The sequence below is a fragment of the Opisthocomus hoazin genome, chromosome 6, assembly GCF_030867145.1.
Source record: "Opisthocomus hoazin isolate bOpiHoa1 chromosome 6, bOpiHoa1.hap1, whole genome shotgun sequence".
Lineage (NCBI taxonomy): Eukaryota > Metazoa > Chordata > Aves > Opisthocomiformes > Opisthocomidae > Opisthocomus > Opisthocomus hoazin.
Genome location: NC_134419.1, coordinates 11,950,841 through 12,407,939, shown reverse-complemented (window position 1 = coordinate 12,407,939; position 457,099 = coordinate 11,950,841). Strand labels below are relative to the sequence as shown.

Below are 457,099 nucleotides of genomic sequence, written 5' to 3'. Positions count from 1 at the left end.
AGAGGATGCAAACCCCTTCCCCAGGCTGCGTGGGGTGCAGGGGACAAGGGAGGGGGCTCCCTGTGGGGTGCAGGACCCCCAGCACCAAAGCTTTCCTGGGGCAGGGCTGGGGTCCAGAGTGGGAAACCCAGCCGTGGGGCAGGGGAGGGTACCCCGGAGGGTCCGCACGGGGACAGGTACCCATCGCCTCGCTGGGGCCAGCGCACGCTGCCAGCACGGCCGAGCGCGGGTAAAGGTTTTGGCAGCGGCGGTGCCGGTGACTCAGGGCCGGGAGGAATGTGGAAAATGCGGCTGGGCCGCCATGCCACGTGAGGTGCAGGCAGGGCCAGGCCTGTAGCGCGGCCGGGCTCCATTGCTGCGTGCAGCGCGCGCAGCGACGCTGGCCGGGGCACCGAGTGCGCCCTGCTGACGAGGCGCCGCGGAGGCCCTCATTAAGTGCGTAGGTCGCCAGGACAGGTTCAGCTCGCCCTCCTCCAGCGTTGAGCAACCGTGCGGCAGGCTGGCACGGTGCGGCCGCCTGTCCCGCTGGCAGCGGCAGCTGGCCGGGAAGGTTTTTGGGAGCCCAGGGGCCACGGGCTCGGCTCCTGCCTGCCGCAGCCCTGTGCTGGGTGACGGTGGCAGCTCCACCGGTGATCGCCAGCAGCTGGGCAGGGTGAAGAAAAGCTGCCTGCAGGGTGGCAGGGCGTGGGAAGTGGGGAGCCCAGCTCCAGGCTTGTGTGTCCCACCATGACATGCCACTGTCCCAGCGCCCCTGAATGCTGCCTGCGCCCCCGCTGCCCTCCAGGCCCCCCAGCCCAGCCCCAGCCCTCCCCAGGTGTGTTTGCTCCCCAACAGACCTCCTGCTGCTGAAAGAAGCTGCCCAGGGATCCCTCCAACCCTCCCAAGGTGTCATTTGGAGGTGGCACAAGCTGCTTCTCAACTCCCAGGTGCCTCCAGCCACCCTAGGAGAGGCAGAGGATGGCCCTGGAGACTAGCTATTGCTGGCAAGACGTGGAGTGTGGGCATTTGCAGGCGATGTTGCCTTCAACCAGGGATGGACAAGACCCCACGGGAGCAGACAGCAGCAGCTCCTGGGCACCCGTGCTCTCCAGCCTGAGCAGAGCTTGTGTGTACCTCTGGGCAGGGCCAGCGTGTGCCCAAAGGGAAGTGGCTGAGGGATTTAACGCCACAGGGAGAGGGCAGGGCTGCAGAGAGGTGGGTCCCAGCTGGCAGCTCTCCTAGATGGTCCCACTCAAAGTGTTGTGGTCAGTGGCTCAATGTCAAAGTGGAGACCAGCGATGAGTGGCATTCCTCAAGGGTCAGTACTGGGACCGGTGCTGTTTAAGATCTTTGTTCACAACATGAACAGTGGGATTGAGTGCACCCGCAGCAAGTTTGCCGATGACTCCAAGCTGTGTGGTGCCGTTGACACACTGGAGGGAAGGGATGCCATCCAGAGGGACCTTGACCCACCTGGAGAGGTGGGCCCGTGTGAATCTTCCGAAGTTCAACAAGGCCAAGTGCAAGGTCCTACTTGTGGGTTGGGGCAATCCCAAGCACAAATACAGGCTGGGTGGAGAATGGATTGAGAGCAGCCCTGCCGAGAAGGACTTGGGGGTACTGGTGGATAAAAAGCTGGACACGACCTGGCAGTGTGTGCTCACAGCCCAGAAGTCCACCATATGCTGGGCTGCATTCCCAGCAGCGTTGGCCAGCAGGGCGAGGGAGGGGATTCTGCCCCTCTGCTCTGCTCTGGTGAGAGCCCACCTGGAGTCCTGTGTCCAGCTCTGGAGCCCTCAGCACAGAAAGACATGGACCTGTTGGAGCAGGGGCAGAGGAGCCCACAAAAATGATCAGAGGGCTGGAGCACAGCTGCTGTGAGAAAAGACAGAGAGTTGGGGCTGTTCAGCCTGGAGAAGAGAGGGCTCTGGGGACACCTAATAGCAGCCTTCCAGCACCTGAAGGGGCCTACAAGAAAGCTGCAGAGGGACTTTTTACAAGGGCATATAGTGATAGGTGTCCGGGTTTCGGCTGGGATAGAGTTAATTTTTCTCCTAGTAGCTGCTGTGTTTTGGATTTAGTGCCAGAAGAATGTCGATAACACTGATGCTTTCTGTTGCTGCTAAGAAATCAAGGACTTTCTCTAGTCCCATAGTCCGCTAATGAGCAGGTGTGCAGGAACGGGGAGGGAGCACAGCCAGGCAGCCAGCCCAGGCTGGCCAGCGGAAGTATTCCATAGCACGGGCATCAGGCTCAGTTTACGAATGGGGGTTGGCCGCAGGGCAGGAATCCCTTCTCTTTTCCGTGAGTTGGAATCCTGTCTTGTCTAGGAGTTTAAACTTTTCTGAGAGCTTGGTCTTTTTTGGGAGTTTTGCGAAATTCATGAAATCTGAGAGTTCTGGGTTCCACGATCACTGCTCATGGACTGGCTGCAAATTAGTCACCGAGTGGTGGGATAATTGTATTGTATATAGTTTGCTTTGCATATTCACTATTATCAACATTATTATTATCATTAGTAGTAGTAGTAGCATTTCTTTTGTTGCCTTATTAAACTGTCTTTATCTCAACCCATGAGTTTCCCCTTTTGTCCATTTCTCCTTCCCATCCTGCTGAGGGAGAAGGGGAAGGGTGAGTGGGCGGCTGTGCAGTGCTGAGTTGCCAGCTGCCAGGTTAAACCACAATATAGGACATGGGGTAATGGCTTTAAATAAAAGAGAGCAGATTTAGGTTAGGTCCAAGAAATAAGTTCATTACTATGAGGGTGGTGAGGCACTGGCACGGGTTGCCCAGAGAAGTTGTGGATGCCCTCGCCCTGGAAGTGTTCAAGGCCAGGTTGGATGGAGCTCTGAGCAGCCTGATCTGGTGGAAGGTGACCCTGCCCATGGCAGGGGGGCTGGAACTAGATGATCTGTAAGATCCCTTCCAACTTAAACCATTCTATGATTCTATGATATGATCCCAGGAGTGCAGGCAGGACTTGGGCTGGCAGCAGAGGCAGGATCAGGGCCGGCTGCAATCCAGTTAACCATGGTGCTCAGTCACCTGGTCAAATGCTGTCTGAGTGAGGCCATAGACAGAATGCACGGCAGAGGCCGAATCCAGGCTGCAAAGCGCAAGGGGGTTGTTGGCATCTTCTCTTCCACCTGTGATTGTGCTGACGACCGCCTCCTGCACCAGGGACGGGTCCTCAGGGTCCAGGTGGGATCAAACTACTGTCCAGAGATTTGGGTTTGGGGAAATAGCCACGTGACACTTGCATGCTTGTCCTTGTCCTACCCAGGGATGACTTGGAAAGGTGAAGAGCCAGGGGCAGAGGGGTGCAGGAACCAGGGAGCCCTCCCAGTGCGGTGGTCTCAGGGTCAGGGAGATGTTTACAGCAGGACTGGTTCAGATGCCTGGAAAAGGAGGTGAAAGCCAAGAGGAGAAGCTGTAGCTGGGGTAGGGACCTCTGGGGGCAGAGGGCAGCTTCCGGACCACGGGCAGTGAAAGGCAGGAGGGCAGGAAACTACTGGGTCAAAGTGAGTCAGGTGCGAGTCAGGGCCAAACAAAAGGTGAGATGCTTGGATAAGAACCGCAGCTGACTCAGAGTTTCCACCTCTTCCAGAGGGTGACCCAGGGGATGGCCAGGGACCAGCCAGGAACCCCCTTCACATGGAGCCAGCTCTGGGAGGAAGAAGCGGTGGCATCCCAATGCCTTCAGGACCCCCGAGCTCAGACCTGATGGGGGGAGCAGAACCCACTGCAGCCCAGGGCCCCCTTCCAGTGCCGGTGTCCTGTATCAGAGCGGGTCCCGAGGGGATCCCAGCAGGAGCTCAGCAGCCAGCCTGGGAACCTGGGCTGAGAGCCCATACCTTCCTGGAGGGCCCAGGCAGAGGCTGTTTGAATTAAATAGGAAAGATTTCCCCCTTATTAGCGGGCTATTAATCACATTCAGTTTTTTTTTAAATAGAGCTGTTGCACAATAGGTTGAGTAACAGCCTAATAACAGGCTGTAAATCTCAGTTTGCTCTCCGGGAGATTACAGATGTTAATAACAGATAATGACCCACAACTCACGAGCTGCTCCTCTCCCCCGCCTCTTTGATCCCTCTGCTCCGCCCCGCACCGTACCCAGCCCCCAGGATGGAGCGGGGCTGTAAGGAAACCCCCCAAAATGCAAACCCCAGCTAACATCCCCAGCACCACCACACGACAGAGCCGGGGGCCTGCCTGCAGAAACCAGCCCCCCCAACCCCGACTTCTCCCGCAGCTCCCTGCCACCACCTGTGCTGTGCCCTGCACCCCTCTGCAGCACTGTGTTTGGGGTCCTTGGCTCCTTTGTGCTGGTTCACACCACCCGTCTTTAGCCGTGGATGCACAGAGAGCGGGAAAGCATCTGTGCACTCATGGTTGTGCTCCTGCAGCCTGGGGGTGCTGACCGGGAGCCGGTGCAGGTCCCCTGGAGCTCAGGTGCCCAAGGGACTGGAAAGGGATGGCTGGGGCAGGCAGGGCTTGGCGCTTGCTCTGCCAGCCCCAAGCCTGCCTGCTGCCAGACCCTGGGCATAAATCTCCCCATCCCGTGTAGCCCCTGCTGCCATCAGCGCAGGGGTCCGAGCCTCACGCTCGGTCAGGGGCTGCTCTCGGGCTTGCTAGCACCCTGGCTGCAGCAAGGCCAGAGCACATCACACGCCGCAAGAGAGGGCTGCACTGAGACAGGCACTCACTTGCTGCAGCAGCCATACAGAGGAGCTAACTGCTGCGAAACCTCCTGGAGAGGTTCCCAAAGCTGGTGCCCTCCCCACCTCCTGCCAGCTGCCCCCATCCCTACCTGCCCCCTCCACCCAGAGGCCCCTTTCCCAAAATGGGATCTGACCACCCGGATGCATCCCGACAGGTCTTTCTGTCCTCCCTGGACGTGCACATGCTGCCTGCATCCTTCCTCCGGGATGCGCACACCCCTGGAGCCCCAGGGCGGCCGGGCGAGGTGTTGGCTGTGCAGGGCTCAGCTTGGCCCCAGGCGCTGCTCTGGGGACAGGGACAGTCCCTGAAGGGCTCCCTCTCTCCCTGTGCCATGCATTGGCCAGGAGCAAGGGGGTGGAGGGACCCTGTGGAGGGGTTGGATGCGTACTGCCCCCAGAGCGGGGGAAAGGGGGAAAAAGGAGTGGGGGATGACTTTCTCCTGTCCGCTATCCTGAGTCTGCCAGCACCAAGCCAGGGCACGGGAGCAGGGGGATAAGAGGTGCCCAGCTGCCCAGCTGCAGGACTGGTGCAGCCTTTGCCACGGGGTCTGGGGTCCCTCCATCCCCAGGCCCAGGGGACGTCCCCCAAGGGTGATAGCCGTCTCCGCCAGCATCCCCCCCAGCGCCTGGTGGGCTCTGGTCCTGTGGCCTCTGCCACGGTGAGGGTGCCGGGGCTGGCGGGAGCCCGGGGCCGGGGTGCAGGAGGAGTGGCCTGGCAGGCAGGGCTGGCGAGGGCGGTTAGTCACCACCAGCTTTCCCTGACAAGGTGGGACTGCTGCAGCCACTCACCATCCCGCCGCGCTCCCCAGTCACTGTGGGCAGCACCAGGCAAGCGGCAAGCACGGAAAAACCTGCTCCCCTCCCCAAGGGCTGCTTCCGCAGCACACAGGCAGCTCCTGGCCATGCCAGGAGCCCTTCCCCATCTCCAGCAGGCCAGATCAGGCGTGGGGCAGGCAGCGGTGGGGCCCCATCCCTTGTGCAGGCACCTGATGTCCCCCACCGTGCTCATTGCAGGTGCTTGGAGGTACCGGGTCCCCCTGGCCCAAGCACTCCTGCCGTGCTGTGCCTACCCAGGCACTGTGTACACACCAGTGCCATACGGCAACAGTCGCTGGCACCACGAGAGGAGGATGGAGAAGGATGGGGAAGCGGCTGTGTTTGCTGCTGGAGGTCACTGCTGGCTGGGAGCTGTGGACCTATGCGCTGGATGGCACCAAGCCGCCGCAGCCAGCACCCCTGCGACACCGCGTAGGTGTCCTCATGCCCCTCCTGGAGCACCGCAACATCTCTCCAGCAGACCTGGGACACTGCTGTAGATGGACACTAGGAGATCTGCAGCCAGCAACCCCCCCAGGCAGGGCTTGATCTCCAGCACCTGCCCAGAGCAAGAATTATGCAGTGACCTGGGGGGGCTCTAGGGTCCACCTGAGCAGGAGGCACAGGGCCAGAACCCCTGCCACAGTGTGGGAGCACCCAGCGCATCCCTCTGGAGCACCCAGCGCATCCCTCTGGATGTGGAGATGGCTCAGGTCTGCCCCGCCTGCAGATCCAATGTGATGCCATCTTGGGCTGTGGTGTAGTGCCCTCTCCCCACCCACGGAAGGTGTTCAGGGAGGGGTCCTGGGGGTGCAGAGAGGATGAGCAAGTAGGGAAGCGCTTTCCCAAGAGGAAGAGATGCTGGCTGATCTGCGAGCACACCTCAGGGGACGCAGCAGCCCCAGACAGGCCACCCCGGGGTGCTGGCCATCCCACCCAGCCCAGCCCCCAGTGCCTGGCACCCCGTTAGGTGCTCTCCCCGCCAGTACATGGCACCGGGACTGTCGGTCGTTTTCCTAGGGACACCTCGCAGCGGGATGAGGACGGTGCCACTCCCCAGAGCAGGGAATGTGGGCCAGGGCTGCCCCGGCCGGTTTCCTTTTGGATGCTGTTGGTAACCCCAGACGTGAGTCAGGGTGTTTGTGGGTGCTCCTGCCCCTCACGGGCCCCAAGGCCCCCTGCTCCCAGCCTGTCCACAGCCACATTCCTCCACGACCTGCATGGGGACAAAATCTCTCCCATGCAGCCCTGCGAGGAAGGAAACCTCAGCAGCGGGTTGCCAGAGAGGGGTGCAGGCAAGGGCGCAGCGGTGTCCCCGTCCTGGCATGCAGGGAGAGCTGGTGGCCCTTCTCCATCCCTGTTCCTTGGGCTTCCCCCACATTTGGGGCTGTGACAGCGGGGTGACAGTCACCCCGGCAGTGATGAAAGGTGGTGGAGGGGAGGTTTGTGGCCGGGAGGCTGCTGGAAGAGAGCCCGGGACCTTTGATGTGCAGAAGCCTCCAGCCCCACTGATTGCATTAGCGAGTTTAGTGCCCGAGCAGGCACCCAGCCCTGGCTATCAGGAGCAGACAAGCTACTAAGGCCCCAGCTCCCATTTTAGATGCAAATGACCCTGCAATTGTGGACTTGGAGGGGAGAAGAATCCCAAAATCACCGTCGGGTGGAAGCAGACCTGGCTGGAGACAAAAAGGTTCCCAGGCGGCTTGAGTGGCCCCATAATGGTCCCATTGATGCCTCAGGTGCAGGGCATCGCAGCCTCAATGCTTTCCCGGAATCGGCCCCTTTTTGGGAAGTGCAGATTCCCGGAGGAATCTCCCACCATCTCCACCACCAACCCAGGCTGCCCGCATGTCCCCCTGCCTGCCACTAATGTCCCCAGGGCAGGCTGCTCCTGCCCCAGGGCCTGGAGCTGGGTTCTGCTCCCAGCTTTGAAGTGCATCAGATTGGGCTAATGGGGAGGTGCATCCACCAAACCGGCACCCAGAGGGGCTGGGGGAGCTGATCCCCCACTCGGGGCAGGAGTGGTCTGGGAGAAGTGACCAGGCACAGCCGGAGTCCCCTCAGCGTCCCCAGAACCCCAGCATGCCCCGAGCTACTGTGCCTGTTGCGCAGGTACCCCATTTGCACCAGGTGAGCTGGAGCAGACTCACTGGGTCAACCCCGGATTTGAGTCACTTTAGGAGCATCCCAGCTCCCTACACCCACCCAAGCACTTGGAGGGAGGCTGGGAAGTGGCAGCCCCCAGCCCCCCAGGGAAGCGAGGAAGGCTTTGCTCCTGCTCCTTCTAGCACCATCCCAGTGCTGCCCTACTGTCCTTGGGGCACCTTGTGCCACCCCACAGCCATCCCCTAAGCTGCTGTGGGCTCTTCCTCAGGTGGGGTGGGGGTGGAGGGGCTGCCCACCACCCCACGGCTCTTTACCCCCACTCCTGGGCTGTAAACCTGGGAGGGCAGGGTCGACAAAGGGCTTGGTGTGTGGAGTACATGGGATGTGGCGCTCGGGTCCCCCCTGTCTGGTCCCTCGCCCACTGCCCTGGGGAAAGCCCAAAAAACAGCCTCACAGAGCCCCCCAGCTCCACGGAGGGATCCACATCCCCACAGAGCCTGACTGCAGCCCCGTTAGAAACTCCCCTCAGCCCCCCAGAAGCCTCAGCCCCAGAGCAGGAGGGGCGTGGGGCCATGCATGAAAGTCAGCAGTGGGGCCAGGGTGATCTTGCTGCTCCAACCCCTGGAAGATCCCCTCTCCCCCGCTGAGACTCTGCTTTCCCTAAGGCATGGGCATGGCTGTGCCATGGGCCCCTCTCCAGCAGCCTCCTCACCCTCACTTGTGTTCAGTCAGGTCTCATTCACGCCACATCTCTGTGAAGGGAGATGGCTTTCGGGCCATCCGCCCTGGAGAAGTCCCCCTGGTCCCCTGCACCCTACAGTGCATAGGGTGTCAGGGAAGCAGAAGGTGCTGAACTGGTGTGGTGGGGAGCAGGGGACTTCAGGGTCCTGTGTGGTCACTCGCTCGTGGTCACCACCGCATTCCAAAACAAGGATGCTGGTGGTCAGGTGTGCAGGGCACGGCCTCTGTGTCCATCCCTGCAAAACAGCACGGCTCTGCTTTGATGCAGGTGGAAAATTCCCTGTTTGGCCGGGAATCTGGGGTGCTGGGGACTCCAACACCGGCTACGCTCAGTGAGGAATTAAAAGCGTGTTTTGTTGGAAAGATTTTTCCTCTCCTGACTGGGGAGGCGACATCCGAACCTTATTTTCCTTTCCGTGCTGGGACACGCGCCAGTGGGGCTGAGTGGTCCCTGGGGAGCCCTGGGACGCCGCGGCTGCGCCGAGCCCCTCGCCGGCACGTGGGAGGTGGTGGCAGAGAGGCGCGGCGGGGAAGATGGAGCTGGGGAAAACAGAGGCCGCTAGAAGTTGGGTTTGGGCTCGGGGCTGTTTGCCTGTAGCCCGAACACGCACTGAGGTCGGGCAGGGAGCCGGCTCAGCTGTGGATTTTAAAATAGCACCTCATCTGCCAAGGACCCTCCTACTCTGCCACGGGCTGGGTGGATCCCAGCCCCGCTGTGCACCTTGTGCTGCCGGCGAACCGCTGCACGCCTGGCCGGCTCCGCTCCAGAGCCGCAGCCGCTGCGGGGCCAGGAGGCAGGGAGGGGTGTGCTGGATGCTCCTGTCGCACGCCCGGCCATGGCTGTGCACCAGCCCAACTCGGGGACAAGCAGCTTGCGGCCACCCCTGGGCACTGTCCAGCCAGGGACACTTCTCCCCAGGCATCCTCCAGACAGGCTGCTGGGCTCCAGCCCCAGGCAGCACAGTGCCCTGGAGCAGGTGGAGAGGAGCATCCCCACCTCCTGGCATCACCCCCAGCAGCTGGGGGTCCCAGCGACCCTTCACCCCAGGGCGGTGGTCTTTGTTTTGGGACCACACCTGCTGGATGGCAGTACCCCTTCTGCCTGCTTCCCGCAGAGCACCAGTTTAGGGCAAGAGCAAACCGGGGTTGCTACATCAGGACCACCCAGGGAGTGCGGAGGAGAGCAGGGTGTGCGCGCTGGGGCTGGGAAAGCCCAAGTTTCCTCCTAATCCCTCCCCCAGGGGACCGCCCCTCTATCCCACTGCTTGCAAATTGCAACCGGGTCCCCCCGGGAGCAAAACCTCCAAGGAACCTGCCACCCTTGCCAGCCCCGCAGGATGCTCTGGCATCGAAGGCTGCAGTAAGGATCTTCCTCCGTCCTTCCGGATGCGGGTGCTGCCCTGGGGGACAGGGCAGTGGCTCCCACGACCATCTGCGGCACCACCAGCGCCGTACACGTGTGTGCGCATCCACCTGCGGATGAGCTTGCAAGCTTCCTGGGGATTATGCTCGTGCCATGAAGCTCCAAAGCTTGACGAGTACTCCGAGGCAACCCCTCTCCATCCCCAGAAACGGCTGCAGCCCCAGAGAAAGGGAGGACAGGATTTGGGATCTGGGTCTGCAGTGATCTTTCTTCATCCCTCTCCTTCCTGCCTGGATTTGTTTCTGTCCATCCTTGGACCAAGAGCACCCAGAGGTCCCCTCCATCCCCGCTGTCCACACCGTCCCTGCCAGGGTAGGTGAAGCAGCCAGTTCTCTCCAAGTGACTCATGCTGAAGTACATGACGTTCATCGTATTTCAGGGCTTGGATGAGAAAAACATCAGGGTGTAAGAAAGTTTCTTTGCGAGCTGCTCTGAAAACACTGGAGGGACTTCTCCTTCCACCTCCTCACTCGCATTTTTGGGAGAAAACTAGAATTTCTAATAAAAAAATCCTTTTGATTGTTCATAACATGGAAAATAGTTAAGTAAATTGTTTAGTCTTGATTTGTAAAATAAAAGGCTGAAGACCATCCGGGTCCATCCCAAACAGCTCCCGGCTGCACGCAGCAAGCAGCGAGCGCATGGCCCCGCAGCCAGACATGCTGCCTCCGCCGCCTCCTCTCTCTGCCCCGGCCCCTCTGGCCGAGCCTTCGTGGAGGGGTCCGGGGAGCCACGCGGCTGCTGGGCCCGCTTGCCGCCCGCCTGCGGGTCATGCCGTGGCCATACCCGGCAACGCTGCCCGTCCCGGCGCGGCTCTCCCGACAGCGCGGCGTGGTTTCGCTGCTGCGTTTGCTCGCAGGGTTATCTGCTCCGGAGCTGGTGTTGGTTTTGGCACGCAGCGCCGGGACCACACCTACTATTTAAATACCACAGCCAAGGGCTCGGAGAGGGGGGGAAAAAAAAAACGGGGAAAGAAAGAAAATGAATATGAAATATTTGTTGCGGTTTGCAGATACACACACGCAGGCACACACAACACAAACACACCAGCCCGGCTCCGGGCCGCTGGCAGCCGAGGAAGGAAGACTCTGGCTAAGATTGTCTTCAAAACCACGCTGGCGGCAGAGCCTGCTGAAGGGAAACCCTTTGGGCCAAAATTAGTCCCTGCCGCATGCCAAGCCGGAGCCTGCTCTCACCCGAGCTGGGGAAGCCGGGGCAGCCCTGGCAGCGCAGCCGGGGCCAGGGAGCCATGCCAGCCCTTACCGGGGTGGCTGGCCTCCCGCCGGGGTGCGAAAAGCTGGGAAAGGGTGCCAGGGATGGAAATTCCCAAGGAGGCAGCCCTTGTGGGGACGGGAGGGTTTTCCCTCCGCAGCACCCTGGAAGAGCAGGTCCTGTCCTAGAAATGCCCATTGGGGTGGCAGCACTCACAGTGGGGCCGGGGCAGCTGGGGACGGAGATGGGCAGCACTGCTGCTCTGTGCTGGCGTGGAATAGATTGTCACCCAGCAGCTAAGGATGGGCTGGGTCTGGAAACGAGAAGGACGGGTGTCCCACAGGAGAAGGTGCCTCCGGCCACCCCCCTGCCTTTGGGACTGGGGGGCATCCAGGATGGGCTCAGTGACGTTGTGGCCCTGCCAGTGACGCTGGCACAGTGGTGGATGGGAAGCAATGCCGGCTACCCCCTGTCCCTGCTCAGCTCACCCCACCGGGGCAGGTCCCGCTGCCCCCTTCCCTGGTGTTGGCCCTGGCAAGCTGCCGTGAAGCCACAACAAGGTGGCCCAAGAGATGCTGGGTGGCCGTGCTGCGCCACGCTGCGCCATGCCACGCAGCGAGACCTGCCAAGACGGCTGGAGCAGGTGGATTACCGCCACCTTCCTTTCCCCAGGCTCCTTCCCGGAGAAGTTTTCACGATGATCTCACTGGATGCACATTTCTAAATTGTTTGGTTGATTGTTTCATCATCGGAGGTCAATTAAAGAGAAGGCGAGTTCCTGTCGCCCCGCTTCGAACCCCTTCACTGCCAGAGCCCCAGAACAAAGGGAGGAATTGGGCTTGGGCTCGGCCAGCTTGGATTCCCATTTGATTATTTCCAACAAGGGAGCGAATCTATTTTGGAGCCGGTATTCCCAGGGGATGAGCTCACCGGTGCACCACACAAGCAGGGTTGGGGGAAAAAAAAAAAAAAAAATACAGCCTTTTGTAATGTGTTGCAAATCTATTTACTACCAGGGAGGCTGGGTAATTAAATACCACTTCCTGGAGCAGAATGAAGCAGCTTTATGTAACGCCGGTGCAAAGGGGTTCGCTCCCGATGCGGGGCGGCCGCTGCTCTTGCCGGACGCCGCTGTGTGTGTTGCGGGTGGGAGGATGAACTTTTGTGGGCTGTGTGCGTGCAGCTGCACCGCGGCATCCGCGTGTGGCCAGCTGCGAACTGAGACCGGCATCCCATGCAGGAGCAGGTGGCCTTGGTGCAGTGCTTGTCCTGGGGGCATGGGATGGCGGTGGGGCAGCTTCTCCATGCGATGCTCCACAGTGTGTGGTTTACACCGGTGAGGTGGCCGCGGGCAGGTAGCTGCATGGGAGGAATAACAAAATCGAATGTCCTGGAAAACGGCTTCCACGCAGAGCAGGACGTCCCCCCAGCTCCCTGCTTGTCCTGCTGTCCCCTGGGCTGTCCCCCACTGCCTCACACCAGGGTTGTGTCCCCATGGGTGCGGGCGACTCGTGGTGCAGCTGTTTGTTCAGCCCCATGACACAGCTCCCGTCGGAAAGTCATTCACCCACCGCGGCAGCAGTGCCCACCGTACTGCAGCCACACTGGTGCCCAGCCTCCAGGGTCAGCCGGGCTTTCTCCGGGCTGGGAAATGGCGTGGACCTGCGTGGAGCCGGGCTTACCAGCGCTGGGCTCCACGCCTGCACTTTCCCTGCCGGGAGTTTTCCCCACCCACGGAGAGTCCGGGTTTATTGGAGGCTGAATACCTTAGAGTGTCGCTGGGAAGGAGGGTTGGAGGCAGCTCGGAAAAGAGTGGCAGAGATATTTACCTGGGTTATTTGAAACTTTTATGGTCGAATTGCTTGTATGCGATGTATAGCTATCAAATCCCGATGCACGAGAGAAGAGCTACAACAGGCACATCCCCTCTGCTGTGCAGCCGTACCATGATGCCCACCGCAGAACTCCCCGTGCAACCTGCTGGCACTGCGTGTTCGGACTTCTTTTTTGAAGATTAAACCAGAGATGTTCGGAAAAATATCCTGCGTTCCTCCCGGCCTTCCCCGTTGCTCACAAGGAATCAGAAAACACCGACTCCTCCTTTTATCCCTAGAGCTGCTGGGGTGGCACAGGTCTTCTCCAGTGCTGTTGTAGGTGGCAGCTAAAGCGAATGGCTCCCATGGCTGCAGCCCAGACCCGGCTGCTGCGGCCAGGGCCAGGGGGGGCTCACCGGGCTGGGGGCAGGATCTGGCCCTGCGCTGGCACGTGAGCATACGTGCTCACACGTGAGGCCGTGGCTGCGAAGGCTGGCCGGACGCCTCGAGCACATCATGCTGCCAATGGAGGCTGCAGCGTGCGTTACATGTTGGGACATACATCTCTTGGCACCGCACCGGGTGCAATGTCCCCTCCGAGCAGGGGGACACTCTGTCCATCGCGGTGCTGGACCCTGTGGTTCTGTGCAGAGCCCAATGCCTTCAGCTTTCCTGTACCAGTGAAAGTTAAGCAGTGGAGGAAAAACGTTGCTGTATGTTATAGAGGAAGAGAGGTAAAAAGGGCAGGAAATTTGCACCATGTCCATTTCCCCTTGGCCCCCGGCCGCTGCTCATTCCGGATTCGGGATTTGCGTAGGCAGAGTTAAAAATAACAGGGGTATATAAAGAAGGACGGAGAGGGCTGCGCTGGCCCTGCAGCCGCCGGGGCACAGCCAGGCAGTGGGCAGAGATCAAAGCAGGATGCGGTGCAGTGACGCGGCGGGGCCGGCAGCGCGTGTGGGGTCTGGGGGTGCCGCGGTGCTGCCGTGCCGGGAGTCGGGGTGCCTGGCTCTGCCGGCTCGGCAGCCTCCCTGGGCGGGCAGCTGGGCAGCACCCATGGGACATGGGACCGTGTGCGTTTCAGTAGGCAAAGATGCCAGCCCTGAGCCCTGTCCCTCCGCAGCGTTTACTCCACGGTGGCATCTACCAGCAGGGACCTGACCCGGCTTCCCCGGCCAGAGCGCTGTGCGGGGAGCCTGGACGCAGCCGCCAGCCAGAGCACCCCATCCCGGGGCTGAGCTCCCTGCCCGTGCTGCAGGGGTGCTGCCTGCCATCCCGAGCCCCTGGCAGCCCCGGTCCTCGTCCGTGCATCCCAGTGCTCCCCAGGCCCGGGACAGGCAGGGCGGACACAGCAGCTCGCTCGGCCGGTGCAAACGAATCTGCCCTCTGTGCCCTGATAACATTGTGTTTGTTGCAGAGCGGGAAGAGCCTGCCAGCACACGATAAGAGCAGATGACTTTACTCTGGACCCGCTCTGGATTGAATTATGCTTTAATTTCATTTTCAGTTCCTCTTTTCTTTTCAGGAGGAAAAGGGGGCTTGGAGGGGTGTGGGCAGGTCTGGGGGCTCCTGGACCGTTTTCCAGGCAGGCTAGCCCCATGCAGAGGGTAAAACCCAGACAGGTCCGCTTTCTGCTCTCAGGGATGTAACCCTGGAGCGTCACATCAGCGAGGTGTGTCCTGCTGTGTGGGTCCCCACGGCACCTCCCCACAGGTTCCCCTGCAGAGCTTTTGGGGTTTTGGCTCCCATCAAAGCAGAAGCTCTCTGGGCTGTGACGCTGTGGCTGGTGTTGGAGGGGCTCCATGGTTCCTGTCGGAGAGGGGACACTGGGGATGCCCCAAGGCGAGTCCCTGGGTTCACTCCAGGCCCTCAGCTCCAGCTGACAGAGCACAGCAGGGGACGCGATGCGGGTGTTTCTCAGTCCCCAGTGTTTTGTGGGCTCGGGGACTGCCCTGGATCTACTGGGGGTCCTGCTGGGCAACCCGATCACCGATGCTGTCTCTGGCAGTGCTGCAGGGCATCACCCCTCTGTGTGCCATGTGCAGTGGGGAGGGTGCTGTGGGGAGGGTGCCGTGGTGCCGTGGCACTGTCTGCAGGGCTGCCGACGCTCTCGGCTTGATGGAGCCACCTCCGGCACACCACGCTGGGCATGACGCGCTCCTCCGCTGCCAGATGTGCCAAGAGCAGGGATAACCATTAACCCTTTCCTCTTTGGCCATCGCCTGAGCGGGCAGCCCTTCCCACCCTCTGTTTGCTCTCCTGCCAGGCCGCCGTTTGATCTCCTGGGATGCCAGCGACTTCACAGCCTGCCGTAGTGGCACGAGAGATAATCCACGTTTCCTAAACGGGCTTCTGTCAACAGCGGGCTGTGCTCGCACCGGCTGCTCCCGCTCGCCTCCTTCTTGGCTCAGAGGAGGCTCCTGCGGCCGAGGGGCCGGCAGGGCTGTGGCGGGGACCCCCCCGTGCCCACCCCCCGGCTCACAGCAGGCAAATCCCCCTGGTGCCGCCCTCCCTGGCTCCCTGCGCAGTCAGCGCTGGCAGCGCTTGTGTTGGTGCGGTGCCTGGCGTGGTGCCGCTCCCCTCTGCACCGGCCCTCCCACCGTGGCATCGGTAATAAGAGTTTCCTGGGGAATATCCCACATTTGCAAGAAATATTGGCTGTAAAAACAAACCCGATCTGCTGGCGACGCCTCTTTTAAAATAAGCCAGCGCTGCATGGGTACAGACGCCAAAACTGCCTGGAAAAGGGGAAAACCAAGTGGAATTAGTGTTTGTCTCCTGTGGCATCTGCTCTCACTTATCTGTAAAAGTTTGGGGCAGGAACTGCCTTGCTATTAATTATTATTTGGCCAAGAAACAAATAATAGGATTAACCAGTGACTTAAATAAGCTACTCTGGGGGCCAGGCTAAAAGGGATTTCGAGTGATGCCCACATGCCTCTTTGCCACTTCGGACGTGGCTTTTTCTGAGGAAGGACTTTGCAGCCCGTGGGTTTCGACCCACCGGGTGGCATTAACAGACCCGCTCGCTCACCAGCGGCTGGGCACGAGGGGCCCAGGCAGCGGCCCAGAGTGTGCTCTGGAAACCAGGGCAGGGATTCTTGGTAAAAGGGGGAAGGTTTGAATTGTTGTTGTTCCACTGGATTACTGAAATAATTTATTGCAATGCTCCACCCTTATAATTAAAGTGCGGTGATGAAAGCAACTGGTAGAGTAGCTTTGGATCCAGCAGCAGCGTGTGTGTGTGTGTGTGCACACCTCACCTTTGGTGTTTATATTTGGGTTTTTTTTAAATCGACTTCTCACTTCTGAATAGTGCAGGCAGCAGCCCCAGTTCTTAGAAAGGTATCTAGGGACAGAAAGCCCCAGAAAGCAGGGAGACAGGCTCCGGGAGATAAGGGCCATTGCTTCTTGACAAGAGCAACAGTAGCAGGGCCATTCCTAGTACTGGCTGGACAGGGGCCAAGTGGGGAAGGTCTCACTGTGAGCTGGACAGGGCCACAGAGAGCCCCCGGAGAGGCCTGCCCAGCACCCCGGGTCTTTGTGCCACGTCCTGACTCACTGGCACGAAGCGGGGTACCTGGGTGTCTCCTGCGAGGTGGGATATCCCAGCCCCCTCTTGTCCCCTGCTGTGGGAAGCCCTCAGTTGGACAGCACCATGCTGGGGGCTCTGTGGGGTGGGCAGCATTGGCCAGGCAGCCTGTGCCCCCCATGGCAGAGCGGTCGGGGGCTCAGCCACGGTGCTGGTCCCCAGGCAGGGCCGACAAACGTCCCACAGTGGCTGTGGGGCGAGATGAGGCGACGCAGGCAAGGTGCCAGCCCCCCGGCAGCATCTGCCAGGCAGTTATCTCGTCTCGCACACGCACCCTGCGCCCGGCCAGATGGGAGCTGGTGGGCTCTGGGCTGCTGATTGCCTCGCCGACAGCACCGGCACGGAGGGACGCGGCCTCGTGGGTGCCGTTACATGAAACGAGTGGCGTGGGGGTCACCGGGGCTCAGCCACCCCAGCCCAGCTCCCCGGCTGGCACGAGCACCCTTTGCAATGGCACCTTCGCTCGCTGACGCGCTGGGTGTCCCCCACGGCACCAGAGCCCACCGGCGCGTTCCGCTCACGTCCACGCGCACTGGTATGCGACACGGCCCAAACCCCTGCCCCACTGGGGGCACCCCTGGCCCCGCGACCTACAGCCCCCCTGCCTGCTCGCAGCGTGGGGCAAGGCGTCGGGGCACCGCCGCCCTGCTCGCGTCGTGGGGACGGGCAGGAGGGACCCCGCGCTTTGCGATCCACACTGGCACCCCTGCCCCTTCTCCCACCGCCGGGTGGACCCGGGTAAGCAGCCCAGGGCAGGGCTGGGGGACCCCCGCACGCTGCGCTGGAGCAGGGCCGACCGCCGACCCCCGCCCGGCGGGGCAGCCCCACGGGAGGGGGCGTGGCTCGGGCAACAGTGGAGCCAATAGAAGGCGGCGGCGGTGAATATCAATGCGGGCCGGGCCAATAGGGGCTCAGCCATGCTGTTAACAGCTTAGGGGCGCGGGGCGGCGCAGAGCAGCGCTGCCGCCGCGGGGAGCGGAGCGGTGCCGGGCTCCGCGCTCCCCCAGCCCGCCCCGGTTCCCCTCCCACCCCTCCCCGCTCCCGGCCCGCCATGGCGGCGGCCGTGGACGAGAGCACCCTGCCCTCCATCTCCACTTTCGCCAACCTGCTGCCGCTGGAGGAGCGGCCGGCCGACATGCTCCACGTAAGCGCTGGGGAGGGGGCGGCTGGGGTGCGGGGCAGAGCGTCCCGGGCTGTGGGGCTCAGCCCGGTTGGGGGGGGGGGGGGGTGGCGGCCCGCCGTCGGCGGGCGCCCCGGGGAAGGTGCGGACCCGTCGGACGGGTTGGGGGGGGTGGGGGGGGCGGAGCGCGGACTGGGGTGCCCGAGCGGCGGGCGCCACCGCAGCCGTTGCCGCCGCGGGTCCTGACGCCCCTCTCCCCAACCCCCCCCACCCCCCGCAGAGGATGCTGCAGCCGGACGGCTCCGCCGCCGCCGCCGTCAAGCGGGAGGAGGACGACTTGGGCAAGTTCGTGGACTTGGATTTCATCCTGGCGCACACCAGCAGCGGCGGGCAGGGGCCGCCCGGGCCCAACTACCCCCTGCCCGAGACCCCCGAGAGCTGCGGCACCACCTACGACAGCGACGGCTCCTACCCGACGCCGGGCAAGTTCCCGGCGCCTTACCCCGAGGCCCAGGGCCACAGCTACGTGGCCGAGCTGCTCACCCCGGACCTGCCCGGCCACTGCGACCTGCAACGGAGGGAGTACACGGAGCTGCGGGTGCCCGGCGGCCCCCCCCCGCACCACCACCCCCCCCATCACCACCCTCCCCTGCACCCGGCCCTGGCCCGCCCGCTGCCCCTGGACCCCGCGCAGCCCTTCGGGCCCCGCATCAAGAAGGAGCAGCCGGAGGAGCGCGCCTGCATGCTGGGGCTGCCCGCCGCCGAGTACCTGGGGCCGGGCGGCGGCGAGCACAAGCCGCGTGTGGCGCCGGGACCGGTGCCGGGGCCGCCGCTGCCCTACCCGGGCTTCTCCCACGGCCGACTGGGCCCCCCCGAGGAGCCGCTGCCCTCCGGCGACCCGCACCTCCTGCCCGACCTGCCGCCGCACTACGCCGTGGCCCCGCACCGCTACGCGCCCCGCTTCGCCCCGCAGCCGCCGCCCCCGCCGCAGTTCCATGGACACTTCAGTGTTTTCAGGGAGCCCCTGAAGGGGCCGGGGCCGGGGCCGGGCCCGGGGGGGCTGCCGGGGCTGCTGGTCACGCCGCCCAACTCCCCGGTGCTGGAGTACTTCCCGGCCGGGGCCCCCCCCGAGGACTGCAAGCCCAAGCGCGGCCGCCGCTCGTGGGCGCGCAAGCGGACGGCCACGCACAACTGTGAATACCCGGGCTGCGGCAAGACCTACACCAAGAGCTCCCACCTCAAGGCGCACATGCGGACCCACACGGGTAAGGGGGAGCCCCCGGGGAGGGGGGGGGGGGGGGATGCGCAGAGCGTCACGGGTGGGGGGACCAGGGCGCACGGTGGGACCCGCGGTCCCGCTCCGGTGTGGGGAGAAGCGCCGGAGACACTCGGAGAAGACCCCCGTGGTCGGTCCGAGGGTGCACGGAGGGTCCCCGTGGTGAGGGCACCCACCGAGACCCCGTAGCCAGCACGGGGCTCCACGGAGGGGTCCTGTGTGGGGCAGAGTGCAACGAGGGTGGCTCCGGGAGTGCTCAGAGGGACCCCCGTGGTGGCGGCCGTGTGGGGAGCAAGGCATGCAGCGAGACCACCAGTGTGAGACCCCTGCCTACTGGCCACAGGGCCCGGGGGAGCCTGAAGACGCAGCGCCTGGGGGCACATGGAGAAGCTGTGTGTGGGGAGCTGGGGGCAAGTGGAGGGGGAGACAGACTCGGGGTGTGTGGTGAGACCCTCTGGCAGAGCTGGGATGGGGCACACAGTGTGGACCCGCAACAGGGACGGGCAGGGGAGCTCCCACAGTTTGAAGGGGCACGTGGAGGGGTGCTTCGATGGGGCGGGGGTACCCAGAGGACCGGCGTAGGCAGGGCACATGGGACAGCAGAGCACATGGGGAGGGGCAGGAACATGGGGGACAAAAGGAAAGGTGGGTCAAGCAAAGGTGTGCCGGGGACCGAGTACACAGTGGGGCTCGCTTCCCCTAAGGATGCTGGGCAGGGGTCCCCCGTGAACAGGTGGGAGTGCTGGGCAGGGGAGCGCAGGGGTGAAGGTGTAGGGAGGATGGGGACCTTCAAGCCTGCTGACACCCCCTCTCCTCCACAGGTGAGAAGCCCTACCATTGCACCTGGGAAGGCTGTGGCTGGAAATTTGCCCGCTCCGATGAGCTGACCCGTCACTACCGCAAGCACACAGGGCACCGGCCCTTCCAGTGCCACCTCTGCGAGCGGGCTTTCTCCCGCTCTGACCACCTCGCCCTCCACATGAAGCGGCACATGTGAGCGGCGGGACGTGGCCAGACTCGGTGTCCCAGGAGCCAGCTCACAGTGTAAATAGCGTCGGGCCGGGGATGGCACTGGGGAGCAGCCTGGCCACCCAGCCCTCTCCGCTTGTAGTTGATAACTAGTTTTCTCCTCCTGCCCCCGCTGTGAGAGCTGGGCGCAGCCGAGTGGCAGGGAAGGGCTGCTTTGGGGTATAGATGGGGGAGCAAAGCTGCAAGAAGTGTCTCCAGCCCCTGTCCAGGCACCACCACTCAGCTCCCCACGCCTGGAGGGTCGTCAGGCACCCAGTGAGCGGGGGGGGCTGGTGCAGCAGGGATCTGACCCCAGAGCTCCTGGTTTGTATTTGGCATCAGCTTGAAAACCTTCCTCCTGCTCTGGTCTTGGCTACCCCTGACTGCAGGGACTGTGGCAGCTGATTCTGGGCTGGTTTCAGACAGAGACCTGTACCCGCTGGGTGTGTGGGTCACGGTGCTGGGAAGTGGGTTGCCGGTCTTCTTGGTTGTGGCCATCGGAACAAACATCTCGACCCAGAAGCCCAGGCTGGATGGGGTGAGGGTGGGACCTGACTGTGGCTTGTGGCTGTAAAGGTTTGCAGGGGTTGGCAGCGCAGTGTCGCCTTGCACAGGGAGCGGGGGATGCTCTGGTTGCCAGCTTGGGACCCTGCTGGACAGTCCCGTCCTGGCCATTCCCACAGTTTTCCACTCGGGAGCCTAAAATGGCTCTCGTCTGCTTTCATTTGTCTCGTTCTTCCCCTCAGGATGACACCAGGTACTGCTGCAGCTGCCTTCCCCATGCTGCTTTTTTAAATTTAGTGTGTAAAGGACAGTGAGTCCAGCTATGAATGCCCAGGTCTCTGCTATACTTGAAACTTTCATAGAGGGGAAAAAAAACCTCAAAAGAGAATGAGTCTTATGTGCAGCTTCTGCAAAGCAAGTTGTAAATTAAACAAAGCAGTAATATATAATGTTTCTGTTTTTTTAATATATTTTTCTTCCAGCTGGGAACACAGATGAGTCTCAGCTTTGGGAAGTGCACTGTTCCCATCTGTGTATATTGTTAATTAACATTTCTCTGCTTGGGCACGTTAGGTCTCTCGCACTCTGAAATGTTACTTTTCTTTATATGCAAACTGTTGAAATGTTGTGATCTGCTGTATAATAAATAAACAAATGTAAACTTGAAAGAGCCAGGGGAGTTTACTTTAAAGCCTTCTTCTGAGAGGAGAGGGTGAGGCTGGGCTTGCTTGTCAGTAAATATTTACATCGATGTTCATTTCTGCTTAAGTTGGCTGCAGAGGATCAATGGGGCACGCCCAAGCCTCGGCATCTGAGCAGCATCTCCTGTGCAACAGCTCTTGAGTCACCTCACTTCCCCGTGCCTCAGTTTCCCTAATCTGCAGATGGGGCAATTGCAGCACCAGGATGGCGTGACTGGTCCTGGGGTGAGTCACTGCTGAGGGGAATGGCAGCCGAAACTGTACTGGGAGCCCCATTGGACCCCTCTTCTTCCCCAGCCGTCCTGTCCCGCTGTCCCCTGCAGTGGGAGCTCTGTGGCACAGGCCTTGTGGCCACAACCAGGAGGTTGGTGGCAGCTGCCTGTACCCATGTGCTGTCCCTGCTGTCCTCCTGAGGGTGGCCCGGCAGCTTGGCGGGGTTCAGGTGCTGAGGTTTCCCTGCGTAAATAGGTGGTGACTCAGCATAAGCATGCTGGCAGGTCCCGAGCTCAGCAAGCAGGTCTGGCTCCATCCCTCCCTCCCTCCCACGGCTGATTACCCGTGATGCACGCATCCTTCTGAAGGCCAGGGCTTGTCCAGACCTGACACCATGCTGGCAGCGCAGGGAGCATGCTGTATGGGCTGTGTGGTGCCCTGGCCCAGGGTGGTGGTGGCTTCCTCCTCCCGTGCTCACTGCCACAACCCCAGGCGGCCGGCCAGGGCTGGGGGATGCCCTGAGGTTCCTCGCCCCGCAAGCGGAAATGGGATGTAGCTGTGCTGCAAACATGGGCTGGGCAGGGCTCATCCCGCTCTTTCCTGGTTTCCTGCTTGCAGCTGTGGAGAGTGAAGGTGGGAAAAGAGATGGGAATGGCAGAGCGGGACTGATGCCTCCCTGAGGGGTGGCTAGCATTCTGGGGTCAGGCTGAGTGCTCTGGGGCCAGCACCCAGCCTTGGGGTCTGCGCTCAGCAGGTACAAAAGTGTGGGTGTCTCCAGGTAGGGTGGCAGCGGCTTCGGACATCGTGTCCTGCCCGTGGGCCCAGGCATGGGACCATGGGACTGCATCTGCAGGTGTCACAGATCCACCAGGCTCAATCACTTGTCCTTTCCACAGCCGCCTCCACCCTCCGCTTGCCCCACTTTCTGAGACGTGACTGCTCAGGAGGTGACCGTGCTGGGACAAAAGTGACTTGTGATGGGGTACCAGGGGTGTCTAGCCCCTGGGACCTGTGGTACCCAAGGGCTAGGGTCCGATGCTGGTGGGGTGGCCAGACCAAAACTTCTGCCTCTTCCCCAGAGATTTGTTCGAAACGTCACACGGAGGGAGAAGGAGAGGGAAAGGTGTGGGCTGTTTGAATTAGCGATGAGTCAGGCTGGCAAAGCCAGATGGGGAGAGAGTGCGTGCCTGCGTGTTTGTGTGCGTATAAGTAATCTCTGGCTTTGTGTTTTTATTATGATTATTATTTTTATTTCCAGGGGAACGATGAATTTCTCTAACCATCCTGTCCCACTGGAAAGTCTGGCTCTGCTGTCCTGTCCTCCCTAAGCATCCTGGGAGCTGGAGTGACGGTCCGCGGCTGTTTTGAGGTTCGGCTCTGAGATCAGAGCACAAACCAGTTCTTCCTCACCTTTCATCATCGCTGCACCAGGGCAGGAGCGAGGCCCGGCTCTGCTGCCGCTGCATTACATGGAGGCGAGGGCAGGGAACAGCGCTTTGGCTCCTTCTCCGGGCAGAGCCGCTCCAGGTTCGGTCCCCTGGGCCTGGGGCAAGGAGCTCCTTCAGGCACCCGATGGGGCACAGTAGTCACGGGGACTGGCATGGCTGGGAACTTTGCCTGGGCGAGGAGTGGCTGTAGTGGAAATGGCAATTACGGTTAATTTGCTGTTAATAAAAAACACCCTCTTCCAATTGCCTGGGCCAAGATGCCCTCTCCATTGGGGAGCTCAGTCCCATCCCCAGCAAAACCTGCCCTGCAAAGCGATGAGGGCAGCAAGAAAACACCCTCAGCAGTGCTGAGGAAGGCAGGGATGGGACACAGTCCCTGCCTGCGGTCCGTGCACCCACGGTCAGCTGGAAAGTGCTTTGCCCCAGCCCAGTAGGGGCACACGGGGACCCAAAATGTGCCAGCCACCTGGGTGTGACCCTGCTAACAGTGTGTTCTGTGCCGGAGGAGAGGGCGATGCTCTGGAGAAGCCAGCTGGTTCCCGAAGGGCTGATTTACCCATGTACAGCCCCTGGGATTGTGGCTGGCCCAGCCTGGGGCAGCTCTCGGTGTCCTGGATCACGCACTGGGCTGCTGCAGCGACGGTGCAGAGGGAAGGTTAGCTGACAGGGCAATGCCGTAGTGCCCACGCCACCGTGCCCACACTGAGGCCAAACAGAGCCTGCTCTGGGATGTATCTCCTCCCGCCAGCCTGGCCTTCCTTTCCTCCCTTGGTCACCTTCTGGCAAAAAGGCGCCTGGGAGCCATAGTGGTGGGCGATCCAGAGGTCCCTGAGTGCCCCTGCAAAACTTCAAGCTCAACCCTGTGGCTTTGGGGTGCAGGTGAACCGGCACAGTGGGGAGGCAAGCGGGGAAGGGAAGGAGCAAGGCATGGAGAAACACCTCCAGGCGGAGGGGTGAGTCACAGCCACAGCATGGCCTGCCACCCTGCAGTCACATGCCAGCAGGAGCACGGCCCCAGGGGCTTCATGGCTGAAGAGGGGGCAAGTGAGCAGCTTAGGTGGGTTTCTGTCCTCAGGCAGTGACCCAGCTTGTGGGGATTCCCTGTGCTGCAGCCAAGAGGTCCCACAGAGCTGGCCTGGGCATGTGTGGTGGTGGGGAGAAGTGGGGATTGCAGGTCTGGGAGGGCAGGGCTTGACCCTGGGATTGCTGTGATCTGTGGGGATAGCATGGAGCTCAGGAGGGGATGCAGTTGCTGGAGGTGGGACACAGTCTGGGTGCTCCATGGTGGGAGGGACAATTTGGAGGTGCTTGGAGGGGCTGACGGAGGTCTTTCCTCACTCACGAGTGGGAGCTCGAGTCCCCAGGGACGGGACATCCCTGCTGAAGGATGCTGCCAGGGCTGGTGTTCCCCCTCCCGGCGGGGCAGTGGGAAGTCTCCCATCCCTCGCGGGGGGAAGGTCCAGCAGCCTGCCCCCACGTTCCCGCAACTTGGGGTGGGCCAGGTGCCATGATAACGGGGCTGTGGCTGTCACCGCACCCTTAGGAAACATTTGGCTTCAGGCACCTGAACCCATGGGGAAGCGATAACTCCACAGCTCGCTCGCCCTGCCTGGACCCACACCTGGTGCTATCGTGCCTTAGTCACACACCGAGAGTTTTTCCACTGCCGGGCCCCAGATAACCTCCTCCTGCCCCACTGGCCGCTGTGTTTGCACTTGTCCTCCTCCGCTGGTGCCAGGCTGGGAGACACGCACACCTTGAGCCCCGGGCTGGGGACATGCACACCTCTGCCCTGGGGCCACCATCGGTCATGCCTGGCAGCTGGGGCATGGGCAAAGGGCACGAGGAGCATCCTTCCCCCAGGACCCCGGGGTGGGTGGGCAGCTGGTGGCTAAATGCAAGGGACATTCTTCCCCCAGCTGCTGGGTGGCAGAGAGCTCACCCAGGCTTGGCACCCTGTGCCCGCAGGACGGCAGAAGGTGAGTGACGGGGTTGCAGTGACAGGACAGTGATCCTGCCTGTGTTGCTGACCCAAAGTCCCGGGATACAGGAGCACTGGGCTCCCCACCATTGCTGGCTTTTCCTGCCCCGCTGCATCCCCTGGGCTCCCCCTGTGCCCAGGAAAGCAGGACCCCTGTGCTTCAGGGAGGTGACGGACCTGGGCACGTGTCCCTGTGCAGGTCTCTCATGGGTGGACCAGGTGCGAGCGGGCTGACCAAGGTCTCCAGCTGAGCCCCTTTGCTCTTTAAGGCTGTGCAAGCTCCGGATGCAGTGGCTGCTGCCCAGAAACAACATCTTTGGGTTCCTTTGAAGGGAGTGCTAATTGCTGCGCTGCTGATCAGGTTAGTAGAAGCACCTAGCTAATGGGTTTTGCTTGCAGGTCCATACAGCTCCTGGTGGGAGTGACAACCCTGCTCAGAGGTGTGGGGGAGGTGGGCTGTGAAGAACACAACCCAGATGCACACAATCGCCACCTTTTACCAGGTTAAAAAGCTGCTACCCTGAGGACAGGAGCTCAAAATGTGCTGCGGACTTCATTTGTTGAAGAGGGGTGAGTTGACCACCTTGCAGATGGTGGGCAGAGCTTGGGCTGAGTCCTGCTGGGAGAGGGCTGGAAGCTGGGCTTGAGCAGGCCAGGCCTAAAAGCAGGGGATTTCATCAAAACCCAAGGACACGTAATGGCCACCTGTCTCTGGATTTTATTTCGGGACTGGTTGTGTTTTCTCTAAGTGCTATTTAACAACACGAACTGACTGTAAACGACCCGCTAGCAAGGGGCAAAGTGAGAGGTCCTCCTTCCCTGCTCTTACAAAGCTCTCCCTGGAGCAGCAGTGCCAGCCTTGCCAGGCAGCCAGAGCAGCAGTGATGCTGGCAGCAAAGGCGGAGGAAGGCAGCGCTGGGAAAGCCCTGTCTCCTTCTGCAGACCCACCTCTGGGGAGCACGGGCCCCGGCCCGGGATGGCCACAGCAAGAGAGTGAGGAAGGATGCTGGAAATGACAGGAATGGCCTCATGTGCTGATTGGGGGAGCGCTTTGGTGGACGTGGCAGAGCTGACAGCAATCAGGCAGGACAGGAGAAACCTGGGGATCGGCCCTGTTCTTATAGGAGGAAAAGTTGAGATGCTAAAAGCCACCCCTGGCATGGTGGGAGGGGGCACAAAAGGGGTTAAAGGATTCCTGGGGACAACAGATGACACTGCGGGGCTGTCACCAGTTCTTGTTGGGGCACGTTGGCGCTGGCTGTGCCCTGGCATGGAGGCGATGTGCCAGTCCCCATGGAATGGTGGCAACTCGAGCACAGCCTAGCTGGTGCTGAGGGGTTGCATCCAGAGTCACCCCGGCACAGCGGGGTTCAGCTCATCTCGGGGCCAATGCACGGGAGGAGATCCCCTCATGGACAACTCCCTCTCCTGGGCTCCGTGGGGCGGTTGGCAGATCTTGGAGGATCTCTGTGCCAGAACCTTCTGCTTCGGACAAACCTCCACCAGGCAGCCTTGCTCCTGCCTCAATGCACTGGGAAGGCGACTTCTCAAGGTCCCCCCTTCGCTGTTCTCCCCTCTCTTTCCTCCCACAGGGAAGAGGAAACGGGGCAGTTCCATTTATAAAACCTTCACTCCCGGCTGCCCGCAGCCTCAGGTAAGTGCTGCAGCCCTGGAGCGCTTTGGGGGGGTTTCTTTGCCAAGCGTGAAGGTGAGGAGCATACGCTTTGTCAGACGCCACTGCGATGGGCAGCTCGAACGTGCCCCGTGGTGCAGCACCCGCCTGGCTGACGGCCACCTGGCACGGCTGGCGAGGCTGGCAGGGAGAGCGGGAGGGTGCAACCGCCGTGACGAGCACCTCGAGACCCAGCCAGGAGATGGGGGGAAATGTCTCACAAGCTCTGCGAGGACCTGGGTCCGGCCCCGGGATTCCCAGGGAGAGCAGGGTGCTGCTGCCCAGCTGCACCCCTGCCACAGCCCTGCCCCGCAGCCCCGCTGTCCCCAGCCGAGGGCCCCGGGGGAACGGGCACCCCCGGCTCGTCACCTCGGGCCGAGGCTGGGAGCGCCCCGGAAGGCCGCGGGCCGGGCTGAGGTGCGGGGGTCCCCGGGCCGGGCACGGCTGTGCTGCCACCTCCCGGCGCCGGGGCCATTCCCGCCGGCAGCGGGCTCTCCCCTCGGAGCCGGGAAGGAGACGCGTCGGCCCCGAGTGGCTCCGGGTGCCGGGGCGGCTGTGACCTGCGGGGAGCCAGACGCGAACCCGCTGCCCGCTGCCCGCCGTCCACCCCCTCTTCGCCCCGCGGTGCGCCCCCAAAGCGCTCCGGGCGCTTCCGGGCGCCTCTCGGCCGGAGCGGAAGTGGCCCTGCCCGAGCCGCTGTGGCGGTGGCACCGTCCCGGCGGCGGCGGAGCCGGCGCGGTGGGTGAGCGCGGGACCGGCTCGGTTCGGGGTTCCCGCGTCCCCGCGGCGGCCGCGCCTGGTCCCGACCGTCCTCCCGCGGCCTTTCCGGGCCCTGACGCGGGGCTGTGGGCCGCGGGCGCGGCGTGCGTGGCCCCCGGGACCGGCCGGGTACAAGGCCTCGTTGTTGGGCCTGGGAGGGACGGGCTAGGGGGGGGTGGTGGTGTGTGTATATAGGTATATGCGCGCGCGCGCGCGCAGTTATATGCGTGTATATATATACACACACGTATATGCGTGTGTGTGTGCGTACGGGACAGCCCCCGCAGGCGGTGCGCGTTAACCCTGTCCCCCGGGCTCTCCCCCCCACCCCCCGCAGAGCTGGAGGGGACGGACGGGACGGCGGCGGGCGAGGCCGGCGGGCAGGCGGAGAGATGGCGACGGGCGCAGACGTGCGCGACATCCTGGAGCTGGGCGGCGTGGAGTCGGAGAACACGGGCACCATCAACAAAAAGGATATCATCAACTCGGACAAGGTGAACTGCGACGCCCTGGGGGGCCGCCGCCCGTTTTCTGGGCGCTGGCTGGCCTTGCGCGTGGCGGCTGGAGTGTGTGTTTGAAAAAAGGTGGAATAAAGCGCGTTCCTGCCATAGCGTTTATTTTCGGGCTCCCCCAGAGCACCTAGAAGTGCCTGGAAGGCCCCACTCCCGGGTTTCTGATGGTGTTAGTTAATTACACTGTAGCATTTGGGGTGGTGTGTAAGATGGAGCTGCAGAAGTGGTGTGTTGGTGAGCTGGGCCTGGCCCCAAGACATTCTCAGCTGTCTCTGAAATTCCCATTTTGCAGAGTAAGTTCGAAGTGTGTTTGCCATCTAGCTCCCAGGCAGGTGGAAATAATATAACACAGCACTGTTTTAGAAGAAAAAGCCATTGTCTCGGTTGCTTGGACAGTAAATGTCTTCAGGCCACAGGAGCAGTGCATGTGCGGGGAGGGTGTGTGGCTGGGCTTTGGGAGAACCGGGATGCGTTGCCTGTGGGAACGTGGGCGAGTTAGTGAGCTCTGTTAAGGACGCATGCTGCCAAGCACTACGTTCTGTGGGGTGATATGGTGCGGTGTGCTGTTGGCTTCTGTATTTTAAATTGGGGCAGGGTCTTGGCTGTCCCATACTTCGGAAGGTGTTGGGAAGGACAGTTCACAACTAGTTATGAGGCGTGGACGTGCTTGGAAATGAGGTGGGGGAAATGGGGTCCCCAGGAGCTCTCTGGTACAGAGATAGTCTGATTTGAAGTAAACTCACTGATTTTTTTTTTTTTTTTTTTTTGAAAAAAAACCACCAATCAGCAAAACAAACACACACAACCACCTCATCCCTGAAAGTATTTACTGAGCGTCTTTGCTTGCCTCCATTGAAACATTTGTCTCTGAAGAGAAGTGCAGTGGTTCCATGGCTGCCTTGCTGGGAATAGGACACATAATATCATTGGTGTGATGGAAAACTGATGAGTTTCAGTCATTTGAAGGCCGAAAGTTAAAATCACCAGTTTTCAGCTGTGTTAGTGAATAGCGTGTCCAGCGAGCAGCTCATTGGCTGGATTCAGCCTGCGATGTGCCGCTGAGTGTTCGGAGTTGCGAGTTCTTTGATTTAAATGCATTTGTCTGTTAGCTAGCAGAGAGCTGAAGGAGAACTGATGGCTGTCTGTCTCTCTTCTGAAGCAGAGAATAAGATGGGTTTCTCCTGAAATTTGCCTATCTAATGGAGAGAGGGAGGAAGGGGAGGTGCAGTGAGAGGTTTGGGGAGGAGTGCAGGAGGCCACTTGCGGCCGTGACTGAAACATTCTGAATTTCTACAAAGTACAGAAACTGAATCAAACCAAAGGTATAAGCCATTATTGCGTGGAGAGAGCAAAATTGCTAATAACAGTGCAGCACTTGCTCAGGAAATAGATCTGTTCTCAATTAGAAAAGAAACAGATTGATGTCTTTAAATCACAAGAGAACTGTGAAGTACTTTGCAGTCCATTAGTGACTGAGAATGTTAAAATAAAAATTACTAGGCATAAAAACATTTAAATCAGCAGGACCAAGTAATTTGTTCTCAGCTCCTAAAAGAGCTGGCTGAGCTGATCTCTGGCCTGCTGATATTAACTTTTAATAAATCTGGGAACTTTGGGGGAGTTCCAGAAGCCCGTGTTCAAACATGGTGTGTGGTGACCTGTGGGTAACTGCCTCGGTTGGCCTTACATCGCTCCTGGGCAAAGTGATGGACACGCTAGGAGAAAGGTGTTTGATTAGGAGTGAAAAGGTGCTAATATAATAAGTGTCTATCGTGAAGTTTTATGGCAAGTAGTTGTAGCCCAAGCTGATTGATTATTATTTTTTTCATGGGATTTGGAATTTGCTTGATAAAGGTAACTATGGATTTAATACAATTTATGATACATTGTTAGTTTTACTACTGCAAAATATTTTGATTTAAAAGTTGGTACCGATGTGGTAAACAAAGACTTTAAAAGTGGTGACCGCCAGTAGTTATAATGATGGTACAGTTAGACCAAATGCTCAGGACTGCTTGGTAAACTTGGCCTACTTAAAAAATAAGGTGTACCTTGTTAGTGTGGCTGTTACTGTACCTACCTGAATCCAAAGCTGGTTACTTAATAAACTTGTGTGTGTGATATGAGGGAGAAAGTGTCTTGGAAACAATCAGTTCTGACAAGGTTTTAGGGGCCAGACTGAGTCATCTACACTGAATTTCCAGTGTGAAGAAACTATGTAAAAAAAAAAAAAAAAAAAAATTCTTTGCTGTATACATGGGAAAGCAGAGGCAGGAATGGGGGTTTGCTTTTGTAGGTGATAGGTAATATTGGTAGTTTTGACATGGGGCTACTGCAAGGGCTTGATCACAGCTGGTAAAAGCTGAAGTTGCTGTGAAATAGTGACAAAAACTAAGAGAGGGTGGGAAGACTTTTCTTATTATCTTCTCTGAAAGGCAGAGGATCACTTAATTAAGTGCATAAATACCTTCATGTGAGGACAGTGCTTACCTAGTTAAAAAAGGCTTAGTGCACCAGCCCCTGAAAAGTACAACTTGGAATTTAAGTTTGCGTTATCAGCAGCAGCAAGTGTCTGGGTACTGGTGAGTGCTATCACTGAAAGCGGGCATGTTTTGTCTGTCAGTGTCTTCCACCAGGAACAGGCACTTTCCTGGAGAAATTCAAGGTGTCTGAAAACAGATAAAAGTGAAAACCATCACAGGGCGCCAGGTTTATGTAGCTTAGTGTTCCCTCGGGAATTGCTACTTCTGAATCTAAAATGCAATTCTGTTGTTTCAGAAAAAATCCAAGAAATCTTCAGAGACATTGACGTTTAAGAGGCCGGAAGGAATGCACCGGGAAGTTTATGCACTCCTCTACTCTGACAAAAAGTAAGAGAGTATGGGCATCTGTGCTGGCTGTGGGTAGCCTCGACTTCTGGTGGCAGGGCAGCTTCCTCTTGGAACCGCGGGCAGTCTGGCTTCACACATTGATTCCGCTTTGTGCTTGGCCCATGCTTGTGCCCTTCTCTCTTAGGCAGTCATGGACAGTGTTTGTCTTCTCTCTTCTAAATTTGAGGGGTTTGCTCTGTGTAGGAGACGAATTAGGTACAGGCACAACAGGCTAGTGCAGACAAGGCAGTGTTCTTACCCTTCTGTATCTAATTCTCTTTTATTCACAACTGGGAGTAGCACCTGCTTTTATTTCTGCTGAAAGAGTTCAGGTGCAGCCTGTGTTCAGCTTGTTATGGATTGTGCCCTTAGCCCAGAGATCTCTTGCATCGTTTGCTTTCCAGATGGTTCGGTTCAAACCCATCCATGCTCTGTATTTTGTCTTCTGATGTGGGAAGCATTGCAGTCTGGAAAGTGCAAAACTTGGAATAAAGCTTAAACTTGGGCTTTTCCCACCCTAAACATCATGGTGCCCAATTCACCTCCGAGTCTGAAATCTATTTGGCTTTGTCCTGGGCTGCTTCCTGCTTCTCTTCAGCTGGTGCTTTTCTCCACCACAGGGATGCACCTCCTCTGCTGCCGAGCGATACGACTCAGGGTTATCGAACGGTCAAAGCAAAACTGGGGTCCAAGAAAGTCCGGCCTTGGAAGTGGATGCCCTTCACCAACCCAGCGAGAAAAGATGGAGCGATGTTCTATCACTGGAGGAGAGCAGCAGAAGAAGGGAAGGATTACCCTTTTGCCAGGTTTAATAAAGTAAGTGGGAGCACTTTCAAACAAAAGCATATAAATAGCAGCTGGAAAATACCCTTTGGTCAGCTTCTTGAATGTCCAAACAGGAAGTTGGTTCTTTCACACCGTGAAGGCTGAGTTAGATTTGGCAATTGCATTTTAAATTGCAGCGTGGCCTGCAGCCATGTGACCTCAGACTGTGATGTCTCCACATCCTTTAAGCTAAGCGGGCTCACGGTGTGGTCAGAGCTTGCCGGAGTACCCCTGTGTTTCCAGTGTGCAGTCATTGCTTTGGGAAGGAGGCACCGTACCATCTAATTCCGTTCCTAACCAGCATCCTCTCCCTGATTACAGGCTCTGTGTAGTAAAAGACATTCTATTCTGAGTGAGACATTAAAGTCATAGGTCTTGTTATTTTGCCCAATATGAAAAAATTCGCTTGAGCTTCATGGCCAAAAAGCTGGCTTGCAGCCTTTTGGCCAGATTCCAGCACAGATGCTAAATTACGTTGCGTTCCCTCTGAAATTGCTTCTGTGGTATCAGTGTGGTGCAGTACCTTGTTCTTTGCGTCTTACATTAAATTGTCACAATGTGTTGTTGTAATCTCCTGCTGTCTTTTGTCCCGGATATATCTACTTTGAGTGGTTGGGGCTTTCATGTGCGTGCACAAAGAAAACTACATCAAGATTTATATTTCAAAGCCAGGATCTCCAGAGTTAGGAGAGAGCAGAATTAGGGTGCCTCCATAATGTAATTTAACCCCCTTCATGATGCAAATGTGAAGGGGAAGAAAAAAGCCTCTGTGCACTAACGTGATTCCACAAAAGCTCCTCTTGCGTATAACTGTATACAACATTTTAAGTTTGTAACCCACAGAGCACCAGCTCTAACAAAGCCTGGCTTCCTGCAGAGTTAAGTGGTTGGTTGACCTTATATGTTAGAAGGCTCAAGCTCTGAGTGATGCTTTTCCTCTTGCTGGGACATTGGTAAGAGCCTCCTGTGGTATCTCTTCTCTGATGTCTGGGGTGGAAGTCTGGAGCTTCACTCACTTAGTCGAGGCACCTTCCTAGCAGTCTGAGTGAAACTTTGGGAGTGTAATTGTCTCTAAGACTCTCTTGCTGTAACAGTTTTTGGCCAAGTTCAACTGAGTTTATCAGAAGGGGCCACGCATCAGTGTTGTAATTATATGATTCTTATTCCCTTAACTTTATCATGTACTGCAAACTGACAGACAGAAGAGCCTGCAGCAAGGCTGCAACCTTTAGATTAGTGGTACAGACCTCTGACATCTGCACATGCACAACTACCTAATATTAGGAGCGAGTTATTACCCTTGTGGATCTGTGGTCGAGAGGGTAGAAGGCACTGATGAGGAGTTTTGCAGATATTTGCTGTGTCAGAGGAACTGTATTTGCTTTTTCAGACTGTTCTGTGGGCTCCTTCTCACGTACTTGATACATCTGCCCAAATCTCTCGCTCCCTTTGGCACGAGCCCTTTTTCCTGTGTAGTTTGTCGTATTGGTCGCTCGAGCCCCTTAACCTGTTCCTGCATCACTGCTCAGTTGCTTTGCCTTTTCTTTGTGCTCCTGGTCGCTCACCCTTATCCCTCCTCTTCACTGTGAAATCCAAAATGTAAACTTAGGTTTCGCAGTGTACACTGAGCCTTGATCCAGGGTGTGAAATAGGAATATAAAAGCAGCTTCGCTGGTGTCAGAGCAAAAGCCTGTCTCAGCTGATATTCTGTTTCTGGCTACCATTAGTAAAGGCTTAGAGAAAGAGCATGAGAGTGGGGCAAATACGGAGTGTTTTTCCCTAGCTTCTGGTAGTCTTTGGCTTAAGGATTTCTTAACTTGGAATTTGTGTTTAATAATTCTTCTAGGTACATACATGGCAGAAAGCTGCTTTGTGAATATCCCGTGGTAATGAGTTCTGCAGGTTAATTTTGTGTGGTGTGCAAAGGTGCTTTCTTCTGTTCATTTTAATCTGCTGCCATGGTGTTTCATTGGGTGCCTCTGAGCTCTTGTGTGACATGACATAGTAAGTTGTCCTTGCTGCGTACTGTGTTTTCCATAATTTGACATACATCTGCCCTTCTGTGCCCTGTCTCACCCTTGTTCTCAAATGGCTTTTCTTTTGAAATGGGTGAGCAAGGAGCAAGTGTTTCACTTCTGGAAGCATGGCAGGTTTGTACATTGGCTGTGTTTATTTCTGGGATCGTTTCTACTGTTCAGTTTGTCTTTTCACCACTACTAGGCATTGTGCTGATGTCTTCACTGAACTGTCTCATGGCTCCAGGATCTTTCCTGAGCGGTTTCAGCTAATTTAATGCCCATCATTGTGTGAATTTATAGTGTGAAATGTAGGACTGAGAGGGTTTTTCTGGGCCATTGAATCCTCTTCTTGGCTCTTTCTCGTCCTGCACCTTCCAGTCCCTTTCATAAACTGATCAAGTTCCTTTTGAAAAGCACTTGGATTTTGCTGCTTCCTTGGGAAGCTGTTTCAGACTGTCTCTGCTCCATTTCTCATGGCCAGGTTAATTTTTCCATATTTAATTGGCATTTCTTTGCAAGCCAATTTCTTTGTCCTTATTTCAGTTGTTCTCTTCCTCCTGTGAGTATTCCTTTTATTCCATCTAGCACACTTGAAATCTGCAGTCAGATTCCCTTTCAGACTTCCTTTGCTAGGCTCCTTTCTCTTCCAATCTGCTGTGAGAAGACAAGCTCACCACCCCGTTACTCATCCTTGTTGCTCTTCTCTGTGCTTGTTCCCATTTCAGTTCATCTTTCCTTAGCGTAGGTCGGTAGAGTTGTAGTTGATATTCCTGCCAGGGTCATGTGGTGCAGCTGAAACCCTGCCAGTTTCTGCTGGAAATCCCTCTCCGGGTGTCGTATTTGCATTTTCATGGCTGCATTGAATTTTAACTTATAGGCATCCTGTGGTTGGCTCAAGCTTCCCATCTGATGAGTTCCCACCTTCTCATTTCTCAGCTGTTCTCACCTGAGCAGCCACAAGAAGAAGTGTTTTGGGGGCTACTCTTTGCTCTTGTCCCATTCTTTTCTCTGCTTGGGCATCTGCCACCTTCCCTTCCATCCACTGCAGAGGGCCCTGCTGACTCTTTTCATGTATGTATGCTACTCTAGAAAATTGTGGGGTTTTTTTCCATGATGTACATAGGACATCTTTTATGGTGTCTTGTAGGATGGCTTTTCTCCTCGTGGAATTGGTACTTGAAGGTTGAGGTGCAGTGTATCCCCAGAAGATTGCTTCACCTTTGTGCTTCTGTGTCTAAGTGATGGAAGAAGGGCAGTAGACCTAAAAAGGCTGCTATTTGGAGGCTCAGAAATGCTCCTCTGAGCTGTGTGGAGTTCATGAAGATGACTTTTCTGGTGTAGGTGAGCACAGAGGTAGCATAGAGGTGTTGAAGCCTGTGTGCTGCTTGTGTGCACATGATGTTTTCTTGTGGAGGCAGGACCTCCTCAGGCTGAGCAAAGTTCAGCTGCAGGAGTAGTAGGAGGTTGTTTGTGCTTTTGCTTTACCATGTGCTAGGACTTCCCTGAATACAGTAAGTATTTTTACTGTTCCTTTAGTACTCATGTGACACTCGTATTCTGGATAGAGCCCTTGCAAAGCAGTTCCATGCTGGGGACAGTGGTGTGGGTTTGGCCTCGCAGGCCCCTGGGACACTCTGAGTTGAACTGTCGTTTGGCCCGGTGGCTCTGCTGGTGAAAGGGTGGATGAGTTGTTTGCCAAGTTTATGGCTCTCAATTGTACAGCACCCAGCCTTTCAGATCTTCATGGCACTGTCTGCACCAAGCATGAAAGAAATGCATTGTGTATCAAAGCAGGATCTGTGCTAAAGGCTAGGAGCCACTGCTGCTTGCCTTTCCCGTTCTTCCCGTACAAGTGAGCATGTCCCAACCAAAGTAAAGAGTCAACTGTCAGAGCAGTTGGTGCCAAGGTATTGATGCTGCTATATGGGAGGAATGCAGGAAGGCTGTCTCAGCCTTGGTTTCACTGTCATGTTAGCCTGGTAATTTTGAAACCTATTGTCAGGATGTGGCTTGCTGACCTCTGGCTGTGTCAGCCACCTGAAATAGGTTGCAGCCTCCCAGGAGGTAGTTCCTGATAGGCTCCCCGGAACGTCATGTTTGCGGTCCTGAGATCACACATTGCTCCTTGTCAAGTCTTCTGCCTGCTCTGGCGTGTTTACTACCAGGACCCATTGCTCAGGGTCCTGGCAGCCCCCTCCTGTCAGTGCGCTGCTCTTGTTCTTGGCTCAGGTATCTTGGTCCCTGCCAGCTGGCAGTGAGAAGGGCAGTGCTGCAAGAGGGCTGCCATGTTTTTCTTTTCCCTGCATAGACAGTGCAGGTACCTGTCTACTCGGAGCAGGAGTACCAGATGTATCTCCATGATGATGCGTGGACCAAAGCTGAGACAGACCACCTCTTTGACCTGGCTCGGCGTTTTGATCTGCGCTTTGTGGTGATTCATGACCGCTATGATCACCAGCAGTTCAAGGTGAGTCCTGGGGGCCAAGGTGCTGCTAGCAACCTGCTGCTGTGGCACGTGCAGGGCTTGCTGCGCTGCAAAGACCAAATTACCCTTTATATCAACTTAATTAGGGAAAAATAATGAATTATTGGCAGCAAGGAATATTGAATTTCCAGCATAGGGCATTGCTGCTTGCTTTGTTTGTAATTAAATGCACTGTGACTTGTGCTTATTCCCTGTTGTATTTTATTAGAAAGTTAGAAGGTTGGTCGCTGCCAGGAGAACAGCTCATTGTTCCTTGAAGACAAGGCAGCTGGAGAGTTTGTTTAGTTGAGCAGCATAGGTGTACTGGGTTCCAGCCCGAGCCCTGGGAGAAGGATCTGCTACCGGTCCCTGGGGATTGGGATTTTTCCCTGGTGCTGCTCCTGACTTGTGGTCTAACCTGGTGCAGGCTTCTATCATCTCTGCTGTGAAGCAGGTACCGTCAGTGGTCTGACGATGCAGCCCTGGTGTCATGATCTTAAATCCGTAACTGCTGGTTCCATGCCTCCTTGTGACAAGGCGGAGCGATGCGACTCCTGCAGAACAGCTCCAAATGCTGGAGGTTTTTGTTTCACTTTGAAATGCTCACATGAAGAGCCTGTAGCAAAGTGGAATAACAAGAGTCTGCCCAGCTGGGCAGCCCAAATACCTTTGGTGCTTGGAGTAAGGGAACACAGCCCAGACTCCATGTAACGATGGGCAGTGAATTGTTGTGGCTGATAACTGCTTCGTTATGGCTTGAATGGCCATTGTCTGGAGCAGCTCACAGGAGGCCTCCTGTGCATTTGTAGGTTCCTGTTCACAGGTTTTCTCCTCTCGAGACAACTATTCTTACATCCTTTTATCTGGGAGTGCTTCACTGCTGTATTGTCTCTTAGCCTTGGCTGTATTATTGTACCCTCTGGTGGGTGTTTTTAAAGCAGTAACTGTGAACCCATGGTAGTTAGTTCGTGTGGTTCACTGAGAAACTCCCCCATCCCTGTGGTTCCACCAGGACTGTCAAGGCTCGCTGCTGATCTTCCTCCCAGGCACTTATACCCTATCTGACATCCTTCAGCCAGCAGTCCATAGCTGGCTACTGCACAAGGTTTTGCTTGGTTCTTCCATAATGTTGTCCTCCTGTGATGTCTTCCACAGAAACGATCAGTGGAGGACCTGAAGGAGCGATATTACCACATCTGTGCCAAGCTGGCTAATATTCGTGCGGCTCCAGGCACAGACCTGAAAATCCCAGTCTTCGATGCTGGCCATGAGAGGCGAAGGAAGGAACAACTGGAAAGGCTGTACAATAGGACACCAGAACAGGTAACTTGGGGAAGAGAGCGTCACTGCTCCAACAGATTTAGGACAAGTTGAATCAGTAGGTGAATGAAATAGGCCAGAGGGTGGGAAAGGGAAAGAAAGACTGGGCAAGAAAAGAGCAACACCTAAGTACTGCTTTTGTTGTTGAGTTCGTGGTATTTTAAGGGATACAAAAGGACTAGAACTGAGAAATATGACTGTACAGGAGAGGAGGCTAGGTGAGCAGAGTTATAGTTAGTCTCTGGTAGCAGCCAGCACCTTTTCGTGACACTTACTGTGCTGGTCCTCTGAGTAGAAACAAATTCTCGGATCAGTGTCCTTATGAGTCCCTGAGTCCCGTGGGGAGAGAATTATTTCCTTTAGATCAAAAGTCTTGCCAGATCAAGGACTGTAAATCTGCGTGTTTAGTTCTCCTTCTCTTTATTGAAGCTGTGTAACGGTCCCAGGATTTAGAGGTTGAGAAACTGTGTGTTCCCCAGAGGCTGGGGCATCCTTTCCTGCTGGTAGTTCACTCGAATGACAAGTTCACATGTGTAATGACTCTGCTTTGGCAGGTGTGCTGATACCAGGGGTGGCTGCTCTAGGTTCCACATGCTACATCTGGGGAGGGAAGTCACCTTTTCACAGCACTACATTTGCAACTACAGTGTCTTTGGGCTTTTTTACCCTGTCTATGCTCTTGGCCTCCTTGCCTGGAGGAGGGATTAATACTTATGGATGCTGCTGAAGGGTGCATCATGGATGGTGCCACACAGTACCTGCCAGTTTGTAGACTGGCATTGCCATGGATGGAGGGTTAGGCTATGCAAGAAGATAAAGTGCTCTGCAAATCCAAGTCCTCGGCAGAGAGTTAGACAGGGGAGCTTAAGGGCATTCCCAGGCTGGCCCAGAGCACAGCTGTTACCGGTAGATGGCCCCCTTGCCTTGCTAGGCCTCCTCTACTGCTCTGATTGCCTTTCCGTGCTCTGGTCTGCAGGTGGCAGAAGAAGAATACCTCATCCAGGAGCTCCGCAAAATTGAAACCAGGAAGAAAGAGAGAGAAAAGAGAACCCAAGACCTGCAGAAACTCATCACAGCTGCTGATACCACCACTGAGCAGAGACGCGCCGAGCGCAAGGCTCCCAAGAAGAAGCTGCCACAGAAAAAGGAGACAGAGAAGCCTGTAAAGATTTTTCTTTTTTTTCTCTCTGCTTGGTGCTCTGGCTGGGTAACATGTGTTTCCTTCAGCAATCCTAGCAGGATCAGGCCCTCAGCTTTTTAAGGGGGGAGTGGCTGCTGGCTGCCTCCTGGCAGATGTGGGTTTGATTATGTCTTTCGGAAGGCAGAATGGTCTAAGGCAGCCATTGTCAGAGTCCACTGGTGTGCTCTCTGTCTCTTTCCCATTTGAAAAATGCTGGTTTAAGTCCTGTTTCCCTTTCCTTCTCTGAGAAATGGGATGAAATGGTGCTAGCCATTCATGCCTCATGGCAGGGAGAAGCATCTGTCTCCCTGCTTCTCCCAAGTGTATTCTGGTACTGCTGTGCAGGGCTGTCTCACAGACCTATAGTCTTTCACCTGCTGCCTTTTTCTAGTCCAGGTTCCCCTTTCCTTCCCTACTCCTGGGTCTCAGCAGCATCTTGTCAGGCTCAGTACATGCCCCTCTCCTGATCCTCAGCTGTGATCAGAGCAGCCCTGCTGGGAGACTCCTGTATTCTGAGAGCTGTTGCTTCTTATTTCTCCCTGAGTCGAGCGAAAGTCTAAGGAGCCTAGAACGCCAGTTTCAGTTCACATTTGATGTTACCACAATTTCACTTTCTGGAAAGAGGACAACGTGGACTGAACTAAATTCAGCACCTTCAGTAGGAAAAGGCTTTTACAAAAGCTCAGATGTTTCCAGTGAGTCCCTGGGAATTCCTGTCCCTCCACTTTGAGGGAGAGCACTTGTGTCATCGTCTTCCAAAAGGGTCTGTGCAGAGACAGGAGAGAAGCAGTAAATGCTAGACAGTTATTGCTTGATGAAGTGTGCCTAATGGCCACCACTTAATTCCCACTCCTCACCCCCCCTCCCCCGAATGAATATAGTATCACAGGGCACCTTGTACATTGAATTCCCTTGAGGGTTCATCTAGTAAAGCTCACCCGTGGCTGGTGTATCTCCCTCTAAAGAAAGCACCTTGTTACTGGTGGTAGTGAAAAAAGAGTGGTGGTGGAGAATGGGGCTGGAAGGATACAGAGGATGCCAAGGCGAGGGAGTCCGGCCCTAAATATTGCTTGTGGGCTGGTGCATGTCTGCAGGCATATAGTGGATAGGCACGCCAGGGTGGGCAGAGAAGCAGCTTCTGTTGTTGCACTAGCATCGTTTCAACCATGACAGAGTCCATTAGGAGTCAATTACCAACTATAGCTGGGAAACGTTAAGAAAAAAATTGCATTTTAACTAAGAATTTGAATCGGGAGCTGCATCAGCATCATTTCAACAAAGGAAAAATCATTTACCAAAGAGTCAATTGAGGTTGAAGCGTTTACAGCATGTACAGGCACGCAAGGCAAAAGAACCCATTTAATTGCTTATGCGCTGAGTGCAGAGTTGTCTCGGCTAAGCCGGCGATGCTGATTTACCCTCACTGCTCGCGTCGGGGTGTTCAGCAACAGGCTGGGGGGCAGAGTTCGAGGAGGCTGAAAGCCAGCCTGCATCCACAGGGAGCAGGGAGGATTGGTTTTTGATTGCAGCTCTCTTTGTCTCTAATAATCCAGGCAGGGAGGCTACATTTTACCAAAGATCAAAGTGATCCCTACAAGTTCATGAGTCTTGTTGGTAGTTAGACAATACTTCTTCCACCATGGTCATGTTTAGAAATCTCTTCCTGGGGCTTCTGTTTATTGGACTGACCACAGATAACTGAAAAAAAAAAAAATCTTAATGCCTGGCCACACAGAGCTGTTTGTGAGGTGCCACCTCAAGACCGAGACATAGAGATAGCCCATAGGGATGTGAGAGTCGTTGGCGGGGAACTTGAGGAATTGAGTCACTGTCCTTCAGCATCTCTTATGATCTTGGGGCAGCCCTGCTTGCTTCAGTACTGTTTGGAACAAAGAGCAAGCTGCAGAGCCTCTCTGCAGAGAAATGTGGGAGCAGTAAGGTGAATGCTGTCTTCAAAGAAATTGGGACATTTGAGGTGACTCTTCCTTTCAGAAAAGCGTGACTGAGCACGCATTTTGCACAGATTGTGGCTATTCAGGGACTGAAATATGACTATCACTGACCTAGTCATAGGACGCCACGCCATTCAGTGGACAGGGCCCTGCAGATAAGCTGGTTTAATAATTTAAAAGGGTGCTCACCTTGTGCTTTGCACAGCAGCACAGATTTTTAAGGGATTTCATGTATTTTTTTTCTATTTTATTGAAATGCAACCAAATGCTCTACTGTCAAGCAGCAGCATTAGAAGTTTGCCTTCTTGTATTGCTATGCTTCAAATGTGCAGTGGGGAAGAAAGAAAACTGTCTAACGAGTAGACAAATGGCAAACTGTGTATAAACAGCAGGCTTCCTCGGAGTGTGCAGTCCTTGCATCCTCGTTAGTGGGCTCGTGTATGTACAAACCAGAGGTTTCTCAGCTCATTCCTTAGAGGACCTGCAGTCAAAAGCCAAGGTTTAGGTATGTCCTGGGCTATTTTGATCAGTGAAATGGGCCAAAGTTAGGTAAGGATGATACTGTGCAAATATGCATATGTTAGTATAAGGAGGACCATTTCGGGTTAGGTTTTATGCTTGTGTGGATGGGCGGAAGGATCTGTGTGAAGCAGTGCATTTAAACCAGCTAAGCAAAAATGCTTGAGATCTCCAGAGATACCTTGAACTGCAGTATTTTTCTCAGTGAATTGCTTGGGATTTTCCCACTGAATCCCGTTGCTTGGGATTTTCCTCTTGCCTCAACTCTGACATGTGGCTGTGGCAGGTGGTTCTCTGTCATAGGAAACAGTGTTTCCCCTTCAGATAGTCTCTGTATGAAATCTTGCATTTCTTGTGTTTCCTCCATCAACACATCCTGTTTCGATCTCTTTCAGGCTGTTCCTGAGACTGCTGGCATCAAGTTTCCTGACTTCAAATCTGCAGGTGTCACGCTGCGAAGCCAGAGGGTAGGCTGTTGTCCTGGTCCCTTGGGACCTCTATTCGTGTCTTTCAGTCTGCCTGTCTGTCTCCTCATCTGTTCTCTTTTTATAGCTAAAGTCAAATTCTTGCCTCTAAAATAAGAAAGGAATTCCATAAATGTGGACACTCAGAAACCTGGAATGCTGGCACGGTGAAAGCCAGCCCATCGCCTTGTAGGGGCACCTGAGCTTGCTGGTGTTTGCTATTGGTGAGCCTGCTCTGCTGTTAGACGCACAAGAGACCCAAATGGAGCTGTCTAGCCCAAGCCGAGCTCACAGGCAAACGTAATAGGCCTCGTAGAGCACGTGTGTTAATAGATGAGAGGTGCTTTTAAGAACTGGGTGTTCAGGTTGTGTCTTGAAAAACAGACACATAAATGCATACAATTTTTAGCCTTCCTATTATCTTCATAAAATACTTTGGGGAAAAGCCCCTTTGTTCATTCTGTTGCACAGATATCCCTGAGAGAAGAACTTTCTTGCTGTTTTATCAGCAAGACTTGATGCCTGTCTCTTAGCGACAGGTTTCGGGATACCAAGTAAGTTAAACCTGCCTGGCTGACTGAATGTTTTCAGAGGGGTTTTGATAGCAGAATCCTGTTTGCCTGGTACAAGTGCTTTTTTGTTTGGTTGGTTTTTTTCCCTAGCCAGATAAAATAATCCGTTATTGCTTTATTGTAGCAAAGGTGGAGGAGTAGGTTCCTTGCCTGCCACCCTCACTTTTCATACTAATTTTCTAGGTTACTTTGAAAGACTGTTTTATGGGATGTTCGTTTGATGTCAGAATAGTTTCAGATCTTGCTGGGAACACCTTGGGGCTGTTAATAGAAATGTGTTTGGGATCATGCTGCTTTGACGTACAGATGCATGTGCACATTAGAGGCGATACGCCTCAGCAAGGTCACTGCTGGGGGACCCCTTTAGTGTACAAGTGCCACTATCTGCAGGCTACCTGTCTGAGTGAAGGGCTACAGCCTTGAGGAAGTCACGGGCAAGTGACAGGCAAGACTACAGTGCATGTGTTGAGATTTATGGAGACGTGGCAGATGTGTTCTCCGGCACTAAGATAGAGTAATTTATGGAGATTGATTTGGATTTTGAAAACTAATAAGTGATGGTTGATCGTTTCTATTTTTTTACCCCCTCTGGAAGAGAATCTGAGCAATAACCTATCAGTGATGAAACCCTCTGGCAAAGCCATCAGCCTTTTTGTGTACCAAACAGACAATTCAAGTCCTATCCTTTGTGAAAATGGGTGCTACATGCTTCTCCCTGTTCTCTTCAGTGCTCACGAAAGGCAGTGATAAGCTGAGGCATGGCAGTCTGATTCAGCAACTTTCAGCCTGCTTATCCAAGCTCCTGGCATGACCTAGAGCAACTTCCTATGCTCTGCTTGAATTTTTTAAGGAGATAAATGCTGTTATTAGAAGTACCAGTGGTTTGCAAACTGAAAAATATTGCAAATCACTGATCTAGGTGAAAAAACAACACTTTGTTGCTTGGAAATGTAAAACCTGCTTCCAGCCCAGCAAAATGAATTCATTTGTGGCTTTTAGCCAGTCACCTGGCTTCCTTATTCAAATCTTCCTTGTTTTTAAAATGGGAGCTGGTAGACTCACTTGCTTCACATATGGGTGATGGATAGAATTAATTACATGAGGTCAGTATGGGCCTTTTGAACTGGTAAGAGATGCCGAAGTGCTAAGTGGTAGAACTGACATGCCATGCTAATCTGAATTACTCTACTTGTGGGATTCATGTGGCAAACCCTCTACACACCAGTGGTGTGGAATTGATAAGGGTGGGAGCTGACTAGGACAAAGTGAGGAACTGGGGTGCTGTGCGGGAAACTCGCAGTCTGGCAACAGCATGTTGGAAAATGATTTCTAAAGGCTTGTGACATCCTGCTGTAAGTTCTTTTGCCTGAGGACCTAAAGGGTTCCTCACCTAAAGGCTTCTATTGTCCCTCCTTTATTTTTGTACTTTGCTAACATGCTTTACGCCTTCGTAGTTAGACAAAGTTGGATTTTGCACTGAGATCAGGAACTCAACCTCTGTCATGTGTGAAAAATGCGCCGTATCATCCACAGGATAATAGCACTTACTCTTTGATTAGAGGTACTTTTTTTTTCCTGAGGATTTATGATTAGTCTCAAAACTTCAGTTAAAATTAATTTATAGAAATGAGTCCTTGAAGAAAAAGTTAGCAATCTGTATTCAACTTAATTTGTTCCCAGTAGTTTTTATGACAATAGCCCTGGCTTTTCAAATTCCCCCTGTCGCTAAAGCTTACAAAATCTTATGCACAGGCTGAATTTGAAGACTTCCCCCCCCCCCCCCCCCTAGGATTAATGGTCACTTACAGCCATTATTCTTTATAACTGAAAGTTTCTCCTTCAGCAGATGCTGAAGAGTAATCTTCTCCAGTGAGTTCGACAAGCTGCCTTCTATCACAATGGCTTCAGTCTCCCATTGTTCTCCATGGGGCTGTGGCCACAGGCAAAGAAGGCCACAGCCCCAGTGCCCTTGCTCTGCATGGGATTTCCCCTCTGTCTCCTGACAGCACAGACTGCAAGTTTCTCTAAGGCAGTAGGAAGCTGGGCATTATGAAAAGCTTCGTCTTAATTCAAGGCAGCTTATTGCCTTGGTGCCACTGAGAACAGGAGGCAGTAGCAGATGTTTTGGAAGGGGGTAAGCCTTTCAGGAGTTTCTTGAAAAGGAATTTTAGACATTTGCCATTACTGTTAGTAAAACAGTGTTATGAAAATAACACCAGAAATGCATTATTAATCCTAAGTGTTGCTTCTGGATAACTTCCTGTTATACCAGGTCTGCTCAGCTGGGAGAGCAGACAGCCAAAGAGCCAGAGGAAACAAGAGATGGGTAGGGAATTTGTACAGGGAAAGGAGAGGAAGAGCCTAAAGGGAAAGCAGGGAGCTGTGAAGAAGGAAAGCTTTGCTGAGGATCTGCCTGAAGGAAAGGAAAATGGAGCTATTGAACTTGAATCTTTTCCAGGACGCAGACACACCAACAATAATCACATGTTTATGATCTAGGCATCGTGTTGCTACTGTAGGGCACAGTTGAGTTTATTTTGAATTCACTACAGTGTTTCTGTACCACATCATGTTCAGCTTTCTTTTGAGTTTAACCTTTGTCTTTGACTTTATTATGTTCAGAGCACTTGACTTTGGCATACTTAACATCTCTTCAGTGTGTTTTAACTTGCTCATCTTCTCTCTTAGCCTCATCTGCGAATTTGAAGTTACAATGTCATTAATGCTGTTGAATTGCTGCAGCAGTGCTTGTAAGAAGGAAGGTGATGGATGGAAAAGGGTGGATGTTAGTTCCCACTCCTGCATGTTGAGGTATAAGTCTCTGTCCTTGCTCTGTTGTCATGGGTTTAGAAAAAGGGCCTGGAATAACATCGATTGAGTGATGTCTCATCTGGAAACAAAACAAAACTCTGGGATGAAAAGGAGTTTGTAGAGGTCTCAGTCTGCAGAAAGGACTGAGGGATGCTCCAGCTTAGTCATTCAAAGCTGGCCGCCTCCCCTCATAAAAGGCTTCCAGCCGGCATCCTGACTCCATCTGCTAACTGGTATCTTGTAGATGATTTGCCAGTCGAACCAGTTAAAAAAGAAGTAGAGGAAGGAAAATTATAAGTACAGCTTTAGTACCCATTGATTCAAATATTCACACTCACCAGCTTTTAAATATTTACTAGCTTGCTGAGCATTTGTTTTAGCACTGATTAATGAGTCAGAATTTACTGTGATTGTGGGAGGAATGTGTGTATGTGTGTGTGAGTTCTCTTCCTTTTTTTTTTTCTTGGAGTAGGAACCGAGTGCTTACTACAGCTCCACATTGAATGATATTTCTAGAGGAAGATGGGGTTGTATGTATGTGTTCAAGCATGTTTATTCTCCATTCTTGATCTGACCCACAATTAAATGGCCAAGCACGCCGCCTGTTTACTCTGCATCGGAGGCTGTTGGCACTGTTCCTTCCCTGTCATTAATGCAAACCCAGACCTCATCGGCTGTGAACGTGTGAAACATCTGTCTGTCCTCCTGTGATCGATACTGTCCCTTCAGAGGTTCAGCTTTGGAAGCAGTTTCATAAAATATCAGTTATTTTTATTTGGATTTGATAAATTTAATTACTTGGAGCAATTAATAATTTATATGTTTCGTATTGATTGCCCTCCAAGGCATCCAGTCATCAATCTGATGGAGATCAGCGCACCCTTATTAAGTAGGAAAGTTTATGTTTCCAGGTCTGAACATCCCATGGATTAGTTAGCTGAGTTGTGCTTGTTGCTTCTGCTAGCAGTTTTTCATTAGCGAAGTGGTACGTTTTGCACTCTACGAGAGAGTGGATCAGAGTAATTTCCATGGGGAGCCTGACAGAGGTGTGGAAGGAAGGTAGTAGTCTCATTTCTGTGAATAAAAGTGACGAACAAATGATGCAGGCTGGATCGAATTCATGTTGTGGCGTTGCCATCTATTTGTTGTACTACATGCCCTTGAATTAGGACCAAGAGAGTGCTGGTGGATTTCCTAATCAAACCTCTGCCTGTAGAGAGTGAAATAAGATGAAAATATTTGAGTATTTATTTTTAAAGAGAACAGCAAAGGATACAGAATCTTGAATGAACTAGAGGAGGTGAATCCAACACTTCTCTTACTCCGTTCTCATTCTTAGCTAAACTGAAAGGCAGTTGATGTTGAATTGCTGAAAGAAAATGCATCCGTCACCTTGTTTGTGGAGCTCTTTGGTGTGGGAGAGCATCTAGACCAAAGCCTTAGTAGGCTCTCGGGTATAGAGAGAGCACTCTGGGTACAGTAATGGGGTCTTTTAGCATAAGTTGTGGTTCTGGAAAGCACACTTTGTGTTGCTGCTTCTGTTGAATCATCAAGTGCCAAACGGTGTCTGTGCAGTATGAGGCCTCAGGGACCTTTGTCTGCCAGTCCTGGACTGGTTTGAGAAGCTTTTACTACCTTTGTGTGCCCATAGTGACACAGTCTTAGGTGTCATTCACCAGGTAGTCTGACTGTATATGTAACTTGTGCAGAGCACCATATACATTACTCTTTTCTTTCATGAGGGTAACCAATATAATGATTGGAGTGTAATTAGTCACTGTGGGTTTTTATATTTATGTAAGTGTAGTTTCAGTTAAATTATTTAAAAGAAAGGCAACATCAGTTCAAGACTAGATGCATGTTTTGCTACAGTTTCTTGGATTTCTGGAAATTTTCATAATGTGCTTGTACTACATGAAACTTTTCTTGGAGACCATGGCCTGTCGTAAGGCCCTCCCTGTGAGCACAGCACGCTCCTCTGTGCTCTTGGTTTGTTTCAGTCGGCTGCAGCCACCTCTACAGGTCTCAGCTTGGTTTCTGTGCCTGTAGTGAGAGGCAGGGGTAGGGCTATTTGGGAGTCTGCAGATCTCCTAAAGTAAAATGCTATAGTGATATACCGGTAGCGTGCTTTTAACATAAAACACCCTCCAGTAAAAATATCCTGCACAGTTCTATCTTCTGCACCATGCATTTTACTGTTTTTCGCTACACAAACACTTCCTGTAGTCCTTTTGCATTTGTTTTACAGGCTTGCACTATATTTAAAGCAAAATGTATTTAAGGGCAAGGAAATACCAGGATTGGTAAGTGTCAGATAATACTTTGCTTGCCAGAAATGACCATCTCCTAAATGGCAGGCAGTCCTGGCAAGGTGTGAATTCTTGTCTTCTCAGATGTCTTGTTTCTTGTCACAACCTGTGTGTCAAACTGGGAGAAAGCTGACTCTTTCCAGGTTACCAGCCCTCATCTGTGTGGATTCCAAGCCATTCTCATTTTAGGCCACTTGTGCTGAGCCAAAGAAATCTATAGATGCTTCCCAAGGGGTGAAAGGGTGGGAGAGTGTAAAAACCTTGAAGACCTCGTTACCTGCACTGGTGAAAACCTGTCATGCTGAGACGTTGATGCTCCAGGACCTTTGGTTTCTTTAGGAAGTATTCTCTCAGCTTTACCCCTTGAATCAGTGCTACAGGTGCCTAACGAGGCATTAATGTTTATAGGATCAGTGGGCTGCTACTGTGCCATATGCCTGAGTGTGCTGTGCTTCCCTGGGATCTGTTGGCCTCCCTCATCCTTGACAAAGCTTTTGCTAAGTATATTCCTCTAATGAATAAAGCTGGTTTAATTTACTAGGAGGCTTCAAGTACAGAATTTATATTTTTGCACAATCGATTTGGGAATTTGTGATGTTTGTCTAACTTTGGTCCAAAATAACCCGGAAACAGCCGTTTACGCAACTTACTATAGAAATGTTTTCTTCTTAAATGATTGGTTTACTTAGCATTAAGCCTCATTGATGGAGCAAGTTGATGATCGTGTGCCATCCCGGAGTAATCGCTGTGTGTTTAGTGTGTTACATAGCATAGTAGATAGAGGTGACGTAGTGGTATGAATCTATTTTTATCTGTCCTAAATCTTAGTCTGGCAGATCAGCAGGCACTGATGTATGACATGGGGTCCCTAGCTGTAAGCTGGGGCAGGGGGAAGCGTGTATGTTCATTGAGGCAGAGAATACCTGTGCAATTTCAAAGTTTTCTAACTAATCCATTGAATTGCCCATCCGCCTTCCATTGTAGCACTTTAGTTCTGAGCAGTTAAACACTTTGGATTTCCAGAAATGAGCACATTCATATCTGAAATTGAATTTCTCTGTTGGGGTTTTTTAAATTCCAGAGGTCTAAGGGCTAAAGAACTTAATATGGTGCTTCCCTTTCTTGAGCCTTCAAACTGTGCAGGAGTGGAGGCTCTCTGCTCCTGCAGAGTAGACCCATGCAGCTGGGGAAAGGTTGACCTTCTTTCCCCATCTTAAGCCAGAAAATGCAAAAAGCATTATTCATCTGAAAGTTTCGCACTCCTTCCCGGAAACCCACTAAGCAGTTCAGTACTCTAAAGATATCCATGAAGAAGGTGCCTAATGAGAAAGTTTTCTTGCTGCTGAAATCCATGAAGAAGGTGGTTTTCAATGTCAGTGAGCTGTATTATAATGCTGAACAACGATACTGGTGCCGGTGCATGAAACCACAGTTTATAGCTGTGTAGACACAGGTCAGATGTGTGGAGGTTTTAGGATTAACGGTTTTAGGACAGTCATATTGTTTAGGGTTGGGGAAGGTTGAGTTTGAGGAAAAGATTGTCTCAAAATGGAATTAAAATGAAATGCGGCATCAGGGAGAGTACACATGAAATATCCAAATAACCATTGATGAATTTTGAAAATGTTGTATTTTGGTGATAGACTGAACAAAAGGTTTCAGCACAGAAGTGTTTTATTTTTTCGTTTGTTTGGTTGTTTTTTTTTTTAAGTTGTGAGCACCAGAAATGGAGCATTTGTGAAGAAAGCAATAAATTGAGAGCAGGACATTTAAGATGACCACACAGATATAATCACACGTGGGACCTAGCTGAATCTGTCTGTAGATCCTGCAGCCCTCTTCCATTCCTAGTGCAGATCCCCATGACAGTCTCTACCTGCCAGGTGGTGATGCTGTAAGACATAACAGGGGACTGTGTTGCAAGCTCTGCTATTACTTAGACTTCATTACTCCGCTGAAATATACTCAAATACATTTACAACTATGCTTATCAGTATTAGCATAAATCATGAAAACTGAATGACACACAAAAATAAATGAACCACGTCTATTTGGGGAGGCTATGTCTTCAGTTATTTCTTATCATGTTTGTTCATTTAGTGATTTTTGCCAATTAGCAATTAATTTGCAGTAGATCTCCTAGTCGTCAGTGAGAATTAGCAAGGTTTTGTTGGCGGAGTGTCTCGAACATTAAATAAAAATCCTGTATCATTCAAAACCTCAAGAGTACTCCATGGTGAGACCCTCTATGGAAATCGAACTGCTCAGGGCCACCCCCAGTCCCTCAACCCCTGCCGTGAAAGTGCAGTGGGTGCTCTGTTCGTCTGTTTAAGCTGCATGGCTCAATTCCTGAGCAATGCCCTCCTCTTTCAGGGGAGAGCAGACCGGGTCAGTACTGGTGTACTCTCGGGCCAAGGGAATGCCAGCAGAGGCTGTGTATCCCAGGAGCAGGCAAGGCTCCTCTCTGTGTGGGTAGGCTCTGGTGCTGTGGCTTCATGGTGTTGATTCACACAATTTTCTGTAGCTCTTTATTTATTTTTCTCTTGGTACACGCAGTTCATGTGTTTAATGCAGGTTGTTTATAGCAAGGACAAAGGATTACAGTCCTTAAATCAAAAGCGACGTTGGTGTAATTATAAGCGCAGGCTGGTGTTGCAAAGAGGGCTGTAGGGAGAGGCTGTCAAAGGAGAAGAGCATCCAAAATATAGTAACCTCAAAAATCCTGGCTAATCAGTTTTCTGACTGGAGCAATCTGTTTCCCAGGTATTATTATTATATGGGGACTTTAAAGATAATAAATAACAATAATAGTCTAGTATAAGAAGGGAAAGAAAAGGGCAAATGCCATTCACCTCGGAAACTGTGGTTGCTCACTGGAGTTCTCCGAGGAACATAATTTTCCTCAGGCCCTGTGGAGGACTCAAGCCAAGACAACACCAAGAACATCCCAGGAGCCGTGATGTAAGCAACGAGATTGCCCTGAGTGTTGTTTTCATTAACACAGAGATATGGCCTGCAGAAACCATGTATCCCAGCGCACACGCCTTGAGCCAGAGAGCTGTTCTCTGTGCCGCTGGCTGGGACCCGTGGTCACTGCGGATTGCCTTGTTCCTCGGGAATGAAGGCAAGTGATACACCACTTCCAGCACACTGGTGTATCTCTGGACATCTATGTAAAAGACCAAAACAAAGAAGGGCTTGCTGAGGTAAGCTTGGGCTTATCAGAGCTGTACAGGGCATGAAGGCTTCTCTCCAGCAACAAGGCAGCTCAGCTAACGGACCCTGGCTAACAGATTATCAGCAGCATTTGAGTAATAGACTGCTCATTTAGTTTTAATACATTTTGCATAGAGAGCAATCAGCCTTCATCAGTCTTAGAGATGAATTGGCTTAGCCAGCTAAATTCTAAAGATATTAGTCCGACAGCAGCCACATAAATCATAACATTTTCTTAATGATGGTAAAATTAAAATATACTCTTGCTTTGAGAAACCAATGAAGCCTTCCTGTTTGCAGGCCAGATCCTCCTGCCTGAATTAAAAGGAAGCTTAATTGATGTGTTTTTAAACTAAACTCACGATCCCACTCCTCCTGAGCATCTCTAGTGTTCCTTTCTTAAAAGTGAAATTAATTTGTCCTGCCTCTCCCTGCTCCATCCTCTAATCTTCAGGAGTGTCAGAGAAGACCTTGGCTCGGTATTCATTGACCAGACTCCTGTGGGACGTGAGCAGAACACACACAACATTAGAGTCAAAGGCTTTGCCAGGTTGATTGTTTGTGTTGCCAGTAGTTCTTTGGGCTAGTGGAAGCCTCCCAGGAGAAAAGCTTGTGCTCTTCCTCTAACCAGCAATCCAAGATCTCTTATCTGTCCACCTAGCCTAGCCAAGCATGAACTTTTCTTGTTTCTTGTCCTTTGTTCCTGAAGCTGGCGTGAAGCCCGGCATGCTTTTGCCAGCTGGTGTTTAACAGAAGGGAATCCTGCCTTTAGCTAGAAAGACCGTGATGTTGGTGTTAGGGCCAGGGGTGAAGACAGACTCTCAGGGCTGTGAAAATTGCACAAGTATTGTGTGTCTGGAGCTCTTCAATGAGGAGATGCTGGGCTTTGTTAACCCTTTGTGTCCTACAAGTTAAGGATAGCACAATCTGACCGGGTCAGCCCATAGATCCCGCAGCTGAGGCAGAGCTGGGTACATTGCCCACCTTAAATGTTCTGTATGATTCCCCATGGGGTACAGCAGTTCTCTGGACCAAGGCCTCTTGCTCTCAGCAATGTTTTGCTGATGCTCCAGGCTAGCCATTCTGTCTCCTGCTAAGCTGTGCTAAGTGACCTTTCCTTCCTTGGTATCCCGCTGCTAGCTGCAGCATGGCACCCACCAAGTAAACAGAACCACCTCCTGTCCTGGTGCTCTAGGCTGCCTGATGTTACGGCTCTGCCCTGTCTGCTGCTTTCCAGCAGAGCCTGTGCAGGTAGTCCGTGCAGCAGAGCTGCTGGGAAAACCTATTTTGGTAAGATTCTGCTCAAGTAAAGTCTTCGGACCAGACTTCACTGAAATTCAAATACCTAATACCTTTGACAGCCTTTCTTCTGCTAAAATAATCATTTTGTGGTCAACTGTAAAGATCCAGTCTCTGAAGTATGAAATTCACTGCTATGCAGAAACCCCAGCTCCAAGCTGAAGACCCTCAGGGTATAAGAAAGGACAGAGGTGTCTTCTAGTCCTTACCTGTACTGGCTGTTTGCACAAGGGTGGGTTTTCCTTTTTCCCTAGTGCTCCTTTTGGGTCCTCTGGATCAGGTTGGTTTCTTAGAAATCCTCCCCTGATGGTCCTCTTGGTCCTCTGCTGGAGTCTTAATTGTGGTGGTAATATCTAGCCAAAGGACTAGGTGCTTCTTGGTGTAAACTGTGAAAGGCCCATTCCCCCAGGGTGCTCTGTGGCAGCTGTGCTCTGGTTTCTTGGCTGAAATGACGTGGTGGAGAAGGCAGATTTTCCCAGCAGGTCCCGCACTGAGATTGTGGAGCTGCTGATGGGACGTATTCAGCGATAGCTGAGTTAAGGTTAGAGCTTTCACTGTTTGGGTATGTGCATGCAGCGCTCCTGCCTTCAGAGGAATTAACAGGTTCCAGATAGTGTCTCTTGTTGTCATTTTTGTGTTGGGGCAGTGAACATTGTGGAAAAGATGGGCCAAATTTGGGAGACTGACACTGGGCTGTCTGTTTTGGGGAACTTCAGCTTGTGGCTTCTGGGAGGTACAGTGACTATGGGACCCTTTGGGTGAGCTCACCTCGGAGATCAGTGTTAAGGTGGAGCAAAGAATGACTCTTCCTTCAGGTCATTCCCAGCCCGGTGCTGCTGGCTCATGGTTGGTGTGGCCAAGGTTGGGGCCGCTGATCGGTAGGTGGTGTGTAGAATGGCTGCAGGATGCTCTCAGTCTTGGCTGTTCGGGCAGCTTGGGCTGGTGATGATGATGCCCGGGTAGAGGTGTGAGCTGACCTTCCCAGGGCTGGATGTGGAGGGGCAGCCTATGACTGCCTGCAGTAAGGCGTTTGGCACTGCGGTGTTGAGAATCATTTCTTTCCTGGTCTGTCTTCCAGCATTGCTGAGGAAGGAAAGCGCTTTCATTCGTTCTTGGGTATATGCGCAGGGCTTGGAAACCTGTTCTTCCTGCCATATTGTGCCAGCTGCGTTTGTGCTGCTTGTAATCTAATAAATGCTTGGTCTGAGCAGCTAGCACTCCCGCTAGAGCCCAAATGAATGCAGAGGAAGGACCCTGCTAAGTGTATGCATTCTTCCTCTCCTGGCCAGCTCCGATTCCCTTTCATAGCTCACATCTGATGCTTCCTCTCTCACCTAGCCCCTTAGCTCCGATGTAAATGTGTGTTCACACTTCCGCCAGTCAAGTAACTGTGCTCTCTCTGTCTCTCCCCTTTGTTATAAAGCCTGCTCTGTAAATGAATCCCACAGGTCTGGGGCTCAGCAGGTAAAAGGAGAAGTGAGTCTGTTAGCGCATGAGTCTAATCAGGCCAGCTAAAGCGAAATAAAGTAGGGCAGCATTGCACATTAGCCGCTGTGTAAATGAGCCCTTTGATGGGCTAGGCACCGCGGGAGAGGGTTTGAAGCCAAGAAGAACTTTTGTTGTTAATTCAGTGACACATGGAAACTGTAAAGCAGCGTGTCTTGCACACACACGAGAGAGAAAATAAAAGCCCTCACGACCGGGCTTTTCAATGCCTGCCCTCGGACCTAGTCTGAAAACTTTCAGCCCCTGTCTCCCTCGCTTACCACTTGATTTTCCTTTCTCTCCCTTTCTTTTTTTTGTTCCCCCTGCACTATAAAAAGAAAAGCTCTCTTGCCTTTTGAACTAGACGGCTGTGAGTGAGGGCTATCTCTGAGCTGTGTGGCTCTGTTACCTTTGTGTTCCAGATGAAACTGCCAAGCTCGGTGGGACAGAAGAAGATTAAAGCCCTGGAGCAGATGCTGATGGAACTCGGAGTAGGTGAGTAAAGGGGGCACGCGAGAGAGAAAGAGACACACAGAGCTAGCCTTTGTTCTCGAGATGGGCTATTTTTTCCCCTAGTAATACAGCCAGTTTCTTGAATAACAGTATGTGAATGGTTTTTAAAATATTTTATGTGTTTAAAAAAAAAAAAAAGAGAGAGAGAGGGTAAAAGCCAGAACAAGATGCACAGGGTGTTGTTTTTTTTTTTCCTCACGGTAGAAAAATGTTTTAAAAGAGCCTTTGTTTCTCTCTTGTTTGGGCCTTTTTAACCATCAAGAGAGGCAGCGCAGTATTAGGAAGGCAAATCTCAGCCTTGCTGGGAGAGGTACTTCTAAGTGTATTAGTGACCACGGCACGCGCATTGTTCAGGGCTGCCCTGTCTTGCTTTCAAGCTTCGTTTCCTCTTAATTTACTGCTCACGGTGGCAAGTCCAAAATGCGTCTGGGACTGTTCGTCCCCCCTTTATAGGTTGCACGCTGTGTGAAAATCTGGAGCATCTCTGCTGAAAGGCGAGTAAACACACATCCCTCACTCTTGAACTCCAGTGTCTTAGCAGCAGAAAGAAGGGTTCACTTAACGTGTACAATAGCGGCTCGTAGCTAGAGGGGAAGAAGTGCAGCCCCTGGCTAGCTGCTGCCCTCCATGCGGTGGGTACAGTTTGCAGGTACTACAGGTCCCAGCACGCAGTGCCCCTTGATTGGACACCTGATGATCCCTTTTCCCCTCACTCTGGCTGGGGGGATTTTTAAAAATAGAAAGAGAAAAAAGAAGAAGAGAAGAAAAAAAAAAGGGCTTGTTGGTGATTTACAGATTATTGAGCCTGCTCCCAGCACTGACTTCTGTTAACTCTTCATAGTTTTTTGGACCAACTGGTTTATGGCTTAGTATGTTGTCTCAGAGACTGTGTGCAGTTCTGAAGGCCTCATGTGGCTGGTGAAGGTGGCTCAGCCAGGGTGGTTTCCCCTTTCTGCTTTAAGGGAGTTACTGTCTTTGCTTGCTAGGGAAGCTTTGGGGAAGGATGTGAGTGCTTCTTAGAGCTCACTTTCCATGAGTGTAAGAAGGGGTCCTTGACTCCTCACTCCTGCCTTACAAAACACATGTATTTTGAGGGATTTCTGGTGCTCCAGCCCTGCTGCGCCTTAGACTGCAGAAGCACACCAGGGCTTTGTGTGGGTGAACACAGTGATATCAGGAAGGGGTTGTGTGGGCAGCCCTGCGGATGGGGTCTGCTGCTGTGTACCAGGACAAACATGCAGAGCTTCATCCTTTTCTTCTCCAGAATGTGCAGCTCTTCCTGGCTCTGTGTGCGTGTGTGATGGGCTGCAGCAGAATGCGTGGTGTGGGGAGATGATCTGGCAGCCCCTGCTACAAGCAGGTCAGGTCTGCATCAAAACACGTCTGTAACGCAGCAGCAGAGCAATTCTCTGCCTCAGTCCTACGCTTGGAGGAGCAACAAGAGAGGCAAGTGAGCTCAGCCTGTCCAGCCCTTATTGGTGAAGGTGTAGGGAACAGCAGGAGCTCTTCTGTTCCCTGCAGCAGCATGTGGGGACTTGTTCCCAAGACTGCGCTCCCTTCATGTGACCTGGTGGGTAGCGAGGTTTGGTTGTCTGGTCTGATCTGTGCCTTCTGTCATCCTTCACTTGCTGAGTCCTGGACTTTGCAGGTTCACCCTTAGTCCTTGGCCAGAGCCGAAGGACAGCCTGGAAATTTGGGTCTCCAGCCCTTAGGGATGCCGGTTGCTAATGATCCGTGTGATGGAGCGAGGCTCCTGGCATATCTTTGTGGGAGTGAAGGGTCAGCCAGTGCTTTTCTAGGGATCTTCCGTTGGAGGGTTGCAGGTCAGGGTGTTTAACAGAACCCCTTTTTCTCCCTAGATCTCAACCCTATGCCCACAGAGGAGATCGTGCAGATGTTCAACGAGCTGCGGAGTGACCTGGTGCTGCTGTATGAGCTGAAGCAAGCCTTTGCCAACTGTGAATACGAGCTGCAGATGTTACGGCACCGCTATGAGGCCCTGGCCAAAGCTGGTAGCATTGGCCCCCTCAGTGTGGAAGGCGCCCATCCAGATGGCCAGGCAGGGCTCGGCATCGAGGAGGGCAAGGCAGATGCCAAGGACCAGATCATTGATGTAGTAGGAGCACCACTGACCCCCAACTCGGTGAGGAGGAAGGTTGGGGGGGCAGAACAGGGAGCACTCAGGTCTCCGACGCAGATGCCCTGACGAGCACTGGGGATGCTGCCCTGCTCTCTCTCCAGGCGTGCATGTCCAAGGGAGCACAGCACGCCTGTTCCCCCCCAAGTCCCAGCGCTGCTCTCTGGGCTTGTCTCCTGTGCTGGACAGTGTTCTTGGTGCTAGAGGTGGGGTCAGCAGGGCTTTCTACATCCTGCATGCAGGCAGATGGCTTGACGTGGGTGCCACCGTGGACCAAAGCAGCAAGGCTTTGGGTGACGACAGCTTGCACTAGGGCAGCAACAGCAATGCCAGTACAGCTGCAGGCCTGAGGCGTTTTCCTTCTAAACACAGCCCCACAGGGTTGCTCAGCGGAGGGAAGCGAGCGGGGAAAGCAGTCTTGCGATGATGAGCCATGACTTGCCCAAGTCCCTGGAGTCACGCAGTAGCCCTGCCTGGAGCAGGAGGCTTGGGAAGGAGAGAGGTGTTGGAAGAGTAAAGGGGTGTTTTTATACCTGACTCCCGGTGCCAAGAAAGGAAAACCAGACCTAGGGGTTCTTCCACTGCGAGCACTGTGACAATGTCCTGTGCGCGTACCTCTGCAGGATGCGAATCGCCAGCCTCTCCTCCCTGCCTCCGTGCGGGCAGGCTGCCCAGCCCCTCACCACTGCCTCAGGGCCAGGGGTGCGCCTGGGGATCCGCCGAGGTTGCTTTCCCCTCTGTGCGGTCCCCTGGCACAGCTGAGCTGAACTGCCTGATAAAAGCTGCCCGTCTCCACACCATGGCATCCCCGACGCCTCAGACACGCTGCCCCTGGTTGCGGCACAGACCTTTACTTTCTAAAATGTATAATGTATTGCAGGATATTGAGAACACCTTATCTGTCAACGGCAGAGGCGACACGTTAATCTGGACTTGAGTCATGTCCTATTTCATTGTGACAATATGGAGTCGTAAGGAAGCGTTCCACCGAGACAGGTTCATGTTTGCAAAGGAGTCTTCTGAATTTTTTTTTTTTCCTACTGCATTCAATCTGAAATCTCACCCCTCCCTGCGGTCCAGAATGTCCTGGTTTGCAAACTTTTCGGGCTGATTGACAACACACTTGCTCTCCCTTGAGACTTTGCTCATTGGGAAGGTGGGAGAGGTGGTGGTGGTGGCCAAGGCTGCAGGAGGAGGGAGCCCATGTGTGTGTTTCTGACCTCGTTGTTCCTCAGTGCCACCTCCTGGAACTGGAAACAAAGGGGTGGGCCCAGACAGCACAGAGAGGGTTAAACTGACCTGGTCTCTGACATATTTGAAAGAAATATAATCAAGTTAATTCACTGCAAGGCAAATTCAGTACCTAAAGGGCCCCCATGTTAAATACAGCACTGACCTTTACAGGCTGATTACACAAAGACGACACAATTAGATTAGTCCAAGACAAAAGGTCAAGCACATTCACACTGTGACCATTTTATGCTACCTTTTGAGGGGGGGAAAAATTACATCCCAGCTGGAGGGGCATCTTGGAGAGGAGGGGAATGGGGCTGCTGTACCGCATTCTGCCTGGCTCAGGTGTGTTTGGAGAGTTAGGCAGGGCCTGGCACTGTGCTTGCCGCAACCTTTCCTGTGGGTTTGGGCCATGTGGTGGTGGGAGAGACCAGCAGCCTGCGGTCCACAAGCAGCTTTTCCAAGGATGAGCTGAGCTGGGTGGAGGCCTTATGTTGGGGATGTGCCCAGCCCAGAGCTGGCAGGAGCAGCCCCAGTGACTCTGGCTCAGCGTCACGGCTAAAATTGGCCTCTGGAGGATCGGCGGGCCGGGTCAGCTCTGAGAAGGCGGGTGGCTGGGGCAGTCGCTGGCTGTTCGGCTGGTGGGGTGCACGCATGTGTCCCCTCCCTGCACAGCGATCACCCTGAGGTGTCCCAGGCCCCGGTGCGATGGGAGCAGTGTGGGAGGCGCTGAGAAAGCCGCCTGCCTCTGCGGGCACAGCCCTTTCCCCCCACCCTGGGGCGCTCGCCGCGAGGTAGCGGTATCGGTGCTGCAAACAGGCAGCGCTCTGTCGAGCAAGCGCAGCGGTGCTCTGCAGCGGGTTTCCCTCCCTCGCCTCCTGCAGCCCCGGCCGTGGGCCCTGTGGGTGACACCTTGCCCTTCCCCTCGCCGAGGCTGCCTCTGGTTTGACCCTGCCACGCCAGCCTTGCACTCCCGAGTTCGAGTGTGTGCTTTGCCACTGCGCTGCTGCTGGGGCCCTGGGGGGTATCGGGTAATCTCCCTGCTTCAGATTCCTCTGGGTTGGAGAATCCCTTTGTGCTGCGCAGCACTGCCCGTCCGTGGCACTCCCCATGTTGGATTAAGCATGGATTCGTTCAGCCTCCAAGCCGGCTGCTCCCCTGAAGCCAGATGTGTTTCCCTGGAGAAAAGTACCTTGCTCCAGATGTTGGAAGGAGCGAGTGGCAAAGCCGGCAATAGGGCTGGGAGTCCTGCGCCCTGCCCGGCGTGCCTGGATTGCTTTCCAGGAATTGGAACGGGTGGGCAAAGGCGCACCAGGGTCTTGGACGCTGGTTGTGGCAACAGCTGGCTGCTGCCACCCTGCTAGGCCAGCAGCGGGGAGGGGGACATCTCGGCAGGGTCTCTGAGCCCAGGTTAGGAGAGGCGTCTGCCGGACTCGGTAGCGAGGCCCCGTGGGGCAGCGGGAAGCCCGGCACCGTTCTGCCCGGCCATGTCCGCCGCGTCCCTCCTGCCCTGGCTGGCTGTCCACCCTCTGCTAGGGGCTGCGGTGCCCAGCGCTGACCGTTAAAGCCGAGCTGGGATCCCCCTGGCGCCGTCTGCTGCTGACCCCAGTGGGGACTTTGCTCGGGGCCTTCGGGAGGTGAAAGGTGAGCCGAACTCGGAACAAATTAGTTCCAAGCAGAAGTTCAGCCAGTTACTCCAGATTGGATCCTTTGATTTCCGCAACTCAGACTCCACTCAGTGATCTGTAATGAGTGACTCTCAGAAATCCTCACATTGCAGCACTTTGTTCCTGAGCTCACAAGTCAGCCCATTAATGGGTAAAGGAAAGGACCCTGAGTCTAAGAAGTCTCGGGTTCAGAGTCAGAATTATTTGACTTTTAAGCTTCCTTTATCTGAACTCCTGCTGACTTCTTGTTTTCTGAGCCTGTTTGAAAACTAGAAGTTACATTGTTAAGATCAAACATTCTCTCTTTCCAGATGGAGTTACAATATCTGTCTTTTATATATATATATATTTTTATATATATAGTGTATATATACCAGGGTGTAGATATATTCCTCTTTTTTTTAATCATTCTTTCCATTAAAAGAAACTAGTCTTGTAGGCTCTTGTAAATTATAATGTAAAACATTTTTTTTAACCAGACAGTTCCCAATTTTGCCCAAGGCAACTGGAATAGCTGCGCCACAGAAGGCAATAGGAAGGTGATTAATATGAATTTGTGACATATTTGAAAGATGGGTCTTTTGCCATATAAAGATTATCAAACACATGTGCTCTTCCCCATTAATTCCTCAGCCCTCCCAGGAAAGCCACAAAGCCCAGCTCCTTTGTTTCCAGGGTGGGTTTTTGTTTTTTTAAATGTACCTTTCGGTCCCCTTGATTACCATGTATTTGGTTTTTATAGGGCATCTGTTCACACTGCTGCGTGGGTTCTCTGGCCCTTTTATTTCCCCGTTAATCGGATCCTGCGAAGGCAGCCGTGCCAGGGCCTCTGACGAAAGCCGTGTGTGTGTTGTATTTAACTTTTAGCCGTGCAAATTCCATGCTCTGTTTGCTGTCGGCCCAGCGGGATCTGGGGGCCGGGGGCGGCAGCGGGGCCCCCCACCACGCGCGCTGCCGCCGGGAGCACAGGCGTGTGGCACCGGCGGGGCTGGAGGAGCCGGGACGGGCAGGCTTGGATCATTTCGGAGCGCGTCGGTGCTGCCTCGTCCACCCCTGTGTGCTTGCCAGCCAGGGCAGCAGCTCTGCAGGCCACTGGGGTCGGGGATGGCCGGGGGCTGGGCACGGTGGGGACCTGGCCGCAGTCACCGTGCCTGTGCCGCGCCGGCCCCTAGCACTGCCTGCGCTGCCCTGTGTGAAGCGGACCCCGTCCCGCAGCGGGGACCCCGGGGCTGCGGCACTGCGTGTCCCCGCAGCACCCAGCGTAGGGGTACCTGGCGGCTCAGGCATGCCCGGGGTACCCCGCATGCAGGGCCCGCCTGTGGGTGCTGACCCCGCCGTGGTCTCGGCTGTAGGGTCCGTGCAGCGATGGGGCTGGGGTGATGGTCGCCGCTTGGCACCAACGGCCCCGTCTGTCCTGTGGTCAGATCCAACCCTCAAACCTCTTCTGCGAAGGGTGAGGCTTACCAGAGCTTGGGCGTATCGGTGCGTGCTGCCCAGAAGAGTTGATTTTTTTGAGGCTCTCTGTCGGCCTCCCGCTCTGCTCCTGGACCACTTCACGGCAGGGTTCCCAGGCTCTGCCCTGTCCCGCACCGAGCGCCCCAGCACGGCTCAAGGCCTGGTTCTTCAGGGCTCGCTGTGTGCCAGCGTGCTTGCTCAGGGCTCCTGGGGCCGCTGGGCTGTTGCAGAGCTCAGCCCCTTTCTCCTCGCTCCCAGATCCTGCACTGCAAAGATGATGGTCCCAAAGCCCTGCCCGTGCTGGGGGAGATATCGGAGCCCCATGCCCGCTCCGGGACAGACTCCAGTGCAGGTGGTTGTGTTTGCCATGTGACCCGAGCGCTCCCACCCTCTGACCCTGGTTTTTCTTTAGTTACTGGTCTCCCTGTTGGAGCAGGGGAAGTGCAGGGAGTTGGCTTCCAGCTCCTGCTCTGTCAAGGAGGTGAAGGAGCCGTGAGCCCCCACGCCGGGCGAGGAGGAGATGCAGAGCTGTGTGCGGGGCCAGCTGCTGCCTGCAGCGACGGGGCAGGACGGGGACCTCGCTGGGGCAGACGCTGCCGTGCTCTGGAGAATAGCGGGTGCCATCCCCTGCCCAGCACTGTGGCCCCGGCTGCCTCTGACCTCCGGAGCAGGGCAGTCCCGGGGCACTGGCAGCGGGTGCTGCTCTGCCCAAGGCGGGCGGACACCTCAGTCCGCGGTGAGAGGGGACCCTGCTCCCGTGCCCCATGTTTCGCAGGGCCTTGGCGAGGCTGAGGCATCGCTGGTGCCAGCGATGGGAGCCCAGGTTTGGGCACGGCCTCTGCGTGCCCAGTGCCGGGTCGCTGCCTGACCCGCATCCCCTCCGCACGGCCTTTCAAGTGTAACCGGCGATCGATGCACCGTGACGACGTCCTCCGAGTCACATTCTCCCCTGCTGGAGTAAAGGTCAAAGGCCAAGTTCTTAGTTTTCATAGAAAACTAATTAGACGACTCCGTCGAAAATAGGTCAATAAAGCTGATCGGGGGCTGCACCGAGGGAGCCAGCAAAACCCCCGTGACCTTCGCTTGGAGCAGGTGGGCTGGGGCCGCTCCTTCCCTGCGGGAGCTGCCCGCTCCGTGCCAGCCGGACAGCCGCGTCCCTGTCACCCGGCAGCCCTGGGCAGCGTCCCTTGGGCACCTGGACGTGGTGGCCTTTTCTGAAAGGCTTGGTACGGCTCCAGTGAGTCCTGGTGCTGTGCTTGCGCTGGCTCCGCTGCCCGGAGTGCCCGGAGCCCTGGGCAGAGCCGAGCTAGCTCCAAGTGCGGTATGGGCCGTGCGGGCGCAGGGCGCCGGGCTGCAGGGCAGGATGACGGCTGCCAGTGGGACAGGGCGGTGGCTGTCACCCCGCACCGGGCAGAAGGCTGCGCGGGGTCGCAGCCCAGCTGTGACGGGCTGGTGGCATCTCTGGGGCTGAGCCCTCCCAGGGCACAAGCAAAGCCAAGGTGGTGGGGGACACTGCTGGGCCCCCCCCAGGGTGCTCATGATGGAGAGCGGGGCAATGCTCCTGGTGGCACAGAACCCAGACCGCCCTTTCACAGCCAAAAAGTCTGCGTTTCTGGGGAGCATGGGCATGCCGGGTGCCGGCCCCAGGGAGGGCACCCTGCTCCCACGCGCCCAGGTGGCACCACCCGCCTCCACCCCCCGCACACACTCGCACACGCACGGGCACAGCCTGGGCTCCTTTACCCCCAAACTTTATTCATGTGGCACATTTACAGCAAGGATTGGAATAACTAGACAATGAAAATGCTGGGTTTGCCTTACCGGTTGGTTTAACTGGAACACCACACACCATGCAGTCATGTACCGCCAAGTTCAGTGCCTGTATTGCCCTTCTGGCTGCCGTCACCGGCTTTGCTCCGGGCCATGCACGCACGGGCCCGGGGCTGCAGCCTCCCTGCAGGTCAGCGCCCGGACCAGGGCTCCATTCAGCAGGGCCCTGGGGCCGGGTGACAGCGGGGGGACGCGCGCCCTCAGCCCGCCCCACGGCTGCCCCCCAGCTGCCCACCCAGCCGGAGGGGCTGTGCTCGGCAACTCTCTCAGGCAACAAGCCAGCTGCTGCTGAGCGCCCGCAGGGACCTGCGAGGGGCACGGCATGGGCACCTGGGGGCCAAGCCTCAGCTCGGGAACCGAGGGGGCCAGATGGGCTTGGAGGGGAGCGGGGCTGGGCAATCTGCAGCTCCCCTGCTCGGGTACCTGTGGGCCGGGGGCCAGCGCGCGCTGGCGCATCCACCGCCGGCAATGGACGCGGTGCCGCGGCGGGCCTGTCCTCGATGGAGCGGGGATCGGTCGGCGGGGCCAGGGCAGGGCTGGGCATCTGACCCAGCCCCGCAAGAGGCACGAGCAGACGGGCCAGGGACGGGCCGGGACGGGGCTCTGCGCGGACACTGTCACCTCCCTTCTGCTGCCCACCCGCCCGCCGAGCCCCTGCCCCATTGAACGGAGCCCTCCGGGGCCCCGCAGCCCACCGTGGGGCTGCCAGGGGCTCTGCAGCGGAGAATACAGGCACTTCACCTTGAACATAAAGAGACGGATCGCGTTTGTCACATACAGGAGTCAGAGAGGGGTTAGTGTCGACTCAAAAAGGGGAAAAGGCGCTGGGGGAGAGGCAGGGGGGCTGGCGGGGAGGGCGAGGGGCCGTCGCAACACTGCTGAGCCTCTGTCAGCGCAGCCCGGGCGCGGGCACGCGCCGGCCTCGCCACAGCAGCCGTCGAGGCCCGAAAACATAAAACCAGAGAAAAGAAAGAAGAAGGGCAGGCGGGGACGGCCCATGCCGGGGAGGAGATGGGGGGATGCTCTGGCTACGGGGCGGGAGAGGGAGGACGGGGTGGGATATGGAGGGAGGGACGGGAATCGGGAGCCAAAGAAAAAGAACAAACTACGAGTCTAAAATGTGGTGCAAGCGCCCTACGCGGCTGTCCGCTAGCATGGCATAATGTCCGGAGCAGCCCAGAGAGGGAGTCACATCAGGTCTACACAGATTTGCCTTCCCATATATACAACCTCTACTGGAGTTAACAGCTGAAATTGAGATTTTTTTTTGTTTTTGTTTTTTTTTTTTTTGTTTTTTTTTGTGTCGGTTCCTCTGGCCTCGGTTGCCGTTTTATTTTAATGCTGGAGCCCGTCCTCCCCGCCTCGCCGGCGCCGGGCACATGCAGCCCTTGCCTGGCTCGCCTTGGGGATCAAAAGGGTTTGGAGGTCTGCTTGAAGATGAAGCCTCTATGGGCCAGTGTCTTCATGATGTTGGCGATGTTCTTACAGTCGTCTGCGGAGAGAGCACAGAGATGCTGGGTCAGAGCCACGATCCCACCGGGATTAAGCCCCAAGCCCCACCGCCAGGGCTGTGCCTGGAGCTGCACGGTCCCCCGCGTCCCCAAAGAGGTGCTGTGTCCCCACCAGTCCAAGCATTCTGTCCCAAGTGCCTCACAGTGGTGTTGGGTGAGTCCCCTGCTGTCCAGCACTGGCCACTTGCATCCCAGTACAGCCCCGCGGTGCGCTGGGATGGATCCATGCCCAGGGCTCGGAGGCTTGCCTGGGTGTCGTGGTTTAACCCAGCAGCTCAGCACTTCACAGCCGCTCGCTCACCGCTCCCCTTCCCCCCAGCGGGATGGGGAGGAGAAATGGACAAAAGGGGAAACTCGTGGGTTGAGATAAAGACAGTTTAATATGAGAACAAAGGAACTACTACTACTAATGATAATAATAGTGAATATGCAAACCAAACTATACACAATGAAATTTTCTCACCACCCGGTGGCCAATTCACAGCCAGTCCCTGAGCAGCAATTGCAGAACCCAGACATTGCGGATTTCACGAATTTCAGAAAATTCCCAAAAAAGACCGAACTCCCAGAGAAGTTTGAACTCCCAGGCAAGAGAGGATTCCAACTCACAGCAACAAGAAGAACAGATTCCTACCCCCCCCCCCCCCCCCTTCATAAACTGAGCCTAGCGCCCATGCTGTGGAATATTTCCGCTGGCCAGCCTGGGCTGGCTGCCTGGCTGTGCTCCCTCCCGGCTCCTGCTCGTTGGCTGACTGGGAAACTGGAAAAAAGTCCTTGATTTCATAGCAACAGCTAAAAACATCAGTGTTATCAGCATTCTTCTCATACTAAATCCAAAACGCAGCAGCTTCTGGGACGGAAATTAACTCTATCCCAGCCGAAACCAGGACACTGGGGCAGTGGCATTGCCCAGACTGGTGGCTGACACGTCCCTGGGTCCTCCAGGCGGGTGCTTGCCCCCCAGCCGGTGGGGAGCTGGTGGATGGGGAAGGCAGCGTTCCCGCAAGCCAGACCCACGCTGGCCCCCAGCTCTTGGCCAGCGGCTGCTCCCTGAGAGCCCAGTGCTGGTCCCCCCAGCCTCCTCTTCCAGCACCCCCATCGCCGGGTGGCACTGGCCAGCAAAGGGGCTGTCCCCGCGGTGGGATGGGGGTGGCAGGTGATGCTGGAGCTGCCCCCACCAGCCGGGCAGGGGCCTCTCCTTCCCCTCGCCCTCCTCGGGCAGGGGCTGCCTGGCACCCGGTTCACTCTACTTGCCACCGTGGTTCGGGATCGTCCCCGTCCCCTCCAGCGCCAGCCCTCGGTGCTGCTCCGTGCTCAGCGGCCCCAGGCAGCGGGTGGCCGAGCCAGTGAGACGCAGCCGCCCCTGGCACAGAGCTGCAGTCGAAGCGGGTGCTGGGGACCGGCCGGCAGCACCGCAGCTGCCGGGGCGCTGAGCGGGGAGGGGGACGGCTCCGGCTGGTGTTATTTACCTGGGACTAAACGCAGGCACCGTTTGCTAAAATAGAAGCTGGGCTTAAATTGATTCCTGGTGTCTATATTTCATGTTGAAAATTGGCTTGTAAATCCATGTTTTGATCTATGAGGGCCGTCTCCTTAAGAAAAAGCAAGAGTAAATGTGTAATTTCTCCCTTGACAGCACACGGCGCAGAGGCGATCCTTCTTCCCGCTCCCCTCCGTTTCGGGACAGCTCCACTCGTTCCGATTACCACTCTTTCTTCCTCGCCCCACGCCTTGATGTCTCCATTTCATTACCGCCCACCCATTTATCAAGCTGTTACCGTAAGGGTGACTTTGCCCACTTGCGTGTGGCAGCGGGGCCCGGCTGACACGGGGAGAGGGTGCCCCGGGAGGGGGGGGCGCAGGCAGGGCCCCCCTCTCCCCGCCACCGCTGGATGGATGTTGTGGCGGAGGGAAGGCTGCATCATTACTGATGTGTAAATGATAAAGAAGCCTCCACATCCATCTCCCAACTGTAAATCCAGGGAGTGCTTTATAATCAAGCTACAGCGATAATAATGTGAAATTAGGTCTCTCTATCAACGGGAGGAGGCCTTTTAATCACGGCTTAAAGGGTGCAAACGCTGTTTATCATAATTGAACTGTATCCGGGCTAATTGTGGCCATATTTCACTGTCTAGGAGACAGCAGGCTGCCTGCTGACAGTGCCGCGCACTGGATTGAGGGCCCCGCGCAGCCGGGCAGCACTGCCCTGCTGCCAGGCACCTGCCCGCGGGGACCGGGCTGCCGGGCCACCCTGCCGCTCCCCGCCAGACCAGCGGCCCTGCCCAGTCCCGCTGCGCCCGCTGGCTCCGTGGCCAAGCCATCGCTCGTGCCCCAGCGTCGGGCGGAGGTGCAGGGGGCTTCCCCTGCGCGCAGCACCCCGGGGGACCGCCCGGAGCTGCTGGGGACCCTCCTGTCTGACGGCCAGCAGTGGGAGAGGGAGCATCCCCGTCAGCTGTCTCTCTGTGCCTCTGTCCTCTCCGCTGGCCAAGGTGGCATCGATGGCTCTGGAAGGGCCCTGGAGCTGACGGGTCTCCTGCCCAGCCAAGTGCAGTGCCGGCTCCTGCTGCCACTCGGTCCCGCTCAAGCAAACCCTTCGCCATCCTTAGCACCCCCTGCTCCATCCGTCTTGCCCCCCCCGCCAGCTGAGCCCCAGGGAAACCAGCACCAGACCTGGCCTGGAGCAGGCTTCCACTGGGACCAAACAGGGAAATGGTGGCTCAGAAGCTGGGGAAACCGAGGCAAGGGGAGTGCAACTGTCTGTGGCCAAAGTGCCCCCACCCCACAGCCACCCCTGGCCCGGTCCCCCCAGAAAAGCAGCAGAAAATCAAACCCTGCCCTCTGAGTTGTGTCGGGTTGCGGCAGGCGAGCGGCTCGGGTTGGGAGGCGCAGCCCCGGCTGCTGCCCTTCACCCACCCACAGGCGTCCGGCTGCCCACCCCTGCCCGTGGGCAGCCAGGCCTGGGCTTTGCTCTGCACTGCTGAAACCCGGGAGCGGTCAAACTGGCAGCGAGACCCCGCAGCACTCCTGTGCTGGTCCCCGCGGAGACCCTCTGGGGCCGCTGGCTGCCTCCTACGCCCCACCAGCCTCTCCCCAGAGCCCCACCGTGCTCTCGCGCCCGGTGCCAGTGCCAGAGCTGCCCTGGACTCCAGCCTGCCGCCCCGCAAAGCCGGTGGGACCCCGGCGTGCCAGTGCCACCCACGCGCCCGCACTGGCAGCACCATCGTCGCCATCCCAAGCGATGCCATGGCTCCCTGGCAGCGGGAGCACCGAGCTCGTCGTAAGTCATTTAGTGAGACTCATTCCAAATCAGCACTAAGGTAAACACGCTTATTATAATTATCCATGTAAAAAAAAATCAACAACAGCAGAACAACTTTCTAATATGCAATTACAGCCATCTATTGATTTTACAATGTAATCCGCTCCGATTGATTTAATAACACAATTATAGGCTGGCTCTCGGGATATTAGAGTGGGAGATTTTCATAAACTCCAAAGCAAAAAACTAAGCGGCTTTTAAAACAACACAGTCAGATGGCTGTTTGGGGAATTATTAGCAATATGAAATCCTCTAAATCTGGCCGTCGTTACCTTGTGAAAGGAATTTCTATTACAAAAATGGCAATTGACAGCCTAAGAGCGCACGAACGGGATGGCTTTACTGCTCTTTCCGCGCTTGGTCCACCTCGGAGGTGACCACGGGGTGGGGGGGCGAGCGGGATCCCGGCTCTCCCCGGGGGTCACCCAGGCTGGCACCCACCGGCACCCGCTCCCCATGGTGACCCTGCCCGGGGCCGCGGAGGCTGCAGGGTGCAGAGCTCCCCACAACCCCTACCTGCTGCCCCCAGCTTGCCCGGGCCCAGACCCCCCCGGGGCCGTGGGGTGCCCACCGGTGTCCCCAGGCCTGGGGCGGGGACGGCTGCGCGGGGGCCGCAGCGGCGTGCACGTGCGCGTGCCCCTGCTCCCCGTGCGCTCGCGCCCTCCATGTATTCCCGGCTTTATGGGCACATTTTTCTTGTCAAGCTGACAGGGTTGCTAAGTGGATTTCTCCCTGATATGCGGACGGATTATCACATTACTCCAATGTCCTACACAAACATATTACTTTATATTCAATAGCCCTAATGAATATAAACTGCTTTTTCTTCTTTAGGGGTGGGGGGTAATCTATAGATTTTTAATGAGGGCACTATTAACTCCCTCCTCTTTAAAACAGACTTAGGTGCAGCCTCTGAGTAGAAAATCAATGGTGTTATTGTAGGAATATTGTATATTGATATTGTAATAATAAGATGCAATTGATTTAGGGGTGTTGTGCGGTGTGTGTGAAAGGGGTCAGCCCGGGGTTAGCCAGCCTCCTGCAACCCAGCGGCGGCTCTGCCCTTCTCCCTGCCCCCCGCCGTGTCGTGCCCCCTCCCAGCGTCGGCGCTGGCCCCGGGACGGCCGGGGCTGGGCTCGTCCCGAGGTGCAGGGGCCCAGCCGCCTCCGGGACCCTCCCCAGCCAGGCTGCCCACGCAGTGGGGTGACATGCGCCTCGACCTCCCCTTGCCCCGCTGGCTTTTAACCCTCCCACCCGGTGTTCTGGCACCACCACACCGCCTCGACACCCACGTCCCGGCCCCTCGCCAAGCTCCCGGCCGCGGTGACAGCCGGGGACAGCGCGCACGTGTGGGGCGGCAGGACCCGTCTTTTAACTAGGGCCGCAGTCTGCTGCCGCTCAGCACCGCTGCTGCCCTTCTCCTTGGAGGGGATGGACGTTCCCACGGCGCTCCTCTGCCAGGATGGCGGCAGAAAGCCTCCGGCCCGCGGCGCTGGGCTCACCGCCCGACGTGTGCCCTCCCTCCGGCCGCTGCGACGCAGCACCGCTGGAAACCCGGGACGAGTCCAAGGATTTCGGCAGCAAGAGGCTGGCCCGCAGCCCGGGCATGACGCAGCCACGCCATGGGCCCGGGCTGCCAGGAGCAGCGACGCTCACGCAGGGAGAGCATCACCTCAGCGCCCACCCCGGGCACCGCACCCGCATCCCCACGGTGCCGCCCTGCCAGCATTGCCCCCCGTCTCCCACCGCCCCACGGGACCAGACCCTCCGGACACCACTGCCACGGGGGTTCGGGACGCTCGTGGTGCGAGGAGTGAGCTGCTCCATCCCTGGCGGCCAGCTGGGTGGGCTGCGGGCAGCTGGGGGAGCACAGGGCCCCCCGAAATGTGCTCATTTGGAGGCAGCCCCGCCGCACCTGGGCTGCGGCCGGGAAGACAGATCACTCCCGGCCCGAGCTGAGCAGGTCCATATTTAAACTGTCCCCATGCTTTATGGGCTGTACGAGAACTGATGCTCAGGCGACGAGGGGCCATTTGTCAATGTTCTAATGGCAGATTACTGTTAATGAATAATATCGCCGCTGCCTTTGTACAACAGCTCCCTGCAACACGGGAACAGGGCCGCCCGGCCACTGCCGCCCTTCGTCTCCCCGCTGCCGGCCCCGGGTGACAGAAGGTGGCCTTGTGACCGGCGGGAGCCGTGCGGCCCCCACGCAGCCCCGGCAATCACCAAGGGGAGCGCTGGGTGCTGTGTCCTGCCAGGGGACTGTGCTGGGTGCTGCGACCCCAGGAGGGGACAGCCACTGGGGCACGGAGTGACAGCGCTTGACCGGTCTGCGGAGCCGGACTCTGGCGGCCGCTTACCCTGTCCGTGCTGGAGCTGTATCTGCCCTGCATCCACCCCCACCACGACACGCCAGGCGAGAGGCGACAAGGACACAGCATGGCCCGGAGCTCCCAGCCTGAAGGGAGCCATGGGGACACCGGGGACAGTCCCGCTGGGCTGCTCCCAAATGAATGGCCTCATAATCCCGCGTGCGGGGCGAGGGGCTCCGCGTGCCCCGCGCAGCCGGTAGGTATATTAGGTGGAGCTGACAGCGACGCGCAGAATATTAAGAATAACTTACCTCATTATCTGCAATTACGTTACTGCCACACACCTCATTTCTTCACGAAGAAAAGAAAATTAGTTTTATATTGACTTCATCCCAGTGCCTCCCCTGCCTGCCCCGCCACGGTGTGCCCGCATTGGCTCTGCAGAGGGTCTGGACACAATTAGTGCTCGTCCTCCCCTGCCTGTTGCTGTCCCTGTCCTGAGGGGCTGGGCTGCCTGTCCCAGCCCCGCACGCCGGGGTCAGTGAAGCCTCCAAACGCGGCTCAGCCTAGCAGGGGTGCTGGAGTGCGGAGAGCCCATCTCTGGCAGCTCCCAGGTCTACAGGGAGGTGACACGGCCGGGCGTCCCCGGGAAGCAGCCGTGCAGGCGAGTGCAGCGCAGGGGACCCATCTCGGCACCTGCTTCCTCCACGGGTGACAGGACGCTTCCTCCTGCCCCTGCGCTGGGGACTAGGAGAAGGGCCATGGGGTCTGGGTGGCTGGCGACAAGGCACCTGGCTGCCGAGACACTTGCCAGCCCTGCATGCTGCCGGGTGGCCCGGCACAGGCGATGGGGGACCCCGGGATCAGGTGGCATCCCGGCTGGAGGGGACGGGCAGCTGGGGCTAAGCTCTCTCGCAATATCCCCATCCGCCCTGGAGCCCACGAGCCTGAAGGCCATCAACGTCGCTGGGGCCGAGGGTGGCACGGGGCGCGCAGAGCCCGGCGTCCTCGCAGGCCGGCAGCGTCCCGGGCAGACAAAGCCAGCGCCGCCGTCGCCCTGCTCCTGGGCACAGCCACTCACCGGCCGGGAGGGCAGGGGAGCAGTGTGCGCGGCCATACAGGGAAAAAAGCCAATTTCATCTTTATTAGGAGGAGATTTCTCTTTTAGTAATAAGCACACTTCAAATAATTAGCGTGTTTTACGTAATAATGAAATTATGGAAATGCAGGCCACTTATTCAAACAAGTCACCATTACCATATTTTTAAATATTAGACTTAATTAGAGTTTATCACTTCAGAGAAGTACGAGGAGTGGAGATTTTTTTTCCTTTACAAAAAAAATCCTCATAAAGTGTTTATTAAGAGCGGGTAAGAAGGGGATAATGATCTGTTTGGAAATTAAGGCAATCAAACATTTAATGCTCTGCACTCCTGTAGGCAAAAGCATTCAAATGAGTCAATTATACATCCATTATCCAGGCACGATTAAACAAGGCAGGACGGGGAATTTGTCCTCCACATCACGCGATTGTCGCGAGGACTTATGTCCACTTAAAGGCAGCTAATAAAACACTGAACTCGGGGAAGGAGAGGAAGGGAGGACCGCGAAAAGGGAAGCAAGGGGGAGAGGGCGGCGGGTCAGCGGGACCGCAGAGGGGCGAGGGCGGGAGGTGGTGAAGGACGGAGCCATGGCTGCAATGCAGCCCTTCATAAATCAAAGTAATTAAGTTAACATGAAAATCAACTTCACCATCCCGTTAAATTACAGCATTTGCATATTAGGACTCAAATGAAGTAGGTAGTGGGTGGGGGGGGGGGGGAGGGGAGGGGGGTCGGGGGAGAAGGATGGGGCAACTGCGCACCAAAAAGGGAACCATTTATTACGGTGAATAACTAATTTCAGAATTTATAGCGCTGGATTTTCGTTCCCGTGCCATTTATATTACAGAAGGAAATTAAGGGGCGGGCAGGAGGCTGGCTGGACATCTTTCTGCGTTATTGCTTGTCTGCCATTTGCAAATCATTATTAATTGTGGCCCGTGTCGCTGGTGCGGCAGGGCAGGGTGCCTGGACAGCCGGAGCAGACACACATATCTCTTCATCAGGACCCCAGCCGCTAGCCCTGGAGAGCCAATTACCCCTCCCTGATTGGTATCAGATAAGGAGGGAATTTTTACAAATTAGGGAATAAATAGAATTTCCACACGTGGAGCAGGGAGGGCTTGAGAGGCAGTAATGAAAAACGATACATCACCATCAGCCAGACAACCCTATTCATACGCCGATGCATTACGCTCACTACTCATAATCCTGCTGAGTGACAGACAGCCGCCGCGCCGGCCGAGCCGGAGGGCAGCGCATCCCGCCGGCCAGCCTGCTCCGAAGCACGGCCGCCGGCCGCCAGCACCCGTGCAGCAGCCCGGGGAGGTCCGTCTGCCCTTGGCCGGCCTCGCCGCCCATGCACCGCCGGTCTGGCATCGCTCAGCGCTGGGGACAGACCTCGTGGCAGTGACGATGCCGTGCGGGAGCCGTCCCCCAGCAGGACGAGCCTCCAAACTCAGCCCCAAGTTCGGTGGATGAAGTCGGCAGCTGGGCCCCTCACCCGACCCCCGCACCCCTGCGGGTAAAGCACATCTTCCTCCGGAGTATCCAGCCCAGATCGTGCCCGGGAAGCCTCCCGCCTCCCTTGGTGGCTCAGGGCAGTACCCTGCTAGCACAAGATCCCTCCCTCATTTCATAGAGTATCTCCAGTTGGAAGGGACCCATAAAGATCATCAAGGATTTCAGGCAAGAATTTGCCTTTTTGTACTGTTCAGCCCCCAAACCAGCCCCGTGGCTCTCGGCTCCGCTGCTCCGCCAGCCCCGGGCCCCCCACCCCTCCCTCCAGGGTCCCGGCGTCACCCTGTGAGCAGTGCTCAGCCTTGGGGACAGCGGAAGCGGTGCCAGCTCCACGCAGCCACGGGAGCAAAGGATGTGCTCCCGCACGGCTCTGCTCCGTCGGGAACGGGCTCGGGCTGGGGCACCGCCATCCCCTCACGAGCCTGCCGCCGAGGCAGTCCCAGCGCCCGCCCCAGCCCAGGGCAGACCCCAGAGCTGCCAGCCGGCCGGGTCCCCTGCGCCCGGGCGTCAGTTCCCAGACCCCGGCAGCTCCCCGTGGCAGCGCAGTCCTTTGCCCTGGGCCGTGACAGAGCTGGGTGTCCCCGAGGACAGGGCTGGCACCCAGCTAACGGGACGTGGCGTGTGGCCAGCCTTGGAAAGAGCAAATCCTGGAGGTGTGGACACTCGAGAGCCCAGTGTGCACCATACTCCCCAGCGTGGAAGCCACGCGCCTCCGCGCCTGTAATTAGCTCTCCCTTATGACAAGCACGTCACCAAACAAAATGCTCGGCAGGAGATCAATCTCGCCTCTAAGTCACGCAGCCTTTAATTTATTCAGCATACAATGCCGCTCCGCTGCTGCCTTCCTGTAATTTATACCATACACTGTCGTGTATTATTTAACTCGTCCAAGTGTTTTACAGCTCTCCTGAAAGTCGCCGTGCAAAATAAAGTCACGGTGGGGCACTGGCGAGGTGCAGGGGGGATGCAAGCTGCCCCCTCGCTCCGGGGTTGGTACAGGACCCCTGACCTGGCTTGGGGACAAGGTGACGGTGACAAGTTTCCACAGAAGTTGGTGGCTCAGGACTCCTCTCTCCAGGGCTCTGGGGGTGGGAAGGGGCTTGGGAATGGGAGGTGGGTCCCCACAGGAGCCCAGTAAACTGCAGGCTCCAGTGCTGGTGCTTCCTTAGAGGAGGAAAAGGTGGTGGCAAGGGGGAGAGGGCAGCGGGACTGGGGTGCCTGGGGAGACCCAGCTGACCTGGGGACGGGATGGGGCAGAGATGCTCTCGGCACCCCGGCTGTGCTGGATGCCGGGGGGGGCCAGGCTGGTGCCTGCCCCTCTCCGCGACACAGACGGAGGGTCCCTGCCCACAGGCACTGCCTGAACACAGCCAGAGATGCCAGAGCAAAACGCGGTGAGGGAGGAGGCTGGGACCCCTGTGGGGTGGCTCAGCAGCTCCAACAGCCTCATCTCCTGGGCCGGTCTGGGCAGACTGCAGGCAGCTGCCAGAAGGGAACAGGGCAGGCAGGGGTGGTGAGCAGGCAGCAGCACTGCCGGTGTGTCCAGCCCCACCAGTACCAGAGCAAGAGAGAAGTCCAGGGGATGGGTGGGAGCTGGACGCTGCCCAGCCCACGGCCCATCACCACCATGGCTCTGCCTCTGCCCTGCCTGTGCCGTCAGGGCCATCGCTGCCGCTGGAGCGGGTCCCTGGGGACCTCGGGGGGACGCAGGCAGCCCTGCCAGGGCGGTGGGGCTTGGTTCCACAGGCAGGGCGCGGGGGGCTGCCCCATCGCCCCGTCTCCTGGTGCACCCCGCAGAGCAGAGAGAGGGCGGGCAGGCAGCGTGCGGGGGGACGGCTCCTTCTGGCCTCTCCAGCGGCACGCATGGCAGCAGCAGCCAGGCCCCGAGAGCAGGAGGGAGGTCTTACCCCAGAACTGGGCTATGGACTGGGATGGGACTGGGCTGAGAGCTGGCTGGCAGCTGGTGTGGCCACTCTGAGCAGCTCACCTAGGGCCTGCCTTTGGCCCTGCAGCTGGATGGAAGCAGCCAGTGATGTAGAGCTGGATATCCTCCACAGGGAAGGTTAAAACCTCTGTTCAGTGTAAAGTTGCCATATCTAAGCACTTATGATCACAATATTTATGGCGAGTTTATTCCAGGCTGTTAAAGGCAGCAGTAGTTATCCACAGATACAGGGAATTCAGCTCCCCTGACGCCTTTTATCCCCGTGGCAAAGGCACACCTGGCCGGAGCCGGGTGCTCGTGGGGTGCCACTCACCCCATGGTCCCTGCCGGAGCCAGTGCCAGGCCAGGCACGTGGATGCTCGGCAGGGCAGGGACGGTGGCTCTGGTTCTGCTGCAGGGACAGACGTGGGAGACGCTGTTTCTCTGCCCCTGACTGATGGTACTGGGGGCCAGGAGGTCCCCGGGCTGCAGGGAGCAATTTGGTCTGGATGTTCCTGCCTCCCGCATCCCCTCCGCACGCTGCCGTGCCGCTGCCATGCCCTGCTCTGACGGAGGGTCTGTTTAGGGCAGCAGAAGGCCAAATCGCTCTGGGGTTTTGCAGGGCTTTTTGGGCCCCGCAAGCCCCCCGGCACCGCTCGGCCATCGGCTCTGCTCCACGTCCAGTTCCTGACACCCAGTCCCATCACTGGGATTGGGACCCTAATTAGGGAGAAATTTCAGAGAGAGTTTATAAAGCCGAGTTTCTCCTGCCTGTGAGTGACACGAGATGTCAGCGAAAGGAAATAAAAGGCAAGGATGCAATTCCAGTGCCGCCGAGAGTGTGTGGCAAGTCCTAATGGAAAGTTCTCCTGCTCTTTAAAGCTTGGTCAGATGGCCTAGTTATTGCTTTAAAAGGACCCAGAATCAAACCGCAGCACTGCACTCGAAGCCTTCAAATAAAGCGAGCTGTGTTTCTGCAGGTCCAGCGAGGCAGAGGCAGGCGATTACACAGAGAAGGGCAGGTCTCTTTATCTTGGAGGGAGACCTACCTATTTTTAAACATTAGCTCCAAATCAGCAGCTCACCTCTTTGTCTCACACAAACCCTCTCTCGCCTTCTGGAGGAGAGATCAAACGCCAGCCCTGCTGCCATTGTTTCTCTCCCAGCGAGATGGATGCGGGACTGTAATCTTCCCACAAAGCCGCACGCTTCAAAGGCATCAAAAGTGCTTATTAAAAGTCCTAGGAAACTAATTTAATAACATCCCAAAGGGCTGGAAAAATCAGCACCGGCAGCTCAAAATATAACCTGGTGAGGGAGATGGGCCCTGGTTCGACACAAGTCCGTCTGCGGCGGCTGCCTGTGGGGCCGGGACGCTTCGGCACGCAGACCTGCCCCGCTCCGTGCCGGGGACTCAGCCGGGCGAGCGGGAGCGTGGGGACCCTGCCCCGATGGCACCGCCAGCGCAGCTCGTGCGGGACTGTGTCCCCACGGAGGGCTTTGCCGGGCCAGAAGCATCCTCACGCGGTGGGGACAGAGTCCGTCTGCCCGCCCCGGCTCCGCAGCTCGAGCCAAAGAGCACTGCATTGTCCCAGAGGCAGGATTTCAGGCTTTGTCCGACGCTCACCCCGACTGCCGGGCTGGAGGGGGCCGCACGCGGGGCAGACGCCTGCCGGGTCTCTGCCTGGTGCAGCCAGACGTCAGCCAGGCCTGCAAAGCCACGGCAGAGACCCGTGTGCTCTGCGCCAGACAGACCTCGCTCATCATCACCCGAGGGACCATCACTCCCGCTGACGCGCACGTGCAGCAGACACGTGCTCGCAGTCGCAGCGGCACGAGGGCCGCGCTCCCCTGCATCCCCCGGAGCCAGACCCACGCCGGGCGACACGCGGGGCCCCGGGGCTGCGTCCCGTCTGAACCGTGCAGGCTCCCACAGCAAGGGGCAGGGGATGGAAATTAACGCTCCAGCCGCCGTCTCATCCTGCCCATTAGCCGGGGCTGTTTTACTCCGGATCATTAAATATGTATATCTTATTACACGCCTTGTTACAGTATTGAGCTCTATTGACTGATAATAAATTCCAAGCATCATCCTGGTCATAAATTTATCTGGAGATGATGAAGACTCAATAATCTAGTCATGCGGATAATATGATAGGGCCTTAAAAAAGATCATTACATTATATGCCAAAATTAAAAGTGAAATACACTTTATTAACACTGTTTCCACACTCGGGGCCATTACTCGTTATATCCCCTCCTGCCCTCCCACCCAGCCGCACGCTGTCCCTTGGGTGAGCCAGGGAAGGCGAGACGAGGCCGGCTGCCCTGGCAGGAGCTTGGCAGAGCGGTACAGGGTGGCACAGATGGTCACACCGGGACTTTCTGGCTTGACCCCAAGGATGTAGGGCCTTGCCCAGTACAGCACCGCTGCCGTGCCCATCGGCAACGGCTTCTGAGCATCTCCAGATTTCTCAGCAAGCTCCCGTGCCTGGCCCCCAGCAGGCCCTGGCCGTAGCCATCAGGAGCAAGGGCAGCCTTGTAGCCAAGCTCCATCAGGAAGAAGCAACCCCCTGCAGCATCAGGTCTCCTGAGAAAGCTGCCCACCCATCGGGGTTAACCCAACAGCTCCCACCGACAGCACCTCTCCCCAAGCTGCGGAGCCAGGATGGGGGTCCCTGCTCGTGCCTGGCCACACTGCAGTGTGGCACAGACGGCCGGGGAGCAGAAACAGGGATGTGGGTGTAGGGGGTGTCCCCTCCAAGAGAGCAGGGCTCCCAGTGCCCCTGTGCCAGGCTCACCGAGCTGCCCCTTGGCGGGATGGCGAGCGCCAGGCGGCTGCTGACCACCCTCCTCCTGCTGGCCCTCCGCAGCCGTTCCTCTCCGTTAATAAGAAGGTCGCAGCCATTTAAACCCCTCCCGTGAGGGCAGGCAGCTTGCACCCCGCTGCCTGTCGAGGCCTGCCCGGCCACGCTCCCACCCGCAGATCGATGGCAGGCGGCAAGTTTGAAGAGTCCCCCCAGTGTCCCCCCCGCTGCCCCCCGCCACTCCGGACACGCAAGGTGATGGGTGCCGGGGGGGCCGCGGATCGATGCCACGACACGGATCGGCTGCCGGGAAAAACCAATCGCGGATCAGATGGAAACCAACTTCTCCTTGTCTCTGCCCGCTCCCGCCGGGATAGATTGGCTGGAGAAATCCGATGGCGAGCGGAGACAAAGGGGGAGGCGATGGGGAGAGGAGGCAAGGGCTGATAATGCTCCTGCCGCGGCCGCTCTAATCTGTGACAGCCCGAGGATTTGCTGAAAACCATTATCACACTGCTCTCCCTTCTCTTGTCCCTGATAAAGCCCCGGCTAATCTGTTTGTTGCAGGTATTGAACGAATGCGTTTAGCGAAACACGGGCTGCGTGCGCGACTCCCTGCCCGCCGAGCTGATTTTTTTCCCCTTCTGCCTCCGGCCTGGCTGGGAGGGGAAGGGGGAGCGGTGAGGGGGGGGATGGTTTGGGGTGCACGAGGGCAGGGATGGTTTGGGAGCATGGAAGGCAGGGATGGTTTGGGATGCAGGTTTGGGGTGCAGGGATGGTTTGGGAGCATGGAAGGCAGGGATGGTCTGGGGAGGAGGGAGGGCAGGGATGGTTTGGGATGCAGGTCTGGGGTGCAGGGATGGTTTGGGGAGGAGGGAGGGCAGGGATGGTTTGGGATGCAGGTCTGGGGTGCAGGGATGGTTTGGGGAGCAGGGTTGGTTTGGGGCGCAGCCCTGCTGCGGGCGCAGGCTCTGCCCTCCGGGCCATGGCACGGGGGAAACCTCTCCAGGGACCACCTTGGTGAGTTTTGGGGAGCTTTTCTCTAGGCACTGGACTTCGTAATGCAGCTGGTGGAGGGTGGCGAGCGCAGCCCCGGGCCCAGCGAGCGACGTGGCAGTGCCGTGGCCGGGGGACGCAGGGCTCTGTGCCCCAGGAACGGCTCCCGGGACCCCCGGATCGGCTCAGGCCTGCCTGTCCCGGTGCTGACCTCGGCCCTCCCTCGCATGAGGCTCTTTCTCCGGGGAGGAGAGATAATTCAGTGGCTGTGAAAGCCCAGACCCGGGGCTCCCGCAGCCGCCTGTTACAAACAGTTCTAGTGGAACATTAATTATAGTAATTTAGCCGTGGAACACTAACTGCAGCCAGTGCAATAGCATTCAGTACATTAGTGGCTATAACCCACTCCTTAAAAAAGACATTTGGCTACTGACAGCTGATAAAATGAGTTGTGAAGCATAACCAAAGGGGGGGAAAAAAAAAAATCAGTAGTGCGCTGGGAAGCGTGCTGTGGGGTGGGTGGGGGGCAGCCCCTCGGGGGGGGCCAGGGGTGCCGCAGAGGGCAGGGGGCTGCAGCCGGCCCCCCCTGCCCGCCACGCTGCTGATGGGGACCCAGGGGTCCCGTGGCGTGGGCAGGGGTCGGCGAGGCGGGGACCACACTCGACAGCGTGTGGAGCAGAAGGACATTTCCTTCTATCTCCCAGCCGCCGCCCCAGGGCACAATCCACCTACATTCAATCTTTACTCCACTACACATGTTTCCCTTCCAGCCTCGGATTATTTTTTATCATCAAATTACCGTGGCGATAAGATGGAGTAGATGCGATAGCGAGCAGAGCGCCCGCCCTCCCCTCTCCCCCCTCCCTCCGTCACCCCCAGCCTCCCGGCTTTGAGCAGGCACGGGTGGTTTATCCAAATGTCAGGGGGCGAGGAGAGACCCCCCGGCAGCTGGATTCGCCGGCTGGGACCAAACCGTGCCTGACAGCGAGCCCCTGGGTGCAGGCAGGCAGCAGCTCCCACACAGCTCAGGCACCCACCAAGCTGGCCGGGAGAGCTTTCGGGGTGCCCTGCTGCAGCGTGGGACCCCGCCGGCAGCCGTGCCGCGGCCCAGCCGGAGCCGAGCATCCACTCCCCGCCACTCTGCCACAGCACCGCGGTTCCCCCGCTGCACCCGCTGCCCCAGCCTGGCACTGGTGACACTGGCAAGGCGGCTGGGCACGGAGGAGATGGGGAGCCCGGCACAGGGGTGGCCGTGAGAAGCGTGGCCGTGCTGTTACCAGCCCGAGCAGCGCTGCGAGGTCCTGCTGTGATGAATCCTCCCCATCTCCTTGTTTACTCCAGTCTGCAACAAATGAGTCCCTGCCCGTCCAGGGATAGCTCATCCAGAGGAAAGCTCTTTCAGGCCTCTCCCTCTAATCCCTATTAATTTAAATAATGCTCAGCCACTCTTCTCAAACTATTTATTATTTATCAGGTTTGTTTATTTGTAGCTAACAGGTAGCGCTCAGCATGCGTCCCCAGCATGGGGACAGGGGCCGTTCATCACACCAGCTCCCCCGCCATCCACCATCCGTCAATTACTCCTGCTTCCTTTAATTAGTAATGAGGACTAATATCTCTGCCTGGGATGGTGGCTGGAGCGGAACTTCCCTCCGGTGGCATCTGAGCAGCACAAGGGAGAGAATGAAAAATAAATACCTGCGCCAGGCTGCTGCTGCTGCTCGCAGACGAGCCGGGGTGCTCGCCAGCCCCCATGCACCCCTTCCGAGGGGCTCTGGTCCCCGGCAGCTTCCCGGGTGTCCCCTGTACGCCAGAGGCTCCGACCCAGCAGGGCAGGGGAGGTGATGCCAGCCAGGTCCTGATCCATGGGTGCCCCTTCACGCAGGGCAGGGCCATCCCAAGCCGCAGGGATCCCCTGCCAAGCCCCAGCTGCTGAACTCCGCACAGGTATCGGCAAGGGGAAGCCTAAATTAAATGCCCATTAGAGCCTCCGGCCTTGCCTGGCGGTTCTGGGGAGCTCTGTATCAGAGCATGCCATCCAGAGGCAGCCTAATAGCGAAGGCAGCACATGATATAAATGGAGCCCCTTTGATTTATTGACTGGGAGAAGTTTTTACACGATAGCCCATTAAGACGGACGGCTCTGTTTACAGCCAGGCCATCTAGCTATAGGGACCCTGAACTGGATGGTGTGTTTTGCTATTGCTCTTCAGGCAGACATCTCATTAAGGGGAACAGCATATGGAGCTCTCTGGATCTATACTTCACGAGTCCTGAGGGAGGCTTTTACCATTTTTAATAAGCGGGCAAGGTTAGCAAACCTGCAACGCGGTGACCTCCCCTCCCCGTGCGATGGATCTCCCTGAAACGCAGAGAGCCGGACTCACCGGGTGCGTGTGGGACTCCATAAATCACCTCACCGCTGCCAGTCAGGGAAACTGGCCGCGAAGGACAGCAAGGGGGGTCCGGACCATGCAATGCTGCACCTGAAATGGGGCGGCAGCGGGTGGCTTAGCCGAAGGCGCTGGGGCAGGCAGCTCGGCGGGGAGCAGTGCGGAGCGTGCTTCTGCCCATTGTGTTGGTGGGGTGACGGGCAGCACGCTGGCGGCTCCGCCAGCAAAGGTGCTTTAAGGAGAGAGCGTTCACACGATAGCCACAGTGCACGAAACGGAACCCCCAGCTGGCTGTCGAGGGGGGATTATTCTGTATTCAGTAACACAGCTGTTCAGGAGAACAAGTAATCTCTGGCAAAGACCTCCAGCTCTTCTGATAAAGCCCTGCAGCCTACAGGCAAGCTGCAGGGGCTTGCAGGGGCTTGTCGTGGATGGATGCCGTGGGCTGGGGCTGCCGGGGCTGGAGGAGGAGTGGAAAGGCAGGCACATGGGGCGAGCCGCTGAAGGATGGGGGACACACGCTGCAACCAGCTCACCCGGGACACCTTTCCAAAACGAAAAGGACTTGTGCAAGGTCTGGGTACTCCTGCTCAGGCACCACTTACAGCCCCAGCTACAGCAGCACAGACGTACGGATGGCCTCAAGGCAGCAGGTAACACACGCTTACAGGCAGAGCTCCCACCATCCCCTCCTGGCCTGGGTACACAGCTGTGTGCACACCCGCTCCCCGACAATGGCGATACGGCTTTTGCCTATCAGCCAGCCCTCAGATCCCTGGTTTTCACTCCTGCAGTACCAGGTAAGCTATAACCATCACCAATGATTGGCATTTAACTTACACATCTAAAATCCACACCATGGAAAAGCCTGCCAGAAAAGCAGGAGACTGAGAACGTGATTGTTTCCTTTCGAGAAGTTTCCCTGGCTCTGGCTGGGAAAGAGGGAAGGCAGAGAAGCACAAACGGACAGACATGGTGGCATATTCGGGTCTCTTTCCAGCAATTCTCTCACAAACAGTCTGAGCATCTTTGAAATGAAATTTTGTAGGCGATTAGCTCACAATGTGAACTTAATTGCTTTTGGTATTTAAAAACCCCCATTAAATTAAATGGCCGAGATATTGAGGCTTAAGCAATGGCTGCATCCAACGCACAGTAACTACCAGCCTCATTACTGGGATGCCAATTCCAGCGGCGGAAGGCGCAGACCCATGCGACGTGACCGGGGCGGCTCTAACGCTCCCTCCCAGCTCCCAGCCCGTGGGTGAGAGGATCATCAACAGCAGCGAGAGGATGGCTCAGAGCAAGATCGGCACGGAGCAGCAGCCCAACAGCGTGCTGAGCTCCTGGTTCCCCAAAGCATCTTTGTGGGACCAGATGAGACAGACCTGGGCGTCTGGAAGCCAAGGGAATATCGGGCTCCTCCAGCTCAATGAGAGGAGTGGCCAGAGTGGGACAGTCCCGCACTGCAGGACACCTGGGTCCTGCTCCACCAGGACATCAGGGTGACCTCCACTGAGCTGCTTCGGCCCCTGTTCCTCGGGAATCCCACGGCGCTCGCACTGCCCGCACTCCGGTGCGCAGCTCTAGTGTGTGACTATGCAGTGACGTGAGCCCGGTCGGTGCCATTCATCCCCAGGGACAGCCCCGCAGCGGGCAGCTGGCACCTCTTTACGCCAGCACCATGCAAAGGAGCTCTCCTCCACCACAGAGCCCGCAGTGCTGCCCAGCTTCACATTTACTGCTGTAACACAATAGAGCGGCCAAAGGTAGTGCTTTCACCTTACTGTACTTGTTTGTTTAAATTATTTACACTCCTCAGATGCAAGATTGCTCTCCAAAAGGAGCATCCTTTTGGCTGCTGCGGCTTTAAAATGACTTGCATCCATCACTCAATCGCTTTCAGGTCAAACACACGCTCCCGACTTAATGACCACATTTCCGCAGCAACAAATCTGTCACTGCTGTTTGTTTAAAGCCAACAATCTGTAGGAGCACTGTGCGCAAGGATTGAATTAACTCAGCATCTGAATGACTGCGGTGCCAGATCATTCAAATTGCACCTTTCCTAAGATCTTCCAGCAATGTTAACTAATGTTCCTTGGGTGATGAGCAACATGCTGCAGTGCACAGGGCTGCTGGAGAGAGCGAAGCCCGAACCCTGCGGGCCTGGGGCCACGGGAGCCGGGTTCCCTGCTGCCCCGGCCCCAGGAGCACGTGGGGGAGGCACATGTGTCAGGGAAAAAGGGGAGCTGGTGGCTCCCCCTTGCTCTGACATCACCTACCCTGATTTTCCCAAAGTTTAGCAATTCGGCTGAGATATTCCATACTGGATGTCTGACTCACGCTGAATTTCTTTTCCCCAGGAAATTCCAGCCCGAACGGCTAATGCATTGCCATCAACAAGAATGAAGAATGTGTCGCTATTTCCCTCAAATTCCAGCTACTTGTTGTTGTGGGTTTTTATGCGTGTGTCCAGATGTTTTGGAACAAAGCCTTAAAGTCCATTGGGAAGGTGATTTTGGGGCCAGGGAGCGCTTTGGATTTCCCATCGGAATCTCGCCAACTTTGGGCAAAGCCAGCCCTGCCTGTGGCCCCGGGTGGCCGCACGTGCACCGATGCCCACCCCCGGTCTGGCCCCCTGCTCCCAGCTGCGGCAACCCCCCGGCACTCGCTCTGGGCACCTGCGCGGGGAGCGGGGACCCGGCTCTCTGGGCGCTCGATGACTTCCGCAGGAAGCGTGAGGGAGGAAATCACTTCGCTGAAACACTTGCGCCAACAAGAGCCGGAGTCGGAGGGCAGGTGCAGCAGGAGGAAACGGGGACGGGGAGCTGGTGGGGTTGGTGGCAGCAGGAGAAGAAATGATACCAGAGAAACAGGAGAAGGGACTCTGACAAAGAAATGAGGACAAACTGCTGGGATGGGGACAGGGAGGGAGATCGAGCCTGGCAAGAAGTGCGGAGAAGGAAGGGGAGGAGTGGGATTCAGTCCAACCTCAAACCACCTGGATCTCCTGCCGCCATCCGCAGCCTCTGGCTACGCCAGCCCTTGCCCACCAGCAAGCCCTTGGCCCAGTGTCGTCGTCCCAGGCCCCTGGCCATGATCCCTGTTGGTCTGGGGCATTCACATCTCCACAGAGCATAACCGGGGTCTGCTGGGGGGTCCTAACCTGGAGAGGTAGAGCCCTGGCCCAGCCTCCCCTCATCTCGCTGCAGTTAATTGGGGCACTGCTCTAATCTCTACCTGCCATTGATTTCAATTCAGCTCCAATTTTCTTCTTTGACCTTCTCTCCTCCAGACCCTCCTTGCAAACAGAACACAAATCCTCAAACATCCCCGTCGTTTTTCCCTGTGATATTCCAGTCCCAGACTGCGGAAGACAATGACCGATGCCTGTTTGAGCCCAGACACTCACGCACGGGGACGGACACACCGCTGCCCACACAGACACCCTCCCTGAGACACGCTCACCCCGGCGCCGGCATGGAGAGGGAAGCAGTGATGCTCTGACACAATCCAAACCACCACAAGACAAAAGCACGACAAAGGCACTTCCAGATGGTTTCCTCCAGGAGAGCTGCCTTTTTTCCAGCAGCCTCTGGGCCCAAGGGGGCATGCGGGAGTGCTCCTGACTATGCCTGGGTCTCAGCTGCTGGGTTTGCATCCAGCACCCATCCCGCTGGAGGCATCTTCCTCTGCCCACCCGAAAACTGGTCCCTCCATCCTGAGCCCCAGCCCTGCATGGGCTGGGATGCTCCATAGGCAAGTGGAAGGAGATGAGCTGACCATGAGCTAGGGGAAGATCTCTCCCTCACTGTGTCCCTGGGGCCATGAATTGGGCACAGGGACTGGGAGCGCCTGCACCCAGCTCCGTGATGGCCCTGATGCTCTGTGCTGTGGTCTGGAAGGGGAGGCAGCTGCTGGGAAGCGGTTACAACCAGGCTGCAGTGTGCTGGTGCACACAAGCAGGGGAAGAGAGGGTCCTAGACAGCACCTGGGACATGTCCCCTGGAGAGAGACACTGCCAGCACCGTGGGGAAGGAGGGAGGAGCTGTCAGGGGGGTACGGGATGGGAAAGGCATCATCATCCCCTAACGCCAACTCTTTCTCGGCACCCTGAAATGGGTGGGGAACCTCCGCCAAGGCTCCTTTCTCAGGAAAATCTGGATGCCAGAATTTCAGCCTTCCCGGGGCCCTTCTTTTCCTGGCAGCAATTCACGATGTAAAGAGGCTGAATATTTATAATTATGCTCAAAGTGGCCACTTTGAAAATCTATATGTCTCTAGGCTCCCTGTACATCATAATGTCAAGTCTGTGAATGGAGGCATCCATCAGAGGCCTCACATCACAGACCTCGGAGCTGTGATAAACACTCGGGAAATGCTCGCTGAACCCCACGTCCCACCCCTGCCTTCTGGGGAAGAGATCTGGTCTTTGGGGGGGGCCCCCACGGGGACTTCTCCAGGAGGGACGGCACTGGGAGCTTGTGAGTTGTGGATCAGAGACAGGTTCCTCTACGCAGAGCCTTCCCTGCTGACCCTTGCTGTCCCCAGGAAGGGGGGCTTTCCTCCAGGTGGGACCATCGAAGCCATGAGTTTCCATGCCATGGGTGCACTGCGGGCACAACATCCGCAAAAAGGCAGCTCCCACCCCTCCACCTCTGGGAAAGCCCCAGCGCTGGGAGGGTGGTGAGGTACAGGGACAGGACGCAGCCCTCAAACATCAGCTTCACTCTTGGCCATCGTATCCCCATCCTTTGGCCTCATCACCCCAGGATCTCCTGAGTCTGACTGAGAAAAAACTAGCTCAGCACCGGAGGGGGGGGTCTCAGCCCCCATTCCCAGCAAGGAAACTAAGGCAGGGAGCTGAAGTCTCTTCTCCGGAACAGCAAACGTCACAGCTGACCCCAAAGCCATGCTCCAGCCCACTGCCCCACCGTGCTTACATGGAGTGATAGAATCACAGAATCATTAAGGTTGGAAAAGACCTCTACGATCACCAAGTCCAACCGTCAGCCCATCACCACCACGCCTGCTAAACCATGTCCTGAAGTGTCACATCTACATGTTTTTTGAACACCTCCAGGGATGGTGACCCCACCACTTCCCTGGGCAGCCTGAGCCTACCACACCTCTCTCGGGGTGGGGATGCAAAGCCCCCCCTTTGCGTCACCTCCTTGAGAAGTGGGCAGGCGCCCTGCTGGCAAGATGCCTGTGGGAGACCGGGAACGCCGCTCTCTGCCGACATCATGGCGAGAGGACGCGCAGGCTTCACTAACGCTCTGCCCAGGCTGTTCTTAAAAATTTATTACTCTGTTGCAACATGAAAAATAAGACAGAGAAGTAATCATTAGTATAACTATAACTCCCCGTGCAATAGTCCCACTTGTAAATTGAGATTTATGATTGCAGCTGCCGATATTTTAGAGGCCGATGCAGGCAGTGGTGGCAGTGCAGCCCAGCTACGCGCTGCCCCACCGCAGTTACAGTTTATCACAATCTGCAGAGATTATTGCAATGAATAATACACAACAGGCTGGCAGTGAAGAACTATTCCCGATCAAACGCTTCTGTAAACAACTGAATAAATAATATTGCTCAGCCCCTCTTTAGAGCCCTCGGAGGCCCAGGGAAATCTCTCATTACTCAGCAAGAGAGGCAGTGGAGGGCTCGGAGATGCCACAAGGGAGGTTCGCAGCCACTCTGGGCAGGCACCGGACATCCCAGGCACTGGCACCTCCCATCCAGACAGCTCACCCTGCCATTTTTTGGCATAAAAGGAGGCTGAGACACAGGAAAGACCCGCTCATGGTCCCGCAGCTCCATGTGCAGGGCTGTCATTGCCAGGAACAGCCTGCTTGGACAGACAGACAGATGCCAGCCCAGACGTACAGGTATTGCTGTCCTCTCTTCTGCTTGGCAAGGCTTTTGCTCGCTCCTGATATTACCAGGGCCTCATGGGTGAGTTGGCAGCAGGTAAAGAGCAGGTTCGTGGGCAGCCTGGCCCACAGGCAGCCAGCCCCTGTCTGCGGCAGGGATGGGGCGGTCGGGGCCGAGCCCGTCAGCAGCGGGGCTCCACGTGCTCCCTGAAATGTCAGCAAGTAACGCGATGTGATCAGGGTTGTGCGCCAGCAGCTCAAGAAATGCCATTTCTCACACAGCTCGGAAGGATAAGGTTCAGCTCCACGATGCCCCGGGTTCTCCCGCTGCAGTGAGCTCTGGCTCAGCCGCCACGCCGTGCTGCCATGGGCATCAGGGCTGCAGAGACTCTGGCCCAGAGGGTGAGCAGGGGGGATCCACCCCATCCCCAGCACCCATCATGCAGAAGTGTTTTATTTATATATATTTATATATAACCTGAAAGGAGGTTGTAGTGAGGTGGGTGTTGGTCTCTTCTCCCAGGCAACTAGTGACGGAACAAGAGGCAATGGCCTCAAGTTGTGTTAGGGGAGGTTTAGATTAGATATTAGGAAAAATTTCTGTACTGAGAGAGTGGCCAGACATTGGAACAGGCTGCCCAGGTATGTGGTTGAGTCCTCATCCCTGGAGGTGTTCAGAAAACATGTAGATGTGGCACTTCAGGACATGGTTTAGTAGGCATGGTGGTGTTGGGTGGATGGTTGGACTCAATTATCTTAGAGGTCTTTTCTAACCTATGATTCTATGATTCTATATACTCTCCAAACATCTATGTTCAAAGCACACTGAGTCGAAGAGGGACCTGAAAGGAGCTAAGGGAAGGTTATAGCCCTCCTCCACCTACGAACCAGCCCTGCAGCAGCTCTCTGATGTTCCACAGCCCTTGCAACAAGCCCTCCATGGCGTGGGTGCCCATGTGCCTCTGCCCAGACTCCCACAGGCAGGGAGGATCCCCCCTGCACCCGCGTCCTGCCTGCTCTGGGACCCACTCCCAGGGCTGTCCCCTGCTCCACGCAGGCTCTCCCCACAGCTGGGTCCTGGGGAAGGGCGAGAGAAACAAAGCAGGAAAGTTTGCATCCCTGTGTGGACTGCTCTGCAGCGTCTGTATGTGTGCAGCAATCGGCTCCAATTAATCCCCCTTCAGCTTGGCCCGCCCGCTTCATTACCTCCCCTTGATGAGAACCATCAGTGGGGCCTGTATGATTTTGCTAATTAGCCTCACTTCGTTTATCATTTCCATTTTCTCCCAGAGACGCTCGGCTTGCTGGGCGACAGCTTCATCTCCCGCTGAAACAATGCGGCCCCTTCTGTGCCTGTCTCACTTAGCGCTGTCACCGCAGCCATTATGAAATTGGGGTTTCATTTACACACTAATTAAACATTACAGCTTGTTCACAATTACAACATGGGGATGAGGAGGTAACTAATTACTTAAGAAATGAGCTAACATTTATCTCCGATTCCTGCCTCCCCAGCCCGCCGCCCTCCTCTCCAATCAAGATTAGAAACTGTTGTTCGACGGCAGCAGCCCAGGGGGCCCCTGCCCGCCTCCGCACGTGCCGCATCCCCTTCGGGTCCGTACCGAGACCCCGGCCCGGGGACAATCCATCAGCCCCTAATTACAGCTGGGATGACGGGGGGCCGTGGCGGCGGCACTCGGCGCTGCACCGAACGGGCTGCACGGGGATGAGCCGCCATGCCAGGGATTCATCCATCCCGGCCAGCCCTGCCCGCCGGCATGGTGTCCCCGGCCAGCCCGGGGGACAGCAGAGACTGAGCTGCTGCCGGGGCACCACCATCCCCAGCACCCAGCAGGTGCCTGCCCCTTGGGTTATCGCCTGGCTCTGCACAGACGCTGGGCCACCAGCACGCTCTCCCCAGCCCCGCCGATGGACGGCTCCTCCTGAAAAGCCATCTTTTTTCGGGAGGAATTAACATTTACAACTGAGAACCAATCGAGGAAATAAAGCAGGCTGTCACTCGGATCAAGAGGCAACACGGCGTGTGGGCTTGGGACACAAACGTGACTGGGGAGAGGGCCCTGGGCAGCAGGCGAGGAGAGGGAGGGTGGGTGTCCCTCTCCCTCCATTCACCCCTTGGTGCAGGGGGCCGGCACGGGCAGGCTGGCACCCCAAGTTTGGCCTAGCGAGGCCGAGCGCTGCCGCTGAGCGAGCAGGAGCCTCCTGGCACAGGCGGCACGGGGCTGCCATGGCGGGCGAGCAGTCCTCGCCTTGCTGCAGTGCGGGCGGCAGGCGGAGGGTGCGGGCAGGCTGCACCCAGAGCTACACACAGGGCAGAGGACAGGGCATGGAGAAGGGGGACAGCCACCCAGATTGTCTTGGGATGGACGAGAGGATGGAGGAGGTCGCCTGCAAGGCAGCAAGCCGGCTGGCGAGGGGAGAGAGTCTGGAGAGGCTGGGGATGCTGGTGCGGTGCCTGGACGCTGGTGTGGTGCCTGGACACTTCTGCAGGCTCTGGGAAAAGGCAGGGCTGCTGCAAGGGCTTCTGAACCACCACAGACTCCCCCATAAACAGCCCTACGCACTGGAAACGCACTCAGAAAAAACACCTAGTTCAGCACCAGGCAATTAAGGTTCTTTTGCAACTCTTAACCCGTGATTTTGAGACAAAGAAATCGGCCTTGGCATAATTTGAACTGCTAATTGCTTTCCTGATCCACAGTCAGAGAACTGAGCAGAAGCGCTGGCACAAAAAAATCACCTTCCTGGTCTGGGGGAAAATTCAGAGCCGCTCTCCAGGGGGAAGGGGATGTTCTCTTCTTCCCTCTGAGCAGCTTAAAAAATAATGATCAGGAAACAGTTAAGCAAAAGGGGGGTGAACTGATGGTTAAAAAAAAAAAACACACCACTTTATAATAATAGTAACAACTCATTCCCATAGTTTTTATCCTTCCTGTCTTTAGCCCACAAAAAAAAAAAAAAAAAGAAACCCTGAGCTAAACTACTGACACTGGCTGGGAGCTTAGAACTGCCGCATCAAACAGAGCCCTTGAATCTCCTGAACATAATTGTGCTGCCCTCTAACCTCAACCTTCAATCAGTGCAGTGTAACTATCTCATTTTAGCCTACAGGACACACCCCTCTGCTAACTAGCAGCCATATTCTTCTCATTAGGAGACTGCTCTGGACGGGAGCGTGGAGGCAAAGCCGTTGCCTCTCTTTTCTTCTCCCTCTCTGCCTCTCTCGGCTGTTATATAGGTACTTCTAGAGGGGGAGAGCACTGGCAGAGGGCTTTGTGGGTGCTGGAGATGGCCCAGCTGCCAAGCTCGGAGTCCCTGGGCATGCAAGCAAGGCCAAATCGCTGTTTCTCGCTTGGAAACACGCGGGACGGGAGCGGGGTCCTGGCCCTGGTACCCCTGGCACCTGGCAGCTGGCTCCGGGGAGCTGCAGCTGATGGCTGGAGACAGCTTCCCAGCAAGACACTGCCGCTGTGCCCGCCACAGGGCAAGGGGCCGGGGGTCCCACCCGCCGCAGGCTCACCCTGGTCGCAGAGCCCCGGGGAAGGGTCCCGAGGCGGCAGTGCCGGGGCCTGGGTGCCCTGCCCGCTGGGGCCAGGCTTAGAGGCGGTGGCGGGCAAGGGGACACGCATGCCCTGGTACAGCCCCTCCAGCCGGGCGGTTGCTCCCCTGCACGTTAATGGGCTTACGTGTAATTAACGTCGAGGCTAACTACAGCAGGAAAACTTACCCAGGGCTGCCAGGTGCTCCCCATAACTGGAGGGTTTTGCATCACACCACTGGGTAGGGGTTCTTCCACAGCTGAAGCCCAGCTCGGCACCGTAGGGGGATGAGGCAGGATGCCCCTGCAGCCCACCCGGCACAGCAGCCCAGTCCTGCTCATCCCGCTCCATCTCTGGGCCACCGCCTGGCCAAAACCCGAGGGGAGCTCAAGCCGCTGTTTCATGCCGTCCCCTCAGAGACCTCTGAGCACGCAGGGCTGACATGTCCAACCACAGCACCAGACACAGCAGCTCGGTCCCAGCAGCGTGGTCCGGCGCACCCACCCTTAGCAGTGACCACGACCCTCTCCTGCTGCCTCTCCTCCCGGTCCCGCACACCGGCAGCACCCAGTTCGGGGCCCAGGCTTGGAGGAGCTGCTCGGGCTCTTGCTGTGTTTGAAGGATGCAGAAAGGCAGCTTCCAAGCTGGAGCAGGACTGCTGGGGACTCTCGGGGACAGAGGGAAACACTGCCGTCCCAGCGCCCGCCCGCCACGGGGCTCTGTCGCAGGACCAAGTCGGGCAGTTCATGGCAGAGCTGAGATCAGCCCATGCAGTGGCAGCTGCGGCTTTGGGAAGAACCTCACGCTATGGAGGATGAGGAGGAGAACCGATCCCCTCTGACCCCACTGCAGACCCACAAAGCGAGCGAGGCCGCGCTGGGAAAGGGCAGCAGTTTGGCTGGCGCAGCCCTCCCCTCCTGCCAGAGCCCTTTGCCCCGGGATTTCAACACGTTAGCAACTTGGGAGCGGAGGAATTACGCTGATTTGTGTAAGGACAGGGAAAACCACAGCACCGGACAGATCTTCAGTGCCTCGGCGCCCATCTTCCCCACCCAGCAGCATCAGCCCCCTCCAGACCTCGTCCCTAGATCCTCTGCTGCGTTATACTAGCTATTAACACACTCCAAGTTCGTTATCTTAAACAGGCCACTCAGGACACGGGGCAGCGATCCTTAAACCAATTAACGCGATCCTTTGATTTCAGGGCAGAATGAAGAGGGGACTGGCAGCGTGGCGGCGAGGCAGCAGTTACGGGTCAGAGCCTAACAGCACAGAGGTGTCCGTTAGCTCTCAACCAGAGGCAGGGGCCGGTGGGCCGCTGCCAGACCCGGCTTCTGGCAGAGCCTTTCTCCGCAGCCTCAGCCCCGGCCCAGCGCAGCTTCCCGGGCACTGGGGCGAGTGAAGCAAAGCAGCCCCATGGCACTTAATGGGGGTCTGGATGCCAAAAGAGCCTCTGCTGCCCCGTGCCTGGCCTGTCAGGAGGAGAGCAGCAATAAGTAACTAGCGACAGGACGAGAGGAAACGGCCTCAAGTTGCGTCAGGGGAGGTTTAGATTGGATATTAGGAAAAATTTCTGTACAGAAAGAGTGGTCAGACTTTGGAACAGGCTGCCCAGGGAAGTGCTGGAGTCACCATCCCTGGAGGGGTTTAAAACACGTGTAGACATGGTTTAGCAGGTGTGGTGGTGATGGGCTGACGGTTGGACTTGATGATCTTAGAGGTCTTCACCAAGGGGAAATCATGCCTGACCAATCTGATAGCTTTCTACAATGGCATGACTGGCTGGGTAGATGAGGGGAGAGCCGTGGATGTTGTCTACCTAGACTTCAACAAGGCTTTCGACACGGTCTCCCATAACATCCTCCTAGGGAAGCTCAGGAAGTGTGGGCTGGATGAGTGGTCGGTGAGGTGGATTGAGAACTGGCTGAATGGCAGAACTCAGAGGGTCTAGTTGGAGGCCGGTAACTAGTGGTGTCCGCCAGGGGTCAGTACTGGGCCCCGTCTTGTTTAACTTCTTCATCAATGACCTGGATGAAGAGTTACAGTGTACCCTCAGCAAGTTTGCTGATGACACCAAACTGGGAGGAGTGGTGGATACACCAGAAGGCTGTGCTGCCATTCAGCATGACCTGGATAGGCTGGAAAGTTGGGCAGAGAGGAACCTGATGAAGTTCAACAAGGGCAAATGCAGGGTCCTGCACCTGGGGAGGAACAACCCCATGCATCAGTACAGGCTTGGGGGGGACCTGCTGGAGAGCAGCTCTGTGGAGAGGGACCTGGGTGTCCTGGTGGATGACAGGTTGACCATGAGCCAGCAGTGTGCCCTGGCTGCCAAGAAAGCGAACGGGATCCTGCGATGCATTAGGAGGAGTGTGGCCAGCAGGTCGAGGGAGGTTCTCCTTCCCCTCTACACTGCCCTACTGAGGCCCCATCTGCAGTACTCTGTCCTGGGCTCCCCACTTCAAGAAAGATGAGGAGCTACTGGAGAGAGTCCAGCGGAGGGCTACGAGGATGATGAGGGGACTGGAGCATCTCTCCTCCAAGGAAAGGCTGAGGGAGCTGGGCTTGTTCAGCCTGAAGAAGAGAAGGCTGCGAGGGGACCTAATAAATGTTTATAAATATCTAAGGGTGGGTGTCAAGAGCATGGGGCCAGACTCTTTTTCAGTGGTGCCCAGCGACAGGACAAGAGGCAACAGGCACAAACTGAGGCACAGGAAGTTCTGTCTGAACATGAGGAAGAACTTCTTCACTCTGAGGGTGACGGAGCACTGGAACAGGCTGCCCAGGGAGGTTGTGGAGTCTCCTTCTCTGGAGATATTCAAGACCCACCTGGACAAGGTTCTGTGCAGCCTGCTGTAGGTGACCCTGCTTCCGCAGGGGGGTTGGACTAGATGACCCACAGAGGTCCCTTCCAACCCCGACCATTCTGTGATTCTGTGATTCTGTCTTTTCCAACCTTAATGATTCTACGATTCTCTGATAGCGGACGCAGGGCACGGAAGGAGCTCCCCTCTGCTGCGGTGGGCATGGCCATGGTGCCGGTGGTGCTCAGCCTGAGGCCATCGGGCAGCCCAGGGTGCCAGGGCAGCATCACCCCACAGCCCAAAAGTTTCTTCTCTTTCTTTCTTTGCTTGGCCATTTTTTAAAGCAGAAGTTCTCTCTTAGCGAAGTCTTTTGGGGGAGGTGGAGAAAGAGTAGGAAGCCAAAGAGAATCGTCTTGCTAGTCAAAGCCTTTAACAACTATTTTTAATATCAGGCAGAGGAGCAGGATTTTGAAATGAAACAGCCGGTGCCTCTTTGATGGGCGAGCTACAGATCTTGAAACAAGGTCCATTCCCTCCTCCTTCACTAACTAACAGCCATATTTCTCTCATTAAAGACAATCTGGCCGTATTTTCAAACTTCTTAACAAGGCGATCACCGTAATTTGAGATTTCTATTATCCATGCTCCTATTACAGCAGTCTTTTAAGCAGCCGGCTTTTTTTTTTTTTTGCTTTCTTTCCCTGACTTTTGTCTCTCCCCTCAAACTGCCAACAGTGGTAATGACGTGCAGGAAACAAGAGCGCCAAGAACCATCTTTTTCTTTTTGGTACTAGGTTGTGCGGGGTAGCAATAAGGAATAAAATAAAAAGCGAAATGAAGTTTGGTTATCTCTTATCTGGAGTTTGGTTTTTAATCCACCCAGGAGCGCAAACGAAGCCAATGCAGTACCTTATCTCCCCTGCCAATCATGGACCCCCCCCACCCAAAGACCCCCATCTCTCTCCCCTTCCCAAAGGTGCCCGGCCACGGCCCCCTCCCTGCCCCATTAGTCCTTCCCTGGGCTCTGCCAGATGGATGCAATTTGCATAATATCACCGGCGGAGGCTGGCGGATCAGCCGGGGTCAGGCTCTGACATCTCCAGCACAGTCTATCTCCAAGTGCTAATTTGGACTGCATTGATCTCTCTTTCTGATTTCTTTGTCATTTACGTCTGCAACGGTTTGACAGGAGATACAGAGACAGACAAGGGGGGAAAAGCAGCGGAGGGGGGGGGAGAAGAGGACAGAAACAAAGATTGTAGCTACAGATGTCTTTAAGGGAAAAAACAGATTAATCCAAGGACTCCTCTGAGGGTCGCAGCTTTGAAACATCCTAATTATCCTATTCTTATGAATTCCTGTACAGACTTAGAGGGGGGTCTTGTCAGGGAACTCAGGGGAATGGAAACTTGCTAAATTGCGGCGGAGTCTCTCGGGCTGGCTGCTACTACCCCGTCCCCTCCTGCACCTCGCAGTTGTTTCTCATTAGGTGAAGTGGGGCAGCTTTAAACCTGGCGTCCCTCGCCGACACAGCCTTCGCGCCGTACCTCTGCCACCACTCTCGTTAAAGGCAGACCTTTGGTAGAACTTGGTCAGGAGTCTCTCCTCCTCTCAGATAGGAACCATGGTGCTCACAGTCACCAGCCCCACATAGCCCAGGGAGGCCAGAGCTGGGACAACATGGATGCCCAGCCTCTGGGGACAAGGGCTAAGCCGAGAGGACAGCAGAATCCTCACGGTCCCCCGGGATCCAGGTGCAGAAGAGCAGGTTTGATGTTGCAGGACAGCATGATGTTAAAAGACACCTTCCACCGCAGTCGGGCACAGAGCGGGGCAGGCAGTCCGTGCTCTTAATTGAGAAGTTTATGTTCATTAACAGGAAACTCTTCCCATACTCACAGGTAAAGGAAGACGCACTACCATTTAGCCTCGTCTGGGACGTATCACAGAGACACCAAGGCACCAAAAGAATCCACGGGGAAATCAAACTGTCACTCGGTGTTTTACGTCGCTACTTTCTACAGAAAAAGCTCTCTAGAACATTAATGATCTTCCAAGACCTCTTACCTAACACGTGTCTCGCTGTGTCGGAGGATGCGCCACGGCGCATGGCAAGTGCTGCTTGTGACAAGGGCTGGAGAATAAGTGCTAGCAGACATGTTTTACCCACCCAGCACAACACAGGACAGGGCTTCATCAGTGCAAGGGTAGTTCCAGCAGTGGGGGGGGGGATACTTTGCAAGGCCCAGCGACAGGACTGGACAAATAGCCACCAGCAGGATGGGTCCAAGGCAGTGCAAGGGTCTCTCTAGTACAGATCAGTTCATGTCTGCATGCTCCTGGGTTTGGGACTGGCTGACCGATAACACAGAGCACACACAATACAAACCATTAGCCTCTACCCGTGCTCCCAGTATGCCAACAACACTTCAGAGTGATATGGAAAACATATTTAAAACATATTTAAGAGATTTTTTTGGGAGGAACAACCCCATGTATCAAGTACAGGCTTGGGGCGGACCTGCTGGAGAGGGACTTAGGGGTTCTGGTGGACGACAGGTTGACCACGAGCCAGCAGTGTGCCCTGGCTGCCAAGAAAGCCAATGGGATCCTGGGATGCATTAGGAGGTGTGTGGCCAGCAGGTCGAGGGAGGTTCTCCTTCCCCTCTGCTCTGCCCTAGTGAGGCCCCATCTGCAGTACTCTGTCCAGTTCTGGGCTCCCCAGTTCAGGAAAGATGAGGAGCTACTGGAGAGAATCCAGCGGAGGGCTACAAGGATCGTGAGGGGACTGGAGCATCTCTCCTATGAGGAGAGGCTGAGGGAGCTGGGCTTGTTCAGCCTGAAGAAGAGAAGGCTGTGAGGGGACCTAATAAATGTTTATAAATATCTTAAGGATGGGTCTCAAGAGGATAGGGCCAGACTCTTTTCAGTGGTGCCCAGCGACAGGACAAGGGGCAATGGGCACAAACTGAAGCAGAGGAAGTTCCATCTGAACATGAAGAAGAACTTCTTCCCTCTGAGGGTGACGGAGCACTGGAACAGGCTGCCCAGGGAGGTTGTGGAGTCTCCTTCTCTGGAGATATTCAAGACCCACCTGGACAAGGTTCTGTGCAGCCTGCTGTAGGTGACCCTGCTTCGGCAGGGGGGTTGGACTAGATGACCCACAGAGGTCCCTTCCAACCCCTACCATTCTGTGATTCTCATATGTCACCTGGGGCAAGGAATTGGGCCAGGTGTTGGGCTGCGGATCACAGCTAGCTTGGGAGGGAGGGAGAGCAGATCTGCTCTTCTTGCCAGTGGAGACAGTCCCCACCACTGGTGGGATGAGCGCTGGGAAAGCCTAACACCAGAAGCCAAAGGAAGAAGGGTACAGCAGCAGTCATGCAAAACGGCGGCTCCAGGACGACAGCAGTGCTGTCCTGCTGGGGCTCAGCCAGGTCTGGGGCTTGAGATGGACCTGCCTCCCAGGCATCGCGGCAGGGTGAACACCAGATAATCCAGAAATCCCTCTTAAATCTTCACCCTGACATCGGTGCTGCAAACGTAACTGCTTCCAGCCGGAAGAGAGGGGCTTGCGCCTACCTCCGGCACACCCCGAGCGAGTGGGCACTGCCACCGCCTGCCCCGGGGCCAGGAGGAGCGCACGGCGGCACCCTGGCTCTTCTTGGGCAGCCGAAGCCCGGCAGCCCGCCTCACCCTGCCCTCCAAAGACCACTCTCTCTGGGGACCTGGAGCCCTCGGGCGAGGGGCAAGGTGCGAGGAACCCACCACAGCCCCCGGCAGGCAGTGGGGTCTGGCCAGCGACCAACTTTCTCGGCAGGGTAGGACGGAGGGGTGAGTGCAGTCAACACAAACACTCAATCATCCTTCCTTTCTTTCTTCTGTGCTTCCTTTGTTAACTGCAGGAAACAGCTGAAAGACCTTGAGTTTCCCATTGTAGCGTGTATGGGAACAGAGCTGCAGTGATCAGAACATACCCCCCGCTGCTCCTGGGGAAAAAGGGAGAGCAGAATCCTTTCTAAAAAGGGTTTACGATTAGAAGAGTGTTCTGTCACTCTGGCGCGCAGTAATCCACTGCGCCACCAAGTCCCTTCAGAGAGATGTCGAAAACTTAAATGACTGAAAGCGAAAGAGCCCCAGCTCAGGTTCCCAGGCAGCCAGACATCCTAATTATCTTTAGATCCACTCCCACATGGAGGGGAGAGAGCACATAGGAGAAAAAAAAAAAAAAAAAAGGAAAAGAAAAGAAAAAGAAAGAGAGGAAAAAAAAAAGACTGTCACATTGCTTTTTTCTTTTTTTAAAACCTTGTCTCCGCTCACTGCTTTTCCAGCTGTGACACCTCTCACGGTAGTTAATTAGAATCATGTCACCGCGTTAATGTGCTCTGACTGGACTCTGACAGACGCCCGTCCTCTAACCGGCCGCCCCTCCCTCGCACCCCTCCCCGGGACCCCTGGCCACACGCCTGCCGCCCGTCCCCGTCCCCGCGGTCCGGTGGGTGCCCCGTGGCCGCTCCCCGTGCTCTGCCCCCTGTGTCCGGGACCTGCTGCCGGCCGCGACACCCGGCGTACCGCCGCTCCACCTGTGCCGGATCCGCCTGACCTTTACAAGCGCTAATTCAAAATGACACTGCTCATTTGATGACATTTCTGTTGATTTTTACTTCAGTCTCTTTTAATTATTTAACTTGGAGTCCTTCCCCTTCTGCCTTGGGCTGGGGCCGCTGTGTGTGGGGCAGTGGCCCCGGGGCAGCCCCGTGCCTGCTCCGCAGCAGTGAGCCCCATGCTTGGCTCTCGCTCCCGGCATCCCCCGGCAAAAGGATGGTGCGGTGCCAACGGCACTGCCCCCGGGCATGGCACCTGCTGCGTGCCACCACAAAGAGCCAAAGAACGCGGTTTGCCAGCTCTGGGGGAGCAGGGGGTACTCCAAGGCTTCTGCCACTCCCTGAGAGGGACGGGGAGGGTGGCACCGGCTCTGCCAGCCAGGGACACACAGGCTGGGATGGAAAGCAGTCAAAAAAGCAGAGGGGAGTTTCACAAAATGCTGTCCCTGCTCCCTTCTTCCCCTTGCCCTGCTGCAGAGGAGGCAGGTGGGCACCAAGGGTGACTGGGGATCTCGCAGACACAGTAGAGCCAGCAAAAGGAAAGAGGGGAAAGGAAAGCAGGGAAGAATGAGAGGAGGCTGAAATGAAGCCAGCAAGCTGCCAGGACCACAAGCTCCCGACACCTCGCAGGGTGAGGCGAAGCCTCAACAGCCCCCACCGAGTACCCGGGGGGGAGAGCTGGCGCTGACAGCCCCCGGCACCCATCATGGCGGGTGGCCCTCGCCGCCCTCCTCGTCAATGTCAGCGCGGAGAGCAGCCTGGCGCTGCCGGGACACGAGCAGGCAGGGCAGGCAGGGCAGGCAGGGCGATGCGCGGAGAGGGACGGCTCGGCCGGGCAGGAGGCACCCCGGCAGGCGCAGGCCCGGCTCCCCGCGGCAGTGGCAGCTCGCGGCAGTTAATTAGAATCGTGTCACTAAGTAAATGCGCTCTGACTGGACTCTGACAGACGCTCACCTATGACACCGGGGGCCAGGAGACAATCCACATCAAACTACTGCAGTGTGACCCTTTTAACACAAAGAGTAAACTCACTGCACATCGAGTTGAAGCTCATTAAAACTGTCTACTCTGCGAGCATCCCATTAACCTCACTGTTAAAAACACGCAATTCCTCTTCTTCTTTCCGAGGCCTAATTAATGCTCTGGATCAGGAACAATATCACACCCTAACCTTCCGAGATTTCCAATCAGTAAATGAAAAGAGAGAGACGGAGCAGGGAAGGCACGGCGGCTTGCTGGGTTGCTCACTGCAGGGGCTGCTGACCTGCCCAGGCAGGTAGGGCTTTTCCCTTTGGCGAGGCAGAGATCCCCACGGAGGGAGCACGGCACAGCCCCGGCCGTGGGCACCCTGGGCACCGGGAAGGTGGCGAAGCCCTGTGCTGAGGCTCACAGCTCACAGGATTACGGCAGCTGGTGTGAAGCAGCCCAGTGAGGGCTTCGTGTCGAGACAGGAGCTACTGTGGGACCAGATCTCCTGGTCGCCTGGGATGGGTACCGCAGGTTCGTTAGCTGGAGACACAGCAGCCTGGCTACCCTCTTTCCCCAAAAAAGAGAAAAGCAGCCCAAACCAGACATATAGAGCTAAATCTAAAATCATCACAATACGCGTGCTGAACTCTAAACTTTAAAGATTCAATTAAATCCAATTAGATTCAAAAAAGACCAGCAGCAAGGGGTAATATCATGTTTTAACGGCAGCCAGTGCACTGCAGGTAGAAGGAGAGATGACAAATGAGAAACAAACTTTCCCAGCAGCAGAAGCTACTTCTGCGGATCTGGATCCTTTTTTCGATGTATTTTAAATTCAATAACTGGCTCATTCAGAGCTGAGAAACAGTAAAGGACATATTAAAAAAAAAGGGTGTGCCTTTTATCTTTTCCATCATCAGGGACACGAACCAACCAACAAACTAACGTAGGAGAGGATGCGATGTGCTAATTCTAGAATCTGGAAAGGGTGGTTTCCAGAAACACTCCTTCAGCTCACCAATCACTTCTTGCTTTGGTTTCATGCACCAGGTGTTTTTAACTAAAAAGTATTCTGAAATATACTTTCCCTTCCGTATTGAGTATATGCAAGGGAAACAGGATTTTACTAATAAAGACAATTCAGATTACTGCTGGGGTATTTTAGCATGGCATTCCAATATTCATCCAAAAGCATCACAACCCAAACCACGAGTAAGAATTTAATCACCACCTCCTTAATAACAAATAGTAACTCACTGTTTTTCTAACGTAACAAATACCTAAAAACTAAGACTAAAGGCATATTATGATACATAATAGATCAAAATAAATATAGCAAATACAGGGCATTTGGTGAATAAAAGAATAATCGAATTTAATAATTGGGCAGTGGCAGGGAAAGCCGCACTTAGTTTGCTAGGTGCTGATCAGTAAAACTTGACCTCTTTTAGGGAAATACGCTGCAAAAAAAAAGAAATGCAAAAATAGAAAAAAATCAATTACTGAATCCAGGTGCCCTGCTGCCCAATTTAAATCACAGCTCAAGTCTGGGATTTTAATCCTTCTGATTAACATCAGTCTCTGAAACCCAGTGGAGAGACCCCAATGCAAGAACCCAGCTCCACTGGTGTGGAGCCTGTGAATGCTGGTCTTTGTGTCAGAGTGCCAAGACCCCCATTAAAAGCTGCAGCTCTTTTTTGGCAAGCAGCACCTCAAACACATGTTTTAAGAATGGCAATGTGCACACACCATCGTAAGACGAGTAACTTCTTGGCAAGACTCAACTCCATTTTGTTGAGGGTCAAGAATACACCAGACAAAAAGAAGTTCCTCACCCCAAGATCCTACAGCCCACACTAGGGCTGACACACTTTTAATCCATGTTCCAGGAGAGATGGAAGCTGCAAAAAAGCCCTCTCTGGTCCTCAGAGCCACATGCAGCCCAGAGGGAATTCATAGAGCTGAAATACCAAGCTGAGAAAAGGTATGAAAGAACAGGTTTCACTCTCCTTTTGCTTCTTTCCTATCTCCCAAGGATTTCCTGCATCCTCGCTCTGGAGCAGGACCTTCCACCCTCCTTATTCTGCCTGGCACTTCTCAGCAAGCTGAAATACTTACATTGCCCCCTTCCTTTACCTTTTCCTTCCCAAGAAAATAACTGCAGCAGACCCCTACTCGTCCCACCCCAAGGCAGCTGTATTTGCAGTGTATGCAGATATGCTTTGGTGTATTTGGTGACACAAACCACTTTTCTAACCCTCGACATGATGTGCAGCTCACTTGCTCATGAGTAGAAACCAGACGAAAGCTAGAACGCGAGCTCTGTTCAGCAGCTTGCTGTATGTGCAGCTGTATGGCCCGGGGGACGTGATCCGAGACCCCACTGTGCTCCCCCACGAGCCCCTCCTGCCCGCACACACCGGCTGCTAACAGTGAGGTCCCCTGCAGGGTGTCCAGCGCCCTGAACTCCTGGATTCTGAGCAAGACGCAGGAGAGGAGATGAAGCAGGGAGCGGGACTGGCCCCAGAGCATGCCAAGTGCAGGGATTTGGAGCAGGTATCTGCTGAGCCAGTGAATCAGAGAGCGATTTGAAAACAAAACAATACACAACCGATCAGGCGAGACAGCAAAATTCTTGCAAATTGTTTGCAAAAACAAGCGGTCATCTACAGCAATTTTTCTGTCAGATTTGAAGGGAAACATTCCTGTTGCACATCCCCGTCTAAGGACTGCCCGCATCCCCCGGAGCGCTCCCCACGCTGCGGGGAAAGGGGTTGCGCGGAGGCCCTCCTGCACAGCTGGCACTCGTGAGACTGCTGTGGCTGGGGAACGCACTGCCCGCTGCTCTCTCCTCAGCCCTCTTTGCTTTGCAGACTTCTGGACATCAGCGACCCACGAGGGCCACGAAAATCAGAGGCTGACCCTGGTTACACCCACTGTGGGCAGCCCTAGGGACCCCTGTTCAGGTTCCCAACTTCCCTCGACCTTGCTGCACCCCAGGACCGGCCACAAAAGAGAAGGGATGCTCTAGCCCGCATGGGACCATCCCGAGAGCCACTGCCAGCTCCCGTCTCACCGCGGGCAGTGAGAGGCAGGCAGGCAGTGTGCCCCGCTGCTCTCCACGCTCTTGTTCAGCAGCAGTCCTTGAGGAGGGGTCGTTTATTCGGCTGACTGGGCAGGGCTGGGTCAGGAGCAAGGCTCCTTACAGCCAGGGAAGGAAGGGGAGCGCAGCCCTGGGCAGGAGAGGGACGGTTTCTCCCAGCAGTTGAGAGCATGGAGGAGGAGAGTGGTGAGCTCTGCTCAGGTCACAGGGTGACAGTCAGCAGTCGGGATGACCATGCCCAGTCCCAGTGGCCACTACAGAAGGACTCAGCTGTGCAGGACCGACACTCACTCCAGGATGAGGCAGCAAAGCTGGACCCAAAGAAGCACAGATGCCTCTCCACTGAGCAGCCCCTCCTCGGCCCTCGGCCTGGGGACATCTTGGGCTGTCACTAGCGCCAGCGCTTGATCCGTGACCAGAAAGTGAAAAGCCAGCAGGCTGCGAAATGAAGCAGCCAGACGTCCAGGAGGATGGTGCCCTGACAAAATGCCAGGCAAGGCATGTCTCCAGACACCAGCATTGCCCCAGGCTGTCTCCCAGGAGGGACGCTGGGTTGTCAAGCCCCAAAGCCAGCAGCCCTGACACAGCGGGCAGCAGCTGTGCCTGGGGTTCCCAGGCTGGCCGGGAGGAGAAGCCATTCAGTGAGCCATGTCTCCAGCTCACTCCTGGGGGCTCAGCCTGTGGTGAAGCCACCAGGCACAGGGTCCAGAGGCTGCCGTCTCTGCAGGCAGGTGGAGGATCGCAGATGCCCGGGATGGAGCTGCTCTGGATCCAGCCCAAAGGGAGCAGGCAGCAGGCTGCAACACACAGGGCACATGTGCACCGCTGGCAGTGCCAGGGAGATGGAGACCGTCACACCGCTGGCCTGGCACCCTTCACGGCACCCACGCAACTCCCCTTCCCAACAGTGTGCGAAAGGCAGGTTTGCCACTGGGATGGAGCGCTGCAAGAAGGGAGCTTGGCTGCTGGGCCTTGACATGCTGGTTGTCTGTGGGCAACCTGCCCATGGCTCACCCTGCACTGGGGAGAGCCAGGAGTGCTCCCCACGGAGGGAGTTTTGCAGAAATGAAGAAGCAAAACCTTTCTAAAGGACTGGAGCGGGGAGAGACGTGAACAGCATCTCTCTGAACTCCATCAGGCAGAGACACCTGTGCAAGACAACAGCACTGATATAAACACGGGCAGAAACCATTGGCAGACAGATGACACTCCAGAGCTGGGGACGCTTTGTCACAGTGAGAGACGACAGCAACAGAGAGCTCTTGCCACAAATAAAATGAGGAAATATGAGGCACAAACCAACTCTGCATCCCCCAGGAGACCCCAGGAAAAGCCCAAGCCTCCAGTGCAGGACACGCACACTCAACTCCTGCAGTTCCTGCTCCCTCCCCGTGACCCGCCAACATGGCACACAAGCAAGGCAAATCTGCTCCCAGGCAAGGAAGCAAATTTTAATGCTACCTCTGTCAATAATGCAACCAGATCCATAGTTCAAAAGGAGCTTGCTAATTAAAAGCTGGTGAGCTTTAAATAATTCATCTCCTTAACTTGGATTGATTGGAGAGTTTAATGGTTAGAGTCTTGAAACAATATTAAACAACCTCCTCAAGGCCCAGGTAGCAGGTCACTTTTCCAAGTAAATCTTACCTCCTTGCAAACTTTAATGCTCACAAGTCGCTGTGGATGAAGGGCTGGGAGGCAGAGGGAACACCTGACCGCTGGTCTCCAAGAGGTGATCCAACACCCAGCACAGAAACAAGACAGCCAAGAGCGACGCAGCCCTGAGTTACAGCCCTGCCTACAGCCCAGTAAATGTGAGCTCCTGCCCGCGCTGCAGCCTGCTGCTGCCCCAGCTCTGCGTGCCCAGTGTCACGCAGCAGGCAGACATATGGCCTCAGTGTCGCGGGCCAGGTCTCCCTCCTCACAGCACTTTGATCCCCGGGGCAGAGGAGCTAGGGGAAACAGGGACCTCTGCCACTGCGCATGGTAGCCTTAGTTGTTCATTTCGGATCGGGTTGCAGGACCATGAAACTCCTCATACGTGTGAGCAAACGGGACAATGATTCAGCTCTCCAGCTGGGGCCACACATCTTCACTGTGCAGCGCGTTTACAGCCAGCTGCCAAGGCTGCAGCGCCTGGCAGAGCCTCTGTTCCAAGGACAGACGGAGAATCCAGAGCAGCTGGAGGACTGGCCCAAGAGGGAGAGCATCCCACCCAGCCTGGGGCCCCTGCCCTGCGCTCCAGGCACCACGCGAGCCCCGCCGCTGCCCACGTCCATCCCCAGGCCGAGCACTGCCAGACCGGCCGAGGAGGGCAGCAGCTCCCTGCCCAGAGGGACAGGCGGGTGTGTTTGCCACGCTGGGATGTACCAAGGACCGAGCGCTCATCCCACGTGCCAGTCCTGCCCCGACACATCTTCGTCCCTTCCAGCAGCTGGAGACCCCGCAGCCCTTTGGCTGGCTGTTAGCCCCGCAGCCTGGAGCAGCCCTCGGAGCCCAGCCATGTCCCGCGCACCCGGAGCAGCAGCGGCGGGGACGGGAAGGGCGTGGGGCAGCAGCACTCACCTATCCCGCTGTGAGGCCTCCCTATGTGCTGTAGGTTCAGTCCTTTGTTCATGTCTAAGAGCCCGTTCTTTGGCCAACTCCCCATGGCAAAGCTGTACGCCTGGAAGAGAGAAGCAGAGGGTCAGACCGGAGCACAGCCCACGCGCAGACACGTTTTGTACTCGCCCAGGCCTGGCTGCTCCCGGGGCAGGTGCGGGTCTGTGTTCGCCGTGTTCAGTGCGGACCTGAGCATCGTCCTCGCAGCAGCTCTCCTGGAGCCGCCTGCACAGATTACCTTCACCCTGGCCTGTCCCACCCGATGCTCCTCAGAGGTGAGGTGTCCAGGGCCTGTCCTTGTATGGGTGACAACCCTCACGAGGTTTGCTGGGCACCGTGCCGGATCAGCATCACCTGAGGCTACCTTCGCTACACTGGGGCAAGCTGGCGGCTGTGAGCTCGTACCGCACGTCCCTGGGTTGCTCCAATGCCATTGCCCCATTCCTGCCTCTCCAAGGATGGGGCTGACAGGAGGAGTTGGGCGGGCTGGAATGGGGGGCTCATGCCCAGGCTGGCCTGGCCAGCAGCCCCCTTTTCCTCTGGCAAGCACAGCCCTCCCAGCCCCACCTCTCCTTCCCATCCCCAGAGCCCAGCTGCCTTGGGACTCTCCATCACCGGGAGCCAGCTCCATCCCCACCGTGTACCCCCGGCTGGGCTTCCAGCAGGAGCGAGGCAGCCGGGAGCCCGGGCAGCACAAAAACCCACCGGACAACACAAACGTGAGAGCTGCTGGGCCTCCATGTCACATGCACGGCTGTAATTACAGCCTGACAGCCACGTATCTTCTTCATCTTGAGGAATTAAGCTCAGCGCCACATTGTGAGCAGTAAGAAGGGCGAGTGGGCTTAGCATCGCTCACGCTGGTGCTATCTCTGTTGCCGTGAGGGCCATTGTCCCCAGACGAGATCAGGTCAATCCAGCAGCCCCTATCTCCCTCCTGCAGCGGGGATCATCGCTAGCCGTGGCCACGGCACAGCGGGGCATCGCGGACGCCCTCCGTGGGCTGGGAACGCCGGGGGAGATGCTCTCCGCAGAGGGAACGGGGCCGAACCGGGCGAGCGGAGCCCAGTGGTCCCCCCTACCAGCCCACCACCCGCCTGCCTGCCACCAGGACCTGCTGACAGTCCTTCTGCCCTTGCTGCCTGCTGCTCTGCTGGCATGGGCAGGGCTGGCCCCTGCGCAGCCCCCACTGCCGGCAGCCCCCCGGGAGCGACGGGGCTTGGGGGAGTTAATTTATTACTGGCCTACGTAACCATTCACGCTGCTTTGTTACTCCTGCCTTAGCAAAACAGAGGGCTCCACAGATAATTAATAGACAGCATTGCTAATCCTGTTGGGAGATGATTAGCAATTAAAACTCCTAATTAAGTCTATGCATAATTCACTGAAATTACACTTTGTGTACACAATAGGGAGGTTTCTTTTGCCTTCAACAAACACGCTCTGGCGTCTTCATCACCGTGGCCGGGATGCAGGCTGGCTGGCCATGGGGCAGGGGGAGCCACGGGCTCTGGGTGCAGGATGGGACCCCACCACCCCCCTGCTGGGTGGCCCTGGGTGACGATGGCAGCGGCTCCGTGTGTGGCTCCCTCTCCTGGGCTCTGTCCCAAAGAGCAAGCCCAGGCACAGCGCAGGAAGGTCCCCGCGCTCAGCACCAGTGGATCCAGTCCCGGGGTCGCCGGCAGTGGGGGGCACCCCTGGGGAAGGGGTGTCCTCACACACTTTGGAGGGAGGATGATGGGACGGGAAGGCAGCAGGGCTGTCCCCGCACTGGGGCAAGGCAGGCTCTGAGCTACCGTATCGCAGGCTGCGTTCCCAGCCCAGCCCCATCCCTTGAGCCCCGGCCAGGAGCTACGGAGGGAGCACAGCGGGAGGCTGGCAGGATCCCGGGAAAGCTGGGATCTCCGGAAAGCTCCTGAAGGCTGGACGCTAATACCAACCCCAGCCGGCATTCCCCAGCCCCGCAGCAGCAGCGTCAGCAGGGAGCCGGCGGCACGTGCCCCGGCCCCGGGACCAGCACCGGGCCCATCTTTGCATCGCGTTTTGCTTTCCTAATCAAGGTCATTCGGTACAGCAGCAATACCTGAGCAAACTGGCTAAGCAGCCGGGGTGGAAGTTGGCCTGACCACTGAAGGTCAAGTGTGCACTTATGCATATTCAAAGCTGCCTGCAGGATCGATCAGGTTTTAATTGTTTTTCCTGGGGTTTTGGAAGGAAGTGCCAGGGGCATTGATCAGTCCCAGGCGCGGCCGCTCACACTTCGGGGCTGGCAGGGACCGTCACTTTGCTGCAGGCAGAGGGAAATGCGGGCAGAGATGGAGGCAGGCCAGGGGAGAGGCCAGCCGGCCCCGGCTGGGAGGAGGACTCATCGCTGGGCTGTGTTGGAAAATAAAGTTTTTTAATTAAAATTGGCAATTCTGAGCCGCCTGCCGGCAGCAGCCACACAATCAAAAGCTAGGAGCTTTGCTGTTTAATATTTAAAGACGACGTTTAATCTTTAAACAGGAAAGTTCTTCTTCTGACTGTTAAAGCGAGGTAGAAAGTGCCGGAGGCTCCCCGATGCAGGGCTGCCCAGCCCGCCAGGCTGGCCGTGGCCACTGGCTCGCCGCAGCCACCGGGACACCGGTGTCGACCGCGGCCGCTCTCCTGCTGGCTCCTCCGCCACTCCAGCCCCGCACGGCCGCCAGCGGTGGCACAGACCCCTGCCCCTTCAGCGCTTATCCCTGCGGCAAACCGTGAGAAAGCCCTGGTTCGCTTGCAAGCCGAAGGATTTTAAAAAATGCCCTGAAACCCTGAAATCACACTGATCTGTCACTCCCTCCGCTTCAGTCCTGGTGTTGCAGGGACTGGGTTGCTCCTGTCTAGGTCAGACACAGAAGCAGGGCCAGGACCCCGAGGCATTTTATTTTCAACTGCATTTTAATTAATAAAAAAATGCAGGCATCTTCTAAAAAAGCTATTTTCAAATGGTTTTGGTCAAAATTCTGATTTAAAGACAACCTCAATGCCTCTGATCTGCTAAAAACCACCCAAATGATGTTTCCAGAACAACTTTCAAGCAGCTTGAACACAATTATTTCCATTCATACCAGCTCCTAGAAAGGTCTCCCTTTCTTCCTGATTTTGTTTGTAATTCTATGAAGGCTACATTTACCTCCCTGCCAATGCTGCTCTGAAGTCAGATGATTATTAATTATATTTATTTACTTATACAATCCCATAGGCATACGCAGCAGTTCACAGACAAATACCGCCCTGGGTCCCTGATGTAGGGATCTCGAACCAAAGGTAAGCAGATACTCCAGTGATAAATGCGAGCTAACAGCAGCAGGAGATTAGGAACACACTGTGTTTCCATGCATAGAGCCAGCACCACGGCTAATCCACACCTTGCTAAAACTACCAGTATGGGGAGGTAAGTCCTTAGGTAACCTGTACCCCACATAACCTGCAGAAAATCCAAAAAACAGAAGCGGGGAGCTACTATGGGATAAGACATGGGGTACAGCAGCCTGGGGCAGGGAGATGCTGCGTGTTCAGAATCACAGCATCTCACTTTATTATAAAAGCAAAAAGGGTCTGAAAGCATCCTCCTGTTGCACTGGGTCCCAAAACTTCCCGGTGGCCGTGATGTATCTGCCTCAGTTTGCAAAGAGCCTGACACAAGAGCTCCATGGACCACTTCTAGTAGTGCTGGGGGCCAAAGATGGCCCTCTGCGCTGGGACAGGAGTGCAGGGAGGGCACACCAGCAAGACTGGGCAGTGCCACTGCACTGCTTGCAGGGAAAGAACCCAGGTAGTATTTGCCCAGTGCTTGCAAAAACGCTGCCCAGTTTGGCACCAAGTTCACCCCACCTGCCCTTGCTGCAGTCCCAGTGCAAACCAGTGTGTGACCCCAGCAACTGGGCCAGCAAGTTGGCAGTACCAGCACAGCTGGGTCCTGATGCCCCGCTCCCTGGAGCTTGTTTGGGCTAGACATGGCGCTTTATAAGCAGCACAGCTGCAGAGAAGATGTTCCAGGGGGTCAGAAAAATTCCCAGAACTGGAACTTGTCAAGCTGATGTATTGATCTAAGTGGACTGAATAATGCTCCATCATTTATTTACGTGGAAGTGCCCGGCACACTTCACAAAAACTGCTGTTTGTCACATTAAGGTGAGATTTAACACCCTGCATCATGCAAACAGGGCACCTGCGCAGAGGTCAGGATGCTCGCTTCCATGAGAAGCCCCACAAATCCCCGCACGCACAGGCAGGGACAGGGCTGGTCTTCACGGAGCTGCCGGAGCTCTGCTAGGGCAGGGCACCGATGCCAACAGAGCCAGCCCCATACGTCCCATCTGTGCCGATGCTGCGACCTGCTGGGCCAGCCCCCAGCCCCTCAGCCCTCCACTCGAGCTGCCGGCGTCGCGCCGCGCTGGGTGCTTCGGCTGCAGGGCGGGAGGGGAGCAGGGCTCTGTGCTTCGCAACAGCACGAGCGCGTCCACAAACCACGGCAGCAAGAACGGCACAGAGCCTCCTCCTGCCCGGCAACGCTGTCGTTCTTCATGTCGCATCAAGAGGTTTTAAATGTTTCCCCCACTAATTGTAATTTTAATATTAATACGGACATTTTCAGGCAGGGAGAAAATATTTCCTTTCAGAAAAAAAATCCTCCCAAGAGCAAAGGGGCTCAGCGGTTTGAGAAGATGCTGAAGTGTGGGCATTAAGGAATAAAAAAAGAAGTGGTGGATTTTGCTGAAACTTTCTGTTAAGAATTTCAGAAAGATACCTGAAAACCCCTATGTTTTTAAACAGACAGAAAGTGGCCGTGAGACCTCCCCAGCTGCCCTTGGCTTGGGCATGCTGGACGGGCACAGCAGCCAGCGGATGGGAGCTGACCCCCCTGACATTTTTGCAATGGAGAAAATGACTTTGTGACAGCAAAAGCATCTTCTTCCTCTTGTCATGTCAGCTGTGCGCCGCGTCCGCCCAAAATAAGCATTTCCCTCTAACTCCCCTCATTCCGCTGCTGCCACGATGGAGGGTCAAGGTTTTATATTACTTTGTATGGTGGGAAGGAAAAAAAGAGGTCATATCCACCACTAAGTGGGCTTCTAAACAGAGTTTAAAACGTTTTCAGTAACCGTAAGGTTTTGGGGCTGGGGGTGTCTTTGCGGCCAACCCCTCATGGCACCCAGGACACTGGGGACTCCAGGGTGGTCCCTTAACTTCCTGTCTTAATTAAATGCCACCTGAAGCCCGCTTCAAGGATGGGATGTGGACATTTCTTCCTGGGATTTCTTGCCATGCAGACTATGCAGACACAAGGCAAAGCTAACGACAATTAGGGCTCGACCCCACCACCAAATCACTTAGCAGCAAGGCTGCTGGATCAGGGCTGAATGCAATTAAAGAAGAGGCAGGTAACGAATAAGCTGCTTGCCAAGCCCCAGCTGACAACGGCAGAGCTCCTCTGCCACAGGGAAGGCACGGCGGGCAGCTCGTCCGGCAGGACGGAGGCACGGAGTGCGGGATGGCTGAGCCCCGGCTGTGCTGGAGCCCGCTGCCCTTGCTCGCTGTCGGGAGGCAGGAGCTAAACCCAGGTGTAACGTGTCCCTTTTAAGCAGTTTAGTCAGAAGTGCTGCCGCATTCACAGCTTTTCAAGTATTTTTAAATCACTTACAAAAGCAGGATTAAACGATCAGGAATTCCATTTAATAGGACAAATAAAGAAATAACAATCTACTCCATCAGCCCTGCAAAAGGCAGGTTTGATTTAAGAAAAAAAAAGTATAAAAGAGGGAGAGAAAAAAGGAAAGGGGGTGGAAAAAAAAAAAGGATAATGTGTGTTTACTCAAGCAAAGAAAAAAATATTTAAGTGATGTAGGGGAGAAGATTGCGGTAACTAGTGAAGAATAACATCGTCTGCTTTGCTGTCAAATCACACAAGAATTTCAGTAATAGATTCTCATTCTGACACTCAATTCAATTCGAAGGTGATCCTGCTTTATCCCAACACATCAAATATTAAACACTTGTATTAGCCAGGGTGCTGTCGCCTTTCCTGGCTTAGACGCGGCAGGAAGCTTTTCCCCCTACTTTCTCTCACTCGCTATAATATTCTCAATGTTATCTAAACATGCCTTCATACACTGGGGTTCCTTATCAATCCCATTTGGGGAGGGAGGGGGGGAGTACTTAAAACGGTATTAGTTTGGGGGGCTTTTATTATTATTATTTCCAAAGCTTTTCAATTTTGTGTGGAAAAAGCTTAGAAAAAAAAAAAGGCGGAGGGAGGGGAGGCGGAGAGCGAGGGAGAGGGAGCGCGGGAGCGAGGGGAAGTATAAGAAAGGGAAAAGCAGCCAGCAGCTCTTGTTTGACTGATGCCTTTCAACAAGGGCAGTCTAGCTTGTCAAAGCCCGGGCTCGAGATGAATTGGCATATCTATTCAGCCTGCCTCTGGATGTCATGCAATACAGTTTCATATTCCCAGATAAGGCATGATAAGCAATTGCTGCCCTGACACCAACTCCATCCATCCCTGCCTTGCTGTCCACGCGTATTACAGATCTCTGCTGTGCCGCTAATAAGAGGCATTTAATTTTTACAAACACAGCGGCAAGAGGGGCCTCCAGACTGACCAGGTACAGCATTAACACTGTTCGCTTTTAATTACTTTTTCTTGATGTATCAAGCTCCCCAAACACCCATGAGTGCACAAAACACCGGGTGCACAAAACCAACTTCTGCCCAATGCGGCATCCGCCACGCAGGGATTAAAAATCTGTGCTAATAATTAAGGAGTGGGAGTGACGAGAGTAAAGGGCATTTGGACATGGGAGGACGCAGGAGAAGATGCAAGCGGTGCCCATTGCCGGGGAACATCCCTCTCCGGAGCACATACCCCACAAGAGCTGTGGGGTAAAGGAGAGGGGCTCACACCAAGCATGGGGTCACCACAAATGGGTCTGGCCCCACTCGGGTGGAAACCAGTGCTGCCCTTGGGAACTGCTGCCAGCGCCAGCACCCTGCAGTGGGAGGACGGGATCTGGACACTATCCTCCCAGGTTGCCAAAAAGCTGCTGAGAACCTGCTTGGTGCTCTGTCCTCCTCATGCGGCGGCAGGTGAACGTTTTTCAGAGAACAGTGCCACACAGCGTCCTTCTCACCTGTCCTGGACAGCCAGGGAGCCCTCGGCACACAAGCTACCTTCCCAGCCCTAGCCGGCCTTGCCCAGCAACCTTTGGCAAGCCCAGCTGGCATCCACCTCAGTTCATTCGCAAAGCTGCTTGTTAAAACAGTCGCATCTTCACGATTCACATCAGGCAGTAAATTAAACAAATAAAAATACGAACGGTCTATTTTTGGAAAGGTGAGGGCTGGGCACACAGGAGCTGCCCACCTTTGGGAAGTGCTTCACAGAGGTGAGGTGCCCCCAGTCCGCTGGAGAAAGAGAGGTCAAACCTAAGGGAAGGCAGCGACGTAGCCTAACTGTACATGCTTTCTCCTTACCTCAAAAAGCAGACCATGTCATTGGATCTCTGTCCATACGAGCACTGCAAAAGGGAAACTGAGGCACGCAATGATCTCACGCCTGGCCGTTCTTCCCACTCAGACACACACCTGTCTCAACCTGCCCATGCCCCAGCAATACCCCTACTCAGCCACAAATTCGCTGTCAAAACCCCTCTCAACTTCAGAAGGGGCAGGATGGACCCCGCAGCCACCAGCAGCCCTCCTCTGGGGTGCACTGGGCTCCCCGCCGGGCAGCGGGAGGTGGCCCTGCCAATGTGCAGGACTAGCACGTGCCCGGGCTTAGGCTGCAACAGAAACACGCCGGCGCGCCTGACTCCGGAGTGTCAAAGTGCCAAGCGGTTTAGGCTTCACATTTCCCTGTGTTTGAACAAGAACAGTCTCTGCCCTGCTACCAGGCTAGGGATTATCCTGGATAAAATGTTCTCGACTGCTGTGTGCTCTGCGGCTGGAGAAACACTAGGTTAATGTCGTGGAGACCTGGGTCCAAGCCCTGGGTTTGGTCACAAGCAAATAAGAGCTACACGTCTGGGTCCCTGGAGGGCTGGGAAACAGAGCTGGAGCATGCCCAAGGCAGCACTGGCCCGGGAGAAGGGATGAGCGGAGCCATAAACTGCCAAGAAAGCGGCTCAAGGCTGGGGGCTGCTGGCAAGACCAGGGAGTCTGGGCTCGAGGTCAGGCGGCCGAGCAGAGCATCATGGCAGGAGCCGAGGGGCAGCTGTGGAGACAAGGGCCTGCAGGACATATGCCCAGCACCTTTCCTGGCCCTGGACAAGTGGCCCTGCCCTTGAGCCGCAGGTCACGTCTGTTTGAACATGGCTGCCTTCTCGCAGTGGGCAACCGAGACCCAGGCTGGGTCATGCTGACGTATGTAATCATCTCCCAACGCTGAGATACAGAAGCAGCTCTCAATTAGCACCTGAAAGCCAGAGACAAACGACAACATGGCATTCAGCTACCAGGGAGTACCTACACACAGTTGATCTACCCCTCCAGCCCCGGGAAGGACAGGCAGACGTCCTGCAACGCTATGCCCTGGGGATCGCTGTGGCCTCTGTGGGGCCAATTCAAGCAGGAAAGTGGCACTAAGCCTTTCCCTGCTACTCACCGCAGCCGGCAGAGCCGGGAAGCCAGATATGACACCAAGGAAAACCCACGAACACACTTCACGGATGATTCACTGCAGCCATGGTTGCCTCTCCATGCTGACCAGAACGGACCAGTTTAATTCTGGCTGTTCCTGGGGAAATCTGGGGTTCAGGGGGAAGGCAAAGATGCCTCCAACAGTGCCAGAAAACAGGCAGCTCTTGGCACTGCCCTGCAATCAGACCCACCGTCAGCCGCTGGATACACAAGGACAGAAAACTGCATGACAGGGCCCCAGCAGACGTGCTGCAGAGCTGAGCCGTCGCGGCAGCAGTGGGGTGGGCACAACTCCCCCTCCCTGGGTTGAGCTGGAGATTAACAACCACCAAAGAGGGCTGCAGTTTTGCCATATTACACGACGATGGGTAACAGTATCCACCGATCACCCCCTTCTTCACCTTCCAGGGCCACGAATGATGGCTGTGATGCTCAGATGTGCCCCACAGTCCCCTAAACCTGCACCCCTTTAACCTAACCCACGCCTTTCCCAAGCAAAGCCAATGCCGGGCTTGCTGTCAAAACCTTCAACCCCTTCCGAAGCGGGTGTTTTCCCCCCTCAATTTCTATTTTTATACAGGCACACACTCGCCTCTCCCTCGCTCGCTGTTTAATTTCCGTGTGAGAGGGAAGCAGGTGCCCGTGCTCCCGTGAGCTCTCCCTTCTCTAGGTTTTTTTTCCCTTCTTGGATCCTGCCCCATTAGTTTAGTGCCCAGCCATCTGCGACGTCTCCTGTAATGCTGTCCCCCTTGTGTACCAGGGAGCTTTTCCATTAGCGCCTTTAATATTCTGACACCTTAGCACAGGCTGCTATTACATTCAAACACTGATCGCCCTGTGAAATTACATCGCAGGGCTTGCTAAAATGGAATTGTGTATAATCAGGCTCCTCCATGCACTGTCAGTCCCATCACAAATACAACGTAAAGCAGGCTTATGGATGGGCTTAGCAGCTGCTACAAGTGTATTTTTTTTAATAGATGAAGTATCCCTTATTTAAAGCATTTCCTTAAGAAAAAAAAAAAGCCACAACAGTGAAAGACAAATCAACAGCTGCTGCACTATGTTAACCATACCACCGGTCTCTTAAAAACATGTTATTTACTAAGGTAGCTATCTGTTTATCTATAACTGTATCAAACAGAGAAGGAGGGCGAGATAAAGATAGTTAAACAGACAGCCGAGGAGATATCTGCCACTGGGAAATAACAGCTAAGTAAAAAGTACCATTATTTACTCCGGAGAGGGGAGGAGGGAGAGCCAGCGCTTTCCTCCCAGTGCCGCACAGCCGGTAACACGAAGCGGAGCTGCCGTGGGAGCCTCCGGCTCCTAAGGGCCACCCCAGCTCGCCCAGCCCCAGCCCACTCATCTCCCCACAGCCGCGTCGGAGGAATTGGGGGAAAAACCCAGCTCAGGACCCTAGCACTGCACGCCTCCGGGGAGGCTGCAATGCGAGGAAGGCGAGAGAGGGCAGGGGGGCCATGCCGCTGCCGGGGGCTGGCTTGGTAGGACTGCCCCCCACCTCCACCCAGCCCGAGAAACTAATGCAAAATTGGCCACAGCAGAGGGTCTGGGTGCATTCCCGCAAGGCAGGTTGGTTTGTACGTGGCCAGCACACGAGGGACCGACTCCCCAGCTTTTTTTCTTTTAATTCCAGCTAAGGAAGTGATGGATTAGGACAAAGGTATTTCAGGGGGATGCAGTAAGCGGCAGGGATACAGAAGATGTGTCAGGGAAATGAGCTCCCCAGCTCCGCAGCTCGGAGTTCAGAACACTGCCTCTTACCATGCCCTAAAGGTTATTCTGTCTGTCTGCTGTGAAATGCGACGGCACATCGCCTGAAGGGAGATTTCCAGAGGCGCTGTGACCCTTCCGCTATCTCCTCCGAGAAGCCTCCGCAGGAATGATGAGATTGTAGCTCATTTCCACACACCTTGAAAGAGCCGGGTTGGATCAAACGTACTGGAAGCAGAAGCAGCACATCCCTGGGACTCCGCCTCGCCTCCTGGCAGGGAGCGTGCTCTTGCTGTTAACAGGCTGGGAAACCACGTCCACCCCACCAAAACACTGACACTTTGACATTGCCTTTCATCCTAAACCGGGACGGAAAAGCCAAAATATTGCCTCTTTTCACTGTGTGGGAACAGTTCTGCTTGGAAACCACGAAGTAAAACCCAGTGACAGAAATGCCGCTCTCTGGAAAGGAGCAATCTATTCCTGCGTGAAACACTGACCTGACATTTTGACTCCAGTTTTTCCAGTGCAAAACAAAGCCATTTGTCCAGAGCAGACACACCGCTCCTTTGCAGCACGCACGGCATGCCTCAGCACACGGTGCTCTGGGCATTTCCAGCAGGGACAACCCTAGTGACAGTTTGGCTGCTGTGCCCAAACGTGCCAGACAGGGTGAGGATGGGACTGCTGTGGGCAGAGACCCACAGAGAGGTTACCAAGAGCAAAGCACAGGGGAGGTGGTGTATGACTGCATCTCCGTTCACATCACAGTGCGAGACAAGGCAATTAACCCTCTGGTTTTTGCTGTCTGGCATTGTCAAGGTGAGGTGCTTACAGGCTGGCAGTGAAGGAAGGAGATGCTGGGTGACCAGCGGGTTCACATCTCAGTTTCATAATCTGTTCTTGAAACTCATGCCCTGAGGGATGGGAAAGAAATCAGAGGGTGATCCTGCAGGACCTTCTTACCACTTCTGTTCACTTGTCTGCATGTCTTACCACATACATCTCTCCCTCTGCTCACATCCTACGACTCCTTCCACACTCTCATGTCCACCATGCCGTCCTGGGCCAGATCCAAGACCTTCTCCAAAACTCACCTCTGGTGAAACGCAGAGAAACTGGCCCACATAGGCCAGCCAAGAGGGGCACGGAAACATGTGCCCCACTCCCTCTTACCTCCTCCTCCCAGACAGCAGACTCTCAGGAGCAAAACCCAGTCTTTCGTATTTGGCACAGCACCAACCCAACAGAGCTGCCGGGGCCTCTGAGTGTTACTGCTCTGCAAGAATCAAATAAAACAGAGTTTCTCAGCACTCCCACAAGATGCAAAGCTGCTCAGAGGAGAGGCAACTGGAAGAGCAAGAGAAAGGCAGGAGAATACAATGCACGAGGCATCAGGGAAAAGATCAATAAAGATTACGAGGGCAGCAGCCGCGTCCCTTGCCCGCATCGGAGGCTCTCATGGCTGCACTGAGGTAACACCAAGGAAAGTTGACAAGAGCTGCTGCGCCGGTGCCTGGGGATGATACCTGTCTAATCAAAGGTAGAGTTTACACTGGATCATCTAAGCAGCAGCTCTTCCTCATGACTGTTGACTCAGGTCAGAGTTAAGACTGAGGAGGTTGAAGCAGAGGCACCTCTAAGAGCTCTGATGGATGCAAACACCACGCAAGCAGGCAACGCACGCGGGCCCTGCCAGCAGAGCCTACCGGGGCAGCGGGCGGCAAAACCAGGGGTCCCTGATTCCAACGGAAGAGCAGACAGCAGGAGATGGTCCGAGGGACCAGGCAGCACGCTGCAAGAGAATCGATCTGGAGACAGGTCAGGAAAGCAGAGAATAAAGGGACCCAAGAGGAGGACGTGGTGAGGTCTTGAGAAGAGGTTATTAAAGGAGACATGGAGGGATGAACTGCAGCAGCTATGGCCAAGCAAGAGGGGCAGGACTGGCTATCTGGACTGGGAACAGGGGACCAGCACTGTAAGAAGGTCACAGAGCAGATCATGACACGGATGACACAAAATTAAGGGCTTTGGGTCCCCAAAGCCTCCACTAACTTCTTCCTAGGGCAGCCAAAGGCACCTCTAAGGCTCTTTGGTGCCAGCCAGGGCTCCCGCAGGGACACGGCCAGCGACCACCCTCTGTCCCAGCCAGCCAGCCAGGGTCTCCTTACTGGGCAAGCTGGGGGATCCTCTGGTCATGGCTTTTAGCTGTGCCTGTGGTTCTGCCTGTAGTAAGGTGCTGGGTAGGACCATGACACCCGTCCACCCTCAAGCCCCAGTTCCCATAGAAGGAGCCATCATTGCCTTGTTGCTGCCGAGGGCCGGATTCAGCGGCTTGGCTGGCCCTTCCCTGCCAGCGCTCCTGGGAAACGCTGCTAGGATTTGCCTAGTTGCTGCCTGCTCATTACCAGGAGGAGGAGCAGGTCCCAGAAGCACATGCCCAGCAGAGTGATTACTGAGCGTGGGTGGCAGAGGGATAGCCCCCACACAGCCACGGCACAAGAACAGAGCTCTGGGGTCACGTAATGCTCATCCCACCCCTCCCAGCATCCTTCAGCTGCCCCATGAACCCTTTCTTAACCTACATTTGCTGTCTCAGCTCTGGCTATGGCTGGTGGAAACAAGAAGAGGAAGGGGGAAGAAATGCCCCCCTGGGGCAGACCTGGTCTGCAGCAGAGGGCTGGAGGGCTGAGATGTGATGAGGAGGTTCATGGGCTGTCTGGAAAGCACTTGGCCGTGGACTGTCTAGCTTTCCCAGCCACCGAGCCGTACCAGGCAGCCTGCCCGCCGCCTCCTGCCAACGTGCCAGCAAAGAGCCAGTGGCTGGTATGGAACAAGGTGTCCCAATTAGCTCTCCACTGATCTAATTAGATCTCCACGGGGAGGACTGGAGCTGGAGAAACGACACGGCTGCCTCCTTGACCAGACACTCAACCTTTCCTGCCTGCAGCATTTTATTTTTCAGATTTTTAACTTGCAGTACCTTTTTTGTCCGGCTCAGCAGAAGCTGCCCTGCTGCTTGAGTCCTGCCGCAGCTCCTCATCAGCAAAGAGCAATTATGTGTGTACACAAACAGGCGTTCAGCGACCACGCGCAGCATCCAAGTGCTCTGCTCCTGTGTCGGGGAACAGCTGCCAGGGTTGCAAATCAGAGGAAGCAGAGAGACAAGGGGCACCAGGAGGCAGAGCCGATGGGGAGGACGTGGCAGAGCGTGTCAGGTCCCCCTCACTCCCCCCCGCACCCCGAGTGACAGCAAGCCATGCGAGCGCGTCTGCCCTCCCCGCTGCCGCCCCGCACCACCCCAGAGAGCTGGCAAACGAGCTTCAAACCAGCCCGCTCCTTGTAATCGGAGTCAGTCAGTGTGTGTGTTACGCTTGAGTTGATGGCTGGTGTTAAATTCAATGCCTTGAGTATTGATTTCCTCGCACATCCCAGACTTTGTTAAAGGGTTAGCTGTGAACCGAGATCAAAGGGAGGTTAACTCGCTTCTCATGAGTGGTAAAGCAGACCTCTAGCAAAACTGGGCTCCAGGCCTCCTCCGCAGAGGATGCTCCGTGCATGTTGTTAGCTACCCCAGTTGCCTCGGAAGCCAGATAAAGCCACAAAGCTTCCTCAAAGCAGGGAGATAAAATGATCCTGACAACTTCCCACAGACCACCAAGCTATTAGGAGTGCACACCAGGGATGGGCAGCATGGGCCAGCTCACTTCTCCTCCCCGACCCGTCCCTGCACCACAGGGAGCTGCTGCCCTTGCTCGGACATGTGAAAAGGGGGGAAGCAGGTCTTTGCCAACTGCACCCCAAAGAGGCTGCGCCCGAGGGGCTCAGGAGAAGGGGACAGCCCTCCCCAGGAAGACCAGGGTGTTCCATAGCTGTGAGTGGGAGAGGGGGAAGGGACAGGGCTGCTCCCCGAGGAACCACCCGGCAGGGACACGGCTCCCTCCCCGCTGTGGCCAGGTGGAGAGGACACCTCCACCTGAGCTGACACCGCCATCAGCACCATCTCCACCTGCATGACACCTGCTTGATCTTCTTCCTTCTCAGCTTTCCCTGCCCCACACAAAGTAATTTTGGCACTGATAGCACCCAGATCAGCAGGTTTTGCCACGGCAGTAAGAGTTAAGTACACAAATAATGTGGCACTAACAGGGTTTTGGCTTTACCTTCGTAATTTTTAAGAGATGGAGGCAGGGAAAGAGGTGTAGGAGACAATCTGGAATTCTTATCACTAGTATTAATGAATGCCCAGAGGCACCGAGCAAGAAGCATCTATTTCAGATGAACATCTGTCAACAATAAGAGCTAAAATTTCAAAAGTAGCTACAATACTTTGGACCCTAGATTGCACCAACTTCCCGGGAGGCTTAAGCACCCAAGTCATGTCTAACAACAGGACCCTTGGCCCATAAGCCATCTGGGGATCAACGCTATTTCTCATCCCTTCTCCTCTACCCCAAGAACTACTCAAAGCACAGTGCAGCTTTCCAGTAGCCACACTGTTCTTCAACCAGATTCATTTGGTTTCAATGGCACTGTATCTTCCACCCCGGGGTGACACCATGCCCAGTCCCCACCTCTCCCAGGAGCCAGGCAGCTTCAGCTGCACTAAATGTACCACACTCTGCCCTAGCACTCCTAAAAAAACCCCAACCCCAAACAACCCAGCAATGCTGGTGGTGTAATTCCCCGTCCTGCAGCATATGGAGCAAAGAGGGCTCCATCACAGCCCATCTTGGGGGTGAAACCCCCAGTGGGAGCTTTATTCCTGGGCACCTATAGTCATGTCTGACTACGAGGCCCTCCCTAGAGTGCTAAACCAGTACTCCCCCACCCCTCCTCCCCTCTCCCAAACTCCTGCCACCCAGCACTCCCCCAGCAACCGATTTGTTTTTAAGTGAAAGGTTTATACCCAAGTGCTTAGGGAATATCTGCTCAGTGCCCAGCATACCAAGTGCTGAAGATTTCACTTAAACTCTCAGCATCTGTGTATCTCAACTAAATTAAGCTATTTGCTATAAAAGAGCACAATGACAGTAATGGAATAATAACAGCATTAATAAAACACAACAATCCTCGAATGAGAAGCGTACACATCAGCTAGCTTCACACAAGAGAAGAAGGCTATTTTAAAATCACACACAAAAACCATCTGGGGGTGGAGAAAACCAACAAAAGCTCCGAAACTCAGAGGTCAGACTGAAATTATGTTTTTAACCTCAAAAGAAAGATGCTTGCTAGAGCCTTCCCAGCCAGAGCGCTCCTACACCAGCTGGAAATGAATTTCCACAGCTCCCAGCAGAACAAGGGCTTATAACGGGAACACTTAAAATTTCCAGGGGGCCATGCTGGCTCCACAAAAGAGGGGTGGGAGCCCTCTTAGGAGGGAGGACACAGAATCGTAAGTCTGAAATAGAAATGACCCCTCAAGCATCAGCAAGGTTTGTAACCCAGCTCCTGGGACAGATGCGCTGGAGCAGGGGGTGATGCCGTGCCGAACGTGCGAATGCCGAGCTAGCAAGGCAGGGCCAGATGCCAGCACATCCTTATGCAAACATCCAGATGTCTCAAGCTCACCACACCGCCATTCCCCTCTTGGTTGGAAAAGCCGTCTTCACTCCATCCACAAATTCTTCCTCCTTCCTTCGTTTTGGATGAGGTTGAGATCAAACACAGCACCTTCAGTTTCAAAGTCACCTACACACTGTCTTGTGGGGATAAAACAACCCTGGGGACCTGCAGTGGGGTTGGGACAGGCACACCCGAGCCCTAATCACAGCTTGGGGAGGCCACATCCCCTCCCTGCTCCTCTTCACAATAGAGGGAGACTTAGTGCTTGGTGAGGATCAGAGCAATTAATGCGCATTAAGCAAGTCACGCTGTGTCTCTGAGGTCTTGCCACAGCCCCATCCTGCTCAGGGCAACGCCCCAAACTATCACTTGCCTTGGGGGAGACTGGGAGGGTGGCTGACAGTTGTTTCTCTGGAAGGAGAGGGGATGGAGGAAGAAGACACCTCCCTGTTCACCACCAGCTCCTTGTTCACCACCATGTTGAGAAGGACCAGGAGCAGGTTTGTGCCAGCAGCAGGTGGGGTCTTTGTGTTTCCCTTGCTGGCACATTTTGTTAGCTCAGGCCCAACAGGCAGAGATAGCAGAGTCCCTTCCCTGCCCGGGGTCAGGTTTAGCTGGCTGCCTCTGCAGAAGGTGCGTGATAGCTGCTCCTCTCCTCGCCCCAGGTGCCCAGAGCCCACGTGCAGATCCTCCCGAGGATAACGCTGCAGAGACAGATGTCCCCTCTTCTCACTGACATGGAAGGAAACACAACCCAGGTTGCAGTCCTGCAGGCAAGCTCGCTGCTGCCTACCTGCACTCGGCACGGCCCGAGCCAAATACAAGCAGCCGAGCCACCCCTGACCCCAAAAAAAGCAGAATTAGGCAGACGGTGGGGAGCAGCTGGCTGGCTTTCCCACAGCACAACAGGCACCAGCTTCAGGTCCACCTGCCTCTTAAAAAGGAGCCAAGAGGGGCTGGCAGGTCAGTGGTGCAGTGTCCACAGCACCCATGCTTATGTGATGCAAGACGGCTGGAAGCCTTCTGGGTACACGTCCACAACACACGTCCCCCTGCTCATCCCCTGAGCAGACAATTTCAGCTTGGCTGACCTACCTCCTCCAGCTGATCCGCAAGACAGCAGTCCCGACTCACACCTTTCTAAATTCCTATGGAGAAAAAGCCAGAGCAGCAGCTGTCCCAGACTTGAACAGGCTGTAAGTTTCTTTGTTTTCATTACAATTTCCTCTCCTGATGCCTTGCTATTTTTTTTTTTTGCCATTTCTGCTCTGCCCCCCGGAGGTGCTGCTGTGATTGAATGAAACACGACCCCAGGCTCCAATAAGTGTATTTCAATTACATCTGTCACCACGTAACAATGTAATGATATATCATGTGATATTAAATCCATGGTAATCATATCAGCGATTTTTTTAATAGTGCACTAATCACATTATTACATCTCAATAATTAACAACAGAAGGCCTAAAAAACCTGAATACAAAGCCAAAAGCTCAGAGGGTCCCCAGCTCCTGCCTGGGAGAGGCCCAGAGGAGAGCAGGATGGTGAGGTGCTGCCAGGTGGGCATGGCACCCCAAGGAGCAAGGGCACAGGGGTCTGGCACCAGCAGTGTTGTGCAGATTCTTCCCCAGCCCCGCACTAAAGGAGAATCGAGTATTTTGGAGCTGGGAAGAGACGCTTGGTACATCGCATCTTGCCCTGCATTGCTCCATTCTCTGCTGCTCCCACACTGCCGCTTTTCCTCCAGCAAACCAACCCCTCTGTTCCAGAAATTGCCTTGCAAAGGTACCGTCCTGCTGCAGACAAGCACTGCTGGTGCCTCGCTGCAGAGGGAAGGACAGTGTCTTGAAAAGGAAGGACCAGTCCTGCCAACACATCCTTACCAGGCTGCTGGAACAATGACATGCTTTTCCTTCTCCCCTTGCATGAGCTAGAGACGAAGCTAAGAGAGCACTTCACCTCACGAAGCCACTGAAGGCTCGAAGTCGCTCTGATTTTTGCAGCAAAACAAATCTGTCACCTTAAAACAGAAAACCGGTGAGAACCCTTTGGAGGGACAGGGGTCCTCTGGGCTGCCACCTCCACCCCGAGCTCTTACCGGCATGCTGGAGCAAACTGGGGCTGGACTCCAAAGCACCGACTGATGCACACATCCCCTGTGTGGACGGGAGTCACCCCGTTCTGTGCAAGCAGGCTGCTCTCCCCAGCTCCCAGCTGTATTCTGCTCCTTGCAGGCTGCGGGTGAAGACGGGCACAGGCGGCAGGGAGCCATGGGCGGCAGCAGGCTGGCTGTGCTGGGGCGTGGGGAGTCCCGTGCCGCACCGTCCCTGGCTGTGACAGAGCTTTCTTCCAGTTGCAGCCCGGTCAATCTAGCAGTTTCCACATCACAAGCTGATCTGAGGAGAGCCTCATTACCTGCCTTAAAGTTCCAACCAAGCACTTAGCTCTTAAAGAAAGGAGTTAAGAAATATTTGACTGATCATTTCTCTCCTCATTTAGTTTGGCTGCTCTGAACCAATTCAACCTGTGAAGTTGAAATAGTGAGAATGGGAGGAAATATGTGTGCAGGCAGTCACACCATGCACCGCACACAACGTCCCAGCTGCCCCCCCACCCCTTGCCCAAGGGCCAGATCCTGGCTCAGCCTGGTCCGCACAGCCTCTCCCATGCCAGGAGTGCCCATGGGGCATTTCCCAGCACCAAAGCCGAGCCACCTCTTCCTTAGCCCGGTGGGACAGGCATCTGGGGGGGATCATTAACTTCCCAGCATCCAGACAGCACCTTTATGTATGCTTGGAAGTGTCAAGTACAGCATCCCAGACGTGGGAGCAAGGGATGGAGAGAGGGATGAGCCAGCTGGGACTGACAGCACCACCGTCCCCACGTCTTCAACCGACCCAGGACAGGACATTCCGGTGTCCTCCGCCTCCTTGCACACCTTCCACCTATTCCACTTTCCAGCCCCGCTGTCCCCACGGCTGTGCCATGCAGCGGCTGGGCTGCCTGCGCTCCCGCTGCCTGCCCAGCCAAGGTGCTGCCTGCCATGCTCTCGCATGCCTGGCAGTGCCCTGCTCCCTCGCCCTGGGGACCGGAGCCCATGGAGGGGCCATGGGGGTCTCAGCGAGACGAGAAGGCTCCCAGGGCCAAACAAGAGTTGCAGCAGCAAGTAGAGAGACCCTGCTAATCATTTAGGGGTGATCCTGCCCAGGGGCAGGCAGGATGGACAGATGGATGTCTTGCTGGCCAAGGCAGTGCAGTTGGACTTTCTCTCCTTCCCCCATCCCTTCCTTTTTTCTTTTAATTTTGTCTCAGAAGCCACGATCCTTTAAAGACGTGCACGTCTCATTAGCTCTACCTTGACAATCATTACTGTTCCTGCAAAGGCAGGAGGAGAGCTCAGCCCGAGCGTGGGGGAGTCCATTACCTTGTAGTTAAAGGGACACTGACAGCTCTGGGCTGCCCGTGGTCTGACTCCCCCTTCAAAGCGGGGTCTCTCCCGCATGCCACTGTTCCCTCTCCTGTACTAAGCAATAATCTCCCGCCCAGCATGGGTGAGATGCAAACCCTGTGGTGCCAGGTGGTTCTGCACCCACCACCAGACACTCAGTGCTTCCCTGCATGGGCTGCAGGGCCAAGTCCATGCCCACAGCCCCTGGGGCGAGGGGCACTGAAGCAGCCAAACCTTGCGCATGGCCTTCATGCAACCACATCTCACTTCAGCAAATTCACGCTCCTGGACTGGACCACAAGACCCAAACCTAGACGTGACAGCAAGCAGTGAACTCAAAATGTCCACAGCAGAAGCCATAGCGCAGACTGGGTTAAGGACCACCATGAGGGCCCCAGGACAAGGGCACAGTCCCCATGGATGAATGCTCTGTGGCACAACTGCAACAGTGCAGTGAGTTCTGTGCTCATGAACCAGCTTCAAAGTGCAACATACCCTACACCTACAAGTCCATCCCTAGCTTTTCTGGCTCTGTAGGATGCAACACGGACCACCATACACCCAAGGGTGGGGATGAGGAAGGGGTCAAGTGGGTGAGCATGCAGTGGGGTGATCCCAAGAAAGGACCCTACTTGCTAAAGATGCCAGTCCATACAGCCTTGCTTTGCCCCATAGCTGGGGGCTATTGCTCGGGCTGGCTGTCCCCAGAGCCTGCTTTAGCCCAGCCAAGCTTGATGACAGGGTACCTGACTCACATTATGCCAGGGCAGGACCCTCACTCAGGAGGTTTCAGGGCAGAGACCCCAAAACAACTTTTGATGAAACACCCCCTGCGTTTTCCCAGCCCCACGGGGCTTTGAAGCCCGGTGCAGCCCTCAGGAGGCAAATGCAGCCGGGTGCAGCCCTACAGAGCTGATCCTGCTTCTCTGCGCCTTGCGGGACGGGAGCTCTGCTGCAGCCACGCTAACTCCCCGCTGCTCTGGGCAAAGCCACGGCAGGAGACACTAATGCATGGCCGCGGCTCCGAAGAAGGATCCTACCTCCACACAGGGCTGTCCAAGAACTTGACAGTACTCCGTTTGAAAAAGATGTTGAAAGAAATGATCTCTTTAAGTGCAATGGGAGATATTTGTCTCTGATTTACCCTTGGCTTTTGCTCTGGTTCCGGCAGGCACGGCGCGGGATGGCTGGCAGATCTGAGAGCATGGCACGCCCCAGCGCGCCGAGCGAGCAGCGCGGAGGAAGGCGCCAGTCACTTCGGAGTGCTCCCCATTTATCAAACTCACGCAGCCCGCCAGCAGAGCGAGTCTTTCTATCATTACAGCTCTCAAAATCCGATTCATACCACTAATCCTGCCTTCATTCTCCCAGATTAATAACATCTCTTTCAACCTTCACAGTGTGATAAATAGACAAAGAGAGAACAAAAGGAGAAACAGAAGTGAGAGAAAGAGCCAGAGCAACTCCACATAATAAAGAGAACCAAGAAAGGGGAGAGGAAAAAAAAAAAGGGGAAAGAAAAGGGAAAGAAAGGAGCTGGCACACTTGACTCTGCCATTTACTTTAGCAGATTCTCCCCAAGAGCTCCCTGCGATCTTTAAAGAATGTAAAACATTGCTCAAAGGAAAGGCTCGTTAGCAACCCTGACCAGCCCAGGTTGGCTGGAAATCTTTTCACTTCCAGCCTCCGCTCAGGTCAGCGCTGAAAACGAGTTTGTTGGTTTCTGTTCCCGCTCCTCCCCAGACTCCTGCAGAGGCAAAGCCTCCAGTACACACTTGCTCCTTCCTCTACTTGCACCAGCTTCTCGGAAGCGAACAGGGGGTCTCGGCCGGCGCCCGCTCCAGGGGGGCCCCGGCAGCTCGGCAAACCCAAGACACGCTGCCAGAGCAGCAGCACCCTCAGGTTGGCACAGCAAGGGGTGTCTCAGAAGCCAGGACCACGCGCCGAGCTTGGGATGGGGATGAAGACCAAAATCATGGCAGCAGCACAGCAGACATGGGGTCCCAGGCCATCAGTCTGGCTGGAGAGCACCCATGGGGCCAGAGGAAAGGGGAAGCCTGTGAGAACACAGCTGTACTGCAGCAGGGATGTCACAAGCCCCGGCTCCCCGGCCTGCACCTCTCTGTCCCATACGTTGTCCCCCAGCAGGAAGCTCTCACCTCTGCCCATGCTGCACAACCTGGACCCGCCTTTGGGCCACCCAAGTCCCGCTGGCGACCGTGGAGGCTGGAGCCCCTCTGTACACTCGTGGAGCTCAGCCGTTGCGGCTCCAAGGAAGGGGGTGGCAGCCACAGACACCCCATCCCTCACCAGCACTCCTCTGCTCTGGTTCATTTGGAAATAACTGAGCCCAAGGAAAGCTGATCCTACAGCCCGGGACCCCAGAAAGTCAACCCCACCGGCTCCAGGGCGCACAGATGGAGACAGAATCACAGAATCACAGAACAGCAGGGGTTGGAAGGGACCTCTGTGGGTCATCTAGTCCAACCCCCCTGCCGAAGCAGGGTCACCTACAGCAGGCTGCACAGGACCTTGTCCAGGCGGGTCTTGAATATCTCCAGAGAAGGAGACTCCACAACCTCCCTGGGCAGCCTGTTCCAGGGCTCCGTCACCCTCAGAGGGAAGAAGTTCTTCCTCATGTTCAGACAGAACTTCCTGTGCCTCAATTTGTGCCTGTTGCCCCTTGTCCTGTCACTGGGCACCACTGAAAAGAGTCAGTCATCCTCCTGACACCCACCCTTCAGATATTTATAAGCATTTATTAGGTCCCCTCGCAGCCTTCTCTTCTTCAGGCTGAACAAGCCCAGCTCCCTCAGCCTCTCCTCGTAGGGGAGATGTTCCAATCCCCTCATCTTCCTTGTAGCCCTTCGCTGGACTTCTCCAGTAGCTCTTCATCTTCCTTGAACTGGGGAGCCCAGAACTGGACAGAGTACTCCAGATGAGGCCTCACTAGGGCAGTGTAGAGGGGAAGGAGAACCTCCCTCGTCCTGCTGGCCACACTCTTCTTGATGCACCCCAGCATCCCATTGGCCTTCTTGGCAGCCAGGGCACACTGCTGGCTCATGGTCAACCTGTCATCCACCAGGACACCCAGGTCCCTCTCCACAGAGCTGCTCTCCAGCAGGTCCACCCCAAGCCTGTACTGATGCATGGGGTTGTTCCTCCCCAGGTGCAGGACCCTGCACTTGCCTTTGTTGAACCTCATCAGGTTCCTCTCTGCCCAACTTTCCAGCCTGTCCAGGTCACGCTGAATGGCAGCACAGCCTTCCGGTGTGTCTACCACACCTCCCAGTTTGGTGTCATCAGCAAACTTGCTGACGGTACATTCTAACTCTTCATCCAGGTCGTTGATGAAGAAGTTAAACAAGACGGGGCCCAGTATTGACCCCTGAGGGACACCACTAGTTACCAGCCTCCAACTAGACTCAGCGCCGCTCAGCGACGTTCAGCCATTTTCCACCCACAGCCTCCACCGGAGCTGCGCTGCTCAGCTTTTTCACTCTGCCACGCCGTATTGAACACTCCATGCAACCTCCAAGTTATTTTAATAATTAAATGTTTATTGGCACATTTTTCCCACACTGCTTCCAGATTTGTCTGATTCTCTTTCCAGTGAGCGACTTCCCTCAGTTCAGTCCTTCTATAGGACGCACACCTGCAAAACGTTCCCTCTGCTCCCCCCGCAAGGAGCACCCCGCTTTGAGCCCATCCCCGTGGGCTCCTGGCAGGTCCTGTGCACAGCGCGTAACTCCGCGCCAAGGCCAGGCAAGTGGCTGGGGCAGGGCGCTGGGTTTCTGGCCAGGATGGTGCTCTGTTACGGCTCTGCAGTCACAGCCCCCTGCAGAGCCTGAGCTAGGCTGGTTTTTTTTCTCTCTCTTCTTTTACACTGCTCCATATTACTCCAGGCTTTGAAGTACAGAGAAAAGCAACACTCAATGTGCTTTTTTTTTTTTTTTTTTAAAGCTACCTTTATCATAGCAAATCTTTTCCTTCTCCGCTGTGTCGCTGGAGATAGATATCAAGCAAAAAGAAAGTCTCCTCTTCTAACAATGGATTTCCCTTCCCTTCTGAACTTCAAATAGAAAACTCTTATCTACAGCCACAGTTGACCAGAAGAAGAAAAGAAAACAGACATATGAACTGAACCCAGGCTCTCTTTCTATTTACTCAAAAAGGCTGTGCTGGGTTCTTCACGCAGAGATGCTCTGAACATGTTTATAGCACGTATTTACTCACTTCACTAGCTACCCCCCCACCACAGAAATCCACTGTCAGAACGACTCTCCGCTGCTCCACGTACCCTCTGCAATCTTTTCTTTGCTTAGCAAGCTCCATGCACCTGGGCCATCCAGCACAACAAAGCCTATACCTAAAGCTGAGGACAGCAAGAGCTCTTCAAACTCAGCTACGAGTAACAGCAGTGATGCCCCTGGCTCACACAAAACATCACTTCTGTACAGCGCAAGTTCTTTAAGTGACAGGATGGATTACAGGTCAGATCTCGCTAGCTGTACTCACTCAAGATGCCTTCAACAGCTTTGGCTGAGAGCAGGCTGCTTCAGCTGCCCACGACCTACCCACATGCACACCCTACCCGTGTGCCTCTGCTGGCACCAGCCAGCTCCTCTGTGTGTTTTAAGATCTCCCTTTGAACCATCTTCTTGCCTTAGATGGAGCCGCCTCCAGGAGAAACGTAGAGAATCACGAAGCCTCTTCTCTTCCCCACTTCAGTCCCTGGGTGCAGCACTCTCCTGCCCTGGCTTTCCTCCCCTCCAGCTGCCTGACCTTCAGAGCGGCACCACCAGGTCCCAGCTGGGTTGAACACCAACCTCCCTGGGACTCGCTGAGGTCCAGCTGCTGCCAGACCACCCTCACTCCCTGTCCAGCCAACAGGAATTAAAATGTGAGCACCATGCTTAACCAGTAACGTTCCTGCCAAAGTCACAGTGCCTGGACGAACACGCACATAGCACGAAACCCAAGGAGGCAGGTGTTACTGCCTTCCCTGCCTCCCAGTGTCTGCTGCCAAGCAACACGTGCTTCTTGAACTGTTCTCGCTTTCTGCTGTGACAGACACGGTCACACAAGCCTTGGGGACCTGGACTCACAGCCATGGTGCACCTCCCAGCCACAGCCACGGAGCTCCCATTCCTCCTTACCCTCCCAAACCCACCTTGAGCTCAGGCACAAATTCATTCACGTGAGGCGGCTAGACAGACAAACCGTCCTCTCTACCACTCGCGGCACCATGGTCTCTCACCAGAGATGGACACAGCTACTGCCATATGCTGTCCCCCAGCCTGCAAAGAGACTTGCTGCTGGAACTGGAGCCAGAGACCCACATCAGTCGGGGAAGAGAGGGCCAGAAACCTTCCAGATAATTTTCCATCAGAAATAAGAAGTTTCCTTCATGAAAAGCCAAAAATCATTCTCACTGGGAGAATCTGGAGCTCCCAGCCAAAGGGAAGATGAACTCCCACCTGAGACATAGAATCACAGAATCACAGAATCACAGAATAGTAGGGGTTGAAAGGGACCTCTGTGGGTCATCTAGTCCAACCCCCCTGCCGAAGCAGGGTCACCTACAGCAGGCTGCACAGGACCTTGTCCAGGCGGGTCTTGAATATCTCCAGAGAAGGAGACTCCACAACCTCCCTGGGCAGCCTGTTCCAGTGCTCCGTCACCCTCAGAGGGAAGAAGTTCTTCCTCATGTTCAGACGGAACTTCCTGTGCCTCAGTGTGCCTCATGGCCAGGAATCCTCCGCAGTCACACGTGAGGACAACGTGCAAGTCTGAGCTCCGCCTCATTGGGACTGGAGACAGATTTGGTAACTCTCCCTGGCTCCAAAGCAGCCCCCAGGCAGGGTAGCCCAGCCCAGCAGGCTCTCCCGCGGTCCCTCACAGAGCTTTCCAGGCAGCAGCATCATTCCCTTCACGTTAAACTTCACAAAAGCCCCCCGGGTGCTCTTCCCTCGGGGCAGTCCCGGTGTTGCAGGAGGCTCCTCCCTGTGGAGCTACAATGGGAAGATCCATCAGACAAAGCACCTTCTCTTCAAGCTGTCTGATGACAGATGTTCAGCCAATGGAGCGGTGGGATTGGCGCAGCACCGCAGAAGCGCTTTATAATTCCTGTTCCTCTCCTCCTTTCTCAGCATCTCCCGGGAGAGACACGATGATGGACGGTGACATAACTGACTGTTCCCAATCAAGGTAATGTAAGTAATGACAGCTGACGTGATTCCTGGAACGTGCAGGCGCTGCTGGCCCATGCGCCTTGCCTACCACCGCCAGAGTTTGTGGAAGGAGTGGAGAACAGAGCATGGAAACCTGGCTGGGGGACAGGGGAGGAAGAGCCCCAAGACATAGAGCCCGTCTCCAAACCAGCTGCAGGTAACTCATTACATCAGCCTGCGAACTAAGTGGGAGCCAAGGGGAGGTGGGCAGCACGTGTCTCGCAGAGCAAACACGTCCCAGGCTGCGCACAGCGCCTGCCCTAGACCTGGACGCCACTGGATCTGCCTCCAGTGCCACCCGGGACCACTGTGTCCCCGTTCCTTGGGAAGTGGCTTGCTGGGGCCTCACCTGGCCTGTCAAGGTTTGGCAAAGCTTTTACTGCTCTGGCTATGCCCTGCTCCCCGCCCTGCCCCCATCAGTGACCATCTGGAGATAGGAACATTAAGTCAATACTGTGGAGCTCACCTCGCCATGCAGCCGGTGCGCAGGCAGCACCACGCCGTCTGAGCCCAAGGCAAGGGGCTGCAGCAGTCCCAGAACACACACGCCGGTGTACGGAGACTCACGGAGGGAAAATGCTGTGCAAGCTCACAGCCGCAGTCCTCTTCCAGAGCCTCGAAATTAGTAGGCAAATTTAACATGCAGAGAAGCAACCGATTAATAACCCAGCATTGACTTAAGAAGACCTTGAATAATACATAGTGCTTGTACACGGAAGGGGAAAAAGTCAAGTCCTTCTGCTTGTCAAGTGTATCCGCCTCCCAAGCACCGACACTCGACAAGAAACCTCCCTGCCAGCCAGCCACAGCTTCCAGCATCTCTTCAGAAATGTCTTCTGCTAAGACAAATGGCAAAACTTTGCGCCAAGTTAGACAGGCATTTGGACAGGTCCAAGTATGGTGTTGTTTTAAATGTAATTAGTACTGCCTGGTAATGAAGTCCCTTTAAAGCTGCCAAGTAAAAGAGGCAGCTGAGCCCTTGCAGTCCACAACGACGTGCTGTGAAGAAGCCCCGTGCTGGCCATGCTTGATGGGTTGCCCCAACCTCTCCTCCACGCTGTCTGCACTGCAATCATCCCAGCAGCTCGGCCACGTCAAGGAAAAGTCAGACCCAGACGGACACAAGATTGGCAGGAGCTCAGCTGCATGCGCTGGGCTCCACCGCACAATGGTGACAGCAGATGAAGCTATGAACGGACTGTTCCCTTCTACGGCTTGATTCCAGCTTCTGTTGTTAACACTGGTTTTGGTGCAAGATACTGAGCAGTGGAATCAGCATCCCTGTGTGGTGCTGTCTACTTTCCTAAATAACGACGGCTGGAGAAAAATTTTCTCCCTTTTGCGAGCATTCCAAACCAGAACTAGCAGAAAAATGCTGCTAACATGACAACAGCCACTGGTTTTGTACAGAGGCTACATACACAGTGCCCACTGTGAGAGGGGTGGAGTGCTGCAGAGCACCAGGGATTTGTGTATCGTGTGGGGAATACTGTGAATCTCGAACGCTTTGATTTTTGAGAGGAGGAGAAAGACTCCGAACGGCACCTCAGGCAAAGGCTCCCCACAGCCAGCTGTTCTGACTCTGGCGGCTGACTGACCCTCCCGTGCAGCCAGCGCACGAGGATGCCGCATGGATTTAATGCCTGGAAAGCAACTGGAAAATGAAAAGACTCGCTAACAAGCCTTGTGGCTGAAGCCCAGGAGCAGGAGAGATGAGACCTAATTTCTATTCCAATCTCTGATGCGGACTCACAGGAAAATCTTCCAACTCACCCATGCCTCAGTATCCCCTGAACATTATCTACTGAGCCCTGTGAGCCTGAATTCATTCATGTCTTTAAAGAGCTTTAGCATCTACAGCCTGAAAACCAAAGGACCGTCGCTACACAAAACATGAGCTGTGTACAACACAAGGTCAGAAGGCATTTAAAAAAGCAGCCACCCAGCGCAAAACACAAGGGAAAAGATTTGAGCAGGAAACAGGATTTGTCTTCCTCAGATGTAAATGAGTGCCAGCTAGCAGCAGAGCTCCAAAGACACGCATTTTAGCACTGAAAAGTGTTTCTACAAAGGGGATCAAGAAAAAAATGCAATAAATGGGCTCAATTCTTAAGAGTTTGATTTCCAGAGCAATAAACGCAGAAACTGAGCCCAAAGAAAAGATCCGTATTAGCAACCACATCCAATCATTACGATTACAATAGAGGAGCCATCCGGACTGGTGCAGAACTATTTCCAGAGAGAAGTTTGTCTCCCCAGCCTTTTCACACCCCGCAGTGGCTCAGTGGAAGAACACTTAAGAAGTTGCAAGTTTGGTCATAATGTGTAAAAAGCCCCTGAAATGCGACATCATTTACTCTTCTGTGGTATTGCTCAGCAGAGCTAATAAATCTTGCATGAGCAGAGCTGATTCTAATTTTCTAATATGAAAAGGCATTTGGATTGAGAGAGAGGGGAAGATAAAAGTGATTGAATCTCCAATACCCAGCGTCAGTGACAAGAAACATCCTGCTACGGACCCCAAGGAAGAATGGCTCCCCCTCCTCCCCGAACCACAGGCACACTCACCCGCTCGCACATCCAATTCTCCCTGCTTTCTGCTTGCCACGTCTCAGTCTCCCCTATTGACAGGACGTGGTTTTAAACACAGTTACACAAGTTATCATTTCTGCCTTTTGATCAATCTGAATTTTCAGGACAATTACCCTCTTAATCAATGATTGCTATCAGCAGCCCCTTGGATTCTTCACCAAGGCAATCGTGCCGCCGGGGCAGACAGCGTGTGCATATGCAATGAAGCTGCGGGGAGGCGCAAGTCCATCTTCCCCTGACGTAGTCGTCGGCTGAAAGGGTGGAGAGCTGTGAAGGCCACTTCAAGGAACACCTGACGTAAAAAATAAGGGACGTTGTGTGAGGTATCTGTGGCACAGCCGGGCTGGGGGACCAGGGACCTGCTGAAAATATCATTGAGTTGAAAAATAAACCAACTAAAACAACAGATTTACCATTCACCGAAACCATATATTTAAGAGCTATCTATAGCCAGCACTAACAGCTCCTAATGAGACTAATAAAGTCCATTTCCAATTAGAGACTGAAACTATTAGAAGCAGAAAAGGCAGAGAGGCAGCTTACAACAACCTCTAAAGATGTGGGGTTTGGATTTGGGGTTTTCTGTTTTTTGTTGGTTTTTTTTTTTTCCCATCAGAAATTATTTAATACCACCAAAATGCCCCTAGCATTTACACACACAAAGCAAGCCTCCTGCCGCTCTTCCCTGGCAGGAGTATGTGCTTCGGTAATTGATGTTTGCGCAGAACCTCAGCTCTTGGCAGACGCGGCTCCTCCGAGGCATCTCTCCCCACCACAGAAAACACGGCCCCGGCTACGGAGACGCCACAAGAAACCCCAGCGCGGCTGCAGCCCAGCTGCAGAGGCCGCGGGTTGGCTGGGGGACGAGGCTTAGCATCCCTGCCACTGCAAGCACACCAGCACACCGTCGGCAGGTTCAGGCTGCTTGGCTTGTGTTTTCGGCACTCCAGACGAGGCAGAGCCAAGGAGCACACCGCTCTCACCCGCACCTCACTCCGCTGCTCCCTCGACTACCTTACCAGCTTCCCCCGCGCACGGGATTCCTCGACACATCATTCTGTCTGAAAAATAGCTCAGCCAGACCCAGGCACAGTTGTCTTTTTGAACAGCTCCTGCAGGCAGAGAGGCTGTGTCTTCTTCCAGGCTTGGAAATGACCCCGCACCTCTCGGGCGCCGTGTCGGCAGGAGGGAGCTTCGGGACCCGGATGGTGGCAGGGAAATGCTGCCAGCAAGCAGCACGGAAGGCAGTGTGGTGACTCCACCATCTTGACCACCAGATCGGGCTGGCAGTAGGCAGCAGAGGCAGCGCCAGGTGAGGCTGGCAGGCCAGCTGCCTTCGCAGGCTGCTGGCTGGAGAAGCTCTCCGAAAGGCACAGTATTTCACTAGCTATTTTACATGGAGAATTGCCGATCAAAGATATCCCCACTGTGTACTCCAGAGCAATAAAAATAAAAAAAAACCCACAAGAAGAATTCTTTCAGCGGGTAATGGGCATTTTATTCCTTTTTATGACACTAAACATAGTCAGCTGGCATAATTACACCACAATAAAGGCATAATGTGCACCTAGCAGAACAAACTCATACTTTTGATAATTAGGCAGAGCAAACACAGTCTGGGATTCAGTCACACGGCTTCACTGTCTCCTGGATCTGCTGGAACCTCCAGCCCTGCAGCACGTCGGCCCCATTCCCACAGCTGGATGTGGCTGGGCCCCATGGGGAACGCTGAGCAAGCAGAGCATCACCAGAGCTCTCCTGCCCTGAGAGGAACAGCCACGCAGCTCCGCTGTTTAGAGCGAGCCAAGGGCAGAGTGCGAGCAGGGAGGTGCAGGATGGGTCCATGTGCAGCTCCTGAGAGGCAGTCGGAGACGGTGTGCGGCAGAGCACTGCTGGAGGATGCCAGCCACCTCCGAACCGGCACTGACTGACCCCACAGGCAAGGCTGCAGCAGAACCAGCTCCGGAGGGCCAAGTCATACAAGGCGTGATGGCAAAGGGAGCTCTCTTGGGTTTGGCAGCTCTGCTGAGGGTAGCTCCAGCAACTGGAAGGGCTGAGCACGGGGACACCCCTCCACAGCAAGAACCTTGGCCAAATTCAGTCTGCAGACACAATATCCAGAGGGAAGGTGCTCCCTTTGCCAAAAGGTAAAGACAGAAGGGGATGTCCCAGGGAAGCTGAAAGACCCTCGTGTACAGAAAGGGCCAGCTTGGATCTGCTAGAGGCTAGCAATTACCTCCTGAAGGCTTCGTGCTTCCATTTGGCCTGGTGGTTCTCATAACCTGCAGACCTGCCTCCTCCAAAACACACCAGCAGGCAGCAAGCGTGCTCCTCCGGCAGCTGCAGGCATCCACACAGGGCAGCTCTTCCCTGAGCACTGAGCACGGCCAAGGCGGAGATCCTAAATGATCTCTAAAATATTAATAGCATCAATCAGAGCCAGGCTGACAGAGGTTACAACACTGGGAAAGCGCAGAGAGCAGGCTTTCCTGAAGTTGGCACAGCACCATACACGCACCATACACTAAATATCCAGAGTTTGTTTAAAAATGCATCTGCAGGATGCATGCAGAACGGCGCGCTGAGGTTGCATCTCCACGCCACTGAAACCTGCTGGGGATGCCGACCACTGTACACAAGAGAGACACCAGCTCAGCTACGCTCCCTGTCTTACATGGCTTAATGGAAGTTGGTGGCTTTAAGGTATCTTGAATTAAATGCAGAAATGCTAGAGTATCTTGGCTTAAAGAAAGGTGAGGGAGGTGGAGCTGATCCATCAGCCGTGAACGAGACCTGCGTGATCACCTGTGGATAGGATGCCCAAGACAATGCCAAACAATGTCATGACGAGATTTTTCAACACCAGATTCAACATGAGAAAGGGAAAATGCATGTTGTCAAATACACACATCTTGCCTCCATACCTACCAACACCCAGAAGAGGCAGACTGAGAACAGGACAGGTACTGAGCAATTTTGGAAAGGCTGCCATGCAGCAATCCAGACCGTGACTTCAGGAGAGCCGTTTGTTCAGGAGCTTTGATGCCCTATAGAGCCGGCAGCAACATTCATCTCAGAGCACCCAAGGAGAAGATGGTCCCAGTCTGTAGCAGACAGTGCCCAGGCAACTGGGAAAACCAGCCACTGTGAGATAGCCTCTGACAGGGCTCATGCTTCGGAGTGAGCAGAGCTGCCCTCCCCAGCAGGCCACGAAACAGAAGTTTATCTAGAAGAGGGCAAAAGATGGGCTGTTTCCTAAATAACAACAGACTAGCTGCAGAATTCCAGGCCACTTCTTAGAAAGCCACTGGGACAGATACAACCCATGGGCTGCAGGCAAAGAGCTCAGGCAAGCAAACCTGCAAGTAGAGAGAGCAAAAGCCCAGATGGAGCCAGAAGTGCTGTGCCAGCACGGGGGAAGGGCAGCAGGAGATTTTTAATCCCAACTCTGAAATCAACTTGCTTAGTAGCCTTAGGGTTCCAAGATATTTAATTAATTAATTTAATGAGTGTGAAGCACTGTAAGTTATTAATATACAAATTCCACTACAGCATCTCCCAGTTCAGCGTCTCTTGCTGCTTTTTATCGAGCCCCCGAGAAGCAAAAGCCAAGCCACAGCATGCCTCTGTGCAAGGGGGCAGAGACAGCTGCCAAGACAGCAGCAGCGGAGTCCCCCCCCTGTCAGCAGGACAGCGCATCACGCTCCGCACAGGGCAACAGGAACGCCTCATACAAGAAAAGCTCTTCCCACTTACTGGCAAGCGATTTGCTGCCATAAAGCTAGCCTGCTGCTGGTGGTGAAGGTGGCAGGCGGTCACTCTCCCTCTTGTAGCCACGCTGGCTGGATAGGACAATGAGGACTAAACCAGTTAATGTTTTAATCCCCTAAACGAGAAAATCTGATTAACCCCTCACTGGAGAACTACAAGGGCCATTTTCATGCTTCTACATGGAGACCTTGTCTTTTAAATGCAGAGAAAAGAGGACACAGCTCCTTTCCCAGGAACTAGGCAGCTGTGCTCGTACCCACGTAAAGCTCCAGCGGAAGGGCAGGGATGCAGGGATGCTCTGCCCCTTGCCTGACCCACGGGGCTCTGGGAAAGGCCATCTTTCATGCACTGCGCCTTCACCTCCCAGCTTCTCCTGGCCTGGAATGCAGCACACATTGCAAGATTATTGTAAAACATGCCCTGCCTCTAATCCCTTCTCCTCTTGCCTTGCTCTGCTATTGACTGCAGGGAGCTGTGTCAGGCCTGGGGTCAGGCTTGCCTCTTGCAATACCAGGGCACGCAGAAGGGTCCAGTCTCTCTGGCTGCCCACAGTATGCATGAGCCACAGGAAAACACAGGCGGCCCCACATCTTCGTGTAAACAGGCTCGTACAAGCAGGCATGTGAGACTGGCGGCCGGTGCTCCACAGGCACAACCATGGTCCTGCGTGCAGGTGGAACACCAGACCTGTGCCAGACAGACACCCACTCGCTGGGAGATCGAGGGCCTAATTCTGACAATGCTTATGGTACCCCTGTTTTGCTCCTGGTGTGCCATGCCAAGGGCACATTACAGCGCAAATCTGGCTGTGAGCGTGTGGCACATCAGCTGTTCTGCAGTCATGCTGTACCCCTGGCTACAGGGAGCACCCAGCTGACAGGTCCTAGTCACACCACGAGCAGCCCTGCAGCAACTCCCTGCCTGTCCAGACCCCATCGTGGGGACCATCAGGCCACTTCAGCCTGCATAACCTTGACACTGCAGAAAGATTTCTTATCCAAAGCACAAGTTGGTTAGATTTCACTAGGGGCTACTTTCCTTGCTCTTGAATGCTCTTTCCAAAACTTTGTCTTTGGCAGCTACAACACACCTCCCCATACACAGCCAGGACCAGGAGAGTCAGCGTGGCTCCTTCCTCAACCTGCAAGCAGCAATCAGACTCATGGCGTAAAGGTCTGAGCAGCGTTTAACCTCAGCAGCAGCACACACACAGCCAGATGGGAACCAGGAGGCTCCTCGGTGCAGGGGACAGATGTTCAAGTCCCCCAGCACGGGGAGCGCAGGCACGGCGAGGTGCAGCCGAGCAATATGGCACTCAGCAGGAAAAGCAGCATGCAAGGTCTCAGCAGCTGCCTCTCCGCCTTTTGTCTGCAGGCTACGGTGATGTAGAAGAACCACAAATGCTGACCTGCCTCCAACCACCTGCATAGACAACGGTGCTTTCGGTAATGCAACCATTGCAGTGCACTCAGCAAACCTCCGCTTAGAATTTCACCTAGAAGGCAAAGCTTTCGCACTGGTTAAAAAAAGCACAAAACCAACAAATTCTGCTCCCTGCTTTGCCTGGTACCTGCAGGCTGCATGGGGCCAAGTAAGATCGTTGTGTTCCTCAGTTTCTCTTGAATCACCACCTTCCTGTCTCATCTGAGAGCTCTTTGTACCACACGTGGCACCAGGAGGCCCTGGTCCTTGCTGGAGCCTGAAAGTGCTGCCAAATAACAAAGGCTGCCTTGGGATTTTCCCGGTACAAACATCCTGATCTGGGCAGACGGCATCAGAAGAGTAGAAACTGTATGCAGCACCCAAGGCACCCACTCTTCCTTTCCCTGCTCAGGTCCTCTGAGATTCAGTGACGTGGCCCAATGAAAGGCAGACAGCCTGTGTCCAAACGCTGAGGCACAGGAAGCGTCACAGCAAACAGGGTAGGAAGGGATGACCCATGCTGTCTGCTTCAAGGCAGGACCAGCTCCACCCAAACCATCCCCACCATATTCCTCTAAACTCTGAAAATCTCAAGAGCTAAAGGTACTGCGCCCGTGTCCTTACCCACAGAGACTGCTTACATGTCTTGCAGCAGCTAAGGACATGACTAAGACCTGTCCACCACAGTCACCCAGAATAAGCTTTTCCCTTCTTCTGAGCACTTGCATTCCTATAAAAACGATTTCTGCTTAGTCTTCTCGAAGCCGAACATCCCAGATCCCTCAGTCTTCCCCTGGAAGTCACGTTTCCAGCTGTCTGATTCTTCTTCTGTTCTCTTTTGGGCTTTCTCTACCCATGCCAGGTCCTCCCTGAGTGCAGTACACAAAACTGGTTTGCCCCAAAGGCTAAAACTAGGCTCCACAACACCATGCCTAGGAAAAGAGGTGAGATTTTAACATGCGCCTAGTGCAATTTTAATATGTATTAGCAAAAGAGAGTGGAGGAGAAGCCCTGATGGTAAAGAAGTTAATTGGTGTGCAAGATGCCGTGAGATGAACACATGCTAAAGCACACGAAGGAATAGCTACGGGAAGGAAGGAAAAGCTTCTTGTTAATAGGACCGACATACTGACATGTCCCCTTTGCACTGCAGTAGCTCTAAATGGCTTCCATGTAACAGGACCTTGCCAGAGGTTGTCTTTACCCAAAGAGCACTGAGAAAGAAACTGTCTGCCTGTGCCCAGCCCACAGCCTTCTGCTTGGCATGAGTTTGGTAGAAAGAAGGGTGATCTTTCACACGTTTGTGGATTTTCTGGCCAGAAGGAATTACTAAACTAATACACTATTTTGCAAGCCATGAAACTTCACTACTCCCTGGTGAAACAAGACCAGGAACTTACATTAACCCTCTGACGATCCCATCTTTCCTGTCTGCTGCCACAATTCGTACAGGCACATGCCCCACAGAAAACTGTTCCTGTATTTTTAGGATACAATAGAAGAAACACCACCAAAAGTCAAAGGAAAGGGAAACACACAAAACCATTTGATTTAGGTGAAGATGGACACTGCTCTTTTCTGCCCTCCTGGGATGGGCATGTATGTTACCACTCACGTCATCCAAAACCAGTGAAGCCTCTGGGCTGCACCTACAGCCCCTCTCAGCTGTAGCAAGACCAGCTCCTGAGACTGCAAGAAAAGGAAATGAAATGCGAGGCTGGGATCATTACTTTGAAACTATCAGCTCATGCCACTGAGCCAAAGCCCAATCTATCGACATGGATTTGTGTCACCCCAGCAGCAGAGATCATTCTCCATCTCTGCTTGCTCAGCTCCCCTTCTCCCGGGACAGCTGCTGGCACGGTACTCCGCCATGCTCTGCGAAGTCTAGCTACAGAAAACCCCCCAACGCCTTGCCCAACAGGTTAAAGTTATAGGGCTGAGCTACTCCAGAGCAAAAAGTACGCTGCTGACCGCTCCATCACGCTTGGGAAGCTGCCAGCAAAGCACAAAGTGCTACTTGCAGAAGAGCAAATAGCAAAAATCCCAAGTTACCTTCCCTGGGGCAGAGCCCAGGGTGGGGGTGTTGCTTCCTAAAGCCTCCACTATTCAAAAGGCACTGAATTTGCACTCAGCTGTCACACAGGATACTCCTACTCCGTGTCTCCAGTCACCAGCCTGGGCAGCAGCTCTGAGGGAGGGAGACAACCCTGCCCACCACTGACTCCCAGGATGAGGAGGGGAGAGCAGAGCCCTGAACAGCTAGTGGCCACGCAGCCCACACGCCGTGCCTCTGCTTCCTTGGCTTTACACGAAGGTGGATGCCAAAAGCAGCCCTGGTGGTTACTCTGCGTTACGTGAGCACCGTACCTTAGTGCATATCGCAAACCCGCATCAACCCTTGGTCCATCTGGTTATAGCTTCTAGGGAAACCGAGGTGAAGAATGCATCAACCCACCTTGTATGCCCTTCCAACGAGACCAGGAGGAGGAAAGGGAAAAGACTGTCAAGAACTTGCAGACACTCACCCTCTCTTCCCAGCACAACCCCCCGCTTGTTGGTTTTCCTTGGAAATGTGTTTTTACTCCATGCTCCTTGTTAAATAAGAAAGGGAGGCCAGGTCCCTCTGCAGTGGGACAGAGAAGGCTTCTCCTTTAAGGGCTCTCCTGGATGCCCTTTCCCTTTGAGATGACTATCCTCGACTCCCTCCTCGTCTCCCTCCCTTTGATTTAAGAGTTCCTCTCCTGGCCCTGACAGTAAGGTATTTCTGTCCCACAGATTATAACTCACTCTGGGCTATTATTCAACTCCCAAGTCCTGGCCCTGCTGCATTTAGTCCAAACATAATATCCTTCATGCATATATTATCTGTCTCCCTATTATCTGGAATCATTTCGGAATTAAATTTCAGTCCTGCAATATTGGCTTGAAGAGCGGCTCGCTTTATGGGCTAGTCAAAGGTTAGAATACCAATCAAAATAACACTGCCGATGCAGAGAGACATTTTAATATTCCAAAACCCGGTAATTGTAAAAGGACATAATATTTTTTCCCTGATTACCCCAAAGGCAACACATGTTAACAAGGCGAGGGAGAGAGTGAAAGAAATTTCAGAGTTCAGACAGCTGCACGACAGATTTAAAGGAGAAGTTGTGGATGGCTGCCGTGCTCCATCCAGCCCTCGGAGCAGGAGGGCTCCCCGGCCCGCGCTGGCAGCACCGCGCTCCCCGGGATGCCCGCCTCCCCATCCCCAGCCTCGTGGTGTTTGTGCCACCCGCGGTCCCCCAGATCAGGAGCCTTTGAGGGTGCTCTCACTGCAAGTGAACGGAGCAGGCAGAGCTACGCCGCGACGCACAGTCAAAGATTATCACAGCAGGAGAAACCCCGCAATCGGCTGGCCCGACCTGCACAGGCCACGAGGCTGGCCCAGATTAATTCCTGTTTGAACCAGAGCTGATCTTCTTAGGAAAAAGCCTTCCCTCCCGAGCTGGAGAATCCACCACAGCCCTCGGTAAGTTGTTCCAATGGTTAATTACCCTCACTGTAAAAATCTGCTCCCGCATTACCTCGCTTTGGCTTCCAGGCACTGGAACTGCTTATGCTTTTGCCTGCTAGACTGAAGGAGCCTCTCGCCACATGTTGGCTCTCCCTTCAGATCCTTAGGGACTACAGCCAAGTCTCTGTTATCCCTCTTCTCCCCGGTACCCTAAATGGCTCCCAGGCTCTTTACCGCATGGTGAGTGTTCCCATGGGTCTTGCAGCTCTCGTCCAGTCTTCAAGTTTCCAGAATCCTTTCTGATTCAGAGATGGGACCCAGTATCCCACAGCTGTGAAACCAGTCCCAAGAAAGAGACGATCCAGCCCCTCTGGCTCCTACTTACCACTGCCTGTTTATAAATGCAACAGCAGCCGCCTCCTGGATGCAGTATCTGCACATTTTATCGAAAATGATTTTTATGTTTTCTTTCAGGGCATTGATAAAAGTGTTAAATACAAGAGGTCTGAGAAATAGATCCCTGTGGGACCCCACTAGCAAGACATGCACTCCATGATGATTATCCATTTACAATTAAATGCTAGGAGCTGTCAGTTTGCTCGTTCTTAATCAATGTAATGTGTGCCATGTTGATTTTGTATCACTCTTGTTTCTTAATCAAAATGTCATAAGGTACCAAGTCAAATGCCTTCCAGAAGTATATTACATTGACATGGTTACCTTTATCAACCAAACATGTAGTCTCATAAAAAAAATATCAAGTTAGTTTGAAAAAGATCTAGTTTCCATAAATCCACATTGATTGGCATTATATTACCCTCTTTTCATTCTTTATTAATCAACTATGATATCTGGCTTTTCATTACTTTGCCCAGAATTAATGTCAAGCTGATAGGGCTATAATTACTTCATCGGTCATCCCATTTGCCCTTCTAAATTACTGGTACAACATTAGCTTTCTTCCAGTCCTCTAGAACTTCCCCCATGTTCAAAGACTTATTAACAGTCCAGGGCTTCTCAGTCAGCTCTTTAACACTCCTGTAAACCAGCTATGCAAAATGCCAACCGAAAGCCACCACTTTATCAGAAAATTGTGTAACAGCAAACCTCTTGCTCAGCAATATGGCATCCTCTGCCTTTCTGTAAATGCAGAGTAAAGTATTTATTAAACACAGCCATTTTGCTGTTAAAAGCAATTATTTCCTTTTTCTTCCAGCTATGAGACAATGCTATTGCACTTTTCTTTCCTAATCTCCATGGAAAAGACACTCTTGCTACCTCCTTACCCCCGGAGTCGTGCTTCTCCTTGTGTTTCCTTTCACAAACTCTCCTGTTCCTGCCTTCTGAGAGAGACTTCCCAAAGCCAAGAGCTCTGCAGCCGGGGGTGAGGCGCCCAGGAAAGCACAACTCCCACTGGAAGAAGGTGTGACAGGGTCTCAGAGCACTGACCTGTGCTGCAAACCAGAAAAGCACTGAGCGCCGCGGGTAGGCGAGCAGCTCTTCACGGTTACGCGGAACCACCTACTCAGGTGCTTGATGCTTTGGCCATGATGCACTCTGCCTGACGAGTCCTCTGCCATTTCTAACCTTACGAGGCATTTTGTATTCCCTATAGCCAGTACCTCAGTAAACAGGCAACTGGTAACAATCACAGTAAGTCCTCAAGAAGTCAGACCTCGCAAAAGCAACTTTCAGGCACATGGGCCAAAAAATAAACCATTTCACAGTTGCACCCAGCTTCATCCAAAGCCCTTCAGACATTGCAGCACCAAGTACCCGAGAAGCACTCGGAGCTCCTCCTCCCACCCCAAAGGCAGAAGGAATTGTTAATTCAGAGGAGACACAAAAAGCTGTTAGCAAATCTTTGTTTGTTTAGGATGTGTTTATTTCTAGTTGCCAAATATTAACAAAAACATCCTATTACATGCTTGCTCTGTCAGATTTCACAATGTGAGCAGGTGACCTTAAAACATTTGTGCATGTGTATTAACAGCTTGCTTCCAACTACAAGTATCTACAGATCAATAAGGCTAGGCCTGGAAAAGGGCAGCTCGGCACACAGCTGTAGCACCCCCAGCATGGTCACCCTGTGCTCCCCAAGGCTCCACCAACTCTGTTTCGTGATGCCCAGGGACGGAAAGTTGCATTCATCCACATACACCATTCAACCCTTGCCTTTCATAAAAACTCTCTAGGAGGATGTCAAACTAGGACCAGTTTTCTGTCCCTTCTAAAGCAACCACTATTATTGTATCTAAAGACATGATGCCCTCCATGAACAGAACTCAAAGATGGTCAAACATGCCAGGGCAGCTGTCCTGAGAGAGGTGCAGCTCTGTGATGGGCATGAAGATTGTGTTTTTTAAAAAATAAATAAAATACCATTTGAAAAACAAGGAATAAACCAAAACCTTAGCAGTCACATAAAACACTCATCTTTTAACTGCAAAATTTCCAGAGAAGAAATGGAAGATCAGCACAGTGTACACAGTGTTAAAAATTGCTTCCGCAACCCAGTTCTAGAGTCACAGAGCCCACAAGTGCCTTCGTGCCAGCCCTCTGACAAGTTATGCTGCGCTGGAAGGGAGACAACCAAGCCAGAGTATGGCAGATGTTTCAAGTCAAGAATAACACAAGAAGAACTGGACATGCTTATTTGCTCTTTCACACAATGCAAGATTTTGGTCCAAAAAAATGATCTGACAGTAGGTTTAAAGGAAACAAAAGGACCCGCACTTTCACACAACATATGAATAAACAGAGTATAATTAATGCATTATTAAATAGCAAAACTCATTGCTGCAGGATGCCGTAGAAATCCAAAACATGAGCAGATTCAGAAAAGGGCGTACAAGTTCCTGGTAGACAGACGTGGTAAAAACAGTGGGTGCTATACTAGACACAGTGGTCCAGGCACAGCTGTCAGCTCACAGTGCTTGAGGAGACAACCGGTGGGAACCAGAAGCAGCTGACTGGAACCATGCTCTCCTTCTTACACCTGCAAGCATCAGCTACTGGCCTCTTGCACAGAGAGGATCTGGGTTAGACCTTTGGTCTGGCCATTTTGACATCTTCGTCATTCTTCTGACGTTTTTCTTGCACAAGCTAATTGTAAGAAAATCTAGATTCAGCGCCCTTCTTCCCCCTCCTCCCTCCATCAAACCATTCTCCACTCTGTGGCGTGCTGCCAAACCCAGTGGTGCTGGCACTCCTGGTGCCTGCTGGGCTTCCCATTCCCAGGCTCCCGGTCACCCTCGACCGCAGGCACCTGTCCTCAGCCTAACACAGCGCTGGGCCCATCCCGCATGGTGAGCATCCATCCAGGACCAGCCATGCCTCTACCTCAAGTGGGTCCTAGAACGATAAACCACAGAGGCTCCTGAAAGGGCAAATGGAGCATGAACAAGAGCTGATCTTTGTGTTAGAATAAGCACTGACGAATTTATCCAGGCTACCTGAGGATACTCTAGCTTGCTAGCTGCAGCAGCTTTCCTTTTCACGTACGTCTTGACCCACAGCCTCCTGCTTTCTGCACGTGTTCCTCCACTGGTGCCCCTCGCTCCTGACGGGAAGCTCTCTCTGCTATGCACATCCTGAGCATCCAGCTCCAATGACGTAGCTCAGGTTCTGCACCTCAGTCCTAACCCACAGGGCCTCTGTGGATCGACATGACAGGCACATAAGGAGAACTGGCAGACGGGATGGTGGCTCTCTGTTGAGATGGTTTAGGGGGATATCTGAAATGTTGCAACACTCAAAGCAAGCCTCCTCTGCTTTCTGCTGCCTCCCACAAGGCTGAGCTAATCGAAGTGAAGAACATGATAAACTCTGCCCCAAGTCAGTTCTACACTGACAGTTCACCAGAGATACAAGATCGCTCAGTGACATTAAAAATGTCAGCAAACACTGATCAGGCTTGACGGAAGGGATGCATTAGCAGGCAGGGGTGGGGCATAGAGCAAGGTAAAACTTCAGCAAACACGGTCAAGTGCACAGGCAGCTTTTCTCCTTTTGTCCTCCACAGAAAGCTTTTTCACAGATCCCAAGGCACAGTGGCCATCGTCGCAGAAGCCAGGTGTGGAGCTCACCATCCCTTGCATGGCCAGATCAATACAAAAAGGTTTGCCTGGAGCAACAGAACCATGGTAGCTAGTGGGGGCTGGTTCCCATCTTCAGCTTGCCGGAGGAGCCAGTCTTGGATACTCCAAAAGAGGTCTGGAGGCACAGGGTGCTCACCTCAACTGCTCCTGCAGCACAGAAGTGACAAGGGAAGGAGTTCATTGGAGAACAAACCCGGGAAAGACCATCTCACCACATCAGGAAGAGGGACTGCTGAGCTCTGGAGCACCCTAAACTTTGGCAGAGGCAGCACAGACAAGGACTGTTTCTTCAGATGATACAAAACAGAGACAAAGAGGAGCTGAAGCCATGTGTGCATGGGCAGAGGGAATCTGGAATGTATTTTGCTTCTACACTACACACAGGTACACAAACATGTCTGCCCCATGCACACACCTTTCCGTACGTAATCCCACTCTTTTGCATTGCCTTGTATTTGCAGCAGCAGTTCCCTAACTCAGCAGGGTCCTCTTGGTATCACTGCTCACAAGCAGAGACCCAAAGGACAGACAGTAGATGCTGGTGAGGCCATCCTGCAGGAAACTGCTCTCAGTCACACATGCCATTTACACTCACATGAATTGTTCTCTTGACATCTGAAACATCCAAGTCGGCATTATCCATGACCCAGAAATTAGCATTTTCACACCACCCCCTCCGCAACACCTTCACTTCATGGATCAGGTCTTTCTAAGTCAGGAACGTGCCAGAGGGAGGGAAAAACAAGCCACGTGAGCAATGCAGGGAAGAACAGGGTGGGCTAGATACCTGTCCAACCTTATTTGTCTCACACTGGGAGCTCACTCAAAAGAGACTGAGGTCCCATTGGGTCCTGCTGCTTGGATGGAATTATTTATTTAGGCTGCAAATTCTCTCTCGTGAAAACACACAGAGGGTTCACCCAGAGAGTGGGGCATTGAGTGGCATGGGAAGGTCCTCACCTTGGGGTAAGAGCAAGCCCCAGGGGAGGCAGCTCTTCAGTCACAGGACAGGACAGGTCTATGCTCTCCTCTCCAACCTGGGTCACTTCCTAGAAGGGTGCAGGGACCCCGGAACCGTCCTGTGTCACAGGGCATCAGATATTATAGAGTCAGAAAAACTTCAGATTGTTAAGGGATCAGAGGGGTTGAAGGAAGATGAACATTTCTTACACACACATCCTCCCTGCATGATCTAAGGGAGATTAGAGCCTTACTTTCTGAGTAACACATCCGCAGAGGGGCCAAGACAACACACGCTCCAACCCACATGCCCCATTCTACACACTGAGCCTGCAACCCCTCTGGAGAGCTGGAAGAGGAGTGCTTTCCTCCTCCTCCTGCCTTTGGACTGGTACTTCATGGATGTTCACCGGCTCTCAACTTAGTATCACAGTATTTGCTGAAGCCCAGTACACGAACGCCTGTCTTGAAGAACAGCCACTTGCCTGGATGTCCACATTATGATGAATCCCAGGTCCTAGCATGCTAAATCCCAGAGGCTCAAACTATGGGAAAGAGCCATAACTCATTCATCCTGAGGCCCAGAGGAGGAGCATGGCTGGATCAACCTACTTCTTAGCAAACATCACAGAACACAGGGATTTTTTTCAAATCTTATTATTCCGCAGCCATCAACCTGCTGGTTATCTAGCTGCTATCCATTCACCGGAAGTTTAGTGAACTTCAAATGGCGATCATTAATGGTCACTGAACTGCAGAATGCCCCAATGTGCTTTCAGATTTCATTTACCAAGGACCAGCAATCAGCCAAAAGATTTGCTCTGACAGCAGGGAAATACAAGACCCTTTGACAAGTTCAGCCGGGAATGTGCTGCCAGCATCCCTTGTTAAGTTCATGTTCTACCCTATTTGATGGAACAGATCATGCAAATTGTCCTTCTGCGGCCGCTCAGCCTGTCACTCATGCTTCCATTTAAAACAATAAACAAACAAAAGAACAAAAGAAAAGCCCACAAGTACAATGAGCTGTTTACAAGCAAATTCCACTTACTGAGACCCCTAATTACCAGGAAAAGGCGCAGAAACCCAAATAAAACACTAAATTGGATGGGGGAAGGGAATCTTACTCATCCAAAGGTCTGACCGGGAGAGCCATCCCAGTTTCTCTTGCACACAGATCCCAGCCTCCCCCCTCACCCTGCTACTGCTTGTAATCACACTTGTTCTTTTCTTCCCACTTTGATTTGTGGCTTATGGCATCACAACATTTTTCTGTGCGGAAGGAGCAGATGTGCCAGGAGACCCTGTGGATGCACAGCAGGCTGCTCTTTAACCACCCAGAGAAGGTGTAGAGTGACACAAGGCACCAGACAGTAAAGTCCAAGGTATTTTGCTTTGTAACATGACCACTGGTTTCTTAGGTGGATGTGCTGCTGAGACAACTCCTCTTCCCCACAGCACAAAGGGAAATACTGATTTTCATTTGGGAATATTTCCACATGTTTATCAAGCAGAATTTGATCTGAAGAGAACTGAGCTCCTCAGAGCCTTATACAGCTGCAAAACAAAACAGAGTCAGCAACGCTGGGGCCAACACAACCTACACTGAAGAGGGGCCTCACAGTGTCCCACTATTATGTGGAGACACCGCACTGTGCCTGCCACAATGGGATTCTCCCCAGCTGCAGAACACATCCCATCAAGTACAGTGAGACTCTATTAGAGGAGATACAATAGGGAGCCGGAGGACTCGCTCAGCCCAGCTTCTGAGAAAATAACTCATTTCAATGCAAAACAGCAGTAGTTATTAGATACCTCCTTAAAGGGAAAAGGAGAAGGACAAGGGGAGGGGGGAGAGAGGGAGACTGGGGCTGTGGTAGTTTGCACAAAAGTACCTTTTTCAGATTAATCCACTGTTTGAAGTAATCAGCAACCGGCAGCCCTAAGTACTGGCATTGTCCTGGTAACCTGTAAGAGAGAAGAGAGAGCAGGTTTGATTCAATCAGTGTCCTGACAACACAAACTGTTTTCTTAAGTGCATTTCATTCCGGGATGGAAGACACGTTCAAGTCTGCTGTAACATGCTGCACATCAGAAGGACCATAGCTCTTGGCGAGAAAACCCCTCACGAGAGCAGAGCTTGGCTGAAGGCTTACATACATCCAGCCACATCCAGGTTGCTGACACCTTTCAGGCTGAACATTTGGAACAGGAGCTGCGTGCAAGTGCAGCACGCAGCTCTTCTCCACAGTGGCTAGCACACAAACACGACTGGAGCATCCAGGCTGTCCTTAACTAAATGAACTCATCACAAATCCCTGCAAAACCATCCTGCTCAGCCAGCAGCTTACAGAGCAGACAGAAGGACTGACAACTCACTTGTCATGCCCTGGTGCTTTTCCACTTGGCCGTTATGGTTAAAACACCGAGTGAGACACGAGGGAGGGAAGGAAGCATCAATGCGCTCATTTTGGGGGTAGTAATGCCACAGAACCAATGTTTCAGGGCTAAAAAAGCAAAGGCTGTTTTTCCAAGAAGGTGCTCAGAAGAAGACAGCAGTCAAAACTGAAGATGCAAGGTGCTGCACGTGGTCTCACTATGGGTTTGAGAACCAGCAGCCAGAGCTCCGAGCGCCTGTATTTCATCTCTCCCCTCCTACAGTGAGCTGCTCACAAAACCAGACACTGGTAAGGGAGGCGGATTGCCTGCAAGGACAGCAGGAACCCGGGATTCAGAAAGCTGATCCTTCCACACGGCGTCGACCTCAGCATGTTCGCCGGGGAGCTACGTGCCCCTCTCCGACAGCAGATGGGGAAGGCTGAGTCGTGGAGGCGTGTGGCTCCGGCCGAGCTTGTGCAGGGAAATGAGTTACGCTGAGTTTTCCCCGGCCAGTTTGATCTGATCAAGAGTGATTGATGGATCTTGTTCATTCACGTACTGCTGAGCCCGCCTGGGGCACTGGTCACAGGATCTTTAACTGAAGCAAAGGAACGTCCCAAATAAATATGTCAACTAAATAAATGACTAAATTAGAGCCGTTTGTGCATGTTAAAAGCCACAACCCCAGAAATCAGCTTTCGCAAACAGAGGAGGGTGGAGAATCTTACAACTTCCTTGGGTACTGGGGGCTGTTGAGGGAGGTTGTAGGGGAGCCAGGAAGAGCTGTGAGTGCCAGCATCAGCTGCTCAAACATCTCAACACAGACTATGTCCAGGGCAAAGTCTTCTCCCACTCTCCATAGAGGAAAGAGTGAATAATTCAGCCTGGACTTCAGACTTCAGGCTGAAACTTGGCAACAAGCTCTGGTCAGATGTGGATTCAAGCTAGGTACATTGCTTTGAGCTGGGGTGCACCATCAGCACCCCATGCAGTACCCGAGTGCTCAGCTCAGCTCCAAACCCTCCGGCGATCCGGGCGGCATCTCTTCACACTTACAAGCAGTTTGCCAAGTAAGGAGATGAAGGAGGGACACAGACAACGCACTTGTGTATAATGTGAGACTTGGAGTATTGCAGTGCCAAAGTGGTTTGGTCTCGGTGCTGCTTCTATTTCTATAGGAAGCGAAGGAAGCAGGCAAACGTACACAGGGGAATCTCCTGGGACTATGTGACCAACAGAACCAGCACGCACTGGACCCCACCAGTGTACTGGCTTTGTGAGTCCTACTTAGGCTGGGAAAGGAACAGGCTCCCTTTGCCAAAACCACATGCCTGGTCCTGAAAAGATGCACATGTCATCATTTAGGAGCAATAATTTAAGTCATACAAATACACTTGAATAAGGAGGTCCAGAGGAATCTCTCTGAAAGCAGGAAGCCTTGTCAAAAGCATGAGCTTGCAAGCAGCAGGGCTACGGCGATTTGCAGGGTAAGCAATGTGACTCGACAGCACAGTCTCATCTCTGGGCACGGCTCATCTGATGCTAGCACCATCATGCTGAAATAAACCACCTGGAGTCACTCCTTGCAATTGCATAGCCATCACATAAATAGCAGCCTGGTCCATGCATTTCACAGCCATTACACATATGTCCGTGACATCCCATAGTTGAACGGACCCCACCAGCCCCAAGCAGCATGCTTAGAAAGCTCTTTCTCCAGCAAAGCTCCTTTCTACTGGTGCTCAAATCAAAAAAGGTCTCAAGAAAAAGAATCACCTAAAACCACTGACCAGTCTAAATACAGACAGGTGATCAGCTCAACCTCTCTTAGACTGCTCATGTTTGGCTAGAGAGGATGATGACAGTAGTTAGCAAAAAGTATGTTACTAAAAGCTGAGTTTCACCTCCCAACCCAAAAGGTTTTCATTAATATAGGTCTCAGCCTAGCTCCAGTTAGAGGAATAATTATCAATACACCTAACCTTTGGATAGGGCCCAGAAGCAGCGAGCACAGCATTGTTCTTGTTAGCCACAGGAATTGACAGCTAACCACCCAGCGCAATGAATGACATCTAAAACATTTCCATCCCTGTGGGACCAAAAGGCCCAGCAAACTGGACAGTCTGGTTCTGCTTCCACCCTGAGACTGATGGCAGTATGCCCTGGGCACTGGACAGTGGGTCTTTAATTGGAGAAAATAAATGCTCCAAATAAATATGTCAACTAAATAAATGACCCATTTTTGCAAACAAGTAACAACCCCAGAAACTGCCTGTGAAGCTGTGTGACCTAAGGACATTAGCCCTCCCTCTCCACGCTTGTGCTCCCCTCATTTCACATTAGTAGAGAGACTTCACCAAGTTTTTCAAGCACTAGAAGAGCTATACTCATGCTATAAGCTGGGCTGGCTGTTAGCAGCATGGAAGAAAACATCAGTCTACTCCCCAAGATAGGAGATGCAGGCCTGGTGGCTCCAGGCCAGCAAGGACACAGCCACTCAACATGCTTGCCTTCAGTGAAGAATTGCCGTACGGGTCTGGTCTAGTCTGGGCATGCAGCACTCCCAGCACAGGGAACCAGGGGCTCTCGCTGCACAGAAACCAGGTCCCCAGGTAGATACGGGAAGGAAAACACCCCTGCAATGTCTTTTCCCCAGCTCCAAGCTCGTCACCTGCAGTGGTCCTCCCACTCGGCCTGGTGATCAGGCAAGAGTTTCTCCAGCATATTCTCCAGTTTGGAGTAAACAAGGCACACGTGTAGCTCTGCTGGGGAATAGAAGTGCCAGGGCCTGCAAGGAAACGTCTCCATTTATCAGGGCCACCATTCACTTGAGCAGCTCACTTGGTAAACATGCTCTTCTGCTCCGTACAGCTTCTTGCTCTTGCAAGAGTCAACACTGCGCACTGGGGGCAGCTCTGCTTGTGCAAAGAGCTTGATTTGGCCTTCCCTCAGGTAAGGCAGAAGAGAAATGATGGCACATTTCATTGCATTCAACACCCCATGATCCTCCCAGCTTTTGAATGAGGTCTCGCTGCCTCTCTAAACAGTGAAGCTCTCGCTCCCTGGGAAGGAAGCTGGCTCTCAAAACCACCCGTCAGCCGAGTGCCGTGGCTTCAGGCATGACTGCACTTGATAGAGACACACTTGGAAACAGCTGTGGGATTTTCCAGCCTCCAATGAAGCTCTGGTGAAGCCTGCGCCTCTGCCTGCTCCCAAAATGTGGGTGCCTGTTGGGCAGAAGAGCAAGTGACATCAGGTGGCATGCTCTCCTCCACCAGCCAAGCAAATCCAAGTCCTCCTTGGACTGTGGTCCACAGTGGAAGCTCGGGCATCATTTTCAGAGAGCTTTCATCACCCCAGCCTCTGATTTCCATCCAGCCCTGCTCCTCCACTCTGCAGGGTAAATGGGGCCTGGAGATGAATGGGATGCAAACAGGAGGCGAGGTGACATGGCTGCATTTCTCCTGTTGAAGTCGGCTCTCTCCAAGGCGGCAAGAAGCGCACAGCTTGGCGGTGATAAACGGCCTTGCTTTAGTTATCACTTTCCTTAAGTTAAGGAGAGCAGCCTAGTGATGGATGGGCTGGAATTCGGTTATCAGGGAAGGCTGTCAGCCAGAGTTGCCTATCTCCACACACATTTAGCAGGGCGTCATTATGCGATGGCATGGAGTTAAAATATGACCAAGGGTATTGAAAGAAAAAGAACAGGATTAAAAAAAAAAAAAAGGCAAATTGAGCAACAATAAAGGAGCATGAGGCAAGAACGTTATCGTACTAGTGACACCTTTTATCTCGGTCTGGTTAGCTAGAGCAGGGCACAAATTGGTCCTTCCTCCACTATTGTATCCTCTTGTACAAACAGACGCAGATAAAATGTGTCACCAGTGCGATAGCATATCAATTTAACCCTAATTATCTAGGGGGTCACACTGAGAAATAGGGGTTTCTCATTTCAACAGGTTCCTCTGTATGTGCTCGGAGCCACCACGTTAATACGGAAGGGGGAGGGGCAGCTGTAATTGATTTCCGTCACTCAGGTGGTCCTGGCATATAAAAAATTAATGCTTGATTCTCCCAACTAATCAGAGCTGGTTAACGTCCATCTGCTTCTGGGTTCAGGATGTCAGGAGACAAAGAAATTGGGCCACTTTCTACACACTGGGTGTATTGATATTGAGCCAGTTAAAAGAACAAGTCCCTCTACGAGTAAGATAAAGGGACATTAAATCTTGTTTTTCACAGACCTGGTCTCAGCCTTCAAAAAAAATTTATGCCCTGGAGACCCTGAGTTGCAAGAGGTGCAGAACACTTTAATTCCGTCCTGGCCAACCCCACCGCACTGGGCTGCAAAGGAGAGGGCAGGGAGGCTCCCACCCTGGCAATCCTTCGCTGTAGGAGGGCTGGAAAGCCTGAGCGAAGCTGCAGCACCCAACCGCAATGAGGCAACAGCCAAAGAGTGGAGCTGCCAACCACCTGAGCCTTGCACCCTAGTTCGAAGCAAGGCTGGTCAAGGTGTCACTCTGGATCATGCAGTGCAGAGGTGCTGCTCGGTTTTGATGGAGGGTGGGATGTTTGCCAGGCCAAGAGGAAAGCTTGGGTGCCCTCTCCTAACAGAGAAAGCTAGCAGTGCTAAGGCACCACAGATGTTTTAGCAGAGGAACAGCACCATGACAGGCAAAGCCACATCTGCCTGCACCCAACCTTGTGTGAGCTGGAGCCAAGCTAGGAATTTAAAGTAGTTTAGGCAAACCCACACCGTCCCAAAGAGGCAGCCTACGGTTGAGTCAAACTTGGTTAACACAGTAAGTCCAGCCAGCAGAGTTCAACGGCCTGAGGATGCCAAGGGGTAAGACCCTGCTCCAGATCAGTGAGGCCACTGAGGTACCTGTGGAGGGGCAGAAAGCCTTGTCGGGCTTTGCCAAAACCGCTGAGATGGGCCAGGAGGGCTTCAGCAGCACAGCACCCGCACACAAGCAAAGTGTCCTGGGCACACAGCATAGCCCAAGCCATGCTGCAGCCTGTGGAAACTGAAGCATGCTGACACACACCTCCAAAAAAAACCCCAAACCTCAACTCTGCCATCCTATTAATTCAAGTATTATTCAGGAGCAGTTTTCCTGTCTAATCCAAGGCTTTGGCGGGGAGACATCTCCTCCCCAGCACTGGAGTCACCATGCCACTCAGTGCAAAGAGGTAAGAGCAGAGCCAGTGTCCCCTCATGCTCCTGTGTGAAGTGAAGGACAGAGGGATGAACCCCCTACCAGACCTCTGTCACCCTACTCAGGCTCCTCAGCCCCACAGACCTGCAAGAAGCCCACCTGCCCTTGCTTCCTGACTGATGAGCCCCTGCCAGGTGACTGCACTCCACTCTCACTGGGTACACCCATGGCACCGTCCCTCTCTGTCCCCATCACTGCAGGCCCAACTGCCCTGGCACAGCTGTACTTAAAATTCATGAGCAGTAGCTGTGGAAAGACAATACATGTGGAGCCCTGGGCTCTCACAGAAACCCGGAGACAGGTCCCATCTCCCTCCCTCTTTGCTTTCCTTCCATCCTCTCAGTTCTCTCAACCACCCCCAAACTTGTCACAGTGCAACAAGCCTACGAGCCGCACATCAGCTTTAAATATCAGCATGCGTGAAGCAGGGACATGAGAGCAGGGAAGTGGGAACAGACAGAGCAAGCCTCCATCGCCTGTCAGGAAACACTAATGAATTTCAACACCAGCAGCCATTGCCTCAGACGGGCTGGCGAGAGGAGGAGAGGGAGTTACAGCGAGGAGCCTTTGCAGGAGCAGCCTGCCTTTTTTCAAAGCCCCCTCCGTTAATCAATGTCATTGCCGAGCAGGCTGCAGCAGTCCTTGAGCCGGCATGGGGTGGGCCGGGGGACAGACAGGTGACTGACAGCACTCGGGATGCCTGGGCAGTGCAGCCTTTTCTTCGGCTGCATCCCCAGGCAGGAGCCAGGACAAGGAAGCAGATGGGACATCGCCACTGGCATGAAGCTGTCTTCCACTGAAGTCCCAGTGCCCAAACAACCACCTCCGCAAGAAGCCACGAGTGCAGTCCCAACACCCCACAGTCCCATTCACCGGGACGGATGGAGGCTTTACAGGGAATGGTCCTTGGGATGGCCAGAGGCATGCAGAGACATCCAGACACGCTGCCTGCGTTCCCGGCAGCAGCAAAGGGTTACAGAGCAGCCTGTCCCTTTGCTGACACAAATGCATTCCCGAGGCAGCGCAGGAAGAAGCATCCAGCACAGGGCACCGCATGGCAACCGCACCGATGCACAACATGAAGGTCAACGCAAGTCTTCTTTACAAATGTCAACCTGTCATCTCTGGATATTAATGAGGGCTGACCAGCAGCTAAAATGCATCCATGCTCCATTAGTAATAAGAGAGAGACGATGCAGGAGAAGAGCACACGCCATGGCGTGTGGAGGCACCAGTGGGTCTGCAGGGCCCGGGGAGGTGTGGTGACGCACAAGATAACTCGGGCCACTCCAGCTGCCCAGTAAGGAACGCAGTTGCCACACAAACCCCTTCACTTGAGTGGGTGTTGTCTTCTTCCATCAATCTTTAATTGGATTAGTGTAATGAGGCCAAAAAACCCAGGCTAAGCAGCGAGGCTAATACCTGGTACTTTCAGACCTTCCTTTCTTTTTCTGTGATGCCGCTTCTGGACAGTGCTGCTTTCTCTCTTTACCAGGCATATTCCTGCCTAGGAAGCTTAAAAGGCAAGCTGCAAGCCTTAACGCTTGGTACTCACAGCAGCACCGGCTGAAATGTCTGAGCACCCCCCACATGCTAACAGCCAGATCCCTCTTCTCTAAATTTTGGCTGGGTACTAAGAAATCTGGGAGAACCTCAACACCCATGCTGTCCAAGCAGCTAACCTGTCAATGGAAAAGGCTGTTACCCCAGACTGCAACCAAAGCAATGTATACACTAGGAAAACAATTCTGCCACAAAAAGCACACAGGCAAGTGGTTCGTCGTGACTCGCTCGTCCTGCAAAGCACTGTGTGCCTTCCACTGCCATCAACCTTAATGAAACATGAGGGCATTTAACACCAGGCGAGATCTGGCCCTTTTATGGGTATCTGTCTGCGCGTCAGCTAGATGCTGGCAGAGATGCTATCTCAACATTAAAAGCAAGGCTGTAACACAGCAGGTATTCAGCCTCCAACAGAAGATGTTCATCAGCAATTGCATACACATGATGCTACAATAAATCTATGTGCTACTGCTTAACAGCTTCTTTTAAAAAGATTCATAGCTCTGTTTACTGGGCCTGATTCTGCTGCTCTGCGTGTGGGAGTAAATCTTTACCTGGAATTAGTAAGTAGCCAGTGAAAGCAGGATCAGAACTGAACCTTTTGATTTTTAAATAACTACTTAATTACCATGAAGAAAACCAGAGCTTGCTGGCTCCACGGTTCAGCTGAGGTTAGGAGCGCAGCAGGCAGAAGCTATGCATTCCTCCATACCAAGTCCTCCAGATCGATGAAGGGGTAGAGCAAATGCTATCATCATCCCTTGCAGACAGGGAGGATGACTGGGTGGACTTCCCTTTGACACACGAATGCATGACGCTGCTCCCAAGGAAAGAAACTGGAAAGTCTCCAAGGCTGAGGTCACCCCCCCAGCCTTGGGAACCTGACACTATGAAAACCCCGTAAAAAACAGATACCTACACACAAGCTTGCTCTGACAGTCTGCTTACTAATTATGACATTATGCAGCATCTTGGGAATAGGAGTGTACAAAATTGGATACTGTGTACACCTACCACACAGGCACGTTCTCAGTGAAAGTCACCCATCGTGACCACAGACTGCAGCAGGTGAACTTCCAATTTGTCACCAGGAAAGATTCTCCACCATGCAGGTACTAAAGCACTGGAACAGATTGGTGGTGGAATCTCCTCCCCTGGAGACATTCAGACTGATCTGGAGAAGACTCTGAGTAACCTGATCTAAGTTTGAACCGCTTTGAGCAGGGAGTTGGATGAGAGATCTCCATTTAAACTATTCTGTGATTCATGCTGCAGCGGAGCCTGATTACACAGAGCGTGTCCCTTCTCCGTCTATACGGTCTCTTACGAAGTCTTTCAAACAGACATTAATTTAGTAATTGCCTAGTCCTCTGCATACTAGCTGTCTTAAGAGGGAGCGTTCAGACTCCTGCTGCAGAATACTGTAATTGCGCACTAAGTAAGGGAACATATCTGACGCAATGGATGCACCCACAATGCATCGTGTCTAAGCCCCCTCAAAACCAAAACACGCACAAAATAAAGCTAAAATTAAACACGTTTCTCCTCCCACTGCACAATTCCCACTGCAGAGTATTCCTCCCCAGGAAACCAGAGCATGGAAGACCTAGAGCAAGGCACTGCTCTAGAACTGAGAAGACACGTCATGTCCCAGTCCTTCCTTAGGCCTGCTCTGCGACAGGCAGGAGGAAACCCTGCCTCTCCCATGCCTTGCCTGTCCAGACCACTTAGCGTACCAACTCTTCAGGACAAGGCCTTCTCTGCTATGAGTCATAAACTGCTTAGTGCCTAATGGTAAAGCCTATAGATGCTTAACGTAATACAATCATGTCACTTAAAGGCCATTAGTCTCCAGCCTAAACAGCACTTTTCCAGTCACAAAGGGGACCTGCCAACTCAGGAGGGCAGGATAACGGACGTGGGTGGCCAGCTGGGTCACCGGACTCGCAGACACCTGACGTGAAGCCCCAGGCAGGACAGAGCCCAGCCAAATTGCATGGGGGAAAGCCATGGCAGCTCTAGCAATCAAAGGGCTTTGTCTCTTGGGCTTTCTTGAGCCACTTGAATCAACCGAAAGCCCCTGCCAGCCAGGTGAAAAACCATTCCACCTCTAGCCGTGGCTGTACTGCTTGCAAGGGGGGCAGGAGCACCTCACCCACACAGAAGGCCTCCAACCTTCTGCAACCCCTCTCTTCCCACTCACTGAAGCAGATCATTTATCTACAAGAAAATATGCCATTCTCTCTTGTGACACTGTTTGAACCCCTCTTCTTTCCTGGCACTGTCTCTGCCCTCTTCGGGCACCACATTACCCAGGTCTGCTCTCTCAACTGACTTCTGTCATTGCCTCTCCTTCCCTCTCCCCACCAAGGGGAAGACAGAAATCCTATAAAGAGGCAGCAGGGTGGGGTAAACCCCCTCACCGTCCCCTCTGATGATACACGACCCAAAATTACCCACACAACAGCTCCACAGGCTCTCGGCACAGCCTCCAGGCTGGCAGCAGCAGGCAGCCCAGCACGTCGCTTAACAGGGTCCAAGCACAGGTTTCCGTGCACCTGCAAATTACACCTGCACGAGGGGAAACAAGTTCGTCTTTTCCTTGTGGGGAAGAGATCGCTCCCCACCTCCAAGCACAAGCTGCCATTAGTATTTGCTTCGTCGGAGAGAAGGAGCAGCGAATCCTCCAGAGCAAAGGACAAGTGCAGCAATTAGGATGCAGGGGCTGCGGGAGCTGTTTAACAGCACGACCCGGAGGTCAGCGCTGCCGACTCCCAGCCCTGCATAAATATTGTATGAGGCGGGAAGAGGGGCTGTTACAGCACCCTCAGCACCAGCGCTCCCCCCTCCATCGCCTCTCTGCATCTAGCTAGATACGCCAGCAACATTATTTACAGATGTGACAGTTGGGAAAATCACTGGAGTAACTAGGGGAAAGGGAAAGAGGGCTGCTCCATGGAGCAGGCGCTGGGGAGCGGGCTCCCACCTACACCTTCTGCTTCCCCTTGCAGGGCACTCCTCCGCACGGGTGATCGCCAGGCAGCACAGCCCGTTCTCAAACCAGAGGATGAAATACCACCAAGAACAAGGAGGGGAAGCTGTGAGCTCCCCTCTCAGACATTGCCCAAGGGTTTGATTATCAATGCTGCTGAAGGACACTTCAGTGCTTTCCAGTTTCCTACCAGCATCTCTGCTAGACCCTCCCTTTGGAGGAAGCTTTATAGCAATATAACGAGAGGCTTTACAGAGAGCTTACCCTCAGACGCTGTCTGTGTAGCTCTGCAGAAGGGTCCCTACTCCAACACAGCCACAGCAGCCTCACCCTTGCACAAACTCCCTCAGCTGCTCTGTTTGGTACCAATCACCTTCTTCATCAGTGACCTGTACACTGTTTATTCTCTGAAGGACCATCTTCAACCGCAGCTTCAGCAACACTGGTTGGCACCATCCCTACTGCATCCTGGAAGGTCCTCTCACCCCTCTGCCCATTTGTTTTGCTGGAGATGCCAGTCGACTGCATGTTTGCTGTGATGCTCTGCACAAATAAAAACCTACTTTCAGGTTCAGTGAGGCTGGAGGCTCCTGAGGACAAGGACACGGGCCATTCTCCAACTGTACCAGCAGCCCATGAATTCCTAGCGGCACACTGCTAATAAGCATTACTGCCCAGGGCAGCACAGAAGGGCTGTAAGATAGGAAACACCACCTGGATGTGCTTCTGCCCACCATACCCCTCCAGAAATTCCTCTGCCACTTTGTGGCTGGTTGCTGAATCCAGGGAAGGCAGAAGCCCGGTGTTACCATTCTCAGCTTTCCTGCACTCACTGTGCAATTAATGGGCTTAATTATTGATGGTAAAGGCAGGGAAGGGAGGAAAGAAAGAAAAATCCAACGAGAAGGGAATGATGTGGGGGTGGCGGGTGCCAAAGGTCTCCGAAGATCTTCCCTCAGCCTAGAGCAGAGAAAGAGCCCCTAGCCGCTCTGCTGCTCCCACGGCCCTGCTCTAATGCTCCCTGACATGCCTCTGAAGACAGCGAGCTGTTTGCAGTCACCACCGTGATTTGTTAGTAATTATTTTCACGGTGTCACATTGCTGTCACTCTCTTAACAAAGAGACAGGCAGCCCGAGGCTGCCTGTGAGAAAGAACCAGCAGAGAAAAGGAACTGTCAGGCACCCAGGGATCCTCTTTGCTTCCTGGGTTTCACAACCAGAGCCATAACCAGCTTCTGAAGAAACTTCTGAGGAAAAGTGGCAAGTCAGAATCATCTCCCATCCTGGTCCCAGCAAGAAGAATTAATTACTTCACCCCCTCCTAATTTCACCTTACCTGTAAATCCAGTGCAAGACCCAGATGCTTAGAGCCCCTTAAGCCAGCGATTTGCTTCAGGCTTGCAGCAAACGCAAAAAAAACTTTGGCAATTGATGACTTTTAGTACTCTCCTTGCAAGCTCCAACTTCTTTTCATGTGGTCTTGCCATTAGACTACGCTTCCCAAGCACGGCAACCCTGATGACAAACCCCGATGACAAACCCCCGCCTAAGCCTATCACCCTCGCACACATTAACCCTCCAGACCGGCCACGTGTGCTCTCCCCACGCCAGCCTCATTAATTCCAACACACCGCTGTGCTCCACGTGGCAGTACCATTTCACTTGGCATTTTGCAATGCCGGGGGACCTCGGCAGCTTCCTTGCACCTGAAATACACAGCCTAATGCCTTGCCGTCTCTATTTCCTCCTACGCAGCGCGGTGACTTGACAAGAACCTCCCCTTGAACCACCTCCCGTCCATCCACCTCATACCTGCTGTGCAACCGCAGGCATCCATCCTTCGGCTGACTTGCCAGTCCAAGGTAATCACTCCTTTCCCAGTAAGCACGGAGCTTGCTTGGGCCCCCAAGGAATGGAAGCTATTTTGGCACCTGAAGTGTCACACAATATAAGGATATAGAGATGAAAGACTAAGACACCTGGCCAGCCAGCCAGCCCTTAAAGTGCCCTTGATCTCTGTGCAGAAAGCAAGTGGACTTCCTCCAGAGCAATTCCAAGTTTGAATCACTCCCAGCAGAAGCGTTCTTCGCCCGCCTGCTTACTGACGGCACACAAGGGTCAGTCCCTGCAGCCACGGGGAGACCTGGGTATTAATTCACCCTCTTGGCACAGGGAGAGTTTGGAAATATTAAGCCTCACAGTCTAAGCAAAACCCTCCTGCAATTAACTGCATGGAAGAGCACTGACTCAGAGGGCAGCTCCTTTTCAGGGGTCCTTTTAATAACCAAGAAATGGCACATACATGCTGTGAAGAATTAGGATCACCATCGGGAAGCTAAATGGTCCATAAAATGTAACAGTTCTCTTCAGAGCTGGGAGCACAGCGAGCTGGAGGAGAGGTCTTGGCAACCTCCCACCAGCCTCCTCCCTCCACCTGGTTTGCAGGGGACACGCACGACTCCAGGCAGGGACAAGGAGCTGAACTCCACCAGTGCCCAGGCACCTCCAGCACGCTGGCCAACGGCCAGCCCTGAGATCTGGCTCCACACCCAGACGGAAAAACTGAAGCAGAGAAATTAGAGATGACCAGGAGGCACCTATGGAGGGAAAACCAAGGGTGTCCCAGAGCGTAGGTGCTGGGCAGAGGGGCGGAGAAAGCCCTGCTCGAAGAGAGGTGGACAAAGCTGGTGGGACCGAGGCAGGTCAAAGTCCTGGGTAGTGTGAGCTTCCTGCAGACAGCCCTGCCAGCACATCGCATTGCTTCCTCAGTCTTCTTCCCCCCAACTCCTCTATTCTGCTCTTTCTTCTAGTACCACCTCCACATGCCTCAAGTCATTGCTAACTCCTGGTCCAGAGCATTCTCTGAGCAGAAGACACCGTCTTTGCGGTGTCAGGCTGAGCGCAGCACCCTGGCCAAACACACAGAGAAAGATGACTCCAACGTGGAATGGACTCAGCTCAAAAAGTTAGTCTGCAGCTCCGGTGTCCTCCCGAGAGCCCTGCGCACCCCCAGGCATCCTCTCCTCAGGATACTGAGAGTCGCTGGACAAGGCACGTGAGAATACGCTGGAGGGAAAATACCAGGGATGACCTCAAGATGGCCCAGTAGGTCTTTGCCAGCCAGGAGCTTCAGGAGCAAAGGGACTGAACCCATCCAGGAAAATGGCTCCCAACAGGAAACAAATACACAAACAAAATAAAATGCTTTCAAGAAAGCTCCCGACTCACACAAGGTTTGAATATAGCAAGTGAAAGGGGCAGGCTGCTGCTCCCAGGCTGGCAGTATTTTTCAAGCAGAGCTCTCTAAGCGGAGAAGCCATGAGAGCACCACTCCCAGCCAAGCCACTGGGAGGGCAGCACTGGTGCCAACACACAACTGCTTTGCTTCGGCTGGGATGTAACAAGAGCTGGGATCCAAAGGGAGACAGCTGACATTTTAGCCCCAGCATGAAACACTACGGCTGTCTAACACTAGAAAAATTAAGCTTTTTGAAGTAATAAAGAAAATTCATATTTTGTGAAGCTAATCCTATTTTTCACACATGCTGCAGACAACCAGCTCAGATGGCACACAGCCCTCCAGAAGTTTATCCTCTGTAGTCCCCAAGCCAACCAGATTCTCGGTTCCCCAGGGCACAGAATAACCACGATGCTGAGTTGCTGTTAGAGGGCTCTTTCACACAGACAGAGGCCGGGGTGTGCTTTACACCAAATATCCGCTGCAGACTCATTGATTGTGAAACCGTTTTACCTGAATTCATTATAGCACGGGGCACAGAATTCACCTTGGAGATTCCTGCTGCAGAGGGAATTATGGTTCCTTTCTGTATGAGATGATGACACTGAGACCAATGGCTTGCACTCAATTCAGTGTGACTGCTTCCAAATGCAGCTTGAGTTGAGTTACCCAGGGATGGAAAATCCACCTTCTCCATCTCATCCTGACGGTTCAGTGCTGGAAATAAAGTACTCAATGCAATGCCCGTCTCATTCTCCCCTACACCGTAAATTTATTCCAAGTTTCTCCACCACCTTTTACACTGCTTCCAACTTCTTTGGTCTTAACTCCCAGGCTGCATCCCAGAGTGCATCTGGCATCACAGCTCGATAAATCTGTGGCCACTACAGTCCTGACTATGACAAATGCCTTTGCCATGATGTGCCAGACGAGTAGCAGACCTGAAGGTGATAGTCCACTGCCTGATGATCCCTATGCAAAGATTTCATGTTCAAAGCTTAACCCAAAGGCATTCCCAGAGTCACACACCTCAGACAACATAACTTGCAGAAGTGGATGATTTCAAACACAGACAAGAACAGGAGACAGCCAGGGGAACCGCTGCAGGAGGATAACAAAAGTCAAGTGTGCTATATTCATATTGAATAAGAGTGTACAGAGGGGGAATCTTAAAATCCAAAATTTATTTTGCATAAGTGATATCATTTCCTTTAAAAACAAAAAGCTGGACTGCAGGGTCGCAGAAGTGAATGGGGTCATTGCTACTCCCTGTAAGTGCTAGAGAAGAGCATGCTCACAAGGCTGCCTTGCTTAGCTCCGGCAAAGCACTTTAGGATGTAATTACATGAACGACTCCATCAGCAAAGCTGACTCGAAAGGTTCCTGACCCTGGATACTCAGTCCCATCCCTCCACTGTAGTTCACACCACCCTCTTCCTTCAGCCTATGTAACCGTGTGAAAAGATACACTATAGGCTTGGTCAGCAAAATGATCCCCACTAAAAGCAACAACAACAAGCTAATCCACAGACCTTAGTTGGAAAGGAATTGTTTTATTATTTTTAAACGCAGATTACTATGTTATCTTTCCATTACCAGCTCTTTCTTGTTACTCTCAAAGCCACCCTCTGAACATACCTCCTGCCCTGCTGCCAAGCAACTAGCCCACCCTCCACCTTCTCCTGCCTTTCCCCATGGCTACCCAAGCCGTTTCACTCACTCCCAAGTGGTCCTACTCACTCCATCCAGTGACTGTCTCCAATGTCTCCCCCAGGCAGAGGCTACCAACCCCCTCCCAGTCCTGTGATACAGAGCAGCACACACAAGGGACATTAATACCATCAATCCTTCTTCATTCACGACTTAAGGCTGACCTCAAAGCAAGCCTCCAGGACAGAAGCCTGGAAAGACCAACCCACTCCCGCACTCGGAGCTGGTCTGAGAAGGCAAGCATCCTCCCAGCCTGTGCAACTTGCAAAGAAAGAATTAAAACTGTAAGATAAAATTAAGCAGTGGTGTAATTTACTGCTCAGAATTTACTAATATGCAACCTAGTAAGAGCACCAAAGGCTATAAACATTTCAAGACACTTCACTGTGTTTTATCACTATATTAGAGAGTACTTGCCTTTTAACACTTATTTAAGAAAATAAAAAACTTCTGAGCAGTAGTTTCCTGTAAAGACATAAATTAGCATGTTCTGATTAGCCACAGTAAGTGCAGTACAAGTATCCTCATGCCAGAGGTACACAGACCAAAGCCGACATGCATTTTTACCTATGTTCAATGCATTTGCAGAATGATCCAAAACTAGAAGGAGAAGGATTAACTGATGCTCTTGACATTCAGGTGCAGGTCTGACATTCAGCACATGTGGCTTCAGCTCCTCTGCCTGCTTGCACAACCACAGGCACATCACTTAACCTCACCATATCTCAACTCTGTAGCTATGAACACAGCAAAAATGCTTCTTCCATTACCAAGATTAATTCACATTGTGCTTAAGAACAGGCAAACTGGTAACGTAAGTGGAAGGAGGCAATTTGACATTTCAGAGGAGACAAACCACAATAAAGAGCTTACATTACAACAGCTCAACCGTGGCAGACACCGAGTACCCTCTTTTCCACTAACACCGTCTCCTGCAGTCAGTGGCTCCCTCAGCCCCTCAGAGGCACGTTACCCTCACCACCCTATGCCACATCAATGTAATTTGCTTAATGACTAGTGGCATTTCCATCCTAGGTGCAGGATGAGGTCCAAGCATTAAAGTAGACTACGCCGAGTATCTGAATCCATCCCTGGAGCTGTTAAACTTGGAGGATAGCTCCTTGCAACAGGCTAAAGGAATCCTCCCGCTGAGCACTCGGAGGCCCGAGGACCGTGCGCCTAACGAGGCTGTATCCCCACTCATATTTTAGCTTGGCAGGTCTGGTGCTCCTTTCATCCTTTGCTTCAGGTAGCTCTCTTTAATTAATAACATTTCTGTGTCGACACAGGGAACTTTCCACCCAGAATGAATGGCCCTCTCTCATTAGAACCACGACTTGTCATGATGTATTCAAGAGCAGGAGTGTGATTCATTCCCCTGTCTGGGAACGAGGGGTGTTGCTGGGGGGTGGGGGGGAGAAGAGTCTCTGTAATGAGTGACTGATATTTGCCGAAGTTGATATGCGACTCTGTCGGCTTGAACTGCCTTGTCAGGACAAGCCTTCAGAAAGGTGATGTTCCTACTCAAGAGGTTTTCCTCATTAAAGAAATTGCATCTTAACAAGAGGGAAGGGGAGGGGGGGCAGGAGAGCTGCTGTCTCCCCGACTCCAGCCTGGTTCACACATGCTGAGCGCTGAAAGCCGGTTGATCCAAGCGCAGCCAGCAGAGGATCAGTGCTCCATTTCGGAGCCCTCTCGCACAACAGGCTCCCTCTAGCAGCAACCAAATCCCTCCACCTGGAACACTCCTTCTGATGGTGCACCACACCCATGACAAAGCCTTTGGTGGCATGACCGAGGACCTCGACCCTGCTGAACCTCCATGACCCCTTCCCAGATGCTTGATGTCCTCTTCTGGGCACCCAGCTCCTTGAGACTAGTGCTCCCTGTTGTCAGAGGGAAGCCAGACAAACAGTTCTGTGATCTTCCAAGAAAGGTCCAACGTTCAAGAGAAATCCAGTCTGTAGCCACACAGTGCCTTATTCCTTCAAGATCCCCGAGCCAAGCAGAGGCTTCACAGGTCCTTTAGCAGCTGAGTTTCTACCTGGAATCCTGCAGACTCGGATACTGCTAGACACCATCAGCAGACAGCAGGACACTGACAATTGCTATTCCTCTGGTGCTTTCCTTTGAGCTAGCAGTGCTACACGTTGCAACTCCTGGCTTTAACAGGACTATTTCTCCACCTTGTCCCCGCGTCCACCACTCACAGTCTTGTAGATTCCTCCTCTTCGTTCTAGTCACCCCCCATCAAGCTTGCTCACCCCACTGTGCCTCCCAGTGTCCTAGTACAGTCCCAGTGACACCTGCTGGAAACACCCATAGCAGACAGGCCTGTCCAGAAGATACTATGCCTCACCTCTTCAACAGCACAAGCAGACAGAAGTCAGACTAAATAGCCAGGTCACTGCTGGAGAAGCCAGGAACAAGGCTGCGTGGTTTCCCATTGAAAGTTGAGTTAAGGAGAACAGAGGATAGGAACTCCAAACCACACGAGACACTGGGTAAGAGGACTAAAGTTTGCTTTGCAGACAGCTGTGCAAGGAGTTGTCATTACTAAGGAAGCTGAGCAAAGGAGCAGCAAAGTTGGAAATGGACATGCTCCAAGTCACTGCTCCCTAAGCCAGGAAGCACTGCACTCACCTCATTGTCCCGAATTCCTCTGGAACCCAGTGGGATTTCTACCATGCAATACTTCCACCAACACACTCCTCCAACCGTGGACAAGCAGGACCACCTCCCCTCCCATTGCCCCAGTGCTCTCCATGCCCAGCATGTTGTCTCAACACAGTAGCAAAGGGCACCAGCTACTCCGCAAGTCTTGTAGGGAAGCACAGAGTGACTGCCTGGAATACCTCCTAGATGTTCCACATCTCTGAGGCTCTGTTTCCCTGTCTGAGCGGCCTTGTTTCAGCTCTCTGCTTTCCCTCTTTAAAAAGAGATGCTCAGTTCTGCTTTGCTAAACCCTATTTGGCAATGTGTCTAAACACACGCAAACTTAATTAGTTCAGGAGGGAGACTCGGCATTTGCGGTGACGGATAAAAGTAATGGGAAATGAGACAAGTCAGAGCTGGCAGGGAGTCCTCACTCAAGCCTCATTCACTGGCACGGCACTAATCAGATGTGACGCTACACGCTGCGGCACCTGATCGGCGACGGAGCAGCGTGATGTGCTACTCACCAAGCGGCCACAGCCAGACTCCCACTATCCATGTGGTTCGAAACACAAAAATGTTCTGCTTTGCCCTGGAGACGCTTCAGGATTGAATTCTGAAGTTAATGGTTTAAAAAAATTTTTTAAGAGGAAGAGGGAGAAACGAACGACTCGCTGTAATCTCATGGCCAGGAGTGGAGTCTTCTTTTCCAGATGCCTAGTGAGGCACAATCCATGCGAGAGACCACTGCAAATGGCGAATTGAGTATCTCTGCACCAGAACTGCATGCCCTGCTGAGCCAGCTCACCCCACAACCTCCACAGCTCACCAGAAACTGGGCTCATCTTTACCTCTGTTTGCCCACTGTAGAGCTCTGAAGCAAAAAAAACCCCAAACCATCCAGAAGGTTGCCCACTCCATACAGACACCAAGTTATGATGTCATTATCTGGGAACCTTGTCATCCCACTGTGAAAGCAATGGAAAGATGGGCTTTGAGCAAAGATAACTGTTCCTCACCACCGTCACCAAAAGCTGGAAACTGGACTCTCAGAACAGCAATACAGGACTAAAGAACTAAGAAAAGAGAACAGATGAGAAACAGAAGTTTAGCACATCCCTGCAGCTGTCTTTGTGCTGGTCTCTAATAAAAGTTTAAACATGATCTATAAAGAAAAATAAGCCTCACACTTAATTTAAACCAGTAACACGGGAATTGGCAATATATACCAGCTCTGGACACAGCCCCAGCAGAGACCCAGATTTTGACTCAAAAGCTCACATACCACACTCCTGTTGAGCACAGCAAATTTCTCATCTCCTCTAGAGCTTGTGCTGCTGTTTCGGTCCTCGTATCTCACATCTCACTAATCACACCAAGAGGAGGCAAGGATCTGCCACTCTACAAAGACCATTCTGCAGGGAAGAACTGGTGCTGATTGCTCCTAGGCTGTGTGCAGTTTATTTACGCCTCCGACTTGGGAAAACCAATGTCACAGTGAAAACCAAGTAATGCTACTAACGAGTTGTGGATGTCAGTTTAGCATTGGATGTGTCAAGCCCATGCTTTACTGGTGTGATAACAACAGGATTCTTTATCCAGCTCTCTGAGGAAATGAATATCTGAAGCAAGATTATAGGAATCCAAGTGAATTCAGCACAGTATGACACTGATCTGCAGAAACCTTACAGATTAGACTAATCTAATTTTTAGACATTTAACTCCATTTTTTAAAATAACATTTAGGTTGGTGGTCTAGCTATTTTTATAGCAAAACACGCACAGGCAGTAACACTTGCAGATCCCAGTGCAGGTCCCCACCTGCCACTCTCCAGATACAGTCACCCAGCTGATGAAGATGACCTTAACAGTAAGAACACCAGTGCAGCACGCCAGACTTGGCTTGTACTCCCTTTCCAAAGACTATTCTGTGATTCACACCCAGTTATCGTGCCAAGATGACAGAGTGCAGGCCTTACGTGACTAAATCAGGGAAGGACCTTTGCTTGATCTGGGTGTACAGAAAGAAAGTTCCATGTATGCATTCAGAAATATCCATCCCTTTGGAAAGTATATTGGATAAAATAGAAAACATTACAAAGCTCCAGTTTAAACCTTTCTTGACATTCTGAAAGGATTAATTTGCTATAGGGAATACCCTAGACAGGGATCTTGCACTATGCCCAGCACCTGTCTTCTTAAACAACCCTCCACTCCCTATTATGCACGGCAAACAACGATTTCCCTAAGAAACAAAGACTGGGGACAGTCAGAGGCTTCTAAGGACAAAGATGTACACAGTGCAGGCAAGCATGAAGCAATGAAGCCCAGAAACATCTCCCTCCCCTTCCATACTCACATCACTTTCAAATCCCAGTCTCCACAGGTCACAAAAATCGACTTGACGCTGGGATCTAAGAGGCCTTCCTTCGCCATCCACTCGTCAACCCTCTGAAAGGAAGGCAAGAAAAGGGGATGAGTTTTGCAGAGACAGGCCGAGCCACAACAGTTAAACTCAGATAAGCTGCTTGCAATCAAGAAAGAAGAAAATTGTGATCTTATCCACCCTCTCTCTCTCTCTCTTCTCTCTTTGCTTGCCATCTCAACAACAGCACGTTTGGACCTTTGAAGATTTCTGATAGTAGACATCAGGCAACCAAAGCAGAGATGATCTTATCAGACCCTGCAGCAGCTCTGCTTGCGGAGGGATGGAAGTTGTGCAGTGCTAACAGGACGACACAACTGTGCTGTTACCTGGCATTCTTCCCCCACTTCTCCTCTCCCTGTACCAAACTGGCTCATAGTGACTGTAACTTCTGTCCCCTCCGTGTGGAGAAAACACGGACATCCTGGGATGGCATCCCTCACCTACAGTATTTCTCACAGGCTCCAATTCATACAGCTCCAAGGGGTATGGAAGAGGGGGCGAAATGGAAGGGCTGGGTACACACAGGCACTGTGCGGCAGTAACAACCAAAGCCACGCGTCCCCTTTCTCTCCAGGCTGGGTGTCTCTTTTCTCTCTACAGTTCCGAGGAGGTGCTTGTTCGGGGTACGCTGTGGATTTAAAGTGAATCAACTATTTCTGATCAACTTCCCATTGGGACCCATGTTCTGGATCCACTTCAGAAATGGGCTGCATTAATCTGGAGGATGCACATCCACCTCGGGGATTAACCAGGAGGAACTAACCTAGAATAAAACCCCTGCACAGACACTTATTCCAGCTACAACTAGCAAATGACATGCCCAAAATCTGCACTTGACAGGCAATCAGCTGCTATTTTGCAGCCTCACTAGCAGCATTTCTAGTGCTTCAGCAATAGAAGTCCCTCCTCTTTTCCCTCACTTGACACTTTCCACTCCTGAACAAACTAGCATGCCCTAGAAGCTGCCTGACCCAAATCTCATTTTAACCCAGAAACATGCTGCTGTATGAACACCTTTTCGGTCCAAATAAAAAAAAAAAAAATCTACAGAAATGTTTCCACACTCTAAGAAGCTCCCATAGAAAGAGAATGAACCATTTTCTGCAGTTCTCCAGCAGCGATGTACATTCACCCACCCAGGCAAAGCGGGCTCTCCCTCCTGGGGAAGCAGGCACAGGCATCCGTAGCTTACGGACACACATCGCTGCTACACGCTCTCTAGAGAGCACTAGGGAGAGCTGGGGTTTGCGTGGATGCAAGATGTCACCTACAGAGAGCACCGTCTCCGACCTTGTGTCACTGCTGCAGCCTTTCTGGCAGAGGACAGCGCTTCTTTCTGTGACCCACTGTCCAACAGCCGTCTGGAGTAACGCTCCCCTAAAGCAGCATCCAGCCTCCCAGCCAGACTTCTGCATCCCTTGGGCTGCAGGGATCCTCCAGCCAGCCCTGCACAAGGCTCCCTGGAGTGAGGGATAGCAGCGGTAACCTTTCTAAACTCCCTGATGTGAGTGCCCATGAAATGCTATCTCCATGGAGGATTTTAAAGCCTTTAATTTGATTTCCTCAGATAAGCAATTGTTGCAATTATTCTGATTAGGAACAATTAGGCAACACAGCAGTGGAAATCCTGACAGAGACAATGCATCGAACACCAACCTGCAGCCCAAGCAGGCTCTGCTTGAAGAGGTTTCCTTCCTTATTTGACTACCAACAAAAGCTATTGATGGAGGAATACTTCCAAGCTAATTAGGCCCTAAATGCTGTAGGAATTCAACATTAAGCAGATGGCACTATTAGGGCTATCTCTGCATTCGTACATCCTCCAGATTAAATTTTAGATGCATTTTCTTTCTATACTACATGTATTATTGAGCTTTTAAATAGGTAGAAAAAATTAATTTGCTGAGGGAGGGGAAATAAAACGAAGGCAGAAGGTCCCGGAGCAGTGGTCTCGAGCAATGTCTTGGTGCTTTAAAACTGGCTCAAGCAAGAATTGCCTCTTCTCCTATCTACTGGCAGGAGTTTGGATATCTTGTCAGCACCCTTGACATGAACAGCTGGAGATGACAGATCAATGGTTCAATACTCTCAGCAGCATGTCACCAACATGACAGCAAATGTTATTCTAATGAAGCTGTAATCATAGTCAAATTACGCGGTTCGATTCTCAGCAAGGGGAGGGTGCAGGGAAGGAGATGAAGAAGGGACAACAGGACCAGAGGTCAGAGTTCAGGAACTAAAGGTTACTCTGCTCACCTCAAGCACTTGCTGGAGGCTCGGCTGCCCATCCACCATGCCTTGAATAATCCCAGTCAGCTGAAACGAGAGACAAACAGAAAGCAGGTGTCAGAGAAGCACTCAAAAGATCATTAGAGAGGTCTCCTCTCCTGTCCATCTTGCTGCAACCAAGACATGCTCCTGTGACCCACATGGACATTGCCGAGGAGCCAGCCACAGCACAGCGACCCTGGCAGTTCCCCAGCCACTGGCACAGCTTCATCCCAAACACAGAAACGCAGCGAGGCTCCTACCCACACCATAAAACACAAAACTCTCCGCAGGGCAGGAGCCGCTTGGGGAGCAGTGATGCCCTCAGCTTCACGTGCCGGCACGACGCCCAAAACGGTGCCCTTTTTCAACACGCATTTCACCAGTTTTGATGTTGCCCTGGCTCACACAGGCAGCGGTAGCTACCAGGGTCTCCGGTCATTCCCCTGCTATCACAGTGACACCAAAATTGCACAGTGTTAGATAAACAAAATAGACCACTACTGGTGAGACCCAGAGTGGACCCAGTCATTCTCCCCTGCGCTGAGCAGCCAGCACGTGTGCTTTCCCACAGTCCATCACAGCAACCCTCTAGATTTTGAAGTTGTACTTACAACAACTGAAGGAAATCCGAAGACCACTTTCTTCCAGAACCCTGGTCTACCCTGTTTTTCAGGAGGTTCCTTAGGAACAGGCCCTGCCAGCAGATAGTCCTACTAACTGTATCGAGACTCTGTGGCTGTTTAAAGCTAGACACACGCATAAAAAGATGCAGTCTCATGGGCCTCTGCCTGCATCTGCCCAGGATAGCTTGAGGCACATGGAAAACAGATAATTTTTCTGCCTGCCTTCTAACTGACAAAACTGTCTTTTAACATATTGAATATTGGAGGTCAGTAGCTTGCCATCAATGCACCCAAGTAATTAAAAAAATCATTATTAAAACAAGTGCACACTACAGGATTTCACTTCATATGGCACTTTCCTGAAGCTACACATCTCACACGTTTTCATAAAATAAAGGTCAAACACAGCCTAGAAGCATGCCCTGCTGCCTGCACACGCATCCGAGCCTCCAGAAGCCACAGCGTCCAGTCAAGAGGTGCTGACAGCCCCACCACCACCCAGGAGCAACTCTTCCATGCAGATCAGCTCAACCTACTGGTAAAACATAAGCCCTCTCACCAACCACAGGGCTCTGCTTTATTAAATGCGTCACAACTGAAAGAAGCTCAATGGTTTCTACCTCTCTGTTTCTTTAGCTGCTTGGCTTACAGCACTGAACTCAGAAGAAGGGAAAAAAAAAAAAAGAGATTAAACTCCAATTAAACTGTAATTACATTTAATGAATACCAAATACCTGACTCACTGAATAAGCTGTAAGTGGAAAGATTATTTTCTCATAGTGACTTCCATGGAATGGTAATATATACCTTTTAGGGAAAGTATTTTAATTTTAAGAATGCAGAGTTCCTCTAGGTGGGTTTCTCAAGTTCATCAAGCCATTATGAGGTGGAATTTTAAGGAAGTGGAGGGACACAGACACTCTTTTATATTCCAGAAACTGTTTTTATATTAATCTGTATTTTAATTGGGTAACAGCTGCTACCTACAGACTTTTTATACTCCAAAAGGCAAACAGATCTGAGAGATTAACACACGGCTCTTTAGAGCAGTTTTTAAAGCTCACTGGCTTTTTTGCATTTCTTGCTGTCTTTCTGTCCATGCATTCACCTGGCAGAGGTGGACAGCTCACCCACTGCAAAGTGCTGGCTCTGCCTCTCAGAGGGCAGCTCAACCCAAACCTCTGGAAGTGGCTGAAAGATGAGCTTTTGGGAAAGCATCAGAGAATCATAGATTAGTTTGGGTTAGAAGGGACTTTTAAAGGACATCAAGTCCAATTTTCCTGCAGCAAGCAGGGACATCTTCAACTCGATCAGGTTGCTCAGAGCCCTGTCCAACCTGAGTTTGAATGTTTCCAGGGATGGGGAATCTACCACCTCTCTGGGCAATCCGTGCCAGTGCCTCAGCACCCTCATCACAAAAAAAAAATTCTTCCTTATATTTAGTCTGAATCTACCCTCTTTCAGGTTAAAACCATTATCCCTCGTCCTGTCACAACAGGCCCCGCTAAAAAGTCTGTCCTCATCTTTCTTATAAGCCTCCTTTAAGTACTGAAAGGCCGCAATAAGGTCTCTCTGCAGCCATCTCATCTCCAGGCCGAACGGCCCAAAGTCTCTCAAGCCTTTCCTCACAGTAGAGGTGCTCCAGCCCTCAGATCATTTTTGTAGCCTCCTCTGGCCCCATTCCAACAGGTCCCTGTCTTTCCTGTACTAAGGATGACAGGCAACCTTTCAGTATCATGGCCAGCACTGATGTAAATGGCTTCTACCACTCCAGGCACCTTCAGGACTGCATCTCTTCAGTGTTGCACCCCTGATGGCCATGGCAGGACAGGGTGAAATGGCCTCACCCAGACACTTCCCATCAGCAGGAGGAAGGGATGGGAAGGCGGACACAGAGGTCCCACCAAAGAGTCACTGCTTGACCTTGCCCAAAAATCATTCCCTTCCAGGCCAAGCAAAGTACCAACTCATCTGTGCAAGAACACATCGCCAAGCAGACATCCACGCAAGATTCATGCTGCAGAAATCACACACACCAACACAAAGGGATGTATCTGCTCCATGGGTACATTTCACTACAGGTCAGAGAGCGTGCAAAAGCCACCAGGTTTCTACTCTCTCATCCTTTCCGATCCTTTCTGCTATCAGTTACATCCATCTGTAACACCCAACCTAGTGCAGTGGGTCTCTGCAGCATTATCTGGTCTTGCAGCTTTGATAAAGTATAAAAACATAAAACTGCACAATTATAAAGTTTCACTGGTGATCCCAAGAAGCACATGGTACTTGGAAACGTAAACAAGGTATAAGGCATTTATCTTTTTGTCCTTTTATTGCCTGTTCCTTCAGGGAAAAAAAAAAATCAATAAAAATTAATCGTAAAAAGAGAGCAAAGTACCATGAAAAAGCCTGTACAAGCACCTTCTGTGTAGAGGGAACCTTTCAATTAAGCTCCTGGCATGAACTTTCTTGGGCATCAAGACAAACCACTTGCATCTTTCAAAAGGGCGTGATAAGCCTTGTATACCTAACAGCTTTTAACCACTTGCAAGCACTTTCCACCTTCTCTGTCTAAAGAGACAGAGCACACCCCTCACCATAACCAAGCCTCATGACCTGCTGTTTTACAGATGCAGGTCAAGAGAAAGGGGACCAGAGGGGTACAGAGTGACCCAGCACTGGAAGACATGCCTCTGGCCACTTGTGTGGGGAAGAGGAGGAATCTCCTATAGCCAGGGGAGAGCACAGACACACCAAAAGCTAAGCAAACGGATGCCTTGAGGGTGACCACGAGCTCTCCACCCTTGCAGGCCCCATTCCCATACTGTGCTGTCTTCTTCAAGAAGGAAGATGGGTGTGAGATGTAGTCCAGATGCAAGGAGTAATGTCAAGCAGCCCCAGTAATCCTCCCACACGCAGTCTATACTAAGCAGTCCTATTGCTTCCCGGCACAGGCAGCGAGGAGAGGGGAAAGGGGAAAGCAGCAGCAAAACAGACAGGCTCTCGTGTAATGTCAACACCACTGCTTTTCCTACAGAGTTTATCTGGGAAACCATCGTATTTCTACTCCAAGACAGTTTGCTGATTACCTAAGCACTTGTCTCTGGTGTACAATCTGATAATCAGACCTGGTCTTTCTTTGTAGACAAAGAGGCCAATAAATCTCACCCTTTGTAAGCAGAGGTGCCTAGACGAAGCCCTTTAGTGGCATTTAGCAAAATGAGTATTTTTAAGAAAACATAAACCAGCTGAAAGTCAACGGCAAATGCTGGAGCCATGCGGGCCACGGCTCCACAGGAGCTGGACACATGGCATGCCCCGGCTTTGTCCCCGGGGTCTCAGGGGAACCTACACTGGCGGCACAGGGCTGATCCCTGAGCCTGCCTAGCAGGGGCCACCAACCCCACTGGTCTCTACACAGCCACTACAGCCCCCGCAAAAAAGCAGCTGGAAATACAAAAGAATATTTTTGCAACTGTTTAGTAAGGTCCCCAGTATGACCAGATCACCGGTGGCTCTGAGGGCAGGGTTTCAAAGTCAGCCCCAGATACGGAGCCCAGGGACAAGCCCAGTGATCCCTCCAGCATGACCCCACTCCCCGGGCATCACGGCAGCCCCTGTGACAGGATGGCCAAGCCAGGAGGGACAGGGGCCATGCTGTGCACTGAGCCGCACGGGCGCAGCAGGGAGCTGCGCAGGAGCCTGTGGCTTCCAGGCTAGGATTAAAACCAGCTCCCTAACCCACGCTGTTAATAACAGAGCCCTTGCCAAACCTGGCAAGTTGGACCATTTTGTGCCACCGATACACACCAGTGGGGCCTCTGTGATCGCTTTGCCTGCTGGCCTCAGCACTGCCCATTTTTATCCAATGCCAGACACAAGACACAGACCGAAGTGAGCGGCAGAATCTGCAGCACTGCAGCTGGGACGCCCATGCCCAATCTTGGGACTCCTGCAAAGGCACAGCCAGCACACACACACAGCCTCGCTCACTGAAGGGCTCCACACAGGAGACATGAGCCTGCAGAGACACAAACAGCTGCTCCAGGCTCCCCTGAGCAAGAGAAGACAGAGAAACCAGCACCGTGGTGCGGGAGCATATGATGGGTTGAATGTCTCGGTCACAAGCTTGGCATCCAGAGAACTTCTCAGTGTCCTCAGGCTGCAGCGGGCTGGAGGCTCCGTTCAGCTCAGACAGCCACACCAAGTCAGTCATGCAGACTCTCAGGCAACAACAGGGCTGCAACCTTCAGCAGTGGGGGGAAGGACGCAACAGAAGAATGTCCAGAGAAAGGAATTTTGGTGGGAGTTAAAGAGTGAGACGACTTGTCTCCACAATTTAGATGACATACAAAATGGACATTTTGGGCTCTGCTACAGAAGATGATGTTGCTCTTAGCAAAGATCAGGTGCAAGCTGTGAGATTTATCACATTTGTACGAACATACATCCAGCAAGTCTCATGGGGATAAGGACAGCCAAAGTAGTTGCCCAGCTTTCTAGCATTAAGGTTGCAAAACTGTTTCCATTATAACCCTCTGTTTTCACACATTTATAGCTTTCTGAAAGCCCCTCACCTGGGAATAACGTTTTCTGTGCTTAGTTTTTTTTTTTTTAAGTTTAAATAAAATACCTTCAGCTGGTTTTCAGTTACAAGAGAATGAAAAAAAAAGAAAAGTATTTGTTTTTACAATGTGGAAATGTGGAAGGGGCTGGCTGGTCCTGGAGAGAACTCCACCTAACACAGAGGAGTCATTTTTCATCAAGTTAATACACATGGGACAAGCACTTCAAGGACCTAAACCTGCAGCCACCGAGGTTGGGTTTCGATGATCCTGGATGAGAGCAGGACAGAATGAAGAACTTGGATATCCTGACTGCCACAGTCAATACTTTAGTCACTGAGCTGGCCAACATCAAAATAGCGGAGTGAAAGGAAAACAGCCCAAAGCAAAAGGAACTTAGAAATTTTGTTTTGATGGTCACAGCAGGGAGGAAAAACACCCTTGCAGAAACAGTTCACTTTTTGTGCTGAATAAAGAAAACAAACAAATAAAAAACCACAAAACAACCCCTGCCCCCCTATTCCTTTGAACTATCAGGGATCACATTTACCACCGCCATCCTCTCGTCTGTACCTGAGGAAAGGTGGCCGCAGCTTGAGAGCAGCTGTCCTCAGCAATGTGAGTAACCAAGTAACAAGAGGCGGCTTCTCCAGCAATCATTTCAAGTGCCCCACAAGCACGACTTCAAAAAGAAAGTCTTTACAATACAGACATGAGTTATCCTACCACTCTGAAGGACTCATCAAATGGCAACAGGCAGGCCCACAGGAGAGTCATTTAGAGCCTCTGAACCATGCAGCCATACAACACTTTCTTCCCTTGGACCATGCTCTCTTTGACCTTCCCCACCAAAGAGCAGCGCAGCACAGTCACAAAGAGCTTACAGAGAGGCTACAGGATTTTGAGCATCAGCTAACACGAGTGCTTTTATTTTGTGGTCACCCATTTTTTTGTTTGTTAATCATAAATACATCTATCTCGGTTAGCAGATCACAGCTAGAGCTATTTACGAATCCAAACTGAGGTGTCATGCTACTGCAATGACAAAACCTGATTCCCTTTGTCCTTCACCTGAGGCTGGCACGACACACTGCCTTGCAGCTGCACCATGAAGAGGCGACCCCAACCCCTGGTGCAATGGAAATCTGCTTCCCAGGGAGACTCTTGGAGCACCGGGCAACCTTTGCACTTTACCTCTGTACAGAAGGGCGTAAGCTGGGGATGCACCACAGGCTGAACATACATGTGAAAGGTGGATTCAATCTCCATCGTCCTGCCATTCAGCTTCAGGATAGGGAATTCGATGATTTCCTGAATAGGGCAAAAAGAAAAGCAGCTGTTCATTTAAAACAAACAAAAAATGAAGCTGGAAATGATCCCGCCTAGCAAGCTGGCTGGAAAAAGGCAGGTCTGACAGTCTCAAACAAAACCAAGCCCAACACAAAGCTCTGCAATACAAGTGGGAAAGTGGTGCCGGAGCACAGAGCACATCCAACACCATGAGCACAGCGAAGGATGGTACTGATGCTCATCGCAGCCGGGACGGGCAGCAGGGAGGTCTCCATGATCAGTGCTGCAACTGCACGCATCATTGCCCAAGCTGAACCTAAGGAAGATGGTCTAGCACCACTCGCACGCACCACCCATGGAATGTGGAGATGCACTCACAATGGGCTCACGTCTGTTCAGCAAGGGCACCCCAGGGGCCGTGCCCTCCCCAAGACCAGTCCCATTCTTTCCACCCTGCCGTCCTTCTGGAGGACACCACCAGACAGACAACAGCAGCTACTGCATGAGGCATCTCATTCCCAGGAGAGGCTGAGGAGCACTGCTCTCCTCCAGCTGAGTGAGAAATGGAGTTGGAAGCCCCCCGCAAATCCATCCCTATGGGATACGGCACAGTAGCAAGCCCTGCTTCATTTTCCTCTTTGTAGCCAATTTACGCTGACAGGGAAATAAAAACGTTCTTTCATCAGAAGAATGTTCAATTATTTGAATAATCAGCAATCAAAAATTTACATGGACCTGTTAATAAAAAGTTTAAACAAATCCAGTTGCGATGGATTTCTCAATTATTAAAAAATATATATGAAATTAAAAAAGCCATGCACTGAATAAAAACGATAAAATCCTTTGTGTTCACCCCCCTCCTTCTCCGCTCCCTCTCCTCCTTCCAGTTTAATGTAAGAGGAGAAGTGACAATTTGTTTGGTGTCTTTAAAGAATAATTTGTCTATGTTATTTAATAGAGATGCATGGCACCAAGGTTCTGGAGTGCAAATGAGCCCGCTGAGTGATATCCACGCAACAAGCCTCTCAAATCACTTCTGAAGAGAAACAGAGAGAGGAAGAGAGAATAAAAAAAATATTGCTTTTTAATATTCAAAAACAGTTTGCAAAATTTAATCAAAGCAGAGCAAAAGCTAACATTTTTACCACTTTGACATTTTTATTAGTGCTTTCATAAATTTTTAAAACATGAATGGAATTAGTTTAACAACAAAAAAAACTGCCTGAAAACATCTGGAAGAGACAAATAAGAAATAATAAAAAATAAAAAAAATTCCAACTCCTGCGAGTAAAATTAGCATGTGGAAAATGCAGCCGCTGCAGAGGAACTAACACAGTTTTTGGACCCTGGCTGCAACCCTCATGACCCCTAGGTGGAAATTATCGTGAGGTCAGACATATGTGCTGATGACATCACCACCAGGGCAGGCAGCGGGAGGGCAAGAAGCTGGGTGGGTAAATGGAAACAACAAATAATTTAAATAGCCAGGGGAAACACCCAACTTCCATGGTGGATCGAGCCCGTGGCGGCAGCAGAGCAGCTCCCAGGAGCAGCAAGCGCACAGCCCAGCCCAGGGCACGCGGGGAGCACGTGCCGCCGAGATGGAAAATTAGAAAAAACCCATTAAAATAAAGTGTTAACAGTGCTGAAGTGCCCAGGTGTAGACACCAAGCAGTCAAGCTGCAGAGGACACAGGGCTTAACCATTTCTCCACGGTCGGCTGTGTCCCATTCGGTGCGTGCCACGCCGGCTACGGGAGAGCGGAGGGCTGGGTGCATACTTCCCCATGCCTGTACCACCCCACCACAAGTCACCAAGGTTTCTCAGGAAAGAGACAAAACTCAGCTCGTGGGCTGGAAGTGGATGAGGACACAGAGGGAGAATGCCTGAGCATCGCCCAGCCTGCCTGCTGTGGTGCAGCCCCAGCCGTGTGGGAGGACCCGTGGAAACATGAGAAACTCAGAGTAAGAAACACTGGACACAGCTGACCCTCCCTTCAAAAGAGCTGCGACAGATAGGCTCTGAAAGCAGCAAATTTCTCTTCAGAGGGAAAGCAGACTGCAAAGTTTGAAGCCGATAGACAGGACGTCATAACAGAGCCAGGCTTAACCCCAGGATAACACCACCCCATCCTTTAAACGGGGCTGGGGCGGCTCGTTGCCCCTTGGGTCTGCATCCCACCCAGGGGATGACCATGGGAGCGGGCAAGCCCACGGCAGGGCAAGAGGCTCGCAGAGAGGGACACGCACCAGCTGGATTTCACAGCAGGGCTGCATTGCAACTCCGAGATCAGTCCTCAGGGACCAGAAACGTCCTCAGGGGCCATCAAGTGGCTGGATGCAAAGCAAGACTGAAAGAGAGCCCTGCCACTGATCTGATACACTAAGGCGTCGCTCGCCTTCCAGAACCAAAGGCAAAAAGCACTTCCAGGAGGGTCGGATTAAACAGACGGAGGAAATAAAAAGCCGTACTACAAAAATGTGGAAAATATAACAATATCCAGAATTACCGCAGGTCGGCGGGAAGCACGCGGCCAGAACCAGGGGGGTGGAACCCCAGGAGCAACTCGAGCGTCTTGGGAGAAAGCACAGCAGCTCTTTTGGGCTTATTTGGTCAGTTTTTGAAGGAAGCGGTAAAGGACCTTTCCCAAAAGGCTGTTTATCTGCACGCTTCCTATAGCGGAGATTTTTCCAGTCTCTGGCAGTGTTTGCTCCACTGGTATCTAAGGCAACAGATACCAGCCCCATGAAATCAGCCCCACTCCTCACTAACGACGTTAGCCAGTCCTGCAATGAAATTTAACCTGTGACACTGCTGTACTTTTCATTTAAACTTTCATTTGGAGAGAAGCAGTGTTTGGAGACCCTGCAGTTTGTCCTGCTAATAAAGACAAGTGTTGGGACCTTTAAAGGTGCCATTCATCTTTTGCCTTTATTAAATTCAATTTTCTTAAGCCCATGATACATCATGAAATTAAGAGTTGACATTCCTGCAGAAACAAAAATATCTATCAAACATAAACAGAAAGGGGGGAAAAAAAAGAGGCCTCTATTACCAAGAATTTATGGCTTAAAAGTTGATCTGTTTCCACTTTTTTTTTTCCTCTTTTTTTTTTTTACAAGCATATGGTTTGTTTTAGATATCCAAAATGTTATTACAGATCTAGAATTTCATTAGTAATTATTATGAAATGGTGAGCACTTAGACACACACACACAACCCCCCAACAGACCGGGATGCAGGAAGGCAGCCGGGCGCTCTCTCACGTTTCACAGCAGCCCGGTGAGCTCAACACGCTCAGCTCCGTCTCCACGTCAAGGACCTTCGCTGCTCCTTCCCTGGTGGGAGAGGTGGAGGAGAGCAGCACAAGGGAATTACAAGGAGAGGTGCACTGACACTTCCTTTCTTTAATCAGAGTCTGATCATTCATAAGGGTTACCGTGAGATCCTCACCCGCTTCCACTTCCAACACTGAGTACATGTTCCACCTTTGGCAGTGGTTTGTGCCAGCAGCATTTGGGGCTCCTAAATCTCCCCCCCCCCCCCCCTTCCCCCCCCAGCTTTTTCTTATAGCACAACCAGAAGTTATGGATGTGCTGAAATAATGCTGCGGGTGTCCAGAGTCTGCAAATAGCCGCAAGCTAACAGAAGAACAAATGTACCCATTTGAATTTTGTGAGCACTGCAATTAGGTATTTTATTTAGCACTGCAAAGTAACTTGAAAGGAAATCCAGGATTCAACCCAGCAGCAATAAATAATCGGCTTTTTATTTTCCTTTCATTGTCATGAAAAGTTGAACATGTTTTCTGTTGAGAAATTCTGCACGCGGCTCCCAATTACAGACATTTGCATTTATATTGTTGGAACACAGAGCTTCTAAAATCAATATTAACACGCTTAAAGAAAAAGACATCAGCACCCTGTCCCTCCCCTCAGCTGTGCCCCCCAACACGGTAACAATAGGAACCTACAGAGCCGGAGGCTTATACATATCCATTACCAGGTCCACTCCGTTTACAACAATCTTGCATTTATGATTTCATGGTACTTCAAGCAAATCTCTGTGACAGCTTGCTCACAATTTTTGCCTTTTTTTTTTTAAAAAAAAACACGCTTCCCCCCCAAAAAAAGAGGTCCCAGGTGGAAGCCTCCCATGTGACCTGAATGTCCCAGGCCAGCGGGCTGAGCAGCAGCAGGAGGCTGCAGGGTAACTGTGGAATGGCGAGGGACTTCCTTTTAAGAGGGATTTGAAAAATTCATAAGGGCATGTGAAAGTACTGCTATAAACCCAGCCTTACCCTACTCAACTGTCCTAAATGAAACTCCCCTCCCTTCAACACTGGAGCAGGGATGCACAAAGTCAGAGGTCTTGATCTTCTTGCTAATAAAAGAAATGAAGAAGCACACACCTATACTCACTAAATAACTTCCTGTAACGGATGGATCTCCGGAGTTCAGAGAAGAAAGCACCTGAAGTTATACCAATTCCCACAGAGGAATCATTTTGCTCATCCTCTTGGATCTCGGGAGCACTAACGTCATTAGACAAAAAGAACACAGCACCCAGCAAGAACTTCCCAGCTCTCAGAACGTTTTAATCCAGAAGCCCACGTACGAAGTGGACAGGGCACACTTCAGGACGCTGATTTATATATTTGAGGAAGACCATGTGGCCTATTCAGTTCAAAAACTACCAGAGAATAATTTATCCCTTATGCCCACCCCCATGTGAAGAAGTTTAATAAACACAAGAATAAAAGATGCCCATAAAAATCAGAGCTCACTGTTCAAAATGCAATAAAAACAAGCAGAGGCCATTGAAAGAATGGGATTGTTTCTGACAAGGAAAAGCATAAAACTTCCTACCAAAAGACTGCTTAACATCTTCAAAAATGGTAAGGGCAGAAGAGGCAAGGGAGTCTCCATGGAGGGGACACAGCCTCAGCACCAGCTCATTTTGTTCAGGGATGCTTCCCTACCCTCCCCCCCCCTCCTTTAAAGAAAAAAAGTCATTTTATGCACAAGGAGCTTATTTCTTAAACAAACACTCGTGTTTTTGATTTACACCACAGGCTGCTCCTAAATAATTTATGGCGGGTTAAATTTATTGCACAGCCCTGGCCGGCTGCAAATTCGAATTGCCAAATAATTAGATTTTAGGGCAATGCTTATAAATTATCCGCCGATTTGTCCGGACTTGTTTGTCAGTTGCTTTGTGCTTCGGGTCATCTTTGGCATTTCGCTGTTTGTGTTTTAATTGCTGATTTACACTTTGACAGATGAGAGTTGATGCCTCCAAGATCGGGGAGGGGGCGGGGGGGGTGAAGAGCAGGAAGAATCAGAGCTTTTAAAGCCTTGTGATTTTCCTTTTTTTCCAAGGCAATTAAAATTGAAAAGGGACATAGTAAGGACAGCACTAGCCTAACAGATCTGCCTCCCCAGTTTCCATCCTCTGCCTTAATTATTATTTTAACTAAAGCCGTTTCCGAGTGAGGAGCCCTGCACTGGCCCTGAGGGGCAGTAACCAAGGTGACCTCATAGGTCTTTTCCCCACTTCTAAATTTGTATTAAGCTAACCAAAACAAGCGCCATAAAGGCAACACCTCTGCAGTCGGGGACAGCAGGACTTCTGATGAATCAGGGCTGTGCTGACTTTCCAGCGGATGCCTACCTGCACACACGGCGAGGAGTCTCTCTGCGCTTCTGTCCCAGGTAAGTTACTCTGCGTACTGATTCACATTCTCAAAAGGTCTTTGGGGAACCAGCTGACCCCCAGATTTGTTTTTCCATCACTACCTAGCTTAAAGTAGACATATGCACACACACATTAATTTAATGCATTTAAACAACTGTTATATCCCAGAAAAGTGTGAAGGGAAATACACATCAAAATCAAAAGACAAGAGAACTGGCAGGAATATAGAAAGATCACGAAACACTGGGGTAAGATGATGCAAAGATAAATTCTGCCGCCCAATCATTGAATATCCAAGGTTTCTCCCTCCCCCCTCTCTCAGCTGAACCTCACTGCCTACCCCCAAGAGTCAAGCACTGGAGCCCAATGCCAAAGGCTGGATTTCCTCAAAGTTATATCTTGAGTTGCATTTTGGGTTCTGCACTGGCATCAAATCTGGCTCTTATTTTCAGGTGCTTCCTTACAACTGCGAGGGTGAGGGACCATTTCTCTTTCTTTAACAGAAGCTGAAATTCCCATCTAATCACATGCCTCCAGGAGCCTGAGCTTTAAGAGAGACATCTAGTCCATGCACCTGCCCGAGGGCAGCATCACCTCCCCCTAAATCATTTCTGACTTTGTCTAGGCTGGTTTTACAGACTCCAATAAGAGAGACTCACACACTCCCCAGGCACTCTATCCTCCTGTTTCATTAGTCTTATCACTGGAAAGTTTTTCCTAATGTCTAATCAGAATGTCCCTTGCTGTTGTTTAAATTCACGATTGCTCTTCCTACCCACAGCAGACACAAGTCAGAACACTGCCATTCTCGGTTTTGTAACAGAAGACTTCACCACACATACCCTTCTCTTCACTGCACTAAACACAACCCCAGTGCCACCCAGCCTGCCCTCACAGTTACCTTTTGCACAGTCCTGATCACATTCACTGTTTGTCTTTTGGACCCTTTTGAAATAAGTGTACTTTTTTTCGAAGGATGGAGTCCAAAGCAAAACACTTCCCCAGCTGCGGTCTCTTCTTATAGGGCCAAGAAAAGGAGGATCCACATGTCTCGCAAACAACATTTTCCCCCCAAACTTACCACTGTGGTTTCTGGGACTTCTTTCATGCCTGCCATTGTACCTGAAATCTTGACAGGTGGCTCACAGCCCTTGTCCTGCCACCCTGAACAAAACTTTTGGCAGTCATTTGCTCCCAGGCTGGTTCCTGCCTCTCACCAGCATCAGCTCACCTGCCAAAACCCACAAAGATATTTTGATCTTTCCAGCAGCACCCAGATATCATGAGCAAGGTAGAACCTCCCTCCTCTTTCCACACCTAGGATGAGAAATACAGACCAAGAGACATCAATATTTCAACTTGTTTCTTCAAGTACTACTGACACATATTTAACCACCCAGAAAATCTCCACCGACATGGCCAACAATTAAAGCTTGACGGTTTGGGGGAAGTTTAGTACTCAGACCAGGTTAAAACCAGCGCACACACATTCCCAAATATTGCCTTCCTATTGCAAGATGACAACTACAGTATATCCTTTTTCATGTCCACTCCCTTCTACCGCAGGCAACCAGCCTGTGCAGTCCCTGCTGCAGAATTAGCAAATCATTTCAAGACCCAACCTCTTCACCTGATATTGAGCAGCACAAACGATCAATGTTTCCAGCAGCACTAAAACATCTGGGATGGGTAGAAAGGGCATGTTAGCGCATGTAAATGAACACCCAGGGTTTTTACACACATCACAACTAGCTGCTGGTGACAGCGCATTTCTGCCTGGCAGAGAGGAACTAAATAACATAATGAACAGCTATTTTGCCAGCTAACAAGTGCACAAACCAACACCGAGAACACAGGGATGGTAGCACAGCCAGCTTGGCACAAAGGGGAAGAAAAGGACGAGACTTTGGCATGTCCTGTGCTCTTCTCACAAAAAGAGCTGAGCTGCACTTTCTTTTTATCAGGAAGGTTTTGTTCAAAACTAAGAAAAGACCACCTCAACGCAGCAAAGACAATTCCCCAGGAACCACAGCAGCCTGAAAAGCCACATCCCTGTGCCGCACTAGATAGGTGCCGCACCATGGAAGAATACTGCCCGTTTTTAAAACGTCATGCTGGGAGGGATGCAAAATACCCACCCTGCCTCAGAAGGTGCGAAACAGCAGCAGGCACACAGCGATCACCAGTGACTGTACACATGGCAGGAGTCATGCAGGACAAGCACAGTGAACGTACAAACCTGTAGCACCCGTCCCTTCACTTCAGAAACACAGGTGGTGTGAACATTTCCAGCAGCAAACGTTACCCTCATCAGTGGCCTTACGGAGAGGCAAAGGAACCTTTAAACACAACGCAGCGGACTTGCACATTCCTCAGCTAGCCTGGATCTTTTCTTTTCAGGGTGACTGCCGCTCAACTGCTTTCTGCTGTAACAACAAGTCTACTTAACTTTGCAACTTGTCACCTAAACGATGTGTAATGTTTGCACAGCTAAGGATACAGTGTTCAAACAGCACAAGTGGGGAATTGCACGCCGGGATGCATAAGTGATGTGCGGTCTCTGCACGCTGCGAGGGAAAGGGCAACATGACTGATTGCTTTAAAGTAGTCATCTCATCGGCCTGTCACTAACCAGAAGAAAGCTAAGCAGGTTGGGTCAGGTTAGGACTGCAGCAATTGGCCACCGGAGTGCCTTGGTATTTTAGGCTTGTTGCTATAATAACGCTGGGTTTATATCTTTAACTAAGAAATTGTTTTGAATTTTTTTTTCATACATCAGATGTCTTGCCTGGTGGTCTCGTGGTTGTGCTCTCCAGGAGATTTGGGTTCAGTAACTATTCGTGTTCTCTAGCTCATTGGGTTTTAAATAAATACAGCTAATTCTGTTGCCTGAAGCCACAACCCGCCCTGTCAAATTCATATGGGTCACAGCAAGGTTGTCCCCGCATACTGGGAGAACGAGGGAGGTCTCCAAGGCAAAAGGACTGCCGCAGAGAATGCGGCTTTTGAGGATTACACCGCACCTGGTCTCTCAGACCCTGCAGCAGCCTCTCTGAAATGCTGGTCTTCTCTCTGCATCTTTTAAAATAAAGACACTAGTCTCCATATCGGGCAAAATACGACTTCACAGCGGTCCAACAGAATTGCAATGAAGCACATGACATACGGAAAACATGATTAAAAAAAGAACAGCATCTCTTTAATTTCAGATGCACCTTGTAGGATGTTGTGCTATGGATATTCATGTGCTCTTTGCAAAATTTTTAACTGTTCAGAAGAACTAGCTACAAAGCCTCAAAAAGTTTTTTCAAAAGATTGTTCAAAAAATTAACGCGAACAGAAAACCCCATCTGAAACAGCTTTTATATGAACTATTTCCTGCCACTCTAGGAACTTAAAAGCATTCTGACATAAGAAGAACGGCATAACAGCAGGCATAATTAGCAAAGCGATGATAAATATATATCTATTTTTTTACTTTCAGTAAAAAGACAAAAAAAGAAAATACTTTAAGTCACTCTGTTATGTGCATTTTTAACTGCATTCCTCTAGAAACAACACTGTAAGAAGCTGAATTGAGAGCTGGGTATTTAAAACTACACTCAAGCCTAAACTGCATGAAGACAGGTAATTGCAGATTAATATTCCACTGTAATAGTTATGCACAATAGTGCCGAGTTAAAGTTGCCATGGGAAACAAGCTTGAATTTCTTCACTTTTCAGCAATTCACGATCATCCTTAATAAAGGTTTTGGCAGGTGATTTCTAACGCGCTGAGCTTAACAGCCACACAAAAACTGTGCAAGAAGAAAGCTGCTATGCAGGGACAGCTGCTATGCAGGGACGTCTAGATAGAATAGGTAGGCACGGGCACAGCTCCATTATCCATCTCTGGGTAGGACTGTGACAATCTCCGTTACTATGTGAGCCACCTCCTGCATTCGCATCCCAGCCTTCAGCTAGGATCGCCTTGATACAGAGCACCACTCGAAGAGCATGCAGAAGATACCTCGCAGCCTGCTTCCCAGCGGTCCCTCCATAACCTCCCGCAGCAGATTTGTGATTTCAGGGACATATTCCTCCCAGAAAGTCCTCTGAGCCTAGGCTACGGCTCCCAAGGCAGCTTACCTATCCCTTACCTACTCACCCTGAGCAGGGAGCCCAGCAGGGACTGTACATCTGTTGCTACAGCCTAAAATTGGTGGAAATCAACATCCATTCCCATTACAAGGTCAGTCTACAAATCACAGCATCTCGGGAGCAGAGGCACATCATTCAGTTGTCCCTGCCATGGGAACAAGACCAAGGGTAGCGCAGCACGGGCGGCAGAGAGGCAACGATCATTGCAGCCACTCCAGCTGCGCCTGCCCGCGACTGCCAGCCAGATCCGCAAGACGGATGGTTCGGGGGAAACCGCCCTTAACGCTCTTTTACACCAGCACTCCAGGAAACACAGCCTGAACCCAACCGAACCTTGCCGTGCGTTTGTACTTAATATTACCTTACAGAAAGACCAGCTCCTGTTTGTTAACATGCTTTTGCCAATCAGGAAATGTGCTATGATCATCCAGATTTGTTTGGACACTTAAACATAAATTACTAACTGAACATATGTTTATTCACAGTCTCAGTGTTTATGGTTTTATGTTGAAACAGTGAGCAATGTTGTGTATTTACTAGTATGTCCAGTTTCACGTGACAGCATTTATCATTAAAAATTCCCCCAAAATAACACTCAAAATGCATGCTACACAAACTTGAAATACGTAGGATATACTAAAGAAAAATATCAAGATATTTTTGTAGTTAAAATGTGCTGTTTAAGACAACAAGGAAAGTATTGTCCATAAACAATTTATTCTTCTGCCTCTGGTCACAACCTCCTTCAGCAATTAGAAGAACATTCCACGTCTTCCTCTTACAGAGAGTTTGGAAGGGGCAAATTTCTAATTCCCAACTGATTATCAAATTTGAGTGAATCTGAGACACCGAAGTAAAGTACCTGAAAAAACTCACATGAAAAAAAGCAACTTCATCATTACACTACCAAAAGCTCATTTAACAACTCCGCACCTCCTAGGTCCTGCTCCTTCTACCAGGTCAGGGGCCTGATACTCTCTTACACTTCCAGGCAGCAGATATACAAAGCTTGAATCTTACTTGGTTTTCATTTAAGTGGCTTTAATAGATTACAGTAGAGATTAATATTTTATGTAGAAGCCTAAATTAAAATTCAGCTTTGAACAGATCCAATTTCTACCTTCAGACTTTTTACATTTTAAAAAAATCATTGCTTTTCATCCACTCTGATGAAGTTGCAGGCAAGATACTTGGCTTGCTGACCGAGAGAGGCACACCCACTCACTGCATTAATAAAATAAGTCTACAGGCAGCCGCAGAACTGAGCCTGGGGAGCTCCTTAACACAGTCACTGAAAGCACTGACCACCATAAACACTGGTGTATACAAGGACAAAGGGACAAAAGAGCGAGACTCCCACTCACCGATGCATCTTCTCTTGTATAGCTAAAGCACCACATGCACCAGGCTCTGCAGGCTGACAGTGTATAAAAGCAGCAGGTACTTAGAAACTCTTAGCAGACAGTAAAAGAAAAATAAGTCAGAGCTGAAAAATGAAGCACGTTACCATCGTTGTGGTCCAAGGTCCACCGACCTCCACAGAACGACAGCTCCCACCTGACCCCACTGGGCTTTGGATCAAGCCCAAATGCACAAGGTAAGCTTTCAAGAGATGCGAGGGGCCAGCCATAAACATTCCTTACTACCAACCCCTACTGACCTTTGGCTGGCTAAAACACTACACAACACAGACTGTGCCTCTGTTCTTTCGCGCTTTCCCACCTATCCATACAGGGCAATGCAGTTAAACCCCACACCTTCTTTTCTCTCTGGGATGGTCTCATTACCCATCAATACATCCAAAAAAACCCAAAAGCTAAGCTGCTGCTTTGTGCATATAAATATGCACTTTGATTTAGGGGCATGTCTGTTGAAAGCCACCAGAAGTCAGGACTGCAAGGATGCTACTGCTCCTCTGTGAGTGTAGGGCAGGGAACACGAAGAAGCCTCCATGCCTCACCCAGAAGTGGTAAAGCAAAGGGCAGTGGCCACAAGGCACTCAGCCGGTGGTCCCAGCCACTGAAGCCACTATGCAGACAGCTTCCCTGGGGGGAATACCACTGTCCTTGACCCCCATTACAGAGGCCATACCACGAGGCCTCGGAGGGAGACTGGGCAGCGTGAAAGGCAATGGAAATGAAGGAGTCTTCAGGGCTCCCGAATGAGCGTGAAGGATTTCCCCAGGGATCAAGCCAGCGAGGCTGCTGTCTGCAAAAAAGCACAAGTAAATACAGTGGGAGGGGGAGCAGATGTGGCAGTCACACACCTTGGTGTAGATAAAAGGATAGCTCTTTCAGTAGTTTCTAGAAAGATGTCGGAATATTTTGAAGAGCAGTTAGTGAGAAATGTGAAGTGTGCTGCACAGTGGCAAGTGCACTCTGCAAGACTTTCAGGCTCAGCTGGCTAACTTTACAGCTATGCTTACCCACTTAAAGTAACCTGGATCACAGCTTAGCTCTGTACATGCAGCCTTCTCGTCAAATCCCAATGCATTTGAATTCCATTGTATCTCGACTTCTATTTTGCAAGTATTAAAACAAAAAAAGAAAAAGGATCAGGATCGCAGTGAAGATCAGCACTTGACCATTCCTAGCTCCCGGGTCTGTCCTCAAACCAAACCTCCAAAACTTGTCTGCCACTGCTCCAGTGAAAGATCCTGCCACTAAAACCTGGCACAAAACATCACTGAAATACACGGTACAGTTTGCTCGCCATGACATACAGCCCAGCAGTAAAGAGGACAAAAGCCACGCTGGTCAGCAAAAAGGTAAGAGGTAGGTAGGGGCATCAACTAAAGTCTCACTGCATAAAGTCACCCAGTTCTGGCAGGCATCTTCAGATTTTCCAGCTACACTGATTCCCATGCAGCAAAAGCCATTTCTTTATTTGTCAGGCTAATTCGTTGGTGAGTATGTGAGGGAGCCCTTTCCACACATGATATGATGCAGACAGGCGTTGAACACAGCAGACTGGAAAAACAACACTGAAGAACATCTCCACCTTAAAGGTGCTATCTCACCAACAAAATATATAGCAGATCTGCATTGGCCCAGACCATTACTTTCCCTGGCAAGGACTTGGGGACAAAGCTCCTTAAAACAGTAGTAATCATATTCCACTCATGCTCCTTTTTACTGCCAGCTGTAAACCAGCTCCACATGCATCATGGTTTTGCATCAAAATGTGCACAAACCAAACCCATATCCAAAGGGACAAGGTAGATCCAATTTACAGCTTTGACAGGTCTGTGCACCCGAGGCAGAGAGCGCAGGAAATAGCCTGACATCTTACTTGGAGAGCGGTTAAGATCCTGCTAGCAGAACTGGATGCAGAGCTGCAACAGCCTCCCACAAAGACCCAGCGAAAGAGCAGGGAATTTGCTGTCCATTTTTCAAGAAACATGAGAGGCAGGCAGCACTTGCCAAGGCACTACTGGCGAATAGAGGAGTCAAATTTGATCCCAACCTGCAGCATCCCTTTGACAGGAGAAGCCCAAGGGAAACCACAGCTGTACTGGGAAACAAACATGCTGTATCGAGTCACTTCAGCAACGAGACACCACACAGAAAACCGCTTAGCCGTTAGTATGTTAGAAACAAAGCAAACGGAAGTTATTCTCACCCAATGTGTATATTGCTGGCAATACCAGTAAGAGGCCAATTGCTTGGTAGAGAAGGGTGAGAAGCCCAAGTCCAGTTTAGAGACTCAGAAATTCTGTCTGTTTATTACCAATCCAGTATCAGTTTCCTCCTCTTTAGCATGTTTTTCTAATTTTAATGGAAACCCTAGGTCCATCCTGTTGACAACTGAAAATATATTTACTATTATGCTCTATGCTACTATGGAAGAACTGTCTGCAGAAAAACCTCTGTACTTCATCTGGATCTCTGTACATCCCAAGTGGTAGGGCACTGGAAAATCTCTCTGAAGCTAAACTCTTCCCGTCTCACTACACTCCAGAGTTAACACCCAGACAAGATAACTCCAACAAGATCATACAGCTCAAAACTTTTGTTCCTCGCTACTTAGAAACACCATTATGTTGCACATATTTCCTATCATCCAAATTATTCTTTTCCTAAAGCTGTTGGCCACCATCAGCCTTTTTCCTTGCAGAATCAAATAAGGCTCCCAGGAGTACTCCACTAATGCAGGTTCCCAGCCACAAATCTTCAGACCCTTCCCAGTTCAAGCAGATGACAAGCAAACATGACTTAAGACGTTTTTGATAACTCATGAATTGCCACTTCCTTGACGGAAGTCAGGCTCCTTCATTTCAATCCCACTGAACAGTCCTGACACCGGTCCCGAGACAGCAGGTGACTGGCACAAGTCCTGGAGGACCATCAGCATAAAGGAGGTGGGACAAACCAGAGGAAACAAGTGAGGCAGCACTGTGCTTTTTCCTTCCACCTCTCAGAACACCAGCAGCAACTTGTGAGGTGATAGTTAACAGGATTGACTATTTACCTGAGGATGAATCTGTGGTTTATCACACGTAGCCTCAAAATCCAACACTAAGAAGTAGTGATATCGCTGTGGAGGGAAGGATGACATTGCTGCCATGGAAGCTCCAAAGCTGTGGGACGCCAGTTTCCTGCTTACGATGGAGCCGTACCCTTTGAGAACACCAGCCGGGAGGAGGGAGCACACAGCTTGTCTTGCCCTTGGAAGTAAGTTTTGGGGAAACTTTGCTGCTCCAGTATGGAGGAGTGCTATCATTGAACATCCAGAGGCATCTGAAACTGAAGACAGACTCCGGTTACTCAAGCACACATAGATCTCATCTCTGCTTGTATCTTTTCACTGGCCTCCCCTGTCAGGGCTTTTGTCTGCGCTTCCCAGTGGAGGTTCCAGCTTCGCAAACCTGAAGTAACACAGTAACCTGCTCTAAGCACAACAGATGACATTTGGACTGAGCTCGAGGTGTCCACAATCACGGGTAACTGGAAATTAACCACCGCAAATAGCTCTAAATGAAGAACTATGAGACAAACAACAGTCATGGCTCCAGGCACCAGATCACACCCCGCTGCTGAACCTTATCACAGCAGAACACAACACAAACCACTTAAACATAGAAAATCTGATCTGAACCCCATTGAAACTTCTGAAAAGGCCTTTCGTCTTTTGGTATACAATGCAAGTTCTGACACATGGGAGAAATTAAATACAGCAATACACATATCAACACTACAACCCATCCAAACAGCTTGGCCCTGAAACGCCTGTTAATTGCACAGAAACCTCCCACTTCCATTACAAATCCACGCGTCTGGTGGCTGGCAGGCTCCTCCACAGGGAAGTTCTCATTTGCTCTGTGTACGAGATTTCTCAGAGATGTAATTCTAGTGCTACACTTGATTTCTTACTTCAGGTATTTCTCAGAGGAGGATATTGGTTCAACAAACCCACACAAGAACTGCAGGGACTGCAGGAACTGTAAAATGCAAGCAAGACTCTCTAGGTTACAGTCTCCCTCCCAAGGAAATACCCCACCCAGCCACCACCTTCTGATGCTTCTATTTAACACATGCTATTTAACAAATTGCATTATCCATGTGAGACTGCCCAGATTTCCCTCCCAACCCTTTTTTTTCTAAAATGCTGCAGGAAAAACTTGACAGGACTGTCACTGCCCAAGGTGGGGCAGCCCTGGGGCTGTTAATACATTTATTGGGATGAGAGTTCAAGCTCAAACTCATGGAGGTGTTACACAGCTGTGATACAGGGACCAACAGCGGAACAGTGAATTGCAACAACCCAGTCCTCTTGAACAAGGATATAACTATATATATATTCTAATATAATATATACTTTAACATATATATGTACTCTAACTCCATAGATAGATATAACTATATATATATACTCTAACTATATATATACACACACGTTGCTATACAGGGATGCACAATCCATTCCACTCAGCTGGCCCCGCTGTTGGTGGCTCTGGGCAAGAGCTTCATCGCACCACGTGCCACCCACCCGCCTGTTTCTGAGCCTGGCCTCCCCGCGCCTGCGCTCGCTTTTCGCTCCGCCATGACAGGCTGGAGGCGCCCGCTGCAAGAAACGGAGCTGAAGTGGGCAAGGCAAAATGGAGGACTCGTCACGCACGAACAAAGTTGCTGTTTGCACAAAAGACAGCGTTTGCTCTCTCCCATCCGTTAGTCCGTCAGGTAAATAATGCACGTGCCAAAACACACACTTAATGAGGTAAATAATATGCCTTGAATAACAGCTAAATCTGTATTTACCTGCGAGACCAGAGAAACTCAGAAGAACCAGATTAGGAGATAATTGTGGATGAGCAGGTTGTGTGCTTTGAGTAAACATGCATTTAGTAACCTTCCCTTTCCAAAGTTTTGAGTGAAAGGCAAAAATCAAAGGAGCAGAGATGTTTAAAACAGAACTGGTGCCCATGCTGCCAATTCCACGGCGTAAATGCATCCCCATCTTGTGGCTTTCATGTTTAGGGGGGCTGCTTGCTTTATTAAAGCAGCATGCCAGGCAGCAGATGCCCGGAAAACTGAAAACTCGGGTTACAAAACTGTAATGAAGAGCCCAACATTGCGTTTATCCTAAAGGGGCTCAAGTTCTACCTATTGCTTTTCCCTCTACAGCTTTTACTGTCATTAATAAATGCATCACAGCCAAATAGAAGTTAGTTATATTCACTTCTAACCTGCCCCAGATAAGAGATACTTAAACCACGTATACACGTGGTTTAAATCTTCAAGCTACCAGCTATGAATCTAAAGGCCCATCACAGCAAATATAGTATCTCAGAATAAAGCAGCTTGCAAGTTAGTTGCGGTAAAACCTGATCTTTAGCCTACTGCATAAAGTAAAACATACAGTTGGAGTGGGGGAGGCAGGCAGGCTCCAACCCCTATATCAAACACAGGCAATAAAACACACATTATACACCCACACGCAGCAAGATCAGTACTTCTCTAGTGTATCTTAACCTGCAAGACTAGGGCATCACACAAAGCCCACAAATCCCCTAGCTGGCCTGTACCATGCACAGCGGCGCAGAGGTCCCCCAGCCACCGAGTCCCCACGGCACAGCTGAGCGGGCCATCTGGGCAGGAATCAGGCACCTCACGACGCAGACATGGCAGCACGGCTCCAGACCCCAGCCGGTCTGCGCCACCCGGGTACCGCGGGACATCCGCAGAGGGAACTAACAGCTAACATCTAGCGCCTGCTTACACTAATAAACTTCTGCAGGCAGTCCACGTCTAACGACAGGATCAGGCTCCCCACTGTAAGCGCAGCCCCTCTCCCCACCCTCCCGTGTGACAGAGTCAGCAATGCTCTGAACAAAGGTGCACGAGTGAGGTGCTGCGTGCCGGTTCCCCTACGCAGCCAGCATACAAACAAGAGCAACCCCACTGCAAACCCTGCACTTCCAGCCAAATGAAGTTTTAACTGCATGTTTACCCAGCCACTGCTCTAGGTGCCCTGGGAAGACCTCACATCATCTTCTTTGGCAAGGTCAGAGCGCCTCAGAGCACAAGTTAGCTGGTGAGCAAACACACTTTATTAGAAGTCATGCAAAGCATTTATAACAGCTATGACAATGCAAAGCACTAGTAATTATCCCCTTTTTTTTTTTTTCCAACAGACAACACCACAAGCAAACCAGCTTCAAAAATTGGAAACCTGTCTCTATCCATATAAATCCACATGTTCAATGATTCCATTTCCAAACCTACGTAAAACACCACATGCATATTTCTTATGTACATAGAGTTAGATTATAATCTCAGACAGTGCAAGCTGTCACATCTGGCATTCAACCCTACCAGGTTAATATTTCGTATCACACAGCTCCAATTCCTTACACAGATAAGTACGAAATGTAATGGGACCATGAACTGAGGCTGGACTTCAGGAATTGTTTTGACAGATTGTACACAGACCTAGGAAAATGTGACAACATTTTACATTCGCAACACCCAATAACACAGGAAACGGCCACGTGTGGTGGGTTTCAGCTGGATGATAAAGTTCACATTATGTGCTGTATAACAGTGTGCGCCACACGTGACATCACTGGCTATAATCAGCAACTGTCTTTTAAAAATAATTAAAAAAAAATAAATCAATCTCTGGACATTGGCTGCAGGTAACAGGACAAGCTCAGGCTGGCCACAGCTCTTGCTTGTTGGTGGTCCAAGCAGACGATACTAAAGCACAACAGTTTGATCACCAGCAAGGAAAGCCAGGAGAAAGGGACGTGTCAGCTGCAGCTGCTGGCTTGCCAGGGGCCCCACTGAGTGAGAAGCGGAGAATCAGCACCGGCGGCTGTTGCGCTCCGGGTTTCCCACTGGGGAAGCTCCTTAGTGGCGAGCACAAGCGGCAAGGGCCAGGACGGGGAACCCCTACCACGTGAGGGACACCCATGAAAAAAGCCAGCGGGGCATCACAAGCGCTCTCCCCCACCTGCGGGACAGCCCCTAAGCCACATACAGAGATGAGCACCACACAAGGTGATGAAGATTCAGATTCATCAATGGTGAGACAAATTAGCCTATGAACTTGAGCTTAATGGGTTCTTTGCAGATAACATTAGTATTTACTTTTTACAACCACATCTAATGAAAATCACCTGGCAGCAAGAGAAGACATAACTTCAATATCTTGCCTTTAACCCAAAAATATTCCCCGTCACTGTCCAGTTTGACAAGCTGGTGCAGGGAGGGGGCAAGCAGACAAACACCTACATTCAGGTTGGAGGGGCAACCCAAGAAATGCTATGTTTTACAAAAGCCTCCATTTACACATTAAATTACTTTGTTACGGCAATATAGCCTTCCACCATACTAAAAAATAAACAAAAAAACCCCCACACTAATCTAAAGGACAAGACAAACTAAAATCAATAAATACAAGCAAGCGAGCTTTGAGCATCCTACGCTCCAGTTTATTCCCTGTGCAAAGCCTGGGTAGGGGCAGCCGTGACTCCTGGCTTCTGACAGACAACTGAACCCAAGGCTAGAGCAACCAAAACCAATCCAAAATGTAAGCCAGGTTTGTCTTAGTTTATTATAGTGTCTTATTTTATTAAATTATAAAGAGTAAAAAGATAGAGTAATAAAGATGCTTTTTGTAGAACAAAACTGCATACATTTAGCAACACCTGGAAAAGAGTATAACAAAAAATGCAAGACTGCACTTTGGTAGCTGTTCAAATGCATACTCAGAGGTCAAATGTGAGCCCATATATCAGCTGTGTGAAGATATAACTGAAGAACAATAGAGATAACTCCATTTATTTTTAAATCAACTTTAACCTAAACCCAAGTATTTCATTAGATGAACTACAGTCCAAAAATGACAGCACCTGGCTAGCCTGCGAGGCAGGAAACGAGAGAGTGAACAAAACCAGCCTATCCAGTGTCACCATCCAAACTTGCAAAAGAAAAAAAAATACATAAAGTAAAACAAACAACAAAACACAAAGCTTTTAGAACCGTTTTAATAACGTAACATGATTTTAGACAGGTAAATTTGTTTCTTTGTCAACGTCACAGTATCATCCCTTCAACACGAACCCAGTACACTTCCATGGTTGCACTGCCTTCGCTTCTGGCTGGGTTTGTCTCCGGCACTGCTAGACAACCAAGCCCACATTTTGGAAAATTCATAATGTAACTTTCCCAAAGCATTGCCACAGGATGCCTATGTGCTGTTCCATCATTACTCAGCCCAGACAGAACTTGGCATTAATCATTTTGTTTTTACAGCACTCCGCAATCGCATCCAGCCTCTTCCCACTACAGATGAAGAGGTCCCTGTTCTCAAGAACTTACAGTCTAAAATTAGATGCAATACAACAAGTGAGGGTAACAGCAGGGAAGAATGAGGATTACAGGAGCAAAGTCAGGCAGCCACTCATCTGGGGGATACGTGCATCTCGGCAGTTCAATCAAAAAAAATAATTCACTCTATATAGGCACCATCTTCCCTCTATATGGGCATTATGGAAGAGATAAGTGAACACGGAAAGGGTCGACTAAAGGATGGAGGGCACTCTCGGGTTAAGGAAGGTCTCTCCCGTTTCTTGATCTCATTCTTCCCGCTGTGTTCCTTGGCTGACATGTCAAAGGCACCACCACATATGTCACAGCACCAGAATCTCTTCCATTGTGACATCACAGACGCGATGGCTTGTGAGATCACAATGAGCGAGGCCGAAAGCGCCGATTACTTAGGGAAGCACTTGCTGGGGCTATCACACCCTACGAGGCTGGGAAACAAACACATCTCAGTTCACTTGACAACACAGTGAAACCCGCACGAGACTCCACACCGGCAGGACGCGAACTCGTCCGAACAGACCACCCAGAGGCCGTCCCAAAGATGCACAGTACAATTCCACTCCATATTTTATTAGGCCACCTCTGCTAGGCAACCCACTTTCGTCAGCTCCTTGACTGGTCTCCTAAGACCGGCTTTGCCACGTATTTTTAAACCTTCTCCAAGAGTAACTGTGGACAGGCAAATGGGTCTAAGCTGAAGTCTGAAGAAGTTCCACACAGTAAAGGACTGGTCACTCAGAGGATGTGTAGAGGAAGGAAACAACAAAAACTGAAACACAGAAGCAACAACAGAGATGCATGTAGCAAAAGACTGGAAAGTTGCAGTGGGAGAGTGGATTTGGTATTAAGAAAGAGAACAGTTGCAGAGGATCGGACCAAGAACCCTCTAGCCCAGTCTCCTTCCTCTGCGTGGGAGCCATAGGAAAACGCACCAGCATGAAGCTACACAAAACGGGATTAACCAAGCCAATAGTTCTGGGAGGCCAAGAGGAGGCAGGCCTGTCCTCCCCTCTGGGTGTTACTCTCCTGCTGATCACCTTACACCAGTTCCTGAGCTTCTCCAGCCCCTCTGTGAGCCGATTCAACCACAGGAACCTATAAAAGAGCTAATGCAGCCAGAATAAAACATAATTAAAACAAGATAGTTTCCTGCTGGCTTAGTGAGACAAATCAGCTCAGGGCCAGGCTGGATGAGTGCCAAAGCTCAGAGGGATGGGCCCACACTGGCAGAAGCATAAGGGAGATGAGGTTGTTGGTTGGCTCAGCTGCTCACCAAACCACGTACTCAGACCAGGACACGTACACCTGGGATGGTACAGCACTTCACAGGCAACAGAGAAGGTATCTTGGCTCTAGCAGTATAAACACATACTACATCTCGAAGTCAGAAAGCCCACCGGACCACCCTGTCTGAACCTCATGTAACGTCGGCCATGAAGTTTCCACTTCATTACTCCTGAATTGAGCCCAAAGGCTTGAACATCTTTCAGAAAAGTTTCTGGCCTTGGATTGCAGCATCAAGTAGGGAGGCTCCCCACTACCTTCAGACATATCATTCCACTGGTCAATCCATTCACTGTCAAAAAATAACACATCTTAGTTTTCATTCAAACTTTCCCAACCCTGGTCTTTGGAGCGAGTTCTGACATTTATGGCATTTCACTGCTCTCAATCCGCAGCCGAGCTCCTGCAGTCAGGAGTAAGAGATGTGTAGCTACTATGCTTCTAGTCAGTAAAAGCTACTACAGCACACTGGCCTAATTTAGTGGAAAGGAGACACAGCAGACTGCCCTTTGTTTAATGGAATCTAGCACGCATCATTACTTGATTTTAATACACATGAATGCCACAGTTGTTCAAACCACTTATACAGCCGCACACCTTCATTATCTGAAAACTGAACTTGAAGGTTAACACCTGAGAGTTCCAAATGAATCTCAGTCTGGATTTAGGAAGACAACACTTGCATTGCTCAATACCGGGTTCACTTTGCATCTTCACAAACAAACTCCAGAAGTGTTAAAAGAAAGGCTGTACTCTGCCAAAGCTCTGTCCTGGTAGACAGGTAAATGCTTCAAGCAGGATAGCAGCTGCAATGGAGCATGGTGTCCACACAACCCAGACTTAGTGAGCCTGGAAAACCAGCCAGGGAAGATGTTGACCCTAACAGTCAACCACAGAAAAAATAACTCTAACAAATAACGATGAAATAAAAAAATAATAATTTTCTTTGGTTGGGAGTGAAGTATGTTTATCTGCACAATATATCTGGAGAGAATACAACTTCTTCTTGGGCCAGCACAGGTATTTTCTCTCAGGTGAGAGAAAAGTTGCCAAATGGTATCTAGCAACAACAGCCAGCACCTCTGCTCCAGGTTACGGACCCACAACTTGTCTTCTTGTCCCTTCACTCCCCTGCTTGCCATTGCACCATTCTGGTATGCTAGCTCAGCACTACTAGAGTAAAACACCAGGAGTCTCAGGATGACCGTTTCCAGCAATAATAGGTGCTTCAGATCCAAGGACAGACTTGTGAGGAAACCACAGTTGCTTAACAGCCTTCAGGGTTCTCCTACGAGCACAGCTACAGTGGCCGGTCCTACACCCCTCACCTGAACCTCACCAGACCTGTGCTCTGCAGTCTCATTGCCCTTTACTGGTGGTGGCTATGGATCAATACAGAGGCAGGGTGAAATGCCAAACACATTTAAGCCTCTTCCAGAACTCCACTGCCAAAACTTCTGGGCAGGAAAAAATAATAATTAAAAAAAAAATCAACACCTACGAAAGTTAACAAAGCCAAACAAGATAAGCACTGAAACAGCTGTAATCAGGCCTCCTAAAGGAATCAAATTGAAATCAAGTATCTTTCAAATGCAGAGTAGAAACTTTAGGTCATTATCAGTGTATATTCAATCCAAGGACTTCTTTATTTAGTATCAAGCACACAAGCACTTTCTTTTTAATGCTTTAATGAGTTTCTTCTTGCAGATTTTGGTAAAAGTCAAATCTGTCTGTCTATACACACTAACTTTTGGAAAAAAAACCACAACACCCCACCTCCCACAAAACCATTCATCCAGAGCAACCCAAAGTTTGAATGGAACAAGAACCATAATAGGGCCGCTCTTTGAAATAAGACAAGCATTTAGTTCACACTATAAATTCATGTGAAAATTCAGTTGCAAAGGCCAGAATTCAGTATTTGAAAATGGAAACAAAAACATCTGAAATCAAACTTCTCAAGCCCACACACTAAAGAGTAACCAACTGGACTTCTATCACATTCCTTATTTTAAGAATAATTCATTCCTGGAAATAAAAGTTCAAATGCCAACTTTAACATCAAGTGATATGAGATGCTGCAATGTTGCAAGGAGCAACTAGAGGATAAAATATCTTCAAGTCACCATTAAAAGAAGAAAAAAAAAAAAAAGTCCTCAAACAACTGTCTGACTGCATCTGACGGGACAAGCGCCTTCCAGACGTACCGGCCCAGAGCCCTGTGTACCTCACCCTTCCCACGGCACAGTGCAAGCATTAACCTATCAGAAAACATGTTGGTCTCTTGCATCGCAGCTGAAAGAATATTAAGGGTTCAGACTGAGCAACAGCTGTCAATCCACCCATTTCCGAAACCAAAAGCTCAATAAGGAAAAGAGGCAAGTAAAGAAGCAGCAAAACAAATGTCAGACTTATTAGCAAACAGGCCAGCAATGTCTACGTAAATCCACCAGACATAGGACTTGTAAAAGACAGAACATAAGGAGTAAATGACAACACCTCTTCATACATCTCAAGTTTAGAAGAAACACCTGTAACAGTACAGCAGCAAGAAAAGAACAGGAGAAGAGAATTCCCGCTGCCGGTCAGGAAACAAGTAAACAGATCCTGCACTTCTAAGCCTTCTCAAGTTTACTTCAGTCTGAAGATCTGAGACGGGTGACCAGTTCAAACTCACAGGATAAATAAAAAAAAACAAACCCAAAACCCAAGCATCCTATGCGCCCATCACCTCCCCCTACGAACCTCCACATCCCAAAAGGAACGTGAAAAGTCCCCGCTGCCGCTGCTGCCCCCCGCGCCCCGGGTGCTCGGGTTTGTCCCTTCCGCAAGCCCCCACGGCACCTGACCCCGCTCCGGCAGGGACCGGCAGGACCTCCGCCGCCCTCGAGGCTTCCACCCGCAGCGGAGCCAGGGAGCGGAGGGCCCGGCAGCCCCAGGCTCCAGCAGCCGGGAGACGGGGCTCGGCGTCGAGCAGACGAGGCGCTTCCGCGCCTGCCCGCCGCCGCCCCGCGCCCTCCCCTCGGCCCGGGGCCGCCCCCCGCCTCCCCAGCGGCCTCCCCACACCCCCGCCACCGCCCCGCCCCGGCCCGCAAACCGGCCGGCCGCCCCACGCCTCCGCCCGCGGGCCGCCGCCCCGCCACAGGCCCCGCCGCCGCGGGGGTGGGCCAGGCCGCGCCCCCCCCGCCCCGCCGCTCCGGACCGGGAATCCACCCCCCACCCCGGGCCACGGCGGCCCCACGCCTCCGCCAGGCCTGCCGGGCCCCCGCGCAGGCCGGGCCCCGCCGCGGCCCTGCCGCTGCCCGCCGTGCGCCGCGCCCCCCCCACCCCCCACGCCCCGCGGCGGGGGCCGCCCCGTCCCGGCCCTCCCCCCCGTCCCCCCCCGCCCCGCACACACTCCGCACCACGAGTCCCCAACACCGCCACTCACCTCCGCGCACTCTGACCCCCGACCCCGCTCTGAGCGGCAGCGCCGCCGGCCAACCGCAGCGCCGTCTGCCGCCGCCGGGGGCGGGGCTTCCTCCCCGCCGCGCCCCCTCACGCAGGCGCACTCCCCCCGCCGCCGCGCGGGGCACGCTGGGGGTTGTAGTTGGGCGCCGCCGGGCCGCCCCCTCGCCCTGCCCCGTCGCGTGGCCGCGCCCCGCCGCGACCCCGCGCGCCGGTCACCCCGGTGCCTGCCCGCCGGCTCCGCTCCCCCCACTGGGGCCACCCCCTGCCCGCCGCGGGTCCCCCGGGGCCAGCGTGGCTTCGCCAAGGGCAAGTCCTGCCTGAGCAGCCCCGTGGCTGGCTGTGCTGGCGTGGGTCCGCCAGCGGGCGAGGGAAGAGCTGCGGGCGCGACCTGCCCGGACTGCTGCGACGCCGTCGGCACGGTCCCTCGCCACGTCCTGCGCTCTAAGCTGGAGAAACGCGGGTTGGATGGGCGGACTGTTGGGCGGCGGCGGAGTGGGTTGGGAGGGCGCAGGCACAGGGTGGTGGTCAATGGCTCGATGCCCACATGGACGCCGGTGATCCCTCGGGGTCTGTGCTGGGACCAGTACTGTTGAACATTTCCATCAATGACTTAGACACCGAGCTCGAGCGCACCCTCAGCAAGTTCACAGATGACACCAAGCTGAGTGGTGCAGTTGGCACACCAGAAGGACGGGATGCCATCCAGAGGGGCCTGGACAAGCTCGAGAAGTGGGCCTGTGTAAACCTTGTGAGGTTCATCACGGCCAAGTGCAAGGTCCTGCGTCTGGGTCAGGGCAACCTCCACTATGAATACAGGCTGGGGGATGAAGGGACTGAGAGCAGCCCTGCTGAGAAGGACTTGGGGGTACTGGGGGATGAAAAACTGGACATGACCCAGCAATGTGCACTCACAGCCCAGAAGGTCACCATATCCTGGGCTGCATCAAGAGAAGCATGGCTAGCAGGGCAAGGAAGGGGATTCTGCCCCTCTGCTCGTCTCTGGTGAGACCCCCCCAGGAGTCCTGCATCCAGCTCTGGAGCCCCCAGCACAAGAAGGACATGGAGGTGTTGGAGCGAGGCCAGAGGAGGCCACAAAGATGATCCGAGGGCTGGAGCACCTCTGCGGTGAGGAAAGGCTGAGAGCGTTGGGGCTGTTTAACCTGGAGAAAAGAAGGCTGCAGGGAGACATTATTGCAGCCTTCCAGTACCTGAAGGGGCCTATAGGAAAGATGAGGAAAATATTTTCAGCAGGGCTTGTTGCGATAGGACAAGGAGCAATGGCTTTAAACTAGGGGGGGGTAGATTTAGACTAGATATAAGGAAGAAATTTTTTACCATAAGAATGGTGAAACACTGGAGCAGATTGTCCAGAGAGGTAGTGGATGGAACGTGATGAAGTTCAACAAGGGCAAGTGCAGGGTCCTGCACCCGGGGAGGATCAACCCCATACACCAGTACAGGCTTGGGGTGGACCTGCTGGAGAGCAGCTCTGTGGAGAGGGACCTGGGTGTCCTGGTGGACGACAGGTTAACCATGAGCCAGCAGTGTGCCCTGGCTGCCAAGAAGACCAATGAGATCCTGGGGTGCATTAATAAGAGTGTGGCCAGCAGTTCGAGGGAGGTTCTCCTTCCCCTCTACACTGCCCTAGTGAGGCCCCATCTGGAGTACTGTGTTCAGCTCTGGGCTCCCCAGTTCAAGAAAGGTGAGGAGCTACTGGAGAGAGTCCAGCGGAGGATTACGAGGATGATGAGGGGACTGGAGCATCTCTTCTACAAGGAGAGGCTGAGGGAGCTGGGCTTGTTCAGCCTGAAGAAGAGAAGGCTGAGAGGGGACCTTATAAATGCCTATAAATATCTTAAGGGTGGGTGTCGAGAGGATTGGGCCAGACTCTTCAGTGGTGCCCAGCGACAGGACAAGGGGCAATGGGCACAAACTGAAGCATAGGAAGTTCCAGCTGAACATGAGGAAGAACTTCTCCACTCTGAGGGTGACGGAGCCCTGGAACAGGCTGCCCAGAGAGGTTGTGGATTCTCCTTCTTTGGAGATATTCGAGAGCCAACTGGATGCGGTCCTGTGCAGCCTGCTGTAGGTGACCCTGCTTCGGCAGGGGGGTTGGACTAGATGACCCACAGGGGTGCCTTCCAACCCCGACCATTCTGTGATTCTGTGATTCTGTGATTCTGTAGTGGAGGCCCTGTCCCTGGAAACATTCAAGACCAGGTTGGACAGGGCTCTCAGCAACCTGATCTAGTTGGAGATATCCCTGCTTGCTGCAGAGGTGTTGGGCTAGATGACCTCTAAAGGTCCCTTCCAACCCAAAGCATTCTATGATTCTATAATCCCGCCACATCCCCCCACGCCACCTCCCCCTGTCCCCTGCAGCCTCCTGTCTCCGTGCTCAGCCCGGGCCCCAGCAGCTCCGACCTTCAGCAGAGCTGGCCTCAGCTCTGGGTGTAACATCTCACGGGCACAGAGTTCACGCTGGCTGCAGCGGCGAGCGACCACGTCCCCAGCACTGGGACGGTGCTGCCCGCAGGCGCAGGTCTCTTCAGGGATCCCTCTGCAGGGGTACCCCCTCGCCCCCGCTGCCACCAGGCTTGTGGCACCGCTTTGCTGCATTCGTTCTGGGTCACGTCAGTGCTTCTGGTGCTGGCAGCTCTTGGTTGGTGTTAGTGGTGCCCAGGTAAGGCTGCACTGGTAACCACAGCTGGTGTTGGCTGGTGTTTCCTCCCTCTGATTGATCTGGATTACGTCAAAGTCAGGTTCACCAGCAAGCCTGGGGCCGTCGTTCCTCCTCCTTGCTTGGACATCAGTCACCGGCTTCCAGTTCTTCTGTGTTCATGCAGCTCTCTGATCCTAAGCCTGTGTCTGGACCTTGCCCAGGCTTTGCCAGACAGCCCTAAGCAGTGGTGGCTCCTCCACCCTCAGCCAGGACACACACCTTACCTGCCGTGTTACCGAACCTTCAGCCTCCTGCCCTGTTGGGGACCCTCAGGAAGCGCAGCTGCAATGACAAGCACACTAGCTGGAGCCATTCCCCACTTTGCTTCCTTCCTTGCCCCCCACATTATCTCATGCCTCCACATTTCAAGCCAGCAGCCCCTTTGCACTGTCCCTGATACTCCATACGCGTAAGGAGAGCAAACTCAGAGTCACCAACTTACACCAACAGGACCGTGAGGGATCCTAGAGGTCACCTTCCCCACCCCCTGCCCGCAGGTGGGAGCAGTCCTACCTCTGTGCCATCTTGCTGTCCTCTTCAATTCGTGTCTTAAGCCTTTCTCTGGCTCTGTGCCTTAAAACACTGGGCAAAGGTAAGCCCCAGGGTGTGGAGATCACCGACTGCCGCTCCACGCAAGGCGGGCTGCTCGCGCTTCCCCGGCTGCCTGGCCGGATCTGCCCGGTGCCCCTGCCTTTAACTGCGTTGCCGACGCTTGGGCTGGATTTAGCTTTTTGGTCTGTTTGTATGCAGCCTTGAACTTGGGAGGCCTGAATCATGAAAGTAGCGTGTCAGAACTATAAAAATACCAGGAGCATACCATTTAATAATAGAAAGAGTTCCTTTAAGCCCTCTTAGATTTGGCATCTCTCAGCTTCCCACCCACATAAGCAAGGATAATGTGAAGTTTTGCTTCTAAGCTTAGCTGTATCGCTGTGATTTGTCAAGCCTTTGGTGACTGATGTATGGTTTGCCAGGAGCCCAGGAGAGCGAACTGAGGGCCTTTGTGCTGTGGTGTTCCTTGAGCAATCTGTCCCTGCCCCTCCTTATCAAGGATGGAAACTGGCTGAGACGTGCTTGAAATTATGCTGCAACCCAAAGCTTGAAATTTGGGGCTCACAGCCTGCCTGTGTTTCTAGGAGGATGAAAGAGAGGAGGCCTTTTCACTGCTGACCTCTGCATCTAGCAGTAAGAAACAATTTTTTTCTCAGTCTAGACAAACAATGAATGGCTCATAGATGTGTGCTTTTTTTGTCAGCCAAGCCTTGTGCTGTTCCCCGGGTTTGTCAGGCAGCACAGCAGGCAGGAGATTTCCTCCTGACGATTTTTTTTTGCAGGGAGAACCTCTTTTTTCCAACTGAGCATCTGCAATAACCAATGGCCACATCCTGGCTTCTGCCAGCCTCACTGACCCTTGTGAGATCTGTACGAGTCGTCCTCCAAGGACTGCAGGGCAGCAATGCCTGCAGCAACTGCACTTTCAAAGAAGTCCTTTTTCCTGGCACAGCTGTCGGCTGCCGGAGAAGGCACCCAACCCAGTCTGAGGAGAGCCATGTTTTGTAAATATTGTCACTGTTTCTGTAGTGTTCATATCTGAGACTGTCTTATATGAGTGTGCATGCCTCAAATGAACACTGCAGGCCACCGAAAAAGTCACCTACAAATTAATCTGGCTCACTCCAGGATTCTGGAAAAAGGAACCAGGGTGATCAGTAGATATCCTGTGGCCTCCCCATCAATGCACACGGCCCCTGTAGCATCCTCGCTGGGAGCAGCTCCCCTCCCCAAGGGACTCAGTCAGTGGCAGAGCTACAAATGTAAAGGTGGACAACTGCCATGGGGCCCCGGGCAAGAAACGCTGAGAAACTGGGTGACGCAGATGGGGAAAGGTGGGCAAAAGGGCTGACAGCTGCTGATCAGGGTCGCCTGATTTATTCCTGGTAGCACAGCCCGTGCCAGTCCCGTTACCCCATTGCCTCAGGACCGACAGAAAGAGCCCGCTGTCAGTCCAAGAGCAAGTGAGTGTGTTTCAGGAGCAAGTCTGTTGTCTTAATTGCTTGTCCTACTTTGGAGATTATGGGATGGCTCTAAGCAGCCTGGAGGAAATAAGGTCCACGCTGGGGCAGTGTCTGGGCTCTCCTGATTAGCGCTGAGGACTGCCTTCGAGCACTGGGTGGGAAGGGCAGCTCGAAGCTTCCAGCTGTGCGCCCCACTCCTACAGCTGGATCCCCTGCGCTGCCACCAGCAGATGCAGCAGCCTGGTCTACAGTTACCTATAAGTTTTATTTGTTTTAAAACCCCAACAGTTTCTTAACAAAGCATCATTTCATTCAGCACAGATGTGCAGCTACCTCTGGGCTGGCAGATGGACAGGACTTTACGAGAAGGCAGCAAACCAGTGGGGCAGGGTAAGGCAGTAAATACAGAATAAACCCCACCACTCCCGACGCCGCGTGGCAGCTCCAGGCGATCCTCCATGAGAATAAATGGCTGAGCCCATCCTAGCCCAAGATGAAGTATCAGGTCGCTGCCTGCTGCTGGGCCAGCAGAGAGGAGGAGGGAGGGTCCCAGCGACTGCCTCCCCAGCCCTGCTCCTGCTGCCTCCTTCCCAAGAGCCCCCGGAGCACAGCTCCTCTAAAAGCAGTGGGATTTTACATGGTTACGGCACGAAGAAACATCGCCTCATTTTAAAGGCGACTCCTTTAGTTCTCTTCAGCTGCTTATGCTGAATGCAACTTTTAAATGTCTTATAATACACATGACAAGTAGTCTTGTATCACTGTTTTCTACTTAACAAGTTAATAACGTGCCAACCCAAATCCTTCAGTTACTAACGCTACCGGTGGGACTCATTAACCAACGTGAACACATATTTAAGGGAATACTAATATTCACAATGTACATTTTTATATTTGTGTTGTCATTCTTGAAACCACAGCTCAGTTCATGTACTCAGTTGAAACATTTGTTTTGCAGAGGTTTTCTCTCTCCCTTTTCCTCTAAACACATACACCATTGCTGGGGTTTCATTCTGGTGAATGATATTAATGACAGCTTATCATCATGGAAAGCTATTCCTAGCTGTCAATTAAAGGGTGTTTTGAAAGAAAGCGGCTCATTCAACCCCGGTGGGAGCAAGTGCGTCTCATTGTTTGACAGTGACCCCCTTGATGAATTTGGGAGCAGCAGCAACAGCAGCTCTGTGGGGCCCGGAGGTTTGCAGATGCGGCACAGGGCTGTAGAGTGATAAGGACAGGAGATTTTGAAGGTGCTGATGTCCCTTGCAAAGGAAAGGCAAAAGAAGATTTCAGAGCCTAAAGACAATTCACACACAGGAGTATAGGTCAGGAAAGGAGTCCCAGGGATACTGAGCCATTCTCCTACATCCTGTAATGTAATTTCCCATCCAGCATCCCAGTAAATTTATCAACCTCCATCTTCAAATAGGTTTGTTTACTTGCCTATGCTAATCCAAGTGGAAGGTTTCTTCAGGTCTTCTCTTCCTGATAGATGAGAAACTTCCTCTAATTCCCAGATAAAATGTATTCATAGCTAGTTTACACTAATTTACTCTAGCAAAGTGGTCCTTTGCTTTAACCAGGGGTTTTTTTCCTCCCTTGGTGTATCTATAGGCAGCTCTCAGATCCCGGTCATCTTTGTCATCTTTGTTTTGCTGAGCTAAACAAACCATTTTATTCTTGTGTCTCCTCACCACCTTGGCTTTCCGTTTCCACATCGTCTTAGCAGACCTCCTCTGCACCTGCCCCTGATTCAATTACATTTTCTTGAGCATGAGTGCCCAGACTGGTACGTGGTATTCCTGAGCTGGGCTCCAAGGCCTCATGCAATATTTGTCACTTGACCCTATAAATATCACTCATATAAACATGCTTGATTTCTATATTTCCCCCCTCAACAGGGTGGTCTACTCTCAGGGCTTTTTTGTTCCTTTTATTTTCCTAAGCACTCCTTGCACAGTAATAAAAATGTACAGACTCAGTGGGGATCTGTTTTAACTTCAAATGTGCTGATTCAGTTCAAAAACCATTAATTCAGCTGGAATCAGGGCCATAGGGTGGAAATCCTTTTCCAGTTAAAACAGAGGTGAGAGGGACAGCCTTTGGCAGGCTAGGAAATACAGTGCATTAGAAAAACATAGCAGGACATCAGCAAGTGGCTCTTGATTGGGCTATGTTACCAGGGGATCAAGGAGTCTTGGACATTTCAGATCAGGATGGGATGTCTCTGTAGGAGATCTGCTGTAGCTTGGATTTGGGCAAAGGTCTGGGGTTTGATGCCTGGGAGCATTATATTTCTGAAGCCTGTGCTTGGCTGGCTTGGACATGATGGTCTCTGCCGGACCTCATGTTGACTGAACATGCAAGGCGCTGTACAAAGCTGGCCAGACAGGTTGATCCCATCTCCAAAAAAAATCCCCCGCTATTCAAGAGCAGGAGAGGATGCAAAGCAAACACAAGCAGAACTGTGTAGTTTGGGCTGCCCACCACCGTGGTTCCACTCTGCATGGGGCCGGGGCGACCACCCCAGGCACACGGCGCTTGGCACTGAATGTGAAACTGCCACAAACGGTCGTGCTTCAGAAAGCAGAAGCATACCTGGGTAGATGGCTTGGGTAAGGAGGGAGGCTGAAAAGTGCCCAGAGAATCCATCTTTTGCCCTTACCCCCACCGTTGTATGTGGGATAAACAGAAAAACTACCTACATGTGTCAGGAAGGCATCAGCACCAAAGCACAAAATAAAATGACCCCTCAGCAGAGCATTTCCACAAGACATTTGACTGAAGGAAAACGAAGGCTGAACATCAGAAGAAATTTCCCGAGGCTACAATGCATTCAATTGTGGGATCACCCCCCGAGAGAAGTGGTGGGAACCATGAAACCAGCCACTTACAGCGCTGTGAAACGTCCCGTCAGTGCCAACCCGATTCTGGTTCAAGGGAGCCGTAATGAATCATCTACCATGCCTTTTCCAACTCTCGCTCCTAAAAATCAGACCCAAGAAGTACAAAGAAAGAAGGACAAACAGTGATGTCAATTTGCCAGAGAAATAGAACCTTTTTTACATTATTGTGTGCTATAAAACCCTTGTGCTTGCACTGTATACTTAATCTTGATATTCCAATGCCATCCACAAAAAAATTCAGGCTTAACCCTCACAGTTTATATTGTCACTATAAATGCTGGTAAAAAAATATTGTACAGTTGGGTGCAGTTTATTCTTTATATTTTAATGGCTATAGCAAAACTCCATTGCTAACTAGTAAAAAAAAAAATTAAAAAAATAGAAAGTTCAATGTGTTTTACAGCTATGTCGTCATGGGAAAGTTGTATTTCAAAGTGAGGGCATCAACAGCAGTGAAATTGGACATTTTTAAACATTTTAAACATTTTTAATGGGACATTAAAAAAAAACACTTCACCAAAATCTCTTTGCCAGTATTTTAGCTAATAGGGTTGCAGTGTATAAAGAAAGGGTTCTGACGCCTGCACAGGCCACCCAATACTGAGCCGCTGCTCAAGTGTCTTGAACTCTAAGTGTAAATGGAAAAAACATCTAAAATTAAGCGTTTCTCCTGGAGGAACAAATTGCTGATAAAGCAAATCTTCCCATAGGACAAGCACACCTGCTGGAAGGTAGAGACACATTTTTATGTGTGGGATTTTAACTCGAGATAAAATACTTTTCACGGGCAGTCATATGGAAGACAGCTGGCCAAAAATAATAATAAAGGAATTTGTGTCCCTTGGGAAATTCTGAGGTTTCAAAAAAATATGATTTTTGACCTAAGCTGGGACAAAAAGTTTAGTGCTCTGTTTTTTTTTGTTTAATGACATATTCCCAAATAAAAATAGTGTATTTCTTTTCACTTTCCCACTTTGACATTTGTTTTCTTTTATTATTATATAATTCTAGAAGTCCAAACCATCCATTACACCATGCTGTTACGTTTCCTTATACCGTATATTACACTGACAGGCATAATCTCCACCCTTTTTTAAGATCCCTATTAAACCAGCAAAGTTTCTTCACGAAACTGAATATCAGTAACGACAAGGATCCCTGCCCCAAGCTGGGGGGATGATGGCTTTCAGACTACTATTTTTCAAATGTTATTTTAAAAGATGGGCATAAGAGACCAGAGCAGCCGGGAAGAAGAGAAGCACCCAGCGCAATCCAAACAAGCACAAGGAATGTGGTTGTTGAAAAAACCTGAACTAGCTCTGGGGCTGCTGGCTGGCAGGAAAGTGGCCTGGCAGAAGCCCATCGTCACTGGTGGTTCGGTTCTTGCTGTGGGCAGGGAAGCGAAACTTCGCAAAGGAAAAATTTTGTACCCAGAGAGCGCCTGGCTCCCCCCCAGCTCAGGAGACCCCGTGTCTTCGGCCAAGCGCTTGGTCCAAAAGGGGTATAAATGTATCACACAGGAGTAAACCAATACTGTCAGAAGGAGATGAAAAAAAGCCATACAAACATTTTGGCTAATTTCTCAGCAAAAGCTTGGATAATGTTGATACATCCCAGGAAAGGTTTCCAGTTACTGAGTTCAGCATTTTCTGATAGAGAACTGGTCTGCTGGAAAAAAACTGACCTGCTCTACCATGAAATCTCTTATGTTCATTTTTTGTTTGGACTCAGCCGTGATGTTCAGCACTATACAAAACTTCCTGGAACCAAATATCCTCTAAACTGCCCCACAGAAACGAAATAATTGCCTGGCTAGCAGTTGCCACTGCTGCTCCAAATGTCCAGAGGCCAGGTCTCCAGGGTATTTCCTAAATTCCTGGCCAAAATGTTTCCTTTTGTCAGACTTAAGGTCTCACCTCTCTGCAGAAGCACGCACTTCCAAAGGACAGCTAAATTCACCAGGAGGGAGGGGCATGAGTGCTTACTCCCTGGTGTAAGGGGCTGAGAGTCAGACCCTTGCTCTCACACACCTGCTGTCTGCATTGCTTTAATTTCCTCATCGTCTCCCCTTCTGTTTATTCTATTTTCTGCCTCTCTGTCTTTCCTCTCCAGTGTTTGGAGACCGTCTTTCCTTTGCCAGCCTCTGTCTTCCTCCTATCGTTTCCCACAGCTCACTCCTTCCTTCCTTCCTTCCTTTCTTTCTTCTTTCCTTCCTTCTCAGCTCTCTCCCTGGATTTTCTATTCTCTCTTCCCTCCTCCCTCTCTTCCACCAGGACTTCCCCTTCTGCCACCAGAGGCACCTGCTCTGCCAGGGGTAGGGAGAGAAGGACATGCCGTGTCCAGAGGAGCCTTAGACACACACATCCCTCTTGCCTGGGGACAAGCTGCAGCTCCTGCATCTCCTGCTGCTTTCAGTCCACAGATACCAGCCGTGTGGGTTGCCAAATGGGGATGGGAACACGTAAGGGGTCCTGGGAGACAGCAGAGAGGGGTCCAAAGGCTGGAAACCTTGGCCTCTGTGTTGGCAAGTGTCCTCTGAAACCCAAGAGAAAGAGCCTGTGAGAGCAAGCATTGCGTCCTCACCCAGACCTCCTCCTTTGTTCCAGCCCTGAGGCAGCAGAGCTTTGAAATGTCAAAATTCCCTTTCCCGCCCAAATATTCTCACTTGTGTTGGCTGCCATCAAAACACACAGCTGAGACTACTGCAATTCATCACACCTGTGGCCCACGTTGGAGGTAAAAGGCAGCTCCTCCAGCTGAAGAGGCCACTGTAGTAATGTGCTACCTTATCTCTAGTGCCACTGACTTCCGTCTATTTAATTTTCCTTTTGATTTTAATGTAGATTTATTGAAAACAACAGTTATCAAAACAAACTGCAGTGGCAAATTGGTGTTTGTCTGTAGCTGTACAAGCACCTATAAAGCTGCCAACATATGAAATAAATGGTGCTATATGGGAGGTCAGTTATTGCAATAGAAGTTCCCCAGGGATTTGAGCTGGGCAGTTTAATATTTTTCTTATTACCCTCTTTTCTTTTCTACTATTTATGCCTCACTGTTTAAATTTAAAACATAGAGCCATCTGCCAAGACAAGCCTCTCTGATAAAATCATCTCTGGTAAACCTTTTCATGAGTGGGCTTCCCTCAGAGTACTGGCAAATGCTGATGTGTCCCGTTCAAAAGGCAGGCAAGCAGGTACAGGGAGGCCAAGCTTTTTTCCCGAAAGGCTTCACCGCCTAGGCCAGCTCTTTTTTTTCCCCCCGCCTTTGAAAGGGTTTGTCCTTACATCACGCCCCTTGAAAAAAACCCAGTGATTAAAACCCCTGCTTCTTGCCACGCTGTTTAACCTCCATTCAAATCCTGTGGCAGTATCCCACCTTACTCCAAATGTAGCTGGTATCTATGGTCTCCTCCCTACACACAATGCTAAAAAAATCAAATGCAATCATAGTCTAAACCCGTTCATCAGAAGAGATAAAAGGGTTTCTGTACCGATCTCCACATCAGGAGAACACAAATCAAATAACATAACTGTCAAATGAGGAGACGAGGTGTTTAAGTGCCTATAGAAATAGGAACTCTAATTACGGAAACATCTATAATGTAACTAATATTATTTACATTAGAGCAATGCTAATCCAGACGAGGGTTAATGTCCCTGCTCCTAAAACATTACAGTTTAAATAGTCAAGAGACAGCGAGAGGATGGAGGGCAGCATCAGCATGCTCATTCCTGCTCAAAGATGAGGGATGGAGGGAAACTCCTCACGACAGAAGAGGAGAGGGTGAAAGCGAGCCAAAACACGAGCCATAAGGAAGATGGGTTTAGATGCAGCCAGAGAGAGCAAGCGACTTGCTCAGCCTCACACAAGCTGCCTGGAGGGGTGGTGGAAAATGAATAGAAACTGCAGATGGCTTATAGGAGTCTCTTACTCACAAAAATGTTACTCGGCAGTGGGCAGCGCTTGGATCCCACTGAGTCACGGTCAGTTTTGCACTGCGCTCTGCAAACATCCAGTTCACTGGGAATGACCTCCTACTGCCACTTCTTAAAGCCGGGCTGGTGGGTTTTCAGACCAGGCTGCTCCAGGTGGGCCCGTGTCTCCATGTGAGAGGCACCAGCCATCATCTGGGGGCTCCAGGGAACAAGGCGTCTTGCTTTGGTTGACAGAGAAAGGCTTGAGATGATGAAGACCGAGCAAAGCCCTCTTGTCCTCCGGACTGATTCACTTCTCAGCCCATCAACATGCAGACAACCCACCCCATGCCCAGAATTGAACTTGCTGTCCTTAAAGTCTACAGCCTGGAGGACCTCACCCAGCCTTCCCAGGCCACAAGCCCCCTCTTCTTTCTAAGTCTGTACAAACTGGGGGCAAAACATTAATGCAAGTGTTTTGTCCTTTATCCACGGTGGTCTCCAGCTCTGGCAACTCTTTCCCAGCTTTGCAGAGTACTGATGAGAGGACGTATTCTCCTTCTCCTCAGTCCTGCCCCTTCCCACTCTCTTCTCAGTGCTAAAGCTCAACATTTGCAGCTGCCAGTCCTTCACAGACCACTCGAGGTCCTTCCTGTCTGGCAAAGCTACCTCAATACTAGCTGAGGTTGGAGATGGACTGTTTAGATCATTCTCCATTTGACATGAGTTGCTGAAGTAGAGACAGAAAGAGCAAGTATGACCTTCTGTAGATAAAGCTATTGAAATACCAAATGTAGCTCTGATCTTTTCTGAAGGGATCTAAAACATTTCTCAGCCCCTTCAGAAACTTGCTCTAAAGAACAACAGTACCACACACCTAAAATGAAGTTAAAATCTTCTGTATTTGGAGGGAAAGGATCCACACAGTTTGGCACAGAACCCAGCAGATTTTCCAAGGCTCCAGTATCAATTCAGTACAAAAGGGAAAGCCAGCAGACAAGAAGCAAAGCATTAACAAGTCTGAATGACACGTGCAGCCAAATTGTCTGCTTCACTGACAATTGATGCCATCCCCATTACTGGGAAAATATTGTAAGCATGCTTCCGTAGCGCTCGGCAGCTTATTGCTACAGATAGCCAGTGTTTCTTGTCATGGCTTACGGCTTTTGTGAGCTGGTGTAAAATGGCTTGCTGTTCCCATGCCCAAGTTTACCGGTGGAGGCAGCTGATGCACAGCCAGAGCGTGCCTCTCCAAGCATCTTGTATGCTTTGGGATTCTGCAAAGTAGCAACTGTATTATGAATACTACTCTGGCACAGCTAAAGAGACAGTTTTCACTAGAAAAGCTCACTGTTAAGTCCCACTGTTGAGGGTCAAAAACAAAGCCGTGGGGAGCGAGTCCTGCAAACAAGATCTTCTGAACTTGTGCAGGGAGTGCGCAAGGATCTCTGCAGATGCTCCTCTGAATGGGACCGCTGGGGAGCTCACGGCTGAGGTATTTATGTTAGGCAATTTATTCTCACCATCTCAGCAGCACTGGCAGAAGAGCAAGTGGTATGGGGGGCAAGCCCAGGGGCAGGAGCCCCTGGGCAGTGGGAAGGTGGAGGTCAGCTCCCACGGCAGCCTTGCGGTGGGCAGTGGAGGGCTGAAGGACCTGATCCCAGCAGGCAGGGACCAAGGGTGATTCTTTCAAGTAAAGCTCTGCTACAAAAATGATTGAGAAACAGAGTGCTGGAGCACTCCCCTTGTTTACATCAATATTCCCTCTTCACTCTTGCTCTCCATTTCTTTTTCTTTCACTCCTGAAGCGGCTCATAAGGAAAGACAGGCAGTTTGCCTCTCCTGGCAGTGGAGATGTGACACAAGCGTGTGGTTTCACATCTCCACATCCCTCTTACATCTTCCAGCTACAGTCAAAAGTACCCTGTAAGGAAAACAGCTGTGGTGGGTAGGCAGAGCAGGGGATGTGGGGAGAGGAAGGAACAAGAAGAATTGGGGGCTGAGGCAGAGCATCACTGTGAATCACAGCAATTTCCTCTGATCCTGTTTTATCATTGGGGGTGGGAATGTAAAAGATGCAGAACCTGTGTGAACAAGGTCAAATTAAATCACATTTCCAGGCTGGGGAAATTACTTTTGCCTGCAGCAAGAGAGGTGCACAACACGAATGAAGGAGGGGAGGTTCATGCCACCAGGCATGCTGTATCCAGCTAATGCAAGACAGAGGGAATTTATAATTAGCCCATTGAAATATATCCCTGCAGGATTTCAGTGGAGGGGGGGGGTCACACCAACTGAGCATGTAAGAAAAGGACCAAGATCTGATTTCAAACCTACTGCTCGTACGGAAGACGGCTCATCCTTATCTCGATGGACATGCGTTTCTGTCTCATGAGATAACATTAGTCAACAGGGTCAACTACCCACACACTCTGAAGACATAAGAGAGAGACCCTGAACATCTCCAGGACAATTCAAACCTGACTCCACTTCAAGAACATCAATGGGAGCAAAACCCAGATGCTGCTGAAGCTCAAGATTTCCTACAAGAGCACACAAATTGTCAAGTCTATTTAATATTTCTTGGTCAAACCCTGCGAAGGGAGGGAGAACAATGCTCTGTGTAGGTGACTTGAAGGGCCGATGGAAGGACAGATGGAAAGCAGTCTCCTGAAAACCAGCCGAAGAACACAGGACTGGAAGAAGTGGCCTTTCACATACTTCGCATACCACAGGGAGAAATTAGTACAGACTCCCATGCAGCCTCACTAGCTGTGCATGGTGCATTGCAGGCACGTGGAATCGGTGCGTCTGCCTCAGCTAACCCACCGTCTCAGTGGTAACAAAGGAAAGCGGGTGAGATGGTGTGTGCAGGTGATGGCCTTCAACTCTGAAGTGCCTGAGTTGGGGTGTTGTCGTTGAATTTTTGAATCCTGAGTACCCCTCATTCCCTTCAATTTTGACTGGAGTCGAAAACACAGGAGTCTGGAGATAGATCAGAGCTGGAGCTCACCTAAGCCATGTCTTGCCCCTGCTGGGAGGGGCGCTGCCAGAAGGCGCAGCAGGCGGTCAGGGAACCTTGCAAGGGGAAACTGCACTGGCAGGACAAGCCATTCCCTGGGCCAGTTTCCTCTTCAAGCCAGCTACTGGTCCAACCTGTAGTGTCAGCATTTATGCCCCTTCCACAGTTTATTGGTTTTATTTGCTGTTAAAATTCAAGCTATTCTTGTTATCTGAATCGTTTAGTGAACTCCAGTAAATTCTGCCTTATTGATCCCTTGGGGGGGTGGAGGTCCACAGGAAAGCTGCAGGTGCAATGAGATGTTCCTCCAAGAATCGAGGCAGGCATCGGGAAGGTTGTGAGATGTGGGGCACTGGGACTGGCTGATGGGATATGCGGCATTGGGACTGGATGGCAGAAAAAGCTACCTAAAGATAAAGCTGGGCCAAGATAAAGAAATTTTGAGTGTATCAGTTTCCGAAGAGGCTCGTGTCTGACAGAAAGCTAGCTTGTTGCATGTATTTGCCTGCTTTAAATAATTTACTGCTAGAGTAATGTGAGCTGGATTAAAGGACAACAGAGGGGCAAGAAAAAGGAATGGGGAATGCAGGTGAGAAGTGACTCGTGAAAAAGACTGGTAGAAAGAAGGCATGTGTTTCTTGGAGGAAGATGGGTAATTTCCCAGGAGGGAAACGATGAGAACTAGGCACCAAGTCCTGGGAATCAGCAGCAGGAGCCTATCTCAGTATGAAACCAAAAATTTTCCAAAGTTGTGAGAAGAGATTGTGAAAATGGTCCCTGAAGCCAGGTTTGGTGACTGAGCTAAGGAAGAGATGGAGCTCAGGAGCACATCACCCTCTCAGAAAGGGAAGGGAGGATCCCGAGAAGGACTGAGGCTCAGTTGGGTCCGCAGCAGCACCCTCCCTCCTGTGAGTACCCCGACGGGCACGTCAGAGCCCGAAATCTCTGCCGGGGCACCAGATGTGCTGGGGCAGAGCAGAAGGTGGGCTAGGCAGGCTGCTGGGCGCTCACGTGCAGCACGGTAGCTATAGGGATGGGCTTCTCTTGTGCCGTAACTCTGCTGGAGCCACGCTGCTCTGGGACCGGGTTCTGCACGGGAGTCCCTGGCCTGACCCAAATCCCCAGGGAGGGACCACTGAGGCAGAAATTCTCCCTCCCCTGCCCTGCTGCAGGAGGGGTTTGCTTCGCTTGAGAGGAGGTTTTGCACAGAGTCTTCTGCAAAGGGCAGGGGGAATGGAGAGGGCGAAAGATGTTTCACTCCGCTCTCATCTGAACAGAGGCTGGTTTGTTATTTCATCCTGTATTTTTCCCCCTTCAGATTTAACCTCCAACTCCTATTAAACAGACAGATCAGTCTAGGGGTAGAAAGTATTTATTTATTTGGTTATTATTATTTTTTCTAGGGAGGAATACCATCTGGTTGGCATGACAACGGTGCTGTGGGCCACCATAAACACTGGATCATTAGCATCAATGCATTGGGCTATTATGTAGGCTTGGCCATCAGCGCGGCTAAGGTGTGTGGGTTTATGGTGCAATCCCATTCGTATCGCGGCATGGGAATTATCAGAGCAGTCACAGTAGCGAGCACTACAGCTGATGCTGAGGTCCAGCCTTACGCAGGACTGCATCGGCATAAAGCATTTTCCTTTGAAAGCTGACAGGCACAAAGCATAGGCTTGTCTTAAGTCACCTACGGCGTGTGAGCTGGTTAATATCTAATGCAGTTCCTGGGCTGCACCGCAAACACGGTAATACTCTGAGCACTTTGAACTCCTAAACAGCATCCCTCTGTGTTACGTAGTACCATGAGAGAATGCACGTGTGTGTAAGGCACCAGTATGTTTTCTCCTAAGAACAGTCAGTTCCTGTTACTACAGATGTGCAGCATGCTCAGCATGGCTCTGAATTAGATCCTCAACCTGTATGTTCTTGGGAAAGAGCAACTCGCCTTTCTTTTTACTGTAAAGCCCCATTTCAGCTTATATAGCTGTAGCAGATATTAATAACAATCATGCTGCACTTGGCTGCTGCAAACTCTGACTGATGAGAGCAGCCCTAACTCACACAAGTTTCCAATTGATTTTATCTCATGTTGGGCTCTAACTAATCACACCAGAGAGCTGCCTTAAAAGCTCACTAGATCTGCCCTGCTCAGGTTTGCTTGCCTGGCATGAAGGAAAGGTGCAGGTCGTTTCCAGTTCCCCGCTGAGTTGGGGTACCCTGCTGAACTGGGAGCCCCGTATCTCAGGTAGATGCAGCCCCTTGCCCCTCCAGGCTTTGCCCCTGCACCAGGCTGTGCAGCCTGTTTGGGTCCTCAAAGCAAACCCAACACGCTCGCTGAGGTACAGTCGCAGCAAACACCGAGAAATAAATAAGAGCAAAGCCTTGCTCATGCTGTGCACTTGCCATGGGCCAAAGCAGGAGCCACCACTCTGAGCTGCTTTCGGACATGGCTCCAGCTTCCCCCAGGGTCTGAGGCACAGTTCAATGGCTTTGCCTTAGTTTTACTTGATCCCATTAATGACAAAAATGACAAACACATATGCGTTGCCTTTATAGCTATTTCACGCTTTGACATGATCCCGGGCAAGTTACCTATGCTGTCAGCGTGATGGATGGTGCACAGAAGGGGGGTTGGACAGGTGTAGCTCTTGTCACAGAGAAATATTTTTCCACACCATTAGCCTGTGGAACTCATAGCAACAGGATATTGCACAGAGAGGGATCCAAAAAAGCCCTGAAGAAAGAGTGGGTGCTTGCACAGAAAACAAGTGTCCAGTGCTGTAGCAGCAAATGTTAGAAATAACTGATAGGAAAGGATCTTGCGTGCTGCACGTGCTTTAATCACACAACTTCGGCTGCTGAAGTTTTGGAGAGAAATTTTCTCGGGAGCAGAGTGTCCCAGAAGTGCCTCATTTAGAATCATTTAGGTTGGAAAAGATCTGTAAGATCATTGAGTCAAGTTTAGGGCTCTGGACATCTTATCCTAAGCATCTGGGTCGGGCCTCAGCTTTGGAAATGATGACATGGCTGATGTTCACTTGTGAGCAGTCTTCCTGAGGCGGTTGATACGGTTATTTGTCAGGTTCTGCCACCCAGTCTACAACCTCTTTTTTGGAGAAGGAATTTTCCAAGAGGAAGATCATTTAGGAAGTAGTATCTCAGGACACTGTTTTTTAACAAACCCCTAGAAGTCCTTTGCAAAAGCCTGGGCATGGTCTCCACTCTGCTGTGGAGACCTGGTGGTGAGCAAAGTAAAGCAGCATCTCACAGCATGTCCTGAGAAGCAGAACCAGGAGGTTCTCCTTGCTCTCCCACGTTACTCAGCAGGCTTTGGAAGAGGCTTAGGTGATGGTGACAATGAAAAAGGGACATGCGTATCTGTCAGCCATAGAAAAATTTTTCTAGGCTGAAGGAAATTTTCTCACTACTAGTCCTATGAGTCAACAAGTCATTTAAAGCACACTTTTCTCACCCTGAGAGGACTAGTCACTGAGAGTACGCCAGCTCTAAATTCCAAACTTCTGGCAGAGAGCGTAATTTCAGCCCTGCCTCTGCCAGGTTCTTCCTCTGCAAGAGAGAGAGGACTGGCAGAGAGCGGTCACAGATGGCTCAGAAGACAGAGAGATCCCATATTAACTCTCCTGGGCTGTGGGACAGTCCTTACACCAACCATTACAGTAAAGCCCAGATCAGCTGCTAAGACCAGAATAATGCTCTCACGCTCATAGGTCAAGCTTCATCTCAGATGTCCTTGCTAACGACATGGCTAACCGCAGAGGCTTCAAGCTCCTGTCCTCCTGGAATGCAGCCACCAGCTTACTGACGCCTAAACCAGGGCCGCAGCTCTGATAACCCCGGGGGACAAAAACGTTTGCACGGCATGGCCATTGGCAGGATTTCCCAGCATCTTCTCCCGGGAGGGGCCGAGCGGGCCTTCTCCCACCCGTGAGGGCAGGGTGGTGGTGGCACGCTGCTGGGACACGCTGGCTGTAGCCAGCAGAGGGCATGGACATGACGCAGGCCGGCCAGCCACCCACATCCCGCTGGAAGCCACAGCCGCCCTGAAGCCTAACCAGGACGAAAAGATTATTTTTGAATTAATTAATTAGTGAAGTCGCCTTTTTCCTCTCCTCCACCCATACTGCAGATGAAAGGATGCATGGGACAGCCTGGGTCTAGTGGAGGTGGCAGCACCAGTGGCTTGAGGACGCGGTCCCACACACACAGAATTTCGGCCCTTTCTCGGGGTCTCGCTTTTCGGGGGACCCACAGCGTCACAGCAGGGCGGTTCCCGACAAACGCAGTGCACCGTCACGGGATCCCAGTGTGCCGCTGGTACCCGTGGGGTACGGTTTTGCCCCATGCTTGCTGTAGTTGCTGCTACAATTTATCATATAAAGGACATAATGATGAGCGAGGGGGTCTCTCGTTTGAAGAGTTGTGCGTTGGTATTGTAAGAAACCAGCAGGTAAGAAACCAGTCAAGGACTGTTCGTGGTGGAATTTACATGCACACTTGACTTTATGTATTATTGGTAATCCTATTGAAATCTGTATGCATAAAGTTAAGTGCATCTAATCGACTCTGTAGGTTTGGGATTGTATATGTTAATTTAATTTAGACTTCAGTATTTAGAACAGCATTTGCAATGAGAAGGTACAGCACTGTGATAGACCGTAACAACCTCAAATTTTCTTTTAATATTAAGTGCAAAAAAAATAAAAGAAATTGAGGTGTCCCCAATTAGTCTTAGAAGTGAGCAGTACACACACTAAGTTAAATCAGATGTTCAAAGTTATTTCAGGGTCCAAATTATCAGCGTAGAATGTATTTCAGTGGAAATTTTTCCTATGGGCCTCTGTGCATATCACAGCTCCATAGTGGTGCAGGAGTCCATGTTTATGGATCCATTTTCAGGATCAAAACCCTCATTAGTAATACGGATTAATGGTAATTACAAATATAAATAACTTGAGTGTATCTTCTCATTTTCCTCTGAAGACATTGCTCACAGAAGCTAGCTAAATGCCAGACTTGTTCCCTGAATCCAAACTGTATTAAGTTCTTGTGTAACGGTGCAGTAACATAAAGTTAAATAAAGCTGCATAATTTTTTTTAGAGCCTCAAAACACAGAGCTTGCTTCTCAGCTCGCATAAATTGGACACCGGCACAGGATTCAGATCCTTTTTTCCGTACTAAGGAACTGAAAAAGTTAAAAAAAAAAAAAGCGCTTTTTGGCTAAGAACAAAAGAAAGAAGTTTAAATCTGAGGGATCATTGTTCACGAAGTTGTGAGTACTGAAAATACGGCTTTATGATAAGAGCACTTTTTTAACCAGAATTCCATAATTGCAACCGTGAAGCTGTAGCACAAGCTGGGCTCTGGCCGAATGTTTTCCCCAGGATCCCTGGGAGAGAAGGATTGGGTTTTAATGTGGCTTGCTGAAGTGTGTCAAAACTCTGGTGTTATTTAAAACATGGCTCATCTGTACAAACCTACAGAACATTTACCAAAGTCCTCAACTGCTTGGTCCTGTCGGCGTGGAGCACGCTGCAGGATGAGTGCCGTGGAAATGGGCGCGGGGCCGATCCGCTCAGTCTCCCCACACACATCAGCAGGACTCGTGTGATGGGGCACGTCTCCACGCACAGCCTGCGGGGCAGCTATCGCCGGAGAGGTGTGAGATAAGACCAACCCCCAAAAATCATTAACTTTGCTTTGTCGAGAGGTAACTGCAAGATGTTATTCACGAGCAGAATATATGCACAGTAAGGGTTGCTCTCAGTTGTGAGAGATCTTTACCTGGCATATCTAAATGGCAGATTTTACACAAAGCAGAAAAGGAGCTCAGGAACCCGAGCCCACATTTAGCACCGTGCCACGGCTGATCCGCGGCAGAAGGCAGCACTTACTGCCTGCCCTGCCAGCCACCCTGCTCCTGCGGTGTGCGGGAAAGCAGCGGTGCAGCCGCTGCCTCGAAGGGGAAGCGCGCTCTTTGCGTGGAGTGTCACCAGCCTCTGCGCGGCTGAGCTGCGGGTCAGGGCGGGGAACAGAGCTACCGACAGTTACGTAAAGAAAGTACACAAAGTACAGGTGCTTTCCTGGGTCGAGAAGCGTGAAATACCACGTCGTTTTATTTTGAAATTTAAGTGTGAAAATAAGAAACCCTTTCTTTTTTTTTTTTTTACTACACTTAATACAATTTCCAAAGATTTTACCCTTCATGAGGCACGCAAGCACTCTGGCTGCCTAAGACCTGTCTCTGAAGTATTGCAGAAAGGACGGGTGAGCTTCAGCCCAGCGGAGAAGCAAACTGTTAACGGTCTGCACCATGCACCCGGTTAAGGCCTGGGGCCATGTTTCTTACTGTGCCTGCAGACACTTTTGTACGGGTTGGAGGATTCAATGATCCCATGGAGCAACAGGCAAAACCAGCCCATATCCTTCAGTGATGAGCCACTGCTTACACAAAAGTTGGGTGACATAAACACATAATCCCTCTTACTCTCACACACCCCCATAGGATATAGCCCAAGCAGTTGATGATGCTGATGGAGAGGACCGCTTTTTTCAGTGTATGTCATATAGCACGGTCATATTTTGAGAAAGCCAGTGCAGAGTCAGATGAGGGCCACAAAATGCTGTGCATATTCTGCTCTTAAGAACAGCCTGAAATTATTTAGCAGCTGAAGGAAAAAATAAACCAGTTCCCTCCTGGGTGGAATAAATACGTCTCTCGGATCAATTCCTTCACAAGAAACAATGAGACAAGTGTTCCATCTGAGCCCCCATCTAAAACTGGCTCTTCCATTTCCTACGACCGGCAGCTTTTGCTCGGGACAATCCCGGGGCTGGCGGGGGAGCTGCCTGCGGCCGAGGCGGAGTGCGCGTGCGGGAGGGTTCGTGCAGAGCTGCAGCGTGCATCCAGGAAACATTAAAATAGCAATGTGCGTGCTGTGCATGCGTGCTGCAGTCGGAGAAACATCGGGAGCGTGAACTCCCTGGTCCGCTCCCTGGCTCTGCTGCGGCCGTCGAAGGCGAATTTGGGGGAGTTGTTAGATCTGCCCATCCCTGGGCACCCCTGAGAGTGGGGAGACGCGGCAGAGTGCGTGGAGGAAGGCTGCGTGCCCCTGAGCATCCCCAGGGCTGGAGGGGTACGGGGCTGCCCCGGGGGGGTGGGGGGGGACACGACACCCTTCAGCGTCCCGCTGCAATTGGGGAGCGAGCTGCGCGGTGGAAATCACGACGGGTGCCGGGATCTAACGGCGGAGGGGCTGGGGGGCAAGCGGCGCCCCTGGGAGGGGAGCAGCCCCCCGACCCCCCCGTTTGGGGGGGCCCTGCCTGGCTGCCGGCCGGCGGGTGGGCGCCGGGTCCTGGACTGCATTTCCCATACTGCCCGAGTGTCCTAATGTATGCAGTGCTCAGCCGGGCTCCGTGTGTGCGTGTGTGTGTGTGTGTGTGTGTGTGTGTGTGTGTGTGTGCGGGTGCGTGTGCGTGTGCAGACAGGAGTCCCTCGGAGAGTGGAGGCTCATTCACTGATGAGAGCCGGCACCGAGAGGCAGCACTGCTCCTTCCCCCGCACCCCCGCCGCCTCCCGCTCCGCTACATGCGAGCGGCAGGCGCGCTGCGGGGCCAGCACGCCCGGGACTGCCCCGCTCCCCCCCGCCGCACCGTGAGTACCGGACATCGCGGCCTCCCGGCCGCACGCAAACTTTGCAGGGCAAGTTTCCCTCCCCCCCCCACCTCCTCCCCTACCTCCACCCCTTCCCCCTTCACCCTCCCCAGCTCCGGGGAAGCCGGGCGGCTCGGCGGCGGCGGGGAGGGCCGGGTGGGTGGGGATCGGCATGGTAATGCCGAGGGGAAAGGCAGATAAAAGCCCCCCCCCCCCTCGCCCCGCACCCTCGGCGAGCTCCGAGCTGCCCGGTTCCACCCCCCCGGTGGCTTTCAGGGGGGGGACCGGTAGCCACCGGGGGATCAGGTGCCGGGGACGGCCGCGGCAACCCGGCGGGGACGGCGGACGGCGGGGGGGGGGGACCCGGCCGGACCCAGACACTGGCACAGATCCCTCGCCCCAAAACAGATTTTTTTTTTTTTTACTCTTTTTTTTTTTTACTCTTTTTTTTCCCTTCCTCCCCCCCTTATTTTTCGCCTGGGGAGCTGTTTCCTCGCCCCCCCAAGCTGCGCCCAGCACCGCTCGCTCTCTCCGCTGTCGCTCCGGGCAGAGACAATTTCATTTCCCAGCGGCTGGGGAAACAAAAAACTTTTTTTCAAAGGAAATCAGCAGATCCACGCACCTACCCGCCCGGGTCTGTCGTGTTTGTGTTGCGTTTTTTTGTTGGTGTTTTTTTGTTTGTTTTTCTTCCCCCTCCCCCCCAATACACAAACCGAGGCTTGTGTTTTGTAATAAAAGTATATGCAAAAAAAAAAAAAAAAAACCCGCCAGGGTTTCCGTGCGCTCAAGCAACACTGAACAGGCAGTAATTTTATTTACTCCGGAGCTTTCATTTTTGCAACCGTGCAGTCCCTGCGTGAACTTTAGTTTTAAGCCGTACCAGAAATGCGCGATCCCCGCTCGAAGACCGAATTTTTCTTTTTTTTTTAATTTTTTTTTTTTTAACGCACGTTGTTAAGCCGCCGTTTAGCTGAATTTTGAGGGAGGCTGAAGTGTGTCCAGCGTCCTCGCCCCTCGGCGGGTCCTTCAGCCCCAAAAGCTTGCCGCCCTTGCCCCCCGACTGCTGGCAGGTAGGGACCGGGCGCCCGGGTCTCACACGCGGTGTTGCTCTGGTTTGATGCTTGCAGATAAAACAAAGGTAGAGAGGCGGTTTAAATTGTCAGCGTTACTCAACGAATGAGCTCAAATCACTCCAGATGCGAACCGCGTAGTCTGGCAAGCCAGAAGAGGGGAAACGGATTATCCCCGTTTTCGCTTTAGGTCCCTTAGAAAACTTTCCGGCTCATCCAGCGATGCAATCGAGAAATCGCGGGATTTTCTTTCTTTTAACCGACAACCCCAGCTCTTAGCCCAGGGAAGTCTGTAAATAGGTTGGAAGCATGGAAAATAATTCTCCACCTTCAGATCTAAATACATAAAAACCATCTGGGTGACCACAATGAAATCATTAGGAACTGTCTACTTAAAGAGTTGTGTTGAATGCTTGTCCTTCCCCGCAGGAAATATGTATGGTAAGTGATTGTGGCAATAAATCCAAACAACTCCGGTCATCCTCGCGTCTGATGGTTCTGGCGACTTGGAGTTCCAGGGGGAGGAAAAAGCCTTGGGGGGGGGGGGGGGGAGGGAAGGCGACGTAACAGGCGGTACGGCCCGGAGCCCCCTCCCGCCGCCCTCCCCGGGAGCGAAGAATTCCCGGGGAGGCAGGAGAGGAGCAGCCCCGGTCACCGCTTCCCGGCGGGGCCGTGCGGGACCGGACCGGGCCGAGCCGAGCCCGCAGCCCCGGCCCCGCCAGACACCTGTTTAATTTACCGGCGGGGAGAGCGGAGCGGCGGGGCTTGGCGGCGCCGGTAGGCTCCCGCCCGGGGCTCCCCCCCCCCCTTATTTTATTCGGGTTTATTTAACACCCACCCTATCGCGGGGGGGGCAGAGCGGGAGCGGGAGGCAAGGGGGCGGCCGGCGGCTGCCAGCCCGGTGGGTCCCCGCGCCGAGGCGGGCGCTGCCCGGGGGACTGGGACAGCGACCGGGACCGGGACTGGAACTGGGACCGGGACCGGGGCCGCCCGCCCTGCCCGCCGGAGCGGGGCTTCCCCCCGGGCGACGCCGCCCGCGATTTTCGCTCGGATTTCGCCAAGCTGGGAGCGGGGCCGGGGGCGCGGGCCGGGGGCGCCGCGGGCAGCCGGCCCCTCGGTACGTTCTGGGGTTGGGTTTTTTTTTTCCTTTCCCTCTTTTTCTCTCCGACGCCAAAGCCTCGGCGCTTCCTCCCTTCCCGCCGCCGCCGGCAGCCCCCTCTCCGCCCGGGGCTTTTTTTTCCTCCCCTTCTTTTTCTTTTAATTTTGTTTTTTTTGGGGGGTAGGGGGGGGGGGAGCGGGGGAAGAAGTTCGCAGCAGAACAAATGCGGGCGCGCAGTGCGGGGCTCGGGGGCAGAGGCCGGGACCGGGACCGGGACCGGTCTCGGTCTCTCCGGCCGTCCTCGCCACCGGCTCCTCCGCTCCCCGCTCTCCTAGGGTTATTTATTATTATTTTTTTTTTCCCCTCTTTTCTCCTTAAACCGGTTTCCGGAGCAGCTGCCCGGGTGTGCGGCTGCAGTTGGCATATTTCACGCGTTGGGAGAAAAATTAACTGTTTTTCCTTTGTATCTTAATCCAGTGATGAGAGCTCTCCTTTGTTGGCTTTCGAGCTTGCATTTGTTTTATTTATTATAAGGAAATCCAGTTTGGTTCAAATATATAATCCATTTGAGCACTTAAATCCCCAAACAGCTGGCATTATTTTGTTTTATAATCTTTGGCTTTTCTGCGCAGAGCATATTTCTGAATTCCTACTTGACATTTATGGGGAAAAAAACTTTTTAATGTAAATGGATATCGCAATTTTTTTTTCTGGGTCTTTCCTAATTTACATGCATCATCAATTTTCCTGGATTTCCTATTGTTTTAATCTTTTTTTCCCCCTGTAGCTCGTTAATTAATTTTTTTTTCCCCCAGAAAACTTTGTTTCTGGAGGGAGAAAAAATGTTAATTTGCCCCATTATTTTAATCTCTAGCATTTGGAAATGGTTGAGAGACCACAAAAATGCAACCTGTTGTAGAAACCAGAGTGGTGTGTTCTATTTATTTTAATCGATAGCAGAGAGGTGATTTAGCACTAGGAACTCCATGTAACATTTGAGTAAAGGGTTTGCGGATCTGGTGGCTGTGTATGGGGTGTGCATGTGCTCGCGTACGTGCGTGTTTCTTTGCAGGCTGATTAGCAAGTGGGGTTTACGCTTCTAACCGCCGGTCACTGCTGTTTCCTCCACTTGCTGGGTGTTTTGTGGTGCCTGCTAAATCCAGCTCTGCCATGGCTTCTCCTACTTTTATCCGACTTTCCTCTTAACTAATTCAGCACGGTGCTACAACCTTCGTAAGCAGAGGAACCAAAACTGAGGCAGAGATAACTGATTACAACTTGTTCCTTGGTGAAGAGATTTTTTTTTTTTTTACGGTTCAGAGCTAAAGGTTGTTGATTCAATTTGTCTTGGTTGTGGCATGTTTAGCCCTGTTATTGATAACATACACGATTACACAGGTAATTTCTATACACCTGAAACAGGGTAGCTCTAAAAACCAACAACTATGCATATAGGTAGCCATGAAAAAAATAATGATAAAGAAATCAGACTCTGCTTTCAGTCTGTCGGTCTAACCTTCATACTTGGTAGACAGTTTATGTAGCTTCACAGATTGATCTACACACACCCCCCCACCTCCCTCTGCTCCTTGTTTAGTTAATTCAACAAAGACTTTTTGCAATCTGTTTGGAGTTTGTCTGATGCCATGGAAAAGTAGCTGCTGATTTATTTGGTTGCTTTTCGATTTCTGTCTCTAGCCCGTCTTTTCTCCTCCTTTCAGCGGGGATGTCAGCTGTTATTACTTCCTATTGATCCCTTTGCAAAGTGAGAAGTGAACTAAAATTAATGTCAATTCCACTGCTCGGATCAATAGCTGGAGTTATTTTAATCTGGATTTGCGCGAGGTGCTAAATTAAAAAAAATCAGCATAGAGGCAGAAAAGTAGCAGTTCCTCACTCTGCCTGTGCCCACCGCCTTCCCGGCACCCAAATGTTCCCTCCAGCTGATTACCCAGCAATCCATATTTTTTTAATTAAGAAGGTCGGTTAGTTTTCTTATTTTGGGGTTCTGTATTTAAACCTATGACATTTTGACATTGGGAGTGTATTAACGATAGATTTTCATAATGACTGGTCCGCCGCAGTCTAATCTGTCCACGTTGCTGGGGGTGGGGAGGTGCTGGGCGAGAAGGGAGCAAGAGAGAATGAAAAAGGAATTGGGAGCTGAAAAAAAATTAAATTTGGCTGGCTGAGATATTGTAATGTGTTGATTTATTCCCAGTGTAATGAAGTTTGCAAACGAATAAGCGGTCGTAGTGATTCACAGTATCCTACAGGAGTGTCAAGTGTTGCGGCCAGATTACTAATTTATGAAATACATTTAATGTAATGGGGTGACAGCACGAGTAAAAATAGAAGAGGAGGCAGAGGGGGTGGCTTTTTTTTTCCCTGGAAATCCGTGTTTTCCTATGATTGCTCGGTTTTACTTCCATGTTAATGATTGTTTATTTCTGAGAACGGTGGCTTATTTGCATGCACCTCTTTAGATATATAATCATGTGCGTACATGTATATTTACATGGCTGCATAAGCTCCCAGCAACTCCAAATTTGCCAGTGGCTGCAGCTTCCTGACCTCCAGTTTTCAATCAATCAGCCTCGCGTGCAGCAGCGGAGCGAGCGTGCCCAGGACTGCAGCGCTGACCAGGATGCCCTTGGCATCCCTCGCTCTCCCTCTCCCCGGCGAGAACTCGACGGGAAAGTTATTTAAAATTTGGAAGGGACCAAATCTGTTAATGCGAGATACATAATCTGGTAATTTAGCAATGATGTCTGTAAGGATGGGTGCCAAATGAGGAAGCGGAGAGATGATGTCCACTCGTCTTCACAATTAATAACAGTCACTGGAGCGGCTGGGTACAGGATGGGAGAGAGGAAATGTTATCACTGAACTGCATTAAAGCCACTGACTGGATTTCATACACTTTGTTAACCTAGGCTCCCTCATTCATGGAGTACAAAAGGCACTCCATTAGGGAGACACTCTTTCACTAAGTTTTATTTGAGATGTTTGACCCTCTGGATTTAAGAGGCACAATTTGTAACAGCTTTTTATTATTATATGATTTTTCTGGCCCTTTGAGCTCCAGCGGCTAGTATATTGTTTCAAAGTTATAGTCCTTGTATTTTAAGCTGGGTTGTGGGGCCTGAATAGCAGGCGGCGGAAGCTTAAAAGAAAAGACATGAGATTGATTGGGGGAGAAAATAACAGCACAAAAAGCCGGAGCGAACTGGGGGAGATACAGAAAGGAGCATTTTCCCTTCTTTCACCCCGGGAGGGGGTTGTGGCTGGCTGGGTGGCTGCAGCCAGCCTAGGAGGCTCAGCAAGATGCAAGGCAGAAATTTTGTTAACATTTTCCTTTAAATGTTAATGGCGCATCCAGGGCAGTTTACAAATCTACTTAAGAGTGAGTGCATTAGGAACTAAAATTACTGATCCATTCTCTCTTGTCCCCGACCCGAAAGGCAGACGCTTACCGAGATCAGATGGCAGAAGCACCCATTATGATTTTAAATATTGTCAGAGACGCCAGGCGTTTTACTGGGGAAGTCTCTTCTCCTTTGGCTAACAGAGACCGTGTGTGCATGTGTGGGTGGTTGTGTATTACGCACACGCACCCATACCCAGTCACATTCCTACATTCCAACAGTGTGCGTGTATATACATACATATATATATATATATGTATAATGGGATCAAGCACTGTGTGTGCAAGCACTTACTTACCCATGTATACTGTGAGAGTGAGAGAAAATACGTGTCTGTTCTGCATGTCTTGGGCATCGTGTGCAGTGTAACCATGTACGCTGGCGTACGTGGGGGACTGCGCAGCAGATATTTTTCTGTCGGTTCCACACGAACACCCCCCCAAGCAAACAGTGGTGTGTGGGGGGGGGGGCTTTCTTAAGTTTATTGCAATTATATGTACATGCCTCTTTTGCCACATAAAATTCCAATTATAATTTGGAGCTACTATCTTAATTTTAGACCGAACCTTGTTTATTAGTGGGTTATTAAATCTGCATGTTATTAAGTTTGGTTTCCTTTCGTTCGCCTGCACTAGATGATACCCTTTAACCTGGAGGGCCAGAGCTGATTCCACTAGCATGTGAAGTTGTCTATTGATTTTCTTGAATGAGAACAGTGGTGCGTCTCCGGCTGGTGGGTTGTAACACATGTGGCCACCCTGCTGCTGGAGCGTCCCAGGGAGATGAGAGCAGAAACCCAACCAGTTGTGTTTTCTTTTCTGTTTCCTTGCAGCGTTTGGAGGGTGATGATGCTCCAGTAATTTTCCCCGCTCCATTCCCAGGCACCGCTTTGCTTTCCTTCCGGGGAAGATCGTTCCGCTTGTGATCCGGCTGAGGAAAGAGACTCCGATGGACTTACACCGGGCAGCGTTCAAGATGGAGAACTCACCCTACCTCCCCAACCCGCTGGCCTCCCCAGCACTGATGGTTCTCGCCTCCACCGCTGAAGCCAGCCGTGATGCTTCCATTCCCTGCCAGCAGCCGAGGCCTTTTGGGGTCCCCGTGTCAGCAGATAAGGACGTGCATATTCCCTTTACCAACGGCTCATATACTTTTGCCTCCATGTATCACCGGCAAGGCGGGGTGCCGGGAGCGTTTGCAAACCGTGACTTTCCTCCGTCCTTGCTTCACCTCCACCCCCAGTTTGCACCCCCCAACCTGGACTGCACCCCGATCAGTATGTTGAACCACAGTGGCGTTGGGGCTTTCCGTCCCTTTGCATCTACTGAGGACCGGGAGAGCTACCAGTCAGCCTTTACACCGGCCAAGCGCCTGAAAAACTGCCATGACACTGACTCACCCCATCTGCGCTTCTCGGACGCTGATGGGAAGGAGTACGAGTTTGGCACGCAGCTCCCCTCCAGCTCCCCTGGCTCCCTCAAAGTTGACGATACGGGGAAGAAGATCTTTGCTGTTTCTGGCCTCATTTCTGACCGGGAGACCTCATCCAGTCCCGAAGACCGAAGTGACAGATGTAAGTACCTCTGTCGACTTGTTGGTTCTTCTGTAGTGGCGCCTTGTTGAGACACTCAGCAGGTGGTTGTCCCGCAGGGCTGTGGCTCGTGCTAAAGGCAGAGGAAAGCCAGCCTTTCCCGCCTGCCAGGCTCGGCCACGCAGCAGTGCCTTGCCTCTTCTAAATGGGCATGGACAGGTTTTGAGGTGAGGTGCTCTTGAAGGCAGCTTGTCTTCCAGCGCGCCGCTGGAGAGACAAGGCTGACCGTGCAGAATGGTGTCCGTGCCCCAGGTTGAGGCTACAGGTGCTGGTACATATATGTGTGTAAACAGGGAGTCAGCTGGAGCGTGCAGCCAGAAACTTTCCCAGAGCTTGCGGCAAACATATACCCCCTGCTTCTTCAGGTATTTCTTCCTGACCTTATCTTCATGCACACCGTTCTTAGAGCAGAGCCGTCACCTTCAGGACTCACATCTTAGGTTAGGACAAAGGTGCCTTTTCCTTTGGTTGACGCCTTTTCCTTTGGTTGACTTAAGAGTATTTCTGGCCACCGGGCTCCCTTTCTGAGACGTAAACCCAAATCCATTCTTACAATTCAATGAGCTGTTGCACCGTGTGCTTCCTCTGAGTGTTTCCCCGCTTTGGTGCCTGTTGAGTGGTGATGTGCCCCTTTGCAGGTCGGTGGTTGAGCTGAAGGAAACCAACCCACGCACTCATGACTGCGACTCCTGGCTCCCCACCACTTCGTCCCTTGTGGTGTTGCCCACATGGAGGGGCAGAGCTGTCCTCCAGGAGGGGCAGGCGTCTGGCTTTGCTGAGCTGGGAGGTGATCCACCATGGGGAGTGGTCTGGTACCCCAGTGCAGAGCGCTGACTTATGATTGGAGTTTTCCTGTAAGCCCAGACGTGTAGACCAAGGAGTGAGTGCTTTGTTTTTCAAGTGGGCTCCTTTGTTCTGTTGAATTTTCTTCCTAGGAAAGAGTTTTGTTGTTGTTGTTGTTGTTACTGTTATTACTACATTTTTTCGCAAGAAAAACCTGCTGCACCGTTCCTTCCTCTCCTTTTCAGATGTGATTTTTTTCTTCTCCCCTTTATGATGCCGAGGAGAGTAATAGAGACATTGTGGCTCTCTCTCCCCTGTCGGCGCTGCTTCCTCAGGCTGTCTCCTTGAATTAGGCGCTGTGCTAACTTACCGGCGCTAAAAGGCATCTGCCTAAACCCAGCGTACCTTTTCAATAAAAGTCATCATAAAATCAACCTGCCTTGTAAATCCATCGCTCTTGGGTTTTGAAATATGCTGCAAGTGTGTCTTTTATGTCAGCGTTTGCAAGGGCAGGATGATTCCCACCAAAGGCAGAAGCCGTGTATTCCTTGCGCTATGAATGCAGTCTCTTATCTGTCTCCCCCCTCTCCTTCTGATCCACCCCGACCGTGCTACTTTTTGTGCCGTGAGCTCCTTGCACTGTTCAGCATCTCCTCTCCCTCCTTTTGGGTCCGTAGGGGAAGCGGCTGTAGGTGGGAGCGGAGGTGGATGTGTGTGCGTGTAAGCCGGTAATGTAATTATCCTGGGGGGGGGAGGCAGGTGAGATGGTGAGGCATAGAGACATCTTCGTCGATGCTCTCTCCCTTATCGATAGAACCTGGCTGTGGAAATGAAGCTTCCTCGAAAGAATACTCCGGGAGATAACGGCGGCGGAGCGGGTCCGCTAGCTAAATGAATTTAGAGCGCATCAGCTGCTATGGATCGTGCTAGCGAAATCCTGTCAGATATCCCATTTAAAGAAGTAAATCTGTTAAATGAATTAGACCACATGGAGCACAGCTGCGGACGGACAGACGCAGCCACATCCACCACCACACCTTGCCTTGGCCACCAGCGTGTGCCGAACGCGGGTCCTCTCCTTCCTGGGAGCCAACAGGACTTCACACGGGCACGTGCGGGAGGCAGGCTCGGTGACACCCAGCTCCCCGCGGTGACACCCGGCTCCCCGCCCCACCGGCGCTGCGGCAGGGGACTTGTCGGGGAAAGGAAGCAGGACAGAAACTTTGCAGGCAGCTTGGAAAACTTGGGCAGAAGTGGAAGGTGTTTTGTTGTTTTTCTTACTCGTACTGTTAAATTTCTTTAAGATGCTTTGCTGCGCAGTAGAGCTGAGCAAACGCAGCGTCCCCGATATCTCATCGACATTAAAATTCTTCTGTAACTACCAGGACAGCGTACACTAAATATGTCTGCTGGCTCTGTATCATATTCCCATCACATATAGATACTGCACCATGGAAACTTCGCTCCATTAACTCAGTGAGTTTATTTGGTGTGTGCATACGCCCGTATGGGTGTGTTTGCTGGAGGCCGAGAGAGAGAGTGGCGGAGCTGTTTGGAGGATCCTAATGATCTTGGATGTTGACCATTAGAAAAGAAAAACTTCCGCAGTGAGGAATTTGAGAGATCACGGTTTGCAGATATAATCGTGATCCTGTGTTGCATTGATATTTGCGTACATATATTCGGAGTTTCCGTATAAATGCATACTTTGGGGGGGGGGTTGTTGTCTCTCACTGTTGGCCCCTGAGAAGTTTTGTGGATTCCTTGTGTAATTGTTGTATGTAACGTGTTGTAAAAACTGCCTGCTTGTGCTCCTGATGGAGAATCTGTCGCAGGTAGGTGGCTGTAGGTTCCAGGCAAAAATGTTGTAAGGCTTTTCTACAGCAGTGAGCAAAAATTGTAAAATTTTCTTAGCTCAGCAACACCTTTACGCGTCTGACGGGTGCTTTTCAGATTTGCAGAGCTCAATGCGTTAGTTGTATTTTTCAGATTCCTGAAAGGGCTTGTGTTACATGGAAGGTGAATGACTGTGATTGCACTGCATCTTCTTCTGTACCACTGTACGAGAACCTTTTTTTAATAGCTCATTAAAATATTTGTTTTACCTGATAGCTTAAATGGTGATTTTCTAAGAAACTTGCCTCTTTTTTTTTTTTAAACAAAAAAAGAAAAAGGAATTTGATGCACTGAATTTTAATTTTCCTGAAAAACAGGTTTACGCTTGAGATGCTTTGCAGCATAACGAGAATCCAAAGTCAGGCATTTTCATCTCAAGGAGTGTTTGGAAATTGCTCTCTTTAGTCCTCTGTATCATGGGTGCAAAGCCTCATCCTCTTTTCACCAGTGGGGGAAATTCGCAGAATTCAGTGAAATTATTTGGGATGTCTGCTGTTGTAACCCAGCGTAGCAGCTGGCCCTGTAGGATATGTATTTGGGCAGCAGAGATTGCTCAATCTTTTGGGTGAACATTTCCTCACTTTTCAAGCAGGGTGTTGCTCGCCAGCGGTACCCATTCCGTGCATCCCATGAAGGGAGAGCATCTCCTTTGGGGTGCATCTGGGGGATTTTTGCTTCCTTGTTACGCAGCAAATTGGGCTGAGATGTCTGCGTTTGGCCAAGTTGTCTCTTGCTGTAAAATGCAGGTCCTCAGGACATCCGGAGCGGTGGAGCGTACGGGGAGCACGTAGAAAAGCAGAGCCTTGCCAGGGAGCAGCAGATGTAATGTGTGCTAGATGGGCCCATTTTCTCAGGTGCTTACTGAGAAAAATAATGCCATTTGTTAGAGTTTAGGGGCTTCTTGTAAAGCATGTGTTAAAGACACTGGGAGACATATTTTATGGATTTCCTTTAAGAAGTGTACAATAGTTGAGATTCCTAAAAGAAGTGGAAATAAATGGCATGTTCCTTTCTGCAAAAGAGATCTATAGCCCTGTTTTAAAATCAGAAAAATAAAAAAAGATCTCTGGTTTTATTCTTTGCTTCTAATAAAATCTGTCCCAGTGGTCTTCTATACCCAGTCACCATGGCATTGCTTTCTTACAAAGTGACAGGCAGAGGTCCGTGCCAGAGCCGGGATCTCTTGGCAAAGATCTGGACCCTGTCAGAGGGGACACCTCTGCCGTCCCTGCGAGGTTGCCTGCGCCCCAGCCTCCCTGGGACCACAGAAGATGGTTTCCCATTGCTGTCTGCTGCTTTGTCTCCATCGTGTGTTGCCTGTGACTTCTTGTGGAGCACAGCCCGATGTGTGAAGGTGATCCTCTACATCCTGGCCACCTGTTCCACTTCCATCCTCTGGCCAGAGCCTGGCTCTCTCAGCCTCAGTTTCCCCACTTCTGCTGGTGGCTCTCGCGCAGCTCCTGGCATGCCCTGGGGATGAGCAATTGAGTTGGTGGGCAGGCTGGGATCCTCACTCATCCCTTGGGACTGCTGGGTGAAGTGGGGATGGTTCTATTAACATTATTTTGATTATTATTTTTTATAATCATATTTAACCTTGGTTATCTGGCCACAGTCGTTTTGTCCTGCAACCGGTTTCTCACCTGCAAGAGAGGTTGTGCACCGTATTAGTGAGCTCTTTGTTCCACTTTAGGATTTTAAACATCTCTAGCATGGAGTTAGTCTTCCTTTTGAAACAACTGGCTTGTTATTGATCAAATGTAAATCACACTTCAGGTGATGAACATCAGGGCTGTGATGACCACAGCTGGCATTCCTAAATAACGTCGTGCTTTGGAAATCAGACCAAGGACGGTCTCTACAGTGACCCACCTGCTTAGACATCTGTGTGTTGGGCTATATATTTGCGGCCTGGGACCTATGTAGAGAGCTCTGTGTGTGTACATATGTACGTGTGCTGGGGCAAGAAGGTTTATCTTATCTTCTTCTGTTCTGTGGCAGAACAATGGGTTGGAGGGGCAGTGCACATGTGCACACCTCCACCCGTGCACACAGCCGTCGCTCACGACTCTTCCTGTCGGGATGCACCGCTGCCGAGGCCAATAAAATTTGGGGTCTAACGTGAAGTGACGCTTTGTTGCTAATAATAATCAGCCGTGACCACGGGAAATTGGAAGCTTAACATTGCTTATGAAATAATGAAATAATGAAATAAATCGAGTGGAACGTTTGCTTTCCGTTGTGCAGGGCCCTGTGTGATATGGGAGGAGTGAAGGAGCAACAGTGGATTTTCTGACGGGGTGGGCAGCCAGATGGGCAGTAGCAGAGATGAGGGCCACGCATCCGTCCCTGTCTCACCCCCCGAAACGTGCCGTCCTCGTGGAGCTGGGTGTGCGGCGTTGAGCCAGGTCTCGGAGTATGCAGCAATCGCCTCCTTCTTCTGCTTTTCAGGCAACAACCTTCCCGCTCCCTCTGCAAACTGTTGCCGAGACGCCTTTCCATGCTGTTCGGCTTAATTGTCTTGCCGGGATAAAGAAATGTTTGAACAGTTAAAGTGGGGAAGGGCTGGATGGGAGCAGCCCCTGCCGGCTGCGGGGCCATCTGGCCTGCCTCGGGTCTGCCGGTCTCCAGTTGATATTTCTCTTTCTGTGATTCGGGGCTATCTGGCGCAGTCGGAATACCGAGTCACCATGGTGAGAGGAGGGACGGGGCTGCCTCCCCTGCCACCCCTCTGGCCTCCCCTGCCCAGTGATTGTCATGCAGAGCCCGGCTGGGCGGCTGTTCGGCTCTCAGCCCTCATTTGCTGTCCTTGCCCGGCTCTCTCGGCAGAAGGATGGCTTTTAATTGATCGTTTGAGGGGGAGGGCTGGGACTGTTTTCTCCTCCAAAATGTTTCCCCATGCAGCCGCTGCCATCCGGGCAGCTTTCACGTCGTCTCAGCCATGCCGGCGATGCCTCGCGCATTTTTCTCTTCCTTTTTGGACTCCCCGAGAGTTGGTGTCAGGGCTCGTAACCGCCGTCCTTGGAGCGCCGACCAACACCTCAATGTCATATTTATCCATCTCCCGCTGGGGAGGTGGGCACGGACGCAGTAAATATTTATCGCTCCTCTTTTGCCCCGTGTGTCTGAAAGCTGGCGTGAGGGTATTTATCGTACAATTGCAGGGCAAACTCCCCGTCTCGCCCGGTATTTCCCATCAAAACCACTGGCCAAGCCCTGCTTTTCGAGAAGGATTTAATCACATTAAATCTTCAGGCCCATCGATCAGACTCGTCTGCTGTCACAAAATTGCGGCAGGAGGAGTGAAGGCAGACTCGGCGGCTACCGTGCTGGCTTGGGGACCGGGAATCCTGACCTTGGGCACGGCTCGGAGTCGCAGTTTCCCGATCCCTAACGGGGATATAGCCATACCACCCTCACAGCGGCGTGTGCCGCTTTGATATCTTCTGATGGAAGACACTAGGCAAGGGCAAAGTATTAGTATTATTAATATAGTACAGTTAGTAGAATATTATGAACTATTATAAATCATTACCGCTAAACTACTGTTATTAAAGGAAATGGCCAAAGTGCACTTTGCAAGCCAGGATCTCTGACAGTTAAAACATTGTTTTATTATTTTACTTGCTAACTTGCAAAAATTCAAGAGTTAGCAACAGTTTCCTGGTCGATCGGTGGCAATTGCATAAGGAATTGGGAGAAGCGAGGGGACCGGGCGTACGTTTCAGGAGGGAGAGAATAAGCATCAGTGCCTCCGTGATTTTTTTTTTTTCTTTTTCTCTTTCTTTGATAATTTGAAGGTCTCAAAGGAGAGAGACGTACTCAGTCATGGGCCGAATCCTGCTTCATAGGAGGACAAATGTTCCAGGCAACAAGGTCTCGGTTTCTGGAATTCCTGTATGGAAAAAATAAAAGTGAAGGTGTTTGTGAATTGTTGCTGGTTGTTATTTGTTTGACATCATTTAGACAAGTCCCATTAAATGCTAGCAGCAGATTCATTTTTCCCTCTTTGTTTGCCTTCCAAGGAGTAGAAAACAGACATAATTATATTTTACACGAGACTGTAAGATTTCCTCTCCTCTCCTTTTCTGGCTAATATCTGCAGCTATAAAATAAATTCCATTTGTGCATACATGGTGTTAGACTGAGGTAAATAACTGTCATCTAAAATCTGCCTAACCTTAATCTGCATCAGGAGCACTATAGAGAACTGTGCCCATTTGTATAATATTAAGCTTTATTTTTATTATGGATTTCTAATGCAAATTCATAGTGGGGGCAAAGATGTTTTCTTTTAATACCATATTCCGAGAAAAGCAACCTTTGAAAGCAAATTGTGACAATTTTTATCCCGCGGTTCGTGTCGCTGGTGGTCTTCGATCGCGTCAGTTAGCTTGATGGCCTATGAATTTTTCACCTCTCTTCCTCAGGGTGGAATAGCAGATTTGGGGACCTCTGAGGACATTTTTCATCTATGCAAAGCAATTGAAATTCGTCAAGAATAATGGATTTCTATTTGGGAAATTTAATGTGGGATTGGATTCCTGTACAGCTCCCCCTGAAAAAGGGCACGTGTATTTTTTTGTAGAGCTACACGTGTAACGTGTACATGTGTCTTTCTCCCCTTTTGTGCAACCTCACTGTTTGCCTGCTTGGGCCTGCTGACCTGAGTGATCCCTGTGTCTATAAACTTGCAGGTTACAGATATTTGGGGCAAACTCATCACCCTGATTTCAGTTTTCTTTGCATCTTAGTGCTGAAGTGTTTTCCTATTGCTACTAGGGCATTTGTTGGCCAGATTGGCAGCCTTTCTCTGGGACCTAGCCCCAAGTCAGTGAAGGCTCTGACTGAAGAAATACTGTGGATTTTGGGACTATTTGTGTCTGTCCTTTTCTTCTTTGTCTCGTCTTTTTAAAATGTGGATGGTGGTTGCGATAAGCTGGGCGTTCTTCTTTAGCCATCACTTTCTCTTCTCCTTTGACTATGTGCTGGCGTTTTGAATTGCAGCAGTACCCAGAGCAACAGAAGAAGGAGAAAAGCAATGTTGGGAAGGAGTGGGGAAAAGAGAGATTTATTGTCCTAAATGCTGATAACGTGGGGAGGGCGTCCTGGTGGCAGTGAAACTGCTCTTTGAGTTCAGGTGTGGGACACTTCCACAGTATTTTTCCTCGCTTGGGACACTGTTTCTAATCTGTATTGTTTTAAAACCTTTTTTTTTTGGTAGCTTGAGACTGAGATCTGCTTTCTCACTGAATTGCAGGGCAAGAATGTATTTTGTACTTTTTCTTGAGAATAGCAGGCTGTCCTGCAGTGGGAAAAGGAAGGCACTAAATGTCTCTGATACCCCTCAGAGGAAGAGCTGGAAACCGTGTCCTTGCAGCACCGATTCTTAGTAACTGGCTCTTGCCAGAGTAACAACTTCAACTTTTTCATTTGGAAAGACACAGGAGCTTTTACGCGTGAGCTTTTTGCTGGTTCAGCCCCGCAGCCTCGCCTGGGCTCTGCAGATGTGCGGTGCTGCAGCCCTGGGCAGGGTGAGGGTGGTGGGACGTGTCCGGCTGCAGACGCTGGGCTCGCTGGCACGGCCGGCTTCCCGAGCGCGGGCTCGGGCCTTGGAAGCAGGGCAGAACGCTCTGCAGCTCTGGTACGAAAAGCAAAGCAGAAAGCGCTGGGGCGTCAATCAGCTGGCAAGCAGCGTGCCACTGGGGTAAAGGCTCACCACGCGCAAGAGCTTTTGTAGGCAGAGCGAAAAGTAAAAGTCAGGGGACTGCCCTTGTGACCCATTTCGTTCTATTGGGATTTTTGGTACTTTGTTTCAAATTAAGATATTTTTAACTAAAAGTGACTCAACCTTTTCATCTGATTTTGACATTGTTTCCTTGCACTCTGAGAAACAACTTGCAAAGCCATTTAGTATGTGAAATTATCTGTCCTGGAGCATCCCTTGCTATAAGGAGGCATGGGATAATAGTGTCTCGTGGCAGAGAGCCTGCTTTGGTGGTTGTGCCGGGCTAGGGAAAGACCTGGTACCAGATTCCAGCTCTGCCTTCTCCTCCAACCATGCTTCTAATACTGAAGATCTCTTAAGGAGCTTTCCATCCCAGTCCTGTTTGGGGGGAGACTCCACAAAATTCCCCACCGGCACCCCCCGCCCAAGCCCCTGCGCTGTGCCGGTGGCGATGCGAGGGTGTTTGTGAGCGAGTGGGGAGGAGGGCTGGCAGGGGCAGACGGCATGCTGGGCGCTGCACCTTGGGCTGGGTGAGCGGGAGCCTTATCAGGGTGGCCTGGCCATGCCGTAGCTGAGCCACTCCGCACCCAGGACAACCTTTGGCCCATGCAGGCCGGAGGGAACCTTGTCTCCTCATTGCTGTTCTCAGCATGGATGATCCTGCGAGGTCTTGGCAGCTGTGGATGGGTGCTGGGTATCAGCATAGGTCAGAGGGGTCCATGTAAAACGCAGCAGCGCTGTTGAGGGGGCTGCAGAAGCCTGCTTCCTTCTCCTGTTTATTCTTGTTGCAAACCAGTTTCACTTCCCACTACCAGCGCTATAGGTTGGAGGTGAGCCTCCAGCAAAGTCCTCAGCCAGGGTGACAGATTTTCCCTTCTGAGCTCTTGTCTTCAGCCTCCCTAGAAAGGCAGCTTGACCACTGGCCTTTTTTTCACTGGGGAGATGAAGGAGCAATCAGTGACCCGGGTAACCCCGTGCAGAGCACGAGGAGAGGAACTTAATGGTCACAATCAAAAAGTTGCCAGCCTGAGTGGACTCATACATCAGGAGGTGCCCCTTAGACAGGAGAAGGTGAAAATAAGCAGGCAAACTCATATAATCCTGCTTCTTCACCCTCGGTTTTGCCCTTTGCTCGGTGCACAGCCCTGTATAGGACTGCTGGCCTTGCTCCTGCGGTGTCTGCTCCTGGGGCTGGTTGGTGCCATCTGTGCTGCTCCCTCCTTTGTGCATATTGGGTTCATGCACAGAAGTGTTGCTCTCCAAGTGTTGTTCTGGTTACAGAAGAGGCGTGGTGATCAGCAGCCTGTCGTCGCTCAAGATTTGGGGCTAACGTGTTTGGGGAAGCTGCGTGGAAGGCGCCTGGAGATTCAGTAGTGGGGGAAGCATGGAGTCTGCAGACCAGAAATTTAATGTCAGCAAGAGATCTTTGAGGGAGTGTGAAGTAGAAAAGTGCTACGAGTTATTTCTGTCTTAATTAGGCCAATGTGTTGTGTCCAGTCCCATGCTGGGTCCAGGACTGAAATAAGTGTGATGATATTTGGATCAAGACTGGGATAGACTGGAAAAAGTAAGCCCTGAAGGTCTGCAGATCTCTGTCTCCACTAGCCAGAAGTAACGCTCCCACCATCTCATTATTTTCCCCTCTTAAAATGAAAACAACACGTTGACTGTGGAAACAGGGGAGGATTGTGTTAGAGAAAGACAGGGCTGGGCAGAGAGAACTCGAATTGGCCTCACTCGCGTGTAACTCAGACACTGTGGGTGTTGTAGCCTGGGGAAGCTGTGTACAGTGTGGGCCGGATCAGGCCCCAGGTTTTACGGCATGTCTCAAGGAAGAAGGGGCCTTAAACGAAAAAAATGTTTCACCTTTGGTCATCTCTTCAGGAACGCTGTGAGGACCCAGCTCTGCCCTCGAGCCCGTGCATCTCCCAGCTGGGCGCCCACCCCGGGGAGCGGGCACGCCCTGGCGAAGGCTGGGGAAGGTTGCGATGTCAATGAGAAAGATCTGGGTCTGTGTTCTCCCAGATGTTGCCAGTTGTGTCTGGGTTGTTAGCTGCACCTGGGCAAAGAAGAAAAGGAAATCCCCGGGTGGTGTGATGGATTTTGCAGACCCTGGGAGGAGAAGGCAGTTAGACACCACTTGCCGATCGCCCCTCTGCTATGTACTCAGGTGGCTGGCTGGTGTTCGGGTGATCCAGGACCCACGCTTTTTGCAGCGAAGGAAATGTGTCATCAACTCGTCACATACCAATTATTTTACTTTTGTTGCATGTTTCTAACTTGACTGGCGTGGGGGTATTGAAGACGAAGGGCATATTTATCGGCAGAGATGAGCGTGCCTTCTCCTGGCGGCCACGCAGAGCAGGAAGAGGGAAGGGCTGCCTGGGCAAAGCCCTGAGGGTAGGTTGTGCTTGTGCTGTGGACTCTATTGACCTTGGACAAGCAGAGTTATTTCTCATCGGCCGTCTTTAAAGCAGGGGTTACGATATAGTCGTAGCACAGCCGTTTGCTGAGGGAGGTTGTGTTCAGGTTTTGGAGGTGCTCGGGTCCTAGGGCAGTGGTTATAGCCGTGGTACCCCGATGGTTACACCAGGACTGAAAAGGCTGCGTGGGGGGAGGGATGGAAGCTTGTTTAATAAACATTATCACTGGGATTTGTTCTGAAGAACCAGTTGCCAGATTTTTTTTTTCGGTGAAACTTGGATGAACAGCTGAAAACAGTGGCTAGGAACTGTAGAGAAAGAAACCAGGGGGAAAAATTGGAGTAAGGTAGATAAAAGTGAGAGATAAAAGAAATAATGCAGGGAAGGATGAGTAATCGACATTCTTGGAGTTGAAGCACAGGCTCTGGCTTCCTTCCTGAGCAGTAAAATAAAATTAAAAAAAAAAAAGTCTTTAGAACAACAAAACTCTGGACGCGCTGGTTTCCTTCCTGACAGGCCCAGCCTCGTGGTGTTTCGATGAGTCCTCATTGGCAACGAGGGCTGATCTAAAGGCCAAAGGCAGAAAGATCGGGGGGAAGGGAGAGGGATTTAACTCTCTGAGCTCTGCTGGAAGCCCAGAGATCTTCTGCTTTGTGTGGGTTCCTTTTGCCATCACTGGGGCACGAACAGTGTTCACTGTAGCTCAGAGGTCTGAGACGTAATCGGTGCATCCATCTGAGTGCCTGGTCATAGTCAGAGTTAATGTTAAAAACAAAAAGTAAGTATTTTTAATCCTTGTGGATGAAATTCCTTGGAGTTGGCATAGTATGGCACAAAGCGACAGCGCAGACAAGCAACATGCGAGCGGACTGGCAACTCTCAGTAGGAAGCCCCGACACGCTGCTGTTGCTGTCTCAGGGATTTTACTCGTAGCATCCAGTTCATAGCACAGCGCTGCTCCAGCATCTTTCGCTACCTCGCTTCCCAGCTGGGAAGGAGCTGCTGGGTGCAGCGGAGCCCATCGTGCCCCCGAAGGCTGCGGGCAGCTTGCGAGGAGCCAGGAGCGCGGGAGGGGAGGCTGTGCGTCTGCTAGGCAGGTTGAATGGCTTGGGCAAAGCTTGTTTTGCAGCTAACTCTCTGAGGCTCGCCGCTCTCCGCAGGGTTCCCCTCTCTGAAAGGTCGAAGCTACTTCTTAATTCTCAGCAGCTGACAAAATATTTATTTTCAGGTACTTAAAATATTATAATTTGAAGTGGAGTCCAGGGCCCTAGCTGGAGCTGAGCTTTTGTACTAACAGCTTCAGTGAAATGCCTTTTTCCTCCTCCAACTTGCCAACAAACGCTTGGAAAATAATTGTGGGACAGTCATCCCTTTAGTGAGCAGATCAAGAAGATTTGAGACTTGCCAGAGACTTTCAAAGGACAGGCCAAAGGTTCAAGTTGTTGCCAGTTCTATTTGTCTTAGCCTTTATGCTTACTTTTGTGTCATTAATTTCATCAAATGTCTGTGGGTAAAAGGCACCCAGCGGGCTGCTGCTTTTGCTGAGCTCTCTGGGTGTACTTGGACACCTCTTGGGAAATAAGCCCACCTTTTTGTCTGGGGAGAGTGATTAAGCGCACCACAGCTGTAGCAGAAAGAGGCTTACCCACCGGCACGCTTGCGGTAACCTGACATGGAGACGGCCACCCTGGGGTACCAGTACCAGTGAGCTACTGGTGTCCTTCCTGCAGCCCTTTTTAAGCGGGTTTTGCAGGCAGATGCGCATATGAATGACGCTCCCTCAGTGGTATCGTAGCTATAGGACCTATAGAGACCCACAGAAACAAGGTGCCATGCTTGGATTTTGTGGAAGCCACTGAAATAAGGGCTCAGCAAGAAGGAGAGGTGAGCAGAGGGGAGCCCAGCACCCCGGGTTCTGTTCCTGCTGTTGGGTCCTTGGGATAATCACATATTTTTGGGGACGCTGGCAGGTCATTCTGTTGATTTTGGTAGGCAGGGCATCTCTGTTGAGCTCTTTGCAAGAGCTGCCCTTGCAGGAGTAACAACTCTGTTGGCACTGTCTTCTCCTGGGGCCCACACAGCAAAAAAAGCAGGGAGGAGGCTGTTTTCTCAGCAGGATCCCTGGAGGCAGAGCTTCCCTGCCCTTCTCTTGTGCTCTTGTGCCGCAAACCTCTTTTCTTGGTGCTCCCATCTCTGCCTGAATCCTGACAGCTGCTTTCCTACCCTTTCTGCCCCAGTGCAGCCGGCCAAGCACGTTAATTTTTCGGCAGAAGTGTTGTAATAATTAGGCAGCTCGTCGGAGGGTTTAGCAGTACTTAACCAGATGTGAAAAGACTTGTCCCATGGTCCCCGCTCTCTTGCTGGGCACCAGCCAGCTGCCTTTTCCCGCCTGCTCAGGTTGCCTAGAAAGGGCTGTAGGAGATCTCCCTGCTGCCCTGGCTTCTCTTGCCTCTCTTCTTATGCTAAACACTCATTTGTAAAGGAGAAGGAGGGAGGGTGGAAATCCTTGGGCTGTTTGGGAGAAGAGCAGCAAAGAATTAAAAGCAGACACCTGCAGCGCTCAGGCTTGAGACCTCCACCATTAACTCTTCCCAGGGCAGCATCCCCGGGCTTGGGGCTCATGTTTTGGTGCTGCATGGCAGGACGCAAGGGCTGGAGTGGGTGGTGGTGCTGTCCAGGGCTCTGAATAACTCCTCATTATATATAACCTCCATCGAGTTATATATATATATACATACATAAAAATAAGTTTTTATGCGTATATAATCTCCATCCCATGCCTCAGTTTCCCTCCTTGTGAGGACGATGCTGTTTCCCTGTCCACTGTGCTCTATAAGCATTTACACACAAGGCGTTATTATTATCACTAACGTGTTTATAAAACGAGGTTGTAGAAAACTGTATTGTCTGCCTAATCCATATTAATGGGAAAAACTGTTGGAGACAGGATATTGGCCTGGGCGGCCCTTGGACTGAGTCATTCTGATGATTCTTATATTTCTATGGTAAAGTTTTATAAATACACGCTGGCACCGTATATTATGTTTAAAAAAAATCTATATACAGCCTATAGGTTTATGGTTATAGACAGAAAAGCTGTATTAAATCAGCAAGACTAAGGGAGCAGACAAGATATAAAAATCATACTGTATTATGCTAGAACTTATTGAAAATCCCAACGCATCTTTGTTTGTGTAAATGGTAAATTCTCTTCTGTGTTCTGAATTTGTTTCTCAATGTGTGTCACGTACCAGAACAGTAGCATGGACACAGTTGCAAATACGGTATGTGTTTTATCGTGAGTATTATACTGCATAGCAGAGTAAGGCTGTTGAATATTGCAGTCAGTTATATACAGCTGTAAATGGGAGCTACCTGCTGTTCTGCACACAGCGAGCTGCATATTTATTAGTAAATATCAGTCTAGGTAAAATAAAAATAAACCAGGAAGTTGTATTAAAGACTTCAAGGTTTAAAACTAGTTTGCACAAAGCTCCTGGGATCCCACTGCAGGGAACGGTCCAGCGTTAAGTCTTTTCCATCTGATTTTTCTAGTTCTGCGAATTTGAAAGACTCTGCTGAACTCCCCTGCTCATCAGCTTTTGGAATAATTCATACGTGTTTCAGAACAGGGTAAAGATGGGGTTTGGGGCTGGAGAAATTGCGTGTCGGCTCCTTCCCTGGTGTAGCTCCAGCTGAACTCATCAGAGTAGCTCTGAGGGGTGAAATAGCGAGGACCCGCGGCTTAGGGGAACACACGAGGACACACGCATCACATGCATGCGTGCACGTAACACACTCAGTGCCTGCAGCAGGAAAGCCGGGTTGCGGGCGGAAAGCGAACCCCGCGTTTTCTGGGGTGCTTGGAGGCTTTCTGACCGACAGACACCTCTCCGGAGATGAAGGCATCAGGGCAGAGCGTGGACTCCAAAACGAGCAATGGCTTCTGAAATACCCGCGTGTTTAACCTAGAGGGAGCTCTCTTACATGAAGAATGAGACTGTTGGCACTGCTTCCCTGAACAGCTTTGATCGTGTGTTATCTTTAGCAAACTTCTGCCTCCGGCATCCTCGGCTTGCGCTTCAGGGTACCGCGTTTCCCTGGGCTGATGGACGGAGGGTTGGAGAAGTCCCGTGCGTAACTTCTGCACTCCCGGCCGTGCGGCGGCCAGAGCAGGAGCCTCGCTCAGTTTCCAGAGGTTGCTCCTTGTGGAAGTTGATGGAGATTTCTCCTGGCGATTGCATTTCTTCTGTTTTTTCCTGTTCCCGGTAGTGCCATCAACACCTTGCAGATGGGTCACGGCTGTCGGGGTGCCAAGCACCTGCTCCCCACTCTGCCAGGAGGAGGAAGGGCTCCTTGGTGGGGAGCAGTGTTTTGTTGGCTGCTGAGGGTCCTGTTAGAAGCCTGATTCACTAAGGAGGTATTTATGTGCTGGTGCAGGGTAGCTCAGCTGCTCCTTTTAAATGGCTTCGTATCCCTTTGTCATCCTTGAGGTAGGTCCAGCTGCCTGAATGCAAAGCCGTGATGTTTTGGGGTTAGATGAACTCTTATTTCCTTTCCTGGAGGCTGGGAGATGCTGGAGGTGACACAGACAGATGATGCGAGGGTGCTTCCTCAGTGCACAGGCAGATTTGGCGCTGACCTGGTGTGAGTCCTTCAAACCCCATGGGTCCCGCTCTGCAGGAGCTCACATCTGGGGCTGGAGGAGAGCCCCAGCTCCTGGGGACTCCAGGGCAGCCTGGCTCTGGACACTGCAACACATCAGTGAGAGGTGTGAATGAGCTGACAGGGAGCTTGTAGCCTTGCATACCCACCGCAGCAGGGCAGAGGGGATGTGGCTCTCCAGAGGCAGCTCTGCACGTCCAGGCCACTTGCTGAAGTGCTGGGGCAGAGGTCTTAGAGAGCCAACAGCGTCTGAGATGTCATTTTAAAGGAAGACTGAACAAAAGCAGGACCGTGCAACTCTCTCCTGAGTCCAAAAACTCCTATCCGGGAATGGTGGGCCCAAAGGAACAGCTTGATGGTGCTGGGGTCAAGCTGGAGGGGTTCAGAGTGGTGATGCTGCCCCATTCCTCCATCCCACACCCTAGCAGTCTGGGTCTCCATGGTGGCTGTGTCTGCCCCGGCACATGGCAGAGGCTGGCACTCTCACTGCTGGGGGCCAGCGGTGTCTTTGCTGGGGAGCGTCTCTCCCCAGGGCAGCACCCCTGATGATTTCACCATGCCGGTCCCAAATGAAGAAAGAACCACCCCAAAATGCAGAAAGGAGAGGTTTGTCCAGCCTGGGCGTACCTGCGGGGAGCATGGCTGGGAGACGCTGCGAGCTGAGATCCAGCCTGCCGGCCAGAGCAGGCTTTCCCAGTTGCAGCCCAGTCTCTTCTTGGGACCTTTCTAACCTGCTTGGCACAGTCTGTCTGTCTGTCTGTCTGTCTTCCCATCCTAACTTCTAAGAGGCTGAGCAGTCCGGGGGGTGGAGGGACCTCCTCTCTCTTTTGCAGCTCCTGCCTCAAGGAGTTTATATGCTGAAGCTGGGCAGGGGGCTGGGGCAGAGGAGGTGGGCAGAGGTCCTTTCCCCTCCAGCACGCTGCTTGCCAAGAGCCACAGCGTTGTCAGCGGCTTGGATCCTGGCACGGACATTCCCGGGAGCGGGGGCGAGATGCTGTGTGGTGGTGTCACTGGCTTTGGTGCCCCTACTCCCCCATTCTCTGGGTCACTCTAGGCAAGGACTGAGTGTTGCTTAGTTAGCTTTTTGTCTCACTCACGCCCCTGCTGACCTACCCTGCCCCTCCCCAGCTCTGTGGACCTACCGACTAATGAACGGCTCTCAAGGAGGACGAGGAAGCCTAGGTGCGGCAAGCAGAGAGGCCAGAGCTTCCTCAGAAGAAAGCAGAGAGATGCTGCTGGAGTCTCTCCAGAGAGTTTTTTATAGTGGAGTTAGTGGAGAGCTGAATTCAGCCTTTGAAATACCTTGACCCCGGTGTGCAGGGTCGGGGTGACCCTTCTGCAGCCCCACTGTCTGGGCTGCTTTAAAAAATTGCTGCAGAGAGGCAAAGGTGGGGGGGTAATTAAGGACAGATGGAGTAGGACAGTGCGTATTTTCCTGCGGGTGCTTTTCTTTTTATTGTTTTTTTTTTTGTTGAAGGAAGGAGTTTGGGGAAGGAAAGGGCATGTGTGAGGGTAAGGAGCTGAATGGGGAAGGTGGCTGGAGGGAAGAAATGGAGAACTAAAGCACCTTTTTAGTCTGATTTTTAAAGAAAGGCTTTGTGCTAACTTTCTGTGTGCCTTCAGTTTCTAGTGTGGTCTGTGTTTTTCCAGAGAGGGCAAGGAGAAGCGTGAGCTGCAGAGGCAGGAGAAGTTACTATGATTCAAGCCCCCAGTTTGGCTTGAAAAATGCTGAAGGAAAGTAGCAGAGCTTGGAATAAGACTTTTCCTGGGGACATCTTCTCTCTCTGTGTCTCCGATGGTGCTCATTCCTTCCCCCATCTTGCTTTTCTAGCTAGCAGATAGTACCTGAGCCTCCCTGTCCATCCTTCTGTTTTCCGAGTTGGCATGGGAAGCAGCTAATTGCAAGGGTATCTCCCCTGGACTTCTAACGAGGTTAGGGGATGCTGTGGGATAGAGAGCAGGACGAGTAGGCACACCCATCTTTGAGGTCTCAGCAAATTTCTCTGCATGTTCATAGTGCCCAGGCCCCAGCCCATGCTATTTCTGTCTTTGACAGGAGGAAGCCACACAGTTGAGTACAACTCCCATGAAATTCGACTCTGTGAGGGCTTGTCCAAGTGTAATTAGAAGAAACTACCCATTACTCTAATGGTTAGCCTGAAAGAAGTCTGTTAACTCTAGGAAGCAATGAGAGAGCTCAAAGCACTTGTCTTCAGGGCTGCTTCCCAGGACTGGCAGACCAGTCCTCGCAGATCCTGAAGTAGCAGCTATTAGAAGTAAACTCTTACAATGAGGGGTCTAGATCCCCAAACTGTGCATTTTAAAATGGTGCCAGTGTTGGTTTGATGCTTGTCCCATGGCTGTGGATGTAGACTGGGTTGTGTTTTTGACTGAAGGGCTTTATTTCGGGCTCAGCTGTCCTGTGTGCTGGATGCAGGTGCATTGCATGGGAGTGGTAGGTGCAAGGAGAGTCCTGCTTCTCAAGCTGCTGCAGCTGAGGGTGCTGCTGGGTGAGGAGGGTCCCAGCCCTGCCCTCCTCATGTGGCTCAGGCAGCCCGGGCCCTTACAGTGAGCAGCCACAATCCAGATTGTCTCTGCTGATCTTGAAGGGTCTGTAGTGTCATGGTGTTGCTCACGCGGGAACCTTGGTGAAATGCCTGTGGTAGGGACTATGGGTGTCCCCATGCAGCAGAAATGCTCCATCTCTTCCTCCTCTCTCCCTTGTGGTCCCAAGCCCACGGCACAGCAGACACCAGCCTTTTTACTCTACACCCAAGTTTCTTGAGAATGAGCTCCCTGCAGGTCTCTGCTCTTTGCACAAGGCACCCAGCCCTCCTTGTGCATTTCACCTCGTACGGAAAGTTAGTTTTATGTTCATGTGCTGCTGAGGGAGGTAAGTGGCTCCCTGGGAGCAGAGCAGGTCCTGTGTCCTGCGCAGGATGGCACAGAGGCAGCTTTAGGGGGGGCTGGTTTCTCATCGGTAATACCCACCAGTCGCCAGCTGTTTGGCGTGAAATGCCTTGGCCCCTGAGGAATTCCTGGGAATCTCAGAGGGTTAAAAAGCCCCCGACACTTCTGAATTGTGCCTTGTGTGATCTTCCCCTTCTCTTTACCCCCTTCCCCTCATTCACGCAGCAAGAGAGAGCCCAAGATGCTGTAGGTTTACAAAAACAGGCTGATTTATGTTAAATGAATTTGCAGTGCTCCGTGTTATCACCAGTGCCTGTCTCACTGTTCATGACATGGGGATGAGAAACAAACTGCCCTTCTGTCCCACGAGACACTGCCTTTATACCTAAAGATATTAACAGTGCAGAGGAAACCAGGAGCAGCAGCCAGCAGGGAAAATGGAAAGGACTTAATACGCATCGCCTTCAAAACGAGAGCAGCTCAGGACTTGGGCATCAGGTGCTGGAGCCTCAGAGGTGCTGGGAGTGTCTGCAGGGAACGGGAGTACGGATGAAAGGGCCAGGGCTAGGGGGGATCGCAGCCTGAGACTGTTTTCAGAAATGATGCTGGACCTTCGGTGGCCCAAAGGAAGCATGGAAAGTCCTACACACATCTGTTGGGTGTCCCTGATAAAACCGTACCCCCCAAATGAGGAGACAGGTGAGGGGGATGACAACGTGTCCTGGAGGTGCTGAGAAAGGCGAGCAGGAGCAGCAAGGCTGTCTTCTCCTGGTGGCCTGGCACAGGTTGTTGCGTGGTCGCGGGCGCAGGAGGGGCTGCGGAGAACTTGTCCCCAGGCGACGTGCCAGGGCGATGGGGTGACACAGTGCTGCAGCTGATGTAAGCCTGCAGCTCCCTGTGTGAACGTGGGTGCCACTGGCTGCGTCCTCGGCTTCCCAGGGGTCTGGGCACTGCAAGCGGAGGAGCCGGGATGCTGCCGGCTGCTGCCCACTGCCTGGAGGCCCCTTCGGGCCCTTTGGGACCCCCGGTAGGTTGTGACCCGCACTCAGAGAAGCTTCAGATTGGGGTGGCTGGCGAGCACCAGCGGCGAAACCCAGCCCAACAGTGTCCGGCCGCGGGAGGAGGACCAGGGCTCAGGCATGCCCAGAAAACAGACTGCAAAAAGACCTCCTTTTCTTTGCATAGATGTGTTTTCAGCTCTCACCTAGACTTTAAATTTAAAAGGTCCTTGCCTGGTAAGTCAGGAGAGATGTAACTTTGGCTTGCAAACTTTGGGCTTGATTTAAACAAGGGCAGCACTTTAGGAATAAATCCTTCTTCCCCTGCTTCCCTGAGATGCATCCAGGTAGGATGTGCTTCACTCTGGCTTGATGCTCCAGTTTAAAGAGATAATTTTGTCCAAAGCCACCCTTCTGTAGGAGCCTATAATTGGCAATTAAAGCTCAAAAAATATTTCCATCGGGTGACTCCTAAATAAATGCTTGTCACTGCTGATCAGAGTTGGTTTATTTCCATGTGTGTTTTCCTTCCTTCTTTTTTTGTATAACTTACAGCCCTGTAAATGCTCAGCAGCTGTTAATATGATTCTGTCAATACGTTTACCATGGTGATTTGGCTATATTTGGCGAGCGTGTGAAGAAATCACTCACTGGTTAGAAGGAGGAAAGACAAGCTGTCGATATGAAGGGAGAAATGCTAATAACCCCGGTGACAAATCATTCCTGGGAATCTCAAAGGGTTAAAAAAAAGAGCGGCCGCACTTCCCGGAGAGAGGGGCCTTGTCGAGTGAAGGTGACTCATCAGGAGCTGCAGACACCAGCTGTCATCTCCAGCTCCTCCTGTGCTTAATCACTTCACTTTTCTAAAGAAATATTTTGTTCTAATTCAAACAGACCTGGGCTTGTTTGTTTTTTATGAATTATTTACTGGTGAGGAGAACCTCTTGAGGTATCCATCTTCACTCAGAAATAAGTGGACTCTCAGAGCCTGCTGCAGCACTTTAAAGCATGCAGTCCCTTCCGTGCTGAGCATTTTTTTTGTTTTAACACCCACTTAAATCCGGAATAAACCCCAGAATGTCAGCTCTGGCACTTGGATCCATACTGGAGGGAATGCACAAAGACTTTGGCCTCATATGGCTGCTTTTTGAAGGACATCCCTGCTCGTAGTTGTGGGGTGGTGATGCTTCAGGTGACCCTGTGAGTGCCACTGGTTTCCCAGCACAGAGGTGGAGCTGTGCCCCCATGCCTGGCACGCTCCTAGGCGTGTTCCCGTAGCAAGCACATGCTCACCATGCACAAAGCAAGTGCGTGAAGGGGCTTGTGTGTGCCACTGACCCCAATCTGGGCACTGACACCCTGCAGGTCTGGGTGACGTTCCTGTTACTTACTAAACCCACGGCCAAATTCCACCTGGCCGTTCTTGACTTCTGCTCTTTGCACATTTGTAGCTCTTCCAGTGGCAACAGGAGCTCGTATGATATTTTGCAGTCCCAAAAGGCCTGATCCAGCAGCCATGGAAGTAAATAGATGGAAAAATTTGCACTGACTGGACTCGGCATCAGAGTAGTCCCTAAATGTTAGTTGATCTGCTGTGGGGTTATGACAGACAAATATTGCCCCAAGGTTACTGCTACAGGAATAATCGATCTACCTGTCTTGGATATGTCTAGGCTGCCTATCATCACTGTAATATCTAAGTGAGTGTTACCTCCCAGGAAGACTGTGCCTGACCACATAAGTTGCCTTTTCTTTGTGTGGTCTGGGACCAGAGAGTGCAGTTTCCAGCGTATTTAAGATCATTTCTATTTGGCACTTATCTGCTCCACAGGATATTGCCACTTGACTGCAATGTCTTTATTACCTGCTGCTTATATTTCATTTATAATTCTTTTTTTTTAAATTATTTTTTTGACTAAATAAATAACATGATCCATAAATAAATGCCTTGGTCTTCAAAACAATTTAGACAGACGAAGTGCCTTGAGTGTGATTTAGCTCGAGTGGTGTAAGTCGCACGCTTATACAAGCTTCAAAATGACAGGAAAGATAATCCCATCAGGCAGTCTGTAAAACAGAACAATCCTGGAGAGGGGTTTTCTTGTATACAATTACACTTAGAGACGCAGGATGAGCAGGAAGGGGATTCAGGACCTGGGGAGGCTGAAAGAGGCAGCTGGTTGTGTCCTAGACACTTCTTTGCACTAAGGTCCTTTCATGCAAGCCACTGCAGCCTGTGGAAGCTGGAAAGAGGCGGGCACAGCCTTGTGGAAAGTAGCTCAGGTGCCCCACTGGCAAGGGTTTGGCCAAAGGGCTTTGCACCCACGCCGACCGCAGCTGCCGGCGCTGCAGACCTGCTGGGAGCACGACAGGAGCGCGCTGCCTGGTGCAGCCTGTCCTCCATCCCCTGGGTTATGGGCAATGGGGCACACTTTAGCCTCATTTTAAGGCCTGCTCGTGTGTGAACCAGAAGCCTGCAACCTGCCAGCTGCCCCTGAGCGCCAGAAACAACAGTGCCTGAACATCTTCTTTGTGCCCCATTTCTGCTCGGAGAACAGTAACATCCCCTGGAAAATGGGGTGCAGGAAAGTCATGACTTTACCAAAGCAAACAATATATTTGCTTTTGAGTCCTCACTTTTTTTCTTTTTCCTTGTGGAAAATCATTTAAGCAACACTTTTTATAAGGGGCACTTTTGACACCCAAACATCTTCTTCGTGCCTCCTTCCACTCCCTCCTCCCTCCAACCCTCGCAATCTGCCGGGTTCCCTCTCTGCTCCCCTCCTGGGGCAAAGGTAAGACATCTGGGGGAAGAGGTTTGTGCTGTATTCAGTAGTAATGTGTAAATTAGAAGAATTTAGGAATTCTTTGGTATTTTTGCCACTTACTATGAACTCTGGGGTCCCACGGTTCACAAAGCAGTGGCTGGTGGAAAGCACAAGACACAACAACTGAGGTTCACTTCTGAGCCAGTTTCTTGTCCTTTTTCTTGTGTGAAAAGTTCCTGACTCCATGTTGATTTTCTTGAGATCGTGTTTATTTAAATCAGGATAATAATCTTCCAAATATACCCTAAAATTATATAGCCATATAAATCCTGTCATAATATATTCGCTAAAACTGTCAGGTGATCATTCTTAATGTAAAATGAGACCTTTTCATTTTCATCCAGTCAGTTAGCACTAAATTAACTCCTTGGAACAGGCTCAGAGTCATTCATTTGAGTAAATACCCCAGCTATTTATTGAATATATAGCATTGCTGTCTGTCTCAGGGCTCGGAGGGGCTCCTGTCCTCATTCCAGCTCTTGACACCAGTCAGTCAGGATGCTTGAAAACATCAGTAACACCCATCCAAACCTTGGTTTTGCCCTCAGTCTCGGTACAGTCGTGAGCTGGTTCCCAATGACGGGTTGAAGCCATGGGCTACGCTGCAGGCAGGACTCCCGATCTGCTGCCCCGGCAGCAGCCTGGGAGCCGGAATTGTCCCACGCTGGCTTGGCTGCTTGGAGACATGGGCAGGAGCTACATCCCAGTGCATAGCTGGGGGGATGCTCTGCTGGTGGGCTCGTTGCAGGAGGGCTCTGACCATTTGGACTGCCTCTGTCCTCCTCAGTCACCTCATCTCAGAGCACCTTTTCCAAATCATTATTTACCTTTTCCCCAGCCTTTTTTCCAGCTAGAAACTGGTCAGGGCCCATCAGGACCTCTATCTCCTCCTCTTGGGATGGAAGGGTGCCAGCAGGTGTGTGAGAGGTTTGCTGTGGGGTTCACCATGCATGGCTGTTTGGAAGATGTGTTCAGATTCGTGCTGGAGTCCCAGAACGGCTGTCATTGAGATAAAGACTCTCAAAGAGCTTCAGCTCATCCTTCAGTAAGGTGATTTTGTGGAGTGCCTGGTCTGTTACAGCCTCCTCTCGGTCCCCAGAGAGGCTAGGCCCCCTCTTTTACCCCTTTTCATCCCTCCTCCGGCTGCCAGGCCAGCTGGGAGCATGAACGGTCAGCAGACACCTGTCCCAGGGCCTGCCACAAAACACGATGGAAATTGAAGCACTGTCTGCAGGGGATTCCCTGGAGGACTCTGATATCTGATCAGCACATACTTTTAGATGTCCAGTCGCATCATGGAGCAGGAGGGAGAGGCGAGCTTCTTTCCCTGCATCCCTGAGAAGGCAGTGGAAGTGCCTCCAGAGATGCCCTGGCGTCCAGCCACAGCCTAGGAAGCATGGACTCAACCAGGTTCAGGGAAACACCTTCCTTCTCCTGGACCTGAAGAAAGAGCCTTGCTTGCAGCCCTGTATTCAGCTTGCCAAACACAAAAGCCAAATAAAAACAAACGAATCAATGAATCAAATCCTGACTGTCCGGAACCGGCCTACAAGGAGACACACTCATCCTGCTCTTCTGGGAGATCAAATTCACTACACAGATCAAAGAAAGAAGAGGAAAAGCTCTTCAAAAGTCAGGAAACAAAATCGCCTCGGCCTTCCTTCAAAGGAGGAAAGTTACTGGACCGCAGCCTAAAAGAACCAGAGGAGAAAGCATCAAAGGGAAGCTCTTAGTCACATGTGGCTCTGTGAAAGGTGAGGTCTGCCAGGTACTAGATGTCCAGTTTGAACTGGCAAACTTCAGCGCCAAAGAGCAGCCTCTTATCCTGCCTGCAGGAGCTCTGCATCCCCCTCCCCTTGAGAAAATGAGACAAGAGCAAGGGAAAAAAGAAATTAAAAGGCTCGGTAGCTTTATTCATAAATTCTGTATAGTCCTGCAGAGGAGGGCTGTTCACTCTCATATTTCTTCTTGCTGATGCCCGTTTCAGCTATGGCCTACCTAAAACAAAGACGGTGAGGGTGGTCAGATCGGTCTCCCTTTAGGAGGGTGGAGAAGGAATGCCCCCTCATCTGAGGATGGCGTATAAGGTGGGCATTGCAGGTTGACTAGTAAGAAGATGGGCCAGCTGCAGATAAGGCAAGAAGTTCAGAGGTTAAACCGAGGCCTTTCTTCTGTCAGCTGTTATTTTCTAGCGTGGCGATGACAAAGCAACGCCATAGACTGTCTAGGGAGTGGGGAGCACTGGTAGATTTCAGGAGCAAATTAAGCAGAATGATTTCAGGAATCTGTTGAATTTAGCTGTTTCTGCCTTTGGACAGAAAGAAGCAGATAACCTCTTGTTCACCCTTCCACTTCTGCATGATTTTGTGATTCTCCAGGTGTCAGGTTCCACTGTTGTGCAGACACAAGGTGTGGAGCATTGGTTGCTCTCCTAGAAATACACTCCAGTTTCTGTGGGAGCTCAGTGTTGAGGTAACCTGTTGTCTGGGGAGATGCTTTAATAATCAAGAGGCACAACAGATTAAAGTGCAGGACCAGCAGCTGGCAGCAAAAATGGTTCCATGTAGGTTTATCAGCACATGGTCGACTGGAAAAAGGGTGAAAGCAGTTCCACCCCTACAAGAAATGGAAAGAAGATGCAAAGGGAAAGTGTGTGAAGAAATCGTGCAGCGAGTGGCAGCAGGGAGTGCAGCTGTGGAGGTGAACCTTACATCTTTCAAGTCCAGGGACCGCAGGAGTAGGGTGACCCCAGCCATCTACACAGGGTCACGTCTCCAGAGGACTCACAAAATCAAAGCTGTGGTGTGTGGCTGCCCGAAGAGGACCACCCGTTCATAGGTACCCAGGTGTCAGCAGGGAGGACTCCAGGGCTTGCTACAGCGCGATGCTGAAGCTTTTTATCTCTCTTTTCTTAGTCTGGCTGACCCAGGGCTATTTTGATGCCTAACTGGGATTTTGTGTAGTTTGTTTTGGTTCAGTATGACGTTGTTTAGTGTTTAAAGGTTACATGGGTTACAAATTTTACTGTTGTATTGATTGACTGGTCTTTTCTGTCGTGTTCCTGAAGATAAGAAGGAATTGAGAAAAATGTTCCCAGTTCCCCCACCAAACTGGAGTACTCTTCCCTACAGATGGCTGGCAGTTTCCTCCCAGCATTTTCCTCCACTACCATCTTGCTATGTGCAAACATGCACACAAGGCATCCAGTATCGGATGGTGTGGTTGAAAGTCACAGTCGCACACTGCTTTATATTTCTGCCGGTGCATCTTCTGCTTCTGGATGTGTGCAGCAAGGTTTTAAAAAAGCCAGCGATAACCAGTGTGATTCTTTTGAGCAAGGTGTTTGTGTGGGGAAAGCAGGTCAGAGCCTGCAGGAGGATGCTCTGCTTGAGTGTAGCCTAAGTGTGGCCTCGCCGGCACTGCTTCTGCTGCAGAGAGCAGAGCTGGGAGCAAATATGCTAGTAGGCAGACTATGTACGTTCATCCAGTGGAAGGTGTTGTGCTTTGGGGAACTGCTACACACGGAACCTGTGACAGCAGCGGTTGCAGATTTGGTCCTTTTCTGCTCTGTGAATGAGTGAAGGGCTCCTCGCTGCCCCAGGTACTTTCTGCTAGCAGTGGACATGTGTGATCCTCCCAAGGAGGATGTGCTGGCCCCACAACGCGTGGCTGGGATGCTGCTGTCATACCTCCGCTGGCCCCTTTGCTGTGTTTATAGATATCCGCATTCCTCCATTTTAGTGTTTTAGCGATCACAGTGATAAACAGCCCTGCAAGAGTGCCCCATGGGCACCTCTGTTCCTGCACTGCACGGTGCTGCTTGAGTACCTGTGCTGCAGATGGGAGCCGGTTTGGGGGCTTGCGGTTGCACCCCGGCACGCAGCACCTCCGGAGGTTGTGGTCCAAAAGGGGGCAGGTGGGCAGCAGACACGAAGTTCTGCCTCTCATCTTTCACTCTGTCCACAGAGTGCTACAAAGCACAAATTCTGTTGAGATTAAGTTATAATTTAAGGCAGTGAACATGTGCTTTGCTGGCGGCTATAAAGATTCAAATCATAAAGTTTTATAGTGGAACGGTTTCTGTAAAAGCATCGTTAGAAAGGGGGAATCATGCCTCTAGTTCTTACAACTTATGGGGCTGCCTGGTTTGTTTTGGTTTTAGTGGTGCTTGGTGTGATATGGGGTGGGGTCCCAACCCCGTCTTTCTGTTTAAAGTCAGCCCTTTCTTCCCCAGCACCCTGCTGTTCCAGTGCCTTGAGAAGGACTGGAGATGGTGCGGAATTTTCTGCATTCACCCCATCCACGGGCGAGTTTTGGGACCTCTAATGTGTGCAGAGCTCTTGGCCTGTTGGACTAACAGGGAGGAAGATGATCTGGTGTGTGCTGCATAGTCGTTGTATGGAGTCTGGGGAAATCCAGGCTGAGATATGAGTATCGTGAGCATGTTGAAAATGTCTAGCCAAACTGTCAGTGTAGGGTTAGGGATGGGTTAGTCAACCTGAGGCCTGTAAGGCTGTTGGATAGCCTTCCAAAGGATGGATTATCTTCCTCGTCCTTTCGGACTTTGAAACCAAGTTAGGCTTAGTCATGTCCCATAACACTGGTTAATGTCCGAAAGTAAGCACCACCACACGTGCGGGGTGGTGTCCTCCATCTACAATATCTTTTCTCTGGTAGCTTTCAGCAAGCGAGGGCTCCCAGGTCTGGGCTTTGGAAGCGGTCTGGCACAGATGGTGAAAATCTGCAGCTGTTGCACGAAAGGCAAATGAATTAAAATGTAATATGAATAATACAGTCAATACAGCAGCCATGAGTTGTTTATTTTTATGTTAAATTCAATGCATTTTTGTCACCCTCATATTTTGAGTGATCAATAGGCCAAAGATTTTCATATTAACAATACTCAGCTGCATTGTAGAAGTGGGGGAAGTGGGAGGGTTTGGCAGCTGGATAGATGCGTAAGGTTTTTGTCACCTCTTTGGGACACATGGAGAGCAGTTTGAGATTATGACTAAGCATCATAGATACATATATTTGCTGAAAGACAGCAGTGAAATTGTTAACAGTATTCCCATTTCAGTGGTTATCTCCAGCTCCCAGAATTAGCACCCCTCTGGGGTGAGTCAGCTACGGCACACCTCGCCGTAGGGTTACAGCAAGATCTTTACAGAGGGGGAGCACACCGCTGGTTACACTCAGTTCATCTTTTGGTTTTATTTATAAATTAAAGCACAGGAACTTATTCTTAAGGAAAATTAAGATCGGTGGTGCAGATGTGTAATATTTAGGGCTTTGACCCTAGGTGGAGGGCTGTGTTCTGCTGAGCTTTGCAGCTGGGCCCCCGTTGCAGGGCTTGCCTGTGTGAAACCGAGAGGGGAATTTAGCTCAGCCGTAAGTCAGCTGTGTTTGAAATGGGGGAGTTTTGCGATCCTGAGTCTTGGGATTTTATGTGATTCTGGCAAAGATCTCGAATAGGGCATGGGCAGATAGGTACTTCCCAGCTCTCATCTGCAAAATGGAGGAGCAGACGGTTAGCTGAGGTGCTGTCGGTATCTTATGGATGGAAAGAAGGCATTTAATCTGTTCCACTGGGCGGTGGAAGTGACTTCCAAGCCTCGGCTGGCAGCTGGCGGCTGGCAATGTTGCCTTTAAAGCTGAGTGTCATGGGATTAGATTGAGTCCTGTGGCATTATGGCCAAGTCTTGTTCTGCTTTTGAATCCCCCCTTTGCCGAGCCCATAGATCAGCTCGGCTCAGGCGGAGTGGTGGCAGTAACCCGGCATTATTGAACCTGTCCTCCTCGCTCTCCCAGGCAGTCACACGTGCGTCTGGCCAGATTTGCAGGACTCAGCAACGGACAGCCCCGGCCCCACTTACTCAGAGGAGCAGATCGATAACAGAGGCGGGTGATAGATGAGGAGAGTTAGGGATGGATAATCTGCTGAATTTACATGACCCAGGGTGGTCCAGGGAAGGCTGCGGCTTTGCTGGGAGACTTTCAATAGGAGACAGAAGTTGCCTTAGTTTCCAGCTGCTGACTGCATTTTAAAAAACATTGCAGGGTCTGTTTGGGTGGGTGGAGGAAACTGCCAATTGTGAGCAGAAAAGAAAAAGCGGCATGTCCGCTGCCTGCCTTGAGGGCTGCATCCCCCGGCCCTGCTCGGCGGCAGCTGAGCCGGCGCTGCGGAAAAGTGAGCGTGCGGTGCCATCCACCCATCTGCCCGTGCCAACAGGCTCCATCCCACGATGGGGTTTCAGGGAAGAACGAGATACTGGCAGGATAGGCAGGATATGGTTTGGGATATTATATAGACACGTGTTCGGTATCTGCATTAAATTGGCCCTGCTGGCTCACTCTGTAAGAAGCAGAGGGTTTCAGTCTGAAAGCTCTGTATTTCCAGGACCTGGTTAGCAAACACATAAAAACAAGCACCAGCAGGTAGAAAAAAGAAGCAAAAAAATGTGCTTGTAGATAATAATAATAAAAAAAAGATTCCAGCTTTCTACTCCCGTTGGTACTGGAGAGTGGTGTTTTAATCCTGTAAGATGTTGCTAAATGCCTTCTGCCATGAGAAGGGAGCATATGCCAGTGGCCGGCTTTTGGGGAGGAAACTTCCCTTGAATTGAGGCTGCCCTGTAACTGTTTACAGTGGTGTCTTCCTTTTGTCTTCTTTCGTTTGATCTTTCACAGAAGCATCTGGTGTGGCCTTTGCTGGAGACACCACACTGGGCTGGAAGGACCACAAGTCACTTCTTCTGCTCACAAATGACAGCTCTGGTGCCTGTAAAACTATAACCTTCCTGCTGGCCGGAGTGCACTGCTGACAGAACAGCACACTTTGATTTAACTGGTTTAGCTTTTTCTACAATGTGTCTATGTCATTTGGTCTCAGATTCGGGTTTTGGTAAGAAGCAATGTTTACAAAACCTGAAAAGAAAAAAAAAACAACCCAAGCAAACAGTAATTTGAAATAAATATGTACACCAATCCTTTCAAAACCAACCTTCCTCCTTCCCTTTCATCCATTCATCTTGGAACTCAGGCCTTGCAGTGTTCTGATCAAAACTCGGGAAGGTAAGGCACTACAGAGCAACTGGAAGCAAAGCCGAGGACAGGAAAGCTGTTTTCAACATGCAGGCTGATAAAAGTGCCCAAATTCTTGATAGTAGAAAGTAAAATATATTTTCATGATTCTTCCTGCTGCGATGATCCCAAAAGTTTCTAAAATCAAGTATAGAGAGATTATTTTTTTAAAAATAGGCATGTTTTTCAACAAAATGTGTTTCCTTATTATTTTACTGAATTAGACCTCGATCCTACAGTTAGATCTGTTTTGGATGCAGCTGATTGAGGATTGTCTTAATCCCTCTGATACCAGGAGGCCTTTGCCGTCTGTAGAGCCTTTTTCTCTGTGCATCTAGCTGCAGAGTTGATGTCTTGGGTTGAAATGGTCCTCCTCTTCTTAAAGATGCCCCTCCACAGGTAGAGAAAGCGTTGTGCAGTCTGGGACCTTCTGGGGAGAGCGGTGCTGGAAAAAAAGTGGGACACTGCGAGCTGCCTCGTGCAGGAGTGCACGGGGCTGACATGGACATAAAATTGTTCATTAGTTTTGTTTGTATTTACTATTTTGCTGGGTATTGTAAGTAATCAGCAATAGACCATGGCTAAGGAGGGGTGGTTTTCACACCAAGGATCATACACTTCCAGGAGGGGCTCTGACAGCAAGGGCATCAGAGTCTTCACACCAAGCAAAACTTGCTCTTCTCATGCAAAAAACCATAAAGGTGCTAATTTTAAAGGCTTTTCCCCTTCCTGCCTCCCACTCTGCTCTACATTAGTAGTGAGTAAACGGGTTCGGCCCCAAGGCAGGCTGTCCTGCTGGAAGGGACACTGTGGAGCGGGGCTGGCCTGGCGCAGGACGCAGCCTGCTGTGCCCCATGGTCCTGCGCGTGTGCTGATGGGCTGCAGGGACGGCTGCGGGGATGCGAAGCTCTTGGCTGGAGGTGCCCACAGCTCTAAATCATCGGTTTGGGTAGCTGTGCTGGGTGCCGCAGCACCGCTGGTGAGGCCACGGCTCAGTGACTGGGGGGAAAAAGAGCTGCGCGAGTGTAAGGGAGTTTGCAGGAGAGCAGTGGTACCCAGGGATACTCATACAATGGCCTTGGTAAGACACGTGCCCTCCAAACAAAGCTGTTGTCTTGCTGCTGAAGCTCTCTGTGGGTAAGGTCTACCTCTGAATTCTCTTCAGCACCTTTGGTCACCTCTTCTTTCTCCCAGGGAAGAAGAAGGAGCGGTGCCAAGAGCCCGCTGTGGGTGTGTGAGCCCCTACGAGTGAGCACGGGTGCAGGGAGCAAGGGCAGCCCTGCAGCAGCAGCCGTGCTTGTGCCGCCGCAAACCTGTGTGGCATTGGTGCCAGGGTTCGCTTCAGGGAGGGATGGGCTGTTCTACTGGACACGTCGTGTTTAAAGCAGAGAAGTCTGGGAAAGGCAAAACTTTATGTTCCAAACAATTCTGTGTAACACATCTACCTGTTCTCTGTGCATATACTGTACATATATGTTGGCGTATCCGTACATGAGCACAGCGTGTGTGTCTTCCGTGAAATCCCAGGCATGCACGTATCTGGACACGCGTACACGCACCCAGGCTGGGGCCCTTTGTACATTTGTGTTTATTGAATGGGCTTAATACAGGGCAAAGTTCCATTTGCCTTCTACTTCCTGACATTTCAGGGAGAAAAATGTCCTGCCGTAGGCTCAGTAAAATAACTGAGCGAATAACTTCAAGGAAAAAAAAAAAAATCCAGGATTGCTCCAGTTCAGGAATTAGCCTGCCTTGTCTCTGCAATAAAGCTCCTCTCCCTCTCTCCCTGTCAGTCCTGGGCACCCTCCCTGCTCCGTGTTTTAATTCTAGTCTCTAATCTCAGCCGCTCCTGTGATAAATTAATTGTAATGATAGAGGCCCCAGTTACGAGGTCTGCACCGTTTGCTTGTAATCTGAGCGACAGGTTTAGGGCCTGCTTTATTTAAGATGCGAGGGTAATTACATGGGAGTTAGCATATGCAGGCGGGGAGATATGATTCATTCTCCCAGCCACGGCCATGACACAGCTGTTTGTCGGATAAAATAGAGGAACCGTGTTGTTACAAAATGTTCCCCTTATTATACCTCATTAAAAACAAGGCTGCGATAAGTCAGACCTGGCAATGAATAAAATGTACTGCCTCCTGTAAAAGCTGATAGGAGAGAAAGGGGGTCTTCCCAGCAGCCTCAGGTCATTTATTTATTTTTTGTTCTCTTTCACGCTCCCTCTTCTTTCTTTCCCTCTGTTTTTTTGCCTTGCACTGGCTGCTGGAGAGAAGAAAAAGAATGTTTTCTCTTGCTTTCTCTACTTTCTTTTCTTCTTTCTTCCTTTCTTTGAACCTGCCTGTGCCCTCCCCTCCCGGGAGCAATCGCAGATAAGGCAGAGTCGGGCCAACGGCAATTAGCAGCGAGCCTTTTGCAGGGAACAAAAGAGGAGATTTGTTCCCAGCGGCCCAACACGAGCTGTGCCTCTTCACCTTGCCCCAGTGCAACAGGCTGCGAGAGATGGGAAGCTCCCTCTCCAGCCCAGGGGGCCGGGCCCTTCCCTGGCAGGTTATTTAAAAAAACATATAAAAATGTCAAAATTCAAAATAATATGAAAACGTTCCTTTCAGGAGAGAAAAAACATTTTTCTTTCCCTTTCTTTTTAAATAACTAGAAAAGTGTAAGGTGATTCTCTCCCCTTCTTCATCTGTAGGAAAAGAGCGAAAGTTTCAACAATAAAAGCCAAAAGTGGGGGAGAAGGCCACAAATGACTTCTGAGAGCCCCATCAGGGTGAGAGGTATAGAAAGGGTCTCTCTGAACTGGCGTGCTGGAGCAGATGCATAAATCCGTCGCCTCTGAGAGTGCTTGGGAGCGGGAGTTCAAAGGATGGCTTTCACTCTTTCACCAGTGTTTTTTTCTTTGCGCACACTTTAAGCTGTCAGACTTCATGGGTTGCAAGCATTCCTGCTTATTTATTTATTATTTTGGCGCCCTAAGGATACAATGCTGACTTTTGTTTTATTTTTTTTTTTTCCCCCAGAGAAGATAGATAGCGTAGTTTTAAAATAGTAGGAGCGGTAAGAGGTCTTGCCCACTCTGGAGGGCTGTCACTTGGGTGAGAGGCACCAACCAACTTGAGCAAAGCTCAAGGCGGGCAGCTGTGGCCTTTTGGAGCTGTTTGTATGGGCTGCATTAAACCAAATGACGTGTGTCTTGTTTTTTCTAACAATTTTTTTTTTTTGAACTCCGATCAATACGTTCAGCTGCCTCTTCTCAGACCATTTGCTCCTCTCTTGCGTGTGTTGCTCTTTTCGTCCCACAATAGCTGAGATGGATGAATAAGGCTGATTGATAGATTGGCTAGTTTATTTTTAACTTAAGCTATTGAGGCGGATTTATAAAAGCATCATAATTTCTCTCTGAATGGATATTTAAGTTATAAACACTGTAACATTTTACTAACAAGATATTGAGCTGCATTCAATTTAAAAATTAGATTCAGTATCTTAGTACTGGACACAGCAAATATCTGGTTTGCTTCCAAAACACCAGATTTTTGGAAGAATAGGTCATTGCTCGCCTGGGTTGTTGGACTCTGGGCTGTACCCTGGTCCTGTGCTGCTGTGTGGCTGGTGGTGGGTGTTAGCAGTGGGCTCAGGAGTGATGGTGACAGCAGAAGGCATTGCAGTACCATGGGGTATCACGATGCTATTAAACCGATTAGGGACTTACGATGACAGAGGCAGTGTCCTGGGCAAAGAACATCAGATCCCTCCTGTCCCATTGCTGCTGATGGCCTCTCCCATGTCAGCCAGCAGAGGCACAGGTATTGTCAGGTCTTGCCTCTGTCTGGTGGTAGCATCTTAGTGGAAAAAGTGGTTTCTGGGTTAAAGGCAGTATCAGCTCACAACAGTTGTGACAGGACTGGTGTCGTGGGCCTGCTGGGCTTTATAAGCTGGTTTTAGCTGTGGGGAGATCAGTGCTGCGCACTTGCGAAAAGCCCATCCTGTTCCCATCCCCTCGCTCCAAGGACAAGGGCTGCAAGGATGAGGAGGCCTCTCAAGACAAGATGTCCCAGGCAGACGTACCCTTATGCGAGAGTCCGCAGCGTTGCTGTGGATCCCAGTGGTGCTGCAAGCGTCAGGATGAGACCAGTACATTTTGAAGGCTGATGTTGGAAGGTTAGGGAGAAGTTGAGTGCAGCACAGGCAGCCTTTGGACAGTTTTTCCAAAATCTCTGGGTTAATCACACTTTCTCAAACTGGCTTTCTTGTCCCCTCCCTGCTCTTCCCACTTCTGTATTGATTCTTTGCACCAGTTCTCCTTTCTGAGTAGATCTTGTTTACAGAGATGTAATGAAGTGTCTTATTTCCAAATAAAATCCAAAACAAGCAGGAGTAATGGTTTGCAGATTCAACCACTCCCACACTGGTAATTTACTAAAATTAAAACTTAATTAAGCCAGGCTCACTCAAAGGTTTTGCATAATTCAGTAGTCTGTCTTGGATAGCCAAGGAGCTGTACAGGCAGGCAGCTGACTCAGGAGCCAGGTCTGTCACCCAGTGCCGGGTCGGAGCTATTACTTGGCACTTTGTACACCTGCTTCTTTTCACTCGTAAGATCTCAGAGAAGCTTAAAGGATTGAGCTGGAATCACTGCCTCCCTTTTACTGATGGGAGAAGTGGGGCCCAGAGAAAAGCATCGACTGCCCCGGCTGGTGCTGTGAGTAGTGGAGAACCTGATGTCTGCACTCCCTTATCGCTGTTTATACATCACAGCAGCCATTCTCAAGATTTTAAAAAATGGATTATCACAGAGTAGCAGCATCTGGACTAGAACATGTGTCTGCTGAGGGATGCAACTTGCATTTAAAGGTCACACCGTGGGGGAGTATGTCACCTTTGAGCACAGGACCACTTAGCGTCACTTAGGGATGACAGCTTGGGAGTCTGTGCAGCCAGGTCATGGTGGTGGTACCCATATAACTTGCTGCTGGGGCTGCTTTGCAGAAGAGCATGGAGCAAGCAGGAACACTGTTTCCAAAGATCTGACAGTCTAGGGAGGGAAGGTGGGAAGCAGGAGCTGCATCGAAGGGAAAATGGTAAGGCTCGAGGTGTCGCAATGGAGCAGCAGCAGAGGTGCTGAGTAGCATGGCGGAGCAAAGACCGAGTCGATGGGCTGCTGTCAGTGTGCGTGAGGCTGTACCATCTCTCCTTCCCAAGAGATGCTCTGTGAGAGCCTGCTGTTGGACTGGGAAGAAACCTTTGTACCTGCAGTTACTCGATCTCTTTTCTTTATTCCTTAAAGGGAAGGGACAGGCTTTATCACTGGATCCTCTGCTGCCTGTGAGCAAGCTTTGGAGAGACTTGGAGGTGGAAACGCCTCCTGTGAAATGGCGTTGGTAGGAGCGCCGCTGTTGGAGGTTACCCCAGAAAAGCTGGGGACTGATGTCTGAAAACCATGGCTTAGTGCAGTTTTGCTCTTCCACCGGGTGCAGGCACCCAGCTGCATCAGACACACCCGAGCAGCCCCGCGGAGCCGTTTGGGTATTAAAGCCTGTCTATCCCAGTTGTCCCACTGGCCACATGGGGACAGCTGACGGGGACTGCCCAGGTGGGTCAGCACCACGAGGCTTGGAAGCCCAACAGGGCTATAGGAGTGTTCTTGCCTTTCTGAAACCTTTGGGGGATGCTGCCTTGGCTGCCAGGGATGGCTGAGTTACTGGAGCTGGCTTCCTACACAACCAAGCTTGAGTGGGCTTACAGAGAAGACCTCTGTCTCTGTGAGGGGAATACAGAACTGGGGAGGGTGCTTGAGAGGGAAACAGAGAGCAACCGGTGAGCTGCAAATGTGTAGAGGGGAGCTCACCGCTGTCACCCTGCAATGTCTCCCTCAAAGGGAGGGGAGCTGCAGGACTCGATGTCTGGACCTGCAGCACTCGACGGGACACCCAGCACTGTCACAGAGGGGAGGGACATCAGCTAGTGGCAAGGTTAAGGATCACCCAGAAGATGCAGGCTTAAGAGAAGGGGGGACAGCAGCAAAAGCTGAGGGAGGAGGTGGTGGTGGTGTAAAACCAAAGGCCAGCCCTCCCCTCCCCCTCATCCCATAGAAATCCACGGTGGGCTGGAGAGGCAGGTGAGTAAATCACGCCGTCCGGCTCCATCACCGCCGGGCTCTTCTTTGTGCGCGGCACAAAGGCTGGGAGTGTTTCATTTTTGGTGCGTGCGGGTGTGTTTTGGCGCGCGGGGCCCCCCCGGCCGAGGGCGAGCCGGGAGCGGGGAGCAGGGCCCCCGCAGCGCTGGGTGCCCCTTGTCGCTGGCCCGAACCCGCCCCGGCCAGACAATGCGGAGGGTGGGCTGGGGGAGGCTTTTGTCTCCCTGTTTTATACACTCTCTTTTCAAGGTGGGGAGGAGGGAAAGGGGCTGAAAAAGTTTTTGAATTTCAATCAGGTTTGGCTTTGAAAGCCTTTGGCTTTTGTTGCGGGGAGAGGAGGGGAGGTTTACATTTCAGCTGAGCCTGGTGGATGGGCGCTGGGGAGGCGGGGGCGGGGGGGGGGGGGGCAGAAGTCACTTTAATGACATCAGTTTGGCTTTGGGGCTAGGCATCCAAAAAAAAAGTGTCATCCCAGAGCCTGCTTACTTGGCAGGCACACGGAGAGGGTGTCACGGGGTGACGACGGGACGGAGCTGCGGCTGCTTTCTCAGTAGCTCCATGGCGGGCACGTCCATCTGAAGCGCCGGGTGTGAAACACAAGCCTGCCTGAATGGCTTGTCCCTGCGAAGCACTGGCCACCCCCCGACTAGCTTGTCCCCCCCACCTTGGTGGCGGCTTTGACTTGCGTAAGCTGGTGAAGAATGGACCCACCCATGCCTAGAAATCCGCCTCCTCCCTCCCTTCCCACCGCTTCTCCCCTTTTCTGAGAGGTGTAATGGAGCAGATCTTACAGGGAGCAGCTGCCTCTGCCCCCGTGCCCACCTGCCCCACGCTCCACTTTATAACCTCGGGGTGAAAGGGGGCATGGGGTGCCTGGTGCCCCCAAGATGCGGGTCTCGGGTCTGCTCTTCCCACACAGTGCCACAGCTGCCACCATGGTGCGGGCTTCGGAAGGGCTTGTTCGGCCGGACGCTGCGGCACCCCTCGATTGGGTGCCATGCAATTTCCAACCTTGCAGCGCAGTGATGGGGTGAGGGCAGCACACCAAGACCTCCGTGAGCTGGTTCACTTCTCTCAGCACCTCACTCACCCCCTTCGCAGCACACAGGTGGCAGGGAATAGCCCACTCTGCATGGCCAGCCTTGGCCAGGGAGAGGTCTGGGGGAGAGGAGCATCGCTCATTCCAGCTGGTTATCATCTCCAGTGATGTGTCCTTCTTGCACGTGGGGATGCTGCGTGGCTCTAGTCCCCCGTCCCCCATCTGCCTGGTGGTAGAGGGGACCTGTAGCAGCTTCCATGGTTGTATTAGATGGTGCAGATGGCCCTTCCTCTTTTGTGTGTGGCTGCTTTCGACTGTCTCGTTCAGCTGCGAAAGAGCTTGTTTTCCTTTGTTTTGAGTAGACTTAAGGAAAACACAAACCCGTACTTCCAAGAGCAGATCTCAGCTCTCCTAACATGAGCCATGCAGATGCACACCTCAGATATTAAAAATCAAACCCTGCCCTCTTCTCCTGGATGCTGCAGTTCTGTGTAGGACAAACCTGGAGTAAAAAAATGTAGAAGAGCTCATGGAAAGAGAAGGAATATGGTTTCACATTATTATTTTCCACTTTTGAGACAAATCCTGAATTCTAGATCATAGGTCCCAATTCTCAGGTCATAGAAAGAGTGGGACATTCCTGGTTTAAAGACAATAAAAGCAACAACCTTAGGGTTTTGATGAGAAACATTTTATGTCCCAGAAGTGTGTGTGCTGCCAGACCAGTGTGCACTTGGCAGTGAAATCAGTTCTTCCACTTGTGCATCCTTCAGAAGCAGAAGAGCAAGGGGATGAGAGGGAGTCAGGAGGTTGCCTTAGCTCTTATAAATGGAGATGTCTCATATTCTAAAAATATAAAGAACCCATCTCTGTTCCTCAAAAGTCAGAAGATCCAGAACTTCAGTCCTGCCCCAGGGGCCACACCTCTTCCCAAGCCTTATTTCAGTATAAGTTGGGAGGAATTTCCGCAACACAAAGAATGGTTTGAAATGAGCCTAATTTCATCCTGAATTTTTCTTTTAAAGTTGCTCAAGTCTATCAAAAAATTTGGGAAGCCAAATGAAACCCAGCCCAGGAGATCTCACCAGCAGCATGCTGGTGACTGTGCAAGGGTACAAGTCTGCACGGGGCGAGGTGTCCTTCTGTCTTTCCATGTTGTGTTTGTACATTTCCAAGAATACTTCAGCTTTGCCCCTGAGCAGTACTTACTAGGTAAAAATGCACAACATAAATCAGATTTCTTAGAATAGTCTTGTCATATACCCTTTTTACCTGGTGTGGAGTTTTCTTCATGTTTAAAACAGTATCAAAATTCACATTTATTGCCTGGAGAGATATAAAGCAGCTTCTCAGAGTCACCGTGGTGCTTGGTGCTGAAGGGCATGGTTGAATTTTTCCTGCTTTCAGTCTCTGACGTAAGCCCAGCACCTTCAGCTGGTGTCTGATATGGAGGTGTCCATGATCATCATGTCCATACTGAGCCGTAAGGGTCTGTTTTAGAAATCAATCAGAAGAAGAAGGTGTTGGTGGACAGGGAAAATTCACCGTCTCTTTCAGGAACTTCACTGTAACCCAAGGGCGTGCCTGCAAAGAAAGAAAGCAGTCTACTCCTGCGTTGGGCAGGCATTACCACCAGCTGCGGGTTCTTTGTATCCCTCACCATGTGGAACTTTGGAAATGACCCGAGGTTCTGAGCAAGATAGTGTACAGTGTCCTGCTTTCCACCTGTGTGTCTGTCACCAGCTGTGTAACCATGAGATGCAGAGTAGGAGCTGCTGTACCACTGCAAAGCAAGTCCTCAGGGGTGTTAACTCAAGGCTGGTGTGGCTCTGGGGCAAAGGAGGTGCCTGCACCATCCCAGGCTGGTGAGAGTGGGCAGGGTGGTGCGGCCGAGCCCACTCACACCCACAGCATGACCTAGTGTTGCCCAGAAAAGGGAGATTGTCAGGAGCAAGAGGGGTTCAAAAGAGCAGCAGGTTTGGGGGAAAGCAGCTAGACCTTGAAAATGGAGATGTTGAGATGTTTGTGCATGAAGCTAGTCATCAGACCTTTGAGGGCAGATGCTGGCTCCTGGTGGGGCTGGGTGGACGCGGTAGCGAGAGGTGGAGGTCAAGGAGGATATATTCCCTTTGTACGTTAACCTGAGCCACAGCCGTGGGATCTCCTGCTGTGACCCATATTTACGTTCATATTTATCTATTTACCTCTCAATTTAAGAGAGATGGGAGTAGATGACTCTTCACAGGGGACTCACTTCTGGCCTCAGCTATGCCCTGAGAGTCTGCAGGAGCTCCTGGCTCCAGCAGCGTTACGCCGGGATTTACGCCAGCACGGCGGAGGTCAGAGTCCGGCCCTGCCACCCCTCCTTCTTCTTGTAAGAACTTTTTTGGTTTGTGGCTTACCCATGAGTCCCATGCAACTCCGTTTTGCTTTTCTCTTCTTTGAAAAAACCCCACAATCTAATTTTTACTCTCTTACGGATTCCAGGACCTGAGGTGCCACTCTGAAATAAAAACGCACCCTCCCTTCCCCAGGTCCGGTGAAGCTGTTTGCCTCCTGCAGCGCAGGTTAAGCCAGTGCCAGCTCTGGTCTCGGGAGATTCCCTGCAACCCCCACTTGCCTCGCTCCGTCGCCGGCAGCTTTTTCATTATTTATTTAATGTCTTGTACCGTAAATAATGGTGACTTTATGGTTATTAGGAACGGGTTAAGGTACATGCGGGCAGCACCAGGCTGCCTTCAAAAGGAACAGGCCCGGCATAAAATGTTGCGATAATTGCTTTACTGCTGAGTGCTTGGTCTTTATTTTGTGTCCGATTTGTCTCTTAAGCCAGCGTAACATTCTCCCCGCTGCAGGAGAATGCAGAGAGCAAATTGAAGGTCTGAGCGTGAACAATGCAACATGGTGCACTGCTGGGTTTTTCTTTTCTTTCCTCTTTCTTCGTTCCTCTCTCGACCTCCCTCCAGTCATCTCTGCTCCCCCTCCCCCTCCAGCCTCCTCTCCCTCTCGGCCGCTCCGGCTCTCCCACCTCTTGGCACCCTGTTTAGGGCAGGTGAGATGGGAGGCGGGAAGCCAGCAGGTGCTCTTCAAAAGCAAAGAAAAAAAATATAACGGTGGAAAGTACCTTCTTATACGAAGCCAGGCATGTCCCTCAGCCTGAAATCCCAAGCACGTGTCCCAACCCAAGAGTAACGATGGCTCTTCCGTAGGGCTGATGATACCCATGCACGCAGCAGCGAAGGATGCTCCTGGGTGCCCACACCTGCCGGCAGCGGCAGGCAGCTGCCCATACGCTGCACGTGCCGAGGAGGAGGCAGCAGGGAGCAGGTCATGGAGACAGGTGTGCTTTTAAAACGCAGCTCCCAAGGTGCTAGGGCTTGGGGAGTGTTTGTGTCATCCTGCCGTACATGGTAATTACCTTGTTAGGAGTAATTAAACGTGGATTTGTGATCCTTCTAAGGTGGAGCTTCTCTTTCCCTCCTCTTAATCATGAACGGCAGCTGTAGTTGCACTGAAGACAACAGGAGCATCCCGGAGCAGGGCGGCCGCAGCGGGTGCATCAGTCACCCCAGGGCCCTAGTAGTTGACCCATCTCTTTTCCCAGCGATATACTCCTCCCTGGTGTGAAACCATCTGAATTGCTTTTTTCTGAGATGTATTTTTGGCAGAGTGGGGGGGAGGCTAGTGCCAGACCAGCTCCCCCGTGGCCCTGCGAGTCTACACTGGGTGCTCCTGTGACTTTGACAAAGCTGCTCGGTTTTCCTGGACCTGAGTGGTCCGGGCTGTGAGATGGCACCATTGCCCCCAGTCTGCCTGATTATAAGTCTCTGTTTAGTAACTACCCAGAAAGTGCTATACCAGAGGGACAGAGATCTGCTACGGAGCCTCCTGTCTCTCTTCTGTCCAGAGGCAGTGGAAACAAAGGTTGCACTTTCTTCTCTAATCTCTGGTTGTAGAACAGTCATTGCTTATCCACATGGTCTTGTGGACTCGTGGAGTGCCTGGGTCTGCTTCATGTTGGAGAAACCTCCTGTGGTTGGAAAATCAGAAGTTTTCTGATTGTGCAGTGAGTGCTGGCGTGATGGGATGGGTGACGGGGACCTGGCCTGGAGCAGAGCAGGTGAACAGCCCTTTCTCCACACCTTGCTAGCAGTGTTGGGCTCAAGGCAATATTTATTTTACTAGGAGGAAACAGAGAAAGAGGGTTTGATTGTAAAAGTCCGCAGCCTTCTCCTGGATGCCCGGCCACGAGTCTTCTGAGATGTTCAGAATCTCTCTCATTTGAGATCAGACCTTTGTGGTTTAGCCTTTTCTATATCTTATCTACCTGGTATGGAAAATGCAACCAAAAATATCACCCACACGCACATCATCTTTGAAAAAGCTTTGGTTTGAATTTTGCTCAGGAGTGAAGATTTGGCTGTTACCCCAAGTGCAACAGCTACCCGGCTGAGAAGTCGGTATGTGCAAAAATTCAACTTTTTGCTTTGCCCCCTGTTCCCACCTTAGAGACATGCTGCTTACTGGGAATTAAAGATGAGAGAGTTTTACCTTCCGTGGGCCTCTGGAAAATAGCTTGATTAGCAGAACAAATTATTTCACAAAGGAGGTTGTGGTTTTTTTTCTTTGCCAGGATCCAGGAGTTATTTCAATCAGAAAGTGCTAATCATCAATTTAAACTTAAGAATCAATGGATTGTAGCCGTGGCAAAAGGCAAATCAATGCTGAAAATCTGACCCACAGATAGGTTTGGTCCCCTTTCTCACACTCCCCACCTGCCTCCCTTCCCCCTCCCCTTGTCCCCTAGAGCAGCGACCGAGTAATTAATAAGGCATAAGGGGAAATATGAATGAATTGGGCTGAGCGAGGGAAGGACGAGCGGGAGGAAGGATTTGCTCTGTGTATCTGAACAGCTTTAATTAGCTGTTTCTTGGTCTCTTTGGTTTGCTTGCTTGTTAGGATAATCCAGTTAAAGAGGCTGCCTTTCATCTCGGTTAGACTTCTCTCAGCAGAGAGGGATGGGTGAGCTGCGCTGGAGCACGGGGTGGTGCAGGTGGGTGAGAGCCGAGGCCACCCCAAACCCCAAATGCGATTGTTCCTACAGGGCTGCCGCCTTGACAAACAACTAAAACAGCCCAACTCCGGTGCCGCCCTCCAGCTAGCCACGAAAGTCAGCGGTAAAATGGCCAATGTGCTTCTCCGGGCTTAATGTGTCCTGTTTTCTGACCCCGAAACGTTTTCTTTATGAAAGGATCAAGTTGGGAGCATTGTCCCAGCGCCTTGAAAAGAGCTGCACAGAATGCTCTTTTGTGTTAAGTTGCCTTTTTTTTTCTTTTTTTTTCTTTTTTTTTTTTTTTTTGAGCCACTGCCTGCTGTGTTTTTTTCCTCCCCCTCCCTTCTGCACGATGGGGGGAGAGGCTGGGACGGACAGTGATACAGACAGAGACTGTCTTGATGAACCATCTGTGCCACAGTGTAATCCAGTGGAGCTGAAAAATTAAACAGCGTTTTCAATTAACTTTCTCTCTCTGGCTGTTTTTTCTTCTTCTTCTTCTTGGGGAGAAGTTTTATTTTAACCCCTTGGAAGCCATCAGGATGGGGAGGATATCGGATGCGGGGGCAGCGAGGGCACATGTGAAAAACACCCACCTGGGATCAGGACAGTGTTGGCGAAGCCCGGTGCCCTGCCTGGGGCCGGACGTGCTGGCTGAGTTAGGGGGTGGTTCAGAATAAATGGGCCACAGGGGCACGTTTTCTTACTCAGTTGAAAGAGTGTGTACTCCGTTAAAAATGGCAAGGGCAGTTTTTGTTTACATTTGTTGATATAACCTAGGACGTTTTCATTATCCTGTTTAAGTGGGGTTTTTTCTCTCTTTGATTGTAGCCTCAGCGCTATCTTGTGGCAAGGAGTCCCAGGGGTTAACCCTGTGTCGTCTGTAACTATTGCCTTTTTATCAGTTGTAAGCTTTTTTTTGCCATTCATCTTCACTTCTTCATTTAATTTCCTTCTTCCTAAGGAAAGGCATAGTACGTGTTATTTTATTAAAACTACTCCTACTCCACTCCCTGTTTCGTGTATGTCCTTTGTGACCATTTTTATTTGTCCTCTACAGAAAAGATGTTTTCATTGTCTTTGGGATAAAGGTGGCTCCCGACCTGGGGTGGTGGCTGTGGTTCACGTGCACGCTCCTGTTTTCAGCAGAGGTGTGGGGGCTGGCGTGGGATGCTGCGTCCCTGCTGCTGGCTGCCGAGTTGTGCGTGTGTCTCCTGGGCTGTGGGTACCATGGCGTTTTGGGGGACAATCCTGCCTTATTCCCATTGGTGACTCTAGTTGTCCTAGGAGCTCACAAGTGAGCTCCTCTGTCAAAGACATTTAGAAAACCCCCAAAACTTGCTGGCCAGTTGTTGAGCTGAGGCACTCGGATCATCCCCGCAGAGAAGAGAGTATCTGCCTTTGCAGGAGCCTTCCTGCGTAGGGTGGGCTAAGGCCTGGCCATCCGAATACGGTCTTTAATTCTGGAACTGTTTCCAGCAATTTGCCTGATACTGAAGCTCAAGACTTTGCTCATGTGTAATCCTCACAGCCATCCTACGGCCTCTTTGAGAAACATTACCAGTGTTTTGCCCTCCAGTCCTCTGGCTTAGCGGTTGCAATAATCCTCATATTATCTTGCTCTTACAACCTACTTTCACAGCTGTAGGACTCCCAGTACTTCACAAGGGAGATGAACCTCGTTATTACTTTATTTTGATGGAGAAATGCAGCACGAGGAAGCAAAGGGACTCACCAAAGATATCACCAGGCGACCGGTGTCATGGCTGAGTCCAGTCCCTGAGCTGCAAACCCAGGCTGGTCCTTGTTTCTGGTGGAGTCGAGCTGCTGGTGCTGAGGAGTGATGGTGACAGCCCTGTCACTCCCACATCCCCTCGCTTGTGTCTCCTCTGGGCCTGGGAACTGGAATTCCCTTCACGGGTGTGCTGTGCACACACCCAGGCGGAGGCACCCAGGCTCTCACTCCTCCAGTTCATCTCTTGCCTCCCCCCTCAAGCAATTCAGCAACCTTCCTGAGCCCTCCCGGCTCCACTCCCTCCTCCTCCTCAGCCTTCGCCCTCTGCAAGTTCTCTTTTCTCACACTTGCAGTGACCTCAGGGAAAGACCCATGAAGATGTCCCCATGCCTGTTTCCCCTCCCAGTGCTCATACTGGGGTTACAGAGGTGGCAGAGGGGTGGCTGCAGAGCACGGTCCCAGTTTTTGTCCTCGGCTGTTGAACATTCTGGGTCTCCATCCACAGTGGTGTGGGTTGGAGACCGGGGAGGAGGGACCTTTTCTTCCCATCAAAGCAAACCCAGGCAGTGCCTGGACCTGGGCTGCTCTGTCCCGCTCAGCAGAGGCTGGGACAAGGGGGCAGGGGGGGACCACAAAGCCATGGCTTTGCTGCAGCCTCTGCGTCTCTGCTTCAGACCCATTTCACGCAGCTGGGTAAGGCCAGGCAAAGCAAAATCAGCTGCTCCCCTGAGCCAGTGTCCCTGGTCCACCAACTTCTGGAGCCAGGAGGGGCGGTCACTGTGGCGTATGGGTCCCTCCAAGACCTCTACCCTGGAGGTCGTCGCTTCTTGGGATGTGAGGGCTAGGAGACAAGCAGGGAGAGGTGCCCGCTTGCCCTGGGTTCACAGTGGCCCCGTGCAGGGGTCCCTCCCCAGCCCGCAGCTCCCCGGGGAGAGCAGCCCGCGGGTCTCTCCCTCCATGCGAGCAGTCTCCCAGTTACCAGGGGCTGCTGCTGGCATGACGGGGGAAAGAATACTCAGCAAATTGCTTTGCTGCACATCTTAAAGCAGCCCTTGATTTGATTTAAACAAAAACAAAAGGGGGCTTGGTGGAAAGCGGGGCGATTGGTGGGCGCAGGCCCTCTCCTCTGTCTTGCACACACAGGCTCGCATAAGTGACAGCTCAGTGGGCCGCTGTTGAGGGCTTTCATTGCACTGGCTCAGCCTTTCGCTAGGGAAAGCCAAAGTGTCTGTCACTGTGTGTCCCCCCCCAGCCCACCCCACGCCTTTTCTTTTGCTGTTCCCTTTCTTTCCCTCCCTCTCTCTGCAGAGGAATGGGCGAGACCTTTGCATTCAAAGGGAGGATGGCTCTGTGAGGTCTCGCTGAGGGTGGAAATCACTTTAGCAGAGATGATGTTTCTTTGTTTAGGGGCAAATTGTGCCCCTTCTCTGTGGCTCCAGGGTTGCCAGATGCTGTCATCGGCAGGGGGTCCCCAGAGAGGGGTGCGGGAGCCACATGGGGAGAGGAAGGACTCCTGTTTGGGAGGGAAGCTGCTGGTATTAGCGCTTTCCAGTGGGAGCAGGGATACAAGGGGGAACAGAGAAAGATTTGGAAGATTTGTAGTCAGCGTCTGGGGAACTGCATGTGAGGAAAGGCCCAGGGAAGAAGCGCAGCTGGATGGAAAGGACATGGGCTCCTTCCTCACATGTTGGAGCCATGAGCTCCATGCAGTTGCTGAGCAGTGGCTCTCCCTGGATGCTTTGGTCTGATTTTCTGCTGTTATTTGGCACTGCATCACATTCCCATACTGCTTCCACCTCCAATCTTGACCAAAATGGAGCCCTAAGACTGAATTAACTGGAACCAAGGGAGATGGATTTGGTATTGCATTTCAATATCTCTAGTCATTCACTTTATTGGAGCTGTTCTGACCAAATCCAGCTCTCATAGCAAGGTGGCGTAGATCCATCCCTTGGCTTTCACATGAACTTCACGCAACATGCAAGACAGTGAGATCAGGAAAGAGCATTGAACAGCATCAAGGAAGACAGAAGGTGCTTGGACATGCGGTGGTGGGTGAGATGAAGCAGAGCCTCTTGCTGCTCTCCCTGGAACTGGCACTCTCCACACTTTGTGCCTGAGGGCTGAGCACGCTGCAGACAACTGCAGACACTGCACTCCCCCTCCCATCATCCCAGGGAGAAACAGGACTTGAGAGCATCAGCAGAGCTTTTGAGGACATGCCTAGTAGCCCCTTTCTGATGTTCGAGCATGTGGTCTTGGCCAGCTGTGGCCAAGTGTGAATGTGTTTGCGATGATACATTCTGCTGAGCCCCTGGACCAGGGCTGCTCTTGCTTTGACGAGAGAGAAGCCGCCTCACATGCCTGCCCCTCATCATCCTTCATGATCTGATGCCCTTGCTGAGCTCCGCTCCCAAATCTGTTCATTGCTGGGTCTTGTGGGCTCTTGTTCCTGAGGGCTCAGAGAGTGGTCATCTCAGCCCTTAAAAGCTAGTCATCCTTCCTGGGCATGATCCTGCAGTCTCTGCCTTGATGGCAGCAGATGTCAGGTCCATGTGTGTTCAAGGACACTCACAGATCAATTCCAAGCTTGATGCCAGCACTTTGGGTGAAGAGGATGACTGGTGTTTGGAAGCAGACAGGGTGGCTGCTTTAGCAGCAGAGTGCTATAACCTGTGGCATGAAGGGCCTGATGTGGAACACGAATTTTGGCATATGTGTTGCTCCCAACAGTCATTCTCCATTTCTCTGTTCCCAGTAGCAGGGTCAGGCTTACCACAGGTCTGCTTCAGCAGAGGGGAGGGGAAGCAAATGTGTCCCCAGCGAGGGGTGAGGAGAGCGACTCGTTTGGGTGATCCCGCAGAGTCCTCCTGCCAGCCCTGGTTTCATATGCCTCAGCTGTGCTGAACACTTTCTTTTGGCAACCTCACAGTTAAAAACTTTACCAGTTTCTTTCTCTCTCTTTTTCCTTCCTTCCTTTTCAGAGTTGACAGGGGCAAAATAAAGGCTTTATTTTTTTTTAAACAATTTTGTTCCTTCTGGGAGTGATGGAGCGAGAGTGAGTGAAGATTATAGCTCTGTGTGCCGAAGACCTTCATAATGGGGGGAGAAGCAGTGACATAATGGGAACCTAATGGCAGTAATTGGCCCTGGTTTTGACAGGGCCTATATCACAGCTCAGGAAAAAAAGAGATGTTTAAAGTAAAAATTTACACAAAATTATACGGTTTGGGGGGTGAAAACGGCTGTTTGGTTTTTATCTCTCTTTTTTTTCCCATTCCTCTGGGGACATTGCCTCGCGCTGTGTTTGTGTCTGTGTGTGTTTTCATGTCCATCACTTAATCAAAGTCAGAATGCGGGTCCCTGAACAAGAGAGCCCTCCGTGCGGCGCCCGGGTTTTTAAAGTGCTGGGTCAGATGCTGAGAGCCGGCGCTGCTGAAGTCTCCTTCAGGAGAGGTGGGACGTGAGGACCCCACTGAGATTTTCGTGAGGCTCAGCTGTGCCAAGGTGGGTGCCATAGGAAAGCGAGGAGCACGGCAGGGTGCGGGAGCCGGAGCAGCAGAGAGGGGCTGTGGGCAGGGGGTTTCTCCCTGCTGCCCACACTGCCCAGCGAGATCCCTTCTACCTTTCTCCATCTCCCCTTGTAGGAGCCCATGCACGCAGGGGACAGTGAAAGGGATGTACGTCCAGCCAGCAAGGGAAAGGGCAGCACTGTGTCTGCAAGCTGCGCTGCCGTCCCCTTAGTCCTCAGCACACGACATCTGCTTTAATGTTTGCTCTGATATTCAGAGGACAGAGGTCCACAATATCTCACCCATCATCGGACCCTATGAACTTCCTTACTTGAACGTAGCCATAGCTCCCCCAGCTTTGGTCAGCTCCATGATCATGTCCCAGGATCTCTTCCTGCTGCGCTCCAGATCGTGTTGGCCTCTCCCCAGCACTGCGGTCCCTGGGGACAACGTCCTTTCTTCAACGTGGCCATGTCAGCACCGGCCAGAGTAAAACGCTAGTTTGAACTCTGATTCCTTTGCCAGGCCTGGACCGCACTGCGTGTTTTGTGGTGCCTTATCATACTGCAAGCCGAGGTCCAGCTTGACGTCCCCACCATCACCCAGGTCTGCCTTGCAGCTGCAGCTTCCCTTGCACATTTTCTTGCTCAATACTTATCAGTCAGCTTGTTTTCCCTTGGGATAGCGGTGCGTGCTCATGAAAGCTTGTACGCTGTGGGATTGCACTCTGAAGGCCCTTAGCCAGAAAGCGGCCACAGGCTTGGCGGTGTGACTGCAAACAGAAGCTTGGAAGTGCAGCACCATGGGCATTCGTGTGTGTCTGTGCAATTTTATATACACTGCTTGGGACAGGGACTCAAACTTGAACAAGACCCTGCAGGAGCCCTCAAAAAGTGTGTGCGTATTGCGGTGTGAGTATGCTTATCACACGCGTGGTTGTGACAGCTCAATGACAACCTGCGTCACTGCAATTTGGACCACGAAGCTGTGCTAGAAGATACTTAGATGTTTCTAGAGTGCTTTGAGTCACAAATTCCTCTGTCCTCAAGCTGGATATAGCACAAAGCGCTGCTGGCCTTACGGACAAATAGGTGTTGAATTGGGATGTGTGTCTGCGTGTTTGTTTGTTGGTTGAAAAGGTCCCAATTCTTTCAATCTCTTGACACTAGAACCTTGAAGTGAGTCTGGTAAATAAGCTCAAGGCTCACCATGCCCATCACCCAGTAGAAGCTGGGAAATATTCTCCAAGGACTGACCCCGAGGCGGCAGCTTGGATGTACAGCATGTACATTTATCTTGTGGGAATGGCCGAAGAGGGCTTGTACGGATGTCTTGCTCCCATTCTGACCAAAACAAAGCCAGTAGATTTGCAGTAGTACAGTTTGAAAGAGACAAGGAGCTTAAAGCAGGATCTCTCAGTGAGAATGCCTGAGGGCTGCTGTTGCACCTCTGTGTTAAGGGATCAATAGTCATTTGGACCAGACTGAGCAGAGAAATTACTAAACTCAGAAAATGCTGTTCCCCGTGCACTGGGTTGGAAGTGGTATGCCATGGTCTGAGAAGGTAACCTGGGCTCGCTGGGCACTTGGTGAGTTTTCAGATGTGGGTGGTCCACCCTGGTGTGATGTTTTAGGAATATCTAAGTGCATCTCTCCTCTAAGCTATGAGCAGTTGCCTGTTCTTCAACCTAGGCATTTGAGACCCGGGACACAGAAGCTCTGTGCTTGTCCACCAAGCCCACACAGATCACCTATGTCTGTGTCTGCCTGGAGACGGCCTTTCCTAGGCCACTGCTTCTGCATCCGTCTCAGCCCCCCATCATCTCCTTGGAGGGGACAGAGAATATGCTGAGTTCCAGTTTAGAGATGGGAACACAAAGTCCCAATGCCTGTGCCTCTGGCTGGCCGTGGGGAAGGGAAGGCCTTTTAATACTCAAGACTGAGCATAGCTGTAACTCTTCCTTGCGTTTGCTTTGCTTTACTGTGGGGTGCCTCTCTGCCCACCTCACTGCCGAGCTCGTGCGTGTGTGAATGTACGTGCTTGTGCGCATGCACCTGACTGACCTTAAACAAGTGTGCAAAATTCATTGCCTTGCCGGCTCAAAGGCAGCAGAGCTGCTGGGGACCTTGGGGGGGCAGGGGGAAGGCAACATCTGTTCAAAACCAAACAGTGCCTCCTGCTAAATGGCCCAGAAAGCTCCTGCGAGTGGGGTCCTGGGTGGAGACTCCAACGCTGGGAATGTTTTGTCTGGAGGAGCTGGGATCGGAGGTGGGTGTCCGTGGGGGCTCCCACATCCTGAGAATGAGCCACATCTGGGGAAGTCGTTTGGCTGGTGCTGATGATTCCCCAAGCGCTCTTGGCTTTAATGACTCGTGATGCCGCAAGAAGTGGCCCTGTAATGGCCATTCCATGCTTGGCCAAGGAGCACGTGCTCTGCCCCCTTACCGGCGTGTTTTCACATTCCCACTGGGGACCAGCACCTTCCGCTCTCCAGCTGCCCCAGGCAGGGCCACCTGGAGACCCCAGCACCTTTGGGAAGGGTCTGGGGGATTTGCAGCTTGCACTGTGGTGTGCTTCTGGTGGCCATCCAGGTGTTTGTTCTGGCTCTGCTGTACCCATCACCAGTATGTGGCCAGCGTGAATTCTCCCTGCATGAGGTGGGTTCAGGAGGTGCTGGCTAAGCTGGATAGTGGTTGCAGACCCAGGGGCATAAGTCAGAACATGGACCTGCTGCTTGCAACGGCGGTTAGAAGGGGACCACCCTGACCTTGGGGCAACAGTGCTGGCTGTTTCACTGCCTGGGAGCTGGGTTGTCAGTGAGGATGCTGTGTTCCATTGCCTATAGGAAGGGTGGCCAAGCCCCATACACGAGCACTGGGCTTTCCTGCTGGGACTTGTGTGGGACCAAGCACTCCCAAGCGTGGCCCAGCACTCACAACCCTTCTTTCTGTGCAGCTGAGAGGCAGCCATGGCATTTGTTCCTCTTGTCCTTGCCAGCCTGCAACAGAAAGGTCCCTGCTTTGGACCCTGCACCCTTAACGCAGCTTGTAGAGACCAAGGCCATCCTGTCAGCCCAGTATCTGGCCAAGCCTGCCCCTTTGGCTGTTTTCAGCTCCATTCAAAAGGGTAAACTGCCATGGTTCTTGCCCTGCTGGGAAGCAAACTGGCGATCTGTTTAATCCAGCACCTTCCCTGCAAAGGTGAGTGGATCTCCATACTCCAGAAAGAGTTTAATACTCTGCAGCTGGCAGTTTGGAGTTAATGCCACTCCAGCCCTTGTCCCATTCGCTAACAGACTTTGGTTTAAATGCCTTGGCTGCATGGCAAATGTAAGCCAGCATTTCCTTGACTGAAAGTTGCCTCCTGCTGACTTGGTGATGTGTGGTAGCCGTGGTGCTTGTGTGGCTTTTCTGCTCTCCAAGTACCATCATTAATCCCCCATGGGAGGGTTTTGGTGGGCCTCAACCTAGTTTCTGGTGGCATCTGCGCATAGTGGCAGGGACTCTGCTCTCCCCACTGTTGTCAGCCTTGCCACAGAAGCCGAAGCCCAAGAGGGACCAAGGCAAATGAAGCTGGCACCATGCACATTGTGCATCCTGGCTCTCCTGCAGCCTCTGAGGTTGCTGCTGACCCCGCCGGGTACAGGGACTGGCAGTGGGCTGACCCTGCCATGCCGCTTCGGTCTCTCTTAACCCCAGATAGCAGAGAGTACCACGGCTGAGCACCCACAAGTTGTGCTGTGTGCAGACACAATGTTCTCCAGGCTCCAGCTGTGGTGAAGAGGGATAGAGACACAGGGTCATTGCCTGGTAGCTCCTCCAGTGCCTCCATGGACTTTCTTCTTAGCTGCACTGGTTTGAGGGTCTACTGCAGCCTGCTCCCACCCCTGCTGTCTTGACAGAGCCCAGATCTGACTGTTTCTGGAAGACAGACCTGACACTGTTGGCTAGTTCCCCTCTTCCTGCCCTCCTGCCCCCAGCGTGGGTCCCCTTCCTTTGGTGGGTTCTCTTGGTGCTCTCCTGCTTCCCATCCAGACTTTGGTGGAAGATTCGTCTTCACAGCAAAAAAATGCAAAGCCTGGGACAGCAACAGCAATGAGATTCATGTATGGATTGGGGCTGCTGGCAGGGCCCAGTTCCTGCTCAGCTCCGGGTCGCGGCAGCCGGTACCCCATCCTGGCAGGAGCCTGACCGCCGTGCTGTGCCGGTGGGGAGCAGGGAACTCCCTCCCCCTGCCTGCCTTGCCCAGTGAGTGCTCATAAAGCTGCAGGTGTGGGATGTTTGTTATTTAGTCTACAGCCTGGTATGTGATAGTTTCTTTTCTGCTCGGAGTGGTTTCAGATAATTAGTACATTACGATTCCCCCACCTTGAGTGGGGGAGAGAGGAGGGGGCAGCCCACCCTCAGACTACTTGTAATTTCACATCCTGTGTTTTATGGACCCGAACTGTTCGGGGCGGGGAGTTGGATGGAGGGGATCAGAGAGCAAACAGCGAGTCCTTCCCCCGCCTTCGCCACCAAGTAAACCCTGGGGTTGTTAGCGTGGCCAAATGTTATTTTGCAGAGTTGCAACCAACTTAATTCAGAGATGTTTGCTTGCGCTGTTTTCCTCTTTTTTTTTTTTTTTTTTTTCTTTTAAGGCTTGAATGCCTTAAAAAGGGAAGAATGAAAAACAAGATGCTCTTTCTCCCGGCCTGTCCATGCTCCCCTCTCTCCCTTTTTATTACACGCTTATCGCTTCTTTCCCTCCTGCTTTTGAAATTGATTTCCTTTCCTTTCTCCCCTATTCAGGGCCTAAACGCTGAATGTTCGATATTTCATTTGAGGCCGCTAATCGCATTACCACCCTTGACGTTTTACAGATATCATATTATGGGCGCAAATTTGGCAAATTATTAGCGTTGTAATGTATAGCTTGTCAAAGGTATTTAAGACACTAAGAGCCCTGGGCTTATCGGGGTTAGCAGAGAGCTCTCGTTGAGCTTTTGAAATGCGGAGAGCCGGTTATAAAACACACTGTGACTCTCTTTTCAGCTTGTAAAAAAAGAGAGCGCGAGAGAGAGAAAGGAGGGGGAAAAATATCATCCGTCTATCAGGGGCTTCCAGGGCTGATAACAAGCAAAATTCTTCTCTGTGGGTTTCACTGGAAATGTGAGAAGCTTTTAAAACATTTCACAAGCTGTCTGGGAAAGAGGAAAAAAAATCTTTATTGAAAGGATGTAGCAATCTTTTTACTGAGGTCTATTTATCTCCCGGGAACATGCTGTAAGTAGGAGTTCCCCTCCCCGGTCGCCGGAGGGGTTTGAGGAGGGAGAGCGGGGTCCTCCCCTGCTCCTGCGCTGTCCCGCGCGGTGACTCCTCCCGGCCCAGCCCGGGACGCTGGTGGCTGGGGACTGGTCCCAGTATCCCTCCTTCTCCCTCCCCCCCGCCCGGCCGGGCCGCTCGTTAGCGGCGATGCTGCCGGGCCAGCCGCGGGAGCCAGCGCCCGGGGAAGCCGTGCCCCGGTGCCCCGGTGCCCCGGGCCGGGCAGGGCAGGGCAGCGCAGAGCCGGTGCTCGGCGACCCAGTCCCCAAGGGACCTGTTTCCTCTCCGACCAGTTTGTCAAAATGCCTTTATGGTCTGGGGGGGGGGGGGGGGTGGGGTGTGTGTGCCTCCCCGCGACGCCAGCGTGTGTGTTTCCCCCCCCCCCCCGCCCCTTTTCAGACCCGGGGAGGAGGCGGCACGGCAGCGCGGGGTCACATTTGGCTCCCGATATTGTGATGCTAACAAGCTGCGGGGCTGCGGCAGGACCGGGGGGGGGCTTGGGGGGGGGGGGGGGGGCTGGGGGCGATCCGCTCCCCGCCGGCAGCAGAACGCATCTCCTGCGTCCTTCCGCGAGTGGGGCAGCCGCAGCCCCGCCGCCGAGCGCTCAGTCCTGCCTCCGCTCGACAAAAACCAGCCATAAATAAGCAAACGCTTCGCAGCGAGGGGGCTTCGGCGTGTGTGTGAAAGAGAGGGAGAATAGCTGCGTGCGAAATACCCAGGGGTTCATTTGTAACCCCAGTTTGCAAGAGGGGGAAAAGGGAAAATGGGTGGGATTTGTGCCGCTGGGTCTCCGCTGAAGGGAACGCGCGTCTTCGTGTGGCCTTGCTGCAGTGTTCGGAAACACAGCCTGGTGTGCGCCGGGCAGCGCGCGTCCGGGTGAAAGCGTGCCAGCGTGGCGGGGCGTGCTGGCGCGTTCACGGCAGCTCGCGGTGGCGAGGCTGCGTCGGTGGGAGAGGCAGCTGGGGGGCTCCTCTTGCGGAGGTGCTTTGCTGGGAGGACACAGGGGCGTGCTGAGGTTGGTCGAAGCTTGAAAAGAACCTGTTGCGCGCACACGCGGGCCCGGCTGCGACGCACGTGTGCGGGGAGAATGCGCAGCGGTAGGTCCGGGGAAGTGTCGGGCTGTTCTGAGCACAGAGCATCTCAGAACAGAGCTGAACATGGTTGTGTGCGGGCATGGTGAAGTGCCCATCACACTTGGCAAGCTCTGCCAGCGCCTGTGAAGGTAGGATGACATGCAGCCCTCGGGGCAGGCAGCATGTCATGTTTGGGACAGGAAGGGTCCATGGTCTTGTCGCAGCTTTTCTGAGAGAACATCGGTGAAGGACCCCCGAGCCTGCGCTTCTGCGTGTGCCCTGGGAAGGCTGTGGTGTGGATGTGTCACCCGTACCTCCTGATCTGAAGCAGGGGCCAGCCCACGGTGCCCTGCTCTGCTGACGGGTGCAGCGGGTTCTTCTGGCAGCTTAGCAGCCCCATCCAGCCCCCTTCCGCTGAGGGTGCCCTGCTGTCCACATCCTCCCAGCAGCTTTCAGCCTCTTCTCGTTTTGTGGTGCCCTGGGGGGTTTCCAGCGGAGGTGTACAGCCCGCACACACAGCAGTACTTGATCCCCAGTTTGCTTCTCTTGTACAGCGTTCCTGGGTAGCCAAGAAGCAATCCACAGACCCTCTGGGGCCGCAGACCACGGGCTGCAAATCACTGCGCTCTGCTTATGTCTGTCAGAGTTCTGTAACTGCCCCGGTGCCTGTCAGAGGACAGGGGATGGTGTCCTCTGATCAGCCAGTTAGGGCAGAGATCCACCTAATTTTCACGATTTTCACTGCAGTACAGAGCTGCCTAGCAGCAGCAGCATGTGCTAAGGGCTGGAAGGGCACAGACATTGGCCACAGGGCAGGCAGCAGTGCACAGACCTGAGAGGTGCTGGGCACTGCGGTTTGTTGAAGCTTGCAGGCTCCCAGCGCAGTGGCGGGGAGGAGAACATGCAGCAGGATTTGGGGAAGGGCTCTGGGTTGGATTTGGCTCTTCTGAAAAATTTGCCTCATTTGCAGGCACACATGCCAGGCAAGCCCTTTCCACATCAAATGGAGCTACTTTTCTATCTCTTATGACTGGCCACGGTCCTTCTGCCACGTAGTGGGAAAAAGACACTGCCCTGTCCTCGATTGGTTTCTGCCAGGCTGATGTCCATGCTTAGGGCTTCAGTCCCATTTCCCAGAAGTTTGTCTGATTTGAGCGTGGAGCCCTGGGCTCCCTTCCCCTCTCAGCCTCCTAAGGATGCAGCATTCACCCTCTCTCTCATACGAAATGGCGCATCGGTAAGTGCTACTTAAGAAAACACATGTTCTCCCCCTTGAAAGCAGCCCCCCCACTCCCCCCTCACACCAACACCTTTCTTTATTCGACCCAAACCTCACCAAGGGGAATTTGCAACAACTGCGGTGATAAATCCGCCCGCAGATAATTGGCAAGAAAACAACACTTGTGCAGTATATAACGTTTTATGGTTGTTTCATGTACTTTATTATAATACTAATGAGCAGTTATATATCAGGAGCTAACTGCACGCCGGATTAGCTTGTTAGCATGATATGAAACGGCAGAGCAAATAGTCCAGTCCCCCTCACCCGCACGCCCTCCCCCTACCTCTCGTTCCCATTTGCACTGAGTAATTAGTATGCAAATTAGACCCCGGGACCACACAAGTTCTAGTATATTACAAGGGCTTTATTATGCTCTTGTGAGTAGATGATGGAAGCGGCCCATGACAGTGTTTATCTCACTACCTCTCTCTCTTTTTCTCTCTCACATACATTGGCAGAGAGTAAACACACACTGAGCTGGGCCCCGTACTATTATGACTCCCTGAAGATGCCACCAGCTTGCCTTTATCCCGACGACCGGAGTTAAGAGCCTCCTCTGGAAACACCATAACAATGATGTTAATAATAATAATAACCCCGGTGATGATGGTGATGCTAAGAGCAGCCTTGGCTCTGGCAGTCATGGTGATGATTGCAGGAGCAAGGAGAAGGATCAGAGTAAGCCAGAGTGAGCTCTTTGTCACCTGGGTCATGCTGCGGAGGAGCAAGGGTTGGCCTCAGTTTCCAGCCCTGCAGGAATATCCTGCTTTTGTGTAGCACAGGATTATGGCATGTTAACTGCTCTTTGTGTGCGATGCTCAGAGCGGAGCATCTTCCTAGTCTTTGGTGATTCAAAGTTACTGAGAGATAGATCTCAGCTGAAGTTTGCTTCTGGGTTCCTTTCCTCCTCTGTTTTCTGTATGTCATATTTTGTGTCCCACTTTCTCTCTTTTCTCACTGAGGTGGTCCCTGTCTTCCAACCATGTATCTGATGATGGACAGACCTCCCCGAATATAGGTGCTGTAAGGCACCAGCAGCATCCTCTGTCTCTCCCGCCAGCGTGACTCGGATGTGCACCGAGGCACAGACTGAAGTCGGTCTCCATGGTCCGTTGGTGCTCTGCTGGGATGGTGAATGTGGTGCCATGGGGCTATACTCCTGCCCACAGCAGCTGAACACACCAGCCTGGGTACCCACCACTCTGTTAAGCTATTAGTCATAATTTCTGGTTGTCATAACCAGTGCTAATGCCAATCTGGTCACCTGTGTGTGAATGCATACAGTCTCATTCCCACCCCTGGCCCAGCTTGCTCTCTTATCTCCAGGTCTGAGATCTGGGGTCTCATTTATTTAGGGTTGCTCTTTGGGTTGAAGCAATGAGTAGTGAGGAGCTGATAGGGATGGAGGAATGGAGGGTTGGACTAGATGACCCACAGAGGTCCCTTCCAACCCCTACTATTCTGTGATTCTGTGATTCTGTGAAGGGATCTCAGTGAAACCGCTTCCCCACTTCTTGGGCTCTCGTGGGACACAGTCACCTCCACAAACATGTTGAGCTCCGTCTCAGAAACAAACAGGTTTTTGCCCAGAGGCTTTGCATTAGAAAGTCCTGGCTGTGGAGCTCTTGGGCTTTGACCAAAAGAAGATGTATGGGGGGGCACTTGCTCTGTGGAAATGCAACCTCTTGTAGTTACGGTAGTGTTTCTGGTGACATCTGACACTTCATGAAGGTTCAGGGGAGCCAGCTGATGGGCCTGAGGTAGGAGCCAGAGAGACCTGGATGGGTGCCAGGCTCTGCGCTGGGCTGCCCGTGGGGCAGGCATCGGGCGTTAAAACGCCTCCAGGGAGCTGCCTTTTGCCAGTCTTCCTCTGGGAGGTTTGCTGCCAGCATTCACTTTGGTTTGTTCCCATTAGCATCCGTCTTTTTCTCACCCCAAGAGCTGACCATCCTGGATGTTCACTGTTCTGGAGGACAGAGAAAGGAAAAACCAGAGGGGTGGTTTGCTTTGCCGGGAGGCGTCTTCTCAGGGCTTAATTCTGAAGAACTTCATGCCAAAGGAGAGAGATCCTGAAATCCCAGAGCAAAAAAAAAATTGGCTGCATTCGTCCTGAGCATAAGCGAGGGGCGGAGGGTGGGGGGGAATCTGTAGAGGCGGCAGTTTTTGTAAAGCGCTGAAGTGCCCCACACATCACGCCCTGACAGGCCCTGATGTTAGATCCCGGAATGGATCACAGGAGACTCATTAGAAAAAACAAATATTATCACACGCTGAAATGATTTATGGAGAAAAATGAAAAATTTTGTGTTGTTGCGTCCTCGCTCTCCCGCTCTCCTCTGCTTTCGCTCAGGGAAGTTATTTATGGCAGCGGGCCCTTAACAAGAGAAAAGCGAAGCGCCGAGCCGCTCGCTCCTGCAAACTGCCTGCATTTGATTTTTATTAGCGAGTTAAAACTTCCTTCTTTTCACCTCCCCCCTTCCCCTCGCACGCCTTTATTATCCTGGACTAACTGAAATGCATTTTAATGCCTACTACTTGTGCTTCTAATAGTGATCCTATCGCCACCCCAGCAGCAAATAAAGTGACATTGACGGGGGGAAGGCCTGATGGACAGCCAGGCGGACAGGAAGGAGTTACAGCCCCGCGTGTGCTCCCTGCTCGGCTGCTCGGTGCCGCTGCCTCCCCAGTAACCCCAGAGCCGTTTTATTGCCAGCGGAGCACACGAAGCTCGGCCGCCCATGGCTGTGCAGCATGCTGCCTGGATGGACGACAGGCCGCCATCTCCGCAGGGACACCAGGCACCCTGTCTCGCGTCCCTGCAGAGGTGGTGGCCCTCAGCCTCTTGTGTGTGGCAAGGGGCCATGACATGGAGTTTCCCCCAGGCTTGCATGCCTGGGCAGGGGGCTCCGTACCCTTGGCTCTGCTACACAGCCCTGCAGCTTCCCAAGCAGGGCCCTCAGCGCCAGGCCTTGCCCAGGAAGCTCCTCACCACGGCCTGGGTGGGAGAGGGAAGCAGGGCCGGGTGCTCTTCCCCTCCCGGACGCAGCCTGGCCTCCTCTGAGGGATTTTTTCCTGCCCTCAAGCTGGCCACACCGCCACCGGGCAGGATGACCCGGGTGGGGGGCAGAGCCACTGAGCACCCCCAGCCCACAGGCTGGCATCCCTCCGCCCCGTTGCTAAGTGTCCCTGTGGCCGCAGTGGCTATGCCAGGCCTGGGGCCCCCCTGAATCTCTCTGGGTGGCTGGATGGCCCTGTTCTCCCCCTCAGCTTTCCGGAGCGATGGTTATCGGCTGGCCTTTCCCTCCGCTCCCTCTTTGTGGGGGGCTTTCCACGGCAGCCCGGCCCCGGGGACCTTTCATGGAGCCGGGAGCCCCGCACGGGTTAATGCCCGCTGACACCTGCAGCTCCTCGGCTGGGGCTGCTGGCTGGGGGGAGGCGGCGGGCAGGGGGGATCGTTGGTGGCGTTATTATGAAGAGCTCAGCAGGCCTGGGGCCTTCCATTGTCCGAGTGGCAAATAAATAAATAGAAGAAAGCAAGTCTTCCCTACGGCTCTGCGACGGGAGGTTAACAGCTGGACATGACATGACAAATTGGGAGGGTTTTTTTCATGCGGGGGCCGATCGCAGAGGCTTGGTGTGAGGGGGAGGGATGGGGGAGAGTGGTTGAAGGAGGGGAGGGAGGGAGAAATCGGCCTGGGCAGGGTCCCATCAGCTTGTGGAGGGGCTTTGTCCCGGGCCGGCCACCTCCCTCCCCACCAAGCCAGCTTCCCAGGATGAGCCAGTCTCTAAAAAACGTGTTTGGGGCAGACCATCCTCGAGGAGGGAATCCACAGTGCCAAAATGTTCGCCCTAACCCTGTGCACCTGATTTTGGTGCCGGCAGGTCCCTGCAGCCAGCCCCCGTGACATGTCCCCCCCACCCCGGTGCTGCTCAGCTCTGAAATCAGGCAGCGCGGTGCCTTTTAACAGCCAATAAAACCCGGAATTCTCCAGCAGGAAAAGCAGGGAAATTAATCAAATCGTGGATCTGCTGTGAATTACGCGCTCACCTCCCATCTGCCCGTTCAGCTGGCTCACCTTCTCCTCCCTGCCTGCAGCCCCTTCGGTTTGCTGCGGGAGGGAGCCTTTATGGCTACGCCTGGAGCCCTCGCCATTTGTCGTGGGCTTAATAGAAAATGTGTTAAACATACAGGAAACTGCCCAAATGTTACCAACATGTCTAGTTTGCTTGATTTGTTTCTCCTTTTCGGGGGTGGTTGTTTTCGTTTGGAAATTGTGGGATGTAATGGCAACCGGCCTTGTCCCCAAGACGCTCCTTCAAGCTAGCCTTTGCTCGGGCGGTGCCCCTGGCTGAGCGTGCTGCTGGTGGCAATGGCACTGGTCACACCGAGCGCCAGCCGCAGCACTGCCGTGGGAGCTGGGCATCTCTTCAAGGCTTATCCTCAGGCCTTTCCACTAAATTCTGTCTCCTTCCATGCTGAATGGCTGCCCCACGGCATGTCCCGTGCTGGGGTCCGTCACCCCTCCCTGCACTCTGCTGCCTGCTCCTTGTCTCTCCTTGAGCCTCGCCTACTCCATCACATTTATTCCCACCCTCGTGCCTCCCAGGGGCTGCCAGGGCCTTGGTGCGCCCAGGAGGGACTGCTGCAGCTCTTTGGAGGGCCCCCGTGTGCAAGCACTATGCAGTCTGGAATTGCTCTGCAGCCATTTCTATACAGTCTCTCTTTGCCGTACGTTGGCTTGCTGAAGCCTTTGGGAGGGCTGGAGTTTGCTCTGTGCAGCCTGTGAAAGCCCAGTGTGGTTCAGGGATCCAATCTCACTGAGATTCAGGTTGCATCAAGTCCCTGTTGCTGCATGCATGTGGCCGGGGAGGAGCTGCTTGCTCTCTCCCATCTCAGCTGATGTGCCTGGAACCAAAGGAAGGTCCTCTAAAGCAGCAAGCATGACCCAGGCTACCTGGCAGACGTAGCTAGGCTGTTTCTTTCTTCTTGTGGTGGATACCAGTGGAGCCATCGCCATGATTGTAGTGTGGACAGGCCCAAGGGAGCTGGAGCCGTGGTGGGTGGTCAGGAGGGAGACTCTATAAACCCCATCAATCTCCTCCTCTGGCTCCCATACATCTGCTTGCAAAAGGAGGGGGAGGCAATAACCTGGCTGTCCGCTCACCATTGGCGCTTTGGGAGGTGGAAGGGGGAGGAAGGGGGGAAACGCCAGCCCCGATCCCTTGGCAACTGCGGGCTGAAATATTAACTGGAAGAATGTGCCCAAGAATTGGCCCCCGCGCTGGCCTGCTCCGGTGCTGCCTCCTGGGGGGGGGCAGGGAAGGGGCAGCCTGTTTGCACAGCCCAAGTGTCAACTAATTAATAGGAGTTTATAGGAACATTTCCAGGGCAGCTGGCTGAGGAGAGGTTCGGGAAGCACCCCACATTTCCTGAATCCCAACCATGACCCAGCATTCTTCTCCACATCTTGGAGGGAAGGTAGCTGCTTTGATTAGCTCTGGGGTCTGTGCAGCCGAAGTAGCCTCAGCTGATCACTGCATTGCTCCTGCCTGCACTGCCACCATGAAGAGCACTACCTGTGGCACATTCCTGAGACCTCTTCATTGCGTGGACACACTCCTCTTCCCAGGGCTTCGAAGTGGCTGTTGAACAACCCAGGTGGGTGGACTTGGTGGTGTGTGTCCTACAGCGGTTCCCTAAAGCACCTGTGCTTGGTTGAAGAGCAGCAAGTTTCACACCCTGCTCTCAGTCCTTCAACGTGCATGTGTGGATGAGTCCATTCCAGCCCATAATTTCTCATCTTACCTTAAATAACAGGAAAGGTGCTTCCTGGGGAGTGAATACACTCCCAACAGTGTGTCTGCTGGATGGTCCCCTTGGAGTGCCGGCGCTTCTTTCTCTTGCACTGACGTCAGGCTGTGTAGACATCAGTGAAAGCTCTTGCTTGTACATCTCTCCCAGTGCAGAGCACGTTCCTCAGGGTCAGCTCCCCTCCTGTGCTTCACCTGGTCATTGTGGAGGGATCTTACAGAGGCAGCCAGGATGGAGCTGTCCTGGGGTAGGGAAGGGCACGAGCTGGGGGAGCACCCAGGGTGCAGGGCAGCCCTGCGGACCCCACCACAGAGAGCGGGACTGGAGACCCCTGCGCTGAGCATCCCTGAATTTAGGGCCTACCTGGCTGTGATCTTTGAACAAACCAATAAATGAAGTGTAATAACCAAAACGGTGATTGTTTTCTTCGCGGTAGCTGTGGAAATCTCTCCTGGGGGAGCACAGAGCTGCCAGCCTTGGGTTTTAGATCACAATCCCACTAACCTTCCTGTCCCCTGGGCAATAGTCTACCACTGCTGCCCTCAGAGCTAGGCTCTATTTATTATATATACTGGCCTCTGTGTGTGCCGGTGTGTTCGTAAAGCCTGATTGAGCTGTAAGGAAAAGTGCACTCGAGGGGAAGGAGGAGACAAATGCCTGATTTGGCCTGCCCTAAATATGGGCTTATAACCTCTGTGGGTGCTGCCAGAGGGTTTAAGGCAGTCATCCAGACACAGCCCCAGCCATCCAAAGCCGTCCCTTGACAGCTGTCCTCCACAGGGGACCGTGGTTGTCCTGCCCTTATCGCTGCCCCTGAGGGGCCCAAAGGACAGCAGGAGTGCGGCAGGACCAGAGCAGCTCTCGCTGAGCTGGTGGCTTGCCTGTTGCAAAGTCCAGCTCGGAGAAATCAAGACCCCTGACCATGCAGAAGCAGCTTGGAGCAGCCAGCAGATGGGACCTCAGTGTGGCTGGGGATGCTGAGTCCAGAGCCCACAAGGTGTTGTAGTGGGCTAACAAAGCCTTTTGGATTTGTGTGAAATGATAGTTACCTGTAGCCTGGACCGAAATCACATGCAGGTGTCTGCCTTCAGGTGATGGCTGGACAATCAGGTCACTGTGGGGAGGACAGCGCTCTGATCTCCTGCCAGTGCAAGTCTTTGGCACTGGGCTTGAGAAAACCTAGTCAAGGCGGCAGAGATTAGCAGGCACCGTTGTCCCATGCTGTCCAATATCACTTTCATGAGCTGGAGACCTTTACAGTTGCTGTGCTGCAGGGAGGGGATCCACACCTCTCCGCAGAGGGGTTAGCTGGTTGTCTGTACGAAACCTTGGCCAGAGGGGGAAGAGGGGTTTCTGCTGGGGTGCTGTGCTGGCTTATGTGCGTGTGTATCTGTGCACAAGTGTACACAAATCTGCCCAGCAGCACTTAGCTGTGTGTGTCATGAGTCCTGTATTGCTCAACACTGGGAGCAGATCTGTTCCAGTGTCAGTGCCCACCTGGTATGGATGGCTATGGGTCACGGCACTGCTGCTGCTCAGTGTGGTGAGTGGCCGTGGCGCCCAACAGAGCCTTGACTGGACATTTCCTGTTTTACTTTGCCCGGTTTAGCTGGTTTGATACAAGTGTGAACTGAGGCTGTGATAGAACAGGACGAGAGACAAGATAGATGTGGCCCCATCACCTGCTAGGAGACAGCATGGCCCAGGAAAGCCCCAAAGGACAAGCAAAGCACCATCCTCCACTCCCAAACCCCACTCCGAGTTGAGCATTGGCTGTAAACACCTCCGGGCTCTGAAAGCAGTTCCCTTGGATTGGGGCTTGGTGCTTCAGACCCATCTTCAGACCCACATCCTGAAAGCCGCCGTCCTGGTACGGCTGGCAGCAGGGATGCGCTCCGGCACGCGGGGTGGCTGGCAGTCTCTGTAGCCATCGGTATTGTTCTGCATGCAGCCAGTCTCGCCACAGTTTTTACTGGGATGCCTGTACAAGGTGAGAGCCCAAGGCAGACTGATGTGGGAGCTAGCAGACTGGGAACGGCAAGGCTGCCCCAGCCACTCAAGAAGGGGCATGGTGGTACAGCACAGACATAGTTATTCTTCACTAGAGTAACAGAGAGCTATAAGATCCTTCATTTTCCAGGAATCTGCCCCCTCCCCCTACTTTTAGCTTTCCTATATAATATTCCATGCTGTAGCCTATAAATGCTGCTCTGAGCCCACAGCCTGATTGAATTTGGAAGCCTTTGTTTACAGATGTCTGGCTGTACAGGGGTATTTATTGAATTTTCCATGAAATGTTGCTCCTCTAATGCTGTAAAGCACAAGCTGCCCACATCAGAGGAGCTGCGTGTTAAGGGATCGGGTTACGCGGAGAGGCGTCGCTCTCCCTCGCCATCCTCTGCCTTCCAGAGGAGGAAGGTGGGTGCTGGAGTCCATGCACAGCCGGGCTTCTCGGGGGATTCTTGCACTTGAGGAGGGCTGGCTGGTCTGCACCTTGGGGCTGGAAGGTGAGTGTGGTCCTGCAAGGCGGCAACTCCAGCTGCATGCGATACAGCCCGGACCGTGCTCAGGGCAGAGCAACTCTGCAGGTCACAGCAGCAGCCAGGTCTGCTGGTGGGACTGGAGATGGGTCTGACTTTGGGCTGTTATGACTACTGCACTGGCTATTGGTGGCTCAGAAGATACCTTGATGGCCGGCAGACATCCTCAGGGCTTTTTTGTACCTCCCTTTGAGACTTGCAGTGTTGGGGTACAGTCAAAATAGTGGATAAACTTGTAAGATGCCCCCTTGGTTGCTGTGTAACCAGGGTCCATCTTTCCTTGCTCATCTGATCTATCCATCTGATCTGCTGGGACCTCGCAACCAGAAGACTGTTATCAGCAAAAGAAACAGGGTTTTTTTCCTCGGAGACCTTTAAGGAGCCACTCGGAGCATCCTCTGACCTCTGTGTGTATTTTTTAACCTCTGGCTGGAGAGGGAAATGAGGGAGAGCCTGGTCTGTGAAGGACACATCCGGGACCTGCCGTTCTTGCAGTGGTAGCTGAAGGAATGTGTCTTCCTTCCTCATGGGGGAAAGTACAAAACCATCTTGCAAAACTCTGGGTCAGGAGCCCCAGGATCTCTGATGTAAAATAAATGATTCTCCGGAGAGAGCATGTGTTCACCATGTTAGAAAAACAAGCCCCCTGCAAACAGCACATACCAAACTCTGCCCAGAGAAAGGGACTTCAAGGGTGGACGGAGAGAGCAGTCCAAGCATCAGAGCACAGCCTGCCCCCCTCTCCCAAGCTGGGTCTTCACACTGGTCCGAGGAGGAGGCAGGAGGGATGGGGGCTTGTTTTCCCAGATTTGATTGGTTTATTTATCCTTGGTCCAGGCTCCCATCTGGTCCAACTTCAAACAGGGGCTGCAGCGAAGTGTGGAAGCCACCAAGAGAGATTCTGCAAACAACGGTTGTGCAAAGCATATAAATATTTCTGGACATAAAAATGACTGTGTCTGAGGAGGGATCAGTTTGGGCTGGGATGGAGGGTCACCCGTCCTGCTTGAGATAAGTCTGGGAGAGTGGCTGGGGCAAGGAGAAATATGTGCTTATCTACAGTTTACACGTGCATGTGCAAGGGCAGAACCAGGCCTGCCGGATGCCGCTACCGCCAGAGGCTGGAAGGCAAAGAGACGACAATGAGAAAGTCTGTCTCTCTGCTCCTGATGTAATAGCCTGCAAAAATGTCCACTGATCTGGGGGGCCAGAGTTGGATTCGGAGTTTGGAACTCATTGGAAAGTCCAGCATGGTCTGTCTCGACCTCCAAAACACAGCGGCTGCATTTGAAATGTTTGGTGCAGCTGCTGGATGCGAACTTCTAATTGAAGATAAGGGGGAAATGCATTTCTGTTAGCAACGGCCTTTTGTGCTGTTTAAACAGCAATGAGTGCCTGGGCCAGGATCCTTGTGCATCCTGGAGCGATGCAGCCAGTGGCTTCAGAACTGGCTGATGGGTTGTAAATCAGATCAGCTCACAGATTACAGCTTGGATGGCACCCCTTCAGGAAAAAAGGCAGTGGCTGGCATTCTGCCTGGCCGAAGCCAGCGTCTGCGTTGGTGATGCTGAAGAGGACATGAAGGCCACGCGGGGGGATTCGTAGCCGATGCTACAACTAAGGGAACTGCAAACACCACTGAGGGCAAAGAAATAATGTCAGGGTAGGGAGGGCAAAGCATGCTAGGCAGGAGACACTCGGGTGTAGGAATGGCACGTGGCATTCCCAGATGTGCTTCTAGGTATTCACCTAACGGTCCTTCGTTGTGCGAGGCAATGTGTATTTCTGGCTGGGATGAGGAGAGGGACAAAGAGGACACAGCCACCGTCATGGGCTCATTGCTGCCTTTGGAAACGTTTGGGGGTGCTGGGTCTTGTGGGGTTCACCAGGAGTGTGGCAGCCCCAGACAAGGCATGCTCCATGCTGCTTCTCCCCTGGGCTCAGCTTCCCATTGGCCTCTGGCTGCAGGGGCTGGAGCCAAACCACATGGGAGAAGTCCCGCCAGGCTAGTTGTTCTCAGATCAGACAAAGGACCCATAAGTAGGTGTTTCTTGAGCTGGGTCCCGGTCAGGCTTAAGCCCATGCGAACAGAGCAGTTCCAGATCAGTGGATTTAAATCCAAGTGGTTTACATTCCCAGGATTCAAAGGTTTTAACCTCCAAGTTTGAGGTATCTCTTAGCACCAGCACGCTCAGATGTGCTGTAGGCAGCAGCATGTGTTTGCCCCTCCTTCAGAGAGCCAGGTACTCTTGGCTGCGTGTGGTAGGACCCGGCTGCTAACCACAGACAGAAATGGCCCCATACCCGAGTGGCAGGATGGTCAAGAGCTGTCCCTTCCTCTGCTGCGGAGCTGCCTGGTTGGTGTCCCCAGCCTTGCTTCAGGAGGAACACAGCGTCCAGAGCCTGGTGGCATGGTCTCAGCCAAGGGAAGAAAAGCAGCTCCACTCAGACTTAATTTTTATCACAAACTGCATCAGGCAACAGAGTCAGCAGCAAAGCAAAGCTAGAAGACCCCTTAGGAGCAGAGGCAGGACGCTGAGATTCCCCCTTTGGCTCTTTCGCTCTCGGCAGGGACCAGGATCAGCCCCAAGTGAGCTCCAAAACCCACCATCCCGCGGCACAGGGCTGCCTCTCCGAGAGCCACGGCTCTCCTGCCCTGCAGTCACTGCTGGCTTCCCAGGCTGGGGCTCCCCAAAACTGGGTGCTGACCCAGAGGGCACCGACAAAGCCCTGGTGAAATTCACTGGGAAGATCTCAGCATCGAACTCAGCAATCTGGGATGGAGAGTGTCTAAAAAAGTCCTGCCCACGTGAAGCCCAGCCTGAGCCCTGGCCCAGGCTCCAGCAGCCGCTCTCTGCAGTGGCCCTCAGTTAAACCTGATCCCTTGCTTTAAGGGCCAGCCTGGCACTTAGTGGAGACCGTAAATAGCGATTTATAAATGATCTTCACGCCGATTCCTCCGCCGCTGCTCAGACATCAAAGTCTATAATTCACGCCCTCCCGCGTCCCGAGCCTCGCAAAACCGGAGCCTTTGATGTGAGCCTCCCCCTTCGCTACCTGCGCGCGGCAGCCGAGCCCGGCTGGGCTGCGGGCATGTGTGCTGCTTGGAGCCAGGCGCCAGGCCCGCTCGGCGAGGCGTTTTATAAGGTGTCTGCTGTCATGCAGCCTGTTCCCGAGCCTGTTATCCCCTTCGGCGGGGCCGCGTGGGACGGCTGCGGAACAATGGGAACAGACCGGGGGGAGCTCGCTGGGGGCAGCGTCCAGAAAGCACCTGGCCTCTCCTGCTCCCCCTTCCCCCCAGCACCTGCAAATTAATGGAAACTTCTCCTTCCAACAGCGCTGCCTGTGCCGTTTAACAAGTCCGGCTGCGTGCTCTGAGGGCTAGAAAACCAGCCTCGCTTCTCGGGGTGGAGACAGATCCCGGGATCCTTGCACCAGCCCTGCTGGTCTTAGGGCAGGGGCGAATGCTGGTGCAAGAGCTCTGTGGTGTAAACGGACCATCATTATCTCTAAGGTGAAGCTAAGAAGGAGTTTCCTGGCTCTGCAAGCAGGGACTCTCTGAAACAGCCTCCCAGGACTGAATGAGGAGAACAAAAATGACTGGCTAGTTGTAAGATGAGCTGTATCCATTGCAGGAGGTGGTGCTGGTGCTGGCCCCTCGGGGCTCCTCCGTGTGCCTAAACTCACCATGAGCCACTCCTGGTTTGCAGCCATCCTCCAGGTTGACTTGACAGTCCCAGTGGCCTCTCTAGACAGAGTTCAGCTTCGTAATTTTTATGAGCTTGCTTGGGATGCTCTCCCCATTTTCTCTGACCTCTGTCTCACATCTCCTGAGCCAGCATTACCCCGTGCGGATGCAGGAGCCCTTCTCCAGCACTGCAGTCAGGCCTATTCGGGTCCCCTTCCAGCTCCTCCATTACCTTCTGAAACGTTGAGCTGGATGTTTCACCTCTTTTCTGTAAGATGGACAGTTTTCTCTTCCTCATACATACAAAACTGCAAAATGAAGACTCCATGCTGTGATCAAGCGGAGGTTTGGGCAAGCTTTGTGGGACAGGTGTCCCTGGGCACAGCTCACCAGCTTGGCAATCTCTTCCCCTTTCTTCTGCCTCTTTCTGCCTCCGTTTTTTAGCCCCTGGGGCTATGGAGAGTACTTTCAAGATGTGAAACCAGTGCAGGCTCTGGGGAAGGCACACACCCCTGGTCACGTCCCTCTTAAACCGAATGGTGGTTCAGCCGCAATGTGTGACCATGGTACCAAAGCATTGCAAGAGAGGAGAGGGCAGTTTGGGACCGGACCCCTGCTCACCTTCATGTCTGCCAGTTCAGCCCCTTGCTCCCCACACAAGGGTCTGCAGGGTCAGGCACCAGAGCTGACTAGAAGTTGCATGTAGAGCACAAATTAAACTCTGTCCATAAAAAAGCTGCCTGGTGTGGTGCGAAATACTATGTCTCACAAACCAGACACTGCAAAGTGGATAGAGGCACTTGGGGTGTTGGGAGGACTTCAATGTATTTTGCAGCTGGGATGGTTGTAGAATTAATTATTTTATTTTCTTTTAAGTGAAAGTCTGCAAAAATGTATTGAGAGAGTCTTGCATGTGCTACAGGCTGGCAAGTGGTCAAGAAAGGGCATGAATCACGTCACTCGGCTCTGTATTTAATCATATCAAACTGGTTTGGTTCTCCAACAAGTCAACATATATTATCTGTGTAAAAAAGGCATTTTACAGGGCTGGGAGTCTAAATATCATTTATAAATATTTAATTCTACAACTGATCTTTGCAAAAGAAGGATAGCTCTTCATTATCATACCTGTGTCTATTGAAATATCACCATTATTTATCATCCACTGTTGGTGCAGTGTCCCGCCTGGGACTGGAAGAGTTATTTTGTACTGGAGGCCACCGCGGTGGGGCTGGTCCCATACTTCTCCCCATGCAAGGCACTGTATGAAATGGGACCCATGGCCCTGGCATGGGTCCCCACTGTCCTGGCCTCTGACCGCACCAGGCCGGCAGCAGGAGGGTCACACCGCAGAGGTGCTTGGGGACCCCTTGCCAAGCTCAAAGGAGCCTCATGCCACCAGACTCCTCCCCAGCCTAAGCAACCAGAGCTGCCAAATCCTGTCTGTCTGTTGGAGGGCTTTTGTGGAGCACTCATCACCCATCTTGCTGTGAAAGTGCCCTGCTCTGCAGTAAGCCAGCTCCTCTTGCAGCTGCTGAAAGTGAACCATAAAAAGCCATGGCTGCCCCGCTCATCCTGTCCCCGTCCCCATCCCTGTGGCTTTCTGCCTGTTTAATCTCTCTGACATTCAGCCCAGCTTTGCCCTGCTCTGTTTTGACTCCTGACAAGCCTTTCAATTTGCTCTCCTCTCTGAAGAGCTGAGAAGCTGTTGATAGCTCTCTCCCTGAATTATTGAACCTCGGCGTTGGGTTTCGGGCCCCGGGGAGCAGCCCCGCACGCATGGGGCTCTGAGGCATGCCATTGATCGGCAGGGCTCAGGTTCAGCCCGCTGCTGGCACACGCCTGTCCCCGTGTCCCCAGGTGCCCATGCCTCCCTGCGTGCATAGGTTCTTGCTCTGCCATGGGAGGACACCCCATCTTTTAGGGCTGGGACTCGAGGGGCAGCGTGCTGCCTCCGGGGTTCTCATCCCGCATTGTCCTCCCCATATTTGACAGGGATGGGAGGAGATGGGCTTGTTCCTGGCCAGGTTCCCGTTCCTGACCGGCCTGCCAGCTCAGGAGCCTTCTCCCCTCCTGTGAAACAGAGGTGTGCTGGTGGGTTAGTGGAGGTGCGCAAAGCACTGAGATCTTCTGTTGGTGCAGGGAGCCAGAAAGGGACAAAGGATTGTGCTGGTTAGAGAGTGGAACACTCTGACTTTGCTCTTCTTGGAGAAACAAACCTCCCTGGAGAAGACACAGTGACAGGGAGTATCTCATTTAAACCCCGCTGGCATCTTGCCCCAACTAGCTAGGACTTTCCTCTTGTGACTGCTGCATGGGCTGATTGGAAAACAGATGCCCATTCGCACAACAAATACCCTTGGTGTTTTCATACGCTGTTGTGAATTGTTTTCCAAAGACCGTGGGAATGTGTGTTGACAGGCTACAGAAAACCAATAGCATTTTTCACCATGTTTTCAAGAGGAACATTTTTCATCGTCTTTTTTCACTGCCACCCTTACAGCCACTGCCCCGTGAAAGGGAGCAGGGAGCGGGTATCCCTCACACACCAGCCCATGTCACCATGCACGTCTCCTGCACCACTGGGCAGTGCTGATTACCCAGGAGAGGTCAGATATCTTCTCCACCCCTCCCTTACCCACTGAGGGCATTTTTAGCCCCCGGCCGCTCTGTGGTCCTCTTCCCAGGGGCCTGGCAGGAGCTGGCCTGGGAGCCGGAGTGCAAATGCATTTCAGCAGGGGGGGAAGAGGAAGGGCAAGTGTGGATTTTATTAAGTGATAACACATCTTCAAATCAGATTATGGGATATTTTCGGGGGCACCACATCATTGATTGGCTGGGCCAGAGTTGGCGAGGCTGTGTGGGAGCACGTCAGAGCATGTGCAATCGGATCCCTTCCATTAGCCTGATCAATAGCCACCGCGTGGGGGGAGTGGATGGAGTGTGGACAAAACTGCATAAATATATACGCAAGAGCCAAGAAATCACATTAGAGCCAAAGAATCCGAGCACAACACGGGTAACCCTTTCACCCCAGTGCCCAGGGCAGGGGGAGCATTAACCCTGTCAGGGCAGCCCTCTGACTCCGGCGCTGGGACGGGGGGTTGACCGGGTGGTGGCTTGGCATGGCAGTAGGAAGAAGTGAGGCACCACTTCCCCAAGCCCGGCTTTCTGGAGGCCAGGTGTGATTCTTTGGCTGCGAGGGATGTGGTAGCACACGGGCTCATGTGCATGAGATGTGGTTGGGCAGCGGGAGTGTGAGCAGCATATGCATGGCATTGCCTCCAGCAGTGTCCCCACCGCCCTTTGCACCAGGGTGCTTGTGGCACACCGTGTGGGTGGGTTAGTGTCAGAAGTGGCAGCCGTGTGATGCACAAGCAGAAGGAACTGGCAAAGGGCTGGAGAGTCACCGCAGAGCTGAGTCAAGCCCAGCCTGCAGGCCAGGTCGTCCTCCATCACTTCTCCACTAGTTCTTTGCTGTGCAGCCGCAGGAGACTAGGAGCTATGGGCTTCTCTTCTGCACCGTCGCATGCAGCATCCCCAGGCGCTCAAAAGCGGGCAGAGCTGGGTGCACCCAGTTTGTGGCAGCCTGAAGCCAGGGTGGGAGATGCACGAAAGGTGAACGAACACTTCCAGTGGGGCAGAGAGCAAAACTGGCGGAGGTTGTCTGAAAGGGAGAGAGACAGAGGGCTAACATCAAAGCAAGAAATAACACATTTATGAAATCTTCTTCTCTGCTTCTAAGAGTCCTCAGAATTTGTAGGAATGTGGGCCAGATCTTGTCCTCTGAGCCAATCCTCCTCGCATTTGGGATTTCTGGACAAAATAATGTCAGAGAAGCTCAAATGGCACTGCAGGGCCCTTCCTGCACTCAACTGCGGTGCGGTCTGGAGCCCCAGGATTTCATGTCTCTCTCCACAAAGCCCAGCTTATCACATTTCCAGGGCCTCCCCAGCCCTGCCTGCCTTGCCACTCCTGTTTTGACACTTCTAATTAGCAGACATTTAACACCTTGTTTTGCTTGGACTCTGCCTTCAGCCAGACAACACATCGATGGCCTTTGACTTCTCCCCTGACCCCGGCTAACCTGGCAGCGCAGAGCTCTTGGCACCGCTCTGAACACATCCTGTCCAATTTCCTCCCGCTGCCCTCTGCCCCCGGTCCCCACGGCCCTCCCCAGCCGCGCCGGGGCGAAGGCACGGCGAGATGCGGCGCGCAGCCTTTCCCTTCGTAAGCGCTTTCCTGAACATGATTTAAAGCACTGAAGCAAGAAGAGAGAAAAAAAAAAAAAAAGACCTGTAATAAAGTCAGCACTCTGCTTATTAAGGGGAAAAGGCTGTGCTTTACTTATACTAACATTAATTAGATAGATATATAGGGCGCAAAGAGGCCTCTAGGAGATTTATACAGAGGCTCTGAAGATGGATGTGAGGACTGACAGACAGAGAGCAGCTCCCGTAGAGTGCCAGAACAGGGTACTTGGGAAGCGGTGATGAGGAGCCAAAGGGGCAGTGGTCTCGGGGATGCTTCAGTGCAGCAAGTATGAGGGCAGGTGGGGATGTTGGGACCTGGCAAAAACATCTGGGGGTGCCTTAAAGCTGGAAGGAGATGCAGGTGGGGAGTACGGGAGAGGTTTCTGAGAGCATCCTCAGAGAGGAGCATGTCTCCCTCTCCTGTTCCCCTCTGCAGTACCATCGGGCAGGTGTAGTGGCAGCCAAGGTCTTTCAAGCGATAGTTTCTCTTTCATGCCCCAGAAACCTGTAGTCACCTGGATGCCATTATCAAATTGAGGAGACGCTCAAAGCTCTTCATTTTCACTATGCGACTTTTCTCCCTCTGTTCCTTTTCTTGCTGCATCAATCAAATATTTTCCTACCATGCACAGAGCTGGACAGACAGCAGAGCAGAAAACTCATTGTGGCAGAAGGATGCTTTGTTAGCATCTGATCAGAGCAGGTCCCCTCCTGCTCCGTGCATCATGCCGAGGAGGGAGAGCGGTCCCTGCCCCAGCTGCCCTAACCCGCAGCTACATGCAATGGGGCATAACCTTGTGTATGGCACTAACACAACAGGAGAGGTGACCATCTTCTTGGTCCTTCTGGGCCTGCCTTCGTGGCCGTTGGACCATCCTTTTCTTGTGTTTCTGTTGGAGGTGACCACAACCTGTAGGTCTGGCAGGGACAGCTGAGCCCATGCTCTATGTTTTTCACCATTCTCCCTCCGTCCTCATCTGTTACCCTGGGGAGAGCAGAACTCCTCACTTTCCCTCTGATGTTTCAGCGAGGACAAGTCTGGGAAGCACACTGTGATAGCTTTGCAGCTGCTGAACTTTCCACTTTGCCAAGACAGCTGATGTCCTTGGACCTTCTCCTCCCTCCTCGAAGCACTGCTTTTACCTACAAGGACCAGATTTGACTTTGGCAGGAAAGGAAGCTTAGCTGTGTGTCCTCACAGCCCCAGTGGCAGGACCTCACTCAGGACTGCCGGGTGCTCACATGCCGGTGAGAGGCTTCCCCAGCCTGGAGAGCTGCCTGTCTCATTAAATCTCCGGAGGAGCTTCCATGCAGGAAAGAGCCCAGGGCTGCGTGGGATGCTGCAGGAGGCCAGAGTTCAGCTGAGGTCTCTTTGATCCAAAACCTCGTGCTCCACCACAAGCCCGCCCTGCTCTTGGGTTAGGGCTTGTAAACGCGTTGTGGCTGCTGCTGACAAGCAGAGGCTGAGGGCTCTGGGGTGTTTATTTGTGATAGCTCCAGCAGGCCCCTGCCTGTGTCTGTGAGCTGCGTCAGGGCCACTCGTCACTCTGTCATCCCTTCGCTTTCTGATCTTGATTTCTCCATCCTGCCGAGGCAGTGCCCCCTCCCCTCTTCCCCCAGCCTGGGTTAAATATAGCAGCTAACTTTGGTGGTGATTAGTAATAAAATTTTAACAAGCATCCATATGAACGTCTTTCTGTCACTTTTATGAGGCCATTTACAGCAGGGAGATATAAGAGCACCTTAAATCTCCCCGTAACAGGAGGGGTCATGTCAGAATGGTGAGAAGCAGAAGGCCCAGTGTCCCATGTCACCTGCCTGGTGGTTCTGTAGGTGTTCCCTGTCCCCATGATGGGATGGGTGGTTCCCCTTTGTGCAGATGTTACTGGCTTGGCCGGTTGCTTTCTGGACCAAGCATCTGCTCCCAGCAGGTGGAAAAGCAGAGAGGATGCTTCAGGCTGCCAGTGCCCGAAGACACTGCCTGTCTGCAGAGAACCGTGGCGCTGGATGGTGCTGGAGCTGGGGATGGGCACAGCTACGTGAGGTTAGCTCAGGTCCTGCGGCAGAGCAGCTGCCTCGGTGCTAAGGCGTTGCATTTAGACAAATAAACTCCGTTAGGAAAAAGTGTTCACACCGACCATTTTCCATTTGCCTCCCAAGCACGCTAACTGCAAAATGGGGAATGGATCTTGTTGCCTTGCCCAAGCCTAAATTTGGGGCCTGACTCTACCCTGACACTGTCTACCTTTTTTAAGAAAGGCTCGTAAAAGCCATACACCCTTCCCTGTTTCCAACCGGCTTGGCTGGACACCAAGGGCAGCGCCTGCTCCTGCGTCCAGCGGTGCAGATCTCCCCTGCCCTCAGCCACGTTGCTCCCAGCGTAAGGGGGAGCAGGACTGAGCCCCAGTCGGCAATATATATGCGAGCAGCCAAAGGGATCCTTTCCAGGGGTGCGGTAGAAGGACTAAGGGTTTGTGTTTCCTGTGTAGCTACACGTCCCAGCTCTGCTCCTCTCTGTAGGCTTCATTTGTGAGCAGCAATACTTGAAAACTTTCTGCCTCTGGTTTGGCTCAGTACGGGTGTTACATCAGGCTAGGACAGGTCCCAGGTCTGGCCAGGCTCTGGGCTCTCCACCGGGGACAGGCGCAGTCCCTGGAGCACTGATCCAGCCACCAAATTCAGTACGGGAGACTGCACGGGGTTTTGCCAGGCAGTGTTTCATGGTGCGGAGATACGAGGCAGCAGCAAATTCCCGCACCCACTGATGCCCCTGCGCACAGAGAGGAGGGCAGAGGGGGTCAGGGACTAGGAGAGGTGCGGTGCCTGCCCCAGGGTCACACTTTGCGTTGATGGCAAAGCCCAAAATAGAGCTCCTCTGTCCCGACAGCTGCCAAACCACACAGCTTCACAACTGCTCTGTGAACACCCCTTTCGGGTGGGCACTGTGCTTCCTGTGCCAGGCGTGCTGGATCAAACACAGCTTTGCCAAGGCTTTTAATATTAAGACAAACCCCAAGACTTGTGGTCTGAGCTTTGGGCGGAAGTTTAGGTTCGTTCCTTTTTCTAGTTTTGTTTCTTAAAAAAAGGAAACACACCTTTGAATAGTGAAATCAGAAAAGAAGGAAGCAAAATGTGTCCGAAATGAGGGCTTGTTTGTTGTGAGCAGTGCCTGGTCCCTAGAAGAGCAATGTGCAACCTATTCATAGGTTCATAGCACAAGCTCTGCAGGAAGAGCTACTTTTACATAACTAATATGTGTTGTAACTAATATACCTTAGTTATGTGAACATACATAACTCATTTTCCAACCTCATATACACTACCCAAGCACTAACTGTGCAAGGCAAGTACAGATATCACCCGCGCAAAGGCAGGGGAGCAGATGTGGGGAGCAGACACCTTGTTTGGAGTCTAGAGCTGGAATTATAACTCACTGTTGCAAACCTGCTCCTTTCCGAGGGGGCAAGACAGAGCTGTCAGCCTACACCAACCTGGCAGAGCAGGCAGCAGGGGTGCTCAAACTCCTTTCAGTACAAATATCTAATGTGGCCAACAATAAAAGTAAGAGGAAAAGATCGGCGTAGATTATTTTGATTTTCTGGTGAGTAGGGCAGAAATGAATAGGTTGGCTAGGTCAGATTGTTAATGTTTGTTCAGAAAAGGTGAATTTTCCATGTAAGAATACTTCATTCTGGGGTTTTGTATGATACATAGGCCCTTTGGTTTTGACCAAGCAGGAAAGTGATTCTGCAGCATTGCTGTTCCCTATGAAATAGCAGGCAGCATCTCAAGGACTGGTCGCCGTATCGCTCTCAGGCCATGGGATAAAGCAGGAGTAGAGCACAGGACAGCTGCTGACAGTGTGTGGGTGAGAGGAGGCAGTGGCTGCTGCCAGGCCAAGACGATGTTGGCACTGCCCGTGCTCATCGGCAGCAGAGCGATGGCTCTGTTTCTTGCTCCCACGCCGCTCTGTTGAGTTTCCCTTGGAGCCCAGGCTCCCTCTGCACTGGTATTTGGGTGTTTTTCCTGATCGCTTCCCCGGGTCAGATGAGACGTCTGTATCCTAGAAGCAGGAGGGACCCAATGCTCCCTATGTGCATCACTACATGCTGCTACTGAGCTGTTGTTCTAGGAGAGCCTTGGTACCCCAGCTGAACTTAGTAGGTCAGGATGCCCCTGTACATCCTTGGCACTGTAAATTACAGTCTCCATCCTCTGCCCACTTACACACTCCCATCCCATGGCTATAAATTCACTGTGCAGGTCAGTGCAGTCATTGATGATGACCGGGATCCTGGGACCACCGAAGAGACCTGTTTGTAGAGGAGGGTTGTCCAAGCTTGGCAGAAGTAGGCACCCTGAAGCCCCTGGAAGGACGAGATGCAGGGGACGGTGTGGAGGGAAGGTGAGCGGGGAGCAGAGGGCAGCGGCTGGCAGCCCCCGTGGGTGGAGGGATGCAGGGGTAGCCCTGCTCCACAGGGTTAGAGCCTGCTCCGGCAGGAGGTCAAAAAGGCAAAGTTTCTTGGGAGGTGAATTATCAGTGGGAGCAATATCAGCAGGTCAAGCACATCGGTGCTGGGGTAATACAGTTAAGGTGCAGAGCCTTGGAGGGAGCCCGGCCGAGGAGTGCAGCATTAAAGCAATGAGCCCAGCTTAATCTGCCCCAAGTGAGGGCAGTGGGGTCTTTAATATTGTGTCAGGCTCGCAGGCCCTTGTTGGCGGGTTATTCTTCACGGCAGCTAATGCCACTGGGCTAACTGAATTAGCCCCTCCTTCCGCGGGGTGAGCATGGGGTTGCCGGGAGGGCGATCGTGCCTCGCAGCTGCAGGGAGAGCAAATGATGGCCTGGAAATTCAATCAGGTGAGGAGCTGCCACCATCCCCAAAGGACAGGGAGCAGCCAGATTGGGGAGGAGAGCCTGGGATGGGGATGCCAATGACTTGATGTCCCCAGGCAGGGTGCCCTACGGGGACTGCTCCCTGCTCTGGATGGCATGAATGCTGCTCTGCATCCATCAGCCTCTGGGAGCACCTCGGTGGAGAGCCCATCCGTAGCTCCATGCTTGTTTCCCGCTGGCTCACCGCTGGGTGCAGTATTTCCTTGCGCATCCATAGGGAACTGCGGCACAGGGACATGCTGGGACGTGCGGTGTGTCTCCAGCCAGGCTGGGCAGCCCTGGGTTCCAGCCTCCAGCACACTTGCAGCATTGCTGTCTGACTGGAGATGAAATTTCACCAGTGAGAGACAGCCTGGCCCAAGGGATGGGCAAGTGAGTCTTCTTCCTGGCCTTGCTGTCAGGACGAGGTGCTCGCCCAACAAGCTGACAGGTGATTGCACAGTCCTCTTTGTAAATCCCCGAGGGATGCGAAGGCAAGGAGGACTGCTAAGGGGCTGAGTACAGCAATGGTCCATCGTTCCCTGGAGTAGTTTTCTGTCCTTCAGGTTAAGGAAAAAGGAAAATCTGAACCTTGCGGGTGTTTGCTTGTTGTCCTCCAAACTTGCCGCTGCTTTTTTTTTTTTTTCCTAACCTCAGCAATTGCTTTGTCCTCCACATCTGGTTAAAAGCACAATCCTGGTGAATACTGCAGCATATCCTGAGTGGGCGACGGTGTCCGTGCCCGCTGCTGCCTGGATGGTGCCAAATCCCGAAGGGCTCACCTGTGTGCCAGTCTGCACCCGGGCAGTGACACTGTATCACCAAGGGCAGGAGCGGCTGCGGGGACCACGGGGGATACTGCAGTCCCAGGGGTCTGGGGACAGCAGACCCCCTGCACAGGGCTGCTCCCCTCCCGTCAGGCACAGCCCCCTCGCCCCGCCAACAGCCCTTTTCCTAGCTGAAGCCACATTCCCTTTGCCTCCACCACTGGGGCTGACACGGTCCCCTCTGCTTTCCCAGGTGCCCCTTTGATCTTCAAACCTGCCCCAACTCCCTCCACCCTCCCTTTCCTCACATTGTTATAAATGGAGGCTGTGGCTGCCTTTAAATAGTCATATCTATCAGACAAGCTCATGTCAGCCATAAATTCTGCAGTAATGATGATTTTCTAAGTGGGTCGACCAGAGCTATTTCCGCTTCAGCCTCAAGTTACTGCACATGTGCCCCCCCAGGGGCCGGCAGCCTCATTTGTTGTCCCCCTAATTGTCATTTCTTCCGTATGCACTTGGGCAGAAGCTGGAAAGAAAACCAGCCCTGCTGCCAGCCCCAGGCTGGGACACCCCTGTGCCCCCATGGGTCCCTCCTGGTCTTCCCTCATGGCAGGGGGCATCAGGGGAGGGGAGAGGGCTGGAGGGGCAAGACGGCACCGGCTGCCTCTAACGCAGGCAGGGGGAATGGCTGCAGAAGCCCACCATATGGATGCCCTTACCTCTCGCCGCTCCCCCGCCTTCCCCAGCCGTGCGAAACCGGCCCCGACGTGTGAAAGCTGTAATTGCAGGTAATCCCCCCGCACTGTGCATGGTTTGAATTTGGCAGAGCAGGAATGTGGAAGGGAGAAGGGGAATTACTGCCCAGACGTGCTGCAGGGCCAACATCTGCATGAGTCATCAGTGTACATCTGGCCGCAGCAGCCTGCACTTGGTAGCCCAGCTGGTCACTTTTTAGCCCATTGGGTCTGTCTCAGGCTCCCGCTAAGGACAGGGCATGGACTCCCCAGGACAGGGAACCCAAGGCTGATAGAGAAATTATTGCTTTCACCTGATACTGCTGCTGATACTGGGGCAGTCACACAGATTTGGTGTGCCTTAGTTTTTCCATTTGTAAGAAAGATGAAGGCTGCCAGGAGCATACTTCAGGGCACCCATCACTAGATCTGCTGGAGATGAGAGTGACCGTAGCACTCTGTTCCAGGTTTGCCTAAGGATGGGACTGCTTTGCAGCATTCCCCAGCAAGATGCTGGAGCAAAGAAACTGATTTCTACCTCCACGTGCAGTTGGGATCAATGAGGTGGGTCCTTGCCTACTTTCTGTTTCACTTGAGCGTGGTCTCAAAGCCAGAAAGCTTTCTGCAGAAATCCTCTCCTGAGGTTCAGTCCTGCAAGGTTGTCCTGATTTTGGCTGGGATAGAGTTAACTTTCCTCCTAGTAGCTGCTGTGTTTTGGATTTAGTACCAGAAGAATGTTGATAACACTGATGTTTTTAGTTGCTGCTGAGAAATCAAGGACTTTCTCCAGCCTCACATACTCAGCTAATGAGCAGGTGTGCAGGAGCTGGGAGGGAGCACAGCCAGGCAGCCAGCCCAGGCTGGCCAACGGAAATATTCATAGGCATCATGCTCTGTTTATAAGGGGGGTTGGCCGGGGGACAGGAATCCTGTTTCTTCTTTCTCTTTTCTGTGAGTTTGAATCTTCTCTTGTCAGGGAGTTTGAACTTTTCTGGGAGTTCAGTCTTTGTCAGGAGTTCTGCAAAACTCTCAGAAATCTGCGAGTTCCGGGTCCTGTGGTCACTGCTCAGGGGCTGGCTGCAAATCGGTCATCGGGTGGTGAGAAAATTGCATTGTATATAGAATGTTTGGCATATTCCTCAGTAGAGATAGTAGCAGTAGTAGCAGTAGTAGTAGTAGCAGTAGTAGTTCCTTTGTCATCTTATTAAACCGTCTTTATCTCAGCTCATGAGTTTCCTCTTTTGTCCATTTCTCCTCCTCATCCGACTGAGGGGAAGGGGAGGGGTGAGCAAGTGGCTGTCCAGTGCTTAGCTGCTGGCTGCTGGGTTAAACTACAGTGAAGGCTGTGTGCTTCCCAGTACAGAGCCCCCAGCATAAAGCTATGTATTTTGAATTTACCTTGCAGGATCAAAGAGAAGTGAGGCAGGATGGGCAGAGTGGGACTCATGTGCTGTCAGTACCTGAGGGTCTTTATTGCCTCCAGGTGCCATGAACTGGTCTGTTTACACTGGAAGGGGATGGAAAGCCTCTGTCACACAGATGAGATGTACTCTTGGTAATTCCTTGCATTTCCCAACAAGCCATTCCTGCACCCTAGGAAGGCTGCTGGGACCTGGGAGGAAGCAGAAAGGGCAGGGGGAACGGGAGTGCTCAGGGTACGGAGAGGGGCTGTGCTCTTGGTGTGTAGAGGCTGTTATGTCCAACACCTAGTTTCAGTGGCCAGGCTCGATCTGATCTGCAGGTGAGAGGGTGGGACAAGAAGTTAGAGAGGTTAGAGAGATAGATGAGCAAGTGGCTGAAGACCGACCCGCTGCTCTGCTCTGGGACAAGCTCTGGCCCCAGGGAGCACGGCGACAGTGCCTCATCCCTGAGGCAGCTGACCCCGCTCTGTCTCCTTGATAGAAAAGACCTGCTGGACCTTCTCATCCCAATCCTTTGCCTCTGAGGATGCCTTGGGAATGTACACGGTCGGGGTGTGACTCCTTGATGTCACTGAGCTACCCTGTGCTGGGGAGAGGATGTTGGGGGGGCTTTAAGCAGCAGGCGTGGGTGTTACATCTCCTCCCAAATGTGGCTGAGCATCCCCTGTGAAGAGCCTGCTTGGGGCTGACCTAGGAGAAAAAGCATCTTCTGTTCAGTCGCTTACACCCCTCCCCGCTCGCCCAGCCCCGAGGAAAGCAGCCCGACCGCACTCAGCAAGAAGGCAGACGCAACCTCCTCCCCGGGCAGGCGGCTTTGCAGATAACCCCTGGCTTTCCGAGGGCAGTGCGGGTGTCAGAGGCATTGTCTCTTCGGAAATTAATTTTCCTGTCGATTTCCTTATTTCTCTTAATTGATGAGGGGCAAGTCTTAGGCGTGTTGCCAGCGGCACCAGCCACAGCCTCCCGTAGGTATCGGCGGAGCCAAAAGCACTAGCGCCGAGGGCTGGGGAGTGTAATGAACTCTCAGAGGACTCGTTGCAGCTCAGCCCGTGCTCTAGATTAGCTGAGGAATCATCTGGCCCAGCTATTAACTGTCCCATTTAACATCATAAATTATTAACCTAATTTTGAGGAGGCTCGGTGACGGATCACGCTGATTTTGTCAGCTTTCCTGCAGCCTCTCGCACAGCCTGCCGGCGCGGGGTAAGCCACAGGCAGGGCCTGAGGGTCAGTGCCTCCAGAGAAGGAGGGAGATGGGGAAGCACAGCCCGACTGTCGGCGGAAGGACCACCTCTGCCTCCTCTTGCAGCCCAGCGGAGAGCTCAGGGAGAGCCGGAGCAGGGGGCATCCTCCAGTGGAATTGGGGGATGCGAGAGCTGACCCTGGAGAAGAGCAAAGCCCCACATCTACGCCCATGTGGGCACATCTGCACCCACTTGCATGGGTGCCAGGACCTCTGCCCCTTGCTGGGTACCAGTATGTGCCACCCACCCTGAGCGCAAGCCTTTACCAGAGGTGCTTTTCAGCTTGTTTAAGCAGCTATCAGGATGCTCTTTAGCTTGTACAGCAAAGGCCCGGGGTCAGGAGGTTTTTCTTCCTATGGTTATTGTAGGCTAGAACTTGTTCAAAAAGTTTCCTTCCTGGGAAAAGTTTTAAATAAAATAATGGGGAAAGTGGATTCTTTGGTATAAAAGTTTTAAAGCATTCAGAGGCTTTTTTCAGCTGATTGAAGCGTAATGAAAATTTAAGGGATACCATCTTTTCTTTCCCCTTTATCTTTCTTTGAGGAGAGTGATGTGTGCAGGAAGAAGGGGCTGGGAATTGCACTCAAACCAGCATTTTTTTAATTGAGTGGAAAAATTTTGAAGTCATTTGGTCTGTCAGGAAAACCATACAAACCTGAAGGAGAGCAAGCTCTGAAATCCTTGTAAAATGCCTCTTTCATTCTGGCATCACAAAAAGGACTTTTTGTTTCCTCGCGAGCAGCTGTGCTGCTCGGTGCTGCCTGTCCGTGGTGTGCAAGCGCGTGGCCCTGGGCTGTGTCCCACAAATGGGTGGCATTCGGGAGCCAGCGCAGCCCCCAGACCCGGTCCCCTTCGCTTCGAAGCTGTGCGAGGTTCAGAGGCTGTAGGGCGAAGCTTCGCTCTCTGCCACGCATTTCACTGGCTGGAGGTGTCTGGGGTCGGGAGCAGCAGCCTGCATTGCCCATAAACCCCCAAAACCCCCCACACAAGCACAAAGAAGTGCCTTTGGTTGTGGTGGGGGCATGGAAAGGTGTCAGAGTCTGCATTAAATTGGCAAGAGCCTGTACCCTTAACCTGCTCATCCTAGAGTACCCACCTACTGAGAGTGCCAGTAGCTTGTCGTGTGGTTACTGCCCCTCTTTCCCTTAGACAGTGAAATGGGGAGTCCTGAGTTTGCAGACCCACAGCATCGGTGCCCTCATACTCCCCTTGCTTGATGCAAGGCTTTACACACGTGCAGAACAGAGAAGGTGGAAGGAAATCGCCTTCGCCAGGGGCCTGAACCTCGCAGCGTGCACGCAATACAGACCTGCGCAGGACTGATGCCCAGCACACGGGTATAAAATACAGCGCCCTGCAATAAAACATGCACTGCTAGTCCATATATTTTGTAATCCCTTTAAAGATTTTTTTCTTTAAACCCCTCACCCCAGCTCCCTCCCCACTCTCCCCCCAAAAAATTATTATAAAGAATTATTGCCATTAGTACGTCTTTCCCAGTGAAAGGAGAAAATCGCCTCATTCATAATTTATACCCTCAATTACTATTAATAAAGAAATATTTCAGCAGAAAATCGCCTGGGAAAATTACACGTAACATTGCATTAACATTCTATTTGAACATTTTCATCACATTTGTTATAGAGTTAATAAGAGGGATATGCTCCCCTGACTTCTTCATGAAATTATGGGCTGCCTATGATAGTTTAATCTTTTAGACTTTATATAATATATTCACTTTACTAATTGAGCTATCCAAGGAGCAGTTAGGGATGTTCTTAAACGTGGAAGACAAAGTAATCAGGGCCGTGACTTCCTGACGAGAAGATCTTCTTCCGGAGATGAGGAGCCGCACGTGTGAGGAGCACACACGGACGTGTTTGTGCGCAGATGTGCCACTCCATTAGCCCTTCCCTTAATGTCCTGCCTGTACTTGGAAATGAACGTGGATGAAGGCTGGAGGTGATTTTTGAACTGGTGAAATACCCCCCAAAAGCTCCGCTTGTATTTCAGAGTGAAAGGGGGTCTGGTGAGCTTGAGCAAGCTGTTATTTTTGGAATAAGAAATGCCCAGCATGGGGGGTTTCTCGGGAGCAGTACTTTGTGTAGACAAGCCATTATACTCAAATTCGCACCCACCCACGATCATGCACAGACCACATCCAAAACTGTGGACAAGGAGCAGGGCAGGGGTGGATAACCCTTCTGCTGCTCTCCCTGGAGATTCTGCTTCACCAAGTCATGCGATCTGGGACACGCAGTGCAGAAAGACTTTCCCCCACACGGCGTGCAAACAAACCCCAAAGTGGGCCAGCGGCAAGAAGCGAGGTAGGTGTGAGCAGTGAGGGATGAGGAGGCATTTAGAAGATGGACACTGCTCTGCTGCACCATGACAGTGCCACCATGGGGATTGCTCTGGACAGCTTGCTTCCCTCCAGAAAACTTGAGGAAGAGGAAAGTCTTGGTAGCTCTCTCTCCTGCTCCGGCTCTCCTGCTCCTGCACCTGCAGCTGGGGACCCTGTGCAGCAGCTGGAGCCTTGGGCCAGACTCCGCTGCTCTTAGACCCTTCCTTGCACAGAGATTTGAGCCCCTCGCCCAGTCTGGGAGCTGAGCGCAGGTCAGGGTCTCTCTGTGAAATCCTTCTTTCCCCTCCATGTGCACATGAGGTGTCCCGTACCACAGGATGTGATCTAGAGCTCTTGGTTTCAAGCAGGAGACTTCCCGAGGTGACAGCAGGCAGTGGTTTGCACCAGGACAGTGCAGGAGACGGGTGCATCGTCAGCATGCCAGGAGGTTGCTCACTCATTAAGCCTAAGTACATGCAGCCACGAGCAGGTGCAAAGAGGGATCCATCACTGCTGAGCAATGGCCCTGCCACGGGGGATGAAGGCGAATCTCAGTTAGCTGCCCCTGATGATGGAGACTGAGGGAGCACAGTACCAGCTGCTTCATTTCACATCCGCAGGGTGCTGGTGTCCCCTCTGCAGCCACTGAGACCAGGCACGGGCAGGGAAAGGGTGGCAGGGCACAAGATAGCACGCAGACTCCAAGATGAAGATGTGCAGTCACCTCCAAAACCACTCTGGTGATTCCCAGCCTCTGCAAACTGCTGGACAGTGCTGACAGCAAGCCAAAGGGTTAACAAAAAGCTTTCATGCGTTGGGATTCATTAGCTGGGACTCATTAAACAGCAAACAAGAGCCCGGATGTTGCCAACTGAGCCCTGCTGAAGGCAGCTTCTGTGGGTGAGGCAGCCTGGAACTGCAGGAGACCCCCGGGAGACCACGGCTGGTGCATCCCACCAGAGGTGGGAACCAGTGTGGGAGGAGTGGGAGCGGGAGTGCTGACAGCGAGCACCCCTCTACCATGTCCCCAGTGTTCTAAAGTATACTCACAGTGCCATCAACCCATGGGACTCGGCCAGGCTTGACTGTTCAGACCCCTGCGGTGACATCCAATTCTGCCACTGGGAAGAGGGGGCTGAGCTCCTGCCAGCTCTGTCCTCCCAGCCTGCGTGAGCCCATCAAGGGGACAGCTTGATCCCTCAGCCCTCTGCTGTGGTGGGAGGTGTAGGGAGCAAAGCACCCACGCGTGGTTGCATGAGACGTGCATCTTTATTAATGCCTTCATGGTGGAGCATGGTTGTCCCTGGCCGGTTTCTCATGGGATGCGCTGCACCCTCATTGCTGGTGCTGTGGCCACCACTACCAAGCCACACTGGGCAAGCAGCAGCCCGTGAAAACCCACATCTCCCTGTAGCGTCCCAGATGGACAGAAGGCCACAAGCTGCCCTGTGTGCAAGCACATGGGGAGTGCGGGATGTTGGGCATCTTTCCAGGGACCACATGGGTAGCCTGGGCACGGCAGAGGCCAAGGAAGGTGAGGCACAGACTGTCCACCCCGGAGATGGCCACTGCCTGGTCCTGGGCAGGATGGACCACACTGTAAACAGGACAAGGCTTGTAAACAGGGCTCCAGCTGGGATAAATTTAGCCCGTTGGGGTTGCAGCCCCGGCACGGCAGGACACGGTGTCAGGGCATTGTCGAGAGGAGAGGGGGAGAAAGAAGCTGAATAAACAAACACAGCTTGTCCCTTTTTTTTTTCTTGTCCCAGCGTTGTTATTTCAGCCGGACAATTGCCCTGCAGATTGAGGGAACAGGCTGGAGTTCAAGTGGATTTGTCCTCCAGCTTCTCACTTTTTAGATTGTGTTTTCACATGGGAACGTACACTGGCATATATGGAGGGATGTCCATACCTGTATGGATATGGATAACTGGATATGGACAACATATGGCTAACTCTATGGATGCTCCCCGCACACCCCTGGGCTGGCCCACAGGGGTACTGGCTGCTTTGAAGGCCAGGTGAGGCCGAGTAACTTGACGTTGGCTGTCAGGCAGGACTTCTCTTCCTGCATGTGCAGAGCCCAGACTAACACCCGCGGGTGCCCAGGAGCACACGAGTAAGGTGATCTGTGCTTCACGTGCATCTGTACATGCTGTGGGCAGAGCAGCCCTGGAGGTGTCCCTCCGCGGCAGAGGGAACTCTGTAGAGTTGCAAGTCTTTGTAGGACTTTAGAAATGAGGGTCAGGACTCCTGAGCCTTCCTTCCCTAGTTCTGTCATGGGGTTTGGACAAGTTGTATTCCCTTGACAAAATCATTCGTGATCTCGGGAGCAAAGGGCATGGATCCACTCTGGCAGTCCTGCTCTGGGAGGTCCTAAGTCTTTTCTAAAGGCCATGTTTAGAGGCAGCCTAATTTTCACGTCTTAATTTTATTTTTCTCACATCTCTCTCTGACACACACATGCACACACACACTTCTATTGGAAAAACGATTTTAATACCCATGGCACATTGTCCTGGTGTGATATAAAATCCAATGACATGTGGCATTTGGAAAAGGTCACTTCCCCCATCAGGATTCATTATCCTACCTCAGCCTGGGAAGCCATGGTGTTGCCCCCGCCTCTGCAGACCCCTTGCCCCCTCCCTGGCTGTGGAGGGTGAGCAGGGAGAGGGGATAAGGTGGCTGGGTGGCCACGCCGGGGACTGTGGCGGTTACAGGGACATGCTGCTGGGAAGGCTCGGGCAGCAAAGCCGTCTCTGCTGGGTGCACAGGATTCCATTTGGCTTTCGCCTGCCTCCCCCTGCTCGCTGCTCCCTCTATGTTCCCTTCCGAGCAGGAGCCGGCTCTTGCGGTGCCCTTCCTCTGCACGCTTGCAGAAGGGAAACACTCCCCTTCCCTGTTTCACTTGTTCAATTTTTTGGCTGGGTTGGTTGGGAAGCGCCCTTCTGCGGCAGTGCTCACCACCACCTAGGCAGAACTGAGAAGAGAAAGCCGAGGGGACCTGGAGAGCCCAGCTCCTCTCCAGCTTCCCCACCAAGCATGGGGTCTCTGGCTGCCCCACACTCGGTACCCTCAGCCCCTGGGGCAGACCAGCAGTGCCCAGAAGGCTGGCACAGCAGAACTGGGGGGGCTTTGCCCCATTGCTTGGTGATTGCCCACGCAGGGCAGTACCCTGGGTTAGAAAGGGGTCCCTCGTGCACGTTGCAGGTGAGGGGCAGCAGGGCAGGAGTGACAAGCTGTCCTGGGGTGCTTGCATGCTTTTGCCTTTCCTTGGACTCATTTTGGCTCAGGCTTCCCAAGAATCATCTTTGTCCACCTCCTCAGGGTGTTTCCAGCCCAACTTGGAGCTATTACCTGGAAAGGCAGAAGAGCGCAGGAGGGCCAAACCTGCTGTGGAGGCTGCATGCGGATGCTCAGGGGATGCAGTCCCGTATGGGGCAGAGCACAGGCTGTTCCCCAGCAAGTCGTCCCATGGGCAGGGGAATGGGAGCCAGGACTTCTCTGCTTGGTCACAAACTACCTTGGGGCACCTTGGGCAAGTTGTTCACCTCAATAGTTCCATTTCCCTGCTGCAGGGAGGGGAGAGGTGAGGGTGGGTACACTGAGCATGCAGCAAGCTCAGGGCTGTGGGAAGGGCAGGACGTGGGGAGTAGGAGCAGTTGTTCCCGAGGAGAGGAAGATTATTTTTGCAGTAGGGAGGGGGTTTGATGCCTGCTGAAGATGACTTCTCAGAGGGCTGAGGGTGATGGTGAGTGTAGCCCCTTCCTACCGTATAAACACCAATGAGTTATGGGTACCCCAGACTCTAATTATGCAGTCAGCCCCAAATAGGCTGTGTCTAACGAGGCTGACAGACTAATATCTCAAGAGCCCTTAATGCGTTATCATCTCTTGCTGTATGACCTCATATTTATAACTGCTCTGGTGGGAGGTTGAGAAATGTCCTTCTCTTCCCCCAGCCCCCTCCCCAACTTTCCCCCCCCGGAGCTGCAGCTCCTCAGCCTCATCTGTTAGGATCAGGAGCAGAGAGGCGACTTCTCTCCATCCATCATGAACAGAGTTTGCGCTATTAGAAGATTAAAGACATTTTTTATAATATTTGGAAGAGGCTTTGAAACGTCTCTCAAACAGTGTGATTAATGCCTGCTTAACCCTCGCCTGGCCAGAATGGTGTGGTGGGGAGGCGGGTGCATCCCGGGGCAGGGCTCCGGGGGCATCTTGGTGGTCGCCCGGCCGTTGGGCACCCCAAGCCCTGACAAGGTGTGATTCATGAGCGCGGGGCACCTGCAGGAAGCTCCGGCCTCCAGGCAGTTCCTAACGCACCGGGGACTTGGTGGTTTCTGAGGCTGCAACGGCCGGAGCAGGAGGAAGCGGCGCCTGCCCCCTCCCCAGCGCTTGCACAAGAGGCCCCCGGGCTGTGCCGGTCCGGGTCTGCAAGCTGGACCGTCCCACGCTGATGCTGTGGGTTTCAAGGGTGGGCAGGGAGAGGGGGTGAGCAGCCTGTGCCCACTCCCAGCTGGCCTGAGCTGGTGGAGTGTTTGCTTTCCCCATTTCCCCTTCTTTTTCCTCTGCCTCTCCGGATGGCTTGCTCCCAGAGGCAAATCTCTCCAAAAAAATATCACGGGTATCTAGATGCTCTGGTAGGATCCACCTTTAGGATGTTGCATCCTCGCTCAGAGTTTGCCATAAAGACCCGTGGGGCTGGTGGACACACGCTAAGAGCCATGCTGGTGTTACCGTGGCTGGTACCTACCAAAGGCCAAATCGCTGATGTTCGCTGACGGTGATTCGCATGGGGGAGTGGAGATTTGGCCTCGGATGGGGGAAGGATGCCCGCCTCCTCTGATCACAGGCACAATGTTTCATAATCTCAATTTCTTGTCAATTGATTGCCAGATAGAAGCGACAACCAAAGAGGGCCCCAGGCGTCTGCAACTGCCACTCATCGTATGATTTTAACTCTCCCCCTCTGTAAGTTTGCATTATTTTCTTCTTCTTCTTCTTGTTATCTAAAGAAACCTCCCCTCCCTCCCCCTCCAAAAAGCCTCCTAGAAATTCCAACGCCCTTGTCAATTTGGTATTCAATATACAAATAGCTGAGAAGGGTTAATGCATGATTAATAGGTGTTTTATTAAAATGGTTAATCTGTCATTATAGAGTCCAAAAGATCAATAGATTTCTTATAATCATGGCTTAAAATCATCTTTAGCGGCACTGCTTATGGGCTTAAGACCCTGGGCAAGATGCTTAGGGGACCCAGGAGTCTCCTGTTAACTCTTTCTAACCCGCCGGACATCTGAAGTGCGACCCAAGGCCTCCCACAGACGGAGAAAAGCTGACACAGGGCTGCACGTCCTGTCATGCTTACCATCCACCTGATTATTTATGGGTATTGAAATTGTCACACCTGAGCGACAGAACAGGGAAATGGAAAGAGGGAGAAACTGGGAATGCAGCTGGATAAATGCTCTTTGTTACGACCGTCAGCAGCGCCTGAGCGGAGTGAGGCGAGGGCATGGCTGCGCTGTCTCCAATCCGTTAGCGCCGTCGCAGAGCAGCACGCGTTGGCCAAGCCCTGCTCCTTCGCTAACGAGGAGCCTTGCTGGGGTGAGGTGGGGAGGTTCCAGCCTTGCACAGCGGGGAAGCCATGTGCCTGGTGTGAGGCAGGGTGTCAGTGGCCAGGGAAGACCAGCCCAATGCCACCTGAGACCCGTCCACGTCCTCAGCCCCAGAGGCTGCTTTCCTGGCAGCTGGGTGTGGTTGGGTCTGGTTGACCCAGTCCTTTGGGATGCCTGGTCCAAGCTGCTTTTTGATAACTCCGGCGATACTGTGACAGATCCCAGATCCGCTGAGCTGCCGACCCCCAGCGCGAGGTCTCTGCGGGAGGAGGTGCTGTTTAGACAGGCTGACATGGGAGCGGTTGAGCCAGCACAGGCGGGGGGACCGCAGGCCCCTCTCTGCCCCCAGATCGCCCCGCAGCATCCTCTCCTCCGTGGCAGAGGACGGAGCCTGAGGTCATGGCGAGGGTCTGTGGTGCCTGGAGGGCGATGCGGCATGATGCTGGAGCACTGTGCACTGAGCACGAGGCAGGGCAGCTGGCACTGGCGAGCAGTCCCTGAGCGATTTTGGCTATGGGTGCTGCTGGGCCACCCATGAGATGGAGACCCAGACCTGCTGCCTGGTGAGCGGAGCAGACGTTGGTGTGTTTGGACCGGTTTTGGTGGCCTGAAATCCCTCCCTGCGCCTTCATTTCTCCCTCCCCGAGAGGCGCGTGTGCAGGATGGGCAGGCTTTTGTGCAGCCCCAAGCACCACAAGCCCGCCAAAGGTTGGAGACCCTCTCTTGGAGGCTGATGGGAGCTGGTGCTCTCTGATAATTTGGCCATGCAGAGTGCCTCCGCCGCAGCCCCTCGCCTCCTCACCCTCCATGGGGGCTCAGCCCCGCTCCCCACCGGGCTCTGCTCCCTGCCTGACCCTGCAGCCCATGTTGGTCAGCCAGCCTCAAACTGCAGTTCAGGTAAAATGAGGGCAAATTCATGCCATTACTTTCCCTTTCTCTTCCCCACCTGTCCTGCACTCACCCTGCTTTGGACTGGCTTGAACAACTCCTGCCTGGAAAGAAATTCCGACTCTGCCCCATCCAGCTGGGTGCATGCCCAGCGCGGGGGTCTCAGCCTGCCAGGGGGTGATTGCTGCCTCCACCTCCCACCCCCACCAGTGCCTGGCGTGGGGCTGGGTGGAGATTTTCCAGACCCCCTGGGTCCAGCCCTCTCTATTCCTACCTCATTGCTTATTTCTGGGCCATTACGTTCGACAGGGAGAATTTGTTTCTGTCCGAAGCAGATCCCCGGACAGTCTCAAGCCTCTGAGGATTCATCATCCTGAGCTTTTATTTGTGGGTCTCCAGGACCCTCTGCCCCACAGCCAAGCCCAGATGCTTCTCTGTCTCCTCCCCAGAGCCTGCTGCCCCCTGAGAGTGCTGACCCCTCTCTTGCCCCATGGATTCCCAGCACCCCGGTCACACACACACGTGCCTGCAAAGGCCGCTGCTGGGGGCAGGACACTGCGGTCACAGCAGCAGGACACATGTCCTACCTACCAAGGAGGTGATGGCTGTGGCTCCTTCTGGCTTTGCTCCCTGGGGCTGCCAAGGGCGGTGGCCCAGGGCAGGACACTCTGGGCTCCCAGCACAGAAATGCCCTGGGATCCTTAGGTGACGTTCAGCCTACCCTGGGACTGGGGGCAGGGGAGCCTGAGCTTGTCCCCTTGCAGCCCCAAAATTGCAGCTCTGCTTACAGCCCTGCTCCACAGCAGCTGAGCGGCTGGGAGGGCCGGGCACAAGTGAGGTGTGAGCCCCCCCCGCTTGTCTCAGGGGTCAGCACTGAAGTCCCCTCATGTCTAAGACGCCTGTGACGAGTGACAGCAGGGTGACAGCGGGGACAACAGCAGGGGCACAGGTGCCAGTGCCGTTGGCTGCAGTCTCCATCTAAGCAGATGTCTGGCTGCTCCGTGGTCATGGTGGTGAGGATTTGGGGTCACTCTCAACAGGTTCAGGTCTATCAGGATGGAGCTGTCGGCTGGCACAGGGAGCGACTGGGGTTGCATTTCCAAAATCACCGCCGCTACTGCATTAGATGAGGACCCCACTTGCCACCGACCCCCTGCTTGCTCTCCTCCTGTCCCAGAGGCCACCGTGTTGGTGACAGAAAGCTGCTCAGGAGACAGGGGGAGTGTGACAGAGAAGCAAAGGGGTGCAGGGCTGCTCCAACAAAGTGCTGCCCCTGCAGTCCTGTCCCCTCCCCGGCCGCCCACATTCCTCCGCAGCAGGGCCAGGAAGGGGGGGACCAACCTTTGGCACATTTATTGACACTCCCTGAGTTCATACTGCAACTCCACAATCTTTCCCTGAGATTATTAAGAATTAATTGATCACTTTTATATTCCCCCCGATACCCAGTGCTGCTTCGCGACAGGCAGCAGGAAGAGGGAAGGGAGACGGGAGGAGGGCAGGGTGTGTGTAAAAAACACACTGATAAATGTTAATTACTCTTTTACAGCCCTTGTCAAATTCCAAAGCAAGTCGTAAATTCATTAAACTCTAACGGATTAAGCACATGCAGCTTATTTAGTCGCCATAAACAAGATCATTTGGATGTTGATTTTCCCCTTTTTATTGCTGCAGCAGAAAAGGGGGAAAAATCAGATGAGAGAAGCAGTTGGTGGTTACCAGGGAGTCAGAAAAGTTTGGATTTATATCATATCTTATTTTCTTTCTCCGTGGCAGCTCGCTGCAGAACATGGGTCCTCGGGTTGTGCCTGGGCAGCATCTTGCCGGGGAGCATGGCCTTCCCAGGAACCATGTCCATGTCCCAAGTTCCTGAGTCTGCTTGGACAGCCCTGGGATGGAGAGGCCATGCTGCACAAAAGGTCTCTGTGTTCTCTCTGTGCCCCAGGGCTGCCTTCTTAGCGCTGAGGCTCTTAAAGACGCAAGCAAGGTCTGGATTAGCAGACATGGGATGCTCAAAGACTTTTCGGTGGTGGTTTTGGGCTAGACTGGCTGCTCTGCACTCCGTTGTGCTGGGAGGTCTCCAAGGGTAGGTTACCTTCAGTGAGGGTCATCCCAGCCCCTGGGATGCTCGGGTCTGGTCTCATCCACGCTGCGAGGAATTGTGCGAGCAGAGTTAGCATAAAAGCAGCTCTACTCATTTTGGGATGCTTCAGCCCACTTAAGTGCTGTCCCCAAGGTGCTGACTGTGCTCAAGTGAGTGGGATGTGTCACCAGCCAAGCCCAGCCACAGCAGAGGGGAGGCAGGGCAGGGACACCATGCTGGCGGGGAGGGACAGGACACCTTCAGTTGCTTTGAACATGGGGATGTGGCCCAGGGTCTGCTGACCTGCTTGGCGAGCTTGCCATCCTCTACTTGCACATGTTAATAATCCAGGCTGACCTCCTGAGCTGCGGGAGCAGGGGAAGGAGAATGAGAGGAGGGTCACTGAGATTAATTAATACTCTGGGCTCTAATTACAAGTTTCTTCAACACTGGGCTTCTAATGAGGAACAGTTGCTTAGGCAGCCCGAGTCCTGCTGCCCCTCAGCTGGCCCTGCTGAGACATCTCCTGCTTCCTTGCAGGGATGATTTTACTGGGAAAGGGATGGGAGTTAGCCCCTGGCCACCAGCATCTCCCACCTGTGGCTCTGGGCTGTGTGGCTGAGAAGTTGCCATGCTGCTATATAACCCCATCCATGCCTTGGACCTGCTGTGATCCCCAGCACACCCAGCTCCCTGCCTCGGTCTGGTACCCGAGCGCAGGACAGGGGCAGGAAGTGGCCTAGGGGACCAGAGGACCTTGGTGAGTGCCAGAGCGTGGCCCTGCACAGTGGAGGGTGCTCACCAGGTCTGGGGCCAGCAGGAGCCTTCGCACTGCTGGCTGCTGGGTCTGCTGATGCTGGGTAGCCATCTCCATCGCCTGGGGCATGGCGGTGCTTCCCTGCTCCAGCATCTCCCAGCCTCCGGTGAGGCTGTGCTCATCAGGAGCTGGAGGCAGCCATGCGCTGCAGGCAGCAGAGGGAACTCTAAACACCTCACCAGAGCTCACTGCCTGGCTGCTGCCACAAAAATTCAGGGCTTCAGAGTCCTCAGCAGCAATTCATCTAAAGGAGGTGGCCTGGGCGCTGGAGGTGTGTCTGCCCTTCAGCCTCGTCTGAGCCCATCTCTGAAACGGGTACAGCCCAGGGGTGTCTGAGTCGTGGGTAGGTATGTAGCCACCCTGGCCCTGCTCCCCTTCACATTAGCCTCTTGGGGGCAGAGGGAAGGAGACGAGCTGCTGAAGGTCTCAGAGGGCAGTGATGGGGTGCCAGCCTTCAGAGCCCCGTTCCGAACAAGCATTTCCCTCCCGAAGTCTTCACCCTTTTCCTTGCAATGGGTACAAAGTGCACAGAGAAGTCCCACAGAGGCATCCCTGCCCACCAGGTCGCTCCTGGAGGTGCCCTCCAGAGAGCTCCCTGGGCTTCTGAGCACGGATGGGGCATCCAGGGGTTAACGGAAGGAGTGTGTCCCATGCTAAGCAGTAGCTAACAGCCACTAGCTAATAACTTTATGGCTTCAAAGCAGGGCATTTATCATGCTGAAGTTTGTTTATGCACTAGTTATATGGCGCATTATACCAGCACTGTGTTTGGCTGATAAATTCTCCGTGACAAGTGAGGCTACCAATGGGGACTCACTGAGTCCAAAAGACCAGTAGCTTTTTCCTGAACTCTGCTTTCCGAGATAAGGATGTTTTTTCCCTCTTTTGTTTTGTAAGGAGGAAAGAAAAAACTTTGACAACCTGTAAAGGCAAAAAAAAAGAGGGAGATTTTTGTTCCGGATAAGTTGCTGTGGTCCCCCGTTGGGGTGGAGGAGAAGGTCCTGGTCCTGGCGAGGACCAGGCAGGGTGTGTGCAAGCACAGCCTCTGCACTGGCAAGTGATGAGTGTGGGCCTGTGCCGGGAGATTTGTGCGTGTGCTGAGTGGGCACTGACAGCTTGCAAGGGCTCTGGGTGTCCCCAGGAGCAGCGTACCTCAGTCCCGACTGCCTTCAGCGAGGGTGTTCTTTGGGTAGAAGTGTTAGCGGGCACTCTGGCAACCCTCTATTTCTGCCCACTGTCTCTATAATGAGCCATAATTGTAGCATTTGTTACTGTTTTGTGGTTGCATACGTGTGTGATTCGTTGCTGAGCGTGACACAGCTGCTATATTCACCTGTACCCCCTCACTGCTCGGTTAAATTGCTTTAATCCTGCTAATAATAATGACCTTCACATTTCTGGCTTGCTCTATCGCAGGAGCCAAACCCACTTCGCAAACATTAACAAGCTCGGTCTCCCGACTCCGTGCAAACATGGTGGTTCAGGATCATTTTTCCTGCTGCGGTGGTGGGGAAACTGAGGCATAAAGCAAAGAGCTGGTTGGTCTGAGCCTACCCAGAGTCACAACCTTTGCTTTAACCATTAGACCTTACCCTGTTCCAGTTTGGACCAATGTAAGCTTTCATGGGTCTCAGCTGTGGAGCAAGACCTGGGGCTGCCCAGCTGGTGGGGTGCAGCAGGACGGACCCTGATGCTGGGACCTGCCTCCGTGGTACCACCGAGGCGGTTTGTGTGTCAGCAGCCTTCGGTCCTGCCGGGGACTGGGACCTGTGCTGCAGGATGCTGGGGGGATTGGGGTGTGCCAGCTCAGCCTGGCCCTCTCCCCATGGGGCCAAGTCCCCTGTTCTGCTGCAATAAGGAGAAAGCCTCCCTCCATTGTTCTGTGCTCAGGGGCAAACGCCCAGCCAGCGGGCATATGGGCGCACACCTCGCCGCACGCACACGCGCTTCTTACGTGCATCTGCAGGCACTCTCCAGGGAGGGCATCCCAGTGCATTTACCTGCGCATGCCCCTGTGTGCGTAAACCCAGATTCACAGTCCATCTCCATCTCCGCGTGCTGCGCTCGCATCCGTCCATGGCTGCCCACTTGCGCGGGCGCCCACGGCCGCGTGGCCATCCCAGCCTGCGCACCTCCGGCTGCGTACCTGTTGCATCCCTGGCTGCGTACCTGTGCCGCGCGCGGCCGGGGCTGCGGATCTGCAGCGGTGGCTGCGCGCAGTGGCCCCTGCAGGCTGTAAATACTGCCAGTGTGGCGGGGAGGTTGAGCGGTTTACGGCTCAAGGTCAGGCCCATGAATCATAAAAAGGTGTCGGAAGGAGCATTAACTCCTAGCCTTCACTCGGTCTCTGTGTGGTTTCAGGCGGGGCCCCGGAGGCAGTGATTAAAGGGTGCACCTTCCCCTTTCAGTTTTACGGTAAAAGGAAAGCAGTAAATTAGAAGCCCACAGGCTGGGGCAGCCCAGGTCCCGCCGGCGCAGCAGCTAAGCGAGTACCTGCCGTGCTCCCCGAGATCCCGCCGTCGGCTCCACACCCCCCCGCCACCATGGCCGCCACACAGCCCCTTCCCACGGCAGCCCCTTCCCCAGGGGCAGGGTCCGGCCGTGCCAGGCAGGCGGCCGCGCTCATGGCCGGTACGTCCCTCCATCCTTGCCCGGCCGATGGCTCGGGATGGCCGGGGGTGCTCAGCCCCGCTCGCCCCGAAGAGCAGCGACGCCTCTTGCTCTGCACCTTTTTATGACTCCAGCTATAATTAATTCAAGTAATAAAATTTTTTGAATCCAAATAGATATAATTGAGGTTTAATGCCCCTGTTTTCTTGTGAATTGTCAGAACTATTAAGAGCTGAGTATTGACTGAAGAGGTGAGGCAGATGTTTCTGGTGCTGAGGTGGGATTGCTGGGGCAGAGGGAGAAAGCCCTGGTAATGATCAGGTCCCCACTATACATCTGGACCTCCAGACAGTGGGTTGGGGCTGGGGAGAGCTGCAGTGATGTCTAGTGCTGGGGTGACGTCCAGCTGGGCTGACCCTGGCCTAGCTTGGCCGTGGCAGGAAAAGGGGATGAAGGCTGCTCAGAGGATCCCGCTTTTTCCTACCGCTCGGCTATAGCTAGTCTCCGGTGGTGCAGCCTCACAGCAAGCCCTCAGGAATGGGACGTTGCTGGAGGTTTCACTCCACCAGCACGTGCTCCAAACCCACCACCTCTTTGAGAAGGGCTTTCAGGGGCAGAGGTGTGAACGCACCCAACCCCATGCTCGTTCTGGCAACGATGTCGTGCTCCCACGCCTGATGCAGCTGGCAGCTGCACTGGCACCCTTGGCTCGTCCCCACCACCACCTGCCATATGCAACAACTCCTTCCCCGAGGTGCTGCTGCTGCATTCAGCCCTGATAAGGCACCATGCGAAGGGCTGGGCTCGTTTGGCAAGTGCCAACCTGATTTCCCCTGGCTCCTGCCAGCTTGGCATGGCCACTTGCCCTCCCGACCTGCCCACCAGCCCAGTCCCTGCAATAGCAAGGGCCCGGGGGCAGGCAGGGTGCTGGAGCACATCTGTCTCTGGGATGCTGCACATCTGCCCGGGGACACTGAGGGTACGCCAGCCCCTCTGGGCCCCGGCAGCTGACAGGGAGGCTGGGGCTGAATGAACAACACAGGCACTGCTGTGCCCCTGTCCCTGGGCTGGGTAGAGCATTAGATGTCTCTGAGGGGGGGAGGAAGGGAGCCTAGCAGCTTGCAGGGAGGGAAAATACTTCTCCTTTCCCTTAAAAAAAAAAAAAAAGTACTTTTTCCCCTGGGGAATGGCATCGCAGAGCCCTGGAATTGACAGGGCTGCCAGAGCTGATGGATGGCGCCGGCGGAGGGAGCAAAGCGGGTCAGCAGAGCAGAAACCAGCAGGCACAAAGAGAGAGCATTCCCTGTTCACCAAGGCAGGCGGTGACACCCTGTGCTGGGGCTGGGCCCACAACAGCCTCCTCTCTGTTGGGCTGCAAAGCTGGCACAGCTGGGGTACCTGGGGTGCCATCCTGCGATGCCCCTGGGCTCACCCCAACTGCACCCACCGACAAGAAGGGCCTTTCTTCATCTCCGCACAAGCCCCCATTGTTCAGGCACTTCCCCTGCCACCGCCTTGTGCTGCTGCTCTTCCCAGAGACGGTTCTGGGAGGAAAGGGAGGACTTGCAACATCTGCATGGCCAGAGCTGCTGGGGCTTCAAGGTTTATAAAAGGGTCGAGGCTCCATGGGCAGCTCCAGACCAGGACGTCTCAGTCTTCCCAGCAGCTCTGCTGTGAGACTGTGTGAGCCCACAACCCACCAGTGCCTCAGTTTCCCCACCAGTGGCTGAGATCCTGCTCCGCCTTTGCAGGTGTGCTGCAAAGTGTGGGCACGTGCATTTGAGCCAAGGCACCCCCAAGAACTGGGGACCTGCAGTGCCACCCGCCCAGGGCCACCTCGGTGCAGACAGTTGTGCTGCCAGGTCCTCTGCCTTCCCACCCCAGCACACAACATCCCGCTGGCCATCCCGGAGCTGGGAAGAGGGAAACTGAAAGGTGGAAGCCTGGGCTGGTGTGGGTCTCTGAGGAACTGCTCCAAGTAGGGACCCGGCTGTGCTTCGAGGCTGGTGGGAGGAACTGAGTTGTTGTAAATGGTGGAGGTGGTGGCTGCAGGAAGAGATGGAGGGACAGGGCAGCTGTGCTAAATCAGCCCTAACCCCGCGGAAACTTGTCTGCAGTCTCTGCTTCCTCACGCGAGACACCCGGACAGCTTCCCGGCAGGAGAGGGGACAGCAGCTTGCAATGATGCTGGGGGGATGCTGGCTGGTGTGTTGTGACTGGGGCTCACAGACACCCACTCCAGCCTGGGAGCCTCTGGCTCTGCTGGTGGGACATGTCTCCTCCCTGAGCACTGTCCCCATCAGGCACGTGTGGGAGGGCAGGATCTGTCCCCATCAGCCACATGTGGGAGGACAGGATCTGTCAGCATCAAGCACGTGTGGGTGGGCAGGATCGGTGAGGAAGGAGGTCAGAGTGGCAGCAGGCCACGCTGAGCTGTAGAAAGTGACAGCTCTTTGAAGGGCTGGAGCAAAATGAGGGTGCAGTGAGCCCCAGGCTTGGCACCCAGGACTGCAGGCTGCTCCCTGTCACTTGTGGGGTCAGCAGGACCTTCTCCTTTCTTCCCGTGAGCACAAGTAGGAGAACAAGGTCCTGCCTCGGCTGGGAGGCCATAGCCCTTTGCCCAGGTCCCCGGCTGGAGGTGCCCTCCAGGGATGCAGAGCTGCAGCCCGGGGACATGGAGAGGGTCTTCCAGCAGATGCATGGCAGGAAGGAGCCCAGGTGTCCTGGCTCCCATCCTCTCCTCTGTCTGCAGCAGGAGGATATGCTTGGGGCTGCTAGGCTGGAGGGATGGATCTCCAGAGGGATCTGAACCCCAAACTGTCATCTTTGCTCTCCAACAAGCCCTCTGCAGCCCTGACTGCTGCTCTGGCAGCCGCGAGGAGGAGTGCGGGGCAGGGGCTCAGCTTCAAATCGATGCCGAGCACTGTGATAAGAATCTCTTATCACCCTTGTCATTGTAATGGCTGGGACTGAAATGCCGGGCTGAGTAAGGGCCAGATTTCTGCATGGCTGGAGGGGAGGGGGAGACAAGGCCCAGCAGGGAGGCAGCGGTGGCTCTGGGATGAGGTCCCAGATCTTTGGGCACCTGCTTGCTCTCTCCAGTGATGACCAGATCTAGCTCTCCCTTCCCTTCCCAGCCTTGGGGTTGTCCCAGCTCTTTACAAGGAACAGGATCTTACGGTGGCATGGGTGAAAAGCAGTGAGGGAAAGGGTCCTGCAGATCCAGACCATGTGTGGGGGTGAGGGGCACATGCAGAAGAGCAGCCCAGAGGGCTGAGCGTTGCCAAGAGAGGCCAGGAGTGAAAGGGAGAACTGGGAAGCATCCTGCTCCCACCTCTGCTGCTGCCTTCAGCCTCTTCCCAGCTCCCCAGGGCCGGGCTCAGCCCCAGCCCTTGGAGGGGGTGCAGCACAGCAGCAAGGCAGGCACACAGGAGCCAACCGAGCAGACAGGGATCTGGGGGGGCTTCCAGGCCTTTGGGAATTCCCTCTGTTTCCGTTACTATCCAAAAGCAGCTTTTCCAATGGGTAAAGGAAGCCAGAAAGCTTATGTGCTCTGGGCAGTATTAGACTAGACAGTGGCAGCATGGAGTGCCCTCAGCTGTAACGCGGCTCCTCCAGCGCCCTGCGGCATGCTCTGCCTTTAACCCCTCGTGCTTCTCCCCTACGTTCTATTAACAACTGTTGATTGGGATTCCAAGGTCATCTGGCCGTGCAGAGACGCAGATAAAATCTAAGGCTGCTGCAGTCCCCTGCATCTCTGGACCCACCAATCTCTCTGTCTATCTACAATATCTCTCCTCCCGCTAAGCTTTCCTCCGGCGGACAAGCCCAAGAAGGTTAAACAGGGTCCTGCAGCAAGGCCACTGCTCTGTCCTCTGCCAATAACCGTGCAGCTGGGGGGAGTGTTAGCTTTCTGCCCTCTCTCCCAGTTCCCCTTTGCCACGGCTGGGTGGGATGTCCTGCTGCCGGGTGGGGATGGCGAGGCAGGGACCGCGGTGCCAAGGAGGGCAGCGCTGCTCTGAAAGGCTTGCTGGGGTTCTGCAGTAGCCTGGGAGGCTTTGCTGCTAGCTCCGTGCTGTTGGTGGCAAAAAAAACAAGCTTGAAACACCTTGTAAGTCCCCTGTGCATGAGTGCCCTGCGGCCAGGGGCTCCTAGCCAGGGCAAGATACCCTGGCGTGCTGCAGAGCTGGGGACTTGCACAGCAGGAGCTTTATTGGGCCCAGCAGTTGGTCTGCTGGAGAGGACAACTCTGAAGCTATGGACTGGGTTTTCCCATCATGGACCAGACACAGGAGCTGCTCCCAGCTTGGTGGCCAGGGAGCAGGTGGGCAGGGCTGCTGGCGCGGTGCAGAGCAGCCCACCACTCCACAGAGGCACCTTGGGACTCGTCTGCTTAATTCCAGGAGGAGCAGTGTCAGGTTGAGTGAAATTGGCCCCGCTGGAGGATTTATTCATTTCTCCTTCCCTCTGCCTCCTGCCAGGGGCTGCGCTAAGATCCTGCGCTGCACAGTCATCTCGCTAAAGCCAAGGGAGGCTTAGTGCTTAAATGGTTTTCATGCCGCCGTGGAGTTTAGTGCTTGTCAACAAGTCTGAGGTCTTGCTGAAGAGCCTTGACAAACAGCAGCGGGGAGATGGGGAGAGCGGGCACCAGTGCTGGGAGGAGGGGAGCACATGAACCGGGTCTCCAAACCGCCCTGCATGTGTGGGAATGTCGCATACCCAGCTCCGCGTATCCCCTCTGGCACAGAGACAAATCTGGCTGTCCCACACTCCGGCGAGAGGTATATTTGGCCCAGCTCTAAGTTTAAACCTCATGGAAATACCTTCATTAAACCTCACTAACGTGAAAAAACAGAGCTCGCCCATGGTTTTTAAGCCCTTGATTTTGTAGGCTCTTGCAGAAATAGATGTATGCATATGAGTATGTTTTGTGTTCTACATTCATCAGGCTGCTTTTACTGCTGGGCTGAGCCCGAAGCCGGCGGGCTGAGTGCTGTTGCAGTAACGTGCTGGCTCTGCAGATGGGGATAGCAGAGCTCAGAAACCAAACCCGGCTCCAGATGCCACTTAAAAAGCTTGCCCTGCCTGGGGAGGGTGAGGAAGGCACCCTCACCTCCTCCTCCACCCCAGCCTGCCCTGCTGGGAGGAGAAGCCCTCAAACTCAGCTTCTTTGGAGGAGCTGGATTTGCCAGGGACGAATTTGCTTAAGCACGGGATAGTTCAGTTCGAGCTCTGGGACACAGATCTGGCATGGTGCGGAGCTGCGAGGCACACGGAGCGGGTTCTGGAGGCCACTCGTGCTGTGGCCGCCCGGGAAGCCACCCGATGCCTCGGTGGCGGCGTGGGGAGCAAGGAGGCATGCATGGCAGGGCAGGCTGCCCGTAGCAGCCAGCTCCCCCCGCCCTGGGTGCGCTGCGGCAATAGCAGCCCCCGAGATGCCCAATCCTGTGGGATCTGCTGCTGCCAGTGGGACACCTGAGTCAAGCGTTTGAGCAGGATTCAGGGGAGAGCTGGGTAGTTTAATGGGCAGTAATAGTATTTACAGCCCTACTGGCTGAGACACTGATCCAGGGGGAAGGGAACCCTCTCCCCAGCAAAAACTGGATTGCAACACCAGCCCATCTCCAGCCTTCCCAAGGGCAGGATTGGCCCCATCCTTTTTTTCAAGCATCCTTGGTTGACTGATGCCCTGCCAGCCCATGGGTCGGTGCCACCTGGCAGGGCCAGCGTTCCTGTGCTGGTGAGGTCCTCACCTGGTGTAAACTCACACATCTCCCTGGATTAAGGATTAAGCCCTTCATTTTCACAGGAAGTGCCAGAGATTTTCTTTCTTCACCCCACTCCTTGGCTTGGCCTGCCATCTGCAGTAACCGCCTTCCCTGGCAGCTCTCATCCCGACGATGGGCAGGGATGGCAGGCAGCCCTGCGCACACCCCGCATTGTTTTCCCATCACCTGCCACCGGCCCCGTATGTTTTCGTTTAGTCGACGTAGGGGAAAGCTGTAAAACATATGTCTGCTTCCCAAGGAGAGAGAAAAAAACGACTCCAACAGCTTGGTCCAGTTAACGGCTTGGGCTCTCGACTCTGCTGTCGGATTCGCAGGGACTTTGTTTCGTGCTCTGCATTAGCTGACCCCCTTCCCTAGCTGGACCAAGGTGTGCTTCTGGGGGGAAGGATATTTGGGGGGGAAGGATGCCCCCAGCAGCTCGGGGAGCGTGGGGGGGCTGTGCGGCACCCCGAGAGCGGGCAGGCAGGAGCACGTTCCACCTCACCCTCCGCGGGCTCCTCCCAGCACAGCTCCCCATCCATCCCATACATTTACCTAACGCTAATGAGACGTATTGATTGGAATGATGGGATTTGTAAAGGTCGCAGGGTTAAAGTACATAAAACCAGCCTTTCTGAAGCTGCAATATCAGGGCCGATGGGTCTGGTGGGAGAGATTAAAGGCCTCGTGCTGCAAGAATGGAGAGAGCTGACAGCAATTACATTTCAGATGTGTGCATAGTTATAAACCCCCCCCTTTGCAAGACAGGCGACCACGTCCCCACCACTGCAGAGCAGGTCTCCAAGCCCCCTGTCTCCCTTTCAAAAGCAGGATTTCAACAGAGCAAACCAGGGAATGAAAGAACGAGAAAAAGGGGGAAAGGGAGACAGGAAGACTGGAGATCCCTTTGGAGAGGTGGTGCCCAGCTCCATCCCTGTGGCTGGGCTCGTGCCTCTGTTTTGGGATTCCCAGCTGAGCTGTCATAGCATCACTGCACTAAAATCACATCGGTGGAACGTAAAATCTGAAAACACCACGGTCCCTTTTGTTAGGGCAGGACTCCCACTACTGGTAATGAGCTGGCAGGTCATTAGAGTTCTGTCTGTCCCCTGGAAGGGTTCACGCGTGAGGAGTCTAGATCCCCAGAACCACAAGCGCAATGGGCTAGAGGTTTGTCCCAGGCCATGGCTAACAGGTCTCGCTGTAGGAGGCAAATGGATCTGGACATCACTTTTTTTTAGAGGTGTTTCTCAGCCACATCTGGGGACACCTGGGACCTCAGTCCCTCGTGCTCTGCTCTTGGTTGCACCCACGAAAGGTGGCTGCTGGAATGGCAAGGTCAGCTCTGGTGGAATCATCTCACTCCATCATCTCTTGTCGTAGGCCCCTCTCTACACCACCTGTTTGTTTCTTGGTCCAAAACAGCAAAGAAAGACCACAGCCAGGGGAGTTGTGTCTTGTGAGGGTTATGTGCTTTTAACATCATGGGCTTCTGTGTGGGTTCTGGGGTGCAGAGGGATAAGCGTGTGCCTTGGTGGCTTTCCTGAATCTCCAGAGGGAACAAGTCGAGAGAGAGAGAGAAGAGCTAGGCTGAGGGATCTGCTCATGTTAAGGAAGGATTAGTGTCAACAATATCACTACACACAGAAACAGCTAAATTAGCTCCATGACTGAGCTTCATTAGCCCAGGCTTAAAACTTAGCTCCAGAGAAAAGGAAGCCCAGCTCAAGGGCTTTTCAGCCCCAGCTCATCTTGACTTCACATCACCCACTGTAACTCTCATGGCAGGATTAACACCAGAGGCACCTGGGACTCAGGAAACCTGGCTCCATCTGGCATCACACCAAGCTGAGAACACGAGCAGGGGCTGCACTTCCCCAGGGATGAACTGCAGGTTGAAACCCAGCAGGGAAAAGGAGCCAAGTGCCAAGAAGAGGCACATGTTGCTCACCTGTAACTGTAGCTGTCTCAGGCTTAGAGCCTTTCTCTGGTGACAAGGCAGGGCTTAAGACACAGCATGAAGTACCAGCAACCTTAACAGCCCCTACAGAGCACAGGGACTTGCCCCTACTGCCCATCCACACAATCTGGAGCTTTAAATCCTCCCCCAGAGCCTTGCCAAAGGGTTGTACTGGGAAGCAGGACCATCCCCCACCACTACAGCTCACCACTAGTCCCAGGCATCCCATGTAGCTTGGTCTTTATTTATCCCTCCTGCGCACTCTCTATCCCTCTCTCAGATGGTAATGAGTGGTTTGCACTGGGAACTAAATGAAGTTGATTGCCCACTGGTGTCTGCCATTAGTGGTAATTAGTTAAAACATCAGAGTATAAACAGTAAATTGGCTCTAATAATTAATACTAGCACTCAACCATATGAGAGACACAGAGACTGGGAGAGAAGCAGCGGCAAGCTTGTAAAATCAGTTGGGGCTGCTTTAATTAAAAAAGAAGGAATGTAAGCAACACAGTATTGGAAAAAGGACAAAAGCCATCAGGATCTTGCTCGTTAGGAGTGTGGTCGTGCCTCCCCTAGAGCGCAGCAGAGCCGAGGGCTTGCCTCCAGCCTCAGGTACCCGCCACTGGGAGATGTAGGGCCCGCGACGCAGAGGCTGTCGCATCCCCGAGGTGCTGGGAGACTGCTTGTGTGGTGAGTTTTAGCCTTGTCACTGGTCTCCCGGGGTGATAGGAAGGACCATAACATGTGGATCTGCTCCTGCCGCTGCAGATGGGAGGCACGCTGGGCAGACAGGTGGGAGAACCCCTTGGGATTTTTCAGTGGAGATCTGCTTGGATCAGAGGGGCTGCCTCATTCGACTGCTCCCTGCTTAATAAGGGCACCTTCCTTTTCTCTTTCCTCCAGCAGCAGATTTGTCCTGAGGTTTCCTTTGGGAAAAAGGAGTTGGCAAAGGGTGGGTGGGTCCTGCCAGGGAAGACTGGGTTTACTCTTAGAATAACAATTTTCTTCCGCAGATTTTGCCAACCTGCATCCTTCCGCTTCTTCCAGAATCCTGCTTCCCCTTGCACACCTTCCCCATCTCCCAGCCAGCATCAGTGAGGGGTTCCCATAGCCCTACTTCGGCAGAAAGCCCTGTGCCCCCCGACTGCCTGAAACACTTCATCTTAAAAACAATAATAAAAAAAAAAAAGCATAAAGCAGTAATACTGTTGGCGCTGGGGTGGTGCTGAGCACAGGTGCTCCCAGAGAGGGGATGCGGGATGGCTCTCCCCGCGAAGGGGCAGCCCCGGGCTCAGGCAGACGTGGCAGAGATGTGGCGTTGGGGAGGTGGGGGAGGCTGCATGTATATTGCTATTAATCATCCCCATGTACGTTAACCATGCTAATGTCATAAGTGACAACAGCCCATCTCAGCTCGTGATTTAGGGTCTGTGAACGGAAGCTGGGCTCCTGGGAGTAAATGCGTGAATCCTCCGCTGGTACTAAACCTTCTAATAAATCTAACGCACACCAAAAAGCCCTGGGCACTAAATCCCAGAATCCGGTAATTGAAACCCTTACAGCTCTCAGAAAAAAGGTAACCGGTGAGTGGAAGTGAGTGTATGTTTTTACAGAATATACATCCTATCTGCACCTGATTATCTCCAGCAGAGACAAAGGAAATGTGATGACTCCTTGCAAAGCACCTCATTCCACAGACTTAAAATAATACCTCTGAAAATAAGAACCAAGCAGCCTCGTGCTGTGGGGGCTGATGTTGTGCTCTGCAGACCCGAGCGGGTGGGAGCAAGGAGCCATGATGTCCCGCTGCTGCCCCAGCCATGGGCAAATTCCACCAGGACCATGGTGGTCCATCCATCTGCTGCCCCGGGCTGCAGTCCCTCAGTGTCACTGGGGTCGGTGGACTGAGACACTTGGGGACAGTCACCAGCCTGGTTCATGCATGCCTTCGCAGCAGGCTGTTGGTACCAGCCGGGGAGTGTCCCTGAGCTGCCCCTGCCCTACCAGTCGCAGGGGCAGAGGAAGGGCAGGACGTTCCCGGGGGGCTCAGCATCCCGGCCGATGGGGTGGTACAGGGTGGGTGAAGGTGTTCCCCACCAACTGGATCTTCAGCGCGGGGAGCAGCTGGATACGCAGAAACACCCATGTGGGGCTGCTCCCCACCTCCCAGAGCAGGCCTTTGCAGGGGCAAGTATGTTCGTGTTGTGGCAGTGATGAATCCGGTGTCCTTCCCACAGCTTGTGTGCTTCTGGTAGCCAATGCTGAGGCTGTTTATAGTTTTGTTTACTTGAAAAAAGATCACTTTGGTGTTTTATTCTGCTTTTAATCTCTGTTACAGACCACTCAGTAATGTCTTGGCAGAGGACTTCATAAATACAGTCATTTGGATAATGAATGGTGATGATACAGGCAAGCTCGGGGGAGGCTGCAGAGGAGAGATGCTGCACAGGGCACCTGTCCACGTTTGGAGGCAGGAGGACAGTGTCCTCCCTGGGACTGACCCTCTGCAAGGTCCCGCAGCCCCAGCTGGTGGCCGGATGTCGGGGTTGCCCAGCCCTTTCCCAGTTCAGCATCCTGCATCGTGAGAAGAGGGCTGAGACAGGCAGGGGTCGATGCAGACACCCATGTCCAGCCTGGCGGTAACCACAAGCCTGTCACCCACTGGGACCGGGGATGTCCTGTGCCCCTGCACCCTGGGGACCTGGGAGCTATCCCGTACATGCCACAGCACCATTTCACACAGCACTTCTGTGTGATGGCTTGCTACAGGAGATTTCTCAGAAACAAGACAGAACTGGGTTATTTTATTCCCTCTCTCCCTACCTTTCCCTTTACCACTGCCTGGCTGTCCCTCCGTATTACCACGGATCATCCTCGCCGCCCCTCCTGCCACCTCCCACCCGCTGGAGCCCCGCATCCCTCCTGCTGTGCCATCTGCACGCCAGCACGCAGGCACAGCCATCTTTGGGTGAGATGGTGCCAGGCTGCAAGTGAGCCGTGACGGAGGCCTGGCACAGCCGCTTGCTCGCATCTCCCATTCCATCCTGGGGCACTGGGACCATCCCCTTGGGGACAACCATGGGGTTTCCATCGCCTCTCCCCTTCCTCCCCCCCAAACCTGCGGGGAGCCTGAGCACCCTCATTTCTCAGGTCACCGCTTGGCTAATGGTCTATTAATTTGTTCAGTTGTCCCCTGTGAGGCAAACTCAATTTCTACCCGAGATTCCTCCCTGGCTGTCGACACGGTGATGGATAGGACGAGCGGCTGTCACCGCTGGTCCCGGCGCCCGCTCGGCACGCCGGGCACCCGCCCCGGCCCTCCGCCTGCACGCCAGCGCGGCTCCATCGGGGCCAATCCACAGCCTCGCACCCAAGGATCTGTCTCTGGCAATGAAAAATGACAGAAATATTTAAGGACAAATAAGGTTTACAAACCCAATTTAAAATTATTACGGGAGGCCCTGGCTGCAGATGGGCCCAAGCTGATTCGCGGCGGCAATCAAATCGAATTTCCTTATCGTTGTATTATTTTAGGGTGTTATCTGGCCCCATAATGCAGTTATAAATTCAATTTTATCTGTGAGCATTCATTGTTTACTGTCGCCTGTTTGCCACGGAAAATGTAAACACTTCGCAGCCCTTGGCTGCAAAATTAATTTCTGGCAGAAAACGGGAAAGGGGATAAAAAGTGGAAGGTGCCAAAAAAAACAAAAAAGAAAGGCTGAAACAAGAAAGGTGGCGGAAGGAGTGCTGCTGGGCAAGGCACGAGGGCTGGCCAGGGCACTGGCACCGGCCATGCTGCTTGTGCCGATCGGCTGCTGGGGCTGGCTGCCACCACGGTGCCGGCAGCGGATGGGGATGGCTGGGGACAGGTGGGGACGCATGTGGATGGATGGGGACGGATGGGGACGGGTACCCGGGCGGCATCGGTGGATCTCACCTCTCCTTCCCACTGCCACATTTCATCCCTGTGCAAAAGGAGAAAGAAAAAAAACGCGGTGACCTGCTGGGGCTGCCAAGGGAAAGTTGAAGGTCTCCCATTAATTCCAGGCTAAAAATGACAAATTCATCTTCTACGACAATTAAATGAAGTCAGTAATTGATGCTAATTGATCTTCAGCCGAGAGGGCTCTTACTGCTTTGCCGCGCTCTCCCCGATGCTCCGACACTTTTCCCCCTTCCCCGCTCCTCGTCCCGCAGCCCCGTGGGCACATCGCCATGGCCACGGGGACATCCCCAGGGCCCCGGCAGCCACCTCCGAGCCTGCCCAGCCCGGCCAGCCCAGCGCATCTCTGTCAGCCGCTCGCTTCTTGGAGTTTGCATTTATTTTCTCTTTTTTTTTTTTGGAGGCAGGTACCAGGCCTGGCTGTGTTAGCGACAAAGGATTTATAGCCTACAGCTGTGTAGGTTTCCACTTAATTTTTATAAGCCCAGCATAAGAGCCAGCAGGGGGTAAAGCACACTTGGATTTTCTCTACTTAAAATATTACAATGTTAGCACTTTTGCTTGAGCCCTGAAAAGGGGGTGGTGGGGGGGCTGGATGTGTGTGTGTGTGTGTGTGTATGTTTGGGGCTTTTTTTTGGTGGTGGTTTTTTTTTTTCTTTCTTTTTTATGAGAGCCCTTTAATCTCAAGCCAATATGTCAAAATCAAATTAAGCCTTGGAAGGGGAGCAAGCTCAGCGTGCCAAGCTCGCTCGCTGGGTTGTAAATGTACAATTGTTTCTGGGAGCTGTTATTAAAGCGAGGTGACTGCTGCCCATTAAGGGACCCTGACGTCACGTCCTCCAGCCGCGCTCGGGAAGCGGCACTGGGAGGAGGGGGACGGAGCTCATCCAGGCAGTGGCCATGGGAAGGGGACGGACCCATGGCATCCCCTGCACCAGAGCACAGGGAGGGTGGCACCAGCCCTGGCCTGGATGTGCTGCGCGGTGGCCCCAGCAAAGGAAGCCCTGGGGACCCCAGGAACCGCTGGGGACCCTTGGGGACATGGCTTGTGTCTCCATGCAGAAAAGGAGGTTGAGACCCCCCCCCAAGGAACCATCAGAGGGGGTGGGTTTGGGGCTTGCAGCAGGGTCTGGGTTTTGGAGGTAGGAGAGGTTTCTCAGCCAGGACTTCCCCCAGCCCTTTGGGAGAAGCGAAAGGGGGAAATCATGGGGGTTATTTTCAGTTTTCTGATGAAAATGTCCCTGTTTGCTTTGGTTGAGAAGCCCATTTCTTGCTCAAGCAAAACCCTTCCAGAGGAGTGGTGGGGTCAGCTGAGAGGTACTCTGCAGACCCCCCTGCAAGGTGTAGGACAGCATCGCTATTTTTGGGTAGCTGGGGGTCTTTGCTGGGCCATGGCTGGGGAGGGGGGAGGGGTGCAAGCCTTGCCCCTCGCAGTTACTGAACTCCCCTGATGCAGAGGCAGGATTTGGGGTGCTCTGCTGGGGGGTGCACACTCTACAGGGGGGTCGTGAGCCATTTTCAGGGGCTCATGATGCGGCAAGATGCAGTCGTCAGCACTGTTACGAGTATTTTAAACCCACATTTCTGCTGAGCTTTGCGGCAAGCAAGGTAACAGCACTGACAATACTGTAAAGTACCGCCGTTCTTCACTCAAGACAGTTTATACGTAACCGTAACGCTGATACCTGACATTATATTTAGACAATGCCGGTCTTTAAGGTGGTCACTTACTGCCTTTTCATTCATGCAGTGGAACTGAAGCAGGCTGGGGCAGCGCGGGGGGCAGCGGGGAGGCGCGTTGGCACGCTGCGGTCGGCTCGCCACCCTCTCCAGTCTGACCCAACTCCAGCTCCTGTAGATGCCGCAGCGGGTAGTCCCTGCTACGTATCCCCAAATCCCTGATTTCAGGGCATGGGGACGGGCAGCTTCACGGCTCGCAGGAGCCGTCTGGGACTGGATGCTGCGGTCCCAGCAATGCTGCTGTCAGTGCTGGGGCAAGGACCCCTCACAAGGACGGCGAGGACCCCTCACAAGGACAGCGAGGAGACCTCACACCCCCTCCTCTTGGCCATGCCGTGCTGGGCAGAGAGAGACAAACTAAGGGCTGGGATAATTAGCCCTGGTGAGAGGCAGTGCTAATGAGATGGAGCGTAGTGCTGCTCTAACGGGGCTGTCTTGCTTCCAGGACACGAGATGGGCGCTCTGCTTGGCACTGGGCTGTCCTGGGTGAACGTATGAGCTCATTAGGAGCGAGGAGGAGATGCTGTGGGCAGGGTGTCAGACCCTGGGGCAGGCAGCTGCGGGGGTCCCGAGGGACGTAGGTAGCAGTTCTCCGTACCGGCTGGGCGGTGCGGCAGGGCAGCTCGCATGCCCATTACAGGCTGCTTTCGCCCGTCTTGCTGGGTTGCTGCTGGGAAGCAATGGCACGGGTAGTTCCGTTCTCCGGTCTTTATGGGTCCCACTAAATCCTGTGTAATATACTGTAAATAAAGTTTATAGCTGAAATTGGTGTTTTACAGGGGCAAACCAAAGTCCAGCTGCAGAGCTACAAACAAATGCGCTGTATGCAAAGGGGAGGCGGCACCGGTGCCTCCCGCCGAGCCCTGACCTGTTTCTTGGGCACGTTTTGCTGGGTCTTAGGGAGAGCATAGCTTGCACCAGCTGGCTCTGGCTCTAGAGGTGCTCATCACCTGCACACAGCTTCCAGCTCCCAGCACCTCTTCCCTGTAAATAACTGAGACCAAAACTCAATTGCGAAGTGAAAATAAATTATTTTCCTCAAGTCACACAGGGAATTGGCGGTGAGGGCAGAGATAGATGTCATGCATGGGGAAACTGAGGCAAGGAACTGTGCTTCAGGGTCAAGTAACAAGGCTGTAGCAGAGCCGGGAGGAAGACCGGGAGCCCCGTGTCACCTTCCTCATGTCTCTTCTGTTGGCACATGACACGGCGTGTGGGGGCTTGAGGTCCCCAAAAAACCCCCCGGCCCCTTTTCCCGCAGCTCCGCAGCTGAGCGGCCACTGGGCAGGGCTGTGCCTGCGAGAGTGCTCCGGGTTGCTCAGCGATTCCCAGACGTGCTGCGCTCGCTGTTTTCCGGGAACCCGGCGGCCTGAGCAGAGATAAATAAGTGATACAGACATCTCTGCACTAAACACACATGACGCGCTCCCTCCCGCTCTCCCCCGCACACAGTTCTATTAATCCTGACAAATTATGACGTACAGACGTGTAATGCAAACTGATTCATCATACATTCAAATCTGCTGTGCCGGAGCAGCAGGAGGGCAGAGGCAGACAAGTGTATTACACGGATAATGTATTTGACGTATTAATAAAACCAGCCACATTGCTCAATCTGGAGAGAGGGGGGGATGCCGATACATCATGACAGATCACATATTGATGGAATCCAGATGTTGGGAATCATAGTCTTGGGGCCTTTCTTGTATTGACTAAAGGTAAAAAATGCAGGCTGTCAGCACATTAAATCTCCGCTCCGCTCATGGAGGCTGGGGGAGTGATTATTTATTTCTGGAGGACGAGGAAGCTGCTCCCCACATCCCCTGTCCCATTAGCCCACCCACCTGCGAGGGAGGGTCGGGAAGAGAAGTTTGAACCCTCCTGGCTGCGTATCCACTGCAGTGACCAGCCAGAGCACACGTTAATGGGGTCCCATCAGCTTGAAATCCTTGGCTCAGCCCCTCAGCTGGTGTAAATCATCACCAAAGTGATCCCCACTGAGCACCTGGCCTCAGATTTTTTGCCAGCAAAACAGCTGAAACAAGCCCCTTGGCTTTACCGGCGATGCTGCTGCTTCCCGTGTTTCGCTTCTCTTGGACAGCGATGCTGCTCAGGTCCATCTCCCTTTTTCTCCTTGTTCTGAGCATGTTGAGAGTGGTATGAGTGAATGGGACGGATATACTTTTATGCACACGCACACACATGCGTGTATCCGTAAGATATCTTTATCATTTTTCAGGGAAAGATATTTGGTTGCTCATGCTTTTATGGGTAAAAGTCATCGTGCCAATAACTCCAACTTTTATTTTACCTTACCGAGCCCTTTTTAAAATGAAATCATCTTGTTTCAGGTCTGTCTGGGTTGGTTAGTTTTTAAGGGCTGCTTGCATTCTTGCAGCCTGATTGACTTTGGCTTGTGTGCGACAAGGCGTTACGCACGCAGTAACGTTACCTCTTGGGCACGCAGTGGGGGTACACAAATATATGAATGTGCCGGCTTGGCATTGTGCTCCTCCGCCTGAGCAGCGCCTTTCCCTAGAGCATCTTCTGGTTGCAGTGGGTTAAACCTGCTGCTCGGTGCCCGGCCAGCACAGCAGGATGACGTGACACTGAGAAGATGACAGAGCTTCCTGCTAATGCCCTTTCCAGGGTTATCACCATCCTGGAGAAGGTGCTGTGCTCTGTGTTTCTGGGCCCTGCCCCTGCAAGCTTGCGTTACCCACAAAGGGGAGCAACTGGGAGGTGGCTGGGACACAAACGATCGTTGCCTGGGAGGCCAGGGCAGCCCAGGGCGGTGGTGTGGCTGTCAAAAGGAATAAACTTGCAGCAGGGAGGGAGAGATGTTTGAGTACTAGAAAGAGTTTAAACAATTGGAGCACAGTTTCCTTGGATCCAGACTGGTAGGACTTATATATAGGAGCCTATAGAACTATTATATAGGCTCAGAGAGAGAGAGAAACTCTATATAGAAACTACAGAACTACATACATATGTCTAAATCTCTCTATACAGTATAAAACTATTATATTATATAGAACTATTATATAGGAGCCTTTAGAACTATTTTTACAGCATTATTTTTCTCTGTCAGAATGAACCAGAAAGCAGGAATCGAGGAACTGAGGGCAATACAAAAGCAGGCATTGACATCTTGGTGTTCTCCTCAGAGGAGCCCCGGTGGGTGCAAGCCATGGGTCTGTGGCCGGTGGAGGAGGATGTCGGGAGGTCTCTGGTGCACAGAGGTGCAGATGCCCAGGGCTGCCCTGGCACCCTGGGTCCCCTGCAGAGCACTCCTGAAAAATCCTCCCCTCCTGGGGACAGTAGCCCCAACAGGAGCCATGCTGAGTGATCAGCCTTGGTGAGCCTTCCAAAAACACGTCCCCAGCACCCCTGGTGGGCTGGCAGCAGGGCAGGGATCAGCATGCAGCGGGTTTGCCAGTTGGGAGCAAGCCCGCGCCATGCTCTGGGGCCAGGAACCCGCCGCCATCCCTCTGCGGGTCTGCAGGCCCACAAGCGAGCTCAGCTGATGGAACGGGAACCAGCACTGCCTGTTGGCGGCAGTGACCCTGCTCATCGTCCTGAGGGTGAGCAAGACCCAGCCGGCCCCAACTTTGAGCAGAGGCAGCGGTGCTGCTGCCCTCCAGCACAGCCCTGTCATGAGTCCCTGTCCCCTGCTCAGCCGCTGACTCCCTCTCGAGCGGTGGGTGACCCGCGCCACGCAAGGGCTCTCAAAAGCGAGAAGGACGCAAGTCCCTCGGAGTCCAAAAGTGCTTTTAAAACTCCTTCTTTAACCTTTGGAAGCTGTTTCCTTGCATGTGAAATGGAGACAATAAACACCTGCGATGAAAGGGCAGCTTTCCTCTGCCGAGATAAAGGGGTTTGCTCTTTCCCCAGGACTCGTTTGGTATAAGTGGATGGGTCTGGAGGCTGAACCACTGGCAGGGAGAGCACACCAGCCCCGGAAAGTAGCAAGGTCATTTTTCAAGTTGGAGAAAAGCAGCTTAGAGGAAATATAAATTGTACTGAGTGAGCAGGACTTGAAAGCAGGGAGGGCTCCTCAGATGGGGAGCCAGGGAAAATGATGGAGGGAATGTAAGAATGACAAAGCATGTCGTTCCAGTGGAGTGCAAGACAATTTGCTTTAGCTCATTAAATACTGCAATAAAATATTAATAGTTATTGTCCCTCTATTTTTTGTAATTATCCTTGCAAAGAAGGATCTGCTGCAAGTCACTAATGTATTCCCAGCAGCGGGTTGCTTTTTAATACGGCGATGGCAGTCAGGGGTGAGGAGGGGGGGGGAATGAAAGCGTTTATGTGTGGCCAGAAAATAGTTGTATGATCAGGGTCATTAAGGAACTGGCGCTGTCTACAGAGGGAGAGACGCAAGGAGGGGAAGAGGAGGCTGCAGGGAGAGGAAGAGGGTGCAGGTCAACCCAGAAGCACTCGAGGAGGGATGAAATTTGAGGACAGTCTGGTGTCCACATCCCAGCTAACCCCAGGAAAGAAATCTGTGCTGTGACTGCCCAGCTCGGTGTGCCCAGGTGTTTGCTGGTGAACGCGGTGATTTCCCTGCCTGCTTGCTCTGACGCGTCGATGAAGGACCCTGGAAGTTCCAAGCTCCTGCTGCAGGTGCTCGGGTGCTCTGGGGACAGCCCACGCACGTGGGAGGTAGAGATCAGGGCAATGTGTGTTGTGCCAGGGAGGCTCCCCTCCATCACAGCCCTCTGCAAGGCAGTCCTGGTGCATATTAGCTGTGCTGCTGCCTTCCAGTGCGCCGATTCCTGTGCCTTCCAGTGCCCCCATTCCTGTGCCTGTCCCACCTGGCTTTCCTGGGGCTGTCCTTGCTCTGGTCAGTGCCATAGCTCACACTGTCACCTCCAGGTTCCTCTGTACAGCCTTTAAGGATCTAGAAACTCTCCCTCCAGGGATTCTTTCTTCTCCTGCTGAGGTGCAGCTGGATCCAAAGAGGCTGTCACCCTCCCCTTAGCATCATAACTGTGCCCCTCTGATGTGGCCTCTGGGCTGCAAAGAGCAGGTGAGAGGCTGCTATCAGTACTTGCTGCTGCTGTGCTGGGTCTCAGCAAGCCCTGTCCTCTCCCCGTGGCCAGGAGGGTTGGATATGTGACAGGGTAGCATCTCACAGCATTGTCCTCTCCACACTGTGCTCCAGGCAGCTCTTCTTGGACCTTAGCACCTCTCAAAGGATCCCTTCCCAGGAGTTTCACCTGAACCAGCACTCTGTGAGGTGGTCCCCAGGGTGGCTGGGGACCCAGATGATGGCTGGTGAGCCAGACACCGTCTGCCTGGCCAAGAGGTGTCTCAGGGACCACACTAGATCCAGAGATTTGTCCCAGGAGAAGCTGGGGAGCAGCGTCAGCCTCTCCACATACTGCTGCCATTTGAGCTGCTCCCTCCTTCTGGTGCATCCCCAGCCCAGGAGCAGAGACCTGCCTCCCAGGCCCTCCTGTTCCCGCTGCGCTGACAACCAGGGCATCACTGCCGCCCAGCTGAGACATGGTGTCACACGGGAGCAAGCAACGTTGATGCTGTGGCCATGACAGGCTGTGGCAGAAAGGTTAAAAAAAGTGAGGTGTGATGTCTCCTGCCAGTAGCAAGAAGTCCCTCTAAAGCTTGAAGCTTCTGCAGCGGCACCAGAATCCCACCTTGCTGTGCTCTGGCCAGGTGAGACTTCACTCCGCATCCTCCAGCTCTGGTTTCCCACTGCTTGAGCAAACTGGGATGCAGAGAGTTGTTTTGCTGAGCCTGGGCAAAGCTAGTGTCTTAAACACTGTGTGGTGGGGGAGCCGGGGCTTTTCCAGCTGCGGGCAGCCCATGGTGCCCAGGGTGGGTGAGCAAAGGCTGAGCCCCAGCAAAGCACTCCCAGTGTGCAAGACCGACCTTGCAATCACTGTGATGTGGCTTGGAAACCCTCGGCTGGAGGAGACACAAAACGCTCTGCCGTCAGAGGAGGAGAGAGCGGGGATCCCACCATGGCTCCTGCCCCCAGGCACAGGAAGCCAGGGAATGCAGGTGCCGGTGTAGTGGCACGGGCAGCAGCAGCGGGGCCATGGTGGAGCCCACCTCGAGGAGCAAAGCCTGTGCTGGTGATCTGCCCATCCGTCCATCCAGGCAAGCCGAGGGCAGAGCAGCCATGTCCATGATGCTGCCCGGCGCAGCAGGGACACTTCTGCTTTCCACACCAGAGAAGGGACAGGGGCTCTGGCCCTGCTCAGATCCCATCAGCCGGCCCTCAGAAGAGAAACGGTGCTGACAGGTATCTAAGCGAGGCAGAATTAAGGGAAATGATAATAAATGTAAATGGTCAGGCGGAGGAATGAAATGATCCATCTTTTGCATGTTAGTCAAGAGGTGCTCGCAGGCTCCCCCCTCCCCGCTCCCATTCAATCAGGGCCTGTCAGACCTCCAGCAGGCTGGCATTTTTGTGAAGAATCTCTCGGCTAAAAATTGTTGTCATTCCTATTTCCTTGTTATCAGTCGGCGGCACCTCAGCGGAGCCCAGAGATTAACGCAGAATCGCCGGGCGAGCATCCATTCCCGAGGAGCCCTATCCATTACGCCAAGCTCGGCGGGTCCCTCCCGCCTCACCTCCCACATTCATCATCTTTAACGCTGACAGCCCGGCGCAGGCCTTTCAAATTTATCTCGCCGCGTCCCGGGCAGGTTCTATCCGTCAAACTGCACGAGAGGGAGCGAGCGGAGCGCCGTCTCCTCTCCCCTGTTCGTCGGGGAGGGAGAGGGGGGGAACAACCTGCCCGTGTGAGGGACTCGGTAAAAGATTGGTCCGAGATACACAATTAATCATGGCTCGCATCAATTTGCTTGATTTACTCCCCGGAGGGAGAAGGGGCGTAAACACAGCGTGTGCAGAGGCAGTGTGGAAACATAATGTGTCTGTCTATAGGAAAAACATTAACACATCATCCCCGTTGTGGGTGATTGATGGGGGAACGGGAGAGGGACAGCCCGGAGCTGGCAGGGTGACAGAGAGCCAGGAGCTTGCCAGAGAGATGGACCCAATGGAGATGAACCTCAGGGGCCACCGGTCAGGGCAGGCGGTGCCTGGCATGTCCAACCCACCTTGTGCTTCCCTCCCGGTGCTCTCCCCAATGCAGCAGCCCTGCCCAGGCGTCTTCCCTCTCACTAGGACCCTCTGGCTGGGGAAGGGAGGTGGGAAGGGGAGCTGCCAGCCGTGCTCCGTGCACGAGGCAGGTGCTTCGGGGTGCGAATGTGTGAAATGTCCAGCCTTTAGGGTGATGCAGAATCCAAAGCAAAACTGCTTTTGCACATAAAAATTTCCAAGGCATATTTCCTGTTTGCCACCATGTCCTAAATGCATGGGAGTGCAGCTCGCTCTGCCTTGCCTTCCCTCAGTTCCTCCTGTAAATAACTTTTTCTGCCCGTCCCTGGAAGCGGGTGCATTTCAGGATGAGATCCAAACGTGCGGAGCGTGCTTGCAAAGCCCTTCAGTAGCCTTCGGGGCAGGAGATGCCGTAGCAATGAAAGATGCTGTTATTATTAGATCCCAAGCACTGGGTTGTGCCATCCCTTGATGGCTCCGGCGGAGAGAAGAGGCTGACTTTTATGGAGAAAGTTACTGCTGTATTTACAATCCAACCCTCCTCGTAACCAGCCGCAGGGTGGAGGAGGAAATGCGGAGAGAGTGTGAGATGATTTAATATGTCCTTCTCGCGTGCCTTTCAGCTAAGGAGCCTCCTCCCTCCTTCGCCAACCCGCACTCAGCAGAGCTCTGGCTCTGGGATCACACCCATGCAGATAAGGAGGAGAGGTCTAACCAGGGTCCAAATGGGGGAGCAGGAACCTGGAGACCCATGTCCCAGACCTGCATCTTTCTTGGTAAAGTCTTCACGGAAATAAATGGTCCCTAGACCTCAAAAGGCCAAGCACAGGGTTCCCCACTAGCTTTTGGGGAGGTTATGGTGGTTGGAGGAGGCAGTGGGTGCTCATGAGAGTTTACAGCCACCAACAAGTAAATCTGCACCTGGTATTTGTAGGGAACAATCTAGCTGGTAGGAATATTTCAGCGTGAGGGTTGTGCAGGATGAGCCGATGCAGTTCACCAGCTCTTATCACCCAGACGGACGAAACCCGGGCTGGCTGCAGCCCATGGGTTGTTGCCAAACTCGGCACCATTCCTGCTGGGAGCGGGGAGCGCCTGCCTGAGCCGGACTGCCAGGTTTGCTCCCTGGTTAGCTAGCAGTGATGTTCAATGGGCTTGCTCCTGCCCAGCCACGCGTGGCCCTCGGCTGGGACCTCCCTGCAGGTGCTTGTGTATTTGGGCTCTCAACAGCAGCTATTTCCCCATATATATTTATTAACACTCCCAAGGCCAGGTTTAAAAGCTGGTCTTCCAGTTCTTCCACTGCCTTCCTGCGCAGGGTTTCCTTTAGCTGTGCCCCAGCTTTCCCACCCGGGAGGAAGGGACAATAACGCAGGGAGATCTGTCATCCACAGAGCACCAGACGGCGCTTTGTAAGTCCGAAATGCAGGAGACAGATGTAATCTGCCGTAAATGAAACCTGGAGTGGTGCAGGCATGTTCTGAGCATCCAAACAGACTGTCCATTAGTTGCCTTCCTGTTTGCAGTTCCTTGGGAGAAAAGCCTCCCACAGCACATCTCGTCGTCTGTCTGTCTGTCTGGCCAGCTATCAGTGCAGCGCTTCAGACTGTTCCTATTTCTAATTCATAGAGTATGAGTTAAACTTCTGCAGGAAGATTCCCATCCCCTCTCCGAGCTGTGCAGCATCAGCCCCAGCCCGCACGCGCGATGCACCCAGCCCTTTGACTCCTCGGGGCGGATCCTGTCCCTAAGGCACCCAGGCTGAGCTTGGGCAGGATCAGGTCCGTCACCCACAGTTCTAGGGTGGCTTGTGATTTCAGTTTGTCTGTTGAATTTAGTTTTGTTCTCCCCTGATTTAGTTGCGTCTGAAGAGGGGATTTTTGTTTCTTTTTATCTTGTGGAAATTACCCATAATTTTGTAGTGGCTGTTTAATATATATATATATGTATGTATATGCTGGGTTTTACAGCCCATTTTTATCACCTTTTTATTATCTCGGGTCAAAAGCTTTACTGGGTTGCATTCAGGGAATTATGCAAACTAAGAGAAAATACCATAGCAAAACTATAGATTTTCTCATTAAACTCTGCTTGGACATGTAGTTATTGTAGTAAAACTCTAGTAACTATTACAGGCCCTAATATAAAATTATAGTTTGACACCTCAGCGTGATTGGCCTTGCACTGCGGTTAAATTAACCCTTTCTGTCCCTTGCCTGCGCAGACTAAGACTTTTGCTGGAAGCGGGCAAGGCAGGCTTAGCTGGTGTGGCTGCGCGGGGGCTTAGCCTGGGACTCGGCTGCGGCACCCACGACCCCTCCGTGGTGCCCACCTTGAGAGCAGCTTCACCTGAGCTGTCAGAAAACTTCATTCCAGCAAGCACTTGGAGAGGCGGCGATGCTCCAGTGACGGAGGATCCCGCAACTCTGGGTGGACAAAGTCCAGCAAGGCAGGAGGAGCTTGCTGGAGTTTGCAGCCTCCCCCGTTGTCCCAGAAATTGCCTTGTTCCCACTGCCCAAAGGCGGTGTGATTCTCCTTGCTCCGTGTGCAGTGGATTTAAGGAGCGATAAGCATATTCAGTGACTTAATTATCTCAGGCCAGATTTTCTTCTCAATTACACTCAAATAAATCTGAAGTGACTCCATTCAAGTGGATGGTGCTAGCCCACCCTTGTAAAAAATAAAATCAAATAAAATATCATCCATGTATTTTAGCAGATCTCCACGCCTCTGCCAGTAACGCTGCAGCGACTGTGGGAGGTTTTGGGGACCGGCTGGCACAGTGACGGGTAAATGTGTTTCAAACAACTTGGATGGTCCGGCGGGGATGGGGACTATTTCCTTCTGATAGTCTGATTAACATTTTAAAGCCCTGTTGATAATAACCTGGGGTAGCGTGACAGTTCAGCAACTTCATTCGAGGGAAACACTTAATCATATTTATTATGTAAACACAGCTTGCCATGCCCCCATTAAATTATTAATAGTACCATTAACATATTTACATATAAATCTTATAGCAGTTGATGGGAATGGCTTCAAGAACCTTGCGTTAGCTCCCTTTTTATAATGGATTCTCTCTTGCAAATACCCATTTATTAAAGAGACAAAATATTAATTTTTTGTTAAATGTTCATGTCAAAAATGTCACCTTTGCAGTTTTGCAAATTGCCATTTATGCAAAACCTACTGACTTGGTATTTTCCTGTCTTAAAAAATGGCCTGTTTAAAAATATTGCTTCAACAAGAGCAATTAAGCAGAATAAGAGTGAAGACATTTCAGTGATTTGGGGTTTTTTGCATTTTCATTAGTGATCAAGTTGATAAGCTGAACAACACAAGTCGGGGGGGGCGGGGGGGGCGTTCTGTTGCTTCACCCCTGGAGGTGCCCTGAAATGGCCCCAATCTTGCTGCCTGGGGGTTAACCTCTGATCAAAACAACAGTTGCTATGTATTTGCAAAAGCTATTTGCTGTTACTGGGACCTAAGTTAATTTACTCTGGGATGGAGTCGTGCCCAGATGTCCCAGTTAGAGCTGATCACTCTAATGGGATGCGACCCCCCAGTTACACACAGGGGATGCTGGACTAGAGTCCGGCGGAGGTGCTGCTGTCCCGGGGAGTTCCCGGGGCAGAGGGCAGAGGATAGGGCAGAAGGGATGCCGTTTGCATGCGCAGTGGATGGAGGTGTCAGAGCCCAGCGACTCCCTTTTATTTCTGTATTTTCTATGAAAAGAGGCAAGGTCTCCTTTCAAAACAGGAGCGGGAAACTGAGGGAAAGAGGTGGCATAGTGGGATATGGGGGGAAGAGAACAGAGAGGGTAGGGAGTACGAAGGCAGGATTTACTGGATAGGATAAAGAGCAGAGGATGGAGGGTAGTTTAGTCCTGCTTCTCCTGCTTCTCCTCCAAATTCTGCATCTTTCCTAACCAGCCGAGCCTCGACTAATAATCCTAATTAGGCTGTATACTGTAATTCCTTAATACCTTCCAGACAGCAGTATCCCAGGGCGATTCGTTCTCAGGATTGCCAGTTTTCACAGGTTTATCATAAGGCTCTCAGGATTTTTTTTTCCCTCCTTAAAGTTTCAGCCCCCGCAATCAAGTGGTGATATAAGAATCTCAGTTTTCCTTTAAATAAATAACAAAGGCAGGCTTCGAGCCCTGCAGTCAGGGCAGAAATCTTGAATCTGTGCTGTGAGCAGAGTCTTTAAAGTGTAGAGACTAGACAGCAGAGAAGAAGATGATCACAGAGTTGTGGAGTTGTAGGATAATTTAGGCTGAAAGGGAGGTCATCGTACACTTAATTTCTGGTGCATCTAATACTTAAATGGCAGTTTTCATTAGCATTTTTAGTAATAAAATTAATAAAACATAGCTCATAGTTTTGTGTGAACTATATATACTATACATCTCCATACTGTGAAGTAGAAATCTCTGCCGAGAGTCCGGCTGCGCCCTGGCCCTGCGGTGCACCCAGCTGCAATGGCAGACGTCCCATGCCGGCAGCTCTGAGCCGAGCAGAGGGGAGGAAAACCGGTTTGCAGGGAAGAAGCCGTAACAGCCTGAACTGGGACCTGCTGGGGACCCAGCACAAGGCTCCCGTCCCAGGTCCGCTCGGGATGCGCGACCTCAGCAAGTTGTGTCTCCCTTCCACACCTCCCTTCCTCCCACCCGAACGTGGGGGTGAATAAGGCACTTTGCTTTCTGAAGAAGTATTTAAGAATTAGACCTTGTTATGATAACGCAGAAGCTGGGGAAAGACAGAGGAGGCATTACACAGGATTTTTTTCCCTTTCTCAATTAAATGAATGTTCTCCCAACCCATCGTGCCCAGCCCTCATGTGTGCTGTTACAATTGTCTCTAAAAACTCTGTCTGATTTTTCAAGCAATTTCTCACGAAACAGGCACTTTCAGAAAAATCATAAGAAAGCAATCGTTTCAAATTGGTCATTTGGGACTCAAATTACTAATCTAATACATTTTTTATTGAGGGTTCCTGAAAGGTTCCATAAAACACAGTCTGTGAAGCTGCCCAAACTTGCCAGCCTCCCAGTTTGACAAATGGAACCCAACAATCCACTTTGCAGCTCAGGTTTAGGGCTCACGAAGCTGCCACCGAAATATAGCAGCATTTATATTTCTCCATCAATAGTGCCTATCTGGTCAGATTTTTAAATTCCCTGGGGTGTTTTGTTGAGGTTTTTTTGCCTGTGCTGGATTTTTGTGTCCATGTCCAAGCTGCAACGCTGATATTTGAGGATATTTGGGAGGGGTTGACCTGGAATCTGCTGCTGAGCATCGGCTCCGAGGAGTGAGCGGGAGGACAAAAGTCAGGTCAGGCAAGGAGAGGACTGGGAGCCAGAGACTGAGTTTTTCGTTATTTATTTTATTTACATTATTTTAGTATTTTTTGTGTTTTTTATGATGTTATTTATGTTTTTCTTGAGGCTATGCTTAGATGAAGCCCCTACAGCAGCAGAGCACTGCGCACAGTACCTGACCTGTTGAGCTTGAGGGCCAAAATATGGGAAAGACAATTTCCTTCTGGAAATGAGGGCTCGAAGCATGGGAAAATGAGTGAGATCAAAGAGGCGGTCTCTGGTCCCGAGTCCCTGGGTCATGTTATGGCCACAAGACCATGCTCCCCTCTTTGCAGCAGTTTTTTGGGAAATAGGGGTAGTGCTGACCTGCTTTCCAGTGGCAACTCACAGTTACGAAGCATCAGCCTCCACACACAAGGCATTAATCAAATACACGGTAATTATTGTTTTGGCAGATGCTGAGGACCGGCTGAGTGCCGCCTTGAGGTAGGACCGAAAAAACAGTGCGTCTCTGATCAGGATTAATAAAATCCAAAATAAAACTCTGTGGGTTGACAGCCAGCTCCTTCCTGATGCTGGAGAGGCAGCACCCAGTGAGGAAAATCGAGTGGCGCGAGGCAAATACCAGCTCAGCCTGCCAAGAGCCCAACCAAAATTGCTTTCCCTGTTTGATGTCTGGTGGCAGTTTTTCTTCTGCAAGATCTGCCGGTTGGGAGCAAGTCAGAAATGTGGTTTTGGGAAGGATTTTCTAGCGGTGCCTGCTTCTTGGTCCAGCTGGCACGAGAGCACGGAGGGGAGAGGGACGGAGTGGGGCAGCCCGAGAGAGACACGGAAAGCTGCTGGGCACCAGGCAGAGATGGGGATGGAGAGCTTGGGAGGAGAGAGGGTACCTCTGCCTGCGGCTCAGCACCCCCAAAAGCACGTGGCTCATGGAGCAGGGACGGGGCTGGTGTGGTACTGATGGTCTTGGCTCATCCTTGGCTTCTCGGTTTGAATTTCACCCTCCAAGAGGAGCCACGCGAGCCGGTCCGACGCGTGACAGGCACTGCGCAGGGCAGGGAGAGGGGGCTTCCCCGCAAACCCCGCTGCACCCAGTCTGCTCCTCGCCTTGCAGCCCTGGTGCACTCTGGCTCTGCGGCTCCCTCGGCACTGAGGTGGCTGGCTGTGTGCGGACACTCTCCCCTCTAATGCCTCCGAGGGGGCCTGTTACTATTTATTGGGTTAGCATATAGTTTTCTGCTGCCGTTACGGTTTCACTATGGGGATAATGCACAACGTGTAGTCAAAAAGTAGAGCTGGAGTTGCTTTTGAGCCAAACACAGCCCTTTCGGGTATCAGCTGGGGCTGCATTGCGGGAGGAGCCGTTCTTGGCCAATTCTGCCCATGGTGGTCACTTATGGGTGACGGGGATGGGCTGGCAGCCTCCTGCCTGTCCTGCCCTGGCTGGGGTTGATGGTACCAGTTCATCCCAGCCCTGCCAGCACCATGCACCACACAGCTGCTCCCTTTGCAGTGGATGCAGGTGCTTTTATTCCTGCTGGGAAGACCTACATGCAGACGTGTGCTCCCAGCTGTGCGTTTCCTTTTGCCCTGCTCAACTGTTTTTTCAGGAACGAGTGAGCAGCGAGGTGCCCACGCCTTTCCATCAGAGGCCGTTCTGGGGCTGCATGACCCACGGGGATGCGTTTCCCAAGCTCAGCCCTGCCTTTTCCCTGCATGTTAGACTGTGCAGAGTGGTTCCACCGCCCCGCAAGCTGCATGCACTGGCCTGCTCTGCCTCTGTCCCCACCGGGTAGGAAAGCCGCTGGCACCGGTCCCTTGCAGAGGGATGGAGAGGTGTCCTGGTGACATCTCAGCATGAAGTCCCTGCACAGGGGCACACGGGGCTCACGGCAGGTCGAGGACATCACTCCTCGCTCCACTGAGCTGCAGGTGTAGCATTGCCAACCCCTGATCCTTCCCACCGCCCTCCTTTGATCTCCCTCCAGCCGCTCGATGGCTGCACGGGGTGTGCGTGCACCATCTCCTCTTTGCTTTCATGATTCACAGCTCTTCCCTGCCGGGGCCGTTCCTTGCTCTGCTGTGTGCCATGGCCGCCTGCCACGGCACAGCTTCCTCGGGACGGTGTCTGATGAGCTGTTTGCCTTAGCTTGAGCGAAGAGCCAGCCACGGGGCAGGAGCAGCGGGCGGCCGTGACGGCACGTCTCCCGGCCCGCCGCTCGACAGACTTGGATGCCGAGAGGCACTGAGGTGCCAAGTGCTGATCTGGCTTTCGCGCTGTCGAAGTTCATGAAGTTGCTTTGGATTTACACCCATGGAAGTGGGATGGGAACTCAGCCCGAGGTCTCAGTGCCGTCGTAAAGCTGAAGGAGCTTCGGACCCACCGCCAGGCCTTTAATTGGGGTGGGGGATGCAGTGGAGGAGAGGAGGGGTGAGACTCAGGGCAGGGGGAAGGCAGCTCTGGTCTTTTTGGCCTCCTGGTGAAAAAGCGATGGCAACAGCAACAGTGGCCATCGTGTGAGGGAACAGCGAGGGTCTGGGCAGGTCAGGACCCAGAAGGACGGAGCAACCAGGACTTTCAGTCCCTTCCCCACACTCCTCTGCATCCCCTCCGCCTAGCAAAGGCGCGTTTCGTTGTGCATCAGCCAAGGCACCCTGGGGCACGGGGATGAGGGCATCCCCGTCCCCAGAAGCTCTGCCCATGCAGGTCAGGGCCATATGTGAAACACCAGATCCCAGCAGCAGATGAACAGGCTGAGTGTCAGGATGCGTCCCCGCCTTGTGCTGAGCATCGCTCTCTGGGGAGGGGAGGCTCTCAGGGCAGATTTCACCTTGTGCGAAGGGGTCAGCGAAAGACTCACGCGCCACTTAAATCCCACTTAAGCACTCTGCACTGGGGTGAAATTAACTCTCTCTGCAGAATAAGCCATCAGGAAAAACTGATCTAAAAAATCTACGCTGCGCCACAGTTGAGCCACACTTCTATTAGCAAGTAAAAAAATATTTCCCATCCTTAGAGTTCAATGAGCCAATAGTTCAATCACGGAGCAAAAAGCGGCAATAGAGACGGGGATACTGAGTGCCTCAGGTATTGGCAATCTATGCAAGGAATCACAATAAGCAGGACTCGTCTGTTTTCTCTGTGTTTAGCAGCAGTGTTATTCAACAACCTATTTGCAAATGCCATCTTCCAAAGTCCTTTTTTCCCCCCTCGTTAAAGTTGCAGTGATAATAGGGCAATTACAGTGCAATAAGCTAAATGCAATCCATTAGTGGCATCACGGCTGATTTTAGATCTTAAAAAAAAAAAAAATCAAAGCTGTTTAAGTTTTCTTATTATGCACATTAAAGGCAGGCAGCAGGGTCTGATCAAAGACAACACCACCCCTGCGCTCCCCCTGCCTGCCTCCTGTCCCTGCATCTTGTCCCCCCTCTATTCATTAGTGGTCACAGCTGTGCAATCAGCCAATTACTTGGGAATAATAAGTACATTTTGCAGTAAATTAAATATTAATTAGTCCTTGGCAGGTTGTTTTGGGTTTTTCTTTCTTATTTCCCTCCCTCCACCTGAAAACGGCAAAAGGGATGTGACACTGTCATCGCCTGTGCTGGCATGTGGGTGACAGCAGGGGAGGCTCCGCTCCGGCCCTGCGCTCGGTCTCCTCCGTGGTGGCTTGCAGCGAGGTCTTTCCTGCTCTTCATAAACGGTTTGCTGCTGCTGGGCCAGGGTTTGCAAACCCTTCCCCAGCTTTGCTGTTACCTTCTTCTCCCAATCTGGGCACATCCCGTCTCTGTCCCAGTTCCCCTGCTGCACACTCCACACGGACACTAAGCTCTTTGGGACAGAACATCGTCCCTGATTGCCTGTGACATGCCTGTGAGAGGGGTCTGGAGACAGCAAATAAATCTGTGTGGGGTTTGTCTGGCCATGGGGTGGGTCTGCTCCATGGGGTTCGAGGGCAGCTTGACCGGTGCAACCCCCTCCCCAGCAGTGCTGGTGGGAGAGATGCTGCCAGATCCCCTGGATGAGCCGGCGAGGCCTCATCCTGCCCTGCTCCTGCACAGCAGGACCCCAGCCCAAGCAGTGTGTGCTGTGCCAGGGGACGAGGAGGAGGAGTGGGGATGGGCAGAAGGGGCTGGCTGAAGAGCAGCTGTCGTACAGTCCAGCATCACCCCCGGCCAAAGCAAGCTGTCCCTTTTCTGGTTCAGTGGCAGACCCCAAGCAGGGTGACCCTCTCCTGGGACGGAGTGACCCGGTCTGGCTTTGCCTATTCCCGTGGAAGTCAGGCCACCCTGCACAAGCACAGATGCTGGGGAAAAGCCCTGGAGACTGTGATCAGGTGAACGCCAGACCAGATCCCAAGCGAGGATCTGCTGAAAAGATCGGTTCCTTGGGCTGAGCCAGGTGGGCTAGTTTTGATGTTGTCAATATATCAGCATGTATTAAGGTTTAAAGAATGAATGCAGTAGAAAGGAAAAGTGGATGAAAAGAGCAGTGAAACTCTGCACAGGAGTGACGAGAGCCTGGCTTGGAGGGAAGAGCTGTTCTTGCTCTGTTGTTCCCCGGAAGCACTGCTGCAGAGGCTGGCACAGGAGCCCCCGGCAGCCCTCAGCAGTCAGGACAGGAGGGAAAGATGCTCTGGTCCCTCATCCCTTCCCTGCAGCCGCTGTCCCTGTCACCTGGGCTGTGCCTCCCCACAGTGCAGCATCACCTTCGCTCCCTTACAGCCAGACGGGAGCCTGGAAACAAGGAGATTGGGTCTCAGCACCCCACCCATCACCCATCCTTCGTCCCTGGCACTGATGTCAGTGTGAGCAGAGGAGAGAGCTTTAAATGCTCTCTGTTCTTACTAACCCTTTAGCAAGAGCTTCTGGGGCAGGAATGAGCTGCGCTAGCAAAGCTGGAGTAATCTGTGCCTGTCAGCAGATCCCAAGCTAAAGGGCTCCACTTGTCCAGCTCTTGGATTTACACTTTAGTAACAGCTCTGTGGGCTGCCTTGTGATGCACCGTGCACCAGTTCGCCCCTTGGTGCTCTTGAGTGCAATTAAGTTGCGGGTTCTTTTGAATGTAGTTTGAAAATATGCAGGTTAGGTTTGTATTTTATTTACAGCTTTTACTTGGGGACCAATAAAACCCCAGCTGGCTAATGTGAGATCTAAAACTTGCATCTCACTCTTTGCCTTGGATATCTTTTCTATGGTAAACTATTTATTTGCGTTTCATCTTGTACAAGCTCCTCTTTCCATGCTGAGAAGCCGAGAGCTCCAGGGGCTCTTTGAAGACTATTTGCTATAGGATAGCAACTGGAATTCTCTTTAAACATCCACGCCTGCTTTGTCCTACAACTGGCCTCTTGGTGTCAACACACAGTTTTGTGCGAGTTTCCTGTGCAAAGCTAACATTTGCACACTCCCCTGGCAATTGCGCTTCCAGATCCCTCTTGTTCAAGCATATCCCATCATTTATTCTTGCAAGCATGAGCAGCAGTTACTCCACATGCCAAATTAGAGGCAACATCAAGGCCTCTTTAAAAAGGAAGATTTAACAAGGTTATGAATGACCGCTGCGCTGTTCGGGTAGGAGGAACCTGCTGCGTGACCTGCATGGCCAGTCAAAATGGTCCATGTTTGGATTGCAGGTACATGGTCCCCCTATCTCTGAGCCTTGAGGTTCTCATCACACAGCTGAAATGCCACCAACTCCTCTTGGAAAGGGTTATTCGATAGCAGGATGAGGCACGTGCAGGCAAAATCCCAGTGCATTTCAATGTCAGGCAGTCAGACATTTCCACCTGTGAGCATCCCCCGGACACTGACCCTGGCATGCCAGTGGAGCACGTGTGAAGGGTGAGGTGGCATCAGGCTAGCGACAGAAATCACGCTAAAAATGCCAAATAGCTGCGTTTACATGCATTCGCAATCCGAGGGTCATGCTCTTGCCATAAAAAGGAAGATGAACCCCAGCGAGATGTGAGCAATGTTCCCAAGGATGCCTCTGAGAGGGAAAGATCAAGAACCGATGTTCATAATGGCCTCGTCTGCTAAAACAGTCAAATTAATAACGGGGTGGGGAGGATGCTGGAGGAGGTAGATGCAGCCGAGGTAGCCACGTGATGGGTGCCCATCGTGTGCCAGTGCGTCTGCCCAGTGACACCCCAATGTGCCCGTTCTCCTTGGGATGCTGCAGGCCTTCGATACACTTATCCAACATCCAGCCCCCTTTTAAATTCCAGCAGAGATTTCTGTTACGTCGGTGGAAATGGCCAGGACAAGCTCTAGGAAGACACAGAAGGGAAAATATTTTCTTTCTCTCCGGGTTATTGTTTCACTCCCTCTGTTTTCCTTTCTGCTCTTCCTTTGCCATCTCACAGCTCTCTAAATTCACGGGAGCTCTTCCTCAAGGTGAAATGAAGGCTCCGGGCCGTGTTTGGTGGTGCCGGCGGGGGGGGATGAGGGTCAGGGAGGGTTAAGCAGGGAGGGGGCAGTGCAACAAGGCGGCCTGATCTAGTGATTAAACAAAGGGATTCAGCCAACATGTGTAAAATTAAGTGATCAAGAGTTGATTACAGAGTGCATTGATTGTGTACTGATGGATTAAACAGAGTCGTGCTTGGGATGCGATTTTCCGAGCTGGGCACGGAGAGCACAGGCAATCGACGTGTTGGCCAGAAGGACCCGCTTCTCCCAAGCCCTGGCTTTTATACATTCTCCGGATAAATCTGCAGAGAGGCCCGTGGAATTATAATCGATTATCCATTTCTCAAAGTCACTTAAGGGCCCTGAGCTACAAGCTAAAGTGCCGGTGCTGCGAAGAGGCATTGGGTATGCGCCGGCATGTGCAGGTGCTGGCGCGAGGGGAAAATGTGGCAATGACCCTGCGTGCTGCAAGCTGATGAATCTATTTTCTTGTAGGAAATAGTTTTGACAGTTCAATATCTGTGTTTTCGATATGTGCCCCACACACCCCCGAGGGAGGAGAGGAGAGGAGCTGGAAAGTGTGGGGGGGGGGGGAGTAGTTGGGAGGCAGGGACAGGCTCTGCCCCGTCACCCCCTCAAATTATAGGCGTGTCAGTATATCACCAACTTAACAGGCTGCCCTCCAAGTCAAGGGCATGGGAGCAACGTGGCTGCCTGCGAGCATCTGCTGCGGGGACAGGATGGGGCTGGAACCCATCTCAGGGTGGCTTACTGGGCTGCAAGGGGACCCACAGCAAGCCCCTGACTCGCTGGCAGTGGGGTGGTCCCTAGGCTCTTGTCTGACTGCCAATGGTGAAGGCAAAGTCCCATTTCCAGGCTGGTCCTGTCTCTCAGAACACGGCCAGATCCTTCACTGAGGACCCAGAGGAGCAGAAGGATGGGGTGCAAGAGCTGCAGTCCAGTGCAGGATCATCCTCCAGGTTTTGCAGGGAGCTGGGATGTGTGGCGGTGGAATGAGGCAAAAGCCTCTCCAGCGCTCCCCCAGTGCCTGTGCAGGGCTGGTGCTCCCGCTCATGACTGCATCCCAGTTTCTGGTATGGATGAAGCAATCAGGGCATGGCGCAGATCCTGAAAGTGTCTAGGACATCAGACCCCAGCTCTCTTATGGACTCCCAGACAGCCACAGGGGTGTTCCTGTGAAACTCCCACCTTCTTTAGTTCCCACTGCCGTTATTTTCTGGCAGCTAAAGAAGGTATTTGGCTCCAGACCTCTCCATCCCAAGAGTTGATGCAGAGCGTGGATAATCAAGGCAGACTTTGGCAATGCAGCTACACAGCTCCTCCTTTTCACCCTGTCCCACCGGGACAGCAGGAAGCCCAGCTCAGGGGACTGGTTCAGCAAGGGACAAAAAGTGAACCTTGTGACAGCAAACAGGACCAGAGGCCAGGCCTGTTGGTCGATGTCCTACAGCTGCCAGCCGTGGATGCGCAGTCATATGCTGGATGGCCAAGGAGGAGGAGGAGGAGGAATGGTGCGGAGGCAGTCATTCCCCACACTCAGTCCAGCCATGGCCGCACGCATTGTGCAGGCAGCAAGAGAGTCCCAGGGTCTCCTGCTTGGCTGCGGGTCTGCTGGGGAGTGTGCTGGGCCCCAGTGCCTCATTTCGCAAGCCCCGCTGAGGAAGGGCTGGCTGTGGGCCACAGAGTCTGCAGAACTGCAGGCATGGTCCCTGGCTCCCACTGGCTCTTGGTCATTTGTCCACAGCCTGGCCAGTCTTGGCTGCATGGTGTGACAAGACCCATGGGATAGAGGGCAGCTCAAGGATGTGGGGGGAAGGAGGTATATCACACTCCAGGAGATCACCCAGGCTGGAGGGACAGAGCTGTAGGATTCCCCCAGGAGCGTTTCTGCCGTGACATGTTGGCTGAAGCCAGGGACCCCACTGGTGCTGGGGAGACCCAGCTGCTCCCCAGGACTTGTGTGTTTTGGAGACGAGGCAGTGGGTTGGAGGAGGCTCCAGTTTCGCTGCCAGGGCAGAGCATGCGTGGCAGCGGGAAGGTCCAGCTCTCTCCCTGAGCTTGCCCAGGCTCATACCAGCACCCATCAGAGAAGCTGGAGCAGAGAAGGGAGCATGTGGCTCTGGCCTTGGTCCCCGCTGTCCCGCTTTGGTCCGTCTCCAGCCCAGCGTGGGTTGCAGCCGGGCACCGACGTGCTTCCTTGGGGGAAACCTGCACAGGCAGCCTGCCCGGCTGGGAGCCACGAGGGAGGAGGGCAGGGACGGAGGCAGTGCAGACGCTTGGCTCGCTCTCATCATTTCTCTATTTTTCTCTTGGTGAAGCCTAGGGAGGCGTTTCTGCTCCGCTCTGCGGAGCTGCGTCAAGCCCAGGAGAAGTGCCGTGGTGAGACGGGACCGCAGCCCGTCCCAGCCCTCCTATTCCCCTCTCCCTTCCAGGTCCCTGTTACGCTCTCCTTTTCCAGCTCTCCTGGCGGCCCATGTCCCTCTCATCGAGGATTCATTGTCTTGTCAGCTTCTAGTTAGCCGGCATGCGTGCGAATCATAAATTACCCCACCCAGGCCTCTGCTATGCTTCAGCACAGACAAAAAAATTGCACTCCATCACCGTGTCTCCCGGCTTTTAGTGGTATTGATCAATGCTGCTCCCTTCCCGCCCCCCCCCTTTTCATTTTAACCGAGCCGGTTAAGTGCAGTATCTTATTTTGTGCTGGGACAAATGAAAAGAATATTAGCAAGGGCTGAAATATATCTCTTTTTTATCTCTCTGCTACTTTTTTATTGAATCTTTCTGAGTAGGTGGCTTTCCGCAGGATGACAGCCTCATGACAGGCTCCTCATTAGAGCCAAGACAGTAATTGTGATGCATTTCCCTGCGCGGCCTTTTCACTTCTCCCCCCCCTCCTGCCTTTCCTCCTCTCTCCTTTTCCCCTGATTTGTAAAGTGATTGGATGTACAGACTCACTCAGTTTCTTAAATTATTGCCCAGCTCAATCCATCTTCCTCTGCCCTGCGCCGGGCAGCTGTGATCTCCGCAGATGGAGAAGCTGGGGCCGGGACCGCGAGCGGTGGGGTCAGATGCATGGAGGAGTTCCTTGCCTCTTCCCACCACCGGGCTGCCAACTTCCATGAGAAATGGGGTGCCAGACCCGACGGGACGTGCAACAGTCTCTGAAGAGCCCAGGGTGCTGCTTGAACACGCGTTTTTACTCAGCGACCCATGGCATCGCCCCAGCTGACATTAGCTATGTGGCAGCAGCACTGCACCAGTCTGCACCAGTCCTCCCCAGTATCCAGCTTGCCTGGAGAGGCAGCTACAAGAGCAACTCTTTTCTTTGCAAGGAAATCAGTATTTTAGCAAGCTTTTCTGCCTCAGATCCCTCTGTAGTTTTCAGCCGCGGGAGAAGCAGGTATATTTGCTAAGCTCCCCTACCAGAGAGCAGTGCTGGGGATCAGGCCCTTGGTGAGGATGCCAGGGGCTGTGTTCAGCTCTTTGCTGCGCCCCAGTTTGCTCATGAAGTTGTAGAGATCCCCTGGCCCTCTCTTACATCAGCTGTATAAAACCGTCTGTCAGCCGCCCCTGCCCTCCTCTCTTTTGGGTTCAAGACAGGAGTGGCCCTGTGCCCGTGCCATACCCAGCACAATCTGAGTCCAGCTCCTGCCAGTGCCCAGCGGCAGCTTTCTGCTGTGGTGCAGGAGTGGAGAAGTGACTCCTAAAAGCCTTTTCTTACTTGAAAAGCCACTTTTCCAGACCTCTGCTCCCTCCCTGCATGAACAGACCTTCGAAACACACATGCTCCGTGGAAGGGCAGGTCTGCTCGAAGCAGGGTGATTCCTCGGTGATCTGGGTGCGCTCACTGCACTGTGGGATGTTTGCAGAGTTAGGTCATGCTGTGGATGTGGTTACAGCCAGATGCTGAACCAAGCTGCACCACGTGAACCTGGAGTCACCTCACTGCCCATCACCGTCCCCAGCATCTGGCTCTCCATCGCCCTGTGTGGAGCAAGTGCAGACGGGGCTGGAGCCAGGGCACCCGGTCCTGGGCAGCAAGCCGAGGTCTGCATCTCACATAGCTGAGGTCTGCAACTCACACAGCCAGGCAGGAGCCAGAGCGAGGGGAAGGACCTGCTGGAAGGAGCAGGACATGCCCTGACCTCGAGCCATCCTCCTGCACAGGTTTTTGGGGGCCATGTACCATTTGGCCCCAGTTGAAACCATTAGGATCCAAGGTGGCGCCCAGCAGGCAGGATGCAACCCCATGGGGGTGGCGCTGGGCACCAGTAATGGCACCAGTAATGGCGCTGGTAAATAACAGGGAGATGGGAGAGAGATGAACAGCGTTATACCTGCTCCCTCACTTTATCACCCAATACTTTTTGCCTCTGCTGTTATTCCGGGGTGCTCTGCACTGACACATGAACCATCCCCGCCTTCCTCATCCCGCTGCTGTCATCCTCCCCCGGCTGCGGTGCAGCCCTTTGGCTGCCACTTACTGTCAGGGCTCTGCAAGCCTCATCGGCTGCAGCACGGGCTCGTCAGGAGAAGAGCGAGCATTTGGCTATTTCCAAGCTAATATGGGGCTTTCTTTGAATTATTGTTTTTTGAGCTGGAAGGAAAGGAGGCTTGTCACACGAGATATCTGCTATCAGTACACAAATAACAGCAAGCCCATCATCGAATGGAAAATAATCGCCGCGGAAACCAAGTTGTGGGGGAGCCAGGAGGGATTATTACAGGCGCTGGCAGTAGCGATGCTGTCAAGGAGCCTGTGTCAGCACTTCCATTACCACCCACCTGGCTTCAGCGCGGCCCCGAAGCAGCACACAGGGCCGCGGGGCCCCAGCATGGGGTCATTTCTATTCAGAAGAGTTTCAGATCAACTGGCTTTGATTGGGTTTAAATGATGGAGTGTTTAAGAGGGAGAGAGAGGAAATAGGAGGGTGAGATAGAGGGAGGCATCTTGGAGGAGGGGGAGTTTGTTACTCAGATGAGTGGAAAACAGTTTGAGATAGGAGAAATCAAGAGTTGGGAGAAAAGAGCTGGTCCTCCTGGGGCAAGTTTCAGACAGCCATTTGGAAGGACAGCGTGGGGAGAAGATGACCTGAAACCTGGGCAGATGCCCTGCGGTCTGCCCAGCAAAGGGGCTGCAAGGAAAGAGCGAGCACATCCCCAGTGGGGAACGTGCCCTCACCAGGGCTCCCTACCCACTGCCACTGCCTGTGCCATCCACGGTGGCAGTCCCTGGGGAGAAACCTGGCTGTGCGATAAGCCATCAGCGGAGCTGAGCAATTAATTTATAAATTTATTTCACTCATTTGGCAACTTGCTGAGCTCCTGGGTGGGGCGAGCCCTCACACCTTGTAAACTTTGCCATTCAGAGTGACCTGGGAGCATCATTTACTCCGTGCTAACATAGTGATGAGGGGCTGTATACATCACGTGCTGTCATGGCTGTTGGTGAGCTGGGTCCCTTTTTTTCTCACTTAAATGCTCTCCAAAACAGCATTTCCCGTTCTGCTTGTGAGGGGAAAGCTCTCCCTTCCAAGTGACCCGGTAGAGCTGTCAACCTTCCATTCCAGGGCACAGACACGGGATGGGAGCAGGGATGGCTTCATGCCTTCACCCTATGTAGTGCCACGCTTCCATCCCCGGTACCTGAGCCCAGCTCCCAGCCTGGAGCCCAGGTCCCATCTGCAGTTGATTCGCAGTGAGTCAGGCCTGACTCAGGGGACTCAGGGCAATTATACCGGGTCCATATCAGTGTAACGGAGCACAGGACCTGGCCCTCGATTCCCCAGTGGGATCAGGAGGGTGCGGTTCGGTCCCCGCCTGGGCTGAAGTCCGTTTGCAGATGCCCTCCGACGGAGCCCGTGGACAAATTCCTCCACGCAGGGGTGCGTCTGCGCATCGAGCCCTCTGCTTTCAGAGCAGGAAATATTCGGTTTCAACACTTGGAGTTAAACATTTCCACGGAGCCCAGGAGACCATGCAAACAGCGGGAGCACCAAGGCTCTGCCTTTTCATCTCTCTGGCACTGGCGAGCGGGGAGTCGGCAGTGGGGGAAGCACGGCAGAGCCGAAGAGGGTAAACACTGGAGCTGAGCCTACCGAGTAACCAGAGAGCGAAGAGGAGAGAGAGGGGCAAGGAAAACAAAAACACAGCTGCCAAAAAACAAAAGCCTGAAAAGAGCCATTCAGGGTCTCCCAGGAGCGGGTTTGGCACAGGGCAGGGAGGGAAGAGCGGGGAGCGCTCGCTGCTGGGGCAGGCGTGGGTCCAGCCTGCTCGGGGATACGGAGCCTTCGTCTTCCCCTGGGCAAATCAACACCCTCTGCTCCCTCAGGTCGGGTAGGCACCTACACCACAGTGCAGCATCCTTTGATTTTTTGTGGGGACCAGAACGTCCCTGCTCCATGGAGGAGAGGAGGGATGTACGCACCTCCCTCCACCTTTGCATCCACAAACAAAACCCGAGGACTCGCAACGCCCGTCCTCCCCCTCCCCACAACCCCATGCCACAGAGCTGGGTACCGCTGCCCAGCGTGACACACCGCAGCGTGGGCACGTGCCAGGCTCTGGGGCTCACTGCGGATGCGGATGCCGCTGATCTGGGGAGACGCATCCTGCCGGCAGCCTCTGCGGCACTGCGGGCATGCAGCAGGTTTTGCAGACCTGAGGAAGGTTGCGTAGGTGTCCTGCTGGCACGGGACATGATCCCTTCCTTCTGCCTGTCACTCCCACTTAGCCCTGCTCCTGCAAAAGCGCAGTTGTCAGCCCCTTGGGCCAGAAGCCGGGGCTCCTTCTGTCTCCCGCTTTGCAATCTGTACGTCAGGGACTTGGCTGCGTGTCCGGGTCCCTATTCTCCTGGATCTCTGGAAGCCCTTGCTTCAGTGCAAGCACCAGCCTCCCGCACTCACTGGAGCAAGGGGATCTTCCCCGCTGTCACGGGGATGCAGGGTGACAGCTGTCACGTCCCTCCTTGACACAAATTCGTCACCATATCTTTGGTGTAGCTGGTGGGTTAGGCCATTGCTGCTCATTTCTGCTGCTGGCCTGGGTTGAGGTTGGGAGTGGCCATGGAAGGCAGCGAGGCTCCTACCCATAGCCTGAGATACCTCCCAGCTGTTGAAATCCAAAGTCACCTCTGCTTAGGAACATGCAGCCCATGGAAAAGCCCTGAAGAACAAGCAGGGAGCAAGGACCTGGGTGTGCAGGAGGTTAAAAAAGCCACCAGCTTGGTGCAGCAGAGCTGGTCCCCAGGCAGGACCTCAGCTGCACCTCCTGGTCTGAGGCTGCCCATCCCAGCGCTGCGGTCCAGCACTTCTCCATCACCTCACCTGGCAAACAAACACCCCTGGGCTCCCCGGAGAGCAGAGACCTGGGGATGCTCAACCTCTGGTTCACCCTCTGGTGCTGCCGAGAGCATTCCTGTCCCACCAGCCCAAGCTGTGGGTGGCAGGTGGGGGGGGCTCGTAGGCTCCACGGCAGTGGCCTGGGCTGGGAGCAGGGATGCAGCGCGGTAGGGCGGAGGGCAGCCTGTTTACCCGTCCATCTGCACACCCCACAGTGGGGATCCAGCAGGATTTCCTGTCCGCTCAAAGGCTGCCTATTTATTTTGGGAGGGAGACTCAGACAGATCCATTGTTTTGGAGCGAAGTTGGGGTTATAAATAGCAGGTGGTCGGGGACGCTCCTGGGCTATTTTGGGCCTCCGCTACACAAAAGTGGAAAAGCTCCAAGAGGAAGGTGGAATTACTGAAATGCCGACCTTTCCCGCAAGGGTCAGCGGGAGCTGGTGGTGTGGGGTTTGGTTGGGTTCTGGGCATTATTTAAACACGAGGGATGGAGGAGAGATGAAGATGTTCCCAGTTGCATGGGCTGCATGCTGTGTCCTCCCCGGCAGAAGGGCAATGGGGATGAGGAGCTGACATGCCTGGGGTCTGCCGAGGCTCTGCCTGTGAGCCATCGGGAGCGGCTCAAGGAGGAGAGACTGGCTGGGTTCTCTTCTGGCTCTGCAACTGGAAGAGTTCCCAGTGGCTGGAGAAGCTGGGGAGGTAGGGGATGCCCCATAGCACTGGCCTGCTCTGACTTGTCCCTCGTGCCTCAGTTTCCCCCACCTCCTGTCGGGAGGCTGAAGAAAAGGGCAGGCAATGTCCGACGACAGCCCCGCTCCCTCCAGGCATGTGCACTGTGTCCTGCTGGAAGGCAAGGATGAGCCAAGGTGACTCTCAAACTTATTTCAGACCCTTCCTCTCGTTAAATGCCTGCGCCAGGCGGTTATGCAGTGAGCAGCAGGGACCCAGTAAAGCCGCTCACACCAATGTTTTATACTTTGAGAAGGTCTATTCCTTTAATGGGGATTCATTTAACTGGGCTCTGCCATCGTTAGGAGCCATAAAATGGCACCTTTTGGCTCCTGATTGGAAGGCCACAGTGCACGCAGCCCCTCGTATCCAGCGCCGGCTGCTTTATTGTGCATTACTGCCTCTCACTAGGATTTAACCAATTTGATCCATGTCTAATACATAAATAAATAATCCAGCAGGAGGGTTCACGTTAGATGACAACAGGCAGCTATAAAGCATGTTTTTCCCCGCTGGAGCCATCTGAGCTAGGCTCCGCACGCCCTCTCATGAGCAGAGCTGCTAATACAACTGGGAGAGGGGGGCCTGGAGACCCGCGGGCTTCTCTGTTTTATTGAAACTTCATTGTTTGCTTTAGAGTTTTATTTTATGTTAAATAGGTGCTGTATATTCCTTACAGAGGGGGCAATAAAGTTTCCGAGCTGGAGGAAATTGGCTTAGGAGCAGGGAGTGAACCAGGGAGATGTGGCTGGGCAGTGAACTGGTGGGGACAATTTGGGGTGACGAGGGTGTGAGGCAGCACCCCACTGCCAGGGCAACCCCAGGGCTCAGCCCAGCTCAGGACTGGGGTCTGCAGGCAGCCCCAGATCTCACCCAGGATGATGCAGCCCCAGAGGACTGGGGGTGAGGGTGGCTGTGGGGTCTGGAGCTGCTGGTGGTGCAGGGAGGGCAAGGGGCCCCATCCCAGCCTGGGAACAGGGTGAGCAATCCCAGTGACTGCCAGGGTGGCCACGTCGAGCATCCGGACCTGCTCCCTGCCATCTGCAGCCCAGCGCCATGCTGTCTGCTCTGCCTCCCAACAGTTACGTGCCCATGGAGAATAGCTCTGCCCTTCAGTGGAGGTGGTGCTGACACACCCAACTTCAGGAGTGCTGAGGAGGATGAAGATGGTTCTTCTTCATTTGCTGTTGTTGGTTAATAGGAACAGTGGGTAGTGCTGTGTCATCCATCTGCCCCAAGTCACACCGCCTTGCACCACAAACTGGAAGAGCCCGGGGTTGCACAGGGTCACTCCCAAAATGTGGCTGTTTCTTCTCTCCCCATAAGACTGGAGGGCCCAAGGCTGGGGCAGGGATGCTCTCGTGCCAGTTGCTGTCATGCTGCAGAACAGAGCCTGTCCCTGCCCCAGGGAGAGCGGGACAGGGAGAGAAATGGGGCTACACTGTGAGAAAAACCTGGTTTCAGACCTCAGCTAGGACGGGGACCAGGGCAGAGTGCAGGCAACGCTGATGGCAGCCGATCAGAGCTAAAGCTTTCTCCCCTCTTTTCCTCCCCGCAGGCAAAAAGAAAGCAACTTTGTTTGACAGCCAGGCTCCGATCTGCCCCATCTGCCAGGTCCTCCTTCGCCCCGGGGAGTTGCAGGAGCACATGGAGCAGGAGCTGGAGAAGCTCACCCAGCTGAACATCAGGTAAGCAGCTCCCTGGGGTCCACCAGTATCCCCAGTTAGCCCGCCGGGGCACCCGCAGACAGCAGAGGAGATGGTGGCACCCACAGCTACCAGATATGGGAGATTTAGTGCTAGCCAGTGGGGCAGAAACGTTCCCCTTGAGTTCACCGTAATGGTAAAGACAGGCAGAAGTGCCTCCCAGAGGGCACAGACACCCCTTTCCCGGGGGACACGTGTCTGGATGAGCAGCTCTCACGTTGCTCACATCCCATGGTGGAGCAGGCCTGCAGCAGTGGTGCGGACTGCCCTCAGCTGCCTTCAGCTCCCTTCTGCTTTCCTCAGCACTGCAAAGTCCCCTATTTAAAACAAAAAAATATAAATAATAATTGCATTTTAACTGCTAGCAGCTATTTAGGAAATGGTTGCAGCCAAGGGTTGGCAGATCCCTGCCCCTGCCTTAATAAAACTCAGCAGACTTGGAAAAGAGCATGTTTATTTCAATTATTAATGAATTCCCTGGTCATTAAAAGGTGAGGAAAGGAATCAAACTGCCGACTAGAAGCAAAGTTACGTCACCAGGTGGTAGGAGAGGAGGGAGTGTACGTGTGTCAGTGTGTGTGTGCGTGTGCCAGGGAAAGGGGGTCCACGTGGGTGCCGAATCCATCCCTGCCCGACATGAATCTTCTTTGTAACTGAGTGATGGCCATTGCAGACGAAGGGAGAAGAAGGGAGCTTTAGCTAGAGAAAGAGAGGCCTCCCCAAACGGGTCCGGGCTGAGATCTCCCAAATTTGGCACCCGCAGCCTCCGGCTGAGACCCACATCCCCCACGCATTGCACGGGAAGATGGAGCAGGGGGGAGCAGGGAACAGGCAGCCCATTTATCGCCCGTGACACCCAGTCCCCTTGCGAGCGTAATTTATGGCGTAATTTGGGCTGCATCCAACTTAATAAAGGGCCACTGCAAATTAGTGAACAGGTTTAAATGAACAGAAGCAATTAGTGCTCGGAGGAGCCCATCAAAGAAGTTGGGCCAATATCAGAGTGAAACTGAAACCGCAAGCCAGGAGCAGAGGCTGGCTGGCGCGAGGCGGTGATGGGAAGGTGGCGTTTAATGGGAAAGGAAAGGAAACCCTAAATCATAAAGCATGACAAGGGCCATTGTGGGCCAGCTGACAAATGAAAAAGAATGGCATTATTCCTTTAAATAACAGCAGCAGTTAGAGAGGAGACAGCTCTCCCCAGCTTGCCCTCGCTTCCCTGGCCCGCTCTGCTCGGCCACGCAGGCGGCGAAGAAGAATCAGAGGTCTTTATTAATTATTAAATAACGACTCCCTCCATAGCGTGATAGATAACATTCAATCTAGTGGATGGATTCAGGCGGTGGAGCCTAATCCGTAACCCAGCAGCTCTGCACAGGGACGGTCTCTCCCAGTCTCGGAGGGGAGCGACGCGGGGGCCAGAGGGCAGCAGCAGGCAGGGCGGGCAGGGCAGGCAGCAAGAGTGGGCAGTGGGACATGAGTGGGTCGAGCTCCTGCTCGGTGCCTGGCTCCGGCAGGGGCGGCTCAGTCTAGTGGGTGGCCCCCTCTCGTGCTCCTCCACCTTTCCTTCCTGAGGAGCCGGGAGCAAGAACACGTCAACAAGAGGAGAGAGAAACTAATAATGATCTCAAATAACCCAATAAACATAAAAATAAAATGTAGGCCTATAAACGTGACGGGCACCGGCAGCCCTGGCCGCTCGCTGCCAATACCGACTCGTTACCGAAATGGCTGAGCAGCTGTTACTTATCAGTCTGATGGGGAGAAGCGAACCGGGGGGCTGCTTTCCAAGGGCCTTTTTTTTTTTTAATTTAAAGAGGATGCAGCCAATCATGGCTTGCACTGTTAAGTTTTAATAAACCTTAATGATTTGCAACAAAATCATAATTTCCAGCGCTCGGGGTTAGGAAGGCAGATCCTCTCCTGCCCGCTGAGCCTGCGGCACCAGAGACTCGGCAGGCACGGGCCCAGCTCCTGCCACGGCACCGGGCCTCCCTGTGTGCCAGGGTCTCCCCTGAGGTAGCGCGGCCGCGGGGCTGTGCGGCAAGGTGAGCCAGCTGAGACGCTGCTGTAGGGCCAGACCAGGAGAGGGGAAGAGGCTGGTGGAGACAGGAGGTGGAGAGGCTGCCCCATGCCATCGCCTCCGCCAGGCGTTGGGCACTCCGTGGGCTTTTGGGCGTCATCAGAGCGGGGAGCTGGGCAGTGCTCGGAGGAGGAAGGGATTTATTCCTCCAGGTGATCACAGAAACTTCTTGGGGCTGAGATACAAGGGAGCTGTAGGAACCACCTGGATGGTGCTACTCATGGTCCCAGCTCACTGGGAGCCTGGGGTTGCATCCCACCCGCCCCAAAGCATCCCCTTGCTCAGCTGGGGCAGACAGGGTTTGCTGACCCTCAGAGCCAGGGACAGCCCTTCTCCCCCACAGGCAGTGTCGGTGTGACTGTCCTGGCCTCAGGGCAGGGACATCTCAAGGTCTACCCAGCTGGAGCATCACACAGCCAGGCAGGAGGAACCATGCTGAGCCTCAGGGCAGCACCCACCCATGCCAAGGGGCTGTGCGTGCCCAAGGGATGGACACCGGCCATTGGACCGGAGATGAACATCACTCAGGAGGATCCAACCCTGGTGCAGGGTCAGGCTTGCTCTTGAAAGAGCTGACTGGAGTGGGAATCTAGGACCTGAATTTCTACCTCTGCTGCCTTCTTGGTGTGTACAGTCTCCCAAAGCACAGGGAGAGACTGGCTTGAGCTTGCCCCACAGCTCCTGCACCCTGTGCAGGTCCGATCGAGCCCATGCACAGCTCCGCGTGGCGAGGCAAGGCTCTCTGAATGCAAATTTCATTTCTGAGCCACTGGCGCTGTTTCAAGAGCCGGCAGCCTCCGAGCCCTTCTCGGTGTTACATATGTAACAGCCTCATTGAACTTGACATGTCAAATTCAGGCCATTTGTGCAAAATCTCCCTTTAATAATACCGTTTCATTTCGCTCAAATGAGACTTGAATGCATGTAAAATGGAAAAGGATATTTAAGCGCTAACATTAGGCAGATGTCTTGCCAGAGGCCGATTGAATATATGAGATTTTGAAGTGCTTAACACGTTTTCGGTGCTCCCTCTTAGAATATGTCACCTGGCTTTCTTTTTTCTCCCCCTCCTTTCTTTTTTTCCCCCCTCTTTAAGTGAAGGGGATAAATTGAAAGAAAACAAAACTACAAGCCTTGGTTTTATGGGGTTTAACTCTTGCCAGGCAAGACTGTTGGTATTCCTCCTCCAAAAAAGAAATTACCTAGTAGCTCACCTTCGCAGAGCACAAGCACAAAGCAGCAGAGAGCGGGAGGCAGGCGAGCGGCAGCCCCACGGCGCTTTGCAGAAGGGATGCTCTCCTTGCTCTGCACGTACTGCTCAGAGAGCAAAAGGCACCAGTCCCCAGCTGAGCACCTAAGTGCCACCAAGGTAAAAATCAGAAATAAAACCAGCGACCCTCTGTGTACACCCACGCCCTGTGCCCCCAGCTAGGCTGGTCCCTGCAGAATACATGAATATTTGTGGCTCGTGTGCATGAAGCTTATCTGTGCACTAGATGCAGGTCTCCCATCCTCACTCGACTTATATTCGCCTGTTTTACACCTCGTCTGTATTAGAGGCTTACAATAAAGCACACTGAAATGTGAGATTCTTTCCAGAGCTGTCAACGGCCCCAGCTCTGAGCTTCGGCTGTGCTTCTGCTGCAGATCCATTTCCCCAGCCCAGGGCCGCCCCGGGAGCGCAGGCAGGCAGAGTGCTCACGAGCAGCACCCATGGGTGTCCCTCAGGGCAGGCACACACACGTATGCGCGTACCACTGAGCGTGTCACCGCAGGTAAATGCTATGAGCAGCGGTGGCAATGTGCGGGGAGACCCTTAAACCCTGCCCACTGCTCCCCCGGCAGTGACCAGAGAGGACAACCTGCTGAAAGGGGACGGTGGAAAGGCTGGGTGGAGAAGGGGCAGGTTTGGGGCTGCTGAGTTTGGAGCAGGAGGGAAGATGAATTTGAGGACTAAAGAGGGATAAAAGAGGCAGCAGGAGCTGTGGAGCGCACCCCCGCTGGTGGTCGCCAGTGGGTTCACTGTGCTTTCTGAGGCCCTGGCTGGAGTTTGGGGAAGAGGCATTTACTGGCCATTTAAAAAACCTTAGGAAGTCACATTATTAATATTACAGTTGCTGAGTCAAGCACCTGAAGGATGGGAAATGTGCCTTTTAAGATGCTCTGCTCTTGAAAATGCAGTGGTCTTTTCAAAAAATTTATTTGGCAGGGGGCGTTTTTATTTCCCTGCTTGACAGCTAGCAGATTCTTCTCTGCATTACCAGCAGCAAACCTATGCCTCAGAGCTGTGGTTTCACCTCCCCAGAAGGACAAGGTGTGTTGTTAGAGCCGGGGAGTGGTCCAGAGGGTGGAGCGGTGCATGGGACCATGCCGGCTCTGGTCCTGCTTTTGTGGCTGAAGGACGATGCGAGCTCAGACAGGACTGTCTCAGCTCTTTCCCCTTTCTAAGCTTAGCAGCAGTATCCTCACACCACGCTGTAATAGCAGCTGTGCCTGTGCTATGGCACCCTGGAGCTGGGTGACTGCCACCCGGTGTGCTCAGTGGGATGGATGTGCTGGGGTGAGCGGGTGAGGGATGATGCTGTTCTCACAGTGCCCCATGGCTCTGCAAACTCACCCCATCTTCAGTTTTCTTCATTTCTTTCCTCCGCATTTAATACTTCATCTGGGAGTATTTGAGTTTTAAAGCCCGTGCCCATCTGTTGGCTGTTCCCAGCCTGGGCTAGCAGCTCTCATTGCTCCTTGCCACCATGTCGGGACCATGGGGAGCCATCCCTGCGCACCCAGCATCTCAGGAGCTACTGATTCACCCTGATGACCTTTCTGGTGTGTCCAGGAATAATTTCCCTTCCGATCCTCTGACTGAAAAGCATTTCCTGGAACACAGAGGGCACAAGGGTCTCTCACCTTGGTGCAAATGGAAAGTGCTGCGGGCTGTTTTCTGGTGACCTCAAAGATGCTGTCACAAAGAGAGAACCAAATAGTGTCGGGCAAAGGAGGGCAGAGCAAGACGCAGTGGGAAGGCCTGTTTCAAAGCAGGTGAAATGCCCAGACAGGGGATTTAGCCTGACTCTTGCAGCCAGCATTGATTCATGTCAGAGGAAAAGAGCCAACCACGGGACCATGGTGCTCCAGCTCCCACAGCAGCTCTCAGAGCACCTCTGCTGAGACTTAAATCTTCCTTCGGCGTCCCTCTGAAGCTTTCTCTCCCTTGTTTGCATGTGTGCTCTTTTCTTCTCACTGTTCTTAATCCTCCCTCCCTTGGCAGCTGAGGTGGGAGCAGAAAGTGCTGCCTCAGTTCCTGGCACTGCACTAAGCATCCTCACCCTACTGTGGGGGGGTTCAGCTCAAGGTTTCTTTATGCAGAGAGGCACAGCAGTAGCTTTCTTTGGGGGACAGAGGCAGCTCTGGGCCCCATGGGATAAGGAATAAGGAGAAAGCTGGCAGTATAGCTAAAATATGGAGGTTGTGGGAGCTTGGGAGATGGTCTGGTCACTCCAGGCAGGGTCACTGTCCTTGAGAGATGTCTCCAGGCATCTGGAGACGCATCCTGGATTTCACATACTTTCACAGGTTGCTTTCGCAGTGTTTCGCGGTCTTTCTGATTCAAGTCAACCCACACTAACCTCCCAGAAGTCTGTATGAGACACATCATCCGTGCTGATGGACAAGGAGAGAAGCACACCATCCCTGTGGTCCCTGCATGCCCAAACGACAGGGTCTTTTAGTGTTACTCCTGGTCAGGATAAGGACCCAGAGCAAGTTATGAGACATGGCTCAGACCCTTCTCCTGCTCAGGGAACCCTGTGTTTAAATACAGCTGCTCCTCACACCGCCCCAGGCAAGCGTTTGCTTTGTTTCAGCGGGATCTGCTGAGCGCTGTGTTGTCCCAAAGGGCCCTTGGAGGAGACCTGCCCAGGGCTGGCCTGGGCGGCTGCTCTGGGAAGGGCGAGCAGCCACCCTGCCAGGCCCGGCAGGATAAATAGAGTGTGTAAAACCCGAATTAGCTCTGTTGTCATGTGTCACATTAGGGTCATGGTTCTCACCTCAGGGCTCCTCGATTTATGCCTGGAGACTTTAACTTGACGGCCAGGTACTTCCCCAGACTTCTTGTGCAGCAAACACTGCAAGGTCCCCCATCCTCTCAGTCCATGAGATTAGAGATGGTTTTGAGCGAGAAGGGGTCTTTTTTTCCAAAGCGCCATCGAAATACATGTTGATTGCCTGCCTTGCATGTAGTACACAGCTGAAAGCGCTCCAGAGATGGCAAGGAACCCTGGCCAACAAGTGAGATTGCAACGGTGGGAAAGCAGGCATTGCAACCTCCTGCTCCTCAACTTCTCTCCGTCTTTTTCCTTCCTTGTTTTTCCCTCTTCTTTTTCCACCTTCTTTTCTTTTCTTCCATTTCTCCCCATCTTCTTCCCCCTCCCTTCGTCTCTCCCCACCCCCCGGTATCAAGGCGACATCTCCAAGCCAAGTACTTTTAATTTCGCCCGTGGCCCTTGCTGACACGGTGGATATGCACAGCAAGTTAAATTCCCGCCTGATCAATAAAGCAGAAGCAGTGTGTCCGACTGGTCGATATTTTTTTATCTGTCTTCAGCCCAGTCCTGCTGATGACAGCCCCCTGCGCTTCAGCAAAGGCACTCAAGGGCATCGGGCTTTGGCAACACAGCTCTTTTTTTTATTTAAATAAAAAAAACCCCAGATGCCTACAAAAAAAAAAAGTTCACGGAGTTTGGCCTTTGCTTAATAACGTTTTATGATTTATCTTAATTTTTAATTGAAAAAAATTTGCGAATTAATTGATTTCTGGGACTTGCCAATTAACATTGTAATTGGGTGCATGATAAATTTCGAGGGAGCATCATTTTTCTCCCTCTCCCCCTTGTCACCGAGAAGGGGAATCGCGAGGGCAGCTGCTTCCTATCCGTACGCCCCCAGCTCCTTCCCGAGGTGCCGCTGCCCTCCTCCCCCCTTGCTACTGTATCTTAAAGAAGGAACAAGAAAGCTAATAAAGTCATGTTATTAGAGTCTCGCCAGAGGTGACCCCTCAAGGCATAAATCCAGGCCAGGGAGATGGTGGGGACAGGTACTATTAAGTGTCTGACAGTGCTTTGCAAGGCAGGACTGGGTAGCCCCCCTGCAGCACCCTCTCCCTGGCCATGGAGAGGGTGGCCGGCCAGCCCGGGGCTCCCGGAGGCTTTCCCGGAGGGCACTGGCACCCCCCAAGGTGTCCAGCCGAGCAGTTCGTTACCTGTGATGTCTTCCTGATGGGAGTCCCGGCATGCGTGAGCCTCCGCGCAATGCCCAGCTGCTCCAGGGATAGACCCGACTGCGGCACCGAGCACCCCGTACCTGAATGGTACATGCAGCAGCCAGGGTTCGTCCCGCAGCCAGCATCCCACAGCAAAACCCATCCGGTGCTCAGGAGCTGCCACTTTGCTCCGGGGACACGGAAGGGATCGTTCGCATCCTGCTCTGCCCTGAGCCCCCCAGGGAGAAGGTCCTGCTCACAGCAGCAGCAGGGCATCCCATGCCACCCCATGGCAGAGGTGTTCAGCGTGGGACCTCAGCTCTGGGGTCATGGGTGTCCAGATTCAGGCATGGATGCATCTCCAGGTGCATGGGAAGTGGCATCACCTGAAGCTTTCTCCAGCAGCGTGACTCCTGTCAGATTTAGATTAAACACACTCCATCACTGGAGAAACCTGCCTGGAAGTGCCAGCTTCTCGGTGATACCCAAGCAGGACCCAGGGCCACCTACCACCACCAGGCAGCTGACAGGGTCACGTCCCCGTGTGGGTGTGCAGAAGGGGGTGAGCTGGCTGCTGCTGAAATGAGGAGTGAGGACATGGTGCTGTGCTGGGGCAGGGACAGGGAACAAGCCACACCGAGGGGGCACTGAGATGGAGAGTGGAAATACCAAGTAAATTGAAGAGTGCTTCGCATCTCTAGGGCTTCTCCCACCCACTTCAGATGCTGGTACGGGTCACCTCATCGCAGTCAGCTCAGGTGTCCTGTGCACTGTCTAAAGCCCATGAGCTTGGATGGGGCTTCGCTGTGCCGTCCTGCAGCCCCTGCTACACCCCAGCATCTGCAGGGGCTGAAGGGTGCCAGCCCTGGTGGAGGGTCCCAGGCTTCCCCAGCAGAGCCATGGCTCTCCCCACCAGCCGGGACACCAGAAAGGCCATGATCAGCCCAGCTCCATGTCTACCAGTGGCAGTGGCGGGGAACCATGGGGGAATGGAGGGAAATTTATGAGGAGAGGAGTCTGTTTATTATCTAGCAAATGTGGTGCTGCTGATACCGTGGATTTATCCTCTTTCATCCCCCCGCTGATTTGTGTCCCTGCCCCTCACTGTGGCGGATTAATCATGGACAGAAAGGGAAGAGAGACCCTCCAGCTTCCTCCTGTGGGCTCAGAGGGTGGCAATGACAGCAGCCTGGACCCTTCATCCAAGGCTTCTTCAGCAGAGAGAGCAGAAGCCATGCAGCTCCCTGTCCTGCTTAGAGATGCCCCATTCATCTCCTCCCACAGCAGATCCCAGGGGACGCAGAGGCTGCTGCCCATGATCTGTGGGTGAGAGCACTTACGGGTCAGGGTAGCACAGTGGGTGAGGTTTGTGGGTCATGTATCCCCTCACTCATGCAGTGCCCTGAACATGCTATGGACGGTCCTTGAAGTGCCTTCAGACCCGTGGTACCCACAGCCCATTCCCCAGCTCCAGGGCTGGGGTCTGCAGGCTGGGGTTGGGGACCTTAGAGGGCAAAGCCTTCCCCTGCCGCAGACTCCCAGGGCAGTGGAAGGCCTGGGAAGGGATGCATGGAAACCCAAGGGTGAGAAATAAATCTTCGGTCAGTTATTTGCCCTGAAGTGATGCATGCCTTCTGCGGAGCCTCTTCTGAACTGCCATGTGAGCCAGGAATAATTAAACAGTCATTATAGCCACAGAGGCAAGGAGCCCCCCAGATCAATCTAATGCATGACCTTTCCCTCCGACTCTTCTCTTTATTTTTCCAGCCGCCTCCTTTTCAAATAGTGGGAGAGAAATGAAACAACCCTCCTACCCCATCCTCCTTCTTCGCCCTGCACGCATGGACCGTCACATCCTCACACTGAAACCTGTCACCCACCCTGAGCGGGAGCTCCTGGCAGGGACATGGGGTACCAGGGGTTGATAAAGAGAAACCCAGGAAGGGAGAAAGAGCTGGGGGTGCAAATGGGACAGAGCAAATAGGGCATTTCAGTGCAGTCAGGTCATGCCACAGTGTTTTATGATCCTGCTGCATTTCTGCTGCAGCATCATCTCTTTAGGGGAGGTGGATAGCTGCCCTGCGGGGTCAGGTTTGTCACAGCTGACCATGTTGGGGGCTCAGGTCTCACAAATATTGACCAGGAGACTGTAGGTGCAGAGTATTTCTAGTCCTGACTCCAGCATCTTTGACAATTTTTACCATCACTCCGCCCCTTTCTGCATCATGAGAGGCAGGAGGTCTAAGCAGCACTTGGAGCAGGTGCTGCTAGAGGAGCCACAGTAGGTTAAAAGTCCCAGCGTGCTTCCTCTGACGGCACAGATCACAACCGGCCGTGCTGGGGCCTGTCACCTGTGGCTAGGTGAGGATTTGGCCTCATGTAGGCTTAGGAAAAAAAAAACCAAACTCCCATTTCCTTATTTAGGCTTCAAGTGACACTTCCACTTATTTAAACTAGCGTTCACAAAAATCCAATTCCCTCTCTACTGGGCAACTGCTTATTTACGGCTGGCGTTGCCGCCTGCACGGCTTTGCAGGAGGCTCGCTCTGCTGCCGGCACTCCTGTCCCAAGGCTGCGTGTTCAAGCCACGAGTCCTGCAGCTAAAAATAAATTGTTTCCACTGGATTTTTTTTTTTTTTTTAAGAAATACATCAGTTGGTTGCAGCTTGTAGGAAACTTTTCAGGATCTCATGTGGGAGCTGCATGTGCTCTGGCTGGTGCCCGTCAAATCCAGAGGGCTGCTGAGAGCTGTGCTCTGCAAGAGTCCCCATCCCTGGAGGTGTTCAAAAGACGTGTACATGTGGCACTTCAGGATATGGTTTACTAAGAATGGTGGTATTGGGTGGATGGTTGGACTCGATGATCTCAGAGGTCTATTCCAACCGATGATTCTATGATTTTAAGAGTTGCAGCAGAGCTGGAAGGCACCAGCTGCATGGCAGCAGCCCTCTTACCAACTCTTTAGACCTCTTCTGGTTCAACATTGTTAAGGGATGAACACAAATGACTGTAGCTGCCCGAGCTCAAAGAACTACTTCTCTTGCAGTTGTTATTAACTAGGTGTGAGGAGGGCTGCTGGGGGGTGGCTGCCATGCCAGGTACTGAGCTCAGCCCTTCATTGATGGATGCTCATCATAAGCCCTGCCTTGCTGTGGGTGGGGGCTCTGCAGAAATCAGGAAGGCTCCTGCCCTGCTTCCCTGTGGCATCTGCCTGGGCTGGTGGTCAGCTTTTTCCTATGGCAACCACACCTGTGGCAGAACCACAATCAAAAAAAACAAAAAAAAACAAGCTTGAAGATCATTGTGTGCTATAGCAACCACAGCAGGAGTAGAGAAACCCCAAGACTGTGGGTAAGGAGGGCACATTTTCGGCATGCTGAGATGCGCTTTGCCCTTTGGGACATCACGACAGAAGCGTTCCGTCTGAAGAGCCCCTTGGGGCTCGCTGAGGGAGATGCCAGGGGATTCCCAGTTGCATCTGGGGATGCTCCTAATCAAATCCCTGCTTAGCGTTAAAAGACATCTGCGTGTCTGTGGTGCAGCGTGAGTCTTGCTTTCATTGTGGAGGGCCCTGCTGAGAGTAAATGTTCCTCTTAAAGCTGATCTGCCCTAGTCTAGAGCAGTGATGGGTCCCCGGCGAGCACCCCGGGGCACGGGGAGACCTGGCTGTGCAGCTCCCATTAGCATTAACGGGTGATGCAGGTGCAGGGCTGGGCAGACCCCTCCAGCAGCGTCAAAGCAGGGACCTTATTTTGTCCTCACAGAAGCGCAGGGCACCCGAACACATGGGGATGCACAAATGCACGGCCAGATCTGGTACCACAGCCCTGAGAAAGGAAACCAGCGAGGAAGCAGTCTTGTATCGCTTGGAAATGCAAAGGTGCTGGGAGACAGACAAGGAAGATGACCAAATTGCTGGGTCTTTCCAGGGTGTTTCTTGTCTCCTTTGGTACATTGAGGGCGTTCCCTAAAAGGGAAAGAAGTTGTTTTGCTGCAATGAACTAGATAAACAATTCCCCAAATAGATTAAAACTAACTGTAACTTATAAAAGCGGGTAGTAATTATATTTTATTAGCTAGCAAAACACCATTTTTTTATTTCGTAGGATAATTCTGTGTAAATCACCTTAATTAGAAGTGTCAGACGAGCCCGTGAATATCGTACTTAGTAACTAATTTCCTATGTACAGGTTATAATTTAAAACACATGGATCACTCGCCGAGTGGAAATATGCTAGCCATGAAATAATGTGGGGAGTGTTGGGGTTATTACTATGTAAATGTGTAATCATTTCAGACCACTGCAGCCTGGCTGGGTGATTAAAGAGAATCCCAAGGTCTCCAAAGATTGTGCTCTCTGCAAGGGCCTAGAGCGAAAAAACTTTAAAAGGCACCGAAAAGTGTTTGAACTTTAAAGGTCTTGATTTCCCTTTTACCGTTTTTAATTTGTCTGTGGTGTTTATGGAGGGGAAGGTTTCTCTTTGCTGACGGCCTTTCGATTCTCAGCCCACTGCCGGCATCCTGAAGAGGCGTGGGGGTCTGCAGCTCCTGTAATTTGGGGGTTCTTTGGCAGGATGGAGGAAAGCACCCTTAAATTGCAGGGTCTTGGGACTTGGATGACCAGGGCTGGTGCCCATTCCTGACCCATCTCTGGAAAAATAAAACCAAATTGCAAACTCTTACTAGCAATAGAGTGGGGCTAAATTGCAAGGAGGGGAGTGGTTCTTAATCCTCCAAATCAAGAATAAAATAAACTCTGCTAAATTATCTAAATAATTTCCCTTCCCCATCAGTCCCAACGGCAGAGGCTTGTCCTTTTGGCTGACCAGAGGGACTCTCTTCCTGAAAACCGTAGTTTCCTGGCGCTAACACCATTTCTGGGAGGAATTAATGAGATTCTTCCTCTTTCGCTTGAAAAGGAATAATAATTTTAAACACCTTTAACAAGAAAAGAGAGGAAATGAGTTGGGTTTTTTAACCTGGCGCTTGGATTATAAAAGGGAAAAAAAGTTGTTTCACACTTTGGGCAATTGAGAAATTCAGGGTAGCGCTGGAGATGGAGAGGGGGCTGAAATCTTCCCCATCACACGCGTTCGGGCGCAGGCTGGAGGTGGTGCCAGGGCTGCGTCTCGAGGGGCAGCGGGGACTGGCTCTGCCATGTGCCACCTCCCGAGAGCAGGGGGGACAGGGCATGGGGGGCATCCTGCGCCCCCCAGCAAGCATCCGGCAGCACGTCCCCTCAGGGAAGAGGGGCTGCGAGGGAGGCGATGGCCCAGCCTGTCGATCATCAGTCCCCGGGAACCACAGCCGCTTGCTCTGGGAGCGGAGCTGCGGCGTTTGGGGTGACCTGATGGCGACGGATAACTGCGTGTTCCCCCCCGTTTCAGGGTGGGGGGCGAGGGCGGTGGCACTGGGAGAGGAGGGGGGCCGTAGCCCCAGGAGAAAACACCTTCCTCCATCCCTGCTCATTTCATAACACCCAGCCATCTGCCAAATCAAGGCAGATTAAAGCCAGCCAAATTCAATTTCTCCCCGCTGCCACTGCAGCTCGGCATCTGGGGCTAAAGTGTCCCCGACAAAGCGAACATGACAGGCACATTGCTTTTTTGTCACATCTAGTACCGTGTTGATCTTCTAAAAGTCTCATAAAAATTTATTGATGTCTCCCATATTGCTGTGATTGAGAAGAAAGGAGCGCGGGTGTGCGGAGCTGGGCGTGCGCGCATGCGAGCGTGTGTGCGTGTGTATATTAATGCTTCTGAAGTAGATCTGATTTGATATGTCTTGTTCTATTGTCAGCATCTGTTTAGCGAGGCTTTTTAATACTTTCTGGCTGCCGATCACTCATCCTTAGCCTGGGATGCAGGCTTGCATACAAATTTTGTTATTAAACACAATTCTATTCCCCCCCTTCCCCAACCTCCGCCTCCCCCCGCTAACCTCCCCCCTCCACCCACCCATCCATCATCTCCCCGGGGCTATGGGGAGCTGGGAGCCAGCCGCCCCACCGGCGTGCACTTACAAGCACAGGCAGTGGGCTTGGCAACATATTTCAAGAGCCTTTTGCCTGCTGCAGGTGCTTTGCATTGACAAATCGAATCATGGGGAAATAATTTATTTCCTAATGCTGTTTGCAGCATGTTAGTAGGAGAATTTACATGAGAGAGATTACTTTAATAACCAAAAAATTACAGTGCAGGCCTCCCCACCATGTCGGCTTTGATATGTAATTGTTTCAAGTTTAACCTGTCTGGAGGGGGGAAGGTGTTATTAAATCTATAGCATCTCCCGCTGGCGAGGGCAGGCGAGGAGGAGCACCATGGCGGGGACCTCCTTCCCTGCTAAATGGGGAACAAGCTGAATTAACAAATCACTCCAGCCTCCGGCAGAGCTGCTGCCTCCACAGCGCAGCGGGAGCTGAGGGGATCTTCTCTCTCTTGCTCTTACACTGATTTAATCTCCTCTCTTTCCTTCCCTCCTTGTATTTTATTTTGCCTGACCCTATGAAGGGCTCACCACCTCCACTCCCCTCCCCTTGGCTTTCTTCCCTGTGCCCCTGCAGGCTTGCTCCCTGCTTTCCCCAGGGCTGGGAGGGGAACTGTGCAAGCCCCTGAGGAGGGGGAGAGTCAGGATTTGACTCTGCATCATGTGTCTGGGTTTAGGGGGTTCCACTCGTAGGACTGTTTTATTCCAGCTGGAGAAACAGTTGGCGCTGCCCGTCTGACCAGGGCAAGGAGGCTCTCAGTGGTCCAGGGAAGAGGAGCCAAGTGCTTTGCTATTTGACCTCATGAGATCCCTTGAAGCGCTCCCCCCCTTGCCCACCACAGCAGTTTTGTGACTCTGACCCCATTCTCTTCTCTCTTGGCAGCAAGAGCTCCATCCTGAAGGATGCCATGGCAGCGGGCACCCCCAAGGTAAGTGAGCACAACTCGGCAAGCTTCCCCCCCCACCCCAAGGGATGCTCTTTACACCCTCTCGCCTTCCCAGCCTGCTCCCTGTCCTGCTACTCGGTGTCCCCCAGGAAAGTGGCTGCACATTGGGGCCAGGCCAGCACTGCGGAAAGCTGCTGGCCCCATACACCAGCGGGCCTTGAACAGCTGAGTCTCTGCACGGGCTCTCTCGTTCCCCGTGCAGCCAAGGGACGGTGGAGCTGAAGGACTCGGCGGGCTCCGGGACTCCAGATTGTGTCTAATGACATCTAATGAGAGCTGATCACACACAGGCTGAGCTCAGCCTGGGAAATCATGTGCGGAGGGAGTTCCTGGAGCCAGAGCCATATCCTAGCTTTGGAAGAGAGGAGTGGGTCTGCCTCAGGGGGAGCAAAGCACACCCAAGGAGGAGCCCAAATCACTAAAAGACCCCATCTCAGCCACATCCCCCTCCCCAGGACCCACCTCCCATCCCCTTGGCTCAGCATGCAAAAATACTAAATGCACAGAGCATCGTGGCGTCACTGCAAAGAGCATCATTTACCAATTGCTATTAGCTGGACTTTACGTGATACGGCGGTGGGAAGGACCAGAGCTTGGGCAGGCAAGTGGGCGGCAGGGAGCACTGCAGGGCAGCTAGGCATTGCACGGCCTCTGAAAATCACACTGCACTCCCTGAGGTGGGCAAAGGCAAGTGGTCCAGGTTCTCCTATGCTTCTGGTGACACAGTCCGCGCCAGGGAGGCTCCTGGCTTCCAGGAAAGTGCAGGGCGTCTCTCACAGGAGGTGTCTTTGTGCTTGTTTTAAGAGAATCAGCTTCAAGTCTCACTCTCCTTTTTTATTCTGGAAGCTTTCAGTCATTCTTGGCATGTGATGTCATAAACAAAGACTGACATTTCAGCTCTAGGTTTTGCCTTTGTGGATGAGTGTCTTGACAAGCACATCAACACCTTGTCTGCCCCACCAAGCAAGGGGCCAGGGAGCAGGCAGGGACACCTCCAAATAAACACAACAGTTTCCCACACCCCACAAGGGAAAATAACGACGACAGTGATACTCCATAGTGCTCCACACCTTTGGTATTCCCATCTCCTCTGTGACTATCCCTGTTTCCTGTGCCATGTCCCAGGGGAGACTGGGAGGAGAGTGGAGACCTGACTATTTCTTCCATGAAAAACAAGCAGAGCAGAAAGCAATCACCAAACCCACCCGCCATTGAAAATCCACGGAGCGTGAAGCTGCTGTGGGACATCTCAAAGGAGCTGGAAAGGGTACATGCAAAATGAAAGCAGCTGGACTCTCCAAGCTTCCCTTTCCCTCCTCATCAGGTCTGAGTGTAGATAACTCAACGGTCCCAAACACATCGCCTGCGAGGGAGAAGGACGGCTAGGAAGACAGATTAGCTGTTTGGAGGGAAACGCAGCGAGTGACTGACAGAGACCAGATAAAGAAGAAGGTCCATCTCATGGCAGGGCTGGGCTTTTGAAGTTTCCATTGACAAAGAATCCCATTTGCCTTGAGCAAGGGATTAAACAGGGACTGGAGCGTCGTTCTACGTAAAAGAGATCAATCGTCCCCTGTCACCACATGGATCTTTTCCCTTTGCCCATCACGTCTGGGACTAAGAACATTAACTTCAAGAAGCCAGGAGAGCAGGGAGGGAGAGGGTGAAATCAGGAAATCTTTCATTCCCTTCTCACAGAGCTTGAAAGACTCTCAGCCCAGGAGGATTCATTATTTCTAGGTGACTTTTTCTGGGAGACAAGTCCTGTGTGGCAAGGGAAGGCACAGCACTGTCACCTTCACCTGAGCTTGGTATTAAAGGCCCCTTTGTAACCAGGCGGGATTGAGGAGGAGGGTGGTGGGGAGATGAAGGCTGCTCTTTCCCTTTGTGTCCACTGAGTGTTTGCAGCATGGGGTGGGAATAGCCCATCGGGATGTGAAGTCTCCCCGAGAAAGTCTTGGTGGGGACAAAGCCAGGCCTCTGGGCCACCCATAACAGGGGTCCCAGGCAGAGGAATGGGGGACAGACCCCCAGGGTGGGCTTGCAGCCCATGCCCAAGATTTCAGGCATCGCTGGATGTCGGGCAGGCACCGCTGGGACCTGTGCAATGTCCCACTTCCCACCCTGGTCACCAGTGGAAGGGGTCACGAGGACTGTGGGGACTGCTGCAACGTTTTCTGGCCAGTCTTTCTCCTGGTGCCAACAAAAGGGCCGGCAGCTCCAGCAGCTCGGCAGTGGGAGAAGGGGCCTGCACCTCCCTTACTTTCGTGGTCACCAGTGCCTATAAAGACCACTTTAGGACTCATTTAGGACCTTTGCACATAGTATCACTGCCCTTGCTGCTTCCGTGCTGGCCTGAGGCTCTTCCTGGGGTGCAGCTGGGGGCAGGAGATTTAACCCCCCTGTGCTCTGTCTCCTGGCTCTGCTCCCATCCTTTCCCCACAGTTGCCCCAGTGAACATCCCTCCTGGCAATAAAAGCCCAGATGTAGACGCATGTTCCTCGCTCGCTGCTTTCATGCCCCTGAAGACCTGTCACTCACTGCACTGGGTCAATTTTCATGGCAATATGTCAAAGACAATCCAATCACTCAACATGGTATGTGATGAATGCAGGATTATTGTATCAGGTTCTTCTACTATCGGAGCTGATGGAGGCAGTGACAACCAGCCAAGGGCTGTGAGCCGAGGGGCTCCAGCCGACATGTCTGCTCCGTGCCTAGCCTCCCTCTCTGTGAAGGCAGATCGGAGGGCAGCGCTGAGCACCACAGAGCTCTGCAGCGTTCAGGATCCTCCTTCACTTTCTATGAGAGACCAAGCCCAATCGATGGCGATATGCCAGTGTGGACAAGCCACTTGGACAAGCAGCTGCCAAACCTGCATAGTGAGCCTCAGGATGAGATTCTGTCCAACTGTGACTGTCAATTCCCTAGGAAAGCTGGTGACAGCAAGCTGGGCTCTGCCAGCCTCCAGCTGAGGAAAAAGGCCTGAGATAGCTTCCTGGTGTCTGCAAGAAGTTCCGTCACCTGCAGATAAGCAAGGGGAGCACTGCTGTCTCCTCCCCGCTGCAGTTTCTGTTCCTGATTGCAAGCTTGGATGCTTGCCCCTAGGCTTGTGATAGCCTTTGGTGCCTGGATCTTCGTGTTGCTGAGAGCCAGGTAGCCCATCAAGCCCCCACAGGTCAAGTGCTGGGCTGCCTCATGCCTATGCTTTGCAGAAGACAGAGGTGCAAAAATGTGCTGAAAGCCCATCTCCTTTGCAGAAAGCTCACCCAGTGGCCCTGCTCTAGGAAAGGTCTTCCTCAGGCATTGGACTTCAAGGAGAGTCCTGGACACCCATAGCATCCTTCTCTGATGACGTGTCTGAGACATGAGGAGGAAGAGGAGGGGTGGGAAAATAAATTCTTCACTGAGGAGAAGTTTCATGGTCGGTGGGAACAGATGCTTCACGCCCATGGGAAGGGGTGGAGGATGTCCTTGCTCTTGCTGAGCTAGAAACCACGGCTCCATGGTCTTGTTCACAAGTGTGGTTGTTCACTAACCTTTCACTGTCGTCCTGGGTCACCATGGGGAAGCCCAACACCAGAGTCACTCAGGATGACATTTTCTGAAGGTGTGTCTGAGCCAGCCATGCCCTGTACCTCTGTGAGCCCAGAGCTTCCCTGCAGCACTCCCCAGCGTGGCCAGAGGCTGCCTCTGGCAGAGCAGGCAGCAGGGACGTCTTGCAGAGGCGTACAGACAACACCACAGTCTCCGTTCAGGCTTGTGGCTGCCCAGGAGTCTGTACACAGCAGTCAGCAACATGCAGTTACCCTGGCCATCGTTCCTGGGCTTCACGCTCTCCCCTTGCCTTTCCCCGCTTGCCTTGGCTGCCCTTCCACGGGGTTGTGCAGGAGAGGAGCACACACTGGATTGAGCTCATGTTGGTGAGGTGTATGAGCAGCCTAAGTCAAATTGTTCCTGCTCTTCCTTGAGCAGCCAGCGGTAGGTCTGGGAATCAGCGTCCCCAGGTCCCCGTAGCTACCTACAAGCACTTCTTTGTCACTTCCTGTCTGGCCCATGGCTCTCCCTCCATGGGCTATCATTTAGGTGGGATATCACCTCTGCCCAGAGAGATCTCAACCGCTAAATTTCAGGGTATTAACTACAGACTGTTACCTATCACCTGACAGGTGAACTTCTATCCATCCCCTGTGAAAGTGCTGGTGGTGACCACTGAAGGGGAGCAGGCTGGGTTCCATGCAGCATCCCAGCTCTCGTGGCGGCTTCAGCATTCATTTTCTACTGCTGCTTCCTAATACACAACTGCAAATTGCCTTTCCTACTAACAGTTCAGCCCGTGCCCTGGCCCTTGGTGCAAGCAAGCGCTGATGCAAGCAGCCAGGAACCAAATTTGTCCCGCGCACCCAGCAGATGCTTGGGGCCGGTTTGTTTAGGTGTGCGCCCAGCTCCTCGGAGGGTGCCCGCAGGCAGGCGGCCAGCACTCTGCTCCGAGACCGCCGGCGGAGCTGGGAACCGAGCCACAGAGCCCTTTGATTCCCCCACCCACCCCCATGATTTTACAGCTTCACCGAGCAGTTTGAGAGAGAATTACAGCATCTAGAGGGAAATTTGACCACTAAAGCCCTCCAAGGAAAAAGAGCTTTGAAGCAAGCAAGATTTGGAGCCTTAAACCTTGACAGAATGTCTGTATTAAGCCCTTCACAGCTGCCTCGCTTGAGATGAAATTTCTAGCACAATCATTTAACTTCTCCGTATCGTGTCTGGTGGTAGGAACAGGGGACGGGTGTCAGGGCCCCAGGGTTTTAACTCCTTCTCCTGTGTCACTGACTCACTGGGGGGGTTGGAGAAGTCACTCACCGTAACTGTGCCACCTCCCTCTGTAACTGTGATTTACAAGGAAATATTAAAAAGCTAAATCTGAGCATTGTGGCAAAGCTATGGCCAAGCTGAGGACATGAGAGCAGCCCACAGATATGCAAAGGAAGGGAAATTACCTAGGATGAGCGTCGGCTGAATGCGCTCCTTGCCAGTTCAGGGTGATGAATACCAGAACTACTCCAAAAAAAATCTCTGCCAGGTTTTATTCCATAAAACAAATTACCCTACGAACAAACAAAGCCCCTCGCTCCCCTTGGGCCAAACAGCTGCACCCTCGTGTTAGCCCAGGGGAAACCGCTGCGTTCGGCAGGGGGAGCGGGGAGGGATGCGGTCCCGGAGGGGAGCCAGACAGGCTGGCAGAGCCCGACAGACCTTGGCCAGACCTCTTTCCCCCTCCATCCCCAGTGTGCCGATGGTCAGTTCTGCTGGAAGGGGGCCCTTCCCATCGTGCAGCCGGTGTCTCGCCCGAGAGAACCCAGAGCTCGATTGCAATCCCCTGTGTGACTGTAACACGCACAGAAATAAATCAGTAGCTCACATTTCTGTAAGCTTATTCTGCTTGCGGACCACTGGAATCTTTCAGCAAAGGCCAGAAGCTGCTGATACCATTATTTCTTTTCACTATTCACACCCTTCTCACATTTAAGCCTTTCATCCCCAGCTCCATCCCACCTTTATCTCTGCCAGCTAAAAGCTACTAGATAATTTTACCTCTAACTTTCCCGGGAGCAAATGTGGACCCTCCAAAAGCTTCTAGGAAACTCAGCTCTAATAGTAGCATCTTTGTGTCAGGGATCCTCCAGCAATAACATAAAAAAAATGGCTAGCAGAGTTAAGGGGGAAAATCGCAGCAAGGCCTGGTATCACTCATTGCTTTCGGGTTACAGTTCCCAAGTGATAACAGCTATTAGCAACACTTTGATGGCTTCCCTACCGTGGAGGGGAGGGCAGGAGACAGAAAACATGTCAAGCCATCACCTCCATGTTAAGTGATAAGTACCTATTTAGACGGCAGAGTTAAAGCTGAATGCATCAAGCAGGGAACACTTTGTATCAAAATAAAATAAAAAAAATAAAAAAAGGCCACATAGATACATAAAAAGCGGGGTTAGGTTATTTGTTCTGCTGACAGCAGCTGTGATGGATTGTTTAAGAAAAATAGACTCCCTGTGTTTTTCCAGGGCTATCAGCAAGCAGGAGTCCAGCACTTTAATACTCTCAAATGACTGGCCTTGAGAGGCGGCAGAATGTCAGCGGCACCGGCTGGCTCTCCCGGCGCTGACACCCACCCCGGCTGCCAGCGAGAGGCCGGTGCGTGCCGGCAATTTCCATCCATTTCCTCGGGCTGGCGGCTGCACCCTGACACCCATCCCCTCCCCGCGCCGCCCCAGGCCCACTCCTCGAGCGCCCATGGGTCAGGAGCTGGTGGCACGCTGGCATGCGTGCCTTTGCCAGCGTCGCCTCCGAGCTCCCGCAGCTCAGGGAGGAGCAGCTCCGGGGAGCGGACACGCTGGGATCATGGCCACTGGCATGCCAGCTGCGTGAGGCACATTTTATTCGTGATGAACCTGCCCATGTATTTATAGACATAAACTATATGTTTTTCCTAATTGCAATGAGACCACCGACACATTTGCAGCCCAGCTCTGCAGAATTGCACTGTCCATGGAGGGTGTCGGGAGCTACCAGGGTGCGAACCTCGCAGCATGAGCAAGGCGTACGTGGGCTCTGCTTCCTGCGGTACCGCATCCCCAGGGAGAGCCCGGATCCGCGGGCACGGGCAGGTAGAGCCGTACGTCCAGGCACGTCGCTTCCCCTCGGCAGGGCACAGCTGGGCTCCAAGGGGTAGGAAGGCAAAGCCGAGCGGGGCCATGGCTGCCTGGCACGGCAGGAGGGGCAGGAGGAAGGAGGGAGTACGTGGCTTGGACAAGATTGATGGCCTCGTTGCCATTAAGAAAAAAATTAGCCGGTGGCGGCTATCATATTAAAGGGTGAAGAAGCCGTGAATTATTTTCTTAAAGATCTTATCACTTACAATGATAATTTTACCTTCCAAAAGGCCACTTTTAATGAGGCAAGCCAGGCAAAAAGTCATGATTTAATGCCAGATTTTTTTTTCCAAACACATTTTACTGCTTTTTTGTCCATGTTTAAAAAGCGTCGGTGACCTTTTTTTATTTAGCTTGCCCCAGGTGTAATGCTCAGGCTGATCCTCTCAGGGTTTATAACCTCCGCAGAGAGTGCCTTTACCCGATGGAGAGATGATTTAAAGGGGAGGGAGAAATATGAGGCTGCATGGCCACTTGCACAAGGCCCTTGCTCCATCTTTGACGCTGGGAGCCATGGTTTGCCAGGGGAGGGGGCACCAGGGAGGGAGGAGGGTGCTTTCGCCCCGATAGCCCCGCTCAGACACGCTCTGAAGGGGAAAAGGGACGTCTCGGCACCAAGGCTTGTTCCCACCTTGCCAAAGCAGCTGGTTCCCGATGTAGGCAGCATCTTCGCGCAGCCGCATGGCACGCCGGTCTGCACACAGAGCACCCTGTGCTGTGTTTTCGGGGTGAGAATCCAGAATTTGGGTCTGCCCCAAGGCATGGGCATCCACATAGCCTGGAGGCCGTGTGTGAGGCTGCCTCTTCTCTCCGCAGACATCTTCCCAGGTGCCGGTTGAAAGAGGGGTGGGGGTCATATCGCTGCCCCTTCCCCACTTGCCAGGACCCAGGTGGGAGCAAGCGGTGTGGGTGCAGTGGGCAGCACATCCTCGGCTTGACTGTGCTGTGGTCAGGCACCCTCACTGCATAGCCACTGGAAAACAGCACCAGCACGACAATTTGGGATAAAAGAGGCCAAAATCGGGATGGCAGAGAGGCTGGCCTGGTGCAGAAATGAAAGTCACCCTGATGGCGAGTGCCTTTCCGAATCCCTCGGCCCCCGAGTATGCACCCCTGCCTGCCCCCATGGCTGCCCAAAAGGCAAAGCGTGGCACAGCGCACAGAAATGAGAAAAACAAATGAAGTCAAGTTTCCTAAGAGTGCAGGGGAAGTGTGACTTGGCATCTCTAACGCCGCGTTTAACATGCTGGCGAGGTATTTAGAATTGAAGTGCTTGCACACAATTTAAAAATAGACAGTTTATTAATCTAAACTGCAAGTGTATGTAGAAGAGGCCTCGAGATTGACATCTTTGGGATTAGTTTAGCCCTGCGTTTTTCCAGAGGTCATCGCCATGGTGCTCAGGAGGTTTGTGGAATAAATGGGGCCAGCGTTCTTGCCGGGACCACACGCTAAAAACTAATACATAACGTTTAATTTACTGTCTCCATAGCTAGCTCAACCATTTTTCACATAATATTGGATTAGAGCTACCAGAAGCTGAGGCGGGAGCTGGAGGCGGGGAGGGTTTGTCTGTCTGTCGCCAAGGAATGGGGAGATGGGTATTTTTTCCCCTTCTCTAGAATACATTGGAAGACAAAACGAATTTAACCCTCCCAGCTCCAGGGTGCTTGACTTACTAGAGGAGGGGAAGGGCATTAGCACTGCTGCAATCAGGGCTGTTGTTCCAAGTCACACCTGACGGCTTTGAGCCTCCATCCCTCCATTATACAGGACATGCGCAGTCCTGCTTCTTCAAAAATGGTCCTCATCCCCCATTTAGAAAATAAAGAAACTAAACAGCAGCAGGAGCTCGTGGTCAGCACTCCACAGAAATTCTCCTGGTGGCTTTGCACGGTTATCAGAGGGCTTCTCCAGAAACAAATGAGCTGTTCACCAAAACTCATCACCAGTTGGGTTCAGCCAACACCAGAGGCGGGAGAGCCCCCCTGCTCTGCCCACCTCTCTCCTGGGAAGCGGAGGCCAGTCTCTCAGGCAGCCCTCGCTGGTGTCCCCAGCCCCGCGGGCTCCCCTCCCAGTGCCCGACATCCTTGTCGGGCTGAGCTGAGGAGCGTGCCAGCCCCAAGCCCTGGTCAGCACAGCCCTCGGCATTGGCAGGAGGGACCATGCCTGGGGAGATAACTGAGCTCCCCAGCAGCTAATTCCCCAGTGACCCCTTGCAGGGGTCTCTGCACGGCTAGTAGAGCCAGGCTTCACAGCAGAGACCTGCAGTGCAGGCAGGGATGGGGCTCTTGCCCTCATGGCAAGGCTGGCAGCTCACAGCCGTGGCGTTGAGCCCAGCACCTCATATCCCCTTCCCTTGCCTCCATCTCGGGCGTGCCCTCCCTCCGTGCCCACACTGACCGCGCTGCCGTGCTTTTCTCACCAGGAGAGCTGTCTGAGCCTGGGGAATCACATCCTGCTGACTGAACCGATTTGTATGCTGAGTCATTTTCCCAGTTGCTCATGTCTTTCCAAAAAATGCACATTTTTTCACGTTTCATTTCAGCCCAGAGGCAAATGTTTCTGGAATACTTGCCTTTCTCCAAGGTATTATGCTTTTTAATAATGTTGTCACCACACTTGACCTGTCCAATTCAGATGATATCTACACTTCCCTTTGCAAACATACACATCTCTGAGCAGTCATTTATTGTCAAATCTTGCCAGCTGATTCTCAGAAACAAACATCTGGAAAGCTGCATTTCCAGTGTACATTTTTTACAATGTATTGGGCTATATTTAGCCTAGTTTGGCTAATTTATATTTTAAATTAGAATTCTAAATTGCATTTTTTTCCCTCAAACTCTTCTAATAACAAAGTTCACTTGCAACTCAGTGTACATTTTTTTAGATGCTGTCAAACTCCTGCAGTAATTTTCCCGCTAGAGTTCACTGTGTGTAGAATTTAGACTTACCTACTATTGACTTGAAGTTTATCAGTGATTTCTTAGGTCTCAAATATCACTGATCTTTTTAACCTTCTAAAGGGCCCTTTTTTCTGCGCTACTTATTAAAATAAATAGCATCATTATGGAAGGAAGAGGTAGTTGTGCTGCAAAGGTGCTGAGAGCTTTAGTGCAGTTTACAAAGCTATTGAGAGATTTAGCGGCACTTGGAGGGGCGGCTGAGGGGACGTAAGCACCGCTCCACGTCAGCACTCCTTCGCCTTGCGGTGTGAATTTCTGGTGCAGTCCCCACGCATCATTCCCAGCAGGGACAGACTCTGCCCCCAGCCACCAGACCTGGGGACGAAATGACCATCCCTTTGTTGCCCGATGCATTTGCACTTTGCTAGACCCTGCAGTCTGGTCCCCTTGTGGAGCAGGGTCCCACAGGAAGAGCAGAGCCAGCCCCCCAGCCCAGCAGTCAGTCCCAGCACAGCCCCACGGCCCGGCAGACGCTCCTCATGGCTTTGAGGACAGCTTAGCGAAGGGCAGAGAGCTCGGCAATGCTCACAGCATGAATTTCTCCTTTCTCTTGCAGTCAATTTTGTTGTCGGCCTCAATCAAGCGAGAAGGAGATTCTCCAACAGCATCACCCCACTCCTCAGATGACATCCATCACTCGGACAGATATCAGGTAAGCAGGCGGACACCGTCGCTGGTCTCAGCCTCAGGCAGGGAGCCAGCTCGCCCCAGTGCTCGCAGCTCTCTGCGTGTGAGAGCCCAGCTCTCTGCTCTGTGCCGCTGCCCCAGCTCGCCTGCCTGCAGCGCGGGGGCATGAGCACTTGGTCCCTCACACGGCTATGAAGCCGTGCTTTGGTCTGCAGAGTCCTCCCAGTTCCATCTTTAAACCACAGCCATGCAAAACTGCTTTAAATCTTTGTAGAGGTTTCTGTTGCATTATATTCATCATTTCAGTCGTTGCCATGGCTATGTTTGTCATTATTTACCCCGTGTCACTGGGAAACTTCCAGAGAAGTGATTTTTTTGTAAAACAGTTAATGATGTCAGCCTGCAGCAGGCCAAAACTCTCCATTTCACTGGTGTGCCATTGCCCAGCAAACTGACTTGTGACTCCCACCCAAATCAGAAATGGTTTTGGACCACCCACAGCCACGGCAGCAGGTTTTATAAAACACTCTCTTGCCCAGAGGAGCAGCAGGTCTTGACTTGTGATGCAGTGAATAAAAGTTGAGGGAGACGGAGCAAGAAAAGCAGAGAAAGGCAGCAGCACAAGTCCAGCTTTGCTGGCTGTAAGTCTGTCTGTATTTCTGGGGCAGGCTGCCACACTTGGGTCTGACTCAACACGCATCCAAACCGTTTGGCTGCGAGCCTGCGCTCAGCCATTGGATTTAGGCAAGCTCAGAAAGGCAGCAGATAAAACAGCGGTGCTCTTCAGTGTGCCTCTGCCCACCATGTGGACAGGTTGGGTGGGCTGTGGCCGTACCAGCCCGGCAGATGCCCATCACCCTGTGCCCTGCGGTGCTCTGCAGCGATGCCCTTTGCCCAGGGTCAGTCAGTCGGTCAGGTCTTCCTGCACCAGCCGCTTCGCCGGGTCTGCATTTGGATCTGCACAGGGAGAGGCTGATGACCACTGCTGGGGGGCGAGCTGAGCAGCCCCCGTTAAAGCATGTGCTCCTGAAGATAGGCCCTATTAGTAGCAGATTATCACATTTGTTGCCCATTATTCTCTCCTCTGTCCTATTTATGGGTTATATTATCAAATATGGGCCAGACCCTCCATTGTAGCCTTCAGTTATAACTTTGTGTCATATCACAAGTTGTTTTACCCTTGTATAAACAATGAGACCTGGTGCAAAGTAACAGAAGCAAAACCCTGCAGAAGATACAGAAATGCCTGATTCAGGTAATCCCGGTCTCTTTCCTGCCTGTCTATTAAGGCGAGTAAATAAATCACGTTCTTTCTGGAAGGGGATGGAAGAGACTTTTGCCGTGGCCCCCTTCGTTGGAGGACACCCCTCCCTTCCCAATCCTCCAGACTTCAGTCTCTGTGAAATCAGTGGTCCCTCACAGTCCTCCTTTCCTTTAAATTTTATTATGTCATACTTGAGGACAAATATTCTCAGCAGAAAGCCCCTCTATGTGCTGAGTCTAGCTAGTCTCTAATGTGTTTTAAGTTTGTGAGTGTATTTTATGGAGGGTTGCAGCCCTTAATGCAAATGCATAATGGGAGTTGTAAGTCTGCACTGCAGGGAGAAAAGACCTCTGGGGCCTGATTTTCATTTATGCTTGTGCTGGCTGCGTTACGCCACTCTGGCAGTGTAAAGGGACCTCAGAGTGGGTGCCAGGGTTGTGTAAAGCCTCAGTGTATCCTTACTAAAGCCACAATATGAATGAGAGTTCAGTTTTTCCTGGCTTACCAAGGGAAATGCTCAGGAAGCAGAGCAGAAGACTCTCATGGTGGTGACTTTAAGGGCTGCAAAATTTAGCTTTCCATATGCAGAGGTGTGCTGGAATTATGAATGTCTCTTGTGTTATCTGTGATCTAATCGAGAATATACACTGTATTAGTAACATGCTAGAATATGAGTTATTGGCGTGTAGCTTTTCAGAATTCCTGTGGCTTGGTTTCCTTAGTCCTCATGCTTGTTTACCATGGGAATATTTAGGGGGAAAAGGAGATTTATGAGTTGGAGTGCTACAGGAATACGGGCTTGTGCAGCACTCGGGCTGCTCGCACTGCTCCCTGTGCTGAGAGGGAGCTGCAGCTGAGGCAGTGGGGTGGCTCCAGGACGTGGGAGGGGGGATCCCCTTGCCTTCCCTCTGTCAGGCCTGGTCTCTGGAATTTGGTACGTGGACACTGATCGGACTGAGGCAGTGGCAGCTGGTGCAGGGCAGGACCTCGTGATTCGGGCAGCAGCAGGTGCTACTCTGAGATACAGTATGTCCTGTCAGTCGGGGCTTTTCCTGCACTCCAAGTAAAAATAAAGCCATCTTAGATAGATTTGCATACAACCCTGAAGCCCCAGTGGAAAAATCAACAGCAAATTATAAATCATTCACTGTACAGCAAAGGTAACATTTCCGGTTCGGAGGGAGACCACCTCGCGTGGGTCAGCTGAGCCCACAGAATATTTGTCGCTGAATAACATGTGAAGTAAGTATAAATGAAAGCCTAAAATCCTTGTCCAGGAAGGGCTCACCTCCCTCCACCTGAGCCCAGCAGTCAGCGTGCCTCCTGAAAGACAGCTTAATTAATTAAAAGGGTGAAACCAACCACCAGCAGCTTTGATTTTGTCAGTAAGCACACGTGTGAGAATACAGCCGCCTTTCAGCCCGCAGGCAGAGCTGGGATGCACGACGCAGGTCAGCGCTGCGCAAGGCTTACCAGCCAGCGCCCGGACTCGCGGACTGCCCGTCAGCTTCTCAAAACACAGGCGGGGTTTGGTTTGGTTTGGTTTTCCCTCTGAAGAAGCAGCAGATTGTAAGGAACCAGAGCACAGACACAAAATGTAGGTTTGGTTCCAAGACACAAAGTCTGCAGCGGCGGGAACACACGGGATTTGGGGGGGGGGAGCCTGTGCTGCCCAGTTTCCAGCCCCTCGCTCCGTCCTGCCCTCGGCTGCCCCGCTGGGGCCGTCCCCCACCACAGCTGCGGGGCAGAGGCGGGAGAGCGATCCCCGAGCTGGGTTTGGTGGCCCCGGTTTGCTGAAAGACCGGAGGGGACGGGGGGGACAGAGGCCGAGAAGCGGAGGGGAGGCAGCAGCGCTGCGATCACGCGGCCTGGGCGTGTCCCCGCGCGCGACGCACCGGCCGCTGCTCTGCAGGAAGATTTCAGGGCCCTGAGACCCAGGTGGGCGCCGGGGTCCGGCTGCGCCTGGCCGAGGACAGGCGGGAAGGCCGGGGCTCCGCGCTCCGGGGCCTCGCCTCCCCCCGGGCCGGGGGTCCATGGCCGGGCGGGGCCAGGCACGGACCATGGGGGGACTGCTGGGCCCCCATTGGCCGCCTGCCCCTGCATCTAGTTAGCCCTCGGTCCCTGATTGGCCAGGTGCCCTTGGGCCCTGAAAGCCCCCAGTCCCTAATTGGGCAAGAAAAGTTGGGAAGCAGTTGTGCCTGGTGCCTGATTGGCCATCACCTTTGGGTTAAGGTTGGGCGCAGGGCTCTGACTGGCTGGTGTGGTTGGGTCTACAGGGTGCCCAATCCCTATTGGACAAGGAAACTTCGCTTCCAGTTGCTCATGAGCTCTGATTGGACACATCCACCCGGGTTCCAGTTGCCCCTGAGCTCTGATTGGTCATTTGCCCTTGGGTTCTGGGGCTCCTGATTTCTGATTGGCCAGGCACTCGGGCTCCAGTTATACCTGCTCTCTGATTGGCCAGATGTCTCTGGGTTCCAACCGCCCCTGGGCCCTGATTGGCCGGGGCTCGCTGGGCCCTGCTGCCGCCTGTCGGTTGCCATGGGAACTTCCTCCTCTCGCGCCTCTCCCCGCCGGTTTCCTGGTGAACTTTCACCCGCTCGGCGGCAGGTCACATGACCGGGGCCAACATGGCGGCGGCCGCTGGGGGCTGATCGGCGGCGCCTGCCGGGCCGCGCCGTATCCGCCCGCATCCCGGGCAGCGCGGGGGGGTCCGCCCCGGGGCCCGCCGCTCCTCTGCCCCGCCGGCCGCCGGCGGCGCCCGCGGCTATGCAGAGCGGCAGGAGAGGGCCCGGCGGCGGGGGCCGGGAAGAGGTGGGTGCCGGGGGGGGGGGGGGGGGGGGGGGGGGGGGGGGGGGGGCAGGCCCGGGTCGGTGCGCTGTCCCGGCGATGCGCGAGGCGGGGGGAGTTTGTTTACCGGGGAAGGGGGCCGAGTTGTTTACATCCGCCGCCCGCGGGCCCTGACCCTTCTCCGCTCTTGTCTCCCTTCTACAGACCTTCCTGCGGGTGCGAGCGAACCGGCAGACCCGGCTGAACGGTGAGTGCGGCCCCGCGGGGCCTCCTCCCGCGCCCCCCCTTCCTCGGAGACCCCCCCGAGCTCGGCCCAGCCGTGTGAGAACCCCCCCCCTCCGCGGCCCGGGAGCTGCGGCCGCCTGGCCGGGGCCGCCGTCGGGTGGGACCCTCACCGGGGGCCCGGGCCTGCGGTGGGGCAGAGCTCTCGCCGCCGGGGAGTTCTGGAGCGGGCCCTGCACCCCGAGTGTGAAGGGACAGGGCCGGGCTGCCCTGCCGTGGCGGCTCACGTGGCAGAATCTTGCAGTAAACTTTCAAACCAGCAGTCTGAGCGTTCGGGCATCTGACGTCATGTTTTGGGTTTTTTATTTGTTTATCTTTTTCCCCCCTCAAACCCACAGATGCTGATGTGTTACTTCTATTCTGGTATTCCTGGGTGCTCCTAACAAGCAGTAAACAAGTACTTCTAGCGAAAAGTCTCTTAGTATTGAAAAACCAAACCAGATGTTGCTTTATTTCAGAGCAAGAAAGTCCCATCTCTGTATTTGTAAATAGGGGAAGAAAGCTAAAAATAAACATTTTGGGTTTTTTTGCTTGAGCTGAAGAAGTTGAAGCTCTTTTCCCAAAGTTCCAAGAAGTCAAAACTTACCATTTAAATAGTAACAATATTCTTTCATCTGGTTTTGTACTGCTTGTAGCTGGTATAATACGTAGCGTTTAGTCAAAATCTGGTTGTTCGGGCTCCGAGGAAGCTTGTGAATTTTGAGCTTCCTGCTGCCATGGTTTGAAATACCACCAGTGACGCTGTGCTGATGCAGTTTATTTAGAATAAGTTAAAGGTACTTAAACAGAATAACAAGAGGCTTTAGAGTGTATTCATACCAAAATAGTTTCTTTGAAGTGCTGTATGTTTAGCATGGTCTTAAACAAATAGAAGTGTTATTAAGGTACTGACCCAATATCTTGGAGAAGTTGTATGTAGCTGAATTCAGAGCTAGCTTGGAGATTTTTAAATATCAACACTGAAGGCCAAAAACCTGTGAACTCTGGAAAGTCTGTCAAGTCCCGCAACAAAGAGATGAGCTGCCTTGCATCGGTTACAGGTAGCTGCTGGCAGGTGTGCTCACGTCTGCGCTCCGAGACGAGCTGCCAGCGCTGGCGGGGAGACCTGTTTCCTGACACAGAGACTTCAGAAGACTGAAATGCGCTGTGGTGCTCTGCAGTGACTTGTTTTGTGTGACAGAGGTCTCTGGGGTCAGTGATGTCAAACTGTTTCTTTGTCATTTTTGGATAGCTGGGGCTAAGCTCCCACCTTCCACCTTTTTACAGGCCATCAACGTACAGTTGCCTTATTTTAAATTAAAAAAAAAAAATCTGAGCCAGGGGTGTGATGTTCTTGGTGCCCTGGAGTCCTTCGGGGCGGATGAAAGCCCTTGATGACAGCATGCTCTGCTGAACTGGCTCAGTGGTGCTTTACGCTTTTGACTTTAGCCCGAAGCAGGGCTGCAGCACAATCCGTGCAGGCTGCGATCTGGGAACTCCTCTCGGGTCCTGTTCTTGGATGTTTTTGTGAACCTGGGCTTATCATCTGAGGGAGGCTGCTAGTTTTCTACAGCACTTGCATTGTTTTTGACAAACCTTTTACTCATTTTGTATACACCTTTTGGGGTACAGGGAGCAGAACAGCCATGTTCCAGGTGAGGGCATCTGGTTAATGTATCTAATGCCCGTGTAACGCTGGTATTGCCTGTCCATTCTATTGTACACCCGACTAGTACTGGGTCCAGACATCGGGGAGCTGGATGCAGAAACATCAGCTGAAGTGCTTTGGCTGTGGGTCACAAAGAAGGTCAAACTAGATCAGAACTGGTTCCTGCTGTCCTTGGCTTTCTATGACTCTGATTTCTACTGTTCCCAGAACATCCCTGTAGTGCTGCCTGGTTCAGTCCTGTGCTGTTAGATTAGTGTGCAGCTGGGTAGGTTACACTGCTCCTTTCTGTGCTTGTGACTTTGTATTTGTGACCACTGAACTCAGCCTGCCTTCTGCTTTCCTCCTCCACATTTGTTTGCACTAAAATAACTTTGTGGTATTCATAAGCTTTGCCACGTTACTGTTAAACAGTTATTTAAGCAGTATTGCTCCAGATGGAGAACTCTTGAATGCTCTAGGGAAAAAAATGCTTATTTGTCTATATCTTGTGTTTTAATGAGCTTCTAATCAATCACACAACTTTATAGCTTGCTCTGTGAGAACGGTTTCCTTATCCCCGTTAGTTTACATTGACCGAAATTATGTAGGACTTGTCCAAAGACGTCTGGGTTTTTGTTTCATATTCTTATTGACACACTGAAGAAACTTAGGATATAGAAAACGCAGTCTTATCTGTCAAAGAAAAAATCTACTTCATTAGGTTTTATTATGTTTTAAGTGTACTTTTCAATATTGTTGTAACCAGTTTATCCTGGTATCTCTGTCAAGCTTCTTACCAGCTGAGTTCCAGAATCACTTCTGGAAACTCCTCCCATGGAAAGGGGTGCATAGTGTTTGCTCTTCTCCCACATCGTCCTTGACTCAGATCGCAGCTGGCCAGGCATTTTGTGCCCGAGTCCTGTCAGATCGCCTCGATCTCTTCCATCCCATTGTGGTCACTTGGGAAAGTGCAACAAGAGCTAAGGGAAGAGAAGGTAGAGGGAGACGTCTTCTGTGAGCTGCTGCCGGCCTGGCTGCAGCAGGAGTAGGTCCTGATAGTTACATGGTTTGCAGGTACCTGACAGTCCAGAATTTTAATTCTCCAAGTCAAACCTTTGACTTAAATTGAACTGTAAGTAAGGTGAATGCGTTTGCAAGCTCTGGAGCAAGAGATTAATGTTCTGTCTGTTAGACTCTCAGCAGAGTGTTTGTATTGGAGCTTCCCTGTCAGCCTCGGTGAGTTAATCCCGCACCTCTCACCTGTGCTAAACTCACTTTGCAGAGGTTGTGTCCTTGTGAACCCCGTAGTGTGAGGTGCTGATTCCTGATGAACTCGGGTGATAAAGAAGGCATTTCTTTCATTTGCCTTATTTCCAGTGTTGCCAAAGTGGAGACTTTTAGCCACCCTGTAAATTGCTGCTTATGGAGTTGTGCAGTGCAGAGCAGGTTAGGTAGTCACTCAAAATTAGAGGCACAAAGTTATAGGTTAGTGTATCAGAACATGGATTCAGCAGGCTAAGTATGTGCCAGCCTCGGAGAACAGCGTTGGATTGAACGTTGCTGAAAATCATCTGTGTGGGGGTCTGGCCATGCAAATGTGAAAGCCCCACTGAGACCCTTCTGTGAGTCTGGTCCTTAATGTTCTCTCTCTGGCAGATGAGCAGCAAATTGTACATAAGGTCTGAAACGGATTCATTCTTGACCATCTGTTTTCTTGCTTTAACTTGTTCTTGAGATGGCTTTTTGTGCCCTGCCATTGTTGCCTTTGTTCCCTTGGATCAGGTGCTCTTGGAGAAGTTGATCAGCCACAGAAGTTTTTTTGTGATAGGTCTAACAAAGTGTAACTGCTCCTCAAGACTCCTCTTGTAGATTTGCAGAGAGCAGGTGCTAACTCTCATGCTTGAATATCTTTGATTCAAATTTGGAGGTATTTGCAAAGTTCGCATTCTCAGTAGAGTGGTAGAATACATCCTTACAGAGTTCCTTTTGCACCTGCCTGAGGAGCCGATTCCTGTGTCGGTGGCGACCGTAAGCCTCCCTCTCTGGGCAGACCTCTGCGGAGGTGGTCACCGTGCAGTTTGTGGTTGAACCACCAGCAGCATGTCGCATGCTTTTGTAGCTGATGGGTGGGGGAGGAATAAAGCTGGATGATTTTCACTGGAAAGAAGACAAAAATGTTTCCACTTAATTTGATTGGCCTGCCATTGCAGGAGCTGCTAATGATGTCTGCATGGGACTCGGGGGACCACTCAAACTGGTGGAGGGAATCGTAAGAGATATTGCTAGTAACTTAATCATCTCCTTTGATGCTGCGGTAGAGGTTTGTATGGTGTCCACTGCTGGATGCTGTGTAAGAGCACTTCTGAGGTAATTAGTTCCCTGTCCTGAAGGTGAAATTTTGCTTGGGGAGGGGAGTGCCAGTGAAAACTAAAACCCATTAGCTTTTCTCTCAGGAAGTTTTGCTGGGCTAGAGAATAACATGATCTTTAGGCATTAATAAGGCTTAGCCTTGATGGGAGAGTCTGTTGTGAGAAAAGGTCCTCGGTCTTTTCTGTCCACAAGGCAGCAGTGTCTGTGACCAGGGTGGACTGGCTCCTTCTCTCTGCACCCATGGGAAGGCAGGGGCTGGTGTGCCTTGGTAGCAGGGGGTTTGTCAAGTGCAGTTTGGCTCGTCCTCTGGTGCAAGCAGCTTTTCACCTTGTGTGAAAAGGTCCCAAAAGGCCCCGTATTTGGAAAGCAATGAGCAGCTGCCTTAGCCAGCACAGCTCCTGAGACCCCGGCCCTTGCAGAGGGTCCCGGTTCTTGCTCACCTCCGTGTGCTGCCTGCTCGTTTCTATGCTGTGGCCACTTAAACTCCCTGGGTGCCCGACGGTTTAGTGTAACCTGAGGGAGAACATGTGTTTGCAGCAGGAGCGGTGTGTAGGGTAGTGTACGTCTGTTAAAAGTAAGGCCTCAAAGGTGCTGAAAACCCTCTGATGACCTAATAATAATTATTAATGCTAATAAAAATTAGTGAACTCCTCACCTCCTGGCAGAAGGCTGGAATAATAACTACAGCGTCTTTGCTCAGTCAGAGATAAGAATGGGTCACCCTTGTGCAAAAACCTCCTTCCCTGAGCTCCATCTTCTTCTTGCATCCAGTCCTCCATGGGCTGCGTTTTTATCTTCCTGAATTATTAGAGGGAATGGCTTTTTTTCTTCTCCCCTCTCCCATGCTCCTGTGACAGGAGCGAGGGGGAGAGGGATTAGTGAGCTAATTAGAAATGATCGCATCTATCAACACTAATTAACAATCCTGTGGTCTCGCTTGCGTGTTCTTTTGAGCTGCTCCCCTTCGGGACCGCCCCACAATCCCCCCCTGCCTTTGGGGCCGCACGGTCCCTTCTGCGCTGATGGGAAGTGATGGCCGGGCTGCGTGGCGTGTCGGGTAGGGACAGCGCTGCCGGGACGCGCTGTCTGGGCTGCGGCATTCCCTGCCCGCTTCTGCTGTCACCAGGGGCACCTTGGGCCTCCGCGGGCACAGCGCTGCCACTGCTAATGACCGCGGAATGGAAATGGCAGGGGGATTGGTTTTCAACACCTCTTTCTTCTAGTGGCTTTTTCAGTTGTGGCACTGGAACTTAGAGGGCTGCTTCTTGGCAGAGCGAAATGAGCCAAGGTAGGGGCTGTCCACCGACTCCCGCATGGAGCTGGAGCAGAGTGGGGTTCTGTTCCCAGCTCTGCACTAAGACTTCAGCAACAGATCAGGTGCTTGTTCTGGCAAAACGATCCCAAGAATTTATCAATGCAAGGCCTGAAACTGGTTGTCTTCCATTTATCACTGTTACAGCACGTGGACTGGAGGCTGGCAGTAAAAAAGTTTAAAATATTGATAAACTTGCCCGGCAGACTGACTGGAGGCTGGCAGTAAAAAAGTTTAAAATATTGATAAACTTGCCCGGCAGACTGACTTAGCTGAATGGATTGGTTACAGGGAGTCCTACCAGAATAACTGAACTGCTCCTTCCCTACATGTCCCTGTTTAAAAAACAGGATGAGGTGAGAGAAAGACGTGTCTGCGATCAGGGTAGATCCTGTGGTTTTTCTCTGGTCAGATAGATGTTTGCTGGAGAATGCTCAAGTCATGTCTGATTCCAGCCTCCTCGCCTATCTTGTGCTGGCTCTGCAGAGCTAGTGAGGCAAGGAAAGAGCATCCTAAACTTACGCGCAGAAGCTGTACTGGAGGATGTAGGTATTCGCTAAACCAGAACTTCGGAAGTCTCTTGTGCACTGAAGTACAAACAAGAAAGAGCATGGCTTAACTCTGACTGCTTCTGGGCTGGATGATGTTGAAGGGGGAGGGATAGCATTTTGGCGTTCAGGAAGGGGAGAGAACACAGAAGGCAAGTTAGAGGTCATTGTTTTATCTAAGTGTAACATAATTCATCTGGGCACAATGAAATTAGTAATGCTTCATGATGTCTGCTTCAAGCGTTTTACCTTCTGGAGTAGAAGCTGACAGTATTGGTAAAGTAACAGATTCAACCAGACAAAATGGAAGGGAAACTATTAAAATATCCCACTAGGAATACTGAAATACCTGGAGTGTGTGGAGAGGTGGGTGGGCTGTGGAGCTGTCAGTGTGTTGTACCCAACACAAGAAAGGGTTCAGCAAATGAGATTTAGGTGACTGATGAAAGTGGTATGCATTCACTTGAGAGCCTCTGTTGTTCAGAGTGCCAGGTCTCACAAACGCTCCCGTTGTGGTCTCAGGCTGCTGTCTCTTACTCTAGGAATGTCGCATTTGCAGAAGCTTTTTCATGATGCCTGGGGGGAAGATCTCTTTTGGAGGGAATTTTCCTACAGTTCTGTCTCCTTCAGTAAGGAAAAGCAATGCCCGGGGAATAAGAATAATTTGAAGCCTTCTTAACCCTGGAGTATCACAGAGTATAGGGGATGGTGAATATTCCTAATTCTGTGTTACAGGAAAGTATATCCTAACCCAGAGAGTCCTGAGTCCATGAAAGCCAAGAAAAAAGCCCTGGAAGAGGCCTTCTGGGTCTGTGTTGGTGTGTTCAGATGAAACTTTAGTGCATCCACGTTGCCAAGTTGAATTATAAACGGGTGCACTTTAGAAAACAATTGACAGAAACTTTGCTGTACCCCAGTCCTCCTCTTCCTGGCTTTCCAGCAGCTTTTTCTGACTTGCTGGCTGCAAGGAGCTGTTGATCCCACAGTATTCGACCATAAAGGCTTCCAGAGCATGCCGCAGTGCTCAGAATGTCATAACGATTTCTGGCTAATGCAGCTTTTTGGTGGTGTCATCTCTCATTATCACATGGGCTTTCCTTGGGCTTTTCCTTGTCTCTCATTCAGAATTTTGACCTTCCTCATTAATTAAACAGTGACTTTCCTGCAGCCAGTGATTGAGTTATTCAGTAATACCTGCCTAAAGCCATAATAATAAAGGACAGAAGTTCTTTTTAATGCAAATGATTTGGTTCCAGATGTTTTGATCACATTAAACGATGGCTCAAATTAACCAGAGATTGGATTAAGCAACAGGCTACTTTGGCTGCTGTTTCTAATCATTGTGATTCCTAACATGTTTGTTTCCCAGAGCATTTCCTCAAGAAGGCAGTGTAGCCCCCACTACACTATTTTTTTGCTACATGAAAATAGTGAAATAAAAATAATGGAGAGAGCCAGAAGCTATCTAGCATAGGTGCTGCGTTTTTCACAGCAAAGATCTTTCCACTCTGTAAATGTTACCTGCTACTAAGACACTGCTCTGACTTGTTTGTGGTGTTCTGGGAAGGAATTATTCAGGGTGTACAAGAGACTCTGTGGTCCTGGAAGTGACTGTTATACACCTTGTCCAAGGTTTTTCGGGTGCTGCATCATCCTTCTACAGTCTAAGCAAGTTCCTGTGTAGGAAATAGATGGATTAGTGGATGGGTCTTGGACTTAGAAGGCAAAATCCAGAACAGGATTCAGTGGCTTGATCACTCAACTTTGAAAAGAGTTACAGGCTTCCAAGAGAAAGTATTTAACCATTTGAATAACTTACCTGAGGATGTGCAGCAGGTATTTCCTCTCCTAGTTATTAAATCATGAGTAGCTGCCTTTCATACTCAGCCGCAGGTTACAGGTTTAATCTGGAAAGTGCGAAGTAGCAGTCTGGGTGCTGTTTACAGACTTCAGAACAGGGAGCTGCAGCGGGATTTTCTGGTGTGAAATCTTACCGTTTCTGCCAAGGGTGTATTATATGGAGATGAGCAAACAGAGAGAAGAGTGATCTACAAACTTGACATGTCTTTTTGTTTTGTTTTCTTTCCCTGGTTTCTCCATGCAGCTCGGATTGGAAAAATGAAACGGAGGAAGCAAGACGAAGGGCAGGTATGTCCCCTCTGCAGCCGACCTCTGTCAGGATCCGAGGAGGAGATGAGTAGGCATGTGGAACAATGCCTTGCAAAGGTAGAGGCGCAGCAGGATCGCCAGCTGCCATTCCCTTCTCCCTACTCCCAGCTTTGTCTGCAGTTGACCTAACATGGGGCAGAAACTAACATTGCTGAGCTTGCAGGCAATGCTAACTGTCTCCCTAAGATCTGTAGGCACTTCTCTTTGTCTTGGAAGGTGGATTCTTCTGGATTTTTCTCCTGTGTTACATTAGTAACTTTTTTACTTCATGCACCCTTTTGCTGTTATTGAAGTCTAAGTCATAGACTGTAAATGTAGAGCTGTTGAAGTTTATGAAGCCTTTTGTAGGACATCATGCTTTCTGTGTAGCAGAGCAAGAAGAGTTCTTTCTGATCTCCGCCTTTGACAACATCAGAATTATTTTTTTATTGGTTTCTTTTGTAACAGGCTGGCATTTGTAAATGTTGCATGACCGTCTTACTCTGGGAAGTGCATTTAAGGAGAACCATTCTCTTGCTGTTCATCCAAAAGACAGCAAAGAAGGGACAAGTCCTAGGGGAGGGAGAGAGTTGTGTCATGGGGCTTTCTGTGCTTGTTTCTCAGGAAAAGCTCAGAATAGTGGTGGTAACAAATTCATTCTTGTTGCCTCAAGAGGTGCATGGTGTAGAGAGAGGTGTCTTTTGATCAGTGTACCTGCAAAAAGATGTCCTAGAAGAACATTCCTGCTGGGGATCAAAGGAATCTGTGGTTTACGTGATAGGGAAATTGTGCATGCAGGGCAGGGAAATGCATGTTGAAATGCACACTAGCATTTTTGTAGGAACCAGAGCTTAAATTTCCAGGTGTGAAAATGATGGATCTTGCAACTTGTTTAGGTCTTAAGGTTGTAAAGTTTTTCCAGCACCCATTTACTTCTAGATTTAGATCACTGGGAATGGGGGTGGAGCCAGATGCTGCTTTCTGCTCTATACTTAGCTGTCCTGGGAACAGTCCAGTTTTTCTTCTGCATCCCACCCTGAGTTATTAACCCCAAAGAGCTATTTCATACATCTCAACGCTCTGCTCCTGCTTTACCCTGTGCAGAGAGAAGGTTCATGCATGACTGAGGATGACTCTGTGGACATCGAGAACGAGAACGGCAACCGCTTTGAAGAGTACGAATGGTGCGGGCAGAAAAGGATACGGGCTACTACTCTCCTGGAGGGAGGATTTCGAGGTGCGCTGGTGTTTTGGGGCCCTTGTAAATCATTGTGTTGTGGAAGTTGGTCATTGTGTATCTTTAAAGGAAGGAACCTGGAGATTTGCCTTTCACAAGGGTGGAATCTTCAGCCTTTGCCAGAATGTAAAGCGATTTCAGCTTTCTGCCTATCTTGAATGATGAGAGTCAAAGTTTGTGCAAATCTTGAACAAAAGCATGGTGTTATTTCTTGTTCAAGGAATGTGGCTGAAGAGGGAATGAATAGGAATGGGTAGAATGAGGAGATCGTTTTGGGAAAATATCTTCTTATATGTTACACATAGCAAGAAATACGTGGAACTATGTGAAGAGAGGAAAATAGAAATGAAATTGTAAAAATTCCCAGCCTGGAGTGACGAAAGCTGGTGTATCAGCCTCTGGTGATGTATTGAAGGTGACAGCTAAGTCGGTTTAGCACCTGCATAAAATATTAAAGGGCCAGTTGTGCATTTATCACTCCATCCCTTCTAAGGTTGATAAATGAGAATCCAGGAACCCGCTCTGCACCTCCAGCACTGCAAGCCCTTAGGGCTCCCAGACAAACACATTTTATTTTTCCTCCTTCTTTTGCTCCTTGCCCAGTGACGGGGAAATCAGTTACTGAGGAGAGAGTGAGTTATGGCAAAATTTGACCCCTCGTGAGCTTTATTGGTGAATGTAATTTTAGCTAGAAACCTGGCCCCTTTCTTACACTCAGCCCTTTGGCCTCAAAGAGGAGGATTTACTAAACTGTTCATTGGCGTGAACCTCTGGCACTAAGGAGTCTTTCGCAAGCAATCCATGTAGCGCATGCCTAATGAGAGGAGAAGTGCTGGCCTCGTCCATTCAATAAAGAGGATGGGATGTGATCTCTTCCTGTATCAGTTTGGATTTTAATTTAAAATATCTCAAGGGGAAAGGCTGCTCTGTAAGGGAGCTGGACTTCAAAGCCCGTCGTGTGCTCAGTGACAGCCTGGCACTCCTGATCTGCTCTTACCTTCCTCTGAAATTAAATTGTAGCTGGGTTGTAGCAGAGCAGACGATCAGGAGCACAGAGGTGAAGAAGCAGCTGCTTTAGGTTTTAAAGGCTACCCAGTGAAGCTCACACTGTCGCTTCCTGTGTCTGTAGCCTTACCTACCTTAACTTCCTTTGTGCCTGCGTGGAGAGTTGAGTGATTCCAGGCAGAGGTCTGATGAGACCATGCAGGGGCTTAGGCTATGTTTGTGTAGTGTAGTTACTACAGTCTGTAGCGGGGAAGCATTGCATATGTGTGTGTGCCTCTATCGTTGTCGCTGCTAGTCCTGATTAGAAAATGCTGCTCGGTTCGTTTCTGCCCCTTTCTGTGCGTGCATAGTTTCTTCCTTCGTCCTCACCGAACACCTGAGTTTGAGGAGAGCACAATCTTCCACTTCCTTTGGTGTGGACGTGGTGCTGTCTTCCCTTGGTTAACACTCCTGGTTGTTTTTGAGTTAACTCACTGAAGTGTGATCTGAACCTTTCACACTGCTGCAGTCATGTGGAGACCTTCTTTCGAATGAGGCTTCAGGTAGACACAATGTGTGTAATTCATGTGATTAGGCTGTGTAAATGCAAAGTACTTGCTCCTTGTTGCATTTTCTTCCTTATTTTAAGGAATTCTCAAATGCATTAGTTTGCATTATATAGATCAACTGCTTTCCTCCACTGGAGCGTGGACAGATTCTAGCAACAGTCAGGGCTGTAACCTCTACTAGATGGCTGCACACACATGGACAGATACTTCTGTGTTTCATACTTAAACATAGCCTTGCTTCCATCAGAAAGTATGGGGTCTGTCTCTTTTTTTTTTTTTTCCTGTTGAGACCTTCATGTCACCTTCAGGAGTGTTTAGTTACGTGAACAGGTACAGCAAAGGATCAGAAGACTAGGGGAAGAGTAGAGCACAACTAGATGCGGTTCTAAAACCCTCAATAATTACTCTGATGGGAAGGCTTTTGGGTTAGACTCCTTCCCTTTGTGGTGCTGGATGAAAGGTGTCTGTAGATCAGCTCGCAAGCGCAGGATCCTCCCTGTAGCATTTGTAGTGAGGAGCATCCTCTCTGTGCAGCTTTTGGTGAAGAAATGACTCCATGTGAAGAAATGGCTCCTCCACCTGAGCAGCCAGCAGGTCCCCAGCACATGCCTTTCTCTCTCCCTGCCCGTCCTCATCTGAAGCACGCCTCTGCTGGCAGCTGGGTTCAACAGCTGCCATGCTCCTCTAGAGAGGTGTCCTCTTCCTGAAACAGGGGAACTTTTTGCCACCAACTTTCTACCTAGTGCTTGGGATGACCAGATAATATCTGCAGGGTACCTACCTCCCTCTGTGCAAGAAGTTTCTGTAATTTGGGAAGCCAGAGCAAAGCTGGAATGATCTCCCATAGTGGGCTGATTGTATTTCTTTTTAAGCAAGTTACACATTTTGTGCTCCCTGTTGTGGCTCTCTTGTTGTCTCTGGCTGCTGGCATTCAGAGGTGAGGTCTCCATAAGTCAGGCCTGCTTTATGCACTCTCGGGTAACCTCAAGGTGGCTGTCTTTTTCGTTTCTCTGCCAGTGTTGGCTCTTGCCATGTTTTAGGGACAGAATTCTTAATTTACAGCCCTGAAGCAAAGCACAACGTTTTGGAGATGCTTTTCAATGCTTAAAACTGCTTTGTCTGGAGTTGGCAAGGCCCTCGTTAACCCCTGTCACCTGAGGCTTTGTGTTTGGCTCGGTTCCCTTTGCTGAGAAGCAGCAGCGAAGTGGAAATCGAAGGGCTTTTATAATGCCAGACAGCCTTTGCCAGGCTACAGGGATGTCACCAGTGTCTAAAGAGATGACATGGGGAAATACATAAAACCGGAGGGGAAAATAGTTGTCCGTGTGTCTCATTAATTTCAGTTTTAATGGTGTGTTGCTTTGAGGAGATGTCACAGCTGGGTGGAGGGGGAGCAGGACACTGTGGCCAGTGTGTGTTGCATGAGTTGGTCACACCGCTGGGCAGCATTGCAGAAGTGACTCAACAGAGGTCCTGGCTGCTTCTTTTTATCATTTTTGGTTAATGGACAGAGTTCATATCATACCTCTCAAGGTGAGGAAAATTCTTTGATAATTGTATGAAAGATCCTGGCAGGTTCTCAGGTGAGGGAGGGTTGGGAGATCTTGGAGTTTTTCCTCTTGAAAACAGAAAGGTCAGGGAAATGAAGAGCACTACTCAGGTTTTCTGGAAGGGAGCCTAATACTTGGGAGCAATCACAGGCTGAAACTCTCTCTTGTATGGTTCCTAGGATGAAGCTTTCTTGGTTCCAAAGCCTTTGCAGGGAAGACTTGCTCCTCTCACCTGAGAGGCTGTCTTAGAACATGGAAATTCTTGTCTTCTATGTTGGTGTTACAGTTGCAAATCCCTATATGGGTCTAGTGCAGCAGAGCCAAAGCACACCTTCTTGCCTGCGACGGCTTGGGGTATGTAAGGCAGCAGGTGGAAGGAACAGGAGATGGCGGCAAGGAGGAATGGAATATGGTGTAACTGGGAAGTGCTGGGATCGGTATGCTGTCTCTTAAGCTGTTCGGTTTGGTGAAAGTATTCAGTCAGGAATTATTTGGTACTTCTGGCTGTCCTGGCTTCTTAAAGCATCATTTGCCATCACTTAATTTGCTTACCCAAAACTGGAAGAATGCAAGGTGTAGATGAAGATAATTGGCAGTTATGTAGGGTTTGGAATCACTTTGTTTCAGCTTGAAAGGCCCTGCTTGAAGCAGGGACTTGTAGCAGGAGAGTTCTTGCTTCTGTTTGGGATGGATTCAGGTTACCAACATGAAACACCGAGTGGTGTTTAAATCAAGCTTGTGTTTCAAAGTGAAAAGCTATACAGGTGTAATAATCAAGCATTTCCCTATCTCAGAACAGTGTGGTAAGACTCAAATTTGTTTTGAAATACCTGAATATTCAGTGACCATCTATCCCCATGTCTCTGGATCATCCCTCTCCGAAGCTCTTTGTTGCAGGGGGATTATTTCATGCCATCTTTGTCTAATGAGTTTCTGTGTTTGGGAAGCCAACAAGGCTTCGCAAGTGAAAGCATCGAGTAGCTCCCTCTCTGATGTGTTGTTTGTTTTGGTTTTTTTTTTTGACGCTCAACATATTTGTAGCAATTCTTCTGTTCCCTCTCCAGAATGGATGCACGTTACCCTCAGTGTTTACACTGTAAGGTTATCCCTTTAAAGAATTCCTGAGGGAAGTTCAAAAGGGTTTTTTTTCTTTGAAAGATTCAGTGTCTCTTTTTGTGTGTATGTCTTTTACTTGAAAGAAGGCAAAGGGAGGAGGGAGTGAAAAAAGTGCTTTATCTGAAAAGAATCGCATCAGCTTCGCACTGATAGAAGCCGCTGTCATCTCTTAAACGGCTTAGCACAGTCAAAAGGCAAGAGGACTTAAAACAGTGTCTTACACAGGGATCGATGGGTGGAACACATAACTGCAAAAAAAAAAAAAAGGCAGCACAGGGGGAGAGATAACGGTAATGATTGCATTGAGGGAAGCTTGAGGGAGGCTTGTTCTTTGTAACACAGCTTCAAAGGTGTCTGGACTGGTGCCTAAGCAAACTGTCCTGTGAAGTCGCTGCCTCTGTAGGTCTCGGGAAGGAGGGGGGGATGCTCGCACCCTTCTGTTTCTTAGCAGATGGGACAGAGATTAGTAAATGCCAGGTTAGCGCCTCCTTCTGCTGCTTCACATTTGAGGAGAGGTTTTTGTCACTTGGCCTCTCACCTTCCGCTCCAGGAAGGCGGCTTGTCCAGGAGAGGGGAAGGAGGCGAGCGGCCCATGGGGCGGCTGGGGAGATGGGGTGGGGGGCGGGATGTCAGCTTATCGATCGCACCTCAGTCAGGAGAGCTGCAGGCGCAGTGCTCTGAGCACGAGCGGCAGCGTGCTTAATGTGATTGAAAGGCAGTTAAAATGGCGGTGACCTTTTCAGGGGGAATTAGATTGCCTGCCAAGAGTGGTTAGAGGGAGTGATAACGCCAGCTTGAGGAAGCTGTCCAGTCTGCTTCAAAGGGAGAGAGACAGAGACAGGGAAAGCAAGCTAGCAGCAAGTACCATTTAAAGCACGAACCGCGCTCTGATAGAACAGAGATTGCTGTCCACTTTAGATATGAAAGAATTGAAGAATTGTAGCTAAGTTCTCTCCGCCTGCCCCGTCCTCCTCTTCTCCCCTCCAGCTCCCCCACCAAAAAGCCTTCCTCCGGGCACCACTGCTTTTCTGGGTTTCTTTTCCTTCAGCAGATCAGTTGCATCAAAAATAACACAGAAGAGAGAGAGACTTTGAAAATGTTAAAATGGCAAGCAGGGCATTTTCAGGGAAGGATACTTTCTAAGAAAGATCAACATGACAAGGATCTGTCTGATAGATTGCAATACTCTTGAAGAAGCAGAAACACACAGGGATTACTTAACTCTGAAGTTTCTCTTTATTTCTCCGTGCAGCCCTCCTCCCAAGCTAACAAAGGGCTTGCATCTGTTCGTTAATGTCTTGTCAAGGGAGGAGAACAGCACGACTTAGCGTATGCATAGAGGGACTTGGTAAAGCCTTATGAGCTGTAACAAGCTACAGTTATCCTTGGGTGCCCATTTGCATTGGATCTCATGTCATGTACAATTAGGGCAGCTGCCTGGAAAATGGGACTATATTAAAATGTCTAAAACTTTCCAGCAGATAACTGCAGTCCCAGTGTTGGCTTTCTATCTCTGCAGAACCTAGAGGTGCTTCAGCTGGAGCAGCAAATGTTGTAGGCCAGCCTTCATGCAGCATGGGTTAGTTCTGCTCCTCCAATTCCTTCTCCTTCTAAATACATGCAACATTAGAAGTATGCTCTGAAGTGTGAGGTCCTGTCCTCAGAATCTAAGTAGATGCTTTTCAATTGTCCTGCCTAGGCAGCAGGTGTTTGTGAACACAGGGACTTTGCTTGTGTCTGGTAACTGGCTGGCAGAAAGCTCCAAATAGAGGAGGAAGACTCAGTTGTGCTTCTCGGTGCAATTTCCTGAACGCTGAATTCTAGAACAAAACTCCACAAAATCTGTGTTTGACACTTGTGGAAACTGAAACATGGAGAAGCATGCTCTAATGTTACAAAGATAGTAGCAAAGCTGGCGACGGAGCTTAAAAGCCTTGCTCTAGAATCTCACCTAGTAGCCAGCTGTACCCTCTTTTTCAGGTAAAATATAATGAGGTGTGCAGGAAAGCTTCAGGAGGCAAGGAAACTTTGCATTTTTCCATGCCAGAGGGTTCAGACTGCGTTTAAGATCCTAGCAGTAAGAGGGCGTAAACAGACCTACTCAAATTCAGCAAAAGAATTTGAGCTGAATGGTGAAAGTGTGACTTCTCCCAAGAGATTGTGTGCAAAATAAAAGTTGTCACTGGCATATGTAGGCCTTTTGGAAGGATGGTTTAGTAACTAGAATCATCTTTCCCGTCTCTGTTTAGATGAGTCAGAATTCATTCATTTCACCCTGGCAGGCTAAAGCAAACTTCAACTTGGATGCAAGAGCAATGTGTGGTAAGAGTATAGGGAATCTTTGCCATAATGAGATTCTTAATCTTTCTCTCACTTAGCAAGAGCTCAGTTCAGTGGCTTTCTCTGTCACGTTTCCAGTGTCAGCATCCTTCGTTGCTTAGTCTCTAAGGCGAATGCATCCATACATCTGAGCATCCTTCCCAGCCTCTCAGTCTTGGTGTTTTAGCCTTCCTATATTTGGTTTGCTACCTTCTGCTGGTGACTTCTACCTGCTGTAAGCTTCCAAGTGGACAAGGTGTATAAATCTCATGTTTCTCAAGTGCTTATTCTATGCCTTATCCCCTCTTTAGAGGGCTGCTCAGTCCCAGACCACTCATATGCCTTACCTCAGCCCTTGTGTAAAATGGTGGTAATCCTGGTAATCCCTCCATTGCTGAGGAACGGTACTTTGTATGGGTCTGATGGAGTAGCCGAACCACTCCTTAATGTTTGCACCTCTCTCCTTTGAGAGCAAGTACTTATCCATAAGGTAATACTTGACCTAAAAATGCTAACAGATCTGTTTACATAGTGTTATATGCAACGATCGGATGGGCTGCACCTGACTATTTCTCTGTAGTTTGTGTCCACATATGGAATTTGAGGGATTCTTTGGCTAATAAATGCCTCGTGGGTATTGTACTGTATATTGATATCAGAAGTTGACTTTAGTGAGCAGGAAAAACAGATGAGAATAGTATGTGATTTAAAAAGAAAAAATTTCAGAATTCCTACTTACATACAAAAGCTATCAGGACCCACCATGTAACTGACGCTCGATATCATGTGTGTTTAAAGTTCGTATAATTCTCCAAGGAACAGCATTTTCTGCATTTTGGAACACAAAGTAGTCAATGGGACTCGTCAAAGTAAAATCAGTTTAATGGTGGGGGGGTAGGAATTGGTGCTTGTAGCTGTCCTGATTGTTGATAGTACATTTTTGTTAACTTGAACACATGCCAAAATGTAAGAACCTAATTTTTATGCTTAAACTACCAGAACGCATTAGCTGAAAGGAGCACGATCAACTAAACCTTGCTGTTTGATTTACGTAATGCCGACAGCTGCTGTAACCAGTAAAAGATTTTCTGCGGGAAGAAGGGGAATTCTGTCCGTGTGACAGTATTATGTATCGTACTTGGGGGAGGAAAGGGGTGTCTGTCATCCAGCAACAGAGGAAGGAGGAAAAAAATTAATTAAAAGGAAAACAGAAAATGCAGTTGTAACACTGTGAAAATTGGCAGGGGGAGTACAGGAGCAGGTAGAGCACCTGAAACTACTCAATTTTTTGAAATTGACTGGGTTTCAAGTTGACAGTATCCCTTTAAACTTCAATTTTCCTGCATCTCAGACATGCAACGTAAGATCTTCCAGTCCCATCTGCTGCACTTGCTTAGCTGCTCTCTGCAATGCATTTTTCTAGTGGTCTGTCTGCTCTGGTTTTGAAAGTCCCAGGCTTTAAGACAGACATTTGATGATTTTTTTCTTTTTTCCCCCCCAAGTGTCTGCAGTTTTGCCAGAACTGCAGCCTACTTCTTGGACACTCAGGTCAAACTTCAACCTTAAGCACGCAAGAGTTGATTGACGTGATTTTAATAGCATTTTAGAATACAGTTGTTAAGTCAGGGGCGGTGAGATTTTTCTAAAGGAAAAGGGAGCATGGGTCTCAATGGCTCTAAACAGCTCCTGTCTCCGCGTGTTGTCTCTTACACTCGCCGGTGAAGCGCATTATCGAGTAGTGCCCGGAAAGTGGCTAACTGCGTTTGACACACGCCAACTCCCTGCCTCCACACTGGATAATTGCATTGTCAACTGTTCAGCAAAGTGGCAGGTGACACTGTAGCCGGATTGATTGTCCTAGTATGGAGGCTCCCAAGACTGTCAGCCACCCAATCGATAGAGTTTACACAAGACACCATGACTGCATCTGTAACTAATTTCAGTTTGAACCTCGCAAGATGTGGCTGTCCCTGTTTCCTAGCCTCTCTGCTTCTTTGCTTGCATCTTCTCCCTGGACGAAGAAGTTGCTTTCCCGCTGAAAGCACAGCTTTATTTCTTGTTTTGGAGCTGGAAGTGAAGAAATCAATGGTGTGTTTTGTGGTTTCAGAGTTGAGGGCATTACAGCACATGGCTAACTAGCAGCTCCAGTTTTGCAATCAATAAGCGATCAATTGATTAAATTAGCACTGATTTTTCTTTCTTCTTTCCAAGCTACAAAAGAATTAGTTTGGGCGGAAGAGCACACATGGGTTTGGCCTGTGAAATTTAGCCCTTGGTTTTTCCAGTTCTTGACTGCCTTTTCCCCACCAATACAATCTCTGTGCTCATCATTATTTAAAGCAAACTGCATCGAGCCCTGCCGCTGGATGCAGCCCGCTGTAAGCCAGGGTGTCACTTTCAGCTGTTCTCCAGCCTCGCTGCTTCATGCTCGGCTGCCTTAGAAAAGTCATCCTCCAAGCTCTGCTGTGCTGCTTTGTTATTGGCAAAGTTGCGACATTCCTGTGATCCCTGTCAGTGGTGCTTATTGATCCAGTGATGTGAATCTGCTTAGTGATTCAAGATTACTTTAATTCTCCCTCTTCCTTTTTTGTTTGTTTCCACCCTCTCCCCAGGGGAACAAAAGCTTTCAGATCCACCTTTCCCTGACTGTGGAAAACGAGCTGTAGCTGCAAAGACTGTGGCTGTTGCTGCTTTTGTATTTCAGCTCTGGGTTTTGAAGAACAGCGTTTGAGATAGACAGACAGGAGATCGTTCTCTACCTTAGAGTACCGTGCCAGCATGAGGCTGTAGGAGGCAGCCGTGCATGAATGGCCACACCAGATCAGACCTTTGGTCCGAGTCTGTTTTCCCCTCTGTAGCCACAGTCCGCACCTGATGGGTTATGGAGAGGCATAAAACAAATCTCTGGGATGCTCCTCGGCGCTGCAAGGGCTGGGGAAGCCTCTTCCCTGAGCCTTGCAGCAGCTCGCTCTTATCCTGTGTGGCAGAGCTTGCCTTCCCTTTGTTCAGCACGCTGCTGCAAAATGATGTTAATGGTTGTAAAATTATATGGCCCCTTTTCTTTAAAGGCAGCTGTTCCCCTGGTCTGTTAGCAAAGATCACGGTAAGCGTCCGAGACGCTGGTAAGCAGTCAGGTCTCTGGCAGCCCATTTGTGCCTCTGTGGGAGCTAATAGTAACTGTCAGATGGATGCATCTGCTATTTTAGGCGTACGCTGTAATGACACAGTTGGGTGTCAGTTTTCCAGGTAAATCACTGCTTTGCTTGAAATGGATCTGGCTCCAGAGAAATAAAACCCTTGTCTTGCAAGCAGCTTTTCATGGTCTCTGAACATCATTTTTCCTGCTACAGGCTGGGAAAGTCACCAGAAGAACTATTCTGCCCCTGTTTGTGCTAGGAAAAAATGGGGGAGCAATTTCACTGTCCAAACATATGGCTGGGGAAGTGTTACAGATCTGCAGAAAGACTGCTGCTCAGCATGGCCTCATCTCTGCCTTCCTCTTGTTTTCAAGAATCTCTAATGGCTTTCTTCTTCCCAAACGCCTTTTAAAATAAAACAGCATCCATGCCACCTTCTCTTCTTAGTACTAGTTTGGGATACTTCAGCAGCTGATGAAATAAACCCAGTTTAGAGGCATTCTCGGAAAGTGTGTGTGAGGCCTGGCCGTGTGTCTGCATAAACTACTTTTATTGCCTTCATTGTTTTTACTCTCCAAGAAGCCAACGAGTGACATTTCGTTAAGAAAATAGAGTGAACGTGCTGGAAAGGGAGGTTGTGTGGAAGGAGGTTACTGCAAGGAGTGTAATTAGCAAAGGCTACAGTTCTGGAGATTTACGACGGGCTTTTTTTCTTCTTTCCTGAACATGTGTAAATTACCTGAGAGCAAAATGAATGCCTCTTCCCAGCTAAAACAGGCCCCAGTAGAGCTGCACACCCCGGAGATGGATTTGGATTTAGACTGACTTACAGAGGTTATACACAATTCTGGATTTCTAGACTATTTCCAATATAGATTTGACCCCTCACCTTCCTTGGGAGCCAAACAGGAGAAACACTAGTTAAACAGATGAGTTTGATGTTCTGCGTGAGCAGCATCTAGTAGCTGCATTCATAATAGTGGTGCAAATTATAATACTACCATCTTAGTTTTGTTCTTCAGTCATGTTTGGAGTGATAATTAAATGCCCCCAAACCTGACTTACCTGCCCAGGTGGGAGTTGAGAAGCAGAGAAGTGGCACAGTAGGTCTGTACTTTCCTACATGTGCAGATGAAATCTGTCTGTGGTCGTTTGGTTCTGCACTGGTCTGGTGATTTTACTTTTCTACTCCCGAGACTGCTGGTCTCCATGTGAGCCCATGCCTGCGCAGAAGCCAGCGGTGCTGCCAACACCTGAAGCAGCATATGCTGTCACTTTGACCATCTGCCACTGAACATGATGGAGAAAATGAAGAACTTGAATGTGAGCCCCTTTTATCTGTTCTGTGAATCTGCTTATATGTCATGTTAATGACTCTCTTTGCTTGAGCCACCGTGCGCTTGGGAGAGGTTGAGATGACCGATCACTGGGGGATTGCACAAAGGAGGTGAGATTTGAGAAGCAGTGCAGAGGTCAGAGAGGATGCTTAGGCATTGGGAATGCCTTGGGAGAAAGCAAAGTGCTCTGAAAACTTAAGGAAATAGGAGGAAAAGGATTTCTGAGATTTCTCTCCAGCCATTATTAATCTGCGTCCAGAAGAAAGTGGGAAGTATTTTCCAGTCTCCTTCAAGCTCAGCTGTGGCCTGCCAGTGCCTGCAGCCTGGTGGCAGCAAGGAGACTTGCGCATTTTTACTACTTTTCAGAGCTCTTCCGTATTTCGGAATCACTGTTGCTTGTGTAGAGTACTTAAATTTTTCAGAAACTGCCTTGAAATGGTGTTCAGGCAGACTGCTCCGAGGCCAGCCCAAGCAAAGCTGTGTACACAGTGCTGGAGGGTGGCAGGCGCTCTAGGTAAGTGATCTTGATAGGTACATTCTGATTGATGGGGGAGTTTGTCTCCCAAACTGTCACAGGGTTTATAGAGGTGCCACTCAATACCAGTGCTGGAATTGCTTGTCAGAGCACCTGGCTACAAGAGCAATAGGGATTGGAGACAGAGCTGTAACTTTGTTTTTTCTCTGCTTAATGGCCCCAGTGTCTGACCTGCCCGCTCACTCCTGTTTGTCTGGACCTTAAGGAGGCAGCTGGGATTAAGACTGTCAGAAGATTGTGCTGCTTTAGCATAGGGAGGCTAATTGTAGCGGGGGTGACAGCATATGACAAGCAGTTGCCTACTACCAAATGCACAGCAAGAGCAAAAGATTCTTCAACCAGGAATGGGAAAGATACAGGAGAGTCTGCATTTTGTTTTGTTCTTTTTTCATCTGAAAGCAGCATTTTCAAATTCACAAGAGGAATTATGTTCTTCGGGCCTTAGGTGACTCTCATTGTATGAGTCGCAGCCAATTCTGTGAATAACGGATTGTGTCTCTTGTGAATTCCTAGGTCAAACTCACAACTTAACATTCAGTTGTCGGATTTCACTTTATTAACACATTGGGATAAAGTTCTGGTCCCAAGCATTGACCTCTGGATAGCGGCACTGGCTTAAGAGGTCCGCTGTAGGCAGCGTTGCTGATGGCCATGAATTACTGCGCGACCTTCAGAAGCCAAGTCTTGCTAGAAGAACCCTTCCCCGTTGCCAGTGCATGCTATTGAATTGCAAATCACCGGCGTGTAGTGGTAGGGGGTCTTCTGGAAACTCCCATTCTCCTCTAACAGGTCTGAAACAATGCCGCGGCAAAAGCCATTTTATTCTGCTTGACACCCTCTGTGCTCCATTTCACATTTTCCTTGCTCCTGGATGGCAGCGTACGTTGTCGGCAGGAGTTAGAAGTTGTGAGCCCTCTTTACACTGGGCTGAGTTAGCGAGAAGCAGGTGTGATCCTATCAGGCTGTCCTTGCATTTAGTGGTCCTCTTAATCCATTTATAACAGCGCTTGTCCAGAAATCTGGTTTGAATGAGCCTGAGATGAATGAATAATGTCAAGCAGTTCAGACGTCAAATATTTGAACAGCTGCATGGGTGTTTTCACTGGCTTTGCACATGGAAGCAACCCTGGGAAGTTAGACAAGAAGGGTCAGGTCACAATTGTGGCACCAAACCCCAGCCTGCCCACACTGGCCTCAAAGTCCGTCCCTGCTGCAGAGGCAGGGGTGTTAGGATGCCGGTGGCAGCCTGTTGACTCTGCAGGTGATGCTGGACCAAGCTTTGCACCCTGTTCTTTGGTGTTCTCTTGCGTGCAGTGGCAGTACTGGGAGTTATGGACCTTTTCATTCACATTGGAAATATATTTTGTGGATTTTGTTTTTTCTGTATTTTTAAAGCAGCCTCTGAAGTCCTAAAACTCATAGCACAGCTTATATTCAAGGTCTTTTCTGGGTTCACGGGGGTTACTTTGTTTAGCAGAAGTTTTCTGAAATTTTTTTTTTTTTTTACTGTGTTGCAATGGACTGCATTTGGTCATGTTAAAAAAAAAAAAAAAAACCAACAACAAACACTACACCCAAATCCGTATGTGGTGAAAATCTGAGAGTTGGACCACCTTATTGTGGCTTCCTGTAGGCTTTGGCGTGGGAATCCTAATTTGATTAGAAAAGAAAATTTACCCTTCTCCTGTCCTTTATCTTAACCTATGAACTTCTCTGCTATATCCTCCTCTAACTGGAATGCTGTATCAGATCATCCCAACACATGTCTGTCAGTGTAACACATACTGTCCAACCCTTCCCCTGTACGCTCCCTGTGTAGGGAGGATAGCACTCTGTTGGCGGTGCAGTGGTTCCTTTTATAGAGCCGGATTCAGCAAAAGCTCTGGAGTATTTTCCTTTCTGACTTAAAAGGGATTTTCATAAGTACAAAGGTTTTGAGAGCAAGGACACCAGGATTCTGAAGTCAAGGTGCCTTAATATTTGTAAATGGTATCGCAGTAAGCAGATCTTCTTTTCTTAAGCTCTAACCATAAACCACTGGTTGGCTTCAGTCACTTGGAAACAAAATTGATGGAAAGGTGCATGTTTGCTATGTGCTTGGCATCCTTGCAGAGGGACATGGGAAGCGGTCCCATTTACGTTCACTCTTTTGGACACCTTCCCCCTCCACCCCCAGGCACTTGCTCCAAATATTCATTGTCTGGCTAATGTTCAGATCACCTCCGGGACTGGCCAAGTCACAGCTCCAGCTTTGCATGATTTGTGTTTCCCGCAGCTACAAGAAAAATGAAGACCCGTGTGTCCAAAGTTTATGGCCCTTGAGGAGTGATGGGCTAAAGTAATGCCAGGTGCAGGGGATGGTGTTACTGCAGGTTAAATGCCATGCCTGTAAATTACCACCCCATTGCCCACTGCGGCTTCTAGGGCAGCTTTGAAAGACTATCCAGCTTCTTTGACAGGTCTCTCCTACTCCTCTAAATCTTCTCCCAAACATTGTGATGAACTGAAGGAGTCAAGATTTACTAGAAGAGCCGTTGCAGCAAGAATAAGGGAGCTTACGACATGTGTTGGCTGGCAGCGTACAGCCAGTGTGTGAAACACTTTCTGTGGGGTCTTCTGGAAGAGGGCTGCCCCACTGACGCCGCAGAGCTGACCCACAAGCATAGCTTCCGCAGTACCTGGCGCAGACGGTGGATGCTGCATTGTCGATGCTAGTTGTGTTACCGCTGCTAAAAGTTAAGGCTGGCAATTACTTAGAAGTAAAAGGTAGTTTATGCTTCTAGGGAAAGGTTAGTCTTAAAATCATTGTCATGCTACAGTTATCACTCGTTAAGGACCTTCTTTATATTCAGGGAAGAGAAATATCAAATCCATATAAACAAATTTTATTGGGGGCTTAATGAATTGGTAAGAGCATCCGTTCCTAGAGAGCGACAGTAAAGAGCTGTGTCTGCGTGGTGTCCTTGGAAATGAGACCTTTGCCTTGCCCTGCTGTCTGCACAGATGCAGAATGCTAGAGAGATAGCTCACTCTTCTGGGTGGGGAAAGTGCAAGTTTGCTGCTGACAGCACAGGCTTCTGCAAGTGTGCTGGTGAGAGCCCAGTGGCGTGAACAGACTCGGACATCTGTAGCACAACAAGGGCTGCCCTAATGCTTGGGAGTGTCCTCACGCTTCAGGCATGCACCTTATAGTCAGTGCTTCGATGTTAATTTTAACCCATCTTCTGCACTTACAGAACCACGTTCACAGTACACAAAGGTATCCCCTTTGGGGCATTTAGCCAGGGCTACCTCTGCCTTACTCTTTCAGTGTCTGCCAGTGGGCTGTGCTTGCTGGTTTAGCCGCAGACCTAGGTTGCCAGCCATCTGGATGTGCCAGGTCCTTCAGGCATGAGCAGGTACCCTCTGTCCGGGAGCCAGGTCTCCAGGTCTGCTGTCCGGGCAGTGGGATGCTGAGTGAAAGAGCCTTATGGCGCAGCCAGACTGAGCGAGTTTCTGTCTATGTTGCTTATGTCTCCTGGCAGCTTAGATCTGCCACAGAACTGAGCAAAAACGAGACTCTTGCACCACCCTAGGATTCAGGAGATCTTTGCTTAAATACCAGTCTCGGGGGGGAGAGCGTGTCCAGTGTTAGATCACATAAAGAGTAAGTATATGTCTTCCTTAGTTTCCATTAGCAAACCTTAGGCAGCGTATACCATGTGAAGGTTCATCTTCGTAGGTGCCCGCATGCAGAGCCAAGTAAAGGAAGCCTGGTTACAATCAGCAATAATGCAGTCGACAAAACGCTTGAGAACCAAAATACATGTATATATTGTTAGAAAGTGGCACTTGTTACACAGTTCAGTCTCAGGTGTAACTGTTTACTCTCGCTTCCTGCTGAAACTGGGACTGGGCTTGTGCCTGATCCACCCTTGCTGGAAGCGCAGGACTCTTGTTGGCTTGCACTGGGATTTGCTCACATAAGAACTGCTTGTAAGGGGCTGTTAGTGACTGCGGAGTCTGATCTTTTGCTAGGAGGAGGTTTGCTTTTCTTAAGCATTTTATGTTGTAAAAATCTAAGCTATGACTAAATGCATTAAAAAGGAACATATTTCTAATTATATTTTAGCCTCTGCCTGTCCTCTACACCTCAAGTAGGGACTAATTCAGAACATCCCTGTGGCCCTCTGTTATCTGCTAGTAGTGTAGTTTTTGTGTTAATCACTTCTGTGAAAAATCAGTTTTGTCTATTTTGCTTCCATTTCTGCCTTTGAGAGAGACACTTGCGGTGCCTTCAACTTTCAGATAACTCATGTGGAGAGCAAAAGTTGAGAATGTTTCATTTTCAGTGTTGAGGGGCATTTTAGAGCATAAAATCCAGTCTCCATTTCTATGAGTGTTTTCTGTGCGGTCTTCAGAAAATTGTCCATCTGCACTCTTCAGAGATGGTACCTTTTGTGAGGCTGTTAAGAATAAAGGACAGCCTGCAGCCTCGTGCTGTCCCACCAGCTTTAGGAGATCTCTTTCATTTCTTCTCCCGTTCAAATACTCATCCATGTGTTTTATTTTCTTCCAGGTTCTGGGTTTATCATGTGCAGCGGCAAGGAGAATCCAGACAGTGACGCTGACCTGGATGTTGATGGGGACGACACACTTGAATACGGGAAACCACAGTATCGTTTTTGAAAGGCTGTTATTGAGAGGGAACCTGGAGTTGCGTCTTCAGCTAGATTTCATTCACTGTCCTGGGTAGTGGTGGATAATCTATGTCCAACCCTACTGGAAATGGCACCGCCTTCCCCAGTTCCCATGTTATTTGAACTAGGAGGGATTCCCAGTTGCTGCCTTTGAGATCCTGCTGTTGATGCAGCACTACCTCAGACCTGGTTGGTGAAGTCTGCAGGAGACATTGCAGGAGATCAAAGTTAGTGTTTCTCTATTCTGTTTCATAAGCAATCTCTTGTCTCCATCCAGGTTTCTTCCATAAAGACAGCTTTTCCTGCTTCATGAGTAGGAATTGAGTTTATTTTCCACAAGACACCCCTTTGTTTTCAGGGGTTTTGTGCAGTAAGCATTTCCATCACTATTCACCTGCCACTTAGGGAGACTGAATTTTTTTCCTTTCATTAGGCAGTCCGTGGGCAGAACTATCATGAAGGGTAGTTTTTGGGAACTTTTCCATCTGCGAGCCAGGCTCTGGGAGAGCTGTGGGCAGACTTCTGCCCTGCAGCAGCTACACAGCCATCAAGGAGGAATTCCTGCAGAGGTATTAGGCAATATTGACTTAGCTGTGGTGAGGGGGAATGCGTAGCTTTCATAGGTTTTATTGAAATCTGTACCAGCCTTTTAAGACTGAAGCCCCAACCCTTATCTGGAATAAGGTCTCTGTACTTTCAGCAGAAATCGTGGAATTGTGCAAGTTAGGCTTGCAGAGGTTGAGGAACTGGTTTTCCCCTTCTAAGAGGCTGTGGTGTCATGTTGCTGTCAAAAGACTTTCCTGTTTCTTTCCATGTAAAACAAAGCTTTAATCCAGGATTTAAAAGCAAACTCCTCCATGGATACCAGCCCCTCTTCTTTTGAGGTGTTCCCAGTTGGAATGAGTTTGTTCTGTATCCCAAGTAGTGTCCCAACCGTCTCAAAAGCTGTCTGCAGCAAGGCTGTACGTTCCTTAACCCCTCGTGCTCAGGTACACAGAGGCGGACGTTATCCCTTGCACTGGGGAAGAGCCAGGTGAAGCCAAAGAGAGGGAGGCACTCCGAGGTGCTGTCTTGAAGTAAGTATTTTGCCTTTCTAATTTGCATTCATTGCTTTTCGGGAATCTCAATTTGTGGAAAATACGCGTTCACTGGAGCGCAAGGGTCGCAACGAGAGAGACTTGCAAAGAAGCACAGTGTGATGAATAGGTCTCCATTTCTATCTGTGCAGCCTCATAAAGCCTCCCTGCACAATTTCTGTCCCTTAACCACCCCCCTGCCCAGCCAGTGCCGTCTTCTTCCTGACCAGCGCTGGACAGAAGGTGAATTCTGGCAATGGGGAAACTGTGCTGTTCTAAGGCCTTATGCATCATCTTACTTCATGCTGAACCATGGCCTGTTAGTAGTAGTGTAACACGGTGCCATCCGAATCTTGTCTGGCACCTGGGGTATGATTTCATTGCATCCCATTATGGGTTGGACGGTACACAAACTAATCCTTCTGCCTTTGGCTCTGGAGTTGGGGCAGGACATGTGCTCTGCCCACGTATCTATGCGAAGAATGTAGGCAGCCAGGGTTCAGGGCACTTGTGGAAGCATTTCAGGCAAATAAAATGAGTTTTAACAGGGAGGTACGATTGCTTTCTAGGCCCTCTGCCCTGCGTAAAACAGGGCTTAAATTACCCCTCTATCTCTTTCACTGAGTGATTCTGTGAGATCAAGGTTGAAGTGATTGATGTAGCTGTGGAATGAAGTTTTCTTACTGTTTAGCCTGTCACAAACACTAGTTCAAAATTAGGTTTCTCTCCATAGAAAAGTGACATTTGCCACACTGGATCCAAACCATTGGTCCGTTCAATGCTCTGCTAACTGTGCTAGCTTATAGGCAGAGCCTCAAAGATGCTGAAGCTCCTTCACGACCAGGAAAGTGGTATTGTAGTGGGAGGGTATTGGGGTATCCCAGTTGGAGTATCAGTGGCTGTGGACGCTTAGGGCTTGGTGAGACAGCTGAGGACCTGAGGCTGGGAGAGCCAGTTCCCTCCTGTGGCTTGCACCTAACACATTGTTTTGCTGTTTGGGCAAGGTCCTTGCACATCTCTTGGACTTGTTTCTCCGTCTCTAAAACAGGAGAGATGACGTCGCCTCTGAAAGCACTTTGAAATTCTGGCAAGTTTCTGTAGAAATGCCGTAGGGTAGCTGATGCCCTGAAGCGTGAGCCTGCGCTGCCTTTTGAGTGCAACTGTCTTAGCTCATAGAGCTAAAATGTTATATCGTCACGGGTGTGCAGCCTGCTCAGAAGATTCCTTTCTCTTCCAGTCTCTGTTACTGGCTTGCAAGAGAAGGGACAGGGTTAGGAGTTGTCTGTACTTCACATGGGAAAATGGAGTAGATGGGGCTCTTGAAGGTTTAAAGTTACTCTGAAAGGGAGAAGCTATTGCAACACAGGATATCTGTTCATGGGTAAAGTTTTCATCTTTGAAATTGTGTATTCAAAAATGAGCCTTAGGTCACAGGTACTGTTTGATTCCAAGCCTTCAGTCAGCATCACAACCCTGGTGTGATTCAGCAGAGGTCACAGCTGGAAGTGCAGGCTGGGAGAACACTGGTGGAAATGTGGACTAGCACTAAAACACCTCCTGCAGCGCTCCAGCCGCTCATGTTTTGAAGCCTAGACTGATGGGTAGAAGTATTGAGACAGAAGTGGTGGGTGGAAGGGGCGGCTCTTCCTGAGCAGCAAATTTTCCTGATTCAACCTTTAGCATTCTGCCCTTTTCTCTTGTAGTGGTGGCACACCCAGTACTCGAATAACACCGGAGTTTTCTAAATGGGCCAGCGATGGTGAGTGTTGAACTTGTAAATTACGGATTTTTGTGCTACAGAAGAGCAGATAGATATTCCTTATCTTCTGATTGCCAGTAATTAGGCAAATGGTAGTTACCAATGCTCTTACACAGTACCAGCACATATGTATGCACATACAATCACACTAGCTTTTTGGATTTCACAGCACAATTCACTATAGTTAGTGGCAGCGGGAGGAGTTGCCAAGAATGCAACCTTAACTGGTTTGATGATAAGAAGTAGGGATTGGGCTGACTTGCTGTTGTGTCACTAAAAGACAAATTGCTGTATCACAGAGGGAGCCATCAGAGCTTGACTATGTGATGGTGGTGTTCAGCTGCCGAGGGTTTAAACTGTGCAGGCACCCGTTGCTTGAGTTTTTTTCAACTGGTGTCTTACCATCTTCCATTCTTTAAAAGGTTATGCTATAGACTTGTATCATGATCTGTTGGGCAGATCTTGTCCTTGCTGGCCTCCGTATGGCAAGAAGAGCCTGCAGCTCTGAAACCGGAACCTTTAGAGTGGGTATTCTAGGAGCTGTCCTATTTCATGACCTGTAGGTGAGACTCCAGAGCAAATGAGTGAAAGTGAAATTGTACCTTTACATGCATTATTTGAAAGCTCATAGCATTAAGGAGGGGAGTGGTGTTAAACCCATTCAACTGCTGGGGTTTTTATTTAATGCCAGCAGCACTGGAAGTGTAAGCAGCAACCTAGTGGAAATATGAGAATAATAAAACCTGGCGCTTTCCAGCTGTAGATGCCAAATCCATTTCCAGAGCTGGGCAGTGCTGCTTTAGCTCCCTTAGGAAGGGAACTGAAGCTCAGCGACCTGAAGAGACTTGTCCCAATGATTTTGTTCCCTGTTCTGTTACTGTAATGCTTTGGGCATTTGATTCCCAGCCTTGAAAGTACCTACAAGACATAGATGCTTGCGAGTGGGGGTGGGTAGAACCACTTTTGCCAAGGGCATGATGATTAAATGGAGAACATAGGATATCTATCACAGGCATTTTCTTCTGTGGGATAGGCAATCACATTTATTTTTTGTGATGTGGGAGCACTCGCTTGTAGGTGTGTTCAGCTTCAGTAACTACAGCCACAGAGGTGATGAGGAAGCAGCCCTGATGGCACTTGCTATGAGCTGTTTTCTTTATACCTTTTACCTAAAGCCACAGTGCTGAACCTACAGCCCAGGGGCTGGCCCTAGGACAGTTGGCTCATCTCCAACAGGTATCTCGCATCCCCTCCAGTGCTGGGAGGAGTCATGGAGCTGCTGGTAGAGGAGAGCTATGAGCAGACTGTTCTGTCATACTAGTTACCTGGTAGTTATTTTTCTCCCTGTCTGTGTCTGAGGGGTCTTAGAAAAAGGGAAAAGCTGAGGACAGGATCTGGGCTGGGTGGGTTTCCTCCAGATCCACCTTTCTAGAAGTACACTTTGGTGTGACAGTTGCATCAGACCTTTCTGAATTAAATCCTAGCTTAAACAGCTGGAACACCTGCAAGGGTCAGTCGTTATTTTCAGGCCCGAATCATAGAAGCAAGCTGTACAGAGAGAGGGCCTCCCTGCCAGACAGGGACACGTAGCATCGGTCTCTTCTCTCTCTTTCCAAGAAATGACATGAAAATGACTCATCGGGGTCCTCTGCTTCTGAAACTGTAACTCGCTCAGACTATTTCGTTGCAGTGATCAAATGTTCTCTTAGTAATTTGTCTGTTCTTCCCTCAACAGAAATGCCCTCAACGAGTAATGGTGAAAGCAGTAAACAGGAGACCATGCAGAAGACCTGTAAGAACAGTGACATTGAAAAGTGAGTATGAAGTGGATAGCTTTCGTTTTTCTTGTTTTGAGGAACCATAGTGTCCATCTGGTGTTCCTAGAAGCAGTGCTAGTCTGAGGGTAGGCGTATTTGAAGCTTTTACCACTGAGATGGGAAGTTGTGCTCCGACATGAACCGGGGACTTGGAGCTGTTGGTGTCCTGACTTGCTGTGTCCGCAGGGGGCCTGTGGGGCCTTCTCCCCGACATATCTGCGTGGCCAGGAACCCAGTGACAAGGTAGTAAGCACAGCTTCCAAAGGGCTTCTCCATTGCAGATTGCCTTCTTTTAAAATATTTAAATAGATATATCCGTGCTTTCCACCATGTTCTTGTTATGGTTAGTTTTTCAGATATGTTGTGGTGCGTAACAGCCTAGACTGGAGCTGGGACTTTGGACAGGAGGTGAAGATTCAAACCCACTTTAACCTGACAAAAGCAATTGGCTTGTCAAGCTGTACTTTGACTTTTTTTTAATTCCCCCTGCAAGATTTCTGCTATCAGTGTATCGTGGGATCATACGTTGACTGGAGAATTTACCTTATCATTGCATCTTGGTTTTGAGGGCAGTCCTTCCTGTGGTCTCTATTCTGTTTATTCCATGATACCTACATGTTCCACCTTCCATCTCTCCAGCAAAAGGGAATCCTAGCAGCCCCGTAACTTGGCAGAAGCCTCACTAGGAGAATTTCTTTTCCCTTAAGATCCAGGTTTCACCTTTGTATGGTTGATAACGGAGATAATGTCTCAGTTCCTCATTTTTTTACCTGCGGCTCTTCCAACTGATTCAGAAGTTTAAGTCCCGGTGTTTGAATATACAATAGTACCGGGACGCCTGGCCATCTCCTTGCCTGTCTCTTTCTGCTCGCTGGATATCCTGCAGCCTAGTCCAGGGTAGAAACACATGGTTTTATCTGCACCGTGCATTTGAGTAACCACCTCTGCCCTCAGCATCCTTCAACATGCTGCTAGGTAGACTTACTGCTGAGGCAGATTTGACAATGCAAACCTAAAACTACAGGCTCTTCACTGCTGCCATGCACTGCATTAATTGGGGTGGGGCAGTGTGTTGATTATTGCCTGACATAAGGTGTTGCCCCAAGATCAAGTGAGATACAAAACAGCTTGAATGAGGTGCAAGCAATGAGGTAATTGTGGGTTTTAAACAGATGGCATTTGCATTTTGGGGATGAGGTCCATTGATAATTTGGGATGGGGAAAAAATCTGGTGGTAGCATTAGGCTGACTTTAGAGAAAGTTTGTGGGTTTTTTAATGTACTTTGTTGTCCTCCTGCCCCTGGTCCTGACTTGAGAGGTTGTGTCCCTGGCACATTTCAGGATCTCTGACAGTTCAGGCAGCCTGGCAAAGTGTATGTTCATAGTCAGGGGTCAACTGGGGAAACTCCCTGCTGCAGAGGAAACTTTAACATTCTTTTGCTGTCTCAGCACTTTCTTTCTTACAAGGCTTATTAGCGTGTCCCAAACGTGGGCTGTCTGCTGTTCGATGCTTCCTGGTGAGCAGACTTTGGCCAAGGACCCCAATGAGTTTGGGAGCTTGCAGCTCAGTGCAGAAGCAGCTTTGTCCTTAGAGTGAGCCAGCCGTTGCGTGCTGTCTTGGTGGCAAGGTCTCATCCCTTCTGGCCTAATCTGTCAGCCTCTGTCTCAGCCGCTGCTTGGCTTCCCTTTGGGCCTCCTGTCTGTCAGCCCAGCAGCCCTCCACCCGCCCAGATCCACTCCTATTGAAAATCTTTAAACTGCAGGAGCTGAAAGGATTTGACATTTTCCAGAACACTTGAGCTCAAGTGATAAAATTGACATAGCTTTAATAATCTGATCGAAGAGGCTTTAGCTAGCACCTTTTGAAGGATCCCAGAATCCTTTCCAAACAACACTCATGCTAACACCGCTGTGAAGTGGGGGGAGAGTGTATGTGCCTGCAAGTGTATGCAAGCACACCTTGCTCTGCAGTAACCTTGCCCTACTAGAGCTTCAGTCCTGCAAAAGGTGCAAAAAGACAGCAAAACCCAGTAGAAATTACGGGAAAAACCTTAAGTGTCTTGCTGAGTCTTTCCAATAATGTTGATTTTTCAGAAGTAGCAGGGAGTGCTTTTCATTTAAGGTGCTTTATTTCACCAAGGTTCAGAAGGCAAGATGGTGTTTCAGGTGGAGAATTCCTAGCTGCTTTTTTTCTTTTTCCCCTCTCTTTCTTTCCTTTGAGATTCGTGTGTGATAAATAGTTTCTGTGCTGCCATTTAAGGAGTCTGAATGCTCTGTGTGCTTGTCTGTGTAGAGGGGTTCTGTTAAATTAATTGATAACAGGGATCAGAGCTACAAGCCTACAGAAAAGGAGGGGGAAGGGTTTCACACTGTCTGGCTGCTTCCCACTGCACTGCTCAGCCATGATATATGGCAACCCAGCCCAACAAGCTAAATTGATTCATCTCTAGTTCCTGTTTCTTAATCTGGAGCTAAATTGGTTTCATTTTTCTTGTTTTGGGTGGCGCTTACAGGAAGTTTTTGGCAGCATCACTTTACTCCATTGTTTGTAACTTTAATTTTTGCCTTTAAATCTGAGCGTTATTGATTGCCATGTTAAACCCAGTGTAGCATCTGATTAGCATTTTTAAAACTGTCCAGAAGCACATGGCTTACCACCTGTGTCTGCCACGCTCTCTGTTTAGAGCATCAGCTAATAGAGTTAGCAGTGATCCACGTATTGATCCTTTTCTCATAAGAATAATGTTCCTTCCTCTTCCCCTCTTCCAAAAAGAAGTCTAGGCAAGGCGAGCGGTGTGGTTTTGTTTTGTATTTCAATCCATTAGTACAGTACAGCAAGTGGTCCTCCTCTTGGCAAGCAGTTGAAGCTCTTTGCTTGAGCAAGTTAATTTAATCTAAATTCAGGTTTTCATGGAGAAAATTTTCTTGCATGTAGAATGACCAGATGGGGTTTAGGGCAAGTCTGTGTTTGTTGCCCTGCTCCTTGTGCCATGCCAGGTCATCAGTGGCTTAGGCAGGTTGACCTCATCTGCGTTGTGTTGAACTTCAGGTGGCAGCCACAGGTCATAAGAGACATGGTGTTGATCCCAGCTCTCCTTCGCAGCCATGCCAGCTCCTTGATAGCTTGGGTGGGTTTCTCACTGTTGACCTCATCTGTGTTGTGCTGAACTTCAGATGACAGCCACAGGTAAGGAGAGAGCTGGTACTGGTCCCACCTCTCCTTCCCAGCACTGTGGGGTGTCTCAGCCCTGCTGAGCATTTCTCATCTAGCCAGTGTGAAGTGGCTGGGAGACCCCCTGGAGTGCTGAAGGCTCATGGCCCTCATCTACTCAAGGTGCAGCTTTGCTGGGAGAAAGCAGCTGGTCCCTGATTGCCCAGGCATCCTCCTTGACTCCTCCATCAGCATCGTACTCTCAGCCAAAGCACCGTCATCCACAGAGAGCTGCAAAAAGCACCTTCCCCGCAAAAAGTCTTCCTCCCTCCTCCCTCCTGAGATGCTGCCCGTGAGGGTCTGGTGCCATTTTGAAACCGAGGTTCCCTGGGGTTAAAAGCCAGCATCTTAATTCAGAGTGCCAATGTTCAATTTTGCTTTCTGCCACCAGACTAGATTGCAGGCCAGCGAGAGAGTCTGGGTTAGTGGCCCACTGGGTCACCTCCCATTTGTTTTCCTCAATTTTGTGTTGTCATAAATTCATTCCAGCCCGTTGTGGTTGATCAGTTTATCTCCGCCGGGGCAGGGAGCGCTGCAAGCATGATATATGGCACAGAGCATTGTAGCCAGCCTCTCCATGAATCACTCCAGCTGTTTGGTGTCAGCCCCAAAGCAAACAGGGCCCGGCCGCTGAGCGTTGACTACGATGAGCTCAGTATGGGAAGAGACATGACGTATGAATGTTTATTTAATAATTCTCTAATATTTCCAGCGGAGTGTGGTTGTGCCTTCTGGGGGGGGTGGGGAGGGGGGGAGGTTGAAGAGGGAAACTCTAATCTGTTGGGGTGGGTCATAAATCAGGCAGACAACATCATTAATCAGGGATGGGACAGAATTGGAAGGAGGTGGGACTGGAGCTGCCATTCTCAGTGGGAAGGGGGCTGTGCTCCTTTTTTTCGTAAAACAAATCTTGTTTCTGATTCCGCTTGGCCCCAGCGGCGCTGCCCGTATAATAGCAAACCGGGACACAAGGCTGTTTAAGTGAGTATGCTACCTCTGCTATAAACCTTGCGATACGAGCCTGCCAAGCATTAAATCCCTTTATAATTATCTTCTTTATATAACACTTCACGCTCATCATGCTTCATTGGCTGAGACGCTCATTGGGTTAAAAAGAGGGTTTTAGAGACAAAAAGCAATTGTATTTGTTTTATTTTTCCTGTCTCTGCTATCCTACCCTTCCCCCCCACCTCACCTCTTTCCAATCCAGCTGTTCCGAAAGCATCGGCTCCAGAGGGGCTCTGGTGCGGCAGCACGGGAAGGAGCATCGGTTAAAATTAAACAAAGTTTAGGTTGGGGTCCTTGTGCAAAGAATCGAGCGTGAGAGAGCAGTCGGGGAGATAGCAGAGTCTGTCGAGGGGACCCTGTTCCCGGGCAGACAGTCGAGACAGGAGCAGAGTCGGTCGAAGCCAGGGGATTAGCAGAGGCCTCAAAGGGAAGGAGCCACGCTTGAGCTGGTGTGTCAGAGGGAAGCCGAAGCGGTTGTGAATTCACACCAGAGAATAAGCGTTCCCCAGCCTTTCTCCATAGTTAATAGGCTTTGGTGGGAGACAAGAATATCATATAGCAAACATAGAATTAAAAAATTAATTTGGGTCATAAATGAACTCGCCCCTTGTGCTCTGCTGAGAGCATGATGCTGCTGGTGGGTCCAGTCCTAGATCAGCCCATGTAAACCTGAGATGGGATCCAGGAAGCCAAACTAAAGCGCAAGATTGTCTAAGCCAGGCTGAGAAAGCACAGCTGGGCTGAGCGCTGCTTGTGTCCAGATTTTTATCTTTATTAGGTTTTAGTCCTTCCTTTCAGTAATTCGTTAGTATGTAGTATGTGTTTGTAATGTATACTGATGTTCAGTGTTGGGAGGGTGCATGGGTAGATGCTCCATTTCCTTATGAAGTGAGACTTTGACATTAATTCATCCTCTCGGTTGTGGCGGTGGAGAGCAGACTGCTGGGCTGCATTTCTTGATTTTGCTCCCTGTTTTAACTGTTCAGTAGAAATTGTGTGTGCCAATGATGGTCTCAAACGTTATTACCGCTGCGCCAACTGAAATTGTATCAGTGTCGTGGTTCATCACAGGCTAGCGGTTAACGAAGCTCAGCAGGGCGGGCTGACTGTACGAGCTCAGACCTGGGGGAAGGGGATATCTCTGTTTCTTGCAGCTATGTCCAGAGGTTTGGTCCGATTCTCACACCTTGGGGCAGTTTTCTATAGGTACATATTTGACATCTTCATATAGGCAGGAACTCTTCTGTTTGTTGAACCCGTGATGTTTTAGAGCTGAAGTGTCTGCAGACCTAAGCTGGCTGCCAGTTTCGGGGGCTGTAGCATCCCTGTCCCATAACTGGTGAAAACCTCAGGAAGGAATTTTATTCCTATGTTGGGGGTGCAGTTTAGGCGTCTTGCCCTTCGTGTTTCTTTGCCTGCCCCTTCTTTTCTTTTCTTTTCTTTTCTTTTCTTTTTTTCTTTTCTTTTTTTTTTTCTTCTTAGTTTCAGAAATGCTGTTAACTTTAATTTGTGGAGTTGCTTCCTGGGAGTGAAAAATCGATGGGGGGCTATCGCAGTGTGAAATTCTACTGTCACTATTGAGCTATAGAGTTAGCAAGATGTCTTAGAAGGTAAAAAATAAATCGTGGCCCAGCAAGTGCTCAGCTGTGCTATTTCAAAGGGGATATGAGGCTGATGGTCCGTTAGAGGGTACTTCAGTTAGATGGATGATGATTCCCTGTGAAATATTGGAGTTATTCCATAGGTAAGAGAAACTTTAGCTTATAAAACACAAACAGCTGCCTTCTAGCAGACAAATTCTGCCCTTAGATGTGTGAGCAGCTTGTCAGCGAGAGGACTCGTCCCTAAAATTAGCCTGTTGTGTTTAAGATGTCTCTGATGGAGTGTTGTAGATCCTGCTGTGTTCCTTCTGAGAAGATTTTGAGGATGTGACTGTTTATTCACATCCCTTACCTACACTGCAAGAATTAAGAGGCAGGGGCTGATTATTTATTTTTTATTTAAATGTTTGTATGGTGCCCAGATCCTCTCTTATTTTTTATTTAAATGTTTGTATGGTGCCCAGATCCTCTCAAGAGAAAATTAACAGTTATTTTTACGTAGGCTGTGTTCCCTGTTTGGATGGAAATGTTCTTTTGAAGAGCAGAAAAGGGATCATGTTGTGCCCCATCCACTGCCAGTTCACTGTTGCCGTCGTGCATCTGTTGAAGGGCAGCCCTGGTTGCCCAGGCTGTCTGCATGCTGGCATTAATAGGGCTGCTGCTTTCTTTGGCACTTGCTGACTATTGTGGCAGGACACAGTAAGTGTTTGTGCTGTGCCAGCTGCTGTATGACAACAGGATGACTGTAATTACAGCTCTGGGTAGTTTATGCATTTTTTAGACTGTAGTTAGTAAGTATAAATATGAAGTAGTACCAAAAAAAACCCCTGGTTTCTATTACTTCTCACTAAACTATGTCTGGGACAACTGTAGAGTCTGTAATTACTTCTCTTACACTTGCATGTACAGTTGCAGTACCACTGAGGGGAGCTTACTGCTGCAGGAAGGCGTTTTAAGCCGCATTTAGTTGGAGCTTGGTAAAGATTTCAGAAAGAATTTAATGACAGAAGAATTCATTATACTTTCATATCTCCTCCACCTCTGTAACACAGAGCCCAGCACGGCCTTTACAGAAGCAGTGTAATAGCAAGTAATGTAATTAACACAGTTAAATACCCGTGTTGATTTTTTGCCCACAATTCAGTGTCGATGCTTGTCCTAACCGTACTCGCTCCTCACCACTGCGGGCACTTCATCCCATTTCTCTGCTCACTTCTCCTTTCTTCCTTTTTGACGGTTTCTATCCCCAAAAAGCTGCTGTTTCCCACTCAGTTGCATAAGCGTTCTTGCCTTTCCCTCAGATAGCCAGCTCGTGACCTGTCCTTCCTCTGCATTGCTGTTTTCCTGTTCCAGCTCTGGGACCACAGTTGGTTATGTGATACTAATGTGCCGTGGCCTCCTTTAATAGCCTCATGTTTCTTTTTGAAGGTGTGATTACGTTAAATGATGCTAATTCTGATCCTTTCTTTCCCTGTAAAGGAAACAGCAACAGTGCAAAAGTTCTAGGGTGGCAGCAGCAGTTGTAGGAAGCTGTCTGGAGGATGTGTTATCACACTGCCCTGGTGTGCCTCCAATCAGTGGTCATGAATGGAAGTTCTGGAAAGCATATCACCTCCACAGTAAAGCCCTTAAAAGGCTGCAGATGAATCCAAGTGCTGCTGTAGTAACATAGATATTTCCTGTTTATTTCGGCTGTTTGGACACAGGCCATGAGAGTAGAAGGCATTTCATAGCACACGGAGGCTGGCCGCAAGACTCGGCTGCGTGTCCAACCTTCTGAACACCTTTCAGCCCTAGAAATTTGCTATTCCTCTCTCACTTCAGGGATATTTTACAATTTTGTGCCCTGATCGTCCAACCAAAGCCACCAATAATCCCGGATCACCTCCAGGCCCCAGTAAGATGATGGGTTACAGCTGCCATAAGTCTTCCAGTAGAAAAATATACCTGCCTAGCTATACGTGGAACTCGGTCATAATCCAAACGTGTTTGCTTGTGGATGGAGGCAAGTTTCAGTCTAATCCGTAGGCCTCAGCAGGCAGAGGAGCTGCATTTTCCATTTCCTCTGCCTGCCTTTTGTGACTCTGGCTTGTGTTAAGATAGAGACCGTGATGCAGCTTCACAGATCTGTTAGGAATACAATTCGGGTCACCAGGATGAAGGATGCAGTTGAAAAGTGAACTTAAGATATTAATACATGAGATGTGCAATTATTTCTATTTAGGAACTTTATTTAGAGAATAATTTTCTAACTTAGCCTGCGCTGCCTCAACAAACCTTGCTGCAGCAAAATACTCTTCCGTACCATGACTTTGGACTTTATCACCAAAGCTGTTCCAGTAAAGCAATGGATTGCATTTATTTTCTCTTTGGAACAGGGGACATGGTCTCTAAATCGAAATCAGAATGACCCATGCATTCTTTCTCCCAGCTTTCATGTCGAACCATAATTGCTCAAATGGCACATTTAAAATTTTGGCGCAAGCTCAGACATACACTAGCCGCCTTTTTAAATCAGTCCCAGTGGCCGGCGGGTACTGCGTAGCCCTACAAATGCATCTAAACATGCTGACTCCGAGGCTTCTTCCATTCTGAATGATCAGCGGTGCCATCTGTCTCTGTTTTGATTGGGGCTGGGCACATGTGTCCCAGCGAAACACGGGCCAAAAAAAAGAGAGAGAGAAAGAGCCAGCGCCTGAATTTACTTCCCGCTTCTGTAAAGACATTGTTGGGTTCTGTGTTATAGAGGCGGAGGAGATATGAAAGCATAATGAATTCTTCTGTCATTAAATTCTTCGGGGAATCTTTACCCAAGTCCCTACTAAATGCGGCTTAAAACGCCTTCTTGCAGCAGTAAGCTCCCCTCAGTGGTATTGCAACAGTGCATGCAAGTGTAAGAGAAATAATTCCTCTGTGGGGAAAAAAAGAGACAACATTTTTGGTTTGCATCAAGATGAAATTAGTCAGAAGCAAACTCTGAACTTGGCAAGCAGATGCTGGTATTAACAAGTTGTGCAAGCAAGTATAAAATAGAGGCGCTCGTGACTGAGAGCGCCTCAGCATCGTGTGTGTGTGCCCTTGCATGCACCCCGCTCCAAATTCACAACTTAGAACACGGAAATTAGAATGGGGAACATTGCATTATTCATAACTTGGCAACCAGAAGTCAGGGCACTTTGCCAAAATAAACTATTCTCTATAATTACAGGTGAAGAAACATTCTTTAATATCTTACAATACAAAAACATACATTAATCAAGGAAAAAGGGCGCTTTTTTTTTTCCTACAGGACAATAAATTAGCATCCTTGCCAATTTCCTCAATACACGTGACAATGTTTTACAGGATTATAAGTCAGCCTTTTTAAAGGAGGTCAGTCTAAAAACAAATAAACCAAATAAATGAGATTTTTAGCTAAATAAAGGGGAAGCCAGCTCCTAAAATGTTGATGTCTTGCCAGAAGATTTGCTTTTAGCACTGGCATTCTCACAGACCGAGGGTCTAAACTTCACTTGGTGTGTTTTGACATGGCTCTACTGCAAACAGGTTTGCTGGGCAGTTTTCTGCTTCAAGGGAGGTGGCCCCTTCTGCCATGGCCAGCTCATCTAGTGACATAAAATTGCACTGCATCGTGCCAGTCCAGTAGCCCGCATGTTCTGGGGTGATTCACAGTCAATCTGCCACCAGCGCCTCACACTGGAGTTCTTTCAGAGACTTAACATACTGACTATGCTTGAGATGTGTCCGCTTCCGTGTAAAGCCACCTGTGACTTTTCTTTTAAAAACTTACCAATTTAAGTCTTTTTCTTGTTAGTAGCAAACTTTTTTTTCAGCTTGATGTTATGTTCTTGCACTCCAGTAAGTGCAAAAGCCCTCTGTGTCTGTGTATCTCGCATTGGCTTCAGTAGTGCCCACCCACATTTGCCAAAATAAACTCCCCACATCGTTCTGCAGAGCGCTTGCTGCAGGTGATGCTTGCTAAACTGAAAGAGGGGGCGGATTCTTTCACCAGGTTGAAAACAGAAGCAGTTCTTGTCCCAGAAAACTTAGGGTGGTTTTTAGTTCGTGTCTGAAATGCAGATAGTGTGTTGAAGAGGTGTGAGAGCCAAGACAGCAGCATCATGCTCTGCTGTTGCGCAGTGTTACCGGTGTCACAGCATCTACGTGCAGCATGTTACAGGCTAATAAAACATGGTCTCTTCTCTGGAAAAGTTGCCCTCTCACCCAAACGTAAATTAGCTATGAGAGAAGACTTGCAATTAGATGATCGTGCACTGATGTTGGGGTCATTTTTGGATCATTTTATCAAGTCTTTAAGATTTGTGCCCCACAAAGCGACGACTGCAATAAGCTTTCTCTTCTGCAGCATAGTAGTGGTTACGTTAACTGTCATCTGCGGCTATGGTTGGATATGGCCAGGAGCAATTTCTCTGCTCCTGGAATCTTACTTTAGCTTGACTCTGCCTTCAAAGCATCAACCAACCTGTTTCTACTATTTATGATACGTAAGCTGCTAGCGACCTGACCTGTGCCCCTGGTGCAGGGAAATGGCATGTATGTTCTGCTGGGATCAGGTTCTCCACCTCGGACAAGGGAAGATAAAGCCTTTGTTTAAAATAAAGACATCACTCTTGGGTTTGTCAGTGGTTTTGTACATTCTCCCCTCTGCCACTCTGTGTTTACAGGCATACAAAACCAAAAATAAATGTATGAGGAAGAGAGAAGAAGGTCAGAATATCGAGTGTCAAAAGTAGCCCATGAAATTTTATTAGTGGTGCATTTAATCAGTGCTAAGCGTTTTTTACAAGGTACATGCAAACAGTGGAATTGTAAAAATTTATGGAATGATGTGTACAGTGTGGCTGTTTATGAAGAAAGGAAAACTTATATCCAGTTGAAATAAACCAAAGGGGAATGTTTTATGGAGACTCCTCAACAGCAGGGTACGTCAAATGAGATCTGGGTAAGGGGAGGATGGGGTATTTGCAAGGGCTTACTGATCTTTGAGGTGTTTTTCTGCTTCTTCACTAGCTAGCAGTTTGCATCTTTCTGTGGCTCTCAGACAGGCAGGATGCTGGCTGCAGTGGTGGTATGGTGTTTTGGTTTTTTCTGTACAATGGAAAGGAAACACAAGCGAACAGCTGCTGCCGGTATCTCTGGTACAAGGCTCTTGCTCTTGGGCCCGTTCCAGTCTAACAGTTTCTTGAGCAGCCCTTAATATCCAGCTGGGAAGGGTTAACTGAAGCCAATCACTTTGACATCAGCATTTTTTTGTTTCCTTTCTGGTCCAGTATTTTGTTGATGATAAAGCACAGACTTAGTCAATTGAGAGATTCCAGAGCTGCAGAATCAGAGATAATTTAATTAACGGAATTGCTTGTGATTGCCCACTGGGACAGCGGGTAGGAATTGCTCGATTTAATTTGGAGAAACAAAGATCACATGCATGCTAATGTTTGACAAATAACCAGCATTTAGCTTAAAGTTTTTTTGCAAAGGAGGGGGGCAGTCAGTTCCCAGGGGGGATTTCCCAGGAGGTGATTGCTGAGTAACAGCTTAGAGCTACAGATAGGTCCTTTTTCTTTTTACATCATATTTTTATGTCCATCTGCTGGCCTTTTACCTGAACAAAGCAAGGAATTGCTCAAAGGAAGAAAGTTTGTTCTTATTTTTAGTGCTGAGGGGAAGATGCTACGAACAGTAGAAAAACATGTGTTGGGCACAAAGACTTGAAAACTATCACGTGCTGTCGGCCAGGTCTCATAGACTTGCTCCCTGGTACCCGGCATCCTCAGCTGTGACTGCCAAGTTGTGGAAGAGTTATCCATAAAGCCCAGAGAGAAGTGCAGGACCGAGCTTCCTCTGCGAGGAGCCCTCCTTTCATGTTTTTGCTCTTGTATAAACGTTCTTGCTCAGGCCGCCCTGTTTGTGGTGATGTAGGTCCACAGTGAGTAGAGCGTGTATGTGCCCTCTTGATATGTTCTCGGCCAGGGAGGACAACGCAGGTATCGGCGGCACGGCTCACACCTGTGTGGTTGGAGAAACCCCAGCGCTGGGGCTCAGGGCATTGCTCTCGGCAGCACTTGTGCTCAGTACATCTCTCTGGAGGCTGATAAATGACGTTATCCAAACACGTCAAATCAGAGCGCTGAGGCGCAAAATTGTTAAAAGAGTCCTCCCACATCCAGCATGAGGTCAAGGCAAAGCGGGGAGAACAGGGTTGTGGAAGCCAATTCCTTTTTCCTCTGTAATTCCCTCTGCCTCCCTTGGCAGGGTAGCTTGTACACAGCCTTACCCGGTCTGTGGAGCTTGGCTTTCTGACCCTCGCTCCACCCCGCCATTACCCTGTAAAAATACCTTACAGCCTGCTCCCAGCTGTGTCTGGGCAAGCGCACACGAGGTGTGCACACAAGAGGGAAGCCTGAGGGAGTTCCCAAGATTGCTGCTGCAGGAAGAGTTGCTCCTCGGCGATGCTTATCTTTAGGATACAAGCAGCAGGTTGACGGTAAAACGTTGCTAAATGGAATGGCATGTGTCCCAAGTGTGCTAGCCACCACGGGAGCCAGACACATGGGAAGTCACTCTCGTCTTTATTCCATCCCTGGAGGTAGTTCCAGTTTCCTTTATTTACTAATGTTATCCCTATTTCCCTTGACCTCATTTCCTCTGGCTTTTCGGAAGCAACCGTGCAATTGTCGCTCACTTTGGGTTGACCCTTGGCCGCCACGTCCCTGGTTGCTGCTGCTACGGGAGGCTTTCCTTAAATCTCAAGTGCAAAATACTCACTGGTGGCCAAAATCTCTCTCTTGCGAGATAGGAGCTGCATCTTCGTCACTCCGCTGTGCATTAGGATTTGTCCTGAGAGCACACTTGGCAGGGAGAACAGGGGATTTAAAGCCTGTCGCAGCTGAGCTTTGATCAGCGCTGGGAGATATTGCAGTGGCTAAAGCTCTCTCTCTTACCAATGCACCCCAGTCTTGTTAATAAATGTATATTTAACAATGTCTGGAGCGTATGAAGTGATAATAACTAAATCAATACCTCCCACATTGATTGTCCAGGATCCCTACAGCGTGACGCACGCAGCGGTGCGGTAATTTTCCAGCTAACTAGCACCCTGATCTACAGCCCTCCTATTGATTGGCCATTGTATCAGGCAGCCTCTGAGCATTATGGCTTATACCTCTATTCAGCCCCCTTTTCTGATTCATTCGTTTATTACTGGACAGGTGCGATTATCTCAGAGACTTTCCGAAATTGGCCGATGGGGGTCAGCCATTTAGACTTCTATAAACAAGCCATTTTCTATCTCCTTTAGTTGTTGCAGTGGCAAATTTTTCCTTCTCAAGCTTTGACTGTTATTGGGCTGGGACTGGGGATGAATTGTCCTTTGCTTGGATCTGCTCAAGGATTCCACTTTTCCCTTTCCTTGTTGAGTCGCCTGCCCTTCAGACGAGGGCGGATAGCTCCACAGATAGTAATGGGAGTTTTTAGCAAGGGTTGAGGTTCTGCTTGCCACCGGCTTTGGGCAGGAGCCGCACTCACTGCCTTTACACCTCCAGTGCCCTTATGTGTGCAGAAAGGAGAGATGGGTTCCAGAAAGTCAGGTTCAACTGCAACCTTCATCCAGCATCAGGTTGTTGATGGGCCAGACTGGAAGGGAAACTATTTTCTCATCCGACAATGATCTTCAAGCTGTAAATATTGTAAATATTCTGTTTCTTCCTTGGACAAAACTAACACCTTGCTAGACTTTCTTTGAAAACAGTAACAGCTCATCCTAGAGGGTGAGAACCCAAACTGGGATATGATAATAATTTATACCATTGAGTAGGAGCAAGTGGGGAACAGGGAACGCTGTCTGCTACTGAAGCTCTTTCATTTTGCTCCAAAGAATGTTTATTGATACTAAGTCTTGAATCCACAGTGTCCCTGTCCCCAGGCAGCCTTCACCCATGAGGCTATCACGGGACGTGTATTTCTTTGCCTTTTTTGCAGTTTTGAAGTTGTTACCATTTGCTAGTAACTGTCATTTGCAATGGATCTCCTTCTGATGAAGGTCTGTCCTCAGTTAGCCCGTGCAGAGAGTATTTGATCTGTACAAAGGTAGGAGTGAAGTTGGAGGAGCTTTATAACACTGGTACTTATCCATGTGCACTCCTGCAGCTCCAGTTTCTTCTGAAGTGTCGTAATTAGAAAAATCACTCAAGATCTTTTCGACTAGCTCTCTTTCCAGAGGCTTTGGAAAAGCCAGCAAAATCACCTTGTGGGAGATCACCTCAGGTCCCTCCCCGCGTGCCAGTGACAAGTGACTAATGAACAAAGGAGTGAGTGCATGTGTACAGCGGGAGTGCTGAGATTGCAGCTCACTTTATTGGCTGTAGTAATTCCACTAGACCCGTGTTTTAGCCACCTGTTGATGACTCACCCTCTAAAAAGGTAGAACACGTAGGTGCCACTGTGGGTTGTGTTGTGGTTGATGCAGCTTCTGGTGGCAAGGTACTCTTCAGGTTCTTCTGAGGTGGAGGCTGCTGGACAGATGTGGAATTCACTGATACACGTGGAAATTGCTGGTTTGTTTTGATTTTTTTTGCAAGAAAGAAAGCCTTAATGTCAGTGCAACACTCTAAAACTTTTCTGGGGAATGCTTGAGGGCCCCTCCTTACGTCTGCACTGTGTGGAAATCAGATGTTGCAGCTTGCTGGAGTGACACATCCTTGTCTGTAATGCTCCCTGCATCTCATTTGCTAAGCGTTGCTGTCTGCCGTTGCTCGTAGGTTGGCAAGTTGCTCTTTTAACCAACGTCACAGAACCATGAAAACACACTTGCCTGTCCTCAGCCCAGCACCTCTGTGAGAAAAGAGATAATGCTGCCCATCAGAGATGACCCTAGAAAATGGGAAAGCAGGGACTGTAAAGCTGCTTTTATAGCCACCCTGTTGGCACAGTGTCTGTTGCTTTTGGTTTCTCCTTGTTTTCAGTATTAGAGCCCAACATTGTGTTGATCCTGTGTAATGAGCCGATCCTGCGTTTCGCAAGGTTGATGGCCAGTGAAGTCCTCCATTCTCTAAGGCTAAGAGCAGCGCTTATTGCCCACAGAAAGTTATCTTACCAGATTTAGAGCAAAGTACAGAACTTTGTCCAAAGCATTTGGTCTTAAGGAATCTCTTAAGGGAGACAAGAAAAGAGACAGAAAACAAAACAAAAATATCTGTTCTTTAAATGTCCGTGTCTTGCAGAAACTTGCTCTGTATGAAGTTGGCAACCCCAGCCCCGTTGTGTTCTGTCGTGATGTGTTTGGAAGTGTTTAGCAGGACACCTCAAAGAATTCACACTGGAGTTTTCAGGAATTCTTCTTCACCCTGAGTTGGATGTATTCGTACAACTTTTGCCGTTTCCTGTGCTGTATCTGTTGTGGGATCCTTTTCCCCCGAACTCTTAACAATCTTGTGTGCTCAACGATGCTCACTTTCCATCATCTTTTCCAGAATTACAGAAGACTCTGCAGTGACAACGTTTGAAGCATTAAAGGCTCGTGTCCGTGAGTTAGAAAGGCAGCTTTCCCGTGGGGACCGCTATAAATGTCTCATTTGCATGGTGAGTAGCACTCCACTTGCGGTAATGAATCAGAAATGTCTTGGTATCTTTGCCGAGGAGGGGAGAAGCTTTTCTCCTGTTTCAGGTGGAGTGGAGGAACTCATCTTTGTCCCTATACACCAATTAGCCTTCCAAATGAAGGTGCTGGGTCTTTTTAGCAATTGATATTTCTGTATGTATTACATTGTTCTGCTGGTATTTGTAGCTGTGCGTCTTTATCAGGGCAAGAAAGCCCGAACTTTGGAAGACTTTCAGCCTGTCTGTAGAAAACTCCCAGACACCAGCACCCTCTTCCTGCGTGTCAGATTTATGTGCATAGGAGAGAGCAGAATCTGTGGTCTGAGAACCCACCACATGATTTGAGAACAGGAATGTTGCCTGAGCATTCGAAAGTTGTCGATGTCCTGCTTGCTCTGTGAGGATGCTGTGGCCTTCTTAAAGAAGGGCAGCAGCTCCCTCTGGTGGTCTGAGCCTGCAAAGCTTTGCGTCTCCAGTTTACTTTCTGATGATAGCGGCAGAAAATTCTGCTTGGTGGAGGGCTCCCTCTGCACCTTCAGCTTGATGCACGGTACTCTCTCCCAGCTCACGACTTGTGCGTGCGGGGGTGCAGTCCTCGTCTCATCCTGCAGGAGGGACAACAGCTTGCTGCTGATCTCCGGAGGTTTATTGGCAGTGATAGAAATCACTCTAGAGAAGGCATGTCTGTGAAATAGCAGCAGCATTCTTGGGATGTAGTTAAGCTGTTCCTGCAGAGCTAAGAGTTGTGATAAGGGTTAATCTTACCCTGTCGCCGGTTTTTGTATGATCTGGTGACCTTTCTGATGGGAATAATGGCAGGTGGCCGCAGCAACTTCAGATGCTCTTGCGATAACTGTGCTGAGCCAGGTCACCCCTTGAGTGGATTATGGGGCTTCCAACAGGAGTTCTGGGAAGCCAGAAGAATCGACTGTGAGAGACTTTCTGCCTCTACTACACAAACATTACAAAAATACAAACTTACATATTACGCAAGCTCTTTTTTTTTTTTTTTAATAGAAAATACAAAGCGATGTTACCCACAAAGAAAGGTGCTGTGACAGGACTGGGAGCAAAGAATCAGTTAGATACCTGCTGTGGAAATAACCTGTTTGCTTCTTCTCCTCAGGACTCCTACACAATGCCCCTGACTTCCATTCAGTGCTGGCACGTGCACTGTGAAGAATGCTGGCTGCGGACTCTGGTGAGGCTCTTCTCTACTTTCTTGTTGAATTACAGACTTTTTCCTCTCTTCCGTGATACTTGATTTAAATCACCACAGGAAAGGTGGTTTTTGCTTTATTTTAAACAATGTGAATGCTGTGCATGCAGACTTCCCAAGCCTTGCTGTTTAACACCCCACTCTAGCTTTGACTTGAATGAGTTTGGTTTGAGTCGTCGTGACCATAGGGCAGCCCTGCCACTTGCTTGCTCCTCTGCTGCTGTGGGGACAGCCATTGCTCATGTGAGAGCTCTGTACCGGGGACAGCCTTACCTTACAGTAATTTCCTGTGGGGCATCCGTGCAGAGAGGTAAAGCAGTGAGAATGGAGGCCAAATCCACTGAGATTTCATGGAATGGGTAGCTTCTGAGAAACCTAATATTCCCCTGAAGCAAAGGGAATCATCTTCAGGATAGATGATACGGAAGGGAGCTTTTATGAATATGAATCTATGTTTTTCAGATTATTTGAAATAGCACTGTGCAGTGTTCAAGCGTATGCCATTCTGTTTCGAAGATTGGGGACTACCTTGAACATGGAATAGGTGACCCAGTGCAGTAATAATTTATACATGTGTTAAAGGACATCAGGTTAAAATTTAAGGTGTTATTAAATAAAATGTTTTCCTTTCCTGTCTTGAAACTGTGGGCTTTATAATCGGCCTTTAATGTCCCCTGTGCAGCTGATTTTCAAGCTTTCGTTTTGCTCAGGTTGGGGAGTGGAAAATAGTCGGTTGTGCGTTCTAGTTCTCCCGTTAGCAAGATGATACAGTGTTGGGTTGCAAAAAATGTAAGGGAATGCCACTCCTAAAAACTGTTCCTGTAAGGCATTGCAAAATCTACTTTATAGAACACGTTGTGTGCTTGGAATTACGATTAAGCCGATCATGCTCCTTTAAATCCTGCCTTTTAAAAGTCGTGTCCAAGAAAAGCTACCAGGACGGTGAAGTGCCTGTGGGCTTGAGTACTAATAGCAACTCAATAACTTGGCTATCCCTTGGGCTGCATTTTATAGCTCTTCAGCTACACCCCGTCACTATTTAGATTATACAAGCTTTTGTAAACATTTTAGCAGCGTGTTATAAAAGACACATATGTGGGTACGTAGCTGTGAGGCGTTTGGATGAATGTGCGCTCTGCCACCTTTGCTAAGTGAAGAGTAGTCTTGTCCTTCAGCGGTGCGACGAGCAAAGGATAAAACATTAATTTCTTTTTCATTTTCTTTGCTCTGAAGTCTTTGTCCTCTCCTCTTCCCAGCAGCCTCAAGTCATCTTCTAAATCTGTGGCACCGATTTCAGGCTGTTCTTAGGCTCAGCAGCAACTTAGTTCACCTTCAGTCAGGCCCCTTTGTTTCATGTGCAGCGGCCACGGCTGCTCCTGAGAATGGGGAAACCCCGCTCCGGGTGCTTGGGGGTTAGCGTTTGCCTTTGCAGAGCGGGAGCCATCTCCCCCCCAGCCGTCGGTGAGGAGGATGGGGATGGAGCTGGCTGTGTGCTGTCCGCACATGGCTCTTCTGCCGACCGGGCGGGCGGGATGGGAATAGTCCAGCAAGACATCATATTAGGGCTTGGCACTTGCATAGGGGAAGCAATTAATAAGTGGCTACTCATGTGTTCCCCAGTCCTAGCCTCTCCCTGCAGCCCCCAATTTATTAAACCAGGCCTTTTCACAAGGCATGCTTGCACTACCTCTCCTGTCTCAAAAAAAATCTCCCAGCCTGTGTTCGCATGTTTCTAATGTAACCATTAAAATGTAGCCCGAAGACAGCAATAAAAACCCTGGAACGCCTTGGTGCTTTTGTGTCTTGATCAAAGTCAATGTGTGTAATCTCGTTAAGACTGCCCTCCTTCCCCCCTCCTTTTTTATGAATTTAATGGCATACAGCAGCTGGGCTCAGTGTTTAATGCTCACCAACCTGCATTGTTCTAATTAAGGTATCTCCTTTTATTTCGGGCACAAAAGAGACTCTTGTTTTTTTTAACAAGCGAGGAGCTGTGGGATAGTGTGCGTAATAATCGCTGCTGTTACCTTTCCCTGGGTATAAAGCTGGCTCCCCAGCGGGGGCAGGAGGAGGGAGCCTGCGCGTGCAGCACACATGGAAAACGCTTGGCTGGGGGAGAGGGGCAACATTTTTCTTCTGTTGTGCAATAAACAATTTGTTGGAGTTAATAGGAGTTGGGGCGGGCGGGCTGTGTCGGGCTTCCGGCCCCTTTTGAACATTCTGGAGATCTGCCATCCCTGCTGGTGAAAAGTCCCCTTTCTCCTGTGCGCCTGTGGTTTATACGCCCAGCCGAGATCCAGTATTAAATCAGAGTGTGAGTGTGTCTGAGAGAGAGAGAGGGAGGACCATGTATTGAACAAGGCCCTGGAACTGAAGGCTCAGAGTGCCTGGGAGCACTTCTAAACTTCTGAAAGGTACTGCAGACAGGGTGAAATTTGATGCTCACATCTGTCTATGGACCAGAGGAGGTGAAGTGGTTTTTAGGAGGTTTAAGGTTTAAACATTTTCTGGCATACAATGCTACAATGATCTGAGCATCTCTAGTAACCTCTGACATCCGTGGTGTCTAGGGCACTGATGAGGATTGGATCTTTAAAGCACTCAGGCTTTCTGAAAATACGATTTTTGGACTTTTGGCTCCCGATGTCCAATTCCAAATTATAACTGTTCTGTTGCTAAGGGAGAGGGGGAGACATTTTTAACTACCGACTCTATGAATGGCTGCTGGGCTCTCTAGCTTAGGTACCATTACACTAGAGCTCAGGGCATCAAACCATCTTCAAGTTCTGGGGATGAAACATCCACTAGAGGAGACTCCATCTCTGTCTCCTGTTCCTATGTTGGATTAATGTGAAGGAAAGGCTGGGGTTGCAGAAAGGGACCCTGGAGACGGCTTCAGAGAACCGAGATCATGGTGCTGGCCAAGTTAGCCAGCGCTTCAGTGCCAATAGAAGCTGCTTGGTTAGACGTTTCTCCTCAGGGTGGCCCTGGAGAAAGGGCACCGTCCCTTCACCCAGAGTCAGGACATGAAGAGCTGAGTGTGTTTTTTCTCCTTCCCCTTACTCTGTGAGCAGAACTGGTCTGCCCAAGGGCTGCGGTCCAGAGGCCTCAGGCTATGGGTATGCTGTACGCTGCATACGCTGTGCGCAGCTCTGTGGTTGTAGGCATAGCTGGAATGGAGGCAGGGAGAGGGGTACAAGAACATGTTGCTTAATGCTGCGTGATCGTGCCTGGGTTCCCAGAAAATCATATAAGCTGTTTGGTTAGCTGGGTCTGTCTGGTGGTTTTGTAGTGCTGTGTCAAACCACACTGGTGAGCTTGCTACTCCGTGCTTGCCGGTTGTCTGGGGCACTCAACACAAGGACATTTCTCATTCATCCATTCTGCGTGCAGGGAGGTAGTTGATAACTTCAAGTTACACAGAAAATGGGGACACAAGCCTGGGGTCACTTCCCTGTGTACCCTTTTGGAAACCCCTGGAAACATGTGTGGGTTCTTCAAAGCCAGGAGAGGAGATGGTGTTGCAGGAGGGAGGCTTAGCCTGGGCTGCAGGAGCTGGGGTTCTTTTCCCTGAGCAGCGACCGTCGTCATGGTGGGTGTCTGTCCTCAACCGGGCGTTGGACTGCAGCCCTGAGTCACTGGGTCACGGGGGATAAATCTCCTTCTGGAACAGCTTCGTCTGCCCCTGCTCTATCCCTCTCCGCTAACCAAGAGGGACCCTACAGCTTCTGTGGGTGCAATTCGTATTCTCCTTCTCCTGCGAAGAGTGCTCTGACAGTAGAGATTGGCAATCTGCTGCAGTGCTTCGCTGGGGAGGTTTGGAGCCTCCACCCTTGGAGATTTGTGAGAACAGGTTTGATGCATGTCCATCAGTGGTAATTCAGGTTGAAGGTGATCTTGCCGGTGGAATGGGTCGGTGGGTTCTTGACGGCCCTCTGAGCTGTGGTTCTGTGATCTCCCAAACCCTGGTATCCTTCCTTACAAAGTAAATAGAGTTAAAAGCAAAGTCAGGCTGTTGTTTGCCAGTGATGGAGCTGTTTGGGGGTGCAGGTGTGCAGGGGCTGGAAGAGGGCAGGTTCATTTGAGCAGGTACAGCTTGCTGAGTTTCCTCCATCACCTCTACAGCCAGATCCAGCATTTCCTATGTGTATTTGCTGACCCCAGGCTTGTACTTTCCTGTCTTGGGCTTATTTGAAAATGACAACTGCAAGAGCAGGAAAAAAATCACATCTAAAATGCCTTCTTCATCACAGAATATGCTTCCAGGGGATCCATCGGTAGATATGTATGTTCTGCAGTTGACACATTTATATCTTTGGTAGATTACACTACTACGTTCTTAGCCTTGTTGCTTTTTCTAGGCTATAATACCATGTATCCCATGTGGGCTGGAGTATTTTTGTAAGAAACAGTGCAGATACAGAGCAATCCTTCTGGGTGATTCCTTGTGCTTCCAGCAACATAAGGACCTCCTGAATCAGCAGCTGCACGGAGGATGCTGTGCTTGATCCTTCATGATATTCCTATCTGCCATGAGGTTGTCCAGTTATTTATTAACATGTTTCAGTTTTGGCTTCCAACAACCTGTGGGGGTGAGCTCCACCCTTTGAGGAGGCTCCTTGAAAAAGGTTGTTCTCCTGATCGCTTTAACCCCATTACCTGACAACTGGAGGTACCCCACGACGACGGTGGTGAACGGCTGCTTCTCTGGGAATGAGCATTTGCAGAGAAGAAGCTGCCACTTCGTGTGGAGACATGAGTGGGAGAGGGGGCTGTCGCCTTGGTGGAGAGCTGGATCTTAGAGTTCGATTTCTCTCCTGGCAAAAGCTGGCACTTGGTTTGGGTCCCTCCTGTCATCTCTCTGCTTTGGTTTTCCTTCCTAGAAAATAGGCAAGCTTTGAGCTTATTTGAGCAAGCTTTGAGCCCGGGTTTGATGGTGGCACTGTGCAGGCGAAGTTGCTCTGTGTGTGTCTCTCTCTCCAATCTCTGTGCCTGGTAGTGTATTCTGCTTGGAAATTGCCCATTTTTAGACCCACAGGACAGCAGGAAGTGCCTAAATCCTTCCTTTTGAGTTTTCTTGCTTTAGCCCATTTACAGCAGACGTCACGCCATTTTTTTTTTAAGAGGCAACTTTAAGACAAAATACTCCAATCCTTCCTGGCACCGTGTGAGCCCTAATGACTTCTCAACATCTCGGCTCTCGTTAATGTATTTTTCAAACTACTACCCCAAGTGATTAGCCTGTATTGTGGATCAATCACTTGCCAAATTTTAATTAACAAAGGGGGAGAAAAAATAAACTCCGTCCTCGTTCCAGCCCCTTTTCTTTGCTTTGTAACAGCCCTGGAGCAAACTTCTTGCAGCAGAGTTTTATAAACCCCTCAAAACTGGGGTTTATAATGGAAAAGCTGAGGTGGCCTTTACTCTAGCACACGCAGCTATAACACATCAAGGCTTTTCCATGAAGCTATGATGAAAGGAGCAGAAGGACCTGGAAAAAAGGAAAGAAAGAAATGGCCGACAGGTGGGACTTATTATTCCACAGCATTTATATTTCAAGGGAAAAGTTTAGTAACCCCAGCTGGCAGGTGAGCAGTGGGGGAGCAAATGCTTTTTCGTTGTGCCTGTGCCAGCGTGTGTGTGTGTACAAGCTTATGTGCCTCGCTACAAGAGAGGAGAGCTTAAATGCTAGTGCCAATAAATGTTGTACACCTACACTGAGAAGTCAGATGTAAGGAACAAGGTTCTAAGCAGTTTCAATCCGAAAAGAAAAAAATCAGGACGTAGTTCTGAATTTAACGCACATGCTTATGTGTGCAGAAGATGACAGTTTTATTTGATTAAAAAAAAAGAAAAAAGAACAAGGCTTCCACAAGGGTCCAAAGTCATTATTTCTGCTTGAACTGTTGAATACCAAGCGTAAGTACTAGGGAGCCCAGAGACCTGGGCCCGGTGTGCGGCGTGCAGTCAGCCTGCGCGGCGTTCAGGCCAGGCTGCTGAGGGTCTCTGGGATGCCGTGGTTTCCCTCCAACGTACCCAGGCTTCGGAGCTCACGGTGAGCTGCCCTTCCCAAGCGTAGGTGAAGCAACCTCTGCCACTGCCCCAGATCAATCTGTGATCACGTAGCTTCTGCAGAAAATGGGTCAAGCTACGTGTGGTTGGGTTCTGCCTTCTGACGTGGTGGAAAACTTGTCCCTGGCTGCCCATCTGCAGCTCTCAGCCTTCAGTGGGGAGAGTGGAGCCCTCAAAAGCTATCAGCGTATGGTGCCGAAAGCAGATCTCCAGGAGAGATCCCAGGGACTGGCAGGATAAATCCACCCGTCTTCCCTTTCCCTGTTGGTGTGAGGTAATCACATACCTGACCCTGCTTTGGCACGGAAGAGTGGAGCAGAGCCGCAGTCGGTTTAATCAGGCTTGTTCTGCCGTCCCGTGGGCTGAGGGCAGAGGACTTGTGCTTACAGCGAGCATCTGCGCAGCCTTTGGAGCGACCTGTGCAGCGTGGCTTTGCAGGAACCTGTCCTTAGAAATTGCCCGCCGTGAGCTGTCTGGTCTGTGTTAGCGAGGTCGCCCTCAGCAAGGGTTGCAGACATCTGCCTGCAGCTGTCTCAGTCCACCTCCAGATCCCAGAATGGAGCACGAGGTGCAAGACAGCGAGATCTGCCTTCAGCAAAAATGAACTCAAGGGGGTTCAGTGCTCCTCCGCACCCACCTGCAGCCAAACGTCTCCAACGTCAGCGGGATAACTGCTGAAGCGCTTTGCATGGGAGTGCTGAGGAACGGGGGGGAGGGCATGGTTTTAGGTGGCAGCGAGCTCTTTCCATCATCCATCGCCCCAGACTGAAGGCAGGCTGAGGCGTTCGACAGGTCAGGAAACTGGTCCTGCCCATGGTGCGTTATCCAGCCAGGCAGAAGCTCCAGCTGCTTGGTTGGATGCTTTGCTGCCTCTTGCCAATAAGCTGTGCCTGTCTTGAGGAGGAGAGCATGGGCACAGATGTGTGCAGTAGTCACATCTGGAATGCTTTAAAGTCCCCGTGCACGCTTAATTCTGCTTGTCAGGGCACACAGGGAACCTTGAACGGGCAGCTGCCAACTGCTGCCCCTTTGACAACATGCTGTGAATTAATTCCTCAGCACCTCCGTGCCACTTCCCCCGGGACCCTCCAGCTACAGAGACGATGCCAAGAGGCCGACCAGATGCAACAGGAGCCTCTGAGGACCGCGGAGCTGCATGGCCACGCAGGCCTGAGCAGGGACTCAGCTGAAGCAGGCTGTTTTGTGACATTTGCATCCAGCTTTGTGAGCCCCTCCTTGGCAGTGCTGCTGTGTACCCTGGCCCACTGTGGCTTTAAAGGTGGCAGAAGGAGCCACCTTTTTCCTACCTGTTGTAGCTGCTGCTTGAAGTTTTTGCTGGGATGTGCAGGGTTAGAGCTTGTCCTCTAATGCTGGAGATCCAAAGGTCTGGTCCTGAGCACGAGCGAGGAGGCATGGCACATAGACAGGCTCTGTTACAGTCCGGTGTGGTTGGTCTTCGATTGCATCAGAGTTTGAGCCTTTCCTTCCAGCTGGGGTTTGTGCTTGTGCTTCCCAGATTCCAGCGTGCCAAGTCCGCTCCGTGAAGACCAGTGTGTGGGGGTGCTGGATGCGTTGCGCAGGCACAGCGAGATGGTCCCTGCCCCAAAAAGCTGAAAATCTAAACAGGCACAGCAGTTACAGCGGGGAAAAGATCGGTCCTGGGCAGCTAGAAGGACCTGCCCGCAGGCATCAGCACCAGATCTAGATGCACCATGCAGACCACTGGTGGTCTGTCCCATGGCCAGTCTGTCACTCGCCCCAAGAGTGGTGCCTGGGGTGTCTTGGGTGTCCGTTACGGGTTTCGTTCAACTCCAATTCAAAAGGACTTTGTGTGTGGCTGTTTTAGATCCCAGGTGCAGGTGCCCCTGCTTGCTACCTGCGTCGGGGCAGCGGCTCCGCTGCTGGCAGCAAGGGGTCTCAAACGGGAGCCCAATGGCTCACGATTCCAAAGCTCAGGGAACTGTGAAGGTGCAAAGTCTGTGTCTGCCGGGAATAATGTGCGCTGGGAGCAGGGAGCGGGCTGGTTCGAGGCTGCTCTGTGGGGGCTTTTCAGTCGAGACTGCAGAGCAAGCAGGACTTGCACCTCTTCAGAGCAGCATCCCTGTGAGGTATTTGCGTCTGTGTAAATTTTCCGTACCTGGGACTCTCTCTTCCAGATTCTTCTTAGTCCGGGGAGTTTCCAGGGGAGAAGGCCCCTGTCCTCTCTCTGCAGATGTTGTCACGGAGCAGAAAGGACCTTTTCTAAGGACGCTTGCCTTTTGCAAGCAGCAGTGACAGCTCCTCTGCTAGGGATGTCCCCAGATGCAGGTAGCAGTGCCAAAGCAGCGTGGCAGGTCACCGTCCTACCTTGCGGCTCAGCCCGCGTCCTGCAGGCTGCCGCGCTCCCTGCTGCGGGTACTGGAGCCGGCCTCGCTGAGGGAGAGCGGCAGCATCGCTGAACCGAGCGGCTTCGGTTCCGCCAGCAAGCCCGGTGCGAGCCGGCAGGCTCTCACACGGCGTGTCGCATCCCTGTCAGCTCGCTTGTCACGCCGGGCGTGAGCTGCTGGAAGGGCCTGTCCGACACCAGGGAGCAAAACTGAGGGTGCTTGGACAGAGCTGGTGCTCGGTCCTGTGCGGCAGGAGGTCGTGTCAAGGCTGCGGTCGGTGTTGAAAGATGGGGCATCCCGGTTTCTTGTGCTGCTGGTGCTGCAGACGGGAGGCTGCCTCGCAGCAGAGCCATCTTTCTGTCATTTTTCCCATCAGCTGTCTGTCACATCTGCCAATCCCATGATGACCGGCTTAGGTTGACCCCGATTCTGAGGTTTATTAACACCCTCTTGCTGTCAGGCTCGGTGACAGATGGCACATCAGCCCTTGTTTTATTTCATGTAGCGTTCACGTTGGCCGCCCATTACCTCACCCCAGCTCACGTCGCAGTTTGCTGGTTTCAGCTCACCTTGGGAGAACAGACTCGTCTCCGCAGCGTCCCTGGGGACGGGGGTTCCCTCCGTGCCAGCAGCTCTGGGGCTTTTGCAGGATGGCCGAGGCAGCGCCCTGCTGTGCTGCCCTGAGAAGGGATGGGCCAACCTCGCCATGAACCAGTTCAGTCATCCCAGCTGGAAAGGGCGCTTCTTCCAGCGGGGTTGGTGTTCTGCCCGCACGGTGACCTGAACTGGCTCGTGGGGGGCTGCGGGTGGGCAGAGGGAGCAGATCCGCCTGGCACCCAGCGGGATGGGGTGGCTCGGAGCTGCGGAGTTTGGTGACGCACCTTGGCTCTGGGTGTCAGCGTCCTGCAGAGCTTCTGCCCGCCCAGCTGCCTCGTGCCAGGGACTGGAGTGGGATGGGGGGCTTGCAGGGCAGGCAGGAACGGCGCTGGGGCTCCCCGTTCTCACAGCTTGTGCCCGCTGTTGGGAGGGCATGGCCCTGCCTGGAGGGGGGAACGGGGGTGGCCTTGCTCCCCATGCTCCTGTGCTGCTCCCCCCGAGATCGCAGGCCGAGGGCAGGATGGTGTGGGTTGTCCTCCTCCGCTGTCTCACACTGTTCATCTCGTCTGCCGGTTGCAGGGTGCCAAGAAGCTCTGTCCCCAATGCAACACCATCACATCTCCCGGAGACCTTCGGCGCATCTACTTATGAAGGACCCAGCGGGAGGGCGGGACCCAGCTACTCAGCTCAACTCATCACACCAAGGGGGAGAAGAACGACAGCAACAAAAAAAAAAGACGTTTTAAAAATGTAAAAAAAGAACCCAAACCAGAGACTCCAGACACGGACTCGAGGATACAGGAGCAGTGGGGAGCCTTGGCTCCCAGGTCCCCCGTGTTGAGACCTCCTTCAGCATCTGCAGCGGGCGAAACCAAACCCTTTGTTGTGAAGCCCCCTTTTTTAAAACCAGTATTCCCCATCCACCCGTTCCCTGGAGCTGGCTTGGCATCGCGGATGGCTAGTGAGCCCTCCTTTGGACTGTGTTGTTGACCACTCTGCCCCCAGGAGACTGGGGAAGGGACACTCGACAGAAAGATGTTAAATAACCTGTAACTTGTGTTCTTTGTTCAGTTTTTTTTGTTTTGTTTTTATTTGTTTTGGTTTGGTTTTTGGTTTGGTTCTGTTTTGGTTTTTTGTGGTGTTCTAGTGATAAAAAAAGGTTTAAAGAAGAAAAAAACACACCCAGGCAGAAATGAAGCACATGTAATATAGATTATATATGTTTACAATGTTGTGTATAAATGGGATAGACTCAAACATTACATACTAATAAGTTTCCCTTTCTTTTTTTTGGGTTGTATTTTTTTTAAAGAAGAAAAAAAAAATGAGCAGAGAACATTAAACCCATATTTTTCTTGGTTCAGCAAAGTTTTGGCATTAAAGTCATTAGTTTAAAAAAAGTATATATATACATATATATAATATAAATGGTTTAATGTTCTGTGGTGTATATTTCCTCATTCAGATATGAAGTTAACAGCTTTTAGTAATGGCTGTAGCATTGCCCATAACTTACAGAACTTATGGGGAGTAGAGGAGGTGGATTTTTGTCATTAGTTGTAGCTAATGGGGCTATTTATAATAGAGTCGTTATCCCCGGAAAGACACGGCTTTTAACTCCTCGCCGGGGGACCGGGCAGGGCAGGGAGGGGGGCGTCTGGCTCAGCCCCCTTTGCCCTTCCCCTGCTGGGGAAGGGGCAGACGGTGCGGAGCTGGAGGGAGAGAGGCAGCGTGCCGGAGCGCTGCTTGGGGGTCCGGCTGACCCCTCACAGCACCCCCGAGGCCGCAGCCCCTGCCCCTGCCTTGCCCCACTTTCCTCCCCTGTGGGCAGCGCTCGCTGGCCAGGGATGCTCGAGCTGCTCCGGTGGAGATGTCGGAGCTGCTCTGGTGGGGATGCTTGAGCTTCTCCGGTGGGGTTGCTTGAGTTGCTCCGGTGGGGATGCCCGCGCTGCTCTGCTGCCCGCTGCCCGAGCAGGCTGGCCATGCCAGTGGCTTTGCCCGGAGAGGCCCAGCCGGTTCCGTCGCGGTGCCTGGCTGAGGCGTGCCAGCCCTGCCGAGCCAGCCCTGCCCTGCACTGGCATCCCCAGCTCCCGCTCTCCTGGAGCCTGTGTTTTGCAGAAGAATTTTTGGTAGAGAGCCCGAGCCAGCCCTGCCGCATCCCCACGGCCACCGCAGGGCTGGCCCGCAGGCTGCGGCGAGCAGAGGTGCTTCCAGCCAGAGCCAGAGCTTCCCTGCAGCCCGAGCTGCTTCCACGCGGTCCCTCATGCTTGTCCCTGTCTCCCGTATCCTCAGCCTTAACCAAAGCTGCCGTCTGGCCTGGTTTTTTGTTGGTTTTTCTTTTATTTTCAGGACCCAAGAAACAGATACCCCAAGGCGAATGCATGCCCCGGGTGCTGCTGCCTTCCCCCAGCCCTGCGCTGTGCAGCGCTGTCCCAGCTCCGTGTGGTGCCAGCTCCCCAGACCCAGAGGGCGGGGAGATGGGGAAGCCCATCTCCCCCTGGTCTTTCCACGCGGATCCCACCTGGCAGCACACCATGGCTGGGGCATTTTAAGTCTGGAAACAGCGGTGGAGGAGGGGGTTTGGCGCTGGGGATGCCATGGGGGTGACAGCCCCACCACCGCTGCTCTGCCCCGAGCTTGGTGCTGTGTTACGGAGAGCAGCTGCTGTCCTCGGCATCTCCCGAGCGATTTCAGAAGGATCCCACTGCACCCGAAAAAAACCACCAAGCTAAATTGAAGGAGCTGTGTTTGATAAGCGTCTTGGCAAAAGATGACAATTCCTAATTGAGAGTTTTCTGGGTCTCCGAGCTCACAGCAGCGTGTTGGCCTCTGAGGCTGGAGAGCTGCCGTCTCCCCTGCTCGGAGCACATCCCTGCGGAGCTCCCGGGGATCGGAGGGAGCCAAGGCACCCCGGGAGGGTCCTGCCTCCCCCGGGGAGGCTACTGGCAGGGAAAGGGGCCGCAGCAGTGGGCTGTCGCTGCTGGGTAACGCCATGGCGGGCAGGCACACAGAACTCTGCTCCGGGTTTGTAAAATGGGGAAAAATTTGGCAGGAGGTTGGGGCATGGCTGGGCTTCGAGTGCCCCCCAGCTGGGGCTGCGATGCCTGGGTGCTGGCGCTGGGGTCTCAGAGGTGGCTTTGGAGAGGGCGCAGTGGGTGGGTGTGAGAGGCAGCCGGGGAGGGGGAGAGGGCAGGACCCCCCCACCCCAGCCCTCCCTTGGAGCTTGACCCTGGGGGAGAGCCAGGCTGCTGGTGGGTGCTGCGGCCCGGCCGTGTGCTCTCTGTACCTATGTGTAAAACCATCTGTAACGAGTCATTGGTTCTTCATTTTGGGGTTTATTTCTGGTTGATTTATTTTGTTTGTTTTCATTGTAAAAGCCATCCCCTGTTTTCGGGGGGGGGGAGCTGCAGGGGGAAGGCTGGGGAGAGAAGCATCCCGGTTTGTAACAGGCATCCGCTGCTTCCCCTCTTCTGTAATGAGTTTAAATGATTTTTTTTTTTTTTTTTTTTTTTTAATTTTGAAATATCGGAGTTACCTATCTTTGCCCAAAGAATCCCAGTTGCACAAAGCGATATTCCGGTGTGTCGATGATTGTGTGTCGGTGTATATTATACAAAGAGGTACTTGTCACTCCCGTTTGTAAACTACATTTGACATTAATTAAACAAGTATGAATCTTCTCGGGTGCTTCCCGCCTTTCTGTTTTTTCCCTTTGCAGGCGAGAGGCAGCGGAGGAGGCACACGCACACACCCCCCCCATATGCCGCAGCCTCCTGATGTGGGCTGCGTCCCAAAGGGGAGCCCTGCTCCTATTTGGGATGCAAGGACAGATGCAGGGGGACGACAGGGCAGGACCCCCACGTCCCGCCCCAGCGTCCCCCTGCAATATTGCATCCCCCCAATTGTGTCCCCCTCCCCACAGAGCCAGGAGGTCAGGGTGAAGGACACACCTCAAGGGACCCCCTTCGTAATGAAGTCTCGTCAGCAGCATTAGTTGGGAGCAGGAGGCACCCAGCCCCAACAGATCTATACGTCCTGCATTAGGGGCCCACCGGCGCGGTATAGGGTTACCCCCGCCCCCCCCACCCAACAGCAAGGACCTAGGAGGCTGCTGGAGCTCGGGGGGGTGAAGGTCAGGTTCCACCATGCTTGGGGTTGGTGCCAACGGGGCGATGGGGTGTTTAACCTCTCCCCACGGCTGCAGCCCCCCGGGGATGGGGGTGCTGGTGGGTCCCTGGGGTGGGAATGTCAGGGACTGCTTTCCGTCCGCAGCGGCAAGGATTTGGCCGCTTTTTTGGCTGGCAGCGAGCAGCAGGGCTGCTTTCCGGTTCGTTCATCCCAGAGGAGGCCCGAGGCCAGGGTGAGGGGCAGGAACCCTCCCCTCCCCCCCCCCCCCCCCCCCCCGCCCCGCAACGGGCTGCTAATATTTTATTTAAAATATCTTTAGGAAGCGGAGGGCCGTGATGTATCGGAGGTATTGAGAAAATGCTAATGCGTAATAGCGTGTGTCAGGGGCCTCGTTCATCACCCCTCACCGCCTTCTGGGGGATCCATATCTAATTAACAGTAATGAATGAGGGAGCCCACCTAATGACAGCCCGCCAGTTTGTTATGGAAATGAGGCAATCCCATTAGGCAAAACACTTAATTAAACAAACTGCTCAGAGTGGAGGCCGGGGCAGGATGGGCGCAGGCCTTTCGGGGGGCCCCGGTACCCGCCCCCCCACATGCCAGGTGGGGGGCACGGCGGCTGCTGCAGCCCCACGGAGCCGGGTGCCCACGGGCTGGGGCAGCTGAGAGGGACCCAGTGGAGGCGAAGGGGTCCTGGCCGGAGAGGGGGCAGCGGGGCGGTTCGCAGCCCCCTCTCGTCTCTCCAGCACGTCGATGGGCGCAGAGGCCAAACACAGATTTCCAATCAGACGTGTGTACTTGGCTCCTGCTCTATTGACACTGAAGCAAGAAGGGCTCAAGGTTAATTCCTTATCAATATCCTATTGTCAGCCCATTCATCACCCGGGGAGGGCAGGGGCTGCCCGAGCCCTCCCTACCCCGGCCCCCCCATGGGTTTGGGAGGGGGATGGAAGGACGCCATGCACCCCTCTGCCCACCCCAGCTCGGCTCTGGCTGGCAGTGCTGGGGGGGTACGGAGCCATGCGGGGATGCACAGACAAGGGGACAGGGAATCAAGTTCAAAGTGAAGGGGACGGGGGGGATGCTGGGCAGGCAGAGAGCAGCTGCCCTGCGTGTCCCTGGCTCCCTTGCCCGTGCCCCAGGCTGGGTGCAGGAGCTGTGTACAGGCTGTGCAGGGGGGAGGGATGCAGGGCAGGGGGTCAGATAGTGGCTGTGACCCCCAGGTGTGCTGTCCTGTTTCCTAACTGTCCTCTAGCCCCCCCGCCCCATGTGCTGGGGGATCCTGCCAGCCTTTCCAGAGAGTAAGAAAGCAGGGACCCCAAGGGAGATCCACTGTCGCATTTCACCAGGGTTCTCAGGAGGGCCTGGCACCAAGCCCTGAGAAGTTCGTCCATGGTCTGTCTAACCACAATATTGCACAGATTTGCTTAAAAAATAGACTGCTCTCTCCAGGTGATGGAGAGAGAAGTAGTGCAAACTGGCCTGCCAGCGCAGGAAGGGCCATAAAGCTATTCCTGCCGTCAGACTTTCAGTTTTAATGTTCAGTTAAAGCTGAGAAACAGGATCTAGTGCGGCTTCCATGGGCAGGCAGCTCTAGGGCTGAATGCTCTTCCATACCAACTCACCATCTCCACTTCTGGGCACTGGAGTTTGCTCCTGCTGATCTTTCTGCTGGCCTCGAGAGGGGCTGTTTTGCGGGAGATGCTCCCAGGCACACAGAAGCGTTGGGATGAGCTGCACCATCAGGGTCACAGAATCACAGAATGGTAGGGGTTGGAAGGGACCTCTGTGGGTCATCTAGTCCAACCCCCCTGCCGAAGCAGGGTCATCTACAGCAGGCTGCACAGGACCTTGTCCAGGCAGGTCCTGAATATCTCCAGAGAAGGAGAATCCACAACCTCCCTGGGCAGCCTGTCCCAGGGCTCCGTCACCCTCAGAGGGAAGAAGTTCTTCCTCATGTTCAGGTGTAACTTCCTGTGCTGCAGTTTGTGCCCGTTGCCCCTTGTCCTGTTGCTGGGCACCACTGAAAAGAGTCTGGCCCCATCCTCCTGACACCCACCCTTCAGATATTTATAAGCATTTATAAGGTCCCCTCTCAGCCTTCTCTTCTCCAGACTGA

At 52.2% G+C, this 457,099-nt stretch overlaps 4 protein-coding genes across 15 annotated transcripts; 3 read left to right on the top strand and 1 right to left on the bottom strand.

Annotated features, from left to right (window-relative positions):
- The first annotated feature begins 17,317 nt into the window (after positions 1-17,317).
- Positions 17,318-20,980, top strand: KLF17 (KLF transcription factor 17). Its single transcript, XM_075424656.1, has 3 exons — positions 17,318-17,548; positions 17,805-18,789; positions 19,622-20,980. The coding sequence occupies exons 1-3, from the start codon at positions 17,456-17,458 to the stop codon at positions 19,795-19,797; spliced, it is 1,254 nt and encodes a 417-aa protein (XP_075280771.1). The 5' UTR covers positions 17,318-17,455; the 3' UTR covers positions 19,798-20,980.
- A 5,309-nt stretch (positions 20,981-26,289) lies between these two features.
- On the top strand, positions 26,290-56,566 carry DMAP1 (DNA methyltransferase 1 associated protein 1). Of its 5 annotated transcripts, XM_075424650.1 has the most exons (11): positions 27,035-27,069; positions 27,424-27,580; positions 30,377-30,468; positions 31,089-31,284; positions 35,620-35,778; positions 36,931-37,098; positions 38,072-38,257; positions 41,142-41,213; positions 53,325-53,397; positions 55,275-55,558; positions 56,433-56,566. In XM_075424650.1, the coding sequence occupies exons 2-11, from the start codon at positions 27,479-27,481 to the stop codon at positions 56,487-56,489; spliced, it is 1,389 nt and encodes a 462-aa protein (XP_075280765.1). In that variant the 5' UTR covers positions 27,035-27,069; positions 27,424-27,478; the 3' UTR covers positions 56,490-56,566. The 5 variants fall into 5 exon arrangements, with proteins under 5 accessions (XP_075280764.1, XP_075280762.1, XP_075280765.1 ...); XM_075424649.1 differs by lacking the exon at positions 27,035-27,069 and adding an exon at positions 26,290-26,309 and having other exon boundaries at positions 55,275-56,566; XM_075424647.1 differs by having other exon boundaries at positions 27,021-27,065; positions 55,275-56,566.
- A 5,071-nt stretch (positions 56,567-61,637) lies between these two features.
- On the bottom strand, positions 61,638-200,527 carry ERI3 (ERI1 exoribonuclease family member 3). 4 transcript variants are annotated; one of them, XM_075424652.1, is made up of 8 exons: positions 200,446-200,527; positions 190,369-190,643; positions 175,966-176,082; positions 169,569-169,628; positions 167,244-167,335; positions 147,024-147,096; positions 103,111-103,210; positions 61,638-63,229 (listed from the first exon to the last, which is right to left on the bottom strand). In XM_075424652.1, exons 2-8 carry the CDS (start codon positions 190,618-190,620, stop codon positions 63,147-63,149), a joined length of 777 nt encoding a protein of 258 aa, XP_075280767.1. In that variant the 5' UTR covers positions 190,621-190,643; positions 200,446-200,527; the 3' UTR covers positions 61,638-63,146. The 4 variants fall into 4 exon arrangements, with proteins under 4 accessions (XP_075280767.1, XP_075280769.1, XP_075280768.1 ...); XM_075424654.1 differs by having other exon boundaries at positions 190,369-190,637; positions 200,446-200,526; XM_075424653.1 differs by lacking the exon at positions 200,446-200,527 and adding an exon at positions 200,420-200,438.
- Positions 200,528-229,177: 28,650 nt separating this feature from the next.
- RNF220 (ring finger protein 220) lies at positions 229,178-454,528 on the top strand. 5 transcript variants are annotated; one of them, XM_075424640.1, is made up of 15 exons: positions 229,178-229,896; positions 316,952-317,026; positions 365,982-366,111; positions 380,338-380,383; positions 390,634-390,729; positions 394,963-395,005; positions 403,002-403,123; positions 404,150-404,282; positions 420,388-420,484; positions 421,498-421,584; positions 423,288-423,343; positions 425,079-425,157; positions 440,469-440,577; positions 441,722-441,796; positions 451,429-454,528. In XM_075424640.1, exons 1-15 carry the CDS (start codon positions 229,272-229,274, stop codon positions 451,498-451,500), a joined length of 1,845 nt encoding a protein of 614 aa, XP_075280755.1. In that variant the 5' UTR covers positions 229,178-229,271; the 3' UTR covers positions 451,501-454,528. The 5 variants fall into 5 exon arrangements, with proteins under 5 accessions (XP_075280755.1, XP_075280758.1, XP_075280757.1 ...); XM_075424643.1 differs by having other exon boundaries at positions 229,179-229,896; positions 403,002-403,045; XM_075424642.1 differs by lacking the exon at positions 316,952-317,026 and having other exon boundaries at positions 229,180-229,896.
- The last annotated feature ends 2,571 nt before the right edge of the window (positions 454,529-457,099 follow it).

Bases quoted from the DNA above. Each gene is read 5' to 3' on its own strand.
- ERI3 (XM_075424652.1), bottom strand. From the start codon at position 190,620: ATGATAGCACTCCTCCATACTGGAGCAGCAAAGTTTCCCCAAAACTTA. The intron at 147,097-167,243 runs GTGAGTATGGAA...TCTCTCTTACAG, and splicing joins GACTGGGATTTGAAAGTGAT to GTTACCAGGACAATGCCAGT. The intron at 63,230-103,110 runs GTGAGTGCTGCT...CTCTCTCCGCAG, and splicing joins GAGGCCTCACAGCGGGATAG to ACGACTGTAAGAACATCGCC.
- KLF17 (XM_075424656.1), top strand. From the start codon at position 17,456: ATGGCGGCGGCCGTGGACGAGAGCACCCTGCCCTCCATCTCCACTTTC. The intron at 17,549-17,804 runs GTAAGCGCTGGG...CACCCCCCGCAG, and splicing joins GGCCGGCCGACATGCTCCAC to AGGATGCTGCAGCCGGACGG. The intron at 18,790-19,621 runs GTAAGGGGGAGC...TCTCCTCCACAG, and splicing joins GCACATGCGGACCCACACGG to GTGAGAAGCCCTACCATTGC.
- RNF220 (XM_075424640.1), top strand. From the start codon at position 229,272: ATGGACTTACACCGGGCAGCGTTCAAGATGGAGAACTCACCCTACCTC. The intron at 390,730-394,962 runs GTAAGCAGGCGG...TCCCTTCTACAG, and splicing joins ATCACTCGGACAGATATCAG to ACCTTCCTGCGGGTGCGAGC. The intron at 404,283-420,387 runs GTGCGCTGGTGT...ATTTTCTTCCAG, and splicing joins CCTGGAGGGAGGATTTCGAG to GTTCTGGGTTTATCATGTGC.
- DMAP1 (XM_075424649.1), top strand. From the start codon at position 27,479: ATGGCGACGGGCGCAGACGTGCGCGACATCCTGGAGCTGGGCGGCGTG. The intron at 35,779-36,930 runs GTGAGTCCTGGG...TGTCTTCCACAG, and splicing joins ATGATCACCAGCAGTTCAAG to AAACGATCAGTGGAGGACCT. The intron at 53,398-55,274 runs GTGAGTAAAGGG...TTTTCTCCCTAG, and splicing joins GCTGATGGAACTCGGAGTAG to ATCTCAACCCTATGCCCACA.